The sequence below is a fragment of the Crinia signifera genome, chromosome 2 (assembly GCF_055691185.1).
Source record: "Crinia signifera chromosome 2, ASM5569118v1, whole genome shotgun sequence".
In the NCBI taxonomy this organism is placed as follows: Eukaryota; Metazoa; Chordata; class Amphibia; order Anura; family Myobatrachidae; genus Crinia; species Crinia signifera.
In genome coordinates, this window is record NC_139218.1 from 395616624 (window position 1) to 396193339 (window position 576716).

Below are 576716 nucleotides of genomic sequence, written 5' to 3' on the forward strand. Positions count from 1 at the left end.
CGCAGCCCCATGTCCCGCCAGGCCTGCGCCTGTATTCTGGTGTGGGGTCTTTGCTGGCAGTTAGGATACACTTAGATTTATACTGTATTATATGTTATATTAATAGTGGTGATTATATAGCGCTCCCTGTATATAACACAGCCCCATGTCCCACCAGGCCTGCGCCTGTATTCTGGTGTGGGGTCTTTGCTGGCAGTTAGGATACACTTAGATTTATACTGTATTATATGTTATATTAATAGTGGTGATTTATATAGCGCTCCCTGTATATAATGCAGCCCCATGTCCCACCAGGCCTGCGCCTATATTCTGGTGTGGGCATAGGCGTGCGCAGCACATTTTATTAGGGGGTGCACCGTCAAAGGGGTGTGCCTAACACCACCTATTGGGCATCTCTAACACCACCCATTGGGTGTGTCTATAACTGCCAATCAGGCGTGTCTACCATCATCTATTGGCACTACAATATGAAACGTCTCCCAGCTACACCATAATTTCCTGCCTATTTCAGTTTTACTCTTCTAATTACTCTGTGTAACAGTACATGCAAATAAAATCCCAAACATATATGGATGACGCAGGTATGTAGTGATATGACAATGGTGACTAAAGTAATAGATCAAGGTGGGGCTGTAGATGTAGCTTATCTAGACTTTAGTAAAGCTTTTGACACTGTCCCACATCGCAGACTGTTAAATAAACTTGAAAGCTTGGGATTGGATTCTAAGAAAGTTGAATGGATAAGAGCGTGGTTGCAGGACAGAAAACAGAGAGTTGTAGTAAACCTCTGATCGCCTGATGCTCCCACCATTTTACCCCTAACAAATGAAATCCCCCCCTTCTCCCCCTCCCCTTGGTACCTGAAATAAACAAACGGAGTCATGTACTTTTGGCGAATTAGTGGTCAAATTTATTAATTTGCTTACAAATATATACTATTACTTGCTTCTGTGGCGAAGCTAAGCACTGCGGTCCACCAGCCCTGTATCGTAACTGAATCAAGCCGCCCGGGGGGCCAGGGACCCCTTCTCGCAACTTAAAACCTGTAACCGCCCGGGGTCACCCTTCACGTTGCCCCCCGACGCCAGGCCTTGGAGCTCTTCACCCCCTTAGCTGGGGGGTGCCTCCGCTTCCTGGCGCCATTTTGGCTGGCCCGCAGTACTTCCACCTCTGTTAATCTATGTTCCATTGCATCATAGTTCTGCTTGTTGTTCGTTCTTCCTTCCTCTTGGGGTGGGCGGGTGGGACAAACACTTCTCAGGTATTCTGCTCCTAATGACCCTCCCCCTATACCTGGCCTTCCTTAAGTATGGTGATACGCCCTGGGGAGGGGTCACTTTACCTATTTCTTCTCTGCCCTCCCCCCTTGCTACCTTCCCACTTTCCCTGCTGTTCCCCACTGCATATGGGATTACAATGGTAATGGAGCCCATCCTAGTAGTTTATTGTCTCTCGCGTCTAGTCGACGCTCGCTCTCTTTAAACCTCTGATCGTCTGATGCTCCCACCATTTTACCCCTAACAAATGAAATCCCCCCTTCTCCCCCTCCCCTTGGTACCTGAAATAAACAAATGGAGTCATGTACTTTTGGCGAATTAGTGGTCACATTTATTAATTTGCTTACAAATATATATTGTTACTTGCTTCTGTGGCGAAGCTAAGCACTGCGGTCCACCAGCCCTGTATCGTAACTGAATCAAGCCGCCCGGGGGGCCAGGGACCCCTTCTCGCAACTTAAAACCTGTAACCGCCCGGGGTCACCCTTCACGTTGCCCCCCGACGCCAGGCCTTGGAGCTCTTCACCCCCTTAGCTGGGGGGTGCCTCCGCTTCCTGGCGCCATTTTGGCTGGCCCGCAGTACTTCCGCCAATGCTAGGTTCCTAGAACCGCAGCCCGCCACATTCCCGTGACCCTACGCCAACCTCCTGGCTCTACTCCGCCATTTGTACTCCGCTTGTTCTATCTAAAGGTTATGTTCCCTGTTACCTAGTTTAAGGTTGTCTGGTTAAAACTTCCCCTTTTTTTTTTTTTTTGTCTCACCCTATAGCCCTCTCCTACCTTCCCCCTTCTTTCCTCCACCTATCTCTTTCTTACTATCTACTTGCCTCTTACCTAACCCCAGCAATATGATAGGGCACACCTCCTGGCCTTGGGAGCCCAGACTAATAGTTTACGGTCTCTCCCGGCTAGTCGCCTCTCGCTCCTATCAAACCTTTGAGCGCTAAAGAGACTAAGAAACCCCACCCCTTTAAACATCCTCCCTCCCACCCCTTCCCTTTCGAAGGGAAGGGGTGGGATGAAGGGAGCGAAGCTAAGCACTGCGGTCCACCAGCCCTGTATCGTAACTGAATCAAGCCGCCCGGGGGGGCAGGGACTCCTTCTCGCAACTTAAAACCTGTAACCGCCCGGGGTCACCCTTCACGTTGCCCCCGACGCCAGGCCTTGGAGCTCTTCACCCCCTTAGCTGGGGGGTGCCTCCGCTTCCTGGCGCCATTTTGGCTGGCCCGCAGTACTTCCGCCCCACAACTCCTCCGCTACTACGATCGGGAACAGCTCTAGCAGCAGCATGTTCCTGGTCAGTCCTGCTTCGTCCCAGCTCTGCGGCCACTGCGATGCGCCCCATTCTCCCTCGAGGTATGCCCCAAAACCACAAGAACCATCAGCGTCCGTCCAGGTCATCAGCCTGCCCGCCCCCTCCGATCCTTAGGCATCTGCAGGTGGAAGAGGAAGTGTTGCACTGCGAGGTGACATAAAACATGTTAGTTTGTACTGTGTGTAAATACGTTGCACCATGCAGCCTCCCAAACCTGAGCAATAATCCTATAATGCCACCTTCCCTGCATTCTCCTTTTTCCATTTCCGACCTTGCCTCTATCCGTATACAAGTGACTGAATAGCTACCCCCATGGAAATTTGTAATGTCCCATTAAGCCCCGTTGGCATTGGACATTGTTGGACTAAGCTTGTTCAGTAAATAGTGCATTACCTTTGTTCTAAATGACCATGAAAGATAACTTGTACTAAGCTTCAAAAGAAGGGGCTGTTATCCCTTGTATTAGCATAAAGGTTATAAGATGTAGCCACCACATTGCTGGCAGGTGCACTGCGCATAGGTCTTCCCTGCTAAGGCCAAGTATGTACCCCTTTAAACAAAAAACTAAAAAAAAATTAACTTACGAACTTAGTTGCTGTGAGAACTATGGTTCCACCCCTGTGCCCTAATTATATACATTACTTCTTATACAATTGCATGAATTGACTTAACAGAATTCTAACAGCAAAGGATTTTATATAAAGCAGCAGATTAACCCCGCGCTTTTCAGGAAGCAACAGTAAGGCCCTTATTTTGATCGGCACGGTACGGCCCGCGTGCGGCCGTACCGCCGATGTTTTTTGTCTGCACATGCGCAGAGGTCATTCTGCGCATGTGCAGCCCCCTTCGCCGCAGACGGATTTCGTCCGCCGCAAAGGGGGCGTATAGGGGCGTGAGGGGCTTCAGCCCCTCATTTCCCTATGTGTACGCCCCGCGTTTCATGGGCGTTCCCATGAAAACGCGGGGCGTATGCATGGTAATGAGGGCATGACGCCCTCATTACCATGACATGGGGGCGGAAAGCTGACGTCGCCGGATGTCAGCTTTCAGCCCCCTTACAAGCTCCCACACGGACGATTGTCCGTGTGGTCTGAGCTTGCGGGAGCTGCCGCGGCGTGCGGGCCTGCCTTCGATGGTCGTCGACCATCGAAGGCAGGGGGCAGCTCCCACCATGGTGGAGGCGTAGCCTCCACCATTTTTGTGCGGATCGCCAGCCGTCCGTGTATGGACGGCCGTGGCGATCCGTCCGGTGGGCGGCCCTTGGTTTGTGCGGTCGGAGCCCCGTGTGCGGCTCTGACCGCACCAACCAGAATAAGGGCCTAAGTTTGGATCTGCCAAAGATATAACAACAGTCTAATATGAAGTAAAATGCTTATCATGCACAAATGTAATGAATTCACTTATTGATATCCTGTATGCTATTATTATTGTACATACTAATTTGTATGTGACATCATATTATATTACTGACTGCAGCTTAATCTAACCTGTTACCATATATCATTCCCCCATTCAGCAACATATTTATAATACTGTCTATTATACCCCTATGATGCCTTGCACGCTAAAAATTACACCGCATAATTAATTTTCCTGCCTTATTTTGCATTATATTTAACATTAACCAACATAATTTTTTAACATTAAAAACAAAACAATGCGTTCCCATATTTGGATTCTGCCTATCTAAGCATATGCTTTGCCGTATCCTAATAACACTCTTAAGCAATATTATATTATATTATGTTCTGAAAACTATGTCATTCCCCTAGTACATATGAAATGACACAACTCGGCGCTCATCTGTAATCATACATTTCATGTTTGTACGGCGCTGCAAAACACTTGTGGCGCCTTATAAATAAAACTATAATAATAATAACCATATTAATGTGTTATTGCACAAATTATCCATTTGTTTATCATTGCTAGGCAGCCTGCTGACTCCATTGTATGCTCTGCTTAGTGGGAGGAGTAGATGAATGGATTGTATTGAAAGGATACCTCTATCATGATCTCTACATGCTATGCCATGTAAACAAGCCCTCAGTAATTTAATTAGGGGGAGGGGGGGATTGGACATTTTTTTTTTTTTTCAACTTGCCTGAACATTGGGCCTAATTCTTTGCTGTTTTGCTAAAGGCTGCAGCGAGTATAATAATAAATCCCTAAGTACTCATTTTTTGGCCTTAAACTGCAAGAAGTCTGCATTGAAAAAACTTCAGCACTGAATCCCAACTGTACTGTTAGGTAATAGGTGTAAAACTCCATTAGGTGCTGTTATTCCTTAGGGGAAAGTTACCCAGCATAATATAAAACATGTGGTAAAATTCTATCTGCATTAAAGATTCAATTCATAAGATTACAGAGACATTGGGAGTTTGTGACATCAGATGGTAGCAGGGTGCCGAATATGGAATTAAGTAAAAGAATAAGAAGGGATACAAATGCCAATAAATATAGATACTTATAATATTTCTGCTGCTTTCTGGATGTTCTTGCTGGTGCCCGCTGCTGCTGGGAGTCAGGTAAGGAGGGGACTGGCTGCGCTCTGGCTGCGAGTGCGGCCCTGGGGATGCTCCTACCCGACTCTGTGTGTATGTCCCGGCTGCTGCTGCTTCTCTTCAGCGCTGCTGCCCGCTGCTGGGGTCCTGTCTTCTGCCTCTTTCCTCCTCTCGGCCGGCCCATTCCACAGCTGGATGCTGCCCTCCTGGTGCCGATCTCAGATCTCCTGCTGCTGGAGCCCTCCTTGCTTTCTTCTGCTGCTGTCTGGTCCCTTAAATCTCGCTGGCACTTCTCTGGATCTCTTAGGACAGTCCATTGCTTCTTTTTAATTTTAAAGCTGCTGGTGAGTCACAACAATCCTTACGGTGTGCCCTCTTGCTTCTAAGGTATTCTGCTCCTCGGACAAACACTTCTCAGGTATTCTGCTCCTAATGACCCTCCCCCTATACCTGGCCTTCCTTAAGTATTGTGATACGCCCTGGGGAGGGGTCACTTTACCTATTTCTTCTCTGCCCTCCCCCCTTGTTACCTTCCCACTTTCCCTGCTGTTCCCCACTGCATATGGGATTACAATGGTAATGGAGCCCATCCTAGTAGTTTATTGTCTCTCGCGTCTAGTCGACGCTCGCTCTCTTTTACACACAGCGCACCCCCCCAGACACTGCTATTACACACAGCGCACACCCCACAGGCACTGCTCTTACACACAGCGCACCCCCCCACAGACACTGCTATTACACACAGCGCACCCCCCCCAGACACTGCTATTACACACAGCGCACACCCCACAGGCACTGCTCTTACACACAGCGCACCCCCCCACAGACACTGCTATTACACACATCGCACCCCCCCCCACAGACACTGCTATTACACACAGCACACACCCCATAGACACTGCTCTTACACACAGCGCACATCCCACAGACACTGCTATGTCTGAGCGGCATTGTGGGGGGGCGGGGTGTGGATATGGTGGCAGCAGATCGCGGGGAAGGGGTCGTGTGGGGGGCATGGAAGCTGGCGGGAGCTGGTGAGGTGCGGGCATGGATGCGGGAGGAGATGCTGCGTGGGGGTTGTGGTGCGGAGATGCTGCCGCAGATCATGTGGGGGAGAGTGCGGGCATGGAAGCAGCCGGCAGCTCGTGGGGGGGAGGCGGTGGGGAGGGGGTAGAGATTGGGTGGGTGGGGAGTGCGGAGATGCAGATTGCTGGGGAGGGTGGGGGGGCCAGGCATGGAAGCGGGGGGTGCGGGTGGAGATACTGGCGGAGAAGGGGGGATGCGGTTGGAGATGCTCGGGGGTGGAGATGAATGCTGCTGGGAGCTAGTCGGTGCTGGTGGAGATGCTGCCGGGAACAGAGAGGGGGTTGGAGGAGATGGATGCTGGCAGGAGCTCTGCCACGCTCTGGGCACGGGAGGTGGGAGCTGGGAGGGTGAGGGCTGCAGACCTCAGTGTGGTGGCGGTTACCTGCTCCCGGCGTGTTGTCAGCTCTCCTCAGTAGTGCCCTGCGGCCATGTTACACACAGCAAGTTTGGGGGCGGGGTGGAGGGAGGCGCGGGCAGCTGTGTCAGGCTCCTAGCATCGGCCAGTGAGCAGCTCATTCAGTGGTGGTGCGGTGTGTGACGGGCGGCCAAGGACAGGGCAGTACAGGGAGGTGAGAGTCTCCTATTTTCCCCTTCTCGGCCTTATGGTTGAGAGGGGTTAGGGGAAAAACGGGGCCTTTCTCCTTTAGGAGAGGGTCCTTCGATCGCACGGCCCCCTATGCATGTGTTTAGGCACAGCACTGGTGGTAGGAGCACACCTCGGGCTCCCTGAGTTTCTTCAAACTCTCCTCACATTCCCAAGATTACCGGCTCCGTCCGTCAATCACTGGCCGAGACCCGCCCCTTCCCTGCCTCGGCTGCCGAATGAAAGTCCGGGGGAACCACCCCCTCCTGCTCCCTGTTAGCGCTAGCAACTGAATCCCAGGCACCCGACAGGGCACACAGCAGCCCCTATGTACTGTCTATACACAGTACATACTGCTGTGCCCCACTGCCTTCCGCTATGCCCACTGGCCCCCTATAGCTCTCCTATATATTAGGCCAGATATGTGTGTATAACGCTGGGCGGAGTTTCACTCTGGCTCCGCCCAGCGTTATACACACAGTCACAGAGTGACAGATCTGGATAAATATATAAGAGATATATAAAATCCAAATAAGCTCTAGCACTCACTGCATACAATTTTTTGGGGGCGTCCAGGGCTTTCCCACAGCTGCACTTGCATAAGCACTGTCCAGCCGAATACAAACACCCAGCGGCGGCACTCAGAAAAAAATGGATACAAAGCCAGTATTTGTATCTATTTATTTATGGGTGTTTATATATACACACAGCACCTCTGGCATAAACAAGTCATCTGCACCGTATGTGCTGCTGGGGATATTTCACAATTTTTTGTCTAGAAAAAACCCCTCTGAAATACCCATGTCAACCTTTTGACTGTCGACCTTCCCAAAGTCAACCTACAGTAATGCTTATGTCAAACTTTTAAAGCTGTCGACCTTAGGTATACACACTCAGAGATTTTGAAGTCAAAATAGCTCAAAATGTGAAAACTAGATTGCCCAGTGTGTATGGTACATTAGTGTTACTGAGTCTGTAGCTATAATCTCAGTGTCATCTCAGCCTCGCCCTGTGTACAGAATGTGATCTCACTGGTATCAGAGACTTTCACTTTCATTTCCCTCTTCTGCTGCCAGCAATGGCGTCTGCTGATCTGAGTCCGGAGCTGGACTGTTCCATCTGCCTGAGCATTTATACAGATCCTGTAACCCTGAGATGTGGCCACAACTTCTGCCGGGTCTGTATTGATCGTGTGCTGGATACACAGGAGGGGGCTGGAGTTTATAGCTGTCCTGAGTGCAGAGCAGAGTGTCAGGAGCGTCCTGCACTGCAGAGGAACATAACGCTGTGTAACATAGTGGGGAGGTTCCTGTCTGCTCGGCCAGATCAGGAGGAGACTGGGATCTGCTGCACTCACTGTATTCACTCTCCTGTACCTGCTGCTAAGTCCTGTCTGCTGTGTGAGGCTCATCTGTGTGATAATCACCTGCGAGTACACAGCAAGGCAGCAGGACACGTCTTATGTGACCCCACCACTGCCCTGGGGAACAGGAAATGCTCCGTCCATAAGAAGGTCCTGGAGTATTACTGCACTGAGGATGCTGCCTGTATCTGTGTGTCCTGCAGTTTGGCTGGAGAACATCGGGGACACCTGGTGGAGATGCTGGATGAGGCCTCAGAGAAGAAGAAGGAGAAGCTGAGGGATGTTCTGCAGAAACTGACCAGGAAGAGAGCAGAGACTGAGAATAGAGTGCAGAGACTGCAGAAGCGCAGGAGAAAAGATCAGAGAAAAGCAGCGGGTGTCACAGAGACAGTCACTGCCCTGTTTAGAGACATCAGGAGACAGCTGGAAGACCTGGAGAAGAGAGTCCTGAGTGAGATCTCCAGGCAGGAACAGCGCGTTTCACTCTCAGTCTCTGATCTGATCCAGCAGCTGGAAATAAAGAAGGAGGAGCTGTCCGGGAAGATGCGTCACATTGAGGAGCTGTGTAACATGTCTGACCCAGTGATTGTCCTACAGGAACCGGACACAGGGGACTTGTGTGACACTGAGGTCACAGAGAGACATGATAACCAGGTCCGTGGTGCAGGAGGTCTGGGTGTGGGACTCATCTCCCGGACATTACACACATTATCTGATATAGTAACAGGGATAAATACAGGGATCTATGTGCAGGAACCTACAGACCTATTACTGGATGTAGCCACAGCTAGTGATAATATACAGATATCAGGTGACAGGAAATCTGCATCCAGGTCAGATATAATCCAGAGACGCCCAGTAACACCAGAGAGATTTCAGCAGTATCCTCAGGTAATCAGCACCAGGGGATTCTCCTCAGGGCGACATTACTGGGAGGTGGATGTCAGTAAGTCAGTGGGGTGGGCGGTGGGGATGTGTTATCCCAGTATAGACAGGAGAGGATGGCAGTCACTCATTGGATATAATAACAAGTCCTGGTGTCTGTATAGGGATAACAGTGAGTATTTAGTGAGACATGACAGTACAGAGATCCGGGTACCTGACAATATCCCCTATGACAGAGTGAGGATATACCTGGATTATGAGGCAGGACTGATGTCCTTTTATTCTCTGTGTGACCCCATCAGACACTTACACACCTACACCACCACCTTCACTGAGCCCCTCCATGCTGCATTATATGTATGGGATGGGTGTGTAACTATATTGGGGGGAGTCAGGAGCTGGGAGACATTACCATAGGAAATCTACCCAGAGACTGGTGACATCACAGGAAGGGGAATCTGATTGGGGGAACATTCAGCACATGGTTTATGGCTTAGCCCCTCCCCCTGTGTGACCAGGTGACCAATGTGCCTGGAGTTGTTCCAGTATTGGTGTGCTAGATACTGTTATTATAAATATATGTTTATGTGAGATTTCTCTGCCTCTGGCTCACTCATAGCTGTGATTGGCTGCAATATCTGTCTGTCACCCAGCATGCACCCTATTACAGTAGTCAGTGCTACACTTGCTCCTTGGCAGTAATGGACACAGTGGGTGAATGTAAGCTCTCACGAGCAGGGACCTCTTACCTCATGTGTTTATCCTTTCTTACTTTTGCAGTCTTCCACTGCACCATAGCTCGCTGTCTGCTGACACCTGGATACTTATGTTGCAGCAATTGGCTGATGTTCCTATAATCATTTACCCTGTATTTGTCCTGCATTGTCTGTAACTGTAATGCTGGCCACACCAACTAGTTGGATGGTTGGAGGAAAGTTGGTCTGATGTATGGCCAGCATAGGTCACTGTTTTCCTGTTTGATTATGTGTACTCTGTAACTGGGCGCTGCGGAACCCTTGTGGCACCATATAAATAAAGGATAATAATAATAATGGGGTGTTGTGTATATAAATCTACACCTACTGGGAAATATAATATGACTGAGTGTTCCTTACATAACACAGGACAGGATGTACTACAGCTCCCAGCATGCCTCATTACTTATCCATATTATCTTGATGTTTGTTTTAGAAACAATAAGCTTAATTACTATAATATTTTTTATTAATAGTGGTGATTATATAGCGCTCCCTGTGTATATCGCAGCCCCATGTCCCACCAGGCCTGCACCTGTATTCTGGTGTGGGGTCTTTGCTGGCAGTTAGGATACACTTAGATTTATACTGTATTATATGTTATATTAATAGTGGTGATTATATAGCGCTCCCTGTATATACTGCAGCCCCATGTCCCGCCAGGCCTGCGCCTGTATTCTGGTGTGGGGTCTTTGCTGGCAGTTAGGATACACTTAGATTTATACTGTATTATATGTTATATTAATAGTGGTGATTATATAGCGCTCCCTGTATATAACACAGCCCCATGTCCGGCCAGGCCTGCCCCTGTATTCTGGTGTGGGGTCTTTGCTGGCAGTTAGGATACACTTAGATTTATACTGTATTATATGTTATATTAATAGTGGTGATTATATAGCGCCCCCTGTATATAACGAAGCCCCATGTCCCACCAGGCCTGCGCCTGTATTCTGGTGTGGGGTCTTTGCCGGCAGTTAGGATACACTTAGATTTATACTGTATTATATGTTATATTAATAGTGGTGATTACATAGTGCTCCCTGTATATAACGCAGCCCCATGTCCCACCAGGCCTGCGCCTGTATTCTGGTGTGGGGTCTTTGTCGGCAGTTAGGATACACTTAGATTTATACTGTATTATATGTTATATTAATAGTGGTGATTATATAGCGCTCCCTGTATGTAACGCAGCCCCATGTCCCACCAGGCCTACGCCTGTATTCTGGTGTGGGGTCTTTGCCGGCAGTTAGGATACACTTAGATTTATACTGTATTATATGTTATATTAATAGTGGTGATTATATAGCGCTCCCTGTATATTACACAGCCCCATGTCCCATCAGGCATGCGCCTGTATTCTGGTGTGGGGTCTTTGCCGGCAGTTAGGATACACTTAGATTTATACTGTATTATATGTTATATTAATAGTGGTGATTATATAGCGCTCCCTGTATATAACACAGCCCCATGTCCCGCCAGGCCTGCGCCTGTATTCTGGTGTGGGGTCTTTGCCGGCAGTTAGGATACACTTAGATTTATACTGTGTTATATGTTATATTAATAGTGGTGATTATATAGCGCTCTCTGTATATAATGCAGCCCCATGTCCCACCAGGCCTGCGCCTGTATTCTGGTGTGGGGTCTTTGCTGGCAGTTAGGATACACTTAGATTTATACTGTATTATATGTTATATTAATAGTGGTGATTATATAGCGCTCCCTGTATATAACGCAGCCCCATGTACCGCCAGTCCTGCGCCTGTATTCTGGTGTGGGGTCTTTGCCGGCAGTTATAATACACTTAGATTTATACTGTATTATATGTTATATTAATAGTGGTGATTATATAGCGCTCCCTGTATATAACACAGCCCCATGTCCTGCCAGGTGTGCGCCTGTATTCTGGTGTGGGGTCTTTGCCGGCAGTTAGGATACACTGAGATTTGTACTGTATTATATGTTATACTAGCTGACCTGCCCAGCGTTGCCCGGGAAACCCTTGGGGTTTCTTTATTTCCAAAATTGATGAAAAATGTCATCTTACAGTATGCTGTGCCAAAGACCTAAGATTGTAATTTGTTATAGATTCCAACATAATGTTAGAATGTGTTTGCATTGATACTCAATGACGGCAATGAAATCAGGTGTGGTGTTGTTTGAAACACAACGCTCCTGAGTTGATAACTTGTATGTGTTGATGAATTCCACATCCACTCCTGAGATTTAGCACCTAGTGTATGACATATCCTCCAACATCTGAGGGCCAGAAATCGGTACAAAATCAGAAAGGGACTTGGCCACACCTCCATTTCTATACTTTCAAATTGTACAGTTTCTAGGGTGTGTAATTACAGGCGCTGAGTGCGAAGGGTGGGCGTTACTTACCCCGCCATACTTAATTAAAAATTCACTGCTCCCTGCCACTGCCACTCCCCTCACCGAACCTGCAGCAGTCTCTGAGGTCTGGGGATCTGTAAAGCACATGCACCGGGCATCTCTACCAAACAGTGAGGCAGCCCCTGAGTGTGGGAGCAGGTCCACGGACCTGGTCACATGATTTCATGACGCAACGCACGCTACCCGCACCACTGTAATGCCCCACTGGGAATGGGTGCAATGGGCCAAATTCTTCCCTACACCCGCCGAGCCAATTCACTGATCCAGCCATCACAATCATCAATGGGTGCATTGATAAGGTTTGAGTGTAAGAAGTTGAAGAATAAGACTGAGAAAAAGAATTGCCATGTTACAAAGTGTACAATTTACTCAATAAATCGTGAAAAAAATGTAAGTGTACATAGAAGTACAATCAAGAAATGAAAGTAGGATTAAAAAATAAGTTCTGATTCAAACTGATAATTGTTTGGATGGGGTGGGTTGTGAAACAAATCTATAGGTGGGGGTATGGATATTGTGGGCATAATTGGTGTTTGTTACACCTACAGTACATGGGGCCCTCAATTGATGGGATTTTCACTACAGTATCACGGTCACATTGTCACCATAGGGGGATTCCCAATTGGGGTCCAGGTGGTCTTTTAGGGACCCTTTACAATCCTGTAGGTCTCTTCTCCTTGAGCTTACGGTCTCCCTTAATGATAGTCAATCACTGAGGGAGACCATAGGTTCCAGGAGAAGAGACCAACGGAATTGTAAAGGGGTCCCTAAAAGACCACCTGAACCCCAATTGGAAATCCCCCTACGGTGACACTATAGTGAAAATTTCTCATCATCTGGGTACCCCCTGTAGGTGTACCAAACACCAATTATGCCCACTATCCATACCCCCTCCACCTATAGATTTGTTTCGCAACCCACCGCCATCCAAACAATTATCAGTTTGAATCATAATTTATTTTTTAATCCTACTTTCATTTCTTGATTGTACTTCTATGTACACATATTTTTTTCACGATTTATTGAGTAAATTGTACACCATAACATGACAAATCTTCATCTCAGTCTTATACTTCAACTTCTTAAACTCATAACATTCAAACAAATGCATGCAGCGCTCATGCCCATCGACCAAACATTATCTATGAACCAAAAGATTCTGGGAAATCCTTAAGGCAGAGCAGTGCCTGATATCCAACTGACTAACAGGGTGAGTGCAGTGTACCCACTTTGTATTGATCAATGGGTGCATTGGCCAGGACAAAGATTTCTCAGTGCAACTGGAGGACTGGAGAGACAGATATGTAGAAATGGTACATTAGGTACAGTTTTTATTTGCCGGTACAGACTGTTAAATAAACGGCAAATTATTTTTTATGTGTTCTGTGTGTTTGTGTGTGTCGTACTGTTTTTGTGTGTGTGTTGTAATGTATGTGGTTTTGTGTTATATTGTATGTATCTGTCCAATGCATAAGTGTGTGAGGTGTGCTATGTATATACAGTATGTGTGTGTTGTGTCTTTGTGTATCTGTGCAAAGTTTAAATGTGTGTTTTGTGTGTGTTGTACTGTTTTTTGGGTGTGTGTGGTGAATGTGGGTGTGTGTTGTGCTGTTAGAGGTATGTTATGTGTGTGTATCTGTGCAATGTTTAAGTGTGTGTTCTGTGTATTGTACTGTTTTTGGGTGTGTGTTGTAGTGAATGTTGGTGTGTGTTGTACTGTGAGTTGTGTGTTATGTGTGTGTGTGTTGTGTTGTGTGTATATCTGCCGAATGTGTAAGTTTGTGAGGTGCGCTACGTATATATGTGTGTGTAGTGTGCTGTGCATATCCTGGCAATGTTTAAGTGTGTGTGTTCTCAGTGGTGTAGCTTGGTTTGGGGTGCCCCCCCGCTGGTAATGAGGGGGCTCCTCCCCCCTCCCCGCCGGCCTCCCCACCCCCGCCGTTAATGGGGGGCGCCCCCCCCTCCCCACCCCGGCCGCCAGTGCCACCCCCCCCCCCCCCCCATCGCCGCAGGCTTACCTGTCTGCGCGTCCCGGCTCCCCTCCTGGCTTCAATTAATAATTCTATGCAGACGGACCACGATAAAATGGCCGCCCCCATACCGCAAACAGTTTCAGAGAACTGTCTGCTTTATGGGGCGGCCATTTTATCGTGGTCCGTCTCCATAGAATTGATTGAAGCCAGGAGTTGTGTGTTTGTTGTACTGTTTTTGGGTGTGTGTTGTAGTGTGTATGGAATTGTATTGTACTGCATGCGGTGTGTTTCCAGCGATTTCAGCCCCTATCTCCCCCGTGTGTACACAGCTTAAGTGTGTGAGTATACAATGTTTACGTGTGTGTGTGTGTTATGTGTGGTCTATGTATATCCTCAATTATTTCCTTATTGTTTAAAGCCTTCACCATAATGTTAGAATGTGTCTGTCATACTCAATGACAGCATTGAAATCAGGTGTGGAGTTGTTCCTTCGTCCACGGTTTCCCAGATCGTCGATCTTTTCCCCAAATCATCAATGAAGGAAACTTAAAACTTGGTGTTTTTTAAAATTCTAAGTGAAATTTCCCAAAAACGGCTTCGAGGTGCACACCACCGGGTCCAGAGGTATCTTGTTGCCAAATTTGGTGTCTCTGAGTGCCACGGTGTGTCCGCAATGCGACGGACACGCACACACACACACACACGCACACAGACTCTTCAACTTATTATATAGACTAGCTGACCCCCCCGGCGTTGCTCGGGAAAACCTTGGGGTTTTTTTATTTCCAAAATTGCTGAAAAATGTCATCTTACAGTATGCTGTGTCAAAGACCTAAGATTGTAATTTGTTATAGATTCCACCATAATGTTAGAATGTGTTTGCATTGATACTCAATGACGGCAATGAAATCCGGTGTGGTGTTGTTGTTTGAAACACAACGCTCCTGAGTTGATAACTTGTATGTGTTGATGAATTCCACATCCACTCCTGAGATTTAGCACCTACTGTATGACATATCCTCCAACATCTGAGGGTCAGAAATTGGTACAAAATCAGAAAGGGACGTGGCCACACCTCCATTTCTATACTTTCAATGGTACAGTTTCTAGGGTGTGTAATTACAGGCGCTGAGTGCGTGGGGACCGGGGTGGGCATTACTTACCGTGCCATAATTAATTCAAAATTCACCGCTCCCTGCCAGTGCCGCTCCCCTCACCGATCCTGCCTGCAGCAGTCTCTGAGGTCTGGGGATCTGTAAAGCACATGCACCGGGCATCTCTACCAAACAGTGGGGCAGCCACTGAGTGTGGGAGCAGGTCCGCGGGCCTGGCCACATGACATCATGACACGATGCACGCTAACCGCACCACTGCAATGCACCGCTGGGAACGGGTGCAATGGGCCAAATTCGGTACTCTTTACCTAGAACGGCGCCCGCGATTGAAATCGCGGGCGTCGGGGGTAAAAATCGCGGTGATCGTGGGCATCGCGGGTAAATCGGGATGGCCGCGATGCCCGCGATGACCGCGATCACCGCGATTTTCCCATAGGGAACAATGTTAAAACGGCAGATTGACCGCGATTTTACTATTAAATGCCTCAATGGACCCGATTTGGGGCCAAATAGGCGAAATTAACCCTTAAATGGCCCCTCAAATTTTTAACGCCACCCCACGATCCACGCCAACCTGAAGCGTGGCGAGCGCAGCGGTACGCGTCCTACGACCTTTTCATGCCCTACTATCCACTAGGGCGTGGTGTGAGAATATAATAGTGTGGCGAGCGCAGCGAGTCACCGAGCCCGAAGCGTGGCGAGCGCAGCGAGCCCCGCGAGGGGACGCGGATACCTTCACAGGTAGACGCGTCCCCTCGCGGGCTTCACAGGTGTCCGCGTCGCCACGGACACCTGTGAAGCCCGCGAGGGGACGTGCATAACTGTGAAGGTATCCGCGTCCCCTCGCGGGGCTCGCTGCGCTCGCCACGCTTCGGGCTCGGTGGCTCGCTGCGCTCGCCACACTATTATATTCTCACACCATGCCCTAGTGGATAGTAGGGCATGAAAAGGTCGGAGGACGCGTACCGCCGCCCCTCGCGGGCTCGCTGCGCTCGCCACGCTTCGGGTTGGCGTGGATCGTGGGGTGGCGTTAAAAATTTGGGGGGGCATTTAAGGGTTAATGGGCTCTGTGGCCCATTTAACATTGATTCCTATGGCCAAATCGGGTGGATTGAGCCATTTAACAGTAAAATCGGGTCCATCGCGCCTTTTAACATTGATTCCTATGGGAAATCGGGAGCATCGCGTCGCGGCCATCGCGGGTACATTTATGTGCGGCCGCGACGCGACCGACACGATTTCCATGTTTAACATGGGTTTCAATGGGAAATCGCGGGCAGCGCGTCGGTCGCGGCCGCACATAAATGTACCCGCGATGCCCGCGACGGGCGCCGTTCTAGGTAAAGAGTACCCCAAATTCTTCCCTACACCCACCGGGCCAATACACCGATCCAGCCATCGCAATCATAAATGGGTGCATCGATAAGGTTTGGAGTGTAATAAGTTGAAGAATAAGACTGAGATAAAGATTTGCCATGTTAAAGTGTACAATTTACTCGCTAAATTGTGAAAAAATATCTGCGTGTACATAGAGGTACAATTAAAAAATGACAGTAGGATTATAAAATAAGTTCTGATTCAAACTGATAATTGTTTGGATGGGGGTGGGTTTCGAAACAAATCTATAGGTGGGGGGGTATGGATATTGTGGGCATAATTGGTGTTTGGTACACCTACAGGGGGTCCTCAATTGATGGGATTTTCAGTACAGTGTCACGGTCACAGTGTCACCATAGCGGGATTCCCAATTGGGGTCCAGGTGGTCTTTGAGCCTACGGTCTCCCTTAATGATAGTCAATCACTGAGGGAGACCGTAGGCTCCAGGAGAAGAGACCAATGGGATTGTAAAGGGACCCCTAAAAGACCACCTGAACCCCAATTGGAAATACCCCTATGGTGACACTGAAGTGAAAATTTCTCATCAACTGGGGACCCCCTGTGGGTGTATAAAACAATAATTATGCCCACAATATCCATACCCCCTCCACCTTTAGATTTGTTTCGCAACCCACCCCATCCAAACAATTATCAGTTTGAATCAGAATTTATTTTTTAATTCTACTTTCATTTCTTGATTGTACTTCTATGTACACATATTTATTTCACGATTTATTGAGTAAATTGTACACTATAACGTGACAAATCTTCATCTCAGTCTTATTCTTCAACTTCTTACACTCATAACTTCAAACAAATACATGCAGCGCTCATGCCCATCGACCAAACATTATCTATGAACCAAAAGAGTCTGGGAAACCCTTAAGGCAGAGCAGTGCCTGATATCCAACTGACTAACAGGGTGAGTGCAGTGTACCCACTTTGTATTGATCAACAGGTGCATTGGCCAGGACAATGATGGTACTTATGTAATATCTGGGCTCCCGTTTTTCTTATCAGACCGCGTCCCCTTGCGGGGCTCGCTGCGCTCGCCACGCTTCGGGCACGGTGGCTCGCTGCGCTCGCCACACTATATAAAATCAACTCCATGCGTAGTTGGATAGTAGGGGTATGAAAAATGGGGTGCATTTAACATGGGAGCCCAGATAATACATAAGTACCGTTTTTATTAGCTGGTACAGACTGTTAAATAAATGGCAAATTATTTTTTAATGTGTTTGTGTGTGTTACTGTTTTTGTGTGTGTGTTGTAGTGTATGTGGTTGTGTGTGTTGTGTTGTATGTATCTGTCCAATGCGTAAATGTGTGAGGTGTGCTATGTATATACAGTATGTGTATGTGTGTGTTGTGCATTTGTGTATCTGTGCAGTGCTTAAGTATGTGTTTTGTGTGTTGTACTGTTTTTTGGGTGTGTGTGGTGAATGTGGGTGTGTGTTGTGCTGTTAGAGGTATGTTATGTGTGTGTTGTGTGTATCTGCCCAATGTGTAAGTGTGTTACGTATAAATGTGTGTGTGTGTGTGTGTGTAGTGTGCTGTGTGTATCTGTGCAATGTTTGTGTGTGTTCTTTGTATTGTACTGTTTTTGGGTGCGTGTTGTAGTGAATGTGGGTGTGTGTTGTACCATGAGTGGTGTGTTATGTGTGTGTGTTGTGTTATGTGTATCTGCTGAATGTGAGGTGCGCTACATATATATGTGCGTGTAGTGTGCTGTGCGTATCCTGACAATGCTTAAGTGTGTGTGCTCTGTGTGTTTCTGTATCTGCACAATGTTTAAGTGTGTGTGTTCTGTGTGTTTGTTGTACTGTTTTTGGGTGTGTGTTGTAGTGTATATGGGTTTGTGGTGTGTTATGTGTGTGTTTTGTTGTGTGTATCTGTCCAATGTGTAAGTGTGTGAGGTGCGCTACCTATATATATGTGTGTTGTGTGCATATGTGGTGTACTGTGTGTGTGTGCACGTGTACAATGTGTACGTGTGTGTGTGATGTGTGGTCTATGTATATCCTCAGTTATTCCTAATAATTGTTTAAAGCCTTCACCATAATGTTAGAATGTGTCATTCATACTCAATGACAGCAATGATATCAGGTGTGGAGTTGTTCCTTCAACTACGGTTTCCCAGATCGTCAATCTTTTTCCCCAGATCATCAATGAAGGCAAATTTAAACTTGGTGTTTTTTAAATTTCTAAGTGAAATTTCCCAAAAACGGCTTCGAGGTGCACACCACCAGGTCCAGAGGTACCTTGTTGCCAAATTTGGCAGCGCTGAGTGCCACGGTGTACCCGCAATGCAACGGACACGCACACACACACACACACACACACACGCACACAGACTCTTCAACTTATTATATAGACTAGCTGACCCGCCCGGCGTTGCCCGGGAAACCCTTGGGGTTTCTTTATTTCCAAAATTGCTGAAAAATGTCATCTTACAATATGCTGTGCCAAAGTCCTAAGATTGTAATTTGTTATAGATTCCACCATAATGTTAGAATGTGTTTGCATTGATACTCAATGATGGCAATGAAATCAGGTGTGGTGGTGTTGTTGTTTGAAACACAACGCTCCTGAGTTGATAACTTGTATGTGTTGATGAATTCCACATCCACTCCTGAGATTTAGCACCTACTGTATGACATATCCTCCAACATCTGAGGGTCAGAAATCGGTACAAAATCAGAAAGGGACGTGGCCACACCTCCATTTCTATACTTTCAAATTGTACAGTTTCTAGGGTGTGTAATTACAGGCGCTGAGTGGGAAGGGACAGGGGTGGGCGTTACTTACCCCGCCATACTTAATTAAAAATTCACTGCTCCCTGCCACTGCCACTCCCCTCACCGAACCTGCAGCAGTCTCTGAGGTCTGGGGATCTGTAAAGCACATGCACCGGGCATCTCTACCAAACAGTGGGGCAGCCCCTGAGTGTGGGAGCAGGTCCGCGGGCCTGGCCACATGATGTCATGACGCGACGCACGCTACCCGCACCACTGTAATGCCCCACTGGGAATGGGTGCAATGGGCCAAATTCTTCCCTACACCCGCCAAGCCAATCCACTGATCCAACCATCACAATCATCAATGGGTGCATTGATAAGGTTTGAGTGTAAGAAGTTGAAGAATAAGACTGAGAAAAAGAATTGCCATGTTACAAAGTGTACAATTTACTCAATAAATCGTGAAAAAATTTAAGTGTACATAGATTTACAATCTAGAAATGAAAGTAGGATTAAAAAATAAGTTCTGATTCAAACTGATACACCTACATGGGGCCCTCAATTGATGGGATTTTCACTACAGTGTCACGGTCACATTGTCACCATAGGGGGATTCCCAATTGGGGTCCAGGTGGTCTTTTAGGGACCCTTTACAATCCTGTAGGTCTCTTCTCCTTGAGCTTACGGTCTCCCTTAATGATAGTCAATCACTGAGGGAGACCATAGGCTCCAGGAGAAGAGACCAACGGAATTGTAAAGGGGTCCCTAAAAGACCACCTGAACCCCAATTGGAAATCCCCCTACGGTGACACTGTAGTGAAAATTTCTCATCATCTGGGTACCTTCTGTAGGTGTACCATACACCATTTATGCCCACAATATCCATACCCCCTCCACCTATAGATTTGTTTCGCAACCCACCGCCATCCAAACAATTATCAGTTTGAATCATAATTTATTTTTTAATCCTACTTTCATTTCTTGATTGTACTTCTATGTACACATATTTTTTTCACGATTTATTGAGTAAATTGTACACTATAACATGACAAATCTTCATCTCAGTCTTATTCTTCAACTTCTTACACTCATAACATTCAAACAAATGCATGCAGCGCTCATGCCCATCGACCAAACATTATCTATGAACCAAAAGAGTCTGGGAAACCCTTAAGGCAGAGCAGTGCCTGATATCCAACTGACTAACAGGGTGAGTGCAGTGTACCCACTTTGTATTGATCAATGGGTGCATTGGCCAGGACAAAGATTTCTCAGTGCAACTGGAGGACTGGAGAGACGGATATGGGGAACAAAGTAGAAATGGTACATTAGGTACAATTTTTATTTGCCGGTACAGACTGTTAAATAAACTGCAAATTATTTTGTATGTGTTCTGTGTGTTTGTGTGTGTTGTATTGTTTTTGTGTGTGTGTGTGTTGTAATGTATGTGGTTTTGTGTGTTATATTGTATGTATCTGTCCAATGCGTAAGTGTGTGAGGTATGCTTTGTATATAAAGTATGTGTGTTGTGTCTTTGTGTATCTGTGCAAAGTTTAAATATTTGTTTTGTGTGTGTTGTACTGTTTTTTGGGTGTGTGTGGTGAATGTGGGTGTGTGTTGTGCTGTTAGAGGTATGTTATGTGTGTGTATCTGTGCAATGTTTAAGTGTGTGTTCTGTGTATTGTACTGTTTTTGGGTGTGTGTTGTAGTGTATGTTGGTGTGTGTTGTACTGTGAGTTGTGTGTTATGTGTGTGTGTGTGTGTTGTGTTGTGTGTATATCTGCCGAATGTGTAAGTTTGTGAGGTGCGCTACGTATATATGTGTGTGTGTAGTGTGCTGTGCATATCCTGGCAATGTTTAAGTGTGTGTGTTCTCAGTGGCGTAGCTTGGATTGGGGCGCCCCCCCCCCCCGCCGTTAATGGGGGGGCGCCTCCCCCCTCCCCGCCGGCCTCCCCACCCCCGCCGTTAATGGGGGGCGCCTCCCCGCTCCCCACCCCGGCCGCCGGTGCCACCCCCCCACATCGCCGCAGGCTTACCTGTCTGCGCGTCCCGGCTCCCCTCCTGGCTTCAATTAATAATTCTATGCAGACGGACCACGATAAAATGGCCGCCCCCATACCGCAAACAGTTTCAGAGAACTGTCTGCTTCATGGGGCGGCCATTTTATCGTGGTCCGTCTCCATAGAATTGATTGAAGGCAGGAGTTGTGTGTTTGTTGTACTGTTTTTGGGTGTGTGTTGAAGTGTGTATGGATTTGTATTGTACTGCATGCGGTGTGTTTCCAGCGATTTCAGCCCCTATCTCCCCTGTGTGTACACAGCTTAAGTGTGTGAGGTGCTCTACGTATAAATGTGTGTGTTGTGTGCTATGTGCAGGGGCGGATTGGGAGGTAAAACCAGCCCGGGAAATTTATGAAAGCAGCCCTGGAGGCGGGGTCTGCAAAGGGGGTGGAGTCTGTTAAGAGAGGGAGCATCCCTACTAATAGAATCTGATCCAGAGTTGCATGCAATTGCAGCCTTTCTTGTATTTTTTGATGCAGTTGCATATGCAACTTTATGCTGTTACATTGCCATCGTCGGATGCATTATTGAAACTTTCACCAGCCCTATCCTAGGCAAAGATCATCCATCTCAGTATGGCCTCCAAAGCGAGCAAATCAGCTTCTCTGTAAGCAACCATATTCATAAACTCACCCATATTACTCTGATAACATGCCTATACTGTGAATAGCTGACCTACTGGATCCCCAAGGAAAGCATAACACATTTATAATACACTTGTTGGTGCTTACACCTCAGAAGCTCTGTACGATCACCATTACATTGGCCCCCAAAGAAATAAATAAAAAGCATTGATCCCACAGGAAAAAAACTTGATCCCCAACAGGTAACAAACATACAGAAATCAATACACATTGGTGGCCACAAAAGGGGAAAACACACACCCACAGGAACAAAATAAAAACACATTGGGCTCCACAATAGCAAAAAATGGGGTGGTAAGTATATGTCACTAGGTTGGCAGTACTCTTTATAGAAGGCCGTGGGCTTGCATGGACCGTATATGTACCTGAGGTCAAGGGTATGTTCAGTAGTGTATTTCCCTGGGGCTGGGGCAGGGATACTGTAAATCTAGGAAGGGGGGGGGGGGGGTATATTTTGGAGGCCGGGGTTAGATTGGATGGCGGCTATGTGCCAGGGTGCTGTATGGTAAGGCCTGGAGCAAAGCAGGGGGCAGGCTGGAGTAGTTGCAGTGCAGATAAGGGCACAGGCTGAAAGTGGTATTGGTGAGCAGGAAGCAGGCAGGTAGAGGAAGTGCAGATAAGGGGGCAGGCTGGGGGTAGTAGTGTGGGAAGCAGGAGACCGTCTGGAGTAGTGGGAGGGGAGTAGTAATATGCTGTGAGGGGGTATAGTTAGAGTTAGGCTGTGGAGAGTTTAATGGTTAGGGCTAAGTTGCGATGGTGTGTGTATGGCTACAGCTAGGCTGAAGGGGGTGTATGGCAAGGGGATAAGCTACAGGGGGTATATGGCTAAGGATAGGCTGCAGGGGGCATATGGCTAGGGGTAGGCTGCAGGGGATGTAAGCCTAGCCTTAGACCCCCCTTTAGCCTACCCCTAGCCTTACACCTCCTGCAGCCTACCCCTTGACAAAGGGGTTCACAGACCTGGAAATGTTGGTTTCCCTCGATACACGTTTGCCTGTTTGAATCCGTGGAGTACCGCTGTTTTGATTTAATCGCCGGTATATGTAGATATATATATATATATATATATATATATATACTGACAAGCCCGGCACTCACTGCATACAAAGTGAATCTGGTCCGGTGCCCTCCATGTAGTGTCCTCTATAGTAGTAGCACACCCCACATATCCATGTATTCCGGCGGCACTCGGCAAATAACACGCATGGACAGACGCCAATAGACGCCAATGTTTCAATACTTTATCATATTTTCGTCAGGGCAGCAATACAAATGTACAAACTCACCATTCTTGTAGTGCTCCCCGGAGGCCCGTTTCCGGCGCCGGAGGAGGTTTGGTGAAGGGGAGCACTACAAGAATGGTGAGTTTGTACATTTGTATTGCTGCCCTGACGAAAATACAATAAAGTATTGAAACTTTGGCGTCTATCGGCGTCTGTCCATGCGTGTTATTTGCCGAGTGCCGCCGAATACATGGATATATATATAGATATATATATACAGGCTTGGGACCGGCACTCCTAGATCTACTCACATATAGCTGCGGGTGCCCTCCCAGGGTAATCATAGACAGTTCTGGATAGAGGTGCGGCTGTACACAGGTTTGGTCAAGCAATGTTTCAATGTCTTTATCATGACATTTTCATCAGGCAACAAGAGCATTAGCAAATAGACATACCTTTATACACCCGTGTTGAGACGCCGCTATCTGCATCCCGGATCCCCAGGGCGCATGAGGACTGACGTCATCATTCAGCATCACGGCATCTGACGCTGCGTGCCACCATCACCATAACAACTATACAACAATCAAAACAATTGCCATAAGCAAAAAACATCTAAAAACCAGCTTAATTGTTACCTCTAATTAGTAGCGCTATCAAACTACCATATAAATATGTAAATATCCGTGTTCAATATGACACCATCACATTATGTATACCAATGCACATGCTGTCCCCACTCATATGGGTGCTATAGGAGATTATCAGACATGAATTACCTAAAAGGATAAATTATTTCCGAGTCATGCCAGCGATTCCAAGGTGCTCATTCAAACCTTTGGGGAAATAGTCTCCAAACGGTGACTCCATCGCATCTTGCACTGTAATAGTTTGAGACCACGATTACCCCCTCTCATATTGGCTGGTACATGATCTATCATGCGGTACTTTAAGGACGGTAATGTATGTCGTATAGTGACATAATGCTTAGGGACAGGGAGCTCATTTTTACCACCAGCTAGGGCGATATATATTCAATATCATTTTAAAAGCAATTTAACAGGCTTAAGTAAAACCACACAAAATAAATGTAGGACAACATATAAAGTAAAAACCGGAGCCGGACAAGACCCCAGAGCGCTGGACCGGACATCAAACTCTGCATTCTGGAGCTTGTAGTGTCTGGTCCGGACCATACAGGGAGGCTTTATTCTCTCTTTCCTCCTCTCCGCATGCAGGACAGGACACCCCCGGACCGGACATTACAAGCTCCGGAATTACAGAAATTGATTAATGGCGTTCTGAGGTCCTGCCTGGTTCTGGTTTTTACCCATAACCCAATATATATCTATCTATATATATATCTGCGGCTGTGCGGGCGGCACTCTCGGTCCTTGATGTGGCGATGGCTATAAAAGAATTGAGCCAACTGCCAGGCGGTGATACAACGTTTCGATTTATTATCGTCTTCAGGTACAGCCTGACTAGTTGAACATCACTTGTATTTATGAGTGCTGAAATCACCTCGTGCTCATTCACAAAAGGAAAGTGGTGACGTCATCAGTGGCAGATAACGTCATAAATACAAGTGATGTTCAACTAGTCAGGCTGTACCTGAAGACGATAATAAATCAAAACGTTGTATCACCGCCTGGCAGTTGGCTCAATTATTTTATAGCCATCGCCACATCAAGGACCGAGAGTGCCGCCCGCACAGCCGCAGATATCCAAATTGACATTGGAGAAGGCACCCGGCAGATTATTTATTTACAACCCCAGTACCCTGAGTGCTGAGCATCCAAAAGCTATCTATATATATATATATATATATATATATATATATATATTCTGCCCCACGAACAATCACACGTGCTAGCCACAGAGATAGAGGCAGCATTGTTACTACGCTTTGTGCTGCCAGTGCCGCTGCTCAGGTGCGGCAACCAGCAGATGCAGACTCAGAATATCAGCGCAGGGAGAGCGCTGAGTGAAGCAGCCACAGTTAGGGGGTGACAGCCCCGGGTGGGAGATTGGGGGGTGAGGGGGGGGGGGGAGATATGGAGGGGGGGGAGGGTATGGGTGAACAGATACCAGCTTAATGTGCAGCATGAGCAGGGGGAAAGTATGCTATAATGTGTGGCTCTGGTTAAAAAAAAAGAAAATTGGAAACACACTTACACACCTCACTGGAGAAAACCAGGGTATGAAGGGTTAACCTTTCAGTGTTGACATTGTCCAGGACTCCAGCTCCGTGCATCAGCATGTAGACAGGGAGGGCTTAGTAACGGAGTGCAGGGGAAGAGAGTGCCTTCACGTATAAGAGAAGTAGGAACAGATCAGAAGAACATAGGGGATTGCAGTGCCACTGCCAGCCTGTGCGGATGGAGATACAGGCTGAGCGTGCACTATGCACAAAAACCCCAGGCTGTGACTGTGCTGCTGGGAGGGACAGGACATGAGCTGCTGGACGGAGGGACTTCACTCTGCCAGTGCTGCTGCCTGTCAGGTAGTATGACCGGCGCAATGGCAGTATGCGACAGCGCACAGTAGCAGGGTAGAGAGCAGGGAGAGCGCATCTACAGCCTCCCTGCAGCGCATCCTCTGCCCAGACATGCCAAAACTCCGTCCTGCGCTGCCTGCTCTGCTAGGGAAGGGAATGGGATTACTACTTGAGCACACCGGCCACACTAAGAGCCGCGGGAGGAGCTGAGTGTTGTCGCACATGCGCAACAGCTCTCCCGCGGCCATCTTGAAAGCTGTCAAATCTACACCCGGCCGCGGCCATTTTTGTTTTGAGCGGGACGCTGCGGCCGCCCCCGCAAACCACTGTAATCGCGGTCGGGCAGTCCGCAGCCCAGCCAGGAAGGAGAGCGGCCGGTTCTGGTCTCTTATGGACCGGCCCACCTGGAAATGGCCCGGTTTCCCGGTGGGCCAATCCGCCCCTGGCTATGTGTGCTTATGTGGTGTACTGTGTGTGTGTGTGTGTGTGTGTGCGTGTGTGCGTGTACAATGTGTACGTGTGTGTGTGTTATGTGTGGTCTATGTATATCCTCAATTATTTCCTAATTGTTTAAAGCCTTCTCCATAATGTTAGAATGTGTCTGTCATACTCAATGACAGCAATGAAATCAGGTGTGGAGTTGTTCCTTCGTCCACGGTTTCCCAGATCGTCGATCTTTTCCCCAGATCATCAATGAAGGAAAATTAAAACTTGGGGCGAAATGTAATAGGGTGTGATTTTTTAGACATGTGCGATTTTTGGTCAAAAACGGCCGAAATCGCACATTTTCCGAAAATCGCACATTTAATAGGTTGAAAATCGCGGTAAAAAATCGCACTTTTTACCGCGAAATCGCACTTATAGAAGTGCGATTTTTAGTCACATTTCAATTCGCATCCAGATGTTTTCCCATTATAAAGTATACAACTCGCAAATGTAATAGGGTGCGATTTTTGGTAAATGTTACCAAAAATCGCAAAAAAAATAGACCAGGTTCTGACAGGCGAATTTGACAGAACCATGCACAGATCATTGAGATATGTGCCTGGTTCTGTTAATAAAAATGTGTAAAAGTGTTTTTATAAAAAAAAAACGGCGTGGGGTCCCCCCTCCTAAGCATAACCAGCCCTGGGCTCATTGAGCCGGACCTGGTTCCAAAAATACGGGGGGACAAAAAGCATAGGGGTCCCCCGTATTTCTGAAACCAGCCCCGGACTCTTGGACCGGTCCTGGTTCCAAAAATACGGGGGACAAAAAATCTGGGGGTCCCCCGTATTTTGAAACCAGCACCGGGCTCCAACAGCCCGCGGTGTCATGCCACAGCCGGGGGACACTTTTTATACAAGGTCCCCCGGCCAAAACATGAGCACCGTGGCTGGTCAGCCTTGGACGGGGTACCTGGAGGAGTGGGGACCCCCCCAATAAAGGGGTCCCCCCCCCCAGGCTTCACCCGTCCAGGCAATCAGGACTGAGCTATGCGTCTCCATGGAGACGCATACTGTAGCTCAGCCAATCACGCTCTCAGCCTCTGTAGCACTCGGACAGCGCTACAGAAGCTGTTAGAAGCAACGGAGACAGCCGGTTCTCCCCGCTGCCTGTCAGTGCGGGGGGAGCCGGCTGCGAAGCAGCCAGACCAGCGCTGGATCCAGGAATGGTAAGTAACGCTGGTGTAAAAGTGAGGTGTGTGTATGTGTGTGTAATAAACTTGTACTTCTCTGTGTGTGTGTTTTTTATAAACATTCTTTTTACAGGTGGACTACAAGTCCCAGCGGGCCCATTAATGCCCCGCATGCTGGGACTTGTGGTTCTCCAAGTCCCAGCATGCGGGGGAGGTCTGCTGGCACTTGTAGTTCGCCAGTAAAAAGCAATGTAATGATATGTATGATGGATTTAACCCTATCAGGCCGGCGTCCACTGGCCACGGACGCCGGTGACAGCCCCGGGCTTCAGCCCTGGACGGGTGAAGCCTGGGGGGGGGGGGACCCCTTTATTGGGGGGGTCCCCACTCCTCCAGGTACCCCGTCCAAGGCTGACCAGCCACGGTGCTCATGTTTTGGCCGGGGGACCTTGTATAAAAAGTGTCCCCCGGCTGTGGCATGACACCGCGGGCTGTTGGAGCCCGGTGCTGGTTTCAAAATACGGGGGACCCCCAGATTTTTTGTCCCCCGTATTTTTGGAACCAGGACCGGTCCAAGAGTCCGGGGCTGGTTTCAGAAATACGGGGGACCCCTATGCTTTTTGTCCCCCCGTATTTTTGGAACCAGGTCCGGCTCAATGAGCCCGGGGCTGGTTATGCTTAGGAGGGGGGACCCCACGCCGTTTTTTTTTTTAACTTTTTTTTTTCCACAAAATCGCATTTATGAAAATGCGCACATTTTCATGACTGAAAATGCGCACATTTTCATGACTAAAAATCGCCCGAAATCGCGGCAAATCGCATTTTTTTGCCGCTAATTCGCATCTCATTACATATGCGAATTCGCGGCAAAAAATGCGATTTTTAAAGGTGCGATTTGGTGCGATTTTTTTTTAGTCTAAAAATCGCACCCTATTACATTTCGCCCCAGGTGTTTTTTTAAAATTCTAAGTGAAATTTCCCAAAAACGGCTTTGAGGTGCACACCACCGGGTCCAGAGGTATCTTGTTGCCAAATTTGGTGTCTCTGAGTGCCACGGTGTGTCCGCAATGCGACGGACACGCACGCACACACACACACACACACACACACACACTCTTCAACTTATATAGATATAGCTTCCCTTCTGGACCTGTAACTTGGTGGGACTGCTATGCTACTGTATTGCTGATGCCTGTCCTTGTGTTTCCCTCCTATATCACTATAGATTGTAAGCTTGCAGCAGGGCTCTCTAACCCCCAAGTCTGTCTGTTTTTACCCAGTTTGTTTTATCACTGTCTACTATTGTAAAGCGCAACGGAATCTGCTGCGCTATATAAGACGCTGTAATGGAATCTGCTGCACTATATAAGACACTGTAACGGAATCTGCTGCGCTATATAAGACACTGTAACGGAATCTGCTGCGCGATATAAGACACTGTAATGGAATCTGCTGCGCTATATAAGACACTGTAACGGAATCTGCTGCGCTATATAAGACACTGTAACGGAATCTGCTGCGCTATATAAGACACTGTAACGGAATCTGCTGCGCTATATAAGTCACTGTAACGGAATCTGCTGCGCTATATAAGACGCTGTAACAGAATCTGCTGCGCGATATAAGACACTGTAACGGAATCTGCTGCGCTATATAAGACACTGTAACGGAATCTGTTGCGCTATATAAGACACTGTAACGGAATCTGCTGCGCTATATAAGACAAAGGAGATATTCACTGAGAATAATCAAGCGCTATGAAAATGAGCTGGTTCTATAATGTAAGCTGCTGCCTGGGTGTGGGGGTAGTCACTCCCCACTGATAGAAAAGAAGAAAGTACTTGCACAAGGCAAGTTAGGCAGCGCTTGTTTCAATGAATAAACCAAATGGTGTATAAAGGTATAAATTTTACTGTTTAAAATAGCATGTAAATACAGTATACATTTACAGGTAAAAAACAATGAATAACATAACTCAATAAAAATGGAAGGTGGGGAGGTAAAAGTAAATTGGAGTTAGTAATGGCAATGATAAAAAAGAGGGTATCCCGCCTCAGTGGACATACGTATTGTGGAAAAAATATTTTTGATCACTGAATTGTGGAGAGCAGGTAAGTGCACTTTACCGGCTTGGAGTTCTGGATCCTTTATGAAGAAAGAAGTGGTAGCTGGAGAATCCTCACAATATATGCAGCCGTGGGATGTGCCGCTGGAGGAGTCAGAAGTCGCAGGTGGAATCAGTCCTCTAGTTGAGGTGTGAGACAGATGGTTGATGTCTCAAAACACCGGAGGGATGTAAATACAGCGATTTGACCTGTAATTACCAGCAGCAAATGAAATGTGGCTTCCGTGTCCAAGTTGGAGACCTCGCTAGGTATAGATGTTGTTAACCAGCGGTATCTTGGAACACGGTGTCCGCCTTTAGATGGAATCCAGTGTTGGGGTGTAAATAAGTGGGAGTCCACAGCAGTGTCCTGAAGCGATGTCCTGAGGCAGGGATAAACAGGGGGTTCACCTAACGCGTTTCACTGCGTCCTGCAGCTTTATCAAAGGTGTGGGGAACTGTTACCTGGTTCAGGTATATATACCTTCTCTAATGAGAAATCTATTGCACCTGTGCGATGCAACATAGCAGTACTAAACACTCAAATTAAGTAAAAAAGCCAATGAAGAATAGGTAGGCAGACATATGGTATAACAATATTATAAGACACTCGAAAATACCCTAAAAATTATGTGTACATAAACCTTTATTGTACTTAGTTCCGATCACGTGATTTGCGGAGATCACGTGATCGGGATACTGTCACACTTAAAAAACGGGAATATGTAACCCATGAGACCATAATCAGAGAGATCCTTAGACTAATAAGAATCGCAATCAGTAGCTCCAACATTAAAAAAGACATTCATAAAGTATTTGGCATGTTTCACGTATTTGTATAGACAGTTCGCTTTATGGAACGCATATTGCGTTCCAAATCCAATGGCGTTCAATCACTTCCGCCTCTGCCCCGGAAGCGAAAGGCTGCTCTGAGGAATGAGTAATTGTTCAGACGGCATAGAGGGGCGCGGTATGCAGCAGTGTTGACGCCCATGTGTACTCGTCACTTCAGCGTCATTATATGACGCATGAAAGGGGGCGTCTGTTCGCTGGAGGTATCTCCGCGATCTGTGGAGCGCACATGCGTTCCAAATGGAGGGCACATGACCGGGCTAACCAATTAACAGTAGATATAGATTTACTATGACCAGATGAGAATCATATTACGTAGTTGATCTTGTAAAATGTATTCCCATTATAATATAGCACTCTAACATACTAACACTTAATAAAGTCATAATATACTCAAGCGGATGAATTTTTGAACATGAACAGGGAAAATAATAATTATTGTATTCCGAGAAATTATGCCTGAAAAAAGATGTCTAGCATACATAAAATCCCATGCTTGATGCCTACTGCGATTATTATGAATAAGCTCTATCATGATTAGTCTTTTCATTTAACCCCTCCCCTTTTTCTTGATAATATATTCTATAATCCAATATAAGTAATTTATATATATATATATTTTTTTATCTTGGTTCTTTCAGGGCTTTCTTGTTAGTTTCTAGATGTCTAATATAAGGTACATATACATTTTACAAGATCAACTACGTAATATGATTCTCATCTGGTCATAGTAAATCTATATCTACTGTTAATTGGTTAGCCCGGTCATGTGCCCTCCATTTGGAACGCATGTGCGCTCCACAGACTGGCAGAGATACCTCCAGCGAACAGACGCCCCCTTTCATGCGTCATATAATGACGCTGAAGTGACGAGTACACATGGGCGTCAACACTGCTGCATACCGCGCCCCTCTATGCCGTCTGAACAATTACTCATTCCTCAGAGCAGCCTTTCGCTTCCGGGGCAGAGGCGGAAGTGATTGAACGCCATTGGATTTGGAACGCAATATGCGTTCCATAAAGCGAACTGTCTATACAAATACGTGAAACATCCCAAATACTTTATGAATGTCTTTTTTAATGTTGGAGCTACTGATTGCGATTCTTATTAGTCTAAGGATCTCTCTGATTATGGTCTCATGGGTTACATATTCCCGTTTTTTAAGTGTGACAGTATCCCGATCACGTGATCTCCGCAAATCACGTGATCGGAACTAAGTACAATAAAGGTTTATGTACACATAATTTTTAGGGTATTTTCGAGTGTCTTATAATATTGTTATACCATATGTCTGCCTACCTATTCTTCATTGGCTTTTTTACTTAATTTGAGTGTTTAGTACTGCTATGTTGCATCGCACAGGTGCAATAGATTTCTCATTAGAGAAGGTATATATACCTGAACCAGGTAACAGTTCCCCACACCTTTGATAAAGCTGCAGGACGCAGTGAAATGCGTTAGGTGAACCCCCTGTTTATCCCTGCCTCAGGACATCGCTTCAGGACACTGCTGTGGACTCCCACTTATTTACACCCCAACACTGGATTCCATCTAAAGGCGGACACCGTGTTCCAAGATACCGCTGGTTAACAACATCTATACCTAGCGAGGTCTCCAACTTGGACACGGAAGCCACATTTCATTTGCTGCTGGTAATTACAGGTCAAATCGCTGTATTTACATCCCTCCGGTGTTTTGAGACATCAACCATCTGTCTCACACCTCAACTAGAGGACTGATTCCACCTGCGACTTCTGACTCCTCCAGCGGCACATCCCACGGCTGCATATATTGTGAGGATTCTCCAGCTACCACTTCTTTCTTCATAAAGGATCCAGAACTCCAAGCCGGTAAAGTGCACTTACCTGCTCTCCACAATTCAGTGATCAAAAATATTTTTTCCACTATACGTATGTCCACTGAGGCGGGATACCCTCTTTTTTATCATTGCCATTACTAACTCCAATTTACTTTTACCTCCCCACCTTCCATTTTTATTGAGTTATGTTATTCATTGTTTTTTACCTGTAAATGTATACTGTATTTACATGCTATTTTAAACAGTAAAATTTATACCTTTATACACCATTTGGTTTATTCATTGAAACAAGCGCTGCCTAACTTGCCTTGTGCAAGTACTTTCTTCTGCGCTATATAAGACACTGTAACGGAATCTGCTGCGCTATATAAGACACTGTAACGGAATCTGCTGCTCTATATAAGACACTGTAACGGAATCTGCTGCGCTATAAAAGACACTGTAACGGAATCTGCCGCGCTATATAAGACACTGTAACGGAATCTGCTGCGCTATATAAGACACTGTAACGGAATCTGCCGCGCTATATAAGACACTGTAACGGAATCTGCTGCGCTATATAAGACACTGTAACGGAATCTGCTGCGCTATATAAGACACTGTAACGGAATCTGCTGCGCTATATAAGACACTGTAACGGAATCTGCTGCGCTATATAAGACACTGTAACGGAATCTGCCGCGCTATATAAGACACTGTAACGGAATCTGCCGCGCTATATAAGACGCTGTAACAGAATCTGCTGCGCTATATAAGACACTGTAACGGAATCTGCTGCGCTATATAAGACGCTGTAACAGAATCTGCTGCGCTATATAAGACACTGTAACGGAATCTGCTGCGGTATATAAGAAACTTTAAATAAATAAATACAATGCAAACCCATATACACTACAACACACACCCAAAAACAGTACAACAAACACACAGAACACACGCACTTAAGCATTGCCAGGATACGCACAGCACACTACACACACATATATACGTAGCGCACCTCACATTCGGAAGATACACATAACACAACACTCACGGTATAACACACACCCACATTCACTACAACACTCACCCAAAAACAGTACAATACACAGAACACACACACAAACATTGCACAGATACACACAGCACACTACACACACACACACACACACACACACACACATTTACAGTATACGTAGCACACCTTATGCACTTACACATTGGGCAGATCCACACAACACACACATGACATACCTCTAGCAGCACAACACACACCCAAAAAACAGTACAACACACAAAACACACACTTAAACATTGCAAAGATACACAAAGGCACAACACACACATATGTGGCACCCCGCAGCGGGTCCCACTAAACTGGTCCTATACAGAGAGGGGGTTAATAAACTCCCCATCACTGCGGGTGCCGGAGGAAGAGAGGCGGGACTTACGAAGGAGGAAGGAGAGAAGGAGCCCATCGGGGATGGGGAGAAGCTGCGGCGCAAGGAAGGCTGGAGGGGCCGGAAGAGGAGGAGGACAGGGGTCACAAGGAGGTGGGTGATAGAGTCGCACGTGGAGTCGGAGAGCGGGACTGTTCGGCGGGACAGAGGAGAGAGACTGGAGGCGCATGTGGGCATCCAGGGCACCTTACACCGCGGCGGATACAGTGTGTCCCCAGCGCCACCTGATCAGCGCAGCTGGAGTGGGGATAAAGAGCGCAGCAGACCCGGCGCCTGGAGGAGATTGACCGTGGACGCAACCCCAGGGGTAGGACAGCCCCGACGCCAGATTGAGCCGCAGCACAGTGGGAGAGGGCTGCGAGGGAGGACAGCGGTGATCAGCAGCAGGGGGCTGTGTCGAGCGGAAGCTGAGCCTCATGAAGGAGAGGAGAGGACTCGGCGACGCAGCAGAGAGACAGCTTGTGCCGGGGATTGGAGAGGGAAGAACAGAGACCAGCGTCAAGAGAGAAGAGCAGCTGCACAGAGTCGGCAGGCCGGGTTCCAGAGGCGGGACCGTGACAGGCGGGAGCCTGCAACTGGCTCCAGATGAGCAGGTACCATTCTGGCCACCCTCCCTCAAACAGAACTATTCCTACCAACACAGGCAGGCCCTCGCCCCGCCAGGTGTAATAGGCTACCCACGAGATGATGTGGTGATTGATTTACCCCTATCAACAACTGAAGGGCAGCACTTCCTTACCCCCGCTAAGTGGTTTAATGCACCCCTCAAGCCCCAGCGCATCATCAGGCACAACCACAGATCAGGAGTGGAGCACCACGTATGCTCGGTGTCCATCTCCATGTAGGAGATGGACACCGAGGGGAAATAGGGACTCCCAGGTCCCGTGTTTATATTAAGGACATTTGGGATTACTCCCATCAGGGTGAGGGGGGCTGCCTACTTCCCCCATTAGTGCCTGTAAGTACAGCATTGACGTGTAGCCACAGGGTTTTCCCCCGATTATGAAGACCTTTTGCCTCCGTACTATGCTCTCAGGCTACTGATCCGTAGGAAGGCCTGTATAAGGCAAGACTCAGGCTACTGATCCGTAGGAAGGCCGGGGTTCCCCCTTAGAGGCTCTTTCCCCGGGGAGTGGAACGTTTATCCCTGTGCATAGCCCTAGACTTGGGTTCAGGACAGTCAACGGCATCGATACCTTTAGCTATATTTGTTAGATCCTGCATACGTTGGTGCCATTAAGATAAGATGTTGATTGTTTGAGATGTCAGTGATAAATACGGTGTTAGTTTACCCTGTATTAGTTGCAAGCTAAGTATTGTCAGATGCATGTCAATATCTTGACTTATGTTCCAGTATTTGAATAATGTCCGATATATCGAATTGTGTCCAGTAGTAGCAGTCACATTTCTTCTGTTAAACGGCAACAAAAAAATAAAAGCGGCTACCTTCAACTGCATCCGCTTCCTCAAAGCTGTCTCTAATCATTGCCTTCCCAATACCCCGGAAAAAGATCCGAACCTGACCGTGCACTTCACACATACACATACTGTATATACATAGCACACTTCACACACTTACGCATTGGACAGATACATACAACCCAACACACACAACCACATACACTACAACACACACACAAAAACAGTACAACACACAAACACATAAAAAAATAATTTGTCGTTTATTTAACAGTCTGTACCGGCAAATAAAAACGGTACCTAATGTAGCAGCAGCTGATAGTGTGTGCGGGATATGCTGCTGCTGCTGCAGCTGACAGTGTGTGTGGGATATGCTGCTGCTGCAGCTGATAGTGTGTGTGCGGGATATGCTGCTGCTGCAGCTGATAGTGTGTGCGGGATATGCTGCTGCTGCAGCTGACAGTGTGTGCGGGATATGCTGCTGCTGCTGCTGCAGCTGATAGTGTGTGCGGGATATGCTGCAGCTGATAGTGTGTGCAGGATATGCTGCTGCTGCAGCTGATAGTGTGTGCGGGATATGCTGCTGCTGCAGCTGACAGTGTGTGCGGGATATGCTGCTGCTGCTGCTGCAGCTGATAGTGTGTGCGGGATATGCTGCAGCTGATAGTGTGTGCAGGATATGCTGCTGCTGCAGCTGATAGTGTGTGCGGGATATGCTGCTGCTGCTGCAGCTGATAGTGTGTGCGGGATATGCTGCTGCTGCAGCTGATAGTGTGTGTGGGATATGCTGCTGCTGCAGCTGATAGTGTGTGCGGGATATGCTGCTGCTGCAGCTGATAGTGTGTGCGGGATATGCTGCTGCAGCTGATAGTGTGTGTGGGATATGCTGCTGCTGCAGCTGATAGTGTGTGGGGGATATGCTGCTGCTGCTTCCTAGTGCCAGGTAACACAGCTCATCCGCTCACTGACACAGCACAGCGCCGAGCTCATCATCTCCCAGCAGCCAGCACGGAGCGCCGGTCATGCCAGCGCAGGGGGCAAGCGCCCAGTAGTCGGACGGGACCCACAGCTCTACCTGCCCTACAGCCGCCGGCTACAATGAATACAGTAGGTGAAGCCTCCCCCCGTGGATACTGTGTGTGCGGAGCCGTGCGGCCAAGCTTGATGTATTCTGCAATCTGCCTGACTCAGGTACACTGTCTGTCCTGCCTGGGTGCCGGGGACGGGGCGCTGCGTGCGTGCCGGGGGTGCCCGGGCATCTGTCCCATTGCTGTGTGCAGGGGGCACCCTGCTCTACTACTACCCCTATGGGGACACGGGGAGGGGGGTTCATGCCCTATGCCAGGTGCCGGCGCTGGCTGCCCGGGGACATCCCATGCTCCGGGCGCAGAGGGCAGCGATGCCCGGGCACGGAGGGGTGGCTCTGTGTACTAATATCACCCTATGTACTAATATAGAGCGGTCCCCGGAGTCCTGTCACCTCTGCTGCTTTCACCAGTGTATTACAGGTGCATCCAGTGTGGTCGGTGATGCTCTAGAACCTCATTCCTCTGGCTGTACCTGCCATGACAGCATCCCGTCCTCACATACAGCAGCTCCCTCCATCCCCCTCCCAAATCCCTGTGCTGTCCTGTCTCCTCCACTCACCAGCTGACCTCTCTCCTCACTGCATTCTTTCTAGGGCTGCCTGCTCAGCGCGTACCCCATCTTTATAGCAGCCGGCATGGTGACTATTGTCAGTTACCGCAAACTGCTATAAAGACGGGGAAAGCGTCTACAGTCAGCCAGCAGGGTGACTATGGACAGATACCGCAAACTGACTGTAGACGCTTTCCCCCGGCTTTATAGCAGTTTGCGGTATCTGTCCCTGTCAGCTGACTGTAGACGCTTTCCCCCGGCTTTATAGCAGTTTGGTAATAACGCTGTTCTTGGTGTATAAGTGGCAATTCACCAGACACATCAGCCCTATATAATTCTCCAATTTTTAGAAGTTTTTAGGGGCAGATGTTCCTGCTGCTCTTTAAGCGGTATTAAACTGCTGATGCTCGGCAGCTCTGCTAATAATAATTATTTTGCTGCTCTTTATGCAGAAATGCAGACTGCTGAGGTATGGCAGCTATATATCCTAAGAGTAGGCACTTTGATTAGAATACACTTAAGTATTTAACCCTTTGACCATTTAAATGTTATTCTCCATTTCCCCGCAATCACTATTATTCCTTATATGCGGTTGGGCTTTTGGTGCCCCCAAACGGGAATTGCTGCAATTCCTTTATAGCATACACATTGAGAGATATTGCTAATTTTGCTGGGTGTATTGCATACCCTCCAACCTGACCCATTCCATTAGGTACAAAATGCTCTGTTCCTGGACTTCCCTGCTAGTGGCAGTTACAGAGGTTGGACTCCAGCACAGTCCAATATTCAAAGAGGGGGGTCACATCAACTGCCAGTGAGTCCAGGACAGTGATGTTTGAGGTGGCATTAGGTGTGGCTCCCCTATTTCAATATTGCACAGTGCTGCAGCCCAACCTCTGTAACTGCCACTGGCAGGGAAGTCCAGAAACAGAGCATTGTGTACCTAATGGAATGGGTCATGTTGGAGGGTCTGGTATTGTATTTAAAGTCATATTGTAATCATTGTGCAAGTACCGCTTTTCAATATTATTCGTTCCATTCGGTGCAATCAATTAAAGTCGCGTACCCCGTCTTTATAGAAGCCGGCAGGGTGGCTAGGGACAGATACTGCGACCTGCTATACATGGGGTGCATGTATAATATGATTATTTCTTTAAATTAAGATGGGGAGAGGTGAACGCTGCTTGTGCTGTAGGAGAGATCATGCAGCTATGGAACGCCCACATGGGGAGAGGTGACCGCTGCTTGTGCTGTAGGAGAGATCATGCAGCTATGGAACGCCCACATGGGGAGAGGTGACCGCTGCTTGTGCTGTAGGAGAGATCATGCAGCTATGGGACGCCCACATGGGGAGAGGTGACCGCTTCTTGTGCTGTAGGAGAGATCATGCAGCTATGGAACGCCCACATGGGGAGAGGTGACCGCTGCTTGTGCTGTAGGAGAGATCATGTAGCTACGGAACGCCCACATGGGGAGAGGTGACCGCTTCTTGTGCTGTAGGAGAGATCATGCAGCTATGGAACGCCCACATGGGGAGAGGTGACCGCTGCTTGTGCTGTAGGAGAGATCATGTAGCTACGGAACGCCCACATGGGGAGAGGTGACCGCTGCTTGTGCTGTAGGAGAGATCATGCAGCTACGGAACGCCCACATGGGGAGAGGTGACCGCTTCTTGTGCTGTAGGAGAGATCATGCAGCTATGGAACGCCCACATGGGGAGAGGTGAACGCTGCTTGTGCTGTAGGAGAGATCATGCAGCTATGGAACGCCCACATGGGGAGAGGTGACTGCTGCTTGTGCTGTAGGAGAGACCATGCAGCTATGGAACGCCCACATGGGGAGAGGTGACCGCTTCTTGTGCTGTAGGAGAGATCATGCAGCTATGGAACGCCCACATGGGGAGAGGTGACCGCTGCTTGTGCTGTAGGAGAGATCATGCAGCTATGGAACGCCCACATGGGGAGAGGTGACCGCTGCTTGTGCTGTAGGAGAGACCATGCAGCTATGGAACGCCCACATGGGGAGAGGTGACCGCTTCTTGTGCTGTAGGAGAGATCATGCAGCTATGGGACACCCACATGGGGAGAGGTGACCGCTGCTTGTGCTGTAGGAGAGGTCATGCAGCTATGGAACGCCCACATGGGGGGAGGTGACCGCTGCTTGTACTGTAGGAGAGATCATGCAGCTATGGGACGCCCACATGGGGAGAGGTGACCGCTGCTTGTGCTGTAGGAGAGATCATGCAGCTATGGAACGCCCACATGGGGAGAGGTGACCGCTGCTTGTGCTGTAGGAGAGATCATGCAGCTATGGAACGCCCACATGGGGAGAGGTGACCGCTTCTTGTGCTGTAGGAGAGATCATGCAGCTATGGAACGCCCACATGGGGAGAGGTGACCGCTGCTTGTGCTGTAGGAGAGATCATGCAGCTATGGAACGCCCACATGAGGAGAGGTGACCGCTGCTTGTGCTGTAGCAGAGATCATGCAGCTATGGAACGCCCACATGGGGAGAGGTGACCGCTGCTTGTGCTGTAGGAGAGATCATGCAGCTATGGAACGCCCACATGGGGAGAGGTGACCGCTGCTTGTGCTGTAGGAGAGATCATGCAGCTACGGGACGCCCACATGGGGAGAGGTGACCGCTGCTTGTGCTGTAGGAGAGATCATGCAGCTATGGAACGCCCACATGGGGAGAGGTGACCGCTGCTTGTGCTGTAGGAGAGATCATGCAGCTATGGAACGCCCACATGGGGAGAGGTGACCGCTGCTTGTGCTGTAGGAGAGATGATGCAGCTATGGAACGCCCACATGGGGGGAGGTGACCGCTGCTTGTGCTGTAGGAGAGATCATGCAGCTATGGAACGCCCACATGGGGAGAGGTGACCGCTGCTTGTGCTGTAGGAGAGATCATGCAGCTATGGAACGCCCACATGGGGAGAGGTGACCGCTTCTTGTGCTGTAGGAGAGATCATGCAGCTATGGAACGCCCACATGGGGGGGAGGTGACCGCTTCTTGTGCTGTAGGAGAGATCATGCAGCTATGGGACGCCCACATGGGGAGAGGTGACCGCTGCTTGTGCTGTAGGAGAGATCATGCAGCTATGGGACGCCCACATGGGGAGAGGTGACCGCTTCTTGTGCTGTAGGAGAGATCATGCAGCTATGGAACGCCCACATGGGGAGAGGTGACCGCTGCTTGTGCTGTAGCAGAGATCATGTAGCTACGGAACGCCCACATGGGGAGAGGTGACCGCTGCTTGTGCTGTAGGAGAGATCATGCAGCTACGGAACGCCCACATGGGGAGAGGTGACCGCTTCTTGTGCTGTAGGAGAGATCATGCAGCTATGGAACGCCCACATGGGGAGAGGTGACCGCTTCTTGTGCTGTAGGAGAGATCATGCAGCTATGGAACGCCCACATGGGGAGAGGTGACCGCTGCTTGTGCTGTAGGAGAGATCATGTAGCTATGGAACGCCCACATGGGGAGAGGTGACCGCTGCTTGTGCTGTAGGAGAGATCATGCAGCTATGGGACGCCCACATGGGGAGAGGTGACCGCTGCTTGTGCTGTAGGAGAGATCATGCAGCTATGGAACGCCCACATGGGGAGAGGTGACCGCTGCTTGTGCTGTAGGAGAGATCATGCAGCTATGGAACGCCCACATGGGGAGAGGTGAACGCTGCTTGTGCTGTAGGAGAGATCATGCAGCTATGGAACACCCACATGGGGAGAGGTGACCGCTGCTTGTGCTGTAGGAGAGATCATGCAGCTATGGAACGCCCACATGGGGAGAGGTGACCGCTTCTTGTGCTGTAGGAGAGATCATGCAGCTATGGAACGCCCACATGGGGAGAGGTGACCTCTGCTTGTGCTGTAGGAGAGATCATGCAGCTATGGAACGCCCACATGGGGAGAGGTGAACGCTGCTTGTGCTGTAGGAGAGATCATGCAGCTATGGAACGCCCACATGGGGAGAGGTGACCGCTGCTTGTGCTGTAGGAGAGATCATGCAGCTATGGAACGCCCACATGGGGAGAGGTGACCGCTGCTTGTGCTGTAGGAGAGATCATGCAGCTATGGAACGCCCACATGGGGAGAGGTGACCGCTTCTTGTGCTGTAGGAGAGATCATGCAGCTATGGAACGCCCACATGGGGAGAGGTGACCTCTGCTTGTGCTGTAGGAGAGATCATGCAGCTATGGAACGCCCACATGGGGAGAGGTGACCTCTGCTTGTGCTGTAGGAGAGATCATGCAGCTATGGAACGCCCACATGGGGAGAGGTGAACGCTGCTTGTGCTGTAGGAGAGATCATGCAGCTATGGAACGCCCACATGGGGAGAGGTGACCGCTGCTTGTGCTGTAGGAGAGATCATGCAGCTATGGAACGCCCACATGGGGAGAGGTGACCGCTGCTTGTGCTGTAGGAGAGATCATGCAGCTATGGAACGCCCACATGGGGAGAGGTGAACGCTGCTTGTGCTGTAGGAGAGATCATGCAGCTATGGAACGCCCAGCTTTGGCAGTATAGTCGCAAGAACGGCAGCATATCAATCAAACATGCGTACACACTGCACTTTTGTTCCGATATGGGCCCGTCCTGTCGGATGAAAATTAAACAGCACTGAACCTTCGACCGACCGAGTATGGACATACAAGACTGCTTTGGGCCGTTTATCGCTCGTACAGAGGGAGCCGGGACAGCGTACACACCTATACAATTGAACGGCCATCCGACCCAGAACAGAAGAACGGCCCGACGATTGTATATATATATATATATGTGTACCCAGCTTTACACTCCAAATCTTATCAATGCACCCATTTAAGATTGCGATGGCTGGATCGGTGGAATGGCCCGGCGGGTGTAGGGAAGAATTTGGCCCATTGCACCCATTCCCAGTGGGGCATTACAGTGGTGCGGGTAGCGTGCGTCGCGTCATGACATCATGTGGCCAGGCCCGCGAACCTGCTCCCACACTCAGGGGCTGCCCCACTGTTTGGTAGAGACGCCCGGTGCATGTGCTTTACAGATCCCCAGACCTCAGAGACTGCTGCAGGCAGGTTCGGTGAGGGGAGCGGCAGTGGCAGGAAGCTGTGAATTATTAATTAATTATGGCGGGGTAAGTAACGCCCACCCCGGACCCCGCGCACTCAGCGCCTGTAATTACACACCCTAGAAACTGTACCATTGAAAGTATAGAAATAGAGGTGTGGCCACGTCCCTTTCTGATTTTGTACAGATTTCTGACCCTCAGATGTTGGAGGATATGTCATACAGTAGGTGCTAAATCTCAGGAGTGGATGTGGAATTCATCAACACATACAAGTTATCAACTCAGGAGCGTTGTGTTTCAAACAACAACACCACACCGGATTTCATTGCCGTCATTGAGTATCAATGCAAACACATTCTAACATTATGGTGGAATCTATAAAAATTTACAATCTTAGGTCTTTGGCACAGCATATTGTAAGATGACATTTTTCAGCAATTTTGGAAATAGAAAAACCCCAAGGTTTTCACGGGCAATGCCGGGCGGGTCAGCTAGTATGGAATAAATACAACAAGATATGCAGTGTACAAAGGCATATTGCTGTGTTTGCATAGACACAGTGATTAATGTAGAAGACAGCAGTGGCAGGGTCTAATGCAGGGTTATCCAAACTTTTTGCGACGAGGGCCAGATTTGGTGAAGTGTAAATGTGTGGGGGCCGACCATTCAGCCTGACATTCTTTGAAACATTAATCACATCAGAATGGTCCCCCACTCTGCCCACATTCACTGCATCTCCCCCTTTCTGTCCCTCCTTCACTGTATGTTCCCCACTCTGCAACCATTCACTCTGTCCCCCTTCTCTTAATGTCCATCAGTGCCTCCATTCATTGTATGTCTCCAAGCCCATCAGTGCCTCCTTCACTGTGTGACTCCCATTCACTGTATGACCCCTATTCACTACATACCCCACTCTGCCCCCATTCACTGTATGTCCCCCAGCCTGCCCCTGCTCCCCCTTCTCTGAATGCCCATGACTGCCTCCATTCACTGTATGTCCCCCAGCCAGACCTCCTTCACTGTATGTCCCCCACTCTGCCACCTCCCTTCTCTGTATGTTTCCCAGCCCCTTGTGTGAGTCAGAGGAAGGAGAGGCAAAGCAGGCACTGCAAGGACAGGAGATGCTTGGGCTCCCGCTGCTGCCCTCCTCCGCTCTGCATGTTACGGGAGCAAGCTTCCCCCTTCCTGCCCCCCTCCCCAAACACTGCTGTCACTGTGATTGTGGAGTAGGGTGATATACGATTGCAGCAGCAGGGGTAGGACGCCAAACACATCTGACCGTGGTGGCCGGCGCCTCCTCACTGCAGCAGACAGCAAGGTAAAGGCACGCTCGCCAGGGCCCCACCTTTAGTGTTCTGTGCTTTTCTTCACACATCTGATGCTCTGCCCACTTCCAGCTGGAGGCTGTGGGCCGCTTGAAATGGCAGCACGGGCCGCATTTGGCCCCGGGCCTGACTTTGGGCATGCCTGGTCTAATGTATTCACACTCTCCATAGCAGAGAGGCACACAGACCCCAAGCGGTCACAATAACGTGCAATTCTGACTTCTCACTGGCAAGAAATTTGATACAGCGTGTCAGAGTGATATTCTATAACATTACAGTGATGCTGCTAAACTTCTGAACCATTACAATTGTTATGATTTCTGCATAAATGGGAGCTAGAATAAGACCAGATCTTTATATAAGATGTAAAACTAGATAAAGAGAGGCTAGAAATTCAAATAACACACAAATGGTCCAACATTCCATTTATTTGTCAGAAAAAGCACTTACGCCTCCAGGATTAGTATTGTAAAAAAGAAAACAATTACCAGGATTGTTCACGAAAGTATACACAGACAGGTCAATTCATGGGTTTCCTCCGGGTACTCCGGTTTCCTCCCAGAATCCAAAAATATACTGGTGGTAGGTTAACTGGCTCCTAAAAAAATTAACCTTAGAATGTATGTGTGTTCCTGTACATTTATTTATTTACATTTTCTTATATAGCACAGTACATGTGGTAGGGAATATAGATTGTAAGCTCCACGGGGGCAGGGACTGATGTGAATGTTCAAATATTCTCTGTACAGCGCTGCAGAATATGTGTGCGCTATATAAGAAACTGTTAATAAATAAATAAAATAAAATAAATGAATTTCAAATTTACATAATTAAGTAACTCATTTTCTAAATACGCCCAAAAACCATTTTGGTACTTGTGTATTATCACGTCGCCCACTTTTCCTACGTACGGCACCATACAGTGGCGTAGCTACATTTTGGGGGGGGGGGGGGCCCGCAACCGCCAAGCATTCAGTTTCAGAGAACGGGGGGGCTGTATGGGGGCGGCCATTTTGTGGTGGTCCTCAGCAGAAGAATGGAGCCACTGGGACCAGCGAGATAGGTAAGTCTGCGGGGGATGGGGGGGTTGTAACTATAGCACCGCAGCCCCCGGCGCCCCCACATGCACAGCGCCCCCCCCCCCCCCCCCCCGCGGTGTCGGGGGCTGCGGTGCTATAGTTACGACGCTGGCACCATAGGGAAATCGTATCGCATCGTATGGGCCATTTTAAGGGTCATGCGATGCGATGTGATGCAATTTTTTAATGTCATTTATTCACTGCTCTCTCAGCCCTGGGGGATCGCATCGCATTGCACCTCCCGCAAAATTGCATGCGATCGCATGTGATTGTATAGGGTGTACGATGCAATGACATTGCCTGTACCATAATATCATTGTATGACATACAATGATGTTTGACGTACCCCCTTACTATCCAGGCCATCCCAAAGCGTGGCGAGCGCAGCAGAACACGTCCTCCGACCTTTTCATTCCTCCACTATCCACGTCAGCGTGGAGTTGATTTTATATAGTGAGGCGAGCGCAGATTACTTTACATGTATTCCGCGGCTGCTCGCCACGCTTCGGGCTCAGTGGCTCGCTGCCCTCGCCACACTATATATAATCAACTCCACGCCGATGTGGATAGTGGGGGAATGAAAACGGCGGAGGACGCGTTCCACCGCCGCTCGCCACGCTTCGGGGTGGTGTGGATAGTGGAGGGGGGGCTAAAACATCATTGTATGGTCTAGCTAATTTCATGGCATCGCATACCCTATAAAATCGCATGCAATTTTGCAGGAGGTGCGATGCGATCCCCCGGGCCTAAAAGAGCAGTGAATAAATTACATAGGAAAATCGCATTGCATCGCATGGCCCTTAAAGTGACCCATGCAATGTAAGTTTTCTACGCAGAATAGCCTACTAAGCAAATTGCTTAGTGGGCGCCGTGATAATACACAAGTACCACCATTTTTAATTGTTAAATGTTTTCCAAGACATCTTCCACTGTAAACAGGTGGAAATTGATCTCCTCATAAGGACTTTCAAACCCACTCTCAAATAATATGGCAAATGTTCTGTTATCCTGGCAGACTGCAAGATCGGAGTAAGCCGCTGGGCCATAGTGAATAATCCACGGCTTAGACCATGCGTCAGGCATCAGGGGAGACTTATTTAAGAAGATCCCAAGATCTCTACGAACTTCCATTGCTGGGTGTGAGAATAAAAGCCAGTCAGTGCTTTTCTGCCCGGGTCGTTCAGGCTCTGAGAAACTTACAACACTGCCGAAACATCCATCATTTACTTCTTCTAATTTACCACCATCTTCAACAACATTAAACTCATTTCCGACATTCACCGTCTGTGCCTCCACCCTCCCCTTGGAGGTGCCTCGTGCATTGAGGTAGAGCACGCTCTTGTTATCCTCGCTCAATATTTCGGCCAACTCATTTTCGCCACACTGAAACTTGTCAACCCGTTCCGAGATCCTCCAGGTGTTCCCCTGGTCCTCGCTGTAGAAGTAGAATGAGTGGGCTGTAGGGCACCACCAACATATAAACCAGAATCTGGCAACATAAACGTAGGCCGGAACGATGAGCTTCCCGGACTGGGTCTGAATTCCGTGTCCAGGTGAGAAGAAGACGGTGGCCAGATTATGGACACTGCTGGTCACCTCGGTGATGTCAAATATGCTGCTCCAGGTTTTCCCCCAATCCCGGCTGACTATGTAACACATCTTGGCAGCGTTTCCCCACAACTTCATATATTGCTCCGACACTCCATCGGGTATGCAATTGAAGAATAAGAACAAAACCTTTGTGGTGTCAGCATAGACAGGACAAGGATTCATCGCACGATGGTTCTTCATGCAAACATCACCTAAGCTCTGCACATCTTCCCACTAATAATATGAAGAAAGGAAATAAAATGTTACATACTTGATATCTGCTTATCAAAAGTACTGAAGACAAAAAAAATATCTTATCAGGATTATCAGACATGGGCAGTGAGATATTTTAAAAAGAGATCGATCTCCCTATCCTTAAACAACTCCATTTAGATTCTCTACTTCAAAAAATAGATGAATCACTATGTGTTTCTAAATCAAATTGATCTGTAAATTGACCATGTGGGCAGGGTCGCCGAGAGGTATTCCGGGCGCCGGTAAAAGTTTTAGGGCGTGGCCTAGTCATGGAGGTGTTGCACCCCCCCAAAATGTTTAAGGTGGGTGAATAAAACTCTGAAGTCGAGGCGGGGAGTGTTATTGCCCGCCCCCCTCAGCAGCAGCAGCAACACACACCAACAGCATGTGCTGTGCTCACAGCAGGCTCAGCATGAGCTTGCATGCTGTCAGTGAGGCGCTCATACTGAGCCTGCTGTCAGCACAGCACATGCTGTCAGTGTGTGCTGCTGGTGCACTGCTCAGGAGAGGGGGAGGGTGGTGTCGCACCAGTGCCCCCACTGGGCCCCTCCAACAAGCCAACGGGTAATTAGTACCTGCCCCTCCACCCCCCCTGTCGGTGGCCCTGCTTGCGGGTCACAGCTTTTTTTTAGAACAATGACCAGGATCTAAGAAATACTGACTTCTGAACATCTTTGACCCCCTGTGTACTGGCTCTCCCAAAACGGGCAGAGAATTAGAGGAACCACAGGGGGCTGGATATTTCACAAGTTGGCGAAAAACAGATAAAGATTTTTTGGGGGTAAAATGATTTTCTTTTGAAATTATTACATTCATTAACATCTCAATGTACAATATGGCTTTTTTAGTTAATTTTCACTCTTCAAATAATCATTCCAAAAAGTTTTCTAAATATCCAAAGTCACTTTAAATGAAACCAAAAAAGGATACTTGGCCGCTTGCGTGCTCCACAGGGCTGTGCTACTGAAATGGGGGTGGGGCGGTGTGGAGGGCTGCACTGGATGTTGGAGGCATCTTACCTCCTCCTCAGCCTGCATCAGTGCTATTCAGGAATATTGCGCATGTACACTAGAGCCTGTTTTCACTGTGCGGCGCCATCTTCCTGAAGTTGTCACTGGTAAGATGGCGCTGCTGAGAATGAGGATCCAACTACATCTGAAATCGCTGGTGCATCTGACTCTGGAGCTAGCCATATATTTCTAAAATTGTTGTTTAAAAACTATCAATTTTCAAAGACTGCAAAAGTGTGTTATTTTTGTACTGCCATGGCCTGTGGGCAGGTGTCTATAGGTTTTGAATGTGTCGCGTGATCTAATATTGTAGGTGACAGAATCATGTGACAGAATTCATCCATCTCACTGCGCGGATGCATATTGTGTAGCAAGTTCTTCTGGTACACACCCAATTCGGTTACATCAGGCCTATTATATTATATTGTATCTCTAACATTAGGACTATTTTTAGGGTGACTTATTCTGCCGTGGGATTGATTTTTTGGGTGAATTTGCCATGACTCTTATTCTCGCAGTTCTGTATGCTCAGGTGAGTTCAAGTGATACAGGTGAGGTCACATGAGACAGGCGAGGTCAAGGGATGCAGTCAATTTGCCGCCAGTCACAATGCTGAGATTTAAAATGTTGACATGTCAAGAGTCAACATGAGTAATTTTTTTTGTTTGAAATTCTCTACTTTCTAAATGTTGGCATTTTTACCATTTTGTCATAATGAATGTCAGCATTTTTAACATATCAGTATTTTAACTGTATGACAATGCTTTTTGGTATTTTGACTGTCTGTATTTTCAGAATCAGGAAATCAAGCCAGGTGAGGTCAGGGGAAACAGGTGAGGCAGGTGAGGTCAGGGGAAGCAGGTGAGCCAGGTGAGGTCAAGGGAAGCAGGTGAGGCAGGTGAGGTCAGGGGAACAGATAAGGCAGGTGAGGTCAGGTGAAGTAGGTGAGGCAGGTGAGGTCAGGGGAACAGATAAGGCAGGTAAGGTCAGGTGAAGTAGGTGAGGCAGGTGAGGTCAGGGGAACAGATAAGGCAGGTGAGGTCAGGTGAAGTAGGTGAGGCAGGTGAGGTCAGGGGAACAGATAAGGCAGGAGAGGTCAGGGGAAGTAGGTGAGGTCAGGTGAGGTCAGGGGAACAGATAAGGCAGGTTAGGTCAGGGAAGTAGGTGAGTCAGGGGAAGCAGGTGAGGTCAGGGGAAGCAGGTGAGGCAGGTGAAGTCAGGGGAAGCAGGTGAAGTCAGGAGAAGCAGGTGAGGTCGGAGAGGCAGGGGAGGTCAGGGGAAACAGTGGAGGCCAGGAGAAACAGGTAAGGCAGGTGAGGTCAGGGGAAGCAGGTGAGGTAAAGGGAAGAAGAAGAGGCAGGGGAGGTCAGGGGAAACAGGAGAGGCCAGGGGAAACAGGTAAGGCAGGTGAGGTCAGGGGAAGCAGGTGAGACAGATGAGGTCAGGGGAAACAGTTAAGGCAGGTGAGGTCAGGGGAAGCAGGTGAGGCAGGTGTGATCAGGGGAAGTAGGTGAGACAGGTGAGTCAGGGAAAGCAGGTGAGGTCAGGGGAAGCAGGTGAGGTCAGGAGAAGCAGGTGAGGTTAGGGGAAGCAGGTGAGGCAGGTAAGATCAGGGGAAGCAGGTGAGGTAATGTGAGGTCAAGGGAAGCAGGTGAGGCAGGTGAGGTCAGGGGAAGCAAGTGAGGTCAGGGGAAACAATTGAGGCAGGTGAAGTCAAAGGAAACAGGTGAGGTCAGTGGAAACAGGCGAGGTCAGGTGAAGCAAGTGAGGTCAGATGAAGCAGGTGAGGTCAGGGATGCATGTGAGGTCATGGGAAGAGGGTGAGGTCAGGGGAAACATGCAAGGCAGGTGAGGTCACGGAAAACATATGAGGTCAGGGGAAGCAGGTGAGACATGTGAGGTCAGGGGAAGCAGGTAAGGCAGGTGAGGTCAAAAGAGGCACGTGAGTTCAGGGGAGACAGGGGAGGTCAGGGGAAACAGGTGAGGTCAGAGAAAGTAGGTGAGACAGGTGAGACCAAGGGAAGCAGCAAAAGCAGGTAAGTAAAGTCAAGAGAGGCAGGTGAGGTTAGGGGAAGCAGATGAGGCAGGTGAGGTCAGGGGAAACAGGTAAGGCAGATGAGGTCAGGGGAAGCAGGTGAGACAGGTGAGGTCAGGGTAAGCAGGTGAGGTGATGTGAGGTCAAGGGAAACAGGTGAGGCAGGTGAGGTCAGGGGGAAGTAGGTCAAGTCAGGGGACGCAGATGAGGCAGGTGAGATCAGGGGAAGCAGGTGAGGTGAAGCAGGAGAGACAGGCGAGGTCAAGAGAAGCAGATGAGACAGGTGAGGTCAGGAAAAGCAGGTGATGTCAGGGGGAGCAGGTGATTCAGGGGAAGCAGATGAGGCAAGGGAGATCAGGGGAAGCAGGTGAGGTGATGTGAGGTCAAGGGAAGCAGGTGAGGTCAGGGTAAGCAGATGAGGCAGGTGAGGTCAGGGGAAGCAGGTGAGGTAATGTGAGGTCAAGGGAAACAGGTGAGGCAGGTGAGGTCAGGGGAAGTAGGTCAAGTCAGGGGAAGCAGACAGGGGCGGATCCAGGATAAAATGACAGGGGGGGCACCATGATAAAAGAGGGTTTAGGTGGGGGAGGGCCAGTGTTAGTGGTGCCAGTGTACATGCTAAGAGAGCCGCAGAGAGAGGGTGGCAATGGGATTAAAAATAGGCCCTGGTATTTAAAGTACGCAGGCCCACCATGGCAACAAAAGTGAAGGATGTAGTTGAGCATGCGCCGAAGGCGCGCTCTGGAAAAGGGGGTGTGGCCACTCAACATTTACACCAGGCATGTCCAACGTTGGCCCTCCAGATGTTGTGAAACTACACATCCCAGCATGCTTTGCAATAGTTTTAGCATTCTCTAATAGCAAAACTGTGGCAAAGCATGCTGGGATGTGTAGTTTCACAACATCTGGAGGGCCAACGTTGGACATGCCTGATTTACACCATAATGTCCATTGCACGTTAAGTTACACGGCATGATGTCCATTATGTATTATGCCAAACATCATAATGCCTATTAAAAATGATGCTACATACAGTAAGTGCTGCTTATCTACATGCTCATTGCCAAGGGTTCCATGCTCATTGCCAGAGGTTCCATGCTTGTTTCCATGTGGGATTACATGCTCATTGCCAACGGGGAATACATGCTCGTGGTAAATGGGGGACAGCCGCCGCCAGGCAGAAGTGATAGCCACTGACAGTGGCACAGCCTGGCTGTATTCCGAGCACTGCAGGTCCCAGCTATTTGAAATAATACCCATTTCAAACCAGAAAATGCGTTCCCAGGTTGGCCCCTTTTACACCAGCCTAGTCCCTGCATTTTCTGGTGTGAGGGGGGAGAGAAAACCTTCCCCTTTAACCAGTTATCTCATTTAACCGGCTATATCTTCGGAACTAACTGACCCATTTACATGAGACAAGTATCATATTTAAGAACTTTTGAGTGGGCTTTGAATGATTTTGGTCCAGTGAAACTGGAACGTTTGGTTCCAGAGTAATCTGCCCTCAAAGAACATGAACAGCCATGAAATTACATTTCAAAAAGAAAAAAATTAGATTTACACGCTATATCTCTGGAACTGATTGACCGATATGGACTGGTATCATATTGAAGGCCCAGCGATTTGGAATTGAATGACATCAACCCTAAGCTCCTGTGATGCCAGGGGGAGAACTGGCAGCCGTCGGAACTGGGTGGGGGTCGGAATTGACGGGTCCCATATTATCCTATGGGGAAAAATGTTACAGCTTTGCCAGCGATATCTCCGGTTCCCGGGGGGCTAGAGACACGGGGCTGGGCTCGTTGGAAAGCTCTGGTCCTCATCTACAACAGGGGGGGGGGCACGTGCCCAGGTGCCCCCCCCCTGAATCCGCCACTGGAAGCAAATGAGGCAGGTGAGATCAGGGGAAGCAGGTGAGGTGATAAGAGGTCAGGGGAAGCAGGTGAGACAGGCGAGGTCAAGAGAAGCAGATGAGACAGGTGAGGTCAGGAAAAGCAGGTGATGTCAGGGGAAGCAGGTGATTCAGGGGAAGCAGATGAGGCAAGGGAGATCAGGGGAAGCAGGTGAGATCAGCGTAAGCAGGTGAGGTGATGTGAGGTCAAGGGAAGCAGGTGAGGTCAGGGGAAGCAGGTGAGGTATGGGGAAGCAGGTGAGGTCAGGGGAAACAGGTGAGGCAGGTGAGGTCAAAAAAGGGGAGGTCAGGGGAAACAGGTGAGGTCAGAGAATGTAGGTGAGACAGGTGAGGTCAGGGGAAACAGGTGAGGTCAGGGGAAACAGGCGAGGTCAGGTGAAGCAGGTGAGATCAGGGATGCAGGTGAGGTCAGGGATGCAGGTGAGGTCAGGGATGCAGGTGAGGTCAGGGGATGCAGGTGAGGTCAGGGGATGCAGGTGAGGTCAGGGGATGCAGGTGAGGTCAGGGGAAACATATGAGGTCAGGGGAAGCAGGTGAGACATGTGAGGTCAGGGGAAGCAGGTGAGACATGTGAGGTCAGGGGAAGCAGGTAAGACATGTGAGGTCAGGCGAAGCAGGTAAGGCAGGTGAGGTCAAAAGAGGCAAGTGAGTTCAGGGGAGGTCAGGGGAAACAGGTGAGGTCAGAGAAAGCAGGTGAGGTGATGTGAGGTTAAGGGAAACAGATGAGGCAGATGAGGTCAGGGTAAGCAGGTCAGGGGAACCAGTTGAGGCCAGGGGAAGTAGGTCAAGTCAGGGGAAGCAGATGAGGCAGGTGAGATCAGGGGAAGCAGGTGAGGTGATAAGAGGTCAGGGGGAGCAGGTGAGACAGGCGAGGTCAAGAGAAGCAGATGAGACAGGTGAGGTCAGGAGAAACAGGTGATGTCAGGGGAAGCAGCTGATGCAGGGGAAGCAGATGAGGCAGGTGAGGTCAAGAGAAGCAGGTGAGGTCAGTGGAAACGGATGAGGCAAGGGAGATCAGGGGAAGCAGGTGAGATCAGCGTAAGCAGGTGAGGTGATGTGAGGTCAAGGGAAGCAGGTGAGGTCAGGGGAAGCAGGTGAGGCAGGTGAGATCAGGGGAAGCAGGTGAGGTGATAAGAGGTCAGGGGAAGCAGGTGAGACAGGCGAGGTCAAGAGAAGCAGATGAGACAGGTGAGGTCAGGAAAAGCAGGTGATGTCAGGGGAAGCAGGTGATTCAGGGGAAGCAGATGAGGCAAGGAAGATCAGGGGAAGCAGGTGAGATCAGCGTAAGCAGGTGAGGTGATGTGAGGTCAAGGGAAGCAGGTGAGGTCAGGGGAAGCATGTGAGGTCAGGGGAGGCAGGTGAGGTCAAAAAAGGGGAGGTCAGGGGAAACAGGTGAGGTCAGAGAATGTAGGTGAGACAGGTGAGGTCAGGGGAAACAGGCGAGGTCAGGTGAAGCAGGTGAGGTCAGGGATGCAGGTGAGGTCAGGGGATGCAGGTGAGGTCAGGGATGCAGGTGAGGTCAGGGGATGCAGGTGAGGTCAGGGGAAGAGGGTGAGGTCAGGGGAAACATATGAGGTCAGGGGAAGCAGGTGAGACATGTGAGGTCAGGGGAAGCAGGTGAGACATGTGAGGTCAGGCGAAGCAGGTAAGGCAGGTGAGGTCAAAAGAGGCAAGTGAGTTCAGGGGAGGTCAAGGGAAACAGGTGAGGTCAGAGATAGTAGGTGAGACAGGTGAGATCAAGGGAAGAAGGTAAGTGAGGTCAAGAGAGGCAGGTGAGGTTAGGGGAAGCAGCTGAGGCAGGTGAGGTCAGGAGAAACAGGTAAGGCAGATGAGGTAAGGGGAAGCAGGTGAGACAGGTGAGGTTAGGGTAAGCAGGTGAGGTGATGTGAGGTTAAGGGAAACAGATGAGGCAGATGAGGTCAGGGTAAGCAGGTCAGGGGAACCAGTTGAGGCCAGGGGAAGTAGGTCAAGTCAGGGGAAGCAGATGAGGCAGGTGAGATCAGGGGAAGCAGGTGAGGTGATGTGAGGTCAAGGGAAGCAGGTGAGATCAGGGGAAGCAGGTGAGGCAGGTGAGATCAGGGGAAGCAGGTGAGGTCAGGGGAGGCAAGTGAGGCAGGTGAGATCAGGGGAAGCAGGTGAGGTCAGGGGAAGCAGGTGAAAGTCAGGGGAAACAGGTGAGGCAGGTGAAGTGAAGGGAAACAGGTTAGGTCAGGGGAAACAGGCAAGGTCAGGTGAAGCAGGTGAGGTCAGGGGATGCAGGTGAGGTTAGGGAATGCAAGTCAGGTCATTGGAAACAGGTGAGGTCAGGGGAAGCAGGCGAGACATGTGAGGTAAGGGGAAGCAGGTGAGATCAGCGTAAGCAGGTGAGGTGATGTGAGGTCAAGGGAAGCAGGTGAGGTCAGGGGAAGCAGGTGAGGTCAGGGGAAGCAGGTGAGGCAGGTGAGGTCAAAAAAGGGGAGGTCAGGGGAAACAGGTGAGGTCAGAGAATGTAGGTGAGGTCAGGAGAAACAGGTGAGGTCAGGGGAAACAGGCGAGGTCAGGTGAAGCAGGTGAGGTCAGGGATGCAGGTAAAGTCAGGGGATGCAGGTGAGGTCAGGGATGCAGGTGAGGTCAGGGGATGCAGGTGAGGTCAGGGGAATAGGGTGAGGTCAGGGGAAGAGGGTGAGGTCAGGGGAAGCAGGTGAGACATGTGAGGTCAGGGGAAGCAGGTGAGACATGTGAGGTCAGGGGAAGCAGGTAAAGCAGGTGAGGTCAAAAGAGGCAAGTGAGTTCAGGGGAGGTCAGGGGAAACAGGTGAGGTCAGAGAAAGTAGGTGAGACAGGTAAGATCAAGGGAAGCAGGTGAGGTCAGGGGAAGCAGGTGAGGTCAGGAGAAACAGGTGAGGTAAAAAAAGGGGAGGTCAGGGGAAACAGGTGAGGTCAGAGAATGTAGGTGAGACAGGTGAGGTCAGGGGAAACAGGTGAGGTCAGGGGAAACAGGTGAGGTCAGGGATGCAGGTGAAGTCAGGGGATGCAGGTGAGGTCAGGGATGCAGGTGAGGTCAGGAGAAGAGGGTGAGGTCAGGGGAAACATATGAGGTCAGGGGAAGCAGGTGAGACATGTGAGGTCAGGGGAAGCAGGTGAGACATGTGAGGTCAGGGGAAGCAGGTAAGGCAGGTGAAGTCAAAAGAGGCAAGTGAGTTCAGGGGAAACAGGTGAGGTCAGAGAAAGTAGGTGAGACAGGTGAGATCAAGGGAAGCAGGTAAGTGAGGTCAAGAGAGGCTGGTGAGGTTAGGGGAAGCAGATGAGGCAGGTGAGGTCAGGAGAAACAGGTAAGGCAAGTGAGGTTAGGGGAAGCAGATAAGGCAGGTGAGGTCAGGAGAAACAGGTAAGGCAGATGAGGTCAGGGGAAGCAGGTGAGGCAGATGAGGTCAGGGTAAGCAGGTCAGGGGAACCAGTTGAGGCCAGGGGAAGTAGGTCAAGTCAGGGGAAGCAGATGAGGCAGGTGAGATCAGGGGAAGCAGGTGAGGTGATAAGAGGTCAGGGGGAGCAGGTGAGACAGGCGAGGTCAAGAGAAGCAGATGAGACAGGTGAGGTCAGGAGAAACAGGTGATGTCAGGGGAAGCAGCTGATGCAGGGGAAGCAGATGAGGCAGGTGAGGTCAAGAGAAGCAGGTGAGGTCAGTGGAAGCAGATGAGGCAAGGGAGATCAGGGGAAGCAGGTGAGATCAGCATAAGCAGGTGAGGTCAGGGATGCAGGTGAAGTCAGGGATGCAGGTGAGGTCAGGGGATGCAGGTGAGGTCAGGGGAAGAGGGTGAGGTCAGGGGAAACATATGAGGTCAGGGGAAGCAGGTGAGACATGTGAGGTCAGGGGAAGCAGGTGAGACATGTGAGGTCAGGGGAAGCAGGTAAGGCAGGTGAGGTCAAAAGAGGCAAGTGAGTTCAGGGGAGGTCAGGGGAAACAGGTGACGTCAGAGAAAGTAGGTGAGACAGGTGAGATCAAGGGAAGCAGGTGAGGTCAGGGGAAGCAGGTGAGGTCAGGAGAAACAGGTGAGGCAGGTGAGGTCAAAAAAGGGGAGGTCAGGGGAAACAGGTGAGTTCAGAGAATGTAGGTGAGACAGGTGAGGTCAGGGGAAACAGGTGAGGTCAGGGGAAACAGGCGAGGTCAGGTGAGGTCAGGGATGCAGGTGAAGTCAGGGGATGCAGGTGAGGTCAGGGATGCAGGTGAGGTCAGGGGATGCAGGTGAGGTCAGGGGATGCAGGTGAGGTCAGGGAAAACATATGAGGTCAGGGGAAGCAGGTGAGACATGTGAGGTCAGGGGAAGCAGGTGAGACATGTGAGGTCAGGGGAAGCAGGTAAGGCAGGTGAGTTCAAAAGAGGCAAGTGAGTTCAGGGGATACAGGTGAGGTCAGAGAAAGTAGGTGAGACAGGTGAGATCAAGGGAAGCAGGTAAGTGAGGTCAAGAGAGGCTGGCGAGGTTAGGGGAAGCAGATGAGGCAGGTGAGGTCAGGAGAAACAGGTAAGGCATATGAGGTCAGGGGAAGCAGGTGAGACAGGTGAGGTCAGGGTAAGCAGGTGAGGTGATGTGAGGTTAAGGGAAACAGGTGAGGCAGATGAGGTCAGGGTAAGCAGGTCAGGGGAACCAGTTGAGGCCAGGGGAAGTAGGTCAAGTCAGGGAAAGCAGATGAGGCAGGTGAGATCAGGGGAAGCAGGTGAGGTGATAAGAGGTCAGGGGGAGCAGGTGAGACAGGTGAGGTCAAGAGAAGCAGATGAGACAGGTGAGGTCAGGAGAAACAGGTGATGTCAGGGGAAGCAGCTGATGCAGGGGACGCAGATGAGGCAGGTGAGGTCAAGAGAAGCAGGTGAGGTCAGTGGAAGCAGATGAGGCAAGGGAGATCAGCATAAGCAGGTGAGGTGATGTGAAGTCAAGGGAAGCAGTTGAGGTCAGGGGAAGCAGGTGAGATCAGGGGAAGCAGGTGAGGTCAGAGGAAGCAGGTGAGATCAGGGGAAGCAGGTAAGGTCAGGGGAAGCAGGTGAAAGTCAGGGGATACAGGTGAGGCAGGTGAAGTGAAGGGAAACAGGTTAGGTCAGGGGAAACAGGCAAGGTCAGGTGAAGCAGGTGAGGTTAGGGAATGCAAGTGAGGTCATTGGAAACAGGTGAGGTCAGGGGAAGCAGGCGAGACATGTGAGGTCAGGGGAAGCAGGTAAGGCAGATGAGATCAAAAGGGGGAGGCAGGGGAGGTCATGGGAAACAGGTGAGGTCAGATAAAGTAGGTGAGACAGGAGCGGTCAAGGGAAGCAGGGAAAGAAAGGCAAGTGAAGTTAGGGGAAGAAGATGAGACTGGTGAGATCAGGGGAAACAGTTGAGACAGGTGAGGTCAAGGGAAGCAGGTGAGGTCAGGGGAAGTAGGTGAGGTCAATGGCAGCAGGTGAGGTCAGGGGAAGCAGGTGAGGACAGCTGAAGCAGGTGAGGTCAAGGGAAGCAGGTGAGGTCAGGAGATACAGGTGAGCTCAGGGGAAGAAGAGGAGGCAGGTAACATCAGGGGAAGCAGGTGAGGTCAGGGTAAGCAGGTGAGGTCAAGGGAAGCAGGTGAGGTCAGGATGTAGGTGATGTCAAGGGAAGCAGGTGAGGTCAGGGGATGTAGGTGAGGTCAAGGGAAGCAGGTGAGGTCCAGGGAAGAAGGTGAGATCAAGACCTCACCTTCTTCACCAGCTTCCCCTGACCTCATCTGCTTCCACTGATCTCACCTGCTTCCCCTGACCTCACCAGCTTCCCCTGACCTTACCTGCTTCCCCTGACCTCACCTGCTTCCCCTGGCCTCACCTGCTTCCACTGATCTCACCTGCTTCCCCTGACCTCACCAGCTTCCCCTGACCTGACCTGCTTCCCCTGATCTCACCTCCTTCCACTGACCTCACCTGCTTCCTCTGACCTCACCTGCTTCCACTGACCTCACCTGCTTCCCCTGACCTCACCAGCTTCCCCTGACCTCACCAGCTTCCCCTGACCTCACCAGCTTCCACTGACCTCACCTGCTTCCCCTGACCTCACCTGCTTCCCCTGACCTCACCTGCTTCCCCTGACCTCACCAGTTTCCCCTGACCTTACCAGCTTCCCCTGACCTCACCAGCTTCCCCTGACCTCACCTGCTTCCCCTGACCTTACCAGTTTCCCCTAACCTCACCAGCTTCCCCTGACCTCACCTGCTTTCCCTGATCTCACCTTCTTCCTGGCCCTCTGGTAAGTGATTTGTCCCTCTCTCAGCATCGCTCTCTGTTGCTGCTATGCTGCTTAGCTCTTCATTCACGCTTCCCGGAGAAAACTGCGCAATAGCCGTTAACGGCTGTTCCCTTTTATATCTTTCTCTTCGTGCTCTCCATTACCCGCTCTTTCCGCGAGCCAAAAAACTTTATTTACAGGGGGTTTATTAGTATCAGTCCTTTATCCCCTCTGAACAGGGCATTTGAACTTGCCCTCTGGTTAGTGTCTCTCTGGGTGGCCCAGTCCAATCCCCTCCGGTGGGGGAGTTCAGTCTATAAATTAAATAATAAACATTCCACTTTCCATGAAAGTCTTTGCTGGCTTCTGTGAAAGCATTTATTTATATATCCAGCATACCCTTGAGTTCCCTATGGGCAGGGTAACTGACTCTCCCAAATTTTGCGGGAGTCTCCCGTGTTTTCATTCCTCCGCCCGGGGCTCTGTTGGGAGCTGATGACGAGCTGGACGGAGCGCAGCAGCGGTGAATGGAGGGGCAGCGTCAGTGGTAAGAAGACTCACAGTCAGACTGAGGAGCAGCGGGCGCCGCCGGGCAACGTCACTGGTAAGAATACTCAGTGTCAGGACAGACTGAGCTTACTTGTGGCTGGCTACTTGTCTTCCTCCCCGCTGCATATTATTCATCAGCTCCGCTCCGTCTCCCCCCTCCAGGCCTCCATTGCTGCTGCAGCAGTTCACAGCGTCAGTTGTGTTCCCCCCCCCCCCCCCCTGCCGCCCGCCACCTCTTCTGCTACAGTTCAAACTAGTACAAGTCACAGTAATACCGAAGACGCCCCCCCCCCCAGCGTCTACCACCTGTCCCTGCATGTTATGCAGCTGTGGCACTACAAGTCACAGCATGCCCTTTTCTCCAGTTCTTGGGATACCACAACTCTCAGCAGAGCATCCCCAGCTGCAATACAATTGCCTGTAGCCTATTATGCAGTGGTCGGCTCAAGGTCCGCCCCCTGGTGATGCAAGGTCCGCCCCCTGGTGATGCAAGGTCCGCCCCCTAGTGATGCAAGGTCTGACCTCTGGTAATGCCAGGTCTGACCCCTGGTGATGCAAGTCCCCACCCTCTGGTGACGCAAGGCTCGCCCCATGCCTTTCACTTTTCTCCCTGAAAAGATTTTTAAAAAGTAGGCACCCCTGGGATGGCATATATTTAAAACAACTCACAGTGGGCCAGATGCACTAAGCTTCGAAAGTGATAAAATGGAGAGTGATAAACAGCCAGCTAATCAGCTCCTACCTGCCATTTCACAGACTGTGTTTGAAACATGGCAGAGAGGAGCTGATTGGCTGGCTGTTTATCACTTTTGAAGCTTAGAGAATCTGGCCCCATATCTTATATTAAGAATAATTAGTATGGCATCATATGCCTATAGTCCACTGTGTGTGTGTGTGTGTGTGTGTGTGTGTGTGTATACATCTCTTATATATTTGGCTACATGTGTCAATCATCCTGAGTGTGTCTATAACGCTGAGCAGGGTCATGCATGAAACTCCACCCCCACCCAGCCTTATACACGCACACCACACATACCAAATATATGAGACTAGGTGATTCATCGCGCCCTACGGGCGCTCTTCACACCGTCGTAAGGGGCTGCGCCCCCTTAATTTGTGAGCGTTTGTATATGAGAAATATGGTTAGAATTGTATGAAAGATGCCTTGTATTGCAACTTGGATGTCCGCGAATTGCGGTAGGGGGGGTCGCGGGGGGTGCCGCAAATTGTGGGAGGGGGGGTCGCGAGGGGTGGGTGCCGCGAATCGAGGTAGGGCAGGGTTCCGGTGGGGGGGTGCCGCGAATCGCGGGAGGGGGGGTTCCGGGGGGTGTGGGGGGTGTGACATGAATCCCCACAAGAAAAAAATCGACACAGAAAGGTCAACACATGTAAATGTTGACATAAGTGTGGCACTTCATTGGTGTCCATGTCGACACATGACAATGAATAAGAAAACATTAAAAAAAATTAAAATAAATCTTCAAAAACTCATGTCAACCTTTTTCATTGTCGACCATAGCTATCAGGGGCTGGTTTAGGGATGAGGGCGCCCATAGACACAAAATAATGTCCGCCCCCCTGCCTAATTGTAATATTTTTATTGATTAGTTATAAGCCCTCATTTGATGATTTGCTAAGTAGGACAACTTATGCTGGGTACACACCAGGACGACTAGGGCCCGATCCGCACAATCTAGATCCAATTCCGATCAATTGGATGTAGATTGTGTGCTGATTGGGCCCTTTTCTGACCTGGTGTGGACCGATACCGATCCGATGCGCGGTCCCGCGGGTCGGTCGGTCGTTATTGAGATCCTACCTGCTGCAGGTAGGATCTCAATGACGACCATACAGCCGGGTGCGGGTCGTCATCGGATCGGACCCGCTCACGGTGCACATCGTGAGCGGGTCGTGCCCCCCCGCGTCATCGTGAGCGGGTCGGACGAGACACTGACGACCCGCTCACGATGTGCATCGTGAGCGGGTCGCCCTGGTGTGTACCCTACATTACAGGGGCGGTTTCTGCATGTCCTATCTATTTACACTCTATTCAAGATGGAACCTGGTGCATTAAAGAGGAAACATTGTGCAGTTACTGGTACATTTCAGGCTGACAGTACTATGACATGCATCCAAGGGCCGCCCCCAAACATGTGCCGCCCCTAGGCACATGCCTCACGTGCCTAATGGGAAAGTCAGCACTGATAGCTATGTCAGTGTTTTGCATGTGCCATTTAATCCTGGGTCTGCTGCGAATTGCGGAGGGGCGGGGGGGTGCTGCGAATCGCCACAAGAAAGAATCAACACAGAAAGGTCAAAACATGTAAATGTTGACATAAGTGTGGCACTTCATTGGTGTCCATGTCGACACATGAGAATGAATATGAAAACATTCAAAAAATGAAAAATAAATCTTCAAAAACTCATGTCAACCTTTTTCATTGTTGACCATAGCCGTGTCAGTGTTTTGCATGCGCGCAAATCGGGGGAGGGGGGTCGCGGGGGGGTGCCGCAAATCGCGCAAGGAGGGGTCACGGGGGGGTTCTTTTTGCCGCGAATCACGGGAGGGGGGGTAGCGGGGGGGGGGTGTTTTTGCCACAAATCGTTGGAGGGGGGTTAGCGGGGGGAGAGTTTGCCGCAAATCGCGGGAGGGAGGGTCGGAGGGTGCGGCGGGGGGGGGGGGGGCTGTGGGGATGTGGGACCATTGTTAGACACCAAGTAGATAGGGATTCAGTATTGAATCCCGGCGGTCGGGATCCCGGCGTTCAGAATCCCGACGCCAGAATCCCGACAGCCGAAATGCCGACAAGGGGGGGACGTGGATCGCCCCCCCCCCCTTGCGGGCTCGCTGCGCTCGCCACGCAGCGGGCCCGGTGCCTTGCTACGCTCGACACACTAATTTATTCTCCCTCCAGGGGTGTCGTGGACACCCCAGGAGGGAGAAAGTGTCGGCATTTCGGCGGTCGGGATTCCGGCGTCGGGATTCTGAACGCCGGGATCCCGACCGCCGGGATTGTAACTGCATCCCGTAGATAGACAGCCATTACATCGACACCATGGGCGAAATGTAATAGGGTGTGATTTTTTAGACATGTGCGATTTTTGGTCAAAAACGGCCGAAATCGCACATTTTCCGAAAATCGCACATTTAATAGGTTGAAAATCGCGGTAAAAAATCGCACTTTTTACCGCGAAATCGCACTTTTAGAAGTGCGATTTTTAGTCACATTTCAATTCGCATCCAGATGTTTTCCCATTATAAAGTATACAACTCGCAAATGTAATAGGGTGCGATTTTTGGTCAATGTTACCAAAAATCGCAAAAAAAATAGACCAGGTTCTGACAGGCGAATTTGACAGAACCATGCACAGATCATTGAGATCTGTGCATGGTTCTGTTAATAAAAATGTGTAAAAGTGTTTTTATAAAAAAAAAAACGGCGTGGGGTCCCCCCTCCTAAGCATAACCAGCCCCGGGCTCATTGAGCCGGACCTGGTTCCAAAAGTACGGGGGGACAAAAAGCATAGGGGTCCCCCGTATTTCTGAAACCAGCCCCGGACTCTTGGACCGGTCCTGGTTCCAAAAATACGGGGGACAAAAAATCTGGGGGTCCCCCGTATTTTGAAACCAGCACTGGGCTCCAACAGCCCGCGGTGTCATGCCACAGCCGGGGGACACTTTTTATACAAGGTCCCCCGGCCAAAACATGAGCACCGTGGCTGGTCAGCCTTGGACGGGGTACCTGGAGGAGTGGGGACCCCCCCAATAAAGGGGTCCCCCCCCCCCAGGCTTCACCCGTCCAGGGCTGAAGCCCGGGGCTGTCACCGGCGTCCGTGGCCAGTGGACGCCGGCCTGATAGGGTTAAATCCATCATACATATCATTACATTGCTTTTTACCGGCGAACTACAAGTGCCAGCAGACCTCCCCCGCATGCTGGGACTTGGAGAACCACAAGTCCCAGCATGCAGGGCATTAATGGGCCCGCTGGGACTTGTAGTCCACCTGTAAAAAGAATGTTTATAAAAAACACACACACAGAGAAGTACAAGTTTATTACACACACACACCTCAATTTTACACCAGCATACTTACCATTCCTGGATCCAGCGCTGGTCTGGCTGCTTCACAGCCGGCTCCCCCCGCACTGACAGGCAGCGGGGAGAACCGGCTTTCTCCGTTGCCTGTCACCGGCTTTCTCCGTAGCTTCTGTAGCTCTGTCCGAGTGCTACAGAGGCTGAGAGCGCGATTGGCTGAGCTACAGTATGCGTCTCCATGGAGACGCATAGCTCAGCCAATCAGGACTGAGCTATGCGTCTCCATGGAGACGCATACTGTAGCTCAGCCAATCACGCTCTCAGCCTCTGTAGCACTGGGACAGCGCTACAGAAGCTGTTAGAAGCAACGGAGAAAGCCGGTTCTCCCCGCTGCCTGTCAGTGCGGGGGGAGCCGGCTGTAAAGCAGCCAGACCAGCGCTGGATCCAGGAATGGTAAGTATGCTGGTGTAAAATTGAGGTGTGTGTGTGTAATAAACTTGTACTTCTCTGTGTGTGTGTTTTTTATAAACATTCTTTTTACAGGTGGACTACAAGTCCCAGCGGGCCCATTAATGCCCTGCATGCTGGGACTTGTGGTTCTCCAAGTCCCAGCATGCGGGGGAGGTCTGCTGGCACTTGTAGTTCGCCGGTAAAAAGCAATGTAATGATATGTATGATGGATTTAACCCTATCAGGCCGGCGTCCACTGGCCACGGACGCCGGTGACAGCCCCGGGCTTCAGCCCTGGACGGGTGAAGCCTGGGGGGGGGACCCCTTTATTGGGGGGGTCCCCACTCCTCCAGGTACCCCGTCCAAGGCTGACCAGCCACGGTGCTCATGTTTTGGCCGGGGGACCTTGTATAAAAAGTGTCCCCCGGCTGTGGCATGACACCGCGGGCTGTTGGAGCCCGGTGCTGGTTTCAAAATACGGGGGACCCCCAGATTTTTTGTCCCCCGTATTTTTGGAACCAGGACCGGTCCAAGAGTCCGGGGCTGGTTTCAGAAATACGGGGGACCCCTATGCTTTTTGTCCCCCTGTATTTTTGGAACCAGGTCCGGCTCAATGAGCCCGGGGCTGGTTATGCTTAGGAGGGGGGACCCCACGCCGTTTTTTTTTTAACTTTTTTTTTGGTACTTGTGGAGTATCACGGCTCCCACGACCTGCATCGTATGCAGATCGTATGCTAAAAATCGCATTGCATCGCATCGCATGTGGCATACGATGGCATACGATGCGATGCGATGTTTTACCGATTTTTGACTATTTTAGCTCAAAAATCGTATGCCATCGCATAACATCGTATGCCATATGTAGTGGCATACGATGTCATACGATGCGATACGATGGTTTACCGATTTTTGAGCAAAAATCGGTAAAACATCGGATAACATCGTATGCCATATGTAGTAGCATACGATGTCATACGATGCGATACGATGTTTTACCGATTTTTGAGCAAAAATGGTGAAAAATCGGTAAAACATCGGATAACATCGTATGCCATATGTAGTGGCATACGATGTCATATGATGCGATACGATGTTTTACCGATTTTTGAGCAAAAATGGTGAAAAATCGGTAAAACATCGTATGGCATCGTATGCCATCGATGCGATACGATGTTTTACCGATTTTTGAGCCATTTTAGCTCAAAAATCGTATGCGATTGCATCGGATGCCATACGATGGCATCCGATGCGATGCGATGGCACCCGATTTTGCACTGAAATGCATCAGAATGCATTGAAATGTGTATTAAAGTAGTGAAATGCCCCCCAAATGCCATTTTTCATAGTGCACCACCCCCACTATCAACGTCAACCCGAAGCGTGGCGAGCGCAGCGAGCCCGCGAGGGGCGGCGGTACGCGTCCTACGACCTTTTCATACCCCCACTATCCACGTCGGCGTGGAGTTGAGAATAGAATAGTGTGGCGAGCGCAGCGAGCCACCGAGCCCGAAGCGTGGCGAGCGCAGCGAGCCCCGCGAGGGGACGCGTATACCTTCACAGCTATACGCGTCTCCTCGCGGGCTTTACAGGTATCCGCGTCCCCTCGCGGGGCTCGCTGCGCTCGCCACGCTTCGGGCTCGGTGGCTCGCTGCGCTCGCCACACTATTCTATTCTCAACTCCACGCCGACGTGGATAGTGGGGGTATGAAAAGGTCGTAGGACGCGTACCGCCGCCCCTCGCGGGCTCGCTGCGCTCGCCACGCTTCGGGTTGACGTTGATAGTGGGGGTGGTGCACTATGAAAAATGGCATTTGGGGGCATTTCACTACTTTAATACACATTTCAATGCATTCTGATGCATTTCAGTGCAAAATCGGGTGCCATCGCATTGCATCGGATGCCATCGTATGGCATCCGATGCGATCGCATACGATTTTTGAGCTAAAATGGCTCAAAAATCGGTAAAACATCGTATCGCATCGATGGCATACAATGCCATGCGATGTTTTACCGATTTTTCACCATTTTTGCGCAAAAATCGGTAAAACATCGTATCGCATCGTATGACATCGTATGCCACTACATATGGCATACGATGTTATCCGATGTTTTACCGATTTTTAACCATTTTTGCTCAAAAATCGGTAAAACATCGTATCGCATCGTATGACATCGTATGCCACTACATATGGCATACGATGCCATGCGATGGCATACGATTTTTGAGCAAAAATGCTCAAAAATCGGTAAAACATCGCATCGCATCGTATGCCATCGTATGCCACTACATATGGCATACGATGCCATACGATGGGAGCCGTGATACTCCACAAGTACCTTTTTTTTTTTGCACAAAATCGCATTTATAAAAATGCGCACATTTTCATGACTGAAAATGCGCACATTTTCATGACTAAAAATCGCGGCAAATCGCATTTTTTGCCGCTAATTCGCATCTCATTACATATGCGAATTCGCGGCAAAAAATGCGATTTTTAAAGGTGCGATTTGGTGCGATTTTTTTTTAGTCTAAAAATCGCACCCTATTACATTTCGCCCCATTAGTTTGACAGCTCAATAGGTCGACATGCTTTTAGGTCGACATACCATTAGGTCGACATCTCATTAGGTCGACATGTTTTTAGGCTGACACTGCCATTAGGTCGACAGTGTCTAGGTCGACAGTCAAAAGGTTGACATGGTTTTTTTCACTGCTTTTTGGCCGAAATGTCGACACAGTCGACATGGACACAGTTTGAAGTGAACCACAGCCCCTCGCATCGCTCGCTTCACTCGCGATGCTTCAGGCACGGTGCCTCGCTGCGCTCGGCACACTATTTTATTCTCACACCACGCCCTAGTGTATAGTAGGGCATGAAATACCGCCTGTCGGCACATGTCGGCTCAAAAAACAGTGAAAAAAACCATGTCGACCTAATGAGCTGTCGACCTAATGAGCTGTCGACCTAATGACATGTCGACCTAATGGTATGTCGACCTAAAAGCATGTCGACCTATTGAGCTGTCGAACTAATGGTGTCGATGTAATGGCTGTCTATCTACTTGGTGTCTAACAATAGTCCGGATACCGGCTGTGGAGTAGCAGTGCTGGGCAACATGGGGAGACAGAGGGTGTCTGGCACTGTCTGTGTGCTCACTGGGCTGGTTCTCTGTCATGTGAGTCAGAGGCTCCACCCAGCGTTATACACACACTCACACACTTTGAGTGACAGATGTAGCCAAATATATAAGATTTTTCCCCCGGTCCCCGCCTCTAGGGCCGATACAATGCAGATTTTTGTATCAAGTGGACATCAATTTTAAATAAATGTTCGTTCGATCTGCTTTTATTGATAATTGAAGAGTCCCGGAAGGAATTGAATAAAGCCAAGGAGAGTTACTCAAATTATGAAAAAGAACACATGCCAACCTCTCTACAGACTCGACAGGGGAGTGGCTAACAAAGTTGAACCATGACATCGATAAATATAAAGAAGAGTTACTCCAATAAAAAAAAAGCCAAGTGTATGAAGGTCGACCAAGACTATGAGTATCAACGTGTCTATGGATAGCTTACAGGCGCTCAGTTCCATGAGGAACCTCAAAATCCTTCCCGACGCAAGTCTTATAGAAACAGACGCAGACCAAATAACGATTCTGCAACTACAGGCAGCGACAGTGACAGAAACGACTCCCCAGGTGCACGCCCTTTAGGGGTACGTACTCGTGCCCAGATTTCAGGCAAAAATCCTCCCGAACGAGAAGGGGCAGGCAGAACATACGGGAGATCAAGGCAGGCCAGAAGACCCCCGAGGCGGTAGAAGACATTGTATTTAACCTATCCAACAGAAACCTATCCCCGACAGAAATCAAAGTACTTCAAAAAGGTCTGGCCTTCATCCCCACTACCACTGCCGATCCCCTTCAACATCAAGTGGAAACTTTCCAACTAAACCGCAAACTTAGATTGAGAGAACACTTCAAAGATGAGTCGATATCTACAAGCAAGTCAAGTGTCCCAGCATATCTTAGTCGATTTAAACCTCGCTCCACATTTGATCCACCAAGCACTAATCCATCATTGAAAACATTTTCGCGGATGCTTTCCGAGGAGCTTCATGAGGTTAAGTCCAACCAGAAAGTGACCAACTGGAATATGTCCCGTGATGAGAGACAGGCATTAAAGAATTTGGCCTCCTATGAGGATATTGTCTTCGGTCAATCAGACAAGGGTGGTTCGATAGTGGTACAAAGTCTGTCGGACCATCGGGAAGAACTCCAGCGACAACTGTCTGACACACGGACATACACTAAGTTACCTAGAGACCCGACACTAGTTTTTGAAAAACAGCTGGACACTGCTTTAAAACTAGCAGCGGGTGAAGGACTGATCTCTGAATCATGTCGAGAACATCTAACAGTGGCTTTTCCCATCAAGCCCATACTGTACCTGATCCCTAAAATACACAAACACCCCACGAAACCACCAGGTAGGCCGATCATTTCGGCAAGGGGATCCCTTTTCCAGCCAATATCGGTCTACCTGGATGGGTTTCTACAACCAGCTATTCAAGCTTTACCCACATTTCTCAAGGACACTTCAACTTTACTGTTGGCCCTTTCAAAACTGGGCACATTACCAGAACCATGTCTATTTATAACGGTAGATGTCTGTAACCTATATACATGTATTCCCCATCAAGCAGGGTTACAGGCAGTGAGGAGACTCCTCACGAACAACACTAATTATTGTGGTCCAGACCTGGATTTCTATCTTGAGCTGTTAGAACAAGTGTTGAGTAAAAACTATTTTTTCTGTGACGGAGCCCACTACCTTCAGACAGAGGGTGTGGCCATGGGGTCCAGTGTGGCCCCGTCAGTGGCTAACGCCTTCATGTATGAGGTGGAGAGGGACCTTTCTTTCTCCGACAAGTCCATTGAGCAGCATATCAAAAGTTATCATAGATATATAGATGACATCCTCATTTTTTGGACAGGCCCAGAGGACACCTTTGTAAACCTCATCAACGATCATAATGCTTCTAGCAGCCCCGTAAAATTCACATTTTTAATAGATCAGCAATCTATAAATTTCTTAGATGTAAAAATCTCCAAAAAAGATGGAATGGTTCAAACTGGTCTTTACAGAAAAGCCACGGACAGAAATAACTTTGTCCTGGCCTGTAGCGCACACCCTATCCACAGCAAAAGCTCCTTGCCCTATAGTCAATTTTTAAGGGTTCTGCGGATAGTGAGTGATCCCCAGGAAGCCATACGTGAACTTGACATCATGCAAGATAAATTTATAGCCAGGGGTTATGACGCAGACTTGCTCGCCCATCAAAAAACCAAAGCCCTGGCTAAATCCAGATTAGATCTCTTAGCGTCAGAAAATCCAAATAAAAATAAAAATAACAAACTGGTGTGGGTCAATGCCTTCAACAATGAGACACCAGACAGGGTTAAAAAGGCCAAAAAACTCTGGCCCATAATAAAAACAGATAGGGAATTGAATCTCCATGACACCACCCTCATGCCAGCCTACAGGCGGGGGCGGAATTTAAAAGATCATCTGGTACGCACGGACATTACCAACCTGGGCAGCAAAACTCCAACAACCTTTTTGGGGCAGAGCAAAAAGGGATGCTTTTGATGTCCCAATTGCACAACCTGCGGATTTTTGCAAGTGGGAACATCATTCCCTCATCCCCACACGGGGAAAAGATTTCCCATTAAACATCATTTGTCATGCACATCTAAGTTCGTGGTTTATACCATCACCTGCCCGTGTTCCTTGGTGTATGTGGGCAAAACTGAAAGGCCCTTCAAGGAGCGGATGGCGAACCATCGCTCGGCGATCCGAGCAGCCATTAAAAAGGGCACTAGTGATCAACCCCTCGCCCGTCACTATGCCCTGGCCAAACATTCCATTGCTACAGTCAAGTACATGATCATCGACCATGTACCCCCCCTCGCTAGAGGCGGGGACCGGGGGGAAAAAATTATTGCAAATGGAGGCCAGATGGACCTTTAGAATTAGAGACCCTGGCCCCCAAAGGCTTGAATGAAATGCTAAGTCTACATAGTTTCTTATGATATTCCAATTCATTGAGAATTATGACCCATCAGCTTTCAAGTTTAAAGTTGATTTTGGGAGTTTTTCCAATTGATCAATAATAACCATTACCCAGCCCACGAGCAAGGTTTCTCTCCAGTTGAAAATTATACGAGATCAGGGGCGGATTGGACCGCCGGGAAACCGGGACATTTCCCGGTGGGCCGGCCCATTAAAGGCATGAAGTGGCCGCCAACACCTCTGGCTGGGCCGCGTACCGGACGACCGCCGTCTCTGCGGTTTGCGGCCGCGGCCGCAGCTCTTTGCCCTAAACAAATATGGCGATGGTTAGACTCTGATCTTACAGAAGTCAAAATGGCCGCGGGAGGGCTGGTGCGCATGCGTAGCCGCACGCTGCCGCTCCCGCGGTTCTGAGACTCTGTAAGCAGTGTCAGGGGGCAGGATGCAAGTTACCTCCCAGCCTGATACTGTCCCGTCGATCTGGCAGTGAGACAAGGCTGACCTTCTGTGTATGATGCAGCCGCTGCTCAGCTAGGGAAAGCTGAGCTGAAAAGACTAATAGGAAATGTCTGCCCAGTGCACACACAACAGGCTACAATAAGATGGCCGCTGTCAACCAATGGTAAGCCTTTCAAACCAGGAGTATGCTAAGTAGAAAGGGGGCGTGGCTTGTCGGACGTCTGGAGGAGAGCTTGTGGCTTTGTGCTACACTGCTACTTGTCTCAACTGTTTTTCAAAAGCAAGGTACAGAGGGACTTGGAGGGTTGAGGACTTTTATACAGCACTGTGAGTCTGAGAGATATATATAATTACTGCAGCTCCCCGGCACTCCGAATTCCCCTGGGGGTATCTTGCCCTGGTGCACTGCCCTCCCCTGGAACAGTGTCCTTTAGATAGATAGATATATATAATCAGACTCAATGCCTTTTTAAACCCAGCGTATGTACATGCGCAGAAATGACCCTGAGCATGCACATACGTCCACCATTGTCCCTGCAAATATTCTGGTCTGTGCAAATAGACCAGAATAAGGGTCATAGTGCCTGATTCACTAAGGCTCATCAAGCAGCGAAGATCCGCTGCTTAGTGAGCACTCTAACGCCGGCCCTCTAACGAGCGAATGCCCCCCCTGTTGCAAACAACCCTGTCGCAATGTGAATGGATGTTTAGCATAAACATCCATTCGCATGGTAGTGTACAGATCAAAAATCATCCGATGGTCGCCGACCATCGAATGATTTCTTTTCCCCTGTTCACAAATATAAGTCAGTCTTGACCAGGGGCGGATTGGGCCACCAGGATACCGGGAGAAATCCCGCTGGGCCGGCCCAATCCACCCTCTGTCGGGCCGGCTGGTCATGACTACCGGCCGGCCTGGTTACTGAGAGGTCGTCAGTCCGGCCGGCAGCAGTGCTTCCGGCCAGCTCACTAAGCAGCCAGCACTGCGCTGCCGCACCGCACACCTGTCACAGGCACAGCTGGATTCTGCTGTGACGTGCGGAGTGCGGACTGTCTGACAGAAGGCGCAGCGCTAATAGAGAGCCGCCGCGGGATAGGGCTGTGGGCGTGGCTTCATTACCCACACCAGTGACGCCACGCACCATGTCCACAGCCTGGCCCTGCCACCCCCAAGAGATCACAGCAGGGAGCCGCTGAGCCAAGCCATATATCTTGGAGGCGAACAGAATGTGAGACATGTGCGGGTATTATTTTTCAGGGGGAGGGAGGAGAAAGATGTTCATATGCAGTGTGTATGTGTGTGTGTTGGGGGGGATGTGTGTGTGTAGGGGGGTTCATATACATTATGTGTGTGGGGGGGGTATATGTGTGCATATACAGTATATGTGTGTGTGTGGGGGGGGTGTGTGTACATATTTATACAGTGTGTGTGTGTGGGGGGGTTCATATACAGTATATGTGTGTGTGTGTGTGTGTGGGGGGGGGGATGTGTACATATTTATACAGTGTGTGTGTGTGTGTGGGGGGGTTCATATACAGTATATGTGTGGGGGGGGGGGGTATATGTGTGCATATACAGTATATGTGTGTGTGGGGTGTTCATATGCAGTGTGTGCGCGGCTGATGTGTGCATATACAGTGTGTGTGTGTGCTCATATACAGTATATATTTGTGTATATAGTATGTGTGTGTGGGGGGATGTATGCATTTACAGTATGTGTGTGGGGGGATGTGTGCATATACAGTGTGTGTGTGTGCTCATATACAGTATATATGTGTGTGTATATAGTATGTGTGTGTGGGGGGGATGTATGCATTTACAGTATGTGTGTGGGGGGGATGTGTGCATATACAGTGTGTGTATGGGTTCATATACAGTATATATGTGTGTATATAGTATGTGTGTGTGGGGGATGTGTGCATTTACAGTATGTGTGTGTGTGTGGGGGATGTGTGCGTATACAGTGTGTGTGTGTGTTCCTATACAGTATATATGTGTGTATATAGTATGTGTGTGTGGGGGATGTGTGCGTATACAGTGTGTGTGTGTACGGGTGTTCATATACAGTATATATGTGTGTATATAGTATGTGAGTGTGGGGGATGTGTGCATTTACAGTATGTGTGTGGGAGGGATGTGTGCGTATACAGTGTGTGTGTGATCATATACAGTATATGTGTGGGAGGGATGTGTGCATAAACATATTTGTGGGGGGATGTGCATGTGTGTATATAGTATGTGTGTGTTGGATGGGGGGGGGTTGTGTGACGTGTAGCAAGCATTACGGTGTAAATTTTTGACGTGCATCTTCGACGCGCACTATCCCTGTGTCCTTAGTTTAAAAAAATTGTTGAGCCCTGGCATAACTTGTAATGGGCATCATGGCCTCTGGTGCGCACTGTCACTGTTGTCCTCCTTTTATGAAAAATTGTTGAGCCCTGGCATAATGTGTAATAGGCACTATGGCATGTGGTATAATATGGATGCGTGACGTGTAATATGCATTATGGGGAAAATTTTTGGTGCGCGTCTTTGGCGTAACATGTAATGGGCATCACGGTGTGTGCCATAATGTATGATGGGCATCAGTGTGTGGCATAACGTGTAATGGGCATTACAGTGTGTGACGTAACGTGTATGTGGTATTACTGTGTGCGAAATCAAGAATAGATGTAATGTCAAGAAGCAAATGTAAAAAATAAAATAAAAAATAAGGCGGTTCAAGGGGCGGGTCAATGGGTGGGCTGTGGGTGTGGGTGAGCTACTAGTCATGCCCCCACAGTGGCAAAAATGGGGAGTGACCTCGTTGAAATAGGCCACACCCCCATATCGATAGGCCACTCCCCCTAAAAATTTGGCCGCGCCTCCGGCGCGCAAAAGGTAAAATTACCCCCCTAGGGCTGCTTCAAATTATTTCCCGGGCTGCTTTCAATTCCCAATCCGCCCCTGTACGAGATTAAAACTGTACTATTACGAATTGCACTATGTAAAGCTGCCAGCCGCTTTCCAGTTTATCTGATGCTCTGTTTTTAATGACCAGTATATATTAGGTTCACATTGTTTTACAAGAAAGTAATCCGCTATCACCCCCCATTATTGCACCGTTTTATGTTTTGTTGTTTTGTTTGAAGAATGAATCACTGGTTTTGCGTTGATAGCGGCCACATAACCAATCAGAGGCATACTGTACTTGCCTCTGTTCATTTGCTAGCATTCACCAGCGTAAACGCTGCACTTTCTTTAAATGTAACTACAACAAGGTTTTTTTTTTTTCAGATTTCTTCATCTAACTTTATTGGACACTTAGGATACAAACACTGTTGATCCAATGCCATGGCAACAGTCTCCCGTACAGCAACGTCATCCGGAACTGCCCAATTGTGGGCGGAAGAAGATGGCCGCTGTACACGCACAAACGGGTGATTCTGCTCTTCTTATAGGGGTGAGTAAACACTTTTTGTCATGTTAGCTGTTTTGATAAAAGCCGTAAGGCTGAAACGTCAACTACAAGTTTGGCTACGGTTTTCTTTTTTTACTTTGTCCTGAGTGCCGCGCTCTACCCTGCTCTATATTCGGCGTCCAGCTTCGTCTGCCCGCACGGTGAGGGCACCAGGCACCGTTAATCAAGAGGCTTGGAGTGCCGGCATCCATTTGCACATATATATATATATATATATTTTTTTTTAAACATTACATCAATGCCCGGTATATGAGATTATCACACAGGACACCCGTGTACCATATCTCCCAACACGCCCCTCTCCAGGAGGGACACAATGCTCTGTTCCTGGACTTCCCTCTAAATGTATGACTGCCAGCACCTGTGTTAAAAAACCTTTCTTCTCAATTAATCTGTTTAAAACAGGTGATGGCAATCATACATTAGGAGGAAAGTCTAGAAATAGAGCATTGTGTCCCTCCTGGATAGGGTCATGTTGGGAAGTACATTGCATACCTCCCAACTTCTGTGCTGAGGACACTCGCCCGGCGTCCGGAATGGGGGGCGGAGCGTATGCAAATGAGGACGAAGCTTAATTAGCATGCGAGAATAGACGCTGTGCGCATGCGCACAGCGTCTATTCTATTAGATTGGGGGGTCTCCCAACTGCCACCCCCCACAGCGGGACAATGCCTGCCACGGGTGGTACAGCGGGACAGGACCCGAAATCGGGACTGTCCCGCTGTAATCGTGACAGTTGGGAGGTATGCATTGTACTGTGGAGTATTCTAAGGTGTTTAGGAAAGAGACGGGTTTATACCAAGCAAACTGGTTTGGGTGGTCATTTTGTGGAAATGTTCTTTTGAAATGTAATCCCAGAGGTTCGGACAGTGGCTTCATAATAGGACATTTACCGTATGCTCCAGAGGTTCTCAAACGCGGCCGTCATGGCAACCAAACAGTCCAGGTTTTAAGGGTATCAAAGGCTGTTCCCCAATGGTAAAATCTAATTGACTCAGGTAGTAATTTAGTCAGCCATGCCCACACAGGGTAATGCTGTGCACACACGGGGGAGATATATTGCTCAGTTTCTCCTTTTCTCCATCTCTGGTAGCTGATGAAAAAGAAACTGCCGGGTTCCGTAATCAGCTGGTCGCAGGAGCATGTTCCTGCGACCAGCGATCACTAAAGGGGTAAAAACGGGAGCGCGCACCCGGCGATATATCGCCGGTGCACACTCCCATCGTGGGCAATATGGTCGCTTATTTCCCGCCATAGTGTACACAATCGCCCCCGTGTGTACGCACCTTTATTCTTAAAGCCTGGACCGTTAGGGGGCCTTGAGGGCCATGTTTTGAAACTTATGGCATAGTGTATCTGAGCCAACAAAATATGTCCCCCCCCTCCCCCCCAATACTACCCAACACATGGGTATAGACTTACTGTGACAGATCCGGCCTTGTAGACCCCTCGTCTCATGACCAGATACTCAGCACTGACGTCGTTCCCATTCCTCCGCTTCTCGGCAAAGGCCAGGAACATGTTCTCCGCTCTGAGGTAAATGAGTGCCGGGATCCGGTAAATGGTTCCGTCTGGCTCCTCCTTAAACAGAGTCTGGGGTTGTGCGGCGCTTACAGCGGCGAGTGTGGTCCTAAAGGGCACAACATACAACATGGTCATGGTTGGCTCCGGGGAAGCTGTTGACAGGTCGACACACTAATAATGTCGACAGTCAATAGATCATTAGGTCACCAGCATTATGGTCGACAAGCATTAGGTCGACACCATTAGGTCGACATGAGTTAAGGTCAACATGCAGGAAGGTCGACATGACTTTAGGTCAACAGGATCATTAGATCCACATGGGTAAGGTCGACATTGAAAAAGTCAACATGTTTTTATTTTCTTTACTGGAATGTCAACACAGTTAACATAAACATTAAATCGTAGCACCGCGTCACCGCGCATGGCACGCTGCGCTCACAATGCTTCGGGCGCGGTGCTTCGCTGCACTCGGCACACTATTTTATTCTCCCACCACGCCGTAGTGGATGGTATGGCATGAAATACCGCCTGTCGGCACATGTCAGCTCAAAAAACAGTGAAAAAACCCATGTCGACCTAATGACCCTGTCAACTTTACCCATTCAGTAGGTTGCCAATGACAAAAATACAACAAGGAAAAAAAGTGGACTCAAGCAAAATGTTGCCATGTTAATAGTCGACACGTGAAAAGGTCGACATGAGTTTTTCACAATTTTTTTCTTTATTGGACTTTTTCCATGCTTTACGATCTACGATGTGGACTACAATTGGAAACAAGTGAGTGAGCCATGTGAGGGTATGTGCTACACCTGGGGTAGCCAACCCTAGTCCTCGAGAGCTACCACCAGTGCATGTTTTGCAGGTCTCCTCACAGAATCACAAGTGAGCTAATTAGCTCCATCTGTGTATCTTTTAAAATGTGTCAGTGATTAATGAGTGCAGCTGTGCAGCAGCTAGGTTGTCTGGAAAATGTGAACTGTTGGTAGCTCTCGAGGGCTAGGGTTGGCTACCACTGTGCTACACTATTCGGAGGTCCATGTCGGCAGGTGTCGGCATTGAAACCCAATAACCATGAAAAAAAATCCTCATGTTGACCTTTTTATGTGTCAACCTTTTTCCTGTCAACATTTTGCTTCTGCCGACCTTTTGCATGTGTCGACCTTTTCCGTGTCGATATTTTGTCAACATTTTGGGCTTGACCTAGGGATTGACTGTTAACCTAGGCAATCTGGACCTTTTGAACCAAACCCCAATTTAATATTAATACAATTATTTCCGTTTATGATCTACACATTTTTAGTCATTCCTATTCGCTGCTGCACCTTGCATTGTCATAGGTTGAGTTACAGGGTGATGACATCACTGTAATTACTTACTAGCTCTCGTGATGACATCACTGTGATTACTTACTAGCTCTCGTGATGACATCACAGTGATTACTTACTAGCTCTCGTGATCGTGATGACATCACTCTGATTACTCACTAGCTCTCATGATGACATCACTGTAATTACTAACTAGCTCTCGTGATGACATCACTGTAATAACTTACTAGCTCTCGTGATGACATCACTGTGATTACTTACTAGCTCTCGTGATGACATCACTGTGATTACTTACTAGCTCTCGTGATGACATCACTGTGATTACTTACTAGCTCTTGTGATGACATCACTAATTACTTACTAGCTCTTGTGATGACATCACTGTAATTACTTACTAGCTCTCGTATAGGGGGATTGTCTGGTTACTGCCTGAGTATCATAGACATTCTATAGTTTAGTATTACAGTATATTTGCTTCTCCTCCCAGGGGCCACTTTCTTTGTTGTAAGGTACACATCCCAGCAGACCAGATTTCAGTCTCCTTGGCTGCACTTTAGGGCGATGGTCCCATTTGTGAGCCCACTTTGTGCATTTGTTAATCAGATACAAAACCCCTATATTAAGTCTCAGGATTCAAACCCATAACCTGTTGCATTACAGTTAAACACCATACTCATTGAGATATTGAGCAATCCTTCTAAGGGAAACTGCTTGGCTAACGGTATCCCTGATTATTATTATTTTTTTCACAGTTTCATCTTGGTCTGTGTTCCTCTTTCCCCATCTCTGTGTTTGTGTGTTCTTGTTGTGTTTTGTGTGGCTTGTTGTTCTTATTGTCTGGGTTGACGTTCTTATTATTCTAATTTTTTTATTTAATTTGGTGCCTCGGCTGGTTTGTGGGGCCTTTTATGCCACCTCTTTACTTGGGGGGGGGGGGGGATTGTCATGGGTCTAGGGCAGGGCTCGACAAATACCGGTCGCCAGGTCGCCATGGCGACCAGATTCTGCTTCCTGGCGACCAGATTTTTGGGGAGAGAGGAAGCAGAATCTGGTCTGGGCAGTGGCAGCATTTCCTAGCCCCCACCTGCTGGAGGGACCAGCGGCAGCGCACTGAGCAGCGCCCGCCCCCTGGAAGTCAGCAGCGCGGGCTGGGTGCCCGACCCCCCTCAGGGAACAGTGGCAGCGCACTGAACGGCGCCCGCCCCTGTCCCCTGGAAGTCAGCAGCGCGGGCTGGGTGCCCGACCCCCCCTCAGGGACCAGCGGCAGCGCACTGAGCGGCGCCCACCCGCGTCCCCCACCTGCTGAAAGTCAGCAGCGCAGACAGGGTATCCAACCATCCCCCCTACTAAGGGACCACCAGCGGCAGTGCACAGAGCGGCGCCTGTCCCGTCTGCAGGAAGTCAGCAGCGCGGGCAGGGTTCCCCACCCCCCTCTCCCCCATCCTAAGGGACCAGCGGCAGCGCACTGTCGACCCTTTCAGAACTCGGCGCCTTCTCTATGCCCCTATTAACCCCTGCAGAGAACACATGTTAACCCCTGCAGAGAAAGTTAACCCCTGGCAAAGTATGTAACCCCAAGGGGATAGGGAAGGGGATGGGGATATGGGGGGGGGGGGGGGGTAATGCACACTACCTCTCCTTCCAGTGTGTCATGTTTTGCCCTAACCACCAGCATACATATGTCGTCGTTCCCCCCCCCCCCCCCCCCCCTGTGTGGGCCTGCACCACCACCCTACCCTTGCAAATTCCAGCCTGCCCCACCTGTGTAGTCTGCACCCCCTGCTAGTGCCAGCCTGCCCCACCTGTGTGGCCTGCAAGTGCCAGCCTGCCCCACCTGTGTGGCCTGCACCCCCTGCAAGTGCCAGCCTGTCCCACCTGTGTGGCCTGCACCCTCCTGCAAGTGCCAGCCTGTCCCACCTGTGTGGCCTGCACCCTCCTGCAAGTGCCAGCCTGTCCCACCTGTGTGGCCTGCACCCTCCTGCAAGTGCCAGCCTGTCCCACCTGTGTGGCCTGCACCCTCCTGCAAGTGCCAACCTGCCCCACCTGTGTGGCCTGCAAGTGCCAGCCTGTGCCACCTGTGTGGCTTGAACCCCCCCTGCAAGTGCCAACCTGCCCCACATGTGTGACCTGCAAGTGCCAGCCTGCCCCAACTGTGTGATCCCCCATACTGTCTGCCCATTTGTCCATCTTTGCCCCAGTCCATCCATATATTCATAGATGCAGCATATGGTGCTCATTCCAACCATTTTCCCCAATCTGTACTGTACCTCTATGTCCGTCCATCCTACCTGACTGTCCTGGCAATGTCTCTCCTGCTCACTCTCCTTTTTCTACCCCTATCTCTCCCTGACTCTCTTGCTCTCTGACACTCTCTTTCTCTCCCTCCCTGATGCTGCCTCTCTCTCCCAGACACCCTTTCTTTTAGTTACGCCCCTGGCCATGGGCATTACGGCGTGTGGTATTATATGTAATGGGCATTACGGTGTTTGGTTTACCGGGTAATGGGCGTTACGGTGTGTGGTATATGTAATGAGCATTATTGTGTGTGGTATAGTATGCAAAAGGTTTTTCGGTGTGTGGCACAATGTGTAATGGGCATTGTGGCATGTGGGTATGTGTAATGGGTATGTGACATGTGTAATAGGCATTATGGTGTTACTTTTTGGCGCTCACTGTCACTATTTTTTTCTGGCTCCTACATTTTCATCCTGGCTCCTAGATTTTTTTTAAATTTGTCAAGCCCTGGTCTAGGGCGACATGGGACAAGGTCGATATGGGTAAAGGAGGTCGATATGGGTTAAGATCGACACAAGCATTAGGTCGACATGGTCTAGGTCGACAGTCAAAGGTCGACATGGAGTTTTTCACTGTTGTTTTACCCAAATGTCGACACAATGTCGGCACACTATTTTATTCTACCACCATACCCTAGTGGATGGTAGGGCATGAAATACCGCCTGTCGGCATATGTCGGCTCAAAAAATCAGTGAAAAATCCTGTGTCAACCCTTCACATGTCGACCTAGACCTATGCCCTAGTGGATGGTAGGGCATGAAATGTCAGCTCAAAAAACAGTGAAAAACCCTGTGTCAACCTGTCCCATGTCGACCTAGACATATGTCGACATTGCAGTATGACGACCTAGTGGTGTCAACCTAATGACTTTCAACCATCTTTAGGTCGACCAACTGACCGTATCTCGTTTAAACTACCAACATCTGCCGACAGGTCAAAATATCAACATGAATTTCTACAGTTTTTTTGGTGTATATGTCGACATAGGTTGACATGGACACATCTAATTGTACCGCGAAGAGCGATTCATAGAAAAAAACATTCATACATAAAATAGATACCGATAAATTAATATTAATTATGTTTACAGTATATATAGCGCTCTGTCCCCATTAGGACTGAAGACCCTTTACAGATAATACACTACACTATAGTATACATGCATACTATGGATATTTCTGCCCTGAGAAGAGACGCAGAGGCAGCACGGGGGTTGCGGGAACGAGGTGACGCCACACGAATGCTGCGATAGGTGGGTCTTTGGGAGCTAACATGATGTAAAATGACATGATTCGTGGTAATTAAGCCCCGCCCCCTTCTCAGAAGAGCTAAGAATTTCCGCATTTGCCTCAGAGGGAAGTTGGTGCAAGTGGGGGCTTTACTACTTTCTCGCAGGCCGAGAGGGCCACCCAATATTTTGGAGCCTCCCGGCATTTCTGGGAGGGTAGGCAAGTATAAATACAGCATGGAAACAATGAAGTAATAATGATACAACAACTCACATAGTGATGATATAAGAGAGATACATGGAGAATCCGGGGCTGTGACGGTGATGATCTGTGTTGTGTGTCAGATCCCCAGCTGTACACGTTACCTGGCTACACGTCACACCTCTCCTATACATCCTGGAAGAACCTGTTACTTTTCTATGGTTACCAGCAAAACTAGGAGTGATTCATACAAAACACCCAGGGGGCAGGTGACCACACTGTCCCTTGGATGCTCTGCCCCTTCCAGTTAAGGCCATTATACACTAATGTGACCTGTTCTAAGGACACATCGGACCAGTTTGCCCCTGATCACCCGGCAGCTCCCCGGGAGGCTCGCTTGCAGTTTGGCACTTTTACATGCAATAAATTAGCCCAAATCGGATAAGTGTATGTGCACCTTTACACAGGTTCTGTGGCTGCTTAAAACCAGGTAGAATGCATGTTTCAGACCTGTTCTCTAGGTTACGTATGTTCAGTCTAGTGAACAGGAAAACCGCTGCCGGCTGTGGATCATTTGGCCTACAGTAAGTAAGTAGACAAACATTGGGTCGACACCATTAGGTCAACATGGGTCTAGGTCGACATGGTTTTAGTTTGACAGGTCATTAGGTTGACACAAGCATTAGGTTGACATGGGCATGGTCGACAGTCAAAAGGTCAACATGGGGTTTTTCACAGTTTTTTTTACCTTATTCTGGTCTGTTCGCACGGGGCGATGTTTAGCGTCTGTGTTTGCGCAGACGCATTTCTGCGAGTGTGCAGATGCTGGGTGCGTGCGCCCACGGTAAGCAACTTGTTTGCTTTGGGAAAGCGACTGTTGGGCAGGGGGATGGGGTCGGGGCGGGGGGTAATGGCAGCGACCTGAAGGTCCCTTTATATATGAATGTGTGCGCCACGTCTTTCGATGGCCGGCAACCATCGACAGATGTGGGAGGGTCCTACTGGCATGGGAATGAATGACTGTGTAAATCATCCATTCGCAGCCAATGCAAACGTACTCGCCGTGTGATTGGTGGGCCGGCGTGCCACCATTTGCAGAGCGGGATCTCGTTGACTCGCAAGGGAGTGAATTCGCATCCAAACAAATCAACCACACACCTCCAAACTGTCCCTCAAAACGCGGGAACGTGACGTTTTTGGGGACGTTCCCACTTCCTTCCCGCGGCCGGCAGTGTCCCGCTGCGCGGGGGGGTGGGGTAATTTGCATAAGCCGCACCCTCATTTACATACGCCAGCGCCCCGTGTTCCTTTTCTACTGTTGATAGAGTTGGGAGGTACGCAGCCAGGATAAACCCCAAAAGGATGCAGGTTCCCATTCAGACGTTACTTATCAGGACTGTAAGCACATTGTCGTCTTGTTCTGTGACTATAGTTGTGTAAATGCTGCGCAGCATAGGACAAGCATTGTGACACCGAGTTCATTATACTCCACCTGTGGGTGGGATGCACTAAAGCCAAAATGTGGTAGAAACCCAATTTTTGGGGGGGGTTTTACCACATTTTTGAATGAACTTAAACCCGCACGCCGGGGCACTGCTGCGGAGGGAATTGCCGGCGATACCCTATGAAGGCCTATGGTCTCTGCAGCGTTGTTTGTCTGTCACAGATCCGTCCCAGCATTCCTCATGGCCAACGCCACCACCACTCTGCGCAATGCACATAAGGACTCTGCTCGCACTTGTAGAAAGATCTGTCCTCTGCATTTATAATCACATATGTTAGTGCGGTACCTGCTGAATGCCGGCAATGTGGGGTGGCGGATGTTAGCGCCACACACACACACACCCGGTGCCTGTTGGTGTCCACTGGGTAAGCTACAGTTAGGCACAGAAAAAGGAGAAAATGCAGCTGCACACTCTAAATACTGCAAATCCCAATTATAATAAACTGTGCAATATAAGGAGATTGGATGCGCAGTTGTTTTATTCAAATACCGGCCAGCGCTCAGCAGCAGACAGCTAAGGTGCTGCCCAACTGCCCTGACCCTCAGCTATGACATCAAAGGTCACCCTGCAAAGCCCAACCGCCCGTCCACACCCACCGACCCGCTGTCTAAAACAGAGTCCGTCCTTGAGGGCCCGCCTAACGCCCGCTTGTGAACATGCCGGGCAGCACTGAGCAGCAGACGGCTAAGATGCTGCTTGGCTGTGTGCAGGGTGACCATTGACGTCACGCTGCGCAGCCCAGCCACAATCTTCAATAGAGTCCGCCCGTGAACGTCCGCCAAATAAATCAAACAACTGGAGGCTGGTCCTCGGGGGATGGCGGCTGTAGCGTGGAGGAGAGATAGAAGGACTAGCAGGGAGGGGGACTGTAGGGGGGAGGGAGCGAGGGAGAAGGACTGAGGGACAAGGGCTAGAGAAACAAATCCCGGGATTGAATAAATGGCCTGGGATTTGCATTCCAAGGGGGAGATTCTCTAAACTAAAACTGCGGTAAAAACCCCTTTATCGGGTTTTTACCGCATTTTGGGATGCTCTAAGCGGCGGGGGGCATCGCCAGAAAAATCTGGCGATGCCCCATAGAAGCCTATGGGCTTCTAACGTCGCCCCGCACCGACCCACCATCAGCTGTGCTGCCCGGACCTGTGACCTCCTCCTCCCTGCACTTTACATCCTCTTCCGGGTGCATGGAAGAGGAGAGCCAGCCCCCACCTGCAGCAGCAGCTCCAGGCCGGGTAAGAGAGGGAGGGGGGAGCCGCCGGGACCCGCCGCCCATCGCCTGGTCAACGCAAAAGACAGCTCTTAACGCAAGAGTTGTCCTTAGTGATAATTATCGCATATGTTAGATCATATGCGATAATTATGTTTGCGGTAGCTGGCGATGGGCGGCGGTAAGGGGGCGCGGATGTAAGAGCATTCCCCCCCCCCCCCCCCCCCTAGAGCGCAACCAGGTGACCTCAAATTTACTCTATGTTATATTGCAATTCACTATTATTACTCTAATTAGCAGTGTTAACCCTTTGAATACACACATTGCTCTGCATGGGTGCAATATTTAACTAAACTTCAATGAAATGACTTGTCTGTATATGTGAATAAAATTGGGTTTGTTAGTGGAGTACTGTAGCATGGCGTTTATTTCCAGGGATCAGCCTGGTCTATATCGTAAGGGATTTCCCAAAATCCCCTAATCTAAACAATGACAGAAATGGGTGGATGGTATCGACAACTGGGCGCTACCCTTTTGTTTTAGACAACTCTTGATATAATGATGTAAATTATATACAGAAAAGGACTTCCCTTATTTTCTTGTTACTGTCTTCCTTCCTCTGTTTATTCTCCTGTTCTTCCGATTGACCGCTCTCAGAAGTCAGAATATAGAAGACAAAATATATGCGATGTGAAGTGCAGTCTTGGACTTCGATATATAGTTTAAAATACACTTTTTCTTAAGTAAAGAAGAGAGCGGTATCGTACTCAACTCACACAAATATGCGATATGGTAAACACATCAAGGTTTCTTTTTTAAGGTTCATCAAACAGAGGCGTACCAGTACTCACCGTGAACTGAGGGTAATAACTCTCATCAAGGTATCTTTCTCTTTTGTACTTTATTTTCAATAAAATTGGTTAACAGGATCTAAAAATATATAAAAACGGTTTGAAAATGGTAGGTAGGTGGCGCTCGCTGTGATCCTGGAATGGGGTCAAATCCAACAACAGGCAGACTTGGAGGTTAGAGGGCCCTGCTGCAAGCTTACAATCCATAGGGACATTGGAGGGAAACACAAGGACAGGCACCAGATATAGCATAGCTTGTAGGTCCAGAATATATTTTGTGATAAGTAGAGAGATATATGCTGGTGCAGGGGTGTGGTATGATTCACCAACATTCGGGATCCCGACATTCATTATCCCGACGTTGGGATCCCGACTGCCTGGTCTCAGACAGCGTGGCCAGCGCAACAAAGCCCCTTGCGGGCTCGGTGGCGAGCTACTCTCGCCACCTATTCTATTCTCCCTCTATGGGGGTCGTGGACCCCCACGAGGGAAAAATAGCCGACGGCCGTCAGGAACCCGTCGGTCAGTGTTTTAACAGTCGGGATCCCGACGTCAGGTTAATGACTGTCGGGATCCCGACTGTTGGGACCCCGTCCGGCACCCCTGGTGCAGTATGGGTAATAGCTTTATATGCGAGTAGAAGTGTTTTGTATTGAATACGGTAAGATAAAGGTAACCAATGGAGGGACTGGCAGAGCGTCTTGCAAGGAAGATCAGCCTAGCAGCAGCATTTAGAATGGATTGCAGTGGTGAGAGTCTGTTCTTGGGAAGACCAGTTAGGAGACTATTGCAATAATCAATGCGGGATATAATGAGTGCATGGATAAGAGATTTGATAGTGTCTTATGTTTCGTATTTTGGATATGTTTTTTAGATGCATGGAACATGATTTGGAGACAGATTGAATGTGGGGAACAAAGGACGGTTCAGAGTCGAGGATGACCCCTACGCAACGAGCTTGTGGGGTAGGGTAGATTGTCGAGTTGTAGACAGTGATGGTGATATCAGGATGGTAACTGTTCTTGGCTGGTGGGAATACAATGGATTCTGTTTTGGAAATGTTGAGTTTGGGGTGTCTTTGTATTTATGTTACATTAAACACCATCATCAGCAGATTCAGGGGGGGGGGCACGTGCCCCCACTGTCATTTCTGAAATAGCTCTGTATCGCTATCCCCCTGGGAACCAGAAATACTGCCGGGCAAAGCTGAAACCTTTTCCCCATAGGATAACATGGGACCCGATAATTCCGACACACACACACAAACACACACACCCCGGTATCACAGAAGCTCATGGTTGTCTCATACGAACCCAAATTGCTGGGCCTTAAATCTGATCACAGGCTGGTCCATATGGGTTAGTTGGTTCCAGAGATATTGCGGATATTTTTTTTCTGAAATGTAATTTCATGGCTGTTCATGGTCTTTGAGGGCAGATTTCTCTAGAACCAAATGGCCCAGTTTCATGGGACCAAAATCATTTGAAGCCCACTCAAAAGTTCTTCAGTATGATACTGGTCTCATGTAAGTGGGTCAGTTGGTTCTGAAGAAATAGCCGGTTAAACAATATAGCCGGTTAAAGGGAGGGAGAAGGGGTGGTTTTCTCTCCCGCTCACACCAGAAAATGCACGGACTAGGCTGGTGAAAAAGGGGCCAACCCGGGAATGTCCCTGCATCATCCTGGGACAATATTCCCGGGTAAGTCCCTGCATCTTCTGGTGTGAAAGGGGTATTATTACAAATAGCCGGGACCTGCAGTGCTCTGAATACAGCCGGGCAGCCTCCTGCTCTCTGCCCGGCTGTCAATGGCTGTCATTTCTGCCCGGCGGCGGATGTCCCCCAGTTACGCAAACATGTATTCCCCTTGGCAATGAGCATGTAATCCCACATGGCAATGAGCATGGAACCGTGCAAGAGGTGAACTAATAGCCAAGGTGGCTAGTAGTAAACAGGCGCCTAATAGGGTTGTTTGTCAAGCAGCTCCTCCTAGGGGGCGTCAAACCCCTACAATAAGAATATATGGAATAGCAGGAGGTGGAGAGCTAAAATATTGGATCCTTATTGTTGGATGAAAAAACAATATATCATTTTATTTGCTATTATACAATATATAGTGGATTTATAACCAATCAATAGGTATAAAAACGAATAGATAATTAATACAAGTAAATAAAATAAACCAAAATACAAAAAAGTATTTGTAAAAAATATATATAAAAGGTATAGAAAGGTTTAATACTTATGGGAGTGGATTCCCGTTGTATTGTCCTTATTGTAGGCACTTGTAGTTTGGTGGAGTATATACGGCCTGAAGCTGGTTTGTTATGGGGTCCATATAACTTGCCGGATAAGTGATGCTGGAGGAAAGTTATTCGCCCACTGGGATTGTGGGTATCCTCAATGAGGTGCGTCCCTGTGATCCTCAATATGCAGGTGGTGGTGTCCCAAAGTGGATAGTACCAAATGGTGGTGAATCCAGCTAACAGTCCAATGATGGTAAGTTGTCTCTCCAAAAACGAGGAATCCAATTACAGCCAGTAACCCAATAAAATCAGCAGGTGCTCCCTGACATGTGTTGCCGTCCAACTGACAGCTTTTTCAAAGAGCAGGGAACCCCTGGCAATGAGCATGGAACCCTTGGCAATGAACATGTAGGTAAGCAGCACTAATGTAGCATAAAATTTAATAGGCATTATGATGTTTGGCATAATAAGTAATGGACATTATGAGGTGTGGCTTAACATGTAATGGGCATTATGGTGTGTGGCTTAACATGTAATGGGCATTATGGTGTAAATTTTTAATGCCCACCTTTGACGCACAATGTCCCTGTTTATGAAGCATATTGTGAATTTTGCCTCTATCCTTGTAGCGTTATGTTAATTTTGGCTCAATCCGTGTGGCATTAAGTGAATTTTGGCACAATTAATGTGGCATGATGTGAATTTTGGGACATTCCGTTTGGCATCTTCTGTAAGGGGCAAGTATAATGGGGTCTAGTATTTTGTTGCATAAGGTGTAGAAGTTGTATATGTTATGGTACACTACACTCAAGGACACGCCCCCTTTTGAGTGGCCACCCCCCCTTTTCCAGAGCGCACAACTACTTCCTTCACTTTTGTTGCCAACTTAGCCTATTTTTAATGCCCTCTCTCGCCACTCTCTTACACTGGCACCACTAACCCCCCCCCCCTCCCCCTCCGATCCCCTCTCTTATCATGGTGCCCCCCCCTGTCATTTTCTCCTGGATCCACCCCTGTACACCATCATGTTTGCTTTCTACAGTAGGTCACCCTTAAATCTCATAAACAATATTTCCATAATTGAGTGCCTTATTAATTGTTTTTGACCAAGCATGTTTGGAGCCAATCAGCCTATATGTGGCTTATACATACATACTGGTATTAAAAGGTGTCAGCCCATAAAACTAAGACACAGGGGAAAATGGTTTAATAACAACCAGAACAATTCAGGGTTAAACACATCGGGATATGCAGTGTACAGAGGCATATTGTTGTGTTAGCATAGACACAGGGATTAAGGTAGTATACAGCAGTGGCAGGGTCTAATGTATTTACACTCTCCATAGCAGAGAGGTATACAGACCCCAAGCGGTCACAATAATGAGCAACTCTGACTTCTCACTGGCAATAAATCATAGACCGCGCATGAAAGCGATTCTCTTCAGATAAGATGTCAAAATAGATAAAAGATTAAGAGAACCTAGATATTGAAATAACACACAAATGATATAAAAAATAGTCCAACATTACATTTATTTTTATCTGAAAAAGCACGTACACCCTTAGGATTATTATTGTAAAAAGGAAATAGTAACCAGGATTGTAATGTTTTGCTACATTAAAGTATATCCCTGCAGGCCAAGTTCTAATTAAAATTTATTTTAAATGTACATAGTTAAGTAACTCACTTTCTAAATACGCCCAACAACTACTTTAATTGTTAAATGTTTTGCAAGACATCATTCACTGTAAACAGGCGGAAATTGATCTCCTCGTAAGGACTTTCAACCCCACTCTCAAATAATATGGCAAAAGTTTGGTTATCTTGGCAGACGGCAAGATCAGAGTAAGCCGCTGGGCCATAGTGAATAATCCACGGCTTAGACCATGCGTCAGGCATCAGAGGAGACTTATTTAAGAAGATCCCAAGATCTCTACGAACGTTCTCTGCTGGGTGTGAGAATAAAAGCCAGTCTGTGCTTTCCGGCCTTTGCTTCCAGTGTTTAGTCTCTGGGAAACTTACAATACTTCCGAAACATCCATCATGTACTTCTTTCAATTTACCACTTTCTTCAACAACATTAAACTGACCAATGACATTCCCTGTCTGCGCCTCCACACGCCCCCTGGAGGTGCCTCGTGCATTGAGGTAGAGCACGCTCTTGTTATCCTTGCTAAATATTTCGGCCAACTCACATTCTCCGCACTGAAACTTGTCAATCCGTTCCGAGATTCTCCAGGTGTTCCCCTGGTCCTCGCTGTAGAGGTAGAATGAGTGGACTGTAGGAAACCACCAGCTTATAAACCGATATCTGGCAACATAAACGTAGGCCGGAATGATGAGCTTCCCGGACTGGGTCTGAATTCCGTGTCCAGGTGAGAAGAAGACGGTGACCAGATTATGGATACTGCTGGTCACCTCGGTGATGTCAAATATGCTGCTCCAGGTTTTCCCCCAATCCCGGCTGACTATGTAACACATCTTGGCAGCGTTTCCCCACAACTTCATATATTCCTCCGACACTCCATCAGGTATGCAATTGAAGAATAAGAACAAAACCTTTGTGGTGTCATCATAGACAGGACAAGGATTCATCGCACGATGGTTCTTCATGCAAACATCACCTAAGCTCTGCACACCTTCCCACTAATAATATGAAGAAAGGTAATAAAATGTTACACACCTGATATCTACTTAATCACCAAAGATCCTGAAGATGGGAAAAATACTCTTATCCATTATACAACCTCTCCACATTTATGAGAATATCTCTTTAGTAATCTTGAATTTAAAGTGACGTTTTTGGAATGATTATTTGAAAAGTGATAATTTTCCAATAATTGTACATTGAGATGGTAATGAATTTAAGAAAAATAATTTTACCCCAGTGCACATAAATGAAAGAAAGATAAGAGAGAATAATACTAAGATCATTTCAAACTCAAAAAGTTATGTCAAAATGGGGTCAAAATTCCTAGTAGAAAAATATAAAGAGAAGATTCTTTAGTTATACGCTCAGCTGATAAGAGAGGCTCTAGTGGTTTTAGATGGGAGTTATTATATACAAGAGGACTACAGATAATTAGATTGTTATGATAATCTGGGGTGAACTCGGGGTTAACCCTTGCTCTGACTGGCAGGTCTGCAAGATGTTGATTACAGCCTGAATTGTCGAGGTGGTGAAGCCACAGCCGCACCGGAGCCTGACCCTGACTCTATTACTATACCCTGAGTCGGGTGGCACTTGCGCAGGTCTTAGACTTCACCACTAATAGCCGCCTTTCCAGGGCGGACTAGCTCCACCCTGTACTCGGATGCCACCTGGTTTTTTATGGTAACACAAAGGCCCAACCAAGTCAAGGTAATGGTAAGAGGATACACTGACTAGACAACACAAAGATTAACTAGGCTCTGAACATGAACATAAACTAGAGCATGTAGCCTTGAATACTAGGACTGAACACAGGATTTACGGCCTTTACCACTATACTACAAATCTGTCGCAATAAACCAAACAGTAATACCAAGGTATTACGGATAGGTTTGCAACCTAACCGGCCAGGCAACACCATTGCAAGGCTAGACCAATGTCTCTGGCATCTGCCTTGAGACAAACAAATAAGAAAAACAAACACGAAAAGTAGCATGTGGTTTGGCCTGCGCTGTCAGGGGGCGCTGTCAGGGACGGGCAGCGGGGGTCCGGGACAGGCAGCGGGGGTCCGGGAACGGGCAGCAGGGGACGGGCAGCAGAGTTCCCGGGACGGGCGTAGCAGCAGCTGGAAGCAAGCTACACTATTTGGCGGGTAGGAAGCAGATTTTTAAAAGACTTGCCGGACGCTGATTGGCTGAATTCTCTCAGCCAATCAGCGTCTGGCAAGTCTTTTCAAAATCAGCAGAGCTTCCCGATTTTATCACTTTCATCTTGAAGCCCAATTATTACACCTTTGAGGGGGATTATGTTTTACATTGGAATGGAACGGCCATGGCCACTAGGTTGGCTCCTAGCTTTGCTAACCTCTTTATAGGGTTGTTTAAACAGCAATTTTTTTGTTACCACAAATAGTTCCCAACACACTGTTATAGACTTACTGTGACCGAGCTGGCCTTATAGACCCCTCGTCTCATGACCAGGGACTCGGCACTGGTGTCGTGACCATTTTTACGCTTCTCAGCAAAGGCCAGAAACATGTTCTCCGTTTTGATGTAGATGAGTGCCGGGATCCGGTAAATGGTTCCGTCCGGCTCCTCCTTGAACAGAGTTTGGCTTAGCGCAGCACTTATAGCGGCGAGTATGGTCCTAAAGGGCATAATATACAACATGGTTATGGGCAGCACAGAACCGTGTCATAAATGGTGTCCCGTAATATACTCGCGCAATAAAAGTTCTAAATAAAAAATGGTTTAAAAAATAATTTCTAAAAAGAACAGTATCACAGGTTACATACATGGAATAAAAGGAATAATCTTTAAAAATAAAACATTCAAATATAACAACAAAAAAAGAATGGTCTCTCTTGGAACCCAACGCGTTTCACTGCACCTGGACACTTCTTTAGGCAGCAGAGAAGGATTGTTTTATGCCATTTACTTATCTTTATATTTTTAAACCATTTTGTCTTCGTTTTAGCCATTTAATGTCAGTACTAGTGACTATATATTTATGGCAGTAGTTTGATAAGTTTTAATAATTCTTATTGCTTCCAATAAAATAATTTCAGTTAGCGATCTGTAAACATTTAGTCATCCCCATTTGCAGCTGCAGTTCGCACTGTCACGGGTGAGTTTAACTTTATAAGTTTTATGGTGGTGACATTACTTACTAGCTTTCCAGAGTGGATGCTGGTAAGAAAGGCGGAGTTTCATGGCTGCCCTGTGGGTTATATTAAGGGTTTGTTCGGTACTTGTGTATTATCATGGCGCCAGCCTACGCTACATTTTCAGCATAGGCTAAGCTACATTGTCAGCGTTGCCCAACGGCTACCTAGAGTAGTAAGCATAGTGTCTCAGCGGCAGCCCTGCGTAGTATCCACATCAGGCAGCGTAGTCACCGCACTGTCCCTGCAAGCTGCAGTTCTGTCCCCAGTGTCCCTGGCAAGCCTAGTGAGTGCCTCTCACACAGTGACGCAAACCGCCAGATCCCCAGCGCTGGCGGACGCCGGCGAAGAGGCGATCATGCGGGCACCGGCGGAGAGTCGCTCCATCTGCCTGAGATGCACAAGCATCTCAGACGCTTGTGCATCTCAGTAATTCTTGCGGCAACACAAGGGTACGGCAATACTGCCCATGTCCGCTTCAGGGAGACGGGGTTAGGGGGTTCGGTAGCATGTGCGTCTCATGCACAAAGGCGGGGTGCGGGCACAAGTGCATCTCATACACAATAATGGAGGCATTTGCCAGTGCTCCATGTTACATACTGGCAAATGCCTCCTTTTCGAACCCCCACTATCCACGTCAGCCCAAAGTCTGATGAGCAGAAGCGTTATGTGTCCTCCCGACCTGTTCATACCCCCACTATCCACGTTAGCATGGAGTTGATCTTATAAAGTGTGGCTAGCGCAGCGTGCCTTAAACATGGCGAGCAGACGCAGAATACACATCAAGTAATCTGCGTCCCCTCAAGGGGTTCGCTGCGATCGCCACGCTTCGGGCTCGGTGGCTCACTGCTCCGGCCACACTATATAAAATCAACTCCACACCGACGTGGATAGTGGGGGTATGAACAGGTTGGGAGGACTCGTAACGCATCCGCTCGCCACGCTTCAGGCTGCCATGGATAGAAGAAAACATTCACACCTGGCATATCATACATCTGAAATAGTAATGACAACATGTATTAACTGGCAACTGGATTTTAGTGAACAATGTTCAGTAATAGCATATAACAAGTCCAAGAAACTCTACCGCAGTCACAGTTGATTCACCTCTGACTGACTACGCTGACTGTGTAAGCCTTATGACGGACTACGCTGAGTGCCTAAAGGTCTGCTAGCTCCGCTACAGACAGAAATACATCCGCAGACACAGTCGCTTCACCTGACTGACTGACTACGCTGACCCGCTAGAGAGACACTACGCTGACTACCTAACTGGACGTGCCGTGATAATAGACAAGTAACTGCCGCTACGCTGACTAGACTGGCCGCGGGGACACTACGCTGATTCTGACAGGGACATTACGCTAACTACATAACGGGCGCCGTGATAATACACAAGTAACTGCCGCTACGCTGGCTACACTGACTACGCTGGCCGTGGGGACACTACGCTGATTCTGACAGGGACACTACGCTAACTACGTAACGGGCGCCGTGATAATACACACGTAACTGCCGCTACACTGACTACACTGGCCGCGGGGACACTACGCTGACTACGTAACGGGCGCCGTGATAATACACAAGTAACTGCCGCTACGCTGGCCGCGGGGACACTACGCTGATTCTGACTGGGACACTACGCTAACTACGTAACGGGTGCCGTGATAATATACAAGTACCTTTTGTTCCATTGGAAGACTTTGGCCTATAAGATGTGGAGTCGCTCCGAAGCTTTGCTTTAGTATTTCTGCCCTCCCTGTGGGGGGCGTCAAGAGCTTTTCCTTAGTTTTTCCTTCGAAGGGAAACTGGTTGACTATTGGTATTCCAACATATTTGTAACCCCCCGCTACCAGTAGGACGGCCCAAATTACCTGAACTGAGAGGCTTTCACACTGTGAGGTTACCTTAGTTCTTCTTTTCCAATCTGGTCAGGAGTCATTTGGCTCACAAGGAATTGACAAGTTGGTACAATTATAATGGTTTATTTGGTGACTCTTGGGTGAGGGTATAAATGATCACCTTCAGTAATAATGGCAGTTACGGTATCAAACAAACAAAGCACTGCACACTTCTGTACACATCAATAGCGGAATAGTACAATATACAATACAGTTATAACTTATTAATTACTCTGTAAGTACTCAGCAATTTACAGGATTAAAAACAGCATGCGTTTACTGGGGGAAGATCATGTCAAACCAATCTTATTGACTTTTTTGACTGGGTGACTAAAGTAATAGATCAAGGTGGGGCTGTAGATGTAGCTTATCTAGACTTTAGTAAGGCTTTTGACACTGTCCCACATCGCAGACTGTTAAATAAACTTGAAAGCTTGGGATTGGATTCTAAGATAGTTGAATGGATAAGAGCGTGGTTGCAGGACAGAAAAGAGAGTTGTAGTAAACGGAGTACAGTCAAAGGAGGGAAAGGTTACAAATGGAGTACCCCAGGGATCTGTACTTGGACCGGTGCTTTTTAATATCTTTATTGGTGATATTTCAAATGGAATGAGGGTAAAATGTGCCTTTTTGCAGGTGACACAAAGGTATGCAACAGGGTAGACACACCAGGAAGGGTAATTCAAATGATTGACGATCTAGGTAGAATAGAGGAATGGTCAAGAGCATGGCAACTACAGTTTAATGCCAAAAAATGCTAAATCATGCACTTGGGTCTCAGAAATCCAAAGACTAAATATAGTATAAATGACACTATAATGGAAACTACAGAGGAAGAGAGGGATCTAGGTGTCACTATTTCAGGGGACTTAAAAGCAGGTAGGCAATGTAACAAAGCAATGAAGAAGGCAAGTCAGATGCTTGGTTGCATAGGGAGAGGTATTAGCAGTAGAAAGAAAGAAGTAATAATGCCACTGTATAGGTCATTGGTACGACCTCATCTAGAGTATTGTGTTCAGTTCTGGAGGCCATATCTCCAGAAGGATATAAATACATTAGAGACTGTACAAAGAAGGGCAACTAAAATGGTGCATAGCCTACATCACAGAACGTACCAGGAAAGACTAACAGATCTTAATATGTATACTTTAGAGCAGAGAAGGGAAAGGGGGGACATGATAGAGACTGTCACATATATCAAGGGTTTTAAGTAGGTACAGGTGGGAGACATTCTCCACAGGAAGCGGAGCAGCAGAACACGAGGACATGCACTGACACTGGGGGGAGGAAGGTACAGGTGGGAGACATTAGTCACAGGAAGAGGAGCAGCAGAACACGAGGACATGCACTGACACTAGGGGGAGGAAGGTACAGGTGGGAGACATTCTTCACAGGAAGAGGAGCAGCAGAACACGAGGACATGCACTGACACTAGGGGGAGGAAGGTACAGGTGGGAGACATTCTTCACTGGAAGAGGAGCAACAGAACACGAGGACATGCACTGACACTAGGGGGAGGAAGGTACAGGTGGGAGACATTCCTAACAGGAAGAGGAGCAGCAGAACACGAGGACATGCACTGACACTAGGGGGAGGAAGGTACAGGTGGGAGACATTAGTCACAGGAAGAGGAGCAGCAGAACATGAGGACATGCACTGACACTAGAGGGAGGAAGGTACAGGTGGGAGACATTTTTCACAGGAAGAGGAGCAGCAGAACACGAGGACATGCACTGACACTAGAGGGAGGAAGGTACAGGTGGGAGACATTAGTCACAGGAAGAGGAGCAGCAGAACACGAGGACATGCACTGCCACTAGGGGGCGGAAGGTACAGGTGGCAGACATTATCCACAGGAAGAGGAGCAGCAGAACACGAGGACATGCACTGATACTAGAGGGAGGAAGATTCAGGGGAAATGTGAGGAAGAATTACTTCACAGAAAGGGTAGTGGATAAGTGGAATAGCCCCCCATCAGAGGTGGTAGAGGCAAATACAGTAGTACAATGGAAACATGCTTGGGATAGGCATATTGATATCCTTACAAAAAAATAAGGATCAAATATGGTTTGAGGTAACATGTTTAAAAAAGGGGCAGACTAGATGGGCCAAGTGGTTCTTATCTGCCGTCACATTCTATGTTTCTATGGAGGTTATTCTGATCGTAGCGGGCAAACGTGCGTACGTTCCATATTAACGTACGCTATCCGTACGCGGCCGTTGGGGTTAAGTCCACCCACAAGTCAGCCGAATACGTACGGCCAGAAACAACGTCAAAGGGGAGTGGCGTACAATTGAGCGTACGCCAACGTACACGGACGGACCAGCCCTTACACTCCGACAACTGGCGTACAACAGAGCGTACGCCACCGTTTACGGACGTCTTTCGTCCGTCTTCCCACCGACTTCTTGCGGAGATCTGAGCGTACGCCAGCTTGCACGCCAGCTTGCACGGACGGGTCCCTATTGTTTTCAATGGAAAACTCAGCTTATGTCACCGCTCGTGAGAGTGAGCGTACGTCCGTGCACGCTGGCATACCCTTCACATATATGGACCTGCAAATCTTGCCTTTCAACTACAAATCAGACAATAATTAATTATTCTAATTGTTATTCAATGATTGTTTTCTATTAACTCAATTGTCTACCTTAATAAAGACCCTAATAAAACAACATTTTAACCCTCATTACATGTATATTTGTTATGTTCTAATGTGGCATTTTAATCACTATCTATGTGTCCCCACATTGCTTTTACTTGTAAATAAATTTATGTTGGTGTTTGTGTGTATGTACTAAATTATGTCCATAATTAGTTTGTCCAAAATGTGTAACATGTATACCTACCCTGATGTTATGTGTGATGTATTTTTTTTTTTTTTTTTTTTTTTTTAAATGTATATTATAATCCTTTATTTTTCTCCATGGAACTGGGCAAAATAAATAATCCAGAGAGATTTCTCTCATTTGTAGACATTTTTTTTTTTTTCATCATTGGTTTTTATTAAAGAGAAATAAAAGGAAAAGGCAGGACATACAATGGTATGTACAGTGATATATAAAACAGCTTGTCAGTTAGGAGCAGGATTGTACAAAACAGATAAAAGACAATGACTGGTACATTTTCAGACTCCAGCATGCAGTTAAGCCTATTCTCCGTTTCAGGGACATTAAAGCTGGGAATTGAGAATTGAATCCTGCTCTAATACATAACCGTGTCCTAATATCATAACCACAAAATACTATTTATTGGTAGGGGAAGAAAAAGAAGAAAAAAAGAAAAAATAAAGATAAAGTTAAAGAAAAATAAAGATAAGAGGAATAAGACAAGACAGGCACAATAGGGAAGTGTACATACGTGGGGGGACATATAGCAGGGGGGTGAATCCAAATATCGGGGCCCAAGTCTTCATAGGGACTTGGTCCGTTTTTAAAATTATATATACTACTTATGGTGAGTTTAGGCTGGACAAATTCACTTGGTCACTGAGACCTAGGGGTTGGCCGCTCTTTTCCCGGAACTCTCCCCATCTGAACCATTTCATGTGCACGGAGGAGGGGGAAGAGGAGTATTTACAGCTCGCGGTTTCAAAAACATAGTGTTTGTGTACTGCATTAGTGATACTTTGTATCGTAGGCACCGAGGGGGACTTCCACATTCGTCCAATAGCCGCTTTAGTTGCTATTAGAATGTGGCCCAGTATATATCTGTCACAACTGGGCAGTGGGAATGGGAGCTGATGTAGTAAAGTCGCCAGGGGGTCCTCAGGGATAGCGACGCCCAAGACTTTGTCAATCAGGGAGAAGACCTCTCGCCACAATGATCTTAAATTCGCGCATCCCCAGAAGATATGCACTAACGATCCAACCGATCCACATCCCCTCCAACAGAGATTAGATGTGGAGGGCCAGATGGCATTGAGCCGGCTGGGGGTAAAATACGCTCTGCTACATAGTTTATAGTACATTTCACAGTGATGAGCGCATTTAGAGATTTTAAAACAGGTCCTGAAGATGTCATCCCAGACCGACTCCGGAAGTTCCCGAGCTAGATCTTTCTCCCAACCAATCTGTGATACCAGCTTCCCTCCCCTGCCCAAGAGTATTATATATTTGTACCATCTGGAGATACCACCCTTGTGGTTGGAGGGTGATAGGAGGAGGGACAGAGCTGGCGGAAATCGAGGTGCTTTTCTCCCTGTAAATTCTGACAACCAGTGTCGTATCTGCAAGTATTTAAAAAGGTCGTGTTTAGGGATGTTGAACTGCGTCTGTAGTTGGGAGAAGGAGAGGAGGGCGTTTGTGTCGTAGATGTCTTTCAAATACTTGATTCCCCCCTCCTTCCAAGTCTCCAGACGAAGGTTAGGGATCAGGCTGCTAAACGAGCTAATGGGGAGACAGGGGGCTGGTAGCAATATATCTGGGTCGATCGTGACAACCTCTTGCCAGGCGCGCAAAGTGGCTTTAACCGACAATCCCGGGCCCGTCGATGGGGGAATCGCCCTGGCTGGTAGAAAGAAGAGCTCGGAGAGTGAGCAGTTCTTCATGAAGGCTCTTTCAATACAAACCCATGGTTTGGGGCTATGCTCCACAAACCAGTCGCGGGCCTGGCTTAGAATGCAGGCCGCTTGGTAACGCTCAAGATCTGGGTATGCAACACCTCCTGAGTCTTTTGGGAGCACCAATGTGCGCCTGGCAATGCGAGGTCTCGCTCCCTTCCAGATGAAGCTGGAGAATAATCTATTGATCCTAAGGGTTAGTTTTCTAGGGGTAGGTCTAGGTATGGCTCTAAACAAGTATAGCAGCTTGGGAAGTAACGTCATTTTGGCTGCCGCTATCCTCCCTAACCAGGAAATTTCGTGTAATAGCCAGTCCTTTGTAAGTCTCTCAAGCGAGTTAAGCAGAGGGGTGTAATTGCATTCGATGATGTCGGGTTCCCTGGCTAGCTGAACCCCGAGGTATTTAATAGCTTGTGTTTGCCAGGAATATCTATACTCGTCTTTAAGTCGCACTAAGGTCTCAAGAGGGATATGTAGCGGGAGGGCTTCAGTCTTGGTCGTGTTGAGTTTATAGTATGAAATTTTTGTGTAGAGGTCTAGAATGTTATGCAGGATGGGGAGGGAGGATGTGGGGTTTGTGATGCATAGCAGGATGTCGTCAGCGAATAGGCTTATTTTATGTGAGAGTCCTCCAATTGTCGGACCCTCGACTCCCCGGTTCTTCCTGATTGTCTCAGCCAGGGGTTCTATTGCTAAGGCAAAGATAAGGGGCGACAGGGGGCAGCCCTGTCTGGTCCCGTTGGAGATGCCAAAAGGTGCCGAGAGGGTTCCATTAGTGAATACCCTTGCCGATGGGTTAGAGTAAAGGGACATAATAGAGCCCAAAAATCTTCCCTGGAATCCGAATGAGTCTAGCACTGAGTTAAGGTATCCCCAGTGTAGCCTGTCAAAGGCTTTTTCTGCGTCCAGGGACAGTACCAACAGGGGCTGTCCCTGGTAGTCACAGTGTTCCATGACATTAAATACCCTGCGGGTATTGTCTGGCGCCTGCCTCCCTGGGACAAACCCCACCTGATCTGCCGCTATTAGTGAGGGGAGTAAGGGGCATAGGCGATTGGCTATTAATTTGGCATAGATTTTTACATCGACGTTTAGGAGCGCAATTGGGCGGTAGTTAGCTACTAGGGCTGGTGACTTACCCGGTTTGGGGATGGTAACAATTTGTGCCTCCAACATCTCCCTAGGAAAGGAATGGGAGGATGAAGCTTCGTTAAAGACCCGTAATAGTACCGGGGCTAGCTCAGGCTTATATTTTTTATAGAAGTTGGAGGGGTAACCATCCGGGCCTGGGGCTTTATCTACCGGGAGGTCTTCAATCACATTCTCGATCTCTCGGAGGGACCAGGGGGCATCCAGGAGGAGACATGTTTCGGGGCTCAGTTTAGGTAAGTTCAATGTGTTCAGGAAGGCCTGAATGTCGGATTCTACAGGTTGAGGGGTTTCAGCATCCGATTTTAAATTATATAGCTGAGTGTAATACTCGGCAAATAAATTGGCTATCTCGCTCGGGTCGGAGACCCTAGCCCCTCCAGGAGCCGAGAGGTACTGAATCCGGGCCTTCGCCCTTTTCCCTCTCAGTTTCCGAGCTAGGAGTCTTCCAGCTTTATTACTGAAAACGTAGAATCTTTGATTCAGGCGAGCTAGATTGCGCTGCACCTCCTGGAGGTAGAAACTGTTCACCTCCTCCCTAGCTGACAATAGCTGCTTGTAGATAGATTTATTAAGAGGGGTCATCTTATGTTCCTCCTCTAGCCCCGCCAGTTTCCTCTCTGCAGTTTCTAAGTTGATTTTGTGAGCTCTTTTAATCCTAGCAGCTGCCTGGATTAATGAGCCTCGAATTACAGCTTTTAACGAACACCAGTGGTTGAACGTGTTGGTGTCGTCAGGTGAATTGTTGTCTAGGTATGATGTGATATCTTGCTGAATTGCATGAAAAACCCCTGGCTGAGACAATATGAACCTACCCATCTTCCAGGGGCCGGGGGTCTGGTTACGCGCGTCTAAGTCCAAATCAATGAGGAGTGGGGAATGATCTGACCAGGACATGGGGAGAATCTTGATGTCCGATATAGATGTTAGCGTCAGTCTGTCCGTCAGTAACATGTCAATCCTGGAATATGAGGCATGGGGGTGGGAATAAAAGGTGAAGTCTCTCTCCCTCGGGTGTTTGACCCGCCATGCGTCGTAGAGGTCAAACTCTCCTAGTATCTGTCCAAGGCCCGTGGGGGATCTAACACTGGAAGGTCTCGGTCTGCCGGGCGAGATTCTAGGTATATTAGATCTGTCGACTACCGGGTCGACAACTAGGTTAAAGTCGCCCAGCATCAGGATGGCGCCACTAGCGTTCCTCTGGACCGCTGCGCAAACTTTCCTGCAGTATTGTAATTGTTTGGAGTTGGGGGCGTAGCATGACACCAGGGTGACTTCCTTACCCTCCAGAGACCCCACTAGAATAAGGAACCTTCCCTCCGGGTCAGAGATTTGGGACTTTAAAGTGAAGGGGCAGGATTGTGAAAATAAAATAGCTACTCCAGCCTTTTTGGTCTGGGCATTAGCCATATAGCAGGAGGGATAGCGGCTGTCAGAGAATCGGGGAGGGTCAGAGCTTTTGAAGTGGGTTTCTTGGATGGCCACAATGCTCGCCCTCTTTTTATGAAAGAAGGATAGAGCTACTCTACGCTTTTGGGGAGAGTTTAGGCCCTTTACATTTAATGTAATGATTTTAACCATAACTCACAGGGATATGTAGCGTAGCGACCTGATAACGGATGTCACGAGGGGGCGTTGTTTTGGATACCCGGGATGAGGATCGTAAGGGGGGTGAGCTAGAGACAGGGGGGGAGCATACATAAGGATAATCTAGGAAACAAAAGTAAAACATAAACAACTGAAATAGAGAGGCTCTCAAATGAGCCCAAGTGAGGCGCCAAAGTAGCAACACCTCACGCATGTGGAAAGGGGGGTAGCAACAGGCTGTCCCCGCTCCCCTCGGGGGAATTTATCTATTGGTATAAGTCTAACCTTGTGAATTTTCAGGCTAAGAGAATTTCAGCTCTAGAGAGATCCCACGCGACCAGACCCACGACACGAGTAGCAAACAGTACTAGCTAACAGGTGTATGAGACGAATATCCTATAGCCTGGCTCGCCTGGCCCGCTTAGTCACGGGGCAGGCATAGTTTACTCATGGTCAGCCGCCTGGGATCCCCCCGAGCCCGAACAACAACCAAACCCCAAAACAGTCAGAGTATATAAACAAAGGGAAGAGAGATATTAATGCAGAAAACAGATAATACTACATTACTATTTTTGTAAAGAACCTGGAACTGTAAAGTAAAGTCCACTGCTGAACCTCCATCTTGAGCACTAGCTGTGTTTCTCGGCCACCGACCAGTCCGGCTGAAGTCGGCGGGAGGGAGAAGCGGCATTGGGGTCATCTGATATGTTCCATCTCGCGATCAGTTTCTGGCCCTCTTCCACATTCGAGATGACCCTTGTAGAGCCTTCTCTGGTTACAAGAAGTTTAGTCGGGAAACCCCATCTGTATGGAATAGAGGCCTTGCGCAGGGCTGATGTGATCGGGAGGAGGGAACGTCTCTTGGCCAATGTGAACTGGGAGAGGTCTCCAAATAGTTGTAGGGAGCCCAGGTTGGCAGCAGTATCTGAAGAGGGTCTGGCCGCCTTTAGGAGAGCCTCCTTAATGTGATAGAAGTGAACCCTCATCAACACGTCTCTTGGGGCACCATCCGGGGCGGATCTAGATCTTGGCAGACGATGAATTCGGTCTAATAGCAGATCTTGTGAGGAGGCGGATGGGAGTAACTTTTTGAATAGGTCAGTTGCGAAGTCATAAAGGCTGCTGTTGGAGATGGATTCTGGGACGCCCCTCAATTTCAAGTTGTTTCTACGGGAGCGATCCTCCAAATCGGCGACCTTCTCCCTCAGGACTGACATCTCCCCCTCAATGGTATCATGGGAATCTATTAGGGCATTGTGGGATTCAACCATCTCTCCCATCTTGGTTTCTAGATGGTCAGTACGTTCGCCCAGGTCATCAATGGATTTTTGGCATGTCTGAAACATGGAGCGGAATTCGGAGGCAACCTCATCCTTAAATTGGTGGAATAGAAGCCTCAGTGTGCCCACCGTCAGGGCCTCCGAGTCATCTAATCGCGTTTGGGTGGAGAGCGATTGAATTGGGGAGGGGTCCGGGAGGGCGACTTGTTGGGGGGTCTCGGACGTGGACTGGGTCTGTGAAGCTGGCAGGTCGCCTCCAGGGGGACGCTTGGGGGAGGGTTTGAAGAAAGGGACCTGGGGGACTGAGCCCACCGCTTTATGTTTTTTAGGAGGCATGGTGCTGAGAGGCGCTTGGATGAGTGATAACAGTTAAGGGGGTTCACCGTAGAGAGGTGTTTAGGTAGTTGTCGGAGGACTCAGAGGGAGTCAGATAAGTTGTACATTGAATTCCCAAGGGGAGCAGGGGGTGCCAGACGCGTTACATTAGGCCTGGCGACTGCATATTGGTCGGGTGGGGTGAGAAGGAGCTCTGGGGACCCAAGTCTGGCCCAGCCGGGCCGTTCCCCCACTCAATCGCTTCTATATATATATAAATGTCTTCCCCTAATGGAGGGGGAGGAGGGGGGCCAGGTGAGAGGGCCCCTGCTGTGCTGTAATCTGCAGGCGGTGGGGCACTAGGGACCAGGCAGCAGGCAACAGGGCACAGGGGGCCGGGGGTGCGCTGTCACAGCAACCTCCGGCGCACTATCAGTCCCAGCGAGACCCCAGCCGCCGGGGGCCTTATCAGGGGGAATCAAAGGTGCGGGGGGATGTAGTGGCGCTGCTCTGTCTTCCCAGCGCCTGGATCCCCGCTCCGCCGCGACGCCAAGCAGCTAGCTGCTGCCGGCGCACTATGTGTCCCAGCGCTCCCCCAGCCCGCCCCACGTGCCGCACGGCTTGTGTCACTCACCGGGATATAGGAAGCGGCGCTGCGGAGAGTCGGGGAAGGCTCCTTTCTCCCGCCGGCGTCTGCTTCGTGGCTCTTGAGGGGGCTTCCACGCTGTGGAGCTTCCCGCCCGGTCCCTCACCAAACTCCGGGTCCCGGTGCAGGCGGGGATCTTAGGCCGCAATCCGCGGAAGCCGTTAGAACGGCTTCCCGATTCCGCGGCTTCAGGTACTGGGTATGGGGGGGTTCAGAAGGAGCTGGGGATCCGGGGAGGGTGTTTTGGGTGTTGGGGAGCCGGTATATATAGTGGGGTTTGCTGGGTAAGGTCCAGAGCTCAGGAAGAGTGCGACTTGCTCAAATGGCCGCCAAGCCACGCCCCAGTTATGTGTGATGTTTTAATCGAACAACATTAAACATTCATGCATTTTCACTATGTGTTATTTTACTCAAAAACACACACATTCACACATCAATCATTACCCCTCACCTCAAATTACAAATATAACTTACATTACACATCTGTATGTACCTACCCTTACAAGCCCTCTAACATATTTATTATTAAAAACACAGGCAATTTCTAACAGAATATAAACTTTTATTTTTAACAAACATAATAAGGGGGGGGGGGGGGAAATAAATTAAATGCGGGCCTCCAGTTGGGCAAAAAGGATGTTCAAATACAGGAGGGTCAGGAAGATCTCCCGTATTATCACTGCCACCTCCTCCTGGTGCTGTTCAGTGTCTGTAGTGAAGGGATAAAAAAAAAAATTAATATATAACATACACAAATGTTTGTTGTATTTGTACATAATAAAAAGTTGTGAGTTATGTGTGAAGGCCACATACATTTTTAAACTACATTGAAGATGGGTCTGCTGTAAACACAGTACTAAAAAATAATATGTTAACACACACATACTGTACATAGTAAATAACATTAATTAAATTACTCCTTCTTGGATGAATGTATGCTGTATCCCAATTGGTAGTTTGGTTTTGGGGGACTCTCCTCTAACCTCACAATTAGGCTGTGCTATTTAAGGGTTATGACATTGTTGCGGCTTAAGCACTCCTTACTATTTTAAATTTAGGACATTGCTGTACAAATTATAGGCCTAAAGCTATGTTTGTAAAGCATGCATCCGCATGGCCTCACACACTATTAACAAAACAATCTATAAATTTATGTTGCACATCATGCTGGGAAGTGGAGTTACCCAACACCTGGAGCCACATAACTACAACACCACTAATGTCGGATATCTCATTGGATGTACTGTTATGTCAATTATTCAAGGGGTGAGGCATGGCCACACTCCAAAAAACCACCAAGGGGACCCTTGTTCCTGGAGAAGGACAGGCCACACCTCATGGTCGCCCTGCAGTGATATGTTGCAACTAATGTTGATGTTGGATACACATATGTGGTTGTTGTGATTGTTTATGTGTAGAAATGTGTAGGTAAACATTAGACACATTATTTACTTATGGCTAGTTGAGCCATCCTGGTCGCCGCTGGTTGGGTGTGCGGTGGTTGGGGGGGTCAGGAGCAAGGGGGATGGGATAGGACTTTGGATACTGGTAGTGGGTGTGAGTGGGGATTGGAGAGGTTTGGGGGTGGGTGGTGGAGAGGTGTAGGGGGGTTGGAAATGGGGTGGGGAGGGGGTGGGGGTTGGGGAGGGGGTGGGGGAAGGGGATGGGGAAATTTGGTGGGCCCCAGCTTGACCCATTGTCTCCTCCTCTTCCTCCTCCTCTTCCTCCTCCTCTTCCGGCTGCTCCTGGGCTGCCTGCTCCTGGGCTGCCTGGTCCCGGGCTGCCTGCTCCCGGGCTTCTATGCGGGCTCTTGCCCGTGCTGAAATGTTCATGTTGATGGCATAGAAATCGAAGATTGGGTTTCATAAAAAAGGGGGAAAGAAAAATTCACATTAGTCATGCTCATAACCTTCCAAATTATCATTGCTGTTATATTTCAGACATTTATCATGCAAACTAATTGATATGCTACACCCAAAAACTGAGCAACTACTTAAACCCCCCCTATACACCCCATATACACCCCCTATACACCCCATATACACCACCTATACACCCCCTATACACCCCCTATACACCCATATACACCCCCTATACACCCATATACACCCCCTATACACCCCATATACACCCCCTATACACCCATATACACCCCCTATACACCCCATATACACCCCCTATACACCCATATACACCCATATACACCCCATATACACCCCCTATACACCCATATACACCCCCTATACACCCCATATACACCCCCTATACACCCCCTATACACCCCATATACACCCCCATACTCAGGAACATATTTATAAAAAGTACAGAAAACATTGCAAAAAAACGCAGTCATACTAGTAAATAAAAACTTACATCGGGCAATATGGCGGCGAAGTGAAGATAGCAACACTGGCTGCTGCCGGCGCAGGTCAGACCAGCGCCGCTCAACTTGGCCCAGGCTTCTGTCAACGCCGGTCCGGGCGAAGATTAGCCGGCGGGCAGCATTATATGCCCGCCGCTTGTCGTTATTCGACACATAAGGGCCCCTGGGCCCCAGGCACCGGTCCATGACCTCAACCAAGGCCAATAGCTCCTGGGTAGAAAACGCCCTAGCCCTGGTTGAAGTCATAGTGGCAATGGCGCAGTTATTAATTGCAGGTACATATATCACTTTTGGTGCTTGCTGATTGGTGTAAAAAATTGTTTGTTTAGTATTAACTTTATTAATCCTTCTTACATGAACAAACTGGATGCGAATAGAAACTTACGCGGACCGTTCCGATATACACACACCATAACCAACAGCATGCATTCAATGTATAGAGAGGAACTGTATATACAGTGTGCGTAAAATAATACACGCAACCGTCTACTAATAAATACGCTGCTAAAAGGGGCACAATACACCCATTTCCATGGAGAGACGTACTGTATATACAGTGTGCGTAAAAGAATACACGCAACCGTCTACTAATAAATACGCTGCTAAAAGGGGCACAATGCAACATGTTGGTGTATGACAATTTCATACTCATTACATATGTAAGGAAAGCATTATAACGTGATGTTTTGAAATGTGACTCACAAAGCATACACGAACTCCAACAGATACCAGCTGACAACACTCATCATTGGAATGACAGGTGCACACATTTCACCATGTAGCACACAATGCTCCACAACCTGTGTATGTGCATATACAGGTGATTGATCAGGTGCGTGGAGACCTGCGTAATTTAAGCGGCAATTATCGGCGGGAAATATCGGCGTAAATTAGCAAGTACATTGCGGGGAAAAATATACGCCCCCTTGTTCATGGCGGGAGATTACCATATAAATATTCAGTCAGATGCAGGCCAGAATTGCTGCAAACATGTCTAACTCAGACGATTCCGCAGCTGAGGACGCTCTACAGAGAGCACAAGCAGAATCCCTGCTTGAATCTTTACAGAAGAGGGAACAGGAGCGGAGAAGGAGGGCTCAAGAGAGAAGTAGCCTGCAAGACCAAGCGGGCCCCTCACTAACAGGCCCTGTTCAACCTCCACCAGCTCCACAAGGGCCAAGCAACCAGCCAGAACAAGAGGTTGCATCTCTCCAAACAGGTGTGACCCAGCAGGTGCATGTTGAGAGAACTGGGGCCACCAGAAAACGAGCTGCAACATCTAGGGTGAGGACTGAGCAGGATACCACCACCAAAAAGAGAAACCCTGCATTTGTAGAGGCAGAATTAAGAATTTTAGTGCCCAGAGCACGCGAATGGATCGAATTGCCAACCAGGAAGCCGGGTGCCAGTGCAAGGAGAAACCTTTGGGACAAGATCACAGAGGAAGTGAACCAGGTGTCACCAGTGGTCAGAGATTGGCTATCGGTGAAGAAAAGGCAAGTGTGTTTGTCCCCCTGATAATGTCATATGTGTGTACATATGTTACATGTATGTTTTGAGAATAATAGAAAGGTGTGTTTGTAGATAGTGCTACACTTCAATGTCACATGTGAACACAACCATGTCTAATAACCCACATTTATATATGAAACATGCACCATTGTTGTGATGTGAGGTTATGGGCACAGTTCTGCTCATGTGAAGTATGTGAAGTATGTGATGGGACAAGAGAAAGTGTGTTTTGGAAAGAGTTGTTGTAAAGGTGCCCATACACGTTACAATTATTGTATACAATATTGTATACAATATCGCATCTCATAGCATATCGGTTTAGCGATGAGTACAAAAAGTATGTGCAGCACATACTTTTTGTACTAGATCTCATCTCATCTGATCTCATCGCAAAACCGATATGCTATGAGATGCAATATTGTATACAATAATTGTAACGTGTATGGGCACCTTTAGATGTTCCATATGATGCAACTGAAACAAGAATGAGCAAACTGTGCACATGTAGCTGGTGAGAAACTACACATCCCAGTATGCCATCCCATAGTTAAATGACTCCATAATAACCACACTGTCAAGCTATGGTGGAATGTGTAGTTTCACAACAGGTGGAGGTGCATAATTTGGCCATGGATGATGTCATTTCTGCATAGTGATCTATGTATGTGCATTTAGTGGCCTAATGAATGAGATGAGACACTGAAATGCCTCCTAATGGAGACATTAATGTGTGTGTGGGACACATATGGCTAAAAAACATAAGATCACCCACACTAGGAAATGTCACGTAGTCATGATGTTCACTAGCACAGTGGTGCACATATCTCATGGTGATATTTGTATTTTTAAACTTGTAGGTGGACAGACTTCAAAAGTACACTGAAGAGGAAGATGACTGACCGGTACAACCACAGCATGTCCACCGGGAGAGGTCCTATGCCCGATACTTTGGAGTATACCCCCCTGGAGCAGGACGCCTTGGACGTCATTGATGTGGCCGAGGTCAGGGGGATCTCCAATATGGACAGTGAGCTCCCGGCGGAGGTCTTTGATGCTGCTTTTGATGGTAAGTCACAGTAATGCATTGTATTTTGAAAGATATTTTTTAGTGCGTATGTGATGGTGACATTGTTTTCAATTATTATCCTAGCAGAAGCAGAAACCCAGGATGAACCGGCAGCATCTTCCTCTGCAGAGCCACAGGTGGAGCAAGTGGTCCAGCCTCCACCAAGAAGACACCCCCAGCCCCAGCCACAGGAGACATGGGATGAGAGCGTGATGGTGATGCTTGAGAGGATCGAGCAGCAAGGGGTGGATGCTGCGCTCCGTCAGCAGCAGATTGGGGGAATTTTTGGAGGATTGGAAGGCCACAAACAGGCAGCAGTGTGAGGCCTTCAACCGCATGAATGACACTCTGGCGGCTGGCATGCAAAGCATTGGCCAACACCTCAGCCGCCTGAATGACATTCTTGCGGAGCTGCTGACCACCGCCAGGTCCCTAAGGGACAATCCCCCATCTGCTGGCCCACCCCAAGCTGCTCCCCAACCTTCCACCTCTGCTGACCCTCCTGTGTCCACTAGGGGAAGACGCCGCAAGCCATCTGACCCAAAGGCCCCTGTCCCCAAGGCCCCATCTAAAAGGGGGAAAAAAGGGCCCAAATAATGAGACCTGGTTCACTTCCTCTGTGGTTGGACCCCAAATGTTTAAATTGCACTGGACATCCACTTCCTGAGTTGGCCATCGATCCATTTTCGTGCCATGGGCATTAAAGTTCTTATTTTGACCTCTACAAATGCAGGATACATTTTTGGTGGTGTGTATCTTGCTTAGTATTCACCCTGGTTGTTGCAGTACGTATTCTGGTGTCCCCATTTCTTTCACCATTGCATTTGCAGGGTAACACATGTTTGGAGATATGCAACCTCTTGTTCTGGCTGTTTTTTTATTTTTGTGTCTATTTTATTTGTTTATTTGATTTATGACATGAAAGTGTCAAATAAGCTGTGATGCTGAACAGCAAATAAATTTATTTTACCAATTAAAACAAAATTGTTGTATGTGTAATTTCTTGTGTGAAACAAATACTAGATTTATGTGTACTTACTGACCAGGGTATTTTTGAACATTTGTTGAAGTGTGGTCGAAGTTTCCCATGTGTAACCCTCTCCATGGCCATTCCCATGTTCCTATCCAACTTTTCCCTGCTAATTAGTTTGTGTCAGCACATGTGCAGAGCAACTTAATAGGTGAGAAAGCAGTTTGTGTGCAGGTGAGGTAGCTCCTACAGTAGTAGGTAAAAGCAGGTCCAGAACAATGCTTTCCTCATGGAGTGGGTGAGGCAGACAAACAAGGGTCAAAAGGTACATTTGTGTAGGAATGCATATGTGTCCTCCCTAAAAAAAGATGTGTGAATCGGCCAAACATGAGAAAATTGCTTGTGAACAAACATGTATAAGTTTTTAAATATATATGATTTTACAGTGTCATAAGCAGATGTAGGAATCCTTTGTTAGAGAGATGTGAGTGCAATAATGTGATTGGTGGCATCTTACATCCAGAGTGTAGTCAAATCCAATTCATAGCAGATCAGATAGTGGTACAGTTCTGTATTTTGGGTACTATACAAAGATTGTGTGCAAAATAGTGGGCATGGGCTTAAAACATTGCTGAAACATCCTTTGTAGGTGTTAGATGTGGTTTATGTTATTGTATCATAAATACAAAACCTATGTTTGTATTAGAGTGAACACGTTGACACATGTCGACTTGTGTAGATTGAGTGTGCTACTGTGTAAAGTCTATGAAAGCACGTAGTGAATGTGTCTAACTGTTTAGCAAATACCTACCTTAGCATATATAAGCAGGTCTTAAAAAGATTCTTACCTTAAATTAAACAAACCTTTAAATGTAGAGAAGTGGACTTCCGGCTCCGCCCCCGAATGCCGCGGTAGTGGGAAAGGGGAGCTCCGACACCAGGGCACTCCACGCGGCATGTAACGCGGCTAATAGCCCGTCAATTACCCGCCCGCCACCTCCTAACCTTGGGTGAAGCCCCCCGCTGTATGAAGCGCTACATCAGCGCGATGCCCAGCACCTCCAGCCGTCCGAAACGGGAGAGAGAGCGGCCTGCGCCGATTTCCAAGATGGCGCCGGACGCCGGACTTAAGAAAGCTTCCCCAGCTTCACCTGCCTCTGCCTCCAAAACCTCCTCTGCATGCAGCAACCCAGGCTCCCCACAAGCGGATACTGATGCCCAGCGCAGTGAGTACTGTCCCCCTGAAACACCTCTGCCACCACTGACTGCCCCAGTTACTTATGGGGACATGGTGACAGCCATAAGGGCAGCCATTGGACCCCTCTTAAAGGAACAGACTGCTGACATTAATCGCCAGATTGCCCAACTACAGCAGAGGGCACAAATCACTGAGCAGACACTTGGGGCAAACTTTGCTGATATTGCAGAACTAAAAGACACAGTACAAAGTGCTCATAAAGAAATATTATACCTGCACAATAAAGTGCAGGATTTGGAGAATCGCTCCCGCAGATGTAACCTACGCATTGTTGGATTACCAGAGGCCGTACATGGGCAAGCACTATTTGACTTTCTCAGGGTGACACTACCAGAACTGCTGCAAATTTCAGATAGATGCGAAGACCTTGTGATAGAAAGGGCACACAGGCTGGGGTCCACTCGGCCACAAGATGGCGCCAAACCGCGTGCAGTAATTTTCAAACCTCTGAATTTCTTGCACAAAGAATTAATATGGTCAGCATCCAGGAAACAGAGGGACATTCAGTGGCAGGACCATAAAATCCTGATTTTTCAAGACTTCTCCGCTGAACTATCTAAGGCCCGCAGAGATTTTGCACCTACGTGTGCGAAATTAATAAGGGATGGTGTAAAGTTTGCCATGCTATATCCAGCAAGATTACGTGTCTTTCAGGGCAACTCCTTCAAAGACTTCAGTTCACATTTAGACGCTGAAGCTTATCTGCAAGAGCGGGAAGAATCATCTAGACCAGCCCACTCCTGGGCAGATGACCCCTCATGATCACCTCCAACAACAAGCTTATAGAAACCAGAGCTGCCTGGAGGGTGATACCCTATACATAATTTGATATGCAAGTTCTTCCACATTGATCCACCCCTCACATGAACGCTTTGGAGAACTGTTTTCCCCTGATCCGGGAGAATCCAGAAGCAAGTTTTCACCAAGTCTCATACACCTATATACCCTTCTCCAACTCCTACTCCCTACCCTAAGTTGCCGGTTTTTGAAACTTCCAAATTCAAATACCCACCCCCTCCCCCCTTAGATCTACCTGCAAATAAGATGGGACTACTCAAAGCTGTAGAATACATGGAGAACTCTTTGGTTGTGCCCACCTGGTCTCTCGGGCAACCAGACCCTAATGTTCCCACTTATATGACCAAATGTTTTCCCTGTCTTTCTTCCCCAACTCCCCCAACACCCTTTACCCCCCCCCCCCACCCCCCTCTCTCCCGACTTCACCTACAGAAGTCCCCCTTCCCATTTTTTACGCCTGTGGCGGGCGTGATATTCACTTAGTTAAGTTAATTTAAATTGATGTTGGCTGTTGCTGTAGCCATTGTTACCATTTACATAATAATAATTAAGGTTGTGTGCATGGAGCCGGTGCTCTGGTGGAGGCACCTCTCCGGATTTCTCCTCTCTCTGACCCGAGCTGCCAGTGATACGTTATGGTTGCTGGGTCCTGGTTTCCGGAAGTCCATATACTACTGATTTTCCTCCCCCCCCCTTCTCTTTATCTTTTCCTACCCTACCCATCCTCACAAACCCCTTCCTTGCAGTTATAAGATCTTCAAAATATTTGTATATCTCGCTGATGATGTTTTTACTATGTACCGCTTTGTCCCGCTCCCTTCCAATACGTGCCCATGTCCACTTTGACGGTGGGTAGTTGGAATGTGGGCGGGATAAACTCCCCTCAAAAGAGGAAGCGTATTCTAATGTACCTTAATAAATTGCATGTCGATATTATGTGCCTGCAGGAAACCCACCTCACACAGCCTGAAGCGGCCAAGCTCCGGATGCTCAACTGGCAGGTACTAGCGTCAGCTTCCCTAAACTCCAAATCCAGAGGAGTTGTGATTCTTGCGAAGAAACAAACACCGCTCACGGCCGAACCCTTGCTTTCAGATCCGAACGGTAGATATACCCTATGCCGCATCACCATAGCCCAGACTCAGTATGTAATTTTAAACGTATACGCTCCCAACACCTACTCCAGACAATTTTTCTTAGATATCATTCACATTCTCACCCCTTACCTCCACTTACCCATCATACTATGTGGCGATCTAAACCTTATCTCCGACCCAGACTTAGACAAACAAATACCGACCTACAGATCACTACCCAGACTGGGGGTTCCGGCCCTGGCGGCTAGACTGCAACTGATGGATGTGTGGAGAGTATTCCACCCCACAGAGAAAGAATACACATGCCTCTCCGCCTCCGCCGGAACCCTATCACGAATAGACTATATACTCCTCTCAGCCTCCCTGTTCCCATCACTCATCACTTCCTTCATTGAACCTATTGCCCTGTCCGACCATGCAGTAACATGGCTTAAAATTCGGTTATCCCCTGAGAAAAGATCGATCATCACCTGGAGATGCCCCTCTCACCTCTCGACTTCCCCCTCCCTACAGAAAACTGCACAGGCAACCTGGGATGACTATGCATCCCATAATCACCCTACTGCTTTGGCCAATCCTTCCCTATATTGGCAGGCCTCCAAAGCCACAGTGAGGGGTGCAATAATTTCCCAAACCTCCTTCCAGAAGAGATCCATTGCACAGGAATTTGCACAGGCCCAAACCGTATTATCTGCCAAAAACATAATCTACAAAAATTCACCGTCACCAGCCACCAAATTAGAGTACCAACAAGCTAAATCTGCCTTTGAAGGCTTATTCATCAAATCGGAATCTCTCCACACCTTTGCCTCTAATGCCTGCTTTTATAAATTTGGGAATAAGTCAAGCAAGCTCCTCTCGAACCTACTCAAGGGACATCACGCCCCATCTGTGGTGCATCCTTTGAAACGCACTGACGGGACTATAACCACCTCCAACTCTCAAATTGCCCAAGAATTATCCTCCTTTTACACCAACCTTTATGCTGCCCCCCAACCAGATACAGACCAAGCTAGACAATTCTGGGAAGGTCTGTCTATCCCCCAACTATCTCCCGAAGATGCAAAAACCCTATCCGATCCAATCACATTAGAAGAAGTTCAGAAAACTATAGCAGGCCTACATCTGGGGAAAGCCCCTGGACCTGATGGGTTCACCCCAGAATACTATAAATTAATGGCCCCCAAAATATCATCTACCCTAGTAAATATGTATAACCAAATTATGCAGACCAATGTGGTTCCATCCCATTTTAACTTAGCGACTATCAAAGTCCTTCCAAAAGAGGGACGCGATCTATCCGACCCGGGGTCGTATAGACCTATATCCTTACTGGATATAGACTACAAAATTTTAACTAAGATCCTGGCCGAGAGACTTAAAAAACTATTGCCCTCCCTAGTCCACCCAGACCAAACCGGCTTTGTCTCGGGTCGGAACCCAGTGACAAATATTAGAAAGGTACTATCAGCCCTCCACATTTCCCAGGGGGCCAGGTCGGACGCCTCGATGGCGGTCCTCTCTTTGGATGCGGAAAAGGCGTTCGACATGGTCCTCTGGGATCACTTATTCGACACCCTCAGAAAATTCTCCTTTCCGAATACATTCATTAACTTAATACGCTCTCTATATAGCAGTTCCTCTTCCCGAATCATGTGCAATGGATCTCTTTCGGACCCCTTCCCCATATCTCGAGGGACAAGGCAGGGCTGCCCCCTGTCACCCCTCCTTTTCGCCCTGGCCCTTGAACCCCTGGCCACCGCCCTGCGTCAAACCCCAACCTTTGGGGGAATCCAGGTGGGGAAGTGTCAGAGGTCGCCGCCGTGCACGGTCTTCCCCGTCCTCCGGGGCGCACGGCGGTCGGCTCTCTGACACACGTTGCCAGGCAACGTCCTTAGCGCCGGCTACGTCCTGCGCGGCGTCCGGGCGTCAGGGGGTTGCCTAGCAACCACGCTGTCCAGCCGCCCGGCGTCTTCCTCTCACTCTTTGCGCCGTCATCACGGCGCGTCCCGGAACGCGCCTTGCGCGCGCTTTTCCCTTTAAATACCGGCGTCTTTCTCCACTTAGACGCTGGCTATAATCCTTTGTGGGCGCTTTGCAGCTTCCTCACTCTGGCTACTCTCCAGCTTCAGACCTGCGTTCCTGCTGCAGTTCCTTCCCTGCATCATCCGTCTCCTGGTCACTTCGGAGCTGTTCCTGTCAGAATCCTGTGGTATCGTTCCATACCTGTCTTGTGCCTATTCTTGCTGTATCTCAGTTTGTTATTTTGTTGTATACATTTAGCTCAGTATATCTTAGGTTTATTCTGGGTCACCTTTCCTTTTAGTATATTCCCTTCCTGGGGCCCTCCTGTCTCAGCCACCGGGGTATTAGTTAGTTTTCCTCTTGTACACCTGTTACCTCCGCCGGTTGGTTGTCGCCACCACCTAAAACGCTTTGGAGGGCACCGGAGTTGCACAGGCTTAACCCGTGCTTCAAACGTGGCTGCCGTGCGAGAAGATCTAGGGCTTCTGCACCTTCCGGTGGACCTATAGGGTGGCAACAGAGTCAGCGGCTGAGACAGACTCTCCCTGTCCATACTGACCTATCCACTCTGGTCAGTTCCCTGTGCGCTCCCGTCTACCCCACAGGGCCCTGCCCCCTCATGTCCCTTGGTCTCGGTGTTGCGCCAATCGACCGGTAATGATTACCAGCTAGGACCTATGCCCTTCTCATTGTGGGCCAGGTATCCTAGCACGTCTGAGCCGTGTCGACACACTTCAGTCGAATCTTTAGAACAGTTCCTGCGATGTTACGTTTCCAAAACTCAGCGGGATTGGGTTGAGAACTTGCCATTTGCAGAGTTTTCATATAACAATGCCTGGCATGCCGCTACCAAAAAGTCTCCATTTTTCTGCAATTACGGTTTCCACCCTAGAGCAAATTCTTTCATTCCCACTTATGCTAAAGTGGGTAATTCTAGGTGGTTGGCTTCTAAGAGAAAGATTTGGCGCATGGTTCGGGGAGCGCTCCTCTCTGCTGCCATGTCAGCTAAACACTTCTCTGACCGCCACAGGAGACCATGCCTGTTCAAGATGGGAGACTGGGTCTGGCTTTCTACCAGGAACATCAAGCTCCGGCAGTTCTCACGCAAATTGGGCCCATGCTTCATTGGTCCTTACAAAATTATTAAGAAGGTTAACCCGGTCGCATTCAAACTGTGGCTTCCCCGCTCTCTCAGAATTAACAACACCTTCCACTGCTCACTCTTCAAACCTGCCCTCCAGCCAGGGAGTCGCAGGCCATTGCCCATCCTTCGGCGTGGTCAGGAGGAGTATGTGGTCGAGTCCATTCTGGACTCCAAAATTTCCAGAGGGAAATTATTTTTTCTGGTTCATTGGAGGGGGTTTGGACCTGAAGAGAGGTCCTGGGTCATGGATCAGGACCTTCACGCTCCTTGCCTAAAAAGGACCTTTTTTCTGTCGTTTCCTGACAAACCCAGGTTTGGAGGTCAGTTGACCTCTCCTCGAGGGGGGGGTACTGTCAGAGGTCGCCGCCGTGCACGGTCTTCCCCGTCCTCCGGGGCGCACAGCGGTCGGCTCTCTGACACACGTTGCCAGGCAACGTCCTTAGCGCCGGCTACGTCCTGCGCGGCGTCCGGGCGTCAGGGGGTTGCCTAGCAACCACGCTGTCCAGCCGCCCGGCGTCTTCCTCTCACTCTTTGCGCCGTCATCACGGCGCGTCCCGGAACGCGCCTTGCGCGCGCTTTTCCCTTTAAATACCGGCGTCTTTCTCCACTTAGACGCTGGCTATAATCCTTTGTGGGCGCTTTGCAGCTTCCTCACTCTGGCTACTCTCCAGCTTCAGACCTGCGTTCCTGCTGCAGTTCCTTCCCTGCATCATCCGTCTCCTGGTCACTTCGGAGCTGTTCCTGTCAGAATCCTGTGGTATCGTTCCATACCTGTCTTGTGCCTATTCTTGCTGTATCTCAGTTTGTTATTTTGTTGTATACATTTAGCTCAGTATATCTTAGGTTTATTCTGGGTCACCTTTCCTTTTAGTATATTCCCTTCCTGGGGCCCTCCTGTCTCAGCCACCGGGGTATTAGTTAGTTTTCCTCTTGTACACCTGTTACCTCCGCCGGTTGGTTGTCGCCACCACCTAAAACGCTTTGGAGGGCACCGGAGTTGCACAGGCTTAACATGTGCTTCAAACGTGGCTGCCGTGCGAGAAGATCTAGGGCTTCTGCACCTTCCGGTGGACCTATAGGGTGGCAACAGAGTCAGCGGCTGAGACAGACTCTCCCTGTCCATACTGACCTATCCACTCTGGTCAGTTCCCTGTGCGCTCCCGTCTACCCCACAGGGCCCTGCCCCCTCATGTCCCTTGGTCTCGGTGTTGCGCCAATCGACCGGTAATGATTACCAGCTAGGACCTATGCCCTTCTCATTGTGGGCCAGGTATCCTAGCACGTCTGAGCCGTGTCGACACACTTCAGTCGAATAGGGTGGGTGCTCAGCGCCTAACAGTATAGCCAGCCTTAAAAATTGTCGGTATCACCCGGCTCACCAGTTTTTGCCTCTGTTTTTTCCCAGGGGTAGCCGGGTATCCGGGGATCCTTTGCTTGTATGGATCCTAATGCGGCACAAGCTCTAGCCAATCAGGTCTCTCTCCTCACTAAACAGTTACAGGACCTGTCTATTAAAGTTGACTCCAACCTTGCGACTCACTTGCCTGAGCCCAAAGTTGGTTTTCCTGAAAAATTTTCCGGTCATAGGCCTCTCTTTGTAAATTTCAGAGAGAGCTGTAGATTATACTTCCGGTTAAAACCCCACTCTTCTGGTACCGAGCAGCAGAGAGTGGGTCTGGTAATATCCCTTCTCCAAGGGGACCCACAATCTTGGGCCTTTAGTTTGGGTTCAGATGATCCGGCTCTCCGATCTGTGGAGGCCTTTTTTCAGGCGTTAGGTATTCTTTATGACGACCCTGATAAAGCTGCGTCAGCTGAGGCTTATCTTAGGGCCCTCAAGCAGGGTAACCTCTCAGCCGAGGAATATAGTGCTAAATTCAGACGTTACGCTCCTGATTCCGGCTGGAATGACCCAGCATTACGAAGTCAGTTCCGTCTAGGTCTGACAGAGAGTATTAAAGATTGTTTGGTACAGTATCCGTCTCCGCCTTCTCTTGATAAATTGATCCTTTTGGCTATTCGGATCGATCGGAGAATTAAGGAGAGACGCGGTGAAAGGGGGGTTCAGGCGTTACCCACTTCTGAGCTCCTGGAGGAGCCTTCTCCCGATTTGGGTGAACCTATGCAGCTTGGGACAACCAGATTATTTTCCAGGCTGACTCCCAAAGAGAAGGTCCGTCGACGTACACTGGGCCTGTGTATGTACTGTGGTTCTAAGGATCATATTTTAAACAGATGTCCAGTATTGTCGGGAAACGGCAAAGCCGAGAAGTAATGGGGAGTGTCTTCTCGGGTTGTTCTTTGTTCTCCTCATCTGATTCTTTGTTTCTTCCGGCCAGTTTTCAAGTGTCTAGTGCTCCTTGGGAGGGTCAAGCATTGGTGGACTCTGGCGCGGCAGCTAATTTCATGGATAATAAAATTGCCAAAGAGCTAGGGTTGCCCCTGCTACCATTAGCTTCACAGGTTTCTGTGTGTGGGTTAGATGGTAGTACTCTGGCCGCAGGAGCCATCACTCATTATGTCGAGTTACCGGATTTCCGGGTTGGATTCTCCCACTCGGAGAGTATATGTTTTTTGGTCCTTCAGTCCCCTATTGCTCCGATTGTGCTTGGCCTTCCATGGCTCAAAAAGCACAATCCGGTTTTTGATTGGAGGTCCGGAGAGCTGATACAGTGGGGTAAAGAATGCTTTGAGAATTGTATCAAGCTTCCAGCTCTTCTTGCCACCCCCACTCCCTCTGGGTTACCTGTCCAGTTTGCGGAGTTCGCTGATGTTTTTTCAAAAAAAGAGGCGGACTCACTTCCTCCGCATCGTGCGTATGATTGCGCCATTAATTTGTTACCAGGTTCCAAATTACCCAAAGGTAGATTGTACTCCTTGTCTCTGCCAGAAGAGAGGGCAATGCAGGAGTACGTGGAGGAAAGCCTGAAAAAGGGTTTTATCAGGCCTTCCAAGTCTCCGGTTGGAGCGGGTTTTTTTTTTGTTAAAAAAAAAAGATGGGACTCTACGTCCGTGTATTGATTTTCGTCAATTGAATGACATTACGGTAAAGAACTCTTATCCGTTGCCTTTAATTTCTGTTCTTTTTGATCAGCTGCGTTCAGCTGTTGTATTTTCAAAAATTGATTTACGCGGAGCCTATAATCTCATCCGCATAAAAGCCGGGGATGAGTGGAAGACGGCGTTCAACACTCACTCAGGTCATTATGAGTATTTAGTCATGCCGTTTGGCCTAGCCAACGCCCCGGCTGTATTTCAGGATCTGATCAATGATGTCCTTAGGGACTTTCTAGGTGTTTTTGTTGTTGTTTATCTTGACGACATTTTGATTTATTCTTCTTTCTTGGATATGCATCGTCAGCATGTCAAGGCAGTTCTCCAGAGGCTCAGAGAGAACAAATTATTTGCCAAACTCGAGAAATGCGAGTTCGAGGTAGATACTATCTCATTTCTTGGTTACATAATCTCTCCCAAAGGCTTTTCTATGGATCCTGCTTTAAAGGCCGTACAAAGGTTTTTGGGCTTTGCCAATTACTATAGGAGATTTATTTTTCACTTCTCGGATCTTGTGGCTCCTATTGTCGCTCTCACAAAGAAAGGAGGGGATCCTGGGTCTTGGTCTTGTTCTGCTGTGGACGCTTTTAAAAGACTTAAACAGGCTTTCTCTTCTGCCCAGATCCTTCGTCACCCAAGTCCAGAACGCCCTTTTGTCCTTGAGGTCGACGCATCAGAGATCGGGGTGGGTGCTGTCCTCTCCCAAAGGGATAAAATTGATGGGTTGTTGCATCCTTGTGCCTTTTATTCCAGGAAGTTTTCGGATGCCGAAGCTAATTATGATGTAGGTAACCGGGAGTTACTGGCCATCAAATGTGCTCTGGAGGAGTGGAGGAGTGGAGGCATTGGCTGGAGGGGGCCAAATTCCAGATTACAATTTTGGTACTCTTTACCTAGAACGGCGCCCACGATTGAAATCGCGGGCATCGCGGGTAAAATCGCGGGCATCGCGGGTAAATCGCGGGTACATCAAAATCGGGTACCCGCGATTACCGCGATTTTCCCATAGGGAACAATGTTAAAAAGGCAGATTGACCGCGATTTTAGCGTTAAATGCCTCAATGCCCGCGATTTTTACATAGGAAACAATGTTAAATGGGCCACAGAGCCCTAATAGTCCCCCTGAAGTCTTAAATGGCCCCCAAAATTTTTAACGCCACCCCACGATCAACGCGAACCCGAAGCGTGGCGAGCGCAGCGAGCCCGCGAGGGGCGGCGGTACGCGTCCTACGACCTTTTCATGCCCTACTATCCACGTCGGCGTGGAGTTGAGAATAGAATAGTGTGGCGAGCGCAGCGAGCCACCGAGCCCGAAGCGTGGCGAGCGCAGCGAGCCCCGCGAGGGGACGCGGATACCTTCACAGTTATACGCGTCCCCTCGCGGGCTTCACAGGTGTCCGCGTGGCCACGGACACCTGTGAAGCCCGCGAGGGGACGCGTTTACCTGTGAAGGTATCCGCGTCCCCTCGCGGGGCTCGCTGCGCTCGCCACGCTTCGGGCTCGGTGGCTCGCTGCGCTCGCCACACTATTCTATTCTCAACTCCACGCCGACGTGGATAGTAGGGCATGAAAAGGTCGGAGGACGCGTACCGCCGCCCCTCGCGGGCTCGCTGCGCTCGCCACGCTTCGGGTTGGCGTGGATGGTGTGGTGGCGTAAAAAATTTTGGGGGACATTTAAGGGTTAATGGGCTCTGTGGCCCATTTAACATTGATTTCTATGGCCAAATCGGGTGGATTGAGGCATTTAACACTAAAATCGGGTCCATCGCGGCTTTTAACATTGCTTCCTATGGGAAATCGGGAGCATCGCGTCGCGGGCATCGCGGGTACATTTATGGCCGGCCGCGACGCGACCGACGCGATTTTTCAGGTTTAACATGGTTTTCAATGGGAAAATCGCGGGCATCGCGTCGGTCGCGTCGCGGGCAGGCATAAATGTACCCGCGATGCCCGCGACGGGCGCCGTTCTAGGTAAAGAGTACCACAATTTTTACCGATCACAAAAATTTGGTTTACTTACGTTCGGCCAAAAGGTTGAATTCAAGGCAAGCCAGATGGGCTTTATTCTTCGCCAGGTTCAATTTTATTATTACCTATAGACCTGGAGCTAAGAATATTCTTGCGGACGCCTTGTCAAGAAGCTTTTCTGCCTTACAAGATCCTGTGTCTCACCCCCTCTGCATTGTCTTCTGGCATGTTTTAGCTATAAATGTATGTAACATCCACATCCACTGCACTACAGATCCCAGCCTAGCCTCTGCATTGTCTTCTGGCATGTTTTAGCTATAAATGTATGTAACATCCACATCCACTGCACTACAGATCCCAGCCTAGCCTCTGCATTGTCTTCTGGCATGTTTTAGCTATAAATGTATGTAACATCCACATCCACTGCACTACAGATCCCAGCCTAGCCTCTGCATTGTCTTCTGGCATGTTTTAGCTATAAATGTATGTAACATCCACATCCACTGCACTACAGATCCCAGCCTAGCCTCTGCATTGTCTTCTGGCATGCTTTAGCTATAAATGTATGTAACATCAATAGATAATTGTATTTTGTTAGATGTATGTAGATTGGAAGGTTCTAAGTAAGCCAATATTAGCATACCTCTTGGTTGGCTAATCAGGCTAGTTTATGATCTTTGTACAATTAGCATTTCAATCAGGTGGGCAAATGGTCTGGCCTGGCCTGGCTCTTAATTTGGGATAGTATTTCTGTAGGGTTAGAAGCAAGACAGCTTGCTGTTTTGCAGCTGGCTGTTTTAGCAAAGGGTGTTCTTAACTAAGGGTAGCATCTGAACAGTTAAAGAAACAGTTGAACAAACATTGAACAACTACATAAAGAAATACCGGAGGAACACAGAAGGACATAAAATTCAACATCATCCACTGAAAATCCAGCATTCTGCAGTGAGTTACCTGACCCAGCATCACCTACAGTCTGCACAGCCAGGACAATGAACTTCATACTGAACCATTCTATGTACCAGAGCCATGGTTCCTCAATCCTGTGCATTCCCTATTCACTCTGCATGCTTTCTGCCCCTAGCAGGGTGTGCTGTGGCATGGCCCACGGTGCAAAGCTATTAGGGGTCAAGGGTGCAGGTGGAGGGGGAAGAGGAGGATAGGAGGAGAGAGAGGACTACTTTGTCCATTCTCTTTACCTGCTGCCTCGTGTCCTGCCATGCTCACTTCTTGCCTCAGGTTTCCTTACCTGCACCTCATGTCACCTGTCTGTCTCCCCCTCCCTCTAGATTGTAAGCTCCTTAGAGCAGGGCCCTCCTCCCTCCTGTTCTCACTGCACTCTTCTTGTATTTCAACTACAGCTCTCTTACTCATCTACAATCTATACCTGCATCTATTCTCATTCACTTCCTTATATCTCAGCTGTATTGTGTACTAAGAATTGTGCTTTAATTGTGTTATGACTAGTTCTGTGTACCCTGTACTGTTCTTTTGTGTTCTATATGTACAGTACTGGCTGGTGCAATCACCATGTGGCGCCGCTGATTGGCTGCCTGGGTGCTGCACAGCTCAGTAATGATATGTTCCCCATGTCTGTGACCCTCATTAGAGTACATCTAGTATATATATCAGTACTGTTACTGGCTACCTAGCTGGCTGTGCAATCACCATGTGGCGCCGCTGATTGGCTGACTGGGTGCTGCACAGCTCAGTAATTATATGGTCCCCATGTCTGTGCTCCTCATTAGAGTACATCTATATATATATATGTACTGTTACTGGCTGTGCAATCACCATGTGGCGCCGCTGAATGGCTGCCTGGGTACTGCACAGCTCGGTAAATATGTTCCCCATGTCCGTGTCCCTTATTAGAATGCGTCTTGTGCATATCTGTATGTGTGATGTACATTTGTACTGCCATTGTTGCCTGTTCCTTGTACTGATAACCCTTTGTATTGCAGTATGTGCATTGTTATTTTTATTGTCTGTAAAGCGCCTTGAGTCCTGTTGGAGAAAGTGCGCTATATAAATAAAACTTACTTACTTACTTACTTACCCCGAGCCCATTATTCACCCTTCATGTATTTTGGCAGGCCTGACTCAAGGGCTCTTGGATTCCGTGCTTGTAGCTCAATCCTTGGCCCCAGCCGCTACCCCGGATGGTAAATTATTTGTTCCTCAAGGACTTCGCGAACAAGTTTTTTCTGAATTTCATACTTGTAAGTCCGCCGGCCATCCTGGGGTCTCTAAGACTCTTTCTTCATTGTCTTGTGCGGTATGGTGGCCAGGAATGAGAAGAGATGTTGAACATTTTGTCGCCAAGTGTAACACGTGTGCCCAGAATAAGTCATCTCGCCTGTCCCCCATGGGTCAGTTAATTCCCTTACCTGTTCCTAATAAACCCTGGACGCACATTTCCATGGATTTTTTTACGGATTTGCCACCAGCTTCAGGTTTTAATACCATTTGGGTGGTGGTAGACAGGTTTAGTAAAATGGCACATTTTGTTCCTCTGAAGGGCTTACCTTCAGCGAGGATTTTAGCTTCTTTATTTATCACTCATATCTTTCGGGTTCACGGGTTGCCATCTGACATTGTTTCGGACAGAGGGGTCCAGTTTGTTGCTAGATTCTGGAGGATGGTGTGTTCAGCGTTACAAGTCAGGCTGAGTCCATCATCTGCATTTCACCCCCAGTCGAATGGTCAGACTGAGCGGGTTAACCAATCTTTAGAACAGTTCCTGCGATGTTACGTTTCCAAAACTCAGCGGGATTGGGTTGAGAACTTGCCATTTGCAGAGTTTTCATATAACAATGCCTGGCATGCCGCTACCAAAAAGTCTCCATTTTTCTGCAATTACGGTTTCCACCCTAGAGCAAATTCTTTCATTCCCACTTATGCCAAAGTGGGTAATTTTAGGTGGTTGGCTTCTAAGAGAAAGATTTGGCGCATGGTTCGGGGAGCGCTCCTCTCTGCTGCCATGTCAGCTAAACACTTCTCTGACCGCCACAGGAGACCATGCCTGTTCAAGATGGGAGACTGGGTCTGGCTTTCTACCAGGAACATCAAGCTCCGGCAGTTCTCACGCAAATTGGGCCCACGCTTCATTGGTCCTTACAAAATTATTAAGAAGGTTAACCCGGTCGCATTCAAACTGTGGCTTCCCCGCTCTCTCAGAATTAACAACACCTTCCACTGCTCACTCTTCAAACCTGCCCTCCAGCCAGGGAGTCGCAGGCCATTGCCCATCCTTCGGCGTGGTCAGGAGGAGTATGTGGTCGAGTCCATTCTGGACTCCAAAATTTCCAGAGGGAAATTATTTTTTCTGGTTCATTGGAGGGGGTTTGGACCTGAAGAGAGGTCCTGGGTCATGGATCAGGACCTTCACGCTCCTTGCCTAAAAAGGACCTTTTTTCTGTCGTTTCCTGACAAACCCAGGTTTGGAGGTCAGTTGACCTCTCCTCGAGGGGGGGGTACTGTCAGAGGTCGCCGCCGTGCACGGTCTTCCCCGTCCTCCGGGGCGCACGGCGGTCGGCTCTCTGACACACGTTGCCAGGCAACGTCCTTAGCGCCGGCTACGTCCTGCGCGGCGTCCGGGCGTCAGGGGGTTGCCTAGCAACCACGCTGTCCAGCCGCCCGGCGTCTTCCTCTCACTCTTTGCGCCGTCATCACGGCGCGTCCCGGAACGCGCCTTGCGCGCGCTTTTCCCTTTAAATACCGGCGTCTTTCTCCACTTAGACGCTGGCTATAATCCTTTGTGGGCGCTTTGCAGCTTCCTCACTCTGGCTACTCTCCAGCTTCAGACCTGCGTTCCTGCTGCAGTTCCTTCCCTGCATCATCCGTCTCCTGGTCACTTCGGAGCTGTTCCTGTCAGAATCCTGTGGTATCGTTCCATACCTGTCTTGTGCCTATTCTTGCTGTATCTCAGTTTGTTATTTTGTTGTATACATTTAGCTCAGTATATCTTAGGTTTATTCTGGGTCACCTTTCCTTTTAGTATATTCCCTTCCTGGGGCCCTCCTGTCTCAGCCACCGGGGTATTAGTTAGTTTTCCTCTTGTACACCTGTTACCTCCGCCGGTTGGTTGTCGCCACCACCTAAAACGCTTTGGAGGGCACCGGAGTTGCACAGGCTTAACATGTGCTTCAAACGTGGCTGCTGTGCGAGAAGATCTAGGGCTTCTGCACCTTCCGGTGGACCTATAGGGTGGCAACAGAGTCAGCGGCTGAGACAGACTCTCCCTGTCCATACTGACCTATCCACTCTGGTCAGTTCCCTGTGCGCTCCCGTCTACCCCACAGGGCCCTGCCCCCTCATGTCCCTTGGTCTCGGTGTTGCGCCAATCGACCGGTAATGATTACCAGCTAGGACCTATGCCCTTCTCATTGTGGGCCAGGTATCCTAGCACGTCTGAGCCGTGTCGACACACTTCAGTCGAATAGGGTGGGTGCTCAGCGCCTAACAGGAAGGTTGACCTCCGTGTCTCACTGTTTGCTGACGACATGCTTTTGTTTCTCACTTCCCCGATACACTCCCTACCTGTGGCCCTCAAACTAATCCAGAGCTTTAGCTCATTCTCGGGCTATAAAATAAACATAACAAAATCAGAACTCATGATGCTAAAAGGCCCCCATCCGCTCTTCCCGGCCGGTTCAGACCTCCAATCTATAAAATCACAAACGTCCCAGATAAAGTATCTGGGTATTCAAATCCCAAATCGACTAGATAAACTGTACTCCAGCAACTTCGACCCTCTGCTATCCTCTATGGCTAACTCCCTGGAAGCTTGGGCGAACCTACCACTGTCCCTGCTGGGAAGAGCGGAGGTAATTAAATCTATGATCATCCCTAAATTACTCTATATTCTCCAGATGCTCCCTATGAAAATATCCAATGCGGATGTCAAGAAACTTAACTCCAAGATCTCCAAATTCCTTTGGAACGGGAAAAAGGCCAAAATAGCACTGCATAAACTCCACCTCCCTAAAGCCATGGGAGGTCTTAATATTCCTGACCTAAATCTATATTCCAAATCCTTACTGTGCAGATTTGCAATAGGCTGGCTGACCGAACTAGGGACCTATTCAGACTATGACCTAGACTGGAAAGGAAGTGGACGACTGCGCTAGGTGGATGTAAATAATCTAAACACAATGAATGGAAAAAGGTCAGGTGTAGGTGTATAATGAAAAAAAGTTGTACAATTTATTAAAATTAATCACATATGTGTCAACACCTTGGATCCAGCACCTGCCACCGGGAGAATTTTACTCCCAGCAGAACTTTTCTCATTAATACCACCGCATGCACCAATAGTGGATGTTACACCTTGGTTCCCTGGACTTCGATCTGTGGCTCCATAACATCTGGAGGTACGCCACCCCCTTAATCAAGCCCGATCTGAATGCAGAGGTTCCACCATTCTCCACATTACCGGTGTTCCCAATTCATCAATTCTGCGGTCCATTAACAAAGTGAACTGGCCCCTCACTTTGTGTTATTGCTACAAGAAATTGTCAGGTGTGGATCCACCCATCCAATTTTTCCAAATGGATTACAAATTCTAAAAATCTACCAACTGGATTGGACTCATATGACCGACCAAGGGTGAATATAACTATCAGTGTCACTTTTTACCATATTTTTAGTGTTTTATTATATGTGATTAATTTTAATAAATTGTACAACTTTTTTTCATTATACACCTGACCTTTTTCCATTCATTGTGTTTAGATTATTTACATCCACCTAGCGCAGTCGTCCACTTCCTTTCTTGTTTATTATTGTATTGGGGCTGACTCCCCCTTTCTTTAGACTGCTGCTTTATTAGCCAAGCACACTCATACACCAGCGCCTTTTTTTGGATATTTTTATATCCTTTTTTCTTATGACCTAGACTGTGCTATCCTTGCCCCGTACTCCCCAAGTGCCCTACTCCACACCCCAAAAACCAAACTCCCCAAACACATAGCACAAAACAGACTCTTCATTGAGATCCATGCGGCATGGTGGTCGGTATCAAAAACACTAGGTCACACACCCCAGATATCTCCCTGGCTGTCCATATGGGGCAACCCCTTACTACCCCCTAGTGTAGACTGTGCAGGCTTCAGACGCCTATTTCACAAGGGACTAAAATGCATCTCCCAGGTCTTTGACCCGGGAGGACGCCTTTATACTATTCATGAATTACAGCAGAAATATAATTTACCCCATGCATCATTCTTTCCTCTTGTCCAACTGAATTACTACACCCGCTCCTTACCGCCACTCAACCTCAATGAGCCTGCCACGTTGATGATATCCGGAGCTTTGGCTAAGTTTCAACAGGGTAAGTTTAAGTCAAAAATATTATATGATCCCATAGCAGCGCTCCCAGGAGCCAAGCACCAGAAACAGGTCACTGAGTCATGGTCAAGAGACCTGACAAGTTTACAGGATCCCAACGCATTATTTAAATATCATCTCAAAACATTAAAAATTCTAAAATCATCAGTGTTACAGGAGGTCCATGTGAAGTGCCTCCATAAAGCATATATATCCCAACACCAGCGTAGCTTCTTTGTCCCAGATGAAGACGGCAAATGCTTGAAATGCCACTCCCCTAAGGCCTCATTGGTCCACAACTTTTGGTCCTGCAGGCACATAATGAGATTCTGGAATAAGATTGTGACATATATCAGACTCCACTTCCACTTCCAAGCAACCCTTGATCCACTACCCCTATTATTTGCCAACTTCGATTCCTGGCCCATTCCCCCTCCAGCCTCTAAGCTGACCCCAACCCTTACCCTCATTGTTACAGTGGCAAAGAAAATTATACTTAATGCATGGATAAAACCCCACCTCCCCACGATTCTAGAAGTGGAGTCCCTCCTCTTAAAGTACCTTTACTATGATAGATACGATCTTCTGAAACACCCCTCCCCTTCCTCAACCAGGAAGTTTTGCTCCACATGGGGCCCTTTTATAAACAGTCGTCCGCCTTCACAGAAAACTGAGATTTGCACACTTCTTGAACTTTCAGAAAATTCATTGTAACTGTATATCAAAGACGTATTGAAAATTGATGATTGAGGTAACTGCACCCTCCCCCCCCCCTCCCCCCCCCCTCCTCTTCTAACCCCCCCCCCCCCCCCCCCCCTCTCGTCTTTTTCTTTCTTTCTGTTCCACCATTCAGACAAAGAAAAATAGAGAAAAACGTAGGATAAGGAATGTTATTGGTTTATTTCATGTTCAATGGGATGTATGACAGGTGCTACCATTCCATATTAATGACCCAGTTGAACTGGGACTATATTAACACCTGTTGAACAAATGTGTTTAAATGTTTTTGATTGTAAACTCATTTCTGTCCTCAATAAACATATTTGAAAAAAAAAAAAATGTAGAGAAGTATAGAAAGATAAGCTTCCAATGTGTTAGAGTGCTGTGTGTGGCTTGCAGGTAGTGAAATCATGGTTTGGACTTAATAGACTGCAGCATTGGTTATTACATTCAGGTGTATGTGTTTGAGTAGTAATCAGCGTTAATTAGCAAACCCAGGCGCACGCAGGCATGCGGTATCTGTAGGGGTGGTCTGAGCTGGCGGTTGGCGGCCGCCTGTTTTGTGTCCGAAATGAACGGTGCTTTAGGCGATCGTGCGGTAGTAGCACCGCTCATTTTTGGTGCACACCCCCGTGTACGCCCATATTTACGCCCATTTTCCCTCATTATTTCGGCCGCTCCCCTCAACACGCCCCTATGCCGCCCCCAATGCCCGTACACTCGCGCACAGGTTTTTTCGCACGTAGAGACCCGTCCGTAAGCGTTGTGTTGTGCTCGCGCCTGCGCATTAGCGAATGTACGCATGCGCAGATCATAAAAAACCCCAGGACGTACGCGTACGGCCCGGCCGCACCAACCAGAATAAGGCCCTATGTTTCTAAATCAAGTCTCCACATCACAGTCTGCTGAGAGATCCTTTTATACTGGTGATGTTACACAGTCATACTTATGGCAGTCCTGACTCCTGTTATACTCTGCTGGGGGGTCTGACAGGGACCCACTTCTATAGCCAGGAGCTGTATTTTGCCTGTGCTCCCTGTGGGTACTTTCCTCTGTGAATACTGGAGTTGGGGTGAGTGGTGCAGACTTGTCTCTAGTGGGGAGCACACTGTTACACAGGGTGTTGCTGGTACAGGCTGTTACAGTGTCCTCCACTCTCCATGCTGTCATGCTCTCCGGGGTCTCCTGTGAGCACGTGGGGCTCTGCGTCTCTAGTGGGGAGCACACTGTTACACAGGGTGTGATAGTCAGACTCACGCTTTACAGGGTGTCACTGGTACAGGCTGTTACAGTGTCCTCCACCCTCCATGCTGTCATGCTCTCCGGGGTCTCCTGTGAGCACGTGGGGCTCTGTGTCTCTTTGCTCCTTGCTGCTGCCGTTAGCAGTTAAGATGCCCATACATGGTACAATTGCTGGGTGCAATGAGATGCGCGCTCCCATCACACAGCTCAAAAAGTATGTGCTGCACATTGTACTAGATCTCATCTCATTGCATTGCAAAACCTATACAATGCAATCAGATGCGATATTGTATACAATAATTGTACTGTGTAGGGCCACCTTTACTTCCACTGTGTCCCACTCAGTAGAGTGCACTTCTATTGCAAGCAGGGACATCTGGCAGATTAGCTGGGAAGATTAAGCAGCTGAACTCTCTCTGTGTCACTCTCCTCACATCTCAGTTCCATTCAGCTCACACACCATGTTGCGGCTGCTGCTTCTCTCTCTCTCCTACCGTGCTTCTTCCTTCCCCTTTACCCCACACTCTATTAGCCAAACCTTTTCTTCAAAGCTGTCAGTCATCTTGCTGGGTTGATCCCACCCCTGCTGGGAGCCTTAAAGGAGCCTACTCTCAGTTTACCCTCAGTGGTCCATACCATAGGCAGACACTCACAATGCCAGTTTATAGTGATCATTAACCCGCTGGGGTGCTACATATTTCTTACACTTCACCTTGGTCTGTGTTCCCCTTTTCCCATCCCTGTCTCTATATGCATACATCATGTATGCATATAGAGAAAGGGATGGGAAAAGGGGGACACAGAGGACACAGAATGGCGGCATTCAGTATACAGGTACCGGCACTAGTGGTGGAACATAGGGTTATATTGGGGGTGGATAAGATTAGGCTACAGGGAGGGTTAGGCACTTAGCAGGGGGGACCCGGCCATTGTGATCAGCTGTTATGTGTGTGTCTGATGGACCCGGCCAGTGTGATCAGCTGTTATGTGTGTGTCTGATGGACCCGGCCAGTGTGATCAGCTGTGTGTGTATGTGTCTGATGGACCCGGCCAGTGTGATCAGCTGTGTGTGTCTGATGGACCCGGGCAGTGTGATCAGCTGTGTGTGTCTGATGGACCCGGCCAGTGTGATCAGCTGTGTGTGTCTGATGGACCCGGACGGTGTGATCAGCTGTGTGTGTCTGATGGACCCGGCAAGTGTGATCAGCTGCGTGTGTCTGATGGACCCCGCTAGTGTGATCAGCTGTGTGTGTCTGATGGACCCGTTCAGTGTGATCAGCTGTGTGTTTCTGATGTACCCGGCCAGTGTGATCAGCTGTGTGTGTCTGATGGACCCGGCCAGTGTGATCAGCTGTGGGTGTCCGAAGGACCCGGCCAGTGTGATCAGCTGTGTGTGTCCGATGGACCTGGCCAGTGTGATCAGCTGTGTGTGTCTGATGGCCCCGGCCAGTGTGATCAGCTGTGTGTGTCTAATGACTAACCCTAATGCATAAACATAACACCCCACAGCTGATCACACTGGCCGGGTCCATCAGACACACACAGCTGATCACACTGGCCGGGTCCATCAGACACACACAGCTGATCACACTGGCCGGGTCCATCAGACACACACACAGCTGATCACACTGGCCGGGTCCATCAGACACACACAGCTGATCACACTGGCCGGCTCCATCAGACACACACACAGCTGATCACACTGGCCGGTCTATCAGACACACACAGCTGATCACACTGGCCGGGTCCATCAGATACACACTGCTGATCACACTGGCCGGGTCCATCAGACACACACAGCTGATCACACTGGCCGGGTCCATCACACACACACAGCTGATCACACTGGCCGGCTCCATCAGACACACACACAGCTGATCACACTGGCCGGGTCCATCACACACACAGCTGATCACACTGGCCGGATCCATCAGACACACACATAGCTGATCACACTGGCCGGGTCCATCAGACACACACAGCTGATCACACTGGCCGGGTCCATCAGACACACACAGCTGATCACACTGGCCGGGTCCATCAGACACACACAGCTGATCACACTGGCCGGGTCCATCATACACAGCTGATCACATTGACCGATCCATCACACACACACAGCTGATCACATTGACCGATCCATCAGACACACAGATGATCACACTGGCCGGGTCCATCAGACACACACACAGCTGATCACACTGGTCGGGTCCATCAGACACACAGCTGATCACACTGGCCGGGTCCATCAGACACATACACAGCTGATCACACTGTCCGGGTCCATCAGACACACACACACAGCTGATCACACTGGTCGGGTCCATCAGACACACAGCTGATCACACTGGCCGGGTCCATCAGGCACACACACACAGCTGATCACACTGGCCGGGTCCATCAGACACACACAGCTGATCACACTGGCCGGGTCCATCAGACACACAGCTGATCACACTGGCCGGGTCCATCAGGCACACACACAGCTGATCACACTGGCCGGGTCCATCAGACACATTCCATACCATAGGCAGACACTCACAATGCCAGTTTATAGTGATCATTAACCCGCTGGGGTGCTACATATTTCTTACACTTCACCTTGGTCTGTGTTCCCCTTTTCCCATCCCTGTCTCTATATGCATACATCATGTATGCATATAGAGAAAGGGATGGGAAAAGGGGGACACAGAGGACACAGAATGGCGGCATTCAGTATACAGGTACCGGCACTAGTGGTGGAACATAGGGTTATATTGGGGGTGGATAAGATTAGGCTACAGGGAGGGTTAGGCACTTAGCAGGGGGGACCCGGCCATTGTGATCAGCTGTTATGTGTGTGTCTGATGGACCCGGCCAGTGTGATCAGCTGTTATGTGTGTGTCTGATGGACCCGGCCAGTGTGACCAGCTGTGTGTGTATGTGTCTGATGGACCCGGCCAGTGTGATCAGCTGTGTGTGTCTGATGGACCCGGGCAGTGTGATCAGCTGTGTGTGTCTGATGGACCCGGCCAGTGTGATCAGCTGTGTGTGTCTGATGGACCCGGACGGTGTGATCAGCTGTGTGTGTCTGATGGACCCGGCAAGTGTGATCAGCTGCGTGTGTCTGATGGACCCCGCTAGTGTGATCAGCTGTGTGTGTCTGATGGACCCGTTCAGTGTGATCAGCTGTGTGTTTCTGATGTACCCGGCCAGTGTGATCAGCTGTGTGTGTCTGATGGACCCGGCCAGTGTGATCAGCTGTGGGTGTCCGAAGGACCCGGCCAGTGTGATCAGCTGTGTGTGTCCGATGGACCTGGCCAGTGTGATCAGCTGTGTGTGTCTGATGGCCCCGGCCAGTGTGATCAGCTGTGTGTGTCTAATGACTAACCCTAATGCATAAACATAACACCCCACAGCTGATCACACTGGCCGGGTCCATCAGACACACACAGCTGATCACACTGGCCGGGTCCATCAGACACATACACAGCGGATCACACTGGCCGGGTCCATCAGACACACACAGCTGATCACACTGGCCGGGTCCATCAGACACACAGCTGATCACACTGGCCGGGTCCATCAGGCACACACACAGCTGATCACACTGGCCGGGTCCATCAGACACACACACAGCTGATCACACTGGTCGGGTCCATCAGACACACAGCTGATCACACTGGCCGGGTCCATCAGACACATACACAGCTGATCACATTGACCGATCCATCAGACACACACAGCTGATCACACTGGCCGGGTCCATCATACACAGCTGATCACACTGGCCGGGTCCATCGGACACACACAGCTGATCACACTGGCCGGGTCCATCAGACACACACACAGCTGATCACACTGGCCGGGTCCATCATACACAGCTGATCACACTGGCCGGGTCCATCAGACACACACACAGCTGATCACATTGACCAATCCATCACACACACACAGCTGATCACATTGACCGATCCATCAGACACACACAGCTGATCACACTGGCCGGGTCCATCATACACAGCTGATCACACTGGCCGGGTCCATCAGACACACACACAGCTGATCACATTGACCAATCCATCACACACACACAGCTGATCACATTGACCGATCCATCAGACACACACAGCTGATCACACTGGCCGGGTCCATCATACACAGCTGATCACACTGGCCGGGTCCATCAGACACACACACAGCTGATCACATTGACCAATCCATCACACACACACAGCTGATCACATTGACCGATCCATCAGACACACACAGCTGATCACACTGGCCGGGTCCATCATACACAGCTGATCACACTGGCCGGGTCCATCGGACACACACAGCTGATCACACTGGCCAATCCATCAGACACACACAGCTGATCACACTGGCCGGGTCCATCAGACACACACACAGCTGATCACACTGGCCGATCCATCAGACACACACAGCTGATCACACTGGCCGGGTCCATCAGACACACACAGCTGATCACACTGGCCGGGTCCATCAGACACACACAGCTGATCACATTGACCGATCCATCAGACACACACAGCTGATAACACTGGCTGGGTCCATCAGACACACACAGCTGATCACACTGGCTGGGTCCATCAGACACACACACTGCTGATCACACTGGCCGTGTCCATCAGACACACACAGCTGATCACACTGGCTGGGTCCATCAGACACACACAGCTGATCACACTGGCCGGGTCCATCAGACACACACAGCTGTTCACACTGGCCGGGTCCATCACACACACATGTGTCACCCCACTGCAGTGGTGCCCCTTGTCCCGATTTTTATGCCCCTTAATTGCAGCCAATGCTGCCTGTGAAACCACTTCCCTGTGATCAGGGATAGAAGGGGTTAAGAAGAACAACAGGGCACTAGGACCAAGCTAGTGTCCCAGCTTCCCATCACGTAGGGAGAGCCGGACACCCTCCTGATTGGCTGCCCCGCGGCGCCAAGAGAGGGAGGTCAGAGTTGACCTGAGAGACAGCAGAGTGAAGAGAAGAGCAGCGAGGTGTGCTGCATGTGTGGAGAGCAGCCCAAAAAGTAAGGAGTGAGCAGTCAGGCGTGCAGCCTGGGAACAGGTGCAGAGAGCAGTGTGAGCCCTGCAGTATGCTGCGCTAGAGGAGAGAGACAGCCGGCAGCGTTTGCAGCAGAGGAAGCGGGCGGCATAGAGCAGCAGAGAGGGAGACGGAGATCAAATTGGCCGCTGCTGGGACAGCAGAAACAGGCCGCGCAGTGGAGCAGTCACTGGCGGTGATTGACAGCAGCACCGGGGAAGCTGCTGTGGATGACTGAAGAGGTGCGCCAGCCTAGAGACACCGGGCACTGGTAGTAGACAGGGGGCAGAAAGTACACACGGCAGCAGGACCACAAATCCGGCAGGGAAGAGACCAGCCAAGGCGGGCAGCGGCCCCACAGAGCAGCAGAGGCCCGGAGTCGGGACCAGCAGGAGCTGGCAACTGCAGCTGCCATCAGGTACCAAGACCCCCCCTCACGCACACAGGCCAGCTTGGGTTTCCCCTACCCTTAGGGAGCCTGTACCTTAGTGGGATTGTACTCCAACAGTAGAGACTGCTGCTTCATAACTCCGTCCCCATTGGGGTGGCCCCCTTCCTCGCAGCAATTAGATTGGGCTTCCCCAGAGGACCCACTGCCATGGCATCGGACGCAGCCTGTTTGCTACATTTCCAACAGGGAGCTACCCTAGGGAATGGGAACTCACCTGTCCCTCAGTGAGGACCGTTTATGTTATTTATCCTGCTGTGGGTCTACATGAAGTTAGTGTGCACACTAAGTTAGGGCCTAATCTCCATTGTGAGGATTTCCGTCGCGGGACCGTTGTTCGAGTTCAATAACTGTGATGCTTGCACCAGGGACTACCGTGCAGTGTATATAAAGTGCGTAGCTCCACCTGGCGGACATTTTGAGATGCAGGGTCATATGTGCAGCACGTGCCTTAGTGACGTAGTAACATTCTCTTCGGGGCCATCTTAACAGCACTGTGGGCCCCTGGGCACAGCAATGCACTGGGGCCCTTACCCATTCTCCCCTCCTAGGGGTGGGGGGTGCTATCAGCAGCAGCTTTGATGTCCCACGGGTGGCAGGGGGTTCTCTATCTTCCATTCAACATGTAGGACCTAGAGCAGTAACTTCTGCTAATTACTCCTTTACTGCACAGGTGGCGGGAGGGGGGGGGGAGAACAGTAACGTGTGGAAGGGGGCACTGAGCTGAATGAGGGGTCCCTTGTAAATGACTTCCAGGGAGGTAGGGGGTGTTTTATACGCAGGGGAGGGTTGGATAATGGAGTGGCCTTAATATTCGTCATTTTCCGGTGGAAGGGCAGCTTGTTTGACTGCAGATATCGCCAATATCTGGAAATAGATTTCTTAGCCTTCAATAGTATAAAAACCTAGAGTCCCAACTTTCAGGAGGTGCTGGGGACTTGGGGATCAGAGATCAGGAGCCAGAGCAATCCATTGACAAAATATAAAACTGTACACCAGACGTTTGGAGCAGGGACCGGCTTCTGGAAGGCTGATATCTCTGGTTCTGGGCATGATAGAGACAAGCCGCTAGTGTTGACAGAAAGGGGAGAGTTCCAGCTTTTGGATATACTCTCAGAAAAAAGTCAGAGAGAACCTGAAATATGACTGGGAATTGCAATTAACAGGTCAGATGTGGACTGATGCTTTGAAGTTGGATATCTCCAGTTCCCCAGGGCAGATTTTCAAAATTCTGGTATCCCTGGAAAAGGGGGGTCCTCAGCTATCAACATAGGGCCCTTATACACCTGGGGCCCCTGGGCAAGTGCCCATTAAGCCCATACGAAAATACGGCCCTGATTGTCTTTAAATATTTTGCTCTTTCGTTATTGCTATGATGTCGTTTATTGTGCAATTATTCTCTCTTTAACGTGGTCATTGCACATTTAATTATTTTAATGTGAGTGATTATACATTGTGCCTTGTATTGATGTTTGCATATGTACGTGAGTGTGTTGCAGCAACCGGTTTACATATCTTCTCTAATTATATATTTGTTGTTGCTAACCGTACTAGTGATATCTTTTGTGGGTCTCCTTGGGTTGTGCCATTCCCTGCCACAGGTTCATCCAAGAAGAGGCCATGAAGATCTGAAGCCGGCAAGTCCAGAGTCCAGGTACGCCATCGCACCACACCGTAAAAGGGGCATTGTCACACACACAGCTGATCACACTGGCCAGGTCCATCACACACAGCTGATCACACTGGCCGGGTCCATCACACACACAGCTGTTCACACTGGCCGAGTCCATCACACACAGCTGATCACACTGCCCGGGTCCATCGCTCACTCAGCTGATCACACTGTCCTGGTCCATCGGACACACATAGCTGATCACACTGGCCGGGTCCATCAAACACACACAGCTGATCACACTGGTCAGGTCCATCAGACACACACAGCTGATCACACTGTCCGGGTTCATCGGACACACATAGCTGATCACACTGGCCGGGTCCATCAGACAAACACACAACTGATCACACTGGCCGGGTCCATCGCTCACACAGCTGATCACACTGTCCGGGTCCATCGGACACACATAGCTGATCACACTGGCCGGGTCCATCAGACAAACACACAACTGATCACACTGGCTGGGTCCATCAGACACACACATAGCTGATCACACTGGCCGGGTCCATCAAACACACACAGCTGATCACACTTGTCAGGTCCATCAGACACACACAGCTGATCACACTGTCCGGGTTCATCGGACACACATAGCTGATCACACTGGCCGGGTCCATCAGACAAACACACAACTGATCACACTGGCCGGGTCCATCACACACACAGCTGATCACACTGGCCGAGTCCATCACACACAGCTGATCACACTGCCCGGGTCCATCGCTCACTCAGCTGATCACACTGTCCTGGTCCATCGGACACACATAGCTGATCACACTGGCCGGGTCCATCAAACACACACAGCTGATCACACTGGTCAGGTCCATCAGACACACACAGCTGATCACACTGTCCGGGTTCATCGGACACACATAGCTGATCACACTGGCCGGGTCCATCAGACACACACACAGCTGATCACACTGGCCGGGTCCATCACACACACACAGCTGATCACACTGGCCGGGTCCATCAGACACACACAGCTGATCACACTGGCCGGGTCCATCAGACACACACAGCTGATCACACTGGCCGGGTCCATCGCTCACACAGCTGATCACACTGTCCGGGTCCATCGGACACACATAGCTGATCACACTGGCCGGGTCCATCAGACAAACACACAACTGATCACACTGGCTGGGTCCATCAGACACACACACAGCTGATCACACTGGCCGGGTCCATCAGACACACATAGCTGATCACACTGGCCGGGTCCATCAGACACACACAGCTGATCACACTGGCCGGTCCATCAGACACACACACACACAGCTGATCACACTGGCCGGGTCCATCAGACACACACAGCTGATCACACTGGCCGGGTCCATCAGACACACACAGCTGATCACACTGGCGGGTCCATCAGACACACACAGCTGATCACACTGGCCGGGTCCATCACACACACAGCTGATCACACTGGCCGAGTCCATCACACACAGCTGATCACACTGGCTGGGTCCATCAGACACACACACAACTGATCACACTGGCCGAGTTCATGACACACACACAGCTGATCACACTGGCCGGGTCTAATAATACAATCTTACAAAGTGCTGACCATTTATTTATGTATATTATAAAGAACCTTTGTCAGTACAGAAGTCTGCTGGAGTCCTGATAACATTCATAACATCTGTCATCTATAATAAATAACACTTCATAGTACATAACCTCCATACAACAAATAGATAATAATTACCCATACCCTCCAACATGACCCATTCCATTAGGTACACAATGCTCTGCTTCTGGACTTCTTTCTTTATTTAGGATTGCCTTCACCTGTGCTGGAACACCGTTATCATCAGTAGTTCGGGTTTAACACAGTTGACTGCACTTATCAATTAAGAGGGAAGTCCAGAAGCAGAGTATTTTGTACCTAATGGGTCATGTTGGAGGGTATGATAAACTAATAATAATTGTATTTATTTCTTAGTGATAATGATTGTAATACAGCACAGAAACAATGATGTAATAATGATGCTCACAACTCACATAGTGATGTAACAGAGGTACATGGAGATCCGCAGCAGCAGCAGGTAAGATCAGGAGAATCCTTGGCCGTGCTCCAGTGATGAAGATCTTCTGTATTGTGTGTGATCACCTGACCACGTTACCTGGCACCACGTTACCTGGCACCACGTTACACCTCTCCTACATCCTGTAAGAATCTATTATTGTCTTTTGTTTCCAGGAAAGCTAAGTAAAATTCATACAAAACACCCAGAGGGTAGGGTTACCACACTGTCTCTTTATACCTGGGACTTTCATGGATTACACAGGTGCTATGGCTGCTTAAAACCAGGTGGAATGCAGGCTTGAAGTCAAGCCAGCCACAGAACCTGTGTAATTTATAAGTGTCCTAGTTTAAAACTCACTCGCCTACTTTTGGAAACTAGAATCAGGGAGATTACAGTAGGATGAGCCGTCAAAGGGTCAAATTACGTTCTTATTGTTGTGAGATATTTCTACAGGACATTAGTCACAATATATGTTGGGAAGTGGATTTCTTGTTTGCAACTCTATATTCGCTGGGATATCTGTTTTCGGTACTTGTTTCCTAGCACGGCCATTCCGATTTCCATCGGGGTGGTCGTGTCGGAAAAATCGCGTTGATCGCATCGCATGCGATTTGGTCGCATGCGATGCGATCGACCCGATTTTTTAATTGAATCAAATGTGAATAGGGTCCCTGGGACCCGATTTTACATTGGATTCAATGTAAAATATTCCCTAGACCCCCAAATTTTAGTACGTAAACCCCACCCCACGATAGACGCCAACCCGAAGCGTGGCGAGCGCTGTGAGCCCGCGAGGGGCGGCGGTGCGCGTCCTCCGACCTTTTCATTCCCCTACTATCCACGTCGGCGTGGAGTTGAGAATATATAGTGTGGCGAGCGCAGCGAGCCACCGAGCCCGAAGCGTGGCGAGCGCACGCGTATAACTTCACAGGTATACGCGTCCCCTCGCGGGGCTCGCTGCGCTTGCCACACTATATATTCTCAACTCCACGCCGACGTGGATAATAGGGGAATGAAAAGGTCGGAGGACGCGCACCGCCCCTCGCGGGCTCGCTGCGCTCGCCACGCTTCGGGTTGGCGTCTATCGTGGGGTGACGACGGGGCCATATATAATGTGAAATGGGTCATTTTGGCCCATTTCACATTTTTCACATTTTTTCCTATGTGAGATGGACTTAATCAAGTCCATTTCATCTTGTGCCATTATAATGGCACAAGACCGACGCGATGCTCCCGATTTTAATGTTAAAAAATATTTTAACATTGAAGCCTATGGCAAAATCGGGGGCATCGCGTCGGTCGCGTCGGGACCAATGTTAATGATCCCGACCGACGCGATGCCCCCGATTTTTCCTTTGCCGGCAAAATGGACCTGATTTCAAAGGAAATCGGGTCCATCGCGGGGATCGTGTACCTTAACTTATTATAACGATTGTGGCCGTGCTAGGAAACAAGTCCCCTCTTTTCTTCTACAGGATTAATGTGACGTCTATGCAAATAAATCCAAATGCAATCTGACCTTGTGTGAACTCATCCCTAGGTATAGAAGTATATTTTCAGGGTATCCAGTCATTAAGTCGACCCCGAAAGGGAGTAGGTCGTAGGTCGACACATGAAAAGGTTGACATGGTAAAAGGTCAACACGAGTTTTCATTATTTTATTTTAAAACCGACATGTTCCTACTTTGCCCGCCAAGTGGGTATAGAGATAGTTTATAAGAGTGCCCGCAGCATGGCGAGCAGATGCCGTACACTGGTACACTGTCCATGTCGACCTATGTCGACATAGACACCAAAAAAAGTTAAAAATTCATGTCGACCTTTTCCCATGTTGACCTTTTTCATGTCATCCATTTGACTGCGTCGACCTTTTGACCATTTTTATCAAATGCATGTCGACCTTTTTCATGTGTCTGTCAACACTGCCGACCTAATATACCATAACCTTTTTCAGGGTATTAAATGTTATTTTATTCCGAAAACTGGACTGTCTTGGTATGGATCCTTAGTTCGGCCAAATGAAGGTCGACATACATTGGGTCAACCACTGAAGGTCGACACAGAGAAAAGGTCGACATGGCTAAGGTCGACCGGGTCATATTCTATCTCCACAACCTAGTGGATGGTAGGGCATGAACTACCACCTGTCGGCACAAAGTGATAAAACCATGTCAACCTTTTCACTGTCGACCTTCCCAATGTCGACCTAATGCATGTGTTGACCTTATGAGCCTATCAACCTTAGCCATGTCAACCTTTTGTGTTTGTTGACCTTTACTGGTCGACGCAATGTATGTTTACCTTAGTTGTGTCGACCTAACGACCGTTTCCCTTACAATTTGTACTTACGACCTTTATTTATTGAATGTTCTATTGTCCATACCATATTAGCATCAGCTTACGGACACCAGAAACTCTAATAAAGATGACTAGCAAAAATTCTTACACGGAAGACCCTGTGTGATCATGTGCTGTCTCTCTCTCTCACCTATTAGGGGTTCCCGCAAGGGGGGGTAATGAGACTCGTCAGCAAGGACTCCTGAGCAGCTAGATCAAATCACTGTCCTTGCAAGGAAACTCCTTATTGGCACCCCTGGCAGAACCTGAAGAATTAGGGAGATTAGAAGTACAATGCCTGGCAGTAGGCGATGTATGACTGAAATGGAAGCCTCCTGCAGGATTTGGGAGGGTAGGCAACGGCAGACTAAAGGGATAGTATGGTAAGGCGGTATATTTACTAAGCATCGGGTAGCCGCTGAAAATACGGACTTTCAAAATCTATTGGGCATCAAGTCCCCATCATTTTTTTTTCTTTTTCATTAGTATAAAAAAGACCTTATTTACTAAGAGGTGGAACCGACTTCAAATAATAGGTCTGTCTCTGGCAGATCAGTTCTGTAAGAGTTTTGCCGGCTTTGATGTTAAGAAAAATACTCTAATTTCAAAATACAAAATGTAGAGTATGGCGTTTTTTTTCCTCATAGTCACCGGGAGCGATAGTTCAAGCTAAGTCATCAAAGATCCATGACCTTACTACGAACAACATAATATTTAAAGACACCTAGGGCCTCATTCATACCTGTTTGCTAGGCGGCATATACCCGTTCAACCGCTTGATTTTCCTACAATTCACTGCTTGTGGGATTGTAGGAAAATCAAGAGGTTGTAGAACAATATTATTGAATATATAAATTTTATATTTACTATTCATGTAACTGCAGACCCTTTGGCTTGTGTTTGTTAAGATTTCAGAAATTGGGAATTGATCACAGACAAGAAAACTATTATTCCACTAGTCTATAATACTAACATAGGACATCTATACCGGCTCCCATGTTATCAGAGGTCAAACAAAGACTGCTCCAGATGGGGGAAATTTACCAAGAAGGCCAATGACGGCAGATCCCATGTACGAGCGGGTACAACCGGGATCGGCCAAAAATAGAGAATACAGCAGATTTACAAAAATTTTTTACGATGGTGAAGTTAATCGTACAGTATATGGCTGTAATTAGCTGTATTCTCCGTTCGTATTTTCAGCCAATTACATACCATCCTGGGTATTCCCGTGCGTCTCTGTGTAAAAAAAAAAAAAAAAAATGTTTTTGTTTTTTTAAATGGCGTGGGGTCCCAAAAATGGCATGGGGCCCCATCCCCCTCATGGGCATAACCAACCTGGGGCTCATTAAGCCAATCCTGGCTGTTAAAATACAGGGGGGGGGAATCAAATGCATTTCTATAACAAGCACCAGGCTCTTGGCCCAGGCCTGGTTCCCAAAATACAGGGTCAAAAGGCGTAGGGGTTTTTACATAAGGTCCCCCAGCAAAAGCATAAGCACCATGGCTGGTCAACCCGGGCCAGGTCCCTGGGGGAGTGAGGATCCCCCCAATAACAGGCCGCCCCACCAGGTTACCCCCAGCCCGGGCTGATGCCTGGGGCTGTCCCCGGTATCCCTGGACTGTGGATGCCAGGCTGATCGCAAATAAAGGGTTAAATAAGTGAAAAAAAATGATATTGGGTTCTGTAGTAGAACTACTGGGGCCCAGCAAGCCTCCCCGTGTGCTGGGACTTGAAGTATGTGTTAAATTAATGGGCCTGCTGGGAATTGTACTCCATCTACAGAACCAAAAGTCCAATAACTGACATACTGTACAGACACACATGGATAAATAACATTTATTACACCCCACATACATCCATTCTCACCTATCTTGATCACGTAGGTTTGGTCCACTTCTCCATGTAGAATCCAAAACGGTACCTGTGAGTAAAAAATTTACTCACATCCTTCCGGTTTAGATTGCATCCTCTTTTTTTCCCTGTAGGCAAAAAAAATAAAATTTAAACGGACTGAATGGAAACCCGAATGCCTGGTCCCCTTGTGACTCCTGTGCAGGTCTCAGCAGTCAATCAGGGAGTGCTACAGCAGCAGCTCTCCGTTGATTGGCTGAGCTTTGCTGACCTGTCAGTCAAGCGGAGCTATCTTTCTATTTAAAATGGGAATGGATTCCTTACTCTAAATAGCCGTGGAAACTTTGTGGTTCCCTAAAATCCATGGACTGAAAAAAAATGCTGACCCGAGCCATCGCAAGAGAAGTGGAGAATGTAATGTTTACGTTCTCCGCTCCTACCCCGAAATGTGTGATTGGTCACCTAGCGGGCAATTAGAAGCCGAGTCATGCGAAACTCACATAATTAAGAAGTCTGGAGCCGGAAGCCGGGGGGTCTGCACATGCGCGGTTAGCGTGGACCTCCCGCCGACCCTGCTGACTTCCTGCCAACCAGGGCCATGCCATGTGTAACCCATAGGCTACAATGGGCTATCGCCATCTCAGAATGGTGATAGCCCAGGGATGAGAAGCCGGGCACATAGAATCCTATGGGGGATGCGGCCGGCAGAGATGCAGGGAGGATCGCAGCAGGGATCGGAGATTCTGATTTAGGTAAAGAGCATGGGGATGGTTATTGGAACATTAGAGTAATTTAATTGTTCTCTACTTCACTCTCCATCTCCTGTTCTTTAGTTTTCTGATTTCCCTTTTCCTCCCTCCCCCGTTCTGTATCAATAGTATTTTTTGTTTTTTGCTTCTTATTGGACTTTTATAGGTAAATGCCACTGACCATTCCGTGAATAGATTCCTACTATCTGTGTTTCTGATATGAAGATTAATGTATAATCATAAATTCTATAAGTATATGTGGCTGTACAAAATAACTACTAATAATAGTAATTCAGTTGTATGATAATGATTTATTATTGAAGGGTTTCATAACACCAATATTTATTTTGACTGATAATTATCAGCAGAGTGATAATTATCTTCAGATTGTTTTTTATTATTATTTTTGAGATATGAGATAGATATATATATATATATATATATATATATATATATATATACAGTATATGTATGTAGATCTTTAACCCCTGAGAAAGTCCCATTAAATAAGAAAAGGGACGAAACCGGTTGGGCTGTATATGCCTCTCCGTTCCCACTGGCATCACACCAGATAAGCAAATATCTTTTTATGCCATTGTACGGGCTCAATTTTTACTGTTATTGTCTACTCTGATCACTGCTTCCACCCTGATCACTGCTTCCCATGCTAGAGTACAGGACTTTGCCCGTGCTGCACCCCTTCAGTGGAACGCACTCCCTCACTCCATTAGACTCTCCCCGACCTTGTAAAGCTTCAAACGGGCACTGAAATCTCACCTATTCATCAAAGCGTACCCTTCCACTGCATAAATTAGCTGGTTCTCCGACCCCTTGCCTGTTTACATCCTACTATCTATCCACTAACCACTTGCTTGAACCTCTTGTAATCTGTCTGTCCCCCCTTCCTACTAGATTGTAAGCTCCTCCGAGCAGGGCCCTCTTCCCTCCTGTTGTCAAAGCCCACTTCTCTTCACATGTCACTCACAGCTCTCCTATACTCAAACACTCAGTGACGATCTTCGCAGTGGCGTAGCTATGTTTTGCCCCCCCCCCCCGCCCCAGCAAGCACCCCTACCCCCCCTCCCCGCCGCCCATGCAAACCCCCCCTCAATCCCCCACAGCCTTACCTATCGCGCTGGTCCCGGCGGCTCCGTTCTTCTGCTGAGGACCACCAGAAAATGGCCGCCCCCATACAGCATACAGTTTTAGAGAATTGTGTGCTATATGGGGGTGGCCATTTTGTGGTGGTCCTCAGCAGAAGAACGGAGCCGCCGGGACCAGCGAGATAGGTAAGTCTGCGGGGGATTGGGGGGGGGTTTAACTATAGCACCGAAGCCCCCGGCGCCCCCACATGCACAGCGCCACCGCAGCCCCCGGTGCCCCAACATGCACAGTGGTGCTATAGTTACGCCGCTGGATCTTCGTCTGCATACTCATCTCCATCATTGGCCTCAAGCCTCTAGTTCAGGGGTGTCAAACTCAAATTCATCGGGGGCCGCATCAGCAGTTTGGTCACCCTCAAAGGGCCGGTTGTATAGGACTATGCGTCCACTCTTTATTATCGTAATAAATTATTGTCACTGCATTTAATTATTACTGTTTTGTAAGTAATAACTAGGTCTTAAAGCAGAAACATAGTCATAATAATGACAAGTAGATATTCAAAAGTGCAATTTATTGAAAAATGATTTTTATTTCATACACCAGCAATACAGCCCACCATGTCACCATGTGACAAGACTCTGGGCTGGGCTGTATTGCTGGTATATGAAATAAGTATATTTAATGTACTTATTTAATAAATAAGTATATGAAATATACTTATTTCAATATGCCACCAGCAGCCCACCAAGCCACCATGTGACAAGACTCTGTGCTGCAGCTTACAGCAGGTGTGTCACTGCATAGCCAGCATCATTCATATATTTATTAATATATAACACACCTACTGCAAGCTGCAGCACAGAGTCTTGTCACATGGTGGCTTGGTGGGCTGTATTGCTGGTGGCATATTGAAATAAGCATATTTCAAATACTTATTTATTAAATAAGTACATTAAATATACTTATTTCAATATGCCACCAGCAGCCCACCAAGCCACCATGTGACAAGACTCTGTGCTGCAGCGTGCAGCAGGTGAGTCACACCATAGCCAGCATTCTTACATTTTTATTATATATATTTATTTTTTGAAGGAGAGCCACTTACTGCAATGATGTGTGTGGCAGCAGGCAAAAAGATCCCCCCTCCGTCGCGCGCCAGGGCAGGACAGCCGTCACCGCAGCCGCACCCCACGCTCCTTTGCCTGAGGCTAAGCATACTGCGCGGGCATGACGGCATGACGGCATGACGCAATCGCGCACGTCGCCGGGCAGCGCACTGGACTCCTGGGAACGCTCAGCACCACAGCGTTCTCAGGAGGCAGCCGGCTTTAGACTGGCAGCGCAGCGCAGGCCAATAGACTTGGTCTGGCGGCGCGGGCCAGTAGAGTTGGTCTGGCGGGCCGGATTCGGCCCGCGGGCCTTGAGTTTGACACCTATGCTCTAGTTGTATGTTGATTGAGTCCTCACTACTTATATCCAAGCTGTAATGTGTACTGATCTGTGGCGCTCTTTATTTGTACTCTGTTTTTGTTATTTATTCTATGTTATGCCAAGTTTAGTCTCCCTGTACTGTTTCTTTGTACGGCGCTGCGAAACACTTGTGGCCCCTTATAAATAAAATTATAATAATAATAATAATAAATTTGTATTGTTTTAAATAAATATAATTTTTACAAAAAACAATTTCACACTATGGGCCTTATTCTGGTTCATTCGTTCGGATACGTGTTTGGACGTATCCGAGCGAACGAACCGCGCACCCACACGGTGAGTGAAGAAACGCCTACAAGGCCACCGCATCCCTTCGGACGGACTACCACATAAGAGGGAGAGGCGTGGTAATGCACGTACACCACCGTGTGTGGACGGAACTCACAAAGTTCGCAGGGTCTTCCTGCGTGCGGACAGCCGACCAAACGCCCTCTGCTGGTGTTTAACACGGCCCAGCATGATTCCACACGGACCTCAAGCTAAAACCCATTAACCAATTATCCAAAATGAGTGTATGTTGTTTATTGTATATGATTAATTGGCTTCCCCAATTCCAAAACAAATGAACCCTTCCTACATGTCTATTTATAGTGTTTTTAATGTGCCACTTTCCTAAGTAGCTGTGTTAATGTGTCAAACAAATGTATGGTTTTTATAGTTTACCCCACTAACATGGTGAATCCATAGTGTATCCATGTTTTAAATATTAAATGTGGTGTACTCATTATGTGCTAAACGTGTGCATTACTACATTGAATTTTGCCAAAAATCACTATCTGCCCATTTTGAGTATTCAAATAATGTGATACGCAATGCTGTCACATCCATATACTGTAACACATACATAGCTGTTCCAGTACATGTATGTACTTGTTAATGTTGTTAGGAAAGTGGGATACAGTCGTATTTTCGACAGCACTTAGGTGGACAGTCATTAGGTCGACACTGTTGGGTCGACAGGTGGTAAGGTTGACATGTGTCTAGGTCGACATGGGTGAAGGATAGCAAAATGTTCTTTCCTAAGCAGAATTACCCCTCCCTTTTAGAACCTGAGTGACATAACAATCTGAGCAGCTTGCTAATAAATGTGTTGTCTCTACAGAACCAATAGCCCAAAAACTGAGACGCACACAGATGTAAATAAAATGTTATTACACCCCACTTATATCCATACCCACCTATTTTGATCACGTAGGTTGGGTCCACTTCTCCATGTAGAATCCAAAACGGTACCTGTGAAAATAAAATTATACTCACATCCATCTGTTGTAGATTGTGTCCTCTTCTTTCCCTGGCATCCAGAGGTTAAAATCAAATTGCAAAAAAAACTAATATAAATGGACTGATACATATGGGCTTTCTTTCCCTGAATGCCGGGTCCGCCATGACTCCTGACACTGTACTACCAGACAGCCAATCAGGGAGTGCTACAGCAGCAGTGCTCTCCTGATTGGCTGAGCTTTACTGATCTGTCAGTCAAGCGGAGCTCTGCTTCTATTTAGAAAGGGGAGGGAATCCCCGCTCTAAATAGGCGTGGGAACTTTGTGGTTTTCTAAACCACAAAGGTTAAATAGGTCAGACCACACACTTCATCTGTACTATATGGTCGTGCCTGCACATTCTAATTTTCTATTCAATTTCAATGCTTCAGGATCAAATGAAAATCAAATACCTTTGATTATATAAGCAAAATTGAATAGAAAAATAGATGAAATCTAACCATGTGTACACCCTGTAACAGAATTATTATTCCGCTGACTAGAGTCTGACTTTCGAATAAGAATACAATTGTATGACAATTAACATCACCAGAATAATCCTCTTGTATTTTCTGGTTAACTGCACCCTTTTTACATCGAACTTCAAGTTACCGGGTGAAGCAGTTCTACCCGGTAATTTGTTCAGTGTAAAAGAGTCACTCCGGGTCTTAAATCCAGGGTTTACCGGATCGGCAACCCAGGATTTGCAACCCGGGTTGACCCCTGTAATTCAGCAAATTACCGGCTTGATATTTTTAACTCGGTAATTTGCTACTTAGTGTGAAGGGGGTCAGACTGCACCTGGCAAAATTACCTGGCACTCAGAATGCTGGGTAATTACAGTGTCGCAGGTCTAAAAGGGGCTTAAATGACTTCTTCTAATGCAGCCTAATTGGATACTAATCACCATCAGCATAACAAATCGTTCTGCTTGCTGACTATGGGGATCGGACGGGGAATTTGACTCCGGTCCAATGGTGGGGTGTCTGCGCTGGCCCATTAACCCCTTCCCGACACATGACGTATATATACGTCATGTGTCGGTTGCGGGGGAATCAAGCCAGCTCACGGAGTGAGCTGGCTTGAAAGAGAGCAGGTAATGGCTGTATATTACAGCCAGGTACCTGCTCTCACAGCCACGAGCGGCGAGTTCGCCGATCGTGGCCGTTTAACCCTTAAAGCACCGCGGGCAAAGCGCCCGCAGTGCTTAAATAGCTGATCGGAGGGGGGGCGCCCCCCTCCGGCGCCGATCGGGGCCCCCCACGGCGAGATCGGAGGGTGCCGATCGGTTGCCATGGCAGCCAGGGGTCTAATGTAGACCCCTGTGCTGGCCATGTCAGCATACCTATTACATCCTGCCTGAGGCAGGATGTAATAGGAAGTGCTGAAAATCACTATGTTCAGCCATAGAGCTCTATGGCTGAACCTAGTACAGGCGATCGCGCCCCCTAGTGGTCAAGTACACTAGGGGGCCTTGTAGTAAAAGTAAAAAAAAAAAAAAATATTAAAAGTTCAAATCACCCCCCTTTCCCCATTTCACAAATAAAAATAAATAAAAAATAAAAAAATACACATATTTGGTATCGCCGCGTTCCTAAAAGTCCGATCTATTAAAATATAACATTAGTTATCCCGCACGGTTAAAGGCGTAAACGGAAAATAATTCCCAACGCCAAAACTACGTTTTTTGGTCGCATCGCCTACCCAAAAAAATGTAACTAAAAGAGATCAGAAAGTCGCACATATCCCATAATGGTATTAATTAAAAAGTACACTTCAGCCCGCAAAAAATGAGCCCTCACCCAGGTCCGTAGGTGGAAAAATAAAAAAGTTATAAGCCGCAGAACATGGCGACGCGACGCAAATTAGAAAAACCGTAAAATTTTCTATTTTTTTTTTTAGTGCTAAAACGTAACGAAAACTATATAAGTTTGGTATCACCAGAATCGTAACAACCCATAGAATAAAGATAACCCATCATTTTAAACGAACTATGAACTCCAAAAAAACCGTAACCAGCGCAAAATTGTGGAATGGCGTTTTTTTTTTTTTTACCCCACATTGAATTATTTCCTGATTCCCCAGAATATTATACGGTATAGTAAATGGTACCATTAAAAAGTACAACTTGTCCCGCAAAAAAAAAGCCCTCATGTGTCTATATAGCCGGAAAATTAAAAAAGTTACGCTTATTTGAACGCAAGGAGGAAAAAAAAAAAAAAATTAACAAAAAAGGCCTCGTCGGGAAGGGGTTAATATCTAAAATAATGGACATGAAGCTGTTTCGTTATTAACGTTGTGCAGTGGGACCGTTATAGAGTTCCCAGTGGTCTAGTAGTGCTTATATGTTCACACAGTGTTTCACCAATATTATGGTGTTTTTATTATATTGTTGGTTTAATAAAAAATCTTGTTTTTTTTTTAATTTTTGAAAAAAATGTTTTTTTACTAAGGTGAGTCTTTATTTCAGTATTTTAATATTTCACGTGCAGTGCAGTTGACAATGGGCTTTTAATTCCTGGGAATGCTGGTATTTGTGGTTCTCCAGGTGCCATCGTCTCCAGACAGCTTTGCTTAGACCTGCAGTCAATTAGTCAAGAACGCTATTAATTATAAATAGTATATTGTATTACCCAAAGCCCTAGAGGTGTGGAGAAGAGTCTTTAGTCCGAGAATGGTTATCCTTAGTCCCCTTTCACGCGCTCCGGCTCCTGCCGGGCAGCGGCACCCCGCACGGACAAAAGCCGTGTCTTGCACATTAGTTAATAATGGACACAATCACACGGGATGGCAGCCGTCCCTTCCAGGGGCTGTGGCCATCCCCACCATTCTAAACTTCTGCATGCGGCATGGCTTCTTGGCCGCACGGGATTTCGCCGCCTGGCAGGAGCCGGAGTGTGTGAAATAGGTTGGGTCTGTACTAATGACCTTCTATGGATTAATCCACCTGATAAGTGGCACATGTAATGCAGGTACTGTACTTACTTCCCACCCTTAGCACTACGCATGGCTGGTCATAAATGATAATAATAATAATCTAGAACATGCAGTATACAGACTCTATTGCAGAGGTGTAATGTGGTGTTCGTATAGGTGAGATGCAGTATATAATGGTGGCAGGGTCTGAGGTATATACACTCTCCATAGCAGAGCGGCAGACCGTCCACCTCCTCTCATTATAAATCAAAACAGAAGATAAGTTTAGAATCCACATTTACGCAGAAGCGATCAGACTCCAGGAGGTCACAATAAATGGGAGCACTGGCGGTTACTGGGGGACAGCGAACAGGAGTTATCCATACCCTGCAACTGTACCAAATTTGCCGGTACAGTACCGTTTTTTAATAGTCTGTACCAGCAAACCCAGTTTGTACCGAATGTACCGCTTTTTGTGTCACTACAGTGGGTGCGCCACAAAATCATTCCTCCAAGTCCTCCTGGAGCTCCCGTGCCCCGCTCCGGCGTGTGCTGCTTAGTCCAACGGCTCTCCCCCTCCCGTTCCCATGAGTGCATTGCGGGAGGGCCCGTGCATCATGACGTCACGCGCCGGCACTGCGCACCCAGGGGAAAGGCCATCTCTGCCCTCACTGTCTGCGCATGCGCAGACTGAGAAACCAATGAGGGCGCCAATCTCTGTGGGGGAGAGGGGTGTGGTGGGCAGCTGAGCCACGTGTGAGGGGGGATCTATCCCACAGATCCAACTTTGAAGCGGACCGTCCGGAACCTCAGCCTGTGCCATACATCACAGAGCAAGTAGGTGGCTCTGCTCAGCAGGCTGCACTTTCAAAATCAGTCCAGTCTTCTTGTCTATCCAGCATGTGACGCACCTGTTTGCCAGGCCTGCGGCTCATGTCACATGGTGGTTTGGTGGGCTGCTGGCATATTACATAAGTATACTTATGTACTACTGTATGCCAGCAGCCCACAAAGCCACCACGTGACATGAGCTGCATCAGGTGCTGGGCTGAGGGGCAGGGTGCTTGGAGACATGACCACGCCCACTTTACACAAGGCCACACCCACTTTACCCATAGCCGCGTCCCTTCCTAAATGTGTACCAATTTCTGCTCTTCAAATGTTGGAGGGTATGGTGATCTATCTCAATAAAGTAATTCCGCAAATATTCTGAGCCCCTTAGAATGTTCTCTATTTCTGCACAAATGTGACCTTAAATATATTCGGATCTTCACATAGAAATAAAGAGAACCCAGAAATTCAAGTAACACGCAGAGGCTGGTACTTATCCATTTATTAAGCAAAATGGCCAAAATTACCTTTCATTGTCAGAAAAAAGCATTGTAAAATAAGGAAACAGTTTCCAGGATATTGTAGTGTTGCTGCATAGAAGTAATAATGATAATAATTGTATTAATATAGTGCTCTTTCTCCTATATTAACAGATAGAATAATTGTAATACAGTACAGGAACAATGAAGGCATTATGGAAATGCTTGAGTAAAAAGGAAAGTCTCGAGTCTGTGGATTATAGAGTGGTGGTGGCCTCCTGCACTGTGCAGGAAAGTGAGTTCCATAGAGCCAGAGCCGCATGGCTAAAATCCCGACCCCCAGATGAATTACAGGAGGTTCTAGGTGCTGCTAAAAGTCGTCCATCTACAGATCGCAGTAATCGGGTGGGACAGTACGGAATCAGAAGCTGCTTCCGGTACCTTAGGCCTTGGTCATGTCGGGCTTTGAAAATCAGTTGATCTTGAAAAGGATTTGCCATTTTATGGGTAGCCAGCAGTGGCGGCTCCTGCTATTGGGCTGCAGGACTGCAGCCCCTCCAGTGAAAACCAGGAAGTTTCCAGTGTAAAACAGACACTCAGCATCAGAGCTCCGGTGTGCGCACGTGTTTGCGGGTGCGCGATCGCGCAAGGCGGAGGTGAGCATTCTACCCCCAGGGGGTGGGTGGAGGTGGGTTGATTGATCTACCTCTGGAGCTCTCTGCTGGCTGTCTGTTTGTGTCTCTACCAGTCCTCATGTGTCACATGATCACATGTCTTTCCTGTCAGGAGTCACAACACCAGGCTCCATGTGTGACCTCCTCTCATGTGGGGAGGAGTTTAGCATGAAGAAGCTTTGCCCATCATACAGAAGACTGAAAACTCCTCCCCCACTTGGTCTGCCAGTACATAGAGCGATGACAGCAATAGCTTTACAGCAGGAAGCCGTTCTGTGCACATCACCTGAGCTACAGTGCTTCCATGGGCTGCAACCTGTGCAGCCCAGCAGCAGCAAATCCTCTGCAGTGAGCGTGCCCAGACTTCAGTGAGTCACTCAGTGTGATGCAGCTGAAGGAAGGTATGCAGTGCATGGAAGGTTTTTTTATTTTTATAATATTTGAGCCTTTGTGAATAATATTTATTTTAACTATTATTTGTGTGTAGAACTTTAATATGAGTAGAATTTTCTGTACTTTAATTAATATTACAGTTATTCAAAGTGTGTAGTTTGCTCTGTACCTGTGTTTGTGCATATGGTACATCATTTGTTTACAGTATTTGCACAAAAACACTGGTACAGAGCAATCACAATCAGGGTTACTTTATTCCACAGTTTAAGATGATTTAAAGTAGATTATCTGTATGTTGTGTTCCGTTTGCAACGAGCAGTACCCAGGCAATTGTCTAAAAGCAGGAGCCACCAATGGTAGCCAGTGAAGCGAGTAGAGAATGGGAGTTATGTGGCTAGAACGGCGCTGGTTGGGCAAGAGACTGGCAGCTGTGTTTTGTACCAGCTGTAATTAGTGGACATATTTGCTGGGAGACCAAGGTAGAGGGCACTGCAGTAGAGTTGACACAAGTATACCCACATGGCCCAAGTCACAATCAAATTTAATTTCAAATGTATGTAAAATAAGTAAATCTTTTTCTATATATATGAGACAACGATTTTTAATTATTAAAGGTTTTTCAAGACTTCATCCAGTGTAAACAGGCGGAAATTGATCTCCTCGTAAGGACCTGCTACCCCACTCTCAAATAATATGGCAAATGTTTTGCCATCCTGGCAGGTGGCAAGATCAGAGTAAGCCGCTGGGCCATCGTGAATTATCCATGGCTTAGACCACTCCTTAGACATCAGAGGAGACTTATTTAAGAAGATCCCAAGATCTCTACGACCCTCCTTGGTTGGGTGTGAGTATAACAGCCAGTCCATACCCTTGTTCCCTGATTGTATTCTTCCTGGGAAACTTACAACACTGCCGAAACATCCATTCGTTAGCTCTATCAATTTGTCACTTTCTTGAACGATATTAAACTCACCACCAATTTTCATCATCTGCGCCTCCACCCTCCACTTAGAGGTGCTCCGTGCATTGAGGTAGAGTACTCTCTTGCTATCCTCACACGCTATTTCGGCCAGCTCACATTCGCCACACTCAAACTTGTCAATCCGTTGTGATATTTTCCACGTGTTCCCCTGGTCCTCACTGTAGAAGAAGAATGATTGGGCTTTAGGGTATCGCCAATATATAAACCAATTTTTGGCAACATAAACGTAGGCCGGAACGATGAGCTTCCCGGATTGTGTTTGGATTCCGTGTCCAGGTGAGAAGAAGACGGTGGCCAGATTATGGATACTGCTGGTCAAAGCTGTGACATCAAAAAGGCTGCTCCAGGTTTTCCCATAATCCCTACTGATGATGTAACACATCTTGACATCATTTCCCCACATTTGCATAAATTCCTCCGTCACTCCATTGGGTATGCAATTGAAGAATAAGAACAAAACCTTTGTGGTGTCATCGTAGACTGGACAAGGGTTCATCATACGATGATTCTTCATGCAAACATCACCAAAGCTTTGGATGTCTTCCCACTAATAATATAAAGAAAGGAAATAAAATGTTACATACACCGATATGGGCACGTAAAGATTTCACTTATACTTGTAGGTCTATCTTCTATTCCTTGAATTGAGATAAAGTTGATGGAGATCCCAAACAACCATGTCCTACAGATGTAGCGCCGCTCATTCAGTGCTGGGGCTCGCCAGACCGCCCCTCACTGTCGAACCGGGACACGCGAGCGTCCCAGTTTCCCGGTGGCGTGGGGCGGGAACCCTGCCCGTCTCCACTTCAGGGAGATGGGCAGGGTTAGGGGGGGAGCGGGGAGGTGGGATAAGGTGTCGTGGACCGGTGGCAAATTGGTGGGGACTGGCGGGAAGCTCCGTAGTAAGGGGACACACGTGCGTCCCTTTCCGGCGGCTGGCAAATCTACCGTCAGCAACTGCAAGGAAGAGGGACACTCCATCTGTAGCTGTCATGTTTCAAACATAGCCTGTAACATGGCAGTAAAGAAGCTAATTGGTTGGTACTTTTTCTACTCCATCTTTTTTCAAAGCTTAGTACATAGCCCAGTGGTTCCTAAACTGTGTGCCTAGGATCCCAGACGTGCCTTGAGATACTTGCAGTGGTGCTTTTGTTTGAAGACTGTGTTTGGGAACTACTGATTTATATAGTGGTGGGGCAGCGGTGTGCTTGTGTGTGTGTCCATATATTTTATGATGGAAGCAAAAAATGCCCCTTGCACTAAATTATGCCCCACACAGTAATGGCGCAGACACAATAGTATGAAGCATATAGGAATGCCCTTTACAATTGTGCCACAATAACTGCTCATTGTCAGGGTTTTTTTTTTTATTAATGAAATTTTTATTGAAGTTTTAGTTGATCAGTACAGACATACATAGGAAAAAAACATAAGAAATGTATGAATAAGAAAAGAAAACAAAAACAAAAATAAATAAAGTAAATGTACATAAATCACATGTGTAATATGTCAGGTATATCAGGTTATAGCAAGACATCAACATAACAGAACAGAACAGAAGTTGCTGGGCCAAACCCCAAAGACTGAGCTTCCTGTTAAAATAAGGTTATGTTAGGGAGTGTCGGACTTGTGATACTGCTAGGCTGCTAGACTAGTTCAGCACTGAAAGATCTATATATGTGTTGTGCCCACACGGGTGACCTTCCTTTTCCCTGTATTCAGTCCATTTGATCCATTTAATGTGAATGGAAGACGCCTTGGATGAATAAGCTACATCTGAGGTTTCGAATAGGAAATGCTTATGTATTTTGTTTTCAATCATTTGAATATTAGGGAGATCTGAGGACTTCCAAAGTTGGGCGATAGAAGCTTTAGCCGCTAACAATATGTGGCCAAGGAGGTATCTGTCGCTTGCTGGTAGCACCCCAGGGTAGTAGTGAAAGAGTGCTACTAGGGGGTCCATTGGGATGGATTGTTTGAGTACTTTAGCTATAAGAAGTAAGATTTCTCTCCATAAGGAGCTTAGGGCCGGACAGGACCAGAAGATGTGTAAGATGTTCCCCACCCCCCCACATTGCCTCCAGCACAGAGAGGAGACAGAAGGCCAAAACCTGTGAAGTCGGTCTGGGGTAAGATATGCTCTGTGGATCAGCTTAAAATACATCTCCGAATGATTAACACACTTTGACACTTTGAAACAAGAGCGAAAAATAGTTTTCCACACCTCTTCAGAGAAAGCGTTTGGCAGGTCTCTTTCCCACTGATGCTGAGAAGGGAACCTCTTATTTGAACCTAAGGAAATCATGTGTCTATACCAGCGAGAAATACCTCCCTTTGCGGTTGTGGAATCGAAGAATGACACCAAAACCTTAGGTATACAGAGCTTAACCGGGGGTTTAGGAAGGAAATTACCAAGCCAGTGTCTTATCTGTAAGTATTTGTAGAAGTCTCGTTTCGAGACCTGGTAGTGCTGTTGAAGATGTGAAAAGGGCACCACCCTTCCGTCTAAAAGGAAGTCTTGTACTGACAATAAGCCTAAGGGGACCCAGGAATCTACATTTAAGTCAGGGATTAGGGACACTATGGACATTAACGATAGTTGTGGGGAGGGTAAACAGATGTCTGTATCAATAGAGACTAACTTATGCCATACCGAGAGAGTTGTGCGCTCTACATGAGTTGATCTGAGGTATGGTAGCTGCTGGTGGTAATCTCAATATATCCGGTAGGAGAAGGGGGAACATTAGAGCCTGTTCTATCGCTACCCAGGGTTTGTTGCAGTCTGTTGCATACCAATCTCTAGATTGGCTCAGGATACAAGCTGAGTGGTATTTCTCTAGGTCAGGGTATGCAACGCCCCCCTCGTCTTTAGCAAAAGACAGTGTGGTTTTCGCTATTTTGGGTCTAGCGCCCTTCCAAATATAAGAGGTCAGCAGCTTATTAAATTTGTTGCAGATAGGAGGTGGGAAGGGGCGAGGGATTGTACGAAAGATGTACATCAGCTTGGGCAGAAGAACCATTTTTGCTGCTGCTATACGTCCTACCCAAGATACTTCCTGCATCATCCAATCTTTAGTGAGGATATCGAAAGCGCGGAGCAAAGGATCATAGTTAGCATCTAGGATATCGCAGTCCCTAGCCAAATTAATACCTAGGTATTTAATCGACTTAGTTTTCCAAGCGTATTTATATTCAACTTTCAAGCTTGCTAGCATATTATATGGCAAATCTAATGGGAGAGCCTCTGTTTTAGTGGTATTTAATTTGTAGTACGAAATTTTAGAATAATCCTCTAGAATCTTATGTAAGTGGGGAAGAGAAGATAATGGATCTTCAAGACACAACAGGAATAAGCTGATCTTGTGTGAAATACCCCCAATAACCGGTCCATGCATGAGCTCCTGAGAACTAATAGACTCAGCCAGAGGCTCAATTGCCAGAGCAAAAATCAAAGGGGAGAGCGGGCAACCCTGACGAGTGCCGTTTGTAATGTTAAAGTGTGAAGAAAAACACCCTTGTGCCTGGGGCTGAATATAAAGCCAAGATGGAGCTAAGCTTCCTTCCACAGAAGCCAAAGTGTTGTAAGGTGGAGCGCAAGTAAACCCAATGAAGTCTGTCAAATGCTTTTTCAGCATCAAGTGACAAGACCAAAAGGGGGTGTCTATGTGTCTGGCAGTATTCTATAATGTCGATAATTCTACGGGTATTATCCGAAGCTTGTCTGCCCAATACGAAGCCTACTTGGTCGGGATTAATTTACGTAATAGGGGGATATTCTATTGGCTAACATCTTGGCATATAGTTTAATGTCAACGTTAAGTAGGGCAATGGGATGATAGTTTTGTACATTGGTAGGAGGTTTACTGGGTTTAGGGATAGTAATTATGCGGGCCTCAAGCATTTCTTTGGGGAAAGTAGCGGTTGAGGAAGCTTCATTAAAAACCGAAACTAATATAGGGGCCACCTTAGCTTTAAAAGTCCTATAAAAATTAGAAGGGTAAGAGTCTGGGCCAGGGGCCTTATCCAGTGGCATGGAGTCAATAGCTGACTCCACTTCGCCTAGAGACCATGGAATGTTAAGAAGGTCGCAGGCAGCCGAGTCTAGAGAGGGAAGGGACTGGTTTTGCAGGAATTCATTAATGTCGAACAGAGAGGGTTGGGGCGTGTTGGGGTCGTCTTTTAAGTTATAGAGTTGTGCGTAGTACTCAGCAAAAGCTTCTGCTATTTCTGTGGGATCTGTAACTTTGGCTCCTCTAGAGGTATGTATGGCATGAATGCGTTCACTCGCTCTACGACCTCGAAGTTTACGAGCCAGGAGGCAGCCTGCCCTATTCCCAAGCAGATAATATTTTTGATTGAGCCGGTGCAGGTTGCGCGGTACCTCAGCAAGAGAAAAGGAGTTAACCCTGTCTCTGGCGGCTAGCAGTTTGTTGTATAGAGCTTTATTTGAGGGATTCACCTTATGGGCAGTTTCCAATTTGGTCGCCTCAAGTTCTGCATCAGCAAACCGCTGCTTGTATTGTTTAATGAGCCTAGCTGCTATTTGTATCGCGGAACCCCGCAGGACGGCCTTCAAGGCACACCAATGTACAAAAATGGACGTGTCTTCAGTGTGATTAGTCTCAACATAAAGATCTAGGGAAGTTTGAATAGCTTTTTGGGCCTCTGACTGAGTCAACAGAAAGGCACCCATCCTCCATGGGCCCGGGGTGACCTTACGTTTAGCTACGTCCCAAAGGATCACCAGAGGGGAATGACCAGACCCAGGGCCGGCGCCACCACTAGGCAAATCTAGGCATTTGCCTAGGGCGCCAGCCACTGGAGGGCGGCATTTTGCCCCCCGTGCCGCGGGGGTACCTGTCCTGCGGCGCTGTGTATTTAAAGCTGGTGGCGGAGGCAGCGGAGGTCCCTGCAGTCAATAAGAAATAACGAGCGCTATCTGCCGGGCTATGCGGAAGCACTTCTGTTGTGAAAACACTGTCCACACGCTGATTGGCTGAAATTCAGCCACTCAGCGTGCGCCGTGCGGCCAGTGTTTTCACAACAGAAGCGCTTCCGCATAGCCCGGCGGATAGCGCTCGTTGACTGCAGGGACCCCTCTCTGCCACCGCCGCCAGCTTTAAATACACAGCGCCGCAGGACAGGTACCCCCCCTCCCTGACCAGACCAGGTAATTGGTAGGATGTCAACTTTGCGAACTGTGGGCAGGATCCATTTATCAACCAAAGCCAAATCTATCCGTTAGTATGAGCGATGTACATGCGAATAAAATGTGTAGTCCCTCTCAGAGGGGTGTTTTGATCTCCACAAGTCGAAGAGATCATACTCTGCAAGAGCCTTACGGAAGCTAGCTGAGCAATCTCGCTGTCTGATATAGCTAGAGGCGTGGAGTGGTTTTGACTTATCTAGGGTGGGGTCGAGAACCATATTAAAGTCCCCTAGGATAAGGAGGGCCCCTTTTGCTCTTTTCTGTATGGCACCAAGGAACCTCCTGCAGAAGGACACCTGCTTAGTGTTAGGGGCGTAGCAGGAGGTCAACGTCACTTCAACATTGTCCAAGTGACCCGTCAAAATCAGGAATCTCCCATCAGGGTCTGCATATTGGGAGGACAGAACAAAAGGACAATGCCGAGCGATGAGGAGAGCCACTCCAGCTTTTTTGTTTGGACCATTGGCAGTAAAGCAATTTTGGTATCTATGATCTGTAAAAAGGGGAGGATTATTCTTTTGGAAGTGAGTCTCCTGCGACTATTTGCGCTTTGATTTTATGAAAATAATTCAGCGCTAATTTCCGCTTCTGGGGGAGTTTAATCCCTTAACATTTAAAGAAACTATTTTAACCATATTCTAGCACAAACGTACAGTTCGTATAGGGCATGTTGAAGTGAGAGTAGTAGAGACCTGACATAAGAGAAGTGATTAGATATTTGGGCACAAACAAAAACATAAAAAACATAATTAAAGAGAAGACAAAACAAAATAGAGAGAGAAGATCCCACTTGGGATCTAAACCAGCCTGCACTAACAGGCGGCTGGGTGTAATGAGAGTGTGGGGGGTAGTGGCCAATCTCCCACCTCCCATTCAAAGGGGAAAAATAGAATTCCCGACAAACAAGGCTAGCTAACCTTAAACCACCTACTAAAATGTTAAATTCAACCATAGTAACGTAAGGTGAGCTTATAACATTCTATGGAATTAGCATATACAAGTGTACAGGGGCGGATTGGGAATTGAAAGCAGCCCGGGAAATAATTTGAAGCAGCCCTAGGGGGGTAATTTTACCTTTTGCGCGCCGGAGGCGCGCCCAAATTTTTAGGGGGAGTGGCCTATCGATATGGGGGTGTGGCCTATTTCAACGAGGTCACTCCCCATTTTTGCCACTGTGGGGGCATGACTAGTAGCTCACCCACACCCACAGCCCACCCATTGACCCGCCCCTTGAACCGCCTTATTTTTTATTTTATTTTTTACATTTGCTTCTTGACATTACATCTATTCTTGATTTCGCACACAGTAATACCACATACACGTTACGTCACACACTGTAATGCCCATTACACGTTATGCCACACACTGATGCCCATCATACATTATGGCACACACCGTGATGCCCATTACATGTTACGCCAAAGACGCGCACCAAAAATTTTCCCCATAATGCATATTACACGTCACGCATCCATATTATACCACATGCCATAGTGCCTATTACACATTATGCCAGGGCTCAACAATTTTTCATAAAAGGAGGACAACAGTGACAGTGCGCACCAGAGGCCATGATGCCCATTACAAGTTATGCCAGGGCTCAACAATTTTTTTAAACTAAGGACACAGGGATAGTGCGCGTCGAAGATGCACGTCAAAAATTTACACCGTAATGCTTGCTACACGTCACACAACCCCCCCCCATCCAACACACACATACTATATACACACATGCACATCCCCCCACAAATATGTTTATGCACACATCCCTCCCACACATATACTGTATATGATCACACACACACTGTATACGCACACATCCCTCCCACACACATACTGTAAATGCACACATCCCCCACACTCACATACTATATACACACATATATACTGTATATGAACACCCGTACACACACACACTGTATACGCACACATCCCCCACACACACATACTATATACACACATATATACTGTATAGGAACACACACACACACTGTATACGCACACATCCCCCACACACACACACATACTGTAAATGCACACATCCCCCACACACACATACTATATACACACATATATACTGTATATGAACCCATACACACACTGTATATGCACACATCCCCCCCACACACATACTGTAAATGCATACATCCCCCCCACACACACATACTATATACACACACATATATACTGTATATGAGCACACACACACACTGTATATGCACACATCCCCCCACACACATACTGTAAATGCATACATCCCCCCACACACACATACTATATACACAAATATATACTGTATATGAGCACACACACACACTGTATATGCACACATCAGCCGCGCACACACTGCATATGAACACCCCACACACACATATACTGTATATGCACACATATACCCCCCCCCCACACACATATACTGTATATGAACCCCCCCACACACACACACACACTGTATAAATATGTACACATCCCCCCCCCCACACACACACACACACATATACTGTATATGAACCCCCCCACACACACACACTGTATAAATATGTACACACACCCCCCCCACACACACACATATACTGTATATGCACACATATACCCCCCCCACACACATAATGTATATGAACCCCCCTACACACACACATCCCCCCCAACACACACACATACACACTGCATATGAACATCTTTCTCCTCCCTCCCCCTGAAAAATAATACCCGCACATGTCTCACATTCTGTTCGCCTCCAAGATATATGGCTTGGCTCAGCGGCTCCCTGCTGTGATCTCTTGGGGGTGGCAGGGCCAGGCTGTGGACATGGTGCGTGGCGTCACTGGTGTGGGTAATGAAGCCACGCCCACAGCCCTATCCCGCGGCGGCTCTCTATTAGCGCTGCGCCTTCTGTCAGACAGTCCGCACTCCGCACGTCACAGCAGAATCCAGCTGTGCCTGTGACAGGTGTGCGGTGCGGCAGCGCAGTGCTGGCTGCTTAGTGAGCTGGCCGGAAGCACTGCTGCCGGCCGGACTGACGACCTCTCAGTAACCAGGCCGGCCGGTAGTCATGACCAGCCGGCCCGACAGAGGGTGGATTGGGCCGGCCCAGCGGGATTTCTCCCGGTATCCTGGTGGCCCAATCCGCCCCTGCAAGTGTAACATTCCCAGATAAGAGGGCAGAAACCAGACCCCATGTGGTAATTTTAAAGAAGAAACACTGTAGATAAGTTAGTAGAAACATAATACAGAACAGGTGTAAATATAGGCTAAGCACAAACTAACTTAGGTAGGTCTATCCAATGACCCAGGCTGCGCCCCTATATGGAGCACACCAAATGCCAAAGGCATGGATGTTTTGCTATTAGCAGATAGCAGCAGCAGGCCCCTGGATAGAGTGCAACCGGTATCAAGGAATTAAGGACACATTCGTTACCCAACCAGTCCTCACCCCACTGCAGACCAGTCCTGCTGAAGTCGGCGAGGGGAAGGAGAGCCCGGCACGGGTTTGGAGACGCTCCAAGAGGCCATAAGCCTCAGGCCCTCCTCTGGGTTTAGAAAGGCCACCGTGGAGCCTTCTCGGAAAACCAGCAGCTTTGTAGGAAAGCCCCATCGATACGGAATATCCGCCTTTCTAAGAGCTGAGGTGATTGGGTGGAAGGAGCGTCTTTTCAGTAACGTGGCTGCAGATAAGTCCCCAAAGAGTTGAAGATCACCAAGCAGGGCCGACGTTGCGGTAGATGGTCTTGCCGCTTTCAGTAAGGCCTCCTTGACATGGAAGTAATGCATTTTCATAAGCACATCTCTAGGGGCATTCTCGGGAGAGGATCTTGCTTTAGGCAGTCTATGTATTCTGTCAATAAGGAGATCTGCAGATGAAGTCTGGGGTAGGAGTTTCCTGAACAGATCCATGGTGTAATCATGCAGGCTGCTATTTGAGATATTCTCCGGTATGCCCCGTAGCTTAAGATTAGAGCATCGGGACCTGTCCTCTAAATCAGCAACCTTGTCCCGTAGTAATTTGACTTCTGCTTCAAGGGCGTCATGTGAGTCAATTAGCCCATTATGAGAGCCGACAACCTCCTCCATCTTGGTCTCAAGATGGTCGGTGCGACCACCCAGTTCATCTACAGCATGATGGCAGTTTTGCACCGCAGCTCGAATTTCCGCCGTGACTTCATTCTTGAATTCTTTAAAAAGGAGTTTCAGGGTGCCAACTGTGAGGGCGTCTGAGTCCCCCGCTGGGTCAGGCGGTAGAGTATCAGATGTAACAGGGGATGACGCAGACATTGTGTGTGTGGCTGGGGAATCAGACACGGCAGAAGGTTTATCTGTGCTCTTGGGACGAGCCGTGCGGGGTGAAGCCTTAAAGAAAGGAATCTGGGAAATAGGCTGGGGTGGTTTACTGCGTTTGGGAGGCATAGTGAGGAACTCAGATGAAGTGCTGGTTGAGATATTACACGGGAAAAGGTGCTGTTCCACCAGGCGAGTTATATGCAAGTCATTCCGTAATAACCATGGGATGTAGGAGGTACAGGAGATTAGTCGCTCATGAAGGTGAGTCCGTGCACAAACAGGGACACATTAGGCATATCTCTTTGGTGCAAGTAATTGTTGTGATACAGATGGCCAGAGGGTGGCGCTCCTGCTGTTGGTCTGCTGGTGTGCAGTGGCACCTCTTGCAACTGGAGCCCACTTTGCATATGTGGTGCTTGTAATTAAACTGACAGTCAGTATAGGGGGCTCAGAGACACAGAGCGTTATGCACCCCAGCACATCCAGGCAGGGCCGGTGCAAGGAGGTTTGGCACCCTAGTCAAAACTTCTAATACTGCGCCCCCCCCCCTTACTTTCCCCAACACACATGTCCCCAAACCCTGCACTTTCCCCAACACACATGTCCCCCAGCCCTGCACTTTCCCCAACACACATGTCCCCCAGCCCTGCACTTTCCCCAACACACATGTCCCCCAGCCCACTACTCTCCCCAACACACATGTCCCCCAGCCCTGCACTTTCCCCAACACACATGTCCCCCAGCCCACTACTCTCCCCAACACACATGTCCCCCAGCCCTGCACCCAGCCACCTCCCTCATATGCATACAGTCACCTTTTGTTGTGTATGTCTGGCATGGTCTCTTTAAGAGCTTGTGCTGGAGGGGGCGGAGCTACCAGACGATCTCTGTGTGAAGAGCAGCAGCAGGAAGCACTGAAGCAGAACTTCAGATTGAAGAGCAGGGACACAGACACAAGCATCACGACTGCCGGCTGCTGCTGGAAGCTCTGCCCAGCAATTTCCTGCAGTATCTGCACCCTGCCTGGCCTGGGTAAAAGCATTTGAATGTGCTGGGGGAAGTGTTAGGCTCTCCTAGGACCCGATAACTCCACTAATATACTTAATTTTCATGATCATAGTATAGGGGCGCCCTATAGTGGCCAGCGCCCTAGGCAGCTGCCTAAAGCTGCCTAGTGGTAGCTCCGGCCCTGCATCCAGGGAGGCTATATGTGTGGCATAGGGGAGGCCCACAGATCTACAGGGGTGATGCTAGCCAGGTCACAGGTGTGTAGCAGAGTGCAGATTACCTGAATAGGCTGAGCAGGCTCCAGAGAGGTGGATAGTCAGGAGTCAGCAGGGTCCCCCAAGCAGGAGCTGCACAGAGTCCCAGCGCAGCTCCTGCAGAGGCAAGATGGCTGCCACCGCAGCAGCAGAAGGGAGCCCAGCGTTGGATTCCCAGGCTCCAGGAGCAGCCCCCACTTTATGCCCTCCTGTGCAGTGAGTGTCACTGTGGGGCACCCCTTAGTTAATGGAGGGGGCGTTGGGGAGGGTGATCCCCTCTTCACGTAGCTTTGGCCGCGCTCTCCCGCGGCACCGCCGGTCTGGAGCTCGGGACCCGGCTCGCGGCCACACTCTAGGTCCCGGCCTGTGATGGGGGAAGGCCGCAGCTCGCCGTGACCCAGTATCGGGTCTCCCGGCTTCACGGCACGACTCGCCGGGTACACGCAGCCGGCGCCAGGCGAGGGAAGGCGGCTTGAGCGGCAGATGGGGTCAGAAAAGGGATCTTTGATACCTAAAGCAGGAGAGCTGGGGAAACACGTCTCTCCGTGTACACGGTCAGGCCACTCCGCGTCAGGAGTTTTTTTTTTATGTCATGGCCTCCAGCCTCCTTTAGAGTCCTTTATTATTTAATAAATGTCCCTCCCAAAATGGCCACCATCTCTTCTTGCATTCTTCAGACCTGTCTCCTTTTGATTGGGACATTATCAGCAGTATTCCCTGTGAACGGAGGCTGTGGCTGCAGGACCCACGTGCACGGTTCACTCGGCCCTGATCAGGTGTACACACATGTACAGCCTTCTCTAGTGCGTATTAGAGGGGAGGTCACAGACATCGGGTGACAGAACGGAGGCACATTGCTGCTACTTTGGGGGAGTGGCGATGGAGAGGTCCTGGCCTCTTTGTTGCATATGAGGCTGCCCCCTTGCTGGGACCCCCATGGGTCAGCTGATGGTGTTACATGTGACCTGCTGCTCCTTAGGATCAATAATGCACGCATGAGGCATCTACTTATAGCAGACACTTCTACTGCATTACCATATTGCGCTATGGCTGCCATTACCGCTCCTCCTATCCAACCACATGTGACTCAGCCCCTGTCAGTATTATGTTTTTGGCTTACGGTTACATCTCCGGCCTTGTAGACACCGCGCTTCATGACAAGGTAAAGACTGCTCACATCTGCCTCATATCTACGCTTCTCAGCAAAGGCCAGAAACATGTTCTTCTCTCCGATGTAGATGAGAGCAGGGATCCGGTACACAAAACCGCCTGGCTCCTTCTTGAAGAGAGTTGTTAGTTGCGCAGCCTCTAATGCAGCAACCAGGCTCCTGTAGGACATAACACAACATGATCATTCGGCAGAATGTAGAGAACCTGGAATATTACGGTGTCATATAATATTTATTTATTAACAGTTCCTTATATAGCGCAGCATATTCCATGGCAATTTACAATAGGAGACAGTGATACAACAAACTGGGTATTTACAGACAGTCAGAGGTATGAGGGCCCTGCTCGCAAGCTTACAATCTATGGCGGTTAGGGATTGATACACAAGGATAGATATTCTTTTTTGCATAAAGTCCACCAGAATGTAAAGGATCCTGTTGTGCTGTATGATACGGTGACCCAGCAGTTTGGCCAGGGGTCAGGAGGATGGAAAATGTGAAAAGAAAGAGAGTGGATATGTGTGGTCTGTACAGTGGGGGTGTGATTGGATAGGAGAGGATATGTGTGGCCTGTACAGTGGGGATGTGATTGGATAGGACAGAGGATATGAGTGGTCTGTACAGCGGGGATGTGATTGGATAGGAGAGGATATGTGTGGTCTGTACAGTGGGGATGTGATTGGATAGGACAGAGGATATGAGTGGTCTGTACAGTGGGGATGTGATTGGATAGGAGAGGATATGTGTGGCCAGTACAGTGGGGATGTGATTGGATAGGACAGAGGATATGAGTGGTCTGTACAGCGGGGATGTGATTGGATAGGACAGAGGATATGTGTGGTCTGTACATGGGGATGTGATTGGATAGGAGAGGATATGTGTGGTCTGTACAGTGGGGATGTGATTGGATAGGACAGAAGATATGTGTGGTGTGTACAGTGGGGATGTGATTGGATAGGACAGAGGATATGTGTGGTCTGTACAGTGGGGATGTGATTGGATAGGACAGAGGATATGTGTGGTCTGTACAGTGGGGATGTGATTAGATAGGACAGAGGATATGTGTGGTCTGTACAGTGGGGATGTGATTGGATAGGACAGAGGATATGTGTGGCCTGTACAGTGGGGATGTGATTGGATAGGAGAGGATATGTGTGGTCTGTACAGTGAGGATGTGATTGGATAGGACAGAGGATATGTGTGGCCTGTACAGTGGGGATGTGATTGGATAGGAGAGGATATGTGTGGTCTGTACAGTGAGGATGTGATTGGATAGGACAGAGGATATGTGTGGTCTGTACAGTGGGGATGTGATTGGATAGGAGAGGATATATGTGGACTGTACAGTGGGGAGGTGATTGGATAGGACAGAGGATATGTGTGGTCTGTACAGTGGGGATGTGATTGGATAGGACAGAGGATATGTGTGGTCTGTACAGCGGAGATGTGATTGGATAGGAGAGGATATGTGTGGTCTGTACAGCGGAGATGTGATTGGATAGGAGAGGATATGTGTGGTCTGTACAGTGGGGATGTGATTGGATAGGAGAGGATATGTGTGGTCTGTACAGTGGGGATGTGATTGGATAGGAGAGGATATGTGTGGTCTGTACAGTGGGGATGTGATTGGATAGGACAGAGGATATGTGTGGTCTGTACAGTGGGGATGTGATTGGATAGGACAGAGGATATGTGTGGTCTGTACAGTGGGGATGTGATTGGATAGGAGAGGATATGTGTGGCCTGTACAGTGGGGATGTGATTGGATAGGAGAGGATATGTGTGGTCTGTACCGTGGGGATGTGATTGGATAGGAGAGGATATGTGTGGACTGTACAGTGGTGATGTGATTGGATAGGACAGAGGATATATGTGGCCTGTACAGTGGGGATGTGATTGGATAGGACAGAGGATATGTGTGGTCTGTACAGTGGGGATGTGATTGGATAGGACAGAGGATGTGTGTGGTCTGTACAGTGAGGATGTGATTGGATAGGACAGAGGATATGTGTGGACTGTACAGTGGAGATGTGATTGGATAGGAGAGGATATGTGTGGACTGTACAGTGGTGATGTGATTGGATAGGACAGAGGACATGTGTGGTCTGTACAGTGGTGATGTGATTGGATAGGACAGAGGATATGTGTGGACTGTACAGTGGGGATGTGATTGGATAGGACAGAGGATGTGTGTGGTCTGTACAGTGGGGATGTGATTGGATAGGACAGAGGATGTGTGTGGCCTGTACAGTGGAGATGTGATTGGATAGGAGAGGATATGTGTGGACTGTACAGTGGGGATGTGATTGGATAGGAGAGGATATGTGTGTACTGTACAGTGGGGATGTGATTGGATAGGAGAGGATGTGTGTGGTCTGTACAGTGGGGATGTGATTGGATAGGACAGAGGATATGTGTGGACTGTACAGTGGGGATGTGATTGGATAGGACAGAGGATATGTGTGGCCTGTACAGTGGGGATGTGATTGGATAGGACAGAGGATATGTGTGGTCTGTACAGTGGGGATGTGATTGGATAGGACAGAGCAGGGGCGGATTGGGCCACCAGGATACCGGGAGAAATCCCGCTGGGCCGGCCCAATCCACCCTCTGTCGGGCCGGCTGGTCATGACTACCGGCCGGCCTGGTTACTGAGAGGTCGTCAGTCCGGCCGGCAGCAGTGCTTCCGGCCAGCTCACTAAGCAGCCAGCACTGCGCTGCCGCACCGCACACCTGTCACAGGCACAGCTGGATTCTGCTGTGACGTGCGGAGTGCGGACTGTCTGACAGAAGGCGCAGCGCTAATAGAGAGCCGCCGCGGGATAGGGCTGTGGGCGTGGCTTCATTACCCACACCAGTGACGCCACGCACCATGTCCACAGCCTGGCCCTGCCACCCCCAAGAGATCACAGCAGGGAGCCGCTGAGCCAAGCCATATATCTTGGAGGCGAACAGAATGTGAGACATGTGCGGGTATTATTTTTCAGGGGGAGGGAGGAGAAAGATGTTCATATGCAGTGTGTATGTGTGTGTGTTGGGGGGGATGTGTGTGTGTAGGGGGGTTCATATACATTATGTGTGTGGGGGGGGTATATGTGTGCATATACAGTATATGTGTGTGTGTGGGGGGGGTGTGTGTACATATTTATACAGTGTGTGTGTGTGGGGGGGTTCATATACAGTATATGTGTGTGTGTGTGTGTGTGTGTGTGGGGGGGGGGATGTGTACATATTTATACAGTGTGTGTGTGTGTGTGGGGGGGTTCATATACAGTATATGTGTGTGGGGGGGGGGGTATATGTGTGCATATACAGTATATGTGTGTGTGGGGTGTTCATATGCAGTGTGTGCGCGGCTGATGTGTGCATATACAGTGTGTGTGTGTGCTCATATACAGTATATATTTGTGTATATAGTATGTGTGTGTGGGGGGATGTATGCATTTACAGTATGTGTGTGGGGGGATGTGTGCATATACAGTGTGTGTGTGTGCTCATATACAGTATATATGTGTGTGTATATAGTATGTGTGTGTGGGGGGGATGTATGCATTTACAGTATGTGTGTGGGGGGGATGTGTGCATATACAGTGTGTGTATGGGTTCATATACAGTATATATGTGTGTATATAGTATGTGTGTGTGGGGGATGTGTGCATTTACAGTATGTGTGTGTGTGTGGGGGATGTGTGCGTATACAGTGTGTGTGTGTGTTCCTATACAGTATATATGTGTGTATATAGTATGTGTGTGTGGGGGATGTGTGCGTATACAGTGTGTGTGTGTACGGGTGTTCATATACAGTATATATGTGTGTATATAGTATGTGAGTGTGGGGGATGTGTGCATTTACAGTATGTGTGTGGGAGGGATGTGTGCGTATACAGTGTGTGTGTGATCATATACAGTATATGTGTGGGAGGGATGTGTGCATAAACATATTTGTGGGGGGATGTGCATGTGTGTATATAGTATGTGTGTGTTGGATGGGGGGGGGTTGTGTGACGTGTAGCAAGCATTACGGTGTAAATTTTTGACGTGCATCTTCGACGCGCACTATCCCTGTGTCCTTAGTTTAAAAAAATTGTTGAGCCCTGGCATAACTTGTAATGGGCATCATGGCCTCTGGTGCGCACTGTCACTGTTGTCCTCCTTTTATGAAAAATTGTTGAGCCCTGGCATAATGTGTAATAGGCACTATGGCATGTGGTATAATATGGATGCGTGACGTGTAATATGCATTATGGGGAAAATTTTTGGTGCGCGTCTTTGGCGTAACATGTAATGGGCATCACGGTGTGTGCCATAATGTATGATGGGCATCAGTGTGTGGCATAACGTGTAATGGGCATTACAGTGTGTGACGTAACGTGTATGTGGTATTACTGTGTGCGAAATCAAGAATAGATGTAATGTCAAGAAGCAAATGTAAAAAATAAAATAAAAAATAAGGCGGTTCAAGGGGCGGGTCAATGGGTGGGCTGTGGGTGTGGGTGAGCTACTAGTCATGCCCCCACAGTGGCAAAAATGGGGAGTGACCTCGTTGAAATAGGCCACACCCCCATATCGATAGGCCACTCCCCCTAAAAATTTGGGCGCGCCTCCGGCGCGCAAAAGGTAAAATTACCCCCCTAGGGCTGCTTCAAATTATTTCCCGGGCTGCTTTCAATTCCCAATCCGCCCCTGGGACAGAGGATATGTGTGGACTGTACAGTGGGGATGTGATTGGATAGGAGAGGATATGTGTGGGCTGTACAGTGGGGATTTGATTGGATAGGAGAGGATGTGTGTGGTCTGTACAGTGGGGATGTGATTGGATAGGACAGAGGATATGTGTGGCCTGTACAGTAGGGGTGTGATTAGATAGGACAGAGGATATGTGTGGTCTGTACAGTGGGGATGTGATTGGATAGGACAGAGGATATGTGTGGTCTGTACAGTGGGGATGTGATTGGATAGGAGAGGATATGTGTGGTCTGTACAGTGGGGATGTGATTGGATAGGACAGAGGATATGTGTGGCCTGTACAGTGGGGATGTGATTGGATAGGACTGAGGATATGTGTGGTCTGTACAGTGGGATGTCATTGGATAGGAGAGGATATGTGTGGCCTGTACAGTGGGGATGTGATTGGATAGGACCGAGGATATGTGTGGCCTGTACAGTGGGGATGTGATTGGATAAGACAGAGGATATGTGTGGGCTGTACAGTGGGGATGTGATTGGATAGGAGAGGATATGTGTGGTCTGTACAGTGGGGATGTGATTGGATAGGAGAGGATATGTGTGGTCTGTACAGTGTGGATGTGATTGGATAGGAGAGGATATGTGTGGACTGTACAGTGGGGATGTGATTGGATAGGACAGAGGATATGTGTGGTCTGTACAGTGGGGATGTGATTGGATAGGACAGAGGATATGTGTGGCCTGTACAGTGGGGATGTGATTGGATAGGAGAGGATATGTGTGGTCTGTACCGTGGGGATGTGATATGATAGGACAGAGGATATGTGTGGTCTGTACAGTGGGGATGTGATTGGATAGGACAGAGGATATGTGTGGACTGTACAGTGGGGATGTGATTGGATAGGGCAGAGGATATGTGTGGACTGTACAGTGGGGATGTGATTGGATAGGGCAGAGGATATGTGTGGTCTGTACAGTGGGGATGTGATTGGATAGGACAGAGGATATGTGTGGACTGTACAGTGGGGATGTGATTGGATAGGAGAGGATATGTGTGGCCTGTACAGTGGGGATGTGATTAGATAGGACAGAGGATATGTGTGGACTGTACAGTGGGGATGTGATTGGATAGGACAGAGGATATGTGTGGACTGTACAGTGGGGATGTGATTGGATAGGAGAGGATATGTGTGACCTGTACAGTGGGGATGTGATTGGATAGGACAGAGGATGTGTGTGGCCTGTACAGTGGGGATGTGATTGGATAGGACAGAGGATATGTGTGGACTGTACAGTGGGGATGTGATTGGATAGGACAGAGGATATGTGTGGACTGTACAGTGGGGATGTGATTGGATAGGAGAGCATCTGTGTGGCCTGTACAGTGGGGATGTGATTAGATAGGACAGAGGATATGTGTGGACTGTACAGTGGGGATGTGATTGGATAGGACAGAGGATATGTGTGGACTGTACAGTGGGGATGTGATTGGATAGGAGAGGATATGTGTGACCTGTACAGTGGGGATGTGATTGGATAGGACAGAGGATGTGTGTGGCCTGTACAGTGGGGATGTGATTGGATAGGAGAGGATATGTGTGGCCTGTACAGTGGGGATGTGATTGGATAGGACAGAGAATATGTGTGGATTGTACAGTGGGGATGTGATTGTATAGGACAGAGGATATGTGTGGGCTGTACAGTGGGGATGTGATTGGATAGGACAGAGGATATGTGTGGTCTGTACAGTGGGATGTGATTGGATAGGAGAGGATATGTGTGGCCTGTACAGTGGGGATGTGATTGGATAGGAGAGGATATGTGTGGCCTGTACAGTGGGGATGTGATTGGATAGGAACACTATAGGTAACCAATGAAGGGACTGACAGAGCAGCTTTGCAGAAGATGAATGTCTGACTAGGAAGATAAGCTTCGTAGCTGCATTCATGATGGACTGTAGTAGTGAGAGTCTGTATTGGGGAAGGCCAATAAGGAGACTATGACAATAGTGTGAGTTGATTAGAGTTTTAGCAGTGTCTTGTGTAAGGTAAGGGCGAATTTTGAATATGTTTTTTAGGTGCATGTGGCATGATTTCAAGACAGATTGAAGGTGGGAAACAAGCTGAAGGCCTACGCAACAAAAAGGTTGACATGCATAAAAAAATTTCAACATAGACATTATGGGGGAAATTTACTAAGATGAATTCGTAGATATTTTTTTTATTTTCAGAAGAAAATACGAATTTTTTTGGCGAATTCATATTTTTGGCATTTACTATGCCTGACTGATCCATGCAGGCTAAAACCAATACGAATTTGTATTTTAAAACAGGGTTGCCGACCCTCCCGAGTCTCCCGAAAATCGGGTCCTCCTCCTGGCCCCCCGGAAGAGTGGGCATCCCTCCCGGATTCAGGGGGGACCCCGCTGTCCCCCGGATCGCGGCATTAAAATGCCTCAATCCTCGGGTCTCAGAGGAGGGGGCGGGGCTAAAATGTCACAATCACGTCATTTTAGCCCCGCCCCCTCCACGGAGATCCCTGAATTCGCTGATTTACCAGCATGGGGGTGGGCTTAGTAATGTCATACTTAAGCCCCGCCCCCTGAGAGGCTACTGAAACTATCCTCTCCGGGCTTCTCCCGGACAGGAGAATAAGAAAGTCGGCAACCCTGTTTTAAAATAGGAATTTGTATTTAAAATATGAATTCGTATCAGAAAAAATACGAATCAATACGCCATCGGATAATACGAATCCTCCGGAATACGAATGAAAATACAACTACACCAGTCGTATTCATTCGTATTCATTTGTATTAAGAATACGAATACGCAGGGTGCGTGCAGCCACGGTGAACAGACTGTTTGCCGGGTGCACACACCCAGGACAGCGGGCGGGGGCGGAGAGGGGTGGTGGGCGCAGGGCCGGTGCAATGCTCCGGAGCACCCCAGGTGGGGGGGGAGCACCCTGGTGCTCACCCACCCCATCGATGGCCGCGCACCCGCTCCATGCCCCGGTCGCATCACATCACAAACCTTCCCCCCCGTGGCCGATGCACGGGGGGTGATGCGATGCGGCTGCTGCGGTTGCTACATAGGGGGTGGTAGAGGAGGCTTGAGTAGGATTGCCGTCTGGCGCGATGCGTCGCTGTAGGGCGCCACGGTGGGAGTTGGGCGGATGGGCGGGGGTGATGCGGCGGTCGCTGGGAGTGGGGAGGAGAGAAGTGACAGCTACTCACCTCCATCCAGCGGGGTCCTGGCTCCCAACTACCACCCTCCAGTGGCCGACGCCCTAGGCAAATGCCTAGAGCTGCCTAGTGGTTGCGTCGGCCCTGGGTGGGCGTTCCTTTAGCATTTCATGGGTGTTCCCATGAGAACACTGGGCGTTCTCATGCTAATAAGGCCATGACGCGGGTGCGGGGGGGCAGGCAGCTGATATCACCGGATGTCAGCTGCCTGCAAATTTCCTTCCCAGCTCGCACACATATGTAAGTGAGTTAAAATTCACTTTTATATGTGTGCACCTTCCACATCTTTCGATGGTCGGTGACCACTGAAAGATGTGGGGGTTCCTCCTGCCCTGCGAATGGATGTTACAACATCCATTCGCAAACTCCTTTGAGTGAGGCGGGGTTTGGTGGACTTGCAAGGCTATGAATTCGCAGCCTTGAGAATCAACCAGAATAACCCCCCTGGTATCACTGGTGGCAATAATGGTTCTTCCTCTACCAAACTGATCATCGTTGAGAACCATGGCCTTTTGGGCCAAAATGGAAGTATTGCGATCACTGTGACCGGATACTCTTGAATCTTCCTCAGAACTCGGCTTATTGCTTGAACCGGAGGGAATATGTAACCCAGTTGGAAACTCCATTGGACTGAAAACACATCTATCGCTGATGCTCCTGGCAGAGAATATTTCACAAAGAATCTCACATTCAATTCAAATTTGTCACCATCAGGTCCACCTCCGGAACTCCGAACCTCTTCACGACCATTTTGAATACTTCTGGGTTCAGTTCCTATTCTCCAGGGAGAATTCTGCTAAGATGTTTTCTTCTCCTGGTAGAAAAACTGCTGAAAAAGATTTTGGGTGACATTTAATAGAATGCAATTTGTAGACCCTTTCAAATTCGCCCATTATCGCACTTTTTAAAATCGCATTTTTTTGCTGCGAATTCGCATATTTAATGAGGTGCGTATTCCGGGTTAAAAAAAATTGTGAATAAGTGCGATAATGTGTAGATTTTAGTCATGAAAATGTGCAATATTTAGGCATGAAAATGTGCGAATTTGAGGAAATATGCGAATTTGTGTTAAAAAAAAAAAAAAAAAACTTTAACACATTTTTTAAAACAGGACCATGCACAGATCTCAATGATATGTGCAGGGTTCTGGCCAATTCACCTGTCAGAACCTGATCTACATATGTGGCGAATTTTAGACACATTTTCCCGATTTCACATCTCATTAAATATGCAAATTGTATACTTCCTTTCAATGGGAAAACATCTGGATGCGAGTTCCGGCGCGGCTAAAAATTGCACGTTCAGAATGTGCGTTTTTGCTGTTTTTCGCATCTCATTAAATATGCGAATTCGGGAAAAAGTTCAATTTCGGCCGTTTTTGGCAAAAAAATTTGCAAAAATCACATTTTCGCATCCTATTAAATGTCACCCTTTATGTTTCTTTCTGCCCACAAATTTAGTGTATCTTCCCTATGACTGACATCATAGCTTGGCTTGTCTTCTTGTTGGTTTAAATAAGCAACCACCGTAATGTTGTTGGATATTACTCTGAGATGAAAACCTTGATCTCTGAGGCAAGTTATCGCTCTCCAAACAGCCCTTGCCTCTCTTTCATTGGAGGCCAGACTGCTCTCAAGACCATTTTCCTTGCATTCTTCATTAGACATCTTGCTAGATTCTGAATTTTCAGACATCTTTCTTTGGACAAGGATATTTGGAACTGGACTGTATCTAATTCTACTTCCAGAAATTGCATCATCTGAATGGGATACAAACGACTGTTCTTGTTTATCACCCATCCATGAAGTTGGAAGAAGTCTAATACGATTCATAAACTGTCTTCCACTTTTAATGGAGACTCTCCTGCTACAAGCAGATCATCCAGATGTGGCCAGATATGTATTCTTCTTTGTAGAAAACGAGCTATCAGGGTGATAGAAGACTCTTGGCGAAGAGCTTAGGCCAAAAGACACATAAATTGGAAATGGGTTCTTGTGTATTAGCACGGCGCCCATTGTGCATACGTACGGCACCATAGGAAAATCGCATCGCATGCAATTTTGCAGTGCTATTCGATGCAATGAAATTTTCCTTAGTTAATTTTTAGTGCACCCCTGCCCGCAGATCGCATCTCATCGCATTGCATGCCATTTGCGGTGCGATTTTTCATTGTGTAAGCACCCATGTGGTGCGCTCGCCACACTTTATAAAATCAACTCCACGCCGACATGGATAGTGGGGGTATGAAAAGGTCAGGAGGACACGTTACCGCGTTCACTCGCCATGCTTCAGGGTGACGTGGATAGTGGGGGTGTGCATGGGTGCTTTTAAAATGAAGTACCATCACATCTCATCGCATGGATGCTTATACAATGGAAAAACGCATCGCATTGAACCGCACCACACCTCAAATGGCATGCGATGTGATCCGCGGGCAGGGGTGCACTAAAAATTAACTAAAAACGGAAAATCGCATTGCATCGCACCGCATAGCACCGCAAAATTGCATGAGATGCGATGCGATTTCACTACGCAGAATAGCCCACTAAGCAAATTGCGTAGTGGGCGCCGTGATAATACACAAGTACCTGGAAATGTTTTCTAAATAGAAAGAATCTTAGAAACTTTCTGTGACACGGGACATGATGATAGGTGTCCTTTAAGTCTATCGATGCCAGGTACACATTTCTCTTGACTCCTGCAAGGATTGAACTTAGAGTTGCCATATTGAATTTTCTCTTGACCAATAATAAATTCGGTCTTCTTAGGTCGAGAATCGATCTGAACCCTCCTTTGTTTTTACCACTGAAAACAGACTAGAAGCCTATACAATTCTAGAATTGAATAGTAACAGATCTTCGGTCATATGTTGGTCACTTCTCCTGCCTTTACCATACATCATATCAACAATTACCTGTCCCAATACCATGATATGGTCGGGAGACCGCAATTGGGAAATGTGTGTCTACCCCCCCTTATTGGGATCACTTCTCAATCCTTTTCCGAATTTTTGATTGCGAATATATGTACCCATGGACAATGTATATGATGTATCTTTTACTCATACAATCAAAAACGTCACACGTTTGCTTGTAAACTTTGTGTATTCGGAAAACCTTAATAAACATATTTATTTAAAAAAAAAAACAGACTTGAAAAGAATAATTTTCCACATTGTTGCTTTGGAACCAGTTCTATTGTTTTTGCTTCTAGTAACTGTTTGACTGTTTCTACAAGAGCTTCTCTTTCCCCTCTAGTCTCTGGAGGCCGTGATTTTACAAACTTGCTTCTTCTCAGGAAATGCAGGAACTCCAATTTGTAGCCTCGAATTATTAACACCCCCCCTTGTCTTTTATTGCTTCTTCCCATTGTCTTGAAGGCCAATAAACTTGCTCCTATCCTAAACTTGCTCCTATCCTGGAAGGCAGGGAATAGTCATTGCCTTGGGTAACCTCTTGTTGACTGGCGAAAGTAAGTGCGTGGTGGACCTGTATCTCTTCTGAAATATGGTCGACCCGGCCTATAACTCTTTGCTTTCTTAAATTATTGTCTGGCATGATAAGGAACGGGAAATCTTTTCTTGTGCCCCTTGTTATTCTGTGGATCATAGTGTCCAGCTTTGTTCCAAACAAAAGGGAACCTTCAAAGTGCAAAGAGGCTAAATGGTTCTAGGAGTGTGTCTCTGCTAGTCCTGATTCCCGTCACCATAGATTTGGCCGAAAAAGACACAAAGTCTAACGAGGCTTCACAAAAATAACTAAAAAACACCTTTTGTATAATTGACATACTTCACAAAAGGTACTATCTTGAGATTTTCTCCTCAATATCTCTATCCAATTCTGAACTCCAAAGCCTTAGAGGCCTTGCAGTGGATGCTAACGCTACACTCGCCTTAAGAGATGTTGCTGAGGAAAGATGCAATTTCTTTAAAGAATTTATAATTTTTCTGTCCATAGAGTCCTTAAAGGAAGCTCTATTCTCCAACAGAATTGTTGTTTTAGAGGTAAGTTCGGCCACCGCTGCATCAAATTTGGGAACTAAGCACCAGGACAGGAACTGCTCATCCATAATTGGGTACATTTTCTCCTGTCTAGGCAGTCGACCCCATATCTTATGTATGATAAGCCATTCCTTTGAAACTAGGTCCTTTATGCGAAACATCGAGGTCCTTTATGCAAAACATCTTCCCTTTTTGGAACGATCTTCAAATAATAGATCTTAATGGCTCAGGAACTTGAAATCTATGGACATGTGAATATTTTTCAGCATACTTTCAACCAAAGTCAATTCGAAAGACCCAAGTTCTTCACTGATTTCTCAAGATTCTGCAGAGGATGGGGCCATTCATCCTGACATTCATCCGATGACACAACAGCTTTATATTCCAGACTAGTCTGGGATCCAGATCTCTTAGATGACTGGAGTTAAAACAATTCCTCTTTTGTCACAAATGATTTTTTGATCCATGCCGCTATTCCTCTTAACATCTCTGGCTGAGCAGCAGCTCCCTCTGCTGGCTGATCCCTTTTGACATTTTTCTTCTGAGTCACTGGCATGTTTTTATTCATAGACTCAATGGGGGAAATTTACTAAGCTAAATTCGTAAAAAAAAAGGTGTATTCGTAGGCATAAATACACCTTTTTTTTTACACATTCGTATTTTCGGGATTTACTATCCCGAAAATATGTCAATTCATACTCCTATGGATTTGTATTTACAAATACGAATGTCTACACCATCGATAGGAATCACCATTCAAAAGAATGGTGATTCCTGATTTACTAAGCGGCGTATAGAAAATACGGCCGCTAACAGCCACGAAAATACGGCAGAAAAATACACCTTATTTTTCTGTCATATTTGGCTTTAAGCCTGCACGGATCAGTCAGATCCGTGCAGGCTGCAGTGTAAAAAAAAAAAAAAAAATTAAATAAGTTAAAAAAACCGGCGTGGGGTCCCCCCACAGCTGAAACCAGCACCAGGCTGACAGAGCCAGGGTCGGTAATTAAAAACAGGGAACAAGCAAATAGGGGTTCCCTGATTTTTAACAACCAGCCCCAGGCTCCAGGTCCGGGGCTGGTTCCCAAAATACGGGGGACAAAATGACTAGGGGTCCCCCGTATTTTAAGAACCAGACCCAGACTCAACCAGCCAGCAGGGTAAAGCCACAGCCGGGGGGAGACTTTTTATACAAGCATTAACCCTCTGGCCAGTCAGCCAGGCCAGGGGCCCTGGGGGAGTGGGGACCCCCCCAATAAAGGGGTCCCCTCCCTCCAGGACTTACCTGACCAGCCTGAAGCCTGGTGCTGTCCTCGATGCCCCTGAACGGTGGGCATCGAGCTGATTGTGTGTAAAAAATAGAATAGACTATTGTTTTTAACTGTGGAACTATGAGTCCCAGCAAGCCTACCCTGCAAGCTGGGACTTGGAGAACCACAAGTACCAGCCTGTGGGGCATTAAAGGGCCCGCTGGGTCTTGTAGTTCCACAGTTAAAAAAAATAGTTAAATAAACACACACTGACACACCAGAAAAATAAAACTTTAATACATACATAACACACACATACTGATACTTACCTATCTTGATCCCATCGGTAGGTCCCTGGGTCCCGGGTCCCGGGTCCCTGGCTCCGATGTCCGGGGTCCGGTCCGAAGAAATCCATGGTGGACCTGTGGAAGGAAATCCTACTCACCCAGGTCCTCCATGGAAGTTCTTCAGTCTTGATCCGACATAGTCCAGGTCTTCTTCCAGGTTCTTCAAGCTGCCGGCGACTCCGGTAGCTCCCTGCAGCGGACGGAGAGGCGCAAAGATGTTTCATCTTCCACGCCTCTCATCAGAATGATTCTATTGGCCGCTCAGCGGCGCTTCTGATTGGCCGCTGAGCAGCCAATAGAATCATTCTGATGAGAGGCGCGGAAGATGAAACATCTCTGCGCCTCTCAGTCTGCTGTGGGGAGCTGCCGGAGTTGCCGGCAGCTTGAAGAACCTGGAAGAAGACCTGGACTACGGCGGATCAAGACTGATGAACTTCCATGGAGGACCTGGGTGAGTAGGATTTCCTTCCACAGGTCCACCATGGATTTCTTTGGACCGGACACCGGAGCCAGGGACCCGGGACCTACCAACGGGATCAAGATAGGTAAGTATCAGTATGTGTGTTATGTATGTATTAAAGTTTTATTTTTCTGGTGTGTCAGTGTGTATTTATTTAACTATATTTTTAACTGTGGAACTACAAGACCCAGCGGGCCCTTTAATGCCCCGCAGGCTGGGACTTGTGATTCTCCAAGTCCCAGCATGCAGGGTAGGCTTGCTGGGACTCATAGTTCCACAGTTAAAAACAATAGTTTATTCAATTTTTTTACACACAATCAGCTCGATGCCCACCGCCCAGGGGCATCGAGGACAGCATCAGGCTTCAGCCTGGTCAGGTAAGTCTTGTAGGGGGGGACCCCTTTATTGGGGGGGTCCCCACTCCCCCAGGGCCCCTGGCCAGGCTGACTGGTCAGAGGGTTAATGCTTTGGCCGGGGGGACTTGTATAAAAAGTCTCTCCCCCGGCTGTGGCATTACCCTGCTGGCTGGTTGAGCCTGGGGCTGGTTCTTAAAATACGGGGGACCCCTAGTCATTTTGTCACCCGTATTTTGGGAACCAGCCCCAGACCTGGAGCTGGTTGTTAAAAATCAGGGAACCCCTATTTGCTTGGTTCCCTGATTTTTAATTACCGGCCCGGCTCTGTCAGCCTGGTTTTTTTTTTAAATTTATTTATTTTTCTTTCTTTTTTTTACACCTTGCAGCCTGCACGGATCTGACTGATCCGTGCAGACTGCCTACACTAATTCGTATATACGCCCGCTAATACGAATTAATACGCCATCTGAGGGTTACAAAGCAGTCGTATTTGACTGCTTTATAAATCCCCCTCCAGAACACGATAAAGCATACAAGGTATGCAGTCGTATTAATTAGTATTAAGAATACGAATGCAACTTTTTGAATTCATATTCTTAGTAAATTTCCCCAAATATCTCAATGTCCTCTTTCTAAGAGGTGAAGATGGCACATTAAAATAAAAATAAAAAAATACATACAAGCTGTGGAAGGAAATCCTACTCACCTGGTCTTGTGGTGAAGATGTCTTCTCTTGGTCCGCCGTAGTCCAGGTAAACTTCAAGCTGCCGGCGCTCCCCTCACTCTCTGCATCGGACTGAGGAGAGATGCAGAGATATTTCATACTCTGCGCCTCTTCTCAGGTTTATTTCTATTGGCCACCTAGCGGCCAATCAGGAGCCAACTTTCTTGGCTCCTGATTGGCCGCTAGGCGGCCAATAGAAACATTCTGAGAAGAGGGGCAGAGTATGAAACATCTCTGCATGTCTACTCAGTCCGATGCGGAGAGTGTGGGGAGCGCCGGCAGTTTGAAGAATACCTGGACTACGGCGGACCAAGAGAAGACATCTTCACCACAAGACCAGGTGAGTAGGATTTCCTTCCACAGCGAAGAAGAAAAAAATATTCACTAGGAATAATCAGGCGCTTAACAATGAGCTGATCCTACAATGTAAGCTGCTGCTTAAGTGTGGGGGCAGTCACTCCCCACTCAAGGAAAAGAAAAAGGGACTCGCACAAGGCGAGTTTAAGCAGCGCTTATATCAATGAACAAAACTCAATAGTTTGGAAAAGGTAACAAATTTTACTGTTTAAAATTGCATACAAGGTACAGTATTACATAAATGAAGCAATAAAACAATAATGTATAATAACTTAATAAAATGGAATAGGTGGGGAATAAAATTAAATTGGAATTAATGAAATAAGATAAAAAGTATTCCCGCCTCAATGGACATGTCTGGTTGAATTTTTTGGGATCACTAATTTTGGGGGGCAGGTAAGTGCACGTTACCAACAGAAGATTCTGGATCCTTTGAAAATTGTGTGGAGCTGGAAAGTCCCCACGGTGTGTGCGGCTTCATGGATTGCCGCTGGAGGAGTAAGGGGTCGCTTGATGTAGTTCAGTCCTCTAATTTGGGGTGTGAGAACAGATGTAGGTTGTCTCGAACACCGGAGGTGTATCTGAAGCGATGTACCCAAAATAAAAGTCCCAGCAATTGGATCAGGTGTGGCTTCCGTGCCCAGGAATAAACCTCACTGGTGTAGATGGTGTTACCAGGGGTTTTTAGAGCACGGTGTCCGCCATGGAATAGTGTCCAAATGGAGAAAAAGTGGAGTATTGTCCTCAGTGAAATAAAGCGTCACAGCAGTGTCCAGAGGCATGGGGAATTACCTAACGCGTTTCACTGAATCCTGCAGCTTTATCAAAGGTCGAGACAACCTACAGCCTCCTGTACTGCGCCTGTCATACAGACAGCGACAAGCACAGGAACAATGTAGAGCTGACTACCGCATCGGCTATCGGGGGGGGGGGGGTGTAACTCCTGGCAATGAGCATGTAGGTAAGCGCCACTTATGTGGCACAATATATAACCGGCATTACGGTGTGGGGTATAATATGTATTAGGCATTATGGCATGTGTTATAATATAATATGTAAAAGGCATTACGGTTGTGGCATAATGTGTAATAAGCATTACAGTGGGTTATAACATGTAAAAGGAATTTGGTGTGTGACAATGTGTTATGGGCACTACGGTGTGTGGCAATCATGTGTAATAGGATTTACAGTGTAAATTTTGCCGCACACCTACGGCGCACACTCTCACTGGTTTTGGTGTCTGTGTGTGTGTGTGAGTCAACTAGAATAAGGGCCTAAGAGGCCAGAAAATGTTCCTATACACAGACCATCATCATCATCAATACAAACTATACAGGAAAATGCTGACCCTTTAGGTTGGCTAAAGAGCCTTTGCTTTTACTGAAGTCTACTGGAGTCTTGGCAGCATAAATTACATCTTTAAAATGATGAACAATTCATAGTAAGAAACCATCATAGATAAAATAAATGATATAACAACTCACATAGTGATATAAGAGAGATACATGGAGATCCTCCTCCGCTGCAGGTAAGATCAGGAGAACCCTTGGACGTGCTCCGGTGATGTATTCTGTATTGTGTGTGATCACCTGTCCACGTTACCTGGCTCCACGTCAGACATCCTGTAAGAATCTCTCTTACTTTTCTATTGTTTCAGAGAAACCAAGAGAGGTTCATGTAAAACACCCAGGGGGGTAGATTTAGTAAGCGTCTGGAAGCCGCTGGAAATGCAGACTTTATTGATCATCTCCCAAATAATAAGCACTGCACCAGTCAGCAGGGTCCGTGCAGATTTCGATGAAAAGGATATGTAAAAATGGGCAAATTAAGGAAAAAATTATATTGGATTTCCCCCTGCCACAAATGAGATCCAGCCCCAGGCCTCTAAGATTAGTCTGGTACTAAGTAATAGGGGTATGACAAGCATTAGGTTATCCACAGGGCTATTTTTCAGCAGGCTCCAGCAGGAACTGAGGCCCTTATTCTAGTTCACTCTTTCTGACAAAATATTTCTTAGATGGACAAAACCATGTGCACTGCAGGTGAGGCAGGTGTTACTTGTGCAGAGAGAGTTAGATTTGGTGGGGTTTTACTTCAAAGTGAGATCTATATTCAGTGTAAAAATAAAGCAGCCAGTATTTACCCTGCACAGAAACAAAATGACTCACCCAAATCTAATTCTCTCTGCACATTTTTAATCTGCCCCCCTGCAGTGCACATGGTTTTGTCCATCTAAGAAAGATTTTGTCAGAAAGAGTGAACTAGAATAAGGGCCTCAGTTCCGGCTGGAGCCTTCTGAAAAATAGCCCTGGATATCCAGCTGGAGTAGCGGATGCTATAGCAGAGAGACACGCCATGAGGTTCAGCCATGGCTGTAACTAGTGTTTACCCAGGATACCACTGACTTGGCGGGGGCTGAGAGGTACAGATACAGCCACACTCATCGTAGCTGTTGGACCACCATCCTGGTGCCATGAGAAATGTCCCATTAAGGCGCACTAAGGTAAACGATGATCCAAAGCATGTAATTCACCACTGGGAGGCGATGTTTTCCACTAATGTAAACTACAGTACAGTGCCTAAGAGCCGCAAATGGATATGGTACTACAGAATACAGTGTGCATGTACAGGTACAGTAATGTGCTGTATGCCTGACAAGCCGCCCAGTGTACATTATATCAAATACAGTTTATCAATACAATATTATTGTCAGATTTGACAAACCCCGAGGGTAGACCCGAGCACCATTAACTGGCCACCTAATTGCAAAATAATTCTGGGTGCCTGTGTCATGTGTGGATGAGAGAGTCCTGTGGTACAGTAGCCATAACGGCCTAGCGGTTCGGGCCACAGCATGCCATGCACTGCGCACGGGGTTCGGATCCCGCACAGGAGTGTCTCATTTTGCGTATTTCCAGTTTTTTAGAAGCGTCAATGAAGGGATGGAGGCTGATCGAGGGAAGGAGGTTCAGAGCTGTTTACAATGAGCTCTCAGGCTCTGTGGGGATTGAAGTGAGTGATGCTGGGGGAGCTGGAGGTTATGAGCATGTTCTAGACTAAGCTATCTATGTAAATGGCTTTGCTAGAGTCTCTTCCGCAAAAATGAGGTTTAGTTACCATTTCCCAATGAGGTAGTTTGCTTCTTGCTACAATGCACTATGTGGTTAATAGCAGTTTAGCATCCAATGTAGCTGAGTGTCAAAGTATTGAGATTATACTGTAGCCTTACCCACTAGGCCACAAGAGCTAAAGTACCATAGGCCTCTCAACTCATTCACACCTGTGACAGCTGAGCTTACTGTGGGAACTGCTGTGCGAGCGTCTCCTCCGCAAAGAAGAGGTTTATCATTTTTATCAATTTACAATCGGGCCGTTTAGCATCCAATGCAGCTTGGGGACATACTGTACCTCCTCTGCTTCCTTACATCCCAGCTGTATTGTGTACTGAGCATAGTGCTGCTGTTAACTGTGCTGTTGTAGTGTGTCAGTTACTGTTCAGAGTACCCTGTATTGTACTAATGTGTGCTATACATGCTTTACTGCAAGCCACCTGTGGCATAAAAAAGAGCAAATTGTTTTCCTTGAAATAAATGATCTAAGGATGATTACAAATAACACCAGCTCTATGCATTTAAGAATGCTGAAACACACTTTCCACCCTCCCATTATGCTGGTAACAGGGAGCCATTGATGCATTATACTTTGGGATTGTATTACACACTAACAATGCTCAGCTAACATGTCACAGTGACCTCATTCACATAGCGTTTTATACGTGCAGTCACTGTAACTACCCATTGGGGCACGGTCATGCCTCACCTGCTTGCAGTAGACAGGAATATAAACACAACTGAAAATGGCATGACGGGCATGTAATCAGTTATATGTTACAGATTAGATGCTAGTCTCCCCACCAAGCCGTCATTTATTACATATAGGGGGTTATTCTCATTGATTCTCAAGGCTGCGAATTCGCAGCCTTGCAAGTCCACCAAACCCTGCCCGGCAAATGCTGTGCTTCCCGCCCCACCTTGCAGCCTGTGTCCCCATGCACAGGCTGCAAATGGATGTTTTACATAAACATCCATTAGCATGCTGCAGGGAACACCCACATCATTCCATGGTCGGCGACCATCGAATGATGTGGAATGCGCACACATAGGTTTCTCTGTGCAATCTTACGTATGTGTGCAACCTCGTGAGGAAATGACATCCAGTGATGTCATCTCCTCCCCCCACCCGCATCATGGTCTCATTACCATGAGAACGCCCAGCGTTGGTAATGGGGATGTCCCCTCCCCCCACTACGCCCCCTGCCAGCTGTCCTGGGTGCATGCACCCAGCAATCCCACTATTTGCAGTGGGTGCATGCACCCAGCGCATACACATGCGCAGAAATGCGCATGCACACAGCCTGACCATCGGTCAGGCTGCGAATGTATTCTAGTTGCGAAGCAACCAGAATACCCCCGATAGTCCAGCAGGTGTGTCACTCCGGCAGTGCTGCAGGCTGCCTGTACTATCAGCGGTCCGCGTCCCGCAATTTCCAGACGCACTTTAGGGACGATTCAGACCTGTTCCTCTGAATTCTGCCTGTATTCGATGGTGGGGTGTCTGCGCATGTGCAAAACCCTGTGCGAATGCCTTCAGCGAGTATCGCACTCGCCAACACATTCGTACTGTGAGGGAAGAGGGCAGGCGGGAGGCTGGAGCAGGAGAACACCCAGCATTTTATGGGGGCATTCCCTGAGAACGCAGGCGTGGCAGTGCCTGCTTGGGGTCGGGCAGCAGACGTCAGCACCTGCCCCCAATTCGGCGATCTGCCGGCATCTACAAAGTAAGTATGGGCTCACTTTTCATAGCGACGACTGAAGAAATCATTTGATGGTCAGTGACCATCGGACGGTTTCTCTTCCTTTCGGTCGCAGGCTAGCGACGGGATTCGGGTGGCGTTTATACGTGAAAATCCCATTGGGGTAAATTTACTAAAATGGGAGGAGTTCTATTGAAGATGGGATGTTGCCCATAGCAACTAGATTCTACTTTTTATTTGTTTAGCACCTCTTAAAAAAATAGATAGGATCTTATTGGTTGCTATGGGCAACTCGCATCTTCAATAGAACTCCCATCTTAGTAAATGTATCCTTTTGCTATAACATTGTACAAAAGGAGACACATGAAATAAAGACAGATCCCGTTAGGTCGTTGCATATTATTTAATTGATAAATGAATGATTGAGATAGAAGAAGAAGACATGTTACATTAAACTGATCCATTGGAACCCCAGCACCTGTGTGACACATGGGCAGCTGTCCCCATGAATTGCACCCCACATACATCTAGCCTCCTTGCAAGCTGAGCAACCCTTCTAGTTGGCACTGGCTTTGCGAGACTCTGTAACGCCAAGTATCTTTACGAGCAGCTTTTTCCATTACAATGTAACAAAGTGAATAGGACGCACAAACAGCTTCTGCTGAGCAAAATTATTTAAAGAATGTTTGTTTTACTGGAAAAAAACACTAATGTAGCATTTTGTACGCAAATATAGCCAGTCTCACACAGAAGATAGGCATGCCGCATGTGAGTTGAAACCCTTTAAGTGGCAAGTAAATTTCTCAAAATAGGTGTAAAAATTGGCAAGCAAACATCTTTATTCATCAGAATGACCTGTAATCAATGTTCCCTCTAATTTTACGAAGGCTGTGTGCGGCAAAAGATTTTGGCTGTGCAACTTTGGAAGGAAATTTTTATTTTTGTGCGTCACTTCTATATATAACTGGAAAACAACGTGATATTAAACATTCAAACCATTTAAACATTCAAAACACAGCACATGATGTAGTTATTGGGTGAAACATACATTAATTTAGTCCACAACTGCAAAAAGGGGACCACTGCTGCTTTGTGCGCTCTGTTGTAATGTCTGTGCGCATGCTTGGCGAGTTGTGTGCGCGCGCACACGCGCACAGCTTAGAGGGAACACTGCCTGTAATGTCACCTTATATAGGAAATATAATCTATTTTTACAAGTTTGTTATTTGAATTTATGTACGGATGGTGTAATGGTTAGCATTACTGCCTCACAGCGCTGAGGTCATGGGTTCTATCCCCACCATGTGTTATATATACGGGGCAGTACGGATGGTGTAATGGTTAGCATTACTGCCTCACAGCGCTGAGGTCATGGGCTCTATTCCCACCATGTGTTATATATACGGGGCAGTACGGACGGTGTAGTGGTTAGCATTACTCCCTCACAGCGCTGAGGTCATGGGTTCTATCCCCACCTTGTGTTATATATACGGGGCAGTACGGATGGTGTAATGGTTAGTATTACTGCCTCACAGCGCTGAGGTCATGGGTTCTATTCCCACCATGTGTTATATATACGGGGCAGTACGGATGGTGTAATGGTTAGCATTACTGCCTCACAGCACTGAGGTCATGGGTTCCATTCCCACCATGTGTTATATATACGGGGCAGCACGGGTGGTGTAATGGTTAGCATTACTGCCTCACAGCGCTGAAGTCATGGGTTCTATTCTCACCATGGCTCTAACTGTGCAGAGTTTGTATATTCTCCCTGTGCTTGCGTGGGTTTCCTCCGCGTACTCTGGTTTCCTCCCACAATCCAAAAATATACTGGTAGGCTAATTAGCGCCCAGCAAATTTAACCCTAGAATGTCTGTCTCTGTGTATATGTGGTAGGGAATATAGATTGTAAGCTCCACTGGGGCAGGGACTAATATGAGTGTTCAAATATTCTCTGTAAAGTGCTGCTGAATATGTATGTGCTATATAAGTAACTGTTAATATATAATAAATAAAATAACAAATGAAAGAAACGCTGGCATTTTTAGTGGATATTTAGTTGGCACTCAAAGGTTTAATCAGCTGAAGCTGCTTGTGTCCCCTATGTAGTCTGTTATACAAAAGCTGCTGCAAAAGATGCTCAGCGCTAGCGAGACACAGACCTCACGTGTACAGCCACTTTAAGCATACACAGGATAGATTTTATAATATATAATATATTCAAATGTTTATGCTCATGCAATCTGTCAAAAACATTTTTTTTATAAAAATTGAAAAGCAGCTTTTAACATTTTAAGTGCAGTATACTTTACAAAGAAAAGTAGCGTCTTGTTGCAGATGTTATTCATTGGGTTACTGACATTGTAGATAAGCTTCTATCAAACGCTCTGAGCGAATTCCAAAACACTGGCCCTTATTCTGGTTGGTACGGATATTTCCGCATGCGTTCGTGCCGCCGATGTTTTGTGTCTGCGCATGTGCAGAGGCATATCTGCGCATGTGCGAGCGGGGCGTACGTCCAAATTCCGCATGAAATGTGTACACTACGAACAGGGGGTGGAGAGGGGTGTGAAGGGCTGTTTGGCCTCATTACCATATGTGTATGCCCCGCGTTTCATGGGCGTTCCCATGAAAACGCTGGGCGTATGTATGGTAATGCGGCCGTGACGCACGTGTAGGGGGCGGACATATGACATTGCCGGATGTCAGCTGCCCGCCCAGATCCCTGCTTTTGCACGGAGAAATGCCCGTGTGGTCTGAGGTTGCGGGAGCTTCCTGACCACTCGGTCCTGCATTCGATGGTCTGCGACCATCGAATGATGGGGGAGGTTCCCAGAGATGGAGGAGGTGTATTCATGAGAAATCCACTCGTGCTCCGTGCGGTCAGCGGCTTACCGCATTCGGACGGAGTGAGCGATCCGTACGGAAGGCGGGGTTTAGGACGCAAGGTCCTGGCCGCATATTCGGCTCCGGCCGCACAGACCAGAATAAGGCCCACTGTGACAGGAGGTATAAATGAAAGCTGTAGGTAGATTTACTGCAGGTGGGGCAGATGTAACACGTGCAAAGAGAGTTACATTGGGGGGAGTTATATTGTTTCTGTGCAGGGTAAATACTGGCTAATTTATTCTTACACTGCGATTTAGATTTCAGTTTGATCACACCCCACCCAAATCTAAAGCCCTGTACACACACATCGATTTGCTTTTGATTTGATGTTAGATTCGATTTTCTATTAGATCTGGCATTAGATCTTTCCATTCGATTTGGCATTAGATCTGTACTTTTGCATTAGATATCGAATTCGATATACATTCATGGTACATTGTACACATTCGATTTACTAGATCAAATTTGATATTTCCTTGGCTGCACAGTAGATTTTTCTGTTGGATTTTGTGAAAACGGGAACACGCATCGAATCGAATGTAGATCGAAAGTGACACAAAAAGTATTTGATTTAGTTTAGGATTCGATTTTTCTTCTATAAGCAAAATCAAATCGAAAATCGGGAAAAATCGATGCATGTGTACAGGGCTTAACTCTCTGCACAGGTTACATCTGCCCCACCTGCAGTGCAGCGTTATTTTGTCCAGCTGCAAAAATTGCAGCCTTGCTAACAGGCCTGCATAAGTCCCCATGTACAAGGCAATAGAATGCAACTGGATTGCATTATACGGCAAATATAAACGTAATTAAAATAAAACATTTAATATAAAAGCTAAAATCAGCAGGAAGCAGAATTCCATAAGACAGCGCTCGGAAAAAACTACTCCTCAATCTCAAGGCACCTACAGCACCTTTGGCTAATTTCTCATTTGTGTCCGGACGGCAGTGCCTTTGACACGTACCGGCATTCAGCCGGATCTAATGTTGTGCGGATGAAATAGGCAATGGCAGCCAGCAGCATTTCACCCGGTATGGCAGCCAGCAGCATTTCACCCGGTATGGCAGCCAGCAGCATTTCACCCGGTGTGGCAGCCAGCAGCATTTCACCCGGTATGGCAGCCAGCAGCATTTCACCCGGTTTGGCAGCCAGCAGCATTTCACCCGGTATGGCAGCCAGCAGCATTTCACCTGGTGTGGCAGCCAGCAGCATTTCACCCGGTGTGGCAGAATAAGCACCATTATGGATGGGAGTAAATGGGAGAAGTCCTAGACAGAAATATTCTTATGTTGTACGGAAAGTAAGAATTTTTAAAACATTTGACGTATTTTATAAAAATTTTAACTTAGAATTTGAGCCTATTTTCCATATGCCACAATTGCCTTCAATCCATAAACAACAATTTAGGTACCAAACTTAAATAAATGACATAGTTTGCAATTAAAGTGCGTGCAGAACGCATAATCTATTTCTGCCATGCTTTGGAAATTTACTTTGGGGGCGGAGATTAACTGTGATGTTAAGTTGGGGGGTGGGGGGATAACAACAACAGTAGGTCAAAAACCAGTGCATATGAAAGCCCCCATTGCTCCCAGTTCTTCACAGCCACGTTAGCATGTGTGAGAGGAACCTACAGCTCAAAGTATTCATTAAAATCCCGGCACGGCAAAAGCCGTCGGTCAAAACCGGTATGTGTGAAATAGCCCTTCCAGAAGGTTGAACAGTTTCTGAGCCGGGTGAGAGAGATCCTTTAAGCGGCTACGAGCCCGACGCAATCATAGTTTCCTCTTAACATCCTCAATTGAAAAAAAGAGAAGTGCCTATGATCCACTGAGCAGTCTTGCAATTTCCGTACCAGACTTTTCAATTGTGCATCAGTAAAACTTCCTCATTTTGTCTTTATGTCATCATTGTGTTGACAATTCCCATGTCAAACTTGTGTCAACATTTTTTCTGTTGACCAAGACACAATCGACCCTTTGTACCATGTCCTTCACACGTACTACAGTATTCTATAACCGCTCTTTATAAAGCACCAGCATATACCGTTGCACTTTACAATTCACACTCAGTTGAACTTTAATCAAAGTTTCTTATGACGCGGATCCCCAGTAGCTGCGGCCATATTTTTCTGGAGAATGTGAAAAGTTCATTAAGATTTGTCATAGAAGAAGTTTACAACGAAGACCCATCATTTTCTAACAGGTCACTCTGAGGTTGCTTAAAAGCGTTACTTGGGTAAAACTTCCACTGAATTAGATTCAAGAGACCTTCCCAAATCATCCGTGTGCCATATGGAAGACCGAATATGGGCATTACGGTCTACTAATTGAGGATATTAGTCATGCGAGTTCTAGATGCCTCTAGTGGTTAGTGCATGTCTATATACTCAGCGTGAATAAGCGTCAGCTGGCTATGAAGCTCCGAAGCTAGGACATCACCTCCATGATAATAGATCCACCCAATCTCTGACATCTGCAAGCTGACATTTGTCGAGGAGAAGACTTGCAGATGACTAAGGCTTTGCAAGATGCTCCGTCAGCTCTTCCACCGTGAACATCCGGAACGCGATCTTCTCGCAAGCGCAGGCGCCACACTCAAACAGGCAGCCAAAGGCATGGGCACCCTGGCAGACCGCCAGGTCAGAATAGCCGCTAGGGCCTCTGTTTATGACCCAGGGCGGGGACCAGCTTGACTGATCCAGGGGACTTTTATTTAAGTAGATTCCCAAGTCAACCCTTTTGCTCTTGCTTGTTGGGTGAGAGTAAAGGAGCCAGGACAGAACATTGGTATGGAGGCAGGACTCCCCAGACCCGTCTCCGCCATCTGTTCCGGTGCCGACATCCATGGGCTGGTAGCTCACCACGCTGCCCTGACAGCCGTGCGGCGGTTCGCACAGGCTTCTGCAATAACGGGAATCGCCAAACTCCAGGAACTGGAGGCTACTAGTCGCTTCCACTCGGTAACGTCTACTGGTGCGAGCGTTGCAGTACAACAGCCCCGGACCGTTGCTAGTGGCTACTTCCGCCACCTCACACTCGCCGGTCGGCTGCTTCCACAGCACGCTGCCCTTGTGCCAGCTCTTGCCGTGGTCATCGCTGAAGAAAAGGAAAGAATGGGACTGGGTTCTCCATGGCACGGGCATGCCGCAGACACGGGAGTGGATATAAAAGAGATAGGCTGGCACGATTAGCTTGCCCGATGGAGACTGGATGCCGTGGCCCGGACCCACTGCCAGGGTGGCGCATCTCTTCAGGTCGCCCCCTAACACTTCCTCCGTCACATCGGTCGAGGGGCTCCAGGACTCGCCGTGGTCTCTGCTGGTGACGAAGCAGAGTCGGGAGGCGTTTCTGCCGGTGATGATCTGGAACCATTCGGAGACGTTCGTTCGGACACAGATGAAGAATAGGAAAACAGTATCGGTGCTGGCATCGTAGAGTGGGCAGGGGTTCATGGCGCGGTGGCCTGGTAACTCGGCATGCCTCACCACAGTAACGTCTTCCCACTGGAAAGAAAGAACCAAAAAGTTAATAGTACAACTACAGATGGGTCATTATTGGGTATGGTCATTAGATAGACAGTGAAAAGGTCTATACATAAAAAAAGGTTAACGGCATTAGGTCAACATGGTCAAAGGGTCGACGTAAGAAAAAGGTCAACAAGCAATTTTCACTATTGTTGGTGTCTACATGGACACCGTCCCCTCGCACGGCTCGTTCGCTCGGAACACTATTATATTCTCCCTCTATGCCCACTGAGATTGTAAAGTATAAACATGTCAGTTTACATTAAAAAAAATCATGAAAGGCTTCCGGTTCCGGAGCTGGAGGAGCAAGCTGCTCTAGCTTAGTGCTCCGTGCCTCCCAGCCTCACGACTGCCGGACCGGACCCGTAAAACCCCAGCAAACCTGCCTGACAGACTGGTGACCACTCCAGGACGACCCCCGCTGCCTCGCTCGGGCGCCTGAAGTCCACGCCGGCTGACCCGACGCCGCGATCCCGGCGCCCACCCGCAAGCCGCCATTGCTCCCAGCCGTCCGCGTCCACGTGTGCTGAGACGCGGCGGTTTCATATAAGCCGGGTGAAGCGGGAGAACAGAGAGACGCCGGCGAGACATTCCGGACGTGCACCCTACCTGGCCCCGTCAGCACAGACGCACGGGAAGGGGATAGAAGCCAGAGACCCAATCGCTGCGACCGGCCGCCATTACTGCAGGCTGCCCGCACATGGCTGACCGGCGGCGCAGCGGCAAGCACACCCACCACCGCTGAGACTCCTGAACAACCTCCTAAATACTGCACCCTACCTGGCCCCGTCAGCACAGACGCCCGGGAGGGGATAGACGCCAGAGACCCGCTCACTGTGACCGGCCGCCATTGCTGCTGACTGCTTGCACATGGCTGACCGGCGGCGCAGTGACAAGTATACCCACTGCCGCTGAGACTCCTGAACAGCCATCTGAATATTCCACACACCCCAACCCACCTGCGGAATTCACCCAGGCGATACCAGCTTCAGCTCACCTAACCAGCTACATCCACCATCAGAAACAGCTCCCTGTATCCGCATGCTAAGAAAAAAGGTGGACTACCCCTGTATCATATAACTGTGAGTACACCAAGGGTGAGGGGCATATCACAAAGACCCCCCCCTGTTACCCCGGGACGACGCAACACCTGGTCCCCCCCCCCTCCCCCCACCTGCCACTACCAAACACTGAGGCAGGGTTAACACAGCCAGGCACCACACTACCCTTATCTGCTGACTGCGGGATACAACATCTCTCCCACAATGGCTGCCAACAAGATTGATAAAATGCAGGGGACCCCAGCTGCTGAGGATGCCCCCAGACACCGCTCCTCTAGCCGCAATACCAGAGACAAGATGGCGGCAGCCCCAGCCACTCAGCCCCAGAACAAGCAGCCCCAGCCCGTTGGGAGAGGGAGAAAGGGAGCAGACCCCTTGGAAACTTACTTGCCAGCTCCACAAAGCACGAGTGAAGACTCATCCTCTATACCAGATCCTGGATCACCTGATCCCCCCCGTGCTGATGCTAATTCCCCCCGTCTCACCGGTGAATTCCCACTACCACCCTCCCACCAACTACAGGAGCCCCCTATAACATACTCTGCTATGGTGAAAGCCATCCAGGATACAATCAGCCCAATAATGGAGGCCCATGCGAACAAAGTCACCCAGGCAGTGCAGGACTTAAAGTCACAATACAAACAAATATCTAAGAGACTCACCACCACCGAGCAGGTGGTAGGGGGAGTTTTCCAGGACGTCGCAGAGCTAAAGGATAAGACGACGCTTATGCAGAAAACACAATACCAGCTCCAATCCAAATTAGATGACCTTGAAAACCGTTCCCGCAGGAACAACTTGCGAGTGGTGGGCCTCCCTGAATCCCTGAAGGGCACGGCCCTCTTCGTTTTTATTCAGACCACACTCCCTGAGCTCCTAGGAATCTCTGAGGAGTGTGCCGGAATGATTGTGGAAAGGGCTCACAGAATAGGCCCACAGAGACCCTCAGCAGACTCCCGCCCACGCCCTGTAATATTCCGGTGTTTGAATTTTATTCATAAGGAGGCGTTGTGGATCGCATCCCGACGCAAAAGAGACCTCACTTGGAACGATACAAAATTATATATCTTTCAGGACTACTCGGCTGAGGTGGCCAGGTCGAGGAAGGAGTTTGCCCCCTTATGCTCACGCCTAGCAAGGAGCAACCGAAAATTTGCTCTGATGTACCCGGCCCGGCTCCGTCTGTTCTCTGGCTCAACATTCAAAGACTTCTCTACAGTAAGAGATGCGGAGTCTTTCCTACTAGAAGAGAACACCGGACCGGACCGACCGCCTTTGTTCTCTCAGGACCCGGCCGCTGATGAAAATAATGAAGCCTAGGACGAATTAATGTTCTTCTATTATCTAATGTTAAGTGTTGTTGAGAGTTAAAAGTTACTTGAATTATCGAAAATTAATATAATGCTATCTTGCTACTGAGAGGTTGGGAGGAGGAGGTGGGGGATGAGGGATTTCCCTCCTCCCGCCTCCTTCCCAGCTGAACACGGTTAAGATAATGGTTTTTCCATGTTTAATTAGAAACAGGTTTGCTTAGATTATAGTTTGTGCAAATTAACACCTTGATAACTGACCGGGTCTGGAATGGCAGGCAAAACCCCAAACTGCCACCGTTTAGGTGCAATGATATACCACTTCAATGAGGCAGGAGAGACCCATGGACTGCTGGCTCGGATCTTGGGCTGCCTGCCTGATCTTGCCTTACCTGCTACTTCCCGGAGGTTACTTAATTGTAGATTGCTATATTTGTGTAGGTTTATTTGTTTGTCTGTTTAATTGTTTGTCCACAATAGAATAGGATGGCGGGAGAGCCTCTCGCGGGCCACCTAGTTGTCCTTATAGTTATGCTAATTACCCTCTTTTCCCTCATGTTTTTCCCCCTCTTGTGTCAGATCTTGTCTAATGTCAGAATTTTTATCCGTAGAATACTCATGTTCGCAACCAAGCTTATACTGTTAGACACAGAAGGCGTGGTGGACTCCAGGACCTGTAAGTTGCCTCACCCCCCGACTGACAAATGACGTCCATAAAGGTTGGTATGATCAATGTGGGGGGCTTCCACTCCCCTGCTAAACGCAAGAAAATATTACTATATCTATCCAAGTTGGCCCTAGACATAGCATTCATTCAGGAGGCCCAACTGATCCCTGCGGAGATCCTCAAATTAAATACCTTGGGATGGGCTGTGCTATCTTCAGCCCCATACAATTCAAAAGCTAGAGGGGTGGTCACCCTGATTAGACGAAACATCCCAACAACAACTCATTCAGCTCAGGTAGACCCCGAGGGACGTTATTCCATACTAGACGTAACAGTAAACGACTCCAGATACATCCTGGCTAATATTTATGCACCTAATACTAACCAAAGCCAATTCTTCATTACTCTGACGGCTAAACTACTCCCTTACGCCCACCAAAATATAATTTTAGCAGGTGATTTTAACTTGGTGGCATCTGCAGCTTTAGATAGAAATACCGCATCCTCTACCAGACGCACCAACCCCAAGTATGGGATCCAGTACCTCCTTACGCAGCTGCAACTAATAGATGTGTGGAGGGCATGCCACCCCATTGAAAGGGAATATACCTGCCTTTCGGCAGCACACAGCACAATCTCGAGAATCGATTATGTACTGATATCCTCTTCCCTTTTCCCTAAAGTAGAGGGATCAGCCCTAGAACCTATAACGATATCGGACCATGGTGTCTGCTGGATGGCAATGGCAACGTCTGTAGATAGGGGACCAATTAAGCAGTGGAGATTCCCATCCCAGCTGACGGAAACCCCATCTTTTCGAAATATGTTAGAAGCGTCCTGGATGGACTACGCAAACAATAACACCCAAACAAAAGAAGATTCCCCCTCCCTATTTTGGCAAGCCTCCAAACCTGTTCTAAGAGGAAACATCATGTCTTACACGGCTAAACACAGAAAAGACTCCCAGAAGCTATATATCGAAGCCCAGACACGCCTTACTGAGGCATACCACAATTTCCAGACTTCCCCTACCCTAGCAAATAAAACTAAATACACCGAACAGAAAACACTCTTTGATGCCTTACTGGTCCAACTGGAGACCAAACTTACTTTCCTATCACAGGCAAGATACCATAGATATGGCAATAGGTCTAACCGACTGATGTCTAACTTACTTAGAGGCCAACATCCCCCCTCGACCATACAGGCTCTACGTAGAGAAGATGGCACAGTGATCCACTCCGGACAACAAATAACTGAAACCCTATCTGATTTTTATAAGACACTTTATTCCCCTCCCCACACTGATGAACAACAAAGGGCAACATTCTGGGAACCCCTCTCACACCCAACACTAGATATAGACTCATCTAACACACTGACAAACCCTATTACTGAGGAAGAGGTACTGGCCACGATACAGGCGCTCAAAACAGGCAAGTCTCCAGGACCGGACGGTCTGTCCAACGAATACTATAAACTACTAGCCCCCAAAATAGTCAAACCCCTTTCGGCCCTATTTAACCTAATTTTACAAGGTTCCCCCCCCCTGCTTATACTTCAACTCGGCCATCCTTAAAATTATCCACAAACCCGGCAGGGACCCCCTACTCCCAAGTTCTTATCGCCCAATTTCACTCCTTAACACAGATTATAAAATCTTTACAAAAATCCTAGCGGACAGGCTCAAGTTCAAACTTCCCTCCCTGGTTCATTCCGACCAAACGGGATTTGTATGGGGCAGACACTCTGCTCTTAACGTACACAAAGCATTAACTGTCCTGCAATGGGTGGAATCCATAGACAACTCTGAGCCTTGTGCTTTGCTCTCCTTAGATGCCGAGAAGGCCTTTGACCTCGTTACGTGGGACCACCTATATTATACTATGGAAAGGTTTGGCCTCCCGGGGGAGTTCACTCGCACGGTTAAGTTGCTATACTCGGGATCATCTTCCCAAATATTAACAAACAATTATATGTCTAACCCCATACCACTATTTAGGGGCACTAGACAGGGATGTCCCCTGTCTCCCCTACTGTTTGCTCTGGCAGTGGAACCGCTAGCTATAGCATTGAGAGCCTCCGAGGACTTTACAGGTGTGCGGGTGGACTCCACCGAGGTCAAACTAAGTCTCTTTGCAGATGATATATTATTGTTTATATCTAAACCCAATACCTCTATCCCAGCGATTCAACAAATTATACGGCACTTCTCCCACTTTTCTGGCTTCCGAGTGAACTACGACAAGTCTAGACTTTTGCCACTCTCAACCTCCCCCACGGCACCAGACACATCCCATCACACCTCGCAATTCACTGTATGCCCACACACACTCAAGTACCTAGGAGTCCTGATCCCAAAAAAGCTGAAAGATCTCTTCAATGTTAATATTCCCCCCTCCCTGACATCGGTCGATAAATTGTTGTCCGGATGGATGGAGTTACCTCTGTCCCTGGCAGGTAGAATCACAGTAATCAAGACTATAGCCTTCCCCAAACTGTCCTATCTGTTGCAGATGTTGCCACTCCAGATCCACAGCACGGACCTGCAGAAACTTAAAACTTTATATCTTAAATTTGCATGGGCAGGGAAGAAGGCCCGCATACCATTTAATAGACTTAAACTAAGCAAATCAGATGGCGGATTTGGCATGCCTGATATACAAGCATTTTCCCACGCAGCTCACTTTAGATATATCACAGACTGGTTTACCTCTAAGTCGGAGTATACTATACCCACAATAGAGAAACAAATATTCAAACAGTACTCCCCGGCAGCTCTTTTACATGCCCCAATGCGATTGATTCCCAAGACAATCAGAGATTCCATCCTGTTCAAGGCGACTTACGGGTCCTGGAGGCAAATCAACAAGACCTTACATAGACGGTTCACCTCATCACCATTTACCACCCTCTGGGGTAACCCCATGTTCTCCCCTGGTTTGGGGGGCGCGGAGTTTCTCGGCTGGAGGGACAAGGGTATTACAAATATACGCAAATTATTTGATCCAGGGGGCGGAATACTTCCATTCTCAGCATTGCAGGAGAGGTATGGGTTGCCGCACCGCCAGTTCTATATGTACCTCCAGTCGAGACACTTCGCACAAGCTCACCTAAGGCCAATGGACAGGGAATCAGATGTGGACCCAGTTGCAGATCTGTTGAGACCAGACTGCATAATTGGGTATAGAATCAAATACCTATATTCTGCACTAATAGCGACAGGGAAGGAGGCGCATCATCAACTACTCCATGCTAAATGGGTCAAAGACATCCCTGACCTGCCACCATTGGCAAATACATTCAAAAAACTCCCAGTCACCATTAAACACTTGCAGTCGGTTGCTTTACAGGAGACCCACATAAAGTTTCTAAATAGAGCATACATTGCCCCGATTCAAAGGGCACATTTTGTCCCCAGTGACACGGGAAGATGTTACAAATGCCAAAAAACAGATGCCACATATTTCCACAATTTCTGGGAATGCAGAAAAATCAGAATCTTTTGGGACAAGGTAATAAACTTTGTTAATGCAACATTTTCACTGAGGCTCCGGAAGCACCCGACTGCATGCTTGTTTCTGCATTTTAGGGACTGGGACCTTGGCCCAAACAAGGGACGGATTATTCCGGTCCTCACTATTTTGTTAACAATTGCAAAAAAACTGATATTAACACATTGGATACATAGGAGATCCCCCACCATAATGGAGCTAAAGCAAGCTACCTTAAACACACTATTCTATGAGAGACAGGCATTAAGAGCCGACCTTGAGAAGGGGGCTGTCCGTTTCTATAAAAAATGGGAACTCTATATCAGCAGTTTAGACCACCCAACACAAAGCCGAATCCAGAAAATGTTTGAAACCACGACTTGGTATCTGCTCAGACAACTATCGGCTTAACAGAAAATTTCTCTGTGATGCCACCAGTGACATCCCTGACAGCGAGACAAGGAGTAAGCTGTGTCTTCAGAACCTCTCTAACGGATAATTTTGATAAAGGCCTTTAATTAATTCTGTTTTTGTCTGACGTCTCCCCCCCCCCCCCTCCCTTACCCTCCCAATACTTTCCCACCCCATCTACCCTGCTATGTTTATTAGATAAGTTTGAAAGATTTAATACTTTGTGAGACTGAAAACTAGATTTTTTGTTAGAATCTAAGTAACTGGAATCCATGTAGGCCCACTAAGATTTGGACCCAACGTGGCCCTGCACCATTGGCCCTTATTAAAACTCTGGCCATATTACACATTAACCTGATCCTCACCAGGAGAGGGAAAAAAAAAAAAAAGGGAAGGAATCATCAAACCATTGAGTCTTAAATCGCAGGTATACGTGATTTTAACTTTTATTAATCCAATCTGATAACAGATTAATTAACAGAATTACACCGAAGATTGTCTATTATAAAATAATGAGGATCCATAAGCAAAACAACGCTCTAGTAAATCTGTGTATATTAATATATGGATGACAATATTCCCTGTTTTCTGAACAAATCGATACATGGATGTACCAATACTTTACCATATGGATGTTATGTCTCACAATGTCCGTACATTTTGTTTTCTATGTACCAAATAATTGAAAAATACAATAAAAACGTTTAAAAAAAAAAAAAAAAAAATCATGAAAAACTCATGTCAACATTTTTCATGTTGACCTTTTGACTGTCGACCTAGACGCTGCCAACCTAATAACTGCATCCAGTTCTCATTCACTGTAGCCAACCAGGTCTCAGGTCCCTGCCTGGGGTGTTGCTGTCTGCTGTAGTGCTTCTAACACAGTGTGGTCTGTATATCAGCACTGATATGCTAACCAGACCTGTGCTAGAAGCACCACAGCAGACAGCGACACCCCAGGCAGGGAAGAGGAACTGCATGGGTTTTCAAATATAGCGGCTGCTAGAATGAACACTAATGCATAAGAAAGGACATTGCTTGAGGTCACGCCGTAAACACACCATGAAGTGGGGCCAGGGGGCATTCTACAGTGACATTTAAAAGCAAACGAAATACTAAAAATCCTACTGCACCTTTCATCAGTAACAACTACACTTGCAATTATGAGAATAATATACACTAGTGATCCAACACTGCTTACTAGCTAAGTCCAAGCAACGCTGGTTATATTATGGGATAGTTACGTTTGTGAATTTTGGATCGAGGCATTTCTTAGGTTTAGTGGCCCTTTAAACTAAACAGGACTAAATGAATACCAGGAGGTCTCAAAATGGATATAAGGGATTATGTAATCAGTGATTCACAAACTCAGTCTTTAAGGACTCTCAACCGTGCAGGTTTTACAGGACACCTCACAGAATCACAAGTTAAATAACTATCGCCGTCTGTGGATCTTTTCAAATGTGTCCTTGAGTTATGAGTACATAAGACAAGGTACCAAAAGACTGGAGAATAGCAGAGGTAGTGCCAATATTCAAAAAAAGAAAAAGGGAGGATCCAGCTAATTACAGACCCGTTAGTTTAACATCAATAGTGGGTAAAATATTTGAAGGATTTTTAAAAGATGGGATCCAGGAATATTTAGACCTTTATATTTACTCAGTAATTACCAGCATGGGTTTGTGAAAAATCGTTCATGCCAAACTAATCTACTTGGTTTCTATGAAGAGGTTAGCAAAAACCTTGATAATGGAAACGCTGTAGATGTGATTTTCCTAGATTTTGCTAAAGCTTTTGACACAGTACCACACAAGAGGTTGATAAATAAAATGGAGGACCTGGGATTAGGGGCAAATATCTGTAGATGGGTAGGGAACTGGCTGTGTAATAGAGAACAAAGAGTGGTCGTGAACAGTGCCGTATCAAATATGACACCAGTACTAAGTGGAGATCCACAGGGTTCGGTTCTAGGGCCCATTTTATTTAACATTTTTATTAACGGTATATGGGATGGGGTTACTCAGCAATGTATCCATCTTTGCGGACGATACAAAACTGAGCAGAGTTATTAAATCATCAGAAGATGTCACCATGCTTCAAAATGATCTTGACAATCTAGATGAGTGGGCAAAAAAGTGGAAGATGAGGTTCAATGTGGACAAATGAAAGGTCATGCAGGAGACATAACCAGTGTGCTAGTCATAACCTAAGCGGGGATGAATTGGGTAATTCAGTACTCGAAAAGGATCTAGGAGTCCAAATAGACAACAAACTGGGGTGTAGTGCTCAATGTAATATAGCAACAAAAAAGGACAACAAAATTCTAGCATGTATTAAAAGGGGCATAGAAACTAGGGACTCAAAAGTAATTATGCCTCTGGTTAGACCCACCTCGAATACAGAGTACAATTCTGGGCCCCACACTATAAAAAGGACATCATAGAATTAGAAAAAATCCAAAGAGCAACAAAACTAATTAGGGGGATGGAGAATTTAAGCTACGAGGAGAGATTAAGCAATTTGGGACTGTTTACACTTGAGAATAGACGTTTAAGGGGGGACATGCTCAACATGTACAAATATATCAGGGGCCAATATAAGGAACTGTTTTTTTCTGCTAGAAAGGAATCTAGGACATGAGTTTAGATTCGAAGTAAAAAGATTTTGTTTATCTAGAAGAAAAAATTTCTTTACGGTCAGAGCAGTCAAACTCTGGAACTCTCTTCCTGGAGAAGTGGTGTTGGCAGACACTATAAATACATTCAAAATAAGGTTGGATAAACATTTATTGGTTAAAAACATCCACGGGTACGAATAAGTAACATAATCTGTCTTTAAAATATCAGAACATACTATACAACAAGGGATAAGCTACTATAAACATAGGTTGAACTAGATGGACGCAAGTCTTTATTCAGCCTCACCTACTATGTAACTATGTAACCTGTGCTCCAACCGAGGGACCTGGAAAATGTGTCAGTGAGTAATGAGTACACCTGTGCACCTGCCATGTGACCTGGGAAATGTGTCTGTAAGTAATGAGTACACCTGTGCACCTGCCATGTGACATGAGGAATGTCAGTAAGTAATGATTGCACCTGTGCTCCTGCCGAGAGACCTGGGAAATTTGTCAGTGAGTAATAAGTACACCTGTGCACCTGCCATGTGACATGAGGAATGTCAGTAAGTAATGAGTACACCTGTGCTCCTGCCGAGAGACCTGGGAAATTTGTCAGTGAGTAATAAGTGCACCTGTGCACCTGCCATGTGACATGAGGAATGTCAGTAAGTAATGAGTACACCTGTGCACCTGCCATGTGACATGAGGAATGTCAGTAAGTAATGAGTACACCTGTGCACCTGCCATGTGACATGAGGAATGTCAGTAAGTAATAAGTACACCTGTGCACCTGCCATGTGACATGAGGAATGTCAGTAAGTAATGAGTGCACCTGTGCTCCTGCAGAGAGACCTGGGAAATGTGTCAGTGAGTAATAAGTACACCTGTGCACCTGCCATGTGACATGAGGAATGTCAGTAAGTAATGAGTACACCTGTGCACCTGCCATGTGACATGAGGAATGTCAGTGAGTAATAAGTGCACCTGTGCACCTGCCATGTGGCATGAGGAATGTCAGTGAGTAATAAGTGCACCTGTGCACCTGCCATGTGACATGGGGAATGTCAGTAAGTAATAAGTACACCTGTGCACCTGCCATGTGACATGAGGAATGTCAGTAAGTAATAAGTACACCTGTGCACCTGCCATGTGACATGGGGAATGTCAGTAAGTAATGAGTACACCTGTGCACCTGCCATGTGACATGAGGAATGTCAGTGAGTAATAAGTACACCTGTGCTCCTGCCATGTGACATGAGGAATGTCAGTGAGTAATAAGTACACCTGTGCACCTGCCATGTGACATGAGGAATGTCAGTAAGTAATGAGTACACCTGTGCACCTGCCATGTGACATGAGGAATGTCAGTAAGTAATGAGTACACCTGTGCACCTGCCATGTGACATGAGGAATGTCAGTAAGTAATAAGTACACCTGTGCACCTGCCATGTGACATGAGGAATGTCAGTAAGTAATGAGTACACCTGTGCACCTGCCATGTGACATGAGGAATGTCAGTAAGTAATGAGTACACCTGTGCACCTGCCATGTGACATGAGGAATGTCAGTAAGTAATGAGTGCACCTGTGCACCTGCCATGTGACATGAGGAATGTCAGTGAGTAATGAGTACACCTGTGCTCCTACCGAGAGACCTGGGAAATGTGTCAGTGAGTAATGAGTACACCTGTGCACCTGCCATGTGACCTGGGGAATGTCAGTAAGTAATGAGTGCACCTGTGCTCCTGCCATGTGACATGAGGAATGTCAGTAAGTAATGAGTACACCTGTGCACCTGCCATGTGACATGAGGAATGTCAGTAAGTAATGAGTGCACCTGTGCTCCTGCAGAGAGACCTGGGAAATGTGTCAGTGAGTAATAAGTACACTTGTGCACCTGCTGGGTGACCTGTGAAATGTGTCAGTGAGTAATGAGTACACCTGTGCTCCTGCCATGTGACCTGGGGAATGTCAGTAAGTAATGAGTACACCTGTGCACCTGCCATGTGACATGAGGAATGTCAGTGAGTAATGAGTACACCTGTGCACCTGCCATGTGACATGAGGAATGTCAGTAAGTAATGAGTACACCTGTGCACCTGCCATGTGACATGAGGAATGTCAGTAAGTAATAAGTACACCTGTGCTCCTACCGAGAGACCTGGGAAATGTGTCAGTGAGTAATAAGTACACCTGTGCACCTGCCATGTGACATGAGGAATGTCAGTAAGTAATAAGTACACCTGTGCTCCTACCGAGAGACCTGGGAAATGTGTCAGTAAGTAATGAGTACACCTGTGCACCTGCCATGTGACATGAGGAATGTCAGTGAGTAATAAGTACACCTGTGCACCTGCCATGTGACATGAGGAATGTCAGTAAGTAATGAGTACACCTGTGCACCTGCCATGTGACATGAGGAATGTCAGTAAGTAATGAGTACACCTGTGCACCTGCCATGTGACCTGAGGAATGTCAGTGAGTAATGAGTACACCTGTGCACCTGCCATGTGGCATGAGGAATGTCAGTAAGTAATGAGTACACCTGTGCACCTGCCATGTGGCATGAGGAATGTCGGTAAGTAATGAGTACACCTGTGCACATGCCATGTGACATGAGGAATGTCAGTAAGTAATGAGTACACCTGTGCTCCTGCCATGTGACATGAGGAATGTCAGTAAGTAATGAGTACACCTGTGCACCTGCCATGTGACATGAGGAATGTCAGTGAGTAATAAGTACACCTGTGCACCTGCCATGTGACATGAGGAATGTCAGTAAGTAATAAGTACACCTGTGCACCTGCCATGTGACATGAGGAATGTCAGTAAGTAATAAGTACACCTGTGCACCTGCCATGTGACATGAGGAATGTCAGTGAGTAATAAGTACACCTGTGCACCTGCCATGTGACATGAGGAATGTCAGTGAGTAATAAGTACACCTGTGCACCTGCCATGTGACATGAGGAATGTCAGTGAGTAATAAGTACACCTGTGCACCTGCCATGTGGCATGAGGAATGTCAGTAAGTAATGAGTACACCTGTGCACATGCCATGTGACATGAGGAATGTCAGTAAGTAATGAGTACACCTGTGCACCTGCCATGTGACATGAGGAATGTCAGTAAGTAATGAGTACACCTGTGCACCTGCCATGTGACATGAGGAATGTCAGTGAGTAATAAGTACACCTGTGCACCTGCCATGTGGCATGAGGAATGTCAGTAAGTAATGAGTACACCTGTGCACCTGCCATGTGGCATGAGGAATGTCAGTAAGTAATGAGTACACCTGTGCACCTGCCATGTGACATGAGGAATGTCAGTGAGTAATAAGTACACCTGTGCTCCTGCCATGTGACATGAGGAATGTCAGTAAGTAATGAGTACACCTGTGCACCTGCCATGTGACCTGAGGAATGTCAGTGAGTAATAAGTGCACCTGTGCACATGCCATGTGACATGAGGAATGTCAGTAAGTAATGAGTACACCTGTGCACATGCCATGTGACATGAGGAATGTCAGTAAGTAATGAGTACACCTGTGCACCTGCCATGTGACATGAGGAATGTCAGTAAGTAATGAGTACACCTGTGCACCTGCCATGTGACATGAGGAATGTCAGTAAGTAATAAGTACACCTGTGCACCTGCCATGTGGCATGAGGAATGTCAGTAAGTAATGAGTACACCTGTGCACCTGCCATGTGGCATGAGGAATGTCAGTAAGTAATGAGTACACCTGTGCACCTGCCATGTGACATGAGGAATGTCAGTGAGTAATAAGTACACCTGTGCACCTGCCATGTGACATGAGGAATGTCAGTGAGTAATAAGTACACCTGTGCACCTGCCGTGAGACCTGGAAACTATGTTTGTAAGTAATGAGTGCACCTGTGCTCCTGCCATGTGACATGAGGAATGTCAGTGAGTAATGAGTACACCTGTGCACCTGCCGTGTGACATGAGGAATGTCAGTAAGTAATAAGTACACCTGTGCACCTGCCATGTGACATGAGGAATGTCAGTAAGTAATGAGTACACCTGTGCACCTGCCATGTGACCTGAGGAATGTCAGTGAGTAATAAGTGCACCTGTGCACCTGCCATGTGACATGAGGAATGTCAGTAAGTAATGAGTACACCTGTGCACCTGCCATGTGACATGAGGAATGTCAGTGAGTAATAAGTACACCTGTGCTCCTGCCATGTGACATGAGGAATGTCAGTAAGTAATGAGTACACCTGTGCTCCTGCCATGTGACATGAGGAATGTCAGTGAGTAATAAGTACACCTGTGCTCCTGCCATGTGACATGAGAAATGTCAGTGAGTAATGAGTACACCTGTGCTCCTGCCATGTGACATGAGGAATGTCAGTGAGTAATAAGTACACCTGTGCACCTGCCATGTGACATGAGGAATGTCAGTAAGTAATAAGTACACCTGTGCACCTGCCATGTGACATGAGGAATGTCAGTAAGTAATGAGTACACCTGTGCACCTGCCATGTGACATGAGGAATGTCAGTAAGTAATGAGTACACCTGTGCACCTGCCATGTGACATGAGGAATGTCAGTAAGTAATGAGTGCACCTGTGCACCTGCCATGTGACATGAGGAATGTCAGTGAGTAATGAGTACACCTGTGCTCCTACCGAGAGACCTGGGAAATGTGTCAGTGAGTAATGAGTACACCTGTGCACCTGCCATGTGACATGAGGAATGTCAGTAAGTAATGAGTACACCTGTGCACCTGCCATGTGACATGAGGAATGTCAGTAAGTAATGAGTACACCTGTGCACCTGCCATGTGACATGAGGAATGTCAGTAAGTAATGAGTACACCTGTGCACATGCCATGTGACATGAGGAATGTCAGTAAGTAATGAGTACACCTGTGCACCTGCCATGTGACATGAGGAATGTCAGTAAGTAATGAGTACACCTGTGCACCTGCCATGTGACATGAGGAATGTCAGTGAGTAATAAGTGCACCTGTGCACCTGCCATGTGACCTGGGGAATGTCAGTAAGTAATGAGTACACCTGTGCACCTGCCATGTGACATGAGGAATGTCAGTAAGTAATGAGTGCACCTGTGCACCTGCCATGTGACATGAGGAATGTCAGTAAGTAATAAGTACACCTGTGCTCCTGCCATGTGACATGAGGAATGTCAGTAAGTAATAAGTACACCTGTGCACCTGCCATGTGACATGAGGAATGTCAGTAAGTAATGAGTGCACCTGTGCACCTGCCATGTGACATGAGGAATGTCAGTAAGTAATAAGTACACCTGTGCTCCTGCCATGTGACATGAGGAATGTCAGTGAGTAATGAGTGCACCTGTGCACCTGCCATGTGACATGAGGAATGTCAGTAAGTAATAAGTACACCTGTGCACCTGCCATGTGACATGAGGAATGTCAGTGAGTAATGAGTGCACCTGTGCTCCTGCAGAGAGACCTGGGAAATGTGTCAGTGAGTAATAAGTACACCTGTGCTCCTGCCATGTGACCTGGGGAATGTCAGTAAGTAATGAGTACACCTGTGCACCTGCCATGTGACATGAGGAATGTCAGTGAGTAATAAGTACACCTGTGCACCTGCCATGTGACATGAGGAATGTCAGTAAGTAATAAGTACACCTGTGCACCTGCCATGTGACATGAGGAATGTCAGTGAGTAATAAGTACACCTGTGCACCTGCCATGTGACATGAGGAATGTCAGTAAGTAATAAGTACACCTGTGCACCTGCCATGTGACATGAGGAATGTCAGTAAGTAATGAGTGCACCTGTGCACCTGCCATGTGACATGAGGAATGTCAGTAAGTAATAAGTACACCTGTGCACCTGCCATGTGACATGAGGAATGTCAGTGAGTAATAAGTACACCTGTGCACCTGCCATGTGACATGAGGAATGTCAGTGAGTAATAAGTGCACCTGTGCACCTGCCATGTGACATGAGGAATGTCAGTAAGTAATGAGTGCACCTGTGCTCCTGCCATGTGACATGAGGAATGTCAGTAAGTAATAAGTACACCTGTGCACCTGCCATGTGACATGAGGAATGTCAGTGAGTAATAAGTACACCTGTGCACCTGCCATGTGACATGAGGAATGTCAGTGAGTAATAAGTACACCTGTGCACCTGCCATGTGACATGAGGAATGTCAGTAAGTAATGAGTGCACCTGTGCACCTGCCATGTGACATGAGGAATGTCAGTAAGTAATAAGTACACCTGTGCTCCTGCCATGTGACATGAGGAATGTCAGTGAGTAATGAGTGCACCTGTGCACCTGCCATGTGACATGAGGAATGTCAGTAAGTAATAAGTACACCTGTGCTCCTGCCATGTGACATGAGGAATGTCAGTAAGTAATAAGTACACCTGTGCACCTGCCATGTGACATGAGGAATGTCAGTAAGTAATGAGTGCACCTGTGCACCTGCCATGTGACATGAGGAATGTCAGTAAGTAATAAGTACACCTGTGCTCCTGCCATGTGACATGAGGAATGTCAGTGAGTAATGAGTGCACCTGTGCACCTGCCATGTGACATGAGGAATGTCAGTAAGTAATAAGTACACCTGTGCACCTGCCATGTGACATGAGGAATGTCAGTGAGTAATGAGTGCACCTGTGCTCCTGCAGAGAGACCTGGGAAATGTGTCAGTGAGTAATAAGTACACCTGTGCTCCTGCCATGTGACCTGGGGAATGTCAGTAAGTAATGAGTACACCTGTGCACCTGCCATGTGACATGAGGAATGTCAGTAAGTAATGAGTACACCTGTGCTCCTGCCGTGTGACATGAGGAATGTCAGTAAGTAATGAGTACACCTGTGCTCCTGCCATGTGACATGAGGAATGTCAGTGAGTAATAAGTACACCTGTGCACCTGCCATGTGACATGAGGAATGTCAGTAAGTAATAAGTACACCTGTGCACCTGCCATGTGACATGAGGAATGTCAGTGAGTAATAAGTACACCTGTGCACCTGCCATGTGACATGAGGAATGTCAGTGAGTAATAAGTACACCTGTGCTCCTACCGAGAGACCTGGGAAATGTGTCAGTGAGTAATAAGTACACCTGTGCACCTGCCATGTGACATGAGGAATGTCAGTGAGTAATGAGTGCACCTGTGCACCTGCCATGTGACATGAGGAATGTCAGTAAGTAATAAGTACACCTGTGCACCTGCCATGTGACATGAGGAATGTCAGTGAGTAATGAGTGCACCTGTGCTCCTGCAGAGAGACCTGGGAAATGTGTCAGTGAGTAATAAGTACACCTGTGCTCCTGCCATGTGACCTGGGGAATGTCAGTAAGTAATGAGTACACCTGTGCTCCTGCCGTGTGACATGAGGAATGTCAGTAAGTAATGAGTACACCTGTGCTCCTGCCATGTGACATGAGGAATGTCAGTGAGTAATAAGTACACCTGTGCACCTGCCATGTGACATGAGGAATGTCAGTAAGTAATAAGTACACCTGTGCACCTGCCATGTGACATGAGGAATGTCAGTGAGTAATAAGTACACCTGTGCACCTGCCATGTGACATGAGGAATGTCAGTGAGTAATAAGTACACCTGTGCACCTGCCATGTGACATGAGGAATGTCAGTAAGTAATAAGTACACCTGTGCACCTGCCATGTGACATGAGGAATGTCAGTAAGTAATAAGTACACCTGTGCACCTGACATGTGACATGAGGAATGTCAGTGAGTAATAAGTACACCTGTGCTCCGAGAGACCTGGGAAATGTGTCAGTAAGTAATAAGTGCACCTGTGCACCTGCCATGTGACATGAGGAATGTCAGTAAGTAATAAGTACACCTGTGCTCCTGCCATGTGACATGAGGAATGTCAGTGAGTAATGAGTGCACCTGTGCACCTGCCATGTGACATGAGGAATGTCAGTAAGTAATAAGTACACCTGTGCACCTGCCATGTGACATGAGGAATGTCAGTAAGTAATGAGTGCACCTGTGCACCTGCCATGTGACATGAGGAATGTCAGTAAGTAATAAGTACACCTGTGCTCCTGCCATGTGACATGAGGAATGTCAGTGAGTAATGAGTGCACCTGTGCACCTGCCATGTGACATGAGGAATGTCAGTAAGTAATAAGTACACCTGTGCACCTGCCATGTGACATGAGGAATGTCAGTGAGTAATGAGTGCACCTGTGCTCCTGCAGAGAGACCTGGGAAATGTGTCAGTGAGTAATAAGTACACCTGTGCTCCTGCCATGTGACCTGGGGAATGTCAGTAAGTAATGAGTACACCTGTGCACCTGCCATGTGACATGAGGAATGTCAGTAAGTAATGAGTACACCTGTGCTCCTGCCGTGTGACATGAGGAATGTCAGTAAGTAATGAGTACACCTGTGCTCCTGCCATGTGACATGAGGAATGTCAGTGAGTAATAAGTACACCTGTGCACCTGCCATGTGACATGAGGAATGTCAGTAAGTAATAAGTGCACCTGTGCACCTGCCATGTGACCTGGGGAATGTCAGTAAGTAATGAGTACACCTGTGCACCTGCCATGTGACATGAGGAATGTCAGTAAGTAATAAGTACACCTGTGCACCTGCCATGTGACATGAGGAATGTCAGTGAGTAATAAGTACACCTGTGCACCTGCCATGTGACATGAGGAATGTCAGTGAGTAATAAGTACACCTGTGCTCCTACCGAGAGACCTGGGAAATGTGTCAGTGAGTAATAAGTACACCTGTGCACCTGCCATGTGACATGAGGAATGTCAGTAAGTAATGAGTACACCTGTGCACCTGCCATGTGACATGAGGAATGTCAGTAAGTAATGAGTACACCTGTGCTCCTGCCGTGTGACATGAGGAATGTCAGTAAGTAATGAGTACACCTGTGCACCTGCCATGTGACATGAGGAATGTCAGTGAGTAATGAGTACACCTGTGCTCCTGCCATGTGACATGAGGAATGTCAGTAAGTAATAAGTACACCTGTGCACCTGCCATGTGACATGAGGAATGTCAGTGAGTAATAAGTACACCTGTGCACCTGCCATGTGACATGAGGAATGTCAGTGAGTAATGAGTGCACCTGTGCACCTGCCATGTGACATGAGGAATGTCAGTAAGTAATAAGTACACCTGTGCACCTGCCATGTGACATGAGGAATGTCAGTAAGTAATAAGTACACCTGTGCACCTGCCATGTGACATGAGGAATGTCAGTAAGTAATAAGTGCACCTGTGCACCTGCCATGTGACATGAGGAATGTCAGTGAGTAATGAGTGCACCTGTGCTCCTGCAGAGAGACCTGGGAAATGTGTCAGTGAGTAATAAGTACACCTGTGCTCCTGCCATGTGACCTGGGGAATGTCAGTAAGTAATGAGTACACCTGTGCACCTGCCATGTGACATGAGGAATGTCAGTGAGTAATAAGTACACCTGTGCTCCTGCTGTGTGACATGAGGAATGTCAGTAAGTAATGAGTGCACCTGTGCACCTGCCATGTGACATGAGGAATGTCAGTGAGTAATAAGTACACGTGTGCACCTGCCATGTGACATGAGGAATGTCAGTGAGTAATAAGTACACCTGTGCACCTGCCATGTGACATGAGGAATGTCAGTAAGTAATAAGTACACCTGTGCACCTGCCATGTGACATGAGGAATGTCAGTAAGTAATAAGTACACCTGTGCACCTGCCATGTGACATGAGGAATGTCAGTAAGTAATAAGTACACCTGTGCTCCTGCCATGTGACATGAGGAATGTCAGTAAGTAATAAGTACACCTGTGCACCTGCCGTGTGACATGAGGAATGTCAGTAAGTAATGAGTACACCTGTGCACCTGCCATGTGACATGAGGAATGTCAGTGAGTAATAAGTACACCTGTGCACCTGCCATGTGACATGAGGAATGTCAGTGAGTAATAAGTACACCTGTGCACCTGCCATGTGACATGAGGAATGTCAGTAAGTAATAAGTACACCTGTGCACCTGCCATGTGACATGAGGAATGTCAGTAAGTAATAAGTACACCTGTGCACCTGCCGTGTGACATGAGGAATGTCAGTAAGTAATGAGTACACCTGTGCACCTGCCATGTGACATGAGGAATGTCAGTGAGTAATAAGTACACCTGTGCACCTGCCATGTGACATGAGGAATGTCAGTGAGTAATAAGTACACCTGTGCACCTGCCATGTGACATGAGGAATGTCAGTGAGTAATAAGTACACCTGTGCACCTGCCATGTGACATGAGGAATGTCAGTAAGTAATAAGTACACCTGTGCACCTGCCGTGTGACATGAGGAATGTCAGTAAGTAATGAGTACACCTGTGCACCTGCCATGTGACATGAGGAATGTCAGTGAGTAATAAGTACACCTGTGCACCTGCCATGTGACATGAGGAATGTCAGTAAGTAATAAGTACACCTGTGCACCTGCCATGTGACATGAGGAATGTCAGTAAGTAATAAGTACACCTGTGCACCTGCCATGTGACATGAGGAATGTCAGTGAGTAATAAGTACACCTGTGCACCTGCCATGTGACATGAGGAATGTCAGTAAGTAATAAGTACACCTGTGCACCTGCCATGTGACATGAGGAATGTCAGTGAGTAATAAGTACACCTGTGCACCTGCCATGTGACATGAGGAATGTCAGTGAGTAATAAGTACACCTGTGCACCTGCCATGTGACATGAGGAATGTCAGTAAGTAATAAGTACACCTGTGCACCTGCCATGTGACATGAGGAATGTCAGTGAGTAATAAGTACACCTGTGCACCTGCCATGTGACATGAGGAATGTCAGTAAGTAATAAGTACACCTGTGCACCTGCCATGTGACATGAGGAATGTCAGTAAGTAATAAGTACACCTGTGCACCTGCCATGTGACATGAGGAATGTCAGTGAGTAATAAGTACACCTGTGCACCTGCCATGTGACATGAGGAATGTCAGTAAGTAATAAGTACACCTGTGCACCTGCCATGTGACATGAGGAATGTCAGTAAGTAATAAGTACACCTGTGCACCTGCCATGTGACATGAGGAATGTCAGTGAGTAATAAGTACACCTGTGCACCTGCCATGTGACATGAGGAATGTCAGTAAGTAATAAGTACACCTGTGCACCTGCCATGTGACATGAGGAATGTCAGTAAGTAATAAGTACACCTGTGCACCTGCCGTGTGACATGAGGAATGTCAGTAAGTAATGAGTACACCTGTGCACCTGCCATGTGACATGAGGAATGTCAGTGAGTAATAAGTACACCTGTGCACCTGCCATGTGACATGAGGAATGTCAGTAAGTAATAAGTACACCTGTGCACCTGCCATGTGACATGAGGAATGTCAGTGAGTAATAAGTGCACCTGTGCACCTGCCATGTGACATGAGGAATGTCAGTGAGTAATAAGTACACCTGTGCACCTGCCATGTGACATGAGGAATGTCAGTGAGTAATGAGTACACCTGTGCTCCTGCCATGTGACCTGGGGAATGTCAGTAAGTAATGAGTACACCTGTGCACCTGCCATGTGACATGAGGAATGTCAGTGAGTAATAAGTACACCTGTGCACCTGCCATGTGACATGAGGAATGTCAGTAAGTAATAAGTACACCTGTGCACCTGCCATGTGACATGAGGAATGTCAGTGAGTAATAAGTACACCTGTGCTCCTGCCATGTGGCATGAGGAATGTCAGTGAGTAATAAGTACACCTGTGCACCTGCCGGGTGACCTGGGAAATGTGTCAGTAAGTAATGCGTGCACCTGTGCACCTGCCGGGTGACCACTATTGGACGACAGGCAGAAGGTCAACACATGAAAAAGTCGACATGGTCAAAAGGTCAATACAAGCAACAGGTCGACATGGAAAAAGGTCATCAGGAGTTCTCATGTTGGTCTGGTGTCTATGTCGGCATAAGTTGATGTTGATGTGTCAGTGAGTAATGAGTACCCCTGAGGACTGAGTTTGAGAACCATTGATGTAGACCTACAGCAGAGCAGGACTTACCTGTACAGTGCCGTGCTTCCGATGCCCTCGTCGCATCACCAGGTACAGAGCATCCTGGTCGTTAGGAGTCAGACGTTTCTCTGCGAAAGCCAAGAAGATGGAGGGCCGCTCTATGTAGAGGAGAGCCGGGATACGATAGGTCACCCCACTGGGCTCCTGCTGGAACAGAGTTACCAGTCCTGCTGCACCTGCAGTCACAGTATGATCATATAGTAGTTACCATTCAGGTGGGTGAATGTGACAATCAGACAGCGCTGCACTGGCCCCCACCTAGCTGTGCAGTCACAGTATGATCATATAGTAATTACCATTCAGGTGGGTGAATGTGACAATCAGAGAGCGCAGCACTGGCCCCCACCTAGCTGTGCAGTCACAGTATGATCATATAGTAATTACCATTCAGGTGGGTGAATGTGACAATCAGACAGCGCTGCACTGGCCCCCACCTAGCTGTGCAGTCACAGTATGATCATATAGTAGTTACCATTCAGGTGGGTGAATGTGACAATCAGACAGCGCTGCACTGGCCCCCACCTAGCTGTGCAGTCACAGTATGATCATATAGTAATTACCATTACGGTGGGTGAATGTGACAATCAGAGAGCGCTGCACTGGCCCCCACCTAGCTGTGCAGTCACAGTATGATCATATAGTAGTTACCATTCAGGTGGGTGAATGTGACAATCAGAGAGCGCTGCACTGGCCCCCACCTAGCTGTGCAGTCACAGTATGATCATATAGTAGTTACCATTACGGTGGGTGAATGTGACAATCAGAGAGCGCTGCACTGGCCCCCACCTAGCTGTGCAGTCACAGTATGATCATATAGTAGTTACCATTCAGGTGGGTGAATGTGACAATCAGACAGCGCTGCACTGGCCCCCACCTAGCTGTGCAGTCACAGTATGATCATATAGTAGTTACCATTCAGGTGGGTGAATGTGACAATCAGAGAGCGCAGCACTGGCCCCCACCTAGCTGTGCAGTCACAGTATGATCATATAGTAGTTACCATTCAGGTGGGTGAATGTGACAATCAGACAGCGCTGCACTGGCCCCCACCTAGCTGTGCAGTCACAGTATGGTCATATAGTAGTTATCATTCAGGTGGGTGAATGTGACAATCAGAGAGCGCTGCACTGGCCCCCACCTAGCTGTGCAGTCACAGTATGATCATATAGTAGTTACCATTCAGGTGGGTGAATGTGACAATCAGACAGCGCTGCACTGGCCCCCACCTAGCTGTGCAGTCACAGTATGATCATATAGTAATTACCATTCAGGTGGGTGAATGTGACAATCAGAGAGCGCTGCACTGGCCCCCACCTAGCTGTGCAGTCACAGTATGATCATATAGTAATTACCATTCAGGTGGGTGAATGTGACAATCAGACAGCGCAGCACTGGCCCCCACCTAGCTGTGCAGTCACAGTATGATCATATAGTAGTTACCATTCAGGTGGGTGAATCTGACAATCAGAGAGCGCTGCACTGGCCCCCACCTAGCTGTGCAGTCACAGTATGATCATATAGTAATAACCATTCAGGTGGGTGAATGTGACAATCAGAGAGCGCTGCACTGGCCCCCACCTAGCTGTGCAGTCACAGTATGATCATATAGTAGTTACCATTCAGGTGGGTGAATCTGACAATCAGAGAGCGCTGCACTGGCCCCCACCTAGCTGTGCAGTCACAGTATGATCATATAGTAGTTACCATTCAGGTGGGTGAATCTGACAATCAGAGAGCGATGCACTGGCCCCCACCTAGCTGTGCAGTCACAGTATGATCATATAGTAGTTACCATTCAGGTGGGTGAATGTGACAATCAGACAGCGCTGCACTGGCCCCCACCTAGCTGTGCAGTCACAGTATGATCATATAGTAGTTACCATTCAGGTGGGTGACTGTGACAATCAGACAGCGCTGCACTGGCCCCCACCTAGCTGTGCAGTCACAGTATGATCATATAGTAATTACCATTCAGGTGGGTGAATGTGACAATCAGAGAGCGCAGCACTGGCCCCCACCTAGCTGTGCAGTCACAGTATGATCATATAGTAATTACCATTAAGGTGGGTGAATGTGACAATCAGACAGCGCTGCGCTGGCCCCCACCTAGCTGTGCAGTCACAGTATGATCATATAGTAGTTACCATTCAGGTGGGTGAATGTGACAATCAGAGAGCGATGCACTGGCCCCCACCTAGCTGTGCAGTCACAGTATGATCATATAGTAGTTACCATTCAGGTGGGTGAATGTGACAATCAGACAGCGATGCACTGGCCCCCACCTAGCTGTGCAGTCACAGTATGATCATATAGTAGTTACCATTCAGGTGGGTGAATGTGACAATCAGAGAGCGCTGCACTGGCCCCCACCTAGCTGTGCAGTCACAGTATGATCATATAGTAATTACCATTCAGGTGGGTGAATGTGACAATCAGACAGCGCTGCACTGGCCCCCACCTAGCTGTGCAGTCACAGTATGATCATATAGTAGTTACCATTAAGGTGGGTGAATGTGACAATCAGACAGCGCTGCGCTGGCCCCCACCTAGCTGTGCAGTCACAGTATGATCATATAGTAGTTACCATTCAGGTGGGTGAATGTGACAATCAGAGAGCGATGCACTGGCCCCCACCTAGCTGTGCAGTCACAGTATGATCATATAGTAGTTACCATTCAGGTGGGTGAATGTGACAATCAGAGAGCGATGCACTGGCCCCCACCTAGCTGTGCAGTCACAGTATGATCATATAGTAATTACCATTACGGTGGGTGAATGTGACAATCAGAGAGCGCTGCACTGGCCCCCACCTAGCTGTGCAGTCACAGTATGATCATATAGTAGTTACCATTCAGGTGGGTGAATGTGACAATCAGACAGCGCTGCACTGGCCCCCACCTAGCTGTGCAGTCACAGTATGATCATATAGTAGTTACCATTAAGGTGGGGGGTGAATGTGACAATCAGACAGCGCTGCACTGGCCCCCACCTAGCTGTGCAGTCACAGTATGATCATATAGTAGTTACCATTCAGGTGGGTGAATGTGACAATCAGACAGCGCAGCACTGGCCCCCACCTAGCTGTGCAGTCACAGTATGATCATATAGTAATTACCATTCAGGTGGGTGAATGTGACAATCAGAGAGCGATGCACTGGCCCCCACCTAGCTGTGCAGTCACAGTATGATCATATAGTAATTACCATTCAGGTGGGTGAATGTGACAATCAGAGAGCGCTGCACTGGCCCCCACCTAGCTGTGCAGTCACAGTATGATCATATAGGAGTTACCATTCAGGTGGGGGGTGAATGTGACAATCAGACAGCGCTGCGCTGGCCCCCACCTAGCTGTGCAGTCACAGTATGATCATATAGTAGTTACCATTCAGGTGGGTGAATGTGACAATCAGAGAGCGCTGCACTGGCCCCCACCTAGCTGTGCAGTCACAGTATGATCATATAGTAATTACCATTACGGTGGGTGAATGTGACAATCAGAGAGCGCTGCACTGGCCCCCACCTAGCTGTGCAGTCACAGTATGATCATATAGTAGTTACCATTCAGGTGGGTGAATGTGACAATCAGAGAGCGCTGCACTGGCCCCCACCTAGCTGTGCAGTCACAGTATGATCATATAGTAGTTACCATTCAGCTGGGGGGTGAATGTGACAATCAGACAGCGCTGCACTGGCCCCCACCTAGCTGTGCAGTCACAGTATGATCATATAGTAGTTACCATTCAGGTGGGTGAATGTGACAATCAGAGAGCGCTGCACTGGCCCCCACCTAGCTGTGCAGTCACAGTATGATCATATAGTAGTTACCATTCAGGTGGGTGAATGTGACAATCAGAGAGCGCTGCACTGGCCCCCACCTAGCTGTGCAGTCACAGTATGATCATATAGTAGTTACCATTCAGGTGGGTGAATGTGACAATCAGACAGCGCCGCACTGGCCCCCACCTAGCTGTGCAGTCACAGTATGATCATATAGTAATTACCATTCAGGTGGGTGAATGTGACAATCAGACAGCGCTGCACTGGCCCCCACCTAGCTGTGCAGTCACAGTATGATCATATAGTAATTACCATTCAGGTGGGTGAATGTGACAATCAGAGAGCGCTGCACTGGCCCCCACCTAGCTGTGCAGTCACAGTATGATCATATAGTAGTTACCATTCAGGTGGGTGAATGTGACAATCAGACAGCGCTGCACTGGCCCCCACCTAGCTGTGCAGTCACAGTATGATCATATAGTAGTTACCATTAAGGTGGGTGAATGTGACAATCAGAGAGCGCTGCGCTGGCCCCCACCTAGCTGTGCAGTCACAGTATGATCATATAGACGTTACCATTCAGGTGGGTGAATGTGACAATCAGACAGCGCAGCACTGGCCCCCACCTAGCTGTGCAGTCACAGTATGATCATATAGTAGTTACCATTCAGGTGGGTGAATGTGACAATCAGACAGCGCTGCACTGGCCCCCACCTAGCTGTGCAGTCACAGTATGATCATATAGGAGTTACCATTCAGGTGGGTGAATGTGACAATCAGAGAGCGCAGCACTGGCCCCCACCTAGCTGTGCAGTCACAGTATGATCATATAGTAATTACCATTCAGGTGGGTGAATGTGACAATCAGAGAGCGATGCACTGGCCCCCACCTAGCTGTGCAGTCACAGTATGATCATATAGGAGTTACCATTCAGGTGGGTGAATGTGACAATCAGACAGCGCTGCACTGGCCCCCACCTAGCTGTGCAGTCACAGTATGATCATATAGTAGTTACCATTCAGGTGGGTGAATGTGACAATCAGAGAGCGATGCACTGGCCCCCACCTAGCTGTGCAGTCACAGTATGATCATATAGTAGTTACCATTACGGTGGGTGAATGTGACAATCATAGAGCGCTGCACTGGCCCCCACCTAGCTGTGCAGTCACAGTATGATCATATAGGAGTTACCATTCAGGTGGGTGAATGTGACAATCAGACAGCGCTGCACTAGCCCCCACCTAGCTGTGCAGTCACAGTATGATCATATAGTAGTTACCATTCAGGTGGGTGAATGTGACAATCAGAGAGCGCTGCACTGGCCCCCACCTAGCTGTGCAGTCACAGTATGGTCATATAGTAATTACCATTAAGGTGGGTGAATGTGACAATCAGAGAGCGCTGCACTGGCCCCCACCTAGCTGTGCAGTCACAGTATGATCATATAGTAGTTACCATTCAGGTGGGTGAATGTGACAATCAGACAGCGCTGCACTGGCCCCCACCTAGCTGTGCAGTCACAGTATGATCATATAGTAGTTACCATTCAGGTGGGTGAATGTGACAATCAGAGAGCGCTGCACTGGCCCCCACCTAGCTGTGCAGTCACAGTATGATCATATAGTAATTACCATTCAGGTGGGTGAATGTGACAATCAGACAGCGCTGCACTGGCCCCCACCTAGCTGTGCAGTCACAGTATGATCATATAGTAGTTACCATTCAGGTGGGTGAATGTGACAATCAGACAGCGCTGCACTGGCCCCCACCTAGCTGTGCAGTCACAGTATGATCTTATAGTAGTTACCATTCAGGTGGGTGAATGTGACAATCAGACAGCGCTGCACTAGCCCCCACCTAGCTGTGCAGTCACAGTATGATCATATAGTAGTTACCATTACGGTGGGTGAATGTGACAATCAGAGAGCGATGCACTGGCCCCCACCTAGCTGTGCAGTCACAGTATGATCATATAGTAGTTACCATTCAGGTGGGTGAATGTGACAATCAGACAGCGCTGCACTGGCCCCCACCTAGCTGTGCAGTCGCAGTATGATCATATAGTAATTACCATTCAGGTGGGTGAATGTGACAATCAGACAGCGCTGCACTGGCCCCCACCTAGCTGTGCAGTCACAGTATGATCATATAGTAGTTACCATTCAGGTGGGTGAATGTGACAATCAGACAGCGCAGCACTGGCCCCCACCTAGCTGTGCAGTCACAGTATGATCATATAGTAGTTACCATTCAGGTGGGTGAATGTGACAATCAGAGAGCGATGCACTGGCCCCCACCTAGCTGTGCAGTCACAGTATGATCATATAGTAGTTACCATTCAGGTGGGTGAATGTGACAATCAGAGAGCGCTGCGCTGGCCCCCACCTAGCTGTGCAGTCACAGTATGATCATATAGTAATTACCATAAAGGTGGGTGAATGTGACAATCAGACAGCGCTGCACTGGCCCCCACCTAGCTGTGCAGTCACAGTATGATCATATAGTAGTTACCATTCAGGTGGGTGAATGTGACAATCAGAGAGCGCTGCACTGGCCCCCACCTAGCTGTGCAGTCACAGTATGATCATATAGTAGTTACCATTCAGGTGGGTGAATGTGACAATCAGACAGCGCTGCACTGGCCCCCACCTAGCTGTGCAGTCACAGTATGATCATATAGTAGTTACCATTCAGGTGGGTGACTGTGACAATCAGAGAGCGATGCACTGGCCCCCACCTAGCTGTGCAGTCACAGTATGATCATATAGTAATTACCATTCAGGTGGGTGAATCTGACAATCAGAGAGCGCTGCACTGGCCCCCACCTAGCTGTGCAGTCACAGTATGATCTTATAGTAGTTACCATTCAGGTGGGTGAATGTGACAATCAGAGAGCGATGCACTGGCCCCCACCTAGCTGTGCAGTCACAGTATGATCATATAGTAGTTACCATTCAGGTGGGTGAATGTGACAATCAGAGAGCGCTGCACTGGCCCCCACCTAGCTGTGCAGTCACAGTATGATCATATAGTAGTTACCATTCAGGTGGGGGGTGAATGTGACAATCAGAGAGCGCTGCACTGGCCCCCACCTAGCTGTGCAGTCACAGTATGATCCTATAGTAGTTACCATTCAGGTGGGTGAATGTGACAATCAGACAGCGCTGCACTGGCCCCCACCTAGCTGTGCAGTCACAGTATGATCATATAGTAGTTACCATTCAGGTGGGGGGTGAATGTGACAATCAGAGAGCGCTGCACTGGCCCCCACCTAGCTGTGCAGTCACAGTATGATCCTATAGTAGTTACCATTCAGGTGGGTGAATGTGACAATCAGACAGCGCTGCACTGGCCCCCACCTAGCTGTGCAGTCACAGTATGATCATATAGTAGTTACCATTCAGGTGGGTGAATGTGACAATCAGACAGCGCTGCACTGGCCCCCACCTAGCTGTGCAGTCACAGTATGATCATATAGTAATTTCCATTCAGGTGGGTGAATGTGACAATCAGAGAGCGCTGCACTGGCCCCCACCTAGCTGTGCAGTCACAGTATGATCATATAGTAATTACCATTCAGGTGGGTGACTGTGACAATCAGAGAGCGATGCACTGGCCCCCACCTAGCTGTGCAGTCACAGTATGATCATATAGTAGTTACCATTCAGGTGGGTGAATGTGACAATCAGACAGCGCTGCACTGGCCCCCACCTAGCTGTGCAGTCACAGTATGATCATATAGTAATTACCATTAAGGTGGGTGAATGTGACAATCAGAGAGCGCTGCACTGGCCCCCACCTAGCTGTGCAGTCACAGTATGATCATATAGTAGTTACCATTCAGGTGGGTGAATGTGACAATCAGAGAGCGCAGCACTGGCCCCCACCTAGCTGTGCAGTCACAGTATGATCATATAGTAATTACCATTCAGGTGGGTGAATGTGACAATCAGAGAGCGCTGCACTGGCCCCCACCTAGCTGTGCAGTCACAGTATGATCATATAGTAGTTACCATTCAGGTGGGTGAATGTGACAATCAGAGAGCGCTGCACTGGCCCGCACCTAGCTGTGCAGTCACAGTATGATCATATAGTAGTTACCATAAAGGTGGGTGAATGTGACAATCAGACAGCGCTGCACTGGCCCCCACCTAGCTGTGCAGTCACAGTATGATCATATAGTAGTTACCATTCAGGTGGGTGAATGTGACAATCAGAGAGCGATGCACTGGCCCCCACCTAGCTGTGCAGTCACAGTATGATCATATAGTAGTTACCATTAAGGTGGGTGAATGTGACAATCAGAGAGCGCTGCACTGGCCCCCACCTAGCTGTGCAGTCACAGTATGATCATATAGTAGTTACCATTCAGGTGGGTGAATGTGACAATCAGACAGCGCTGCACTGGCCCCCACCTAGCTGTGCAGTCACAGTATGATCATATAGTAATTACCATTCAGGTGGGTGAATGTGACAATCAGACAGCGCTGCACTGGCCCCCACCTAGCTGTGCAGTCACAGTATGATCTTATAGTAGTTACCATTCAGGTGGGTGAATGTGACAATCAGAGAGCGCTGCACTGGCCCCCACCTAGCTGTGCAGTCACAGTATGATCATATAGTAATTACCATTCAGGTGGGTGAATGTGACAATCAGAGAGCGCTGCACTGGCCCCCACCTAGCTGTGCAGTCACAGTATGATCATATAATAGTTACCATTCAGGTGGGTGAATGTGACAATCAGACAGCGCTGCACTGGCCCCCACCTAGCTGTGCAGTCACAGTATGATCATATAGTAGTTACCATTAAGGTGGGTGAATGTGACAATCAGAGAGCGCTGCACTGGCCCCCACCTAGCTGTGCAGTCACAGTATGATCATATAGTAATTACCATTCAGGTGGGTGAATGTGACAATCAGAGAGCGCTGCACTGGCCCCCACCTAGCTGTGCAGTCACAGTATGATCATATAGTAATTACCATTCAGGTGGGTGACTGTGACAATCAGAGAGCGATGCGCTGGCCCCCACCTAGCTGTGCAGTCACAGTATGATCATATAGTAATTACCATTCAGGTGGGTGAATGTGACAATCAGAGAGCGCTGCACTGGCCCCCACCTAGCTGTGCAGTCACAGTATGATCATATAGTAATTACCATTCAGGTGGGTGAATGTGACAATCAGAGAGCGCTGCACTGGCCCCCACCTAGCTGTGCAGTCACAGTATGATCATATAGTAATTACCATTCAGGTGGGTGAATGTGACAATCAGACAGCGCTGCACTGACCCCCACCTAGCTGTGCAGTCACAGTATGATCATATAGTAATTACCATTCAGGTGGGTGAATGTGACAATCAGAGAGCGCTGCACTGGCCCCCACCTAGCTGTGCAGTCACAGTATGATCATATAGTAATTACCATTCAGGTGGGTGAATGTGACAATCAGACAGCGCTGCACTGGCCCCCACCTAGCTGTGCAGTCACAGTATGATCATATAGTAGTTACCATTCAGGTGGGTGAATGTGACAATCAGAGAGCGCTGCACTGGCCCCCACCTAGCTGTGCAGTCACAGTATGATCATATAGTAGTTACCATTCAGGTGGGTGAATGTGACAATCAGACAGCGCTGCACTGGCCCCCACCTAGCTGTGCAGTCACAGTATGATCATATAGTAGTTACCATTAAGGTGGGTGAATGTGACAATCAGAGAGCGCTGCACTGGCCCCCACCTAGCTGTGCAGTCACAGTATGATCATATAGTAATTACCATTCAGGTGGGTGAATGTGACAATCAGAGAGCGCTGCACTGGCCCCCACCTAGCTGTGCAGTCACAGTATGATCATATAATAGTTACCATTCAGGTGGGTGAATGTGACAATCAGAGAGCGCTGCACTGGCCCCCACCTAGCTGTGCAGTCACAGTATGATCTTATAGTAATTACCATTCAGGTGGGTGAATGTGACAATCAGACAGCGCTGCACTGGCCCCCACCTAGCTGTGCAGTCACAGTATGATCATATAGTAGTTACCATTAAGGTGGGTGAATGTGACAATCAGAGAGCGATGCACTGGCCCGCACCTAGCTGTGCAGTCACAGTATGATCATATAGTAGTTACCATTCAGGTGGTGGGTGAATGTGACAATCAGAGAGCGCTGCACTGGCCCCCACCTAGCTGTGCAGTCACAGTATGATCATATAGTAATTACCATTCAGGTGGGTGAATGTGACAATCAGAGAGCGATGCACTGGCCCCCACCTAGCTGTGCAGTCACAGTATGATCATATAGTAATTACCATTCAGGTGGGTGAATGTGACAATCAGAGAGCGCTGCACTGGCCCCCACCTAGCTGTGCAGTCACAGTATGATCATATAGTAATTACCATTCAGGTGGGTGAATGTGACAATCAGAGAGCGATGCACTGGCCCCCACCTAGCTGTGCAGTCACAGTATGATCATATAGTAATTACCATTCAGGTGGGTGAATGTGACAATCAGAGAGCGCTGCACTGGCCCCCACCTAGCTGTGCAGTCACAGTATGATCTTATAGTAATTACCATTCAGGTGGGTGAATGTGACAATCAGAGAGCGCTGCACTGGCCCCCACCTAGCTGTGCAGTCACAGTATGATCATATAGTAGTTACCATTCAGGTGGGTGAATGTGACAATCAGAGAGCGCTGCACTGGCCCCGACCTAGCTGTGCAGTCACAGTATGATCATATAGTAGTTACCATTCAGGTGGGTGAATGTGACAATCAGACAGCGCTGCACTGGCCCCCACCTAGATGTGCAGTCACAGTATGATCATATAGTAGTTACCATTCAGGTGGGTGAATGTGACAATCAGACAGCGCTGCACTGGCCCCCACCTAGCTGTGCAGTCACAGTATGATCATATAGTAGTTACCATTCAGGTGGGTGAATGTGACAATCAGAGAGCGATGCACTGGCCCCCACCTAGCTGTGCAGTCACAGTATGATCATATAGTAATTACCATTCAGGTGGGTGAATGTGACAATCAGAGAGCGCTGCACTGGCCCCCACCTAGCTGTGCAGTCACAGTATGATCATATAGTAGTTACCATTCAGGTGGGTGAATGTGACAATCAGACAGCGCAGCACTGGCCCCCACCTAGCTGTGCAGTCACAGTATGATCATATAGTAGTTACCATTCAGGTGGGTGAATGTGACAATCAGAGAGCGCTGCACTGGCGCCCACCTAGCTGTGCAGTCACAGTATGATCATATAGTAGTTACCATAAAGGTGGGTGAATGTGACAATCAGACAGCGCTGCACTGGCCCCCACCTAGCTGTGCAGTCACAGTATGATCATATAGTAGTTACCATTCAGGTGGGTGAATGTGACAATCAGAGAGCGATGCACTGGCCCCCACCTAGCTGTGCAGTCACAGTATGATCATATAGTAGTTACCATTAAGGTGGGTGAATGTGACAATCAGAGAGCGCTGCACTGGCCCCCACCTAGCTGTGCAGTCACAGTATGATCATATAGTAATTACCATTCAGGTGGGTGAATGTGACAATCAGAGAGCGCTGCACTGGCCCCCACCTAGCTGTGCAGTCACAGTATGATCATATAGTAGTTACCATTCAGGTGGGTGAATGTGACAATCAGAGAGCGCTGCACTGGCCCCCACCTAGCTGTGCAGTCACAGTATGATCATATAGTAGTTACCATAAAGGTGGGTGAATGTGACAATCAGACAGCGCAGCACTGGCCCCCACCTAGCTGTGCAGTCACAGTATGATCATATAGTAGTTACCATTCAGGTGGGTGAATGTGACAATCAGAGAGCGCTGCACTGGCCCCCACCTAGCTGTGCAGTCACAGTATGATCATATAGTAATTACCATTCAGGTGGGTGAATGTGACAATCAGAGAGCGCTGCGCTGGCCCCCACCTAGCTGTGCAGTCACAGTATGATCATATAGTAATTACCATTCAGGTGGGTGAATGTGACAATCAGAGAGCGCTGCACTGGCCCCCACCTAGCTGTGCAGTCACAGTATGATCATATAGTAATTACCATTCAGGTGGGTGAATGTGACAATCAGAGAGCGCTGCACTGGCCCCCACCTAGCTGTGCAGTCACAGTATGATCATATAGTAATTACCATTCAGGTGGGTGAATGTGACAATCAGACAGCGCTGCACTGGCCCCCACCTAGCTGTGCAGTCACAGTATGATCATATAGTAGTTACCATTCAGGTGGGTGAATGTGACAATCAGACAGCGCTGCACTGGCCCCCACCTAGCTGTGCAGTCACAGTATGATCATATAGTAATTACCATTCAGGTGGGTGAATGTGACAATCAGAGAGCGATGCACTGGCCCCCACCTAGCTGTGCAGTCACAGTATGATCATATAGTAGTTACCATTCAGGTGGGTGAATGTGACAATCAGAGAGCGCTGCACTGGCCCCCACCTATCTGTGCAGTCACAGTATGATCATATAGTAGTTACCATTCAGGTGGGTGAATGTGACAATCAGACAGCGCAGCACTGGCCCCCACCTAGCTGTGCAGTCACAGTATGATCATATAGTAGTTACCATTCAGGTGGGTGAATGTGACAATCAGAGAGCGCTGCACTGGCCCCCACCTAGCTGTGCAGTCACAGTATGATCATATAGTAGTTACCATTCAGGTGGGTGAATGTGACAATCAGAGAGCGCTGCACTGGCCCCCACCTAGCTGTGCAGTCACAGTATGATCATATAGTAGTTACCATTCAGGTGGGTGAATGTGACAATCAGAGAGCGCTGCGCTGGCCCCCACCTAGCTGTGCAGTCACAGTATGATCATATAGTAGTTACCATTCAGGTGGGTGAATGTGACAATCAGAGAGCGATGCGCTGGCCCCCACCTAGCTGTGCAGTCACAGTATGATCATATAGTAGTTACCATAAAGGTGGGTGAATGTGACAATCAGAGAGCGCTGCACTGGCCCCCACCTAGCTGTGCAGTCACAGTATGATCATATAGTAGTTACCATTCAGGTGGGTGAATGTGACAATCAGACAGCGCTGCACTGGCCCCCACCTAGCTGTGCAGTCACAGTATGATCATATAGTAGTTACCATTACGGTGGGTGAATGTGACAATCAGAGAGCGCAGCACTGGCCCCCACCTAGCTGTGCAGTCACAGTATGATCATATAGTAGTTACCATTCAGGTGGGTGAATGTGACAATCAGAGAGCGCTGCACTGGCCCCCACCTAGCTGTGCAGTCACAGTATGATCATATAGTAGTTACCATTCAGGTGGGTGAATGTGACAATCAGACAGCGCTGCACTGGCCCCCACCTAGCTGTGCAGTCACAGTATGATCATATAGTAGTTACCATTCAGGTGGGTGAATGTGACAATCAGAGAGCGCTGCACTGGCCCCCACCTAGCTGTGCAGTCACAGTATGATCATATAGGAGTTACCATTCAGGTGGGTGAATGTGACAATCAGACAGCGCTGCACTGGCCCCCACCTAGCTGTGCAGTCACAGTATGATCATATAGTAGTTACCATTCAGGTGGGTGAATGTGACAATCAGAGAGCGCTGCACTGGCCCCCACCTAGCTGTGCAGTCACAGTATGATCATATAGTAGTTACCATTCAGGTGGGTGAATGTGACAATCAGAGAGCGCAGCACTGGCCCCCACCTAGCTGTGCAGTCACAGTATGATCATATAGTAGTTACCATTCAGGTGGGTGAATGTGACAATCAGACAGCGCTGCACTGGCCCCCACCTAGCTGTGCAGTCACAGTATGATCATATAGTAATTACCATTCAGGTGGGGGGTGAATGTGACAATCAGAGAGCGCTGCACTGGCCCCCACCTAGCTGTGCAGTCACAGTATGATCATATAGTAATTACCATTCAGGTGGGTGAATGTGACAATCAGACAGCGCTGCACTGGCCCCCACCTAGCTGTGCAGTCACAGTATGATCATATAGTAGTTACCATTCAGGTGGGTGAATGTGACAATCAGAGAGCGCTGCACTGGCCCCCACCTATCTGTGCAGTCACAGTATGATCCTATAGTAATTACCATTCAGGTGGGTGAATGTGACAATCAGAGAGCGCTGCACTGGCCCCCACCTATCTGTGCAGTCACAGTATGATCATATAGTAGTTACCATTCAGGTGGGTGAATGTGACAATCAGACAGCGCTGCACTGGCCCCCACCTAGCTGTGCAGTCACAGTATGATCATATAGTAATTACCATTCAGGTGGGTGAATGTGACAATCAGAGAGCGATGCACTGGCCCCCACCTAGCTGTGCAGTCACAGTATGATCATATAGTAATTACCATTCAGGTGGGTGAATGTGACAATCAGACAGCGCTGCACTGGCCCCCACCTAGCTGTGCAGTCACAGTATGATCATATAGGAGTTACCATTCAGGTGGGTGAATGTGACAATCAGAGAGCGCTGCACTGGCCCCCACCTAGCTGTGCAGTCACAGTATGATCATATAGTAGTTACCATTCAGGTGGGTGAATGTGACAATCAGAGAGCGCTGCACTGGCCCCCACCTAGCTGTGCAGTCACAGTATGATCATATAGGAGTTACCATTCAGGTGGGTGAATGTGACAATCAGACAGCGCTGCACTGGCCCCCACCTAGCTGTGCAGTCACAGTATGATCATATAGTAGTTACCATTCAGGTGGGTGAATGTGACAATCAGAGAGCGCAGCACTGGCCCCCACCTAGCTGTGCAGTCACAGTATGATCCTATAATAGTTACCATAAAGGTGGGTGAATGTGACAATCAGACAGCGCTGCACTGGCCCCCACCTAGCTGTGCAGTCACAGTATGATCATATAGTAGTTACCATTCAGGTGGGTGAATGTGACAATCAGAGAGCGCAGCACTGGCCCCCACCTAGCTGTGCAGTCACAGTATGATCCTATAATAGTTACCATTCAGGTGGGTGAATGTGACAATCAGAGAGCGCTGCACTGGCCCCCACCTAGCTGTGCAGTCACAGTATGATCATATAGTAGTTACCATTCAGGTGGGTGAATCTGACAATCAGAGAGCGCTGCACTGGCCCCCACCTAGCTGTGCAGTCACAGTATGATCATATAGTAATTACCATTCAGGTGGGGGGTGAATGTGACAATCAGAGAGCGCTGCACTGGCCCCCACCTAGCTGTGCAGTCACAGTATGATCATATAGTAATTACCATTCAGGTGGGTGAATGTGACAATCAGAGAGCGCTGCACTGGCCCCCACCTAGCTGTGCAGTCACAGTATGATCATATAGTAGTTACCATTAAGGTGGGTGAATGTGACAATCAGAGAGCGCTGCACTGGCCCCCACCTATCTGTGCAGTCACAGTATGATCATATAGTAGTTACCATTCAGGTGGGTGAATGTGACAATCAGAGAGCGCTGCACTGGCCCCCACCTATCTGTGCAGTCACAGTATGATCATATAGTAATTACCATTCAGGTGGGTGAATGTGACAATCAGAGAGCGATGCACTGGCCCCCACCTATCTGTGCAGTCACAGTATGATCATATAGTAGTTACCATTCAGGTGGGTGAATGTGACAATCAGAGAGCGATGCACTGGCCCCCACCTAGCTGTGCAGTCACAGTATGATCATATAGTAGTTACCATTCAGGTGGGTGAATGTGACAATCAGACAGCGCAGCACTGGCCCCCACCTAGCTGTGCAGTCACAGTATGATCATATAGTAGTTACCATTCAGGTGGGTGAATGTGACAATCAGAGAGCGATGCACTGGCCCCCACCTAGCTGTGCAGTCACAGTATGATCATATAGGAGTTACCATTCAGGTGGGTGAATGTGACAATCAGAGAGCGCAGCACTGGCCCCCACCTAGCTGTGCAGTCACAGTATGATCATATAGTAATTACCATTCAGGTGGGTGAATGTGACAATCAGACAGCGCTGCACTGGCCCCCACCTAGCTGTGCAGTCACAGTATGATCATATAGTAGTTACCATTCAGGTGGGTGAATGTGACAATCAGAGAGCGCTGCACTGGCCCCCACCTATCTGTGCAGTCACAGTATGATCATATAGTAGTTACCATTCAGGTGGGTGAATGTGACAATCAGAGAGCGCTGCACTGGCCCCCACCTAGCTGTGCAGTCACAGTATGATCATATAGTAATTACCATTCAGGTGGGTGAATGTGACAATCAGACAGCGCTGCACTGGCCCCCACCTAGCTGTGCAGTCACAGTATGATCATATAGTAGTTACCATTCAGGTGGGTGAATGTGACAATCAGAGAGCGATGCACTGGCCCCCACCTAGCTGTGCAGTCACAGTATGATCATATAGTAGTTACCATTCAGGTGGGTGAATGTGACAATCAGAGAGCGATGCACTGGCCCCCACCTAGCTGTGCAGTCACAGTATGATCATATAGTAATTACCATTCAGGTGGGTGAATGTGACAATCAGAGAGCGCAGCACTGGCCCCCACCTAGCTGTGCAGTCACAGTATGATCATATAGTAATTACCATTCAGGTGGGTGAATGTGACAATCAGACAGCGCTGCACTGGCCCCCACCTAGCTGTGCAGTCACAGTATGATCATATAGTAGTTACCATTAAGGTGGGGGGTGAATGTGACAATCAGAGAGCGCTGCACTGGCCCCCACCTAGCTGTGCAGTCACAGTATGATCATATAGTAATTACCATTCAGGTGGGTGAATGTGACAATCAGACAGCGCTGCACTGGCCCCCACCTAGCTGTGCAGTCACAGTATGATCATATAGAAGTTACCATTAAGGTGGGTGAATGTGACAATCAGAGAGCGCTGCACTGGCCCCCACCTAGCTGTGCAGTCACAGTATGATCATATAGTAGTTACCATTCAGGTGGGGGGTGAATGTGACCATCAGAGAGCGCTGCACTGGCCCCCACCTAGCTGTGCAGTCACAGTATGATCATATAGTAGTTACCATTCAGGTGGGTGAATGTGACAATCAGAGAGCGCCTCACTGGCCCCCACCTAGCTGTGCAGTCACAGTATGATCATATAGTAGTTACCATTCAGGTGGGTGAATGTGACAATCAGAGAGCGCCTCACTGGCCCCCACCTAGCTGTGCAGTCACAGTATGATCATATAGTAGTTACCATTCAGGTGGGTGAATGTGACAATCAGAGAGCGCAGCACTGGCCCCCACCTAGCTGTGCAGTCACAGTATGATCATATAGTAGTTACCATTCAGGTGGGTGAATGTGACAATCAGACAGCGCTGCACTGGCCCCCACCTAGCTGTGCAGTCACAGTATGATCATATAGTAGTTACCATTCAGGTGGGTGAATGTGACAATCAGAGAGCGCTGCACTGGCCCCCACCTAGCTGTGCAGTCACAGTATGATCATATAGTAATTACCATTCAGGTGGGTGAATCTGACAATCAGAGAGCGCTGCACTGGCCCCCACCTAGCTGTGCAGTCACAGTATGATCATATAGTAGTTACCATTCAGGTGGGTGAATGTGACAATCAGAGAGCGATGCACTGGCCCCCACCTAGCTGTGCAGTCACAGTATGATCATATAGTAATTACCATTCAGGTGGGTGAATGTGACAATCAGAGAGCGCAGCACTGGCCCCCACCTAGCTGTGCAGTCACAGTATGATCATATAGTAGTTACCATTCAGGTGGGTGAATCTGACAATCAGAGAGCGCTGCGCTGGCCCCCACCTAGCTGTGCAGTCACAGTATGATCATATAGTAATTACCATTCAGGTGGGTGAATGTGACAATCAGAGAGCGCAGCACTGGCCCCCACCTAGCTGTGCAGTCACAGTATGATCATATAGTAGTTACCATTCAGGTGGGTGAATCTGACAATCAGAGAGCGCAGCACTGGCCCCCACCTAGCTGTGCAGTCACAGTATGATCATATAGAAGTTACCATTAAGGTGGGTGAATGTGACAATCAGAGAGCGCTGCACTGGCCCCCACCTATCTGTGCAGTCACAGTATGATCATATAGTAGTTACCATTCAGGTGGGTGAATGTGACAATCAGAGAGCGATGCACTGGCCCCCACCTAGCTGTGCAGTCACAGTATGATCATATAGTAGTTACCATTCAGGTGGGTGAATGTGACAATCAGACAGCGCTGCACTGGCCCCCACCTAGCTGTGCAGTCACAGTATGATCATATAGTAGTTACCATTAAGGTGGGTGAATGTGACAATCAGAGAGCGATGCACTGGCCCCCACCTAGCTGTGCAGTCACAGTATGATCATATAGTAGTTACCATTCAGGTGGGTGAATGTGACAATCAGAGAGCGCAGCACTGGCCCCCACCTAGCTGTGCAGTCACAGTATGATCATATAGTAGTTACCATTCAGGTGGGTGAATGTGACAATCAGACAGCGCTGCACTGGCCCCCACCTAGCTGTGCAGTCACAGTATGATCATATAGTAGTTACCATTCAGGTGGGTGAATGTGACAATCAGACAGCGCTGCACTGGCCCCCACCTAGCTGTGCAGTCACAGTATGATCATATAGTAGTTACCATTCAGGTGGGTGAATGTGACAATCAGAGAGCGATGCACTGGCCCCCACCTAGCTGTGCAGTCACAGTATGATCATATAGTAGTTACCATTCAGGTGGGTGAATGTGACAATCAGACAGCGCTGCACTGGCCCCCACCTAGCTGTGCAGTCACAGTATGATCATATAGTAGTTACCATTCAGGTGGGTGAATGTGACAATCAGACAGCGCTGCACTGGCCCCCACCTAGCTGTGCAGTCACAGTATGATCTTATAGTAGTTACCATTCAGGTGGGTGAATGTGACAATCAGACAGCGCTGCACTGGCCCCCACCTAGCTGTGCAGTCACAGTATGATCATATAGTAGTTACCATTCAGGTGGGCGAATGTGACAATCAGAGAGCGCTGCGCTGGCCCCCACCTAGCTGTGCAGTCACAGTATGATCATATAGTAGTTACCATTCAGGTGGGTGAATGTGACAATCAGAGAGCGCTGCACTGGCCCCCACCTAGCTGTGCAGTCACAGTATGATCATATAGTAATTACCATTCAGGTGGGTGAATCTCACAATCAGAGAGCGATGCACTGGCCCCCACCTATCTGTGCAGTCACAGTATGATCATATAGTAGTTACCATTCAGGTGGGTGAATGTGACAATCAGAGAGCGATGCACTGGCCCCCACCTAGCTGTGCAGTCACAGTATGATCATATAGTAATTACCATTCAGGTGGGTGAATCTCACAATCAGAGAGCGCTGCACTGGCCCCCACCTATCTGTGCAGTCACAGTATGATCATATAGTAATTACCATTCAGGTGGGTGAATGTGACAATCAGAGAGCGATGCACTGGCCCCCACCTAGCTGTGCAGTCACAGTATGATCATATAGTAGTTACCATTCAGGTGGGTGAATGTGACAATCAGAGAGCGCTGCACTGGCCCCCACCTAGCTGTGCAGTCACAGTATGATCATATAGTAGTTACCATTCAGGTGGGTGAATGTGACAATCAGACAGCGCTGCACTGGCCCCCACCTAGCTGTGCAGTCACAGTATGATCATATAGGAGTTACCATTCAGGTGGGTGAATGTGACAATCATAGAGCGATGCACTGGCCCCCACCTAGCTGTGCAGTCACAGTATGATCATATAGTAATTACCATTCAGGTGGGTGAATGTGACAATCAGAGAGCGCTGCACTGGCCCCCACCTAGCTGTGCAGTCACAGTATGATCATATAGTAGTTACCATTCAGGTGGGTGAATGTGACAATCATAGAGCGATGCACTGGCCCCCACCTAGCTGTGCAGTCACAGTATGATCATATAGTAGTTACCATTCAGGTGGGTGAATGTTACAATCATAGAGCGATGCACTGGCCCCCACCTAGCTGTGCAGTCACAGTATGATCATATAGTAGTTACCATTCAGGTGGGTGAATGTTACAATCAGACAGCGCTGCACTGGCCCCCACCTAGCTGTGCAGTCACAGTATGATCATATAGTAATTACCATTCAGGTGGGTGAATGTGACAATCAGACAGCGCTGCACTGGCCCCCACCTAGCTGTGCAGTCACAGTATGATCATATAGTAATTACCATTCAGGTGGGTGAATGTGACAATCAGAGAGCGCTGCACTGGCCCCCACCTAGCTGTGCAGTCACAGTATGATCATATAGTAGTTACCATTAAGGTGGGTGAATGTGACAATCAGAGAGCGCTGCACTGGCCCCCACCTAGCTGTGCAGTCACAGTATGATCATATAGTAATTACCATTCAGGTGGGTGAATGTGACAATCAGACAGCGCTGCACTGGCCCCCACCTAGCTGTGCAGTCACAGTATGATCATATAGTAGTTACCATTCAGGTGGGTGAATGTGACAATCAGAGAGCGCTGCACTGGCCCCCACCTAGCTGTGCAGTCACAGTATGATCATATAGTAGTTACCATTCAGGTGGGTGAATGTGACAATCAGAGAGCGCTGCACTGGCCCCCACCTCGCTGTGCAGTCACAGTATGATCATATAGTAATTACCATTCAGGTGGGTGAATGTGACAATCAGAGAGCGCTGCACTGGCCCCCACCTAGCTGTGCAGTCACAGTATGATCATATAGTAATTACCATTCAGGTGGGTGAATGTGACGATCAGACAGCGCTGCACTGGCCCCCACCTAGCTGTGCAGTCACAGTATGATAATATAGTAATTACCATTCAGGTGGGTGAATGTGACAATCAGAGAGCGATGCACTGGCCCCCACCTAGCTGTGCAGTCACAGTATGATCATATAGTAGTTACCATTCAGGTGGGTGAATGTGACAATCAGAGAGCGATGCACTGGCCCCCACCTAGCTGTGCAGTCACAGTATGATCATATAGTAGTTACCATTCAGGTGGGTGAATGTGACAATCAGACAGCGATGCACTGGCCCCCACCTAGCTGTGCAGTCACAGTATGATCATATAGTTGTTACCATTCAGGTGGGTGAATGTGACAATCAGACAGCGCTGCACTGGCCCCCACCTAGCTGTGCAGTCACAGTATGATCATATAGTAGTTACCATTCAGGTGGGTGAATGTGACAATCAGAGAGCGATGCGCTGGCCCCCACCTAGCTGTGCAGTCACAGTATGATCATATAGTAGTTACCATTCAGGTGGGTGAATGTGACAATCAGAGAGCGATGCACTGGCCCCCACCTAGCTGTGCAGTCACAGTATGATCATATAGTAATTACCATTCAGGTGGGTGAATCTGACAATCAGAGAGCGCTGCACTGGCCCCCACCTAGCTGTGCAGTCACAGTATGATCATATAGTAGTTACCATTCAGGTGGGTGAATGTGACAATCAGAGAGCGCTGCACTGGCCCCCACCTAGCTGTGCAGTCACAGTATGATCATATAGTAATTACCATTCAGGTGGGTGAATGTGACAATCAGACAGCGCTGCACTGGCCCCCACCTAGCTGTGCAGTCACAGTATGATCATATAGTAGTTACCATTCAGGTGGGTGAATGTGACAATCAGAGAGCGATGCACTGGCCCCCACCTAGCTGTGCAGTCACAGTATGATCATATAGTAATTACCATTCAGGTGGGTGAATGTGACAATCAGAGAGCGCTGCACTGGCCCCCACCTAGCTGTGCAGTCACAGTATGATCCTATAATAGTTACCATAAAGGTGGGTGAATGTGACAATCAGACAGCGCTGCACTGGCCCCCACCTAGCTGTGCAGTCACAGTATGATCATATAGTAGTTACCATTCAGGTGGGTGAATGTGACAATCGGACAGCGCTGCACTGGCCCCCACCTAGCTGTGCAGTCACAGTATGATCATATAGTAGTTACCATTCAGGTGGGTGAATGTGACAATCAGACAGCGCTGCACTGGCCCCCACCTAGCTGTGCAGTCACAGTATGATCATATAGTAGTTACCATTCAGGTGGGTGAATGTGACAATCAGAGAGCGATGCACTGGCCCCCACCTAGCTGTGCAGTCACAGTATGATCATATAGTAGTTACCATTCAGGTGGGTGAATCTGACAATCAGAGAGCGCTGCACTGGCCCCCACCTAGCTGTGCAGTCACAGTATGATCATATAGTAGTTACCATTCAGGTGGGTGAATGTGACAATCAGAGAGCGCTGCACTGGCCCCCACCTAGCTGTGCAGTCACAGTATGATCATATAGTAGTTACCATTCAGGTGGGTGAATCTGACAATCAGAGAGCGCTGCACTGGCCCCCACCTAGCTGTGCAGTCACAGTATGATCATATAGTAGTTACCATAAAGGTGGGTGAATGTGACAATCAGAGAGCGCCGCACTGGCCCCCACCTAGCTGTGCAGTCACAGTATGATCATATAGTAGTTACCATTAAGGTGGGTGAATGTGACAATCAGAGAGCGCTGCACTGGCCCCCACCTAGCTGTGCAGTCACAGTATGATCATATAGGAGTTACCATTCAGGTGGGTGAATGTGACAATCAGAGAGCGCTGCACTGGCCCCCACCTAGCTGTGCAGTCACAGTATGATCATATAGTAGTTACCATTAAGGTGGGTGAATGTGACAATCAGACAGCGCTGCAATGGCCCCCACCTAGCTGTGCAGTCACAGTATGATCATATAGGAGTTACCATTCAGGTGGGTGAATGTGACAATCAGAGAGCGCTGCACTGGCCCCCACCTAGCTGTGCAGTCACAGTATGATCATATAGTAGTTACCATTCAGGTGGGTGAATGTGACAATCAGAGAGCGCTGCACTGGCCCCCACCTAGCTGTGCAGTCACAGTATGATCATATAGTAGTTACCATTCAGGTGGGTGAATGTGACAATCAGAGAGCACTGCACTGGCCCCCACCTAGCTGTGCAGTCACAGTATGATCCTATAATAGTTACCATTCAGGTGGGTGAATGTGACGATCAGACAGCGCTGCACTGGCCCCCACCTAGCTGTGCAGTCACAGTATGATCATATAGTAGTTACCATTAAGGTGGGTGAATGTGACGATCAGACAGCGCTGCACTGGCCCCCACCTAGCTGTGCAGTCACAGTATGATCATATAGTAATTACCATTCAGGTGGGTGAATGTGACAATCAGAGAGCGATGCACTGGCCCCCACCTAGCTGTGCAGTCACAGTATGATCATATAGTAGTTACCATTAAGGTGGGTGAATGTGACGATCAGACAGCGCTGCACTGGCCCCCACCTAGCTGTGCAGTCACAGTATGATCATATAGTAATTACCATTCAGGTGGGTGAATGTGACAATCAGAGAGCGATGCACTGGCCCCCACCTAGCTGTGCAGTCACAGTATGATCATATAGTAGTTACCATTCAGGTGGGTGAATGTGACAATCAGAGAGCGCTGCACTGGCCCCCACCTAGCTGTGCAGTCACAGTATGATCATATAGTAGTTACCATTCAGGTGGGTGAATGTGACAATCAGACAGCGCTGCACTGGCCCCCACCTAGCTGTGCAGTCACAGTATGACCATATAGTTGTTACCATTAAGGTGGGTGAATGTGACAATCAGAGAGCGATGCACTGGCCCCCACCTAGCTGTGCAGTCACAGTATGATCATATAGTAATTACCATTAAGGTGGGTGAATCTGACAATCAGAGAGCGCTGCACTGGCCCCCACCTAGCTGTGCAGTCACAGTATGATCATATAGTAGTTACCATTCAGGTGGGTGAATGTGACAATCAGAGAGCGATGCACTGGCCCCCACCTAGCTGTGCAGTCACAGTATGATCATATAGTAATTACCATTCAGGTGGGTGAATGTGACAATCAGACAGCGCTGCACTGGCCCCCACCTAGCTGTGCAGTCACAGTATGATCATATAGTAGTTACCATTCAGGTGGGTGAATGTGACAATCAGACAGCGCTGCACTGGCCCCCACCTAGCTGTGCAGTCACAGTATGATCCTATAATAGTTACCATTCAGGTGGGTGAATGTGACAATCAGACAGCGCTGCACTGGCCCCCACCTAGCTGTGCAGTCACAGTATGATCATATAGTAGTTACCATTCAGGTGGGTGAATGTGACAATCAGACAGCGCTGCACTGGCCCCCACCTAGCTGTGCAGTCACAGTATGATCATATAGTAGTTACCATTCAGGTGGGTGAATGTGACAATCATAGAGCGCTGCACTGGCCCCCACCTCGCTGTGCAGTCACAGTATGATCATATAGTAATTACCATTCAGGTGGGTGAATGTGACAATCAGAGAGCGCTGCACTGGCCCCCACCTAGCTGTGCAGTCACAGTATGATCATATAGTAGTTACCATTCAGGTGGGGGGTGAATGTGACAATCAGACAGCGCTGCACTGGCCCCCACCTAGCTGTGCAGTCACAGTATGATCATATAGTAGTTACCATTCAGGTGGGTGAATGTGACAATCAGACAGCGATGCACTGGCCCCCACCTCGCTGTGCCGTCACAGTATGATCATATAGTAGTTACCATTCAGGTGGGTGAATGTGACAATCAGAGAGCGCTGCACTGGCCCCCACCTAGCTGTGCAGTCACAGAATGATCATATAGTAGTTACCATTCAGGTGGGTGAATGTGACAATCAGAGAGCGCAGCACTGGCCCCCACCTAGCTGTGCAGTCACAGTATGATCATATAGTAGTTACCATTCAGGTGGGTGAATGTGACAATCAGAGAGCGCTGCACTGGCCCCCACCTAGCTGTGCAGTCACAGTATGATCATATAGGAGTTACCATTCAGGTGGGTGAATGTGACAATCAGAGAGCGCAGCACTGGCCCCCACCTAGCTGTGCAGTCACAGTATGATCATATAGTAGTTACCATTCAGGTGGGTGAATGTGACAATCAGAGAGCGCTGCACTGGCCCCCACCTAGCTGTGCAGTCACAGTATGATCATATAGTAATTACCATTCAGGTGGGTGAATGTGACAATCAGAGAGCGCTGCACTGGCCCCCACCTAGCTGTGCAGTCACAGTATGATCATATAGTAATTACCATTCAGGTGGGTGAATGTGACAATCAGAGAGCGCTGCACTGGCCCCCACCTAGCTGTGCAGTCACAGTATGATCATATAGTAGTTACCATTCAGGTGGGTGAATGTGACAATCAGAGAGCGCTGCACTGGCCCCCACCTAGCTGTGCAGTCACAGTATGATCATATAGGAGTTACCATTCAGGTGGGTGAATGTGACAATCAGAGAGCGCTGCACTGGCCCCCACCTAGCTGTGCAGTCACAGTATGATCATATAGTAATTACCATTCAGGTGGGTGAATGTGACAATCAGAGAGCGCAGCACTGGCCCCCACCTAGCTGTGCAGTCACAGTATGATCATATAGTAGTTACCATTCAGGTGGGTGAATGTGACAATCAGAGAGCGCTGCACTGGCCCCCACCTAGCTGTGCAGTCACAGTATGATCATATAGTAATTACCATTCAGGTGGGTGAATGTGACAATCAGAGAGCGCTGCACTGGCCCCCACCTAGCTGTGCAGTCACAGTATGATCATATAGTAGTTACCATTCCGGTGGGTGAATGTGACAATCAGAGAGCGCTGCACTGGCCCCCACCTAGCTGTGCAGTCACAGTATGATCATATAGTAGTTACCATTCAGGTGGGTGAATGTGACAATCAGAGAGCGCTGCACTGGCCCCCACCTAGCTGTGCAGTCACAGTATGATCATATAGTAGTTACCATTCAGGTGGGTGAATGTGACAATCAGAGAGCGATGCACTGGCCCCCACCTAGCTGTGCAGTCACAGTATGATCATATAGTAGTTACCATTCAGGTGGGTGAATGTGACAATCAGACAGCGCTGCACTGGCCCCCACCTAGCTGTGCAGTCACAGTATGATCATATAGTAATTACCATTCAGGTGGGTGAATGTGACAATCAGACAGCGCTGCACTGGCCCCCACCTAGCTGTGCAGTCACAGTATGATCATATAGTAGTTACCATTCAGGTGGGTGAATGTGACAATCAGAGAGCGCTGCACTGGCCCCCACCTAGCTGTGCAGTCACAGTATGATCATATAGTAGTTACCATTCAGGTGGGTGAATGTGACAATCAGAGAGCGCTGCACTGGCCCCCACCTAGCTGTGCAGTCACAGTATGATCATATAGTAATTACCATTAAGGTGGGGGTGAATCTGACAATCATAGAGCGCAGCACTGGCCCCCACCTAGCTGTGCAGTCACAGTATGATCATATAGTAGTTACCATTCAGGTGGGTGAATGTGACAATCAGAGAGCGCTGCACTGGCCCCCACCTAGCTGTGCAGTCACAGTATGATCATATAGTAATTACCATTCAGGTGGGTGAATGTGACAATCAGAGAGCGCTGCACTGGCCCCCACCTAGCTGTGCAGTCACAGTATGATCATATAGTAGTTACCATTCAGGTGGGTGAATGTGACAATCAGAGAGCGCTGCACTGGCCCCCACCTAGCTGTGCAGTCACAGTATGATCATATAGTAGTTACCATTCAGGTGGGTGAATGTGACAATCAGAGAGCGCTGCACTGGCCCCCACCTAGCTGTGCAGTCACAGTATGATCATATAGTAATTACCATTCAGGTGGGTGAATGTGACAATCAGACAGCGCTGCACTGGCCCCCACCTAGCTGTGCAGTCACAGTATGATCATATAGTAGTTACCATTCAGGTGGGTGAATGTGACAATCAGAGAGCGCTGCACTGGCCCCCACCTAGCTGTGCAGTCACAGTATGATCATATAGTAGTTACCATTCAGGTGGGTGAATGTGACAATCAGACAGCGCTGCACTGGCCCCCACCTAGCTGTGCAGTCACAGTATGATCATATAGTAGTTACCATTCAGGTGGGTGAATGTGACAATCAGAGAGCGCTGCACTGGCCCCCACCTAGCTGTGCAGTCACAGTATGATCATATAGTAATTACCATTCAGGTGGGTGAATGTGACAATCAGAGAGCGCTGCACTGGCCCCCACCTAGCTGTGCAGTCACAGTATGATCATATAGTAGTTACCATTACGGTGGGTGAATGTGACAATCAGACAGCGCTGCACTGGCCCCCACCTAGCTGTGCAGTCACAGTATGATCATATAGTAGTTACCATTACGGTGGGTGAATGTGACAATCAGACAGCGCTGCACTGGCCCCCACCTAGCTGTGCAGTCACAGTATGATCATATAGTAGTTACCATTACGGTGGGTGAATGTGACAATCAGACAGCGCTGCACTGGCCCCCACCTAGCTGTGCAGTCACAGTATGATCATATAGTAATTACCATTCAGGTGGGTGAATGTGACAATCAGAGAGCGCTGCACTGGCCCCCACCTAGCTGTGCAGTCACAGTATGATCATATAGTAATTACCATTCAGGTGGGTGAATGTGACAATCAGACAGCGCTGCACTGGCCCCCACCTAGCTGTGCAGTCACAGTATGATCATATAGTAATTACCATTCAGGTGGGTGAATGTGACAATCAGAGAGCGCTGCACTGGCCCCCACCTAGCTGTGCAGTCACAGTATGATCATATAGTAATTACCATTCAGGTGGGTGAATGTGACAATCAGAGAGCGCTGCACTGGCCCCCACCTAGCTGTGCAGTCACAGTATGATCATATAGTAGTTACCATTACGGTGGGTGAATGTGACAATCAGACAGCGCTGCACTGGCCCCCACCTAGCTGTGCAGTCACAGTATGATCATATAGTAGTTACCATTCAGGTGGGTGAATGTGACAATCAGAGAGCGCTGCACTGGCCCCCACCTCGCTGTGCAGTCACAGTATGATCATATAGTAGTTACCATTACGGTGGGTGAATGTGACAATCAGACAGCGCTGCACTGGCCCCCACCTAGCTGTGCAGTCACAGTATGATCATATAGTAGTTACCATTACGGTGGGTGAATGTGACAATCAGACAGCGCTGCACTGGCCCCCACCTAGCTGTGCAGTCACAGTATGATCATATAGTAATTACCATTCAGGTGGGTGAATGTGACAATCAGACAGCGCTGCACTGGCCCCCACCTAGCTGTGCAGTCACAGTATGATCATATAGTAATTACCATTCAGGTGGGTGAATGTGACAATCAGAGAGCGCAGCACTGGCCCCCACCTAGCTGTGCAGTCACAGTATGATCATATAGTAGTTACCATTCAGGTGGGTGAATGTGACAATCATAGAGCGATGCACTGGCCCCCACCTAGCTGTGCAGTCACAGTATGATCATATAGTAATTACCATTCAGGTGGGTGAATGTGACAATCAGAGAGCGATGCACTGGCCCCCACCTAGCTGTGCAGTCACAGTATGATCATATAGTAATTACCATTCAGGTGGGTGAATGTGACAATCAGACAGCGCTGCACTGGCCCCCACCTAGCTGTGCAGTCACAGTATGATCATATAGTAGTTACCATTACGGTGGGTGAATGTGACAATCAGAGAGCGCTGCACTGGCCCCCACCTAGCTGTGCAGTCACAGTATGATCATATAGTAATTACCATTCAGGTGGGTGAATGTGACAATCAGAGAGCGCTGCACTGGCCCCCACCTAGCTGTGCAGTCACAGTATGATCATATAGTAGTTACCATTCAGGTGGGTGAATCTGACAATCAGACAGCGCTGCACTGGCCCCCACCTAGCTGTGCAGTCACAGTATGATCATATAGTAGTTACCATTCAGGTGGGTGAATGTGACAATCAGACAGCGCTGCACTGGCCCCCACCTAGCTGTGCAGTCACAGTATGATCATATAGTAATTACCATTCAGGTGGGTGAATGTGACAATCAGAGAGCGCTGCACTGGCCCCCACCTAGCTGTGCAGTCACAGTATGATCATATAGTAGTTACCATTCAGGTGGGTGAATGTGACAATCAGACAGCGCTGCACTGGCCCCCACCTAGCTGTGCAGTCACAGTATGATCATATAGTAGTTACCATTCAGGTGGGTGAATGTGACAATCAGAGAGCGATGCACTGGCCCCCACCTAGCTGTGCAGTCACAGTATGATCATATAGTAGTTACCATTCAGGTGGGTGAATGTTACAATCAGACAGCGCAGCACTGGCCCCCACCTAGCTGTGCAGTCACAGTATGATCATATAGTAGTTACCATTCAGGTGGGTGAATGTGACCATCAGACAGCGCTGCACTGGCCCCCACCTAGCTGTGCAGTCACAGTATGATCATATAGTAGTTACCATTCAGGTGGGTGAATGTGACAATCAGAGAGCGATGCACTGGCCCCCACCTAGCTGTGCAGTCACAGTATGATCATATAGTAATTACCATTCAGGTGGGTGAATGTGACAATCAGACAGCGCTGCACTGGCCCCCACCTAGCTGTGCAGTCACAGTATGATCATATAGTAATTACCATTCAGGTGGGTGAATGTGACAATCAGAGAGCGCTGCACTGGCCCCCACCTAGCTGTCTGCGTTATCCATGCCAATAGTCATTTTCCTCTACACCCCTGGGAAGTCACTCTACCAGTGATGGCTACCCTTGACACTCCAGCTGTTGTTGAACTACACATCCCAGCATGCCCTGCTACAGTTTTACTATTTGGCCAAGCTAAAACTATAGCAGGACATGCTGGGATGTGTAGTTCAACAACAGCTGGAGTGTCAAGGTTAGCCGTCACTGCTCTATACTGTGGTGCTTCTGGCACAGTCTGGTCTGTATATCAGCGCTGAGTTACAGACCAGACTGTGCTAGAAGCACCCCTCCCAGCCAGGTAAGAGTAACCACATGGGTTTTATAAAGGTGCAGGTTGCTAGAATGGACAATATTTCCTCAATGTTGATTCTGGTCCACAGACTCAGTCCAAGCCAGCAGAGCAGTCCTGGGTGGTCAGTGAAAGCCGGACGTCTGCAACGGGATACGGTCATGATGGTCGACAAGGGTTAGGTTGACAGGTCATTAGGTTGACACATGCATTAGGTCGACAGTCAAAGGGTCTACATAGGGTCTTTACTGTTTTTTTTTGGAGCCGACATGTGCTGACAGGCGGTATTTCATGTCCTACCATCCACTAGGGTGTGGAGGGAGAATAAAATAGCATGCCGAGCGCAGCGAGCCGTACGAGGGTACGCAGAGCTATGTTTCAGTGTCCATGTCGATTGTGTCGACATTTAATTGGGGGGAAAAAAAACACCATGTCGACCTTTTTACTTTCGACCTTGCCCATGTTGTCCTAATGCTTGTGTCGACCTTATGACCTGTCAATCTAACCCATGTCGACCTAATGCTTGTGCAACCAACATGTTGTAGACCAAACGATCCACACCCTCTGCAACATTGCTCGTGGCAGCCATTAATTACTTTGCTGTTTGACAGGGACATTTCCAAGGGAACAGGAATCTGTGGGGATGCGTCACACTCATGGCGGTGACAGCAACAATTTAAGTGACAGTTTTACCCGGGGACATTTAAATGTAGCGTATTATAAGATTGCATTCAGCTACTGTACTTTGTGGTAAACGTGATCTTACACAATATATTATTTATTGGCTACAATACCCCAGCTACCGCCTTATGCAGCCATCTCAGACTGGCAGGGACCTCTCTGCCTCATCTCAATATATTGTCATCTGCTACAGAACCACACTAGATTGTAAGCTCTCGGGACTAGTGTCCTCTTCATGCTTGGACCCAGATTCATGAGCTTGTTCAAATGCGGCTGCATCAACAATTTTTAGCCATCAGCTCGCCCGTGGCAGGGTACAGAGGCATATTTAAGTTCTTCCCGGCGATTCTGGCAGTATGTGTCTCACCTTTTCTGAGTGGCCATTACTGGGGGGGCTAACGGCCTCTCACATGATAGGAGAGGCGTGTTACCAAAGTTAGGCACATCTCATGTACCTGCGTGGCAGGGGTAATTGCCAGTGATGGCAGGGGCGGATCCAGGATAAAATGACAGGGGGGGCACCATGATAAAAGAGGGTTTAGGTGGGGGAGGGGCGTTGTTAGTAATGCCAGTGTACATGCTAAGAGAGCGGCAGAGAGAGGGTGGGAATGGGATTAAAAATAGGCGCTGGCATTTAAAGTACGCAGGCCCACCATGGCGACAAAAGCGAAGGATGTAGTTGTACGTGCGCCGAAGCCGCGCTCCGGAAAAGGGGTGTGGCCACTCAACAGAGGTGTGTCCTTGAGTGTAGTCTACAACACCATATACAACTTCTACACATTATGCAACAAAATACTAGACTCCTTTATACTTCCCCCTTACACATGATGCCAAATGGAATGAAACTAAATTCACATAATTCCACACGGATTGAGCCAAAATTCACATAATGCAACATGGATTGAGTCAAAATTCACATACTGCCACATGGATTGAGACAAAATTAACATAATACCACACGGATTGAGACAAAATTCACATAATGCCACATATATTGAGCCAAAATTCACATAATGCCACACGGATTGAGCCAGAATTCACATAATGCCACACAGATTAAGCCAAAATTCACAATACGCTTCATAAACAGGGACATTGTCCACCAAAGGCACGCATTAAACATTTACGCCATAATGTCCATTACACGTTAAGTTACACGCCATTATGTCCATTATGTATTATGCCAAACACCATAATGCCTATTAAAAATTATGCTACATAAATGCTGCTTATCTACATGCTCATTGCCAGAGGTTCCATGCTTGTTGCCATGTGGGATTACATGCTCATTGCCAATGGGGAATACATGCTCGTGGTAAATGGGGGACAGCCGCCAGGCAGAAGTGATAGCCACTGACAGTGGCAGAGCCTGGCTGTATTCAGAGCACTGCAGGTACCGGCTATTTGAAATAATACCCCTTTCACACCAGAAAATGCATTCCCAGTTTGGCCCCTTTTACACCAGCCTAGTCCCTGCATTTTCTGGTGTGAGGGGGAGAGAAAACCACCCCTCCCCCCCCCCCCTTTAACCAGTTATCTCATTTAACTGGATATATCTTTGGACCCATTTTCATGAGTATCATATTGAAGAACTTTTGAGTGGGCTTTGAATGATTTTGGTCCAGTGAAACTGGAACGTTTGGTTCCAGAGTAATCTGCCCTCAAAGAACATGAACAGCCATGAAATTACATTTCAAAAATAAAAAAATCGATTTACATGCAATATCTCTGGAACCGATTGACCGATATAGACCAGCCTGGTATCATATTGAAGGCCCAGCGATTTGAATGAGATCAACCAGAAGCTCCTGTGATGCCAGGGCGGGAACTGGCAGCCATCGGAACAGGGTGGGGGTCGGAATTGACGGGTCCCATATTATCCTATGGGGAAAAAACGTTACAGCTTTGCCAGGCGATATCTCCGGTTCCATAGAAACACGGGGCTGGGCTTGTTGGAAAGCCCTGGTCCTCAGCTACAAAATAAATGACAGGGGGGGCACGTGCCCGGGTGCCCCCCCCTGAATCCGCCACTGAGTGATGGTGATGATGTCGTCTCTCGCAGATGGAGGGTTGAGGTGGTACAATCACACAGACGCATATGACTCAATATGGGGGAATATTTGCAGTCAGCGTTCCATTTACATATTCGATACCATAGGAACGGCAATATGATTGTATTTGTGTGTACGCAGTGCCGATGCTGGAGCGTATGCCGATATGACGCTTCCAGAGCTCCGGCAACGGCCGGAAATCTTATGTGCTGTTTATATTTGAATGGTTTGAAGATCCGATCCCATAGAAACCAATAATAGCCCCATACACATTGTCTGCACCATGAGTCCACTGCTCGCAGGAGCTGGAAGGGGGTAACGCTGAGTTCACACAGGACGGAGGATCGGGAGTTTACCCCCAATCAGCTGCCTGTGTACAGGAATGTGGTATAAAACATCTACAGTGTCTAGGAACACAGTCAATATGTCAACAGGGTCAAACGGTTGACTCTTTTTTTTTCGTTTTGGGGTGTCATATTGTATGTTTTATCTATTTGGGGAAACGTGTACCCTTGCGGGTTCGCATCGCGTGACACACCGCCCGGGAGGTGGCTGCACACACGTTGCTATACCCAGAGCACGAGGACAGCAAATACAGCTAAAGTTGGAGAACAATGACTTGTTGAACCTGTTGACATCTTGTAAGTGCTGAGCATCTACTGACCGTCCACCTATCATCTGGAACCTGTAACCAACCCCGCCCAGCGCAGCATAGTAAGGACCTAATTCAGACCTGTTCATCATGTGACTTCAGCCACCTGCCCCACGCATGTGTATCCCTGGGGAACGCATGGCGTTTTTAGGGGGACGCCCATGTTCCCCTGATGCCGCCCCTGCCCATGGGAACAACTTGGCGAGTGTGATGCTCATCGCAGTGGCGTAACTATAGGGGGTGCAGCTGCTACGGGGCCCGGCGGGTTGGAGGGGCCCGAGGGCCCAGCAAGCCCCCTGCACCCTCTTGAATTTGTATTGACCCGGGCTGGACAGCGCAGCGGCGGTGGCGGGTTGCACAATGAAGGGGGAGGAGGGCCAGTTGATCCAGGCTCTCCCCTTTCCTACTCCCTCTGGTGGCACTGGTGCCGGGGCTCCACGTCACAACCTAGTGACCAGCCCCGGCGTGTAAACGAAACCTAACTGCTGCTAGCGCAGCAGCGCGCTGTGATGCTGAGGCACTACATACATCTGCAGGGAAGCTAGCCGCTGGAGCCGGGGCACGGCGGGTAGGAGGCACAGCACCTGTAGACCCGGTGGGAGGATGTCCGCGGAGATCCGGTGGAAGGGGAGGCCTGGCTGGCCCTGTATACCCGGCGGGAGACCTGGCCCTGGAGACCCGGCGCTGCTGGACTGGAGGTAACCAAACTTAACTAAAGAGAAAGTGGAAAGGGGGAGGGGAGGGAGCAGAGCAAGGTATAAGCGACACCCCTCTCTCCCTCCTTTCATTTACTGGAACATGGGGTATGGGATTATTGCCACTGTCACGATGCTTTCAAAGCCCTGGCTGACTTCACTCACTCTCTGTCTCCCCTTCTCTCTCTTTCCCTCCTTCTCTCTCTTTCCCTCTCTCCTGGTCTCCTCTCTCTCTCTCTCTCTCTCCCTGTTTCCTCCCTCTCTCTCTCTCTCTCTCTCTCCGTCTCCTCCATCTCTCTCTCTCCGTCTCCTCCCTCTCTCTCCATCTCCTCCATCTCTCTCTCTGTCTCCTCCCTCTCTCTCCGTTTCCTCTCTCGCTCTCTCCGTCTCCTCCATCTCTCTCTCTCTCTCTCTCTGTCTCCTCTCTCTCTCTCTCTCTCCGTCTCCTCCATCTCTCTCTCTCCCCCTTCTCCATCTCTCTCCCCGTCTCCTCCCTCTCTCTCTCTCTCCGTCTCCTCCCCCCCTCTCTTTCTCCATCTCCTCCCTCTCTCTTTCTCCGTCTCCTCCCTCTCTCTTTCTCCGTCTCCTCCCTCTCTCTCTCTCTCTCTCCGTCTCCTCCCCCTCTCTCTCCATCTCCTCCCTCTCTCTCACTCCGTCTCCTCCCTCTCTCTCTCTCTCTCCGTCTCTTCCCTCTCTCTCTCTCCGTCTCCTCCATCTCTCTCTCTCTCTCCATCTCCTCCATCTCTCTCTCTGTCTCCTCCCTCTCTCTCTCTCTCTCCGTTTCCTCTCTCGCTCTCTCCGTCTCCTCCATCTCTCTCTCTCTCTCTCTCTGTCTCCTCTCTCTCTCTCTGTCTCCTCTCTCTCTCTCTCTCCGTCTCCTCCATCTCTCTCTCTCCCCCTTCTCCATCTCTCTCCCCGTCTCCTCCCTCTCTCTCTCTCTCCGTCTCCTCCCCCCCTCTCTTTCTCCATCTCCTCCCTCTCTCTTTCTCCGTCTCCTCCCTCTCTCTTTCTCCGTCTCCTCCCTCTCTCTCTCTCTCACTCCGTCTCCTCCCTCTCTCTCTCTCTCTCCGTCTCTTCCCTCTCTCTCTCTCCGTCTCCTCCCTCTCTCTCTCTCTCTCCGTCTCTTCCCTCTCTCTCTCTCCGTCTCCTCCATCTCTCTCTCTCTCCGTCTCCTCCTTCTTTCTCTCCGTCTCCTCCCTCTCCCTCTCTCTCTCCGTCTCCTCCATCTCTCTCTCTCTTTCTCCGTCTCCTCCCTCTCTCTCTCAGTCTCCTCCCTCTCTCTTTCTCCGTCTCCTCCCTCTCTCTCTCCATCTCCTCCCTCTCTCTCTCCATCTTTTTCCTCTCTCTCTCCATCTCCTCCCTCTCTCTCTCCTCCCTCTCTCTCTATCTCCTCCCTCTCTCTCTATCTCTCTCTTTTTCTGTCGGTCTCTCTCTTTCTCTGTCTCCCTCTCTCCCCCCTGTCTGTCTGTCTCTGTCTCCCCTTCTCTCACACTCCCGTGTCTTTACCCTTCTTTCTTTTTCTCAGTCCCATGCATTCTTTAAAAAGGATGGCATCCCGCACAGTCACTGAACTTGGGCGACAATGCATTCTGCCCCTTGTCTCCCCCCTTACATGATGTGTGGCTCCGCAGCATCGCTATCGCCTGATCAAATAGAAAATGCAGGCAAGAATATTTTTTCTTTACTGTGTATTTGGCTGTGGCTCTCGTGGCTAGCAGGATGTAGTTAGCCATGTCTCTGATGGCTTAACATCTGTACTTGATACACACAGTGCTCAGTCCAATTCGCCGGAACTGAGTCCTGTGTGCACACGGCACTGTAATGACATTTTAATGACAACAGTAGGGGGGGCCCCGTTCAATATTTTGCTATGGGGCCCACAGAGTTCTCGTTACGCCTCTGGCTCATCGCCTGCGTTCGCACAGGGGTTCGTCCCGACCGATTAAACCTGAATCAGCCCCTAATTGTATGGTAGCCCTGGTATGTACAGGGCTCCGCACCATCCAGAGCTGGGTATCACAGTGGCCTCTCTATGAGTAACTCCTCTCTCTCGCTTCATATATACAGGTGACATGTATGTACTGGTAATAGCAGGGATGGAATAATTCCCTCGTGGTCATTATGACTCCGCTGGCGGCGGTGGGGTGTATTATACAGATGTACATGTGACAAGGGGTCCGCCCGCTTACGAACGTGTGTGTGTGTGTGTATATATATATATATATATATATATATATATATATACACATACACACACACCTGCAGTGCGAGATAACAGTGCAGTATCCCCCCAGTACACACCCGAGGAGCAGTATCACGCACGGGGACCTACCTCCTGCTCCTTCCCAGTGACAGGGACCCCTCACGCTCAGCTGTTCCTGGCTGTCATCGCTGATGGCGGCCATCTTGCCGAAGACCGTAACAATACTAAAGCAGGCTTCGCTAACATGGCGGACGCGCTCCCACATACAGCGGAGTCAGCCGCTCTAGTGGCCGGAGACACATGGAGTGAATCATCGTTCCCCCTCCATTTTTTACAATCACTTTCACCCGGCCTGTCTAAGTAATCATCCGGCCATTACTGCGGCCTCACTGGGGTATAAGGAGCCGAGAGACCGAGGCGGGGGAGAGCTGGTGGCAGCGGTGCTGCGTAACATGGGAGGTGAGGGGGACTGGTGCGATTGGCTGCAAGCGGTGAGGACACGCCCATTTATGCAAAACTGGCTGCAACAGTGGTTTCAATTATTTACCTGCAGATAGTGTTTATAATAATAATAATAATAATAATAAATTATAGTAAGATATAATAATAAATAATACATTCTACTATTATAATACTAATAATTATACTACAACTAATAATAATAATAATACATCATAATACTAAAAATAATAATACATAATACTAATAAATAACAATGCCTAAACTACGGCTACTAATAAAAAAAAACCCAGTAAATTATAATTAAAATATATAACAATTATAATTATTGTTATAATCAGTGGTGTAGCTAGGTGCCACAGTGCTCGGAGCAAGAGCATGTTTGGCCCAACCCCCCCCCCCCCACCCCTCCCCCCGTGCCTGATGCCTACCCCTTTCCCATTGTCCCCCACATGCCTGCTCCTTTCTCTGTACCTCCCTCCGGCCTGCTGCTTACCCTGTTCTCCGGGGATACTGCCAGCGGGCCATGAGGAGGGTGGGTGGCAGCAGCAGGAAGCAGAGGAGCCAGTGATCCAGATGATTGTCCATAGTAGCGCTGCGCCTCCACATCCCACCCTTCCCTGCCACCAGCTCACAGTTTTTGGTGAACTCTGACCTGGGCCCAGGTAATGTGTGCAAACCCACCCCCCAGTGGCCCTGCATGTCACCCGACACAGCGGGGAGCCAGGAGCGGGCAGGGCTGGCGGTGCAGGGAAGTGCAGGGCTGGCGGTGCAGGCACGGCTCCGGCGCCCTCTGATCTTCTTTTGCTCTGCCAGATATGCCCCTGGTTATAATACTAATAATTATATTACTACTAGTAACAATAAAGGGATTTTTGTAAGCACTTACCGTTCAAATCCCTTTCTCTGATATGGTCCTGGTGACACAGCTCAACATTGGGATGTAGGAGGGTCCGTAGGAGCCAGGCACCTATCCTAAAGCTTTTGGAGGGTAGGCTCCTCCTTTCTGCATCCCAGACTCCTCAGTTCAGCCTTTCAAAGCCACTGGAATACATTAACTCAGTACAAACGCCTGCACAATTTCAAAAAATAACTTTGAACCATATAACATGAAACATCATGAACCTGGCATACTTACTGAGCGTAAGGGAGGGATTGCTGTGTCACCAGGACCATATCAGAGAAAGGGATTCGAACGGTAAGTTCTTACAAAAATCCCTTTTTCTCTTTCAATGGTCCTGGTGACACAGCTCAACATTGGGACTTTCCAGAGCCGGTCCTTTGGGTGGGTACGCTCAGGTTTGCAGCTCTCATCACTGCACGCCCGAATGATGCGTCCTCCGACGCGAACTCATGGAACCTATAGAATTTGGCAAAGGTGTGAACAGATGACCAAGTGGCGGCCCTGCAAACCTGCTCCGCTGTGGCCCCATGTCGAACCGCCCAAGAGGTGGCGACCGACCTGGTGGTATGCGCTTTAATCCTGGCCGGCACAGGCCTACCAACCTTAGTATATGCAAAGGCAATGACAGAACGCAACCACCTAGCAATGGTCTGCTTAGATGCAGGCCAACCAATCTTGTGCACATCATACAAAACTAGCAAAGTATCAGTCTTCCTGACACCCTTCACCCTGTCCACATAAATGCACAAGGCGCGCACAACGTCCAAATTCCTCAATTTGTCCCTTTTCCTTGAACCCTCTGGGGGTTGGAACACAGGCAGAACAATCTCCTGATTCAGATGAAAAGCAGAGACTACTTTTGGCAAAAATTGGGGTACTGTTCGCAGAACAGCCCTGTCATCATGAAAAATAAGAAAAGGAGACTTGCATGACAATGCTCCCAACTCCGATACTCTCTTTGCTGATGCAACTGCCAACAAAAATACCAGCTTCCATGTAAGGAACTTAAGGTCAGCCGACCTCAACGGTTCAAAGGGTGCCTTTTGAAGACACTCCAGTACCAGCGATAAATCCCATGGAGCCACTGGTTGCTTGTAGGGAGGTTTCAATCGTGAAACCCCTTGCAGGAAAGTTTGCACCTCCAGTAGCATTGCTATCCTTTTCTGGAAATAAATCGACAAGGCCGATATCTGTACCTTGAGTGACTGAAGGCTTAACCCAGACAAAAAACCATCCTGCAAAAACTCCAACAATTTAGAAAGTCGAAACCGCGATGTATGCGACTTCTGCCTTTCACACCACCTAATATAGGTCTTCCAGACCCTATAATAGTTAGCTGAAGCCCTTGGCTTAATAGATCTGACCTCAGAGGTAGACGCCACGAGTCCACAGACAATCTCTGAAGCCTCGAGTACCAGGACCTCCTTGGCCAATCTGGGGCTACTAAAATCACTGGAATTCCTTGGGACTGGATTCTTTTCAATACTCTCGCCAGCATTGGAAATGGCGGAAAGGCATAAAGCATATTCCCCTCCCAGGGAATAGTCATTGCATCCACTGCTTCGGCCCGTGGATCTCTTGTCCTGGCATAGAACCTGGGCACTTGATGATTGCACCTTGATGCCATCAGGTCCACATCCAGAGTTCCCCACTTCAGTGTAATCTGATGAAATACCTGTGGGTTCAGGCTCCATTCCCCTTCTAGCAGCTCCTCCCTGTTCAGGAAATCGGCCTCGATATTCTCCACCCCTGGGATGAATATCGCTGACAACGCTGGAACATTCTGTTCCGCCCACAAGAAGATTCGGGAAACCTCCCACATGGCCAGCTTGCTGCGTGTGCCTCCCTGATGATTCAGGTACGCCTAGCGTTGTCGATCTGAACCCTCAAAGGAAGACCCTGCAATCTCTCTCCTGCCAGAGATATCACTTTCCACACAGCCCGCAGTTCTAGGATATTGATCGGCAAGGCATACTCCTCCGAGGTCCACAACCCTTGCAGACGCAGGTCCTAGACTACTGCCCCCCAGCCCCTGAGACTGGCATCGGTAGTGACTACCAGCCAGTCCCATGACTGCAGCGACCGACCCCACTGAAGTGAATCCACCATTGCAGGGAAGACCGTGTCTCTGGAGACAACACTATGTGCTCTGACTTCATGGTCTGAGTATTCCCTGACCAAGACATCAGGATGTCCCACTGGAACACTCGAGAGTGGAACCTGGCAAACTGTAGCGTCTCGAAAGTCGCCACCATCTTCCCCAGCAGTTTGAGACACCTCCAAACCGATGGACTCTGAGGCCCCAGGATCTCCCGAACCAAGGTGGCTAAGTCCCTGGCCTTTGTCTCTGGTAGAAATACCCGATGTAGATGGGTATCCAGGACAACCCCCAGGAACTGGATTCTCTGTGATGGCACAAGCTGAGACTTTTGTAAGTTTAAAAGCCAACCGTGAGCTTGCAAAAAACTGATGGCTTCTGCCAAGTGACTCTGCAACCTCTCCGCCGACTCTGCTTTGAACAGCAGGTCGTCCAAATACGGAATCACAGTGATTCCACTCAGTCGGAGAGCAGCTGCCATTACTGACATAATTTTGGTGAATACCCTTGGCGCTGTAGCCAGACCGAAGGGCAATGCCTGGAATTGCAAATGCAGGTCTCCTATCGCAAACATGGACGCCAAAAATTCTCCCTGGTCCAGGCTTAGCAGCACAGACCGTAGAGATTCCATCTTGAAATGGTCTACCCACAGATGGAGATTCAAGGACTTTAGATTTAAGATTGGTCTGAAGAACCCGTCTGGTTTTGGCACCAGAAACAGAGTGGAATAAAAGCCTTTCTTCCACTCCGCTCGAGGGACCGGGATAACCACACCTTTCTCTAACAGAGATTGAGCTGCACCCAGAAGAGCAACACGGAGCCGAGACTCCTTTGGCAGTGGTGTAGGAATGAATCTTCTCGGAGGAAGACCTTTGAAGGGAATTTTGTAACCCTGGGATACAATGTCCAACACCCAGGAATCCCGGCCCAACAATGCCCAAGCGTCCCTGAACCATCTCAGACGCTCCCCCCACCTTGACAACCGCTGGGATATTCCCCAGGTAGTCATGCGGAGGGCTTGTCTTCTCCTTTGGTGCTCGGTTTCTTATGAAAGGAACCGAACTTTGACTTTGGGGCCTTGCCCCTGGAGGACTGAAACTTTCCCCTAAAAGACTGTCCTCGAAAGGATGCACCCCCTCTAGGGGAGGGCCGAAAGGACGGCCTAAAAGCAGAAAACCTTGAGGCCTGTTTTGCTGCAGAGGCCGGCAGGAAAGTACTTTTGCCTCCCGTGGCCTGCTTAATAATCTCCTCCAGCTCTGAACCAAACAACAGCTTCCCTTTAAAAGCTAATGCCTCTAAGGCCTTTTTTGATTCATTATCCGCCTGCCAGGCTTTAAGCCAGAGCACTCTCCTGGCATTGACGGATACCGTGGAAACTCTGGAAGCCATTTTGAGAGCTTCCTCCTCAGCCTCAAGCTCCGCAGCTGCTTTTAGCTTCTCAGCAAGCAGTAACACACCTGGATCAGCATGCAAAATTGTACATAAGTCACTGGCCCACACAATCATGGCCTTAGAGACCCAGGCTGAAGCTATAAGAGGGCGTAATGTGAAGCCCACCCCTTCAAATATTGCCTTGAGATTACCTTCAAGCTTCTTGTCTACGGGGTCCTTAAAGGCTGCCCCCCCACCGTGGCTTTAGAAAGCCGTGCCACAGAAGCGTCTACCACCGGAACTTTTCCCCAGAGGTCTGCATGAGCCTCAGGCGTGGGGTATAGAATTAAAAATCTCTTAGGCATCTGCAGCCTTTTATCGGGCGTTTTCCAAGCCCCTTCCAATAAATCCTGTAAACCCTCATCCGCAGGGAAGGTAAGTTTCACTTTGCAGGGGTTTTATCCTCCACAGACAAATGCAAAGCCTGTTTAACAGCAGTAATCAAATCCTCCACCTCTGAGGCCGAGGAATCCTCAGAGTCATCACCCTGATCCCAGGGGATGTCTGTGTACTCTCCCTCCTCTCCAGATTCAACAGCAAGTAAAGGCACTGAATAAGACCTTTTAGGGGTCCCCACAGTATCACCATCAAATCTGTCCAGCAAATCATTAAACCTGCTGATCCCCTTAGCAGTATCCTGCATGACCTGTAAGAAGCCAGGATCTGCCTGGGTCAGAGACAAGGAGCCAGAGGACTGCCGAGATGATGACATAGGTCTAGGGGAAGCCAACACATCACTCTGCCTGTCCAGCAATTGCACTAAGGCATTAACAGACCTGCCCAGGGCACTGGCCCACGTAAGTTCCAATTGCTCTACCCTCTGGGGTTCACTCCCCATGGGTCTCACAGCAGCGCAAGTAATACACAAGCCCCCCTTGGCCATCTGCTCAGGGACAAATTTCAGTGTACAAACACTGCAAGCGCTCAATGCATTAAGGGCTCCCTCCCCCAAAGCCACAGACTGTTGCTCAGACATGATGTAAAAGTAACACAGTCACAGCGCACACTGTACAGGCGTTTTATACAGAGCCAATGTACTACAGCCACTTATCTGTGTGAAGCTTTCACAGTGGGGAAAACGATGCCCAGGAAATCCAATCACTCTGCCAGGATCTGTCAGCCAGCTCAGCTCCGCTCCAAGCGTTCCGAATGGCGCCAAAACAGAGTGAGGGAAGAGACCAAGTCCTTGCTGCTGCGGGGTCTGTGGCTTTTGGCGCCAACCACCCCCAGACAGCCGCTCCCACTGCAGGATCTCCAAGTTCCAGTGTCTCCCCCTCTGCTGGGGACCACTTGGAACATGCCTGTAACACACTGCTGTCCTCTCATATAGGAACTCAGTGTGTAAGCTCCGCAGAAAATGGCCGCCGCCATCACGGAGCGCCTGTCCCCCATGATCCCCACCTAGCGTGAAGCCAGTTTCAGAGCGCTCCAGAGCCCAGGCAGCTTCTTAGTAGAAGCTGTAAGCGCTGCACAGGGAGACCAGACAGTGTCTCCCCTGTGAACAGTGAGCTGACAGGACGCGCTTCTGTCAGCTCCTGCTGCGCTGTCAGTGTGAGGATTCAGTGAGAATCCTCACACTGTGCCTACCTAGCTAGTTGTAAAAGTTAATAAAATAAAAAATTCCTAACTAACTCTAATCCTTCGGCTGCTCAAGAAGCCTTTAGAATAGCACCCACTCCAGTAGGCACCTAACACGAACTGAGGAGTCTGGGATGCAGAAGGGAGGAGCCTACCCTCCAAAAGCTTTAGGATAGGTGCCTGGCTCCTACGGACCCTCCTACATCCCAATGTTGAGCTGTGTCACCAGGACCATTGAAAGAAAATATTTTTTAATAATACTAAAAATAAGTAATAATTTAAAAATAATAAATATAAATGTACTTATATACAGTAGCACTCTTTCTTCAAAAGGACTCATATTAATTGTCCAATACTCAATGGTTTATGGCTCCCTATCTCTCATTCAAAGGGACGAGAGATTATGGGAGGGAAGATGGGGTTAATAAAAAAATATTTTGGCGCTTATTGCGTCTGGAGAAGTTGGTTTTAGCAACGTCAAGCGGCTGAACCCGACCTAAGAAATGGGCACGTTGAGAAATATCCCATTTGAGCGCCCAGATGGGTCCACATTTCACACTTCTCAGCTCACCAACCCTGCGGGGTCACAAAATGCAATGCCAGCAGCAGATAGGCCGCAAATGGATGAATGAACAGCTCCATCGGGAGCCATAGACTGGCTGCTGGCAAGAATTAAATGTCATCCATTTTATTTGTCAAGCACCAATGCGTCACTATATAGGCCAGGGGTGGGGAACCTTTTGGGATCCGAGGGCCGTTTACATTGAGGCATTATGCCTCAGTGGCCATTTGCGGCAGCTGTCCCACGCGCCGGCGGCTGCCGCAGGTTACAAGTCGCCGCACTGTGTGGTCTGGCGGCTGGGCAGGGAGTCTCATACAGGGCAAATCTCACGAGAGGTCAGTAGCTCTCGCGAGATTTCTCCTGTATGAGACTCGCTGTACAGCCGTCAAAAGGGTGGGTGGGCCACAAATATCCACGGGCCGGAGGTTCCCCACAGCTGATATAGGCAGAGCCACCAGTCATGATAACCTGGTGACATCGCGGCTGGTCCAGGCAATGCTGCAGAGAATGATGGCTCACCCCCCAGACCAGGCAGTACATACACAAATGCTATATTCAGCCTAGACATAAATAATCACACGCAGAGAACCCAGTGAGACAGTCAATAGCCCGTTTGCATCTCTTCCCTCCTTTTATTGGAAAAAACAGACTTAAAAAACGGCAGTTCAGAAACAAAACGCTAAACAGAAGTCCAGAAGTGGGACGTGACCTCAGACACCGGAAACACTCTAAAAATGCTCTTTTCTTTATTAATGGTTGTCGGGCTGGAGACACAGCTAAGCTTTACACGTACAGCAGACTGGCGGCCCTCGCGGTTTCACAATTCCCCTGTGACTGTATACAAAATAACCCACACTTTTATTCCCATCAAATAAATTAAGACAGATAATGGACAGAGTTCTCTGCGACAAAGGTTTTGCCCCAAAATGCGTCATGTAAGTGTCTCTGAAAACGTCACATGAAATATTTACCAGTAAAAGCAGGCGACTACGTGCGACCTCTAGCTGGAAAAGTGTGATCCACGTAAAGGTGGACTGGACGAATTGAGATCTGATCTATAACGCTGCCAGAAAAATTCTGGGTGAAGTTTAAGAAGTTAAAATACAAAATAAAAAAATAAACCTTGTTTGCACCATTTGCTAGATATCAATGTACATATAAGTCACGCAGCGCCATCAAATTTTATACAGGCGTTCAGAATTTGCCTGTGACCTAACCACGCGTTTCGCACTCATGATCCAATGGTAACTTCAGGGCTGTGGCAAAACGGCACAAACAAGAATAACTTTATTCTACACTTTAACTTCTTACATTCCAGCCACAAATAAACTAGTTGCCTTACAGCTGCCCCTGAAGTCTTAATAAATTGTTACTAGAGACTATTCCTAAATATAGCTGGATCCTCTGGGACTTGTGCCCTGTACCCCTGTAACAGGCTTTGTAACATATTTCCCCGTACCGTGTGAAAACACAGACCCACAACTATGTAAATCTTACAGATAGAACAAAGACTATCAGGAAAAGTGGATGGAAGTAGAAAACCTGGCAAAGCATTATGGGAGTTGTAGTTCTGCAAGTGTACGGTGCGGGATCAGTCACACGCTATCCTATTCTCTTGTCGGGTATGAAAAGTGCCGGACACTACGTGGTAACGGGTGATATGATTTTACTCCTATTTATAAAGGGAAGTGGTTGGAGGTAAGAAAGGGTTACGGGATTTCTCCTGAGCTGAGTAACATTAAGGAATCCTATGGTAATAAACATTATTTAAGCTGTAATATATATATAGGGGGATAACAAAGTGACGTTCACAGCCATGGGAGATTTTTAGTACAGAACCGTCTTGTCAGCCCTCGTGGGCCTACAGCTCTGTACACAGCATCTTGTATGTGTAAGCGAAACGCGTTGAGTAAAAGAGCCCTGAGGCAGGGAAGGGGTAACATTCCTTTATCGGGTCACTTCTGCGTCATCCTTCTTAGCGTAACGCGACAGAAAAGGGGGGGGGGGTCATCCTATTTCATTTTCTTTTCCATTGACAAACTGTCGTGGAGCTTGGAGACTTCGGGTTCAAACATGTCCATGACCAACGTGCCGGTTTCATCGTAGAATTTGGCTATGGATTTGGTGAACTCAGCGTCTCGCTGGATCTTAGTTTTCCCACTGATGAAAGTGACTTTCAGGGTGTATTTGTCATCAAACCTACTGGGGACAGAACACAGGAGGCATCAGAACACAGGAAGCATCAGAACACAGGAAGCATCAGAACACAGGCGATACAGCAGCAAGAGAAGCATGCTGGGAAATATTTACTTTGTATAAGGGGGCATGATGCAAAGTCCCCTTATAATACCACTTTCTCATCACAAATGATGGGTCACACCCGGGATATGGACACTGGTCCATCTCAGGAGTGACCCGGCATTTGCAATGGAAGTCCCACACAGTGACCTGGCAATAAGCCAGGTCGCTGATGTCAGAAAGCGGGTGGGGCAGAGCGGCAATGAATCATCGGAGGGGAGGGGGCCCCCTCCCTATAGCGGCGCCCAGGTCACTTGATCCAGGTGATGTGGGCAATAGAAAAATAATAGAATTTGATTGGTTGCTATGGGCAATAGCAACCAATCAAATTCTATTATTTTTCTATTGCTTTAGAAAATATACCCCTTAGACCACGGACAGGGAACCTTTGGCCCTCCAGCGGTTGAACACCCCAGCATGCCCTGCTACAGTTTTGCTATTTGGCCATGCTAAACCTGTAGCAGGGCATGCTGGGATGTGTTGTTCAAGAACAGCTGGAGGGCCAAAGGTTCCCCCCATACCTGCCTTTCACTGGCAAACTCTTTTAGGATACAATGAGGATTATTCATGGGTTACCTAAGACTTTAAAGGGGAGGGGGATTTTTGAAGAAGTGAAAATAGTTAACCTCAAAATGTGTAATCTATTCCGTTCATGTATAGAGCTGCTGCAATGCCGCCGGCCGACACAGGACACGGCGGTGCAGAACAGTATGCAGCTGCAGCAATGCTGCCGGCTGACACAGGACACGGCGGTGTACGACACAGGACACGGCGGTGTAGAACAGTACGCAGCTGCTGCAATGCCGCCGGCCGACACAGGACACGGCGGTGTAGAACAGTACGCAGCTGCAGCAATGCCGCCTGCCGACACAGGACACGGTGGTGTAGAACAGTACGCAGCTGCAGCAATGCCGCCTGCCGACACAGGACACGGTGGTGTAGAACAGTACGCAGCTGCTGCAATGCCGCCGGCCGACACAGGACACGGTGGTGTAGAACAGTACGCAGCTGCTGCAATGCTGCCGGCTGACACAGCGGAGTTGAAACGATACGCAGCTGCAGCAATGCCGCTGGCTGACACAGGACACGGCGGTGTAGAACAGTAAACAGTACGCAGCTGCTGCAATGCCGCCGGCCGACACAGGACACGGCGGTGTAGAACAGTACGCAGCTGCTGCAATGCCGCCGGCTGACACAGGACACGGCGGTGTAGAACAGTACGCAGCTGCTGCAATGCCGCCGGCCGACACAGGACACGGCGGCATAACACACAGCCGCTGCATAATACACAGCGGCTCTGCTCATGGAATCACACGTTACCTCTTCAGGCTGGAGGAGAGATGCCAAATATCATCTGGGTCCATCCCTGCGGGGTCCTTCCTGTGGGCCACCAGGAAAATGCTCTTCTCTTTGTATGATGTATAAATGGTCAGGACGCCCATCATCAGGAAATAAGTGGCTCAGAGTTAGGGAAAACAAGTCTGATCATGTACTGGGATAGCGCAACATATACCGGTCATTACTGGGGTACCGCAACCTATACCGGTCATTACTGGGGTACCGCAACCTATACCGGTCATTACTGGGGTACCGCAACCTATACCGGTCATTACTGGGGTACCGCAACCTATACCGGTCATTACTGGGGTACCGCAACATATACCGGTCATTACTGGGGTACTACAACATATACCCCAGAGGTGGCCCCAGATACACCAGTTATTACAGGGGTACCGCAACATATACGGGTCATTACAGGGGTACCGCAACATATACCGGTCATTACTGGGGTACCGCAACATATACCCCAGAGGTGGCCCCAGATACACCAGTTATTACAGGGGTACTACAACATATACCCCAGCGGTGACCCCCGATATACCAGTCATTACTGGGGTACTACAACAGGTACTCTTTACTTAGAAGGGCGCCCATCTCGGGCATCTCGGGGATTGAATGCACTAAAAAATCGGGTGCGATCAACCGACGAGATGCCCGAGATTTCCCATAGGGAACAATGTTAAATGTCTCAATTGACCCGATTTTCCTGTTCAATGCCTCAATTGACCCAATTTTTCCATAGGAAACAATGTTAAATGGGCCACAGAGGCCAAATAGGCACCCTGAAGTGAATAATGGCCACCCGAATTGTTAACGCCACCCCACGATCAACGTCAACCCGAAGCGTGGCGAGCGCAGCGGTACGCGTCCTACGACCTTTTCATACCCCCACTATCCACGTCGGCGTGGAGTTGAGAATAGAAAGTGTGGCGAGCGCAGCGAGCCACCGAGCCCGAAGCGTGGCGAGCGCAGCGAGTCCCGCGGATACCTTCACAGGTATCCGCGTCCCCTCGCGGGCTTCACAGCTGTCCGCGTTCCCTCGCTGCGCTCGCCACGCTTCGGGCTCGCCACACTTTCTATTCTCAACTCCACGCCGACGTGGATAGTGGGCGTATGAAAAGGTCGTAGGACACGTACCACCGCCGCCCCTCGCGGGCTCGCTGCGCTCGCCACGCATCGGGTTGACGTTGATCGTGGGGTGGCGTTAACAATTCGGGTGGCCATTATACACTTCAGGGTGCCTATTTGGCCTCTGTGGTACATTTAACATTGTTTCCTATGGAAAAATCGGGTCAATTGAGGCATTGAACAGGAAAATTGGGTCAATTGAGACATTTAACATTGTTCCCTATGGGAAATCTCGGGCATCTCGTCGGTTGATCGGACCCGATTTTTTAGTGCATTCAATCCCCGAGATGCCCGAGATTTTTTACTAACGATCCCCACGATCAAAATCGTGGGCGCCCTTCTAAGTAAAGAGTACCCTACAACATATACCCCAGAGGTGACCCCAGATATACCAGTCATTACTGGGGTACTGCTGTATATACTGGGTGTAAGCACTACATGTATAGTTCATGCAGAGTACAAAGCAATGCTTTCTATAGGCACAGGCAGCTATATTGCTGTCCCCTATGTCCCCCAGTGCTATTTGAATACATAGGGTTCTAGCTCCTTAGAAGCATGAGAAGTTTCATAATGCAAATGCCACATAACCAATTCTACAGTTATGTACAGACACAATGCATCCCTATCTGTGTCCCACATCGCAGCCCTGACTGATCAGCACACATGGGGGAACGTCAGCTGACCTGGAATCAGGAACTGCGGACCGGCCCCCATCCCAGTGTGAGACCGCACTTAGTCCAACTCCCCCAACTGACACCAGATCTGTGCCAGGAGATCAGTTTGTACGGTGTGTATCTGCACTATGGTGATGGAAACACTGTCGGGGAGAACAGTCACCATGTATGTAGTGGAGAAAACGCACTTATACATATAAAGGAAGGATATGATATGACGCAGAAGGCAAGAACAGGTTTGGATTCTGGGAATGGATGCAGATAATCCCACACCAAGGCCACGATGGCGAAGACGCAGGAGATGGTGCAGATGATGAGGCGGCCATCGATCAGGCAGAAGTTCTCTACGTACTTGTACTTCTCCAGGAGAACCTGGGGACCGAGGAGAGAGCAATGCATTAACAATAACTGTGCCTGTCCTGTATGATCAGAAGGGGGCGCTATGTGGATAGGGGAAAAGGACCTTTACATGCAAGTCGGCCAGTAGTTCTCAGGAAGAACGGCCAAGAGTAACATTCCCATCCACATGCAGAGAGGCACGGAATATTGTAGCTTTATTGTCACATTACTCGCAGACAAACGCATAAACAGATGCAGGAAAAGGCCAGCGTGTCCGCATCCCGTAGCTGCCCAACATCACACCCGTCTCTCTGATGAGCTCAGCAGGGGGAGTTACCTTTTTTGCTGCATCGTCCAATGAGTTCTTTACAGCGGATCCATCCCACTTGTCAACTTTGACTGGTTTGTCGTCGATTTTCCACTGAGGGGACAAAAGGAAGAAAAAACAATACAGTTTATACATTCACCGTTACATTATCAAAATCTTAATCAGTTCCCTTCAGAAGCCATTTAAAAAACACACAACATAAAACATTGTACAACAGGGGATATTAAATTTGCAGCCCTCCAGCTGTTGTGGAACCACACATCCCAGCAAGCCCTGCCACGGTTGTAAAATTGCTTAATAGCAAAACTGTGCAGGGCATGCTGGGATGTGTAGTCCCACTAAAGCTTTGAAGTACAATGTTGAATACAGGTAAAATCTGTTATTGTTTGTGCTTATGTATAAGGTATCCTGAAATGTACAGAGCAACGTATAATGTAAACATATTGGGTATGACAGAAGGCAGGGGAACTCACTGGAACTAGGAGGAGTAATTGGGGGAAATTACTTCAGTATTCAGTGATCCTGTACCGAACGTATTCAATTGGGTGTCCAATCTGCCGCCTAAAGTGACAGGAGTTCTGAGAGTGCAATTCATACTATACACAGAAGTGATGGGTATATCCACATAAAACAGCTAAACCCGATTAAAGTTCTGGTTGCATCGTGAAAGGTTATGTTTGGACCCCGCGAAACGGGTGTCTTTCAACACATTTCCTCTCACCAGCAGGAGGAGCTGCAAGAAGTGTTTAGTGCAGTGGTTCCCAAACTGTGCGCCGTGGCTCCCTGGGGTGCCTCGGGACACTTGCAGGGGTGCCCCAGGTTGGTGGTCCAAGACCAATTCAAATTATTTATGGCCAATTATTTATGGGCAAAACCAGTGCTGGTGGCTGACAATAATAAAATGTATACAAACAGAAGCAAATCCTGCCCTTTACCACATAACTGACCCTCGGAATCGCGTATAAACCCAATATAATAAATTTTTGGGGGGCCTAGGGGTGCGTGAAAACATTTTGATACTCTAGGGTGCCGTGATTCAAAAAAGATTGGGAACTACTGGTCTAGTGAATTAGGCGCCACCTAGTGGTAGTGAAGGAAAAACTATTTCATTCCCCTCTTAGTGCTCAGACTGTGCACCTGGATGGCACTGCACGTCTCAGCATGGTAGCAAAAATATTTAAAATAAGGGTGCACAGTCCAGCACCTTCCCGCCCACTGGCAATTATGTGTTTCTAGGTATTCGCATTCTAGATATTAAGGGGCAATTCAAATTTTTGGGGTGCCCATGAGAGCTATTTAATTGGTGGCGCTCGTTACTTTTTTGGCCGCAAATAGTGGCCAATCCCACCTAAAAGTAGTCCCTGCAATGTGAAAACCCTGTGACAAGAAACATGTATATATCCCAATAAGTTACTGATTGCCGCAATGTGCAATCTCAGCATCTGCCAGCACTCTCCCAGCACACTCCCTTACACCTTCGAGACCAGATTGTTTATGATAAGCCCCATCTTCTGAACATGCAGCCCAATCTGGCGATATGGTCAGTGGCCTCATGTGCAGCAGGGTCCGGTGATGGCACTGAATGATCTAGTTAACAATATCATTCAGTGTTAATCCGCGGGTCATCCATTTTCGTGGCATCATCAATATCATTAACGTTATCGGTGGTACCGCTTATGGTACAGTGTGTACGGACCATACGGGACTGATTCAGTTTTGTTCACATAGCAATAAAAGCATGCAAATAGGCAAAACCATGCTGCACTGCAGATGGGGCAGATTTAACGTGCAGAGTGTTAGATTTGCAGCGGGGACCATGAGCACAACAGCGGCGGCAGCCCTCCTCCTCCGCAGAGTCACCACTGAATATAAGTATAAATGCTCCTCTAACATAGCAACATGTTGTGTTCCGGATGCAAATATACTTGCTTTGCTTTACCGAATCTGGCTCATCTGCACCGCCTGCAGCCTATGTTCTCTGATAACTGCCTGAATATCCGGCCAAACCAAATAACGGCTCTTTAATAATCCGCTGACAACAAGCAGCAGTAAAAGTCAATGCGTCACATTTATTCCAAACGCTTCATGTACAGATTAAAATGTTTCCCTATAAAACTGTATCTCGCTGACCTCTGTGTGACGGAAAGCCGATCTCCCTGCCATCGTTCCTCCTGGCTTTTATTAATACCGGTACTTATCATTATTACCCACTCTGTCCATATGCTCGGAAGCTAAATGCAGGCGCCGAGCGAATCAGAGAACGGGGCCTGCCCGATACAGCGCATAAATAACCCCGTTTATAGAGACCATTTACTGTGCTGCTAAAGGACGATGCACTGAGCTTTCCACCAACCTCAAACGGAAATTATAATGTTATTAAAGGTAATGAAACATCCGGCAGCTCAATCTCTTCCTAAAGCAAATGCTGGCGAATAAAGAGATTTATTCTGATTGGACGAAGTCATCTGCAAAACTTTATTACACCAGCACTAAATAATATTAATACAGATGCGAGCCGCCTTCTCCATATTGAGAAAATATAAATAGGGTTTATTCCAGCACCTGCGCTGTGGTGCTTCTAGCACAGGCAGATCTGTATTTCAGCAGAAAGATACAGTCCAAACTGTGCTAGAAACAGAGAGAAAGACACACACCCCAGGCAGGAAAAAAGGAACTGCAGAGATTTTGAAAGGTGCAGGGTGTTAGAATGAATACTAGCTACTCACTCTCTGCTTGTTCAGATACTACAAGTTCCAGCATGCCCTGCCACAATAAACAGCAATGAGATGCAACCACAGCACCAGCCCTGATTGTGTGTACTATAACACTGTATATGTTTATAAAATGATCCCCCCATAGAGGCAAAAGAAACACAAACTAACTAAATTTCACTCTGCTGTTTATAATATACTAGTTACCAGCCAGTCAGAATGATAGAACATAACAGTACGGCCTGCACCAGTAGCTGTGTGCAGCTGGACAGGGCAACATTTGAATCCCCCCCCCCCACAGAGGTGAGGAGTGGTGTTACCCTTTTATTACAGTATATTAGTTATGTGGAATTTTTTCCCCATAGCAATTGTTTTTCCATGCAGTACTAGAAGATATGGACGATGTAACTTCTGTTGACCCAAATGGAGAAGTGTCATACACACAGTGACACCAACGCTGCACATCACGGCCTGAAGGATGGAGGAGCACAAGGTGTATTCAGTTGCCCATCACTAAGGGGCGCTTAAGCAGCGAAATGCAGAAACAAGCCATCAATACCTAAAGGGGTGTACACACGGGGCGACTCTTCTAAGCAATTTTGACTACACTACAAAAGTCACTTAGGGGCCCATTTATTGGGTGTGGCATAGGGTTCCGACAGTCATTAGCCAGACGTTGGCGAGCGCAACAAAGCCCCTTGTGGGCACGGTGGCTCGCTACCTATTCTATTCTCCCTCATGGGGGTCGTGGACGCCCACGAGGGAGAATAGCCAGTGGCCGTCGGGAACCCGTCTGTCTGTTTTAACAGTCGGGATCCCAACACCGGGTAAATGACTGTCGGGACCCCGCCCGGCACCCCATTTATCATGGATCGCATTTACAATGCGATCTGGGCGGAATATTACCATCCAGGATCGCATTGTAAAATGCAATCCTATCACAGGGATGTATCATCCCTGACACGCAGGGACAAGGCTCCAGAAGGAGCCAATCCCTGTGATGTGCTAAGCCGGAGGGTCTGCTCAGGTGTGGTTAGTGCTGACCCCCCTGCAGACTACCGCCATCTCAGAATGGTGGTAGCCGGGGATGCGATGCGCTGCTGCTGATCGATGTTGATACATAGGGCAGCTTCGCACCCCCCATAGAAACTATGGGGGAGACGGCCGGCAGTGTTACAGGAGGGATCGGAGATTCCTGTTGCGGTCCCTCCTACATACATGGGGGCGATACTTATTATTTGCGGCCAATCCCCAAATACACCCACTTTAGCCGCAAATATTGAATGATAAATGGGCACCGCAGTAGGTTTGCCTAAATTGCCCCGTGTGTACACAGCGGGCGATATCAATGTGAGGCCCGCAGCGTGGTTATCGCCCGGTCAAATAGAATATTCCTGCCTGCACTGTATATTAGCCGTGGCTGGCAGGATTTGCCATCTCTCTGACTGCTCAACTGCTTCTTGACGCACATGGGGCTCAGGCGAAACCGCCGAAGCCGAGACCCGTGTGTACACGGTTTCAGTCTGATACATGATTACAAGTTACTACACAGTGAACACAGATGCAACATAATGGAGTTCTGTACTGCGACTACTAACCAAGCCGCCTTATGGAGCCTAGACACGGGGAGATTTGCTGAGCGATGCTAGGTCGCTCAGCACACAGTGGGTGCTGAGCGATCTGTCAGGGCCAGTGTTCTCCGGTGAGAACACTGGCCCTGACCAGCGATGAAGTAGATCTATCCAGCATGGTGGACATTAATCGATGGGCGATAGCGCTACGGCCCATACACACAAAGCCATGTAAGGGCATTTTCTAAGCGATCTGGTCAGAAAATCGCCCCACGTGTAGGCCCCATAATTGGTTGTACAAGGTACAGAGTAAACTAGCAAGGTGCTCACTAACAGAGGATACAGGAGACTGGATAGAAGTTCTGTACTCTGCATTCTCTGATACACCCTGACATTTTTGTTATGTTCCGGCATTGTAACAGGCAGACAAATAGTTCTGCAATAATGAGCTGATACCTATCAGCAGAATTCCCTACTCCACACGTGCAGTGATAACATATGGTGCGGTGCAGTGAAAGCTGCATTGTCCACATGGCAGTGTCACTCCGGGACTCTCAGTCACCCTCTGAGCTTCTACTGTATATTTCCGTGTTACGGTCACTATTACACATCCCGCACACCTGCCACTGACCACCTGTAAAGCGTATTACCGTAAGCTATGCTGGTGATGAACAGCAGTCTACAGTATTACTTACAGATCTACCAGAAAATCCCATCTTTAAATAAAGTAAAGGTGCGCACACACGTACAGATTTTCTGTCTGATCTATCTGGTGGGAACAAAATCCTGGAAATGTATGGGAGCAAATGACAATCAAAAATTTCCACCCAAATGCAGGAAAACAGAAAAAAAAAACATATACTTTGATAAATGTGTTAGATCAGAATGAGTGAAACAATTTGTCTGACTGATCGCTGTCTGTTTTCAAGCGTTTGGGAACAATTTTTTGATTGTCATTTGCTCCCATACATTTCCAGGTTTTTGTCCCCACCAGATAGATCAGACAGAAAAATCTGTACGTGTGTACACACCTGAAGTGCGATATGGGTTTCCTGTCCGCCATCTTTTGGGGGTAACATCACACGGATGCACTTAAGCAACTACATACACATGCATAGATGTGCCAAACCTGGGAAGAGATAAAGTACCAACCAGCATCTGTCATTTTACAGTCACTGCTAGACAAAGGAGTTAGTGGCCATTGGTTGGTACTTAATCTCTCTCAGTGACTTGATACATCTACCCCATTTACATGGCACCCTAACTGTGCAGAGTTTGTATGTTCCCCCCATACTTGAGTGGGTTTCCTCTGGGTACTGCGGTTTCCTTCCACAATCCAAAAATATACTGGTAGGCTAATTGGCTCCCAACAAATTAACCCTAGAATGTCTGTGTGTGCGTGTACATGTGGTAGGGAATATAGATTGTAAGCTCCACTGGGGCAGGGACTGATGCGAGTATTCAAATATTCTCTGTACAGCGCTGCGGAATATGTGTGCGCTATATAAGAAACTGTTAATAAATAAATAAATCATCCTTCATCAATGAAAGCTGCAATGGTCGGAGCGGTGTAGCCAATGGATGGCCTCTGCTGTTACCACCATGTGGGGGTTCACTGTCCACATATTGTATGTACTGTGCCACAGAATATGTCAGCGCCATACAGATAAAAATGTGTGAAATTTTATATATATATATATATATATATATATATATATAAACATACATACACACACTCACATAATATACAGCGTCGCCCAGGTGACACCTAGCGGGTCCCCAGCCACATCCATCCCTATGAGGGGCCCCGCTATAGCAGGGGTGAAAGAGCTATAGGGGCCCTTCCCTGGCAGCACAGCAGTCATGGCCTCACCACCAGCATCACTCAGCAATCACACAGCCTTCCCCCATCCCGGTGATCCACGCCCGGAGCCCCCATTACTTTCTCCAGGAGCCCGTTCCTGCCGCCTCTGGCCGCCATCTTGTCTCATCCCGCTGTCTCCTGAGCTGGCAGCCGATGATTGGTCGCCTCCGCGCCGTGACGTTGAAGCTCCGCCCTCTCGCCTGTCGCTGAGTACTGGGGAAGGGGGTAGGTGACGTCAGGGCGCCAGAGACGATTATCGCAAGGCATGCCGGGAGTTGTGGTTCCTGGCGCCGGCAGCCGGGTAAGATGAGAGCGTCTTTGGTTGCTAGGAGACGGGGAGATAGCTCCGGGACCGGGGACAGGGGGCAGAGGGAGGGGTGAGGCGCCGGGAACCGCAAACCCGACAGGTAACGTGTAATGGCATTGCCCCTGGATCACAGCTGCTGTCACTGTATGATAGCCCGTGGGGTCTTACGCCCAGTGCTGCCTGGGTGTATGATGGGGGTAATAGTGCATGCAGTGCTGCCTGGGTGTATGATGGGGGTAATAGTGCATGCAGTGCTGCCTGGGTGTATGATGGGGGTAATAGTGCATGCAGTGCTGCCTGGGTGTATGATGGGGGTAACAGTGCATGCAGTGCTACCTGGGTGTATGATGAGGGTAATAGTGCATGCAGTGCTGCCTGGGTGTATGATGGGGTAATAGTGCATGCAGTTTTGCCTATGTGTACGTATGATGGGGGGTAATAGTGCATGCAGTGCTGCCTGGTTGTATGATGGGGGGTAATAGTGCATGCAGTGCTGTCTGGGTGTATGATGGGGGTAATAGTGCATGCAGTGCTGCCTGGGTGTATGATGGGGGTAATAGTGCATGCAGTGCTGCCTGGGTGTATGATGGGGGTAATAGTGCATGCAGTGCTGTCTGGGTGTATGATGGGGGTAATAGTGCATGCAGTCCTGCCTGGTTGTATGATTGGGGTACCTACAGGGCAGGCGACAGGGGGGGTCAAAGTACACTGGTACCGGGCCCCGACCAGTAGAGGGGCCTCAAGGCTTTGAGGCACTCAGGGTCTGTAGGTATGGCTGCCTAATCACCTGTCTGGCTACCCATACTAATGAGTTTAGTGACATCAGGCAATGCACTAAACCACACGACGCACAATGCTGTGCCCTCCCATCTGCCCTTCCCTATTATATTGCATTGTAAATATTTATTTTAGTACTTATATGTTAGTTGGGCGCCCACTATAGTTAGTACGCTCATACCCCCACTATCCATGTCGGCATGGAGTTGATTTCATATAGTGTGGCGAGCGTAGCGAGGGGGCGCGTAGAACGAAGCAAATAGCTTAGTGGGTGCCCAACTAACATATAAGTACCTTATTGGATACCTTATTTTAAGTTTGTTTATTTCTGATAATAATAATAATAATAATAATAAAAAAATGCAATATGCAATGTAATAAACAATCCACATTCAGTGTTGGGGGGGGGGGTTTGGCACTGGGTACCTAATAGGAGATAGATCTGACAGCACTACTCACCCTGACCCCTGACGTGTGCCATACTGATAGGAGATACCTCAGAGACAGCGCCACTCACCCTGACCCCTGACGTGTGCCATACTGATAGGAGATACCTCAGAGACAGCGCCACTCACCCTGACCCCTGACGTGTGTGCCATACTGATAGGAGATACCTCATAGACAGAGCCACTCACCCTGACCCCTGACGTGTGCCATACTGATAGGAGATATCTCAGAGACAGCGCCACTCACCCTGACCCCTGACGTGTGCCATACTGATAGGAGATACCTCAGAGACAGCGCCACTCACCCTGACCCCTGACGTGTGGCATACTGATAGCAGATACCTCAGAGACAGCGCCACTCACCCTGACCCCTGACGTGTGCCATACTGATAGGAGATACCTCAGAGACAGAGCCACTCACCCTGAACCCTGACGTGTGCCATACTGATAGGAGATACCTCAGAGACAGAGCCACTCACCCTGACCCCTGACGTGTGCCATACTGATAGGAGATATCTCAGAGACAGCGCCACTCACCCTGACCCCTGACGTGTGCCATACTGATAGGAGATACCTCAGAGACAGCGCCACTCACCCTGACCCCTGACGTGTGACATACTGATAGCAGATACCTCAGAGACAGCGCCACTCACCCTGACCCCTGACGTGTGCCATGCTGATAGGAGGTACCTCAGGGACAGCGCCACTCACCCTGACCCCTGACGTGTGTGCCATACTGATAGGAGGTACCTCAGGGACAGCGCCACTCACCCTGACCCCTGACGTGTGCCATACTGATAGGAGATACCTCAGAGACAGCGCCACTCACCCTGACCCCTGACGTGTGCCATACTGATAGGATATACCTCAGAGACAGCACCACTCACCCTGACCCCTGACGTGTGCCATACTGATAGGAGATACCTCAGAGACAGCGCCACTCACCCTGACCCCTGACGTGTGCCATACTGATAGGAGATACCTCAGAGACAGCACCACTCACCCTGACCCCTGACGTGTGCCATACTGATAGGAGATACCTCAGAGACAGAGCCACTCACCCTGACGTGTGCCATACTGATAGGAGATACCTCAGAGACAGCGCCACTCACCCTGACCCCTGACGTGTGCCATACTGATAGGAGATAACTCAGAGACAGCGCCACTCACCCTGACCCCTGAAGTGTGCCATACTGATAGGAGATACCTCAGAGATAGCGCCACTCACCCTGACGTGTGCCATACTGATAGGAGATACCTCAGAGACAGCGCCACTCACCCTGACGTGTGCCATACTGATAGGAGATACCTCAGAGACAGCGCCACTCACCCTGACCCCTGACGTGTGCCGTACTGATAGGTGATACCTCAGAGACAGCGCCACTCACCCTGACCCCTGACGTGTGCCATACTGATAGGAGATACCTCAGAGACAGCGCCACTCACCCTGACCCCTGAAGTGTGCCATACTGATAGGAGATACCTCAGAGACAGCACCACTCACCCTGACGTGTGCCATACTGATAGGAGGTACCTCAGAGTCAGCGCCACTCACCCTGACCCCTGAAGTGTGCCATACTGATAGGAGATACCTCAGAGACAGCGCCACTCACCCTGACCCCTGACGTGTGCCGTACTGATAGGAGATACCTCAGAGACAGAGCCACTCACCCTGACGTGTGCCGTACTGATAGGAGATACCTCAGAGACAGAGCCACTCACCCTGACCCCTGACGTGTGCCGTACTGATAGGAGATACCTCAGAGACAGAGCCACTCACCCTGACCCCTGACGTGTGCCGTACTGATAAGAGATACCTCAGAGACAGAGCCACTCACCCTGACCCCTGACGTGTGCCGTACTGATAGGAGATACCTCAGAGACAGCGCCACTCACCCTGGCCCCTGACGTGTGCCATACTGATAGGAGATACCTCAGAGACAGCGCCACTCACCCTGACCCCTGACGTGTGCCATACTGATAGGAGATACCTCAGAGACAGCGCCACTCACCCTGACCCCTGACGTGTGCCATACTGATAGGAGATACCTCAGAGACAGCGCCACTCACCCTAACCCTGACGTGTGCCATACTGATAGGAGATACCTCAGAGATAGCGCCACTCACCCTGACCCCTGACGTGTGCCGTACTGATAGGAGATACCTCAGAGACAGCGCCACTCACCCTGACCCCTGACGTGTGCCGTACTGATAGGAGATACCTCAGAGACAGCACCACTCACCCTGACCCCTGACGTGTGCCGTACTGATAGGATATACCTCAGAGACAGCGCCACTCACCCTGACCCCTGACGTGTGCCGTACTGATAGGAGATACCTCAGAGACAGCACCACTCACCCTGACCCCTGACGTGTGCCGTACTGATAGGATATACCTCAGAGACAGCGCCACTCGCCCTGACCCCTGACGTGTGCCGTACTGATAGGAGATACCTCAGAGACAGCGCCACTCACCCTGACCCCTGACGTGTGCCGTACTGATAGGATATACCTCAGAGACAGCGCCACTCGCCCTGACCCCTGACATGTGCCATACTGATAGGAGATACCTCAGAGACATCGCCACTCACCTGACCCCTGACGTGTGCCGTACTGATAGGAGATACCTCAGAGACAGCACCACTCACCCTGACGTGTGCCATACTGATAGGAGATAACTCAGAGACAGCGCCACTCACCCTGATGTGTGCCATACTGATAGGAGATACCTCAGAGACAGCGCCACTCACCCTGACCCCTGACGTGTGCCGTACTGATAGGAGATACCTCAGAGACAGCGCCACTCACCCTGACGTGTGCCATACTGATAGGAGATACCTCAGAGACAGAGCCACTCACCCTGACCCCTGACGTGTGCCATACTGATAGGAGATACCTCAGAGACAGCGCCACTCACCCTGACCCCTGACGTGTGCCATACTGATAGGAGATACCTCAGAGACAGCACCACTCACCCTGACCCCTGACGTGTGCCATACTGATAGGAGATACCTCAGAGACAGAGCCACTCACCCTGACCCCTGACGTGTGCCATACTGATAGGAGATACCTCAGAGACAGCGCCACTCACCCTGACCCCTGACATGTGCCATACTGATAGGAGATACCTCAGATACAGCACCACTCACCCTGACGTGTGCCATGCTGATAGGAGATACCTCAGAGAAAGCGCCACTCACCCTGACCCCTGACGTGTGCCGTACTGATAGGAGATACCTCAGAGACAGCACCACTCACCCTGACCCCTGACGTGTGCCGTACTGATAGGATATACCTCAGAGACAGCGCCACTCACCCTGACCCCTGACGTGTGCCGTACTGATAGGAGATACCTCAGAGACAGCACCACTCACCCTGACCCCTGACGTGTGCCGTACTGATAGGATATACCTCAGAGACAGCGCCACTCGCCCTGACCCCTGACGTGTGCCGTACTGATAGGAGATACCTCAGAGACAGCGCCACTCACCCTGACCCCTGACGTGTGCCGTACTGATAGGAGATACCTCAGAGACAGCGCCACTCACCCTGACCCCTGACGTGTGCCATACTGATAGGAGATACCTCAGATACAGCACCACTCACCCTGACGTGTGCCATACTGATAGGAGATACCTCAGAGACAGCGCCACTCACCCTGACCCCTGATGTGTGCCATACTGATAGGATATACCTCAGAGACAGCACCACTCACCCTGACCCCTGACGTGTGCCATACTGATAGGAGATACCTCAGAGACAGCGCCACTCACCCTGACCCCTGACGTGTGCCATACTGATAGGAGATACCTCAGAGACAGCGCCACTCACCCTGACGTGTGCCATACTGATAGGAGATACCTCAGAGACAGCGCCACTCACCCTGACGTGTGCCATACTGATAGGAGATACCTCAGAGTCAGCGCCACTCACCCTGACGTGTGCCATACTGATAGGAGATACCTCAGAGACAGCGCCACTCACCCTGACGTGTGCCATACTGATAGGAGATACCTCAGAGACAGCGCCACTCACCCTGACCCCTGACGTGTGCCATACTGATAGGAGATACCTCAGAGACAGCGCCACTCACCCTGACCCCTGACGTGTGCCATACTGATAGGAGATAACTCAGAGACAGCACCACTCACCCTAACTCAGAGACAGCACCACTCACCCTGACCCCTGACATGTGCCATACTGATAGGAGATACCTCAGAGATAGCGCCACTCACCCTGACCCCTGACGTGTGCCATACTGATAGGAGATAACTCAGAGACAGCACCACTCACCCTAACTCAGAGACAGCACCACTCACCCTGACCCCTGACGTGTGCCATACTGATAGGAGATACCTCAGAGATAGCGCCACTCACCCTGACCCCTGACGTGTGCCATACTGATAGGAGATACCTCAGAGACAGCGCCACTCACCCTGACATGTGCCATACTGATAGGAGATACCTCAGAGACAGCGCCACTCACCCTGACCCCTGACGTGTGCCGTACTGATAGGATATACCTCAGAGACAGCGCCACTCGCCCTGACCCCTGACATGTGCCATACTGATAGGAGATACCTCAGAGACATCGCCACTCACCTGACCCCTGACGTGTGCCGTACTGATAGGAGATACCTCAGAGACAGCGCCACTCACCCTGACCCCTGACGTGTGCCGTACTGATAGGAGATACCTCAGAGACAGCGCCACTCACCCTGACGTGTGCCATACTGATAGGAGATACCTCAGAGACAGAGCCACTCACCCTGACCCCTGACGTGTGCCATACTGATAGGAGATACCTCAGAGACAGCGCCACTCACCCTGACCCCTGACGTGTGCCATACTGATAGGAGATACCTCAGAGACAGCACCACTCACCCTGACCCCTGACGTGTGCCATACTGATAGGAGATACCTCAGAGACAGCGCCACTCACCCTGACCCCTGACGTGTGCCATACTGATAGGAGATACCTCAGAGACAGCACCACTCACCCTGACCCCTGACGTGTGCCATACTGATAGGAGATACCTCAGAAACAGCGCCACTCACCCTTACGTGTGCCATACTGATAGGAGATACCTCAGAGACAGAGCCACTCACCCTGACCCCTGACGTGTGCCATACTGATAGGAGATACCTCAGAGACAGCGCCACTCACCCTGACCCCTGACGTGTGCCATACTGATAGGAGATACCTCAGATACAGCACCACTCACCCTGACGTGTGCCATAATGATAGGAGATACCTCAGAGAAAGCGCCACTCACCCTGACCCCTGACGTGTGCCATACTGATAGGAGATACCTCAGATACAGCACCACTCACCCTGACGTGTGCCATACTGATAGGAGATACCTCAGAGACAGCGCCACTCACCCTGACCCCTGACGTGTGCCATACTGATAGGAGATACCTCAGAGACAGCACCACTCACCCTGACCCCTGACGTGTGCCATACTGATAGGAGATACCTCAGAGACAGCGCCACTCACCCTGACCCCTGACGTGTGCCATACTGATAGGAGATACCTCAGAGACAGCGCCACTCACCCTGACGTGTGCCATACTGATAGGAGATACCTCAGAGACAGCGCCACTCACCCTGACGTGTGCCATACTGATAGGAGATACCTCAGAGTCAGCGCCACTCACCCTGACGTGTGCCATACTGATAGGAGATACCTCAGAGACAGCGCCACTCACCCTGACGTGTGCCATACTGATAGGAGATACCTCAGAGACAGCGCCACTCACCCTGACCCCTGACGTGTGCCATACTGATAGGAGATACCTCAGAGACAGCGCCACTCACCCTGACCCCTGACGTGTGCCATACTGATAGGAGATAACTCAGAGACAGCACCACTCACCCTAACTCAGAGACAGCACCACTCACCCTGACCCCTGACGTGTGCCATACTGATAGGAGATACCTCAGAGATAGCGCCACTCACCCTGACCCCTGACGTGTGCCATACTGATAGGAGATACCTCAGAGACAGCGCCACTCACCCTGACATGTGCCATACTGATAGGAGATACCTCAGAGACAGCGCCACTCACCCTGACCCCTGACGTGTGCCATACTGATAGGAGATACCTCAGAGACAGCGCCACTCACCCTGACCCCTGACGTGTGCCATACTGATAGGAGATATCTCAGAGACAGCGCCACTCACCCTGACCCCTGACGTGTGCCATACTGATAGGAGATACCTCAGAGACAGCACCACTCACCCTGACGTGTGCCATACTGATAGGAGGTACCTCAGAGACAGCGCCACTCACCCTGACCCCTGACGTGTGCCATACTGATAGGAGATACCTCAGAGACAGCGCCACTCACCGTGACCCCTGACGTGTGCCGTACTGATAGGAGATACCTCAGAGACAGCGCCACTCACCCTGACCCCTGACGTGTGCCATACTGATAGGAGATACCTCAGAGACAGCGCCACTCACCCTGACCCCTGACGTGTGCCATACTGATAGGATATACCTCAGAGACAGCGCCACTCACCCTGACCCCTGACGTGTGCCATACTGATAGGAGGTAACTCAGAGACAGCGCAACTCACCCTGACCCCTGACGTGTGCCATACTGATAGGAGATACCTCAGAGACAGCGCCACTCACCCTGACCCCTGACGTGTGCCATACTGATAGGATATGCCTCAGAGACAGCGCCACTCACCCTGACCCCTGACGTGTGCCATACTGATAGGAGATACCTCAGAGACAGCGCCACTCACCCTGACCCCTGACGTGTGCCGTACTGATAGGAGATACCTCAGACACAGCGCCACTCACCCTGACCCCTGACATGTGCCATACTGATAGGAGATACCTCAGAGACAGCGCCACTCACCCTGACCCCTGACGTGTGCCATACTGATAGGAGATACCTCAGAGACAGCGCCACTCACCCTGACCCCTGACGTGTGCCATACTGATAGGAGATCCCTCAGAGACAGCGCCACTCACCCTGACCCCTGACGTGTGCCATACTGATAGGAGATACCTCAGAGACAGCACCACTCACCCTGACGTGTGCCATACTGATAGGAGGTACCTCAGAGACAGCGCCACTCACCCTGACCCCTGACGTGTGCCATACTGATAGGAGATACCTCAGAGACAGCGCCACTCACCGTGACCCCTGACGTGTGCCGTACTGATAGGAGATACCTCAGAGACAGCGCCACTCACCCTGACCCCTGACGTGTGCCATACTGATAGGAGATACCTCAGAGACAGCGCCACTCACCCTGACCCCTGACGTGTGCCATACTGATAGGATATACCTCAGAGACAGCGCCACTCACCCTGACCCCTGACGTGTGCCATACTGATAGGAGGTAACTCAGAGACAGCGCCACTCACCCTGACCCCTGACGTGTGCCATACTGATAGGAGATACCTCAGAGACAGCGCCACTCACCCTGACCCCTGACGTGTGCCATACTGATAGGATATGCCTCAGAGACAGCGCCACTCACCCTGACCCCTGACGTGTGCCGTACTGATAGGAGATACCTCAGAGACAGCGCCACTCACCCTGACCCCTGACGTGTGCCGTACTGATAGGAGATACCTCAGACACAGCGCCACTCACCCTGACCCCTGACGTGTGCCATACTGATAGGAGATACCTCAGAGACAGCGCCACTCACCCTGACCCCTGACGTGTGCCATACTGATAGGAGATACCTCAGAAACAGCGCCACTCACCCTGACCCCTGACGTGTGCCATACTGATAGGAGATCCCTCAGAGACAGCGCCACTCACCCTGACCCCTGACGTGTGCCATACTGATAGGAGATACCTCAGAGACAGCGCCACTTACCCTGACCCCTGACGTGTGCCATACTGATAGGAGATACCTCAGACACAGCGCCACTCACCCTGACCCCTGACGTGTGCCATACTGATAGGAGATACCTCAGAGACAGCGCCACTCACCCTGACCCCTGACGTGTGCCATACTGATAGGAGATACCTCAGAGACAGCGCCACTCACCCTGACCCCTGACGTGTGCCATACTGATAGGAGGTACCTCAGAGACAGCGCCACTCACCCTGACGTGTGCCATACTGATAGGAGATACCTCAGAGACAGCGCCACTCACCCTGACCCCTGACGTGTGCCATACTGATAGGAGATAGCTCAGAGACAGCGCCACTCACCCTGACCCCTGACGTGTGCCCTACTGATAGGAGATACCTCAGACACAGCGCCACTCACCCTGACCCCTGACGTGTGCCATACTGATAGGAGATACCTCAGAGACAGCGCCACTCACCCTGACCCCTGACGTGTGCCATACTGATAGGAGATACCTCAGAGACAGCGCCACTCACCCTGACCCCTGACGTGTGCCATACTGATAGGAGATACCTCAGACACAGCGCCACTCACCCTGACCCCTGACGTGTGCCATACTGATAGGAGATACCTCAGAGACAGCGCCACTCACCCTGACCCCTGACGTGTGCCATACTGATAGGAGATACCTCAGAGACAGCGCCACTCACCCTGACCCCTGACGTGTGCCGTACTGATAGGAGGTAACTCAGAGACAGCACCACTCACCCTGACGTGTGCCATACTGATAGGAGATACCTCAGAGACAGCGCCACTCACCCTGACCCCTGACGTGTGCCATACTGATAGGAGATACCTCAGAGACTGTGCCACTCACCCTGCCCCCTGACGTGTGCCATACTGATAGGAGATACCTCAGTGACAGCACCACTCACCCTGACCCCTGACATGTGCCATACTGATAGGAGATACCTCAGACACAGCGCCACTCACCCTGACCCCTGACGTGTGCCATACTGATAGGAGATACCTCAGAGACAGCGCCACTCACCCTGACCCCTGACGTGTGCCATACTGATAGGAGATACCTCAGAGACAGCGCCACTTACCCTGACCCCTGACGTGTGCCATACTGATAGGAGATACCTCAGACACAGCGCCACTAACCCTGACCCCTGACGTGTGCCATACTGATAGGAGATACCTCAGAGACAGCGCCACTCACCCTGACCCCTGACGTGTGCCATACTGATAGGAGATACCTCAGAGACAGCGCCACTCACCCTGACCCCTGACGTGTACCATACTGATAGGAGGTACCTCAGAGACAGCGCCACTCACCCTGACGTGTGCCATACTGATAGGAGATACCTCAGAGACAGCGCCACTCACCCTGACCCCTGACGTGTGCCATACTGATAGGAGATACCTCAGAGACAGCGCCACTCACCCTGACCCCTGACGTGTGCCATACTGATAGGATATACCTCAGAGACAGCGCCACTCACCCTGACCCCTGACGTGTGCCATACTGATAGGAGATACCTCAGAGACAGCGCCACTCACCCTGACCCCTGACGTGTGCCATACTGATAGGAGATACCTCAGAGACAGCGCCACTCACCCTGACCCCTGACGTGTGCCATACTGATAGGAGATACCTCAGAGACAGCGCCACTCACCCTGACCCCTGACATGTGCCATACTGATAGGAGATACCTCAGAGACAGCGCCACTCACCCTGACCCCTGACGTGTGCCATACTGATAGGATATACCTCAGAGACAGCGCCACTCACCCTGACCCCTGACGTGTGCCATACTGATAGGAGATACCTCAGAGACAGCGCCACTCACCCTGACCCCTGACGTGTGCCCTACTGATAGGAGATACCTCAGACACAGCGCCACTCACCCTGACCCCTGACGTGTGCCATACTGATAGGAGATACCTCAGAGACAGCGCCACTCACCCTGACCCCTGACGTGTGCCATACTGATAGGAGATACCTCAGAGACAGCGCCACTCACCCTGACCCCTGACGTGTGCCATACTGATAGGAGATACCTCAGACACAGCGCCACTCACCCTGACGTGTGCCATACTGATAGGAGATACCTCAGAGACAGCGCCACTCACCCTGACCCCTGACGTGTGCCATACTGATAGGAGATACCTCAGAGACAGCGCCACTCACCCTGACCCCTGACGTGTGCCGTACTGATAGGAGATACCTCAGAGACATCGCCACTCACCCTGACCCCTGACGTGTGCCATACTGATAGGAGATACCTCAGACACAGCGCCACTCACCCTGACCCCTGACGTGTGCCATACTGATAGGAGATACCTCAGAGACAGCGCCACTCACCCTGACCCCTGACGTGTGCCATACTGATAGGAGGTAACTCAGAGACAGCGCCACTCACCCTGACCCCTGACGTGTGCCATACTGATAGGAGATACCTCAGAGACAGCGCCACTCACCCTGACCCCTGACGTGTGCCATACTGATAGGAGATACCTCAGAGACAGCGCCACTCACCCTGACCCCTGACATGTGCCATACTGATAGGAGATACCTCAGAGACAGCGCCACTCACCCTGACCCCTGACGTGTGCCATACTGATAGGATATACCTCAGAGACAGCGCCACTCACCCTGACCCCTGACGTGTGCCATACTGATAGGAGATACCTCAGAGACAGCGCCACTCACCCTGACCCCTGACGTGTGCCCTACTGATAGGAGATACCTCAGACACAGCGCCACTCACCCTGACCCCTGACGTGTGCCATACTGATAGGAGATACCTCAGAGACAGCGCCACTCACCCTGACCCCTGACGTGTGCCATACTGATAGGAGATACCTCAGAGACAGCGCCACTCACCCTGACCCCTGACGTGTGCCATACTGATAGGAGATACCTCAGACACAGCGCCACTCACCCTGACCCCTGACGTGTGCCATACTGATAGGAGATACCTCAGAGACAGCGCCACTCACCCTGACCCCTGACGTGTGCCATACTGATAGGAGATACCTCAGAGACAGCGCCACTCACCCTGACCCCTGACGTGTGCCATACTGATAGGAGATACCTCAGAGACTGTGCCACTCACCCTGCCCCCTGACGTGTGCCATACTGATAGAATATACCTCAGAGACAGCGCCACTCACCCTGACCCCTGACGTGTGCCGTACTGATAGGAGGTAACTCAGAGACAGCACCACTCACCCTGACGTGTGCCATACTGATAGGAGATACCTCAGAGACAGCGCCACTCACCCTGACCCCTGACGTGTGCCATACTGATAGGAGATACCTCAGAGACTGTGCCACTCACCCTGCCCCCTGACGTGTGCCATACTGATAGGAGATACCTCAGTGACAGCGCCACTCACCCTGACCCCTGACATGATATAGCAGGGGAAGGCAACATGCGCCACTCCATCTTCTATGGAACTACACATCCCAGCATTACCTGCTGCAGTTTTGGTATGCACAGAACATGCTGGTATGTGTAGTTCCACAGCACCTGCACATTGCCTACCCCTGATTTATTGTAATGAGGGGATAATAATTGCTCCATATAACCCAGCACTATGTAGGTGAGTATTTTATTTAGCGGCCATAGAACGTGCTGACCACATGGTTGTATCCCCAGATATGGCTGCGGGAGGACTGTACGTGGACTCTAGTGGGCTGCACATGGCAAACTGCTTCCCAGCCAGGAGCCTGTTCCGGACGCCTAATAGAGGTAAATCATTACTGACAGTTATCAGTGCATTGTACACGGAGCCCGATTCAGATCTGTACGCCTGTCTGCAAATTCACAGGCCGGGTGAGTATCAATAGACTGTGGCCCGTAATACGCATGCGCGAAGCCATCCTGTGATAAAATCCAGCACCTTTTGGGATCAGGGCTGAATTAGGCCCATTGTTAACTAACACAACCAGTGTCATACAATGGGACCGTGCATTGCAGCAATGTCTGTATATCAGTGGCTGCGTCTCCATGACTTGTATGCCAGCATTTCCTTGTGCAGCCTTTGCTTTGATACTTTACTTTTTTTATCTTAAAATATCTCTCCACAGGTGTCTTCCCAGAGTTTATGGGCCCCATAGCAACATATTGAAGGGGCCCCTGTTTCAGTGCTTCTTGAGAGACACCTCTTTGCAGCAGTTATTCATTTGATGCCCCATAATAGTGCCCTAGTTTAGATTCTGGCCTATGGTAGTGCCCTTGTTAATGTTATGCCCATAGTAGTGCCCTTATTAATGTTATGCACATAGTAGTGCCCTAGTTAATATTATGTCCCACAATACTGCCCTATTTAATGTTATGCCTCACAGTAGTGCCCTAGTTAACTTTATACCCCATACTATCGACCTAGTTAATGTTATGCCCCATAGTATCGACCTAGTTCATTTTATGCCGCATAGTAATGCCCTAGTGCCCTTATGCCCCACAGTAGTGCCCTATTTAATGTTATACCCCATAGTATCGACCTAGTTAATGTTATGACCCATAGTAGTGCCCTAGTTAATGTTATGCCCCATAGTAGTGCTCTAGTTAATATTATGCCCCACAGTAGTGCCCTATTTAATATTATGCCTCACAGTAGTGCCCTATTTAATGTTATATTCCATAGTATGGACCTAGTTAATGTTATGCCCCATAGTAGTGCCCTAGATAATGTTATGCCCCATAGTAGTGCCCTAGTTAATGTTATGTCCCATAGTAGTGCCCTAGTTAATGTTATGCCGCATAGTAGTGCCCTAGTTAATATTATGCCCCACAGTAGTGCCCTATTTAATATTATGCCTCACAGTAGTGCCCTATTTAATGTTATATCCCATAGTATGGACCTAGTTAATGTTATGCCCCATAGTAGTGCCCTAGATAATGTTATGCCCCATAGTAGTACCCTAGTTAATGTTATGTCCCATAGTAGTGCCCTAGATAATGTTATGCTGCATAGTAGTGCCCTAGTTAATGTTATGTCCCATAGTAGTGCCCTAGTTAATGTTATGCCGCATAGTATTGCCCTAGTTAATGTTATGCTGCATAGTAGTGCCCTAGTTAATGTTATGCCGCATAGTAGTGCCCTAGTTACTGTTATGCCGCATAGTAGTGCCCTAGTTAATGTTATGCCGCATAGTAGTGCCCTAGCCAATGTTATGCCGCATAGTAGTGCCCTAGTTAATGTTATGCCGCATAGTAGTACCCTAGTTAATGTTATATCCCATAGTAGTGCCCTAGATAATGTTATGCCGCATAGTAGTGCCCTAGTTAATGTTATGTCCCATAGTAGTGCCCTAGTTAATGTTATGCCGCATAGTATTGCCCTAGTTAATGTTATGCTGCATAGTAGTGCCCTAGTTAATGTTATGCGGCATAGTAGTGCCCTAGTTACTGTTATGCCGCATAGTGGTGCCCTAGTTAATGTTATGCCGCATAGTAGTGCCCTAGCTAATGTTATGCCGCATAGTAGTACCCTAGTTAATGTTATGCCGCATAGTAATGCCCTAGTTAATGTTATGCCGCATATCAGTGCCCTAGTTAATGTTATGCCGCATAGTAGTGCCCTAGTTAATGTTATGCCGCATAGTAGTGCCCTAGTTAATGTTATGCCGTAAAGTAATGCCCTAGTTAATGTTATGACGCATAGTAGTGCCCTAGTTAATGTTATGCAGCATAGTAGTGCCCTAGTTAATGTTATGCCGCATAGTAGTGCCCTAGTTAATGTTATGCCGCATAGTAGTGCCCTAGTTAATGTTATGCCGCATAGTAGTGCCCTAGTTAATGTTATGCCGTATAGTAATGCCCTAGTTAATGTTATGACGCATAGTAGTGCCCTAGTTAATGTTATGCAGCATAGTAGTGCCCTAGTTAATGTTATGCCGCATAGTAGTGCCCTAGTTAATGTTATGACGCATAGTAGTGCCCTAGTTAATGTTATGACGCATAGTAGTGCCCTAGTTAATGTTATGCCCCATAGTAATGCCCTAGTTAATGGTATGTCCCATAGTAATGCCCTAGTTAATGTTATGACGCATAGTAGTGCCCTAGTTAATGTTATGACGCATAGTAGTGCCCTAGTTAATGTTATGCCGCATAGTAGTGCCCTAGTTAATGTTATGCCGCATAGTAATGCCCTAGTTAATGTTATGTCCCATAGTAGTGCCCTAGTTAATGTTATGACGCATAGTAGTGCCCTAGTTAATGTTATGCCGCATAGTAGTGCCCTAGTTAATGTTATGCCGCATAGTAATGCCCTAGTTAATGTTATGTCCCATAGTACTGCCCTAGTTAATCTTATGCCGCATAATAATGCCCTAGTTAATGTTATGCCGCATTGTAGTGTCCTAGTTAATGTTATGCCGGATAGTAGTGCCATAGTTAATGTTTTGCCGCATAGTAATGCCCTAGTTAATGGTATGTCCCATAGTAATGCCCTAGTTAATGTTATGCCGCATAGTAGTGCCCTAGTTAATGTTATGCCGCATAGTAATGCCCTAGTTAATGTTATGTCCCATAGTACTGCCCTAGTTAAAGTTACGCCGCATAGTAGTGCCCTAGTTAATGTTACGCCCCATAGTAGTGCCCTAGATAATGTTACGCCCCATAGTAGTGCCCTAGATAATGTTACGCCCCATAGTAGTGCCCTAGTTAATGTTATGCCCCATAGTAGTGCCCTAGTAAATGTTACGCCCCATAGTAGTGCCCTAGTTAATGTTACGCCCCATAGTAGTGCCCTAGATAATGTTACGCCCCATAGTAGTGCCCTAGATAATGTTACGCCCCATAGTAGTGCCCTAGTTAATGTTATGCCCCATAGTAGTGCCCTAGTTAATGTTATGCCCCATAGTAGTGCCCTAGGTAATGTTACGCCCCATAGTAGTGCCCTAGATAATGTTACGCCCCATAATAGTGCCCTAGGTAATGTTACTCCCCATAGTAGTGCCCTAGATAATGTTACGCCCCATAGTAGTGCCCTAGATAATGTTACGCCCCATAGTAGTGCCCTAGTTAATGTTACGCCCCATAGTAGTGCCCTAGTTAATGTTATGCCTCATAGTAGTGCCCTAGTTAATGTTACGCCCCATAGTAGTGCCCTAGATTTGATTGCTCAAATCTGATTGGTCCCCCTGGACATCACCACTACATGATGCTTAATCTACCCCAAAGTTCCTATAATTGCCCGGGACACAGATTGCACTTTTTCCTCCATGAAAGGGATTTCAGAGCACAGGTCCCAACATCTGGCCACACTCTGTGGCTCACTCAGGGGACAGTACATTTGTCATTGTTAAGACCTCAGGTACAGCTGGATGTACCATCTGTCTCCCACACAAATATCCTCAGTGGCATACACAGGATGAGAAGTGGTGCAGGTAGTGTTCCCTTACATGTATTGTGTGATAATACTGTATCTCCATCCTCCCAGGAGCCGGACACTGGCTGATGGCTCAGAGGGATGTGCAGGACCAGAAGTTCCGGGCTGTAGTTTGCTCTACATCTGCAGAACAGCAGAGGAGAACTGAGGCCGGGAGTTCCACACGTCTAAGCAGGAGTGGCCCCTCACTTGGGCCAGGAGAGGAGCCACAGTGCGTCCTGGATACCACATTCCTGGTAGGCTTCTCAGTGATATAGTACCAGGGATACACAGGAAATACGGATGTGGGACTTCAGGAAATTCGGGGCTGATATTACAGGAAAATATGCCAAATACACTATCTAATACGGAGAGAGGGAGCTGTTAAGACAGAGATTGGAGGTAGGAGCAGATAGAGACTGGGGGTAGGGTGGAGAGTTTGTGGGCTAAAAACCGTCACAGCTCAAAGTGAAAGTAAAACTGTCACAGCTCAAAGTGAAAATACATTGCAGAAGCCGGCATTGTGACGGACATTTAACTAGTATCATATAAGTGACCTGTTATATCCTGGATGAGTGCCCATGCTCTACCACTACCACCCATGGTGAGCTGCCTACTGGTTTGTTTCGCAGATGGAGACACATCACCTGAAGAAGCCCTCGGATCTGTGCGCGGTGGATGTTAGCGACAGGAACCTGACTTCAGTAAGTGAGAGACAGAGACAGAGAGACGGTCCTGGTGTGTCCTTATTCCTCCTCCCTTGTGTCTCCTATGGAGCTCAGTGGCCCCTTGTATCCGGGCCACGCCTGGCTTTACTGACCCCTTTCTTCTGTACTGGGAGAGGGGGCTCATTATAGCTCATTAGCAATAAAATTTAACTTTCACGGACAGGAAATCTCAGCTGCTGCGGCACCTCTTAGATATCACTGCGAACAACGACACTTTACATACTTGACTCTCCTGCTTGGTCTTTCTGTTATTGAAAAATGGTTGGAAAGGCAAACTGGTACATGTAGTTCAACAACAGCCGCAGCATATGTATATATAGCTGCTATTACATAGCTTAATATGGACCTATATGTATGTATATATATATATATATATATCTGCTATTACATAGCTGAATATGGACCTATATGTGTATATATAGCTGCTATTACATAGCTGAAGATGGACCTATATGTATATATAGCTGCTATTACATAGCTTAATATGGACCTATATGTATGTATATATATATATATATATATATATCTGCTATTACATAGCTGAATATGGACCTATATGTATATATAGCTGCTATAACATAGCTGAATATGGACCTATATGTGTATATATAGCTGCTATTACATAGCTGAATATGGACCTATATGTATATATAGCTGCTATAACATAGCTGAATATGGACCTATATGTATATATAGCTGCTATTACACAGCTGAATATGGACCTATATGTATATATAGCTGCTATTTCATACCTGAATATGGACCTATATGTATATATAGCTGCTATTATATAGCTGAATATGGACCTATATGTATATATAGCTGCTATTATATAGCTGAATATGGACCTATATGTGTATATAGCTGCTATTACATAGCTGAATATGGCCCTATATGTATATATAGCTGCTAGTACATAGCTGAATATGGACCTATATGTATATATAGCTGCTACTATATAGCTGAATATGGACCTATATGTATATATAGCTGCTATTACATAGCTGAATATGGCCCTATATGTAGATATAGCTGCTAGTACATCGCTGAATATGGACCTATATGTATATATAGCTGCTACTATATAGCTGAATATTGACCTATATGTATATATAGCTGCTATTATATAGCTGAATATGGACCTATATGTGTATATAGCTGATACTACACAGCTGAATATGGACCTATATGTATATATAGCTGATATTACACAGCTGAATATGGGCGTATACGTATATATTCTCTTTGCGGTTCCCCTTAGGCCAGGACGGAGGAGTTTGGCCAGTTCACCTGCGTGGCGTACATGAATGCAGCGGAGAATTTCCTAACTCTCGGTAAGCGCCAAATCTTCTGACACAATATTAACCTATATGTAAAACGAGTGTTTGATTGAGCCAAGGTCTGTGGCAGGGTTTGTGGCAGGGTCTGTGGTCGGATCTGTGGCAGAGTCTGTGGTCGGATCTGTGGCAGGGTTTGTGGTCGGTTCTGTGGCAGGGTTTGTGGTCGGTTCTGTGGCAGGGTTTGTGGTCAGATCTGTGGCATGGTCCGTTTTCGGATCTGTGGCAGGGTCCGTGGTCGGATCTGTGGTAGGGTCATTGGTCGATTCTGTGGCAGGGTCTGTGGTCGGATCTGTGGCAAGGTCCGTGGTTGGATCTGTGGCAGGGTCTGTGGTTGGATCTGTGACAGGGTCTGTGGTCGGATCTGTGGCAGGGTCTGTAGTTGGATCTGTGGCATGGTTTGTGGTTGGATCTGTGGCAGGGTCTGTGGCAAGGTCTGTGGTCGGATCTGTGGCAGGGTCTGTGGTTGGATCTGTGACAGGGTCTGTGGTCGGATCTGTGGCAGGGTCTGTGGTCGGATCTGTGGCATGGTTCGTGGTCGGATCTGTGGCATGCTTCGCGGTCGGATTTGTGGCAGGGTCCGTGGTTGGATCTGTGGCAAGGTCTGTGGTGGATTTGTGGCAGGGTCTGTGGTTGGATCTGTGACAGGGTCTGTGGTCCGATCTGTGGCAGGGTCTGTGGTCGGATCTGTGGCAGGGTCTGTGGTTGGATCTGTGGCATGGTTCGTGGTCGGATCTGTGGCATGGTCCGTTTTCGGATCTGTGGTGGGATCTGTGGTTGGATCTGTGGCAGAGTTTGTGGTCGGATTTGTGGCAGGGTCCATGGTTGGATCTGTGGCAAGGTCTGTGGTCGGATCTGTGGCAGGGTCTGTGGTTGGATCTGTGACAGGGTCCGTGGTCGGATCTGTGGCAGGGTCTGTGGTCGGATCTGTGGCAGGGTCTGTGGTCGGATCTGTGGCAGTCTGTATATTGGGGCAAACTGTTCGCTATTGGGTAATGTATAATAAAGGCCCGTACTGCTCTTTCTTCACGAAAAATAGGATAAAGGACAGGGATGCCGACACTTATATATCACTAGAGACAGGATTATATGCAACATAAAAAGCTTGAAATATGCATGCAAATATGCATGAAAAATACTTAAAATATGCATAAAAAGTGTTAAAATATGCTACAATAAATAATAAAAAAAAGTAATTTTTTACTTATTTATTTAAAAATCAGCATACAATTAGTTGCAAATAAACCTCAAAAATTGGCCCACGGCATCTGCAGATGTCTAGTTCTGTACACAGGATTTTTTTTCTTCCTGGCTGCTAAAGCAGACTGCAGCGTCCAAAGCTCTTCTTGCATCAACTACACAGACAGGGTTCGCAAATACGCGCTATAGCGCGTATTTTACCCTGAAACGGCCACCGGGGACTCAGTTTGTAAAACTGAAGGGGTCCCCGAGGACGCGCTGAGCTGCGCCTGTGAGCCGGCGTTAGCCAATCACAGCAGCGGCAGCGCCGGGACCCAATCCATACACAGTGGCCGCCCGGCAGCCAATCATTGCAGGTGCACGCCCTGCAGTTACTAAAGCCGCGCGCCCTGCCATATTTTGTGAGAGCAAGTTCACCGCGGCGCGGTCAGTGTCTGTGTATACTTCTGCCGCCCCCCGTTCATTCTGCTGCTGAGAGCGGGGGACGGGATGGCTGTAACAACTGACAGCCACTCTCGGCATAAGGAGGTGAGCGGGCTGTCAGCCCAGTGGGGGACTGGATGTGGCTGGAAGAGCTGACACGCTGCTCAACTCAAAGCAGCGTTTCAGCTCTTCCAGCCACATCCAGTCCCCCCGCCTCGCAGACAGCCCGCTCACCTACTCTTTCATCAGCTTTACCAGCCCCCCCCCCCCCCCCCGGGCAGCGAGCAACAAATGCGCCCCCACCCTTGTGGCAACCAGAATAACCCCCACCCCCCTGGCAACCAGAATACCCCCCTGGCAACCAGAATACCCCCCTGGCAACCAGAATACCCCCCTGGCAACCAGAATAACCCCCCCTGGCAACCAGAATAACCCCCCCCCCCCCTGCGCCAACCAGAATGTAACGCCTGCAAGCAGCATGTAACCCCTGCAAGGAGCATGTAACCCCTGGCAACAAGCATGTAGGTAAGCAGCACTTATTTGCTATAATACATACTGGGCATTACATTGTGTGCTATAATACATACTGGGCATATCGGTGTGTGCTATAATGTGTACTGGGCATAACTGTGTGCTGTAATGTGTACTGGGCATAACTGTGTGTGCTATAATGTGTACTGGGCATTACGGTGTGTGCTATAATGTGTACTGGGCATAATTGTGTGTGCTATAATGTGTACTGGGCATAACTGTGTGTGCTATAATGTGTACTGGGCATTACGGTGTGTGCTATAATGTGTACTGGGCATAATTGTGTGTGCTATAATGTGTACTGGGCATAACTGTGTGTGCTATAATGTGTACTACTATGTGACCACACCACTTCCCCAAAAAAAACATGCCCATAATTTTTAGCGCGCGCCTCCGGCGCGCACTGTCCCTGTTTTCGGGTTTATATAGTTTCTAGTATACTTGTATCTTTATGCGAGTGGGCCAACGGTGTGTGCTATAATGTGTACTGGGCATTACGGTGTGTGCTATAATGTGTACTGGGCATTACGGTGTGTGCTATAATGTGTACTGGGCATAATTGTGTGTGCTATAATGTGTACTGGGCATAACTGTGTGTGCTATAATGTGTACTGGGCATTACGGTGTGTGCTATAATGTGTACTGGGCATAATTGTGTGTGCTATAATGTGTACTGGGCATAACTGTGTGTGCTATAATGTGTACTACTATGTGACCACACCACTTCCCCAAAAAAAAAACATGCCCTAAATTTTTAGCGCGCGCCTTCGGCGCGCACTGTCCCTGTTTTCAGGTTTATATAGTTTCTAGTATACATGTACCTTTATGCGAGTGGGCCAACGGTGTGTGCTATAATGTGTACTGTGCATTACAGTGTGTGCTATAATGTGTACTACTATGTGACCACACCACTTCCCCCAAAAAAACATGCCCTAAATTTTTAGCGCACTGACCCTGTTTTCAGGTTGATATAGTTTCTAGTATACATGTACATTTATGCAAGTGGGCCAATTGATACTTACCCCCCCAACCCACATGTGCCATGCTGGGGAGAAGGGGAGAGGAGGCTTTATTTCGTTAGGACCCAGAAAAGGTCCGGTAGGACCCCAATTTTTAGAAGTGAAGGGTCCCCGGGACCCACTTTTTTGGGTGGTTTTCGCGAACACTGCACAGACCCTCATCTCCAGCGCCGATGGATCAAATGTCAGCATAGCGTGTGAGGGCGGCACAGTGGAAGGCTTCCTCCCTGCGCCACATACTCACTGTGACACGGCATTTCCTCTGCACCACGTGAAGTCACAACCCTTCCGCCCACCTCCTCTGCTGCAGAAGTCTGTCTCTTGGTGCAAAGTCCCAGGAGCTTCGTAATGGCATCCGCCCCGACTGACTTTTATCAACATGGATTGGCAGCCTAGAGCAGTGTCAGACATAGCGTACATCCCACACTGTGCACATATTGCCCCAGCCTGCACACTCTACCACTACCTGGCCAGCAGTGCTGTAACTCGCGGGTGGGATGAGGGCGGGGCATAAAATATGCTCCGTCACTAGATTTTAGGTAACATATGCAATAGCCAGTGAGAATGGGCAAAATATGCAAATGCATATGCAAATATGCAAATGCATATAATCCTGTCTCTATATATCACATATAGTTACTGACATATAGTTACTGACATTTAGTTACTGACATATAGTTACTGACATATAGTTACTGACACATAGTTACTGACATATAGTTACTGACACATAGTTACTGACATATAGTTACTGACATATAGTTACTGACATTTAGTTACTGACATATAGTTACTGACACATAGTTACTGACACATAGTTACTGACATTTAGTTACTGACATATAGTTACTGACATTTAGTTACTGACATATAGTTACTGACATATAGTTACTGACACATAGTTACTGACACATAGTTACTGACATATAGTTACTGACACATAGTTACTGACATATAGTTACTGACATATAGTTACTGACATATAGTTACTGACATATAGTTACTGACACATAGGGGGAAATTTACTAAAGGAAATTTGTAAAAAATAGGTGTATTTGCATCCAGAAATACACTTATTTTTGACATTTACTATCCTGAAAATACGGTAATTCGTATTCGTGTTAATAGCACATCAATACGACTACGAATTGCTGTATTTTCGGGATAGTAAATGTAAACAATAAGTGTATTTCTGGATAAAAATACACCTATTTTTTTTACAAATTTCCTTTAGTAAATTCCCCCCATAGTTACTGACATATAGTTACTGACATATAGTTACTGACATATAGTTACTGACACATAGTTACTGACATATAGTTACTGACATATAGTTACTGACATATAGTTACTGACATATAGTTACTGACACATAGTTACTGACATATAGTTACTGACATATAGTTACTGACATATAGTTACTGACGCATTATTGATGTTATTGTAAAATATATAAATAAGTCCTAATAGTTGAAGCTAGAAGATAAGGCAGAATGATAACCAACGTCTACATAGACAGTTAGTATGTCAACATCATAGGGTCGACATGCTTAATGCATGCCTTGACTGATACAAAAAGTCAACAGTTACAAAATATCAACAGGACAATGGTCGTCACCTTCTTGTTTGTTTGTTTTTTACTTTTTCCCAACATTTCCTATTTACTTTACATGGACAACAATCGGTTCCTTCTTGTAACATCGCCGTTTATCGTGCAGAGAGTTTCCGGACGTTTCCCGCTCTCAGAGAACTAGATCTGTCTATGAATGGGATCCGCAGGATCAGTGTAAGCGTCGGAGATTTCCCGCAGCTGGAGGTGAGTGACCGCTCACCTCCCACCGCCCACCGGCGCACTGTATGCTGTATCTATCTGCTGCCCTCACATACTGTAGCAGAGCTGGTATATTGAGCCTCATCAGCATGTCATGATGGATTTTGTAGTTCTTTATACGCGGATGACCCTCCTCACTACGTGTCGCTGCTGCCTCCATTCTCCTCCTCACATCGTGTCACTGCCCCTGTCACATGCAGCCTTGTCCTCACTGACACATCACTAATCTCCTGATATACTCTGTGCTGCTGGGGACCCTGCTCCTCCCACTATATAACTGTCAGTCTGTGGCTCCCTGCTGCCTCCATTCCCCTCACATCATGTCACTGCCCCTGTCACATGCAGCCCTGTCCTCACTGACACATCCCTCATCTCCTTATATACTCTGTGCTGCTGGGGACCCTGCTCCTCCCACTATATAACACTCAGTCTGTGGCTTCCTGCTGCCTCCATTCCCCTCATCATGTCACTGCCCTGTCACATGCAGCCCTGTCCTCACTGACACATGCCTCATCTCCTGATATACTCTGTGCTGCTGGGGACCCTGCTCCTTCCACTATATAACTCTCAGTCTGTGGCTTCCTGCTGCCTCCATTCCCCTCCTCACATCGTGTCACTGCCCCTGTCACATGCAGCCTTGTCCTCACTGACACATCAATCATCTCCTGATATACTCTGTGCTGCTGGGAACCCTGCTCCTCCCACTATATAACTCTCAGTCTGTGGCTTCCTGCTGCCTCCATTCCCCTCATCATGTCACTGCCCTGTCACATGCAGCCCTGTCCTCACTGACACATGCCTCATCTCCTGATATACTCTGTGCTGCTGGGGACCCTGCTCCTTCCACTATATAACTCTCAGTCTGTGGCTTCCTGCTGCCTCCATTCCCCTCCTCACATCATGTCACTGCCCCTGTCACATGCAGCCCTGTCCTCACTGACACATCCCTCATCTCCTGATATACTCTGTGCTGCTGGGGACCCTGCTCCTCCCACTATATAACTCTCAGTCTGTGGCTTCCTGCTGCCTCCATTCCCCTCCTCACATCATGTCACTGCCCCTGTCACATGCAGCCCTGTCCTCACTAATATATCACTCATCTCCTGATATGCTCTGTGCTGCTGGGGACCCTGCTCCTCCCACTATATAACTCTCAGTCTGTGGCTTCCTGCTGCCTCCATTCCCCTCATCATGTCACTGCCCTGTCACATGCAGCCCTGTCCTCACTGACACATGCCTCATCTCCTGATATACTCTGTGCTGCTGGGGACCCTGCTCCTTCCACTATATAACTCTCAGTCTGTGGCTTCCTGCTGCCTCCATTCCCCTCCTCACATCGTGTCACTGCCCCTGTCACATGCAGCCTTGTCCTCACTGACACATCACTCATCTCCTGATATACTCTGTGCTGCTGGGAACCCTGCTCCTCCCACTATATAACTCTCAGTCTGTGGCTTCCTGCTGCCTCCATTCCCCTCATCATGTCACTGCCCTGTCACATGCAGCCCTGTCCTCACTGACACATGCCTCATCTCCTGATATACTCTGTGCTGCTGGGGACCCTGCTCCTTCCACTATATAACTCTCAGTCTGTGGCTTCCTGCTGCCTCCATTCCCCTCCTCACATCATGTCACTGCCCCTGTCACATGCAGCCCTGTCCTCACTGACACATCCCTCATCTCCTGATATACTCTGTGCTGCTGGGGACCCTGCTCCTCCCACTATATAACTCTCAGTCTGTGGCTTCCTGCTGCCTCCATTCCCCTCCTCACATCATGTCACTGCCCCTGTCACATGCAGCCCTGTCCTCACTGACACATCACTCGTCTCCTGATATACTCTGTGCTGCTGAGGACCTTGCTCCTCCCACTATATAACGCTCAGTCTGTGGCTTCCTGCTGCCCCCATTCCCCTCCTCACATCATGTCACTGCCCCTGTCACATGCAGCCCTGTCCTCACTGACACATCCCTCATCTCCTGATATACTCTGTGCTGCTGGGGACCCTGCTCCTCCCACTATATAACTCTCAGTCTGTGGCTTCCTGCTGCCTCCATTCCCCTCCTCACATCATGTCACTGCCCCTGTCACATGCAGCTCTGTCCTCACTGACACATCACTCATCTCCTGATATACTCTGTGCTGCTGGGGACCCTGCTCCTCCCACTATATAACTCTCAGTCTGTGGCTTCCTGATGCCCCCATTCCCTCCTCACATCATGTCACTGCCCCTGTCACATGCAGCCCTGTCCTCACTGACACCTCACTCATCTCCTGATATACTCTGTGCTGCTGGTGACCCTGCCCCTCCCACTATATAACTCTCAGTCTGTGGCTTCCTGCTGCCTCCATTCCCCTTCTCACATCATGTCACTGCCCCTGTCACATGCAGCCCTGCCCTCACTGACACATCACTCATCTCCTGATATACTCTGTGCTGCTGGTGGACCCTGCTCCTCCCACTAGATAACTCTCAGTCTGTGGCTTCCTGCTGCCTCCATTCCCCTTCTCACATCATGTCACTGCCCCTGTCATATGCAGCCCTGTCCTCACTGACACATCACTCATCTCCTGATATACTCTGTGCTGCTGGGGACCCTGCTCCTCCCACTATATAACTCTTAGTCTGTGACTTCCTGCTGTCTCCATTCCCCTCCTTACATCATGTCACTGCCCCTGTCACATGCAGCCCTGTCCTCACTGACACATCACTCGTCTCCTGATATACTCTGTGCTGCTGAGGACCTTGCTCCTCCCACTATATAACGCTCAGTCTGTGGCTTCCTGCTGCCCCCATTCCCCTCCTCACATCATGTCACTGCCCCTGTCACATGCCGCCCTGTCCTCACTGACACATCCCTCATCTCCTGATATACTCTGTGCTGCTGGGGACCCTGCTCCTCCCACTATATAACTCTCAGTCTGTGGCTTCCTGCTGCCTCCATTCCCCTCCTCACATCATGTCACTGCCCCTGTCACATGCAGCTCTGTCCTCACTGACACATCACTCATCTCCTGATATACTCTGTGCTGCTGGGGACCCTGCTCCTCCCACTATATAACTCTCAGTCTGTGGCTTCCTGATGCCCCCATTCCCTCCTCACATCATGTCACTGCCCCTGTCACCTGCAGCCCTGTTCTCACTGACACATCACTCATCTCCTGATATACTCTGTGCTGCTGGGGACCTTGCTCCTCCCACTATATAACTCTCAGTCTGTGGCTTCCTGCTGCCTCCATTCCCCTCCTCACATCAGGTCACTGCCCCTGTCACATGCAGCCCTGTCCTCACTGACACATTACTCATCTCCTGATATACTCTGTGCTGCTGGGGACCATGCTCCTCCCACTATATAACTCTCAGTCTGTGGCTTCCTGCTGCCCCTATTCCCCTCCTCACATCATGTCACTGCCCCTGTCACCTGCAGCCCTGTTCTCACTGACACATCACTCATCTCCTGATATACTCTGTGCTGCTGGGGACCTTGCTCCTCCCACTATATAACTCTCAGTCTGTGGCTTCCTGCTGCCTCCATTCCCCTCCTCACATCAGGTCACTGCCCCTGTCACATGCAGCCCTGTCCTCACTGACACATTACTCATCTCCTGATATACTCTGTGCTGCTGGGGACCCTGCTCCTCCCACTATATAACTCTCAGTCTGTGGCTTCCTGCTGCCTCCATTCCCCTCCTCACATCATGTCACTGCCCCTGTCACATGCAGCAATGTCCTCACTGACACATCACTCATCCCCTGATATACTCTGTGCTGCTGGGGACCCTGCTCCTCCCACTATATAACTCTCAGTCTGTGGCTTCCTGCTGCCTCCATTCCCCTCCTCACATCATGTCACTGCCCCTGTCACATGCAGCTCTGTCCTCACTGACACATCACTCATCTCCTGATATACTCTGTGCTGCTGGGGACCATGCTCCTCCCACTATATAACTCTCAGTCTGTGGCTTCCTGCTGCCCCTATTCCCCTCCTCACATCATGTCACTGCCCCTGTCACATGCAGCCCTGTCCTCACTGACACATCACACATCTCCTGATATACTCTGTGCTGCTGGGGACCATGCTCCTCCCACTATATAACTCTCAGTCTGTGGCTTCCTGCTGCCCCCATTCCCCTCCTCACATCATGTCACTGCCCCTGTCACATGCAGCTCTGTCCTCACTGACACATCACTCATCTCCTGATATACTCTGTGCTGCTGGGGACCCTGCTCCTCCCACTATATAACTCTCAGTCTGTGGCTTCCTGATGCCCCCATTCCCTCCTCACATCATGTCACTGCCCCTGTCACATGCAGCCCTGTCCTCACTGACACCTCACTCATCTCCTGATATACTCTGTGCTGCTGGTGACCCTGCCCCTCCCACTATATAACTCTCAGTCTGTGGCTTCCTGCTGCCTCCATTCCCCTTCTCACATCATGTCACTGCCCCTGTCACATGCAGCCCTGCCCTCACTGACACATCACTCATCTCCTGATATACTCTGTGCTGCTGGTGGACCCTGCTCCTCCCACTAGATAACTCTCAGTCTGTGGCTTCCTGCTGCCTCCATTCCCCTTCTCACATCATGTCACTGCCCCTGTCATATGCAGCCCTGTCCTCACTGACACATCACTCATCTCCTGATATACTCTGTGCTGCTGGGGACCCTGCTCCTCCCACTATATAACTCTTAGTCTGTGACTTCCTGCTGTCTCCATTCCCCTCCTTACATCATGTCACTGCCCCTGTCACATGCAGCCCTGTCCTCACTGACACATCACTCGTCTCCTGATATACTCTGTGCTGCTGAGGACCTTGCTCCTCCCACTATATAACGCTCAGTCTGTGGCTTCCTGCTGCCCCCATTCCCCTCCTCACATCATGTCACTGCCCCTGTCACATGCCGCCCTGTCCTCACTGACACATCCCTCATCTCCTGATATACTCTGTGCTGCTGGGGACCCTGCTCCTCCCACTATATAACTCTCAGTCTGTGGCTTCCTGCTGCCTCCATTCCCCTCCTCACATCATGTCACTGCCCCTGTCACATGCAGCTCTGTCCTCACTGACACATCACTCATCTCCTGATATACTCTGTGCTGCTGGGGACCCTGCTCCTCCCACTATATAACTCTCAGTCTGTGGCTTCCTGATGCCCCCATTCCCTCCTCACATCATGTCACTGCCCCTGTCACCTGCAGCCCTGTTCTCACTGACACATCACTCATCTCCTGATATACTCTGTGCTGCTGGGGACCTTGCTCCTCCCACTATATAACTCTCAGTCTGTGGCTTCCTGCTGCCTCCATTCCCCTCCTCACATCAGGTCACTGCCCCTGTCACATGCAGCCCTGTCCTCACTGACACATTACTCATCTCCTGATATACTCTGTGCTGCTGGGGACCATGCTCCTCCCACTATATAACTCTCAGTCTGTGGCTTCCTGCTGCCCCTATTCCCCTCCTCACATCATGTCACTGCCCCTGTCACCTGCAGCCCTGTTCTCACTGACACATCACTCATCTCCTGATATACTCTGTGCTGCTGGGGACCTTGCTCCTCCCACTATATAACTCTCAGTCTGTGGCTTCCTGCTGCCTCCATTCCCCTCCTCACATCAGGTCACTGCCCCTGTCACATGCAGCCCTGTCCTCACTGACACATTACTCATCTCCTGATATACTCTGTGCTGCTGGGGACCCTGCTCCTCCCACTATATAACTCTCAGTCTGTGGCTTCCTGCTGCCTCCATTCCCCTCCTCACATCATGTCACTGCCCCTGTCACATGCAGCAATGTCCTCACTGACACATCACTCATCCCCTGATATACTCTGTGCTGCTGGGGACCCTGCTCCTCCCACTATATAACTCTCAGTCTGTGGCTTCCTGCTGCCTCCATTCCCCTCCTCACATCATGTCACTGCCCCTGTCACATGCAGCTCTGTCCTCACTGACACATCACTCATCTCCTGATATACTCTGTGCTGCTGGGGACCATGCTCCTCCCACTATATAACTCTCAGTCTGTGGCTTCCTGCTGCCCCTATTCCCCTCCTCACATCATGTCACTGCCCCTGTCACATGCAGCCCTGTCCTCACTGACACATCACACATCTCCTGATATACTCTGTGCTGCTGGGGACCATGCTCCTCCCACTATATAACTCTCAGTCTGTGGCTTCCTGCTGCCCCCATTCCCCTCCTCACATCATGTCACTGCCCCTGTCACATGCAGCTCTGTCCTCACTGACACATCACTCATCTCCTGATATACTCTGTGCTGCTGGGGACCCTGCTCCTCCCACTATATAACTCTCAGTCTGTGGCTTCCTGATGCCCCCATTCCCTCCTCACATCATGTCACTGCCCCTGTCACCTGCAGCCCTGTTCTCACTGACACATCACTCATCTCCTGATATACTCTGTGCTGCTGGGGACCTTGCTCCTCCCACTATATAACTCTCAGTCTGTGGCTTCCTGCTGCCTCCATTCCCCTCCTCACATCAGGTCACTGCCCCTGTCACATGCAGCCCTGTCCTCACTGACACATTACTCATCTCCTGATATACTCTGTGCTGCTGGTGACCCTGCTCCTCCCACTTTATAACTCTCAGTCTGTGGCTTCCTGCTGCCTCCATTCCCCTCCTCACATCATGTCACTGCCCCTGTCACATGCAGCAATGTCCTCACTGACACATCACTCATCCCCTGATATACTCTGTGCTGCTGGGGACCCTGCTCCTCCCACTATATAACTCTCAGTCTGTGGCTTCCTGCTGCCTCCATTCCCCTCCTCACATCATGTCACTGCCCCTGTCACATGCAGCTCTGTCCTCACTGACACATCACTCATCTCCTGATATACTCTGTGCTGCTGGGGACCATGCTCCTCCCACTATATAACTCTCAGTCTGTGGCTTCCTGCTGCCCCTATTCCCCTCCTCACATCATGTCACTGCCCCTGTCACCTGCAGCCCTGTTCTCACTGACACATCACTCATCTCCTGATATACTCTGTGCTGCTGGGGACCTTGCTCCTCCCACTACATAACTCTCAGTCTGTGGCTTCCTGCTGCCTCCATTCCCCTCCTCACATCGTGTCACTGCCCCTGTCACATGCAGCCTTGTCCTCACTGACACATCAATCATCTCCTGATATACTCTGTGCTGCTGGGAACCCTGCTCCTCCCACTATATAACTCTCAGTCTGTGGCTTCCTGCTGCCTCCATTCCCCTCATCATGTCACTGCCCTGTCACATGCAGCCCTGTCCTCACTGACACATGCCTCATCTCCTGATATACTCTGTGCTGCTGGGGACCCTGCTCCTTCCACTATATAACTCTCAGTCTGTGGCTTCCTGCTGCCTCCATTCCCCTCCTCACATCATGTCACTGCCCCTGTCACATGCAGCCCTGTCCTCACTGACACATCCCTCATCTCCTGATATACTCTGTGCTGCTGGGGACCCTGCTCCTCCCACTATATAACTCTCAGTCTGTGGCTTCCTGCTGCCTCCATTCCCCTCCTCACATCATGTCACTGCCCCTGTCACATGCAGCCCTGTCCTCACTAATATATCACTCATCTCCTGATATGCTCTGTGCTGCTGGGGACCCTGCTCCTCCCACTATATAACTCTCAGTCTGTGGCTTCCTGCTGCCTCCATTCCCCTCATCATGTCACTGCCCTGTCACATGCAGCCCTGTCCTCACTGACACATGCCTCATCTCCTGATATACTCTGTGCTGCTGGGGACCCTGCTCCTTCCACTATATAACTCTCAGTCTGTGGCTTCCTGCTGCCTCCATTCCCCTCCTCACATCGTGTCACTGCCCCTGTCACATGCAGCCTTGTCCTCACTGACACATCACTCATCTCCTGATATACTCTGTGCTGCTGGGAACCCTGCTCCTCCCACTATATAACTCTCAGTCTGTGGCTTCCTGCTGCCTCCATTCCCCTCATCATGTCACTGCCCTGTCACATGCAGCCCTGTCCTCACTGACACATGCCTCATCTCCTGATATACTCTGTGCTGCTGGGGACCCTGCTCCTTCCACTATATAACTCTCAGTCTGTGGCTTCCTGCTGCCTCCATTCCCCTCCTCACATCATGTCACTGCCCCTGTCACATGCAGCCCTGTCCTCACTGACACATCCCTCATCTCCTGATATACTCTGTGCTGCTGGGGACCCTGCTCCTCCCACTATATAACTCTCAGTCTGTGGCTTCCTGCTGCCTCCATTCCCCTCCTCACATCATGTCACTGCCCCTGTCACATGCAGCCCTGTCCTCACTGACACATCACTCGTCTCCTGATATACTCTGTGCTGCTGAGGACCTTGCTCCTCCCACTATATAACGCTCAGTCTGTGGCTTCCTGCTGCCCCCATTCCCCTCCTCACATCATGTCACTGCCCCTGTCACATGCAGCCCTGTCCTCACTGACACATCCCTCATCTCCTGATATACTCTGTGCTGCTGGGGACCCTGCTCCTCCCACTATATAACTCTCAGTCTGTGGCTTCCTGCTGCCTCCATTCCCCTCCTCACATCATGTCACTGCCCCTGTCACATGCAGCTCTGTCCTCACTGACACATCACTCATCTCCTGATATACTCTGTGCTGCTGGGGACCCTGCTCCTCCCACTATATAACTCTCAGTCTGTGGCTTCCTGATGCCCCCATTCCCTCCTCACATCATGTCACTGCCCCTGTCACATGCAGCCCTGTCCTCACTGACACCTCACTCATCTCCTGATATACTCTGTGCTGCTGGTGACCCTGCCCCTCCCACTATATAACTCTCAGTCTGTGGCTTCCTGCTGCCTCCATTCCCCTTCTCACATCATGTCACTGCCCCTGTCACATGCAGCCCTGCCCTCACTGACACATCACTCATCTCCTGATATACTCTGTGCTGCTGGTGGACCCTGCTCCTCCCACTAGATAACTCTCAGTCTGTGGCTTCCTGCTGCCTCCATTCCCCTTCTCACATCATGTCACTGCCCCTGTCATATGCAGCCCTGTCCTCACTGACACATCACTCATCTCCTGATATACTCTGTGCTGCTGGGGACCCTGCTCCTCCCACTATATAACTCTTAGTCTGTGACTTCCTGCTGTCTCCATTCCCCTCCTTACATCATGTCACTGCCCCTGTCACATGCAGCCCTGTCCTCACTGACACATCACTCGTCTCCTGATATACTCTGTGCTGCTGAGGACCTTGCTCCTCCCACTATATAACGCTCAGTCTGTGGCTTCCTGCTGCCCCCATTCCCCTCCTCACATCATGTCACTGCCCCTGTCACATGCCGCCCTGTCCTCACTGACACATCCCTCATCTCCTGATATACTCTGTGCTGCTGGGGACCCTGCTCCTCCCACTATATAACTCTCAGTCTGTGGCTTCCTGCTGCCTCCATTCCCCTCCTCACATCATGTCACTGCCCCTGTCACATGCAGCTCTGTCCTCACTGACACATCACTCATCTCCTGATATACTCTGTGCTGCTGGGGACCCTGCTCCTCCCACTATATAACTCTCAGTCTGTGGCTTCCTGATGCCCCCATTCCCTCCTCACATCATGTCACTGCCCCTGTCACCTGCAGCCCTGTTCTCACTGACACATCACTCATCTCCTGATATACTCTGTGCTGCTGGGGACCTTGCTCCTCCCACTATATAACTCTCAGTCTGTGGCTTCCTGCTGCCTCCATTCCCCTCCTCACATCAGGTCACTGCCCCTGTCACATGCAGCCCTGTCCTCACTGACACATTACTCATCTCCTGATATACTCTGTGCTGCTGGGGACCATGCTCCTCCCACTATATAACTCTCAGTCTGTGGCTTCCTGCTGCCCCTATTCCCCTCCTCACATCATGTCACTGCCCCTGTCACCTGCAGCCCTGTTCTCACTGACACATCACTCATCTCCTGATATACTCTGTGCTGCTGGGGACCTTGCTCCTCCCACTATATAACTCTCAGTCTGTGGCTTCCTGCTGCCTCCATTCCCCTCCTCACATCAGGTCACTGCCCCTGTCACATGCAGCCCTGTCCTCACTGACACATTACTCATCTCCTGATATACTCTGTGCTGCTGGGGACCCTGCTCCTCCCACTATATAACTCTCAGTCTGTGGCTTCCTGCTGCCTCCATTCCCCTCCTCACATCATGTCACTGCCCCTGTCACATGCAGCAATGTCCTCACTGACACATCACTCATCCCCTGATATACTCTGTGCTGCTGGGGACCCTGCTCCTCCCACTATATAACTCTCAGTCTGTGGCTTCCTGCTGCCTCCATTCCCCTCCTCACATCATGTCACTGCCCCTGTCACATGCAGCTCTGTCCTCACTGACACATCACTCATCTCCTGATATACTCTGTGCTGCTGGGGACCATGCTCCTCCCACTATATAACTCTCAGTCTGTGGCTTCCTGCTGCCCCTATTCCCCTCCTCACATCATGTCACTGCCCCTGTCACATGCAGCCCTGTCCTCACTGACACATCACACATCTCCTGATATACTCTGTGCTGCTGGGGACCATGCTCCTCCCACTATATAACTCTCAGTCTGTGGCTTCCTGCTGCCCCCATTCCCCTCCTCACATCATGTCACTGCCCCTGTCACATGCAGCTCTGTCCTCACTGACACATCACTCATCTCCTGATATACTCTGTGCTGCTGGGGACCCTGCTCCTCCCACTATATAACTCTCAGTCTGTGGCTTCCTGATGCCCCCATTCCCTCCTCACATCATGTCACTGCCCCTGTCACCTGCAGCCCTGTTCTCACTGACACATCACTCATCTCCTGATATACTCTGTGCTGCTGGGGACCTTGCTCCTCCCACTATATAACTCTCAGTCTGTGGCTTCCTGCTGCCTCCATTCCCCTCCTCACATCAGGTCACTGCCCCTGTCACATGCAGCCCTGTCCTCACTGACACATTACTCATCTCCTGATATACTCTGTGCTGCTGGTGACCCTGCTCCTCCCACTTTATAACTCTCAGTCTGTGGCTTCCTGCTGCCTCCATTCCCCTCCTCACATCATGTCACTGCCCCTGTCACATGCAGCAATGTCCTCACTGACACATCACTCATCCCCTGATATACTCTGTGCTGCTGGGGACCCTGCTCCTCCCACTATATAACTCTCAGTCTGTGGCTTCCTGCTGCCTCCATTCCCCTCCTCACATCATGTCACTGCCCCTGTCACATGCAGCTCTGTCCTCACTGACACATCACTCATCTCCTGATATACTCTGTGCTGCTGGGGACCATGCTCCTCCCACTATATAACTCTCAGTCTGTGGCTTCCTGCTGCCCCTATTCCCCTCCTCACATCATGTCACTGCCCCTGTCACCTGCAGCCCTGTTCTCACTGACACATCACTCATCTCCTGATATACTCTGTGCTGCTGGGGACCTTGCTCCTCCCACTACATAACTCTCAGTCTGTGGCTTCCTGCTGCCTCCATTCCCCTCCTCACATCGTGTCACTGCCCCTGTCACATGCAGCCTTGTCCTCACTGACACATCAATCATCTCCTGATATACTCTGTGCTGCTGGGAACCCTGCTCCTCCCACTATATAACTCTCAGTCTGTGGCTTCCTGCTGCCTCCATTCCCCTCATCATGTCACTGCCCTGTCACATGCAGCCCTGTCCTCACTGACACATGCCTCATCTCCTGATATACTCTGTGCTGCTGGGGACCCTGCTCCTTCCACTATATAACTCTCAGTCTGTGGCTTCCTGCTGCCTCCATTCCCCTCCTCACATCATGTCACTGCCCCTGTCACATGCAGCCCTGTCCTCACTGACACATCCCTCATCTCCTGATATACTCTGTGCTGCTGGGGACCCTGCTCCTCCCACTATATAACTCTCAGTCTGTGGCTTCCTGCTGCCTCCATTCCCCTCCTCACATCATGTCACTGCCCCTGTCACATGCAGCCCTGTCCTCACTAATATATCACTCATCTCCTGATATGCTCTGTGCTGCTGGGGACCCTGCTCCTCCCACTATATAACTCTCAGTCTGTGGCTTCCTGCTGCCTCCATTCCCCTCATCATGTCACTGCCCTGTCACATGCAGCCCTGTCCTCACTGACACATGCCTCATCTCCTGATATACTCTGTGCTGCTGGGGACCCTGCTCCTTCCACTATATAACTCTCAGTCTGTGGCTTCCTGCTGCCTCCATTCCCCTCCTCACATCGTGTCACTGCCCCTGTCACATGCAGCCTTGTCCTCACTGACACATCACTCATCTCCTGATATACTCTGTGCTGCTGGGAACCCTGCTCCTCCCACTATATAACTCTCAGTCTGTGGCTTCCTGCTGCCTCCATTCCCCTCATCATGTCACTGCCCTGTCACATGCAGCCCTGTCCTCACTGACACATGCCTCATCTCCTGATATACTCTGTGCTGCTGGGGACCCTGCTCCTTCCACTATATAACTCTCAGTCTGTGGCTTCCTGCTGCCTCCATTCCCCTCCTCACATCATGTCACTGCCCCTGTCACATGCAGCCCTGTCCTCACTGACACATCCCTCATCTCCTGATATACTCTGTGCTGCTGGGGACCCTGCTCCTCCCACTATATAACTCTCAGTCTGTGGCTTCCTGCTGCCTCCATTCCCCTCCTCACATCATGTCACTGCCCCTGTCACATGCAGCCCTGTCCTCACTGACACATCACTCGTCTCCTGATATACTCTGTGCTGCTGAGGACCTTGCTCCTCCCACTATATAACGCTCAGTCTGTGGCTTCCTGCTGCCCCCATTCCCCTCCTCACATCATGTCACTGCCCCTGTCACATGCAGCCCTGTCCTCACTGACACATCCCTCATCTCCTGATATACTCTGTGCTGCTGGGGACCCTGCTCCTCCCACTATATAACTCTCAGTCTGTGGCTTCCTGCTGCCTCCATTCCCCTCCTCACATCATGTCACTGCCCCTGTCACATGCAGCTCTGTCCTCACTGACACATCACTCATCTCCTGATATACTCTGTGCTGCTGGGGACCCTGCTCCTCCCACTATATAACTCTCAGTCTGTGGCTTCCTGATGCCCCCATTCCCTCCTCACATCATGTCACTGCCCCTGTCACATGCAGCCCTGTCCTCACTGACACCTCACTCATCTCCTGATATACTCTGTGCTGCTGGTGACCCTGCCCCTCCCACTATATAACTCTCAGTCTGTGGCTTCCTGCTGCCTCCATTCCCCTTCTCACATCATGTCACTGCCCCTGTCACATGCAGCCCTGCCCTCACTGACACATCACTCATCTCCTGATATACTCTGTGCTGCTGGTGGACCCTGCTCCTCCCACTAGATAACTCTCAGTCTGTGGCTTCCTGCTGCCTCCATTCCCCTTCTCACATCATGTCACTGCCCCTGTCATATGCAGCCCTGTCCTCACTGACACATCACTCATCTCCTGATATACTCTGTGCTGCTGGGGACCCTGCTCCTCCCACTATATAACTCTTAGTCTGTGACTTCCTGCTGTCTCCATTCCCCTCCTTACATCATGTCACTGCCCCTGTCACATGCAGCCCTGTCCTCACTGACACATCACTCGTCTCCTGATATACTCTGTGCTGCTGAGGACCTTGCTCCTCCCACTATATAACGCTCAGTCTGTGGCTTCCTGCTGCCCCCATTCCCCTCCTCACATCATGTCACTGCCCCTGTCACATGCCGCCCTGTCCTCACTGACACATCCCTCATCTCCTGATATACTCTGTGCTGCTGGGGACCCTGCTCCTCCCACTATATAACTCTCAGTCTGTGGCTTCCTGCTGCCTCCATTCCCCTCCTCACATCATGTCACTGCCCCTGTCACATGCAGCTCTGTCCTCACTGACACATCACTCATCTCCTGATATACTCTGTGCTGCTGGGGACCCTGCTCCTCCCACTATATAACTCTCAGTCTGTGGCTTCCTGATGCCCCCATTCCCTCCTCACATCATGTCACTGCCCCTGTCACCTGCAGCCCTGTTCTCACTGACACATCACTCATCTCCTGATATACTCTGTGCTGCTGGGGACCTTGCTCCTCCCACTATATAACTCTCAGTCTGTGGCTTCCTGCTGCCTCCATTCCCCTCCTCACATCAGGTCACTGCCCCTGTCACATGCAGCCCTGTCCTCACTGACACATTACTCATCTCCTGATATACTCTGTGCTGCTGGGGACCATGCTCCTCCCACTATATAACTCTCAGTCTGTGGCTTCCTGCTGCCCCTATTCCCCTCCTCACATCATGTCACTGCCCCTGTCACCTGCAGCCCTGTTCTCACTGACACATCACTCATCTCCTGATATACTCTGTGCTGCTGGGGACCTTGCTCCTCCCACTATATAACTCTCAGTCTGTGGCTTCCTGCTGCCTCCATTCCCCTCCTCACATCAGGTCACTGCCCCTGTCACATGCAGCCCTGTCCTCACTGACACATTACTCATCTCCTGATATACTCTGTGCTGCTGGGGACCCTGCTCCTCCCACTATATAACTCTCAGTCTGTGGCTTCCTGCTGCCTCCATTCCCCTCCTCACATCATGTCACTGCCCCTGTCACATGCAGCAATGTCCTCACTGACACATCACTCATCCCCTGATATACTCTGTGCTGCTGGGGACCCTGCTCCTCCCACTATATAACTCTCAGTCTGTGGCTTCCTGCTGCCTCCATTCCCCTCCTCACATCATGTCACTGCCCCTGTCACATGCAGCTCTGTCCTCACTGACACATCACTCATCTCCTGATATACTCTGTGCTGCTGGGGACCATGCTCCTCCCACTATATAACTCTCAGTCTGTGGCTTCCTGCTGCCCCTATTCCCCTCCTCACATCATGTCACTGCCCCTGTCACATGCAGCCCTGTCCTCACTGACACATCACACATCTCCTGATATACTCTGTGCTGCTGGGGACCATGCTCCTCCCACTATATAACTCTCAGTCTGTGGCTTCCTGCTGCCCCCATTCCCCTCCTCACATCATGTCACTGCCCCTGTCACATGCAGCTCTGTCCTCACTGACACATCACTCATCTCCTGATATACTCTGTGCTGCTGGGGACCCTGCTCCTCCCACTATATAACTCTCAGTCTGTGGCTTCCTGATGCCCCCATTCCCTCCTCACATCATGTCACTGCCCCTGTCACCTGCAGCCCTGTTCTCACTGACACATCACTCATCTCCTGATATACTCTGTGCTGCTGGGGACCTTGCTCCTCCCACTATATAACTCTCAGTCTGTGGCTTCCTGCTGCCTCCATTCCCCTCCTCACATCAGGTCACTGCCCCTGTCACATGCAGCCCTGTCCTCACTGACACATTACTCATCTCCTGATATACTCTGTGCTGCTGGTGACCCTGCTCCTCCCACTTTATAACTCTCAGTCTGTGGCTTCCTGCTGCCTCCATTCCCCTCCTCACATCATGTCACTGCCCCTGTCACATGCAGCAATGTCCTCACTGACACATCACTCATCCCCTGATATACTCTGTGCTGCTGGGGACCCTGCTCCTCCCACTATATAACTCTCAGTCTGTGGCTTCCTGCTGCCTCCATTCCCCTCCTCACATCATGTCACTGCCCCTGTCACATGCAGCTCTGTCCTCACTGACACATCACTCATCTCCTGATATACTCTGTGCTGCTGGGGACCATGCTCCTCCCACTATATAACTCTCAGTCTGTGGCTTCCTGCTGCCCCTATTCCCCTCCTCACATCATGTCACTGCCCCTGTCACATGCAGCCCTGTCCTCACTGACACATCACACATCTCCTGATATACTCTGTGCTGCTGGGGACCCTGCTCCTCCCACTATATAACTCTCAGTCTGTGGCTTCCTGCTGCCTCCATTCCCCTCCTCACATCATGTCACTGCCCCTGTCACATGCAGCTCTGTCCTCACTGACACATCACTCATCTCCTGATATACTCTGTGCTGCTGGGGACCCTGCTCCTTCCACTATATAACTCTCAGTCTGTGGCTTCCTGCTGCCTCCATTCCCCTCCTCACATCGTGTCACTGCCCCTGTCACATGCAGCCTTGTCCTCACTGACACATCACTCATCTCCTGATATACTCTGTGCTGCTGGGAACCCTGCTCCTCCCACTATATAACTCTCAGTCTGTGGCTTCCTGCTGCCTCCATTCCCCTCCTCACATCATGTCACTGCCCTGTCACATGCAGCTCTGTCCTCACTGACACATCACTCATCTCCTGATATTCTCTGTGCTGCTGGGGACCCTGCTCCTCCCACTATATAACTCTCAGTCTGTGGCTTCCTGATGCCCCCATTCCCTCCTCACATCATGTCACTGCCCCTGTCACCTGCAGCCCTGTCCTCACTGACACATCCCTCATCTCCTGATATACTCTGTGCTGCTGGGGACCCTGCTCCTCCCACTATATAACTCTCAGTCTGTGGCTTCCTGCTGCCTCCATTCCCCTCCTCACATCATGTCACTGCCCCTGTCACATGCAGCCCTGTCCTCACTGACACATCACTCGTCTCCTGATATACTCTGTGCTGCTGAGGACCTTGCTCCTCCCACTATATAACGCTCAGTCTGTGGCTTCCTGCTGCCCCCATTCCCCTCCTCACATCATGTCACTGCCCCTGTCACATGCAGCCCTGTCCTCACTGACACATCACTCATCTCCTGATATACTCTGTGCTGCTGGGGACCCTGTGCCTCCCACTATATAACTCTCAGTCTGTGGCTTCCTGCTGCCTCCATTCCCCTCCTCACATCAGGTCACTGCCCCTGTCACATGCAGCCCTGTCCTCACTGACACATCACTCATCTCCTGATATACTCTGTGCTGCTGGGGACCTTGCTCCTCCCACTATATAACTCTCAGTCTGTGGCTTCCTGCTGCCTCCATTCCCCTCCTCACATCATGTCACTGCCCCTGTCACATGCAGCTCTGTCCTCACTGACACATCACTCATCTCCTGATATACTCTGTGCTGCTGGGGACCCTGCTCCTCCCACTATATAACTCTCAGTCTGTGGCTTCCTGATGCCCCCATTCCCTCCTCACATCATGTCACTGCCCCTGTCACCTGCAGCCCTGTTCTCACTGACACATCACTCATCTCCTGATATACTCTGTGCTGCTGGGGACCTTGCTCCTCCCACTATATAACTCTCAGTCTGTGGCTTCCTGCTGCCTCCATTCCCCTCCTCACATCAGGTCACTGCCCCTGTCACATGCAGCCCTGTCCTCACTGACACATTACTCATCTCCTGATATACTCTGTGCTGCTGGGGACCATGCTCCTCCCACTATATAACTCTCAGTCTGTGGCTTCCTGCTGCCCCTATTCCCCTCCTCACATCATGTCACTGCCCCTGTCACCTGCAGCCCTGTTCTCACTGACACATCACTCATCTCCTGATATACTCTGTGCTGCTGGGGACCTTGCTCCTCCCACTATATAACTCTCAGTCTGTGGCTTCCTGCTGCCTCCATTCCCCTCCTCACATCAGGTCACTGCCCCTGTCACATGCAGCCCTGTCCTCAGTGACACATTACTCATCTCCTGATATACTCTGTGCTGCTGGGGACCCTGCTCCTCCCACTATATAACTCTCAGTCTGTGGCTTCCTGCTGCCTCCATTCCCCTCCTCACATCATGTCACTGCCCCTGTCACATGCAGCTCTGTCCTCACTGACACATCACTCATCTCCTGATATACTCTGTGCTGCTGGGGACCCTGCTCCTCCCACTATATAACTCTCAGTCTGTGGCTTCCTGATGCCCCCATTCCCTCCTCACATCATGTCACTGCCCCTGTCACCTGCAGCCCTGTTCTCACTGCCACATCACTCATCTCCTGATATACTCTGTGCTGCTGGGGACCTTGCTCCTCCCACTATATAACTCTCAGTCTGTGGCTTCCTGCTGCCTCCATTCCCCTCCTCACATCAGGTCACTGCCCCTGTCACATGCAGCCCTGTCCTCACTGACACATTACTCATCTCCTGATATACTCTGTGCTGCTGGTGACCCTGCTCCTCCCACTATATAACTCTCAGTCTGTGGCTTCCTGCTGCCTCCATTCCCCTCCTCACATCATGTCACTGCCCCTGTCACATGCAGCAATGTCCTCACTGACACATCACTCATCCCCTGATATACTCTGTGCTGCTGGGGACCCTGCTCCTCCCACTATATAACTCTCAGTCTGTGGCTTCCTGCTGCCTCCATTCCCCTCCTCACATCATGTCACTGCCCCTGTCACATGCAGCTCTGTCCTCACTGACACATCACTCATCTCCTGATATACTCTGTGCTGCTGGGGACCATGCTCCTCCCACTATATAACTCTCAGTCTGTGGCTTCCTGCTGCCCCTATTCCCCTCCTCACATCATGTCACTGCCCCTGTCACATGCAGCCCTGTCCTCACTGACACATCACACATCTCCTGATATACTCTGTGCTGCTGGGGACCTTGCTCCTCCCACTATATAACTCTCAGTCTGTGGCTTCCTGCTGCCTCCATTCCCCTCCTCACATCATGTCACTGCCCCTGTCACATGCAGCTCTGTCCTCACTGACACATCACTCATCTCCTGATATACTCTGTGCTGCTGGGGACCCTGCTCCTCCCACTATATAACTCTCAGTCTGTGGCTTCCTGATGCCCCCATTCCCTCCTCACATCATGTCACTGCCCCTGTCACATGCAGCCCTGTCCTCACTGACACCTCACTCATCTCCTGATATACTCTGTGCTGCTGGTGACCCTGCCCCTCCCACTATATAACTCTCAGTCTGTGGCTTCCTGCTGCCTCCATTCCCCTTCTCACATCATGTCACTGCCCCTGTCACATGCAGCCCTGCCCTCACTGACACATCACTCATCTCCTGATATACTCTGTGCTGCTGGTGGACCCTGCTCCTCCCACTAGATAACTCTCAGTCTGTGGCTTCCTGCTGCCTCCATTCCCCTTCTCACATCATGTCACTGCCCCTGTCATATGCAGCCCTGTCCTCACTGACACATCACTCATCTCCTGATATACTCTGTGCTGCTGGGGACCCTGCTCCTCCCACTATATAACTCTTAGTCTGTGACTTCCTGCTGTCTCCATTCCCCTCCTTACATCATGTCACTGCCCCTGTCACATGCAGCCCTGTCCTCACTGACACATCACTCGTCTCCTGATATACTCTGTGCTGCTGAGGACCTTGCTCCTCCCACTATATAACGCTCAGTCTGTGGCTTCCTGCTGCCCCCATTCCCCTCCTCACATCATGTCACTGCCCCTGTCACATGCCGCCCTGTCCTCACTGACACATCCCTCATCTCCTGATATACTCTGTGCTGCTGGGGACCCTGCTCCTCCCACTATATAACTCTCAGTCTGTGGCTTCCTGCTGCCTCCATTCCCCTCCTCACATCATGTCACTGCCCCTGTCACATGCAGCTCTGTCCTCACTGACACATCACTCATCTCCTGATATACTCTGTGCTGCTGGGGACCCTGCTCCTCCCACTATATAACTCTCAGTCTGTGGCTTCCTGATGCCCCCATTCCCTCCTCACATCATGTCACTGCCCCTGTCACCTGCAGCCCTGTTCTCACTGACACATCACTCATCTCCTGATATACTCTGTGCTGCTGGGGACCTTGCTCCTCCCACTATATAACTCTCAGTCTGTGGCTTCCTGCTGCCTCCATTCCCCTCCTCACATCAGGTCACTGCCCCTGTCACATGCAGCCCTGTCCTCACTGACACATTACTCATCTCCTGATATACTCTGTGCTGCTGGGGACCATGCTCCTCCCACTATATAACTCTCAGTCTGTGGCTTCCTGCTGCCCCTATTCCCCTCCTCACATCATGTCACTGCCCCTGTCACCTGCAGCCCTGTTCTCACTGACACATCACTCATCTCCTGATATACTCTGTGCTGCTGGGGACCTTGCTCCTCCCACTATATAACTCTCAGTCTGTGGCTTCCTGCTGCCTCCATTCCCCTCCTCACATCAGGTCACTGCCCCTGTCACATGCAGCCCTGTCCTCACTGACACATTACTCATCTCCTGATATACTCTGTGCTGCTGGGGACCCTGCTCCTCCCACTATATAACTCTCAGTCTGTGGCTTCCTGCTGCCTCCATTCCCCTCCTCACATCATGTCACTGCCCCTGTCACATGCAGCTCTGTCCTCACTGACACATCACTCATCTCCTGATATACTCTGTGCTGCTGGGGACCCTGCTCCTCCCACTATATAACTCTCAGTCTGTGGCTTCCTGATGCCCCCATTCCCTCCTCACATCATGTCACTGCCCCTGTCACCTGCAGCCCTGTTCTCACTGACACATCACTCATCTCCTGATATACTCTGTGCTGCTGGGGACCTTGCTCCTCCCACTATATAACTCTTAGTCTGTGGCTTCCTGCTGCCTCCATTCCCCTCCTCACATCAGGTCACTGCCCCTGTCACATGCAGCCCTGTCCTCACTGACACATTACTCATCTCCTGATATACTCTGTGCTGCTGGTGACCCTGCTCCTCCCACTATATAACTCTCAGTCTGTGGCTTCCTGCTGCCTCCATTCCCCTCCTCACATCATGTCACTGCCCCTGTCACATGCAGCAATGTCCTCACTGACACATCACTCATCCCCTGATATACTCTGTGCTGCTGGGGACCCTGCTCCTCCCACTATATAACTCTCAGTCTGTGGCTTCCTGCTGCCTCCATTCCCCTCCTCACATCATGTCACTGCCCCTGTCACATGCAGCTCTGTCCTCACTGACACATCACTCATCTCCTGATATACTCTGTGCTGCTGGGGACCATGCTCCTCCCACTATATAACTCTCAGTCTGTGGCTTCCTGCTGCCCCTATTCCCCTCCTCACATCATGTCACTGCCCCTGTCACATGCAGCCCTGTCCTCACTGACACATCACACATCTCCTGATATACTCTGTGCTGCTGGGGACCCTGCTCCTCCCACTATATAACTCTCAGTCTGTGGCTTCCTGCTGCCTCCATTCCCCTCCTCACATCATGTCACTGCCCTGTCACATGCAGCTCTGTCCTCACTGACACATCACTCATCTCCTGATATACTCTGTGCTGCTGGGGACCCTGCTCCTTCCACTATATAACTCTCAGTCTGTGGCTTCCTGCTGCCTCCATTCCCCTCCTCACATCGTGTCACTGCCCCTGTCACATGCAGCCTTGTCCTCACTGACACATCACTCATCTCCTGATATACTCTGTGCTGCTGGGAACCCTGCTCCTCCCACTATATAACTCTTAGTCTGTGGCTTCCTGCTGCCTCCATTCCCCTCCTCACATCATGTCACTGCCCTGTCACATGCAGCTCTGTCCTCACTGACACATCACTCATCTCCTGATATTCTCTGTGCTGCTGGGGACCCTGCTCCTCCCACTATATAACTCTCAGTCTGTGGCTTCCTGATGCCCCCATTCCCTCCTCACATCATGTCACTGCCCCTGTCACCTGCAGCCCTGTCCTCACTGACACATCCCTCATCTCCTGATATACTCTGTGCTGCTGGGGACCCTGCTCCTCCCACTATATAACTCTCAGTCTGTGGCTTCCTGCTGCCTCCATTCCCCTCCTCACATCATGTCACTGCCCCTGTCACATGCAGCCCTGTCCTCACTGACACATCACTCGTCTCCTGATATACTCTGTGCTGCTGAGGACCTTGCTCCTCCCACTATATAACGCTCAGTCTGTGGCTTCCTGCTGCCCCCATTCCCCTCCTCACATCATGTCACTGCCCCTGTCACATGCAGCCCTGTCCTCACTGACACATCACTCATCTCCTGATATACTCTGTGCTGCTGGGGACCATGCTCCTCCCACTATGTAACTCTCAGTCTGTGGCTCCCTGCTGCCTCCATTCCCCTCCTCACATCATGTCACTGCCCCTGTCACATGCAGCCCTGTCCTCACTGACACATCACTCATCTCCTGATATACTCCGTGCTGCTGGGGACCCTGCTCCTCCCACTATATAACTCTCAGTCTGTGGCTTCCTGATGCCCCCATTCCCTCCTCACATCATGTCACTGCCCCTGTCACATGCAGCCCTGTCCTCACTGACACATCACTCATCTCCTGATATACTCTGTGCTGCTGGGGACCCTGCTCCTCCCACTATATAACTCTCAGTCTGTGGCTTCCTGATGCCCCCATTCCCTCCTCACATCATGTCACTGCCCCTGTCACCTGCAGCCCTGTTCTCACTGACACATCACTCATCTCCTGATATACTCTGTGCTGCTGGGGACCTTGCTCCTCCCACTATATAACTCTCAGTCTGTGGCTTCCTGCTGCCTCCATTCCCCTCCTCACATCAGGTCACTGCCCCTGTCACATGCAGCCCTGTCCTCACTGACACATTACTCATCTCCTGATATACTCTGTGCTGCTGGGGACCATGCTCCTCCCACTATATAACTCTCAGTCTGTGGCTTCCTGCTGCCCCTATTCCCCTCCTCACATCATGTCACTGCCCCTGTCACCTGCAGCCCTGTTCTCACTGACACATCACTCATCTCCTGATATACTCTGTGCTGCTGGGGACCTTGCTCCTCCCACTATATAACTCTCAGTCTGTGGCTTCCTGCTGCCTCCATTCCCCTCCTCACATCAGGTCACTGCCCCTGTCACATGCAGCCCTGTCCTCACTGACACATTACTCATCTCCTGATATACTCTGTGCTGCTGGGGACCCTGCTCCTCCCACTATATAACTCTCAGTCTGTGGCTTCCTGCTGCCTCCATTCCCCTCCTCACATCATGTCACTGCCCCTGTCACATGCAGCTCTGTCCTCACTGACACATCACTCATCTCCTGATATACTCTGTGCTGCTGGGGACCCTGCTCCTCCCACTATATAACTCTCAGTCTGTGGCTTCCTGATGCCCCCATTCCCTCCTCACATCATGTCACTGCCCCTGTCACCTGCAGCCCTGTTCTCACTGCCACATCACTCATCTCCTGATATACTCTGTGCTGCTGGGGACCTTGCTCCTCCCACTATATAACTCTCAGTCTGTGGCTTCCTGTTGCCTCCATTCCCCTCCTCACATCAGGTCACTGCCCCTGTCACATGCAGCCCTGTCCTCACTGACACATTACTCATCTCCTGATATACTCTGTGCTGCTGGTGACCCTGCTCCTCCCACTATATAACTCTCAGTCTGTGGCTTCCTGCTGCCTCCATACCCCTCCTCACATCATGTCACTGCCCCTGTCACATGCAGCAATGTCCTCACTGACACATCACTCATCCCCTGATATACTCTGTGCTGCTGGGGACCCTGCTCCTCCCACTATATAACTCTCAGTCTGTGGCTTCCTGCTGCCTCCATTCCCCTCCTCACATCATGTCACTGCCCCTGTCACATGCAGCTCTGTCCTCACTGACACATCACTCATCTCCTGATATACTCTGTGCTGCTGGGTACCATGCTCCTCCCACTATATAACTCTCAGTCTGTGGCTTCCTGCTGCCCCTATTCCCCTCCTCACATCATGTCACTGCCCCTGTCACATGCAGCCCTGTCCTCACTGACACATCACACATCTCCTGATATACTCTGTGCTGCTGGGGACCCTGCTCCTCCCACTATATAACTCTCAGTCTGTGGCTTCCTGCTGCCCCCATTCCCCTCCTCACATCATGTCACTGCCCCTGTCACATGCAGCCCTGCCCTCACTGACACATCACTCATCTCCTGATATACTCTGTGCTGCTGGGGACCCTGCTCCTCCCACTATATAACTCTCAGTCTGTGGCTTCCTGCTGCCCCCATTCCCCTCCTCACATCATGTCACTGCCCCTGTTACACACAGCCGTGTCCTCACTGACACATCACTCATCTCCTGATATACTCTGTGCTGCTGGGGACCCTGCTCCTCCCACTATATAACTCTCAGTCTGTGGCTTCCTGCTGCCCCCATTCCCCTCCTCACATCATGTCACTGCCCCTGTCACATGCAGCCCTGTCCTCACTTACACATCACTCATCTCCTGATATACTCTGTGCTGCTGGGGACCATGCTCCTCCCACTATATAACTCTCAGTCTGTGGCTTCCTGCTGCCTCCATTCCCCCTCACATCATGTCACTACTCATCACATGCATCCCTGTCCTCACTGACACATCACTCATCTCCTGATATACTCTGTGCTGCTGGGGACCCTGCTCCTCCCACTATATAACTCTCAGTCTGTGGCTTCCTGATGCCCCCATTCCCTCCTCACATCATGTCACTGCCCCTGTCACATGCAGCCCTGTCCTCACTGACACATTACTCATCTCCTGATATACTCTGTGCTGCTGGTGACCCTGCTCCTCCCACTATATAACTCTCAGTCTGTGGCTTCCTGCTGCCTCCATTCCCCTCCTCACATCATGTCACTGCCCCTGTCACATGCAGCAATGTCCTCACTGACACATCACTCATCCCCTGATATACTCTGTGCTGCTGGGGACCTTGCTCCTCCCACTATATAACTCTCAGTCTGTGGCTTCCTGCTGCCCCCATTCCCCTCCTCACATCATGTCACTGCCCCTGTCACATGCAGCAATGTCCTCACTGACACATCACTCATCCCCTGATATACTCTGTGCTGCTGGGGACCCTGCTCCTCCCACTATATAACTCTCAGTCTGTGGCTTCCTGCTGCCTCCATTCCCCTCCTCACATCATGTCACTGCCCCTGTCACATGCAGCCCTGTCCTCACTGACACATCACTCATCTCCTGATATACTCTGTGCTGCTGGGACCCCTGCTCCTCCCACTATATAACTCTCAGTATGTGGCTGCGCATATGACCGAGCCCCACAGATAACACTGGCTGATCACTGTGTACACTTTGTATCTTAGGTGCTAAATCTTTCCTACAACAGTCTGTCTCCCAGGGATATAGCACAGCTGGGGTTGCTCCCCCGGCTCCGAGTACTCTACCTGTCAGGAAATGGACTATCACATCTTCCTGTGGACCTGAGTGTGTCACCTTGGTATGTACCACCCGGGACTCACACATTCATATGTGACCCCCCGCTGCCCAGAATGCCCAATATACCGTGCAGTAACATTGTATCTGTGTACAGGGGTGATGCCGGAAATACAATGTTTCCGTATCTGGAGATCCTGATGTTGGACGACAACCAGCTTTCCCACCCGGCTGTATTTAGCAGCCTGGCCGGCCTGAAAAGGTAACGTACATGACTCCCCAGAGGCGCGAGTGTCCCCCAAGTGTTACAGTGAAATGTGGATGAAGAAATGTCAGCAAGAAAATACAATGTACAATAATGGTCAGTCAGTGATTACGGTCAGTGAACAAATGTGTGGGTCCCCTGACGTTACAAACTTAGGGTCCTTCTCCGCTGTTCCCATCACGTATAATACTTTTTATCTAAATTCCCGCCCCTACAGGGGACAGGGGGAGACTGTCAGCGAGAGGGAGGAAAGAAGCTAGGGGCATAGAGAGGTGTGACAGAGCGGGAGTGAGGATTGAGAAATAGAGGGGGCGGGGGATGGACCCAAATAGGGGAGAGACAGCAGGAGAGAAAGAGGGTGAAAGACTGGGTGGGTGATAGCACATGAGAGAAAGAAAGGGGGACTGGGAGCGAAAAAGAGGAAAGATTGGGAGGGTGGGGGGGGGGGTTAAACCAAGAGAGAGAGAGGGGGGGGGGGTTATGTGATGTGAGGTGATGGAGGGTGAGGTGACGGGGGCGAGAGAGGGTAAGGTGACAGGGGGTTAGGTGAGAGGAGGTGAGTTGACCAAGGGATAGGTGAGAGGGGGCAATAGAAAGGGTGAGGTGACAGGTGAAGTGCAGGGGGGAGTGTGGGGTGATGGGGGGGGGGGGTTTGAGGTGACGGAAGAGCGGGAGGGGGTTTGGTGACCAGGAGTGAGGAACCCAAGGGCTAGGTGAGAAGGGGTAAGGCAACCCGGGGCTTTAGAGAGGGTGAGGTGCTGGCGGGAAAGGGGGGGTGACGGGAGCTGGGGGGGGGGGTTAGGTCATTAAGGGTTACCTGAGAAGGGGATGATGCAACAGAAGATGATAGAGAGGGAGGTGCTGCTTGGCAACATGCCCCCTGGCCGCTGCTCGGCAACATGCCCCCTAGACACTGCTCGGCAACATGCCTCCTGGCCGCTGCTCGGCAACATGCCTCCTGGCCGCTGCTCGGCAACATGCCCCCTAGACACTGCTCGGCAACATGCCTCCTGGCCGCTGCTCGGCAACATGCCTCCTGGCCGCTGCTCGGCAACATGCCTCCTGGCCGCTCTCGGCAACATGCCCCCTGGCCGCTGCTCGGCAACATGCCCCCTAGACACTGCTCGGCAACATGCCTCCTGGCCGCTGCTCGGCAACATGCCTCCTGGCCGCTGCTCGGCAACATGCCTCCTGGCCGCTCTCGGCAACATGCCCCCTGGCCGCTGCTCGGCAACATGCCTCCTGGCCGCTGCTCGGCAACATGCCCCCTGGCCGCTGCTCGGCAACATGCCTCCTGGCCGCTCTCGGCAACATGACCCCTGGCCGCTGCTCAGCAACATGCCCCCTGGCCGCTGCTCGGCAACATGCCTCCTGGCCGCTGCTTGGCAACATGCCCCCTGGACGCTGCTCGGCAACATGCCTCCTGGCCGCTCTCGGCAACATGCCCCCTGGCCGCTGCTCGGCAACATGCCCCCTGGCCGCTGCTCGGCAACATGCCTCCTGGCCGCTCTCGGCAACATGCCCCCTGGCCGCTGCTCGGCAACATGCCCCCTGGCCGCTGCTCTGCAACATGCCTCCTGGCCGCTGCTCGGCAACATGCCCCCTGGCCGCTGCTCGGCAACATGCCCACTGGCCGCTGCTCGGCAACATGCCCCCTGGCCGCTGCTCGGCAACATGCCCCCTGGCCGCTGCTCGGCAACATGCCGCCCGGCCGCTGCTCGGCAACATGGCTGCTGCTCGGCACCATGCCCCCCGGCTTCCACAGCTCTGCCTGCATCAGGTCGCGTGCCCGGTGACCCGCTCAGTTTCTAAAACGGAGTCCCGGGTCCGCTATTTGGAGTAAAATATGTGCTATAGTGAGTATTTGCGAACCCTGTCAGTGTATAAAAGATTTAGGGGCCCATTTATCATGGATCACATTTACAGTAAAATGTGATCCTAACGGCTTGATGTATTATTATTATTTTATTTATAAGGCGCCACAAGTGTTTTGCAGCGCCGTACAAAGGAACAATACAGGGAGACAAAGCTTGGCATAACATTGAGTAAGTAACAAAAATAGAGTACAAATAAAGAGCGCCACAGATCAATACACATTACAGCTTGGATATAAGTAGTGAGGACTCAATCAACATACAACTAGAGGCTTGAGGCAATGATGGAGATGAGTATGCAGACGAAGATGGTCACTGAGTGTTGGAGTATAGAAGTGCTGTGAGTGACATGTGAAGAGAAGTGGGCTTAGACGACAGGAGGGAAGTGGGCCCTGCTCGGAGGAGCTTACAATCTAGTAATCATCCCCGGCTCGCAGGGACAGGGCTCGGTAAGGAGCCTGTCACTGCGATGTGCTGAGCCTGAAGTCCTGCTTTCAGGTGCGGGCTTCTCTCGTTCTCAGCCCTGCTGGCCTGGCTCCTGGCTGCTGCTTCCTGCTGGCTCCGAGCTGTTACTGGCCTGTCACTTTCAAAAAAGAACGCCGAGCGCTATGAGCAGGCAGCGAAGGTAGTTAGCAAAGTGCGGAACAGCTAATACAGGCGGTGGCCATGTCGGGGCATGGAAGCTCTGGGGCCCTTAAGATTGCTGGGGCCCGTCACACTTGTCTCCCTTGACCCCCCCCCCCCTGTTGCCGACCCTGCATATGCGGTTAGCTCTGACCCCCCGCTGATCCGCACTGTGCGGTATGTAGCCTATAGGCTAAAATGGGCTACCGCCATCTCAGAATGGCAGTAGCCCGGGGATGCGATGCGCGCTGCCCGATGTTGATACATCAGCCAGCTTTGCATCCCCCATAGAGACCTGGTTCAGGTGTGGTTGAAGTTGTCATTGCTTACTTATATAGTGATCCAGCAGGGGGCGCCACATCTGCAGCATTAGTAAGCAGCGTTGGAACATTAGAAACTCCATCTGGCCGCTTGCGTGACCAATAGGATCTCACAAGGCGACCACCACAGCTCCGACCGAGAGGCCAGGAAATCTCTGTTATCCACTATAGATCTCCCTTAGGTTACCCTATGTATGTAATCATATACTGCATAGTGTGTAAGTACTGTGGTTAATAAACACCGGCGTCTTTTGCACTTTGCAGTTTACGGATGTTGAACCTGGACAGAAATGCCATCGTTACCGTACCATACCTACACGAGTCACCTAGCACAGAGGCCGAGCCAACTGGTATCGTGGGCACGAGCAGCTACGGGAAGCAGGAGGTAGAGGGAAGAGGACCTGCCGAGGACCCCAGCGAGCTAGCAGAGGACAAACTGGAGTACATCATTCTGCCCAATGGGAAGGATACAGACAGAACAGGTGGGCGAGCCTGAAAGGCATCGAGATGATTTAGCCTGAGACCCCCAACGTTTACCTGTATGTGCCGGCTACAGGTCTGCTCCCGGGGCCCAGTGTTCCTGTAATCCTCGGTAGCTGCCGGCTATGGGTCTGCTCCCAGGGCCTAGTGTTCCTGTAATCCCCACCTAGCTGCCGGCTACTGGTCTGCTCCCGGGGCCTAGTGTTCCTGTAATCCCCCCAAGCTTCCGGCTACTGGTCTGCTCCCGGGGCCTAGTGTTCCTGTAATCCTCCCCAGCTGCCGGCTACAGGTCTGCTCCCGGTGCCTAGTGTTCCTGTAATCCCCCCCTAGCTGCCGGCTACAGGTCTGCTCCCGGGGCCTAGTGTTCCTGTAATCCCCCCTAGCTGCCTCCTACAGGTCTGCTCCCGGGGCCTAGTGTTCCTGTAATCCTCCCTAGCTGCCGGCTACTGTTCTGCTCCCAGGGCCTAGTGTTCCTGTAATCCACCCTAGCTGCCGGCTACAGGTCTGCTCCCGGGGCCTAGTGTTCCTGTAATCCTCCCTAGCTGCCGCCTACAGGTCTGCTCCCGGGGCCTAGTGTTCCTGTAATCCACCCTAGCTGCCGGCTACAGGTCTGCTCCCGGGGCCTAGTGTTCCTGTAATCCTCCCTAGCTGCCGGCTACAGGTCTGCTCCCGGGCCTAGTGTTCCTGTAATCCACCCTAGCTGCCGGCTACAGGTCTGCTCCCGGGGTCTAGTCTTCCTGTAATCCCCCCTAGCTGCCGGCTATGGGTCTGCTCCTGGGGCCTAGTGTTCCTGTAATCCCCCCCTAGCTGGCGGCTACTGGTCTGCTCCCGGGGCCTAGTGTTCCTGTAATCCCCCCAAGTTTCCGGCTACTGGTCTGCTCCCGGGGCCTAGTGTTCCTGTAATCCTCCCCAGCTGCCGGCTACAGGTCTGCTCCCGGTGCCTAGTGTTCCTGTAATCCCCCCTAGCTGCCGGCTACAGGTCTGCTCCCGGGGCCTAGTGTTCCTGTAATCCCCCCTAGCTGCTGCCTACAGGTCTGCTCCCGGGGCCTAGTGTTCCTGTAATCCTCCCTAGCTGCCGCCTACAGGTCTGCTCCCGGGGCCTAGTGTTCCTGTAATCCTCCCTAGCTGCCGGCTACAGGTCTGCTCCCGGGCCTAGTGTTCCTGTAATCCCCTCTAGCTGCCGGCTACAGATCTGCTCCCGGGGCCTAGTGTTCCTGTAATCCTCCCCAGCTGCCGGCTACAGGTCTGCTCCCGGGGCCTAGTGTTCCTGTAATCCTCGGTAGCTGCTGGCTACAGGTCTGCTCCCGGGGCCTAGTGTTCCTGTAATCCTCCCTAGCTGCCGGCTACAGGTCTGCTCCCGGGGCCTAGTGGTCATGTAATCCTCCCCAGCTGCCGGCTATAGGTCTGCTCCCGGGGCCTAGTGTTCCTGTAATCCTCCCAGCTGCCGGCTACAGGTCTGCTCCCGGGGTCTAGTGTTCCTGTAATCCCCCCTAGCTGCCGGCTATGGGTCTGCTCCCGGGGCCTAGTGTTCCTGTAATCCCCCCCTAGCTGCCGGCTACTGGTCTGCTCCCGGGGCCTAGTGTTCCTGTAATCCCCCCAAGTTTCCAGCTACTGGTCTGCTCCCGGGGCCTAGTGTTCCTGTAATCCTACCCAGCTGCCGGCTACAGGTCTGCTCCCGGTGCCTAGTGTTCCTGTAATCCCCCCTAGCTGCCGGCTACAGGTCTGCTCCCGGGGCCTAGTGTTCCTGTAATCCCCCCTAGCTGCTGCCTACAGGTCTGCTCCCGGGGCCTAGTGTTCCTGTAATCCTCCCTAGCTGCCGCCTACAGGTCTGCTCCCGGGGCCTAGTGTTCCTGTAATCCTCCCTAGCTGCCGGCTACAGGTCTGCTCCCGGGCCTAGTGTTCCTGTAATCCACCCTAGCTGCCGGCTACAGGTCTGCACCCGGGGCCTAGTGTTCCTGTAATCCCCCCTAGCTGCCGGCTACAGGTCTGCTCCCGGGGCCTAGTGTTCCTGTAATCCTCCCTAGCTGCCGGCTACAGGTCTGCTCCCGGGGCCTAGTGTTCCTGTAATCCTCCCTAGCTGCCGGCTACAGGTCTGCTCCCGGGGCCTAGTGTTCCTGTAATCCTCCCTAGCTGCCGGCTACAGGTCTGCTCCCGGGGTCTAGTGTTCCTGTAATCCTCCCTAGCTGCCGGCTACAGGTCTGCTCCCGGGGCCTAGTGTTCCTGTAATCCTCCCTAGCTGCCGGCTACAGGTCTGCTCCCGGGGCCTAGTGTTCCTGTAATCCTCCCTAGCTGCCGGCTACAGGTCTGCTCCCTAGCCGGAAGCTAGGGGGGATTACAGGAACACTAGACCCCGGGAGCAGACCTGTAGCCGGCAGCTAGGGAGGATTACAGGAACACTAGGCCCCGGGAGCAGACCTGTAGCCGGAAGCTAGGGAGGATTACAGGAACACTAGGCCCCGGGAGCAGACCTGTAGCCGGCAGCTAGGGGGGATTACAGGAACACTAGGCCCCGGGAGCAGACCTGTAGCCCGCAGCTGGGGAGGATTACAGGGACACTAGGCCCCGTGAGCAGACCTGTAGCCGGCAGCTGGGAGGATTACAGGAACACTAGGCCCCGGGAGCAGACCTGTAGCCGGCAGCTAGGGAGGATTACAGGGACACTAGGCCCTGGGAGCAGACCCATAGCCGGCAGCTAGGGAGGATTACAGGAACACTAGGCCCCGGGAGCAGACCTGTAGCCGGCAGCTAGGGAGGATTACAGGGACACTAGGCCCTGGGAGCAGACCTGTAGCCGGCAGCTAGGGGAGGATTACAGGAACACTAGGCCCCGGGAGCAGACCTGTAGCCGGCAGCTAGGGGAGGATTACAGGAACACTAGGACCCGGGAGCAGACCAGTAGCCGGAAGCTAGGGAGGATTACAGGAACACTAGGCCCCAGGAGCAGACCTGTAGCCGGCAGCTGGGGAGGATTACAGGAACACTAGGCCCCGGGAGCAGACCTGTAGCCGGCAGCTAGGGAGGATTACAGGAACACTTCCGCCTACAGGTCTGCTCCCGAGCACAAGGGGGGAGTGTAGAAAATGTGATCATATTGAATAATTGGTATTTTATTTGTTTGCAGAAGTGATTTTCCGACCGTCCAGCAGCTGCGGGAAGTCTGCCCCTGAACAGGTTGGTACGTCGTAGTCTGTATCCACAAGAGTGGTGGTAATATTGGGGCTGTGTACTGGTGCCACCAGCACTGGTCCCTGTACTTTTATACTTATGGCCGGTGTCACAGTGGTCTCCTTCTGTCCATCAGAACCCCCTGGATACAGCCATCAGCTCCTCGTTCCTGCCCAGCTTCCTTCTGTCCTCCACAGAGCAAGTGTCTGATGCCGCGTCCCCTCCCTTTCTAACCCTGAGGTCCCTGAGCCTGGCTGACAACAAGGTGCGTGTGTATCTCCTTGTGTTCCTGTTGTCACGAGTCTGTGTCACACATTTAGGGGGAAATTAAGCAAATTCTTTAAAAAATAGGTGTATTCGTATCCAGAAATACACCTATTTTTTACACATTCGTATTTTTGGGATTTACTATCCAGAAAATACGCCAATTCGTATTCGTATTGATGGGACATTCGCATTTGTATTTACAAATATGAATGTCTACACCATCGAAGGAATACGACAGGAATCACCATTCAAAAGAATGGTCATTCCTGATTTACTAAGCGGCCGTATTGATAATACGGCTGCTAATTGGCGTAAAACGGCCGCGATTGCCGGCCAAATACGCCAGGAAAATAGACTTTATTTGGCTTTAGCCTGCACGGACTAGTGAGATCCGTGCCGGCTTCAGTGTGTAAAAAAGATAAAAATAAATACATTTAAAAAATGGCGTGGGGTCCCCCCACGGCCGTAACCAGCACCAGGCTCAAAGAGCCGGGGCTGGTTTAAAAAAATCAGAACAATTGACATAGGGCTACGCTGATTTTTTTAAACCAGACCCAGGTCCCAGGGCCGGGTCTGGTTCCCAAAATATGGGGGACAAAATGAATAGGGGTCCCCCGTATTTTAAGAACCAGCCCCAGGCCCAACCAGCCAGCAGGGTAATGCCACAGCCGGGGGACACTTATTTATAAGGTCCCAGAGCTAAAACATCACCCTACCGACCAGTCAGCCTGGCCAGGGAACCTGGGGGAGTGGGGAACCCCCAAAGAAGGGGTCCCCCTCCTCCAGAACTTACCTGCCCAGTCTAAAGCCTGGTGCTGTCCCCGGTACCCCTGGGTGTTGGGTACTGGGCTGATTAAGTAGTATTTATTGTCTAATACTGTGGAACTATGAGTCCCAGCAAGCCTCCCCGCATGCTGGAACTTGGAGAACCATAAGTCCCAGCATGCGGGGCATTAAAAGGCCAGCTGGAACTTGTAGTTCCACAGTAATAGAAATAGTTAAATAAACACACACTGACACACATGAAAAATAAAACTTTAATACATCCAAAGCCCACACATACTGATACTTACCTATCTTGGGCCCATAGGTAGGTCCCCGTCCATCGGTCCGGGAGTCCTGGGGTCCATAGTCCGGGAGTCCTGGGGTCCGTAGAAATCCTTTTGGGGACCCGTGGAAGGAAATTCTACTCACCACGGTCCTCCGGTGTAGATCGTCCTCTTGGTTCCGCCGGAGTCCAGGGATCTTGGAAAAAATAACAAACCGCAAAACCCGAAACCAGTGCACTGAATGGGAGAGCCGCTAAAGTTTCATCTTCAGCGCCTCTCCCCCGAATTATTCTATTGGCCGCCTAGCAGCCAATCAGAAGCTGAATTTCTCGGATCCTAATTGGCCGCTAGAATCGGGGGAGAGGCGCTGAAGATTAAACTTCAGCGGCTCTCCCATTCAGTGCGCTGGTTTCGTGTTTTGCGATTTTGCCGGAGGACCTTGGTGAGTAGAATTTACTTCCACAGGTCCCCTAAAGGATTTCTATGGACCCCAGGACTCCCGGACTACGGACACCCGGACCCCAGGACCTACGGGCTCAAGATAGGTAAGTATCAGTATGTGTGGGCTTTGGATGTATTAAAGTTTTATTTTTCATGTGTGTCAGTGTGTGTTTATTTAACTATTTCTATTACTGTGGAACTACAAGTTCCAGTGGGCCCTTTAATGCCCCGCATGCTGGGACTTTTAGTTCTCCAGGTCCCAGCATGCGGGGGAGGCTTGCTGGGACTCATAGTTCCACAGTATTAGACAATAGTTTTTATTTCTATTTTTTACACTGAATCAGCCCAGTACCCAACACCCAGGGGTACCGGGGAGAGCACCAGGCTTCAGCCTAAGCAGGTAAGCTCTGGAGGGGGGGACCCCTTCGTTGGGGGGGGGGGTTCCCCACTCCCCCAGGACCCCTGCTTAGGCTGACTGGTCAGTACGGTTAATGTTTTTGGCCGCGGGACCTTATATCATAAGTGTCCCCCGGCTGTGACATTACCCTGCTGGCTGGTTGGGCCTGGGGCTTGTTCTTAAAATACGGGGGACCCCTAGTCATTTTGTCCCCCGTATTTTGGGAACAAGACCCGGCCCTGGAGCCTGGGGCTGGTTTTAAAAAATCAGCGTAGCCCTATGTCAATTTTAAACCAGGCCCGTCTCTTTGAGCCTGGTGCTGGTTACGGCCGTGGGGGGGGACCCCACGCTGTTCTGTAAATGTATTTATTTTTATTATTTTTATTTATTTTTTACACACTGCAGCCTGCACGGATCTGACAGGCTACGTATACGAATTCGTATTGGCCGCTAATACGAATCAATACGAATGGATACGACATCGGAGGGTTACAAAGCAGTCGGATTTGACTGCTTTGTAAATTCTCCTCCGGAACACGAATTTGCATACGGTTAAAACAGCCTTATTCAATTGTATTAAGAATAGAAAAATTGTATTCGTATTCTTAGTAGCCATAATACTATATTAATGCCAAGATCTGTAGCGTTAATGCAACATCAGACACAGTATCAACCCTGCGCTAGGAGCAAACCATCCTCTAGTCACAGTATCTGCCAGACACAGTATCCACAGCAGTCCCAGCCCTGCGTTAGCAGCAAGCCATCCGCCAGACACCCGATCCGCACATGTACCATCCCTGTGCTAGGAGCCAGCCATCCGCCAGACACAGTATCCGCACCTGTCCCAGCCCTGTGCTAGGAGCAAGCCATCCGCCAGACACAGTATCCACACCTGTCCCAGCCCTGCGCTAGCAGCAAGCCATCAGCCAGACACAGTATCCGCACCTGTCCCACCCCTGCGCTAGCAGCAAGCCATCCACCAGACACAGTATCCGCTCCTGTCCCACCCCTGCGCTAGCAGCAAGCCAACCGCCAGACACAGTATCCGCACATGTCCCACCCCTGCGCTAGCAGCAAGCCATCCACCAGACACAGTATCCGCACCTGTCCCAGCCCTGCGCTAGCAGCAAGCCATCCACCAGACACAGTATCCGCACCTGTCCCACCCCTGCGCTAGCAGCAAGCCAACCGCCAGACACAGTATCCGCACATGTCCCAGCCCTGTGCTAGGAGCGAGCCATCCGCCAGACACAGTATCCGCACCTGTCCCAGCCCTGCGCTAGGAGCCAGCCATCCGCCAGACACAGTATCCGCACCTGTCCCAGCCCTGCGCTAGCAGCAAGCCATCAGCCAGACACAGTATCCGCACCTGTCCCAGCCCTGCGCTAGCAGCAAGCCATCCACCAGACACAGTATCCGCACCTGTCCCACCCCTGCGCTAGCAGCAAGCCAACCGCCAGACACAGTTTCCGCACATGTCCCAGCCCTGTGCTAGGAGCCAGCCATCCGCCAGACACAGTATCCGCACATGTCCCAGCCCTGTGCTAGGAGCCAGCCATCCACCAGACACAGTATCCGCACCTGTCCCACCCCTGCGCTAGCAGCAAGCCAACCGCCAGACACAGTATCCGCACATGTCCCAGCCCTGTGCTAGGAGCCAGCCATCCGCCAGACACAGTATCCGCACCTATCCCAGCCCTGCGCTAGCAGTAAGCCATCCGCCAGACACAGTATCCGCACCTGTCCCAGCCCAGCGTTAGCAACAAGCCATCAGCCAGACATAGTATCCGCACCTGTCCCAGCCCTGCGCTAGCAGCAAGCCAACCGCCAGACACAGTATCTGCACCTGTCCCAGTCCTGCGCTAGGAGCAAACCATCCTCTAGTCACAGTATCTGCCAGACATAGTATCCGCACCTGTCCCAGCCCTGCGTTAGCAACAAGCCATCAGCCAGACATAGTATGCGCACCTGTACCAGCCCTGCGCTAGCAGTAAGCCATCCGACAAACACCGTATCCGCACATGTCCCAGCCCTGTGCTAGGAGCCAGCCATCGGCCAGACACAGTATCCGCACCTGTCCCAGCCCTGCGCTAGCAGCAACACATCCGCCAGACACAGTATCCGCACCTGTCCCAGCCCTGCGCTAGGAGCAAACCATCCTCTAGTCACAGTATCTGCCAGACACAGTATCCACAGCAGTCCCAGCCCTGCGTTAGCAACAAGCCATCAGCCAGACATAGTATGCGCACCTGTACCAGCCCTGCGCTAGCAGTAAGCCATCCGCCAAACACCGTATCCGCACCTGTCCCAGCCCTGCGCTAGCAGCAAGCCAACCGCCAGACACAGTATCTGCACCTGTCCCAGCCCTGCGCTAGGAGCAAACCATCCTCTAGTCACAGTATCTGCCAGACATAGTATCCGCACCTGTCCCAGCCCTGCGTTAGCAGCAAGCCATCCGCCAGACACCCGATCCGCACATGTACCATCCCTGTGCTAGGAGCCAGCCATCGGCCAGACACAGTATCCGCACCTGTCCCAGCCCTGCGCTAGCAGCAAGCCATCCGCCAGACACAGTATCCGCACCTGTCCCACCCCTGCCCTAGCAGCAAGCCATCAGCCAGACACAGTATCCGCACCTGTCCCACCCCTGCGCTAGCAGCAAGCCATCCACCAGACACAGTATCCGCACCTGTCCCACCCCTGCCCTAGCAGCAAGCCAACCGCCAGACACAGTATCCGCACCTGTCCCAGCCCCACGCTAGGAGCGAGCATTCCGCCAGACACAGTATCCGCACCTGTCCCAGCCCTGTGCTAGGAGCGAAGCATCCGCCAGACACAGTATCTGCACCTGTCCCACCCCTGCCCTAGGAGCAAGCCATCCGCCGGACACTGTATCCACCGCACCTATCCCTGCCCTGCGCTAGCAGCGAGCCATCCGCCAGACACAGTATCCACACCTGTCCCAGCCCTGCGCTAGGAGTGAGCCATCCGCCAGACACAGTATCCGCACCTGTCCCAGCCCTGCGCTAGGAGCGAAGCATCCGCCAGACACAGTATCCGCACCTGTCCCAGCCCTGCGCTAGGAGCGAAGCATCCGCCAGACACAGTATCCGCACCTGTCTCAGCCCTGCGCTAGGAGCGAGCCATCCACCAGTCACAGTATCCGCACCTGTCCCAGCCCTGCGCTAGGAGCAAACCATCCTCTAGTCACAGTATCCGCACCTGTCCCAGGCCTGTGCTAGGAGCAAGCCATCCACCAGACACAGTATCCGCACCTGTCCCAGCTCTGCGCTAGCAGTAAGCCATCCGCCAGACACAGTATCCGCACCTGTCCCACCCCTGCCCTAGGAGCAAGCCATCCGCCGGACACTGTATCCACCGCACCTATCCCTGCCCTGCGCTAGCAGCGAGCCATCCGCCAGACACAGTATCCACACCTGTCCCAGCCCTGCGCTAGGAGTGAGCCATCCGCCAGACACAGTATCCGCACCTGTCCCAGCCCTGCGCTAGGAGCGAAGCATCCGCCAGACACAGTATCCGCACCTGTCCCAGCCCTGCGCTAGGAGCGAAGCATCCGCCAGACACAGTATCCGCACCTGTCTCAGCCCTGCGCTAGGAGCAAGCCAACCGCCAGACACAGTATCCGCACCTGTCCCAGCCCTGCGCTAGGAGCAAACCATCCTCTAGTCACAGTATCCGCACCTGTCCCAGGCCTGTGCTAGGAGCAAGCCATCCGCCAGACACAGTATCCGCACCTGTCCCAGCTCTGCGCTAGCAGTAAGCCATCCGCCAGACACAGTATCCGCACCTGTCCCACCCCTGCGCTAGCAGTAAGCCATCCGCCAGACACAGTATCCGCACCTGTCCCAGGCCTGCGCTAGCAGCAAGCCATCCGCCAGACACAGTATCTGCACCTGTCCCAGGCCTGCGCTAGCAGTAAGCCATCCGCCAGACACAGTATCCGCACCTGTCCCAGCCCTGCGCTAGGAGCAAGCCATCCGCCAGACACAGTATCCGCACCTGTCCCACCCCTGCCCTAGGAGCAAGCCATCCACCAGACACAGTATCCACACCTGTCCCACCCCTGCCCTAGGAGCAAGCCATCCGCCAGACACAGTATCCGCACCTGTCCCAGCCCTGCGCTAGGAGCAAGCCATCCGCCAGACACAGTATCCTCGCCTGTCCCAGCCCCACGCTAGGAGCGAGCATTCCGCCAGACACAGTATCCACACCTGTCCCAGCCCTGCGCTAGCAGCAAGCCACCAGCCAGACACAGTATCCGCACCTGTCCCAGCCCTGCGCTAGGAGCAAGCCATCAGCCAGACACAGTATCCGCACCTGTCCCAGCCCTGCGCTAGGAGCAAGCCATCCGCCAGACACAGAATCCGCACCTATCCCAGCCCTGCGCTAGGAGCAAGCCATCCGCCAGACACAGTATCCGCACCTGTCCCACCCCTGCCCTAGGAGCAAGCCATCCACCAGACACAGTATCCGCACCTGTCCTACCCCTGCCCTAGGAGCAAGCCATCCGCCAGACACAGTATCTGCACCTGTCCCAGCCCTACACTAGGAGCAAGCCATCCGCCAGACACAGTATCCGCACCTGTTCCACCCCTACACTAGGAGCAAGCCATCCGCCAGAGACAGTATCCGCACCTGTCCCAGCCCCACGCTAGGAGCGAGCATTCCGCCAGACACAGTATCCACACCTGTCCCAGCCCTGTGCTAGGAGAGAGTTATCCGCCAGACACAGTATCTGCACCTGTCCCAGCCCTGCTCTAGGAGCAAGCCATCCGCCAGACACCGTATACGCCCCTGTTCCAGCCCTGCTCTAGGAGCAAGCCATTAGCCAGACACAGTATCAGCACCTGTCCCACCCCTGCGCTAGGAGCAAGCTATCCGCCAGACACCGTATACGCCCCTGTTCCAGCCCTGCTCTAGGAGCAAGCCATCAGCCAGACACAGTATCAGCACCTGTCCCACCCCTGCGCTAGGAGCGAGCCATCCGCCAGAGACAGTATCCGCACCTGTCCCAGCCCTGCCCTAGGAGCAAGCCATCCGCCAGAGACAGTATCCGCACCTGTCCCAGCCCTGCACTAGCAGCGAGCCATCCGCCAAACATAGTATCCGCACCTGTCCCAGCCCTGCGCTAGCAGCGAGCCATCCGCCAGACACAGTATCCCATGTTATTTCACAGATACGGCATGAGGATGATCTGTTAGCAGTCGCCCTCTTTCCCTCGCTGGATGAGCTGGTGATCTATGGGAATCCACTGACCACTCTCAGGAAAGGTATCAAGGACCTGACGCACTGACTGTCACATAACTTACTCCTGCGCGGCTTGCACAGTACCTCTAGTGTGACCTGACGCACTGACTGTCACAGGACTGACTCCTGTGCGGCTTGTACAGTACCTCTAGTGTGACCTGAAGCACTGACTGTCACATAACTTACTCATGTGCGGCTTGTACAGTACCTATAGTGTGACCTGACGCAGTGACTGTCACATGACTGACTACTGTGCGGCTTGTACAGTACCTATAGTGTGACCTGACGCACTGACTGTCACAGGACTGTCTACTGTGCGGCTTGTACAGTACCTATAGTGTGACCTGACGCAGTGACTGTCACATGACTGACTACTGTGCGGCTTGTACAGTACCTATAGTGTGACCTGACGCACTGACTGTCACAGGACTGTCTACTGTGCGGCTTGTACAGTACCTATAGTGTGACCTGATGCACTGACTGTCACATTACTGTCTCCTGTGCAGCTTGTACAGTACCTATAGTGTGACCTGACGTACTGATTGTCACATGACTGACCCCTGTGCGGCTTGTACAGTACCTATAGTGTGACCTGACGCACTGACTGTCACATTACTGACTCCTGTGCAGCTTGTACAGTACCTATAGTGTGACCTGACGTACTGACTGTCACGTGACTGACCCCTGTGCGGCTTGTACAGTACCTATAGTGTGACCTGACGCACTGACTGTCACATTACTGACTCCTGTGCAGCTTGTACAGTACCTATAGTGTGACCTGACGTACTGACTGTCACATGACTGACCCCTGTGCGGCTTGTACAGTACCTATAGTGTGACCTGACGCACTGACTGTCACATGACTGACCCCTGTGCGGCTTGTACAGTACCTATAGTGTGACCTGACGCACTGACTGTCACATGACTGACCCCTATGCGGCTTGTACAGTACCTATAGTGTGACCTGACGCACTGACTGTCACATTACTGTCTCCTGTGCAGCTTGTACAGTACCTATAGTGTGACCTGACGCACTGACTGTCACATTACTGACTCCTGTGCTGCTTGTACAGTACCTATAGTGTGACCTGACGCACTGACTGTCACATTACTGACTCCTGTGCTGCTTGTACAGTACCTATAGTGTGACCTGACGCACTGACTGTCACATGACTGACTACTGTGCGGCTTGTACAGTACCTATAGTGTGACCTGACGCACTGACTGTCACATAACTGACTACTGTGCGGCTTGTACAGTACCTATAGTGTGACCTGACGCACTGACTGTCACATTACTGTCTCCTGTGCAGCTTGTACAGTACCTATAGTGTGACCTGACGTACTGACTGTCACATGACTGACCCCTGTGCGGCTTGGGCAGTACCTATAGTGTGACCTGACGCACTGACTGTCACATTACTGACTCCTGTGCTGCTTGTACAGTACCTATAGTGTGACCTGACGCACTGACTGTCACATGACTGACTACTGTGCGGCTTGTACAGTACCTATAGTGTGACCTGACGCACTGACTGTCACAGGACTGTCTACTGTGCGGCTTGTACAGTACCTATAGTGTGACCTGACGCAGTGACTGTCACATGACTGACTACTGTGCGGCTTGTACAGTACCTATAGTGTGACCTGACGCACTGACTGTCACAGGACTGTCTACTGTGCGGCTTGTACAGTACCTATAGTGTGACCTGATGCACTGACTGTCACATTACTGTCTCCTGTGCAGCTTGTACAGTACCTATAGTGTGACCTGACGTACTGATTGTCACATGACTGACCCCTGTGCGGCTTGTACAGTACCTATAGTGTGACCTGACACACTGACTGTCACATTACTGACTCCTGTGCAGCTTGTACAGTACCTATAGTGTGACCTGACGTACTGACTGTCACGTGACTGACCCCTGTGCGGCTTGTACAGTACCTATAGTGTGACCTGACGCACTGACTGTCACATTACTGACTCCTGTGCAGCTTGTACAGTACCTATAGTGTGACCTGACGTACTGACTGTCACATGACTGACCCCTGTGCGGCTTGTACAGTACCTATAGTGTGACCTGACGCACTGACTGTCACATGACTGACCCCTGTGCGGCTTGTACAGTACCTATAGTGTGACCTGACGCACTGACTGTCACATGACTGACCCCTATGCGGCTTGTACAGTACCTATAGTGTGACCTGACGCACTGACTGTCACATTACTGTCTCCTGTGCAGCTTGTACAGTACCTATAGTGTGACCTGACGCACTGACTGTCACATTACTGACTCCTGTGCTGCTTGTACAGTACCTATAGTGTGACCTGACGCACTGACTGTCACATTACTGACTCCTGTGCTGCTTGTACAGTACCTATAGTGTGACCTGACGCACTGACTGTCACATGACTGACTACTGTGCGGCTTGTACAGTACCTATAGTGTGACCTGACGCACTGACTGTCACATAACTGACTACTGTGCGGCTTGTACAGTACCTATAGTGTGACCTGACGCACTGACTGTCACATTACTGTCTCCTGTGCAGCTTGTACAGTACCTATAGTGTGACCTGACGCACTGACTGTCACATAACTGACTACTGTGCGGCTTGTACAGTACCTATAGTGTGACCTGACGCACTGACTGTCACATTACTGACTCCTTTGCAGCTTGTACAGTACCTATAGTGTGACCTGACGTACTGACTGTCACATTACTGACCCCTATGCGGCTTGTACAGTACCTCTAGTGTGACCTGACGCACTGACTGTCACATTACTGACTCCTGTGCGGCTTGTACAGTACCTATAGTGTGACCTGACGCAGTGACTGTCACATGACTGACTACTGTGCGGCTTGTACAGTACCTATAGTGTGACCTGACGCACTGACTGTCACATGACTGACTACTGTGCGGCTTGTACAGTACCTATAGTGTGACCTGACGCACTGACTGTCACATGACTGACTACTGTGCAGCTTGTACAGTACCTATAGTGTAACCTGACGCACTAACTGTCACATTACTGACCCCTGTGCAGCTTGTACAGTACCTATAGTGTGACCTGACACACTGACTGTCACATTACTGACCCCTATGCGGCTTGTACAGTACCTATAGTGTGACCTGACACACTGACTGTCACATTACTGACCCCTATGCGGCTTGTACAGTACCTATAGTGTGACCTGACGCACTGACTGTCACATGACTGACCCCTGTGCTGCTTGTACAGTACCTATAGTGTGACCTGACGCAGTGACTGTCACATGACTGACTACTGTGCGGCTTGTACAGTACCTATAGTGTGACCTGACGCACTGACTGTCACATTACTGACCCCTGTGCTGCTTGTACAGTACCTATAGTGTGACCTGACGCACTGACTGTCACATTACTGACCTCTATGCGGCTTGTACAGTACCTATAGTGTGACCTGACGCACTGACTGTCACATGACTGTCTACTGTGCGGCTTGTACAGTACCTATAGTGTGACCTGATGCACTGACTGTCACATTACTGTCTCCTGTGCAGCTTGTACAGTACCTATAGTGTGACCTGATGCACTGACTGTCACATTACTGTCTCCTGTGCAGCTTGTACAGTACCTATAGTGTGACCTGACACACTGACTGTCACATTACTGACCCCTATGCGGCTTGTACAGTACCTATAGTGTGACCTGACGCACTGACTGTCACATGACTGACCCCTGTGCGGCTTGTACAGTATCTCTAGTGTGACCTGACGCACTGACTGTCACATTACTGACCCCTGTGCTGCTTGTACAGTACCTATAGTGTGACCTGACGCAGTGACTGTCACATGACTGACCCCTGTGCAGCTTGTACAGTACCTATAGTGTGACCTGACGCACTGACTGTCACATGACTGACCCCTGTGCTGCTTGTACAGTACCTATAGTGTGACCTGACGCACTGACTGTCACATGACTGACCTCTATGCGGCTTGTACAGTACCTATAGTGTGACCTGACGCACTGACTGTCACATGACTGACCCCTGTGCAGCTTGTACAGTACCTATAGTGTGACCTGACGCACTGACTTTCACATTACTGTCTCCTGTGCAGCTTGTACAGTACCTATAGTGTGACCTGACGCACTGACTGTCACATTACTGACCCCTGTGCGGCTTGTACAGTACCTATAGTGTGACCTGACGCACTGACTGTCACATTACTGTCTCCTGTGCTGCTTGTACAGTACCTCTAGTGTGACCTGACGCACTGACTGTCACATGACTGACTACTGTGCAGCTTGTACAGTACCTATAGTGTGACCTGACACAGTGACTGTCACATGACTGACTACTGTGCAGCTTGTACAGTACCTATAGTGTGACCTGACGCACTGACTGTCACATTACTGTCTCCTGTGCAGCTTGTACAGTACCTATAGTGTGACCTGACGCACTGACTGTCACATTACTGACCCCTGTGCGGCTTGTACAGTACCTATAGTGTGACCTGACGCACTGACTGTCACATGACTGACTACTGTGCGGCTTGTACAGTACCTATAGTGTGACCTGACGTACTGACTGTCACATGACTGACCCCTGTGCGGCTTGTACAGTACCTATAGTGTGACCTGACGCACTGACTGTCACATTACTGTCTCCTGTGCTGCTTGTACAGTACCTCTAGTGTGACCTGACGCACTGACTGTCACATGACTGACTACTGTGCAGCTTGTACAGTACCTATAGTGTGACCTGACACAGTGACTGTCACATGACTGACTACTGTGCAGCTTGTACAGTACCTATAGTGTGACCTGACGCACTGACTGTCACATGACTGACTACTGTGCGGCTTGTACAGTACCTATAATGTGACCTGACGCACTGACTTTCACATGACTGACCCCTGTGCGGCTTGTACAGTACCTATAGTGTGACCTGACGCACTGACTGTCACATGACTGACTACTGTGCGGCTTGTACAGTACCTAAAGTGTGACCTGACGCAGTGACTGTCACATGACTGACTACTGTGCAGCTTGTACAGTACCTATAGTGTGACCTGACGCACTGACTGTCACATGACTGACCCCTATGCGGCTTGTACAGTACCTATAGTGTGACCTGACGCACTGACTGTCACATTACTGTCTCCTGTGCAGCTTGTACAGTACCTATAGTGTGACCTGACGCACTGACTGTCACATTACTGACCCCTGTGCGGCTTGTACAGTACCTATAGTGTGACCTGACGCACTGACTGTCACATTACTGACTCCTGTGCTGCTTGTACAGTACCTATAGTGTGACCTGACGCACTGACTGTCACATAACTGACTACTGTGCGGCTTGTACAGTACCTATAGTGTGACCTGACGCACTGACTGTCACATTACTGACTCCTGTGCGGCTTGTACAGAACCTATAGTGTGACCTGACGCACTGACTGTCACATGACTGACCCCTGTGCGGCTTGTACAGTACCTATAGTGTGACCTGACGCACTGACTGTCACATGACTGACCCCTATGCGGCTTGTACAGTACCTATAGTGTGACCTGACGCACTGACTGTCACATGACTGACTACTGTGCGGCTTGTACAGTACCTATAATGTGACCTGACGCACTGACTGTCACATGACTGACCCCTGTGCGGCTTGTACAGTACCTATAGTGTGACCTGACGCACTGACTGTCACATGACTGACTACTGTGCGGCTTGTACAGTACCTATAGTGTGACCTGACGCACTAACTGTCACATGACTGACCCCTGTGCGGCTTGTACAGTACCTATAGTATGACCTGACGCACTAACTGTCACATGACTGACCCCTGTGCGGCCTGCAGTGCTACTATAATCCCTTATATTATTAATCTATAGGGGATCCGCCATTACTCGGAAGTTTCCTACAACAGCGACTTGGGATTAAAATAATTCGGAAAAAATCAACAAGACACCATAAGCCCCATCTTATTATTCCTGTCAGGGAAAAGAGAAAGGTGAGATGGTAACGTGTCTCCTGTAATCTCCCGGTAAACTGCAATAGGTCACAGACACAGTCACTTGGTCATCAGCAGAAGGTGGACATGCACAAAGTCGAAATTGGGGTCACCCAGAAATTTTTTATAGCATAACATATTTATAGCCGGTGGCCGTCGGGAACCCGGCTGTCGGTGTTTTAACAGTTGGGATCCGGACGTCAGGTAAATGACTGTCGGGACCCTGTCCAGCACCCGATCAGATGACTGCGCTGGCCACTCTATTACAGGGAGAATACCAGCTACCTGCTCCTTCCTTAATAGTTCTTGCCTCATCTGGAGGTGTGCCTGTATATGATTATATACGGGGTGCTCTGAGCCTAATAAGCAGCACCCCCACACTTTCTTGATGTCTGGGAGAGATATATGAATATGTGAGCAGAAATGAATCCCTCTGCGGGACGTGTGTTACATTATTATTTATTTCATAGGTCAGAACACATGTTCCCAAAATCCCTAAACAGCCGTTGATGTTAGAGCCTCCGGTACACCCGTTCCTGAGACTGCCCCTTTATGAGAATGATGTAATGGAATCTGTGATGTCATCCACCCCTCTCCCGCCAATCAGAACCTCTTCCGTTGGACCATGTGACACACCCATGGAGCAGAGTCCTAAATCGGTTGGCTCTTCGGAGACATTGGAGCAGGAGATGAGCTTCGGTTCTGAGCCCACTGTGGAGTCTGTTTTCATGACACAGGTTAGTGCTGGACAAGTCAGTACTTTACTATATGTATTTTTCAAGAACTATGCATAAAATGACATATACCTTGCTATTCATTTCACTAACGAAAAAAATAGCTGTGACCATTGTTATGTTCCTCCTCTGTGTAATATAATCTGGTGCAGTATACTCCTCAGCCTGCAGAGGTCACTGTTGCAGAGATCAGACTGGCTGGCTATGGACAGATTTACTAAGCAGGCACAACAGGCCTGATTCTGGTTCACTCGCAAAAGCAAAAATCAGGACCAAGATCTGTCCTGCATATGTACAGCCCCCTTTCAACCTCATGGGGCAAATATTTTTGCCTTCCATTTATTAATACCCCTTGCCACTGCTTGGTGTAAAAGGGTCCTTGAAAAATAGCCCTGATCGAGTGACCTGGGAATCTGACCCTGGTAGCTACTGTGAACCACTCAAACTGGGTTACCTGACCCAGGATATGCTTAAAAGCTGCTGATTGGATGGGTATGTCTGTGAGTGACAAGCAGGCCAGTCCATGGTTCAGTGTAAATGAGGCTGACCTAGGAATACCACACAATGGGCCTAATACCAAATACATACAGAATATAGGCATGCTGTATATCAGAAGCTGCTTGTGTATTGTTAGATTATTGATGTTCAGAACATGCATTTAACTGAAAAATGGAAACATGACATTTGTGGTACATGAGCGATTTTAACAGATCAAAGTAAATTTTACATACACGGTGCGTTTTCACCATACGATGAGTATGTGCTGCACATACTGTTTGTACAGCCCTCGGATCGCATTGCATGCATTGCGATGCGATCCAGCCTATAACACATACGATCATTGCACCGTGTATGGAATACCTTTACAAACCATTATCTAATGTGTATTTGTTACAGATGTGCTGTAATTGTGTGCTTGCTGTAATTGTGTGCTTGCTGTAATTGGGTGCTTGCTGTAATTGTGTGCTTGCTGTGATTGTGTGCTTGCTGTAATTGTGTGCTTGCTGTCATTGTGTGCTTGCTGTCATTGTGTGCTTGCTGTCATTGTGTGCTTGCTGTCATTGTGTGCTTGCTGTCATTGTGTGCTTGCTGTCATTGTGTGCTTGCTGTGATTGTGTGCTTGCTGTCATTGTGTGCTTGCTGTCATTGTGTGCTTGCTGTGATTGTGTGCTTGCTGTGATTGTGTGCTTGCTGTCATTGTGTGCTTGCTGTCATTGTGTGCTTGCTGTCATTGTGTGCTTGCTGTCATTGTGTGCTTGCTGTCGTTGTGTGCTTGCTGTCGTTGTGTGCTTGCTGTAGTTGTGTGCTTGCTGTGATTGTGTGCTTGCTGTCATTGTGTGCTTGCTGTCATTGTGTGCTTGCTGTCATTGTGTGCTTGCTGTAGTTGTGTGCTTGCTGTAATTGTGTGCTTGCTGTAATTGTGTGCTTGCTGTGATTGTGTGCTTGCTGTAATTGTGTGCTTGCTGTAGTTGTGTGATTGCTGTGATTGTGTGCTTGCTGTGATTGTGTGCTTGCTGTAATTGTGTGCTTGCTGTAGTTGTGTGCTTGCTGTAATTGTGTGCTTGCTGTCATTGTGTGCTTGCTGTCATTGTGTGCTTGCTGTAATTGTGTGCTTGCTGTCATTGTGTGCTTGCTGTCATTGTGTGCTTGCTGTAATTGCGTGCTTGCTGTAATTGCGTGCTTGCTGTCATTGTGTGCTTGCTGTCATTGTGTGCTTGCTGTAATTGTGTGCTTGCTGTAATTGTGTGCTTGCTGTAGTTGTGTGCTTGCTGTAGTTGTGTGCTTGCTGTCATTGTGTGCTTGCTGTCATTGTGTGCTTGCTGTAGTTATGTGCTTGCTGTAATTGTGTGCTTGCTGTCATTGTGTGCTTGCTGTAATTGTGTGCTTGCTGTCATTGTGTGCTTGCTGTAGTTATGTGCTTGCTGTAATTGTGTGCTTGCTGTCATTGTGTGCTTGCTGTAGTTGTGTGCTTGCTGTAATTGTGTGCTTGCTGTAATTGTGTGCTTGCTGTCATTGTGTGCTTGCCGAATACACCTCGCCCAAACAAACCAGCTCTACTCGGGTATAGACCATTAGGCTAACATTCGCTAGGACAACAGTCAATAGGTTGGCCACGATTGGTCAACACATGAAAAAAGTTGACATGGTTTAGGCCGGCGTTGACACAAGCAAAAGGTCGAAATGGACCATGTTGACCTTTTCCATGTGTCGAATTATTGCCTATTGGTCGACCTAACTACTGTCGACCCATCAACCATATACTCTCTATTAAAATCGCTCATTAACCACATGTCATGGTTCCATTTTTCCCAGTTAAATTCATGTTCTGAAAATCACTATTCTAACAATACACAATCAGCTTCTGATCAAAATGATATACAGCATGCCTATATTCTGTATGTAATTGTGACAAACAGTGTAACATTATTTGTTATACAGATACAGTCACAATTAGAGACAAGCCACATATCACTGTACGTGTCTGGTATAACACACTGATAGTCAGGATTCCGACAGTCACTAGCCCGACATCGGAATCCCGACTGCACAGCGGGGGGAGCGCAACAAAGCCCCTTGCGGGCACGCACCTTTTTTATTCTCCCTCTATGGGGGCCGTGGATCCCCACGAGGGAGCAGTCGGGATTCCGACTTCAGGGTAATGACTGTCGGAATCCCGACCGTCGGTGAGTCGTCCGGCACCCCCCTCTGTACCCCTGGCCTACCTCCCTCTACTTCCCGGACCAAACAAGGTGATTGCTGTGCTGATCTGGCATTGCATTATACCATTATGGTTTCTGAACAAGGTTCCATCCCGGGTAGGACCCAGCTCATACCCTGTTTACTATGCACCTTGGACCCATGTTATTCCCAGGTCAACCCCATTTACACCGAACACTGGTCTGGCCTGCTTGTCACTCACAGGCATACCTACAGTATATACATCGCATTTCAGTTGGTGTGAAAAAATTGAACACTTTCTGCCCTAAATACTACTAGAAATGGTATCTGATTTATATTTGGAGCATGAAAGACGCACACCATTACATCGGCCAAGATCCGGGAAATAGGCGGACATTCTAGCATCAGACCTTGTGCCACTTTTTCCCAGTCCCTAAGATCGTCTGTCATTACATCCCGGCCCATACCTGTTACCGTATGACACACGTGTGATATATGGCATATACATGACATACACACGGTTTCCTTTTTCTGAACCTCAGGTGGACAATCTAGATCCTGTCCATAACTCCAGTCCATCAACTACCTCAGAGGAGCCGGATCCAGACAGCAAAGCACAGGGGGAGATCCCAGAGAAATTCCAGGGTTACGAGGAGCCGGATCCAGCCAGCGATCCACAGGGGGAGATCCCGGAGAGATTCAGAGGCTACGAGGAGCTGTTTGATGTAACGACAGATCCGGATTTCATTGAGCCAGTAGGTGAGTGGCGGATACCACACATAAAGAGAGTGTGATGTCAGCTTATGCCACATCTTATTGTGATGCACCCTTAGGACAGTCCGGTCTGTGTCCCACTTCTATGTACATGATCTGACTGATAGTGTCCCCAGTGACGTGGCCGGTTCCTGATTATTCTGCCCATCGGCCAAGTGGTCGTCGCCACGGAGCAAATGTGTCCACAGAACATTACTGCAGCAAGGTAGCATCCAACTGCACACCCACACTATAGCGCCCCGTCCTGGGGAACCTGGGTCTGATGCCCACTATGGCAGAGGTACCCCATGCTACGGGTCTTCATGCTGATAGTGGGATCCAGCCCACACTGTCCGCATGGGGGATGGCTCCCACTCTAGCAATGGAAGGGGCCTGGAAGTTTGGGGGTCATCAGCCTGTGTTATAGCGGGTTACGGGGGCTACATTTGTAATCATTTATTGAAATGTATATAAATGTAAATAGCATCCACTAGGGAAAGGAATCCCAGACATGAGATGAGTGGCATTTGTACGGGTGCCGGATGGCTGAGAGACAGTCGAGAATTCGACAGTTATTACACCAACATCGGAATCCCAACTGTTAAAACCCTGACACTCGGAATCCCGACAGGCACCGGCTATTCTCCCTTGTGGGGGTTCACAACCCCCATAGAGGGAGAATAGAATAGCGAGGGGCTTAGATACGCTCCCCACCGCTATCTCAGTCCTGGCAGTCAGGATCCCGGCAGGCACCGGCTATTCTCCCTTGTGTCCAGTCCTGGCAGTCGGGATCCCGGCTGTCGGTGTGCTATACCACACCCACTTGTATAAGGACTAATGAATAAGAAGATATCCATTATCTGAGTATCCCCCGTGTAATAGTTCCTCAGTGGCTAGTTTGGACATCGGGTGTAGAACGTAGTACTGAGGTGGAGGACCCTCCCTATTGTACTATTACAGGTTACAATGTCATTTGGGTGCTATAATATAGTTGACATGTGGAATGTTTCTGAATGCCGGCATTGAGAATTTCGCCTGCTTTATTCATAATGTCGACATGTTCTAAATGACAAAATATGCATGCCTACATTATGAATATAGCGGTATAACGGTTAGGTGCGATAAGGGCAGAATGCAGGTAGGGTTAGGCTACTAGTAGGATTAGGCTTAGGCTGTGGTTAGGGTAGGCTGTGGTTAGGGTAGGCTGTGGTTAAGTTTCAGGTGAGGATAGGCTGTGGTTAGGGTATGCTGTGGTTAGGGTTAGAGTAGGCTGTTGTTAGGGTAGGCTGTGGTTACGGTTGGTAAAGCCTGTGGTTAGGTTTCAGGTGAGAGTAGTCTGTGGTTAGGGTTAAGGTAAGCTGAGGATAGGTTTCAGGTGAGGGTAGGCTGTGGTTAGGATTAGGGTTGGCTGTGGTTAGAGTTGGCTGCAGTTCAAGTAGGCTGTGGTTAGGGTTAGGCTAGGCTGTGGTTTGGGTAGGCTAGGCTGTGGTTAAGTTTCAGGTGAGGGTAGGTTGTGGTTAAGTTTCAGGTGAGGGTAGGTTGTGGTTAGGGTATGCTGTGGTTAGGGTTCAGGTGAGGGTAGTCTGTGGTTAGCGTAGGCTGAGGATAGGTTTCAGGTGAGGGAAGGCTGTGGTTAGGGTAGGCTGTGGTTATGGTTGGGATAGCCTGTGATTAGGTTTCAGGTGAGGGTAGGCTGTGGTTAGGGTATGCTGTGGTTAGGGTTGTGGTTAGGTTTCAGGTGAGGGTAGGCTGTGGTTAGGGTTTGGGTAGACTGAGGATAGGTTTCAGGTGAGGGTAGGCTGTGGTTAGGGTTGGGTAGGCTGAGGATAGGTTTCAGGTGAGGGTAGGCTGTGGTTAGGGTTGGGGTAGGCTGTGGTTAGGGTTGGCATAGGCTGAGGATAGGTTTTAGGTTAGGGTAGACAGTGGTTAAGGTATGCTGTGGTTAGGGTAGGCTGTGGTTAGAGTATGCTGTGGTTAGAGTAGGCTGTGGCTAGGATAGGGTGCGGTTAGGGTTAGGCTAGGCTGTGGTTAAGTTTCAGGTGAGGGTAGGCTGTGGTTAGGATTAGGGTATGCTGTGGTTAGGGTTAGAGTAGACTATGGTTAGGGTAGGCTGTGGTTACGGTTGGTATAGCCTGTGGTTAGGTTTCAGGTGATGGTAGGCTGTGGTTAGGGTTTGGGTAGGCTGAGGATAGGTTTCAGGTGAGGGTAGGCTGTGGTTAGGGGTAGGCTGTGGTTAGGGTTAGGCTAGGCTGTGGTTAAGTTTCAGGTGAGGGTAGGTTGTGGTTAGGGTATGCTGTGGTTAGGGTTGGGATAGCCTGTGGTTAGGTTTCAGGTGAGGGTAGTCTGTGGTTAGCGTAGGCTGAGGATAGGTTTCAGGTGAGGGAAGGCTGTGGTTATGGTTGGGATAGCCTGTGGTTAGGTTTCAGGTGAGGGTAGGCTGTGGTTAGGGTATGCTGTGGTTAGGGTTGTGGTTAGGTTTCAGGTGAGGGTAGGCTGTGGTTAGGGTTTGGGTAGACTGAGGATAGGTTTCAGGTGAGGGTAGGCTGTGGTTAGGGTTGAGTAGGCTGAGGATAGGTTTCAGGTGAGGGTAGGCTGTGGTTAGGGTTGGCATAGGCTGAGGATAGGTTTCAGGTTAGGGTTGGGGTAGACCAGGGGTGGGGAACCTTTTTTCTACCGAGGGCCATTTGGAAAATTTTAAAACCCTTCGGGGGCCATATAAAAATTATCAATTATCGGCATATACGCGTGGGCATTATACACAGGGCAGCGGCATATACATGTGGGCATTATACACAGGGCAGCGGCATATACATGTGGGCATTATACACAGGGCAGCGGCATATACATGTGGGCATTATAAACACTGGCAGCGGCATATACATGTGGGCATTATACACACTGGCAGCGGCATATACATGTGGGCATTATACACACTGGCAGCGGCATATACATGTGGGCATTATACACAGGGCACCGGCATATACATGTGGGCATAATACACAAGGGCAGCGGCATATACATGTGGGCATAATACACAAGGGCAGCGGCATATACATGTGGGCATTATACACACTGGCAGCGGAATATACATGTGGGCATTATACACAGGGCACCGGCATATACATGTGGGCATAATACACAAGGGCAGCGGCATATACATGTGGGCATTATACACAGGGCACCGGCATATACATGTGGGCATTATACACAGGGCACCGGCATATACATGTGGGCATAATACACAAGGGCAGCGGCATATACATGTGGGCATTATACACACTGGCAGCGGAATATACATGTGGGCATTATACACAGGGCACCGGCATATACATGTGGGCATTATACACACTGGCAGCGGCATATACATGTGGGCATTATACACACTGGCAGCGGCATATACATGTGGGCATTATACACAGGGCACCGGCATATACATGTGGGCATAATACACAAGGGCAGCGGCATATACATGTGGGCATTATACACACGGACAGCGGCATATACTTGTGGGCATTATACACACGGGCAGCGACATAAAAAGTGACAGTGTGGAGGAAGGGGGGCTGTCACCCCCAAACAGGTTAATGTGATTATGTCTGATTATGAGAATCAGACATAATCACATTAACCTGTTTGGGGGTGAATCCAGGGGTAAATGACAACCCCTGGATGTGTCAGTCACTGCCTGGGAAGGGAGGGTGATTATCGCCCTATATTACAGCCGCCCGCCCGCCAATACTACAGAAGTATCATCCGCCCGCCGGCTGCCTACATTTCATACCAGCCGCCCGCCCGCTGTATCAGCCGCCCGCCTATATTAACAGCCGCCCGCCGTCCTATATTACATACCAGGCGCCGGGGATGGCTGCTGCTGCTGCTGCCGCCGGGGAGATGTGTAGAAGACGCGCCCTCCAATCACAGTGGCTGTGGAGGGGATGCGCCGGCAGTGATTGGCGGGCGCGTCTTCTGCACATCTCCTCGGCGGCAGCAGCAGCCATCCCCGGCGGCTGGTATGAAATGTAGGCAGCCGGCGGGCGGATGATACTTCTGTAGTATTGGCGGGCGGGCGGCTGTAATATAGGCAGGCGGGCGGGCCGGACAAACTGGGTGCGGGGGCCGTATCCGGCCCGCGGGCCGGAGGTTCCCCACCCCTGGGGTAGACAGTGGTTAAGGTATGCTGTGGTTAGGGTAGGCTGTGGCTAGGATAGGGTGCGGTTAGGGTTAGGCTAGGCTGTTAAGTTTCAGGTGAGGGTAGGCTGTGGTTAGGGTATGCTGTGGTTAGGGTTGGGATAGCCTGTGGTTAGGTTTCAGGTGAGGGTAGTCTGTGGTTAGCGTAGGCTGAGGATAGGTTTCAGGTGAGGGAAGGCTGTGGTTATGGTTGGGATAGCCTGTGGTTAGGTTTCAGATGAGGGTAGGCTGTGGTTAGGGTATGCTGTGGTTAGGGTTGTGGTTAGGTTTCAGGTGAGGGTAGGCTGTGGTTAGGGTTTGGGTAGACTGAGGATAGGTTTCAGGTGAGGGTAGGCTGTGGTTAGGGTTGAGTAGGCTGAGGATAGGTTTCAGGTGAGGGTAGGCTGTGGTTAGGGTTGGCATAGGCTGAGGATAGGTTTCAGGTTAGGGTAGACAGTGGTTAAGGTATGCTGTGGTTAGGGTAGGCTGTGGCTAGGATAGGGTGCGGTTAGGGTTAGGCTAGGCTGTTAAGTTTCAGGTGAGGGTAGGCTGTGGTTAGGATTAGGGTATGCTGTGGATAGGGTTAGAGTAAACTATGGTTAGGGTAGGCTGTGGTTACGGTTGGTATAGCCTGTGGTTAGGTTTCAGGTGAGGGTAGGCTGTGGTTAGGGTTGGGGTAGGCTGTGGTTAGGGTTGGCATAGGCTGCAGATAGGGTTTGGGTAGGCTGAGGATAGGTTTCAGGTTAGGGTTAGGGTTGGGGTGGGTTGTGGTTAGGGATAGGTGAAGGTAGACTGTGGTTGGGGTGGGCTGAGGTTAGGGATAGGTGAAGGTAGACTGTGGTTGGGGTGGGCTGAGGTTAGGGATAGGTGAGAATAGGCTATGGTTAGTGAAGGCTAAGGATAGGTTTCAGGTTGGGGTAGGTGGATAGTATTATGGTTATGTCGTATGATCTTAGCGTGGTCATGTATCATGTAGACATCATGATTGTGTAACCTGTTACCACAGCCATTAGTTTAGCATTCAATGTGATCCTCACGTTATGTGTGTCACATACATGTGTAGCTTGTATATCACACGTTGCTATTGTACAGGTGCAAGTGATCAGGATTGAGGTCATCAGCATCCATATTCCCAGCGGCCAGACAGAGTGACCATAGCCGGCAGCCGGACAGGTGTATGTTATAATGTCCCGGAGATCTGTTCTAGTCCTAATACACATGATAATAAGACCCAAATCCTATGTACGCTGCAGGTATACAGAACAACGTGCGGGCACTGGAGTACGCACTGTCACACCTGCTTGTGTACAGGGACTATAAGCCACGACTGGACAGCGTCCAGAAGCCGCATGTCCCACAGAGGAGCAAGGTAAGTGCGCATGTCTGCATGTGACATGGTGTGAGGAGGGGAATGGGGGCAACAGGAAGCCACAGACTGAGAGTTATATAGTGGGAGGAGCAGGGTCCCCAGCAGCACAGAGTATATCAGGAGATGAGTGATGTGTCAGTGAGGACAGGGCTGCATGTGACAGGGGCAGTGACATGATGTGAGGAGGGGAATGGTGGCAGCAGGAAGCCACAGACTGAGAGTTATATAGTGGGAGGAGCAGGGTCCCCAGCAGCACAGAGTATATCAGGAGATGAGGGATGTGTCAGTGAGGACAGGGCTGCATGTGACAGGGGCAGTGACATGATGTGAGGAGGGGAATGGAGGCAGCAGGAAGCCACAGACTGAGAGTTGTATAGTGGGAGGAGCAAGGTCCCCAGCAGCACAGAGTATATCAGGAGATGAGTGATGTGTCAGTGAGGACAGGGCTGCATGTGACAGGGGCAGTGACATGATGTGAGGAGGGGATGGAGGCAGCAGGAAGCCACAGACTGAGAGTTATACAATGGGAAGAGCAAGGTCCCCAGCAGCACAGAGCATATCAGGAGATGAGTGATACAGATGGGGTAGTTCCCATCCTTGCTGGCGGGTCGCCAGGACGTCCCCTCTGGCGACCCGCCAGCAGCCTCGCCAGCGAATATACTGAGACGCGCGTGCGTCTCACGCGCACGCGCGTCTCAGTCGCCGGCGCGACGGAAACCCTGTCCGTCTCCGCCTCAGGGAGACGGACAGGGTTAGGGGGGGGTGCAGGCAGGCGGCGGGGACCCCGGGTTACCGCCGGCAAGCCGGCGGGGACACGGGGGAACGGATGGAAGCGCCATCGGAAGGGGACGCGCGCGTCCCCTTCTCGCCATCGCCATGGCGGGGGATGGCGGCTGGCGACGCCAGCGCCATCCCCTGCCAGGATGAGACCTACCCCATCTGTATATCAGTGAGGACAGTGCTGCATGTGACAGGGGCAGTGACATGATGTGAGGAGGGGAATGGGGGCAGCAGGAAGCCACAGACTGAGAGTTATGTAGTGGGAGGGGCAGGGTCCCCAGCAGCTAGGGTGACCAACTCATCCCTTTAATCCGGGACACATTAATTACACAGGTTCTGTGGCAGTTTAAAACCAGGTGAAATGGAGTCTTGAGGTGTGGCAGTTTAAAACCAGGTGAAAGCCAGCCACAGAACCTGTGTAATTAATGTGTCCCGGATTAAAGGGATGAGTTGGTCACCCTACCAGCAGCACAGAGTATATCAGGAGATGAGTGATATAACAGTGAGGACCGGGCTGCATGTGACAGGGGCAGTGACATGATGTGAGGAGGGGAATGGAGGCAGCAGTAAGCCACAGACTGAGAGTTATATAGTGGGAGGAGCAGGTTCCCCAGCAGCACAGTGATATTATGTAAGGCTGCCGTGACTAAATATTATGTTATTAACCCTTTGATTGCCAACATCTGTGAGAGATGTGCAAAATATCCACTAAAAATGCCAGTGCCACTCATATTTGTTATATAAATTCAAATAAAAAATGTGCAAAAAAAGATTATATTTCCTATATAAAGATAACATTACAGGTCATTATGATAAATACAAATGTTTGCTTGTCTATTTTCACACCTAATTTGACAAATTCCCTTGGCACTCAAAGGGTTAAACACAATTTTAATGACAAGTTCCTTAGCACTGAAGGGAGTAACCACAGTAATACAGATTTCTCCCAGTTCCCTGACAACCTCATGATACATCTGAACAGCCCTAATCCCTTGTATACTGTATTTGCTGACTGTCAGAGAGAGGAGGAGCTGACAACTGCGTCATGGAGACGGTTGTCAGCGAAAGCCTGGAACATTAGAATTGGAATAAGTACAGTAAGTACTTTTAGTAAAATATTTTGTTTTGGAATATTCTCAGTTTGGAAGAGAAATTTGCCAGATACCTGAGAAGAAGAAGAAGGAGGTTTTATCGGAAATTGTGACAGAGATGAGAGAGCGGAGCCATGTGCTGGAGGTCAGCCTGGGTAAGTGATGATGAGGATTGTAGTCATGTATTGATCAGTTATTGGGGGTCTATGACCTGATCAGTTATTGGGGTTTCCCTGTGTACAGAGTCTGCTCTGCGGAAGGAGAAGTCCAGCAAAGATCGGAAAGAAGCAAAACTGCTGCTGAAAGAATTGCACAAGAAGTACAAATATTTCCACGCAGAGGCTGTGAAACGCGCGTCGGCGCTGGAGACCAGCCTGCGGCTGAGCGCGCAGGAGCTTCTAGAGGCTCAAAATAATCTGGGGCGCACCCAGAGCAGCAGGATGACCCGGAGAATCCTCACGGGGCAGACGTATTAAGCCTGGTGAAGTGATAAAGAGGCTGGTGTTAGCACTTCAGCCAATCCGCTCCTGACGATCAAGTTACAGTCTGGGAGCTGATTTGCTGCTGCGTTATCACCGACCACTCCCTCGCTGCCCAGCTGTTCCTTCTGGGTTTCAGGACAGTTACGGTCTCTTTTTCAAGGGTGATGCGTGGAAACATCCGGGAGCGCTATGGCGTACTCACCTCGTGGTTTACATTCCCCAAATAGAACTGTTAGGTTGAGTTTTGTCCTTTTTTGCTCACTGCTGCTACTATAATTAGAATGGTGCTATTCCATTCATTGTTAGGTGAAATGAATAAACTCTCAGAAGTTTCCTGATTACTATGGTGAATTCTATAATTACGTGTCCACATCTATTGTAGTACAGCCTCACAAGGCAAAGCGCGGCGAGGGCACGTGGAAGGAATTGTGAGCAATGCCACGTTGTCCATACACATATATACATATTTCGTCACTCTCGGTGCCCGAACAGTGGTATGGAAGCCGTTATAGTCCATGAAGGTGGAGGACATCCGGCAGATGGGCACTTAGGTTCCGCTTCCTTATCCTTAAACAAATACTTTGGGGATCTGGATCCGCTGTTAGATTAATAATTACTGTGTTCCGTCTACTGGTCCCAGTTCAAGTCGTCATTAGCAAACCTGGATAGCTTCAGAGAGTCCTTGCTGTACGTATTGGTGATAATAGTCACTGTCCGATCAGCCAGGAGAACCTGATCTGTGTGATCCTTGTGGAAACACCAAGGACATACACAAAACAATGCAAATAATAAACCATTACTGTTATAATAAGCGATACAACAGCAGCAGAAGCCACGCGTACACTTCTATGAGCACAGTGGAAGCGGCGACACGAGAACGCCATTCTGGAAATGGGGGGGGGGTGTGTGTGGAAAAGGGCGACACTGCACAATCATTTGGTTCTAGATCTCTCTTCAGCCTCCAAAAACATGTCTTCTAGTTCTAGTTGGAGATTTATAGTCCAGTCTGTTTTAGAAAATGTTCTAGTCATCCAAAGGGTATGGGTCATTAGTGTCTAGGTCAACCGCTATTGGTCGACAGTCAAAAGTGTCAACATGGTCAATAGACTGACATGAGTTTTTTACAGGTTTATTAGTGTTTAGGTTGACACCGTAAAAGTCTACAGCTGTGCTCGCCATACTCAGGGGACAGTGGCTCGCTGCGCTCGGCACACTTTTATATTCTCCCTCTATGCCCACTGGGATGGAACGTAAAAAAATCAATAAAAAAAAAAAAAAAAATCATGTAAAAAACTCAGGTCAACCTTTTTCCATGTCAACTTTTTCAACTGTTGACACGGTGGACCTAATGAGTGCATAGCATCCACATCTGGTCTTGTACTGCAAAGCTGGATACACCGTGTCCCATCCTCTCCCAATCCAACTCCCAACCAGACCATTGACACAACGCTGAGGATCTGCTTTGCCAATGCACTGATCTCTGCGCACACACCTGTCCAATTTGCTGAAGACCTCCGTACACACTTCTATATTGGGCAGGTGCTTGGGGAATGGGACTCCGGATTTTACAGGTTCAAAAACCCTTTGTGCCAACCAAGAGTTTTGGCATGGCCAAATAACAAAACTGTAGTATGGCATGCTGGGATATGTAGTTCAACAGCTGGAGTTTCCCTTATCCCTGCTTTATACCAAATGTCTGAGCAACTGCTAAGCCCTACCATATGAGTTGCGACCAATCATTGATTGGATGGAAATGCTAAAATCACCCAGCATGTGCAGTGGATCAGATCCTTGTTCAGCCACACTGGCAGTGTATGCGCTGCTGAGGCTGAACACCTGATACTTTTCCTCTCGCTCCATAGACATCATGTGGTCATTTACTGTGACCTATGTCAGTGTGCGGCCATCGTGTGTGCTGGGTGTCCGATAGAATGTCTGTTGGCCTAGAAGACTATGCCCAGTATGAGGCTGCCAGTGGTTATACCCGAGGTCCAGATAGATTATTCACCCCATTAGGGTAAGCATGACCAAAAACAAGATTGTGGTACAGTGTAAAGAAGTTCCTAACAATAGACATTGCAGCAGCCCTGGACAAGGCTCAGCTGTATACTGGGGCCACCTGCTGTTTAATCTGTTATAATACACAACTGCATGAATGCCTAGGGATGTTTTCAGCCTCACCCTGTCCTGGGGACTAGCTCCACCCCCTCATGAGAGCTAGCTCCACCCATATAGTGACATAAAAGGCACCGGTGGATCTGACTGTGTAGGCGGCGCACGCTGTATCAATACCATGAATGACGTCCTTGCTGATGCACGGGGTTACAGATTACGCCATTGTAAGATCTGCTGTTTAAACGTGATTGGACGGTTTACCACAATATATTATGCAGGGCCTATTACATCTCTTTGGACAACCTCAGCTGCCAATCAGGACACACATATCAGAGGTACAGAACCAATCCAGAAGAGTTTATTTACATCGGGTAAATGCACATTCCGAGTCCCTCTCATGTCACCCACACCCTCTGTACAAGTTAAGGCAATGAAGCTCCACTGTATAACCCCAACTAAAATATGATCAATACTTAATTCGGCAATATGGGAACCATGTTCCGATTAATCGGCTGCAGACAGGAGGCGGTCAGTTACCGGCTTACATACATACAGTACGGTCACTGTACAGTGACCGCCCAACCTTCCGTCATCAGACATATTCCATGAATGGTGCTAGAGTTATATAACGTTTGCACCATTAGCATAGAGCACTGTAGATATTAGTTATACAATGATATACGGTATTTCACAACATTAGGATCCAACAGCTTAAGGCTTTCTGAAGCCCACAGGGTGACATCAGCCATCTGCGCTAAGCAGTGCCCTTGTGACCCGGTTGTACGGTGACTGTCAACCGCTTGCGCCAGGAGTGTGTGTATTGTGGGGGGTGCGAGCTTAGGAACCGTCTAATAGACCAACTGATATTTAAATCGTTTTACATAGTAAAATATTTATTTTTTCGTTCTGATATAACTGTCATTACTTATGGTTGAATGGAGCACACACAGTATGGGGCATGTAACGGTGCTGGTGAAAGGTTGGGGAGTACGGGCTGGTATACGCTGCGGCAGGTACATTCGCTGTCTGGGCAGGATGTGGAAATGTCTCAGCTGAATTCACTTCATTTGCGATAATCAAAACATTAAGGACCTTATTCTGATTGACTCGCAAGGATGTGAAATTTGCAGCCTTGCGAGTCCATCAGATACTGCCCGCTCAACACAGTGCCGGCAGTGATGTCAGCTACCCGACCCCGCATGTCCGTCACGGCCTCATTAGCCTGAGAACACCCAGCATTCTCGTGGGAACACACATGAAACGCTGGGCGTTCCCATATGCTGACTGATTATACCACAGGTTCTCAAACTCGGTCGCCAGGAACCCACACAGTGCAGGTTTCCCAGGTCTCCTCACAGAATCACAAGTGAAATAATTAGCTCCACCTGTGGACCTTTTAAATTCTGTGACCTGGAAAACGTGCGCTGTGTGGGGTCCTGAGGACCGAGTTTGACAACCACTGGATGATACAATCTGTGTGCAAGCAGGGCTATCCTTAAAATATGGACTATTGGGTGTTGGAGGGACAATTCTGGGAACCAGTGCATTATAATCAGTGTTATTAATATTACAATACCTATGAGGAGGAAGAGGCCGTATAAACCCAGATTTGGGGATTTGCCATTAAGAACGTCTGTATTTTGAGTTGCGTACAAGTTCTAGCGAACAGGTTCTCAAAGTCGGTCCTCAGGACCCCTCACTGTGCATGTTTTACAGGTCTCCTCATAGAATCAAGTGAAATAATTAGCTCCACCTGGGGATATTTTAAAATGTGTTGGTCAGTAATGATTTCCGGGTGACCTGGACCTGGAAAATGTGAACGGTGTGGGGTCCTGAGGACCGAGTTTGAGAACCACTGCTCTAATGTATACAGAATATGTCCATCTCTGAGACTTTTACCAGGTCTCCGAGAAGCCACCTTAATGTGGATCTTAGATGCTTATAAAAGTCAAACTGATGCATTTCTAAAGTTGCCCATACACGTTACAATTATTGTATACAATATTACATCTCATTGCAAAACAGAGATGTGATATTGTATAAAATAATTGTAGCGTGTATGGGCACCTTTACGCATCTATAGGACGCAGATCAGCACGCACTCGCAGTGAGTACAATACACTCTAATGGGCCAGTATTTTCTCCTGTGTTAGATCTTACCCCAAACTGTATTTTTATATCATGCTAATGGCTTCAATTAGACAGAGAGCCTGTAACTGACACCTCGTCAGCAAATTACGAGCACCCGATCTTTGGCGTTTATGGAGGGCCGCTGGGGGTGTGAAAGAGGGCCAGGGGGGTGGACAAGTGGAGACTGGAGACACATATAGGATATTATTTAAATGTTTGAACATGTTTTTTAATGAAAGCAGATAAGGCAAATTAATATTATTTGTCGTCTAGGAGATGGCATTAGATGGTCATCTTCCTACCGCATTTATCAAGGTGCGGAATAATGCTCTGAATCTGGAAATACTAATGGCACACAGCAGAATTACTGAGGTATTTGATATACATTCACAGAATAAAGAATAGAATCCTCCAAGATGCTTTATATGAGAGACAAGAGGTATCTTCTATAGTTGGGCCCCGCAGATGGGGGGGCTTAGGCTGAGCGGACCTCCCATCTGAGGACAAACACTGCAGTCAGATAACGGAAACCAATCTCCAACACTCAACTGAGGAACGGGGGGGGGGACCTCTGTATTTGCATATTGATATTTAACAAATTTAGAGTTTCGTATTATGGCAACATGTATTTAAGGTTCAGCAGCTGTTTAAGAGACCGCAATGTGTCCTGTACTGAAAGCATGAACAGTAGAGCGAAGCTATATCCTACAATCATATACACCTGACAGACCAACCTGGCAGCGTCATTAGAGGAAGGTATTCCCTACAGCAAAGAGGACTATAGTAGAAACGCGTTTCACCAAGTGATTCGCACAAACACTGCATAGTAATGTAAAGCCCTTGTGAAGTGAGACAGGACCAAGATGCATCAGGAAAGACAGCGGCTGTCAGATATAATGTAAGCAAATGTCAGGGCAATAGGCCTTGGTACTGAGCAATAAGATACATGATTACTAACTGTAGGGCTCAGGTAGTCTCGTTTTTGGAAGAGCCATCTGGTTTTATACGTTACACCAAGTCATTACCATCTATTTTCATTGTCCAAAATAAAGATGAAAGAAAAAAAAAATTATCTGATCATAGACATTTTGGATATTTTTCAGTCTAGAAAAGACAAAACACTAGTTTGCGCCAGCTGCGTTTTTGGAACGCAAGTGGTATTCGTCTCTCCCCTCCTTACAGCGTTTGACCATGCGGCTCTCCTTGTCGTACATCTGCTGAAGTTTTAAAGCAAGTTTTTGATCTTCCTCCTCCTGGTGAAGCTTCTTTTCCGCCTCCCGCCAAAGCCTCTCGAAGCCGCCCTGGCCGCAGCTGCCCTTCACCGTGACCCGCAGCCGCTTGAAGGAGCCATTCTGTTCTAAGTGCTTGGTTTTACAGCGTCTCTTTTGCCCTCTGCGCTGCGGGAAGGCCGGGCTGATTTTTTCGGCAGAGCCGTTCTGCAGGCTGACGGGCTGCATCTTCTTTTTGTGCCCGCGCTTCAAAGCCGGCTTAATGGGTTTTGCTACCAAGCACGTGCATTGAGCGATTGTCTTTTTGCTGGATGTTAGCCGCGATGCCAACCTGGTCTTGGCTCCAGCATGCGCGTTGGCACTGGCATCATGAAAGTTCATTGCAATTGGCTCATGGTGCGGACCTTTGCCCTGGAAACAATCACTGCAGGGGCGGGGCTGACCCCTTGGGTCACGAGGTATGCGCACGGCTTCCTCCTTACTGGAGGAAGGCAACAGCTCAACATCTCCAATAACATTTAGGCCACTGAACTTGGTCTGGCGGACAGTCACCTCATCGCTGGCGGGGACTTTATTTTTTACCGGCACGCTATCATCAGCCGACACAGTCAGAGTGCCTTTGGATAAAGTCCTCTTCATTTGACGGTCCCGGAAGACCTGCTCCCATTTTTTCAGAATGACGGGGCTGGCCTCGTAGCTGGTGGGCTTCTGCAGGTTCCGCCGCAGGTTCCTGGGAGTGGATTTGATGATGACGGGACTTTGGACTCGACCATCTGGGAGTCTTTTAGGAGGGGTGCAAGGGGAGCAGACGATTGGCTTGAAGTGATTAAGCTCCTCCGAGATGCTGTCGTTGCTCTCGGGACTGACCGATCTCTCCGGCTTATGCAGCGGCGTGAACGAGTTGAGGGAGTTGATCGGGAGACATTTCTCAGATGTAAGGACGGGAGCAGAGAAGGAGCGGTTGTTCTCTGTAGATAGCAGGATGCCAAGGAAGCCAGCTGAGCTGCAACTAAAGGGAGCCTGTGGGGGGGGACAAAGGTATTATATTATTATATTCGACACTCTGGGGTGCAATTTGTACATAGGGTGCAACTTCATGTGCTTTCACCTTGGCTTTTTGAAGCTGCGAGGATCTCCGTCGCCCCAGTGGTAAGCCTTCGCTGATTGTCTCGCTGCAGCTCTGACTGCGCTCCAACTTGGACTGAAGGCTCCTAAGGACCGAGAAGAGAGGGGCATCTGAGAACACACGTAGTACAGCAAGACATATGGCTGGGGCGATGCCCGGCAACAGAGGACATAGCGACGGGCAATAAAATGTGAATTCTGTATATGATGGTTTCCCCTATGTACTAACATTGTGAATAGCATTTACCATGCCTTTTGTTACCCTTTAGAATCTGGGCGGCCTCGCCCTGTGCTTCCATGGGTACGCAACTGCGGGCAATCCCCTCCGCATTGCCCTATTTATACTTATCTGGTTCTCTACAGATTCTGTCAGCGCAGAGGAAGCCCGGTGTGCACAGTGTAAAAGCTTCCCCAATGATACGCCTTCCTTCTCTCACATACAGTGTTCCCGCTAGGCTGTTTTAGCGGGTGTGGTATATTTCACCGACAGTCATTACTCAGACGTCGGAATCCCGACTGCACAGCGGGGGGAGCGCAATGAAGCCCCTTGTGGGCTCGCTGCGCTCGCCACCTATTTTATTCTCCATCTGTGGACCCCCAACGAGGGAGCAGTCGGGATTCCGACGTCGGAGTAATGCCTGTCGGAATCCCGACTGTCACGGAGCTGTCCGGCACCCGTTTTAGCAGCATCCCGCTAAAAGAGCCTGGTGCCTGCCCCGACGGTGTGCACGAGGAAGCCCAGCGCCGCCGTAGAGTTTGCGCGGGGGCCGCATTACCATGTAAAGCAGTTTGTGTTGTTCTTCGAGACGAAAGCCGATCTGTGAAGGGATCTCCTGGTCGCCGGTTCCTCATTCTCAGAGTCCGAGAGGGGTTGCGGGTGCTGGGGAGAAGATGGTGAAGTTAGAGAGCGTTCGGGTGCATACAACAAACCCACACGTCCGACATTAGGCCCCTTATACGCCTACTGTATTACTGAGCTCTGTGCCTCACGGCTAGATGGACATAGAGTCCAGAGTCCGTCATATAGCTGTGTCCTCGTACAATCCTAAAAGAAACGCCTGGCCTCCATTATGAATTGTCCACTTTATCTGCATCTTAGCCGCATACATATTCGCTTACGCAGCCGTTTCCTGGAACCGTAGGACCTTATTCAGGTCCACACGCAGCGCTGCGAAATTCACATTTGTCCAAGTAACAGGTGACTTACCGTGACATGGCACAGCTTTATGGCGGATTTGTCATCCGTGTCCCTGCTCCCCCCCGCCACGTCCTCTACCAGCCGCCTCTGACTCATCTGATCAGGAACTCTCTCCGGCGCCGGATCACCATTTCCCTATAAACGTCAGTGACAGGCGGAACAATGATTCCACGAGGAGAGAAGTGTGATATTTACTATAGTGAGAGGATAACGCAGCCGATATTATCCGTGCAGACGAAGAGCTCACAATTTAAATGCTAGGAACAAGATTTCTCCTACACAATCTGGTACACAGCAGTTATTCTGTGTGAGCCTGTACATCAAAGATATCAGATGATAACAAACTGCCAGCCCCCTACAAGACACGGCCCCTGCCGGCAGCTCCCTACAAGACACAGCCCCTGCCACCAGCCTCCTATAAGACACAGACCCTGCAGCCAGCACCCTACAAGACACGGCCCCTGCCGGCAGCTCCAGCCCACTATAAGACACAGCCCCTGCCGCCAGTCCAAGCCTCCTATAAGACACATCCCCTGCCGCCAGCCCCCTACAAGACACGGCCCCTGCCGGTAGCTCAAGCCCACTATAAGACACAGCCCCTGTTGCCAGCCCCCCTACAAGACACAGCCCCTGCCACCAGTCCAAGCCTCCTAAAAAAGACACATCCCCTGCCGCCAGCCCCCTACAAGACACGGCCCCTGCCGGTAGCTCCAGCCCACTATAAGACACAGCCCCTGCCGCCAGCCCCATACAAGACACGGCCCCTGCCAGCAGTCCAGCCCACTATAAAACACAGCCCCTGCCGCCAGCCCCCTACAAGACACGGCACCTGCCAGGAACTCCAGCCCACTATAAAGGCACAGCCCCTGCTGCCAGCCCCCTACAAGACACGACCCCTGCCACCAGTCCAAGCCTCCTATAAGAAACAGCCCCTGCCACCAGCCCACTACAAGAAACGGCCCCTGCCGACAGCCCCCTACAAGACATGTACCCTTTCGGCAGCCTCAGTCCACTATAGGGCACAGCCCCTTCCGCCAGCCCCCTACAAGACACAGCCCATGCCACCAGTCCAAGCCTCCTATAAGATGCAGCCCCAGCCCCCTACAAGACACAGCCCCTGCCGGCAGCCCCGGCCCCCTACAAGACACAGCCCCTGCCGCCAGCCCCCTACAAGACACAGCCCCTGCCACCAGCCTCCTATGAGACACAGACCCTGTTGCCAGCCCCCTACAAGACACAGCCCCTGCCACCAGTCCAAACCTCCTATAAGACACAGCCCCTGCCACCAGCCCCCTACAAGACACGACCCCTGCCAGGAACTCCAGCCCACTATAAGACACAGCCCCTGCCGGAAGCCCCAGTCTGCTATAAAGCACAGCCCCTGCCGCCAGCCCCCTAAGAGACACAGCCCCTGCTGGAAGCCCCAGCCCGCTATAAGGCACAGCCCCTGCCGCCAGCCCCCTACAAGACACAGACCCTGCCGCCAGCCCCCTAAAAGACACAGCCCCTGCCACCAGCCTCCTATAAGACACAGCACCAGCCACCTATAAGACACAGCATGTGGCAGATAACATGAGTCCTCTATGGTAACATTTGACAGATGGCTATACACATCACCAGAGGCAACGGAAGCAAAATACTGCACAACGTGAGTTTCATAGGTGTAAGTGGGGTCTCTGTCACTTGTCATGTTCCACCTTAGTATTACCACGTAAACCCACTACAGCCGTATGTGAATATTGGTATTTTACAGAATTCACAGTGTACGCACAGAGGATGTTGCTGGGCGCAGAACCGGGAAGACACAGGACCAAAGCACCCTGATCTGTAACCAGCGTCAGTCACTTTGTCCCCAGCAGATGTGTGATGGGAGCTGTGCATATAGAATATGTATCACTACTGGCTTATATGTACATGGTGCTACAAAGGTATACAGAGTGTATACAGTTACAGTGTGATGTAACATTACAGGGTGTCACATGCTACACTGGCAGATCATGTGTGTAATAGGGTGTTGTATTTGGTGTGATGTACTGTTACAGGGTGCCACATGTTACCAAAGCAGATCACATGTGTAATGGGGTGTAACATGGTGTTACAGGGTGTAATGGGGTGTCACAGGGTACCCTGGTGGGTCACGTGTGTAACAGGGGGTAGAATGGGGTGCAACGTGATGCTGCAGTGTGTAATGGGAATGGGGTGTCACGGAGTACACTGGCGGGTCACGTGTGTAAGAGGGTGTAGAATGGGGTGTGATGTGATGTCACAGGGAGTAATGGGGTGTCACAGAGTACCCTAGCAGGTGACGTGTGTAATAGGGTGTAGAATGAGGTGTGATGTGATGTCACAGGGTACCCTGGTGTGTCACATGTGTAATAGAATGTAGAATGGGAGTGATGTGATGTTGGGGTATCACAGGGTACCCTGGTGGGTCAGGTGTGTAATCGGGTGTAGAATGAGGTGTAATGGGGTGTCATGGGGTGTCACAGGGTACCCTCGCGGGTGACGTGTGTAATACCCCTTTTACACCGCCGAAAAATCCGGGTCAGCGGCGGGTCAGACCCGGATCACCGGCGGTGTAAATGGGGTCAACCCGTGTCCATTTACACGGGTCCTCTACCCAGGTCCTGACCTGGGTAGAACACGGTTAGGACCCGTGTAGAGGCCGGTGTAAATGGTCCCGCTGCGGGTTGGGACATACAAGCAGAACGGGCAGTCAGGGGGGCTGCATCCGAGTAGCCGCTGCCCAATCAGGGGGTAGGGGGAGGTACTTGCAGTGACAGATGGAAGTGAAGGCGGGAGGCTCCGTGGTCCATGGTGGAGGCTGGCGGCAGAGCAGGGAGACAGCGCCGAGCAGCCACTGAACACAGCCAGCCAGCTCCAGCCGTACGCTGTGAGTAGGGAGTGGGGCACAGGTAGTTTGCTCCGATCCGCTCGGGAGAGCTGCCCACCCCGCAGTGCTGACAGCCTGACACGCAGCTGAGCCTTAGCGGCGTTTCAGCTTAAGGAGTGGGGGACCTGAAAGAGTTGACCACGCTGCAAAAAGCAGCTGCAAGTTCTTCATGCTCTCTGTGCTGTGCACTTTCCCCACTGGCCAGGCAGTAGGGATGGACATCGATGGTCGATGTTTCGGAAACATCGATGTTTTTCTTTCGATGTTAGTGTTTTTACCATTTAATGGTGACCTTCCGATGTTTGTCACCATCGAATGCTAATCATTCGATGGTGTACCGATGGTGGCTTATTTTTTGTAATTCCCAAAAGCTATGCCTCCCCTGGCTGCTGTGTCTGTGTCAGGGAAACTTCCTAGGTTCGTTGGAGGCTGTCTGACTTTCTCTCTGCTTCCCTCCCTCTCCCTCTCTATGGTTGCTGTAGCTGCTAGGCAACAGGGCCCACTGCTAGTTCTGATTGGCTCTCCCTGACTCAGAGAGCCAATCAGAGCACAAACCTCACCCTGCAGCACCAGTCACTCAAACAGCAGCAAATTTCACAGACACACTGAGCTCTGGAGGATTCAGAGAGGAGGAGACGTCACTGAATGTTATACCAGCTCAGGCAAGCTACAATAATAATAATAGGTACACAATACAACTAGCTACAGATATTTGTGAATGTCAGTCACATACAACACATTAATATACTGCATTAGTATTACCAGGCAGCAACCACTATATGATCATCAGTGAAGTGTTGGTCAGAGATTGTCTGTTTCTGTGAATATAGTGAGATAGTGAGGAACAATATACACAGTCCTGGGGTACCAGTGGAATGAACCAGGATAAAGGTGCCCATACACTGCTGTGACGTCTCACAGCAGTGTACGGACACAGGACAGCCTGCAGGCTGCAGGGACCTTCCCGGCGGCAGGAACGCATGCGATCCGTTGTGATAGATTGCATGCATCCCTGCTTCTCACCCGCCTCACCGCCAGGAGGAACGGGTGGCTGCCTGCCGGTCTGAGCACCTGGTCGGGTCCGATGTGCACGGGACCCAACAGCATGTCAGGGAGAGGCGATTTGGTCCGATTTAAGGGGTCGATTGGTCGCAATTGGCCACAATCGGACCAAATCGCCTCAGTGTAGGGGCACCTTAACTGTTTTTATATATAGTGAACTATTTTTTATATTACGTGACCTTGTCGCTAGCGATTGGTCGCTCAGTGACCGAATTGCTGGTTATCAGTATTTTACTGGGGACCAGTGATTCTAGCAAGTTCCTGCGACCAGCGACCGTCGCTGGGCTGTGGTGGGAGCGCACACACGGCGAAGGTCGCTAGGTATCACCGGCAATATGGTCACTGAGCGACCATATAGCTGACGATGGAAGCTAGAATCGCCTAGTGTGTAGCATTATTAGTGGTGCCCCCACAGATCCTGGCACCCTAGGCAGCTGCCTAATGGTAGAGCCAGCCCTGCTCATTGCAATATTTATCTCACCATATAAATGATGTGATGACCACTATACCATCATCTCCCTTATTTGTGTGTGTGTGTAGTTACACTTGCCTTAATAAATAGACATTTTCCTATCTGGAAAAATAGTGAAACCTAAAACGAGTTAGTTTACAATTTATCTAAGTTTATTACATTTTGATTACTTGCTGTTAAAGTGTTAATAATGTGTACACAATTATTATACTACTTCATCATTGGGCATTGTGTGAATATTATATATGTATATTATACACACAATGTCCAATGATAAAGTAATATGTTGCTCAGAGCCTGGGCCCTGCCACCAAATTTAATTACTACCTTACAAATGGCAATACAGGCTTTTGCGCATGCACTAGTCATATAACTAGTTTTCACCATCGAATACTTTTGATTCGATGGTTAGTTACCATCGCATCGAAAGTTTCAATGGTGGAAGCACTGCCATCATTTGATGGTTGGCTTCCGATGTCCATCCCTACCAGGCAGCGTGTCACTGTAACCTGCATACATAGTGTTCCCACTAAACTATGGGGGAAAACTATTGACACCCCCAGATTTTCAGCAGGCCCCCCCCCCCTTTCCTCTCAGTGTTATCCCTGCAGAATTCACTGTTTTATTACTTGACTTATAGTGGACATTAACCACGTCTTTCTTCAGTATATTACAATTGGTGTATCGGCTTGAAGATGCTCAGCACCCTGGGGGAAGGGGGGGGGGGGGGTAAAATGTACCCTTTGGGGGCCCATTGCCACCCTATTGTAATGGGCATGTAATCTCTTTGGCAACAAGCATGGAATCCCTGGCATCCATAGGGAAAAGCAGGCTGACCCAGGTTCAGTGTAAACAGCGCAGACCTGGGTCGGACCCAGGTCGAAGTGCTGTGTAAATGGGGTATAAAGCAGGGTCAGACCCTGGAAACTCCAGCGTTCAAAGACCAGGGTCCGACCAGGGTTTTTGGTGTAAAAGGGGTATAATAGGGTTTACAATGGGGTGTCACAGGGTACCCTGGTGGGTCACGTGTGTAATAGGGTGTAGAATGGGGTGTCACAGGGTACCCTGGTGGGTCACGTGTAGAATGAGGTGTAATGGGGTGTCACAGGGTACCCTGGTGGGCCACGTGTAGAATGAGGTGTAATGGGGTGTCACAGGGTACCCTGGTGGGCCACGTGTAGAATGAGGTGTAATGGGGTGTCACAGGGTACCCTGGTGGGCCACGTGTAGAATGAGGTGTAATGGGGTGTCACAGGGTACCCTGGTGGGTCACGTGTGTAATAGGGTGTAGAATGAGGTGTAATGGGGTGTCACAGGGTACCCTGGTGGGCCACGTGTAGAATGAGGTGTAATGGGGTGTCACAGGGTACCCTGGCGGGTCACGTGTGTAACAGGGTGTAGAGTGGGGTGTGATATCACAGGGTACCCTGGCGGGTCACGTGTGTAGAATGGGGCGTCAGTGACGTCACAGGGCGTAACAGCGGGTCACGTGTGTAAGGACAGGGCGCAGGGCGTCTCCCAGTACCTGTGCTGCCGCTCTCCGGGACATGCCGTGTGGGAATCACATCCCCGGTCTGGATCCTACCGCCGGATATCCGCCCGGCCACGTATGATGTCATTAATCTTGCTCTCTGATGTCGGAGTGGTCGCGCGTGACGTCGGCGGAGGTAACGGCGGGAGCGTCACGTGACGGGGGCGTTTCCTTCCTGTGCGACGCCCCCCCATTGGACGTGTGACGCGCCCGAGAGAGGGCGCCGGTCACGTGACGCGCTGTGTTTTACATAACGTGCAGTGAGGTGGGCGGAGCCGGGGGTGTGGCTGAGGTGTCACTCATGTATGGGGGGAGGGAGTAGTATACGGGAGCATTACACTATGTGGGGGCATCACCGTATGGCTATGTCTAAATTGTAGTGGGCCTTCTGACGTCACAGGGGAGGAGAGAGGAGGAGCAAGGTCGGAAGAAGGGTCCCAAACGGACGCTCGCCCGCCACGCTTCGGGCACAGTGGTTACTAAAGGCAGCCAGTGGTGGCGTGGATAGTGACCCCCCCCCCCCAGGCCTAGCTCCTCCCCCTGGGCGTGGAAGGTCCTGTAGCCCACTACAATGAGGTATATAGACATCACCATGGAAAGGGTTGACATAAGTTTTTCACATTTTTTTTCAAAAACCGAAGCATAGAGGTATGTCAGCGTATGTCAGCATACAGCAACTGTGAAAACACATGTCGACCTTACCCATGCCGACATTTTCCATGGCAACACATTGCTAGTGTTGACATTTCGGCTATGTCGACCTAGCATGTGTCGACCGCCTGTCAACCAATAGTGGTCAACCTTCTTATACTTAACTTGTCCCTGGTAAATAGCAGACTGCTCCGAATTGCGCTGCTAATTGTCACCTGTGCTCTGTTGCGTCTCAGTTAAGGTTCCCATACACTATGTGACTCCTCCCCTTAGAGTCATATGATCAAATCCCCCTTGAGCCACCCGGGACCTTCCTGGACGGCAGGATCGCACCTCGGATTGGATATCACATGCTATCTGGAACGCTTGCACCCGATTTCTCAGCCTGATCGCCGCAGAATCGAGTGAAAACGGGCCCAAAGACCAAAATAGTGTATGGGGGCCTTTACTTTTATGTTCGCAAAACTCCCAACTCTCAGTGCCCTGGGAGCTGGACATATGCGCGGCCTGACAAAAAAGGCGGCGTGGGCAACAATTTTGCCGCTGTGGGGCATGGGCGAGACGCGGGACACTGCCGGCCATGGGAAGGTGCCCAAAAGCCGGGATGTTCCTGTTGAAGGTAGGACAGTTGGGAGCTATGTGTTAAGCTGTGTACACATGTTTTGATTTTTCCCTGTTTTAGATTTTGCTTATAGAAGCAAAATCGAATTCACATTGAATGGTATTTAGGACACTTTCGATCTGTATTCTGTATTTTATGTCTCTAAATCGAAAAGAAAAATAGACTGTGCAGCCAAGGAAATATTGAAATCGATCCAGTAAATTGAATGTGTACAATGTACCATGAATGTGAATCGAATTCGATATTGAAATCAATATCTAATGCAAAAGTACAGATCTAATGCCAAATTGAATGGGAAGATCTAATGCCAGAATCTAACATCGAATCTAAAGCAAAACGAAGCGTGTGTACATAGCTTGAGTGTACCCTATATTATTCTAATGTGTGCCCTATGTACAGTGCTGCCAACCACTTGTAGCGCCTTATAAATAAAATCTAATAGCAATAAATAATATGTGCCCATTAAATACAAACACCTGCGCTCTTCCTGTGTGGAAATGTTTTCCTGTTTGTGTTGCAAATAACAATAATTCTGCAGAATAGTAGCAATAAATCAGCGACATCCTTACAGCGCTCTCCTCTGCCTCTCTGATACCCGTGACACCGCACTTATCACCCGTGTTATTGCCATGATGACCCAGCTGGGTCAGGGTGCGGCGTGAATCTACCTAAAAGGGAATAACCACCACCCAAATCCCTGCACTACGATGTAAGCGAATGTGCACGCTTACCCCCTCCCCCCCCCCCCCCCCGGCGTGAATACCATTAACAGTACTGCGGCCGGTGTCTTACCGCGGGACCCTCTCCTGTTCGCTATTGGCAGGGGTTGGGATAATTTGGTCTACAGCATGATGGTCGACAGTCATTAGGTCGACACCATTAGGTTGACATGGGTCTAGGTCGACATGGGAAAAGGTCGAAATGGTACTAGGTCGAAAGGTCATTAGTTCGACATGTCATTAGTTCGACAATGTCTAGGTCGACAGTGAAAAGGTCGACATGCTGTTTTTCACTGTTTTTTTACCTGAATGTCAACACAGTTGACATGGACACAGTTTAAAATGCACCACATCCCCTTTCAGCACTCACTGCGCTCGCTATGCTCGGCACACTATTTTATTCTCCCACCATGCCCTAGTGGATGGTAGGGCATGAAATACCACCTGTCGGCACATGTCGGCTCAAAAAAACAGTGAAAAACCCCATGTCAACCTTTTGACTGTCGACCTAGACACTGTCGAACTAACGACCTTTCAAACTAATGACCTGTCGACCTAGAACCATGTCGACCTTTTCCTATGCAACCTAGACCCATGTCGGCCTTTTCCCATGTCGACCTAATGGTGTCGACCTAATGACTGTCTACCATAATGTTCTAGACCAAATGACCGCATCCCATTGGCAGACAATCACCTAACCACCGCTGGGCTCTCCAGGCTGCAGGGAAGCTCCAGCAGGTGTCAGCTAATGTGGCTTTGTATGGCCTCTATAAGTGTCTGTTATTGCTCAGGGCAGTTGTTTGGCATAACTGATTATTAAGGAGGACCCCCCTATAAATGCAGAGATAGGACTTACCTGTGGTGGGACCATGGCAGTGTCCTGCTCCAGTGAGGTCCAGACAGCTAATGGGGCACAGGTCCTATGTGTTGTACAGAGAGGTACATGCCAGCACATGTCTGACACATGGAAACTCCCTCGTGTGAGGTCACTCTGCTCCCAGCCCAGCGCTATCCATAGGTGTCCCAGCTGTACAGTATATTACACCTCAGTGTATCACCAGCCCAGCACTACCCATAGGTGTCCCAGCTGTACAGTATATATATTATACCTCAGATAGTGTATCACCAGCCCAGCACTACCCATAGGTGTCCCAGCTGTGCAGTATATATATTATACCTCAGATAGTGTATCACCAGCCCAGCACTACCCATAGGTGTCCCAGCTGTACAGTATATATATATTATACCTCAGACAGTGTATCACCAGCCCAGCACTACCCATAGGTGTCCCAGCTGTACAGTATATTATACCTCAGTGTATCACCAGCCCAGCACTACCCATAGGTGTCCCAGCTGTACAGTATATTATACCTCAGTGTATCACCAGCCCAGCACTATCCATAGGTATCCCAGCTGTACAGTATATTATACCTCAGTGTATCACCAGCCCAGCACTATCCATAGGTATCCCAGCTGTACAGTATATATATTATACCTCAGACAGTGTATCACCAGCCCAGCACTACCCATAGGTGTCCCAGCTGTACAGTATATATATTATACCTCAGACAGTGTATCACCAGCCCAGCACTACCCATAGGTGTCCCAGCTGTACAGTATATATATATTATACCTCAGACAGTGTATCACCAGCCCAGCACTACCCATAGGTGTCCCAGCTGTACAGTTTATATATATATATATATATATTATACCTCAGACAGTGTATCACCAGCCCAGCACTACCCATAGGTGTCCCAGCTGTACAGTATATTATACCTCAGTGTATCACCAGCCCAGCGCTATCCATAGGTGTCCCAGCTGTACAGTATATATATTATACATCAGACAGTGTATCGCCAGCCCAGCACTACCCATAGGTGTCCCAGCTGTACAGTATATATATTATACCTCAGACAGTGTATCACCAGCCCAGCACTACCCATAGGTGTCCCAGCTGTACAGTATATTATACCTCAGTGTATCACCAGCCCAGCGCTATCCATAGGTGTCCCAGCTGTACAGTATATATATTATACATCAGACAGTGTATCACCAGCCCAGCACTACCCATAGGTGTCCCAGCTGTACAGTATATATATTATACCTCAGACAGTGTATCACCAGCCCAGCACTACCCATAGGTGTCCCAGCTGTACAGTATATATATTATACCTCAGACAGTGTATCACCAGCCCAGCACTACCCATAGGTGTCCCAGCTGTACAGTATATATATTATACCTCAGACAGTGTATCACCAGCCCAGCACTACCCATAGGTGTCCCAGCTGTACAGTATATTATATCTCAGTGTATCACCAGCCCAGCACTACCCATAGGTGTCCCAGCTGTACAGTATATATATTATACCTCAGACAGTGTATCACCAGCCCAGCACTACCCATAGGTGTCCCAGCTGTACAGTATATTATATCTCAGTGTATCACCAGCCCAGCACTACCCATAGGTGTCCCAGCTGTACAGTATATTATACCTCAGTGTATCACCAGCCCAGCACTACCCATAGGTGTCCCAGCTGTACAGTATATATATTATACCTCAGTGTATCATCAGCCCAGCACTACCCATAGGTGTCCCAGCTGTACAGTATCATACCCTCCAACATATTGGGCTTAAAAATCGGTACGGGGGTGTGGCCATAGGTGGAGGGGCGTGGTCACGTGTAAAGGGGGCGTGGCCACGACCCTTTTACTTTGCACTTCCAAAAATCCCAAAATTATAGCATCCCATTTAAAAAAAAAGAGACAGCTGTGCTGGCTGTCCCTACCTCAGTCCCCATCGGCTGTGCGGGGTCTGGCTGGAAGATGACTGAAACATTCTTTTATCCCAGCGCCGGCTTGCGCTCTAGTGGCTGGGTGCAGTCACTCTGGCACGGCTGAAGGGCCGCACACAGCATGCTGGGACTTGTAGTCTCCCCGCAGCCATGCCATCCTCCAACCACAGGCTATCCCCTAGTAGGGAGAGGCAGGCCCGCTGCGTCCCCCCCCCCCCCCCCCGTGCACCCTGGGAGATATAGTTTTAGCAGGCAGCTCCCCCACGCTCTCTGGAGAGCAGTCGTCAGTGTTTTGAACTACAACTCCCAGAGTCCCTCAATCACCCTGAGCTTCTGTGATAAAAGCGGTACATTCGGTACAGCTTATTTTAGCCGGTACAGACCGTTAAAAAACGGTACTGTACCGGGAAAAGCGGTACAGTTGGAGGGTATGCAGTATATATATTATACCTCAGTGTATCACCAGCCCAGCACTACCCATAGGTGTCCCAGCTGTACAGTATATTATATCTCAGTGTATCACCAGCCCAGCACTACCCATAGGTGTCCCAGCTGTACAGTATATATATTATACCTCAGACAGTGTATCACCAGCCCAGCACTACCCATAGGTGTCCCAGCTGTACAGTATATATATTATACCTCAGACAGTGTATCACCAGCCCAGCACTACCCATAGGTGTCCCAGCTGTACAGTATATTATATCTCAGTGTATCACCAGCCCAGCACTACCCATAAGTGTCCCAGCTGTACAGTATATATATTATACCTCAGACAGTGTATCTCCAGCCCAGCACTACCCATAGGTGTCCCAGCTGTACAGTATATATATTATACCTCAGACAGTGTATCACCAGCCCAGCACTACCCATAGGTGTCCCAGCTGTACAGTATATTATACCTCAGTGTATCACCAGCCCAGCACTATTCATAGGTATCCCAGCTGTACAGTATATTATACCTCAGTGTATCACCAGCCCAGCGCTATCCATAGGTGTCCCAGCTGTACAGTATATTATACCTCAGTGTATCACCAGCCCAGCACTATCCATAGGTGTCCCAGCTGTACAGTATATTACACCTCAGTGTATCACCAGCCCAGCACTACCCATAGGTGTCCCAGTTGTACAGTATATTACACCTCAGTGTATCACCAGCCCAGCACTACCCATAGGTGTCCCAGCTGTACAGTATATTACACCTCAGACAGTGTATCACCAGCCCAGCACTACCCATAGGTGTCCCAGCTGTACAGTATATTACACCTCAGTGTATCACCAGCCCAGCACTACCCATAGGTGTCCCAGCTGTACAGTATATTCTACCTCAGACAGTGTATCACCAGCCCAGCACTATCCATAGGTGTCCCAGCTGTACAGTATATTATACCTCAGTGTATCACCAGCCCAGCACTACCCATAGGTGTCCCAGCTGTACAGTATATTATATTATATTATACCTCAGTGTATCACCAGCCCAGCACTACCCATAGGTGTCCCAGCTGTACAGTATATTATAACTCAGTGTATCACCAGCCCAGCACTATCCATAGGTATCCCAGCTGTACAGTATATTATACCTCAGTGTATCACCAGCCCAGCACTACCCATAGGTGTCCCAGCTGTACAGTATATTCTACCTCAGACAGTGTATCACCAGCCCAGCACTATCCATAGGTGTCCCAGCTGTACAGTATAGTATACCTCAGACAGTCTATCACCAGCCCAGCACTACCCATAGGTGTCCCAGCTGTCAGTATATTATACTTCTGTGTATCACCAGCCCAGCACTACCCATAGGTATCCCAGCTGTACAATATATTATACCTCAGACAGTGCATCACCAGCCCAGCACTACCCATAGGTGTCCCAGCTGTACAGTATATTATACCTCAGCCAGTGTATCACCAGCCCAGCACTATCCATAGGTGTCCCAGCTGTACAGTATATTATACCTCAGACAGTGTATCACCAGCCCAGCACTACCCATAGGTGTCCCAGCTGTACAGTATATTCTATTATACCTCAGTGTATCACCAGCCCAGCACTACCCATAGGTATCCCAACTGTACAGTATATTATACCTCAGTGTATCACCAGCCCAGCGCTATCCATAGGTGTCCCAGCTGTACAGTATATTATACCTCAGACAGTGCATCACCAGGCCAGCACTACCCATAGGTGTCCCAGCTGTACAGTATATTACACCTCAGTGTATCACCAGCCCACCACTACCCATAGGTGTCCCAGCTGTACAGTATATTATACCTCAGTGTATCACCAGCCCAGCACTATCCATAGGTGTCCCAGCTGTACAGTATATTACACCTCAGTGTATCACCAGCCCAGCACTACCCATAGGTGTCCCAGCTGTACAGTATGTATATTATACTTCAGACAGTGTATCACCAGCCCAGCACTACCCATAGGTGTCCCAGCTGTACAGTATATTATACCCCAGTGTATCACCAGCCCAGCACTACCCATACGTGTCCCAGCTGTACAGTATATTACACCTCAGTGTATCACCAGCCCAGCACTATCCATAGGTGTCCCAGCTGTACAGTATATTATACCTCAGCCAGTGTATCACCAGCCCAGCACTATCCATAGGTGTCCCAGCTGTACAGTATATTATACCTCAGTGTATCACCAGCCCAGCTCTACCCATAGGTGTCCCAGCTGTACAGTATATTATACCTCAGTGTATCACCAGCCCAGCACTACCCATAGGTGTCCCAGCTGTACAGTATATTATACCTCAGTGTATCACCAGCCCAGCGCTACCCATAGGTGTCCCAGCTGTACAGTATGTATATTATACTTCAGACAGTGTATCACCAGCCCAGCACTACCCATAGGTGTCCCAGCTGTACAGTATATTATACCCCAGTGTATCACCAGCCCAGCACTACCCATACGTGTCCCAGCTGTACAGTATATTACACCTCAGTGTATCACCAGCCCAGCACTATCCATAGGTGTCCCAGCTGTACAGTATATTATACCTCAGCCAGTGTATCACCAGCCCAGCACTATCCATAGGTGTCCCAGCTGTACAGTATATTATACCTCAGTGTATCACCAGCCCAGCTCTACCCATAGGTGTCCCAGCTGTACAGTATATATATTATACCTCAGACAGTGTATCACCAGCCCAGCACTACCCATAGGTGTCCCAGCTGTACAGTATATTATATCTCAGTGTATCACCAGCCCAGCACTACCCATAGGTGTCCCAGCTGTACAGTATATTATACCTCAGTGTATCACCAGCCCAGCGCTATCCATAGGTGTCCCAGCTGTACAGTATATTATATTATACCTCAGTGTATCACCAGCCCAGCACTACCCATAGGTGTCCCAGCTGTACAGTATATTATACCTCAGTGTATCACCAGCCCAGCACTACCCATAGGTGTCCCAGCTGTACAGTATATTACACCTCAGACAGTGTATCACCAGCCCAGCACTACCCATAGGTGTCCCAGCTGTACAGTATATTACACCTCAGTGTATCACCAGCCCAGCACTACCCATAGGTGTCCCAGCTGTACAGTATATTTTACCTCAGACAGTGTATCACCAGCCCAGCACTATCCATAGGTGTCCCAGCTGTACAGTATATTATACCTCAGTGTATCACCAGCCCAGCACTACCCATAGGTGTCCCAGCTGTACAGTATATTATATTATACCTCAGTGTATCACCAGCCCAGCACTACCCATAGGTGTCCCAGCTGTACAGTATATTATACCTCAGTGTATCACCAGCCCAGCACTATCCATAGGTATCCCAGCTGTACAGTATATTATACCTCAGTGTATCACCAGCCCAGCACTACCCATAGGTGTCCCAGCTGTACAGTATATTACACCTCAGTGTATCACCAGCCCAGCACTACCCATAGGTGTCCCAGTTGTACAGTATATTACACCTCAGTGTATCACCAGCCCAGCACTACCCATAGGTGTCCCAGCTGTACAGTATATTACACCTCAGACAGTGTATCACCAGCCCAGCACTACCCATAGGTGTCCCAGCTGTACAGTATATTACACCTCAGTGTATCACCAGCCCAGCACTACCCATAGGTGTCCCAGCTGTACAGTGTATTCTACCTCAGACAGTGTATCACCAGCCCAGCACTATCCATAGGTGTCCCAGCTGTACAGTATATTATACCTCAGTGTATCACCAGCCCAGCACTACCCATAGGTGTCCCAGCTGTACAGTATATTATATTATACCTCAGTGTATCACCAGCCCAGCACTACCCATAGGTGTCCCAGCTGTACAGTATAGTATACCTCAGACAGTCTATCACCAGCCCAGCACTACCCATAGGTGTCCCAGCTGTCAGTATATTATACTTCTGTGTATCACCAGCCCAGCACTACCCATAGGTATCCCAGCTGTACAATATATTATACCTCAGACAGTGCATCACCAGCCCAGCACTACCCATAGGTGTCCCAGCTGTACAGTATATTATACCTCAGCCAGTGTATCACCAGCCCAGCACTATCCATAGGTGTCCCAGCTGTACAGTATATTATACCTCAGACAGTGTATCACCAGCCCAGCACTACCCATAGGTGTCCCAGCTGTACAGTATATTCTATTATACCTCAGTGTATCACCAGCCCAGCACTACCCATAGGTGTCCCAACTGTACAGTATATTATACCTCAGTGTATCACCAGCCCAGCGCTATCCATAGGTGTCCCAGCTGTACAGTATATTATACCTCAGACAGTGCATCACCAGGCCAGCACTACCCATAGGTGTCCCAGCTGTACAGTATATTACACCTCAGTGTATCACCAGCCCACCACTACCCATAGGTGTCCCAGCTGTACAGTATATTATACCTCAGTGTATCACCAGCCCAGCACTATCCATAGGTGTCCCAGCTGTACAGTATATTACACCTCAGTGTATCACCAGCCCAGCACTACCCATAGGTGTCCCAGCTGTACAGTATGTATATTATACTTCAGACAGTGTATCACCAGCCCAGCACTACCCATAGGTGTCCCAGCTGTACAGTATATTATACCCCAGTGTATCACCAGCCCAGCACTACCCATAGGTGTCCCAGCTGTACAGTATATTACACCTCAGTGTATCACCAGCCCAGCACTATCCATAGGTGTCCCAGCTGTACAGTATATTATACCTCAGCCAGTGTATCACCAGCCCAGCACTATCCATAGGTGTCCCAGCTGTACAGTATATTATACCTCAGTGTATCACCAGCCCAGCACTATCCATAGGTGTCCCAGCTGTACAGTATATTATACCTCAGACAGTGTATCACCAGCCCAGCACTATCCATAGGTGTCCCAGCTGTACAGTATATTATACCTCAGTGTATCACCAGCCCAGCACTACCCATAGGTGTCCCAGCTGTACAGTATATTATACCTCAGTGTATCACCAGCCCAGCACTACCCATAGGTGTCCCAGCTGTACAGTATATTATACCTCAGTGTATCACCAGCCCAGCGCTATCCATAGGTGTCCCAGCTGTACAGTATATTATTTTATACCTCAGTGTATCACCAGCCCAGCACTACCCATAGGTGTCCCAGCTGTACAGTATATTATACCTCAGTGTATCACCAGCCCAGCGCTATCCATAGGTGTCCCAGCTGTACAGTATATTACACCTCAGACAGTGTATCAGCACCCCAGCACTACCCATAGGTGTCCCAGCTGTACAGTATATTATACCTCGGAGTATCACCAGCCCAGCACTACCCATAGGTGTACCAGCTGTACAGTATATTATACCTCAGACAGTGTATCAGCACCAGAGCCGGCCTTAGGCATAGGCCAACTAGGCAATTGCCTAGGGCATTTAGAATGCCTAGGGGCATCAGCAGCTTCTGCTGATTAAAATGATATGCAGCATGCCTATCTGTGTGTGAGTGAGGCTGTATCTGCATATGAAATAGTGTATTCATGGAAATTACTGTAACATAGCATTCCATATGCAGGTACAGCCACAGTCGCACACAGAATATAGGCATGCTGCATATCATTTTACTCATCAGAAGCTCCTTGTGTGTGCTGGTCATAACATTGAAAATAAGATGAATTTTCAGCTAAAAAGACACCGAATGGGTGCGCTGGTTCTATTTAAAATATTGCGGTTAGGAGCACCAAAATGATGACTGCTATGATGAGGGTTGATGGTGCTGGGAAAGGGGAGCAGGGTCAGAGATGGAACTAGTGGCGGTGCTAGGGGGCAACAGTCAAAATCTTGCCTAGGGCGTCATTTAGGCTAGGGCCGGCTCTGATCAGCACCCCAGCACTACCCTGATTCTAGGGGCCATCAATCTGGGGTGGATTGGGTTGTGGGCATCTATCTCCTGAGCTTCTTGGGAGGCAGCAGAGAATGCAGCGAGGTAGCCATGATTGTGATTCACACAGAGTGACCAGGCAGCAACCTCTTCCTGTTTCCCAGCCTGCAGCCAGGCAGTGAATGGCTGTCAGCATTCTGATTGGTGGATGGTTGGAACTATCCCCCAATCAGAGTCCAGTATTCTTTACCTGCCTCCCAATTGCAGCCTCTGGAGGTCATTCTAGTTGACTCTCAAAGCTGTGAATGTCAAATTAAAATAATAAATAATAATATATGATCAGGCGCGGATTGGCCCGGCTGGGCCATTTCCCGGCGGGCCGGCCCAAAAAAGGCATGAAGCGGCCACTCTTCCCCTGCTGGGCCGCAATCCACCATCTCTGTGGTTAGCTGCCGTGGCCGCAGCACTTTGCTCTGAACAAATAAGGCCACGGCCTGCTGCACATGTGTGGCCGCACGCAACTCCTCCCGCAGTATTTTGGTTGGTGACAAATAGCGGGAGGGGGGGTCTGCGAATTGCGGGAGGGGGCTTTGGTCCGCAATTCGCAGGAGGGGTGCCACGGGGGGGTGCCGTGAATCGCAGATGAGGAGGTCGCGGTGGGCACGCGAATCGCGGGAGGGGGGTCACGGGGGGGGGGGGGTTGCTGGCAGAGGGGGGGTGCGGGAGTAATGGTGGATGGTGGGCGTGTACTGTAGCCCTGGCTGGGCGAGGGGAGGTGATGTCAAGGGGGTGGGGTGTGTAGAACGTTATACACATAGTACACTTTTCCCTGGGGGGCGGGTTTGTGTATGCCGCTGGGCGCAGGGCCGGTGCTAGGGTGTTCGGCGCCCTCCTGCAAACTATAAATTTGCACCCACCCAAACTTTACAAAGGGACAGCGCACACAAAAGAAAGATCTCACAAGGGAGGGGCATGGCCACACAATAGTACTCCCACTCCAAATTACACCACACAGTAGCACAATCTTATTTACATTACACAGCACCAGTGCTGTAACTAGCCATTTTGGTGCTATGTGTCATAAAGGGAATTGGTGACTACCCCACCACAACAACAAAAAAACTGGTGAAAAATGTAGGAGCGTAGCTTCATGGGGAAGGGGCGTGGTCACATAAAATTACCATTAACACCATTATCCCCATAACACATTACGCTTCACAATTCAATGCCCATTACACATTATACCACATACAATAATGCACATTATACAAAATGCCACACATGATGCCCCTTAAACAATATGCTTTGAACTATAATGCCCATATGACATTATGCTACACATAATGCCCTGAGTACTCCTGCATATGCCCACATTAGTAGCATTGTTTATTCATAATGCCCACATCAGTTGCCGGCAGTAGTAGCACTGCCAATACACTGCCCACACCATTTGCTGACATTAGTCGCACTGCGTAACCATATGCCCACACCAGGTGCTGACAGAAGTAGTCCTGCCTATACACGTGTACACACCAGTTGCCGGTAGTAGCGCTGCCAATACATATGCCCACACCAGTTGCTGACATTAGTAGTGCTGCCAATACACTGGCCACACCATTTGTCGACATTAGTCGCACTGCATAATTATATGCCCACACCAGTTGCCGACAGTAGTAGTGCTACCCATACACGTGCCCACACTAGTTGCCGACAGTAGTAGTGCTGCCCATACATGTGCCCACACCAGTTGCCGACAGTAGTAGTGCTGCCCATACACGTGCCCACACCAGTTGCCGACAGAAGTATTGCTGCCCATACAAGTGCCCACACCAGTTGCCGACAGAAGTAGTGCTGCCTATACACGTGCCCACACCAGTTGCCGACAGTAGTAGTGCTGCCCATACACGTGCCCACACCAGTTGCCGACAGTAGTAGTGCTGCCCATACACGTGCCCACACCAATTGCCGACAGTAGTAGTGCTGCCCATACACGTGCCCACACCAGTTGCCAACAGTAGTAGCGCTGCCCATACATGTGCCCACACCAGTTGCCGACATTAGTAGGGCTGCCCATACACGTGTCCATACCAGCTCCCGACAGTAGTAGCGCTGCCCATACACGTGCCCACACCAGTTGCCGACAGTAGTAGCGCTGCCCATACACGTGCTCACACCAGTTGCCGACAGTAGTAGTGCTGCCCATACATGTGCCCACACCAGTTGCCGACAGTAGTAGTGCTGCCCATACACGTGCCCACACCAGTTGCCGACAGTAGTAGCGCTGCCCATACACGTGCCCACACCAGTTGCCGACAGTAGTAGCGCTGCCCATACACGTGCCCACACCAGTTGCCGACAGTAGTAGTGCTGCCCATACACGTGCCCACACCAGTTGCCGACAGTAGTAGTGCTGCCCATACATGTGCCCACACCAGTTGCCGACAGTAGTATTGCTGCCCATACACGTGCTCACACCAGTTGCCGACAGTAGTAGTGCTGCCCATACACGTGCCCACACCAGTTGCCGACAGTAGTAGTGTTGCCCATACACGTGGCCAAACCAGTTGCCGACGGAAGTAGCACTGCCCATACACGTGCTCACACCAGTTGCCGACAGTAGTAGCGCTGCCCATACACGTGCCCACACCAGTTGCCGACAGTAGTAGCGCTGCCCATACATGTGCCCACACCAGTTGCCGACATTAGTAGCGCTGCTCATACACGTGCCCACACCAGTTGCCGACAGTAGTAGCGCTGTCCATACACGTGCCCACACCAGTTGCCGACAGTAGTAGCGCTGCCCATACACGTGCCCACACCAGTTGCCGACCGTAGTAGCGCTGCCCATACACGTGCCCACACCAGTTGCCGACAGTAGTAACGCTGCCCATACACGTGCCCACACCAGTTGCCGACAGTAGTAGTGCTGCCCATACACGTGTCCATACCAGTTGCCGACAGTAGTAGCGCTTCCCATACACGTGCCCACACCAGTTGCCGACAGTAGTAGCACTGCATATACACGTGCCCACACCAGTTGCCGATAGAAGTAGCGCTGCCCATACACGTGCTCACACCAGTTGCCGACAGTAGTAGCACTGCCCATACACGTGCCCACACCAGTTGCCGACAGAAGTAGCGCTGCCCATACACGTGTCCACACCAGTTGCCGACAGTAGTAGCGCTGCCCATACACGTGCCCACACCAGTTGCCGACAGTAGTAGCGCTGCCAATACACGTGCCCACACCAGTTGCTGACAATAGATTCGCTGCCTATACACGTGCCCACACCAGTTGCCGACAGTAGCAGCGCTGCCCATACACGTGCCCACACCAGTTGCCAACAGTAGTAGCGCTGCCCATACACGTGCCCACACCAGTTGCAGACAGAAGTAGCGCTGCCTATACACGTGCCCACACCAGTTGCCGACAGTAGTAGCGCTGCCCATACACGTGTCCATACCAGTTGCCGACAATAGTAGCGCTGCCCATACACGTGCTCACACCAATTGCAGACAGTAGTAGCGCTGCCCATACACGTGCCCACACCAGTTGCCGACAGTAGTAGCGCTGCCCATACACGTGCCCACACCAGTTGCCGACAGTAGTAGCGCTGCCAATACACATGCCCACACCAGTTGCCGACAATAGTAACGCTGCCTATACACGTGCCCACACCAGTTGCCGACAGTAGTAGCGCTGTCCATACACGTGCCCACACCAGTTGCCGACAGTAGTAGCGCTGTCCATACACGTGCCCACACCAGTTGCTGACAATAGTAACGCTGCCTATACACGTGCCCACACCAGTTGCCGACAGTAGTAGCGCTGCCCATACACGTGCCCACACCATTTGCCGACAGTAGTAGCGCTGCCCATACACGTGCCCACACCAGTTGCCGACAGAAGTAGTGCTGCCCATACATGTGCCCACACCAGTTGCAGACAATAGTACACTCACAGTTTACTCTCATGGCAGGCTGCAGTTTATGCTCATCATCCTGTTTCCTGTTGTCACCACCTGTCTGGCTCCTTGTAGCCCCGCCCCTTCTGCCCAGTGAAGCCACGCCCCCTCCGTCCATGTAGCCCCGCCTCTTATCGGTCTGTGCTGCTGAGCTGAGTGATCTGATGTTTAGGTGCCCGGAGGGAGCTCTGTGGTGTCGGCGCTGCTGCCTGTCATGCAGTGTGACAGCAGCATCTGACAGCCACAGAGGACAGCAGGGGATGCAGAGCAGGGACAGAGTCTCTACTGCCCAGCGCCTACCTGCTTTGCATCCTCTGCTGAGTGGGTAGCGCCAGCCCTGGCTGGGCGGGAACGTTATATACACAGGGGATGAGTGACAGATCTGGCTAAATATATAAGAGATACGAATACAATTTTTTGTATTCGTATTCTTAGTAAATCTCCCCCATAATGTTACTAGTCTGTATTACCCGTATGTACTAACCCATCTCCCTACACATATCATTATCGCTTATTTCTATGCCGTCACAAGGGTTACGCAGCGCCTGACAATACATAGATGAGCGAAAACCAAAAAATTAATGAAGCACAGTACAAGGCAAATTAGGATAAGTACATGGTAAATAAAGACATCTGCAGCAGGGGTACAGGACTCATTTATCAGGGTGGCAGAGATATATTGTAAGAAAAGCACATAAGGAGAGAGGGCCCTGCTCGTGACAGCCGCAACTGCATGCAACTCTGAATCAGATTCTATTAGTAGGGATCCTCCCTCCCTTCACAGACTCCACCCCCTCAGCAGACCCCTCCCCCAGGGCTGCTTCTATAAATTTCCCGGGCTGTTCTTACATCCCAATCCGCCCCTGTATATGATGATCCTCCAAAAAAAAAATCACTGTGATTCCGAGAACAACTTAGTTGCAAAACCTCATGTCACCAGAAGATGTCACCAGAGGCCAATTCTAATTCTGTTTCCGACCAGCGTAAAGTTGAGCGATGCAGGATGCGGGAAACCAAACTTTCAAGTTTATCATCGTTCCATGCGCTCTTAAAGCCCATACACACTGAGCGTTTTTCACCCGTCTAATCGATTTTCTTGGAGCGGACGACATTCCATAGTAAGATGCGGCCTCCTGCACTGTCTAGACATGTCCTCAGTGCAGGAGGCCAGCAGCCATGTTCCTTTAGCCGCGGCCATGTCCTTAAAGCCGTGGCCAGTGTCACTGAGGAGGTGGACAATATTCACTGGACCACCAGGCATCCCTCAGCACTAATTGATAAAGCGACCCAGGGGGCACATGGCATCCTGTGCCCCGGCCCAGCCTGTCACTGGATGTAACATGTGCAGAGAGAGTTAGATTTGGGTGGGATGTGATAAAACTGAGATCTGTATTGCAGTGTAAGAATAAAGTAGCTGGTATTTACCCTGCACAGAAACAAAATAACTCACCCAAATCTAACTCTCTCTGCACATTACATCTGCCCCCTGCAGTGCAGCATGGTTTTGTCCATCTGCAAATATTGCAGCCTTGCTAACAATCAGGCCTGTACTCTTGATTTACATCTATAGGAGATAGGCACCTCCTGTTAGCATTTCGCAAAGATCCCAGTACCTCGTCTGAGGACGCTGCCTCGGATCACCATTGCGACTATCGGTCGCACCCCATTTGCGATGGTTACAAGCACCAGCCAGCTAGCGTATGCTGGAGTGTACTCAGGCTGGCCATAGGATCCAGGGACCGTGGTCAAGGAAGTCTACATCCAATGACACAGACGCTGGACCACCATGAAAACCGGCCAACATACCCTTAAAAAGAACAATGGTGCCGTGTGCTGCCCCCATACATTATGCTGTGGCTTATAGGGGGCTGCAAGCTTAATTGTGAAACCCAATCTGTGCGTGTTCCTGTGCAGACCCCAAACATTATATTTATAGGCAAGCCATCAGGTTTGTGCACAAACATGAATAATGTCCATTATTGGGTGACTAAGAACAGTCCCAGTTCTCTATGGCAGCTGGTGATTGGAGGTCACAGCACATTCGTAGTATTTGGAGAATCAGTCCATGGGTCGGGCAGATCAGTAATGTCACCAGATTTATCTCCGAGATGCGTATGTAGCGGTGAATAAGACCGATAGCCTCGTATGCTGCTAGCTCATTTCTGATTGGCTCTTTCTTATTCTGATTCTGCCGATGTCAGATGCAGTGAACTATTTTTATCCGCTGCGCATGCATCTATATCGCACTGCGCCAGTATCCTAGTAGCGGGTGCACAGTGTCGGATTTACGAATGAGCTGCACCGGCTCAGACATTGGTTGAAAAGGTATTGGGTGTTCCTAGGAGGTGGCTTAACAGATGCACAATATTGATCCATCTTTTGGTGTTTTATCGGAGTGTCTTGGATTCCAGATGGCTGACAGACAATGTATAGTCAGAGAGTCAATAGTTAGACATTGACAAAAGTTAGACAAGCATTAGTTAGACATTGACAAAAGTTTCACATGCATTAGTTAGACATTGACAAAAGTTAGACATGCATTAGTTAGATAATTGACAAAAGTTAGACATGCATTATTTAGACATTGACAAAAGTTAGACATGCATTAGTTAGACAATGACAAAAGCTAGACATGCATTAGTTAGACATTGACAAAAATCAGACAAGCATTAGTTAGACATTGACAAAAGTTTCACATGCATTAGTTAGACATTGACAAAAGTTAGACATGCATTAGTTAGATAATTGACAAAAGTTAGACATGCATTAGTTAGACAATGACAAAAGCTAGACATGCATTAGTTAGACATTGACAAAAATTAGACAAGCATTAGTTAGACATTGACAAAAGTTTCACATGCATTAGTTAGACATTGACAAAAGTTAGACATGCATTAGTTAGATAATTGACAAAAGTTAGACATGCATTATTTAGACATTGACAAAAGTTAGACATGCATTAGTTAGACAATGACAAAAATTAGACAAGCATTAGTTAGACATTGGCAAAAGTTAGACATGCATTAGTTAGAGTTTGGCAAAAGTTAGACGTGCATTAGTTAGACATTGACAAAAGTTAGACATGCATTAGACATTAACAAAAGTAGACATGCATTAGTTAAGCATTGACAAACATTAGACAATCCATAGCATCCGGGCCTGCCCCGCTCCGCTCCTCACATTCCCATCCCAGCTGCCACCAGCTACAGCAGGTGCCGGTGCCATGTCTCCAGCCCAGCAGTCCCAGACCTGGTTCCCCACCCATGTCCAGGTCACTGTGTTCCAAGGTGGAAGGTGGATCGCTGGGATCTCTGTGTCTGCTGCCTCCCTGCATGTTTCTGGGGCTGAGATCCAACTGTGGAAGTCAGCATGCAACCCCTGGCAAAGCATGTAACCCATGGCAGAGCATGTAACTCCGTGGCTATGAGCATGTTAACCCCTGGCAGAGTATACATCCCCTGGCAGAGCAGGTTAACCCCATGACAACGAGCATGTTAACCCTTGGCAGAGAAATTTAACCCCTAGCTGAGCATGTAACTCCAGACAGAGCCTTTAAACCCATGGCAACAAGCATGTTAACCCCTGGCAGAGCATGTTACCCCTGGCATCAAGCATGAAACCCATAGCAACGAGCATTTAGGTAAGCGGAAGGTATTTGGCATAAAATATGTTTGTATTATATGTAACAGACATTACAATGTGTTGTATAATATGTAATGAGCATTATGGTGCATGGAATAACGTGTAATGGGCATTATGGTATGTGGTAAAATATGTAATAGGTATTACGGTGTATGGCATAATGTGTACTGGGCACTGGGTGTGTGACATGTGTAATAGACATTATGGGGTGCACGCCTTTTGTACGCACAGTCCCTGTATACGCCTTGGAAGCAGCGGCGTAACAACATGTCCACAGACCCCACAACTGCTTGGGGAAGGCAGCGCCGGCAGAGTGTGTGGGGAGCTCTGTACGTGGGGGCCCTGGGAAATTGTTTTACCGGGGGCCCAGGATTTCTCTTGACGGCCCTGGGCGGGGCTCTTGCGTGGTGAAAAGGGGGTGTGGCCTAACATTATACCACACACCGTAATGCCCATTGCACATTTTAGTGAACTTTGTAATACACATTACACATAATGCCACATGCCGTAATGGCAATTACACATAAGGCCACACATGATGCCCATTACATACTATATAACAAACCGTAATGCCCATTACACATCTGACACATAAGTGCCACTTACCTGTGCCACTTAGGAATTTCATACTCGATGCCATGGGCTTCATGTTCGATACCAAGGGGGACTGAAATTGCTTGTTGCTAAGGAGGACTAAAATAACTTGTTGCCAAGGGGGACTGAAATAGCTTGTTTATTTATTTTAGTTATTATTAGTTTCTTATATAGCGCAGCATATTCCGGTGCGCTTTACAAAGGGGACAGTGATACAAAAAAACAGGGTATTTACAGACAGTCAAAATGTAGGAGGGCCCTGCTCGCAAGCTTACAATCTATAGGGAAATAGGCATTGATACATAAGGATAGATACTGTATTCTTTATTGCATCGATTCCACCAGAATGCAAGGTTCAATGACTGGTTCTGGAATTTGATAAGCTTGCCTGAAGAGATGAGTTTTTAGGGAACGCTTATAGGTTTGGAGACTGGAGGAGAGTCTTATTGTGCTTGGGAGGGCATTCCACAGAGTGGGTGCAGCCCGAAGAAAGTCCTGCAGTCGGGAATGGGAGCGAGTAATGAGTGTGGATGAGAGACGCAGATCTTGGGAGGAGCGTAGAGGTCGTGTTGGATGATATTTGGTTGGGAGATAAGAGAAGAGATGTATGTTGGTGTAGTTTGGTTTATGGCTTTGTGTGTAAGTAAAATAATTTTGTAATGAATACGGTAGAATACAGGTAACCAATGAAGTGACTGACAGAGTAGCTTTGCAGACGATGAACGTCTGGCTAGGAAGATTAGCCTCGCAGCTGCATTCATAATGGACTGTAGTGGTGAGAGCCTGTATTGGGGAAGGCCAGTAAGGAGACTATTGCCATAATCAATGCGTGAGATGATGAGAGCATGGATTAGAGTTTTTGCAGTGTCTTGTGTAAGGTAAGGGCGAATTTTAAATATGTTTTTTTAGGTGCATGTGGCATGATTTTGAGACAGATTGAATGTGGGGTACAAAGGAAAGTTCTGGGTCAAGGATAACACCTAGGCAGCGAGCTTGAGAGGTAGGAGTGATTGTCATCTTCTCAACAGCGATAGAGATATCAGGTTGGTAACTACTATTTATTGGCGGAAATATAATTTATTCTGTTTTTGAGATATTAAGTTTGAGGTGGCGAGATGACATCCAGGATGAAACAGCAGAAAGGCATTCAGAGACACGGCTCAATACAGATGGGGACAGGTCCGGGGAGGATAGGAAGAGCTGAGTATCATCCGCATACAGATGGAGACAGGTCCGGGGAGGATAGGTAGAGCTGAGTATCATCCGCATACAGATGGGGACAGGTGCGGGGAGGATAGGTAGAGCTGAGTATCATCCGCGTACAGATGGGGACAGGTGCAGGGAGGATAGGTAGAGCTGAGTATCATTCGCGTACAGATGGGGACAGGTCCGGGGAGGATAGGTAGAGCTGAGTATCATCCGCAAACAGATGGGGACAGGTGCGGGGAGGGTAGGTAGAGCTGAGTATCATCCGCGTACAGATGGGGACAGGTCTGGGGAGGATAGGTAGAGCTGAGTATCATCCGCGTACAGATGTGGACAGGTCCGGGGAGGATAGGTAGAGCTGAGTATCATCCACGTACAGATGGGGACAGGTCCGGGGAGGATAGGTAGAGCTGAGCACCATCCGCATACAAATGGGGACAGGTCTGAGGAGGATAGGTAGAGCTGAGTATCATCCGCGTACAGATGGGGACAGGTCCGGGGAGGATAGGTAGAGCTGAGTATCATCCGCGTACAGATGGGGACAGGTGCGGGGAGGATAGGTAGAGCTGAGTATCATCCGCATACAGATGGGGACAGGTGCAGGGAGGATAGGTAAAGCTGAGTATCATCCGCATACAGATGGGGACAGGTCCGGGGAGGATAGGTAGAGCTGAGTATCATCCGCATACAGATGGGGACAGGTCCGGGGAGGATAGGTAGAGCTGAGTATCATCCGCATACAGATGGGGACAGGTCCGGGGAGGATAGGTAGAGCTGAGCACCATCCGCATACAGATGGGGACAGGTCCGGGGAGGATAGGTAGAGCTGAGCTTCATCCGCATACAGATGGGGACAGGTCCGGGGAGGATAGGCAGAGCTGAGTATCATCCGCATACAGATGGGGACAGGTCCGGGGAGGATAGGTACAGCTGAGTATCATCCACATACAGATGGGGACAGGTCTGGGGAGGATAGGTAGAGCTGAGTATCATCCGCATACAGATGGGGACAGGTCCGGGGAGGACAGGTAGAGCTGAGTATCATCCGCATACAGATGGGGACAGGTCCGGGGAGGATAGGTAGAGCTGAGTATCATCCGCGTACAGATGGGGACAGGTCCGGGGAGGATAGGTAGAGCTGAGTATCATCCGCGTACAGATGGGGACAGGTCCGGGGAGGATAGGTAGAGCTGAGTATCATCCGCGTACAGATGGGGACAGGTCCGGGGAGGATAGGTAGAGCTGAGTATCATCCGCGTACAGATGGGGACAGGTCCGGGGAGGATAGGTAGAGCTGAGTATCATCCGCGTACAGATGGGGACAGGTGCGGGGAGGATAGGTAGGGCTGAGTATCATCCGCGTACAGATGGGGACAGGTCCGGGGAGGATAGGTAAAGCTGAGTATCATCCGCGTACAGATGGGGACAGGTCCGGGGAGGATAGGTAGAGCTGAGCATCATCCGCATACAGATGGGGACAGGTGCGGGGAGGATAGGTAGAGCTGAGTATCATCCGCATACAGATGGGGACAGGTCCGGGGAGGATAGGTAGAGCTGAGTACCATCCGCATACAGATGGGGACAGGTCCGAGGAGGAAAGGTAGAGCTGAGTATCATCCGCGTACAGATGGGGACAGGTCCGGGGAGGATAGGTAGAGCTGAGTATCATCCGCATACAGATGGGGACAGGTCCGGGGAGGATAGGTAGAGCTGAGTATCATCCGCATACAGATGGGGACAGGTCTGAGGAGGATAGGTAGAGCTGAGTATCATCCGCATACAGATGGGGACAGGTGCGGGGAGGATAGATAGAGCTGAGTATCATCCGCATACAGATGGGGACAGGTCCGGGGAGGATAGGTAGAGCTGAGTATCATCCGCATACAGATGATACTTAAATCCAAAGGAGCTGATGAGTTTGCCAAGAGATGAGGTATAGATTGAGAAAAGCAGAGGACCTAAAACTGAACCCTGAGATACTCCAACTGAAAGAGGTAGCGAAGAAGAGGTAGAATCAGAGAAACGAACACTGAAGGAGCGGTTAGATAGGTAGGATGAGAACCAAGAGAGGGCTGTGTCTTTAAGACCTATGGATTGTAGTGTTTGTATGTGTTTGTTGCCAAGGGGCACTGACATAGCTTGTTGCCAATGGGGACTAAATAGCTTATTGCCAAGGGGGACTAAAAGCTTGTTGCCAATGGGAACTGCAGCCCCCGCTCCCCGCCTGCTCCTTGCTCTGTTCGGTTGAGCTGCCCTGTCCGCCGCTATTTTCAATTAAGTCTCTCGCTGGACCGCTAGCCAATAGGCACTTGTGGTCCAGCAGCCATCAATGCAGACAGCGCAGCTGAGCTCAGCAGGGCAGAGGAGCAATGTTCCCTATAATTTTACGAAGGCTGTGTGCGGCAACGGATATTGGCTGTGCAACTTTGGAAGGACATTTAAATCTTTGTGCATCATATAACGGTATATAATGACCTAGAAAACTAAATGTTTTTTATATATATATATGTATATGTATATATATATATATATATATATAGTGTAAGTGAAATGCACACTTCCTCATTAATCAGTAGACGGGGTGCGGGCACAGCACGCACAGAGCACGGGCTGGCTCCAGGCTCCAATATGGCGGCGCCCTGCGCGACCGTGCAACTAACATGCCTGGGGCCAGCTGCAGTGCTGACAGGCAAGCGGGCGGAGGACAGCAGCCAGCAACTTACAGTAACTTTGTGTGGGGTTGGAGCTGTGAGTGCGCACACGCGGACAGCTTACAGGGAACAGTGCAGAACAGGGAGCGGGCTGCACGGCTCCAGCACCCTTTGATCTCTTGGCGCCAGAGCTTGTGCTCCACCAGCTCTGCCCTCCCTATGACCCTGGCATAGAGGGAGAATAGAATAGTGCCTATACAGTGTCCATGTACAGATATTGATTTTCCATGCCGACATTTTACTTGTCACTGTCGGACTAATGCATGTCTAACGTTTGTTAATCCCTAACTAAAGCATGTGTAACGTTTGTTAATATCTAACTAATGCATGTCTAACGTTTGTTAATACCTAACTAATGCATGTCTAATGTTTGTTAATACCTAAATAATGCATGTCTAACATTTGTTAATATCTAACTAATGCATGTCTAACGTTTGTTAATATCTAACTAATGCATGTCTAACGTTTGTTAATATCTAACTAATGCATGTCTAACGTTTGTTAATATCTAACTAAAGCATGTGTAACGTTTGTTAATATCTAACTAATGCATGTCTAACGTTTGTTAATATCTAACTAATGCATGTCTAACGTTTGTTAATCCCTAAATAATGCATGTCTAACGTTTGTTTATATCTAACTAATGCATGTCTAACGTTTGTTAATATCTAACTAATGCATGTCTAATGTTTGTTAATACCTAACTAATGCAAGTCTAACGTTTGTTAATATCTAACTAATGCATGTCTAACGTTTGTTAATATCTATCTAATGCATGTCTAACGTTTGTTAATATCTAACTAATTCATATCTAACGTTTGTTAATATCTAACTAATGCATGTCTAACATTTGTTAATATCTAACTAATGCATGTCTAACGTTTGTTAATATCTAACTAATGCATGTCTAACTTTTGTTAATATCTAACTAATGCATGTCTAACATTTGTTAATATCTAACTAATGCATGTCTAACTTTTGTTAATATCTATCTAATGCATGTCTAACGTTTGTTAATATCTAACTAATTCATATCTAACGTTTGTTAATATCTAACTAATGCATGTCTAACATTTGTTAATATCTAACTAATGCATGTCTAACGTTTGTTAATATCTAACTAATGCATGTCTAACTTTTGTTAATATCTAACTAATGCATGTCTAACGTTTGTTAATATCTAACTAATGCATGTCTAACGTTTGTTAATATCTAACTAATGCATGTCTAACGTTTGTTAATATCTAACTAATGCATGTCTAACGTTTGTTAATATCTAACTAATGCATGTCTAACTTTTGTTAATATCTAACTAATGCATGTCTAACGTTTGTTAATATCTAACTAATGCATGTCTAACATTTGTTAATACCTAACTAATGCATGTCTAACTTTTGTTAATATCTAACTAATGCATGTCTAACGTTTGTTAATATCTAACTAATGCATGTCTAACGTTTGTTAATATCTAACTAATGCATGTCTAACTTTTGTTAATATCTAACTAATGCATGTCTAACGTTTGTTAATATCTAACTAATGCATGTCTAACGTTTGTTTATATCTATCTAATGCATGTGTAACGTTTGTTAATATCTAACTAATGCATGTCTAACGTTTGTTAATATCTAACTAATGCATGTCTAACTTTTGTTAATATCTAACTAATGCATGTCTAACGTTTGTTTATATCTCTATCTAATGCATGTGTAACGTTTGTTAATATCTAACTAATGCATGTCTAACGTTTGTTAATATCTAACTAATGCATGTCTAACTTTTGGTGTCGACCTATTGACTGTGTGATATGACATTGTCTGTGAGCTAGATCACACCCGAGTGTCTTGGGGGTGTCGGTGAAAATTGTTGTTCACACACTGGACACCATACTCAGAGGAGCTGCACATGCCTTAATACTGGGGACAACCGATCTGTTTTACCGAATGCACGGACGCTGACTGAGGGTGCCTCGTCGGAAAGGAGTTTTCAGTGACATTTGCAGCGAGACGCAGGCGGGCGACCGCCGACGGACTCAGAATTACGTAAAAATCCAAATGACGTAAATAACTTTTTTATCTTCAAAAAAAAATTAAAAAAATTCTTCCTAGAAAACTCATTTGTTCTATAATTCCTGTGCCAAGCAAACAATGCCGCCACACGCCAGATGTTACACGATGTGAGAGAATCCCCCCAACCCTGCCATTAACGAGCACTCACGCGTCTCCCAATGCGCTGTGCAGTATCCCAGATAATTGAGAAACACACAACATGACACCGCCACGGCCTGCGAGTGTTACGCACGCCAGGACTCTGGATTAGCATCACCGCTGGAAGCTGACGTGGTTGGCCGCGTGCCAGCCTCTGTCTTCGCAAGACTCTAAATAAGGCCAGGTATTACCCCGCCGGCTCAGATTTTACAGCAGATTTGGGCTGGAGACCCGGAGTGTGTGTGTGGGAACAGAGTCTGCGGCGGGTAATGCACTATACAGAGTTGGCAGCTGGATCGGCCACATAGGGAACGTTCAGAACACATACATCAATGTGCAGGGTTCCCCGGCCCCTGTCTTAGATCACAAAATACATACTGCAGTTATTAATAATGTATAGCCTTCCCGGGTCACTCCCCAACACCCAGCGTTTTATGGGTGTTTCCAAGAAAACGCTGGGCATTGTCATGTAAATGCACCCGGGTGCGGGGGCAGCTGTTGTCAGCTGCCCGCCCGCTTCATGGACAGAGCGCCACAGATCTAAGACACCAGAAAGATCTGCGAGCACTTGCAAAACCATGGAAACAATCAAATGTTTTTGCCCCCCCCACGCAAGGCTGCGAGCGGATGTTTATGCTAAACATCTATTCGCATTCCTGCAGGGATATTCGGCGTGTGAGCGGGGCGGGCGTTCGTGCAGGCGGGTGGCGCATATAGAACATGCTTATCAGCAAATTCCACAGCTTTGCATGTCAACCAGAATAAGTTCATACTTACCGACTTTTTTTTCTCTCCTCTCCAGGAGAAGTCTGGAGAGGAGAACAGATACTGTTGCCAGGAGGGGCGGGACTTGGCTGATGTCAGCAAACCCCACCCCCTTGCCACAAAATTTGCGGCAATTCGCAGGTCCGCGGATTGAGGGAGTGGCTAAAATTATGCAAAATGATGCGATTTGCACCATTTTAGCCCCACCCGCAAAATCTCAGACTTGGTGCCGCAGGTAAGGGGGGTGCGGGGGGAAAGAGGAAGACTTACCTACCTTCCCGGGGGGCCGGGAGGAAGACCCAATTTTCATATATTCTTATATAGCAGCAGACTCCGTTGCGCTTTACAATTGTAAACAGAGATAAAAACTGGGTAAAAACAGACAGACTTGGAGGTAAGAGCAGGACCTCCAATAGGGGGGTGCTGTGGGTACAGCACATTCTGCCCACCGCAAGCCAGTGTGTCAGTGAGTAATGAGCGCACCTGCCAGGTGACTGGGAAAATGTGAACTGCGTGGGGTCCCGAGGACCGAGTTTGAGAACCACTGCCTTAGACATACAGTAGATCACTTGACACGGTGTGAAATATATGCCAATGCCGACTGTCGGATGACGTTGGCAGTGAGCCGGCACAGGTTCTCCGTAGAGGGCATGTCAGATAACTCAGCATCTTTCTGTGCCCGTGTAGGAATTGGGAGGCGGCCGCGCCGGTGATAGCACTGTCTGAGCTCAGCCAGGCCTGACCGCTGACATGAGATCCATTGTGAGGCTAACATTGTTCGTCTGTTACGTCAGACTCCTCTGTGCCAGATTCTATCGGTTATCCCACAATCAGTACAGACCTGACAGCCGCACAGTAACACGGCTGGTGCCCAATTCTAAGGCTGGCACCGCGTGTACCTGAGCTCCGTCTGCTAATAGGACTGTCTCCTGCATCTGTCCAGTGCAATGCTTGCGTAGTGCATCTTCGGTCATGCGCAGATGAAGACATTTGCTCCACTGCCTCTGACGTCGAGACAGAATTTGGGCTGCTATATGAGGGTACCTGTCGTACGCTGAAGATGGGGCCAGGTGTGCGCAGAAGAGAAAGTCCACCGTGTCCCCCTATTCCAATCACCACAAGATTGATACCCCCCCAAAAGGTCCAATGAGACACAAAGAGCCCCTGCTTCACCTTCCTACAGTAACGCATATAATGAAATGGATAAATCTTTAATTTGAGCGAAGCAAAATTCATGCTAAAAAAACAGTTTTTCATCCTGTAATACAGCGCCGTCCGGGGAATATAAATCACATTAGCGCTATGGGGTGTAATACGTCACCGATTGGACCTCCTGGGCGGGAATCGCCAAATCCGTTACACTTTTGTCCAGTCTTTTATTTTGGGCACAAAGGTGCAAACACTGATACAGTATGTTGCTGGATAAGAGGACACAGGAAACAGCCCTGACTTACACACTACGCTCCCATTAATAACACGTTCCGCACATTGGGGCCCATTCAGATTTGTAAGAAAAGCAAAAAGAGGAAGTAACTTTGGGGTCAATTCGAACCTCTTCGTACAGCTCCCAATTTGGCCCCGCCTCCAATGGTGGGGTTTACGCATGCGCGTAGTTGCTCATGCACAAATCCCCAGAGCAAACGCCTTTAGCGAGTTTTACACTCACCGGGGCGTTCACAAAAGGAGTGGCAGGCAGGGGGGGGCGGTTACTGGGGTCCACTCAGTGTTTCATGGGCGTGGCCACAAAAACGGTGCCCCTCCGTGATTGGGGCGGGCGGATGGCATCACGTGAACCGTCCATGAGAAAAGTAAGTATAGGCTGAATGATCTTTCATCTGTGCGTGTGTACGCAAATATACGCAGCTTAGCGAGCAGGTCCGAATGACCCCCTTTGTGTATGGCACAAACCATGTTATTATACAAGAGGAGCAAATGCATTTCTATTTCTGTGCAGGGTAAATACTGGTTGCTTCTACATGTAGGCCACAGATATTAAGGCCCGTACACACTGGGTCGTTTGAGTGTTTTTCAGCTGAAAAACCACCCAGTGTGTACAGGGCAGCGATGATCGGTGAGCGCCTTTATTATCAGCAGATGAGTGACGGGGTGGACGGCTTTCTGTAGCGCCCTGCCCATTGCCTACACACATCTTCATGGGTTTAGGTCGACATGGGTCTAGGTCGACTTGGGTTTAGGTTGTCAGGTCACTAGGTCGACACACGCATTAGGTCGACATGGGCAAGGTCAACAGTCAAAAGGTCGACATGGGGTTTTTCACTTTTGAGCCGACATGTGCCGACAGGCGGTATTTCAGTCCCTACAATCCACTAGGGCGTGGTGGGAGAATAAAATAGTGTGCCGAGCGCAGCGAGCGATGCGAGGGGATGCGGTGCACTTCAAACTGTGTCCATGTCGAGAGTGTTGACATTCGGGTAAAAAAAAACTGAAAAAACCCATGTCAACCTTTTGACTGTCGACCTTGCCCATGTTGACCAAATGCTTGTGTCGACCTAATGTCATGTTGACCTAGACCCATGTTGACCTTGCTGCCTTTCGACCTAGTGGTGTCGACCCAATGCTTGTCGACCTAGTTGCTGTAGACCAAGCGATCCACACCCCCCACATGAACCCCTGCCACCCCGCACAGACCCACGCCAATCCCCCCTCACCTTTGTCCGGGCAGCACAGAGCTGTGCTGCCCGGACCAGTGACCTCTCTGCACTGTACATCCTCTTCCAGGTACAGAGAGGAGGAGAGCCCGCTTGCAGCAGCAGCATCAGCAGCCAGAAAGGAGGGAGAGCCGCCGGCGACCTGCTGCACATCGCCGGTGCAACGTAAAGGACAGCTCAACGCAAGAAGATTATCTCATATGTTAGGGCATATGCGTTAATTATCTATGCGGTAGCCGGTGATGTGCGGCGAAGTGGGGCCGCGGATGTTAGTGCATCCCACCCATAATGATTTTCACCCTAAAGTATTCTATGCTGATTCGTTTTCCTGGGTCCCCCAGTGCTGGATGACCCTCCTGTAGCTCAGCGTTCACCTGGGGGCTAGATATGGGAACTTTGCCCTAGGGGTGGACATCAGAAGCCCATGCTTAGCAATGTTCTCGTGGTGTCATGGCAAAAATCATTTTATGTAAGGAACTTTCATAGAAATATGGCATGGGGACGAATGAACTTATTCCAATGCAAGTAACCTGCTTCATTTATTTCTGAGATACTTCACAATCACTATCTGCAAGATTGTTACAGGGGCTTACAATCTAATTAGAGATGAACAATGCAATATGTCATGGTAGTGGAATCGGATTGTAGTACCCTAAAGGGGCCGATTCAGATCTGGTCAGAATTCGTCCCCTTCCCCGATGTGCGGGGTCGACGCGAAAATGCACATGTGCAAACCCGTGAGCGAATGGCTTTGGTGACTCGCCGATCTGTTCACTCAAAGAGGGGAGGGCAGGGGGTGGCAGCAGGGGAACGCAGGTGGGGCACATGGCTGACTTCACATGATGTCAGTGCCCGTCCCCCCTTCGGCCATCTCCAGCGGAAAGAAAAGTCAGTTTCGATTGAATTTGAATCATGTCCAAGCTATATTTATCCTACCCACAAATAATACAGACAGTAGCCATGGTGGCGTTTATAATGTCGACATCAGAATGTCAACATGACTCAAACTGTCCACAGGCACCAACTTGATATCTTCCGGAAAGAGTATCAGGAAAATACTAATCGGAAAGCAGGATCATCACCGATCCGAACCAGTTTCTGTCACATCACCGCTAGGACCTGGAAGAAGATACTGGAGAAGCAGACACTGCGGGGAGAAGCCAATGGACCACCAGGGAGGATTTGTCAACAGTTAATCATGTCGACTTATCATCCGGATAGACATGATGAATGTTGACATGATCACTGTTGATTTACTGAGCATGCCAACATGCTGCATGTCGGCAGTTCCACCCTGTCTACAAGTCATCACACACCCATTCTAATTATACTACATAGGATTACGCTGTCCAGAATCGGCAATTCCCATGTAGAAGGGAGAGAGATGAAAGTCTACATTGAGAGGTGGAGAGTTTCAGAGGACGATAGACCTGCACCAGTAGAAGGTGTCTAGGGATAAGTTCCATTTGGTGGGTGCTGCTCTGAATAGTAGGGTGCCATGCGATTATATGATTGGAACAATATCTGTGACCGTCTAAGCCCAGTCTTCCTTTTCAGTACCATGGACAGGGACAGAACATGTAAAACATGAAAGATTGGTGTCTCGATCGACAATCACTTGGTTGACCATGGATTGGCCAAATGTATCTAGTTAGAAACCTAAAGACAGCGTCTAGATCAATAGTAACGAAAGTTAGATGCAAGCGTCAGATTGAAGCTAACATGGTCGCCAGTCTTAAGGTCGACACAAATTTGTCACTTTTTTTGCTTTAGACCAACTTGGTTCATACTATACCATCCAAGTGGGCATAGCGTTAGACTACTCCATGCTTTGGGGGGACACTGTACAATTATTTGGTGTCCATGTTGATCTATGTCGACTAAGGCACCAAACAAACCTGAAAACTCGTGTCTACCTAGTAACTGACGATCACGTCCCCGTCGATATAACACTTGAGTCTAACTTTTTGTTAATGGCGATCTAGACGTTGTTGACTATCTTTAGACGTCTAACTAGAAGTGTTCGACCAAGAGTGGTCACCATATGAGTGTCGATCTAAACGCCGTCGATTCATTTCGCCGTCGATCGCATTTGTTAACGGGTTGCTCAACCTGATTAACCCATTCACACTGCAAAGCAATACGGCAACAAACTGGTAACAACCCTTCTTTTAACTGGTTCATATTGCTATGTTGCTACCAGTTTGCAGGACCCGGTAACCCCTTTCACATCACACCAATTACTGGGTCAAACCGGCAAGAAACCAGCAGGAACCCAGTAATGAGGTGCAATGTGAAAGGGGTAAAGATGATTGTATTGTCAGAGGTAAGGAAAGTCCTATAGTAACAGGTCACAGTTTGTAAAATGAACTCTGGTGGATGGCTGGAACCAAAGGAGGTTCTGGAATTGGCTGGAACTAAAGGAGATGCAGGTATCGGCTGGAACAGAATTAGATGCTGGAATCGGCTGGAACCAAAGGAGGTTCTGGAATCTGCTGGAATTGAAGGAGGTTCTAGAATCGGCTGGAACTGAAAGAGATGCTGGATATCTACTGGAACTAATGGAGATGCTGGAAGTGGCTGGAACTGAAGGATGTGCTGGACCCGGCTGGAACCGAAGGAGGTGCTGGAATCGGCTGGAACCGAAGGAGGTGCTGGAATCGGCTGGAACCGAAAGAGGTGCTGGAATCCGTTGGAACTGAAGGAGGTGTTGGAATCAGCAGGAACCAAAGGAGATGCCGGATATCGGCTGGAACTGAAACAGATGCTGAAATCGTCTGGAACTGAAAGAGATGTTGTAATCGGCTGGAACCAAAGGAGGTACTGGAATCGGATGGAACCGAAGGAGGTACTGGAATCGGCTGGAACCGAAGGAGGTGCTGGAATTGGCTGGAACAAAAGGAGATACTATAATCGTCTGGAACCGATGATGGCTGCCATCAATCGTAGAAACCGATGGTAAAGAGATACCAGTGATAAACACTGTTAGCAGCTGCTGAGGAGGTGAACCAATAGAGCAAGCACTAAGGGCAGTATTCAATGAGAAAAATTCGCTGTGATTTCTGGAGAGTTTGTGCTTTTCACGCGGTGGAGAGAGGTTTTTTTTCTCCAAAGGCGAGCCACCCTATTCAATGTGAAATATTCTCCGTCTTTCTAAGTGATTCTCGCCGTCTCTCTCCGTGTAGAAATTCTCCATCTTTTGATGGAGAGCAGGAATGTGAACTTTTAAACTAAAAGGGTGTTTTTTTTAATTTTGGTGTCAAAAAATCAGGTTTTTTTTTCTGTGAAGGGCCATGTTATTTTTATTCATGTGCCTATAGCACATGAATATATATTTAATTTTTTTACAAATATTTTTTTACATTTATATATATATATTTTTTTTTTTACACAGTGCAGCCAGCAGGGGGCCGGAGCGCTCGAGCCGCTCATTAGATATTCATATATTCACTGCACCCGAAGCACGTTCGGGTACAGTGAATACTGGGTCCCCCGCTGGCTATAGGGGGGGCAGCCTGTGCTGCCTGGGTCCAGGGGAGCCCTGCTCCCCACCCCATATCCCCTACAGCAGCCAAGAGAGACTTTAATCTCTCTTGGCTGCTACGTCCCCCGGCTCCCTGACAGCTCCCTGCCGCGGACGCTCGTCCGCTGCAGGGGTTAAGACTCGCCGCGAGTGGCGGCGAGTCTTAAAAACGTTGAATAGTGGGAGCAGGAGTGGCAGCGAGCCCTCCGGAACACGGAGAGTGCACGGCGAGCAAAAAAAAATGCTCGCCGTGCACGGAGAATATTTCCATTGAATACTGCCCTGAGACTGACACTGATGAGATCAGATTTGGATGGTGGATACTGATAGTTACTGGAATCAATGGTACAGTATGCTCCCTGCTCTCCCTCTTTTGTTCCTCAGACTCTCACTCCTGCCTCTCAGCTCCTCTCTCCGGCCTTTATTCTCTCTCTCCTGTCCATTCATCTATCTCCTGCCCCTCAGTCTCTCTCTCCTGCACCACCGTCTCTCACTCCTGCACCACCGTCTCTCACTCCTGCCCCTCAATCTCTCTCTCCTGCACCACCGTCTCTCTCTCCTGCCACTCAATCTCTCTCTCCTGCCCCTCAATTCATCTCTCCTGTCCCTCAGTCTCTCTCTCCTGCACCACCGTCTCTCTCTCCTGCACCACCGTCTCTCTCTCCTGCACCACCGTCTCTCTTCTGCACCACCGTCTCTCTCTCCTGTCCCTCAGTCTCTCTCCTGCACCACCGTCTCTCTCTCCTGCACCACCGTCTCTCTCTCCTGCACCACCGTCTCTCTCTCCTGCACCACCGTCTCTCACTCCTGCACCACCGTCTCTCTCTCCTGCCCCTCAGTCTCTCTCTCCTGCATCACCGTCTCTCTCTCTCCTGCCACTCAATCTCTCTCTCCTGCCCCTCAGTCTCTCTCTCCAGTCCCTCAGTCTCTCTCTCTCCTGCCCCTCAGTCCCTCTCTCCAGCCCCTCAGTCTCTCTCTCTCCAGCCCCTCAGTCTCTCTCTCCAGTCCCTCAGTCCCTCTCTCCTGCCCCTCAGTCTCTCTCTCCTGCCCCTCAGTCTCTCTCTCTCTTCTGCCCCTCAGTCTCTCTCTCCAGCCCCTCAGTCTCTCTCTCTCTCCTGTCCCTCTCTCCTGCCCCTAAATATCTCTCTCATTCCCCTCAGTCTCTCTCTCTCATTCCCCTAAGTCTCTCTCTCCAGCCCCGTGGTCTCTTTCTCTCCTGCCCCTCAGTCCCTCTCTCCAGCCCCTCAGTCTCTCTCTCCAGCCCCTCAGTCTCTCTCTCCAGCCCCTCAGTCTCTCTCTCTCCAGCCCTTCAGTCTCTCTCTCTCCTGCCCCTCAGTCTCTCTCTCCTGCCCCTCAGTCCCTCTCTCCAGCCCCTCAGTCTCTCTCTCTCCAGCCCCTCAGTCCCTCTCTCCTGCCCCTCAGTCCCTCTCTCCAGCCCCTCAGTCTCTCTCTCTCCAGCCCCTCAGTCCCTCTCTCCTGACCCTCAGTCCCTCTCTCCTGCCCCTCAGTCTCTCTCTCCTGCACCACCGTCTCTCTCTTCTGTCCCTCAGTCTCTCTCTCCTGCACCACCGTCTCTCTCTCCTGCACCACCGTCTCTCTCTCCTGCACCACCATCTCTCTCTCCTGCACCACCGTCTCTCACTCCTGCACCACCGTCTCTCTCTCCTGCCCCTCAGTCTCTCTCTCCTGCCACTCAATCTCTCTCTCCTGCCCCTCAATTCATCTCTCCTGTCCCTCAGTCTCTATCTCCTGCACCACCATCTCTCCTGCACCACCGTCTCTCTTCTGCACCACCGTCTCTCTCTCCAGCCCCTCAGTCTCTCTCTCCAGCCCCTCAGTCCCTCTCTCCAGCCCCTCAGTCTCTCTCTCTCCTGCCCGTCAGTCCCTCTCTCCTGCCCCTCAGTCTCTCTCTCCAGCCCCTCAGTCTCTCTCTCCAGCCCCATAGTCTCTCTCTCTCCTGCCCCTCAGTCCCTCTCTCCTGCCCCTCAGTCCCTCTCTCCTGCCCCTCAGTCTCTCTCTCCAGCCCCTCAGTCTCTCTCTCCAGCCCCTCAGTCTCTCTCTCTCCTGCCCCTCAGTCCCTCTCTCCAGCCCCTCAGTCTCTCTCTCTCCAGCCCCACAGTCTCTCTCTCCAGCCCCTGATAGTTACTGGAATCAATGGTACAGTATGCTCCCTGCTCTCCCTCTTTTGTTCCTCAGACTCTCACTCCTGCCTCTCAGCTCCTCTCTCCGGCCTTTATTCTCTCTCTCCTGTCCATCCATCTATCTCCTGCCCCTCAGTCTCTCTCTCCTGCACCACCGTCTCTCACTCCTGCACCACCGTCTCTCACTCCTGCCCCTCAATCTCTCTCTCTTCTGCCCCTCAGTCTCTCTCTCCTGCACCACCGTCTCTCACTCCTGCACCACCGTCCCTCTCTCCAGCCCCTCAGTCTCTCTCTCTTCTGCCCCTCAGTCTCTCTCTCCAGCCCCTCAGTCTCTCTCTCCAGCCCCTCAGTCTCTCTCTCTCCAGCCCTTCAGTCTCTCTCTCTCCTGCCCCTCAGTCTCTCTCTCCTGCCCCTCAGTCCCTCTCTCCAGCCCCTCAGTCTCTCTCTCTCCAGCCCCTCAGTCCCTCTCTCCTGCCCCTCAGTCCCTTTCTCCAGCCCCTCAGTCTCTCTCTCTCCAGCCCCTCAGTCCCTCTCTCCTGACCCTCAGTCCCTCTCTCCTGCCCCTCAGTCTCTCTCTCCTGCACCACCGTCTCTCTCTTCTGTCCCTCAGTCTCTCTCTCCTGCACCACCGTCTCTCTCTCCTGCACCACCGTCTCTCTCTCCTGCACCACCATCTCTCTCTCCTGCACCACCGTCTCTCACTCCTGCACCACCGTCTCTCTCTCCTGCCCCTCAGTCTCTCTCTCCTGCCACTCAATCTCTCTCTCCTGCCCCTCAATTCATCTCTCCTGTCCCTCAGTCTCTATCTCCTGCACCACCATCTCTCCTGCACCACCGTCTCTCTTCTGCACCACCGTCTCTCTCTCCAGCCCCTCAGTCTCTCTCTCCAGCCCCTCAGTCCCTCTCTCCAGCCCCTCAGTCTCTCTCTCTCCTGCCCGTCAGTCCCTCTCTCCTGCCCCTCAGTCTCTCTCTCCAGCCCCTCAGTCTCTCTCTCCAGCCCCATAGTCTCTCTCTCTCCTGCCCCTCAGTCCCTCTCTCCTGCCCCTCAGTCCCTCTCTCCTGCCCCTCAGTCTCTCTCTCCAGCCCCTCAGTCTCTCTCTCCAGCCCCTCAGTCTCTCTCTCTCCTGCCCCTCAGTCCCTCTCTCCAGCCCCTCAGTCTCTCTCTCTCCAGCCCCACAGTCTCTCTCTCCAGCCCCTCAGTCTCTCTCTCTCCAGCCCCTCAGTCCCTCTCTCCAGCCCCTCAGTCTCTCTCTCTCCAGCCCCTCAGTCCCTCTCTCCTGCCCCTCAGTCCCTCTCTCCTGCCCCTCTGTCTCTCTCTCCTGCCCCTCAGTCCCTCTCTCCAGCCCCTCAGTCTCTCCTGCCCCTCAGTCCCTCTCTCCTGCCCCTAAGTCCCTCTCTCCTGCCCCTCAAACCCTCTCTCCTGCCCCTAAGTCCCTCTCTCCAGCCCCTCAGTCTCTCTCTCCAGCCCCTCAGTCTCTCTCTCCTGCCCCTCAGTTTCTTCTGCCCCTCAGTCTCTCTCTCCAGCCCCATAGTCTCTCTCTCCTGCCCCTCAGTCCCTCTCTCCTGCCCCTCAGTCTCTCTCTCCAGCCCCTCAGTCTCTCTCTCCAGCCCCTCAGTCTCTCTCTCCAGCCCCTCAGTCTCTCTCTCTCCTGCCCCTCAGTCCCTCTCTCCAGCCCCTCAGTCTCTCTCTCTCCAGCCCCACAGTCTCTCTCTCCAGCCCCTCAGTCTCTCTCTCTCCAGCCCCTCAGTCCCTCTCTCCAGCCCCTCAGTCTCTCTCTCTCCAGAACCTCAGTCCCTCTCTCCTGCCCCTCAGTCCCTCTCTCCTGCCCCTCTGTCTCTCTCTCCTGCCCCTCAGTCCCTCTCTCCAGCCCCTCAGTCTCTCCTGCCCCTCAGTCCCTCTCTCCTGCCCCTAAGTCCCTCTCTCCTGCCCCTCAAACCCTCTCTCCTGCCCATAAGTCCCTCTCTCCAGCCCCTCAGTCTCTCTCTCCAGCCCCTCAGTCTCTCTCTCCAGCCCCTCAGTTTCTTCTGCCCCTCAGTCCCTCTCTCTCCTGCCCCTCAGTTTCTTCTGCTCATCAGTCTCTCTATCATGCCCCTCATTCTCTTCTTTGTCCCTCACTCATGCCCCTCAGTCTCCCTCTTGCCCCTCGGTCTCTCTCCTTCCACTCAGTCCCTCTTTCCTGCCCTCTCGGTCTCACTTAGTCCAACACTACTGTTCCTCAGTGCTTCTCTCCAGCCCCTCAGTCTCTCTCTCTTCTGCCCCTCAGTCTCTCTCTCCAGCCCCTCAGTCTCTCTCTCTCTCATTCCCCTAAGTCTCTCTCTCCAGCCCTGTGATCTCTCTCTCCTGCCCCTCAGTCCCTCTCTCCAGCCCCTAAATCTCTCTCTCTCCTGCCCCTCAGTCTCTCTCTCCAGCCCCTTAGTCTCTCTCTCCAGCCCCTCAGTCTCTCTCTCTCTCCTGCCCCTCAGTCCCTCTCTCCAGCCCCTCAGTCTCTCTCCAGCCCCTCAGTCCCTCTCTCCTGCCCCTCAGTCCCTCTCTCCAGCCCCTCAGTCTCTCTCTCTCCCGCCCCTCAATCCCTCTCTCCTGCCCCTCAGTCCCTCTCTCCTGCCCTTCAGTCTCTCTCTCCTGCACCACCGTCTCTCTCTTCTGTCCCTCAGTCTCTCTCTCCTGCACCACCGTCTCTCTCTCCTGCACCACCGTCTCTCTCCCCTGCACCACCATCTCTCTCCCCTGCACCACCGTCTCTCACTCCTGCACCACCGTCTCTCACTCCTGCACCACCGTCTCTCTCTCCTGCCCCTCAATTCATCTCTCCTGTCCCTCAGTCTCTCTCTCCTGCACCACCGTCTCTCTTCTGCACCACCGTCTCTCTCTCCAGCCCCTCAGTCTCTCTCTCCAGCCCCTCAGTCCCTCTCTCCAGCCCCTCAGTCTCTCCTGCCCCTCAGTCTCTCTCTTCAGCCCCTCAGTCTCTCTGTCTCCAGCCCCTCAGTCTCTCTCTCTCCAGCCCCTCAGTCTCTCTCTCTCCAGCCCCTCAGTCCCTCTCTCCTGCCCCTCAGTCCCTCTCTCCTGCCCCTCAGTCTCTCTCTCCAGCCCCTCAGTCCCTCTCTCCTGCCCCTCAGTCCCTCTCTCCTGCCCCTCAGTCTCTCTCTCCTGCCCCTCAGTCCCTCTCTCCTGCCCCTCAGTCTCTCTCTCCTGCCCCTCAGTCTCTCTCTCTCCAGCCCCTCAGTCTCTCTCTCTCCAGCCCCTCAGTCTCTCTCTCTCTCCAGCCCCTCAGTCTCTCTCTCTCCAGACCCTCAGTCTCTCTCTCCAGCCCCTCAGTCTCTCTCCCCTGCCCCTCAGTCCCTCTCTCCTGCCCCTCAGTCTCTCTCTCCTGCCCCTCAGTCCCTCTCTCCTGCCCCTAAGTCCCTCTCTCCAGCCCCTCAGTCTCTCTCTCCTGCCCCTCAGTCCCTCTCTCCAGCCCCTCAGTCTCTCTCTCCTGCCCCTCAGTCCCTCTCTCCTGCCCATAAGTCCCTCTCTCCTGCCCCTAAGTCCCTCTCTCCTGCCCCTCAATCCCTCTCTCCTGCCCCTAAGTCCCTCTCTCCAGCCCCTCAGTCTCTCTCTCCAACCCCTCAGTCTCTCTCTCCTGCCCCTCAGTTTCTTTTGCCCCTCAGTCTCTCTCTCCTGCCCCTCAGTCCCTCTCTCCTGCCCCCCAGTCTCTCTCTCCTGACCCTCAGTCCCTCTCTCCAGCCCCTCAGTCTCTCTCTCCTGCCCCTCAGTCTCTCTCTCCAGACCCTCAGTCCCTCTCTCCTGCCCCTCAGTCCCTCTCTCCTGCCCCTCAGTCCCTCTCTCCAGCCCCTCAGTCCCTCTCTCCTGCCCCTCAGTCTCTCTCTCTCCAGCCCCTCAGTCTCTCTCTCCTGCCCCTCAGTCTCTCTCTCCAGCCCCTCAGTCTCTCTCTCCTGCCCCTCAGTTTCTTCTGCCCCTCAGTCTTTCTCTCCTGCCCCTCAGTCCCTCTCTCCTGCCCCTCAGTCTCTCTCTCCTGACCCTCAGTCCCTCTCTCTAGCCCCTCAGTCTCTCACTCTCCTGCCCCTCAGTCTCTCTCTCCTGCCCCTCAGTCTCTCTCTCCAGACCCTCAGTCTCTCTCTCCAGACCCTCAGTCTCTCTCTCCAGCCCCTCAGTCCCTCTCTCCTGCCCCTCAGTCCCTCTCTCCTGCCCCTCAGTCCCTCTCTCCAGCCCCTCAGTCCCTCTCTCCTGCCCCTCAGTCTCTCTCTCTCCTGCCCCTCAGTCTCTCTCTCTCCTGCCCCTCAGTCTCTCTCTCCAGCCCCTCAGTCTCTCTCTCCAGCCCCTCAGTCCCTCTCTCCAGCCCCTCAGTCCCTCTCTCCAGCCCCTCAGTCCCTCTCTCCTGCCCCTCAGTCCCTCTCTCCTGCCCCTCAGTCCCTCTCTCCTGCCCCTCAATCCCTCTCTCCTGCCCCTCAGTCCCTCTCTCCTGCCCCTCAGTATCTCTCTCTCCTGCCCCTCAGTTTCTTCTGCTCCTCAGTCTCTCTCTATCATGCCCCTCATTCTCTTCTTTGTCCCTCACTCATGCCCCTCAGTCTCCCTCTTGCCCCTCGGTCTCTCTCCTTCCACTCAGTCCCTCTCTCCTGCCCTCTCGGTCTCGTTAAGTCCCACACTACTGTTCCTCAGTGCTTCTCTCCTGCCCCTCAGTCCCTTTACACCTGCACCTAGAAAGATCTGCGATCATTAGATTTGCGCATAAATTAGCCTTCAAATCTTTTGCCTGCCCTGGACAAAAGATTTCAGGCAAGCGCACGTCTTTACCAAAGATTTTTCTTAAGATCCCGTGTGCGTTCCTATGGATCTTTTGTTAAATCTTCTGATCTTTCATGCTGCATTAAAGAACAGAAAATTTAGCAAAAGATCCGTGGGAAATTGGTCAATCTGCAAAAAAATTGTTCAAGTGTGTGGGCACCTGAAGATCAGAAGATTTAGCAAAAGATCTGCGGAAGCGCCATCCGATTGATATCGGACAATGATGTCAGAAATCCGCCCAAAAATTGTTCTACTGTGTAGGCACCTTTACTCCTGCCTTTGGGCTCTCTAGACCACAGGTTCTCAAAGTCGGTCCCCAATACCCCACACAGTGCATGTTTTCCAGGTCTCCTCACAGAATGAAGTGAAAAAATTTGCTCCACCTGTGGATGTTTTCAAATGTGTCAATCGGTATTGAGTGCACCTGGAAAACGTGAACTGTGTGGGGCCCTGAGGACCGAATTTGAGAACCACTGCTCTAGACAAGAAGGAAAGATAGGTGTCTATGCGCAGCCTGGCCACAGTATATAGGATTCGGTATGAAATCCAGACGATCAAAATCCCGACAGGGTCAAAATCCCGAATGGGTCATAATACCGACAAGGAGAAAATCCCGACATTTAAAATCCCGACAAGGTCAAAATATGGACATTTAGAATGTACAGGTGAAACAGTCAACATGACTTTGTGTCAACAGGTCGTGAGGTCGACCTGGGTTTTTTCACTGTTTTTTTACCCGAATATTGACACGTTCGACATGGACACAGTTGGAAGTGAACCACAGCCCCTCGCATCGCTCGCTTCACTCGCAATGCTTCGGAAACGGTGCCTCGCTGCGCTTGGCACACTATTTTATTCTCCCACCACGCCCTAGTGGATGGTAGGGCATGAAATACCGCCTGTCGGCACATGTCGGCTCAAAAAACAGTGAAAAAAAACATGTCGACCTTGCAACCTGTCGACACAAAGTCATGTTGACTGTTTCACCTGTACATTCTAAATGTCGGTATTTTGACCTTGTCGGGATTTTAAATGTCGGGATTTTGACCTTGTCAGGATTTTGTCCTTGTTAGGATTATGACCCATTCGGGATTTTGACCATCGGGATTTTGACTGCATCCCATATATCAATCACTTAGGCCCTTATTCTGAATCGTGCGGTACGGCCCGCGTGCGGCCGTACCGCCGATGTTTTCAGTCTGCACATGCGCAGAGGACAATCTGCGCATGTGCAGCCCAATTCGCCGCAGACGTAGTTCGTCCGCCGCAAAGGGGGCGTATAGGGGCGTGAGGGGCTTCATACCCTCATTTCCCTATGCATACGCCCCGCGTTTCATGGGCGTTCCCATGCAAACGCGGGGCGTATGCATGCTAATAAGGGTATGACGCCAGTGATGGGGGCGGAAAGCTGACGTCGCCGGATGTCAGCTCTCAGCCCCCATACAAGCTATCACACGGACGATTGTCCGTGTGGTCTCAGCTTGCGGGACCTGGTGGGGCGTGCGGCCCTGCCTTCGATGGTCGCCGACCATCGAATGCAGGGGGCAGCTCCCACCATGGTGGAGGCGTACGCCCCACCATTTTCTTGCGGATCGCCAGCCGTCCGTGTACGGACGGCCGTGGCGATCCGTATAGTAGGCGGGGATTGGTTGGTGCGGCCGGAGCCCCGTATGCGGCTCTGGCCGCACCGATCAGAATAAGGGCCTTAGACAGCAGGGATTAGTAATGTATTGAAGCAGCAGAATGGTGTGAGTAATTAGACCACAACAAACAAATGATGTCCATGCACTTGAAGGCAACGGTGTCCCGAGCCCAGGCTGCAGAGGGATGTGGGTACTTAGACCACATAGGGAATAAACATATATACAGAGAAATACACTGCGCTGAAATAGAAAAATAATTTAATTCTAAATGAATAAAAATTGATACATTAACAATACAAAAACTATAGAAAATGCAAAAATCAATCTTACATATATTACAGATGCAGCAGCTCTCACGGTACCTCCTCCTCTAGGTGTCCGTCACCAACCTGTCGCTGTGCTGACCAATCACTGACTGCGGTGCCCATGCACACGCTTGCGTGACATCACATTTATCGCATATGTGGATTCTGCATCACATTCATACAAGTACAGAGGAGACTTGGTCCCTGTGAGACTGCTCGGGGAACAGACAGCAGAGTAAATTAGCACCGACAGACAGTTATTAGAGGGCCCGTGAGGAATGTCACACGTCTCCTAGGGACATACCTCCTACCTCACCCGCGAGGCATTCTCTACATTAGGATAACTAAGGCTGTTTTCACGAAATCCTGTGACAGATATATTTGTAGGCACATGATTGCAATCATGGCAAAGGAAGAGGTGGGACCACAGAGCTTACAATCTAAGGACTGTCAGAGTGTGTGGATGGACATAAACATGTATATTCGTCCACTGGAGTGGTAATATCGCAACCATTCGCATCAATATGAATCCGTCCTGGCAAAGAGCTGGAAGCAGCGTAACCTCTCCCTTCCTGGTTCTGCATCTGCATCAGTGGCGTACCTAGACAGTTTGCACCCCCCTCCCATACATCAATTATCTTTTTTTTTTTTTACCTGTTTAATCATTGCCAGGGGTTACATACTCATTGTCAGGGGTTACATGCTCATTGTCAGGGGTTACATGCTCATTGTCAGGGGTTTCTTGCTCGTAGCCAGGGGATACATGCTCATTGCCAGTGATTACATGCTCATTGCAAGAGGTTACCTGCTCGTTGCCAGGGGATATATGTTCGTTGCCAGTTGTTACATGTTCCTTGCTAGGGGTTATATGCTAGTTGCCAGGGGTCTTTTCCTCATTGGCAGGGGTTACATGCTCATTGGCAGGGGTTACATGCTCATTGTCAGGGGTTACATGCTCGTTGCCAGGGGATATATGTTCGTTGCCAGTTGTTACATGTTCCTTGCTAGGGGTTAAATGCTAGTTGCCAGGGGTCTTTTCCTCATTGTCAGGGGTTACATGCTCATTGTCAGGGGTTACATGCTCATTGTCAGGGGTTACATGCTCATTTTCAGGGGTTACATGCTCATTGTCAGGGGTTACATGCTCGTTGCCAGGGGATATATGTTCGTTGCCAGTTGTTACATGTTCCTTGCTAGGGGTTAAATGCTAGTTGCCAGGGGTCTTTTCCTCATTGGCAGGGGTTACATGCTCATTGTCAGGGGTTACATGCTCATTGTCAGGGGTTACATGCTCATTTTCAGGGGTTACATGCTCATTGTCAGGGGTTACATGCTCGTTGCCAGGGGATATATGTTCGTTGCCAGTTGTTACATGTTCCTTGCTAGGGGTTATATGCTAGTTGCCAGGGGTCTGTTCCTCATTGGCAGGTGTTACATGCTCATTGTCAGGGGTTACATGCTCATTGTCAGGGGTTAAGTGCTCATTTTCAGGGGTTACATGCTCATTGTCAGGGGTTACATGCTCGTTGCCAGGGGATATATGTTCGTTGCCAGTTGTTACATGTTTCTTGCTAGGGGTTACATGCTCGTTGCCAGGGGATATATGTTCGTTGCCAGTTGTTACATGTTCCTTGCTAGGGGTTATATGCTAGTTGCCAGGGGTCTTTTCCTCATTGTCAGGGGTTACATGCTCATTGTCAGGGGTTACATGCTCATTTTCAGGGGATACATGCTCATTGTCAGGGGTTACATGCTGGTTGTCAGGGGTTACATGCTCATTGCCAGAGGTTTCTTGCTCATAGCCAGGGGTTACGTGCTTATTGCCAAGGGTCTTTTGCTCATTGTGAGGGGTAGATAGGACAGAGCGATGTTCTGCAGGTCACTAGAGAGGTCAGTAATGTAATCATCTGCAGGATATATCACTTTGTACCTGTCGGGGTTGATGGGACAGAGCAATGTTCTGCAGGTCACTAGAGAGGTCAGTAATGTAATAATCTGCAGGATATATCGCTATGTACCTGTCAGGGGGTAGATGGGATAGAGCGATGTTCTGCAGGTCACTAGAGAGGTCAGTAATGTAATAATCTGCAGGATATATCACTATGCATTTGTAAGGGGGTAGATGGGACAGAGCGATGTTCTGCAGATCATTAGAGGGGGCAGTAATGTAATAATCTGCAGGATATATCACTATGTATCTGTCAGGAGGTAGACGGGACAGAGCAATACTCTGCAGGTCACTAGAGAGGTCAGTAATGTAATAATCTGCAGGATATATCACTACGTATCTGTCAGGGGGTAGATGGGACAGAGCGATGTTCTGCAGATCACTAGAGAGGTCAGTAATGTAATAATCTGCAGGATATATCGCTATGTACCTGTCAGGGGGTAGATGGGACAGAGCGATGTTCTGCAGGTCACTAGAGAGGTCAGTAATGTAATAATCTGCAGGATATATCACTATCTACCTGTCAGGGGGTAGATGGGACAAAGCGATGTTCTGCAGGTCACTAGAGAGGTCAGTAATGTAATAATCTGCAGGATATATCACTACATATCTGACGGGGTAGATGGGACAGAGCGATGTTCTGCAGGTCACTAGAAAGGTCAGTAATGTAATAATCTGCAGGATATATCACTATGTACCTGTCGGGGTTGATGGGACAGAGCGATGCTCTGCAGGTCACTAGAGAGGTCAGTAATGTAATAATCTGCAGGATATATCACTATGCATTTGTAAGGGGGTAGATGGGACAGAGCGATGCTCTGCTTGTCACTAGAGAAGTCAGTAATGTAATAATCTGCAGGATATATCACTATGCATTTGTAAGGGGGTAGATGGGACAGAGCGATGTTCTGCAGATCATTAGAGGGGGCAGTAATGTAATAATCTGCAGGATATATCACTATGTACCTGTTAGGCGGTAGATGGGACAGAGCGATGTTCTGCAGGTCACTAGAGAGGTCAGTAATGTAATAATCTGCAGGATATATCACTATGCATTTGTAAGGGGGTAGATGGACAGAGCGATGCTCTGCTTGTCACTAGAGAGGCCAGTAATGTAAAAATCTGCAGGATATATCACTATGTATCTGTCAGGGGGTAGATGAGACAGAGCGATGTACTGCAGATCACTAGAGAGGTCAGTAATGTAATAATCTGCAGGACATATATAGCAACATATCGTTAACAATATCGCATATACAGTATATCGTCCAGTGTGTACAGTCAAAATTGTTAACGATGCACGTGGCAGCGGTTGGTTACTGCCACCCCCCCCACCTACCCGTCATCTGTACATGCAGCGCAATGTCACACTATCGTCAGCGACGATCGAGAGCGCTAAAGCCCAGTGTGTACGGGAAATATCGTTCTCCCACGGCACCGCCTATATGGTTGTCTATACTGGTGGCCTCGGGAATCGCCCAGTGCATACGGGTAATATTGTTCTCCCACGGCACCGCCTAAATGGTTATCTATACTGGTGGCCTCGGGAATCGCCCAGTGTGTACGGGTAATATCGTTCTCCCATGGCACCGCCTGTATCGTTATCTATACTGGTGACCTCGGGAATCTCCCAGTGTGTACGCGTAATATCGTTCTCCCACGGCACCGCCTATATAGTTATCTATACTGGTGGCCTCGGGAATCTCCCATTGTGTACAGGTAATATCGTTCTCCCACGGCACTGCCTATATAGTTATCTATACTGGTGCCCTCGGGAATCGCCCAGTGTGTACGGGTAATATCGTTCTCCCACGGCACCGCCTATATAGTTATCTATGCTGGTGGCCTCGGGAATCGCCCAGTGCGTACGGGTAATATCGTTCTCCCACGGCACCGCCTGTATAGTTATATATACTGGTGGCCTCGGTAATCGCCCAGTGTGTACGGGTAATATCGTTCTCCCACGGCACCGCCTGTATAGTTATCTATACTGGTGGCATCGGGAATCGCCCAGTGTGTACGGGTAATATCGTTCTCCCACGGCACCGCCTGTATAGTTATATATACTGGTGGCCTCGGTAATCGCCCAGTGTGTACGGGTAATATGGTTCTCCCACTGCACCGCCTGTATCGTTATCTATACCGGTGGCCTCGGGAATCGCCCAGTGCGTATGGGTAATATCGTTCTCCCACGGCACCGCCTATATAGTTATCTATACTGGTGCCCTCGGGAATCGCCCAGTGTGTACGGGTAATATCGTTCTCCCACGGCAACGCCTATATAGTTATCTATACCGGTGACCTCGGGAATCGCCCAGTGCGTACGGGTAATATCGTTCTCCCATGGCACCGCCTGTATCGTTATCTATACTGGTGACCTCGGGAATCTCCCAGTGTGTACGCGTAATATCGTTCTCCCACGGCACCACCTATATAGTTATCTATACTGGTGGCCTCGGGAATCTCCCAGTGTGTACGGGTAATATCGTTCTCCCACGGCACCGCCTGTATAGTTATATATACTGGTGGCCTCGGTATTCGCCCAGTGTGTACGGGTAATATGGTTCTCCCACTGCACCGCCTGTATCGTTATCTATACCGGTGGCCTCGGGAATCGCCCAGTGCGTACGGGTAATATCGTTCTCCCACGGCACCGCCTATATAGTTATCTATACTGGTGCCGTCGGGAATCGCCCAGTGTGTACGGGTAATATCGTTCTCCCACGGCACCGCCTATATAGTTATCTATACCGGTGGCCTCGGGAATCGCCCAGTGTGTACGGGTAATATCGTTCTCCCACGGCACCGCCTATATAGTTATCTATACTGGTGGCATCGGGAATCGCCCAGTGTGTACGGGTAATATCGTTCTCCCACGGCACCGCCTATATAGTTATCTATACTTGTGGCCTCGGGAATCGCCCAGTGTGTACGGGTAATATCGTTCTCCCACGGCACCGCCTATATAGTTATCTATACCGGTGGCCTCGGGAATCGCCAAGTGCGTACGGGTAATATCGTTCTCCCACGGCACCGCCTATATAGTTATCTATACTTGTGGCCTCGGGAATCGCCCAGTGTGTACAGGTAATATCGTTCTCCCACGGCACCGCCTATGTAGTTATCTATACCTGTGGCCTCGGGAATCGCCCAGTGTGTACGGGTAATATCGTTCTCCCACGGCACCGCCTATATAGTTATCTATACCGGTGGCCTCGGGAATCGCCCAGTGTGTACGGGTAATATCGTTCTCCCACGGCACCGCCTATATAGTTATCTATACCGGTGGCCTCGGGAATCGCCCAGTGTGTACGGGTAATATCGTTCTCCCACGGCACCGCCTATATAGTTATCTATAGCGGTGGCCTCATGAATCGCCCAGTGTGTACGGGTAATATCGTTCTCCCACGGCACCGCCTATGTAGTTATCTATACCGGTGGCCTCGGGAATCGCCCAGTGCGTACGGGTAATATCGTTCTCCCACGGCACCACCTATATAGTTATCTATACTTGTGGCCTTGGGAATTGCCCAGTGCGTACGGGTAATATCGTTCTCCCACGGCACCGCCTATATAGTTATCTATACTTGTGGCCTCGGGAATCGCCCAGTGTGTACGGGTAATATCGTTCTCCCACGGCACCGCCTATGTAGTTATCTATACCGGTGGCCTCGGGAATCGCCCAGTGTGTACGGGTAATATCGTTCTCCCACGGCACCGCCTATATAGTTATCTATACCGGTGGCCTCGGGAATCGCCCAGTGTGTACGGGTAATATCGTTCTCCCACGGCACCGCCTATATAGTTATCTATACCGGTGGCCTCGGGAATCGCCCAGTGTGTACGGGTAATATCGTTCTCCCACGGCACCGCCTATATAGTTATCTATAGCGGTGGCCTCATGAATCGCCCAGTGTGTACGGGTAATATCGTTCTCCCACGGCACCGCCTATGTAGTTATCTATACCGGTGGCCTCGGGAATCGCCCAGTGCGTACGGGTAATATCGTTCTCCCACGGCACCACCTATATAGTTATCTATACTTGTGGCCTTGGGAATTGCCCAGTGCGTACGGGTAATATCGTTCTCCCACGGCACCGCCTATATAGTTATCTATACCGGTGGCTTTGGGAATCGCGCAGTGTGTACGTGTAATATCGTTCTCCCACGGCACCGCCTATATAGTTATCTATACCGGTGACCTCGGGAATCGCCCAGTGCGTACGGGTAATATCGTTCTCCCATGGCACCGCCTATATAGTTATCTATACTGGTGGCATCGGGAATCGCCCAGTGCATACGGGTAATATCGTTCTCCCGCGGCACCGCCTGTATAGTTATCTATACTGGTGCCCTCGGGAATCGCCCAGTGCGTACGGGTAATATCGTTCTCCCGCGGCACCGCATGTATAGTTATCTATACCGGTGGCCTCGGGAATCGCCCAGTGTGTACGGGTAATATCGTTCTCCCACGGCACCGCCTATATAGTTATCTATACCGGTGGCCTCGGGAATCGCCCAGTGTGTACGGGTAATATCGTTCTCCCACGGCACTGCCTGTATAGTTATCTATACCGGTGGCCTTGGGAATCGCCCAGTGTGTGCGGGTAATATTGTTCTCCCACGGCAACGCCTATATAGTTATCTATACCGGTGGCCTCGGGAATCGCCCAGTGTGTACGGGTAATATCGTTCTCCCACGGCAACGTGTATATAGTTATCTATACCGGTGGCCTCGGGAATCGCCCAGTGTGTACAGGTAATATCGTCCTCCCACGGCACTGCCTGTATAGTTATCTATACCGGTGGCCTTGGGAATCGCCCAGTGTGTGCGGGTAATATTGTTCTCCCACGGCAACGCCTATGTAGTTATCTATACTTGTGGCCTTGGGAATTGCCCAGTGCGTACGGGTAATATCGTTCTCCCACGGCACCGCCTATATAGTTATCTATACCGGTGGCCTCGGGAATCGCCCAGTGTGTACGGGTAATATCGTTCTCCCACGGCACCGCCTATATAGTTATGTATACCGGTGGCCTTGGGAAGTGCCCAGTGCGTACGGGTAATATCGTTCTCCCACGGCACCGCCTATATAGTTATCTATACTGCTGGCCTCGGGAATCGCCCAGTGTGTACGGGTAATATCGTTCTCCCACGGCACCGCCTATATAGTTATGTATACCGGTGGCCTTGGGAAGTGCCCAGTGCGTACGGGTAATATTGTTCTCCCACGGCACCGCCTATATAGTTATCTATACCGGTGGCCTCGGGAATCGCCCAGTGTGTACGGGTAATATCGTTCTCCCACGGCACCGCCTATATAGTTATGTATACCGGTGGCCTCGGGAATCGCCCAGTGTGTACGGGTAATATCGTTCTCCCACGGCACCGCCTATATAGTTATCTATACTGGTGGCCTCGGGAATCGCCCAGTGTGTACGGGTAATATCGTTCTCCCACGGCACCGCCTATATAGTTATCTATACTGGTGGCCTCGGGAATCGCCCAGTGTGTACGGGTAATATCGTTCTCCCACGGCACCGCCTATATAGTTATCTATACCGGTGGCCTTGGGAATCGCCCAGTGCGTACGGGTAATATCGTTCTCCCACGGCACCGCCTATATAGTTATCTATACCGGTGGCCTCGGGAATCGCCCAGTGCGTACGGGTAATATCGTTCTCCCACGGCACCGCCTATGTAGTTATCTATACCGGTGGCCTCGGGAATCGCCCAGTGTGTACGGGTAATATCGTTCTCCCACGGCACCGCCTATATAGTTATCTATACCGGTGGCCTCGGGAATCGCCCAGTGCGTACGGGTAATATCGTTCTCCCATGGCACCGCATATGTAGTTATCTATACCGGTGGCCTTGGGAATCGCCCAGTGGGTAGTACGGGTTATATCATTCTCCCATGGCACCGCCTATGTAGTTATCTATACCGGTGGCCTCGGGAATCGCCCAGTGTGTACGGGTAATATCGTTCTCCCACGGCACCGCCTATATAGTTATGTATACCGGTGGCCTTGGGAAGTGCCCAGTGTGTACGGGTAATATCGTTCTCCCACGGCACTGCCTATGTAGTTATCTATACCGGTGGCCTCGGGAATTGCCCAGTGGGTAGTACGGGTTATATCGTTCTCCCACGGCACTGCCTATGTAGTTATCTATACCGGTGGCCTCGGGAATCGCCCAGTGTGTACGGGTAATATCGTTCTCCCACGGCACCGCCTATATAGTTATGTATACCGGTGGCCTTGGGAAGTGCCCAGTGTGTACGGGTAATATCGTTCTCCCACGGCACTGCCTATGTAGTTATCTATACCGGTGGCCTCGGGAATTGCCCAGTGGGTAGTACGGGTTATATCGTTCTCCCACGGCACTGCCTATGTAGTTATCTATACCGGTGGCCTCGGGAATCGCCCAGTGTGTACGGGTAATATCGTTCTCCCACGGCACCGCCTATATCAGGGGTGAGGAACCTTTTTTGTGCCAAGGGCCGTTTGTATGGGGAAAAAATCCTTTGGGGGCCATATGTAAAAATTTCTCTTACAAATTGTCCTGCTGCAGCCATTTGACGCTCTGGCGGCTGCCACTGAATAGGACTGACAGTCTCTGGCTGCTGTTAATTAAGAGGAAACTCGCAAGAACTACCTACTTCTTGCGAGAATTCCCCTGTACTTGACTCCTGGGAACGGGTGGGAGGGCCACTCAAACTGGCTTCGGGGGCCGCATACGGCCCCAGGGCCTGAGGTTCCCCACCCCTGGCCTATATAGTTATCTATACCGGTGGCCTCGGGAATCGCCCAGTGTGTACAGGTAATATCGTTCTCCCATGGCACCGCCTATATAGTTATCTATACTGGTGGCCTCGGGAATTGCCCAGTGGGTAGTACGGGTTATATCGTTCTCCCACGGCACCGCCTATGTAGTTATCTATACTGGTGGGTGCGGGAATCGCCCAGTGTGTACGGGTAATATCGTTCTCCCACGGCACCGCCTATGTAGTTATCTATACTGGTGGCCTCGGGAATCACCCAGTGTTTACCCAACATAAGTATAAAATAAAAGATGTGCACAAAATACAGATATAATGCATTGTATAGCGGCATTAGGCATTCTGCAGATGGTGTACATATGCCCTGCTGTGACTTGTAGTTTCACAGAACTGGAGGAGCCACATGTAGACACCCCCCCTGCTGACAGGGCATCCTGAGACTTGTAGTTCCCACGCAGTGTGAGTGGCCAGCAGCTATAATACACAGTGGGGTGTAGTTCCTGTGCTGGCCTATAGGGGGCGCCCCCTGCTGGTGGCTGGCTGACGTAGCTGTGTCCTGCTGACTCCGTCTGGCTGCACAGCTCTTATAGCCCGGGGTCAGTGCTGGGGAAACGGAGTCTGGAAGCAGCATGTCCCCTGCAGGCGCTATCCTGGGAGTGCTCTGTCTGCTCTGCATCGCCGGCCACACAGCAGCCAGAGCCAGACCCCGTGAGTACCCACACAGACTGCGCTGCAAGGTGCTGCCAGTGCACAGGGCTCAGTGAGGAGGTGCTGCCAGTGCACAGGGCTCAGTGAAGAGGTGCTGCAAGTGCACAGGGGCTCAGTGAGGAGGTGCTGCCAGTGCACAGGGGCTCAGTGAGGAGGTGCTGCCAGTGCACAGGGGCTCAGTGAGGAGGTGCTGCCAGTGCACAAGGCTCAGTGAAGAGGTGCTGCAAGTGCACAGGGGCTCAGTGAGTAGGTGCTTCCAGAGGCTCACTGTGTTGGGGCCAGTGACTAGAGGGGATCAGTGAGTAGGTGCTTCCAGAGGCTCACTGTGTGGGGGCCACTGACTAGAGGGGATCAGTGAGTAGGTGCTTCCAGAGGCTCACTGTGTGTGGGCCACTGACTAGAGGGGATCAGTGAGTAGGTGTTAGTGAGTGTACAAGGAATCAGTAAGAGGAGCTGTCAGTAGGTAAGAGCCCAGTAAGAGCCCAGTGATTATTGGTGTAAGAATGGATCGGTGAATATGTGCTATTAGTAACTTGTCAGACATTCAGTGGCTATGTGGAGTATGAACATTATGAAGGTATTATATCTGTCATCTCTATTGGAGCTCAGGAAACTTGTAGTGTCAGCAAGGTGTGTGTCTGAAGGCTCAGTGAGTATAATGTGTCAGTAAGTGTCTGAAGGCTCAGTGAGTATAATGTGTCAGTAAGTGTCTGAAGGCTCAGTGAGTATAATGTGTCAGTAAGTGTCTGAAGGCTCAGTGAGTACAATGTGTCAGTAAGTGTCTGAAGGCTCAGTGAGTATAATGTGTCAGTAAGTGTCTGAAGGCTCAGTGAGTACAATGTGTCAGTAAGTGTCTGAAGGCTCAGTGAGTACAATGTGTCAGTAAGTGTCTGAAGGCTCAGTGAGTACAATGTGTCAGTAAGTGTCTGAAGGCTCAGTGAGTACAATGTGTCAGTAAGTGTCTGAAGGCTCAGTGAGTATAATGTGTCAGTAAGTGTCTGAAGGCTCAGCGAGTACAATGTGTCAGTAAGTGTCTGAAGTCTCAGTGAGTATAATGTGTCAGTAAGTGTCTGAAGGCTCAGTGAGTACAATGTGTCAGTAAGTGTCTGAAGGCTCAGTGAGTACAATGTGTCAGTAAGTGTCCGAAGGCTCAGTGAGTGTAATGTGTCAGTAAGTGTCCAAAGGCTCAGTGAGTATAATGTGTCAGTAAGTGTCCAAAGGCTCAGTGAGTATAATGTGTCAGTAAGTGTCTGAAGGCTCAGTGAGTACAATGTGTCAGTAAGTGTCCGAAGGCTCAGTGAGTGTAATGTGTCAGTAAGTGTCTGAAGGCTCAGTGAGTACAATGTGTCAGTAAGTGTCTGAAGGCTCAGTGAGTACAATGTGTCAGTAAGTGTCCGAAGGCTCAGTGAGTGTAATGTGTCAGTAAGTGTCCGAAGGCTCAGTGAGTACAATGTGTCAGTAAGTGTCTGAAGGCTCAGTGAGTATAATGTGTCAGTAAGTGTCTGAAGGCTCAGTGAGTATAATGTGTCAGTAAGTGTCTGAAGGCTCAGTGAGTATAATGTGTCAGTAAGTGTCTGAAGGCTCAGTGAGTACAATGTGTCAGTAAGTGTCTGAAGGCTCAGTGAGTATAATGTGTCAGTAAGTGTCTGAAGGCTCAGTGAGTACAATGTGTCAGTAAGTGTCTGAAGGCTCAGTGAGTACAATGTGTCAGTAAGTGTCTGAAGGCTCAGTGAGTACAATGTGTCAGTAAGTGTCTGAAGGCTCAGTGAGTACAATGTGTCAGTAAGTGTCTGAAGGCTCAGTGAGTACAATGTGTCAGTAAGTGTCTGAAGGCTCAGTGAGTATAATGTGTCAGTAAGTGTCTGAAGGCTCAGCGAGTACAATGTGTCAGTAAGTGTCTGAAGGCTCAGTGAGTATAATGTGTCAGTAAGTGTCTGAAGGCTCAGTGAGTACAATGTGTCAGTAAGTGTCTGAAGGCTCAGTGAGTACAATGTGTCAGTAAGTGTCCGAAGGCTCAGTGAGTGTAATGTGTCAGTAAGTGTCCAAAGGCTCAGTGAGTATAATGTGTCAGTAAGTGTCCAAAGGCTCAGTGAGTATAATGTGTCAGTAAGTGTCTGAAGGCTCAGTGAGTACAATGTGTCAGTAAGTGTCCGAAGGCTCAGTGAGTGTAATGTGTCAGTAAGTGTCTGAAGGCTCAGTGAGTACAATGTGTCAGTAAGTGTCTGAAGGCTCAGTGAGTACAATGTGTCAGTAAGTGTCCGAAGGCTCAGTGAGTGTAATGTGTCAGTAAGTGTCCAAAGGCTCAGTGAGTATAATGTGTCAGTAAGTGTCCAAAGGCTCAGTGAGTATAATGTGTCAGTAAGTGTCTGAAGGCTCAGTGAGTACAATGTGTCAGTAAGTGTCTGAAGGCTCAGTGAGTATAATGTGTCAGTAAGTGTCTGAAGGCTCAGTGAGTACAATGTGTCAGTAATTGTCTGAAGGCTCAGTGAGTATAATGTGTCAGTAATTGTCTGAAGGCTCAGTGAGTGTAATGTGTCAGTAAGTGTCCAAAGGCTCAGTGAGTATAATGTGTCAGTAAGTGTCCAAAGGCTCAGTGAGTATAATGTGTCAGTAAGTGTCTGAAGGCTCAGTGAGTACAATGTGTCAGTAAGTGTCCGAAGGCTCAGTGAGTGTAATGTGTCAGTAAGTGTCTGAAGGCTCAGTGAGTACAATGTGTCAGTAATTGTCTGAAGGCTCAGTGAATATAATGTGTCAGTAAGTATCCAAAGGCTCAGTGAGTATAATGTGTCAGTAAGTGTCCAAAGGCTCAGTGAGTATAATGTGTCAGTAATTGTCTGAAGGCTTAGTGAGTATAATGTGTCAGTAAGTGTCCAAAGGCTCAGTGAGTATTATGTGTCAGTAAGTGTCCGAAGGTGTCCAAGTTCTGCGACAGAGCCAAGTACACAGTATACAGTATACAGAGCGGATCAGACCACCTGTCTGTGCGTAGGGGGCACATGGGACACTGGGACGACTTACAATGCAAAATATGTGACAAGAGCCTGCTAATGGGACTTCCTGGGTGGGGGGACCCCGGAGGCTCTCAGAACACATCTGGCATTATCCCCTAAAGGGGCTACAATACACTTACTGACACATTACCCTCACTGAGCCTTTGGACACTTACTGACACATTATATTCACTAAGACTTCGGACACTTACTGAAGTCTTAGTGAATATAATGTGTCAGTAAGTGTCCAAAGGCTCAGTGAGGGTAATGTGTCAGTAAGTGTATTGTAGCCCCTTTAGGGGATAATGCCAGATGTGTTCTGAGAGCCTCCGGGGTCCCCCCACCCAGTAAGTCCCATTAGCAGGCTCTTGTCACATATTTTGCATTGTAAGTCGTCCCAGTGTCCCATGTGCCCCCCACGCACAGACAGGTGGTCTGATCCGCTCTGTATACTGTATACTGTGTACTTGGCTCTGTCGCAGAACTTGCTCTGCGCTGCTGTGTGCTCCGTCTAAGGGGCACTGACACTAGGGGTTTGCTAAGTGGGTGGGATGGGATTGCTGGCCGTCACAGTGTCCCTGTGTATCACGTTGGCTGATAGCGGATATATAATGTTACAATGCCTGGTAACACTGTGTAATATAGTGGTGAGTGTGTGTGTGTGTGTCTGTGTGTCTTTCTGGGGGGGGGGGCATATTCAGACGAGGGAGGTAATCGTTAGCGATATATCGGCAAGTCTGTACCCAGCTGGTGTGTATGGACTGTAAGATGCACACAGATGCGCGGTTTGGCTGACGCCAAGGACCAGGTGCGCAGAGAGCGGCTATTTCGTGATAAGTATAAGGGAACATTTCATATAAGGGCACATCTTTATATTACAGAAACAACCATTGCACAAGAAAGTGGTGTATCCCATAGCAACCTGTGTATCCTGTATCCCATAGGGACCTGTATCCCATAGCGACCTGTATCCCATAGCGACCTGTATCCCATAGCAACCTGTATCCCATAGCGACCTGTACCCAACAGTGACCTGTATCCCATAGCGATCTGTACACCATAGCGACCTGTATCCCATAGCAACCTGTATCCCATAGCGACCTGTACCCTATAGCGACCTGTATCCCATAGCGACCTGTATCCCATAGCGACCTATACCCCATAGCGACCTGTATCCCATAGCGACCTGTACCCCATAGCGACCTGTACCCCATAGCGACCTGTATCCCATAGCGACCTGTATCCCATAGCAACCTGTATCCCATAGCGACCTGTACCCAACAGTGACCTGTATCCCATAGCGATCTGTACACCATAGCGACCTGTATCCCATAGCAACCTGTATCCCATAGCGACCTGTACCCTATAGCGACCTGTATCCCATAGCGACCTGTATCCCATAGTGACCTGTATCCCATAGTGACCTGTACCCCATAGCGACCTGTACCCCATAGCGACCTGTACCCCATAGCGACCTGTATCCCATAGCGACCTGTACCCCATAGCGACATCTATCCCATAGTGACCTGTATCCCATAGTGACCTGTATCCCATAGCGACCGGTATCCCATAGCGACCTGTACCCCATAGTGACCTGTATCCCATAGCAACCGGTATCCCATAGCGACCTGTACCTTATAGCGACATCTATCCCATAGTGACCTGTACCCCATAGCGATCTGTATCCCTTAGCGACCTGTACCCCATAGCGACCTGTATCCCATAGCGACCTATACCCCATAGCGACCTGTATCCAATAGTGACCTGTATCCCATAGCGACCTGTATCCCATAGCGACCTGTATCCCATAGCGACCTGTATCCCATAGCGGCCTGTATCCCATAGCGACCTGTATCCTATAGCAGCCTGTACCCAATAGTGACCTGTAGCCCATAGGGACTTGTACCCCATAGCGACCTGTATCCCATAGCGACCGGTATCCCATAGCAACCTGTACCCCATAGTGACCTGTATCCCATAGCGACCGGTATCCCATAGCGACCTGTTGAACATGTTATACATGATAAATGTTAGATGTTTGCTATTGGTTTTTATGTTAGACCAGAGGTTCCTGCAGCAGCTACATGGATGTCCCTGGCGTGTTCCTGGCGTGTTCCTGGTGTGTGATACCCATGTATGTAACTCATCACACCGTATAGCGGCGGCTGTATTCGTCTCACTGGCCGTTCTTCTCTCTGCTGGCATGGGGTGTACCAGTGCTCTGAGACTATGCCCCACTCTATTGCTGCGCCCATTCCCCGGGCAGAGAGGGAGTCTGTGGGGCAGCATAGGGTTAATGCCGCCCAGAGACCGAGGTGACCAGACAGGCGCTACCCCCCCACATGGGCGCTCTCAGGGGATGTGATTTTTAAGAGATGTAGCTCACATAACTGGCGCCAGAAGTTCTGATTCCGCGCATCTGTAAAACTGCACTGGGCTCCTCTGGATTAACCCCTCGCGGCACTGACGACAATTTGTGGTTTGTGTTAATTTTTAACAACCCCAAAAATCATGTCATTCATTTACCCAGGAATGACTGCGCTGTGTGCTTGTGTTGTCCTTAGCGACTGCGTTTCACATCCTCAGCCCCATGTGCTCTCTGCAGACTATTCCCCTGTAGCCATCGCTGCCTGTAACCCCAAAGGCTCTATGTATCAGTCATAGCCCCGCGTTTCGCCTGGCCTGCGACGGATGGGACGGAAGCGGCTGCTGTGGGAGTCTGGGTGGTGGTTTTCTGCTGTGCGCTGCTCAGGACGACCTCCGTTCCAGCTCGGCTGTCATTCCCATGTAAATCTCATGCTAATGGCAACACCTGCTTTAACCCATGTGTCCCAGTGCTGCCTGGCCTTGCCAGCTGCTGCCGGGAGCCGGACGTCTAACAGCTGTCAGAGCGAAGCGATTCACTGCACAGAGCCTTTATTTCATAGCAGAGCCCTGGCAGACCCCTGTGCTCTCCGCTGCTAACATACGGAGCAAGTTCTGCAAGAAGTTACTTGTATTTAAAGTGACCTTGTTACTGCAGCGCTGTATGGTAATGCAGCAGGAGGCTTCTATTACATGCAGACTCCTCCTGCTACAGAAGTGATACAGCTGTATGGTGATGCAGCAGCAGGCGTCTATTACATGCAGACTCCTCCTGCTACAGCAGTGATATAGCTGTATGGTGATGCTGCAGGAGGCGTCTATTACATGCAGACTCCTCCTGCTGCAGCAGTGACAGCGCTGTATGGTGATGCAGCAGGAGGCGTCTATTACATGCAGATGCTTCCTGTTGCAGCATTGACAGAGCTGTATGGTGAAGCAGCAGGAGGCATCTATTACATGCAGACACCTCCCTCTGCAGCAGTGACAGAGCTTTATGGTGATGCAGCAGGAGGCATCTATTACATGCATACCCCTCCTGCTGCAGCAGTGATAGAGCTTTATGGTGATGCAGCAGGCTGGAATGGTCAGCAGTAGAAAGAAAGAAGTAATAATGCCACTGTATAGGTCATTGGTACGACCTCACCTAGAGTATTGTGTTCAGTTCTGGAGGCCATATCTCCAGAAGGATATAAATACATTAGAAACAGTACAAAGAAGGGCAACTAAAATGGTGCATGGCCTACATCACAAAACGTACCAGGAATGACTAAAAGATCTTACTATGTATACTTTAGAGCAGAGAAGAGAAAGGGGGGACATGATAGAAACTTTAACATATATCAGGGGTTATAACAAGGTACAGGTGGGAGACATTCTTCACAGGAAGAGGAGCAACAGAACACGAGGACATGCACTGACACTAGAGGGAGGAAGGTACAGGTGGGAGACATTCTTCACAGGAAGAGGAGCAACAGAACACGAGGACACGCACTGACACTATAGGGAGGAAGGTACAGGTGGGAGACATTCCTCACAGGAAGAGGAGCAGCAGAATACGAGGACACGCACTGACACTAGAGGGAGGAAGGTACAGGTGGGAGACATTCTTCACAGGAAAAGGAGCAGCAGAACACGAGGACACGCACTGACACTATAGGGAGGAAGGTACAGGTGGGAGACATTCCTCACAGGAAGAGGAGCAGCAGAATACGAGGACACGCACTGACACTAGAGGGAGGAAGGTACAGGTGGGAGACATTCTTCACAGGAAAAGGAGCAGCAGAACACGAGGACACGCACTGACACTATAGGGAGGAAGGTACAGGTGGGAGACATTCCTCACAGGAAGAGGAGCAGCAGAACACGAGGACATGCACTGACACTAGAGGGAGGAAGATACAGGTGGGAGACATTCCTCACAGGAAGAGGAGCAGCAGAACACGAGGACATGCACTGACACTAGAGGGAGGAAGGTACAGGTGGGAGACATTCTTCACAGGAAGAGGAGCAGCAGAACACGAGGACATGCACTGACACTAGGGGGAGGAAGGTACAGGTGGGAGACATTCTTCACAGGAAGAGGAGCAGCAGAACACGAGGACATGCACTGACACTAGAGGGAGGAAGGTACAGGTGGGACACATTAGTCACAGGAAGAGGAGCAGCAGAACACGAGGACATGCACTGACACTAGAGGGAGGAAGGTACAGGTGGGAGACATTCTTCACAGGTAGAGGAGCAGCAGAACACGAGGACAGGTACTGACACTAGAGGGAGGAAGGTACAGGTGGGAGACATTAGTCACAGGAAGAGGAGCAGCAGAACACGAGGACATGCACTGACACTAGGGGGAGGAAGGTACAGGTGGGAGACATTCATCACAGGAAGAGGAGCAGCAGAACACGAGGACATGCACTGACACTAGAGGGAGGAAGGTACAGGTGGGAGACATTCTTCACAGGAACAGAAGCAGCAGAACACGAGGACAGGCACTGACACTAGAGGGAGGAAGGTACAGGTGGGAGACATTCTTCACAGGAACAGGAGCAGCAGAACACGAGGACAGGCACTGACACTAGAGGGAGGAAGGTACAGGTGGGAGACATTCTTCACAGGAAGAGGAGCAGCAGAACACGAGGACATGCACTGACACTAGAGGGAGGAAGGTACAGGTGGGAGACATTCTTCACAGGAAGAGGAGCAGCAGAACACGCGGACATGCACTGACACTAGAGGGAGGAAGGTACAGGTGGGAGACATTCTTTACACGTAGAGGAGCAGCTGAACACGAGGACAGGTACTGACACTAGAGGGAGGAAGGTACAGGTGGGAGACATTAGTCACAGGAAGAGGAGCAGCAGAACACAAGGACACGCACTGACACTAGGGGGAGGAAGGTACAGGTGGGAGACATTCTTCACAGGAAGAGGAGCATCAGAACACGGGGACACGCACTGACACTAGAGGGAGGAAGGTACAGGTGGGAGACATTCTTCACAGGAAGAGGAGCAGCAGAACACGAGGACACGCACTGACACTAGAGGGAGGAAGGTACAGGTGGGAGACATTCTTCACAGGAAGAGGAGCAGCAGAACACGAGGACACGCACTGACACTAGAGGGAGGAAGGTACAGGTGGGAGACATTCCTCACAGGAAGAGGAGCAGCAGAACACGAGGACACGCACTGACACTAGAGGGAGGAAGGTACAGGTAGGAGACGTTCCTCACAGGAAGAGGAGCAGCAGAACACGAGGACACGCACTGACACTAGAGGGAGGAAGGTGCAGGTGGGAGACATTCTTCACAGGAAGAGGAGCAGCAGAACACGAGGACACGCACTGACACTAGTGGGAGGAAGGTACATGTGGGAGACATTCTTCACAGGAAGAGGAGCAACAGAACAGGAGGACATGCACTGACACTAGAGGGAGGAAGGTACAGGTGGGAGACATTCATCACAGGAAGAGGAGCAGCAGAACACGAGGACATGCACTGACACTAGAGGGAGGAAGGTACAGGTGGGAGACATTCTTCACAGGAACAGGAGCAGCAGAACACGAGGACAGGCACTGACACTAGAGGGAGGAAGGTACAGGTGGGAGACATTCTTCACAGGAAGAGGAGCAGCAGAACACGAGGACATGCACTGACACTAGAGGGAGGAAGGTACAGGTGGGAGACATTCTTCACAGGAAGAGGAGCAGCAGAACACGAGGCCATGCACTGACACTAGAGGGAGGAAGGTACAGGTGGGAGACATTCTTCACACGTAGAGGAGCAGCAGAACACGAGGACAGGTACTGACACTAGAGGGAGGAAGGTACAGGTGGGAGACATTAGTCACAGGAAGAGGAGCAGCAGAACACAAGGACACGCACTGACACTAGGGGGAGGAAGGTACAGGTGGGAGACATTCTTCACAGGAAGAGGAGCATTAGATCACGGGGACACGCACTGACACTAGAGGGAGGAAGGGTACAGGTGGGAGACATTCTTCACAGGAAGAGGAGCAGCAGAACACAAGGACACGCACTGACACTAGAGGGAGGAAGGTACAGGTGGGAGACATTCTTCACAGGAAGAGGAGCAACAGAACACGAGGACACGCACTGACACTAGAGGGAGGAAGGTACAGGTGGGAGACATTCTTCACAGGAAGAGGAGCAGCAGAACACGAGGACACGCACTGACACTAGAGGGAGGAAGGTACAGGTGGGAGACTTTCTTCACAGGAAGAGGAGCAACAGAACACGAGGACACGCACTGACACTAGAGGGAGGAAGGTACAGGTGGGAGACATTCCTCACAGGAAGAGGAGCAGCAGAACACGAGGACACGCACTGACACTAGAGGGAGGAAGGTGCAGGTGGGAGACATTAGTCACAGGAAGAGGAGCAGCAGAACACGAGGACACGTACTGACACTAGGTGGAGGAAGGTACAGGTGGGAGACATTCCTCACAGGAAGAGGAGCAGCAGAACACGAGGACACGCACTGACACTAGAGGGAGGAAGGTACAGATGGGAGACATTCCTACAGGAAGAGGAGCAGCAGAACACGAGGACACGCACTGACACTAGAGGGAGGAAGGTACTAGTAGGAGACGTTCCTCACTGGAAGAGGAGCATTAGATCACGGGGACACGCACTGACACTAGAGGGAGGAAGGGTACAGGTGGGAGACATTCTTCACAGGAAGAGGAGCAGCAGAACACAAGGACACGCACTGACACTAGAGGGAGGAAGGTACAGGTGGGAGACATTCTTCACAGGAAGAGGAGCAACAGAACACGAGGACACGCACTGACACTAGAGGGAGGAAGGTACAGGTGGGAGACATTCTTCACAGGAAGAGGAGCAGCAGAACACGAGGACACGCACTGACACTAGAGGGAGGAAGGTACAGGTGGGAGACTTTCTTCACAGGAAGAGGAGCAACAGAACACGAGGACACGCACTGACACTAGAGGGAGGAAGGTACAGGTGGGAGACATTCCTCACAGGAAGAGGAGCAGCAGAACACGAGGACACGCACTGATACTAGAGGGAGGAAGGTACAGGTGGGAGACAGTCACAGGAAGAGGAGCAGCAGAACACGAGGACACGCACTGACACTAGAGGGAGGAAGGTACAGGTGGGAGACATTCTTCACAGGAAGAGGAGCAGCAGAACACGAGGAAACGCACTGACACTAGAGGGAGGAAGGTACAGGTGGGAGACATTCTTCACAGGAAGAGGAGCAGCAGAACATGAGGACACGCACTGACACTAGAGGGAGGAAGGTACAGGTGGGAGACGTTCCTCACAGGAAGAGGAGCAGCAGTACATGAGGACACGCACTGACACTAGAGGGAGAAAGGTACAGGTAGGAGACGTTCCTCACAGGAAGAGGAGCAGCAGAACCCGAGGACACGCCTGACACTAGAGGGAGGAAGGTACAGGTGGGGGACGTTCCTCACAGGAAGAGGAGCAACAGAACACGAGGACATGCACTGACACTAGAGAGAGGGAGGTACAGGTGGGAGACATTCGTCACAGGAAGAGGAGCAGCAGAACACGAGGACAGGCACTGACACTAGAGGGAGGAAGGTACAGGTGGGAGACATTCCTCACAGGAAGAGGAGCAACAGAACACGAGGAAACGCACTGACACTAGAGGGAGGAAGGTACAGGTGGGAGACATTCTTCACAGGAAGAGGAGCAGCAGAACATGAGGACACGCACTGACACTAGAGGGAGGAAGGTACAGGTGGGAGACGTTCCTCACAGGAAGAGGAGCAGCAGTACATGAGGACACGCACTGACACTAGAGGGAGAAAGGTACAGGTAGGAGACGTTCCTCACAGGAAGAGGAGCAGCAGAACCCGAGGACACGCCTGACACTAGAGGGAGGAAGGTACAGGTGGGGGACGTTCCTCACAGGAAGAGGAGCAACAGAACACGAGGACATGCACTGACACTAGAGAGAGGAAGGTACAGGTGGGAGACATTCGTCACAGGAAGAGGAGCAGCAGAACACGAGGACAGGCACTGACACTAGAGGGAGGGTGGTACAGGTGGGAGACATTAGTCACAGGAAGTGGAGCAGCAGAACACGAGGACACGCACTGACACTAGAGGGAGGAAGGTACAGGTGGGAGACATTCCTCACAGGAAGAGGAGCAACAGAACACGAGGACACGCACTGACACTATAGGGAGGAAGGTACAGGTGGGAGACATTCTTCACAGGAAGAGGAGCAGCAGAACACGAGGACATGCACTGACACTAGAGGGAGGAAGGTACAGGTGGGAGACATTGTTCACAGGAAGAGGAGCAGCAGAACACGAGGACATGCACTGACACTATAGGGAGGAAGGTACAGGTGGGAGACATTCTTCACAGGAAGAGGAGCAGCAGAACACTAGGACAGGCACTGACACTAGAGGGAGGAAGGTACAGGTGGGAGACATTAGTCACAGGAAGAGGAGCAGCAGAACACGAGGACACGCACTGACACTAGAGGGAGGAAGGTACAGGTGGGAGACATTATTCACAGGAAGAGGAGCAACAGAACACGAGGACATGCACTGACACTAGAGGGAGGAAAATTCAGGGGAAATGTGAGGAAGAATTACTTCACAGAAAGAGTAGTAGATAAGTGGAATAGCCTCCCATCAGAGGTGGTAGAAGCAAATACAGTATAGTACAATGTAAACATGCTTGGGATAGGCATATTGATATCCTTACAAAGAAATAAGGATCAAATATGGTTTGAGGTAACAAGTTTTAAAAAGGGGCAGACTAGATGGGCCAAGTGGTTCTTATCTGCCGTCACATTCTATGTTTCTATGTCAGCGCTGCTTCTTTAAGTGTAGACTTACCTGGTGTTGTGAAAACCGCGGGGAGACCTCATGTCAACCCTTTCTTTGTCAACCATTGTCACGTTGACCATATAGGGACAACCTATTGACTTTACCTAGACACTGTCGACCTATCGATTGGATGTTTCGGTAAATTGCTTCCTCGTGGGACATTAGGTATTTCTATATACAGTGTATATACGGTATGGGTGTATGTATATATATATAACGATGACCGACATGCTATGCTTTGCCGTTTGACCTTTTTGTTCAATATAAGAACTATTTAATACAATGGCTAGAGGTGGGATGTGAGAGGTATACATTCATATTGTCAGCAATAGAGAATATAGCCCTCGTAGGTTAGGATGTGGCCTATATCTGCTGCTTATAATTGGCATCAGTGCTGTATACATACAGGTGAGGTGAAAATTGGATGAATAAGAATTTCTGCTTCATATACTGTAGATGTGATACATTACTGATAATGTGGACATGGGAATGTCTATTTGGTCATAATATCAAAATACTCGCAATTTTATCACTGGTGGTCTAACAGCGACCTGGTACAGAGGCTGTAGCTAACCCCACCCCTCCCTCAAGTGCTTAACCCTCCCCCTAGTGCCTAACCCTGACCCTCCCCCTAGTGCCTAACCCTGACCCTCCCCTAGCGCCTAACACTTGTGGCGCCTTATAAATAAAATTATAATAATAATAGTGCCTAACCCTAGCCCTCTCCTCCTATACCCTAACCCTAACTCACCCCCTAATGCCTAACCCTAGCCCTCTCCTCCTACAGCCTAACCCTATCCCTCCCTCAAGTGCTTAACCCCTCCCCTAGTACCAGTGGCGTAACTACAAATTTGGCTCCCCCCTGCCAACAATGTTTGTTGCACCCCCCTCCCCCCCCCCCCTACACCACTGTATCATACACACAAAAAATATACACATAAATCATAAAAAAATACCATAAAAATGTGATGCTGCTAAATATTCTCTAACCTTACAGCAGGTGGGAGATGCAGGTACGGCGGGCACCGACGGGCAATGTGGCGGGCAGACAAGGGAGTGGAAGAAGTCCCGTGCTAGCAGCTGCGGCTGGGACCCTGCAGGCTGCTGCTTCACACTCAGATTCATCGCCGCCGCAGCAGTCCAGCATGGCTCTTAGAGCCGGCAGCTGTGACAGTAGGGAGAAGTGCCGCGGCTGCTAGTGGGGAACTTTATCTGGCAAGGAGTTACGCAACTGTGTGCTGCCACTGTCATGGCCGCGCCCGCGCTGACTCGCCTGTGATAAGCGAGCGCACGGGCAGCGGTGGGCGGGCGGCCATGGCACAAGCAGCCGCATACTGTGTGTAGTGTGCCGGACACTCACTTGTCCGGCACCCGGCGCCCCCGCCCCCACTGAGTGAAGTGTGACAGACTCTCTGTCTGTCACACTCACTTGTCCAGCACCCGGCGCCCACGCAGCCCCCGCTCCCCCAAGCAGCAGCGGGGGCTGCCTTATGGTATCTCCGCCACTGCCTAGTACCTAACCCTCCCACTAGTGTCTAACCCTGCCCCTTCCCCTGGTGACTAACACTAACCCTCCCACTAGTGCCTAATCCTCTCCTCTTATAGCCAAACCCTGACCCACCCGCTAGTGCCTAACCCTTCCCCTAGGGCTTAACCCTAACCTCCCCCCTAGTGCCTAACCCTCACCCAGTGCCTAACCCTAACCCTCCCCTAGTACCTAACCATAACCCTCCCTCTAGTGCCTAACCCTCCCCCTAGTACCTAATCATAACCCTCCCCCTAGTACCTAACCATAACCCTCCCCCTAGTGCCTAACCCTCCCCTACCACCTAACCCTAACCCCCCTTTAGCACCTAACCCTCCCCTGGCACCTAACCCTCCCCCTAGTACCTAACCCTATCCCTCCCCTAGCACCTAACCCTCCCCCTAGTACCTAACCCTATCCCTCCCCTAGCACCTAACCCTCCCCCTAGTACCTAACCCTCCCCCTAGTACCTAACCCTCCCCCTAGTACCTAACCCTATCCCTCCCCTAGCACCTAACCCTCCCCTAGCACCTAACCATCCCCCTAGTACCTAACCCTATCCCTCCCCTAGCACCTTACCCTCCCCCTAGCACCTAACCCTCCCCCTAGTACCTAACCCTATCCCTCCCCTAGCACCTAACCCTCCCCCTAGTACCTAACCCTATCCCTCCCCTAGTACCTAACCCTCCCCCTAGTACCTAACCCTATCCCTACCCTAGCACCTAACCCTCCCCTAGCACCTAACCCTCCCCCTAGTACCTAACCCTAACCCTCCCCCTAGTACCTAACCCTCCCCCTAGCACCTAACCCTCCCCCTAGTACCTAAACCTAACACTCTCCTCCTGTAGCTTTGCCTTAACCAAAGCCAGACTATGAAGAATGCCTACATTTCACATGTCGGCATTATGTACATGTCGATATTACGCACATGCTAACATATTCAGTGGCGTCATTTAACCATTGTAAGAGCCATATGTGTGGAGTTTGTATATTCTCCCCACATTGCTCTGGTTTCCCCTGCACTCCTCCGTCATGTTCCTATAAACATACAGTACATGCTGTCAGTCCCCTTGTCTCACCCTGAATGAGTTACAGTAAAACAATGGAGATGCAGTGCACGGTCCCGTCCAGTGTACACACTGGCATTGCCCATATGAGGAGTACACGTCCCAGTGTACACGCTGGCATTGCCCATATGAGGAGTACACGTCCCAGTGTACACACTGGCATTGCCCATATGAGGAGTACACGTCCCAGTGTACACACTGGCATTGCCCATATGAGGAGTACACGTCCCAGTGTACACACTGGCATTGCCCATATGAGGAGTACACGTCCCAGTGTACACACTGGCATTGCCCATATGAGGAGTACACGTCCCAGTGTACAGACTGGCATTGCCCATATGAGGAGTACACGTCCCAGTGTACAGACTGGCATTGCCCATATGAGGAGTACACGTCCCAGTGTACAGACTGGCATTGCCCATATGAGGAGTACACGTCCCAGTGTACAGACTGGCATTGCCCATATGAGGAGTACACGTCCAGTGTACACACTGGCATTGCCCATATGAGGAGTACACGTCCAGTGTACACACTGGCATTGCCCATATGAGGAGTACACGTCCAGTGTACACACTGGCATTGCCCATATGAGGAGTACACGTCCAGTGTACACACTGGCATTGCCCATATGAGGAGTACACGTCCCAGTGTACACACTGGCATTGCCAATATGAGGAGTACACGTCCAGTGTACACACTGGCATTGCCCATATGAGGAGTACACGTCCCAGTGTACACACTGGCATTGCCCATATGAGGAGTACACGTCCAGTGTACACGCTGGCATTGCCCATATGAGGAGTACACGTCCCAGTGTACACGCTGGCATTGCCCATATGAGGAGTACACGTCCAGTGTACACGCTGGCATTGCCCATATGAGGAGTACACGTCCAGTGTACACGCTGGCATTGCCCATATGAGGAGTACACGTCCTGTGTACACACTGGCATTGCCCATATGAGGAGTACACGTCCCAGTGTACACAATGGCATTGCCCATATGAGGAGTACACGTCCCAGTGTACACACTGGCATTGCCCATATGAGGAGTACACGTCCAGTGTATACACTGGCATTGCCCATATGAGGAGTACACGTCCCAGTGTACACAATGGCATTGCCCATATGAGGAGTACTCGTCCAGTGTACACACTGGCATTGCCCATATAAGGAGTACACGTCCAGTGTACACACTGGCATTGCCCATATGAGGAGTACACGTCCCAGTGTACACAATGGCATTGCCCATATGAGGAGTACACGTCCCAGTGTACACACTGGCATTGCCCATATGAGGAGTACACGTCCCAGTGTACACACTGGCATTGCCCATATGAGGAGTACACGTCCCAGTGTACACACTGGCATTGCCCATATGAGGAGTACACGTCCCAGTGTACACACTGGCATTGCCTATATGAGGAGTACACGTCCCAGTGTACAGACTGGCATTGCCCATATGAGGAGTACACGTCCCAGTGTACAGACTGGCATTGCCCATATGAGGAGTACACGTCCCAGTGTACAGACTGGCATTGCCCATATGAGGAGTACACGTCCCAGTGTACAGACTGGCATTGCCCATATGAGGAGTACACGTCCAGTGTACACACTGGCATTGCCCATATGAGGAGTACACGTCCAGTGTACACACTGGCATTGCCCATATGAGGAGTACACGTCCAGTGTACACACTGGCATTGCCCATATGAGGAGTACACGTCCAGTGTACACACTGGCATTGCCCATATGAGGAGTACACGTCCCAGTGTACACACTGGCATTGCCAATATGAGGAGTACACGTCCAGTGTACACACTGGCATTGCCCATATGAGGAGTACACGTCCCAGTGTACACACTGGCATTGCCCATATGAGGAGTACACGTCCAGTGTACACGCTGGCATTGCCCATATGAGGAGTACACGTCCCAGTGTACACACTGGCATTGCCCATATGAGGAGTACACGTCCAGTGTACACGCTGGCATTGCCCATATGAGGAGTACACGTCCAGTGTACACGCTGGCATTGCCCATATGAGGAGTACACGTCCTGTGTACACACTGGCATTGCCCATATGAGGAGTACACGTCCCAGTGTACACAATGGCATTGCCCATATGAGGAGTACACGTCCCAGTGTACACACTGGCATTGCCCATATGAGGAGTACACGTCCAGTGTATACACTGGCATTGCCCATATGAGGAGTACACGTCCCAGTGTACACACTGGCATTGCCCATATGAGGAGTACTCGTCCAGTGTACACACTGGCATTGCCCATATGAGGAGTACACGTCCCAGTGTACACAATGGCATTGCCCATATGAGGAGTACACGTCCCAGTGTACACACTGGCATTGCCCATATGAGGAGTACACGTCCAGTATACACACTGGCATTGCCCATATGAGGAGTACACGTCCAGTGTTTAGTAATAGCTTGTTAGGAGAGGTGTCCTGCTTACATCTAATCCCGTTATATCAAACACAACCTGACTCCTTCTGAGTCTGGCGGTCTGGTAATCCTACATTGGGTCACGTTTCAGTCAGCTACGAGCAATGGAGCCTAGAGAGTGGGATTTACTGTAGAGCACGCTTTGCGATTTAACCCTTCCACGGTGGTAACTGTACTGTAAGGTGTATTTATCTTATTCTTATGTTGGGTTAGTCACAATTGCATGAAAAGGGAAGGGGAGGGGGGATGGCGACCGGTGCACAGGTATGTATTGCAAGAAACAATTAAATATAATAAGGTTATGGTTCCACAATAACAGTTATATATGGAGGGGGATCGTGTTCCGTCTGTAAAATTAGGACGTGGAGGTGCACCCAAGAGAGTGGCTATAGTTGCAGAGAAAGAAGACGAAAAGACTCTCTGTTTTTTGGGGCACTCTTTTACAAAGATTCCGCGTGGTAATCTATACGTATATAAGTTCAGTAATTATGTTGAGTAGTTATGTGACGAGGTACCCACTATCGGAAGCGGTCATCTATTAGAATGAACTTAGATCTACAGTCATTAGGTCGACCCCACTAGGTCGACTGGCAGGAAGGTCGACCTGACTTAAGGTCGACATGGGCCAAGGTCGACATGACTTAAGGTTGAATTTGCATAAAGGTCGACATGAGGAAGGTCGACTGGTCATAAGGTCGACATGGGTTTTTCACTGTTTTTTGAGCCGACATGTGCCGACAGGCGGTATTTCATGCCCTACCATCCACTAGGGCGTGGAGGAGGTTATTAAAGCTGTGGCGAGCGAAGCAAGCCACCGTGCCTGAAGCATTGCGAGCGATGCGAGGGTCCGATTCTCATTGCCAACTGTGTCCATGTCGACTGTGTCGACATTCGAGTAAAAAAAACAGTGAAAAACCCATGTCGACCTTATGACCAGTTGACCTTCCTCATGTCGACCTTTATGCAAATTCGACCTTAACTCATGTCGACCTTGGCCCATGTCGACCTTAAGTCAGGTCGACCTTCCTGCCAGTCGACCTAGTGGGGTCGACCTAATGACTGTAGACGTAAGTGTGGTCTGACAGATGTACCGATTCCCCACTATCACACTTGTCCCTTTAGATGGCAGATTATGCAGATTGTACCCTCTTATATAACAGTTGGTGTCTGCAATAAATGAGAGCAATACACCTGTAGTTATATGACAACCAGTGGTTGCTATTCTAGTACACAATGATTTGGGGAGAGATGGGGACCCCGAGTAGAGTTCCCGTGATTCCCCTGGTTGGAGTGAATTTGCTAAAATTTAACTTTTAATTGATACACTATAAAATGTGACTAGACAAACATAAAACTAGACTTGGACACACATACATGAATATGACGTAAAAAGAGAAAGCAGTATACGTTTCTAAATCTCCGTGAGTTCTGGCACAATGCCGTCAATCCTCTATTAATAGTACTCGGGGTCCCCATCTCTCCCCAAATCATTGTGTACTAGAATAGCAACCACTAGTTGTCATATAACTACAGGTATTGCTCATGTTTATATTGCACGAGGTCACACTGTACAAGTATGTGTGTGTGTGTGTGTGTGTGTGGGGGGGGGGTTGTCACATTTTGGGGGTGATTCAGGTTGTCTTGCAAAGCACATTTTGTTTGCTAATGGATAAAACCATGTGGACTGCAGGTGGGGCAAATGTAACATGCACGTTACATCTGCCCCACCTGCAGTGCAGCATGGTTTTGACCATTAGAAAACCAAGGGCCAAATGTAATAGGGTGAACGTTTCAGAAAGTGAGAGATTTTGGCAGAGGTTTCCCATGTTTTTTAAAGCAGCAATGTGCTTTGCGAGCCAACCTGAATTACCCCCTTTATGCTGGGTACACCCCCCCCCTACATAAGGCCCCATCTACAAGTCATTAATTTAAGGTAATTGTGTCTATATAAAATGTCCATGTAGTTTGGAATTGATCCGATCCGTGGTAAATAACCACCCTCCAATCAGCTTGTGACAGTCATTTACTGCCTGACTGCAGATTGGGAGACGGGTGGAGAATGCAGCACTCTGATTGGTGCATAGCTCCAGAATTCCACCAATCAGCATGCTGACAGCCACTCACCGTCTGGCTGGAGGCTGGTAGAGAATGCAACACTCTGATTGGTGCATAGCTCCAGAATTCCACCAATCAGCAAGTACTGGCAAGTACTGTTACGCTACAGGTAGAGAGTATGCTGGCTGACCGTTCTGACTGTGTTCACCTCTGAACTTGGACAGGGAGGTGACCTTGTGACCTCTGAACCTTGTGACCTCTGAACTTGGACAGGGAGGTGATTCCTACACAGCTGACCAGCAAAATGGGGTTCAACGAGGCCAGGAATCTGCCTGGTGACACTGGGACCCCTTGGAGGGGGGTGTTTGGGCGTAAAATCAGCTACATAAATAGCTGCCTTATTTCATTGGTTGGATATCCCCTCTGTCAGAGTGTATCTAACCTGCCCTAGATTATATCGGTATTGGCATCCTGCTTCTCCATTGGCTGTCTCCTAGATTATGGGAACTGAGTTGCCCAAGATCCTGAACTCCTAATCTCACGACCACAAACAGGACGTTATTCAGGGTGTTCTTGGAAGCATCGCCCTCTCCTTGCTGAGTCCGTGTACTGAGGTTATCCAGAATCAGCATCTCCCTGCCTGTGCCTGTAAGGAGCATACTAGGTGCAGTATGCAGCTCAGCCAGCAGGGGGCTCTGTAATACTCCTTTTCTGTATCGCGGTGGTGTTGTATCTCCTAGGACGGTGCACAGATTTCATTGGTGTTTTAGCTGCACCCATACACCAGAACTCGGAAGTTTTCCTGTTCATCTTTTGTCTACTATTTGTAATTATTTACAGTGTATATATTTCATTCATTTAGAAAAGGATTATTTATTACAGCATTACTGAGGAACGCTGCGGCAGGATTGCGCTTATAGAACAGGTATTGCCGCAGTGCTTGATAAAAAGGCTTTCCCAGTTAAAGTATAGGCTGTCCGACCCGGTCCAGGAGATCTAACAACAGGTGACATTTCCCAGACCACCTAGCTGGTACACAGGTGTAGTCATTACTAACTGTCACATTACCCAGACCACCTAGCTGGTGCACAGGTGCAGTCATTACTAACTGTCACATTCCCCAGATCACCTACCTGGTGCACAGGTGCAGTCATTACTAACTGTCACATTCCCCAGATCACCTAGCTGGTGCACAGGTGCAGTCATTACTAACTGTCACATTCCTCAGATCACCTAGCTGGTACACAGGTGTAGTCATTACTAACTGTCACATTACCCAGATAACCTAGCTGGTGCACAGGTGCAGTCATTACTAACTGTCACATTCCCCAGATCACCTAGCTGGTGCAGAGGTGCAGTCATACTAACTGTCACATTCCTCAGATCACCTAGCTGGTGCACAGGTGCAGACATTACTAACTGTCACATTTCCCAGATCACCTAGCTGGTGATTAGTCATTACTAACTGTCACATTCCCCAGATCACCTAGCTGGTGCACAGGTGCAGTCATAACTAACTTTCATGTTTCCCAGACCCCTAGCTAGTGCACAGGTGTAGTCATTACTAACTGTCACATTCCCCAGATCACCTAGCTGGTGCAGAGGTGCAGTCATAACTAACTGTCATGTTTCTCAGACCCCTAGCTTGTGCACAGGTGCAGCCATTGCTGTCACATTGCCCAGACCACCTAGCTGGTGCACAGGTGCAGTCATTACTAACTGTCGCATTCCCCAGATCACCTAGCTGGTGCACAGGTGCAGTCATTACTAACTGTCACATTCCCCAGATCACCTAGCTGGTGCACAGGTGCAGTCATTACTAACTGTCACATTGCCCAGACCACCTAGCTGGTACACAGGTGTAGTCATTACTAACTGTCACATTACCCAGATAACCTAGCTGGTGCACAGGTGCAGTCATTACTAACTGTCACATTCCCCAGATCACCTAGCTGGTGCAGAGGTGCAGTCATACTAACTGTCACATTCCTCAGATCACCTAGCTGGTGCACAGGTGCAGACATTACTAACTGTCACATTTCCCAGATCACCTAGCTGGTGATTAGTCATTACTAACTGTCACATTCCCCAGACCACCTAGCTGGTGCACAGGTGCAGTCATTACTAACTGTCACATTCCCCAGATCACCTAGCTGGTGCACAGGTGCAGTCATTACTAACTGTCACATTCCCCAGATCACCTAGCTGGTGCAGAGGTGCAGTCATAACTAACTGTCATGTTTCTCAGACCCCTAGCTTGTGCACAGGTGCAGCCATTGCTGTCATATTGCCCAGACCACCTAGCTGGTGCACAGGTGCAGTCATTACTAACTGTCGCATTCCCCAGATCACCTAGCTGGTGCAGAGGTGCAGTCATAACTAACTGTCATGTTTCCCAGACCCCCTAGCTAGTGCACAGGTGTAGTCATTACTAACTGTCACATTTCACAGACCACCTAGCTGGTGCACAGGTGCAGTCATTACAGTCACATTCCCCAGACCTCCTAGCAGGTGCAATGGTGCAGTCATTACTAACCGTCTAATTTCCCAGGCCACCTAGCTGGTGTACAGGTGCAGTCATTACTAACTGGATAATTTCCCAGGCCACCTAGCTGGTGCACAGGTGCAGTCATTACTAACTGGCTAATTTCCCAGGCAACCTAGCTGTGTACAGGTGCAGTCATTACTAACTGGCTAATTTCCCAGACCACCTAGCTGGTGAACAGGTCCAGTCATTACTAACTGTCACTTTTCGCAGACCCCCTAGCTGGTACACAGGTGTAGTCATTACTAACTGTCATATTTCCCAGATCACCTAGCTGGTGAACAGGTGCAGTCATTACTAACTGGATAATTTCCCAGGCCACCTAGCTGGTGCACAGGTGCAGTCATTACGACCTCCCGCTTTCTGTCAGTCATACTGCTGCTACATTGCGTTTACGATCCGTACGCAGTTTCAGATACTATTTCACCTTGAGCTTGTGCAGTGCAAAAGGTACAGATGCAACAAGAGATCAAGTCAAATACCGAGGCCTCTCAGCGCTATCTGAGCATGGTCTGGCTGCATCGGCGCAGGAGACGGCACAGTTCGCTGCTGTCCGTGGTTCTCTGCTGCATACCTCCAACTGCCCAGGAGGCTTCTGTAATGGGGAACAGATGTTGGCCCTAATTCACACCCACTCGGTCCGCAGGAAATTCACTGCGGGGACCGATGGTGTGGAGTTGCGCATGCGTATCGAGGAATATACACATGTGCACACCCGAGTCACATTTATCCCTAACCGACACATTCTACAGATCCACAAGTATTCTCTAGGGCATCCTATAAAATGTTCCACAGCATCTGATGGTTGCTAGGGGTAACATCACCACTTTTCATTTTTAGAAGCGTTAGTAATTTCAACGCCCGCCTTCATATCGACCATCAGCGTTCATCTAGAAAGTCCTGGCTTACTTATTTGAGTGAACAGAGGGAAAAATCGTTCGATAGTGAGAAACCATCGGATAATTTTTCCTCTGTGCGGACGCATGCGAGCGGGTGTGTAAGCGTAAACATCCGGGGGCGTGTATTCGGCGGGGGCAGCATTAAACTGCTTGCTAAGCTGCCAATATACGCGGCCTGGGGAGCAGGACTGAATCACCCCACTATGTTTGTAGGAAGGTCCTGATTCAGGTTTTGGTCCATAATCAGGAAAAGTGGCAGCGTACAGATGTTTGGCATCAGGTGACCTGCAACATGAATGGCTCAGATGCCGCAGGAGAACACACTCACACAATGCATGAGGCATCTGCTTATACCTGACGCATCCAGCGTCATTACATATCAGATCTTATCAGGTGGGAAACATATCAGGCAGAGGTGGCATTGTGAAACCTGGAGCCAACTGGATCCAGGGTTGTTGCGGGGGCTTAGATGTAGTAGTGACAGCTTAGGAGGGTTTCATTTCATATTTCATATATATTTAGCAAGTACAGTATCATTGGTTGGCTGAAGTAATGGTAGAATTAGATGGATGTGGTAACGGTAGTATTTCATGTGTGTCTGTGTAGGATAGGTAGAATTGGTTGGCTGTAGGATAGGTAGAATTGGTTGGCTGTAGGTTAGGTATAATTGGTTGGCTGTAGGTTAGGTAGAATTGGTTGGCTGTAGGTTAGGTAGAATTAGTTGGCTGTGTGATAGGTATAATTGGTTGGCTGTAGGTTAGGTAGAATTGGTTGGCTGTAGGATGGGTAGAATGGGTTGGCTGTAGGTTAGATAGAATGGGTTGGCTGTAGATTAGATAGAATCGGTTGGCTGTAGGATAGGTATAAATGGTTGGCTGTAGGTAAGGTAGAATTGGTTGGCTGTAGGGAAGGTAGAATTGGTTGGCTGTAGGGTAGGTAGAATTGGTTGGCTGTAGGCTAGGTAGAATTGGTTGGCTCTAGGTTAGGTAGAATTGGTTGGCTGTAAGATAGGTAGAAATGGTTGGCTGTAGGTAAGGTAGAATTGGTTGGCTGTACATTATGTAGAATCGGTTGCCTGTAGGTCAGGTAGATTTGGTTAGCTGTAGGGTAGGTAGAATTGGTTGGCTGTAGGTTAGGTAAATTTGGTTGGCTGTAAGATAGGTAGAAATGGTTGGCTGTAGGTAAGGTAGAATTTGTTGGCTGTAGGGTAGGTAGAATTGGTTGGCTGTACGTTATGTAGAATTGGTTGCCTGTAGGTTAGGTAGATTTGGTTGGCTGAAGGTTAGGTAGAATTGGTTGGCTGTAGGATTGGTAGAATTGGTTGGCTGTAGGATTGGTAGAATTAGTTTGCTATAGGTGAGGTAGAATTGGTTGGCTGTAGGTTGGGTAGGATTGGTTGTCTGTAGGATAGGTAGAATTGGTTAGTTGAAGGTTAGGTAGATGGTTGGCTGTAGGGTAGATAGAATTGGTTGGCGATAGGATTAGTAGAATTGGTTGGCTGTAGGTGAGGTAGAATTGGTTGGCTGTAGGTGAGGTAGAATTGGTTGGCTGTAGGATATGTAGAATTGGTTGGCTGTAGGATATGTAGAATTGGTTGGCTGTAGGGTAGGTAGAATGGGTTGGCTGTAGGATATTTAGAATTGGTTGGCTGTAGGATAGGTAAAAATGGTTGGTTGTAGGTTAGGTAGAATTGGTTGGCTGTAGGTTAGGTAAAAATGATTGGCTGTACGTTAGGTAGAATTGATTGGCTGTAGGATAGGTAGAATTGGTTGGTTGTAGTTTAGGCAGGACTGGTTGGCTGTAAGATAGGTAGAATCGGTTGGTTGTAGGATAGGTATAATTGGTTGGCTGTAGGATAGATAGAATTGGTTGGTTGTAGGTTAGGTAGAATCGGTTGGCTGTACGTTAGGTAGAATTGGTTGGCTGTAGCATAGGTATAATTGGTTGGCTGTAGGCTAGGTAGAATTGGTTGGCTGTAGGCTAGGTAGAATTGGTTGGCTGTAGGATAGGTAGAATTGGTTGGTTGTAGGTTAGGCAGGACTGGTTGGCTGTAAGATAGGTAGAATCGGTTGGTTGTAGGATAGGTATAATTGGTTGGCTGTAGGATAGGTAGAATTGGTTGGCTGTAGGTTAGGTAGAATCGGTTGGCTGTACGTTATGTAGAATTGGTTGGCTGTAGGCTAGGTAGAATTGGTTGGCTGTAGGCTAGGTAGAATTGGTTGGCTGTAGGATAGGTAGAATTGGTTGGTTGTAGGTTAGGCAGGACTGGTTGGCTGTAAGATAGGTAGAATCGGTTGGTTGTAGGATAGGTATAATTGGTTGGCTGTAGGTTAGGTAGAATCGGTTGGCTGTACGTTAGGTAGAATTGGTTGGCTGTAGGATAGGTAGAATTGGTTGGCTGTAGGTTAGGTAGAATCGGTTGGCTGTACGTTATGTAGAATTGGTTGGCTGTGGGCTAGGTAGAATTGGTTGGCTGTAGGCTAGGTAGAATTGGTTGGCTGTAGGATAGGTAGAATTTGTTGGTTGTAGGTTAGGCAGGACTGGTTGGCTGTAAGATAGGTAGAATCGGTTGGTTGTAGGATAGGTAGAATCGGTTGGCTGTAGGTTAGGTAGAATCAGTTGGCTGTACGTTAGGTAGAATTGGTTGGCTGTAGCATAGGTAGAATTGGTTGGTTGTAGGCTAGGTAGAATTGGTTGGCTGTAGGATAGGTAGAATTGGTTGGCTGTAGGTTAGGTAGAATCGGTTGGCTGTACGTTAGGTAGAATTGGTTGGCTGTAGCATAGGTAGAATTGGTTGGCTGTAGGCTAGGTAGAATTGTTTGGCTGTAGGCTAGGTAGAATTGGTTGGCTGTAGGCTAGGTAGAATTGGTTGGCTGTAGGCTAGGTAGAATTGGTTGGCTGTAGGTTAGGTAGAATTGATTAGATTTGGATACATTTAAAGAAAATCAAAGAAACTGATTATTTATTATAGAGACAGAGACCCCCAGGCAGTACAGATGGAATCCAGCCACCCTATAATCTCTGCTATGTTCCGTACATTTCCAGTAGTGGTGCATATAGCGAAGTAGCAGATATAGCAGAGTGGGCTTTATTGCAGAGTTTAATGAAATGGGTTGAAAAATATTCTCATTTTATTTTTTGGCTTGTATTGGGGGAAAATCACTGAGCCTGCCAGCCCCTACCATACCCTGCCAGCCGCTGCTATCCCCTGCCAGCCGCTGCTATCCCCTGCCAGACACTGCTATCCCCTGCCACCCGCTGCTATCCCCTGCCAGCCCCTACCATACCCTGCTAGCCACTGCTATCCCCTGCCAGCCGCTGCTATCCCCTGTCAGCGTAACAATTCATGTAAAAGCCACAATTATATAAATGAAATGTGAAAGGACATCACTCCCCGCTATCACAGAATGTGAGTGATTAAACATCTTCACATGTCTTGACCAGTATGATGGCAGCAGATCAAAGTCCCTGGTAAAGTTCTTCCACTCCTATGATATTTGAAAAGAGATATTTTTTGTCGACCATGGGAGCTGTAGGACTGTTTTGCTGCCACCACCACTGGACTCATTTATCCTGATGGCAGGATGGCCATGTAGGACTGTTTTGCTGCCACCACCACTGGACTCCTTTATCCTGATGGCAGGATGGCCATTGTCACCTATCTCAGTTTGGAGTCATTTGGACACGGGTCCATCCTGGATGCAATCCTGCATTTGCAAAATTTATGCCCCACAGTGACCCAGTGATAAGCCGGGTCGCTGGCGTTAGAAAGGGGGCCTGGCTGAGCATTGGGGGCGGGGAGAAAGCAGCGCTTGGAGCTGAAGCTGCCTCCTCCCTATAGTATGAGTTTGACTGTGTGTCTGTGACAGATTGTGACGAATACTTGTGCGACTTATTGCAGCGATATAAAAGTTACCACTTGTCATCTGCATTTAGCAAAACATATCACACGGGCAGATGACAGCTACCACCTTCAATGGATTAGAGTGAACGTTTCACCTTGTTGGACCCGTGTATACTGCACAACAACCCCGGTAAAACCCTTCCTTTAACCTGGGTCAGAACGTCAGGTTGCTGGACTTGGGTTTTTTCTAATGGCCCTTTCACACTGCACAGAGACCCTGGTTGGACTCAGGTTATTTGTACGGTGTGAAAGGGTAATATAAAAAGCACACAACTGGGCAAAACCAAACTGCACTGCAGGTAGTGCAGATGTAATATGTGCAGAGAGTTAGATTTGGGTGAGTTATGTACAAACTGCAATCTAAATTGCAGTGGAAAAATAAAGCAGCCAGTACACCCTATTTACCCTGCACAGAAACAAATGAACCCACCCAAAATGTAACATTTCACATCTGCCCCACCTGCAGTGCGGCATATTTGTTACCTTTTTAATGTGAAACATTTTGTTGTTACACTGCAGATGTTGGCAGCGGGTGGGAGCAGAACCGTTACTCTGTAACACTTGCCCGTGACGGCTGTTATATACAGAACTGACAGCGTGCCCACGATGAGCCCGCTCTGTGCCATAATATATACTAATCTCCCCACATGAAGGATAGGCACCGGGAATGTTCTCTCCCCCACACAACAGAGTATTGCCTTTGGCCCGGCCGGCTGAGCCTAATGGAACCGAGCTCATTAGACGCAGTCAAAGGAACACAAACAGAACTTCTGTGAGTGTCCTGTTACTGATGGAGGCGAATCAATGGAGAGCAGCAGGCGTAGAGCAGCGCAGCCCATCCAGAGACTCGCCGGGGTGGTATGTGTCTAGGTCAAAACCATATAGTCGACATGCACTGCGTCAGCATTGGTAAAAGGCCGACACACGGACATTGGCGACCATTTGTCAATGTCATTAATTTCCACGTCAACATTTTTCATGTCGACCTTATGCCTATTGGCCTTTTAGGGTCGACCTGTTAACTCTCAACCTAAACACTGTCAACTCTATTATCCTCTCCCGAGGGCTGGATGGGCTCAGTCTGGCAGATGGTCCTCTGCGTGGCTTTTGTATAAAGATGGCGGAATCTGAGCTTTGCGGTACAACCTTGGGGTTGTTTTATAGCATTTCGGAACATAATCCACCTTGTGTCTATTATTGGGACATAGCAACGGATAACGATTCTGTAATGTGGCTGTTATCTGCGATGCTAATACAATACTCCAGAATGAGTGGTGCCGGGGGGGGGGGGGGGGGGGGGGGGGGGTTGTGCATAGAATATGCTATATATAACTGTGTTTACTGGTCTTGGTGTATACTAGGTAGGTAGTGGGTACAAACCTAGAGCTGAGTGAGTGTAGGGAATTAGTGGTTACAAGCCTAGAGCCCAGCGAGTGTAGGGAATTAGTGGGTACAAGCCTAGAGCCGAGAGAGTGTAGGGAATTAGTGGGTACAAGCCTAGAGCCGAGAGAGTGTAGGGAATTAGTGGGTACAAGCCTAGAGCCCAGCGAGTGTAGGGAATTAGTGGGTACAAGCCTAGAGCCCAGCGAGTGTAGGGAATTAGTAGGTACAAGCCTAGAGCCCAGCGAGTGTAGGAAATTAGTGGGTACAAGCCTAGAGCCCAGCGAGTGTAGGGAATTAGTGGGTACAAGCCTAGAGCCGAGCGAGTGAAGGGAATTAGTGGGTACAAGCCTAGAGCCGAGCGAGTGTAGGGAATTAGTGGGTACAATCCTAGAGCGAGTGTAGGGAATTAGTGGGTACAAGCCTAGAGCCGAGCTAGTGTAGGGAATTAGTGGGTACAAGCCTAGAGCCAAGCGAGTGTAGGGAAATAGTGGGTACAAGCCTAGAGCCCAGCGAGTGATGTCACTGCAGTTCCTGCATCTCACGTCTATACACCAATGGAACAAAAATCTGGTAATATCTGAATGACAGTTTTTGTCAGTTTTCCAGCATTTCAAAGCAAATGGTCAACTGTCATTTGCTCCCATAAATGACCAGATTTTTGTTCCAACCAGCCAGATTGCCCAATAAATCTCCAAGTGTATGGCCAGCTTAAGTAATCATTGCTACTCTGCCTGTGTGTCTGTGACAGATTGTGGCGAATACTTGTGTGATAACTTATTGCAGCGATATAAAAGTTACCACTTGTCATCTACATTTATCAAACAAAAAATCACATGGGCAGATGAGAGCTACCACTTTCCATGGGTTAGAGTGAATGCTTCACCTTGTTGGATCCGTGTTAGGACTAAAGAAGTTCTGTGGCTCTGATCCATACAGGACATGAACCTTCTCCCCATATGGACTATAACAGGTTACAGCTATAGCAGATTCTCTCCCTTTATAAATGTAAATGTTGCAGCGATATAAAAGTTACCACTTGTCATCTGTATTTATCAAAATTTACAACATGGGCATCAGAGGACTGTCGCCCCCCCTGATGGATTAGTGTAAACGTACCACCTCGCTGGCCTTGTGCAAGACTAAAACAGTGACTCCGATCAGTACCGGACATGGACCTTTCCAACGTATGGATTTGGAACATTTGGTTCTAGGTTCTTGCTGTGGCATCTGATTTATAATTGTGTCTTCACGGATTATGATTCCTGCAGCCCAGCCTGGGATTTCTTCCCCTCTCCCCGTGGATTGCTGTGGATTCGGGCTCTGTGGATTATAAATGCTGTTCCCTGTGGAATTATGGTTCGTGGATTACAGAACTTTTCTCACCCTATGGAGTAAAACTCGCATTATCCCACCTGAAGCTCTCCCCCCACGCCGGGCAACGATTGTTGGAAATAATTTCTACAGCCTCATGCCTCGCATTATAGTCATTGATCTGGTATTTTCTATCAAGGCTTTAGCGATAAAAGTTCTATATTTGCTTCCAGTGGTGAATCATGGGTCACGCCCTGCATTTGTGGACACTGCGCATCAGTTATAGTAAATCTGAATGCTTTTGTACGTAGCACAATCTGGCGTACCGTATGTCCATCTCGCCGGCGCCTCGCTGCGTATAAAGGGGCACATTTTCTGATGTTTGGTCACATGACATCCTTCTCTCTGCCTCCAGGTCCGGATATGTTCTGCATATTCCATGGGAAGAAGTATGGAGCTGGGGAGAGCTGGCACCCGTACCTGGAGCCTCAGGGTCTTGTGTACTGTATCCGCTGCACCTGTTCTGAGGTAAGTCTGCCGGGCGTCCGTCTGTAAACCGGTCATAATATAATAATGCCTGGACAGGCTGTCTCTCTGTAACACTGCTGCAGATGCTCTCTCTGCTGAAGTGGCACTACAGATGCTGTCGCCAAGATGGCGCTATATTCGAGCATTGTCTAAATGCCGCACCCCCATCTGATTACCGCAGCTTACGATGTACAGGCCATTATGGCCACAGTCTCCCTATCCTCCACTGGCTCCTTCCAGCAGTACCACACACATCACACAGCACGCGTCACCCAGCGACCGCCGCAGTCTCCAGATCTCGGTACAATGCAGCAGCTATGGGACATGGCGGAAGACTTGCTGGATGGTAGTACAGCTGGAGAACGCGCAGCAGCTGTGTGATGTCATCAGCTCGCCATGGGCCGGAGTAGTCTACAAATGTAACAGAGTGGGATAATCAGAAAGTACGAGATTTTGGACGAGTTTTCCCATTTCTTTATAATGCCAAATCATTTACAAAATCAACCTGGCACCGTAGGGAAATCGCATTGCATCGCATGGGCCATTATAACGGCATGCGATGCGATTTTTTCATGTCATTTTTTTTTAAACACCACAATATCGCAACGCATTGCATCGCATCGCATTGCATCGCATGTCCTGCAAAATCGCATGCGATTTTATACGGTGTGCGATGCCATGACATTAGGTATACAATAATATGATTGTATGTCCCAAAAATATATGTAATGCACCCTATCACTATCCATGCCACCCGAAGTGTGGCGAGTGCAGCGAGCCCCGTGAAGGGGGGCGGAACGCGTCCTCCGACTTTTTCATTACCCCACTATCCACTTCGGTGTGGAGTTGATTTTATACAGTGTGGCGAGCACACGCTTCATGCTCGGTGGCTCGCTGCGCTCGCCGCACTATATAAGATCAATTCCACGCCGACGTGGATAGTGGGGTAATGAAAAAGTCGGAGGACGCATTCCGCCGCCCCTTGCGGGGCTCACCACGCTTCGGGTTGGCGTGGATAGTGGGGGGGGGGGGGTGCGTTAAACCTATTTTTTGGGACATACAATCATATGATTGCATACCAAATTTAAAATAGAAACTTTTTTGGTGCTTCTGTTTTTTGGGAAAGATGGGCGGGTATTTATGTCGCCGTGCAGCCATGTCTTACTGGGGATTTACTGTAGGCAGTGTCCATCATGGCTGAGATCTGTGGTATCCATATGGCTTACAGACAGTGTCAATAGGTCAACACCATCAAGATGACATACGAATGGTCAGATGGTTGACATGGCGATGTTCGACTCATTAAAGAGTCGAAATGAGTTATTTGTTATTTTTTCCACTTTATTATCCAAGCCGAACGTGATTGGGAACAGAAAAGTGTGCAGTGAGACCCCGGTCCGCAGTCGAGCGCAGTGGTACCCTATTTGGGGGTCAGTGTGCTCCGGTCTCAACATTGACGCCAAAAAAGTGAAAACTCATGTCAACCTTTTCATGTTTCGTCCTTTTCGTCTTTTCTGGTTGACGCAGACATTGTAGACTTCCTCCACGCCCTAGTGGATGGTAGGGCATGAAATTCGGCCTATGTTGGCGGCTAAAAAGAAGGTGAAAAACTCATGTTGTTGGCCTTTTGACTGTTGACGTAGCCTAAAGCTTGTGTTGACCTTACCAATATGCTGCTGTTGAGGGATAGTCGCCGCGTAGAGGATTATACAACAAACAACACAATTAAACCAGCGCTTTTGGGATCAATGCACATTGACTCTATCTCAAAAGCGCGTTTTAATTGTAACAAAGTAACATAGTAATTAAGGTTGAAAAAAGACGTTAGTCCATCGAGTTCCACCTATTTGTTTGTTGTCATTCTTACCTGTTTGCTTTATGACATCATATTTAAAGAGCCAGTGGAGCCGCTACTGTTTTCTCTTGGATATAAGACTTTAGCACAGCGAAGGGCTGTTTACTGTTGGAAAACCAATAAATGGAGCCAGAATCCTGAACACAGCCGCTGAAATGTGGGACGAGCGGAGCCGTCTTGGCATGGCAGTAAATGAGTCCGCACTTGTTTTGCTTTTTTTCCTAGGGACATCGTATACCTTGAAATCCCTCCAGCAGTGACGGCGTTAAGTCCCAGTAAGGAGGGCTGCGTTACACCAGCACACTGCCCCATTATTCGGCTGCAGTGGAGGGTTTCATGACGCGGCGTTAAGTCCCTTTACAAGCTATAACATTTTTGTTACTAATCCCTTTCCCTGACCACTGTTCCCGAGCCCCAGCCGCGTCTCACCGCCTGTAACAAGGGCTCATTCATAGACTCCAGAGCAGGCGGCGGTTTCCCAGGGCGCAGGCCACTTACCAGCTAATTGATAAAGATGCACGCAGAGCTTACACATCTGGTCCCGCATCAAGTGTTCAGATGACACTGGCACAGCCACCGGCGGCCTGTGACAGCGGCGCTCCCCCCAGACGCGGCTGACGTCACCTGGCTCCCTCTCCGCAGACAGATTAATTACTTTCACTTAATAATTCTCAGCTGAGTATGGCGTGCTAATACTTCAGGCATACATTGCTCCATTGTCAGCGGCGGCCCGGGATTCTCCCACGGAGGGGATGGAGCTGGCTTGGCATGTCGGGTTCGGAGAATGGACCTGTTCATGCGACAGAACTGTCAGTCTTGCCCACGCCCTGCGGAGGTGCCTGTTGGGAGCATGCTGGAGGGTGTCATCTCTCTACTGGCCATGTGGACTCTGTATCTCATTTGTTTTATGTTCTGAGTGCTAGTGCGGGATAACAAATAGGCGTAGAGGACCCAATCGCATGGCGTTGCCCCACTGTAATCACGTGTTCCTGCTGTGCCTCCGCGCCCAGTGTCTGCCAACATGCTCTTGTGCATGGCACTGCCCCACCGTAAACACGTGTTCCTGCTGTGCCTCCGTGCCCAGCGTCTGCCAACATGCTCTTGTGCATGGCACTGCCCCACCGTAATCACGTGTTCCTGCTGTGCCTCCGCGCCCAGTGTCTGCTAACATGCTCTTGTGCATGGCACTGCCCCACCGTAATCACGTGTTCCTGCTGTGCCTCCACGCCCATCATCTGCCAACATGCTCTTGTGCATGGCACTGCCCCACCGTAATCACGTGTTCCTGCTGTGCCTCCACCCCCAGCATCTGCTAACATGCTCTTGTGCATGGCACTGCCCCACTGTAATCACGTGTTCCTGCTGTGCCTCCGTGCCCAGCGTCTGCCAACATGCTCTTGTGCAAGGCGCTGCCCCACCGTTTTCAACTATTCCTGCTGTGCCTCCGTGCCCAGTGTCTGCCAACATGCTCTGGTGCATGGCACTGCCCCACCATAATCACGTGTTCCTGCTGTGCCTCCGTGTCCAGCGTCTGCCAAATGCTCTTGTGTATGGCACTGCCCTACCATAATCACGTGTTCCTGCTGTGCCTCCGCGCCCAGTGTCTGCCAACATGCTCTTGTGCATGGCGCTGCCCTACCGTAATCACGTGTTCCTGCTGTGCCTCCGTGTCCAGCGTCTGCCAAATGCTGTTGTGCATGGCACTGCCCTACCGTAATCACGTGTTCCTGCTGTGCCTTCGTGCCCAGCGTCTGCCAACATGCTCTTATGCATGGCACTGCCCTACCATAATCACGTGTTCCTGCTGTGCCTCCATGCCCATCATCTGCCAACATGCTCTTGTGCATGGTGCTGCCCCACCGTAATCACGTGTTCCTGCTGTGCCTCCGCACCCAGCGTCTGCCAACATGCTCTTGTGCATGGCACTGCCCTACCATAATCACGTGTTCCTGCTGTGCCTCCATGCCCATCATCTGCCAACATGCTCTTGTGCATGGCACTGCCCCACCGTAATCACGTGTTCCTGCTGTGCCTCCACGCCCAGCGTCTGCCAACATGCTCTTGTGCATGGCACTGCCCCACTGTAATCACGTGTTCCGGCTGTGCCTCCGCGCCCAGCATCTGCCAACATGCTCTTGTGCATGGCACTGCCCTACCATAATCACGTGTTCCTGCTGTGCCTTCACGCCCATCGTCTGCCAACATGCTCTTGTGCATGGCACTGCCCCACCGTAATCACGTGTTCCAGCTGTGCCTCCGTGCCCAGCGTCTGCCAACATGCTATTGTGCATGGCACTGCCCCACCGTAATCACGTGTTCCTGCTGTGCCTCCGTGCCCAGCATCTGCCAACATGCTCTTGTGCATGGCACTGCCCCACCGTAATCATGTGTTCCTACTGTGCCTCCGTGCCCACCGTCTGCCAACATGCTCTTGTGCATGGCACTGCCCTACCATAATCACGTGTTCCTGCTGTGCCTTCACGCCCATCGTCTGCCAACATGCTCTTGTGCATGGCACTGCCCTACCATAATCACGTGTTCCTGCTGTGTCTCCGTGCCCAGCGTCTGCCAACATGCTCTTGTAAATGGCACTGCCCCACCGTAATCACGTGCCCCTTCTGTGCCTCCACGCCCAGCATCTGCCAACATGCTCTTGTGCATGGCACTGCCCCACCGTAATCACGTGTTCCTGCTGTGCCTCCGTGCCCACCATCTGCCAACATGCTCTTGTGCATGGCACTGCCCTACCATAATCACGTGTTCCTGCTGTGCCTCCGTGCCCACCGTCTGCCAACATGCTCTTGTGCATGGCACTGCCCTACCATAATCACGTGTTCCAGCTGTGCCTCCATGCCCATCATCTGCCAACATGCTCTTGTGCATGGCACTGCCCCACCATAATCACGTGTTCCTGCTGTGCCTCCACGCCCAGCGTCTGCCAACATACTCTTGTAAATGGCGCTGCTCTACCATAATCACGTGTTCCAGCTGTTCCTCCACGCCCAGCGTCTGCCAACATGCTCTTGTAAATGGCACTGCCCCACCGTAATCATGTGTTCCTGCTGTGCCTCCGCTCCCCATCGTCTGCCAACATGCTCTTGTGCATGGCACTGCCCTACCATAATCACGTGTTCCTGCTGTGCCTCCACGCCCAGCGCCTGCCAACATGCTCTTGTGCATGGCACTGCCCTACCACAATCACGTGTTCCTGCTGTGCCTCCGTGCCCAGCATCTGCCAACATGCTCTTGTGCATGGCACTGCCCCACCGTAATCACGTGTTCCTGCTGTGCCTCCACGCCCAGCGTCTGCCAACATGCTCTTGTGCATGGCACTGCCCCACTGTAATCACGTGTTCCTGCTGTGCCTCCGTGCCCACCGTCTGCCAACATGCTCTTGTGCATGGCACTGCCCCACTGTAATCACGTGTTCCTGCTGTGCCTCCGTGCCCACCGTCTGCCAACATGCTCTTGTACCTGGCACTGCCCCACCGTAATCACGTGTTCCTGCTGTGCCTCCACGCCCAGCGTCTGCCAACATGCTCTTGTGCATGGCACTGCCCCACTGTAATCACGTGTTCCTGCTGTGCCTCCGTGCCCAGAGTATGCCAACATGCTCTTGTGCAGTTACAATAATGGGAGATGTTTTACAGTGTGGTGCAGAATGTTTCCATAGGTTGACACGTACTACTGTATGTCAACATTGCCTTGCAGTAGGTTGCCTCGAAAAAGGATTGACAAGCACTAGGTCGACAATGACAAAACGATTTCCCCCATTATGAGTGGGACAGGTACAGTCTCCGTTACTCTGCGTGATGATGTCACTGTCGCCGATCTACGTTGTTGTATATTTTTGTCCTTTATATTATTTCTCTGCTATGTGTTATTTAGGGTGGAAGCGTCAGCTGCTACAGGATAAAGTGTCCCGTCCTCCACTGTGTCCACACCGTCACTGACCCTCAGCAATGCTGTCCGAGATGTGTCGGTAAGTCTGCGTCAGGTCGGCCGCGCAGCATAAAAAGTATTCACACCCTTTTGTTTTCATACCTCGGGGAGTCCAAGTGGATTTGTTCTGGAATCCTCACCACCGCTGCGCACAGAATAGGGGGGTTATTCTAGTTGTTTGCGAATTCGCATCCTTGCGAGTCAACCAGATCCCGCCTTGTGGTGGTAGGCGGGGCCGCAAGGGCGATTCGCTTGCAGGGCCTGCATTTGGATAATACACAGTAACATCTATTCACAGGCCTGTGGGATTCGCCTACATCATTCACTGGGCATTCCCATATGCTAATTGGCCACCCCGTGCCCTCCACCCAGCAGACTGTTTGTTCGTTGTGGGCACGCCCATGAAACGCTGGGCGGACTCCAGCTACCTCTGTCTTCCCGTCCCCTGCCCGCCCAGTGTGAAACTCACCGAAGGCATTCGCCATACGGGGATTTGCACATGCACAAACCATTGAGAACAGGCTGAATTCGGACCTGAACGAACGGGTCTGAATCAGTGCATTTTCATTTCAGAGCTTCCTCATGAAGATAAGAGAACAGTCTCAACAAATAAACAGTTAGTGAATCATATGTTGTTTCTGTGCAGGGTAAATACTGGCTGCTTTATTCTTACTCTGCAATTTAGATTTCAGTTTGAACACACCCCACCCATATCTAATTCTCCCTGCACATGTTACATCTGCCCCACCTGCAGCGCAGAATGGTTTTGTTCATTTGCAAACAAAATGAGCCCTGCGATCAGGTCTGAATTAGGCCCTTTCCCCCCGCAATGTTCTATATATATAGCCTGTTACCTGCCACAGACTGGTGGGATCCTGAGGCCACTGATAGAGGCCACTGCTGGGACCACGGGGCAGTTATCTGACCTGGTCACAGAGTGCAGACCCTGCAGATTCCCTAACACTAAAGGTCAACATGGCTTAGGTAGACACAGGGAATATGTTGACATGGCTAAGGCCGACATGGTTGGAAGTTCAACCTTCTTGCTCAGCATTTGTAGATAAGCCTGTTGACTGTCTGGGCACTCTGCATTGTGACAGTGTGTGGTAGTGTGCGCTGACTAACCCCCACCCTGCTGTGTTTCCTTTCTGCAGAGACGCACTCTCCCTCCGGACTTCGCGCCGCGGCCAAGGTGTGCCAGCACAACGGGACCACCTACCAGCAGGGCGAAATGTTCACCACCCACGAGCTGTTCCCGACCCGCCAGTCCAACCAGTGTGTACAGTGCAGCTGCTCAGTATGTTCCTGCATCCGCATCCTTACCGTGTGCCCCGCCATGTCACTAACACGCATGCCTGCTAATGCCTGAGTCATTCGTACAGTGTCTGGGGGGGGGGAGAGGTAGCAAAGATGGGAGAGAGATAAAATACCGGCCAATACAATGGGAGAGAGATAAAATACCGGCCAGTACAATGGGAGAGAGATAAAATACCGGCCAATACGATGGGAGAGAGATAAAATATCAGCCAATATGCCCCTAACGGCCATGTTACAGGCTGGGTTTTGCAAATGACAGTTGGGGGCCGATTGGTTGTTGCTTTATCTCTCTCCTCTGTATCACTCTCCAAGCTTTGATACATTTTCCCCATAGTGAGATGGGTATCCAGATGATAGCACAACAGTGGCTAGGTTGTGAAAAATGTCGACACATGTAGACGTGAGTTTTTAACTTTTTCATCATTTAACATCCACAGGAACTTTGATTGGAAACGGTAAAATGTGAGAGTATGCGCAACACTAATTGGGGGCTATTGACACAAAACAAAATCAGGTTGACCCTTTTACTGTCTAAGTTTTGCTTGTGTCGTCCTTTTGTCAATGTCGACTTTTGCATATCGAACCTTTTGTCAATGTAGAATTTTTGCATGTTGACATTATCTCAGTGTCGACCTTATGACTGTCTATGTAGACACTGTGGGCGAAATGTAATAGGGTGTGATTTTTTAGACATGTGCGATTTTTGGTCAAAAACGGCCGAAATCGCACATTTTCCGAAAATCGCACATTTAATAGGTTGAAAATCGCGGTAAAAAATCGCACTTTTTACCGCGAAATCGCACTTTTCTAAGTGCGATTTTTAGTCACATTTCAATTCGCATCCAGATGTTTTCCCATTATAAAGTATACAACTCGCAAATGTAATAGGGTGCGATTTTTGGTCAATGTTACCAAAAATCGCAAAAAAAATAGACCAGGTTCTGACAGGCGATTTTGACAGAACCATGCACAGATCATTGAGATCTGTGCATGGTTCTGTTAATAAAAATGTGTAAAAGTGTTTTTATAAAAAAAAAAACGGCGTGGGGTCCCCCCTCCTAAGCATAACCAGCCCCGGGCTCATTGAGCCGGACCTGGTTCCAAAAATACGGGGGGACAAAAAGCATAGGGGTCCCCCGTATTTCTGAAACCAGCCCCGGACTCTTGGACCGGTCCTGGTTCCAAAAATACGGGGGACAAAAAATCTGGGGGTCCCCCGTATTTTGAAACCAGCACCGGGCTCCAACAGCCCGCGGTGTCATGCCACAGCCGGGGGACACTTTTTATACAAGGTCCCCCGGCCAAAACATGAGCACCGTGGCTGGTCAGCCTTGGACGGGGTACCTGGAGGAGTGGGGACCCCCCCAATAAAGGGGTCCCCCCCCCCCAGGCTTCACCCGTCCAGGGCTGAAGCCCGGGGCTGTCACCGGCGTCCGTGGCCAGTGGACGCCGGCCTGATAGGGTTAAATTCATCATACATATCATTACATTGCTTTTTACCGGCGAACTACAAGTGCCAGCAGACCTCCCCCGCATGCTGGGACTTGGAGAACCACAAGTCCCAGCATGCGGGGCATTAATGGGCCCGCTGGGACTTGTAGTCCACCTGTAAAAAGAATGTTTATAAAAAACACACACACAGAGAAGTACAAGTTTATTACACACACACACCTCAATTTTACACCAGCGTTACTTACCATTCCTGGATCCAGCGCTGGTCTGGCTGCTTTACAGCCGGCTCCCCCCGAACTGACAGGCAGCGGGGAGAAGCGGCTGTCTCCGTCGCTTCTAACAGCCTCTGTAGCGCTGTCCGAGTGCTACAGAGGCTGAGAGCGTGATTGGCTGAGCTACAGTATGCGTCTCCATGGAGACGCATAGCTCAGCCAATCAGGACTGAGCTATGCGTCTCCATGGAGACGCATACTGTAGCTCAGCCAATCACGCTCTCAGCCTCTGTAGCACTCGGACAGCGCTACAGAGGCTGTTAGAAGCGACGGAGACAGCCGCTTCTCCCCGCTGCCTGTCAGTTCGGGGGGAGCCGGCTGTAAAGCAGCCAGACCAGCGCTGGATCCAGGAATGGTAAGTAACGCTGGTGTAAAATTGAGGTGTGTGTGTGTAATAAACTTGTACTTCTCTGTGTGTGTGTTTTTTATAAACATTCTTTTTACAGGTGGACTACAAGTCCCAGCGGGCCCATTAATGCCCCGCATGCTGGGACTTGTGGTTCTCCAAGTCCCAGCATGCGGGGGGAGGTCTGCTGGCACTTGTAGTTCGCCGGTAAAAAGCAATGTAATGATATGTATGATGAATTTAACCCTATCAGGCCGGCGTCCACTGGCCACGGACGCCGGTGACAGCCCCGGGCTTCAGCCCTGGACGGGTGAAGCCTGGGGGGGGGGGACCCCTTTATTGGGGGGGTCCCCACTCCTCCAGGTACCCCGTCCAAGGCTGACCAGCCACGGTGCTCATGTTTTGGCCGGGGGACCTTGTATAAAAAGTGTCCCCCGGCTGTGGCATGACACCGCGGGCTGTTGGAGCCCGGTGCTGGTTTCAAAATACGGGGGACCCCCAGATTTTTTGTCCCCCGTATTTTTGGAACCAGGACCGGTCCAAGAGTCCGGGGCTGGTTTCAGAAATACGGGGGACCCCTATGCTTTTTGTCCCCCCGTATTTTTGGAACCAGGTCCGGCTCAATGAGCCCGGGGCTGGTTATGCTTAGGAGGGGGGACCCCACGCCGTTTTTTTTTTAACTTTTTTTTTTTGGAACAAAATCGCATTTATGAAAATGCGCACATTTTCATGACTGAAAATGCGCACATTTTCATGACTAAAAATCGCGGCAAATCGCATTTTTTGCCGCTAATTCGCATCTCATTACATATGCGAATTTGCGGCAAAAAACGCGATTTTTAAAGGTGCGATTTGGTGCGATTTTTTTTTAGTCTAAAAATCGCACCCTATTACATTTCGCCCTGTATACGTTTCCGTCCACGCCCACGAGATGTGTTGGATGTTGTCAGTCTCTCTGAAGGCCCCCATACACTATGCGATTTGGGCCTAGACACCACGTCTGATCCGATGCACCGTGTGCATCGGATCGGAGTCCGGAGGTCGGACCTGCTGCGCATAAGAATCTTATGTGGGGACGCTGCGAGGCGGACAGGGGCAGTGCACTGTGTGAGGCGGGCAGGGGCAGTGGGCAGGGCACTGTGCGAGGCGGGCAGGGACAGGGCACTGTGCTAGGCGGGCAGGGGCGGGGGACACAGAGGCGGCGGATGCCGGTGAGAAGAACGGAGAGCCAGTCAGGAGGAGCAGCAAGAAAAAACCCCAATACAAATGAATGGGCAGCTAGTGATTGGCTGAGCACTCTCTCAGCCATTTGCCCCCTGCCCGTCTCTCCGTTCACCCTTGCCGGATCACCGGCGTCTGCCGCCACCCTGCTCCCTCCACCTTGCAGCTCCCTGCTCCCCCTGCCCGGCACTCCGCTCCCACTCACCAGCTCACCGGCGTACCACGCCTGCCACCTCTATGTCCGCCGCCCCCCTGCTCCTTCCTCCTGCAGCTCCCCAGGAGTTGCATATGATAAATCACATGCGATTTATCCTATGCAAAACTTGGCACATCAAGTGCCTAATCGTGTGTCTCCCTCCCGGGGAGCCTCCAGGGAAATCAGGTCGGACTAATGTTTGGGTGCCTTTACAGTGCACCAGTCACCTGCACACAGAGGAACCAGCAGGTATTGGTAATCTATATGTCATGTAACCATGGCGACTGTGTCACAGGACAGTCCTGAATAGCAAGGGGCAGAGCCTTTGTGGAAATGGGCTGAGCTTCACCTAAAAGTGGGAGTTTCTGGGTGTATTGGGGCGGGGCTTACTGTGCTGCACATATAGGTGATGGGAAGGAGGTGGCAGCCTAACAGTTCCCCCTGGGTCCACATGCCTCAGTGATGCCTCCGGTTCCTAGTTAACCTGCGGGCCTTAGTCTCATGAGTAATATTAATCCACCTACAAAATGGCTGCCTGCTCTGTGTGTGTGGGGGTGAAAACCGTGCAGAGTCTATACAATTGCAATGCACTTATCGGCACACGATAGCCGGAAATAAAAGAGGGGATAATTCATTAACTTTCAGGGGGAGATGTGTCAAAATTTGGACAGAGACAAAGTGGGGGTGACAGAGAAGCTGATTGGTTGCTATGGGTGGTGGGAGTGGTCTCCTGACCGCCGGCCACTTGTATGTTCCCTGTCAAGCATATGTGAGCTACATGCAACATCTGCCAGTATATGCCCTGCATGCAGACATAGTACAAGTATCTGCCCCTTGTATTGCAGTGTGGTGTGTCCTGGAGCACAGTCACCCCCTCTTTGTCCCGTCTCTCAGTCAGCTATTAATACGAGTTCCGCTCAGCAAGGTGGTGAAGAACTCTGCGTTGTGTCGCACTATTAGTTGTGATTGTTCCTTGTTATTATTAGTTCTAAGCTGCTTATTAATTATACAGAACAGAGGATATGGATTTCTGTTGGGGTCACAGCTCTACCTTTGGGGTGAGGTGGACCTCCAGCATACAAATGATGTCCATGAGGAAGCGACCTACTCATGTATGGATACTACAATACTTCATCTCCCCCAATATAGTGGCTCTCCTTTCCCGGGCCCGCTCTGGCCCCACCAGATAGAGAATACTGAGCTGTCCTAGATTGACCCTAAAGGTGGGTCTAGTAGACCAAAGGTCTCACTGGTGGTCATCCTCATCTTCACAACACCAGCCAACGGTTGATATTCATATTCATGGCAATTCCCTCCACCAATTTGAGCCTTGACGTGTTTTATACATGAACTACAGACCTGGCCAATGACTGACCCTTAGGTACCAGGGATGGAATTGAGGCTGTTATGGGTTCTAAAGCTTTTTGGTCAGTTATAGATGGAATTTTTAGATCAGGTACCAGCCATCTGTGGGTGCTGCAACTTGTGGTTCCACTACAGCTGGGGGGCCATCATCTTAAGCCTCTATAGAGAGGTTAATGACCTTTGAGTGAGGGAAGATGCCGTCATCCTGAAAGCACCCTGTTATTTCAGTAATGGTTCTCCGCAGCCCATAATATTTGTATAACCCAGACTTGGTCAGTTCCAAGTAGTTCCTCTGTGTCTCTGTTCCAGGAAAGTCTGACACTGTATATATTAGCTATTTTACAAGATTCTGGTTGACTTTATGGGTGATATTTAGGAATTTTATTGTATGCACGAGGGAACGGAGAAATGAGAACCGCCGTAATGGGTGGGCGACCAGTGCAACGTTCAGGCTGGGTCCTCACCACTCTCCCCTGCTGATGAATGCAGGCTGTGAGAGGCCAAAATAAGGGCCCATTATCAGCAGCTTCTGTGACCTAACCAGGAGCAAAGGGCAGCGGTCGGCAAGTGTCGGCCTCCCTGCTCCTGCCCAGATCTAACGCCCGGAGAATTCCACCACGCATGACTCACGCTGTATTTGATGGACCCAGGGAATTATTATTATTATTTTGCGGTGTGTTATACGGGACGTTTCAGCTAATATGAATACAGCTATTCGCACCAATCCAGATATAGGGATTATTCAGACCTGATTGCATGGCTGCGGATTTGTAGGCCGGAAGATTATCGATATGTCGGACACATGTTTCAGTGATGTGGTGTCAGGAGGTCTTTGCTCATTACAGTTTGTCATCCATATTGGGTGGGTCCAGCTTTTCGTACATAAGTAATGTAGTAGCTGTAGGGAATTACTGGTGGGTCCAGCTTGTCGTACATAAGTAATGTAGTAGCTGTAGGGAATCACTGGTGGGTCCAGCTTGTTGTACATAAGTAATGTAGGGAATCACTGGTGGGTCCAGCTTGTCGTACATAAGTAATGTAGGGAATCACTGGTGGGTCCAGCTTGTCGTACATAAGTAATGTAGGGAATCACTGGTGGGTCCAGCTTGTCGTACATAAGTAATGTAGAAAATCACTGGTGGGTCCAGCTTGTTGTACATAAGTAATGTAGAGAATCACTGGTGGGTCCAGCTTGTCGTACATAAGTAATGTAGGGAATCACTGGTGGGTCCAGCTTGTCGTACATAAGTAATGTAGTAGCTGTAGGGAATCACTGGTGGGTCCAGCTTGTCGTAAATAAGTAATGTAGGGAATCACTGGTGGGTCCAGCTTGTCGTACATAAGTAATGTAGGGAATCACTGGTGGGTCCAGCTTGTCGTTCATAAGTAATGTAGGGAATCACTGGTGGGTCCAGCTTGTCGTACATAAGTAATGTAGGGAATCACTGGTGGGTCCAGCTTGTCCTACATAAGTAATGTAGGGAATCACTGGTGGGTCCAGCTTGTCGTACATAAGTAATGTAGTAGCTGTAGGGAATCACTGGTGGGTCCAGCTTGTCGTACATAAGTAATGTAGTAGCTGTAGAGAATCACTGGTGGGTCCAGCTTGTCGTACATAAGTAATGTAGGGAATCACTGGTGGGTCCAGCTTGTCGTACATAAGTAATGTAGGGAATCACTGGTGGGTCCAGCTTGTCGTACATAAGTAATGTAGGGAATCACTGGTGGGTCCAGCTTGTCGTACATAAGTAATGTAGTAGCTGTAGGGAATCACTGGTGGGTCCAGCTTGTCGTACATAAGTAATGTAGGGAATCACTGGTGGGTCCAGCTTGTCGTACATAAGTAATGTAGGGAATCACTGGTGGGTCCAGCTTGTCGTACATAAGTAATGTAGGGAATCACTGGTGGGTCCAGCTTGTCGTACATAAGTAATGTAGAGAATCACTGGTGGGTCCAGCTTGTCGTACATAAGTAATGTAGTAGCTGTAGGGAATCACTGGTGGGTCCAGCTTGTCGTACATAAGTAATGTAGAGAATCACTGGTGGGTCCAGCTTGTCATACATAAGTAATGTAGGGAATCACTGGTGGGTCCAGCTTGTCGTACATAAGTAATGTAGAGAATCACTGGTGGGTCCAGCTTGTCGTACATAAATAATGTAGGGAATCACTGGTGGGTCCAGCTTGTCGTACATAAGTAATGTAGTAGCTGTAGGGAATCACTGGTGGGTCCAGCTTGTCCTACATAAGTAATGTAGAGAATCACTGGTGGGTCCAGCTTGTCATACATAAGTAATGTAGGGAATCACTGGTGGGTCCAGCTTGTCGTACATAAGTAATGTAGCTGTAGGGAATCACTGGTGGGTCCAGCTTGTCGTACATAAGTAATGTAGGGAATCACTGGTGGGTCCAGCTTGTCGTACATAAGTAATGTAGTAGCTGTAGGGAATCACTGGTGGGTCCAGCTTGTCGTACATAAGTAATGTAGGGAATCACTGGTGGGTCCAGCTTGTCGTACATAAGTAATGTAGAGAATCACTGGTGGGTCCAGCTTGTCGTACATAAGTAATGTAGAGAATCACTGGTGGGTCCAGCCAGCTTGTCGTACATAAGTAATGTAGGGAATCACTGGTGGGTCCAGCTTGTCGTACATAAGTAATGTAGTAGCTGTAGGGAATCACTGGTGGGTCCAGCTTGTCGTACATAAGTAATGTAGAGAATCACTGGTGGGTCCAGCTTGTCATACATAAGTAATGTAGGGAATCACTGGTGGGTCCAGCTTGTCGTACATAAGTAATGTAGAGAATCACTGGTGGGTCCAGCTTGTCGTACATAAATAATGTAGGGAATCACTGGTGGGTCCAGCTTGTCGTACATAAGTAATGTAGTAGCTGTAGGGAATCACTGGTGGGTCCAGCTTGTCCTACATAAGTAATGTAGAGAATCACTGGTGGGTCCAGCTTGTCATACATAAGTAATGTAGGGAATCACTGGTGGGTCCAGCTTGTCGTACATAAGTAATGTAGCTGTAGGGAATCACTGGTGGGTCCAGCTTGTCGTACATAAGTAATGTAGGTAATCACTGGTGGGTCCAGCTTGTCGTACATAAGTAATGTAGTAGCTGTAGGGAATCACTGGTGGGTCCAGCTTGTCGTACATAAGTAATGTAGGGAATCACTGGTGGGTCCAGCTTGTCGTACATAAGTAATGTAGAGAATCACTGGTGGGTCCAGCTTGTCGTACATAAGTAATGTAGAGAATCACTGGTGGGTCCAGCCAGCTTGTCGTACATAAGTAATGTAGGGAATCACTGGTGGGTCCAGCTTGTCGTACATAAGTAATGTAGTAGCTGTAGGGAATCACTGGTGGGTCCAGCTTGTCGTACATAAGTAATGTAGAGAATCACTGGTGGGTCCAGCTTGTCGTACATAAGTAATGTAGGGAATCACTGGTGGGTCCAGCTTGTCGTACATAAGTAATGTAGTAGCTGTAGGGAATCACTGGTGGGTCCAGCTTGTCGTAAATAAGTAATGTAGGGAATCACTGGTGGGTCCAGCTTGTCGTACATAAGTAATGTAGGGAATCACTGGTGGGTCCAGCTTGTCGAACATAAGTAATGTAGGGAATCACTGGTGGGTCCAGCTTGTCCTACATAAGTAATGTAGGGAATCACTGGTGGGTCCAGCTTGTTGTACATAAGTAATGTAGTAGCTGTAGGGAATCACTGGTGGGTCCAGCTTGTCGTACATAAGTAATGTAGGGAATCACTGGTGGGTCCAGCTTGTCGTACATAAGTAATGTAGTAGCTGTAGGGAATTACTGGTGGGTCCAGCTTGTCGTACATAAGTAATGTAGTAGCTGTAGGGAATCACTGGTGGGTCCAGCTTGTCGTACATAAGTAATGTAGGGAATCACTGGTGGGTCCAGCTTGTCGTACATAAGTAATGTAGAGAATCACTGGTGGGTCCAGCTTGTCATACATAAGTAATGTAGAGAATCACTGGTGGGTCCAGCCAGCTTGTCGTACATAAGTAATGTAGGGAATCACTGGTGGGTCCAGCTTGTCATACATAAGTAATGTAGGGAATCACTGGTGGGTCCAGCTTGTCCTACATAAGTAATGTAGGGAATCACTGGTGAGTCCAGCTTGTCGTACATAAGTAATGTAGTAGCTGTAGGGAATCACTGGTGGGTCCAGCTTGTCGTACATAAGTAATGTAGGGAATCACTGGTGGGTCCAGCTTGTCGTACATAAGTAATGTAGAGAATCACTGGTGGGTCCAGCTTGTCATACATAAGTAATGTAGAGAATCACTGGTGGGTCCAGCCAGCTTGTCGTACATAAGTAATGTAGGGAATCACTGGTGGGTCCAGCTTGTCGTACATAAGTAATGTAGTAGCTGTAGGGAATCACTGGTGGGTCCAGCTTGTCGTACATAAGTAATGTAGGGAATCACTGGTGGGTCCAGCTTGTCGTACATAAGTAATGTAGAGAATCACTGGTGGGTCCAGCTTGTCGTACATAAGTAATGTAGGGAATCACTGGTGGGTCCAGCTTGTCGTACATAAGTAATGTAGGGAATCACTGGTGGGTCCAGCTTTTCGTACATAAGTAATGTAGAGAATCACTGGTGGGTCCAGCTTGTCGTACATAAGTAATGTAGTAGCTGTAGGGAATCACTGGTGGGTCCAGCTTGTCGTACATAAGTAATGTAGAGAATCACTGGTGGGTCCAGCTTGTCATACATAAGTAATGTAGGGAATCACTGGTGGGTCCAGCTTGTCGTACATAAGTAATGTAGAGAATCACTGGTGGGTCCAGCTTGTCGTACATAAATAATGTAGGGAATCACTGGTGGGTCCAGCTTGTCGTACATAAGTAATGTAGTAGCTGTAGGGAATCACTGGTGGGTCCAGCTTGTCCTACATAAGTAATGTAGAGAATCACTGGTGGGTCCAGCTTGTCATACATAAGTAATGTAGGGAATCACTGGTGGGTCCAGCTTGTCGTACATAAGTAATGTAGCTGTAGGGAATCACTGGTGGGTCCAGCTTGTCGTACATAAGTAATGTAGGGAATCACTGGTGGGTCCAGCTTGTCGTACATAAGTAATGTAGGGAATCACTGGTGGGTCCAGCTTGTCGTACATAAGTAATGTAGAGAATCACTGGTGGGTCCAGCTTGTCGTACATAAGTAATGTAGAGAATCACTGGTGGGTCCAGCCAGCTTGTCGTACATAAGTAATGTAGGGAATCACTGGTGGGTCCAGCTTGTCGTACATAAGTAATGTAGTAGCTGTAGGGAATCACTGGTGGGTCCAGCTTGTCGTAAATAAGTAATGTAGGGAATCACTGGTGGGTCCAGCTTGTCGTACATAAGTAATGTAGGGAATCACTGGTGGGTCCAGCTTGTCGAACATAAGTAATGTAGGGAATCACTGGTGGGTCCAGCTTGTCCTACATAAGTAATGTAGGGAATCACTGGTGGGTCCAGCTTGTCGTACATAAGTAATGTAGTAGCTGTAGGGAATCACTGGTGGGTCCAGCTTGTCGTACATAAGTAATGTAGGGAATCACTGGTGGGTCCAGCTTGTCGTACATAAGTAATGTAGTAGCTGTAGGGAATTACTGGTGGGTCCAGCTTGTCGTACATAAGTAATGTAGGGAATCACTGGTGGGTCCAGCTTGTCGTACATAAGTAATGTAGTAGCTGTAGGGAATCACTGGTGGGTCCAGCTTGTCGTACATAAGTAATGTAGTAGCTGTAGAGAATCACTGGTGGGTCCAGCTTGTCGTACATAAGTAATGTAGGGAATCACTGGTGGGTCCAGCTTGTCGTACATAAGTAATGTAGGGAATCACTGGTGGGTCCAGCTTGTCGTACATAAGTAATGTAGGGAATCACTGGTGGGTCCAGCTTGTCGTACATAAGTAATGTAGGTAATCACTGGTGGGTCCAGCTTGTCGTACATAAGTAATGTAGTAGCTGTAGGGAATCACTGGTGGGTCCAGCTTGTCGTACATAAGTAATGTAGGGAATCACTGGTGGGTCCAGCTTGTCGTACATAAGTAATGTAGGGAATCACTGGTGGGTCCAGCTTGTCGTACATAAGTAATGTAGTAGCTGTAGGGAATCACTGGTGGGTCCAGCTTGTCGTACATAAGTAATGTAGGGAATCACTGGTGGGTCCAGCTTGTCGTACATAAGTAATGTAGAGAATCACTGGTGGGTCCAGCTTGTCATACATAAGTAATGTAGAGAATCACTGGTGGGTCCAGCCAGCTTGTCGTACATAAGTAATGTAGGGAATCACTGGTGGGTCCAGCTTGTCATACATAAGTAATGTAGGGAATCACTGGTGGGTCCAGCTTGTCGTACATAAGTAATGTAGGGAATCACTGGTGGGTCCAGCTTGTCCTACATAAGTAATGTAGGGAATCACTGGTGAGTCCAGCTTGTCGTACATAAGTAATGTAGTAGCTGTAGGGAATCACTGGTGGGTCCAGCTTGTCGTACATATGTAATGTAGGGAATCACTGGTGGGTCCAGCTTGTCGTACATAAGTAATGTAGAGAATCACTGGTGGGTCCAGCTTGTCATACATAAGTAATGTAGAGAATCACTGGTGGGTCCAGCCAGCTTGTCGTACATAAGTAATGTAGGGAATCACTGGTGGGTCCAGCTTGTCGTACATAAGTAATGTAGTAGCTGTAGGGAATCACTGGTGGGTCCAGCTTGTCGTACATAAGTAATGTAGGGAATCACTGGTGGGTCCAGCTTGTCGTACATAAGTAATGTAGAGAATCACTGGTGGGTCCAGCTTGTCGTACATAAGTAATGTAGGGAATCACTGGTGGGTCCAGCTTGTCGTACATAAGTAATGTAGTAGCTGTAGGGAATCACTGGTGGGTCCAGCTTGTCGTACATAAGTAATGTAGGGAATCACTGGTGGGTCCAGCTTGTCGTACATAAGTAATGTAGTAGCTGTAGGGAATTACTGGTGGGTCCAGCTTGTCGTACATAAGTAATGTAGGGAATCACTGGTGGGTCCAGCTTGTCGTACATAAGTAATGTAGTAGCTGTAGGGAATCACTGGTGGGTCCAGCTTGTCGTACATAAGTAATGTAGTAGCTGTAGAGAATCACTGGTGGGTCCAGCTTGTCGTACATAAGTAATGTAGGGAATCACTGGTGGGTCCAGCTTGTCGTACATAAGTAATGTAGGGAATCACTGGTGGGTCCAGCTTGTCGTACATAAGTAATGTAGGGAATCACTGGTGGGTCCAGCTTGTCGTACATAAGTAATGTAGGTAATCACTGGTGGGTCCAGCTTGTCGTACATAAGTAATGTAGTAGCTGTAGGGAATCACTGGTGGGTCCAGCTTGTCGTACATACGTAATGTAGGGAATCACTGGTGGGTCCAGCTTGTCGTACATAAGTAATGTAGGGAATCACTGGTGGGTCCAGCTTGTCGTACATAAGTAATGTAGTAGCTGTAGGGAATCACTGGTGGGTCCAGCTTGTCGTACATAAGTAATGTAGGGAATCACTGGTGGGTCCAGCTTGTCGTACATAAGTAATGTAGAGAATCACTGGTGGGTCCAGCTTGTCATACATAAGTAATGTAGAGAATCACTGGTGGGTCCAGCCAGCTTGTCGTACATAAGTAATGTAGGGAATCACTGGTGGGTCCAGCTTGTCATACATAAGTAATGTAGGGAATCACTGGTGGGTCCAGCTTGTCGTACATAAGTAATGTAGGGAATCACTGGTGGGTCCAGCTTGTCCTACATAAGTAATGTAGGGAATCACTGGTGAGTCCAGCTTGTCGTACATAAGTAATGTAGTAGCTGTAGGGAATCACTGGTGGGTCCAGCTTGTCGTACATATGTAATGTAGGGAATCACTGGTGGGTCCAGCTTGTCGTACATAAGTAATGTAGAGAATCACTGGTGGGTCCAGCTTGTCATACATAAGTAATGTAGAGAATCACTGGTGGGTCCAGCCAGCTTGTCGTACATAAGTAATGTAGGGAATCACTGGTGGGTCCAGCTTGTCGTACATAAGTAATGTAGTAGCTGTAGGGAATCACTGGTGGGTCCAGCTTGTCGTACATAAGTAATGTAGGGAATCACTGGTGGGTCCAGCTTGTCGTACATAAGTAATGTAGAGAATCACTGGTGGGTCCAGCTTGTCGTACATAAGTAATGTAGGGAATCACTGGTGGGTCCAGCTTGTCGTACATAAGTAATGTAGGGAATCACTGGTGGGTCCAGCTTGTCGTACATAAGTAATGTAGAGAATCACTGGTGGGTCCAGCTTGTCGTACATAAGTAATGTAGGGAATCACTGGTGGGTCCAGCTTGTCGTACATAAGTAATGTAGAGAATCACTGGTGGGTCCAGCTTGTCATACATAAGTAATGTAGAGAATCACTGGTGGGTCCAGCCAGCTTGTCGTACATAAGTAATGTAGGGAATCACTGGTGGGTCCAGCTTGTCGTACATAAGTAATGTAGAGAATCACTGGTGGGTCCAGCTTGTCATACATAAGTAATGTAGAGAATCACTGGTGGGTCCAGCCAGCTTGTCGTACATAAGTAATCTAGGGAATCACTGGTGGGTCCAGCCAGCTTGTCGTACATAAGTAATGTAGGGAATCACTGGTGGGTCCAGCTTGTCGTACATAAGTACTGTAGTTGCTGTAGGAATCACTGGTGGTGGAAATATCAGACCTCTCTTCCATTCTAGGATGGGCAGATTTACTGCGGTTTGGTGACCTGTCCGGAGCTGGTGTGCTCCTCTCCTCTCACCGTGCCGGACTCGTGCTGTCCAGTGTGCCGAGGTAAGAGGCCTGTATATGATTGATAAGAAACATCACACAAAAGGTGCGTACACACATACAGATTTTTCTGTCTGATCTATTTGTTGGGAACAAAACCTGGAAATGTATGAGAGCATATGACAATCAAAAATTTCCACCCAAATGCAGGAAAACAGAAAAAATATCTGCTTTGATAAATGTGTTATATCAGAATGATTAAACAATTTGTCTGATCACTGTCTGTTTTCAAGTGTTTGGGAACAATTAGTTGATTGCCAGTTGCTCCCATACATTTCCAGGTTTTTGTTCCCACCAGATAGATCACACAGATAAATCTGTACGTGTGTACACACCTTAAAGGTGTGTACACGCTTCAATTTGCTTTAGATTAGATTTGGCATTAGATATTTGCATTCAATTTAGCATTAGATCTGTACTTTTGCATTCGATATCAATTTTGATATCAAATTCGATTTACATTCAAGGTACAGTGTACACATTCGATTTACTGGATCGAATTCGATATTTCCTTGGCTGCACAGTCTATTTTTCTTTTCGATATAGAGAAAACGGGTCCGCGCATCGAATCGAAAGCATCTTAAAAACCATTCAATTTCGATTTGATTTTGCTTCTATCAGCAAAATCGAATCCAAAACCTGTCAAAATCGAAGCGTGTGCACACCCCTATAGAGTCTGATTCTGAGACGCACAAGCCTGATTCCATACCGCAAGTATCATTGACATGAATCAGTAGGTAAACTCTAACACCGTATACACAGCACTGTACCGACTGATTTGACACTAAGGAGGCAGCACTATAGTTGTACATCAGTGCGAGTGAGTAAACCACCAGTTTATCTCTGTAACCGGCGCATTATATCCGATGTTTTACAGATGGATCCTATGAGCGGTCGCTGGAAGAGGAGCCCCTGCAGTTAAACAGAGGTGTTGTACGTGGCCTTACATTTCCTACTTGTTTAGATTCTGATCGTACATGTAATGTGTTCCCCAGATGATAGATCTGCGCTGTGTAGTGTATGGTGGTTAGGGAAGCCAATCCCGGGGCATTTTTTCAATCCCGGGATTCGGGATTGAAAAATGCTCAATCCCGGGATTCCCGGGATCCCGGGATTGGCTTCCCTAAAAAAAAAAAATGCCCCGCATGGTTACTTACAGTCACAGGGCGGCCAGGAGCCCGGTGGGTGGCTGGTCATGCTGACGTTGCCGGGAGCTAGGTGGGTGGGCGGGGTTATCGGGAGCCGGGCAGGATGGGTAAGCGAGTTCTCCAGGAGGTGGGTGGGCGGGGTTTCGGAGAGCCGTGCAGGATGCGGCCAGGACAATGTAGGTATTAGGCTGTCTGTGCACCTTTGTGGCCTGCGCAGCGTGACCTAAGACCTCGTCACGCTGCGCAGGGTCGCAGTGCCGCGTACATGGGAAGCCGGGCAGTGTCTGAGCGATGCTCAGACGCTACCCGGCATTAGACTGCGCATGCGCAGTCTAGTCCCGAAATCCCGGGATTGGAAACGCCAATCCCGGGATTGAAATCCCGGTGTTTTGGGGGCCAAATCCCGGGATCCCGCCGATCCCGATCCCGGGATTGGCCACCCTAATGGTGGTGCATGCATCTAGTACAACTAGGAAGAGCTTTTATAATTGTAGGCACTGAGACAAAAATATGTTACATTCTTCTGACCGTAGGGATAGGAGGAGGAGATCAGGGAATAAATCATCGTGAAGCAGTGCTCCTCACAGTGACCATAGGAAAAGCTCAGTGACAAGTACTCATTACATTGTGAAGCAGTGCTCCTCACAGTGACCATGGGAGGAGCTCAGTGACAAGTACTCATTACATTGTGAAGCAGTGCTCCTCACAGTGACCATAGGAGCTCAGTGACGAGTGCTTATTACATTGTGAAACAGTGCTCCTGACAGTGGCCATAGGAGGAGAAGCTCAGTGACAACTTCTCATTACATTGTGAAGCAGTGCTCCTCACAGTGACCATAGGAAAAGCTTAGGGACAAGTACTCATTACATTGTGAAGCAGTGCTCCTCACAGTGACCATGGGAGGAGTTTAGTGACAAGTACTCATTACATTGTGAAGCAGTGCTCCTCACAGTGACCATAGGAGCTCAGTGACGAGTGCTTATTACATTGTGAAACAGTGCTCCTCACAGTGGCCATAGGAGGAAAAGCTCAGTGACAACTTCTCATTACATTGTGAATCAGTGCTCCTCACAGTGACCATGGGAGGAGCTCAGTGACGAGTGCTTATTACATTGTGAAGCAGTGCTCCTAACAGTGAGCATAGGAGGAGGAGCTCAGTGACTCTTGATCATTAAATATCACTGGTTTCTAGTGACTGGGTAGGCTGCACTTTTAGTGATGTCACTGGTTCCTAGTGACTGTATAGGCTGAACTCTCACTGACCATAGGAGGAGCTCAGTGATGAGTGTTGATTAAATTGTAAAGCAGTGCTTCTCACAGTGACCAAAGGAGGAGTTCAGTGACGAGTGCTCATTACATTGTGAAGCAGTGCTCCTCTCAATGACAATAAGAGGTGCTCAGTGGGCTGCTCATTACATTGTGAAGCAGTGCTCTTCACAGTGACCATAGGAATGTGGAGCTCAGTGACTTGATCATTAAATGTCACTGGTTTCTAGTGACTGGATAGGCTACACTTTCAGTGATGTCACTCGTTCCTTGTGACTGTGTAGGCTGCATTCTCAGTGATGTCACAATGGTTCCTAGTGAGTGGATAGGTCACACTCTCAGTGATGTCACTGGTTCCTAGTGACTGTATAGCCTGCACTCCCAGTGATGTCACTGGTTCCTAGTGAGTGGATAGGTCACACTCTCAGTGATGTCACTGGTTCCTAGTTACTGTATAGCCTGCACTCTCAGTGATGTCACTGGCCCCTAGTGACTGGAAGGACCACTCTTGTGAGTACTGGTTCAACCCCCAAAATGGCCGCCACCACATCTCTACAATAAGCAACAAGTGCCTTTTATTAACTATGGGAATAAAGGGTCTAGAAACAGAGTGAAGGATAATATCCCGGGGTTACAGACATTCTGATAACTCAGGGCTACATCTCACACGTGTAGAGTCCACTTTATGGATTTCCTGGTGTTTTCTGGAACATTCCACATTGCACACGCATACATAGGAACTTCTTATTTACAATAAAAATGTGGCAAATAATACTTCAACCTTTAAATACCATAAAAATTCTTACCCGTTTTTATATATCTACTGGAATATACACAGATGACATCACCCCCGTCCTCGGCCATCTGTGATATTACATCATGTACACAGGGAGAAGAATGAGCCTTTCATGGGAGACGGAGAAGCGGCCTCTGTAGAGCTGTGCGTGTGTTACAGGCGGCAGCATCACCTTCCCCCACGGGAATAGCTCATCCCCTAGTGGTCAACGGGTATTGGCAACAAAAAGATCGACATGTTGGTTGACACAGGCAAATGTCGATATGCACTACGTCGTTGTGGAAAAGGTCGACACACAAAAATGTCCACGTGCATTTTTTTTCATGGTTTTTGTGGCAAGGTCAACACATGTTGACATGGACCCCCGATCAGTGTAGAGTGCCATGTTTTGGGCCTTTTCCATTCTCAATTGTAGTCCACATGGATCGTAATGTATGAAAAAGTCCCCAAAAATTATCAAAATTTGCAAAAAAACTCTTGTCGACCTTTTAATGCTTCAACCTGGACACTGATGACCTAACAACCGTAACCATGGTGAATGGCACCTGCGGGCTTCATACGCCATCTTCTCTGCATTGTAATGCCGTCTTCTCTCTTCCACACAGAGACACTCACACGAGCAATGTCTCAGCGACCTGCTGAATAAGAAATCGCTGGGGGCAACGGAATCCACCGCCATCAGCTCCGCCCTGGGGTTCAACCCACGCAGCTTCAAACAGAAGGGAGGCGGCGGCGGGACGACCGTGAAAATACTCATGAAAGAAAAGCACAAAAAGGGTGAGATTATAATAATATAATAGCTACATGGTGATGTCGGTTACACACAGTAATAATGGCTCCAGACGTAGGTCGCTGAAATCTGCATTTCGGAGGTTACACTGCAAACTATGCTCTGATGCATCCCCCCACCCCCATATGTCAGTGCAGCCGACACGGATGAGGGCACAAGCGATAACGGTAGCCCCACAGCGGCCTGCACAATGTACAGAGGCAATATCTAGTCACAGTATGACGTAGGGTTGACTGGTGATTGGGGGAATAGACCAAACTAATCCATCCAGACCCTTCTTCAGACTTGCCCCTGTGCCCCACCTCGTGTGACCAGATGACAATATGGGGGCTGATTTGATGCAGCGGAAGTCACCGCACACTTAGGTGGAGTCTGTATGAGACTGAGTGTGACCTGAAGATTCTCTCCCCCTCCCCCAGCCTGTATATATAACGGGAAGACGTATTCCCACGGAGAGGTCTGGCATCCGGTGTTCCGAGCCTTCGGCCCTATCCCATGTATTTTGTGCACGTGTAAGGATGGGAACCAGGACTGTCAGCGAGTGACCTGTCCGGAGGAATATCCGTGCGACAATCCGGAGAAGGTGGAAGGGAAGTGCTGCAAGATCTGCCAGGGTGAGGACTCTTCCTGACGTGTAGAATTAATGCCAATGTCAGTAAATGAATGTTTTTATATCTGGGGCTTATTACCGCAGTGCGACTAGCAGTTAGTTTTGTCTTGTGCAAGTCTTATCCTACAAACCAGTATGTCACCTAGGGGGAGGTGTATCAGACATTGGACAGGGATAAAGTGCCATCCAATCAGCCCCAACTGCCATGTTTAACTAAACTTGTAACATGACAGTTTGGAGCTGATTGGCTTGTGCTTTCTCTCTCCACTCCAGCTAAGTGCGTCTGCAATCATCCCCCAGAAGGCTGCACAGGTAGCTGTAATGTGGGCGTTCCATCCCGTGCGCGGTGCAGGCTGTTAGGATACCTGCCTTGTATAGTGCACATGTGTGTGTCCTGCTCATTCGCCGTACAACCCGTGTCTCATCCCACCCCTCTCGTTGTGTCCCCTGCAGAGGACAGAGTGAAACCCACCACTGAGGTCACCACCACCAGGTGCCTTAAAAACCCCAACAAGATCCTGGTCTACATGTTCATGTCGCAGAGCACGGGGAGCCAGAAGGAGAGCGTGCGCAAGATCGCCATCGAGAAGGAAGCGTCAGAGGACGTGGAGATCTATGTCTGGAAAATGGTGAAAGGTGAGTCCACTCCTGACCTCTGTCCCTAGACGTGGTATCATCCACTCGTAGCGTTGTCCTTAGTAAGTGGCCCCCTGAGGGTTCTCCAACCAAGTGCTCACTGGGGGGCGCTAGTAAGAGCATTGTCATTTCAGGAATAAACACAATCAGATGTGCCGGGTTGATGATTAGTAAATAACTCCTCTTGGAGAGAGATAAAGGGGAGCTGTCATTTATCTAGCACAGTCTTTACACTAAGGGGTATATTCAATTAAAGTCAGATCCGTTCTGACATGCATTTGTCAGGAATGGATCCGACAATACCTATTTAATTGTGGGGCCAAATCTGACTGCTGGGACCGGGTGAGCTGCAGCAGCGGGAGGACAGCGCCAGGTGAGCAGCGGGAGGATGTGCCGGACGAGCAGTAGGAGCACGGTACCGGATGAGCAGCGGGAGGACGGCACCGGGTGAGCAGCGGGACCGCTTCTGTTGCTGCTCACCCAGCGCTGTCTTTGCCTCATCTCCGCAGTCCGACTTTTTTTAAACTCGGATTGAGATTGTTGGCAAAAACCCTGTTTGTCCACATTTCCCAGAAAAGCGCGCAGGTTCTCACCACGTGGTTTCTGACCTGTCAGATCATTCCGACCTGTCGGAAAAAAAAATCTTAATAATTGATTACAGTAGGTCGAATCATGGAGTCCACTAAAATACGACAGGAACTGCCTTCTGCCGGCAAACGGCAGTTTCCGACTGTAATTGAATACTGCCCCCCTAGAGGTGTGACACATTCCCCACCTAAGTTTTCACCCACTTGTTGCTGCATTACAGTCTATGCCCCCCCCCCTCCCCCAAGCAGGCATCGGCGTCGCCCATAAAACGCTGGGCAATCCCCTGCACCGGCCCGGTGTCCGCTCCCTTCCTTCCCCTACCCGCGCAAACTCCTCGCTGAAGGCGTTCATACAGAGGGTTTGCACACGCGCAAATACTGGCATGCACATTCACACAGCCCCCACCATCGGAACAGGGGAGAATTCGTCCCATTCCCAGTCATCCTGAAACAGGCCCTTTGTGTGATTGTTCCCCCATTGCCGTCCTGTAGTCATGTTCTCTCTGGTGTTCCCTACAGGGATATTTCATTTAATCCAGATCAAGAAGGTGGCGAAACAGGACTTCAGGCAAGAGTCGGAGCACTTCCGGCTGGTGACCAGAACCAGTGAAGGTAACTCAGAATTTGCATATGGGGCTCATTCACAAATGTAGGAAAGTGAAAATCGCAGAGCAAATCCTGAGTAAAGGCCTTCCAAAGCTCGCCTTCATTCTATTCATCATACCGGGTGGGAGTTCATGTGTCTGCTACCGCGGAGCGCCCAGGGATCGGATCTCATTACCTTGGCGGGCTCCTGTATAACAGTAGGGCCAGACGTAATGGGCACAGTCCGGGTACCAGCTCTCTCACAGATCATGTAGATGGATATGATGCGAGCAAAACAGCCGCTTCCGGCCGGGCCGCTAACGTCATCTGCCCCCCAGCAGGCATAAACACGCCTACGTTTTCCCGGGCACTTCCTGCATCTCGTTGGGCGTGCCCACTGTTTTTTGGGGCATGTCCATTAAACGACCAGGATCCACCCCCACACGCCCACTCCCTGTAAATCACACTGCGATCGGCTTGCAAATAGACATATTTGGAGAATCCGATCACAGCCGGGCCTTGCACATGCCCATTGCGGCCAATGCAAATGCGCAGTAGCCCAAACATCGGCCAGCATCCGAATTCAGACCTGGCCAAATGGTTCTGAATCGGGCCCAAAATGCAACCAGTCAGAGACCCCCGCTGAGCGGCTGCTGGCAGAGGCACTGTGGAGAGCTGAAAAAGCAGTCCCTTACCTTCTGTGTAGACTCTGATGGCTGTGGGTAGGAGCAATATAATGGGGTGCTGCTCCATAGACCACTTTGTTCTTAAAACATAAATGCTGTCTGGTGATGTGCAGGGGTGCGCACCCTGCCATGGGAGGTGCTGTGGGCCCCTGCATCGGAGGTGGCATTCTGCAGAGCATCCCCAGTATTACGAGGCAGATTGCAGAGTATTTAGCCAGTTTGACGGAAGGTCAGTTTTTCACACATTCTCCCTGTCCCATTGTTAATCCACCACGAACTGATTGCTGATGGGCGGTTTAGGCCGCAGCTTGTGAGAAGGGGGCTGTTAGTTGCTGCTGCGAGGGGTGATTATACCTGCGGGTTACCAAATATGGAGGGCCCAAACTGTAGTCGTTATCTCCATAGCCCCCAGTCCTTTGTCACAATGACGCTCTGCATCTGGAATGTTTATCGCCCTGCGGTGGGAACAGACCTCCCAAGTGTGGAGATTCCCATGTCCCCCGGACTTTCCTACCACATTTATTAGTCTCCTTGCCGTTATTTTCCTTGTGCCCTTTCATAGATAAATATATATCTAGTTCCATACGCAAGTAACACTTGTGAACTGAGTTGGGCGGTCAGATATTTGTCACCGTTTAACCCGTGAAATGCTGGAAATCAGTCCGGTATCTCTTGTGCTGTGTCTGCAGATCCGCTCTGCGTACATTTATGTTTGCGGTTTACAGAGAGATGCGTGGACAATATCGGAGACTTGCGTTTGGGACATATGGACGCCTGGGGAGTTCCCGTAAGGCAGGCATGTCCAAACTGTGGCCCTCCAGCTGTTACGAAACTACACATCCCAGCATGCCTTGCCATAGTTGTAACATTCCCTAATAACAAAACTGTGGCAAGGCATGATGGGACTTGTAGTTTCACAACAGCTGGAGGACCATAGTTTGGACATCTCTGCCGTAGGGGGTCAAAGGCAGGATCATAGTGACAATGGCTCATCGTGGTGGCCTTTGCCTCACGCAGCGATTGATTTCTGCTGTCACTGAAGGAATCGGCCCGGGCTGTAGAACTGAGGACTCTGCGCTATTCGTCGCGCCATGAACAGCAGAGCTGTGAGTGCAGCAGCTGATTGGCCGCGGCGCATCTACAATCTGTTGCGCAGAAGGCTCGGGTCACATGGTATTTAGTGATTGGGGCAACTGGGGTGTCACAAAAGGAACCTGTTCCCAATGCTGTTGATAGAGTAGACTTAGAACCGTGGTTGGGCTGCGAAGGTTTGTGACACGCCACGGACAGAGGACACCTATCCTGCATCTCGGAGCGCACAGCGCGGGGATGTTTGCGATTTTGAAATGACATCATTCGTGCGGCCGCGCTCTGATTTACGGCGGGTAACCACAGCCGTCTTCGCTGAGCTTTATTAGTCCCTTATGAAGTACAAGGAAGTCTGGACTAAGTGCGGAGCAGTCTCTGCTGGCTCCCATAAATCAGACTCTGTTTTTTACTGGAGCTCTCGCTACACGGAGTGAGAATTTCATGACACGACTTGTAAAAGTTTAGCAGCCAAAAAAAGTCATAAAAAAAAAAAAAAGATGCGGACGGGTCTGTGCCAGGGCTGGCGCGACGGGAGCTGCCAAGTCACATAACGGGGTGAGAAAGCAGAGTGCTTGTCTTAGATCGCACACGGGATTATATGAACTGGATAATAATAAATACTCTCAGCGCAGCCGTGCGTTATAGAAGTATAATGCCACTGGTTCCAACTGTGGATTCCTTATCATAGGGAATAGGAGCGATCAGAGTGGAGGGGCTCCGACAACCGCAGAGGGGAGGGTCTCCGACAACCGCAGAGTGGGATCCAAACTGTGACTTATCCTGATGTTTATTTGCCAACTGACTGCGGGGCCAATTCAGATCCATTTGTAGGGGTCCGAATTCGGGCCGGTTTCCGATGGTGGCGGACCGCGCATGCGCATATCTCGCACTCGCCGAGGCGTCCGAAAGGATAGGGCGATCCCCTGGGAACGCAGGCGCTAGACTGACTTTTATTTACAAAGGGTAGAAAATGATTGTATGGTCGGAGACCAGGTCAGACATAGAAGAAAAGTCAGTGACTATGTCCTGCCGCAGTGCGCTTCAGACCTTCAGATGCTGAGATGGACATTTGTGCATTTGTTATGGGGGGGGGGGGGATTTACTAAAGCTTGGTGAGAAATAAATTATTAACCAATCCGCTCCAACTATAACTGTTGTTTCTGAAACACACACTAAGAGAGAGAATGCAGGTGCACTGTTCAAACATTTACTAATTACAATTGTAATTATATTTTGCAATTGATTATACATTTAAATAGAGTGTTTTACATAATCTTGGCCGAGGTTATGGCCTTAATCACCATGTTCAGGTAACTCATAATATGTCCCCGTTATACCCATGGTTCATGATATCCTGCATTGTAGTAACCCCAGTTATACATTATGCCACATTGTAGTGCCCTCTATTCACGCTATGCCACATTGTAGTAACCCCAGTTATACATTATGCCACATTGTAGTGCCCTCTATTCACACTATGCCACATTGTAGTAACCCCAGTTATACATTATGCCACATTGTAGTGCCCTCTATTCACGCTATGCCACATTGTAGTAACCCCAGTTATACATTATGCCACATTGTAGTGCCCTCTGTTCACACTATGCCACATTGTAGTAACCCCAGTTATACATTATGCCACATTGTAGTGCCCTCTATTCACACTATGCCACATTGTAGTAACCCCAGTTATACATTATGCCACATTGTAGTGCCCTCTATTCACACTATGCCACATTGTAGTAACCCCAGTTATACATTATGCCACATTGTAGTGCCCTCTATTCACACTATGCCACATTGTAGTAACCCCAGTTATACATTATGCCACATTGTAGTGCCCTCTATTCACACTATGCCACTTTACAGTGCCCGAGTTCATATGGTTTAACGTACAGTCCATATTATTCCACATTACCATGCCCAGTTAAGATTACGCCACATCACTGTGCCCTTTACCAGTATAACATCCACCACACACTGAAAATAGAAGGTCACCCTAAGCTGGGCAGTGGGTCACACCCAATTGCTTAGCACACAATTCAGAGAACTCGGTAGACAACTTTAAGATCTGGGTCTGGTGCCCCCTAAGCTTCTGGGCCCCATAGCAAAGACCCCTTTGTGCTGCCTAAGGGCTGGTGCACATACGCACCAATGATAGCCGCCAGCACTAGCTAGCTTCTGATTGGCTGATTGCAGATTCCCCTCTTAAGCCGATAGGCCTATCTTCATGTGTTCATCGTCCATATTTGATTTTTGAGGGGGATTTTGCAAATGTTAAACCGTTTTTTCCCCGTGCTTATGGTTGAGTGTATGTGGGTGGAGTTAAGCAGCGTTGGATGCATCATGTGACATGTCCGACTCAGCTTACTGGCTGTTTATACATGCAGCATTATGTAGCTTGATTTCTGTACACGTGCCCCACCACCAGTCCTTTCCTCTGTCATTAGTTATAGCAGATAAACCTCCAAAACCTCACGGTAGCCTGCAACGCGCAGCCTATTACATTTACCCCTCCTGCCTTGGTGTTCTCCTGATCCAGAAAGGGCTGCACTCCGAAAATGAGGCCATAGACATGTTTTGCTTTTGCACCCTATGCCCAGACCTGCAATCATGTGACTTTCTTTCTTCTCCATGGTCAGGTCAGTGGAACATCTTCAGACCCCAACCTCCTGATCTGAACATGACCGAGATCACAGAGATACAGACTGAGGCATTGTAGCGGGAACAGAAACCTCCACCAACGCCAGACGAAATGTTGCTGCCAAAAGATTACCCAATGTGACATGCCAGGCTCTCAGACCCCAGAGAGAATGAAGCTGAAGCGCAACAAGATGGCTTCCTCCCTGACACTGGGCCACTTTACCAGAGACCAAAGGGGACTGCAGTCCGCCAAACTACCCTGGGAGTAAGAGGACGATGTTACTGGAAATCGCTCGTGCCCTCTCCAGATATTCCTCCTCCGGTGGGAGGGGGGGAAACTTTGCTTCTATTGACTTCCTGCTGAGCTGGAATTGGGATATAAATATTTATACATAATACAAATTGTGCTCATCGTAACGTGTCTCCATGCAGAATACACAGCAGGTTCCAGCTGCGGGACCCTGACCGCGCACATCCCAGAGATGCCATTTCCTTATGGCGCACAACTAAATTGACCTACTAATGTCTTAGCCACACCGCCATGCCATTGTAAATAAGGTGACATTACCGTCTCTCACTTATTGCAGAATTCTGAATCCAAGAACGTGCGTTGGATTTCCATCGGTCCACTCCATAATATAATATAATGGATCCTTCTCTCCTGCCATTGGCTCATCACAGATTAAATACGTTCTCCAAACATATTCCCCGTTGGTCCCTCATCCTTAAAATATAAAACATTGGTGCAGGATATATTGGTTCTCTTATGCTTTTATATAGCATCAAAGCGATTATATCGTGTTGTTGATGACATATACTGTGGCAATGTCACAGGTTCGGGGTCTGTGTTATCTCCAGTAGCGGACCACCAGTCAGCGTGGGGAAACTCCTGTGATTGGCTGATGGTGCAGAGGGGCGCCGGGTTGCCCTCAGATCATTTCACTGTGGCCGTTCCTAGTGTGCGGATGGGACTTTCTTTATGGGTTTTGATCTTTTTGTTCCCCACCTCCGAGACCAGATTGGATTAAAGAATACATCTTATCTTATGTCCAATATAGATAGATGGGGGTGGGGCATGGGGGGCTCAAGGCCTTGAATCATGCACTTATGAACCCCCTGTTATTATGTAGGGTGGGCGTGTAGACAGGGGGATGCCCTTCTCCTGGTGACCAAATATATAGATATTTTACACCGATCACTGATTTACATTGTGGAGTAAACTTTATAAGAAATATGTTGGTTTTCAGAGAGTTACCAAGCCATGAGATCCTGCGTATACAATGCCCGTTCTGACATCCATGCAATAATTAAAAAACGATAAAAGTTCTCTATAAATGCTGCACTTCAATGTAGCGCCCAGCGAGTATCCCCAACGCTTACGATGACCAGTGATTGTGTCTGGAACCCTGACACCTGGGGATAAAAGTAATGCTAGTGTGTTCTTCATTGCTATATGGTGTTCTCTAGCAGTGTGTGTCCCTAGCTCAGATGTATACATGTACCAGACATTACCTACTGCATTATACTGGTGGGAATGGGGGACTTCCTGATGGATAGGCACCTGTTCCTGCAGGTGAGTCTAGCCAGATACGTTGACGATAGCATCGACTGCTGAGCTGGATTTCCATTCTCTTTGAAAACAAAAACTGTGCCCAGTCGACCTTAACAAAAGCAAATCTATTTATTTTGATATATATTTCTGTCTGAAAAGATCTAATTAAAATATTTTCTGAATTATTTTTTTTCTTGTTTATAAATGTTGTGTTTGTCTAAAGGATTTATAATAAAGTAACTATTAATCTATTCTAATTGCAAGATAGTGTTTTTTTTTTCCTACCGTACATGATGTTTTTACCATTAGATAAGAGCACATAACGTTTTGTAGAGAATTGGAGAGTCTGAGAGGGATAGAATTCCAGAGGTAAGGAGCAGCAAGTGCAAAATAGAGAGAGATAAGGTCAGCGATGTGTTTAGTATAGGAATGGGTGAAGGATTTGAAAGTGATTGTGGGGTTCAGTAGGGGAATCAGAGCCAGTGTCGGGCCTGTAGGAGAGTGGAGGTAAAAGTAGTAGATTTGGAGAGGAAGATGATCCGGACAGCAGCATTGAGGATAGATTAGAATAGAGAGAGTTGTTTGTCAGGTAGGCCAGATTACAGTAGTCCAGGGGTCCTCAAACTATTTTTCTCTGGGACCCCAACAAATGATAAAAATAATTACAAGACCCCAGCAAGTTACCGCAGGTGGTCATCGCATCACATGTGTAGTCAGCAGACAGCACATACATGGCAGCAATGTGGGGGCACAGAGTGATGGGAGGAGTCTAAAATAACAGACAATTCAACAGATTTTTCAGACTCCTTGAATCACTGATTGAGATTAGAAAAGTCATCAGCCTGATGGTCAGCAACATGGAGTCGCGACCCCATGCTGAGAAGGTCGGCACCCACTTTGGGGTCAGGACTCACAGTTTGAGAACCGCTGCAGTAGTCTAATCTGGAGATGATCAGGTAGTGGATGAGGGTTTTAGTAGCATCCTGGGTGAGATAGGGTCTTATTCTGGAAATATTTTTGGGTTGGAAATGGCAGGACTGGGAGGTGCTGAATGTGTTATTTAAAGGAAGGGGGAACTTCTGTAGTGTAGTGGTGCCATCAATAGATAGTGAGTATGGGAGGTGAGGTTATATACGGGAGCAGGGGTTAAAGTGTGTGTAGGGGGGGGACTGCGTGGAACAGAGTTCCAATACCTGTAATGGTGAGGTAGAACTAGTTCAAACTCCACCTTGGCCATGGACAGTAATTCTAACAGAAGCATTTTAGTTTGAAAGGGGGAGGGGGGGTGCAAATATTCCTACCATTGGCCCTGGCTCTGCCTAATAGGAGAGAGTGTGTGTGTGTGGGGGAATTAGGTGGTAAGTTCCCCCACCTCTCCAAGACCACTATAAGCCCTGTTCGTAAGGGTGGGAAGATGAACAGCTCAGTCTTAAGCAGCCCATACACGCTGCGATGCGGGCTGTACGTTATGTGCTTTGAGGTGCACGCTCCCGCGGCACCTCATCGCACAGTACAAAAAGTATGTCCTTGCACATACTTTTTGTACTTAGTTTTCATCACATTGCATCGCATTGCATGCCCAACGCATGCATAGGCAATGCAATGTGATGCGTGCTTGTTAAGCACGGAACGCATGCCCGTATCGGGCAGCATTAGACATGTTAAGTTTAAGAAAGTACTGGGACATCCAGGAGGAAATAACAGAGAACAATAACATATAACAATTCAATAAACTATCCAATAAAAGTCAATTATCAGTGAAGTAATAGGGTTGGCCAAACTAGGGGCTTTTACAGGGGAGATGATGTAATCAGACATGTGGTATAAAACTGAGGTTCCGGAGTCTCAGGTTTCCATCTAGACATCACTACGCCATGAAAATAGTCCCTGAGTTCTCCAAGTCTACAAGGAGTTGCCTTCAACGCAATTCACATGGGACCTGGCGGCTTAATCGCTCGGAATCTGGATGGTAAGTCAAAAAAAGTCTACGTCAACCCCATATGGTCAACACGAATATAGTCGAAAGGTCAATGTGGCTATAGTTGACACATAAAAGGTCGCCAAGTGTTTGTTTTTTTACTTTTTGGTACCATCTGGCCTTCAACTGGGAACCGTAGTGTCCTCAAGTACAGTGTGCAGCAGTACATTAATTGGGAGTCTATGAGCACAGGTGTCAACATCGATGCCAGAAACTTGAAAAACTCATGTCAACCATTTCATATGTCGACCTTTTCTATGATGAACTTGTGCATGTAGACGTTTTGAAGTTAATGTAGACATTAGACGTATAACCTAATTAACCGTGCCCCACTCGCTACATACATCACGCGTCACATGGCGTATTCAAACACATCTGTAGGTAAGGTAAAGCCATTAACCGCTGCAGTATAGTACATACAGCAGTAATATAACATAATGAACATTCATATAATATTTTAGCACTATGCGGATAATCTACTATGATGTTGCGCACATTACAGCTCTCAGAGGGACTCATTTTGCATTTGGTACGGTACAGACGTATATACTTACATGTATCCTCCTTTCGTGCTAAACTATGTAGCGCAGGGCTTGACAAATTTATTTAAAATCTAGGAGCCAGGATGAAAATTTAGGAGCCAGATAAAAAAATAAGACGAACAGTGCGTGCCGAAGGCGTGCACCCAAAATTTGCAAGTGCCATAATGCCCATTACATGCCAGGGGTTGCATGCTGGAAGCCATGCAGCAATAAGCGGTGGCACTGGTGGTGTTCAACAGTGCCCCGGACAAGTGGAGGTGCGGCTGCAGGGCTGGGGGAAAGACCTGCATCCCAATGGGGGACTTTTGGCAGGTGGCGGAGGGGGCTAAGCCTGACAAGAGGGGGAGACAGGGGTCAGGCACTGCGGGCCGCTGGTGTGACAGGAGGGGAAGACTGTGCCCGGGTGCGCTGCCACTGGTGTGACAGGAGGGGGAGGTGGGGATCGGGCATCACGCTGCCACTGCTGACAGGAGGGGTAGGCAGGGGTCAGGGAATGCGGGCCACTGTGTTCACCCTAGGATTTTTTTTAGGGCAGGGTGCTGACACACACACCCCCCCCCCCCCCCCATCATCACCAAGCAGGGCACATTATTCAAACACACACACACACCCGTTTGCTGGAAGCAGAGGGTAATTACATCCTACAGTTAAATTGAAGACCTATGGGCACACAGACATATATGTTATCATATATAATGGGCCGCTTGAATTGGGCTCACTCACCAAGATAGGAGACCGTCTCTCGCCACGAGTCCTCACTGCTGTGGAAAGGCTCCCCTCTCAGTAGATGCATGCAGTGATAGAGCGGGCCACCTGTAACACCAGCCGCCCACCCGCGAACAGAATGTCCCCTGCTGCGCACCTCCACACTGTGGTGGCGGCCATCGTCCTGCCCCAGCACACATTGCGCATGATGTAATGAGCGGCGTCTTGAGATCCTGGGCAGCCGCTCATTACACACGCATAGGGGGAGGAGCTGCCTGCATTCACATGGAGCAGGCAGCTCCATGTGAATCTGGCCGGTGGGTCTAAATCGGAAAGGCTTCTGCAGCAGCAGCTTTCAGCGCCTTGGTTGCTGAGCTGCATGTCAGCACGAAAGGGGGCAGCGGAGGAGCAGGGCGTGTTTAGAAGTTTAAAATCCGGGCAGGGCACTGCGCCCTGCATAGAAAGCTTAGCGTGAACACCAGGGCGGCACGTGTGACAGTCACAGGAGGGGGGAGATGGGTCAGGCACTGCGGGAGACTGTGCCCGGCTGCTCTGACAGGAGGGGGAGGCAGGGGATCGGGCACAGCGCTGCCGCTGCTCTGACAGGAGGGGGAGACGGAGGTCAGGCACTGCGGGCGCTGGTGTGACAGGAGGAGGGAGGAACGGGGTCGGGCGCCGCTGATATGACCAGATTCTGCTTCCACCCTCACTGCAAAATAAATCTGGTCGCCAGGAAGCAGAATCTGGTCGCCATGGCGACCTGGCCCCCGGGTTTTGTCGAGCCCTGATGTAGCGCCAGGCATCTTTTTGGAGACTTTTTCTGTTAAATAACATGTTATTTGCAAAAAAAATGCACAAACAGCTTCTGCTGAATAAAATGATATGCAGCATGCCTATATTTAGTATGTGACTGCAGCTGTATCTGTATTGCTACATTACAGCGTCATTACATTTCTTATGCTGACGCATTATGTATAACGCTACAAGTATTGACTGGAGCATAGATGTACGTGGACATATCTGTGTATCTGTGTATTGATACTATAAGAATAACAAATCCTGGACCAGCTACGGCTATAACTAGGGTGACGCCGCGTCCATCACATAATAGAATTTCTACGTTATGGAAAGAACTTAGAAAACAGATCACTGTTTACTAGACTCAGCACAAAACCCTCTTTAACCAAGGCCTGAAAATACTTCCTCGCAGACTAATCATCCCGCTGATTTTTTAAGGGAACCAATATACCATCCAGGCCTAATAAATTCCTCTTACATGAAAACAGATGGGTCCAGCCCACACCAGTCGCATGCATGCGTTTCATTACCCCTGGCCAGCTCGCCCCACATGCGAGACAGAGGGAGAGTTGTAGGCTTGTGTTACCTGCAACAAGGAACAAGTCTCCGGTGCCAGTAAAAGCCACAAACACAGGTCCTCCGCAGAGTCTCCGCCTGACCATGAGGTTCAACAAGTCAAATAGTTCTGGGCAGCTTCAATAATAAACATCTATTTCCCAGTTCGGAGAGGTTAGAATTGGAACAAGAAAACAAGATGGTTCAATCACCAATTAGCCAAGGAGAAAAACCCAATGGTCAGCTTCTTTTATGCCTTAGTTTTGTGGGTGGCATATGTCTGGGGTAACAAGGCCTGACCCCAGGGCATAAGACCCCCTAGAACCACGCTACAGAAGTCTTCCACCCAGGGAGGGTGGAGCCAGTGGAGCACAAGCTCCGGGTGCCGAAGGGGTGCAGGGGGGGGGGGGGGCGGTACGCACCACAAATGACTGACGCTGTGCCTGCCTGACTGTGCTGACCTGCGCCTGCCCACCCGTCCGGCTGAGCCTGCAGCCGCCCGCAACCCGACATCTTCCCAGGCTGTCAGTGCCTCAGGCACGCGCACCTCCTAAAAGACCGAGCACTAGTATGTGTGGCTGCAGCTGTGTCTAGAGATGGGCAAAACGGGTCACTAACGAGAGCTGGGATCCAGCAGATCAGTCCGTGAAAAGATCAGAATCTTTTACACGGATCATCGTCTCACTTTGAAAAAAGGGGTAATTTGATAATAACGAAGCATCATTTGTTTTACAGTCATCATTTTTTTGCCATTTTTTTTTTTACTTTTTTTTTTTTTAAACAGTGAGCTGAACAAATAAGAACATACATGACCGAGTAAAACACTGATCGATGGCTGGTTGCAGAATCGCCATCGATGGCATCTGCACCGATGGCCATCCCTAGCAGCAGCAGCCTTGTTATTCTTTCTTTTACTTGCAGTCACATCACTGTACTCAGTCTCCAGAGTTAGTACATCTCAGCTGCCACAGGTGGCAGTGCTGAGCTCAGGCAAATGCATTGTAATGAAAAATGATCACCTTTTTGGGATCGGCGGCTCCCTCAGTCTTTTATGGGATTCGTTCAAAAGACCCGCTTTGTTCGCAAATGACCCATCTCTAGCTGTGTCAGACTGGCAGTGACTGTGCTCCCCAAAGTTGCCACCCTGGCCCCTGCTGACCCCCTTGGCCAATGTTCCACCTGCTGCCCTGCCCTAGCAGGGCCCTCCTACTCAGCCTAGAGCATGCAACCACTGGTATGGAGCATGGAACCCCTGGCAAACATTGAAACCCCTATGTAACCCATAGCATGTAGGTAAGCAGGACTTATGTGGCATAATATGTGATAGGCATTATGGTGTGTAGTAGGCATTATGTTGTGTGGTATAATTAGTACTGGACATTACGGTGGGTGGCATGATGTGTTATGGGCATTACGGTGGGTGGCGTTATGTGTAATGGGCATTACGGTGGGTGGGTTAGGGTCACCATGGCTCCTAGCTGCACCGCTGCTTCCACCTATATCAGCCACCTTTTTCCTATAGACAGAGACACTGTCACCTGTACTGAGATGCTGCTAGGTCCTTATACACGTATCAGGTGAAGGCACGAGTATAGGTTGGACTAGACGAGATACAAACACACTTAAATCCTGAGTGAATCATATGAAACAGTCTTGCATACAAGACAAAGACAGGGGTAGTGGCAGGGCCCAGAATAAGGATAGAACTTGGCAGGCAGCTGATGCAAAGGACTGAAGACCAGACTGACAGGATACCAGTAAGAACAGGACCCAGGCTCAGGAGCTAAACACACAGTGGTATTACTACTAAGAGTGCAGGGGCTGCAGCTGCTGTGGTGTAATTTGTATAAGGGACATTTGCCTGGCATTACATGTGATGGGGCTCTGCCAGGAATAAAATCCAAAGGGGGCTTTGCCTGGTGTAAAGTGTAACGGGACTATGCCTGGCGTAATGTGTATTAGGGGACTCTGCCTGGCGTAACATTTATAAGGGGGATCTGCCTGGTGTAATGTGTGTAAGGGAGATCTGCCTGGTTTAATGTGTGTAAGGGGGCTCTGCTTGGTGTAACGTGTATAAGTGGGCTCTGTCTGACATAATGTGTATAAGGGGGTTCTGCGTAGCATAATGGGGGAAATTTACCAATATGAAAAACCTAGTTTTTCGTATTGGTATTTTCCCTACGACTGCATACGACTGTTTAAGTCGTATGCAAAGTCGTGTTCCGGAGGATCAGTTACAAAGCAGTCATATACGACTGCTTTGTAACCCTCCGATGGTGTAATGATTCGTATTAGCGGCCGTATATACGGCTGCTAATACGAATTATTTCTAGCAGTCTGCACGGATCAGTCAGATCCGTGCAGGCTGCATGGTGTAAAAAAAATAGAAAAAAAAATAAATTAAAAAAAAAACGGCGTGGGGTCCCCCCCACAGCCGAAACCAGCACCAGGCTGAAGGAGCCGGGGCCGGTAATTAAAAATCAGGGAACCCGACAAATAGGGTTTCCCCGATTTTTAACAACCAGCCCCAGGCTCCTGCTCTGGGGCTGGTTCCCAAAATACGGGGGACAAAATGACTAGGGGTCCCCCGTATTTCAAGAACCAGCCCCAGGCAAAACCAGCCAGCGGGTAATGCCACAGCCGGGGGGAGACTTTTTATGCAAGTCAAAGCAAAGCATTAACCCTACCGACCAGTCAGCCTGGCCAGGGGCCCTGGGGGAGTGGGGACCCCCCCAATAAAGGGGTCCCCCCCCTCCAGGACTTACCTGACCAGGCTGAAGCCTGGTGCTGTCCTCGATGCCCCTGGGCGGTGGGCATCGAGCTGATGGTTTTGTGTAAAAAATAGAATAAAAACCATTGTTTTTTACTGTGGCACTACAAGTGCCAGCAAGCCTCCCCAGCAAGCTGGGACTTGGATAACCACAAGTCCCAGCCTGCTGGGCATTAAAGGGCCCGCTGGGTCTTGTAGTGCCACCGTAAAAAAAATAGTTAAATAAAACACACTGACACCCGTTTTAAATAAAAGTTTAATACACACATTACATACATACTGGTACTTACCTTTCTTGATCCCGTAGGTAGCCCTGGTCCTGATGTCCTGTGTCGTCCTCCACGTCCATGTCGGCTGTCTGCGTCGTCCTCCAGGTCCATGTCGACGGTCCGTGTCGTCCTCCAGGTCCATGGCGGTGTCCGGGTCCGAAGAAATCCATGTTGGAGCTGTGGAAGGAAATCCTACTCACCTGGTCCTGCGCTGAAGAAGTCTTCTCTTGATCCGACGTAGTCCAGGTAATCTTCATGCTGTCGCCGGTCCCCGCTGTCTGTGCTGCCTCTGCATCGCGCTGAGGAGAGATGCTGAGATGTTTCATATTCGGCGCCTCTCCTCAGACTGAATTCTATTGGCCGCCTAGCAGGCCAATCAGGAGCCGAGAAAGTTGGCTCCTGATTGGCCTGCTAGGCGGCCAATAGAATTCAGTCTGAGGAGAGGCGCCGAATATGAAACTTCAGCATCTCTCCTCAGCGCGATGCACGGACAGCGGAGACAGCGGGGACCGGCGACAGCAGGAAGATTACCTGGACTACGTCGGATCAAGAGAAGACTTCTTCAGCGCAGGACCAGGTGAGTAGGATTTCCTTCCACAGCTCCAACATGGATTTCTTCGGACCCGGACACCGCCATGGACCTGGAGGACGACACGGACCGTCGACATGGACCTGGAGGACGACGCAGACAGCCGACATGGACGTGGAGGACGACACAGGACATCAGGACCAGGGCTACCTACGGGATCAAGAAAGGTAAGTATCAGTATGTATGTAATGTGTGTATTAAACTTTTATTTAAAACGGGTGTCAGTGTGTTTTATTTAACTATTTTTTTTACGGTGGCACTACAAGACCCAGCGGGCCCTTTAATGCCCAGCAGGCTGGGACTTGTGGTTATCCAAGTCCCAGCTTGCTGGGGAGGCTTGCTGGCACTTGTAGTGCCACAGTAAAAAACAATGGTTTTTATTCTATTTTTTACACAAAACCATCAGCTCGATGCCCACCGCCCAGGGGCATCGAGGACAGCACCAGGCTTCAGCCTGGTCAGGTAAGTCCTGGAGGGGGAGGACCCCTTTATTGGGGGGGTCCCCACTCCCCCAGGGCCCCTGGCCAGGCTGACTGGTCGGTAGGGTTAATGCTTTGGCCGGGGGGACTTGCATAAAAAGTCTCCCCCCGGCTGTGGCATTACCCTGCTGGCTGGTTTTGCCTGGGGCTGGTTCTTGAAATACGGGGGACCCCTAGTCATTTTGTCCCCCGTATTTTGGGAACCAGCCCCAGAGCAGGAGCCTGGGGCTGGTTGTTAAAAATCGGGGAAACCCTATTTGTCGGGTTCCCTGATTTTTAATTACCGGCCCCGGCTCCTTCAGCCTGGTGCTGGTTTCGGCTGTGGGGGGGACCCCACGCCGTTTTTTTTTTTATTTATTTAATTTTTCTATTTTTTTACACCGAAGCCTGCACGGATCTGACTGATCCGTGCAGGCAAAAACGCAAATACGACATGAAAATGGTGTTCTATTTTCCTGTCGTATTTGCGTGGGTATTTTACACCACTTAGCAGCCGTATTATCAGTATGGCTGCTTAGTAAATCAGAAACCACCATTCTTTTGAATGGTGATTTCTGTCGTATTCTATCGATGGTGTAGACATTCGTATTTGTAACTACAAATACGAATGTTCCATCTTTAGGACTACGAATTGTTGTATTTTTGGGATTGTAAATCCCGAAAATACAAATTCGTAAAAAAAAGGTGTATTTCTCCCTACGAATACACCTTTTTTCTACGAATCCATTTTGGTAAATGTCCCCCAATGTGTCACGAGGGACCTAACTAGGGTAATGTGTAATGACTGCTCTGCCTAGCTAATCACTTAGGGGCAGATGTACTAAGCTTTAGAGAGATAAAGGGGAGAGAGATAAAGTACCAGCCAACCAGCCCCTAATCGTCATTTATCAAAACAGCCTGTGAGTGACAGTTAGGAGCTGGGTGACTGGTACTTTATCTCTCGCTCAACCTTATCTCTCTCCAAGACTTAGTACATAGACCTATTCCCGAGGAAATGCATTTAGCATGCCAGCAATCAGGATGCTGGTGGCCAAATTCCCGGCACCAGAATCCCAATATAACTGGAGATACTGACGCCGGTATCTTAACACCGACATCCCAAACTGACCTGATTAAATGCAGCCACTGCTGGTGTCCTGGTCTCCTAGTAATGCCCAGAACCAGCATGCTCTGGGGCTCTAACGCTGCACTCCAGCCTTGTGGTCTTCTAGTGACATCTGGAACCAGCATGCCATTGAGCTCCTAGCGCTGCACTCCAGCCTTGCGGTCTTCTAGTGAGGTCTGGAACCAGCATACCCTGGGCTCCTAACACTGCACTCCAGCATTGCAGTCTTTTAGTGACACCTGGAACCAGCATGCCCTTGGACTCCTAATGCTGCACTCCAGCCTTGCGGCTAGTGACGCCCGAAACCAGCATGCCTTGGGGCTACTAACGCTGCACTCCAGCCTTGCGGTCCTCTAGTGATGCCTGCAACCATCATGCCCTGGGGCTTCTAACGCTGCACACCAGCCTTGTCTTCTAGTGACACCTGGAATCAGCATGCCCTGGGGCTCATAACACTGCACTCCAGCCTTGCGGTCTTCTAGTGATGTCTGGAACCAGCATGCCCTGTGGCTCCTAGCGCTGCACTCCAGCCTTGCGGTCTTCTAGTGAGGTCTGGAACCAGCATGCCATTGAGCTCCTAGCGCTGCACTCCAGCCTTGCGGTGTTCTAGTGAGGTCTGGAACCAGCATACCCTGGGCTCCTAACGCTGCACTCCAGCCTTGCAGTCTTTTAGTGACACCTGAAACCAGCATGCCGTTGGACTCCTAATGCTGCACTCCAGCCTTGCGGCTAGTGACGCCTGAAACCAGCATGCCTTGGGGCTACTAACGCTGCACTCCAGCCTTGCGGTCCTCTAGTGATGCCTGCAACCATCATGCCCTGGGGCTCCTAATGCTGCACTCCAGCCTTGTCTTCTAGTGACACCTGGAATCAGCATGCCCTGGGGCTCATAACACTGCACTCCAGCCTTGCGGTCTTCTAGTGATGTCTGGAACCAGCATGCCCTGGGGCTTCTAACACTGTACTCCAGCCTAGTGATGTCGAACCAGCATGCCTTGGGGCTCCTAACTCTGCACTCCAGCCTTGCGGTCTTCTATTGACGCCTGGAACTAGCATGCCCTTGGGCTCCTAGCGCTACAATCCAGCCTTGCGGTCTTCTAGTGACATCTGGAACCAGCATGACCTTGGGCTCCTAGTGCTGCACTCCAGCCTTGCCGTCTTCTAGTGACGTCTGGAACCAGCATGCCCTTGGGCTCCTAGCGCTACAATCCAGCCTTGCGGTCTTCTAGTGACATCTGGAACCAGCATGACCTTGGGCTCCTAGTGCTGCACTCCAGCCTTGCCGTCTTCTAGTGACGTCTGGAACCAGCATGCCCTTGGCTCCTAACGCTGCACTCCAGACTTGCAGTCTTCTAGTGACATCTGGAACCCACATGCCCCGGGGCTCCTATCGCTGCTCTCCAGCCTCGCAGTCTTCTAGTTGAGTCTGGAACCAGCATGCTCTTGAGCTCCTAATGCTGCACTCCAGCCTTGTCTTCTAGTGATGCCTGGAACCAGCATGTCCTGGGGCTACTATCACAGCACTCCAGCCTTGGGGTCTTCTAGTGACATCTGCAACCAGTATGCCCTGGGGCTCCTATCGCTGCACTCCAGCCTCGCGGTCTTGTAGTGACGTTTGGAACCAGCATGCTCTTGGGCTCCTAACACTGCACTCCAGTCTTGTCTTCCAGAGACACCTGGAACCAACATGCCCTGGGGCTCCTATTACAGCACTCCAGCCTTGTCTTCTAGTGAAGCCTGGAACCAACATGCCCTGGGGCTCTCAGCCTCTCAGTCTCGTAATGACGACTGGGACCCAGAAGCAGGTTGTGGGCGATAGCAAGCACTCACATTGGATACTGTCCTGCAGAGCTTGAGGAAAAGTGCTCACTCTCCAGAGTCTCAACCTCTTGCTCTGCTGATTCAGTTGTTAGGAACATCAAATGTGTGGAGACCAAAAGCGGAGACACTAAGTGGCCGAGATGCCTTTTCCAATACCTGGTCTTATTTATTAGGGCCAGCTGTACAGGCGTACTTTTTGTACAGGCGTACTTTTTCAATACTTTCGCTCTTTGTGAACCTAGTAACACCCCCAGGTGGCTGCAGACCCTCATACTACTGATGTCTGCAGCTGATGATGCAGGATGCTCACTGCACATATACAGTACAGAAAGGGGGTATAATTGAGCACTCGGGGGGCTCAAAAATAGAACAGGTGCCTGGTGGGGTGTTGTGTCAAGCTGCTCCCACAAAGTGGGTGTCAAATACACTACAGGCCCGGTATCTGCGGAATGTACCGACCATCTGTCCATTGGGGGTTATTCTGGTTCATTTGCTCGTATGCGTATTCGCATCCTTGCGAGTCAACCTAACCCGGCCTTGTGAATGGCGGTGCGCCGGCCCAACATTCGCAAGGCGCGTTCCTTTGCACTGGCTGCCAATGGATGTTTTACATAAACATCCCTTGGCAGCCTACGGGGGAACACCCGCATCATTCGATGGTCGGCATATCCACGCATATGTAAGAGTGGTACACGTTCAGAAGGAAATAGGAGGGCAGCTGACATCCGGTCATGTCATCTGCCCACCCCCGTCGGCCACATTAACATGAGAACACCCAGCGTTCTCATGGGAACGCCCACATATGCTAATGGGGCCACTATTCGCAGTTGGTGCACGCACCCTGGATATGCCAAATCGCAGAAATGATTCACTCGCAAAGGCAAATTCCTTCTCACATGGACGAAACCATGCTGCACTGCAGGTGGGGCAGATGTAACATGTGGAGAGAGAATTAGCTTTGGGTGAGTTATTTTGTTTCTGTGCAGGGAAAATACTGACTGCTTTATTCTTACACTGCAATATGGATCTCACTTTGAAGTAAAACCCCACCCAAATCTAATTCTCTTTACCCAAGTTACATCTACCCCACCTGCAGTGCACATGGTGATGTCCATTTGAGGGCCACTATTTGTAGTTGGTCAGAGGTAGGTGCAAATATCGTATGGTGATGGTGGACACTGATTGCTGTTTTCCGTGATTAAGCGACACTTTTGTGCTGTACGGTATTTGAAAGCTTTTAGATTTTCTCTTCTGATAGCTAATAATATTGGATGTGTTTGGTGAAGGGCTGAATTAGGGCCTTATTGCTGATCTGCAAAGACGCAGATGACTGTGAGTAGATAACCACCGCCCAGACAGAGATCATTTGCTAGAGAATTGTGAATGGATTGCCAATCGCTATTCTCTGCAAACCCATACGCACCATGAATGATTTTCTCAATCTGTGCAAATGGGAGTGACACTGACCGTTCCACAACTGTGCGACAGAACCAGGCTGATCGGGGGCCGGCGGTGGCGCTGATGTCACAGACCCTCCCTGATAACGCCTGCTTGTTCCTGACACTCCCCGATAACGTCCCGTTACCACCCACAAACGCTGGTGTCCTGTCAGTCAAGCTATGATGGCGTTGCGATTACGATACATGCACTATTTCTGTCACTATTTCTCCTCACAGATGCTCGTTACAATCTGAAGCATGCACAGTCATTATATAACAGCTCAATCTGTGCATTCGCACATCAGCGATCTAATCTGAATCAGGCCCAAAAACAAGTGCATGTGACGTACCAGCCTGGGCCGCACATAGCCCCCTGCTGCAAATTGGTGCACAATTGGGTCCCACTCGGACATAATAAATTCTCTAATCCCCAGGTTTTCGGCAGAACCATTTTATATCCCCCCTCCACCCCCCACCCCCCAGGCTGCGGAGACTGCAGAGGAGATGGTTCCAGCACAGCACATCCATGAATCACTGTCCCCCGTGTAAACAGACGCATCATACACCTCACTTAAAGGGCTCATTATACAGCTGGGAACAAGCCGTCAGGTGTCTCATCCCTCTGGCAGCACACGGCTGTAGCGTGACAGGGGAGAAGGTTTATTCTGTGACCTTTATCATGCCCTGCTGGGATGGCATGTCAGTCATCTGTCAGGCATCTGGAGAACGTTGGTTACATCAGCCCCGGAAACCTGAGTCACTCAGCTCCTGCGGCCCACCGTCCGCACGTCATACACAGGCCGGGAGGCCTGAAGGTGCTATTAATAACAATGTCCCGTCATTGCCAGGCAGCGTCATCCTCTTACGCAGCACTGGTAGCGTACAAAGGGCGTATTGGAGAGGTTCTGGGTACGTCTGTCTAGTCAATATAGGAGACAATAAAGCTTTGGAAGTTCAAGTTAGGACACAGGCCTACGAACCTGCGATGGCAGGTAAACTATTAGCCACGCCCAATTCTGCTAAGCCACTCCCACTGTATGCACAGGGCACCCTACCTAGACCTTAAAACCTACATACTTGTTTCTGATGACATAATGGCCTTGCTACACCCACCGGTGCCCAGAACCAGGTGGCGCTCTCCATATGCTGTAGCCCGTGCCCGGTGGGTACTTGGATTTGCCTCCCTGTGCCAGCCCACTTAGTGCACCCTACAGTACATACTGTAAACCACAATCTGGCACAAGAACAGTGCCAGTGTGTCAGTGTTCCAGTCCCCAGTGTTACTGTATATGGGGACAGATGTACTAGGCCGTTGAGAGCAATAAAGTGGGCAGAGGTAAAGTACCAAACAATCAGCTCCAACCTGTCATTTTTCAAACACAGCCTGTAACATGGCAGCTAGGAGCTGATTGGCTGGTACTTGGTTCCTTGTTGCACCTGAAGCGATTATTGGGAAATTGTGCACATCCGGCAGTCACATTGTAATTATGCGAACACCTCTGCCTTATAGGCGAAAGCTTTCAGGAGGAGAGAAGGGAGCAGCCGATGTTTCCAGAAACATGAGCGTGTAGCCACCGGTTTCCGGGAGTTGCCAGGCTGCGCTTAGGCACAGTATTCCGGCAGGTGGTGGCGTGTAGGAGCAGGTGGTATACATATACCCCAACCAGTGGTGTCATAGGCCAGGTGTGGAGAGTGACACCTAGGGGCCGGCTCCTGTCAGAGAGTAGGAACCTGCACTACCGAGGGCCCCGTTTGTTAGGCATCATGCCGAATTATGAAACAGAGATCCCTGGAATGTCGCGTCCCCTTTAAATTAGGCTAAACCTTCTTTTTGGGCTGCTGTATACAGGGTGTTTTTTTTTTTTTTTAATGCGAGTGCCTCTGACTCACCCCCCTACCCCTGCCATCTACCCTTTGGTGGGACAGTCATGCTCTAACTGTCCCACCCAGGGTCTGTTCAACGTGGGGAAATTGTGCGACCACACCATCGGGTCCGACAGTCATTAGCCCGACGTAGGGATCCCAACTGTCCGGACTCAGGCAGAATGGTGAGCGCAACTAAGCCTCTTGCGGGCACGTGGACCCCCACAAGGGAAAATAGCAGGTGGCCGTCGGGAACCCGGCTGTCGGTGTTTTGACAGTCGGGTAAATGCCTGGTCCGGCACCCCCTGACTTTTGGGGTGTTCTCGGCCTATGACAGAAGCTCTGATACTGGGTGGTCCGAATGGCGGGTGTCTGATGGATCTCTTGCCCCTAGCGTAGTGTTAGCAGTTGGCGGACCGAGTTTCCCTTTGCAGGTCATACTGATTTGACTTTATTTGATATTTTTACCAATAAAATAAGATAAATCGAACACCCAGAATATGTAACGCCTGAGTTACTTAGTGAGAGATGTATGAAGCCTCAGAGAGAGATGAGGGGCCTGATTCTTTCGCTGCGGGTAAATGCTGCCGGCCGTGTGAACGAACGCCCACCCCCCGCTGCCGAGAAAATATCCACGCCTGCATGCTGACACATCCATTCACATGCGGGCGGACATGGCTGAATTCGGGGTGGGCACTGACGTCATCTGTCTGCCCTGTGCAGGCTTCGACGCACCTGCATTTTTCTGGGCGCACCCACAGTTTTTGTGAGCATGCCCAGGAAACACTGGGCATCCCCATATGCCGCCCACTACCTCCCCCCCCCCCCCTGTACAAACACCTCAGCAAGTGTGACAGTCGCCAAGGGCTTGTACGCGCGTATTGACGACCATGCGCATGTGCAAATCTGCAACATCAGTTCCTGGATCAAACTCGCTAAATAGCAAGTCAACCTGAATCACCCCCCATAGTACCAAACAATCACCTCCTAACTGTCATTTTTCAAACAAAGTTTTGATATGACAGTTAGAAGCTTATTGGTTGGTACTTTATCTCTCTCCACATTATCTCTCCCCAAGGCTTCGTATATCTCGGCCTGAGAGACCCTGGGGTTTATTTACTAAGACGAGAGTTCTATTGACGATGAGAGTCGATCTATTATCTTGTAGAAGGTGCTAAATAAATCAGAGGTAGAATCTGATTGGTTGCCATGGGCGACACCCCAATCTCACTGGAACTCTCATCTTAGTAAATATGCCTCTGAGATGGACTAGCAACATGTGATTGTAAAACCATGTGCAGTTCGGTTTCCCGTTTCAGACTCAGGGCCCGGGGGCCATTCAGAGACGGATTATACGTAACCCCTCCCCACCAGCTTGTAACGTGGCAGTTAGGAGCCGACTGGTTGGTACGTTATCTCTCTCCGGGCTTGATACTCTGATATTGATGATAATCCTTTATCTCTTGTAACCGCCGCACAGGGCGATCCTGCTTTATGGCGATTTAGGAATGAGACCACCAACTCCTTGTGCATGATGGGTAACACATGTACCAATTATCTTCTCCGTATGAAGCATTCCCAGCCGCCAGGAGACTGCTCTCTCTCCGCATTGTTGAACCTCACCATAGCGCTGAACCATGCAGAGCTGCGGCCAATTTTCCTAGACTTCTATGTCATGAAAGTGTATGTGTGTGTGCGTGTGTGCGTGTTTTATGGCCGCTCTGTCTTGGGATAATGTCGTTAAAGGCACTCTATAAATTGCATAATTAAATGTTAAAAAGAGAACTGTCTTTGGCTGCAAATCTACAGTCACCACGTCGGTTAATTAGTTGTCTTTGGGGGTAAACATGAATCACACTGAGAGCTTGTTAAGCGACTCTACTCCTCAGCCCCTGGCTCGCAGCCCCTCGGAGCTCTCGCTACTCCGAGAAGACGTGATTTCAGGGACCTCGCTGACAGCAGCCCTTTGATGGGGAGAGCTTGTAAACGGGAATGCAAGACAGGCAGCTTCAACAGGAGCGAAGGAGCGTGGCGTGCCAAAGCGCCTGGGCACACCTGCTAAGAATCATAAGCTGCCTCTGTTCCAAATGCCACCAGAACGGCGTGCCTCTCTCTCTCTCTCCCTGACTTCATCTGGACTCCTTGGTGTGTCCCCGTCCCCGAAAGAATGGAGATGAGGACATTGAGATGACCGGTCGTCACTTGGACAGGTAGCCGGGCGCCTCCTGTGGGTTGTTCCAGAGATGGGAGGATGGAGACAAGTTGATGGCTGGCTCTTACCACAGGATGCCGCTAAGCCTCTTCTTGAGACGTAAATCACAGAATTGGCCAATAAAAGTTTTGATGGGACACTCGGAAGGCATCATCCCACCCGGTGGCTGTCTCTGTTTACATTGCTGGTCTCCCTCTGAGCTCTGCGTCTTGCCCAGAATGTGTCTGTCCAACAGTGGGCTCTGTTACACCTTGGTGAGGGGGGACTGTGCGTTTGCCAGCCTGGCTGGTGGCCAAGTAGTAGATCACGGCTACTAAAGCCAGCTCCTCAACAAAAAGAACGTCTTATGTTCAATGCTCTCAGGTACAAGGGGCTCTCAAAGCTGCAGCAAAATCTAATCAAAGAGAATAACCACCTGGGGCGGGATGTACTATCTGCGATTCCTAATAACCCCAGTAGGTACCTGGAAACGTGATTAGTATCGTAAAGCCTTCCCAATAAGAGGTGTCATTTACAATGATTTTGCTGCCCACCATATAAAGTAGGTACCTACTGGGGTTATTAGGAATCGCAGATAGTACATCCCGCCCCAGGTGGTTATTCTCTTTGATCCCCCAAACACACAACTCCCTCCTCCACAAGGTATCTGCTTATTGTTAGCAGGGACAAATGCAGGATTTCTAAGGGGGGTCTCCGTGTGTGTGCGCATCTCGGTGGTCAGGATGCCGGTGTTTAATATACCTACGCCGGAATCCCAACTACTGCCAGGAGACTGATGCCAGAATCCTAGCAATTATGATGCCAGTGCCGAAATCCTGACAGCTGGCATGCCAATCAGCAGGAGTGTGTGCCCAGGAAAGGGGTTTAGGCACTAGTGGGGGAACTTAGGGTAAGGCTATGGGTATAGGGGATAGGGTTAGGCCCTTAGAAGGGTGGTTAGGTTTAGGCGGCGGGGTGTGGGGGTTAGGTTTAGGTACTGGTGTGGCGACTTAGGGTCAGGCCTGTAAGAAAGGAGGGTTAGGTTTTAGGGGGTTGTCAGTGGTAGGGCAAGTATACTTACCTGAAACGTGGGGATTCCCTCCTTCGGGATGCCAGAATCTGTTATCCCCACCGCCAGTCAGATGGAGCCAGGCTTATTCTGCGCCGTTCGCCGAGACAGCGACGCCGCAAATGGGGTGCACGAGTGTCTCACACGCATGCTATATTCTGAGAGCGGTATGGATAAAGGAGGCTCCATCTGTGTGTGTGTGTTATGTTGTAGCTATATATATCTATATATCTATATATCTATATATAGTCCCTACATAGGTAGATAGATAAGTAAATAGATATACGAGAGAGAGAGAGACTTTAGAAGGAGAGATGGACCGGTAGATACAGTATACAGAGAGAGAGATGATAAATAAACACAAATACACAGTATTAATACTGACCTGCACTGTAGGATCCCAGCTGCTGAGTGTAAATCCCCCGGAGTCAGGTCTCTCCCCCACGTTGCCTGCTCCTCCTGGCCTCCTGCCTCTGAGCTGCTGCATTTCCGCCCCTCCCTCTCTCAGCTCAGCAGCTTTACTTTCACTTTGTGCTTTCACTGCTCAAGCAGAGCACAACTGCTGGAGAGGGCGGCACCTAGCGGCACCCGCCGGTACTGCAGTCAGCAGTGATCGTCACTGACAGCAGTACTCAAGAGTGTCGATCCTATTAACCCCAAAGGGTGCGAGTTGCCATTCGGGTGCCGTTTTCACGCTAAAAATGGCACCCGAATTAACCCTGACTCGCAGCCAGGGCCGAATTCACTGAAATTTGCACGCACCCCAATGGAGGCGCGATCGCTTTTCAAATAATTCGGCATGCCACAAAGTCTGCGGGGTGTCGTGATGATGCGCACTTGGTGAATCCCATTTTGGGAAGGATATTTTCAATGAGGGCAGAAATGGCGGACTGCAGGTCCAGGAGCTGACTGCAATAGACCCCGCAGATCCCAGCACCCACAGGGCACCGTAGGTGCTACGGGGACTATGGATACTCCATTGCCACCGGGTCCAAGCTTTGTGCATTTGCGATTTTGGCCCAAACTCCAAAGAAACTGGATTTTCTGATATTGGCAGCACTTCTGGCCTTAATACATCCCACCCCTGGGGTTTTATTTGTCCTCCCTGATTTATTACAGTAGACGATATCCCTTGGACACCACCTTCTAAGTTTCCACACGCTACAAGGCCCTACATGCTGCGGCCTACTACCCTGGTTGACAAACCTCTCTGACTCCTGTTCACCAACCCGAGTAGTAGTGAATACTATTGGGATAAAGAAGCGCTAAGTGACACCATCATGGAACCCAATGGAGGTGTTCCGCTACCTCCATTGGGGCTGATTTGGGGGTACAGCTTCTGCGGTTTTGTGTGCCATATGTGCACGGAGCCATGCAAAAGCTGTAGGAGGAGTCTTAGTTAAAAAGATGCTTGATGCTGGCTTCTGCGATCCGCTTCCGCGTACGAAAGTTCAGTATCGAACCTTCTAAATAAACGGGGATATCTGAGATCCTCAGGTTACTCAGGATGTCTAACAAAAGATGGGACCAATGATGCCGCTTCCAAGGACGCATAGATATCACCTACACATCCTTGTACTTAACGCAGGTGGTGGCTGTGAAACTTCTAAGATGACGCTTCCACACTTTCAATTGAAGGGCTAGAATGTGGGCACGAATGGCAGTGGGGGTTTTGGGTGGGGGGCAGTAGGTTAAAGTTTTGCCTAGGTTGCCGAGAAGTCTTACACCGGCCCTGACTAAAGGGAGGATTAAAGGTAATGATTAGGGTTAGGAATAGGGGATGAATGCTTACCGGAATGATGTAGGATCAGATGACTCCGTCCTAAGTTTAATATCCAGGATTCAAACCCATAACCTGTTGCATTGAATTTTCTTTTCTTCTTTTCTTCTTTTTTTAAATAATCAGCATTCCAGTTGAGCAGGTCTATGTAGTGTGCAACTACACATCCAATCCTGTGCAGCCATGCACTACATCGATGTGTTCAGCTGCAATGTTGATCATCTTTTTTTTCATCACACAGTACAAAATGAGCTTGAAATATATACAATACTTCTGTACAGGGCCAGATAGTTCAATGAATAGGCTGTCTGACTGCAATGCCACAGGTGATGGGTTTGATTTCAGCATCATGAAATGTAATAAAGGTCAGTATAAACTGAAGGGTTTTTTTGCTAGATTTTGGATTAGTGGTAGGGTTTGAGTTACAGTAGGTTTGGGATTAGAGTTAGGACTAGTGCTAGGTTTAGGGTTAGTTGTAGGTTTTGGGTTTGGGCTAGTTTTGTATTTAAGGATTAGGAGCACGCCAGTTCCTGTATTGCCTAGCCATATGGATGGGGTGAGGTTAGGATTAGGAGCACGCCAGTTCCTGTATTGTCTAGCCATAGGGATGCGGCGAGGTTAGGATTAGGAGCACACCAGTTCCTGTATTGCCTAGCCATAGGGATGGGGCGAGGTTAGGATAAGGAGATCACCAGATCCTGTATTGCCTAGCCATAGGGATGGGGCGAGGTTAGGATTAGGAGCACTCCAGATCCTGTATTGTCTAGCCATAGGGATGGGGCGAGGTTAGGATTAGGAGCATGCCAGATCCTGTATTGCCTAGCCATAGGGATGGGGCGAGGTTACGATTAGGAGCACACCAGTTCCTGTATTGCCCAGCCAGAGGGATGGGGCGAGGTTACGATTAGGAGCACACCAGTTCCTGTATTGCCTAGCCATAGGGATGGGGCGAGGTTAGGATTAGGAGCACGCCAGATCCTGTATTGCCTAGCCATAGGGTTGGGGCGAGGTTAGGATTAGGAGCACACCAGATCCTGTATTGCCTAGCCATAGGGATGGGGCTGTCATGAACCCCGGTTCTCGCACTGCTCGCATGCGCCCCTTACCGGCACGCTGGGGTAGTGTCCTCCGTAGGTCAGCTGCCGGCACAGTCAGCAATCCCTGGCGTGATGTCTTTTGCTTCCAAGTCGCCCCTGCGTCACTGTGAGCTCCAGGTGTATTCCCTGATCAAGCTGCGGGTCACATGATCCAGGTAAGCTCCAACTCACTTCCTGGTCTGTGTGCTGCTGCTGCGGCTAATTCCATCACCTGCGTCTGATTCCCTAATCACCTGGAGGGATAAAAACCCAGCTCACAGTCTCCTCCTTGTCTTGAACAACTCGTCAGTTTACCTGTGAGTTCTCCAGCGTTAAGCTCCTGTCAAGACTCCCCATGTGCTCCAGAGGTCCGGTTTCCTGAGTCCACTGTCACCTGTGTTACTCTCAGCGTCCTGGTCATTCCACTCCTGCCAGAAGTCTCCACGTGTTTCCATCTGCCGTGTGATCCTGTCTTCTCGTGCAGCCCAGGTTACTCTCTCAGTGTCCGGTCATCCGTGGGTTTCCTACCCGTCTCCCCTCGGCTCTCAGGCCGCTCCAGCGATCCCCAGTGATCTCAAGTACCGGCTCCCTAGCCGCTCCAGCGATCCCCAGTGATCTCAAGTACCGGCTCCCTAGCCGCTCCAGCGATCCCAAGTACCGGCTTTCTAGCCGCTCCAGCGATCCCCAGTGATCTCAAGTATCGGCTCCCTAGCCGCCCCAGTGTCTCCAGCGCCCCCCTGTGTTACCCTCGTGTCATCCTCGGCTTCCAGGCCGCATCTCTCATCTCTCAAGTACCCTCTGTGTTGCTGTATAGCATTCAGTGCCATCGACCACCATCGATGGTTTAAGTACCCCGTTAAAGACTCTTGTGTCTCAACTCTGCCAAAGCCACAGGGGAACCTGGGCAGAGGGCCGCGACCTGGTCGGCAGTTGCAGCGAAGTCCATATCCCCTTGCGGGGGTCCCTGGTGAATACCACTGTCGGCTTAGACCCCGCGCCTCTGCTTTAGGTCTCAGCCAATCCTCTGTGTCCCCGGCAGTTCATCTCCCTCCTGTCTCCGTGCATGAGCTCCAGCTACCTCAAGCCTCCTCGCTTCCAGTTCCCTGCGCCCTCCACTGGCGCACCCAGGTCAGTGCCGGGAACACAGACAGTCCAGGCCGTGACAGGGGCGAGGTTAGAATTAGGAGCACACCAGTTCCTGTATTGCCTAGCCATAGGGATGGGGCAAGGTTTGGATTAGGAGCACACCAGATCCGGTATTGCCTAGCCATAGGGATGGGGCGAGGTTAGGATTAGGAGCACACCAGTTCCTGTATTGCCTAGCCATAGGGATGGGGCGAGGTTTGGATTAGGAGCACACCAGATCCTGTATTGCCTAGCCAGAGGGACGGGGTGAGGTTAGGATTAGGAGCACAACAGTTCCTGTATTGCCCAGCCATAGGGATGGGGCGAGGTTAGGATTAGGAGCACACCAGTTCCTGTATTGCCCAGCCATAGGGATGGGGCGAGGTTAGGATTAGGAGCACGCCAGATCCTGTATTGCCTAGCCATAGGGTTGGGGCGAGGTTAGGATTAGGAGCACACCAGATCCTGTATTACCTAGCCATAGGGATGGGGCGAGGTTAGGATTAGGAGCACACCAGATCCTGTATTGCCTAGCCATAGGGATGGGGCGAGGTTAGGATTAGGAGCACACCAGTTCCTATATTGCCTAGCCATAGGGTTGGGGCGAGGTTAGGATTAGGAGCACACCAGATCCTGTATTACCTAGCCATAGGGTTGGGGCAAGGTTAGGATTAGGAGCACACCAGTTCCTGTATTGTCCAGCCATAGGGTTGGGGCGAGGTTAGGATTAGGAGCACACCAGTTCCTGTATTGCCCAGCCATAGGGTTGGGGCGCGGTTAGGATTAGGAGCACACCAGTTCCTGTATTGCCCGGCCATAGGGATGGGTCGAGGTTAGGATTAGGAGCACACCAGTTCCTGTATTGCCCAGCCATAGGGTTGGGGCGAGGTTAGGATTAGGAGCACACCAGTTCCTGTATTGCCCAGCCATAGGGTTGGGACGAGGTTAGGATTAGGAGCACTCCAGTTCCTTTATTGCCTAGCCATAGGTATGTGGCGAGGTTAGGATTAGGAGCACATCAGTTCCTGTATTGCGTAGCCATAGGGTTGGGGCGAGGTTAGGATTAGGAGCACGCCAGTTCCTGTATTGCCTAGCCATAGAGATGGGGCGAGGTTAGGATTAGGAGCACGCCAGTTCCTGTATTGCCTAGCCATAGGGATGGGGTGAGGTTAGGATTAGGAGCACGCCAGTTCCTGTATTGCCTAGCCATAGGGATGGGGCGAGGTTAGGATTAGGAGCACACAAGTTCCTGTATTGCCTAGCCATAGGGTTGGGGCGAGGTTAGGATTAGGAGCACACCAGATCCTGTATTGCCTAGCCATAGGGATGGGGCAAGGTTAGGTTTAGGAGCACGCAAGATCCTGTGTTGCCTAGCCATAGGGATGGGGCGAGGTTAGGATTAGGAGCACACCAGTTCCTGTATTGCGTAGCCATAGGGATGGGGTGAGGTTAGGATTAGGAGCACGCCAGTTCCTGTATTGCCTAGCCATAGGGTTGGAGCGAGGTTAGGATTAGGAGCACACCAGTTTCTGTATTGCCTAGCCAGAGGGATGGGGCGAGGTTAGGATTAGGAGCACACCAGATCCTGTATTACCTAGCCATAGGGATGGGGCGAGGTTAGGATTAGGAGCACACCAGATCCTGTATTACCTAGCCATAGGGATGGGGCGAGGTTAGGATTAGGAGCATGCCAGTTCCTGTATTACCTAGCCATAGGGATGGGGCGAGGTTAGGATTAGGAGCACTCCAGATCCTGTATTATCTAGCCATAGGGTTGGGGCGAGGTTAGGATTAGGAGCACACCACATCCTGTATTGCCTAGCCATAGGGATGGGGCGAGGTTAGGATTAGGAGCACACCAGATCCTGTATTACCTAGCCATAGGGATGGGGCGAGGTTACGATTAGGAGCACACCAGATCCTGTGTTGCCTAGCCATAGGGATGGGGCGAGATTAGGATTAGGAGCACGCCAGTTCCTGTATTACCTAGCCATAAGGTTTGTGCGAGGTTAGGATTAGGAGCACACCAGATCCTGTATGGCCCAGTCATAGGGTTGGGGCAAGGTTAGGATTAGGAGGATGCCAGTTCCTGTATTGCCTAGCCATAGGGATGGGGCGAGGTTATGGTGCACAATTGTAGGGCCCTCCTATCAGGTGCAGGTATTGGTCACACAATCCGAGTGGTGAGGCAGCGTTCTCTAACTGCCTCCCAGGCTGCAGCCAGGCAGTGAATGGCTGCCACTGCTGATTGGTGGATAGTTGGAGCTATCCACCAACCACAGTGCTGACCACCAGTCACTGTATGGAAGCATGTGGAGAGACTGTGCAGGACCGCAGTAATTAGTTCCTGTGAATGGGTGTGTAGTGAACCCTATGCATTGCTTTGCCTGCGGCCTACAATGCTGATAAGGTGGCCCTGTCTACAGGCTGTTCAGAGCCATACAGAAATACATTGCTGTTGAATATCTGCATATAGGGAGAGATTTCTCAGTCCATGGAGAGAGATAGAGCAGAGAGAAAGATAAAGTACCAGTTAACCAGCTCCTAACTGCCATGTTACAGGCTGTGTTTGAGAAATAATGGCTGGTGCTTTATCTATCATCAATTTATCTCTTTCCACGCTTTGATACATAACCCCGATAGTTATAGGCGCACAAACAAACAACCCTTATTTGACCCCCTTATGTGGATACTAAATATAATAAATAAATGCCCCTAATTATGTTTAGTGTACGATCCCAGGAATGAAGGCCTTTGAGTCTTTTCTTGCGTCCGCCACAATCCCAACAACTGCGCAATAAACACGGCTGCCGGGACTTCTTTTTCCTGTCCCTCCGGCACTGACAGATAATTAATTAGGGAATACCTTGAATCTCGCTTCCAAGAAAACAGCTTCTCTCAATCCAAATCCACCGCGCTGACAGCAGCAAATTGATTATTCGGGGGGATAGGAAAGGTTCCACATAAGAAGCAGTGCTGAGATGAGATGGGCGATAAACAAAGATATCCGATATCACAGGGCTTAGGCGGCGGGGGCAGAGGGTGGACTGTGCCACATATGTTGAGGTACGGCATATTTTGAAGCTTATATAGATCAAGAGAGGAAATGGTTATCGGCTCAGGATAAGGTTTAATACTTATCACTTGTATATTTAATGTTTCCAGTGGAAACCCCCATGTAAATTGTGTCGGTTTGAAGATATTTCCCAGAGCTGGATAAGAAGCTTCGCTAGTGTTCTGAGCACTGTTCCAGGAAAACTGTGTTCTTCTCTTAGGAGGATAATGCCCCATGGTTCCCGTGCCCAATTATCTCACACTCTAGTGCCTGGCATTGGGGCAGAGTGTTGCCTTATTCCTGGGCGACGGGCCACACATGTCACCTGTGTTGACAGGAGATTATTTCAATGAACCTATAATTTATCATCTACCAAAGAGCCAATGCCAAATTTTGCTTTCTACACTGGTTGGGCTGGAGATGACACTAGAGAGGTGGTGCTAGATAGTGCTAGAGAGACACAGGTGAAGATGGTGCTGGAGACACACAGGTGCGGATGGTGCTGGAGAGACACAGGTGAGGATGAGGCTGGAGAGACACAGGTGAGGATGAGGCTGGAGAGAAACAGGTGAGGATGGTGCTGGAGAGACACAGGTGCGGATGAAGCTGGAGAGACAGGGGTGAGAACACAGGTATATATGGTGCTGGGAAGACACGTGAGGATGGTGCTGGAGAGACACAGGTGTGGATGGTCCTGGAAAGACATGTGAGGATGGTGCTGGGTAAGACACGTGAGGATGATGCTGGAGAGACACAGGTGAGGATGGTGCTGGAGAGACACTGGTGAGGATGGAGGATGGTGCTGCAGAGACACAGGTGATAATAAGGCTGGAGAGACACAGGTGAGGCTTTAGGGACACAGGTGAGGATGGTGCTGGAGATACAGAAGTAAAGATGGTGCTGGAGAGACACAGATGATGATGATGGTGCTGGAGAGATACAGGTGTGGATGGTGCTGGAGAGATACAGTTGAGGATGAGGCTGGGAAGACACAGGTGAGGATGGTGCTGGAGAGACACAGGTGAGGATAAGGCTGGGAAGACACAGGTGAGGATGGTGCTGGAGAGACACAGGTGAGGAGGGTGCTGGAGAGACACAGGTAAGATTAATGCTGGAGAGACACAGGTGAGGATGAGGCTTGAGAGACACAGGTGAGGATGAACTGAAGAGACACAGGTGAGGATGGTGCTTGAGAGACATAGATGATGATAAGTCTGGCATGACAAGGGCAAAGCTGAAGCATAGAGACATGGGTTAATATTGCTGAGAGACACATGGGGAGATGAGACTGAAGAGACACAGGTGAGGATGAGGCTTGAGGGACACATGGGGCTGTAGAGACACAGGTGAGGATGGTGCTGGGGAGACACAGTTGAGAATAAGGCTGGAGAGATACAGGTGAGGATGATGCTGGAGAGAGACAGGTGAGAACAAGGCTGGAGAGACACAGGTGAGGATGGTGCTGGAGAGACACAGGTGAGGATGGTGCTGGATAGACACAGGTGAGGATAATACTGGAGAGACACAGGTGAGGATGATGCTGGAGAGAGACAGGTGAGGATAATACTGGAGAGACACAGGTGAGGATGGTGCTGGAGAGAGACAGGTGAGAACAAGGCTGAAGAGACACAGGTGAGGATGGTGCTGGAGAGACACAGGTGAGGATGGTGCTGGAGAGACACAGGGGAGGATGGTGCTGGAGAGAGACAGGGGTACATGAGGCTGAACAGACACAAGAGAATGTGGCTGGAGAGACACTGGGGGGATGAGCCACTAGCTTGGCCTGTTCCTACTGAGAAGTGACATCTGGTAAGTCAAGAATAAGAATAAGTAGAATCATTTTAGGTTTTATTTACGCCGTTATGGACAAACAGTTACCGGTTCAATCCCTGCCAACCACCCAGTATTATCACACACTATTTATACTAGAAATGTCCCATTCAGCTGTCCGAATATATGAATTCTGTGGATGCAAACCGAACCAAAACCAAGTTCTGCTCCCCCGAGTAGATCCAATCCAAACCGAGTCCTGATCCGAGTCTTCCTGTGCTCCAGAATTCAAGCTTTAAATCCCAATATTGGGTTCTGGAATGAGATGAATGAGAAATTAATTTTCTCTTGATTATTCAGGTTCTAGATTTTCCGTGTGTTACGTTGCGACACATTAGTAGGAACACATAAAGGGAAAGGACAAGAACACAAAATACTGTGGCGCGGCCTAGTGGTACTTTTACTGCCACTCCACCTGAGAACGCCTTTGGCGGCTCTGAGTAGAGTTTTGGCTTCCTCCGCTGCCCCTGAATACAGTGTGCTTTTAATTTCACTCCTCTGCAACAAGTGAAAACCAGAGATCACAAAAAGATGTTTGTTTCTGCTAATTCTGCTCATGGATATTACGTATATTAGCGACGGCAGCTGGAACACGGCTGCTGCTGCGGCTACAGGCGGCTTCCAAGTCTCTCAGCTCATCCACATGTATTCAATCTGCTCTTGGTGTTGACTTGCAGATTGTCCCTGGGGCCCGGAGCAACGTCTGAAGCCAGGATCCAGCTTCATCTGCCCAGATCCTCACTCAGGATTTTCAGTTCAGTAGCTGAAGTTTGTGTCGTGTAGGAACAGAGGGTTAGGGGGGGGGGGGTGTTAAAAAGTTTGACTAATGATACAACAGAGTCGGGGTGATCCTATACGTGTGCTCATTGGCCGGGGGGGGGGGGGTCTGGGAGGTGGCGCAAATTCCGTATTGTACTGCCTGGTAATTTGAGGGCCCATTCAAACCTGCTCGTAGAGGGACAAATTTGTCCCTGTCCCCAATGGTCAGGTATTGCGCATGTACAGAAATGCGCATTTCTGCTATTGTGTGGTAGTTGATACCGGTGCCTACCTGCCATGTTACAGGCATACTGTGGTGCCCACTCACTATATGCCAGTAACTGACCTGGGCGGTCAGCAGCTTCTTATGCGCTGTTCCCCCATGTTGGCAATGGGCTGGGAGTGTGATGCAAGCACCATGATCAGGACTTACAGTAACGTGGTCCTGGAGAGGTGGGGGAACTCATTTCTGTCTGCCACCTGATTCCCCCTCACCTCCCCCTACTGGATAAGGCGCCAAGGCCAGTTGGAGGGTGTTTGGCATCCCTCCTGCAAACTATAATACTTTTCTGTTAGAGGTGGAGATGGACCCGTTTAAACCCTACCCACAATTCATATGTGGCAGTGGTGGGGATGAGGGTGGAGCGCCAAATAACCCGATTCCCTGGTACCTTTTATTATGCTTAGACCTTTAACCCACCGGTAATCACGGTATCATGCTTTTAACATTGTTCTTTAATGTTATGTAGGTACCAATAAATATATGGAATATGGACCCAGAAACCAACAGTCTCTTGAAAGTAGCCAGGTGCCCCTCCATAGGACAACTAGCACCCCTATAAATGTGCCCTCTCCACCTCCTAGCTGCCTATTCCCAGACATTGTATAGTCCGGGAATTCCACCCCTCCGGACTCCGGTCTTAATTACCAGGCTGTCCGGAGTAATCCTGGACGGGTGGTGGTAACCCTATTATTGACCCATCTAATTGTAATAATCAGGCTATGTAAAATGAAATCACATTGCTCTGCCTCATTGCCCAAAGTTACTCTTTTCTCATCCCTCCGTCATCCGGCACCCATAAAGTTATTATTCATCCCAGGAACTCTAGAAAGGCTCAAAAGGCAGATTTACTGTATAGCCAATCCATAAAACCTCCTTCAACAGTTGTCAGCGAAACTCGCTCTATGGCAGGAAGATGCCAAATCACCGGGTGAGGTCCATAATGGGGCAGTGTGATAATCAGAGGCGAAAGCTATCCCACTGAAATTCCACCCGGGAAAGTTACCTGGAGGAAGATAGGGCCACTTACAGTCCAGAAAAAGTCACTGTGTCATGCTGAGAAGAAGCTACCATCACTGGAGATCAGTGAGGCAAAGATGTCATGTCTTCCATCCTTGGAAAGCTTGAAGGCCTATATACTCTAGAAAGGTATCAAGTATCATCTCTGGCTTACCTATCAAGTATCATATCTGACCTTTAGAATTAAACAATGCAGGTCATACCCTGCCCTATTGGGTTATTGGGCACGGTTGGTTGTTGGTTGTGAGAGAACCTGCAAGAAAGCCACAAAGAAGACTGAAGACTGGGCCCAGAGCTAAGGACTGCGGGGGCTGGCAAGATTACGAAAGAAGAAACATATAATGGCACTTTGTTTAGAAGCCTCAGACCTTGGACATTGTCCCACACCCATTTCATAGGCAAACACAGGGGAAGAGGAGTTTCCAGTTGCCAGGAAACCCCAATTCTCCACATCCTGGACAGCAGCCGCTACATGTAGTATAAATGGTGGGATAGAGCGGCTGCACAAGCAGAAGATTTTTCCACTAAGTCTACGTTGGATCTGTGAATCTGTGGTCACACTCATTGCACCAGAAAGAGGATCTGGTAAACAGCTTACTGTGATCATTGGGCTTGTATATGTATGTTACTACATGCACTATGTTGGGGGAGCATCTGTGCTGACTTGCATACATCTCCTATGATGCAGCATCTGTGCTGACTTGCGAACATCTCCTATGTTGGGTCGTCTCTGCTGATTTGCGTACATCTCCTATGGTGGGGCATCTGTACTGATTTGCGTACATCTCCTATGGTGGAGCACCTGTGCTGACTTGCGTACATCTCTTATGATGCGGCATCTGTGCTGACTTGCGTACATCTCCTATGATGGGGCATCTGTGCTGACTTGCGTACATCTCCTATGATGCGGCATCTGTGCTGACTTGCATACCTCTCCTATGGTGGAGCACCTGTGCTGACTTGCGTACATCTCCGATGGTGGGGCATCTGTGCTGACTAGCGTACATCTAATATGGTGGAGCATCTGGGCCGACTTGCGTACATCTCCTATGGTGCGGCATCTGTGCTGACTTGCGCACATATCCTATGGTGGAGCATCTGCGTTGCCTTGCACACATCTCCTATGGTGCGGTATCTCTGCTGACTAGCATACATCTCCTATGATGGGGCATCTGTGCTGACTTGCATACATCTCCTATGGTGGGGCATCTGTGCGGAATTGGGTACATTTCCTATGATGGGGCATCTGAGCTGACTTGCGTACATATCCTATGGTGCGGCATCTGTGCTGACTTGCGTACATCTCCTATGGTGGGGCATTTGTGCTGACTTGCGTACATCTCCTATGGTGGGGCATCTGCGCTGACTTGCGTACATCTCCTATTATGGGGTGTCTGTGCTGACTTGCGTACATCTCCTATGGTGTGGCATCTTTGCTGACTTGCACACATCTACTATGGTGGAGCAGCTGTGCTGACTTGCGTACATCTCTGAAGGTGGAGCGTCTGGGCTGAATTGCGTACATTTCCTATGGTGCAGCATTTGCGTTGACTTGCGTACATCTCCTATGGTGGGGCATCTGTGCTGACTTGCATACATCTCCTATGTTGGGTCATCTGTGCTGACTTGCGTACATCTCCTATGGTGGGGCATCTGTGCTGACTTGCGTACATCTCCTATGGTGGGGCATCTGTGCTGACTTGCATACATCTCCTATGGTGCAGCATCTGCGCTGATTTGTGTACTCTCCGATGGTGCGGCATCTGTGCTGACTTGTGTACATCTCTGAAGGTGGAGCAGCTGGGCTGACTTGCGTACATCTCCTATGGTGGGGCATCTGTGCTGCCTTGTGTACATCTCCTATGGTGCGACATCTATGATGACTTGCGTACATCTCCTTTGACGGGACACCTGTGCTGACTTGCGTACATCTCCTATGGTGCGGAGTCTGGGCTGAATTGCGTACATCTCCTATGGTGGGGCATCTGTGCTGACTTGCGCACATCTCCTATGGTGCGGCATCTGTGCTGACTTGCTTACATCTCCTATGGTGGAGCATCTGTGCTGACTTGTGTACATCTCCTATGGAGGGGCATCTGTGCTGACTTGCGTACATCTCCTATGGTGCGGCATCTGTGCTGACTTGCGCACATCTCCTATGGTGTGGCATCTGTCCTGACTTGCGTACATCTCCTATGGCGGTGCATCTGTGCTGACTTGCGCAAATCTCCTATGGTGCGGCATCTGTGCTGACTTGCGTACATCTTCTATGGTGCGGCATCTGTGCTGACTTACGTACATCTCCCATGGTTCGGCATCTCTGCTGACTAGCGTACATCTCCTACGGTGCGGCATCTGTGCTGACTTGCCTACATATCCTGTGGTGGAGCATCTGCGTTGACTTGCGTACATCTCCTATGGTGTGGCATATGTGCTGACTTATGTACATCTCCTAAGGTGTGGCATCTTTGCTGACTTGTGTACATCTCCGATGGTGGGGCAACTGTGCTGACTTACGTACATCTACTATGGTGCGGCATCTGTGCTGTTTAGCGTACATCTCCTATGTTGGGGCATCTGTGCTGACTTGCGCACATCTCCGATGGTGCGGCATCTGTGCTGACTTGTGTACATCTCTGAGGGTGGGGCATCTGTGCTGACTTGCATACATCTCCTATGGTGCGGCATCTGTGCTGACTAGCGTACATCTCCTATGGTGGAGCATCTGAATTGACATGCGTACATCTCCTATGGTGCGGTATCTGTGCTTACTTTCATACACCTCCTATGGTGCGGCATCTGTGCTGACTTGCGTATATCTCCGATGGTGCGGCATCTGTGCTGACTTGCGTACATCTCCGATGGTGGGGCATCTGTGCTGACTAGCGTACATCTCCTATGGTGGAGCGTCTGGGCTGACTTGCGCACATCTCCTATGGTGGAGCATCTGCGTTGCCTTGCACACATCTCCTATGGTGCGGTATCTCTGCTGACTAGCGTACATCTCCTATGATGGGGCATCTGTGCTGACTTGCATACATCTCCTATGGTGGGGCATCTGTGCTGAATTGGGTACATTTCCTATGATGGGGCATCTGAGCTGACTTGCGTACATATCCTATGGTGCGGCATTTGTGCTGACTTGCGTACATCTCCTATGATGGGGTGTCTGTGCTGACTTGCGTACATCTCCGATGGTGGGGCATCTGTGCTGACTAGCGTACATCTCCTATGGTGGAGCATCTGGGCTGACTTGCGCACATCTCCTATGGTGGAGCATCTGCGTTGCCTTGCACACATCTCCTATGGTGCGGTATCTCTGCTGACTAGCGTACATCTCCTATGATGGGGCAACTGTGCTGACTTGCATACATCTCCTATGGTGGGGCATCTGTGCTGAATTGGGTACATTTCCTATGATGGGGCATCTGAGCTGACTTGCGTACATATCCTATGGTGCGGCATTTGTGCTGACTTGCGTACATCTCCTATGATGGGGTGTCTGTGCTGACTTGCGTACATCTCCTATGGTGCGGCATCTTTGCTGACTTGCGCACATCTACTATGGTGGGGCAGCTGTGCTGACTTGCGTACATCTCTGAAGGTGGAGCGTCTGGGCTGAATTGCTTACATTTCCTATGGTGGGGCATTTGCGTTGACTTGCGTACATCTCCTATGGTGGGGCATCTGTGCTGACTTGCGTACATCTCCCCTGGGGGGGGGCGCATATGTGCTGACTTAGGTACATCTCCTATGGTGTGGCATCTGTGCTGACTTGCGTACATCTCCTATGGTGGGGCATCTGTGCTGAATTGGGTACATTTCCTATGATGGGGCATCTGAGCTGACTTGCGTACATATCCTATGGTGCGGCATTTGTGCTGACTTGCGTACATCTCCTATGATGGGGTGTCTGTGCTGACTTGCGTACATCTCCTATGGTGCGGCATCTTTGCTGACTTGCGCACATCTACTATGGTGGGGCAGCTGTGCTGACTTGCGTACATCTCTGAAGGTGGAGCGTCTGGGCTGAATTGCTTACATTTACTATGGTGCGGCATTTGCGTTGACTTGCGTACATCTCCTATGGTGGGGCATCTGTGCTGACTTGCGTACATCTCCCACGGGGGGGGCGCATATGTGCTGACTTACGTACATCTCCTATGGTGTGGCATCTGTGCTGACTTACGTACATCTACTATGGTGCGGCATCTGTGCTGACTAGCGTACATCTCCTATGTTCGGGGATCTGTGCTGACGTACGCACATTTACTAGGGTGCGGCATCTGTGCTGACTTGCATACATCTCCGATGGTGCGGCATCTGTGCTGACTAGCGTACATCTCCTATGGTGTGGCATATGTGCTGACTTACGTACATCTCCTATGGTGCGGCATCTTTGCTGACTTGTGTACATCTCCGATGGTGGGGCATCTGTGCTGACTTGCGTACATCTCCTATGGTGTGGCATCTGTGCTGACTTATTGACATCTAATAACATGCGGCATCTTTGCTAACTAGCGTAGATCTCCTATGTTGGGGCATCTGTGCTGACTTGCGCACATCTCCTATGGTGCGGCATCTGTGCTGACTTGCATACAACTCCGATGGTGCAGCATCTGTGCTGACTTGTGTACATCTCCAATGGTGGGGCATCTGTGCTGACTTGCATACATATTGTATGGTGCGGCATCTGTGCTGACTAGTGTACATCTCCAATGGTGGAGTGTCTCGGCTGACTTGCGTACATCTCCTATGGTGCGGCATCTGTTCTGACTTTTGCACATCTCCTATGGTGGAGCATCTGAATTGACTTGCGTACATCTCCTATGGTGCGGTATCTGTGCTGACTTGCATACACCTCCTATGGTGCGGCATCTGTGCTGACTTGCATATATCTCCGATGGTGCGGCATCTGTGCTGACTTGCGTACATCTCCGATGGTGGGGCATCTGTGCTTACTAGCGTACATCTAATATGGTGGAGCATCTGGGCCGACTTGCGTATATCTCCTATGGTGCGGCATCTGTGCTGACTTGCGCACATATCCTATGGTGGAGCATCTGCGTTGCCTTGCACACATCTCCTATGGTGCGGTATCTCTGCTGACTAGCGTACATCTCCTATGATGGGGCATCTGTGCTGACTTGCATACATCTCCTATGGTGGGGCATCTGTGCGGAATTGGGTACATTTCCTATGATGGGGCATCTGAGCTGACTTGCGTACATATCCTATGGTGCGGCATCTGTGCTGACTTGCGTACATCTCCTATGGTGGGGCATCTGTGCTGACTTGCGTACATCTCCTATGGTGGGGCATCTGCGCTGACTTGCGTACATCTCCTATGATGGGGTGTCTGTGCTGACTTGCGTACATCTCCTATGGTGTGGCATCTTTGCTGACTTGCACACATCTACTATGGTGGGGCAGCTGTGCTGACTTGCGTACATCTCTGAAGGTTGAGCGTCTGGGCTGAATTGCGTACATTTCCTATGGTGCAGCATTTGCGTTGACTTGCGTACATCTCCTATGGTGGGGCATCTGTGCTGACTTGCGTACATCTCCTATGGTGGGGCATCTGTGCTGACTTGCGTACATCTCCTATGGTGGGGCATCTGTGCTGACTTGCATACATCTCCTATGGTGCAGCATCTGTGCTGATTTGTGTACTCTCCGATGGTGCGGCATCTGTGCTGACTTGTGTACATCTCTGAAGGTGGAGCGTCTGGGCTGACTTGCGTACATCTCCTATGGTGGGGCATCTGTGCTGCCTTGTGTACATCTCCTATGGTGCGACATCTGTGATGACTTGCGTACATCTCCTTTGACGGGACATCTGTGCTGACTTGCGTACATCTCCTATGGTGCGGAGTCTGGGCTGAATTGCGTACATCTCCTATGGTGTGGCATCTGTGCTGACTTGCGTACATCTCCTATGGTGCGGCATCTGTGCTGACTTGCGTCCATCTCTTATGATGGAGCATCTGTGCTGACTTGCGCACATCTCCTATGGTGCGGCATCTGTGCTGACTTGCGTACATCTCCTATGGTATAGCATCTGTGCTGACTTGTGTACATCTCCTATGGAGGGGCATCTGTGCTGACTTGCGTACATCTCCTATGGTGCGGCATCTGTGCTGACTTGCGCACATCTCCTAAGGTGTGGCATCTGTCCTGACTTGCGTACATCTCCTATGGCGGTGCATCTGTGCTGACTTGCGCAAATCTCCTATGGTGCGGCATCTGTGCTGACTTGCGTACATCTTCTATGGTGCGGCATCTGTGCTGACTTACGTACATCTCCCATGGTTCGGCATCTGTGCTGACTAGCGTACATCTCCTACGGTGCGGCATCTGTGCTGACTTGCGTACATATCCTGTGGTGGAGCATCTGCGTTGACTTGCGTACTTCTCCTGTGGTGGAGCATCTGCGTTGACTTGCGTACATCTCCTATAGTGCGACATCTGTGCTGACTTGTGTACATCTCTGAAGGTGGAGCGTCTGGGCTGACTTGCGTACATCTCCTATGGTGGGGCATCTGTGCTGCCTTGTGTACATCTCCTATGGTGCGGCATCTGTGCTGACTTGCGTACATCTCCTTTGATGGGACATCTGTGCTGACTTGCGTACATCTCCTATGGTGCGGCATCTGTGCTGACGTCGAAATTTTCGGGGCGTGGCCTAATTTGGGGGCGTGGCCTATACTCACTGCTCCCCCGCGAGGCCACGCCCCCATTTTGCCACTATGGGGGCATGACCCAGAGGCTCTGTGAGCCTGTAGCCATGCCCCCAGCCCCCTGGCTGTGGGAATAGACGCTGTGCGCATGCGCACAGCGTTTATTCCCCGCTGCTTAGCAGCTGACAGGGGGACTCCCAACAGCCCCCCCACACCGCGGGACACTGCCGCCCGGGGGTGGGACAGCGGGACAGGCCCTGACAATCGGGACTGTCCCGATAAAATCGGGACTGTTGGGAGGTATGCTTACGTACATCTCCCATGGTTCGGCATCTGTGCTGACTAGCATAAATCTCCTATGGTGCGGCATCTGTGCTGACTTGCGTACATCTCCTGCGGCATCTGCGCTGACTTGCATACATCTCCTGTGGTGGAGCATCTGCATTGACTTGCGTACATCTCCTGTGGTGGAGCATCTGCGTTGACTTGCGTACATCTCCTATGGTTCGACATCTGTGCTGACTTGTGTACATCTCTGAAGGTGGAGCGTCTGTGCTGACTTGCGTACATCTCCTATGGTGCGGCATCTGTGCTGACTTGTGTACATATCTGAAGGTGGAGCATCTGTGCTGACTAGCGTACATCTCCGATGGGGGACGATCTGCGCTAATTTGTGTACATCTCCGATGGTGCGGCATCTGTGCTGACTTGTGTACATCTCTGAAGGTGGAGCGTCTGTGCTGACTTGCGTACATCTCCTATGGTGCGGCATCTGTGCTGACGTCGAAATTTTCGGGGGCGTGGCCTAATTTGGGGGCGTGGCCTATACTCACTGCTCCCCCCCCCGCGAGGCCACGCCCCCATTTTGCCACTATGGGGGCATGACCCAGAGGCTCTGTGAGCCTGTAGCCATGCCCCCAGCCCCCTGGCTGCGGGAATAGACGCTGTGCGCATGCGCATAGCGTTTATTCCCCGCTGCTTAGCAGCTGACAGGGGGACTCCCAACAGCCCCCCCACACCGCGGGACACTGCCGCCCGGGGGTGGGACAGCGGGACAGGCCCTGACAATCGGGACTGTCCCAATAAAATCGGGACTGTTGGGAGGTATGCTTACGTACATCTCCCATGGTTCGGCATCTGTGCTGACTAGCATACATCTCCTATGGTGCGGCATCTGTGCTGACTTGCGTACATCTCCTGCGGCATCTGCGCTGACTTGCATACATCTCCTGTGGTGGAGCATCTGCATTGACTTGCGTACATCTCCTGTGGTGGAGCATCTGCGTTGACTTGCGTACATCTCCTATGGTTCGACATCTGTGCTGACTTGTGTACATCTCTGAAGGTGGAGCGTCTGTGCTGACTTGCGTACATCTCCTATGGTGCGGCATCTGTGCTGACTTGTGTACATATCTGAAGGTGGAGCATCTGTGCTGACTAGCGTACATCTCCGATGGGGGACGATCTGCGCTAATTTGTGTACATCTCCGATGGTGCGGCATCTGTGCTGACTTGCGTACATCTCCTATGGTGGAGCATCTGTGCTGACTTGCGTACATCTCCGATGGTGGACCATCTGCGCTAACTTGCGTACATCTCCGATGGTGCGGCATCTGTGCTGACTTGCGTACATCTCCTATGGTGCGGCATCTGTGCTGACTTGCATACATCTCCGATGGTGCGGCATCTGTGCTGACTTGCGTACATCTCCAATGGTGGGGCGTCTGTGTTTGGGGGCATATGAAACCTCCTCTGTCCGGGTCCCCCTCCTCTACCCCACAGTAGTGCAGCACTGTTGAGCAGTAGAGGGCTAAGATCCTAATATACATGTACAGATCTCCGTAAAGAGGGTGCAGTGGCCATTTTCCTGGTGCTTTCTGCAGTGTTACTGCCGTCATCGTGGGACTCAGGAGGGGAGTAAGTATTAAATAAATGGGTGCAGTTTGTGTGGTGTGGGCTGCTCTGGACTCTCCGGGGGAAATTTACTAAGATGATTTAGTAGAAAAAAAATCGTATTTTCCTACGAAAATACGATTTTTTTCGGTGTATTCGTATTTTTGGCATTTACTATGCCAAAAATACAAATATTTGTATTCATATTGATGGGACATTCGTATTTGTATTTACAAATATGAATGTCTACACCATCCATAGAATACGACAGGAATCACCTGGTTGAAAATACGGCTGCTAATTAGTGTAAAACTGCCACGAATATACGGCAGGAAAATACACCTTATTTTCCTGTCATATTTGGCTTTAGCCTGCATGGATCAGTCAGATCCGTGCAGGCTTTAGTGTAAAAAAATTATATAAAAATAAATGAAAAAAATCAGCATGGGCTGAGGTTGGAGCAGTGCAGACCCAAACAGCAGAAGCTGCCCCACAGTCCCACATATCGACACCTGGGGCCCCAGCAGTAGCGCACGCAGGGGGGGTTTCTGAGTACCCAGAAACCCCCCCAGGAGTCTAAGGACCCTAGGCTTAAAGCTGAGGGTCCCCTCTTTCCGTGGGTACAAGAATTTAAAAAATCGGCCCTTGGGAACTGGAGATATCTGACCTCAAATGAGTGGTCCCCATCCAAGCCTGTTAATTGCTCTTCCCAGTCAGATATTTCAGGTTCTATCTCACTTAGAGTTTTTCTGAGGGTATATTCCAAAAGCTGGGACTCTCCCCCTTTGATGGACACTAGTAGCTTGTCTCTACTATTCCCAGAACCAGAGATATTAGCCTTCCAGCAGCTGGTTACTGCTCCAGCTCCAAACACCTGGTATGTAGTTTTATATACTCATTGGCAGATTGCTCTGTCTCCTGAACTCAGATCCCCTAGTCCACAGTACCATTTGGTAGGTGGGATTCTCTAGTTTTTAATTCCATTAATATCTTAGAAATCTATTTCTTTGAACTGGAGATATCTGCAGTCAAGCAAGCTGTCCTCCCACCAGAAAGCCCACTCCACTATACACCCCTCCTCTGCGTATTAAACATCCTCTACCACCCTGGAAGTTATGTATCAGGGCCCCTTCATTCAGCCCAATGCCCCCTTCTCCCACCCCATCTTCCAACATCTGTGCAGTAAAGGGGTAATTAGTGGAAATTACTGATCCAGGCGCTACATGCTGAGCGATTGATATAATACCCCCTACCACCCGCGGGACATCAAAGCTTCCCCCACCCCTACCGCTGGAGGATCGGTAGGGGCCCCAATACTTTAACTGACCCGGCATATACTGGGTCACCTAAGTGTCCATTTCCGTGCTTTGCTCCGCCCCACTGGAAACCCCCTTCTGAAAATCCTGCGTTTGCCCCTGCCCCAGCAAGGGGCACCTACAGCCCCTTGCCCTCTCTATGAGGGTTCGTGCCCCATCTGTACATGTATGAGCAGCGCCACAGGCCGGGCTACTACTCTACAGGAGATCAGAAGTCTCTCCCATCTAATGGCTCTCTAATTCAACTACCTAAATGGGTCTCACACCATAATCAGCATCTCCTACACCATGGGTGTCTAAATCCTGCACTTTCTGTGGAGCCTCTATAATACTTCAACTAACCCAGCAAGTCCCAGTTCCCTCCCCCTGTGGGACCTACACCCCTACAATTTGCCTTTGTCTATATAGCCTCACTATAATGCCAGCGAAAAAAGGAGGCAGGACCTCCAAGATTCCTGCACTTATACAATTCCCAAAAAACACGTCCACAAGTCGGGGTGCCTCTTTGGGCAATTCCGCACGCCCCACCACCCCTTCAACTACGACTAGTTCCCCATCCTCTGCTATCCCAGCGGACCTGGGTGTGGACGTTGACCCTCAAGCTCCTCTAACGACCCACACGATGCTTAAAATGCTCTCAGCCTTTCGTACTGATATTCTCACGGGCCTGGACTCGTCTATACAGTCCCTCAGAGCTGATCTAGTGAGCATCTCTAGTCGCACTGAACATCTGGAGGATAAAATGCAGGAATTAGTAACATCCCACAACGATCTGCTCTCATCACACTCGGAGACCAAAAATGAAGTGGCCTCCCTCCGTGAAAAGATTGCGGATATCGAAGATAGGTCAAGGAGGAACAACCTCAAGATAAGGGGGATCCCCGACTCAGTGGCGCCACTAGAATTGAGGGACTATGTCACCAAACTATTTCAGAAGCTATTCCCGACAGCCTCCCCACAAGACCTGATCATTGATCGTGTCCACCGCTTGCTGAAACCATGAAGCGGCTACTCTACCTCCTTTCCCCGTGATGTCCTCCTTAGAGTCCACTTCTTTCACGTGAAGGAAGATATCCTCAAAGGAGCTAGAGGTGCGGACTCCTCCGACACCCTGGGAGGCATTCAAATTTACCCCGACTTCTCCCAATTCACCCTGGACAAGAGACGCTCATATCGCCCAATTACCACGGCTCTCAGAGACAATGATATCCAGTACAGATGGGGATTTCCGGTCAAATTAATTGTCCGCTATGACTCCTCCACGTTTGTAATCTCTTCATTTGAAGCCGGAATGAAACTACTTGAAGAGTGGGACATCCAAATCCCGCAAACGAAAGTTACAGCGCCGGCTCCAGTATCTCCGACCTGACTGTAAGACACCCCCACTGACCACATGTCACACATTGCCCCTTGCCCCGCCGCCATCTGTATGTCGGAAGGGGACGCGCGCGCACGAGGTGCGCGCGCATCACCTTCCGACGGTGCTGCCCTCGGTCGCCCGGTGCCCACACCGGGCGACCGCACCCCCCCACAGTGGCCAGAGGTCCCCCCCAGCCCTGTCGAGCGGGAAGCGGACAGTATTGCGTCCGCCTCGCCGCCCGGATACTGAGACGCGCGTGCGTGGGGGACGCACGCGCGTTTCAGTCAGATAGAGGCGCCGCGTTGGTGGCGATCCGCCAGCTGCATGCTGCTGGTGGATCGCCAGCAAGGATAAGGCCTGCTACATCTGTAGTGAGGGTATTGTGCCCTATACTTTATTTCTGTGGTCTTGCTGGGACCGTCTGCCTCCCCCGTGGGCTGAGTAGTTTTCCTCCCCTGGGGGTGGCAGCCGACCACCAGCCCACTGAATTAACATGCCTGTTATAAGTATGTTGATACATGTTTATTTCCACAGTTAATAGTAGCCTTTACGTAATAGTTTTATTGCATTTAGGGGCTGGGTCGTTGATCGAGGCTCCCAAAGTTTGCTTAGCAATGTTGGTAATTGTTCTTATTTGTTATTCAACTACGTTAAGTTGTGTGAGACCCATTGGAGGACACCCACCCAATGGTCTTTGTTTTGCCACCACCCTCTCCATGTGGCAAACACAGTGGCCCTGATCTCAGGGCTTATTCTGTTTCCCTGTTCCTGTTCTGTCTTACCCCTTCCTTGCTCTCCCACCCTCCCTACCTCCCCCCAACTACGGGATCCAACTTGCACTCACCCTTCATTAGATCAAGACTAACTCGATCTCTCCCTCCCATTGGTTAAATTCCTGTCTCTAAATGTCAATGGCCTAAATTCCCCAAACAAAAGACGTCAGGCTTTAGACACCTTCCATGCTGAACATGCCAAAGTAATTGCTCTCCAGGAGACCCACTTCTTGGCCTCTGCCCCTCCCAAGTTCCACAACACTCGCTATCCCACGGGTTATTTTTCAAATGGCCCTGCTAAGAAAAATGGTGTAGCACTCCTTTTCCATAACTCTGTGCATTTTGTAGAGGGGTCCAAATACTCTGACAAGGAAGGGAGATATCTGATCTTAGTGGGGAAATTGGATGATGTGGAAATTACCCTGGTCTCACTCTATGCCCAAATACAAACCAAATTGCTTTCCTATGAAAACTCTTCGAGACAATCCAACAGGTCCGGAAGGGCCGGGTAGTTGTAATGGGCGCCTTTAACCTGATACTAGACAAAAACTGGATAAATCCCAAGCCCCTTCCAGGCCCCTCCAGAATACCTGTACAACTCCCACACTCAGCCGCCTTCTGAACGAGTTTGACCTTTATGACGTATGGCGAACACACTCCCCCTCCACAAAAGATTATACCTTTTTTTCGCACGTCCACAATTCATATTCACGTATAGATCTAATCCTAGCAGATAAATGGTCATTGCAACATACCGCTAAAGCATGTATTGTGCCGATTACATGGTCTGACCACTCGGCAGTGACATGGGCGTGGAGCTCCAACCCCTCCCAATTTTTCCCTAAACCATGGAGACTTCCAGATTACATATTAGGCTCCCCCGAGACCTTAGTAACCATCTCACATACTCTTTCCACGTATCTAGAACTTAACCATACATCTGACACCTCAATACCTGGCGGAATATATCTCTCATAAAGGAGAAGAAGCGGTTTTCTTATCATTAGACGCTGAGAAGGCCTTTGACAGGCTTCATTGGGACTTTCTTACCGAAACTCTGCATAGATTTGGCCTTCAGGTCCCAATCCTCTCCTCTATACTAGCTCTTTATAGTTCACCAAACGCGGTAGTGTACAGTAACAGCTTCACAACACCTCCTTTTAAGATTTCCAATGGAACAAGACAAGGCTGCCCCCTGTCCCCCATCATGTATGTCTTAGCAATAGAACCTCTCGCAATGAAGATTTGTCAGTCCCTAGACTTCCCAGGTATAGAAGTGGGCTCATCCCTCCATAAAATAAGTTTATTTACTGACGACATTCTCCTCTTAGCAACGAAGCCTGATACCTCACTACCAGCCCTACACGACATAATTGACCGTTTTAGCGCAGCATCATTCTACAAACTAAACACAACCAAAACCGAGGCCTTACATTTTAATCTGAGCGATGATAAACTAGCCACTTTCCAACAGAACTACAAATATCAATGGAAGAAGGACCACATTGTATACCTTGGACTACCGCCATAGAGATCAATTTCACCCCTTTAATATCCCAAATAGATGCTTTATTAAAAGCTTGGTTTAGCTTGGAAATTTCATGGCTCGGTAGAATTGCTGCTTTTAAGATGTCAATTCTCCCCAGATTAATGTACCTCTTCCGTGCGATTCCCTATCAAGTCCCACAGAAAACCATTACCCAAATCCACTCAATCATCTTGAAATATATATGTAAGAAAAAACCACCCCGTATAGCGTATAAGAGCCTAGCTAGATTGCGGAAGCATGGGGGATTGGAAGTCCCGTATCTAAAGAAATACCAACAAGCATGCCTGTTCGCCCAAATAAATGACTGATCCCTACCTAAAGGCAAAAAAAAGTGGGTGGACCTGGAGAGCCAACTGTTCTCACGCATACCACTGATGGATCTGTGGACCCCCTCCCAACTAAGACCCCCTTCACTCACTAAGATTCGGTCTGTCTCCGATTCCCTCTCTGCATGGGACACACTTGTAATAGCCCCCAAATATGTCTCCCTCCCCTCCCGCACTCTTTCCCTACAGGCTCTTTCAAAATTGATGCCTAATACCCCAAATATGTCTCCCTCCCCTCCCGCACTCTTTCCCTACAGGCTCTTTCAAAATTGATGCCTAATATAAACCTAACCAATTGGATGGTCAGCGGCATTGACTCTATTGCTGCATTAGTAGATGGTGTCTCCATAACCCCGTTTACCTCGCTGCAATCCCAATTTAACCTCCCAGATAGGGAACTATTCTCTTACAACCGAATTGTCCATTGGATCAAAAGTGCTATAAGATCATCAGGTCCAATATTGCTCCCCTCCACAAACGTATTAACCAAACTAGACATGGGTAACTCTAAAGGCCCCCATACACTATGCGATTGTGGGACGATTTCATCCGATTTCGGCACTTTGTGCCGATAATCGGGTGAAATCAGCCCAAAATCGTAGGTGTGTGATATCTGATCCGATCCGATGCGCGGTCCCGTGCGCATCGGACCGGATCAGGGAGGTCGGACAGTCTGTACATACGATCACGTCCGACCTCCCTGTATGCATATGCCTGCCACCTGACAGGCATATGCATGCAGACACAGGGGGAGCAGTGGGGCGGGCAGCGGGTCCCTGAGCACCGGCGAGTGCTGCTGACTGACCTGGCCGGGTGGTGGTGGGGGCGGGCGGCGGGTGCGGTGAGCGCTGGTGACCTACCCGGGCAGTGTACTTACAAATAGCAGCAGCGGGGATAGGCAGCGCATTGGCGGCTATTATATATTTAAAATACTTGTCAAATGACCGGCCGCTCTATGATTGGCTGAGAGCTCTCCGGCCAATCAGAGAGCGGCCGGTCATTTGACAAGTATTTTAAAAATATAATAGCCGCCACTGCGCTGCCCGTCCCCGCTGCTGCTATGTGTAAGTACACTGCCCGGCCAGGTCAGCAGCGCTCACCGCACCCGCCGCCCGCCCCCACCACCACCGCCGCTGCCCGCCCCCACTACTCCTCACCACCCTGCAGCTCCCCGGGTTTTTTTTTACATGGGATAAATCGCATGCGATTTATCCCATGTAAAAAATGGCACATCAAGTGCCAAATTGTATGTGAGCCTCCCGGGGAGCTGCCGGGCGGCTCGCAGGTAAATTGGGTCCGACTTGTCCCTAGGACAAGTCGGCCTAATGTATGGGGGCCTTAAGGGTTCGATAAGTTTCTGGTACTCTGGTTTGCAAGCTGACACCCCAGATGTGAGATCCCCTATACAAACAAAATGGGAGGAGATCTTGGCGTGCTCCCTCTCCCAACAACAGTGGGAAAAAATCTATAATACATCACACAAGATATCGAAATGCAGCAACCACATAGAAATGCATTTCAAACTCCTGCATAACTTGTACTTTACCCCCGCTAAATTGCACAGAATCTGGCCCTCAATCTCCAACCTATGTTGGAGGGAATGCAACGAGATAGGAGACAGCTTCCACATTTTCTGGGCCTGCCCAAAAATAAGACCACTCTGGAGAGGAGTCTTCGCCCTTGCCTCAAAGATCCTGGAAGTTCCAGTCCTAGAGTCCCCTATGCCAGCGCTACTCCATGTCTACCCAACAGATATCCCTCACCCCAAATGTTACGTATTAGGCCACCTTTTCATAGCCGCCCGAGCCGCAATAGCCCAGGATTGGAACCCCCCCCACTCAGTAAAATCATTAGGAAAATCCATCACTCATTCCAAATGGAAACAATGGGCCTACCCTCTTCCATTAAACCTTCCCGTTCAACAACGTCATGGTCTTGCTGGCAGGATTATATAACCTCATCTGAAGGGGCGAACCTTTTATTTGATACTAGGTGATTCATCGCGCCCTACAGGCGCTCTTCACACCGTCGTAAGGGGCTGCGCCCCCTTAATTTGTGAACATTTGTATATGAGAAAGATGGTTAGAATTGTATGAAAGATGCCTGTATTGCAACTTGAGTTATAGGTGAAATGTGTTAAATAGAGAGCATATGATGTGGAAGGGGGGGTGTATTGTTATGTTTAATTAAAAAGCGGTTACAGAGTAAGATGTACATTGATAGTGTGGATGGTACAGTGACATTTGTGGGGGGGGGGGGGGGGGCTGTGTGTGCATGTTGTTTAGGTGTGTGTGTGCAATAGTATAGTAGGGTGTTTTTGAGTCAGCGGCTCCCCACTGGTGGAGGTCACGTCACAGGAAAACAGGAGGCTGGGTAGTGATAGGGGTGTGAGGGCATAAGGGGGACTAAAGAGGAGAGTGGGAGATACTGTGCAGCTTCTGCCAGTGGGTGAGGGTCCAGTGTGGCAGTACAGGAGTACAGGATGGTGGCCCTGAGTCAGTGTCTCCTCCTACTGGGTGGGAGTTAGGGTACATGAGATCAGGAGGCTGGGCTATGATGCATGATAGGGGCATGTGGGCAAAACAGAGTCAGCGACTCCCCAGTGGTGGAAGTTACGGTTCAGGAGAGCAGGAAGCTGGGTAGTGATAGGGGTGTGTGAGTATACGGGGGGAATAAAGAGGGGCTTAGGGGTGCCGTGAATTGTGGGAGGGGCGTGGGGGGTGCCGTGAATCAAGGGAGGGAGGGGGCGCAGGTGTCCGCGGATCGCGGGGGAGGGCGGGGGTCCGCAAAGCGTGGGAGGGGGCGTGAATTGCGGGAGGGGGGGGTGCGAATTGCGGGAGGGGGGTGTGTGCAGGGGGTGACGTGAATCGTGGGAGGGGGCGTGAATCGTGGGGGGGGGGTGCGCTGGGGGTCCGTGAATTGCGGGAGGGGGGGGGGGCACGGGGCGCGATAAATCACCTAGTTGGTTATATATTCTTGTAGAAGGGTGGTAGGATGTTGCTGTCATTCAGAATGCATTTACATAAACAGTAATAGTAGCAGTAAAAGATCTGACTTAAAACACCTACAGTAAAACAGAACAGGTGTTATATATTATACAAAGAATTGGTTGATGATGTGTAGGTTGACGTGCACATAATTGTCACTGTAAAAAAATTTCTACAAGAAAAAATCAACACAGAAAGGTCAACACATGTAAATGTTGACATAAGTGTGGCACTTCATTGATGTCCATGTCGACACATGAGAATGAATATGAAAACATTCAAAAAAGAAAAATAAATCTTCAAAAACTCATGTCAACCTTTTTCATTGTCGACCATAGCCGTGTCAGTGTTTTGCATGTGCCATTTAATCCTGGGGTTGCCATGAATCGCGAGCGGGGTTGGGGGGGGGGAGGAGGTGAGGTGTGTCCGCGAATCACGGGAGGAGGGGTCGTGGGTGGATGCCGTGAATTGCGGGAGGGGGGGTCGCGAGGGGGGGGTGTGTGGGTGCCGCGAATCGTGGGAGGGGGGGACGCGGGGGCTTGCCGCAATGACAGGGGGGGGGGAGAATCTCGGTAGGGGGGGTTGCGGGGGGTGGGGGTACCGCGAGGAAGGGGGGGCCTAGGGGGTTGGCACAAATCGTGGGAGGGGGGGTCGCGGGGTGCCACGAATCGCAGGAGGGGGTGTGTCACGGGGTGGGGCTGCAAACGCGGGAGTCGCCGCGAATTGGGGGGGGTGTGCTGTGAATCGTGGGAGGGGGGTCGCTGGGGGGTGCCGCGAATCGCCACAAGAAAAAATCAACACAGAAAGGTCAACACATGTAAATGTTGACATAAGTGTGGCACTTCATTGGTGTCCATGTCGACACATGAGAATGAATATGAAAACATTGAAAAAGTGAAAAATAAATCTTCAAAAACTCATGTCAACCTTTTTTATTGTCGACCATAGCCATGTCAGTGTTTTGCATGTGCCATTTAATCGTGGGGTTGCCGTGAATGGGGGGGGGGACACATTGCTCTGTTTCTGGACTTTCTTCTTAATTTATGAAATACCATCACCTGTGCTTAAACACCTTTCTTATCAATTACCCTGTTTAAAACAGGTGATGACAATCATAAATTAAGATGGAAGTCCACAAACAGAGCATTCTGTCCCTCCTGGAGAGGGTCATGTTGGGAGGTATGGAGGTGTGGGGCGCTCACCTGGTGTGTCTGGTGAGTAGCTGTGCCTTTGCTGTGTAACATGGAGAGGCAGACCCTGGCAGTCTGGCACTGTGGGCTCACTGGGCTGGTTCTCTGTCTCTGTCTCTGTCTGTGTGAGTCAGTCATGTGAGTCAGAGGCTCCACCCAGCATTACAGCTTCAGACACACTTTGAGTGACAGATGTAGCCAAATATATAAGATATTGCCTAAGTTACTGGAGAACTCGCCTGGTATAGTACCACATATCATTCACCATGCTTTATTGTTGATACTAATTCAGATTAGTTTCTATTTGTTTTACCTTGTTTGGCTTTTTGTGTCAATTGTGCTTTTTGTGTCAATTGGGATAGTGTTATTACTTATTATATAGTGGTATGTACATCGTGTATGTTGGATTGTTCCCATCCCCCCCCCCTCCCCCTCTTTGTTCTGTATCCCCCTCCCCTTCTGTGTTAACGGAACAAAACCTTTAATAAAAACTATTTTGAAAAAAAAAAAAAAATCAGCGTGGGGTCCCCCCCCACAGCTGTAACCAGCGCCAGGCTGAAAGAGCCGGGCCGGTAATTAAAAATCAGGGAACCCGACAAATAGGGGTTCCCCGACTTTTAACAACTAGCACCAGGCTCCAGGTCCGGGGCTGGTTCCCAAAATACGGGGGACAAAATGACTAGGGGTCCCCCGTATTTTAAGAACCAGCCCCAGGCACAACCAGCCAGCAGGGTAATGCCACAGCCGGGGGACACTTAAACACACTGACACCCCCGAAAAATAAAAGTTTAATACATACATTACACAAACACACTGATACTTACCTATCTTGAGCCCGTCGGTAGGTCCCTGGGTCCGGTCCGGTGCCTTGGTTCCGTGGCCTTGGTTCCGGGGCTGGTCTGGGTCCGGGGCTCCAGGGCTGAAGAGTCCGGGGTCCAGGATCCGTTGTAATCCAAAGGGGTACCTGTGGAAGGAAATCCTACTCACCTGGTCCTCTGGCGACCATCCCGGCATCTTCTGTTCAAGTCGCGCTTCTCCCGGCTGCAGTGGTACCCGACTTTCTCGGTTCCTGATTGGCCGCTAGGCGGCCAATAGAAATAATTCTGAGTAGAGGTGGGGAAATATGAATATCTCTGCGTCTCAGTCAGTCTCCAGTGTCCGAGCGGAGCGGGTACCACTGCAGCCCGGGAGCAGCGCGACTTGAAGAGAAGATGTCAGGATGGTCGCCAGAGAACCAGGTGAGTAGGATTTCCTTCCACAGGTACCCCTTTGGATTACAACGGATCCTGGGCCCCGGACTCTTCAGCCCTGGAGCCCCGGACCCGGACCAGCCCCGGAACCAAGGCCCCGGAACCAAGCCACCGGACCAGACCCAGGGACCTACCGACGGGCTCAAGATAGGTAAGTATCAGTGTGTTTGTGTAATGTATGTATTAAACTTTTATTTTCTGGCTTGTCAGTGTGTTTATTTAACTATTTCTTGTACTGTGGAACTACAAGACCCAGCGGGCCCTTTAATGCCCCGCATGCTGGGACTTGTGGTTCTCCAAGTCCCAGCATGCGGGGGAGGCTTGCTGGGACTCATAGTTCCACGGTATAAGACAATAGTTTTTAATCTTTTTTTTTTTTACACCATTCCATCAGCCCGATGCCCACCGCCCAGGGCCACCGGGGACAGCACCAGGCTTCAGCCTGGTCAGGTAAGTTCTGGAGGGAGGGACCCCTTTATTGGGGGGGTCCCCACTCCCCCAGGACCCCTGGCCAGGCTGACTGGTCGGTAGGGTTAATGCTTTGGCCGCGGGACCTTATATAATAAGTGTCCCCCGGCTGTGGCATTACCCTGCTGGCTGGTTGTGCCTGGGGCAGGTTCTTAAAATACGGGGGACCCCTAGTCATTTTGTCCCCCGTATTTTGGGAACCAGCCCCGGACCTGGAGCCTGGGGCTGGTTGTTAAAAGTCGGGGAACCCCTATTTGTCGGGTTCCCTGATTTTTAATTACCGGCCCAGCTCTTTCTGCCTGGTGCTGGTTATGGCTGTGGGGGGGACCCCACGCTGTTTTTTTTATTTATTTATTTTTATTTCTATTTTTTTTTTACTTCTTGCAGCCTGCACGGATCTGACTGATATGATGGATCTGACTGATATGATGGATCTGACTGATCCATGCAGACTGCCTGTACGAATTCGTATTAGCGGCCGTATATACGGCCAGCTAATACGAATCATTACGCCATCGGAGGGTTACAAAGCAGTCGTATTTGACTGCTTTGTAAATCCCCCTCCGGAACACGACTTTGCATACGACGTAAACAGTCGTATTCATTCGTAGCAAGAATACGAATACAATTATTTGTATTCGTATTCTTAGTAAATTTCCGCCTCCGTCTCTGAAGGTGGGGCACCTGTGCATGTGTAGAATGGGTTCTTCTGAGGTGAAAGATGCAGGAGCGATGTGTACTGCGTCCATCTCTGAATGAGGCCCATAATTCCTACACCCAGTAATTGGGGCCCTAATATTAACGACGAGCAGATCCTCAGCTGTTTGGGTGACCATCGAATAATTGCACTCTCCTTCAGTAATAAAAGTGAGTTTTATTAACATCGGAGATGGCTGAAAAGGGGGCGGGTGCTGATGTCATGTGACGTCCGCCACCCACCCCGGGCAGGCATCGCCACGCCTGCGTTCCCTGGGAAACGCCCCGTATATTTATATGGGCACCGATAAAATGCTGGCCGTTCCCCTGCATCAGCCCCCACTGGAGCGAATGGGCAGGCAAGTGTGAATCTCACCATGGTTGTTCGCTTCAGGCGTTGCGCATGCGCATATTCCCACATGCGCAATGCTTGACCATCGGAGATGGGGACGAATTTGTCCCAAAGCAAGTGAGTCTGAATCGGCCCCTTAATCGCTACTTTTATAGGCATCATAATGAAGGTTTAGGTAAAATAAAGCCAAAATCTCCGGCCTGCTATCACTCTAATATATTGGGATTTGGAGTTCGATTTTTCAAATTGAGGAGGTGAGTGAGTTTGGTTTTGCAAAAGCAAATTCCTTGTTTAATGGACAAAACCATGCTGCACTGCAGGGGGGGGGGGCAGATGTAACATGTGCAGAGAGAGAGAGATTTGGTTGGGGTGTGTTCAAACAGAAATCTAAATTGGGTACTTGTTTCAAAGCACGGCCACAACGATCTTGATCTGGGGCATCGCAGGTAAAAAAATCGCGTTGGTCGCATCGCATGCAGGCTAAAAAATCGCATGCGATGCGACCGACGCGATGCCCGCGATTTCCCATAGGGAACAATGTAAAATGCCTCAATTTACCCAAATCAACATAGGGAACAATGTTAAATGGGCCAGAGACCCCCCAAAAAACCCCTGACCAGTGAAATGGCCCCCCAAAAATAGTTAACGCCACCCCACGATCAACGTGAACCCAAAGCGTGGCGAGCGGTGGCGGTACGCGTCCTCCGACCTTTTCATACCCCCACTATCCACGTCGGCGTGGAGTTGAGAACAGATTAGTGTGGCGAGCGCAGCGAGCCACCGAGCCCGAAGCGTGGGTAAACGCTTCCCTTCGGGGGCTTCACAGGTATCCGCATCCGCTCGTCACGCTTCGGGCTCGGTGGCTCGCTGCGCTCGCCACACTAATCTATTCTCAACTCCACGCCGACGTGGATAGTGGGGGTATGAAAAGGTCGGAGGACGCGTACCACTGCGCTCGCCACGCTTCGGGTTCACGTTGATCGTGGGGTGGCGTTAACTATTTTTGGGGGGCCATTTCACTGGTCAGGGTTTTTTTTGGGAGTCTCTGGCCCATTTAACATTGTTCCCTATGTTGATTTGGGTAAATTGAAGCATTTTACATTGTTCCCTATCGGAAATCGCGGGCATCGCGTCGGTACCATCTTATGCTTATTTTAGCCGCATACGATGCGACCGACGCGATTTTGACTTTTTCAATGCTTTTCAATGGGAAATCGCGGGCATCGCGTCGGTCGCATCGTATACCATTAAAAATTACCCGCGATGCCCGCGATTGTGGCCGTGCTAGGAAACAAGTACCCTAAATTGCAGTGTAAGAATAAAGCAGTCAGTATTTACCCTGCACAGAAACAAAATAACTCCCCCAAATCTAACTCTCTTTGCACCTGTTACATCTGCCCCACCTGCAGTGCACATGGTTTTGTCCATTAAAGAATGAGTTTGCTTTAGCAAACCAACCAGATCACTCATTGAATGTCAACAAATCAGGGGATCCTATCCCCTGTAAAAGTATCGATGATTTGCCGATATTCAATTTTGAATGGGATTTGGTTTTTTGGGCTAAATTCTGCTTGGATCACAAATCTGAGACGTTGCAGATGACTCCGAGCAGGAAGCCGCTGCCCAGACAGAATGCAAAACCGCGAGCACACATCGCAGATCGCTATCCATGCACAAATCTATACGCAATTCCTGCAACATCGAAGAGACTTGCACTAATCGGTGACAGAGACAGGATGGAAATGGTCAGACCCTCCCCAAAAATTCTTGGTCACACCTGCCCCCGACTGTGAATGAGGCCCTTAAATAAAATCGCAGCGACACATGCCATCATTTTGAATACAAGCGAATTATCCTGACAGAGACGTTTATTATGATTGAGCTGGATGCGGGCGGTGCCTCTAAGCCGCCGGCGAGGTTCATATCTGAGGCATCAGGAAGCCTCATTGTATTGCTATGTAGAAGCTGAGAATTAATAACATTGCTGTGATTTTTATGGCAATAGATTTATTCCACCTGGGCTACAAAATACATTCCACATCTGCTGGGCCCTGTAACCGGACGCTAATTGAAATCGTATGCAGCGCGGGATCCAATTGTAAAACACAAAGCAGGCTTTTCACAGAAGACTGGGAACAGCAGGCAGGGCCTAGACGTGGCTCCCGGCCAGGGTGCTGAGGTGGTGATACACAATCTCAGGATGACAGCGACAAATTAGAAGTGATCACAAACTCATGGGGGGGGGGGCTCTTGAGCAAGAGATGGTGGTGGGGGGAAAGGGAGGGGGGCACATTAAACCAGCAGCCGTGTATCATGATACCTTCCTGGAATAAAACCAAGTCAGACGCTGACACTTGAGACGCGGATGTGAAAGTATGTTTAGGTATCTGAGCTATTTCCTATTGATCGCCGTAAACGTCCCGGTGCCAGTATATGTTTCATATGGATATGCACAGATAATCCGACCACTGTTTCCGGAAACAAGACCGATGTCAGGATTATGTCGCGGGGCGAAAAGGTCAGTGATTCAGAGCTGCAGCGGCGGCGGCGCTGGCTAACGTTACACGCCGCATGGCTCTTAAAGGGACGGCCACAGTTATTGCTATTGGATCGGGTATTAATACCGTCGGGGATCACGTTTTATTTCGGAAAACATGTGGTAAGTGCAGATGTAAATATCTTATAGGCTAACGTCAGAGGGCAGATAGGTGCGCCCACTGTCCCACCATGTGTCTTAAATGAAGATCATCCGTGGCACTTTTGGGGGGCGGGATTTTGTCAGTCCCAGGCCCCAATATTTCTGATGGCAGCCCTGCCCACTCAGAAGGGGGATATTCCTGTGCTAGGGAGTCGGAGGTAACAGGAGATTGCTCATATTCAGGGGGGGGGGGGCTGCGTGGGTAGTATTGGGCGGATAATTTCTCCTGCTGCGGGCACATGGGAGGGGATGGTTGCTAGGTTATACGGTGGCAGGGGGAGGGTATTCGGCAAGGTGTCGGACTCGTCACAGGGACTCGATAAGCTGCGTGCTTCGCAGGTTACTGGGTCAATCAGAATGTCCCCATAGTGCGCTGGTTTCGGGACCCTCGTTTTTTTATTTTAACCCCTGGGATGCCTACTACTACAAAGAGGATGTATTCCGCATTGGAGGTGGTAAGTATATATTTTTTTACAGGTCCAGACTGGATTCGACTGGAGAAGAGAACTGAACCTACGGTGTCAAGATAGTTTAGTATATACTGTATATGTATGTATGGTGTGTTCATGTATTTAAATATTTTTTTTTTACTGTACAGGGTGTGTGTGTATATAAATTTGAGTATTGGTTCTTCTGTAGGACTGTAAGACCCAACGGGCCCTTTAAAGCCACTCATGCAGGGACTTGTGGTTCTCCAAGTCCCTGCATGCGGAGGACAGGGTTGCCTACCCTCCCGGAATGGCCGGGAGGGTCCCGGAAATCGGGTCCCCCTCCCTGTCCACCGGAAAGAAGGGCAACTCTCCTGCAAAGCCGCCCAGTTCCCGCGACCCCCCCTTCCCCTGCCACCCGCGACCCCGCCTCGGCGGGGGGGTCCGCGGGTCAAATTACACAAATCGCGCTGTTTTAGCCCCGCCCACCGCAGTGCAATGCCTTAAAAATGGCATTGCATGTCAGGGGGCGTGGCTAAAACAGCACAATCGTTCTGGTCACGCCCACGATCAAATAGCCACCCGTGTGGCTCCGCCTCCTCCCCACCCCTTTTCACTCTCCACAGTCCCGTCCGCCCTGAGCTGGCTACCCTCTCCCGGAAGGTAGGCAAAAATGGCGGGGGAAGGTTGCTGGGACTTTCTGTTGCACTGCAGAACCCAATACTTTACTTTTAACTTTATTTTTAGGAGCTCTTTGAAAGCATTCGATCCTCTTTCGACTCCATCTGACTCTTCTCTTTACCTCCCGTGTGGTCTGAAGTCAGATGCCGGGGGTGGGGTCTGGGAAAGGCGTGGCAAGCTCTGACTGGCTTGACACATCCACTTCCTGCCATTTTGCAAGCGGCAAGTGTCTTGTAAAGGTGCCAATTTCAATACGAGACTCACATGTGTATCATGACTCACATGTGTATCACTCTGAATGAACCAACAACCATTCTCCAATATCCAAATTACTATCAAGACCTTCTGGGCTCGACAAAAACCCCTGATAAGATCTCCATTTGGGATAAATGTGATCCTTTGGAGTGTCACAGCAGCTCAAGTGACTGCAGTCTCAGCCTTGTTTAAGCTGTCCAGTAAAACATTACTTGTTAATAGACTTGAAAGAGATAAGTATGCATGATGCGACACCTAATGTTCAATGTCCTCAATGTATGCGCAGTGCGCCGATAATCGCAGGATGTGCCCGCTTTTGACCTTGCCTCGGATTTGCAAACCATACCGCAATGCACTAAGGTTATGCAGTTCATATGCGAGACCTACAGTTTTAGTATTTAGCAATACCACAATCCTTTCGGTCAGCGTGACTTTAAGTGTAACATGTTTTAAATCTCTAGTCATAAAATGTGCTGGACTGCAGGTTAATCTCAATCCCAGAGACATTTCTCAGCGTCTGTCTGAGACTTCAAAACAGTGGGACACTGGCATGCGTACTAGTAAAATATAATACAGAAATATGGCTGGAGTCCTATTTGCCCCACATCCCAGAGCAGACATCAGTTTGCAAATAGTTTCATACAATAAGTGCGCGGGTGCTAATCCTCCAGGTATGCATGAAATAAACTGCGTTTATAATGATCCTGTGTCTGTGCAGACAACAAGGGCTGCGTTACAGGAGGTCTGTGTACAGTGCCCAGAACGCTCACTGATTACTTGACATTACACCGGTCCAAAAGGCTTCAATTCAAATGTCAGGGTCAGTCGTGGTCTAGAAAATGGCGCTTTTATCAAGGCGTTCACCCACTGACTGTGCCTCTTTCTCCTTTCCCATCACAGACTTACGGATATGCCTTGCATTTACTAACGGTCAGAGGTTTTGTCGATTGATATATTTTTGTAAAATATTTTATACATATATTTCTAATTTCTTTTTGATTGATTTAAAAATCGATGTTGGAAATACAAAGCTTGGGGGCCGATAGAGACTTCATCGCACGGGCAACAAATTCGCAGCAGCCAGTATTCAGGTAGAAGAAAAAAAGAGGGATACGAATATCCACAAAAAAAGGCGCTATGTATGAGTTGGTTGGCTAAGTGCAGCAGCAGTCTGAAAAGGGGGAGTCAGCCCCAATACAGTGGAAAGCAAGAAAAAGGTGGTTGACTGCGCTAAATGATAAAGATTTGATTAGTGTAAATGGTAAATTACATTAACATAAACATATAGGTCAGGTGTGTGGTAAAAAAATTTGACAATTTATTAATTCACATAAAAATGGGGGTAAATAAAAAAAAGCTGCTGTGAGCAGCGAAACGCGTTGGTGCACCCCTGGATGACCTGATAACCCCTCAAAAATCCGATTTCTATGGTCTTATGGTTTGGATTCCACACCTTTTCATCAGGAGAATATACTCCCAGAGTACCTTCCTTTCGTCATTTCACAGCGAGTGGAACATTTGGGATACCCACATCCCCATCCGAGGCTTCGGTTCATCTGGAGGCACGCCACCCCCTTAACAAGCCCGTTTGGGTCCATAGAGGTCCAGTGTTCCCCCAAGTACCACGCTTACCATCTGTTGGTACCATCTACCTGGTTTACAAAATTTCTACTACAAAGTGAACTGGCCCCTCACTTTGTTACCATTTTCAGCGGAAAATTTCAACATGTCTTGGTGTGGACATACTCATCCAATCCTACAATTTCCGAAAACCAAAGACCGTCATATCAGACTGAACTGTCCCATATCATCTGAGGGTGACTATTAATATCAGTGTCATTTTTATCCATTTTATTGTTTGTTTTATTTACCCCCATTTTTATGTGAATTAATAAATTGTCAAATTTTTTTACCACACACCTGACCTATATGTTTATGTTAATGTAATTTACCATTTACACTAATCAAATCTTTAGCATTTAGCGCAGTCAACCAGTATTCAGGTAGACACCACCCTGCCAGAGGGAAATCCCACATTGAAAATGAATTCTCGCTGTGAAAATTATTTTTACGCTGGTCATCACTGGCTCACAGTGGCCAGAGACTTATGCGGCGGCTGCGATGGTACAGGCATATCAAGCCTGTTCCTGCCGTCACACACCCAACCTTACCAGGCTTTGGCACACCTGCTTTTTCACGGACACTTCCTGCGTTTTTATTGGCATGCCCATCAAACGGCCAGCAACTCCCAGACGCCTTCTTCCTGTCACCTTGTGAATGGCCAACAATTAAAAAAAGGGCTATTGACTAACATCGATCTTTAGTACATATACCCCGTAGTCTCACCGGACAGATTACGGAAATACGATTTCAGCCACTGATCATCGGCCATCGATGATGAAAATTCATGGATGGTCTATGAACGATGTTGAATAATTTTGCCATCGATCTGCACAGTTATGTGCAGCCACCAACTAAGCAGGAGGAATATCTAAACATGACCAGCCCAAGATGGAGCCATGACTCCCACTCATTGTTGGCACAAACAAGAGCAAGTAAGGAAGGTACAAGGTCTCCTTTCAGAGCGGTTATGGTTATCCAGGTGTTGTGGCTTCAGTAGGCCAAGTTATAGTGGCTCTCGGGTCATGAGGTTTTCTAAATCAACAACAAGAACTCAACAAGATAAGGTAAGGAACCACCGGCAGTAGATCGTAGGATTTCCCACAGACTGTCTCTAGACTTGGGCCGCTAAGATATATTGTAGTGAGCAGATAACGGAAAGCGGTAGAGAACTAGAACAATTATTTGGCCTACTAAGGCATTAGAACGATTTTAGAACAGAAATACTGTAAGTACAGTTCATTTGGTTACGTTTGTACAATGAATGTTCCTCTACCTGCTAACCCAACTTGTGCTATTTCCCCTTAAATATTATTGAGTGGGGGCCAAATATTTAACTCGAGTTTTATGTCCATTGCCTCCATATTTTCTTCTAGCTTCCCTGACCCATGGGATGACGGATGGATGTGACATTATCCCGGCAGCGTCCCGTCCCTCTGCGCGGTTACAAATTCCGGCTCTGGCCTTCAAGCCGTTTTGGTATTTGTCACGTAAAGGCATATTTATCATAACATTGTGAGTCTGGCTTATTTCAGGGAGTGAGGACGGCGTACATGTGCAGATTAGCTGACGGAGCACACAAGCCATAAAAATCCCTCCCCTCCGATTCCAGTAATTTACTAGAGATCTGTCCGAGATATTTATTTGTTGGCTTTCACAGCTAAAATTGGAAAGGTTATTTATGTCCGCGTTGAGCTGCACAATATCTTCATAGAATTTTATAAGAATCTTAGAAAAAACAGATTGGTCGGCGAGGTATCCAGCCGCGAGACAGGACTGTAGTCATCGTGTATAATGGTTCGGTACCCATCACTATTCACATAGGGTTCTTTATACGTAATAAAACCCCAGGACTATACAGGTCTCTACATGACGTCCATGAAATAACAAGTCAGGTTTCAATAGCTTTTAAAGGGATATTGGGCCTGATTCTATAAACATCCATTCGCAGAGTAGCATGTGGGCCAGAAATCATCCGATGGTCGCAGAACATCGATTGATTTCTACAGTGCTCGCAAATCTAAGCCAGACTCTGCTTACTTAGACTTGCGGCGCCCTGTTTCCGAGAGCTGGGCTGGCGGCTGATGTCTGGTGGCGTTAGCCGCCAGCCCCGTCACCATCGGTCAGGTTCCACCCTGTTCGCAAGTGCTGAGTAAGTCTAAACTTACTCAGCGCTGCAAAGGCCGTGGGGAGGAGGAAACCACTGATGTTGATGATGATGTCAGCGGCCCTCCCTCACAACGGCCTGGGATCGCCTGTGCTTTCTGCATCATGTGGGGACATGTAAGGAAGGAGGTGTGAGCGGCCTGAGGGGGCAGGAAAGGAGATCTGAGTGGGCTTAGGGGGGTAGGTAAGGAGATCTGAGCGGCCTGTGGGGGCAGGTAAGGAGATCTGAGTGGGCTTAGAGGGGTAGGTAAGGAGATCTGAGCGTCCTGTGGGGGTAGGTAAGGAGATCTGAGTGGCATTAGGGGGGCAGGTAAGAGGATATGAGTGTCATTAGGGGGGCAGGTAAGCATATAGTAGTGGCCTTAGGGGGTAGGTAAGGAGATCTGAACATCCTGTGGGGGCAGGTAAGGAGATCTGAGTGCGCTTAGGGGGGTAGGTAAGGAGATCTGAGTGACCTGTGGGGGTAGGTAAGGAGATCTGAGTGGCATTAGGGGGGCAGGTAAGAAGATATGAGTGTCATTAGGGGGGCAGGTAAGCAGATAGTAGTGGCCTTAGGGGGTAGGTAAGGAGATCTGAGCGTCCTGTGGGGGCAGGTAAGGAGATCTGAGTGCGCTTAGGGGGGTAGGAAAGGAGATCTGAGTGACCTGTGGGGGTAGGTAAGGAGATCTGAGTGGCATTAGGGGGGCAGGTAAGCAGATATGCGTGGCATTAGGGGGGCAGGTAAGCAGATAGTAGTGGCCTTAGGGGGTAGGTAAGGAGATCTGTGCAGCCTGTGGGGGCAGGAAAGGAGATCTGAGTGGGCTTAGGGGGGTAGGTAAGGAGATCTGAGTGGCCTGTGGGGCAGTTAAGGAGATCTGAGTGGGCTTAGAGGGCAGTTAAGGAGATCTGAGTGGGCTTAGATGGTAGGTAAGGAGATCTGTGCAGCCTGAGGGACAGGTAAGGAGATCTGAGTGGGCTTAGATGGTAGGTAAGGAGATCTGTGCAGCCTGAGGGGCAGGTAAGGAGATCTGAGTGGGCTTAGATGGTAGGTAAGGAGATCTGTGCAGCCTGAGGGGCAGGTAAGGAGATCTGAGTGGGCTTAGGGGGGTAGGTAAGGAGATCTGAGTGGCCTGTGGGGCAGTTAAGGAGATCTGAGTGGGCTTAGAGGGTAGGTAAGGAGATCTGAGTGGCCTGTGGGGGCAGGTAAGGAGATCTGAGGGAGGCAGGTAAGGAGATCTGAGTGGCCTTAGGAGGGTAGGTAAGGAGGTTGAGGGGGCAGGTAAGGAGGTGCGAGTTGCCTATGGGGGGCATATCAGGAGGTCTGAGAGGTCTGTTGGGGCATGTAAGGAGGTTGGAGCAGTTTGAGGGGGCAGGTAAGGAGGTTTGAGGTGTTCTATTACATGTCATCTCCCAAGTCACCCAGCCCTGTGCCAATCACATAACAAACCCTTGTAAATAAATGGAATAAGTGAGTGGAGGATCTTACCAGTGGGCACAGTCGCCACATTGCATAATTTCAAGGTGGAATCACCCGTTAACTGGGGAATCTTCTCTATATTAAGAAATAATTCCACTTGGTTTCATTTTAAACAGCTTTGGGACATGACGCAAGTTAATTGCAAAACACATTCTCTCCCATGATGCACCAAGAGCTGCAACAACGCCTGCTGCATCTGCGCACAGAGCCGTCCGGGTCTGTCTCTCGTTGCTTTCCCTATAGATGTTAATGGGCATGAACAGAAAATTGAACATCCAGACATCTGCGACGGCTGCTTCTTCCAGCAAAATATCAAATGAGGCAAAAATAATCAATTACGGCCTGAAAATGTGATAATTACAAGTGCAGACTGAAAAATGCAACAGATAATGTGTTCAGCCAGGACATAAAACAAAGAAGTCTTACTTGTTTCACTGAAGTCCTCAGAGAGGAACCAGATGCCAAATAAAATCATCGAGCAGGTGCAACGTGTAAACAGTATCTCTGCGATGGCCGTTGGGAAGTCCGTGACAGAGACGGACACAACACAGATCACTGGGATCCTTCTGATGTTAGTGGAATCACAGAGCTGTAGAAGGGAGAATCTTTATAGGCCGCGCTATAGTCAGCAGATCCTGGTGCAAGCCTTAATTAGGACTTAATAAGTTCTATTAGGTCCTATTATGTCCCCATGGGTTACGTTCGTCCAAGCAGGGTCCATATATGTATGTTCTGAATAATATTCAGTCCAAGCATTGGTGGGGTGAAGCCGGCGTCACGGGGGAAGCAGGGACTATGCAGATTACAAGTGATTTGGTCATCCACATTCAATCAGCTGAGAACGGCCCTCCAAAAATGGCAGCCGCCTTGGAAGAGGCAGATGCTAGAGATCCTATTGGACTTGGCAACGAGCATTAAACCCCTGGTAATGAACACGAAACTCCTGGCAATGAGCTTGTAACCTCTGTCAATGAACAAGAAACCTCTGGCATTGAGCATGCAACCCCTGACAATGAGCAAAAAACCTATGGCAATGAGCATGTAACCCCTGGCAACGAGCATGTTATCCCCTGGCAACAAGCATAAAACCCCACGCAACAAGCATGAAATCACTGGCAACAAGCATGAAACCCCTGGCAATGAGCATGTAAACCCATGGCAACAAGCATATAACCCCTGGAAATGAGCATGTAACCCCCTGGCAACAAGCATAAAGCCCCAGGCAACAAGCATGAAATCACTGGCAACGATCAGGAAACCCCTGGCAATGAGCATTTAAACCCCTGGCAATGAGTTTATGATCCCTGGCAAGGAGCATGTAGGTATAAAATGCTAATTAATGTATGGGGGGGGGGGGGGGGGGGGTGTGTGTGAATACCTTGAGGTTCTGGTTTGATCTTCCGGAAGTCCTGCAACTATTTCTATTTGCACCCCGTTTAGTAGGAGTGCTAAGAATTTGTGGCCGTGTGATCAGGTCTGAACTGGCCCATACCCCGCGATACCTTGTGGTGGGCTTACTTTGCATCCCCACCATACTGCAGCGTGAGTATGTGACGGTCGGCTATATTACAACCTGCAGTATGTGTAAGCCAGGAAGGCAGGAGATAAATGTGCAGCCGGATTATTCAGCTCACAGGAATCTCAGCACTTGCGTCTGGAATGTACTGTGAGCTCACAGCCCCTTGTTTTCATACACTGCGATTTCATGGCCGTCCGTTCTAATATCCTGAATAAATGAGCTGTGAGGTCATCATTTCCTGAGAACATCCCAACAGCGGAGGAGAAGTCACTTCGAGAAATCCAAATGAACAAAAACGGGTCTGTTTTGCCCACAGCCTCCTGCGAGACGATCCGGTTATGGGAAGCAAGGATGTGTCAGTGAGTGCGTGAGCGCCATCAGCGTGCCACACTCGTAATGTTTCCCAACTCCCAGAAAAAAATCATTAAAGTGTTATATATATAGTATGACATGGAATCACATACACTGGATAAGATAAAGTCTTGGTCTTTTTTTTTTTGTAGCAGCTAAACAGCATACCAGGTAAACAGCACAGCAAGGAAGGTTAGAGCGTTGCAGCACACAGATGTCACAGCATAGTACAATTCTTCAGAAAACTACAGTGGTTCGTACCATAGCCCACATTCCCTGCTTAACACCTGGGCAGCTGTTACCCCATCAGGAGCCCTGACTCTCTGCCCTGGAAACACACTTATATTAGGAAGCCACAGGTGCTGCTAATCAGCCCAACCCTGATCACATCGGTTAACGTCATCCGGAAGTATGTTGTCCCTGCCACAAAATATTACATATAAACACAAATTCAAGGACTGGCACTTCACTATAATTTAAATAAATGCTAAGCTGGTTGTCTCCACGGTGGCATGGACGCACCAGGACAAAGGTGCGGCACTCCAAGCATAAAGAAAACAAGAGACGCTTTTTTTAAGTTTTCAATTTCAAAAAGGAATAAAACCTCCTGAACGACTTATGAGTTTTAGGAAAATGATATGAATCATTGTGACCTCACCAAGGGGTATATGTACTAAGTCGATTTTGGGTCCCTTCATAATTGACCAGAATATATATACAGTAAAACATTTCCACAAAGTTGAATACAGTGTCTCTATTCAAAATAACTAAGAGTTGATTTTTTTTTTAATCCATTGCATTGGTTTCTATTTGAAGTTCGGTGTTTTTAACACATTCAATATAACCAATAAATCAACTCAAACTTGACAAAATGATAAAAAAAAGCATTTCTATTGGCCAAAACAAGTCACATGCACCTTCATTCAAGGGCTAATTTGCATTTTCACAATTTTTTAGAACCATTTCTGGTAGAGATGTGCAGCTCTGGATTTACCTGGATCTCAAAACTGGATCTTATTGGCTATATGCTCTCACATGTTTTTGCTTCAAAACATGTAACAGCTGGATAGCCAATAAGATCTTATTCTTAATACTAATGAATACAAATGCATACTGTTTTAGCCGTATGCAAATTTGTGTTCCGGAGGGGAATTTACAAAGCAGTCAAATACGACTGCTCTGTAATCCCCGATGTCATATTCATTCGTATTAGCGGCAGTATATGCGGCCACTAATACGAATTCGTATAGTTCCCCCCCCCCCCCCCCCCCCCCCCCCGGGTTTTAAAAAATCAGATAACCACTGACATAGGGCTCCGCTGATTTTTAAAAACCAGTTCCAGGGCCAGGTCTGGTTCCCAAAATACGGGGGACAAAATTAATCGGGGTCCCTGTATTTTAAGAACCAGCCCCAGGCCCAACCAGTCAGCAGGGTGATGCCACAGCCAGGGGGAGACTTTTTATACAAGTCCCCCCGGCCAAAGCTTCAACCCAACAGACCAGTCAGACTGGCCAGAGGTCCTGGGGAAGTGGGGACCCCCCCAATAAAGGGGTCCCCCCCTTCAGGACTTACCTGGCCAGGCTGAAGCCTGGTGCTGTCCCCGGTACCCCTGAGCTGTGGGACCGCTGGCACTTGTAGTTCCACAGTAAAAGAAATAGTTACATAACCACACTGACACCCATGAAAAACAAAAGTTTAATACATACATAACACATACATACTTATATTTACCTTTCTAGAGCCCATAGCTAACCCTGTGTCCGGTGTTCTGGGGTCCAGGGCTCCAGGGTCCGGAGCTCCAGGGTCTGGGGCTCAAGGATCCGTAGAAATCCATTTGAGGACCTGTGGAAGAAAATCCTACTTACCCAGGTCCTCCAGCGAAGATCACGTCCTCTTTGGTCCGCCGTAGTCCCTGTGTTCTTCAGAAGAAAAAAAAACACACTGACAGGAGAGACACTGAAATTTCATCTTCAACGTCTCTCCTCTGAATGATTCTATTGGCCGCCTAGCAGCCCATCAGAAGCTGAGAAATTCTGGGACAAAGGTGGACCGAAGAGGACGTGACAACAGAGCTGCCTGCTGCCGTCCGCCGCTTCCCCCGCCTGTCCCCATTGCCGCCCCGCCCCCCCCCCCCCCCACCTTACCCTGCCCGTCTCCCCGAAGCAGAGGCGGGCAGGGACACACTGCCCAGCCGCCGTGATACTGGGATGTGCGTGCGCATGAGACGCACGAGTGTCCCAGTCCCCGTCCGTCGGCGCTTGCCAGAAGGGAGGATCTGGTGAGTGCCGGCATTGAACAACGGCGTCTCCGTCTGTAGTTCCACAGTATAAGACAATGGTTTTTAATTCTATTTTTTACACTTATTTATTTATTTATTTACAGGTTCTTATATAGCGCATCAGATTCCGTTGCGCTTTACAATAGTAGACAGTGATAAAACAAACTGGGTAACAACATACAGACTTGGAGGTAGGAGGGCCCTGCTGCAAGCTTACAATCTATACACTTGAATCAGCTCGGTGACCACAGCCCAGGGGTACCGGGGACAGCACCAGGCTTCAGCCTGGCCAGGAAGTCCTGGAGGGGGGACCCCTTTATTGGGGGGGTTCCCACTTCCTCCGGACCCCTGGCCAGGCTGACTGGTCGGTAGGGTTAATGCTTTGGCCGGGGGGACTTGTATAAAAAGTCTCCACCCGGCTGTGACATTACCCTGCTGGCTGGTTGGGCCTGGAACTGGTTCTTAAAATACGGGGGACTCCTATTCATTTTGTCCCCCGTATTTTGGGAACCAGACCCAGCCCTGGAGCCTGGGGCTGGTTTTTAGAAATCAGCGGAGCCCTATTTCATTGGTTCCCTGATTTTTTTAAAACCAGCCCCCGGCTCTTTGAGCCTGGAGCTGGTTACGGCCGTTTTTTTATTTATTTATTTTTCTTTTTTTTACACACTGAAGCCTGCACAGATCTGACTGATTCATATTTCGACGGCGTATATAAATACAAATACGAATGCGCCAAAAATACAAATACGTATATGGGTATTTTTGGCATAGTAAATGCCAAAAATACGAATACGCCCTAAAAAACCTGCTGTACGAATACAAATTTTTTATACGATTTTACCTTAGTAAATTTCCCCCAAAGAGTCCTAATGACTCTCAGTGGAGTCCCAGTGGTGACCGTAGCCTAAGGGTAGGGGCAGAGTCAAAGGGTCTGTGGAGGGCAATGCTACCCAAAAGTGCCAGATGGAAATCACTGGAAATGAGCATGGAAACCCTTGGCAACGAGCATGGAAACCCCTGGCAATGAGCAAGAAACCCCTGGCAACGAGCATGTAGCCCCTTAGCAACGAACATGTAACACTTGGCAGGTAAAAAATGTCAGGGGGCGGAAATAATTTCTCGGCGTGGTTTTCTTTGAAGTGAGATCAGGAATCCCTGCTGCTGAGGAAGGTGTGAGCTGAACACACCGAAACGCGTTGAGCCACTTCACGGACCAGCACCAAAGCCACCGTGGTTGTGAATCCTGCCGTTTCCATCACCCAGCCCCGGGAGAACCACTGGCTAATTGTACGGGATTATCCCAGATAGCTTTGATCCATCATATGGGTTAATTATCACATCCCAAGCTGGGTATTTCACTGGTACTTTGTCTTCATTTGCACTTAAGCGCGTGCCCTGATCCTTAGACATCTAAGGAACTCTCCTGCACAACTGAACATTGATCCAACCCCTTCAGTCCAACAAAAGGGTGGGTTTCATTCCCCACATCTTTTAACAGGGATAAATTTGTATAGCCCCGTAAAATGAAAGTCATGCATCGGGGTGTCCGGTGTTCCCACAAGGGAGCATAGTGGGTAATTCAGGGCCGCTCGCTAAGCAGCTGAACCCCCCCCGGAACCAAATTTCCTAGACTGACCTTTATTTCCTTCGGAGTCCGCAGAAGAAGGGGCGGGCACTGATCATCAGCCCACCTGCGCTCCCCTGCTTCAGCCCCGTTTCTGCTAGCGGCCCTCCCTCTCCGCAACGAACGACCCAGTGAGTATGTAACTCGCAGAAAGTGACAGATCCCCAAATATCACCCCATGTGTATGGGACTTAAGTTTGTGTAACTGTGGTGCCCCAAAGTGGCCCAGACAGAGCAATCCAGGGTGCCCCATGCCCCAAAAGTTTACCCAATATTTGACTTGCTATATAATTATAAATGTATAAGGATCTCACCTGTAGTTTGGCTGTACAACTGTTCAGTCATCAAATGCTCAGTCCCTACATTGAAAACATCAGGACAGGTGGGAGGGGGGGGTGCTAATCCAGATTGAAGGAGTTTCAGCCTTCAGGTGTGTGTACATACACATCATTTTGAATGCATTATGGGATGGGAGCATATGGGAGGGTAGGCAACCCTGGGTGGGAGTCAGAACTGCGAACTGCACACCCAAGCTACTTATGAAAAAGCTGACATAACTCAGCGAAACGCGTTGGTGCTGTTTATTGAAGAACCCCCCCACCTGGCATACTATCCAGGCATAAACCACAATCCTCTCTTTCAACCATGGTAGCAACAACTATGGACATCTGGCACTAACAGGGGTTACAAACTGGACCCAAGCCGGAAAAACCCAACAAATATTCAGTGGTGAGACTGCACAAACCTTATTGAGCCAATTTGTCCCCTTTTACTGCTGACCTATACGTACAAGAGGACTGTTTAAAGCCAGGGAAGCCAGTTAATCAACCAGGGAGGGTTCCTCTTTTATTACTATTCTTGATGTTTCTATTGTTAGTTAATTGATTTTTAATGTCTATTGCAATACATTTGTTATTTGGGATTCGGCATGAATAGCCGGCGGTCGGGATCCCAGCGTTCAAAATCCCGAACGCCGAAATCCCGACAAGGGGGGGACGTGGATCGCCCCCCCTTGCGGGCACGCTGCGCTCGCCACGTAATCCCATGGTATTAATTCAATTATTGAATTTATTTTTCTTCTTTTCTGTATATATTGTATTCTTCTGTAGTGGTCCACTATAACCACCATTAAGCAGCAGCTTCTTACTTTAATATTTTTCCTACTGATATTAGAAGCACCTCATATCAACGCCTGGTCCACCTACCATTGGTAAAAACCTTTATGATGGGTTGTGCTACCTAGCTGAGACTTAGGGGGAAATTTACTAATATCGGCTGTATATGGCTGATCCCTGTACGAACAGGTACGAAAGGGATTGGCTATATATGACCCAAAAATATGAATGAGAAATACGACAAATTTACAAAGCTGTCATATTCTTCTCATTGATCCGGGGGTTACCCTCTGCCCGGGCTGAAGCCCAGGGCTGTCCCTGGTGCCCCAGGGCCGCCGGCACCGGGCTGATATCGCAGTGTAAAAATATACAATGCATTGTTGTGGAACTATAAGTTCTAGCAAGCCTGGACCGCATGCTGGGACTTGGAGAACCACAAGGCATTATAGGGCCCGCTGGGACTTGTAGATCTACAATGCAAATACTGTAGTTAAATAAATTACACACAAACCAGTACAGACAGTACAACTTTATTACACACTACAATCACACACTATACGTACCTATAGGGTCCACCCCAGGTCGGTCCCCTTCCCCAGTAGTATCCATTTGGGTACCCCTGGAAGGAAATTATTTTCACCAAGGCATCGGGGTAAAGATTGTTCTGCTTCTTAGCCGGTACGCATCCGTGGGACAGGAGTGACAATGTTTTGTTTACATTTTTAGCTCTTCCTCCGAACTGGGAGTTTGTCCCGCCCACCAGCCGATCAGGAGCGGCCTCCTGAAAAACTCTGCTCCTGATTGGTTGGGGGGTGGGACTAACTCCTGGTGTATGTTGTATCCCTTCATATATTTAAGAATCCAAATGAATACATCATACACCGGGAGACAAAAATTAGAATTGTACGCATTCGTATGTTTGTAAATTTGTCGATGTTTGACATTTGTATTTCACATTGAATGTGTACAAATACAACCATTCGATCTTAGAAAAGAGTTCAGGTGCACCATACAGTCATTACAATTATAGTACATTTAGCAAATATACATCATATACAAGGTTTTTGGCATAAAATTGGCCAACATTATGAGCCTACCCACCAAATGAGTGGTGCCCTGAGGTACAGTAGTTTGGATAGGATGATTTGTGGATGCCCTGCGCCCCAGAGGCGCAGGCTACCTTGACGTTTGCAGGGTGGAAAACTAGGATTGTGGGTAAATGCTGTTGGTCTCTTAGAGATTAGGGAGAGATGTAATACATGGTAACAAGATGGTGCTTCAGCAGTAGTAACTCTGGCAGCCATCTTGGTAATGGGAAGAAGCTTCACCCTCGGGGAAGCCAATGTGGAGATTGCCCAAGTGTGCTCTTCCAATCTAACACTGGTACACTGGCTTACTGTAAGAACAATCCTACTTATAAAAGTGAAGAACCCCATGTATAATCAACATTTGCCTATTATACAATTATATCGGAAAACTGATACCACAAGTTCCCTCTTTTTCCCATAGTCCTGTTCACTACTCATGATGAGGCCTCGATGACATAACATGGAAGCTCTTGGTTCTTCACGTACAGTATCTCCAGGACATCCAGGCCAGACCTGCGCGAGCTGCCAGCGCTGCGAATTAATCTTGTGACTGATTATGTCAGGGCTGGGATCCAGAAAGCAGGGGTGTTCTCAGCAGCCAGTTCCAGCCTCCAGCTGTGAGCAGCTCCGGGTCTGTCAGCATGGCCACCACATGGCATATGCCTGTCCTCTGTCTGCTACCATCTGTGGTGTGTGCTCCCTGGCTGCCCGCACCTCTGACGCGTCAATTTCTCACACTACAATCTGCGTTCCTATACAGGAATGCAAGGAAATAAACAAAGAGGGTTTGCACAAAAGTGCAACTAAATAAACGTACTGCGACCCTTCAAACATGGAAAATGTAACCCATTACACAACCACCTGCTCTCCTTCCTCCTGGTCATCTTCCAAATTCTGCCCGTGCTTCCAACATGAACAAGTTGGCTGGACACCATACTCTCCGCTTCTATTCCGTCAGAACTGCCATGTCATCCTTCTGTGTTAAACACTACTGCACTCCATGTTGCTTATCCTATAGGGAAGCTTCATTCCCTGTACCAAGATGGCCACGAGGCTACTACTGAGGATGTGCACAGCAACTTGGGGCTATGTTCCATAGCTGGAGACATTATTCCGTTCCACTGAGACCTGCAATTACCTGCTAATTTAATTGCAGTTCCAGTGTGAGGCTTTATGACACCTCGCACTGCTCCAGTGACTCTCTGTATAACATTGAGTTTGGCCACTAGCGCACACTGTGGAGGTTTCTCGGTACCCAGGAACCTCATTTGATGGACCAGATTTTTTAGTACCGTGATGTCCCACAGCCTGAGATTGTAGCACTATACCCTGATTCTTGGGTCGGTGGGTAGCCAATATGACATTAAGGGAAGCTCTCATTGGGAGATACCTGTACCTGACCCGCCACACAGATGTATTGGGCGCAGCAAAGGCTAAATCTCCTTGGATTGCCACAGTTATGTTGACCCTTGTTATTAGAAGTGCCGATGGTTTTCTCCATATATTGGGTAGTTTGCAGGGGCGTACTACCCGGAATCACCCATTAAGGTACCTTTGACTGTGGAACTTGCAGACAGTACACAAAAATTTCTATCCACAAATACTTAGGTACTAGAACATGTTTCTCCTAGGTTACCCCTGTCATCTGCATTTTGTTACTTTTATATATGAGGAAAGTACTGTTCTCCGGATGGGATAGATTTGGATGACAGGTGTTTGGGATGCTGACTTTCAGAATACTGACAAAGGCATCCAGTAGGAAGTAACATCGGGATCCCAACTGTTAAAACATCGACAGACGGGTTCTCGACGGCCACCAGCTATTCTCCCTCGTGGGGTACACGACCCCCATAGAGGGAGAATAGAATAGGTGGCGAGGGTAGTGAGCCGCCAAGCCCGCAAGGGGCTTTGTTGTGCTCACCATGCTGTCTGAGTCTGGCCAGTCGGGATCCCGACGTCGGGCTAATGACTGATCTTATGTGCCACATCTCAGCAGTTGGGACTCTGGCACCGGCATCCTCATGGATGTCGGATTTCCAGCACCAGCCTCCTGGTAGTAGTTTGGATGCCGGTGTCAGTATTGTGAACGCTTCCAGACAGCCCTCCGGACCAACTATCCTACACTAGTTCTGCTAGTTCTCTACTAATCTGAATGCCATACAATCATTTGTTGCAGTGCAGATGCAAGATAGATGAAGACGCAAAGGCGGTCGGACGCTTTTTGTCATTTGTTGTTCTGGAAGGGTCCAAAAACCGACCGAGCTGTCTGACAGAACTTTCTGGAACCTTGGATGACTTTTTTATTGTCGTAAAAGTTCCTTAAATCTTCCTGCTCATTCTATTTGTGGCTGAAGTGGTAGCATGACATGTTTATGGCCCGGGGAGGTGCGAGCGTACAGAGCAGCTGTCTGTCCGTCAGCAGCGTATCTGGGTGACCTTACTATCTAATCCATTGGAGAGGCATCATGTGGTTAGGTCATCGTGCACTTTATCCGTGTGCGGCGCTTACGTACGGTGCATCCTGTGTGAATTGGGACCCAAAGGTCAGGTTTAAAAACTCTGAGAAGACATAAGGGGAGAACTATGTAATACTGACGCTGGCGTAGCCTGCAATAAGGGGATGTCAGCACTGAGCTTTATATACCACAATATTTATAGGGTTTATTCCCAAATCTGGAAGGAAGGATCTGAATGTCACGTTTAATTCTTTCAGATCGGAGCTGGTTTATGCAAAATCACGTTAGGGCCGTCGCGAGCGCGGTTGGCGACAATTTGCACCATACTTACCTACTCTCCCAGATCCTGCAGGAGACTCCTGGATGTTTTGGGATACCCCCTACACCCATGAGAGAGTGGGCAACCCTCTCGCATCTGCTCCTCAAGATGCACATCACCCTGGAACTCGGCACACCTGCCCCTCACCCTGCTGATCAGCACAACTGCTCCTTACCATGGACACCGCCCTTGAACTCAGCACACCTGCTTCTTGCCTCTCTGCTCAGCACACCTGCTCCTCACCATGCACATTACCTTGGAACTCAGCAAGCCTGCTCCCTGCCTTACTGCTCAGCTCACCTGCTCCTCACCTCATTGCTCAGCATACCTGCTCCTCACTATAGACATCACCCTGGAACTCAGCACACCTGCTCCTCACCATGCACAACACCCTCGACCTAAGCACAGCTGGCCCTCACACTTGCTCAGCACACCTGCTCCCTACCATGCATACCACCCTTGAACTAAGCACACCTGGCCCTCACACTCAACACTCATGCTCCTCACCATGCATATCATCCTGGAACTCAGCACACCTGCTCAACACACCTGCTCTTCACCATGCTCATCACCCTGGAACTTAGCACACCTGCTCCTCGCCTCACTACTCAGCACACCTGCTCCTTACCATGCACATCGCCTTTGAATTTAACACACCTGCTCCCTGCTCAGCACTCATGCTCCTCGCCATGCATATCACCCTGGAACTCAGCACACCTGGCCCACACACCTGCTCCTCACCATGCATATCACCTTGGAACTCAGCACACCTGGCCCTCACACCTGCTCCTCACCATGTACAACAACCTGGAACTCAGCACACCTGGCCCTCACACCTGCTCCTCACCTCACTGCTCAGCACACCTGCTCCTTATCATGCACACCGACCTTGAACTAAGCACACCTGGGCCACACACCTGCTCCTCACCATGCTCATTACCCTGGAACTCAGCTCACCTGCTTCTCATCATGCACATCCTTGAACTCAGCACAATTGCTCCTCACTCTGCTGCTCAAAATACCTGGTCCTAAGCCTGCAACTCTGGACACACCTGCCCCTCACACTACTGTTCAGCACACCTGCTTCTTATCATGAACATCACCCTTGAACTCAGCACACCTGTCCCTCACACTGCACCCTGTAGCTCAACACACATGCATCTCTCCCTCACACTCTCCCTCACCCTGCTGCTCAGCACATCTGTCCCTCACACTGCACCCTGTAGCTGCACTGCACATCTGTCCCTCACACTCTCCCTCATCCTGCTGCTCAGCACACCTGCTCCTCAACATGCACATCACCCTGGAACTCAGCACACCTGCTCCTCACCATAAACATTACCCTTAAACAATGCACACTTGCCCCTTACCATGCAGCTCAGCACTCCTGCTCCTCACCTGCACCCTGTAGCTTTGCACATATGCATCTCTAATTCACCTGGAACTCAGCACACCTGCTCCTTGCCTCACTGTTTAGCACGATTGAACCTCAGCCTGTAACTCTGGACAAACCTGCCCCCCCCCCCCCCCCCCCCCCGCTGTTCAGAACACCTGTCACTTATGCTGCTGATTAGCCCACCTGCTCCTCACCATGCACAACACCCTGGAACTAAGCACACCAGCCCCTTTACCCTGCTGATCAGCACACCTACCCCTTACCATGCACACCACCATTGAACTCAGAACACCTGCTCCTTTACCCTGCTAATAATCAGCACACCTGCCCCTTACCATGCACACCACCAATGAACTCAGCACACCTGCTCCTTGTCAAACTGCTCAGCACTCCTTTTCCTCACACCTGCTCAGCACCCCTGCCCCTCACTGCTCAGCACACCTGATTCTCATCATGCATATGACCATGGAACTCAGCACACCTTCTCCTCACCTGGATGGTCAGCACACCTGCTTCTCCTCATGCACATCACCCTGGAACTCAGCACACCTACTCCTTGCTTCACTATTTAGCACACCTGCTCCTCACCATGCTGATCAGCACACCTGCTCCTTACCATGCACACTGCATTTGCCTCATTGCTCAGCACTCCTGCGCCTCACACCTGCTTAGCACACCAGCATATCACTCTGGAACTCAGCACACCTGCCCCTCACCTTGATGGTCAGCACACCTGTTCTTCACCATGCATATCACCCTGGAACAACACACCTGACCATCCCACCTGCTCAGCACACTTGCTCCTTACAATGCACATCATTCTGGAACTCAGCACACCTGCTCCTCATCATGCACATTACCCTGCAACTCAGCACACCTGGCCCTCACACTGCTGCTCAGCACACCTGCAACTCACCATGCCAATTACCCTAGAACTCAGCACACCTACTCCTTGCCTCGCTGCTCAGCACTCCTGCTTCCCACACCTGCTCCTCACCTTGCAGATCATCCTGGAAGTCAGCACACTTGCTCCTCATGTCACTGCTCAGCACATCTGCTCCTCACCATCAACATCACCCTTGAACTCAGCACACCTGCCCCTCACTCTGCTGCTCAACACACCTGGTCCTCAGCCTGCAATTCTGGACACAACTGCTCCTCACCCTGCTGTTCAGCACACCTGCTCCTCACCATGAACATCACATCCCCCTTGAACTCAGCACAACTGTCCCTCACACTGCAGCTCAGCACACCTGCTCCTCATCTGCATGCTGTAGCTCGACACAAATGCATCTCTCCCTCACCCTGCACACCTGCTCCTCATCTGCACGCTGTAGCTCGACACAAATGCATCTCTCCCTCACCCTGCACAGCTGCTCCTCAACAAGCACATCACCCTGGAACTCAGCACATTTGCCCCTCACCTTGCAGCTCAGCACTCCTTCTCCTCACCTTCACACCTGTAACTTGGTACTCATGCATCTCTCCCTCACCTGGAACTCAGCACATCTGCTCCCCGCCTAACTGTTTATCCCACCTGATCCTCAGCCCACAACTCTGGACAAACCTGCCCTGCTGTTCAGAACACTAGCTCTGCACCCTGAAACTCAGCACACCTGCCCCTCACTCTGTTGATCAGCACACCTGCTCCTTACCATGCACACCGCACTTGAACTCAGCACACCTGCTCCCTGCTCAGCACTCCTGCTCCCTGCTTCACTGCTCAGCACTCCTGCTCCTCACATATGCTCAGCACATCTGTTCCTCACTGCTCAGCACACCTGATTCTCATCATGCATATCACCATGGAACTCAGCACAACTTCCCCTCACCTTGATGGTCAGCACACCTGCTCCTCACCATGCACATCACCCTGAAGCACAGGATACATACCCCTCACTCTGCTGCTCAGAACACCGGCTCCTTACCATGCACATTGCCCTTGAACTTAGCACACCTGCTCCTTGCCTCACTGCTCAGCAGTTATGCTCATCACACCTGCTCCTTACCATGCACATCACCCTGGATCTCAGCACACCTGCTCCTCCTGCTTGACACACATGCTCCTCACTTTGAACATAACCCTTGAACTCAGCACACTTGCCCTCACTCAGCTCCTCAACACACCTGATCCTCAATCTGCAACTCTGGACACACCTGTCCCTCACAATGCATCTCAGCACACCTGGTCCTCACATGCACCCTGTAGCTCGACACACATGCATCTCTCCCTCACCTTGCATACCTGCTCCTCACCTTGATGCACAGCCCCACTGCTCCTCACCATGAACATTACACTTGAACTCAGCAAACTTGCCCATCACCCTGCAGCTCAGCACTCCTGCTCCTCACCCACACCCTGTAGCTTGGCACACATCCATCTCTCCCTCACCCCGCAGCACAAATGAATCTGCTCGATGTGAAAACCTACCCTACTAGCATTCTCCTCTCACCACCGCTGTAGGTGCCTTCAACCATTTCTTACACGTGAGATCCAATAAAATGGACAGTGAGCCTCATTTCAACTCAAGATTACTTCTATAACAATTTACAACCAAATGACAGCGACTTTCCTGGCAGATGCCGCTATTTTGGGAATAAATGAACACAATCCATTGGAAAGAGCAGTTATTTGGGGGACTCCCCCAAACTTTTTGCACTGTCTACTATTTATAGAGGAGAAGTCACTCTTGGCCGGTCGCTGTTTGCATGATTCACATGTAGTTGCGTCTTGTTGGCTTCTGCAGATCCATCCTGGAGGTCCGGCTCGTGCACAGGCTGTGCGGATGAGTCAGAGATCATATTTTATCTATTCCTGTCTTGTTTGGGATAAATCTGAGCTGTGAAAACCAGATGTACAATATCCATTTGATAAATGTTGCGAGGCCTATGTTGCAAGGAAACTATGGTTCATGATTGAAGTAGCACGTTCTGTTCGGTACCCGTTTTATAGGTCAATAGTGCATCTTTGTGTAAAAGTGAATGAACAAGATACATTTTTTTTTAAATGAACAGTGTGAGGTCCTGCCCTCTTTTGAACCGGTCCTAGTTCTAAAAATACAAGGGAAAAATTGCACAAGGTCCCACTTTATTTAAAGAACCAGCACTGGGCTCTTGGACCAGTCCTGGTTCCAAAAATATGGGGGGGGGGGGGACACAGGTGTGGCCTGTATTTTTAAAACCACTAGCGACGGAGGTAATGACACATCAAGGGGACACATTTACACAGGAATTTACGGCCATAGCATTACTTCCAACTAGTAAGCCCTGGCCGGGGTTCCTCCAGAGTCAGCAAGTTCCAGAACTGAAGCCTGGTGGTATCCTGGCCATCCCTGGGTTGTGGGTGGTGACTTCATAGTATTTCGATGTAAAATGAACAATTAATATTATGGAACTACAAGCCTCCCCCAAATGCTGTTACTTGGCGAACCTTAGCATGCAGGGTATTAATGGGCCCGCTCAGTGGCAGAACTCTGGGAGGCAATGGAGTCATCTGCCGCCGGGCTCCTGCACTCAAGGGGGCACCTCTCCTCCCCTGAAAGTTTAAATCCATTAATTGAAAGCCATCAAAATAACTTCTGTGGCTGAGTTCTGAAATACATATGTGTTTTGTCTCACTCCATATATATATATATATATATATTTCATAAGAGACATAGGTATATGTATGTGATATATATATATATATATATATATATATATATATATATATATATATATATATATATAAGGTTATGTGTGTGGATGTGTTGAGGGGCATCAATATACATCTTGCCTCCAGGCAACTGGGATGAACTTACGCCACTGGGCCCACTGGTACCTGAAGTCCCACCATTAAAACAAATATTACCATAATGACAGCACACACACACTGTACAAAATAAAACTTTAATAGAACACACTTGTACACTCCCACATACCTACCACCCCCTGTAGCCCTTTGGTTCCCTTGGCGAATAGTATTCCATATGTAACCTGTAAAAAAAAAAAATATACTCACCAATTTCCTGTATAGATTGGTCCTCTTCAGTACCTGTAGGCATCCCAGGAGTTAAAAAGAAAACTGAAGAACCTGAATCAGCAGACATAAAATAATCCATGTGTATACACAAGGATTCCCTCTACTGAATGGTGGGCCTCCGCATTGTTGCTTGCAGGAGGCGTGCAGATGACAGGGCTACAGCGCTTCCCGGCCTCTCGCTCCCCCTGCTCCGGCATCACTCTGTCTGGTTGCATGGCAACAAGGGACGCTGGGGGAAGATGCAACCGGGCGTGGCCCTGGCAGAAGCGGGTGCTGTTGCCCGGCACAGAAGTGCTCTGACGTTGCCAGGCAGTAGGCAGGATGTTGCCTAGCGTTCAGCCCGCAGCTGTTATGATTAGGCAGGGCCAGTCTTCCATGGGGATTGGCACAGTGCCCCTTTTAAGGAAGTCAGCCCAGCACAGCCTCACCGGTGATCGCTTCTGTTTTGCTATCTCACCTGCCAGCTACCTCTCATCGTCCAGCTCTTGTCAGCTCTGGTTACAGGTCCTTGGGATTCTTCCTCTCCCCATCCAGCTGTCCGTGTTCCTTGGAACCATAAGTTCCCCAGTCGGGAACCAGGTTTTTTCCACTATTCAGTTTTGCCTTCCAGGGCATTGTCCTTTGGTTGTTACCCCTCTGGTGTTACCAGTGTGGGCCGCAGTGGTTCTTTACTTTGTTTGGGGCAGTTTAAACCCTAGATGGTACACCTCAGTTTTTCGTGTTGTTTGTTCTGTTCGTTGTGTGCTTTTTGGTGTGGTGTATTTATATTGTGCATGCGACTTGGTCGCCTGTGGTTCTTGCGACTAAGTCATTGGCGCTTTTAGTCGCATTAGTTATTTACATCAAGCCGCCGTTTAGTGCTTAGGTTTCTTTTCTTTCAGTCAGGCCCTTTAGTTAGTTTTCCTCTTGCTGCGTCCGCGGGTTCGCTGATACCTTGTCACCCGAAACCTTGTCACCCTTATGGCCTGCACCAGAGTTACATAGAAACATAGAAACATAGAATGTGACGGCAGATAAGAACCATTTGGCCCATCTAGTCTGCCCCTTTTTTTATCCTTCAGGTAATCTCAACCCTTTTTAATCCTTATTTCTTTGTAAGGATATTCATATGCCTATCCCAAGCATGTTTAAATTGTTCTCCTGTCTTAGCCTCTACCACCTTTGATGGGAGGCTATTCCACTTATCCACTACCCTTTCTGTGAAGTAATTCTTCCTCAGATTTCCCCTGAATCTTCCTCACTGAGTCAGTGCATGTCCTCGTGTTTTATTACTTCCTTTCCTTTTGAAGGAAATTTCCCTCCTGTACTAGGTTAAAACCCTTGATATATTTGAAGATTTCTATCATGTCCCCCCTTTCCCTTCTCTGCTCCAAACTATACATGTTAAGATCTTTTAGTCTATCCAGGTAAGTTTTGTTATGTAGGCCACGCACCATTTTAGTTGCCCTTCTTTGTACACTCTCCAATGTATTTATATCCTTCTGAAGATATGGTCTCCAGAACTGGACACAGTATTCCAGATGAGGTCGTACCAATGACCTATACAGTGGCATTATTACGTCTTTTTTTCTGCTACTGATTCCTCTCCATATGCAACCAAGCATCTGACTTGCCTTCCTCATTGCTTTGCTACATTGCTTTCCTGCCTTTAAGTCACTTGAAATAGTGACTCCTAGATCTCTTTCCTCCTCAGTAGTGTCCATTATAGTACCCTTGATACTATATGGAGCCTTTGGGTTTTTGAGTCCCAAGTGCATAATTTTGCATTTTTTAGCATTAAACTGTAGTTGCCATGCTCTTGACCAATTCTCAAGTTTACTTAGATCATCAGTCATTTGATTTACCCCTCCTGGTGTGTCTACTCTGTTGCATATCTTTGTATCATCTGCAAAAAGGCATACTTTCCCTTCATTACCATTTGCAATGTCACTAACAAAGATATTAAAGAGCACTGGTCCAAGTACAGATCCCTGGGGTATTCCACTGGTAACATGTCCCTCCATAGAATGCACTCCATTTACTACAACTGTCTGTTTCCTATCCTGCAACCAGGTTCATATCCATTTAATTGTTTTATAATCCAATCCCACACTTTCAAGTTTATTTAGCAGCCTGCGATGTGGGACAGTGTCAAATGCTTTACTAAAGTCTAGATATGCCACATCTACAGCCCCCCTTCATCTAGAATTTTGGTCACGGAGTCAAAAAAGTCAATGAGACTTGTTTGGCATGATCTCCCTGCAGTAAAACCATGCTGTTTTGGATCCTGTAAGTTGTTTAATTTAAGATATTCCACTATTCTTTCTTTTAATAGTGTTTCCATTAATTTCCCTACTACTGATGTAAGGCTCACTGGTCTGTAGTTACTTGCTTCTTCTTTGGTCCCGCTTTTGTGCAGTGTGTTAAAATCGAGTTGCACACACGCCATTTTAGGATAGTATGGCCGCCATTTTGGTTCGCAGAGTTGCGTAAATAAAGTATACATACCCGAGTCTGTGTGACAAAGTGGACCAGCAGCGCAGCCATACTATTACACATAAATTCATAATACCATACTTACACCAAATAAAATATAGTTAATTAAAGGTTTAGAGCACTACACATAGTTTAATCAGCATTACATACTTCTGTCTGTATAATGTTTGGTACCGTTACGTTACGTTTCTCATGCGCAGTACTCCGGTCGTTGCGAAGTTTTCGCAACTCACATGGTCCGATAATTACGGACAAAATCTATATTTCAAGGACTATTTCTGTTAAACTGTGTGTGACAAAAGAATCTAGATATAACCGGTTCTTGTTACTATTTACAACCCCCGACGACGATGCCAGCACACAAAGGACTCCAAAGTACACTCCCCCTGCACCAATCCAAACCAGGTGTAATACTTTATCCCAATCACTGAGGACTGGACATTCGAACCCCTGACCAATAGGAATGGCCTTTTACCTCCCCCTTCTGACCCTTTAAGATAGTTAACCCTGGGCTGCCTCGGTCACTTTGGCACTGCTGATATCCCCTCACCAACCCGGGCTATAGTTCTACTTGAATATAGCGAGCTCCGACCGGACTGCGCTGTGCTATTCCTTAACGGTAACATTTGTATTCCTGTTTTATGCAATGGGGCTGATTATGATTGTATCTGTTTCTGTTCCTTTGTAAGTGTTTTAAAGTATTTATTATTGTTAGATAATTGTATCACGTGTTACTCTGTATTTTCTTCTTTCTGTAATCCCCTTTTGTCCACTAGGGACTAAATACACTATTTATGGAGAATCTATCTCCTCACTTGTTATATCATGGTCTCGTCTAATTATTCGCATCTAGCGATATTGTGTATTACGGACCTTGTCCTTAAAAGACCAAACACAAGAACAATCAGAATAGCTCCCTGGGCGCTGGATGTAAGTTCCTCTCTCCTTTTTCCAGGGGAATGTGGACCCAAAAAAAGAGAGACGAAGAAAACACAATAGTGTGATATTGTAACTTAATCATCAAATTCTATTTTCAATAAAATTTGTGCCTCGTACTAATCCAATATATCTACTCAGATTAGCAGACATGTAAGCTCAAACGGAGGGACTTAGTGCGTCACCAAACGATCTTTCACTTCCCGTCTTCTTTAAGTGGATCACTCAAAAAAAGGGGATAGGAAAAACACAATAGTGCAGATACCATTTTTTATTTTTAAAAGCATAAAATTGTAACAACCAGATTCTGAATCAAAGGACTCTCACCATGTGGTTTTGTCCACAAGAAATGTAGACAAAATGGCGTAAGTGTGTAAAACCAAACAGGCGTCCCCGGGTGCTGGTCCACAATGGGTGTCCTTCAGAAACGTCCTCTGCCTTCCCAAACCGACCGGTTTCGATACTGGATGTATCTTTCTCACCTTGAGAAAGATACATCCAGTGGTTCTTCATTTAATCAGTACGGCACCCAGAGCTGCTTATAAGCGCACGGTAGATTGGTTTTAACCCAAATTTTCACTGTCTTGTCCTTAAAAGATTATTCGCAGATTAGAGACTAAGTACTGCGAAGGGATCTCCTATTACTGCATTGATTCATCCGTGTACAATTCAAAAGGTACGCTACGCTGCGCTATGCTTTGTTCGCATGTAGCTAGGAATAAAGGGTACGCAAGTTACGGAAAAAGGATGTAACCTATGCATTTCACTTATTGTTCTTTGGTCATATAAATATCGGTATTGATAAGTGGAACTACATTTGCCCTTCTCCAGTCCTCTGGAACTGCACCTGTATTTATTGACTGGTTGAATAAATCTGTTAATGGCGCTACCAACACATCTTTTAGTTCTTTTAGTATCCTTGGATGCACTCCGTCTGGCCCCATTGATTTATCCACTTTCAGTCTTGAAAGTTCTGTTAGGACTTTCTCCCTAGTAAATGTACTTCCATCTGCCTTATTTTTATGACTGTCCTTGCAACTTAACTGTGGTCCCTTCCCTTCTCCTTCTATAGTGAATACAGAGCAAAAGTAATTATTTAGATGATCTGCAATTGCCTTGTCTCCCTCCACCAAATTCTCAGTGTCTGTCCGCAGTCTTATTATTCCTCCATTTGATTTTCTCCTTTCACTTATATACTTAAAAAAAAGTTTTGTTTCCTTTATCTACTGACTGAGCCATTTTCTCCTCAGCTTGTGCCTTGGCATGCCTGATCACTTTCTTAGCCTCCTTGCGTCTAGCAAGATACACTTCTTTGTCATTATTATTTTGAGTCTGCTTGTATGTCCTAAAGGCTCTTTTTTTGCTTTTACACTAGCAGATACCTCTTTAGTAAACCACACTGGCTTCCTTTTCCTGGTACTTTTCTTAACCCTTTTGATACAAAGGTCTGTTGCCTTTAGTATTGCACTTTTTATTTTTTTCCACCTCTCCTGCACTCCTTTCAAGTTCCTCCAATCAGCTAATGTGTGGCTTAAACATCTCCCCATTTTTGCAAAGTCAGCCTTTCTAAAATCCAACACCTTAGTTTTTGTGTGACTGGAGTTGGACCCTGCCTTGATACTAAACCATACTGCTTGATGATCACTGGATCCCAGGTTCTCACCGACATATATGTCTGATATCCTGTCACCATTTGTGAGTATTAAATCTAATATTGAGTCTTTGCGAGTAGGCTCCCTCACCAATTGCTTGAGAGAGGCTCCCTGTAGGGAATTTAGAAATTTGCCACTTGTAGATGATCTTGCAAAAGACTCCTCCCAATTCACATCAGGTAGATTAAAGTCTCCCATGATTATGACTTCTCCCTTTAAAGCCATTTTAGTGACATCAAGCAATAGGCTCCTGTCCAAATCCTGCCCCTGGCCTGGTTGGCTATAGATGACCCCAGTACGAATAATGTCCTTCTCCCCCATTTCTATGGTCATCCCAAAGGGCCTCAGTTTTTTCTTCAATGTTTTGTATTAAAGTAGCATTTATGTTTTTCTTTACATACATTGCTACCCCTCCTCCGATTCTTCCCATTCTGTCCTTCCTAAATAAATTGTAACCTGGTATAGCTATGTCCCAGCCATGGTTCTCATTACACCATGTCTCTGTGATAGCCACAATGTCTAGGTCATCCCTTGTCATTATTGCAATTAGATCAGGAATTTTGTCTCCTAGGCTTCTAGCGTTTGCACACATAGTTTTAAAAATTTTGCCTGTGCATCTGTTATTCCTAGCCATGTTCATACAGTACAAAATCGAAATCTAAAGTTGAAATTACCTGTTTGATGATGTTGTTCAATGTCTGTGTTTCTTATTTACTGTTCAGAAAAGCTGCAGGTCACTAATTCTAAGAATATAGTGAGTCTGTTCAGGAAAGGCTACCCCTGAACACTAATGACCAAATGGTCAAAGGAGATAATTTGCACTGTGTTTGAGTAGACATCAGGCAGAATGCAACACTAAACTATTGCTGAACAACGTCTCCAAACAAGTAATAACAATTACAATCAATTCATTACATCAGAACTTTGAAATCATACAAGAGTTTGCATAACACAGAAATAAAGAGAGCATATTGGAGATGAATTACATACTCTTGAGGTATCAATGCAGTCCATGTGTGTTTTTGTTGATTCGTAGTAGTTTGCCTACAGTTGTCCTTTGGTTTAACGCAGGTATAACGCTCGTAGTTCTGACTCCGTTTTCCCACTTTAAAACGGCCCACTTCAATACAGGGCCACAGATAAACTATGGCCACAGCCTATCCGGCTACAGCCATATGCAATGAGTTAGAGCGGACTTAATTCGCTCTTCCAAACGTGGCTATTATAGGTGAAGCTTTAGTTCTGCAGGTATCAGCCATCTCCGGGTGTAGTCAACAGAGTCAGTGTAGGACTCGCCGCGGCCGTCCTAAACAGCGGTCACGGCTCCAGGGCCGGCGCCACCACTAGGCAGCTCTAGGCATTTGCCTAGGGCGCCGGCACCTGGAGGGCGGCAGTTCGCCCCTCACCCCCAGCAAACTGTGTAAAAAAATTGCTGCCCCGGCATCCCTGCAGTGCTGGGGCGGGTCAGGGGTGTCCGTGCCGTAGGAGTACCTGCGGCGCCGTCATGTGTATAAAGCTGGCTGCGGCCGGCGGGGTCCCTGTAACTAGCGCTATGCGCGCAGCGGCGCGGGAAGCGCTAGTTATTTGCTATTTACTACAGGGACCCCGCCGGCCGCAGCCAGCTTTATACACATGACGGCGCCGCAGGTACTCCTACGGCACGGACACCCCTGACCGCCCCAGCACTGCAGGGACGCCGGGGCAGCAATTTTTTTAAACAGGTACAACCCCCCCTCCCTCCCCCCGGCACCGGGGCGCCCCCACCCCGACTCACCTGGGGCGCTCCGGCCCTGCACGGCTCTGGGTACACACCCGAATACCGTAACACGCGTTACATCTGTCACCTTCAGGGGCAAACGCAGAATTTTCAGAAGGGGGTTTCCAGAGAGGGGTGGAGCAAATCACGGAGATGGACACTTAGGTGACCCAGTATATGCCGGGTCAGTTAAAGCATTATAGATAGACCAAATGTATATAAATTATATATATATATATATATATATATATATATATATATATATATATACACATACACACACACACACACACACACACACACACACATACATACATACATACATACATACATACATACATATATATATATATATATATATATATATACACATACATATATATACAACAGCAGTGTAGACCCCTGGGCATAGCAATGTATAGGGGCCCCTACCGATCCTCCAGCGGTAGGGGCGGGGGGAGCTTTGATGTCCTGTGGGTGGTATTATATCAACCGCTCAGCATGTAGGGCCTTGGTCAGTAATTTCCACTAATTACCCCTTTACTGCACAGATGGTGGGAGAAGGGGGCATTGGGCTGAATGAAGGGGCCCTGATACATAACTTCCAGGGTGGTAGAGGATGTTTAATACGCAGAGGAGGGGTGTATAGTGGAGTGGGCTTATTATTCATAATTTTCTGGTGGGAGGACAGCTTGCTTGACTGCAGATATCTCCAGTTCCCGGAAATAGATTTCTTAGATTTTAATGGAATTAAAAACTAGAGAATCCCACCTACCAAATGGTATTGGGGACTAGGGGATCAGACATCAGGAGGCAGAGCAATCTTCCAACAAGTATATAAAACTACATACCAGGTGTGTGGAGCTGGGGCAGTAACCAGCTGCTTGAAGGCTGATATCTCTGGTTCTGGGAACAGTAGAGACAAGCTGCCAGTGTCCATCAAAGAGGGAGAGTCCCAGCTTTTGGAATATACCCTCAGAAAAACCCTCAGTCAGACAGAACCTGAAATATCTGACTGGGAAGAGCAATTAACAGGCTTGGATGGGGACCACTGCTTTGATGTCAGATATCTCCGGTTCCCAAGGGCCGATTTTTAAAATTCTTGCACCCATGGAAATAGGGGACCCTCAGCTTTCAGCCTCGGGCCCTTAGACTCCTGGGGGGGGGGGTTCTGAGTACTCAGAAACTCTCCCAGCGTGCGCCACTGATCTTGTGATCCGCTAACTAATCATGGAGCGCCATGTAGTAGCGCTGTTCTGATTAGCTTAGTGTCGCTATGTTGCTAAGCTGTCATTCAAGCGGAGCCAATACACTTCTATCAGAAAACTGATACACAATCACAATGTAGTCGCCTCGATCTTAAAAACTCAACAGTTGTTACATTGGCCAACTTTTGGAAACAAACTTGTACCTTTTAATGTGCAGAAAGATGTGATTTGTTCTGCATAGGATACTCACACCCTAGTACATTTGGCACCATGTATCACAAAATGCTGTCCACACAGGAGGCTTCCACCTGAGAAGGTTCATTTTCATAGCAGAGTTCCCTGGACGAAGAAGACATGCAGGACACCACAATACAACAATTGGCAGAGGTCTTCACAGTGCTCCACTAATGGTTGCAAGACAATTGGCAGAGGTCTTCACAGTGCTCCACTAATGGTTGCACCTGTGGCCAAAAAAAAACAGTGGTCATCTAGCTTGAAGCCCTACGGGTCCTCACATTAGCTCTACGGAAACTCACATTAGCAGAAGTGAGTAATCAGATTGTTGAGCAGACATGGACACTCTGCCTCCACTCAGAATGAGCCCCTAAGTGCTATATATGGAACTCTATAAACTTCTGAAGCTTTGCCTACTAGAGTTGTATCAGACATGTTCAGGGCTTAAAGTCGTCCTGGAGAGGTGGTGGAACTCTGTTACCCTAACAATGACACCCCTCCCCCCGTTAGGCAGAGCCTAGACCAGTGCCAGGGAGTTTGTGCCCTACCACCCATAAAGGGATAATGGTTCCACAACACATGATAGCAAAATCGTATACACATTATGCCGCATGTAGTGCCATTGATTCATATTAAACCACATAGTAATTCCCCTTATACACATAATGTCCACTGTTGTTCATCTTAACTTTACATTACATACGCCGTGCCAGAAGAAGAAACCACTGGGGCAGGCTTTTCTGTTGGAATTACTTTTCAGGACTGTGGTAGAGGTGAAACTCAGTTACATAGAAACATAGAATTTGACGGCAGATAAGAACCACTCGGCCCATCTAGTCTGCCCCTTTTTTTAAACATGTTACCTCAAACCATATTTGATCCTTATTTTTTTGTAAGGATATCAATATGCTTATCCCAAGCAGGTTTAAATTGTACTACTGTATTTGCGTCTACCACCTCTGTTGGGAGGCTATTCCACTTATCTACTACTCTTTCTGTGAAAAAATTCTTCCTCACATTTCCCCTGAATCTTCCTCCCTCTAGTTTCAGTGCATGTCCTCGTGTTCTGTTGCTCCTCTTCCTGTGAAGAATGTCTCCCACCTGTACCTTGTTAAAGCCCTTGATATATTTGAAAGTTTCTATCATGTCCCCCCTTTCCCTTCTCTGCTCTAAAGTATACATATTAAGATCTTTTAGTCTTTCCTGGTACGTTTTGTGATGTAGGCCATGCACCATTTTAGTTGCTCTTCTTTGTACAGTCTCTAATGTATTTATATCCTTTTGGAGATATGGCCTCCAGAACTGAACACAATACTCTAGGTGAGGTCGTACCAATGACCTATACAGAGGCATTATTACTTCTTTCTTTCTACTGCTGATACCTCTCCCTATGCAACCAAGCATCTGACTTGCCTTCTTCATTGCTTTGTTACATTGCCTACCTGCTTTTAAGTCCCCTGAAATAGTGACACCTAGATCCCTCTCTTCCTCAGTAGTTTCCATTATAGTGCCATTTATACTATATTGAGTCTTTGGATTTATGAGACCCAAGTGCATGATTTTGCATTAAACTGTAGTTGCCATTCTCTTGACCATTTCTCTAATCTGCCTAGATCCTCAATCATTTGTTTTACCCCTCATGGTGTGTCTACCCTGTTGCATACCTTTGTGTCATCTGCAAAAAGGCACATTTTACCCTCAATTCCATTTGCAATATCACCAATAAAGATATTAAAAAGCACCGGTCCAAGTACAGATCCCTGGGATACTCCACTTGTAACCTTTCCCTCTTTTGACTGTACTCCGTTTACTACAACTCTCTGTTTTCTGTCCTGCAACCACGCTCTTATCCATTCAACTATCTTAGAATCCAATCCCAAGCTTTCAAGTTTATTTAACAGTCTGCGATGTGGGACAATGTCAAAAGCTTTACTAAAGTCTAGATAAGCTACATCTACAGCCCCACCTTGATCTATTACTTTAGTCACCCAGTCAAAAAAGTCAATAAGATTTGTTTGACATGATCTTCCCCCAGTAAACCCATGCTGTTTTGGATCCTGTAAATTGCTGGTTTTGAGATATTCTACAACTCTTTGTTTTAAGAGTGTTTCCATCAATTTCCCTACTACTGATGTAAGGCTCACTGGTCGATAGTTGCTTACCTCTTCCTTGCTTCCACTTTTGTGCAGTGGGACTACATTCGCTGTTTTCCAGTCCTCTGGGATTACTCCAGTAGCTAGTGACTGGTTGAATAATTCTGTTATTGGTTTTACCAGCTCCCCTTTAAGCTCTTTTAGTATCCTTGGATGTATCCTATCTGGCCCCATTGATTTATCCACTTTCAGTTTTGAGAGTTCTGTGAGGACTTTCTCCTCTGTAAATGTACTTGTCTCTCCCTCAGTTTTCTGACTATACTTGCAACTTAACTGTGGCCCCTTCCCCTCTCTTTCAGCAGTGAATACTGAGCAGAAATAATTATTAATATTATCTGCTATTACATTGTCCCCCTCAAGAAAACTTCCACTCTCTGTCTTCAGTTCCCCCTCACTTTAACCCCTGGACATGTTTCTGGTGGTAACAACTTGATATCAATATTAGATTTCTGAAGAAAACAGTTGCAAGATGATACAATGGTGATACACTGTCAACTGAGCGGTTCCAGGTAGTATACTACTTGCTTTCCAGGGAAAATATGATGGATTATGGAAACACATGTTCACTCATGACCTGATGTTTCTTAGGAATAAACGTTGATGTTTATAGCTGTTTGGGATGTTTTATGACCAGGCGAACGGTTGCAGGTGTGGAAGATGCCTCATCTATGGCGCGATGGACATCTCAGTGTCTGGGGGATTGTGATTTGTGTTCGGTTGCGGAGAAATGGGAGATAGCTGTATCCAATCATCATCAACCAGTGACAATGGGTTTAGTGCTTCATGCAGAGTCGCTGTTGCTAATGAATGGTGTACCTTTTCCGCGTGTGGAGCAGTCTCAATTTTGGTCCTTTCCAAAATGACCTCAACGCGATCCTCCGATGACTTTGTACGATATGGAAAACAGATTATTTAATCATCGTTGTTTATTGTGTGATGAGACGGACAGCTGTTTGTTATCATTAATTCAATTATAGAGCGGACACTTGGGGCTATAAAGTTTGAACTATACGCTGCAAGAGCCAAGACTGTCCAGATATATTCGTGGGACCAAAAGATGATCTGGTATTAATGACGCATCATAATGAATCTCTTTTTAAAAAAGGACCAGATACACTCAGCAAAGAGAAATGTCCAAAAATACGTCTACTCTCCGTGAGCCACTGTACAGACAGACCTCCATGACCCAATCAGGCTTTATTGCAGGAAATTGCAATATATATCATAAACTCTATCATGTGCGTATATGGCTACGGTATGTGAATGAATAATACTCCCAGGTGCCTCTCTGCAGAGGAAACAAACAAAGGAAAAAAAAACATTTTGTGAAGCTGTCCACATGGCCAGTTATTGTCTTCATTTGCAAGCAATTTATTGAGGCATTATCTATAGTATGCGAAGACAGGTTAATGGCGTCCCACATATTTAGGCACATAAGCATTAAACTGTTTAAAAACCTATTGAGGAAGGTACAGTGTGCACTGTAAAACTCCAGTTACTGAAATTAGAATTTTGCCTGAAAGCACCTGCTAAAGTCTCATAAAACAACTAACAAACAATGTACAAAATAACAGAACTGGTGCAGTTCTGAGTCTCCTGCAGATAATTTCAGTCACAAGTAATTTATGGATTATTATATAGGTATTCTTATCAATTGAATAAATGTCAAACTAATGAAATGTAATAAATTCAGGGGTATCTGAGATCCCTAATATTAAAAGGGTGGGCAGGAGTGTGAAGGGAGATACGGTCAGAGATGTAAATGGAAGAGGAATACACTAGGTGAGGGCATTGTAAGTGAGTGTGAGAAGCTTAAATTGGATTCTGAAGTGAAAGGGGAGTGAGTGTAGGAAAGGGGAGGTGGACATAGGCCCTTATTCTGGTTCACTCGCAAAGGAAAATTCCTTCTCAAATGGACAAAAACATGCTGCACTGCAGAGGGGGCAGATGTAACATGTGCAGAGAGATTTAGATTTGGGCGAGTTATTTTGTTTCTGTGCAGGGTAAATACTGACTGCTTTATTTTTACACTGCAGTATAGATCTCACTTTGAAGTAAAATCCCACCCAAATCTAATTCTCTCTGCACGTTACATCTGCCCCACCTGCAGTGCACATGGTTTTGTCCATTTGAGAAGGAATTTGCCTTTGTGAGTGAACCTGAATAAGGGCCAGGAGGAGGTCAGGAAGGCCAGATCTGGAGATGACCAGTAAGTATTTGTGTGCGTGTACATGTAGTAGGGAATATAGATTGTAAGCTCCACTGGGGCAGGGACTGATGTGAATATTCAAATATTATCTGTAAAGCGCAGCGGAATATGTTTGCGCTATAAAAGAAACTGATAATTAATAAATAAGTGGATAAGGGTTTTATTAGTAATAATAATAAATATATTTTAGATGGAAATGGCAGGACTGTGTGGTTTAAAGAGGAAGGAGTCAAGCCTAACTCAAAGACATGGGGGCTAGAAGAGATAGATGTAACATCGAGACACAATGAAGTTTTGGGGGCTGAGGTTATGCAGGAGGGTCGGAAGATGATCAGCTCAGTGTTGATAGGTTTAAGAAACTGCTGGGACATCCAGGAATAATGAGGAGAGATGAGCAGTCAGAAGAAGAATGTAGATTTTTGCTTCATCAGCATAGAGATAATATTGGAAGTCAAAAGAGGTAACGAGTTCATGTAAAGAGGGAGAATAGGAGGGATCCAAGAGCAGAACATTGGGGGACACCTACAGTCACTGGAAGGGAGTAGGAAGTGAAGTCCTGTGAGAAGACAAAAACGGAATGGTCCAAAAAGTAGGTGGGAAACTCTGAAAGAGCGTTATCACACAGAGGAGCGAAGGATTTGCAGGAGGAGGGGGTTGTCTACAGTGTCAGAAGCAGAGCGGACACAGTATTGGCCTTTGGATTTGGCAGCATGGTGGTCAGTTCTCCAGTTCCATATTGTCCTTTGGTTCCAGCCCGATAAAGTCCATTGGTTCCAAATCTAAGACTGCTCCAATGGTTCCTGTCCGATATTGCTCAGCGTTCTAGTCTGATATAGCCTCTCCAGTACTGGCCTGATACAAGCTCTATTGATCCCAGACAGCTAATCGAGTCATTGTCTCCTGTTAGTCTTCATCAGTTCCCATAGAGCCGGATCATTCCCTGTACCCTAGCACTAATATTGTGTGACCCAGGCAGAGGTTCATGACCTGCGTGTCTGGCACTTTGAAGTCCGAGCTCCCTCTCGGGGCTACTGGTGATAAGCACTGGTGTAGGCTGAGCTGGTGCAGGCTGGCGGACAGGAGCGCCATCTGATGGGGATGCGCGAGGGTCTCACTTGCTCGTGCGTCCCAGTCAGCGGGGAGCGGCTTCCCTGCCTGTCTCCGCCCCAGGGAGGCGGGCAGGGATTGGGGGCTAAGAAAAGGGGGGGTGGGGCACAAAGTGTCCCGTGAGGGCGCCTATAAATGGGTGACTTTGGTAGAGCAGCGGTTTCGTATAAGGGTGTCAAGCCCAAACACAATATATGGAAAGAAAAGGAGGTGTGAAACCGCGCTTTTACCTATTAGTAAGCAACAGCTAAAGGTAAAAATACATTTATTAAAAATACACTTATTAAAATATACCACATGTATGAATAAATGAAAAAACTGGTACTGATTGCTGATAAGTAGAAAGTGGAGCTGTGATAGTCACCCAATTTTCTCAAAGGTAGGAGTCTCAGTGTCCGTTCCTATGAATGCTTCCTGATGTATCCCAATGAAGTGGGCCGATAGTGGACTTTAGGAGTGTTGTAATTCTCCAGCCTAGGGAGCCCCTGTTGTTATAGGGCTCAACCTGGTTTGTAGGTATGGTGTCCTGGTAAATTGCGGCTGCTGGGATGTTTGTTAAGGAAAGCTGGTCCGGTCACAAGGATATAGCTGAATCTGGGTGACAATAGTGGGTGTCAGGGCTCCAACACACCGACGCGTTTCGCTCTTAGAGCTTTTTCACCTTGAAAAAGCTCTAAGAGCGAAACGCGTCGGTAAATAAAATAAATAAAAAATGTTGGACCCTTTTGCCCTAAGAAGACTCACGGAGATGTTGCGTCTTCTAGCAGGTGTGCTGCGGAGATCAGATCCAAACAGAGACGACACACCGCTCATGGGATATGGTCACACGGTCAATACTATGAAGGTTGACTTACATTAGGTCGATCACGAAAGATCGACAGGATTGGAAGGTCGACACATGCATTAGATCAGCAATGGGAAATGAAAAGGTTTTTTTTGTGTCCGTGTCCTGAACCCCCCAATAAGAAGTCATGTGGATGGTAAATACTAGAGTCCTTAAAATGTAAAAATCGTGAAAAACTCCACTTTTTCATGTGTCGACAACTGCTATGTCAACTTTTTGCTTGTGTCGACCTTTTGTCAATGCCGACCTAGCGCGAGTTGACCTTTTGGGCTCGACCTATTGACTCCAGAAACAGCCGGACTGCGGAACCAGAACAGAACACTGCCTCTTTCACTGGTCCAGAAACAGCCGGGACTGCGGAGCCAGAACATAACACTGCCGCTTTCACTGGTCCAGAAACAGCCGGGACTGCGGAGCCAGAACATAACACTGCCGCTTTCACTGGTCCAGAAACAACCGGACAGCGGAGCCAGAACATAACACTGCCTCTTTCAGTGGTGCAGAAACAGCCGGGACTGCGGAGCCAGAACATAACACTGTCTCTTTCAGTGGTCCAGAAACAGCCGGACTGCGGAGCCAGAACAGAACACTGCCTCTTTCAGTGGTCCAGAAACAGCCGGACAGCGGAGCCAGAACATAACACTGTCTCTTTCAGTGGTCCAGAAACAGCCGGACTGCGGAGCCAGAACAGAACACTGCCTCTTTCAGTAGTCCAGAAACAGCCGGACAGCGGAGCCAGAACATAACACTGCCTCTTTCAGCGGTCCAGAAACAGCCGGACAGCGGAGCCAGAACAGAACACTGCCTCTTTCAGTGGTGCAGAAACAGCCGGACTGCGGAGCCAGAACAGAACACTGCCTCTTTCAGTAGTCCAGAAACAGCCGGACTGCGGAGCCAGAACAGAACACTGCCTCTTTCAGTAGTCCAGAAACAGCCGGACAGCGGAGCTAGAACAGAACACTGCCTCTTTCAGTGGTCCAGAAACAGCCGGACAGCGGAGCCAGAACATAACACTGCCGCTTTCAGTGGTCCAGAAACAGCCGGACAGCGGAGCTAGAACAGAACACTGCCTCTTTCAGTGGTCCAGAAACAGCCGGACAGCGGAGCTAGAACAGAACACTGCCTCTTTCAGTGGTCCAGAAACAGCCGGACAGCGGAGCCAGAACATAACACTGCCTCTTTCAGTGGTCCAGAAACAGCCGGACTGCGGAGCCAGAACAGAACACTGCCTCTTTCAGTGGTCCAGAAACAGCCGGACTGCGGAGCCAGAACAGAACACTGCCTCTTTCAGTGGTCCAGAAACAGCCGGACTGCGGAGCCAGAACAGAACACTGCCTCTTTCAGTAGTCCAGAAACAGCCGGACAGCGGAGCTAGAACAGAACAATGTCTCTTTCAGTGGTCCAGAAACAGCCGGACAGCGGAGCCAGAACATAACACTGCCGCTTTCAGTGGTCCAGAAACAGCCGGACAGCGGAGCTAGAACAGAACACTGCCTCTTTCAGTGGTGCAGAAACAGCCGGACTGCAGAGCCAGAACATAACACTGCCTCTTTCAGTGGTCCAGAAACAGCCGGACAGCGGAGCCAGAACAGAACACTTCCTCTTTCAGTGGTCCAGAAACAGCCGGACAGCGGAGCCAGAACAGAACACTGTCTCTTTCAGTGGTCCAGAAACAGCCGGGACTGCGGAGCCAGAACATAACACTGCCTCGTTCAGTGGTGCAGAAACAGCCGGACTGCGGAGCTAGAACAGAACACTGCCTCTTTCAGCGGTCCAGAAACAGCCGGACTGCGGAACCAGAACATAACACTGCCGCTTTCAGTGGTGCAGAAACAGCCGGACTGCGGAGCCAGAACATAACACTGTCTCTTTCAGTGGTGCAGAAACAGCCGGACTGCGGAGCTAGAACATAACACTGTCTCTTTCAGTGGTCCAGAAACAGCCGGACTGCGGAGCCAGAACATAACACTGCCTCTTTCAGTGGTGCAGAAACAGCCGGACAGCGGAGCCAGAACAGAACACTGCCTCTTTCAGTGGTCCAGAAACAGCCGGACTGCGGAGCCAGAACAGAACACTTCCTCTTTCAGTGGTCCAGAAACAGCCGGACTGCGGAGCCAGAACATAACACTGTCTCTTTCAGTGGTGCAGAAACAGCCGGACTGCGGAGCCAGAACATAACACTGCCTCTTTCAGTGGTGCAGAAACAGCCGGACAGCGGAGCCAGAACAGAACACTGCCTCTTTCAGCGGTCCAGAAACAGCCGGACAGCGGAGCCAGAACATAACACTGTCTCTTTCAGTGGTCCAGAAACAGCCGGACTGCGGAGCCAGAACATAACACTGTCTCTTTCAGTGGTCCAGAAACAGCCGGGACTGCGGAGCCAGAACACAACACTGCCGCTTTCAGCGGTCCAGAAACAGCTGGACAGCGGAGCCAGAACATAACACTGTCTCTTTCAGTGGTCCAGAAACAGCCGGACTGCGGAGCCAGAACATAACACTGCCTCTTTCAGTGGTGCAGAAACAGCCGGACAGCGGAGCCAGAACAGAACACTGCCTCTTTCAGTGGTCCAGAAACAGCCGGACTGCGGAGCCAGAACAGAACACTTCCTCTTTCAGTGGTCCAGAAACAGCCGGACTGCGGAGCCAGAACATAACACTGTCTCTTTCAGTGGTGCAGAAACAGCCGGACTGCGGAGCCAGAACATAACACTGCCTCTTTCAGTGGTGCAGAAACAGCCGGACAGCGGAGCCAGAACAGAACACTGCCTCTTTCAGCGGTCCAGAAACAGCCGGACAGCGGAGCCAGAACATAACACTGCCTCTTTCAGTGGTCCAGAAACAGCCGGGACAGCGGAGCTAGAACAGAACACTGTCTCTTTCACTGGTCCAGAAACAGCCAGCCGGACAGCGGAGCCAGAACATAACACTGCCACTTTCACTGGTCCAGAAACAGCCGGACTGCGGAGCCAGAACATAACACTGCCACTTTCACTGGTCCAGAAACAGCCGGACAGCGGAGCCAGAACATAACACTGTCTCTTTCAGTGGTGCAGAAACAGCCGGACAGCCGAGCTAGAACAGAACACTGTCTCTTTCAGTGGTCCAGAAACAGCCGGACAGCGGAGCCAGAACAGAACACTGCCTCTTTCAGTGGTCCAGAAACAGCCGGGACTGCGGAGCCAGAACATAACACTGCCTCGTTCAGTGGTGCAGAAACAGCCGGACTGCGGAGCCAGAACATAACACTGCCTCTTTCAGTGGTGCAGAAACAGCCGGACAGCGGAGCCAGAACAGAACACTGCCTCTTTCAGTGGTCCAGAAACAGCCGGACTGCGGAGCCAGAACAGAACACTTCCTCTTTCAGTGGTCCAGAAACAGCCGGACTGCGGAGCCAGAAAATAACACTGTCTCTTTCAGTGGTGCAGAAACAGCCGGACTGCGGAGCCAGAACATAACACTGCCTCTTTCAGTGGTGCAGAAACAGCCGGACAGCGGAGCCAGAACAGAACACTGCCTCTTTCAGCGGTCCAGAAACAGCCGGACAGCGGAGCCAGAACATAACACTGTCTCTTTCAGTGGTCCAGAAACAGCCGGACTGCGGAGCCAGAACATAACACTGTCTCTTTCAGTGGTGCAGAAACAGCCGGACTGCGGAGCCAGAACATAATACTGTCTCTTTCAGTGGTCCAGAAACAGCCGGGACTGCGGAGCCAGAACACAACACTGCCGATTTCAGCGGTCCAGAAACAGCCGGACAGCGGAGCCAGAACATAACACTGTCTCTTTCAGTGGTCCAGAAACAGCCGGACTGCGGAGCCAGAACATAACACTGCCTCTTTCAGTGGTGCAGAAACAGCCGGACAGCGGAGCCAGAACAGAACACTGCCTCTTTCAGTGGTCCAGAAACAGCCGGACTGCGGAGCCAGAACAGAACACTTCCTCTTTCAGTGGTCCAGAAACAGCCGGACTGCGGAGCCAGAACATAACACTGTCTCTTTCAGTGGTGCAGAAACAGCCGGACTGCGGAGCCAGAACATAACACTGCCTCTTTCAGTGGTGCAGAAACAGCCGGACAGCGGAGCCAGAACAGAACACTGCCTCTTTCAGCGGTCCAGAAACAGCCGGACAGCGGAGCCAGAACATAACACTGTCTCTTTCAGTAGTCCAGAAACAGCCGGACTGCGGAGCCAGAACATAACACTGTCTCTTTCAGTGGTGCAGAAACAGCCGGACTGCGGAGCCAGAACATAATACTGTCTCTTTCAGTGGTCCAGAAACAGCCGGACTGCGGAGCCAGAACATAACACTGTCTCTTTCAGTGGTGCAGAAACAGCCGGACTGCGGAGCCAGAACATAACACTGTCTCTTTCAGTGGTGCAGAAACAGCCGGACAGCGGAGCCAGAACAGAACACTGCCTCTTTCAGTGGTCCAGAAACAGCCGGGACTGCGGAGCCAGAACAGAACACTGCCTCTTTCAGTGGTCCAGAAACAGCCGGACAGCGGAGCCAGAACATAACACTGTCTCTTTCAGTGGTGCAGAAACAGCCGGACTGCGGAGCCAGAACATAACACTGTCTCTTTCAGTGGTCCAGAAACAGCCGGACTGCGGAGCCAGAACATAACACTGTCTCTTTCAGTGGTGCAGAAACAGCCGGACTGCGGAGCCAGAACATAACACTGTCTCTTTCAGTGGTCCAGAAACAGCCGGACTGCGGAGCCAGAACATAACACTGTCTCTTTCAGTGGTGCAGAAACAGCCGGACTGCGGAGCTAGAACATAACACTGTCTCTTTCAGTGGTGCAGAAACAGCCGGACAGCGGAGCCAGAACAGAACACTGCCTCTTTCAGCGGTCCAGAAACAGCCGGACAGCGGAGCCAGAACATAACACTGTCTCTTTCAGTGGTCCAGAAACAGCCGGACAGCGGAGCCAGAACATAAAACTGTCTCTTTCAGTGGTGCAGAAACAGCCGGACTGCGGAGCCAGAACATAATACTGTTCAGTGGTCCAGAAACAGCCGGGACTGTGGAGCCAGAACATAACACTGCCTCTTTCAGTGGTCCAGAAACAGCCAAGACTGCGGAGCCAGAACAAAACACTGTCTCTTTCAGTGGTCCAGAAACAGCCGGGACTGCGGAGCCAGAACAGAACACTGCCTCTTTCAGTGGTCCAGAAACAGCCGGACAGCGGAGCCAGAACAGAACACTGCCTCTTTCAGTGGTCCAGAAACAGCCAGGATTGCGGAGCCAGAACATAACACTGCCTCTTTCAGTGGTCCAGAAACAGCCGGGACTGCAGAGCCAGAACATAACACTGCCTCTTTCAGTGGTCCAGAAACAGCCGGGACTGCGGAGCCAGAACAGAACACTGCCTCTTTCAGTGGTCCAGAAACAACCGGACAGCAGAGCCAGAACAGAACACTGCCTCTTTCAGTGGTCCAGAAACAGCCGGGACTGCGGAGCCAGAACAGAACACTGCCTCTTTCAGTGGTCCAGAAACAGCCGGACAGCAGAGCTAGAACAGAACACTGTCTCTTTCAGTGGTGCAGAAACAGCCGGACAGCGGAGCCAGAACATAACACTGCCTCTTTCAGTGGTCCAGAAACAGCCGGGACTGCGGAGCCAGAACAGAACACTGCCTCTTTCAGTAGTCCAGAAACTGCCGGACAGCGGAGCTAGAACAGAACAATGTCTCTTTCAGTGGTCCAGAAACAGCCGGACAGCGGAGCCAGAATATAACACTGCCTCTTTCAGTGGTCCAGAAACAGCCGAGCTAGAACAGAACACTGTCTCTTTCAGTGGTCCAGAAACAGCCGGACAGCGGAGCCAGAACATAACACTGCCTCTTTCAGTGGTCCAGAAACAGCCGGACTGCGGAGCCAGAACATAACACTGCCTCTTTCAGTGGTGCAGAAACAGCCAGGACTGCAGAGAAAAAGAACAGAACATTGCCTCTTTCAGTGGTCCAGAAACAGCCGGGACTGCGGAGCCAGAACATAACACTGCCTCTTTCAGTGGTGCAGAAACTGCCGGGACTGCATAGCCAGAACAGAACACTGCCTCTTTCAGTGGTCCAGAAACAGCCGGACAGCAGAGCTAGAACAGAACACTGTCTCTTTCAGTGGTGCAGAAACAGCCGGACAGCGGAGCCAGAACATAACACTGCCTCTTTCAGTGGTCCAGAAACAGCCGGGACTGAGGAGCCAGAACAGAACACTGCCTCTTTCAGCGGTCCAGAAACAGCCGGACAGCAGAACTAGAACAGAACACTGTCTCTTTCAGTGGTCCAGAAACAGCCAGACAGCGGAGCCAGAACATAACACCGCCTCTTTCAGTAGTCCAGAAACAGCCGGACTGCGGAGCCAGAACACAACACTGCCTCTTTCAGTGGTGCAGAAACAGCCGGACAGCAGAGCCAGAACATAACACTGCCTCTTTCAGCGGTCCAGAAACAGCCGGACAGCGGAGCCAGAAAAGAACACTGCCTCTTTCAGTGGTCCAGAAACAGCCGGACAGCGGAGCTAGAACAGAACAATGTCTCTTTCAGTGGTCCAGAAACAGCCGGGACTGCGGAGCCAGAACATAACACTGCCTCTTTCAGCGGTCCAGAAACAGCCGGACAGCGGAGCCAGAACAGAACACTGCCTCTTTCAGTAGTCCAGAAACAGCCGGACAGCGGAGCTAGAACAGAACAATGTCTCTTTCAGTGGTCCAGAAACAGCCGGACAGCGGAGCCAGAACATAACACTGTCTCTTTCAGTGGTGCAGAAACAGCCGAGCTAGAACATTACACTGTCTCTTTCAGTGGTCCAGAAAAAGCCGGACAGCGGAGCTAGAACAGAACAATGTCTCTTTCAGTGGTCCAGAAACAGCCGGACAGCGGAGCCAGAACATAACACTGTCTCTTTCAGTGGTGCAGAAACAGCCGAGCTAGAACATAACACTGTCTCTTTCAGTGGTCCAGAAAAAGCCGGACAGCGGAGCCAGAACATAACACTGTCTCTTTCAGTGGTGCAGAAACAGCCGGACTGCGGAGCCAGAACATAATACTGTTCAGTGGTCAAGAAACAGCCGGACTGCGGAGCCAGAACATAACACTGCCTCTTTCAGTGGTCCAGAAACAGCCAAGACTGCGGAGCCAGAACAGAACACTGCCTCTTTCAGTGGTCCAGAAACAGCCGGGACTGCGGAGCCAGAACAGAACACTGCCTCTTTCAGTGGTCCAGAAACAGCCGGACAGCGGAGCCAGAACAGAACACTGCCTCTTTCAGTGGTCCAGAAACAGCCAGGATTGCGGAGCCAGAACATAACACTGCCTCTTTCAGTGGTCCAGAAACAGCCGGGACTGCAGAGCTAGAACATAACACTGCCTCTTTCAGTGGTCCAGAAACAGCCGGGACTGCGGAGCCAGAACAGAACACTGCCTCTTTCAGTGGTCCAGAAACAACCGGACAGCGGAGCGAGAACAGAACACTGCCTCTTTCAGTGGTCCAGAAACAGCTGGGACTGCGGAGCCAGAACAGAACACTGCCTCTTTCAGTGGTCCAGAAACAGCCGGACAGCAGAGCTAGAACAGAACACTGTCTCTTTCAGTGGTGCAGAAACAGCCAGACAGCGGAGCCAGAACATAACACCGCCTCTTTCAGTGGTCCAGAAACAGCCGGGACTGCGGAGCCAGAACATAACACTGCCTCTTTCAGCGGTCCAGAAACAGCCGGACAGCGGAGCCAGAACAGAACACTGCCTCTTTCAGTGGTCCAGAAACAGCCGGGACTGCGGAGCCAGAACAGAACACTGCCTCTTTCAGTAGTCCAGAAACAGCCGGACAGCGGAGCTAGAACAGAACAATGTCTCTTTCAGTGGTCCAGAAACAGCTGGACAGCAGAGCCAGAATATAACACTGCCTCTTTCAGTGGTCCAGAAACAGCCGAGCTAGAACAGAACACTGTCTCTTTCAGTGGTCCAGAAACAGCCGGACAGCGGAGCCAGAACATAACACTGCCTCTTTCAGTGGTGCAGAAACAGCCGGGACTGCAGAGAAAAAGAACAGAACATTGCCTCTTTCAGTGGTCCAGAAACAGCCGGGACTGCGGAGCCAGAACATAACACTGCCTCTTTCAGTGGTGCAGAAACTGCCGGGACTGCATAGCCAGAACATAACACTGCCTCTTTAAGTGGTCCAGAAACAGCCGGACTGCGGAGCCAGAACAGAACACTGCCTCTTTCAGTGGTGCAGAAACAGCCGGGACTGCGGAGCCAGAACAGAACACTGCCTCTTTAAGTGGTCCAGAAACAGCCGGACTGCGGAGCCAGAACAGAACACTGCCTCTTTCAGTGGTCCAGAAACAGCCGGGACTGCGGAGCCAGAACATAACACTGCCTCTTTCAGCGGTCCAGAAACAGCCGGACAGCGGAGCCAGAACAGAACACTGCCTCTTTCAGTGGTCCAGAAACAGCCGGGACTGCGGAGCCAGAACAGAACACTGCCTCTTTCAGTAGTCCAGAAACAGCCGGACAGTGGAGCTAGAACAGAACAATGTCTCTTTCAGTGGTCCAGAAACAGCTGGACAGCAGAGCCAGAATATAACACTGCCTCTTTCAGTGGTCCAGAAACAGCCGAGCTAGAACAGAACACTGTCTCTTTCAGTGGTCCAGAAACAGCCGGACAGCGGAGCCAGAACATAACACTGCCTCTTTCAGTGGTGCAGAAACAGCCGGGACTGCAGAGAAAAAGAACAGAACATTGCCTCTTTCAGTGGTCCAGAAACAGCCGGGACTGCGGAGCCAGAACATAACACTGCCTCTTTCAGTGGTGCAGAAACTGCCGGGACTGCATAGCCAGAACATAACACTGCCTCTTTAAGTGGTCCAGAAACAGCCGGACTGCGGAGCCAGAACAGAACACTGCCTCTTTCAGTGGTGCAGAAACAGCCGGGACTGCAGAGCCAAAACATAACACTGCCTCTTTCAGTGGTGCAGAAACAGCCGGACAGCGGAGCCAGAACAGAACACTGCCTCTTTCAGCGGTCCAGAAACAGCCGGGACTGCGGAGCCAGAACAGAACACTGCCTCTTTCAGTGGTCCAGAAACAGCCGGACAGCGGAGCCAGAACAGAACACTGCCTCTTTCAGTGGTCCAGAAACAGCCGGACAGCAGAGCTAGAACACAACACTGCCTCTTTCAGTGGTGCAGAAACAGCCGGACAGCAGAGCCAGAACATAACACTGCCTCTTTCAGTGGTGCAGAAACAGCCGGACAGCGGAGCCAGAACAGAACACTGCCTCTTTCAGTGGTCCAGAAACAGCCGGACTGCGGAGCCAGAACATAACACTGCCTCTTTCAGTGGTGCAGAAACAGCCGGACAGCGGAGCCAGAACAGAACACTGCCTCTTTCAGTGGTCCAGAAACAGCCGGACTGCGGAGCCAGAACAGAACACTTCCTCTTTCAGTGGTCCAGAAACAGCCGGACTGCGGAGCCAGAACATAACACTGTCTCTTTCAGTGGTGCAGAAACAGCCGGACTGCGGAGCCAGAACCTAACACTGCCTCTTTCAGTGGTGCAGAAACAGCCGGACAGCGGAGCCAGAACAGAACACTGCCTCTTTCAGCGGTCCAGAAACAGCCGGACTGCGGAGCCAGAACATAACACTGTCTCTTTCAGTGGTGCAGAAACAGCCGGACTGCGGAGCCAGAACATAATACTGTCTCTTTCAGTGGTCCAGAAACAGCCGGACTGCGGAGCCAGAACATAATACTGTCTCTTTCAGTGGTCCAGAAACAGCCGGACTGCGGAGCCAGAACATAACACTGTCTCTTTCAGTGGTGCAGAAACAGCCGGACTGCGGAGCCAGAACATAACACTGTCTCTTTCAGTGGTGCAGAAACAGCCGGACAGCGGAGCCAGAACAGAACACTGCCTCTTTCAGCGGTCCAGAAACAGCCGGACAGCGGAGCCAGAACATAACACTGTCTCTTTCAGTGGTCCAGAAACAGCCGGACAGCGGAGCCAGAACATAACACTGTCTCTTTCAGTGGTGCAGAAACAGCCGGACTGCGGAGCCAGAACATAACACTGTCTCTTTCAGTGGTCCAGAAACAGCCGGACTGCGGAGCCAGAACATAACACTGTCTCTTTCAGTGGTGCAGAAACAGCCGGACTGCGGAGCCAGAACATAACACTGTCTCTTTCAGTGGTGCAGAAACAGCCGGACAGCGGAGCCAGAACATAACACTGTCTCTTTCAGTGGTCCAGAAACAGCCGGACTGCGGAGCCAGAACATAACACTGTCTCTTTCAGTGGTGCAGAAACAGCCGGACTGCGGAGCTAGAACATAACACTGTCTCTTTCAGTGGTGCAGAAACAGCCGGACAGCGGAGCCAGAACAGAACACTGCCTCTTTCAGCGGTCCAGAAACAGCCGGACAGCGGAGCCAGAACATAACACTGTCTCTTTCAGTGGTCCAGAAACAGCCGGACAGCGGAGCCAGAACATAAAACTGTCTCTTTCAGTGGTGCAGAAACAGCCGGACTGCGGAGCCAGAACATAATACTGTTCAGTGGTCCAGAAACAGCCGGGACTGTGGAGCCAGAACATAACACTGCCTCTTTCAGTGGTCCAGAAACAGCCAAGACTGCGGAGCCAGAACAAAACACTGCCTCTTTCAGTGGTCCAGAAACAGCCGGGACTGCGGAGCCAGAACAGAACACTGCCTCTTTCAGTGGTCCAGAAACAGCCGGACAGCGGAGCCAGAACAGAACACTGCCTCTTTCAGTGGTCCAGAAACAGCCAGGATTGCGGAGCCAGAACATAACACTGCCTCTTTCAGTGGTCCAGAAACAGCCGGGACTGCAGAGCCAGAACATAACACTGCCTCTTTCAGTGGTCCAGAAACAGCCGGGACTGCGGAGCCAGAACAGAACACTGCCTCTTTCAGTGGTCCAGAAACAACCGGACAGCAGAGCCAGAACAGAACACTGCCTCTTTCAGTGGTCCAGAAACAGCCGGGACTGCGGAGCCAGAACAGAACACTGCCTCTTTCAGTGGTCCAGAAACAGCCGGACAGCAGAGCTAGAACAGAACACTGTCTCTTTCAGTGGTGCAGAAACAGCCGGACAGCGGAGCCAGAACATAACACTGCCTCTTTCAGTGGTCCAGAAACAGCCGGGACTGCGGAGCCAGAACAGAACACTGCCTCTTTCAGTAGTCCAGAAACTGCCGGACAGCGGAGCTAGAACAGAACAATGTCTCTTTCAGTGGTCCAGAAACAGCCGGACAGCGGAGCCAGAATATAACACTGCCTCTTTCAGTGGTCCAGAAACAGCCGAGCTAGAACAGAACACTGTCTCTTTCAGTGGTCCAGAAACAGCCGGACAGCGGAGCCAGAACATAACACTGCCTCTTTCAGTGGTCCAGAAACAGCCGGACTGCGGAGCCAGAACATAACACTGCCTCTTTCAGTGGTGCAGAAACAGCCAGGACTGCAGAGAAAAAGAACAGAACATTGCCTCTTTCAGTGGTCCAGAAACAGCCGGGACTGCGGAGCCAGAACATAACACTGCCTCTTTCAGTGGTGCAGAAACTGCCGGGACTGCATAGCCAGAACAGAACACTGCCTCTTTCAGTGGTCCAGAAACAGCCGGACAGCAGAGCTAGAACAGAACACTGTCTCTTTCAGTGGTGCAGAAACAGCCGGACAGCGGAGCCAGAACATAACACTGCCTCTTTCAGTGGTCCAGAAACAGCCGGGACTGAGGAGCCAGAACAGAACACTGCCTCTTTCAGCGGTCCAGAAACAGCCGGACAGCAGAACTAGAACAGAACACTGTCTCTTTCAGTGGTCCAGAAACAGCCAGACAGCGGAGCCAGAACATAACACCGCCTCTTTCAGTAGTCCAGAAACAGCCGGACTGCGGAGCCAGAACACAACACTGCCTCTTTCAGTGGTGCAGAAACAGCCGGACAGCAGAGCCAGAACATAACACTGCCTCTTTCAGCGGTCCAGAAACAGCCGGACAGCGGAGCCAGAAAAGAACACTGCCTCTTTCAGTGGTCCAGAAACA

The 576716-nt window shown here is 49.3% G+C and overlaps 9 protein-coding genes across 22 annotated transcripts; 3 read left to right on the forward strand and 6 right to left on the reverse strand.

Moving 5' to 3' along the window:
* The first annotated feature begins 7834 nt into the window (after positions 1 to 7834).
* Positions 7835 to 10600, forward strand: LOC146058274 (E3 ubiquitin-protein ligase TRIM39-like). Its single transcript, XM_083170489.1, has one exon. It carries the CDS (start codon positions 7844 to 7846, stop codon positions 9428 to 9430), a length of 1587 nt encoding a protein of 528 aa, XP_083026615.1. The 5' UTR covers positions 7835 to 7843; the 3' UTR covers positions 9431 to 10600.
* A 34226-nt stretch (positions 10601 to 44826) lies between these two features.
* LOC146058593 (sialidase-3-like) lies at positions 44827 to 73837 on the reverse strand. The gene is made up of 2 exons (XM_083170870.1): positions 73601 to 73837; positions 44827 to 45972 (listed from the first exon to the last, which is right to left on the reverse strand). The coding sequence occupies exons 1-2, from the start codon at positions 73835 to 73837 to the stop codon at positions 45052 to 45054; spliced, it is 1158 nt and encodes a 385-aa protein (XP_083026996.1). The 3' UTR covers positions 44827 to 45051.
* Positions 73838 to 86134: 12297 nt separating this feature from the next.
* Positions 86135 to 88748, reverse strand: LOC146059262 (sialidase-3-like). The gene is made up of 2 exons (XM_083171364.1): positions 88650 to 88748; positions 86135 to 87206 (listed from the first exon to the last, which is right to left on the reverse strand). Exons 1-2 carry the CDS (start codon positions 88746 to 88748, stop codon positions 86280 to 86282), a joined length of 1026 nt encoding a protein of 341 aa, XP_083027490.1. The 3' UTR covers positions 86135 to 86279.
* A 59876-nt stretch (positions 88749 to 148624) lies between these two features.
* Positions 148625 to 162741, reverse strand: LOC146058275 (sialidase-3-like). Its single transcript, XM_083170491.1, has 2 exons — positions 162535 to 162741; positions 148625 to 151212 (listed from the first exon to the last, which is right to left on the reverse strand). Exons 1-2 carry the CDS (start codon positions 162631 to 162633, stop codon positions 150292 to 150294), a joined length of 1020 nt encoding a protein of 339 aa, XP_083026617.1. The 5' UTR covers positions 162634 to 162741; the 3' UTR covers positions 148625 to 150291.
* A 20468-nt stretch (positions 162742 to 183209) lies between these two features.
* LOC146058276 (sialidase-3-like) lies at positions 183210 to 247119 on the reverse strand. Of its 2 annotated transcripts, XR_014469842.1 has the most exons (4): positions 246911 to 247119; positions 210853 to 211040; positions 183995 to 189212; positions 183210 to 183675 (listed from the first exon to the last, which is right to left on the reverse strand). XR_014469842.1 is itself a non-coding variant. In XM_083170492.1 (3 exons), exons 1-3 carry the CDS (start codon positions 247044 to 247046, stop codon positions 188223 to 188225), a joined length of 1314 nt encoding a protein of 437 aa, XP_083026618.1. In that variant the 5' UTR covers positions 247047 to 247119; the 3' UTR covers positions 183210 to 188222. The 2 variants fall into 2 exon arrangements, 1 of the variants encoding a protein (XP_083026618.1); XM_083170492.1 differs by having other exon boundaries at positions 183210 to 189212.
* A 7290-nt stretch (positions 247120 to 254409) lies between these two features.
* On the reverse strand, positions 254410 to 266300 carry SPCS2 (signal peptidase complex subunit 2). Of its 5 annotated transcripts, none has more exons than XM_083170503.1 (5): positions 266146 to 266300; positions 259931 to 260014; positions 259466 to 259626; positions 257432 to 257566; positions 254410 to 256015 (listed from the first exon to the last, which is right to left on the reverse strand). In XM_083170503.1, exons 1-5 carry the CDS (start codon positions 266182 to 266184, stop codon positions 255826 to 255828), a joined length of 609 nt encoding a protein of 202 aa, XP_083026629.1. In that variant the 5' UTR covers positions 266185 to 266300; the 3' UTR covers positions 254410 to 255825. The 5 variants fall into 5 exon arrangements, with proteins under 5 accessions (XP_083026629.1, XP_083026630.1, XP_083026627.1 ...); XM_083170504.1 differs by having other exon boundaries at positions 254410 to 256012; positions 266146 to 266299; XM_083170501.1 differs by having other exon boundaries at positions 259931 to 260023; positions 266146 to 266216.
* Positions 266288 to 347486, forward strand: XRRA1 (X-ray radiation resistance associated 1). Of its 7 annotated transcripts, none has more exons than XM_083170495.1 (18): positions 266288 to 266368; positions 279104 to 279196; positions 282891 to 283075; positions 283451 to 283522; positions 284808 to 284880; positions 289775 to 289872; positions 314872 to 315005; positions 315099 to 315203; positions 318289 to 318506; positions 321626 to 321675; positions 321806 to 321934; positions 329021 to 329114; positions 334971 to 335089; positions 335560 to 335826; positions 339045 to 339261; positions 344676 to 344791; positions 346712 to 346817; positions 346906 to 347486. In XM_083170495.1, exons 2-18 carry the CDS (start codon positions 279106 to 279108, stop codon positions 347136 to 347138), a joined length of 2307 nt encoding a protein of 768 aa, XP_083026621.1. In that variant the 5' UTR covers positions 266288 to 266368; positions 279104 to 279105; the 3' UTR covers positions 347139 to 347486. The 7 variants fall into 7 exon arrangements, 5 of the variants coding, with proteins under 5 accessions (XP_083026621.1, XP_083026620.1, XP_083026622.1 ...); XM_083170494.1 differs by having other exon boundaries at positions 266337 to 266474; XM_083170493.1 differs by lacking the exon at positions 266288 to 266368 and adding an exon at positions 278776 to 278953.
* Positions 347487 to 349595: 2109 nt separating this feature from the next.
* RNF169 (ring finger protein 169) lies at positions 349596 to 361108 on the reverse strand. 2 transcript variants are annotated; one of them, XM_083170499.1, is made up of 5 exons: positions 360894 to 361106; positions 354951 to 355076; positions 354520 to 354623; positions 353727 to 353829; positions 349596 to 353638 (listed from the first exon to the last, which is right to left on the reverse strand). In XM_083170499.1, the coding sequence occupies exons 1-5, from the start codon at positions 360915 to 360917 to the stop codon at positions 352511 to 352513; spliced, it is 1485 nt and encodes a 494-aa protein (XP_083026625.1). In that variant the 5' UTR covers positions 360918 to 361106; the 3' UTR covers positions 349596 to 352510. The 2 variants fall into 2 exon arrangements, with proteins under 2 accessions (XP_083026625.1, XP_083026626.1); XM_083170500.1 differs by lacking the exon at positions 354951 to 355076 and having other exon boundaries at positions 360894 to 361108.
* Positions 361109 to 361720: 612 nt separating this feature from the next.
* On the forward strand, positions 361721 to 474888 carry CHRDL2 (chordin like 2). Of its 2 annotated transcripts, none has more exons than XM_083170506.1 (11): positions 361721 to 362169; positions 441362 to 441474; positions 447218 to 447311; positions 448426 to 448568; positions 462192 to 462285; positions 463160 to 463215; positions 466099 to 466270; positions 466703 to 466897; positions 467347 to 467529; positions 468636 to 468728; positions 473119 to 474888. In XM_083170506.1, exons 1-11 carry the CDS (start codon positions 361986 to 361988, stop codon positions 473196 to 473198), a joined length of 1407 nt encoding a protein of 468 aa, XP_083026632.1. In that variant the 5' UTR covers positions 361721 to 361985; the 3' UTR covers positions 473199 to 474888. The 2 variants fall into 2 exon arrangements, with proteins under 2 accessions (XP_083026632.1, XP_083026633.1); XM_083170507.1 differs by lacking the exon at positions 361721 to 362169 and adding an exon at positions 411465 to 411587.
* The last annotated feature ends 101828 nt before the right edge of the window (positions 474889 to 576716 follow it).

Bases quoted from the DNA above. Each gene is read 5' to 3' on its own strand.
- LOC146058274 (XM_083170489.1), top strand. From the start codon at position 7,844: ATGGCGTCTGCTGATCTGAGTCCGGAGCTGGACTGTTCCATCTGCCTG.
- LOC146058593 (XM_083170870.1), bottom strand. From the start codon at position 73,837: ATGACCATGTTGTATGTTGTGCCCTTTAGGACCACACTCGCCGCTGTA. The intron at 45,973-73,600 runs GTAAGTCTATAC...TCATATTATTAG, and splicing joins ACAAGGCCGGATCTGTCACA to TGGGAAGATGTGCAGAGCTT.
- LOC146059262 (XM_083171364.1), bottom strand. From the start codon at position 88,748: ATGTTTCTGGCCTTTGCTGAGAAGCGTAAAAATGGTCACGACACCAGT. The intron at 87,207-88,649 runs GTAAGTCTATAA...TCATATTATTAG, and splicing joins ATAAGGCCAGCTCGGTCACA to TGGGAAGGTGTGCAGAGCTT.
- LOC146058275 (XM_083170491.1), bottom strand. From the start codon at position 162,633: ATGTTTCTGGCCTTTGCTGAGAAGCGTAGATATGAGGCAGATGTGAGC. The intron at 151,213-162,534 runs GTAAGCCAAAAA...TTATATTATTAG, and splicing joins ACAAGGCCGGAGATGTAACC to TGGGAAGACATCCAAAGCTT.
- LOC146058276 (XM_083170492.1), bottom strand. From the start codon at position 247,046: ATGTGGGAGCGCGTCCGCCATGTTAGCGAAGCCTGCTTTAGTATTGTT. The intron at 211,041-246,910 runs GTAGGTCCCCGT...CTGTGACTGCAG, and splicing joins TCACTGGGAAGGAGCAGGAG to GTGCAGCAGGACTGGTAACT. The intron at 189,213-210,852 runs GTAAGTCCTGCT...CTTTCTTTCCAG, and splicing joins GGAAGCACGGCACTGTACAG to TGGGAAGACGTTACTGTGGT.
- SPCS2 (XM_083170501.1), bottom strand. From the start codon at position 266,184: ATGGCGGCCAGAGGCGGCAGGAACGGGCTCCTGGAGAAA. The intron at 260,024-266,145 runs GTAATGGGGGCT...TTCTTCCTTTTG, and splicing joins GGAACGGGCTCCTGGAGAAA to TCCCCTCAGTGGAAAATCGA. The intron at 256,016-257,431 runs GTAACGTGTGAT...TTCTGTCCCCAG, and splicing joins CTCTCCTCCAGCCTGAAGAG to TAGGTTTGATGACAAATACA.
- XRRA1 (XM_083170493.1), top strand. From the start codon at position 278,896: ATGGAACTACACATCCCAGCATTACCTGCTGCAGTTTTGGTATGCACA. The intron at 283,076-283,450 runs GTAGGCTTCTCA...TTTGTTTCGCAG, and splicing joins TCCTGGATACCACATTCCTG to ATGGAGACACATCACCTGAA. The intron at 339,262-344,675 runs GTGAGTGGCGGA...TGTACGCTGCAG, and splicing joins GGATTTCATTGAGCCAGTAG to GTATACAGAACAACGTGCGG.
- RNF169 (XM_083170499.1), bottom strand. From the start codon at position 360,917: ATGTCCCGGAGAGCGGCAGCACAG. The intron at 355,077-360,893 runs GTACTGGGAGAC...TGACGTTTATAG, and splicing joins CCCGGAGAGCGGCAGCACAG to GGAAATGGTGATCCGGCGCC. The intron at 353,639-353,726 runs GTGAAAGCACAT...CCCCCCCCACAG, and splicing joins CGCAGCTTCAAAAAGCCAAG to GCTCCCTTTAGTTGCAGCTC.
- CHRDL2 (XM_083170506.1), top strand. From the start codon at position 361,986: ATGGGGGCCTTTACTTTTATGTTCGCAAAACTCCCAACTCTCAGTGCC. The intron at 447,312-448,425 runs GTAAGTCTGCGT...TCCTTTCTGCAG, and splicing joins ATGCTGTCCGAGATGTGTCG to AGACGCACTCTCCCTCCGGA. The intron at 466,898-467,346 runs GTGAGGACTCTT...TGTCCCCTGCAG, and splicing joins GTGCTGCAAGATCTGCCAGG to AGGACAGAGTGAAACCCACC.